Here is a 576,716-nt window from a genome sequence, read left to right on the forward strand (position 1 = left end):
AAGAAAGGTAAGTATCAGTATGTATGGGCTTTGTGTGAATTAAAGTTTTATTTTACTAGTGTCAGTGAACTAAGAGTCCCAGTAAGCCCATTAATGGGCCCCATGCTGGGACTTGTGGTTCTCCAAGTCCTAGTATGTGTTCCAGGCTTGCTGGGACTCATAGTTCCACAACAAAACCCAATGGTTTTGTCTATTTTTTTACACTTTAATTAGCCCAGTACACACAGCCCAGGTGCACCGGGGACAGCACCAGCCTTCAGCCTGGGCAGGTAAGTTCTGGAGTGGGGGGGACCCCTTTGCTGGGGGGGTCCCCTCTCCCCCAGGACCCCTACCCAGGCTGACTGGTCGGTAGGGATGAATGCTTTGGCCGTGGGGACTTGTATAAAAAGTCTCCCCCTGGCTGTGGCATTACCCTGCTGGCTGGTTGGGCCTGGGGCTGGTTCTTAAAATACGGGGTACCCCTATTCATTTTGTCCCCTGTATTTTGTGAACCAGACCCAGCTTTGGAGCCTGGGGCTGGTTTTAAAAATTCAGCAGAGCCCTATTTCATTGGTTTCCTGATTTATTTATTTTTTAAACCAGCCCCGGACCCCACACCGTTTTTTTTTTAATGATTTTTTTTATTTATTTTTTTACACTGAAGCCTGCACAGATCTGACTGATCCATGCGGGCTAAAGCTAAATACGCCAGGAAAATGAAGTCTGTTTTCCTGGCGTATTTGGCCGGCAATTATCGGTAGTTTGCCGATAATTAGCGGCCGTATTAAATATTTTAATACGGCTGCTTAGTAAATAGGAATCACCATTCTTTTGAATGGTGATTCCTATTCGTATTTGTAAATACAAATACGAATATGCCATAAATACGAATATGTGTATTTATGGCATAGTAAATGCCAAAAATACGAATACGCCTAAAAAATTTGTATTGGTACTCTTTACCTAGATGGGCGCCAGCGATTGAAATCGCGGGCGTCGGGGGTAAAAATCGCGGGCATCGCGGGTAAATCGCGGGTACATAAAAATCTGCTACCCGCGATGACCGCGATTTTCCCATAGGGAACAATGTTAAAAAGGCTGATTGAGCGCGATTTTCATGTAAAATGCCTCAATGCCCGCGATTTGGCCATAGGAATCAATGTTAAATGGGCCACAGAGCCCAAATAGGCACAATTAACCCTTAAAATGTCCCCCCAAATTTTTAACGCCACCCCACGATCCACGCCAACCCGAAGCGTGGCGAGCGCAGCGAGCCCGCGAGGGGCGGCGGTACGCGTCCTCCGACCTTTTCATGCCCTACTATCCACTAGGGCGTGGAGTGAGAATAGAATAGTGTGGCGAGCGCAGCGAGCCACCGAGCCCGAAGCGTGGCGAGGGGCCGCGGATACCTTCACAGGTAAACGCGTCCCCTCGCGGGCTTCACAGGTAAACGTGTCGCCACGGACACCTGTGAAGCCCGCGAGGGGACGCGTATAACTGTGAAGGTATCCGCGTCCCCTCGCGGGGCTCGCTGCGCTCGCCACGCTTCGGGCTCGGTGGCTCGCTGCGCTCGCCACACTATTCTATTCTCACTCCACGCCCTAGTGGATAGTAGGGCATGAAAAGGTCGGAGGACGCGTACCGCCGCCCCTCGCGGGCTCGCTGCGCTCGCCACGCTTCGGGTTGGCGTGGATCGTGGTGTGGCGTTAAAAATTTGGGGGGACATTTAAGGGTTAATTGTGCTTATTTGGGCTCTGTGGCCCATTTAACATTGATTCCTATGGCCAAATCGGGTCCATTGATGCATTGAACAGTAAAATCGTGTCCATCGGGCCTTTTAACATTGATTCCTATGGCAAATCGGGAGCATCGCGTCGCGGGCATCGCGGGTACATTTATGGCCGGCCGCGACGCGACCGACGCGATTTCCATGTTTAACATGGGTTTCAATGGGAAATCGCGGGCATCGCGTCGGTCGCGTCGCGGCCAGACATAAATGTACCCGCGATCACCACGACGGGCGCCCATCTAGGTAAAGAGTACCTTTGTATTTTACTATAAAAATACATTTTTTTTAGCCGTATTTGCCTCAGTAAATTTCCCCCTATATATCAATAAAAATACATACCCTGTTTGTTCATGCCAATATGGCTGTAATATGCATTTTATTATGTGAGAAGGGAAACATGATTTAAATATAAATATTATGAAAACCAGGCAACATATTAGAACTTGATGGAGAATAGTATAGTTATCGGTAACATTTTTAGTAAGCAGCGAGGGCTGATTTTATCCATGGGGCACAAGGCAATAAAATGTTTTGGGTCATTTGCCCTTTGTAAAGTATTGTGTACAGGATGAGGTACACACAACTAATACATCTAACACACCTAGGGGCACATTTATTAAGCTTGGCGAAGTGATAATGTGGCTGATACTTTATCTCCGGTCAATCAGCTCCTAACTGTGAAGTTACAGGCTTGGTTTAAAAAATGACAGGTAGGAGCATATTGGCCGGTGATAAAGACCAGACACTTTATCACTTCACTAAGCTTAATAAATCTACCCCTGTGTAAGAAAACATAACTGTCTGATTTTAGGATTCAGCATGTAACATGCACAAGAAATACCATACTTACACAGCTCAGTATATAGTTATAACAAGGTTATGATCTATAATCAGTGTCCATAGTTCATATTAATTCATGTAGGACTTACTCAGAATTACAGTGGCTTTCTTCAGGATTTGAAAGTTGCAAGCTCATCAACAACAGCACCAAAATAAAAGTTTTCTGCTAATTCATTCAATGGGGAGATGTATCAATGGTAAGCGAGAGATAAAGTACAGATGTAGCGCCGCTCATCCAGCGCCGTAGCCGACACTACATTGCGCGTCCCAGTTTCCCGTTGGCAGGGGACAGGAACCTTGCCCGTCTCCTCAGGGAGACGGGCAGAGTTAGGGGAGGAAAGCGGAAAGGTGGGGGAACGCATTTGCGACTGGTGGCGAGGCGGCTGAGACCCGGGAGGAGCTCCGTTGTAAGGGGACGCATGCGCAGGCGAATCCACCGCCAGCCCTTGCAATGATGAGTGGTGCTACATCTGTATCAGCCAATCAGCCCTTTCTGCTATGTAACAGTCTGTGTTGAAAAATGACAGGATTGGCTGGTACTTTAGCTATCTCAAAGCTTTGATAACGGTTCGCCTAAATGCTATAAACCCCAAATATTTTAGTTTTGTTAGGAAGGTGTCTCTCTCGATTATGATAATGACCCCTATCTATGATTTTAAATGTGATTCAAAATCCTACAAATTAATATACAACGCAGATTTACAAAACCAATCATTTTGGACACACAAAGTAATTGTTATAGATATAGAGGCTCTTACTACTTGGTGTCTCATAGCTGCATTTGAGGGTAAATCTGCCAGCCTGGTCCTTGTGCCTGTATAGGGGGTTTCTGTGTAGAATCAGCCATTGGTGCAAGGAGCTGGGAGGAGGGTATCCCTATCCTGCCCTTGTCCAATTTTGAGGGTACATCAGCTGTCATCTACCGCTGTGAGTCCTAGCTGGGCCAACTTCAGGCTTCCACAGTATTGCCATAGCAACCATTAACATGTAAAGGACCCACAGTAAGGTGCCCTCTGCAGTGCCAGTCTAAATAAACACTACCTTCAGCAGTGCAAAGGGGGAGACTGGGAAAATCCATCCTATAAATTAATATACAACGCAGATTTACAAAACCCATCATTTTGGACACACAAAGTTATTGTTATAGATATAGGGGCTCTTACTACTTGGTGTCTCATAGCTGCATTTGAGGGTAAATCTGCCAGCCAGGTCCTTGTGCCTGCATAGGGGTTTTCTGTGTAGAATCAGCCATTGGTGCAAGGAGCTGGGAGGAGGGTATCCCTATCCTGCCCTTGTCCAATTTTGAGGGTACATCAGCTGTCATCTACCGCTGTGAGTCCTAGCTGGGCCAACTGCCAGGCTTCCACAGTATTGCCATAGCAACCATTAACATGTAAAGGGCCCACAGTAAGGTGCCCTCTGCAGTGCCAGTCTAAATAAACACTACCTTCAGCAATGCAAAGGGGGAGACTGGGAAAATGCATTCTATAAATTAATATACAACGCAGATTTACAAAACCCATCATTTTGGACACACAAAGTAATTGTTATAGATATAGGGGCTCTTACTACTTGGTGTCTCATAGCTGCATTTGAGGGTAAATCTGCCAGCCTGGTCCTTGTGCCTGTATAGGGGGTTTCTGTGTAGAATCAGCCATTGGTGCAAGGAGCTGGGAGGAGGGTATCCCTATCCTGCTCTTGTCCAATTTTGAGGGTACATCAGCTGCTATCTACCACTGTGAGTCCCAGCTGGACCAACTGCCAGGCTACCTGAGTATTGCCATAGCAACCATTAACATGTAAAGGACCCACAGTAAGGTGCCCTCTGCAGTGCCAGTCTAAATAAACACTACCTTTAGCAATGCAAAGTCGAGACTGGGAAAATACATCCTATAAATTAATATACTGTACAATGCAGATTTACAAAATCCATCATTTTGGACACACAAAGTTATTGTTATAGATATAGGGGCTCTTACTACTTGGTGTCTCATAGCTGCATTTGAGGGTAAATCTGCCAGCCAGGTCCTTGTGCCTGTATAGGGAGTTTCTGTATAGAATCAGCCATTGGTGCAAGGAGCTGGGAGAAGGGTATCCCTATCCTGCTCTTGTCCAATTTTGAGGGTACATCAGCTGCTATCTACCACTGTAAGTCCCAGCTGGAGCAACTGCCAGGCTACCCTTAGTATTGCCATAGCAACCATTTACATGTAAAGGACCCACAGTAAGGTGCCCTCTGCAGTGCCAGTCTAAATAAACACTACCTTCAGCAGTGCAAAGGGGGAGACTTGGAAAATGCATCCTATAAATTAATATACAACGCAGATTTACAAAACCCATCATTTTGGACACACAAAGTAATTGTTATAGATATAGGGGCTCTTACTACTTGGTGCCTCATAGCTGCATTTGAGGGTAAATCTACCAGCCATGTCCTTGTGCCTGTATAGGGGGTTTCTGTGTAGAATCAGCCATTGGTGCAAGGAGCTGGGAGGAGGGTATCCCTATCCTGCCCTTGTCCAATTTTGAGGGTACATCAGCTGTCATCTACCGCTGTGAGTCCTAGCTGGGCCAACTGCCAGGCTTCCACAGTATTGCCATAGCAACCATTAACATGTAAAGGACCCACAGTAAGGTGCCCTCTGCAGTGCCAGTCTAAATAAACACTACCTTTAGCAATGCAAAGGGGAGACTGGGAAAATACATCCTATAAATTAATATATTGTACAATGCAGATTTACAAAATCCATCATTTTGGACACACAAAGTTATTGTTATAGATATAGGGGCTCTTACTACTTGGTGTCTCATAGCTGCATTTGAGGGTAAATCTGCCAGCCAGGTCCTTGTGCCTGTATAGGGGGTTTCTGTATAGAATCAGCCATTGGTGCAAGGAGCTGGGAGGAGGGTAACCCTATCCTGCTCTTGTCCAATTTTGAGGGTACATCAGCTGCTATCTACCACTGTCAGTCCCACCTGGAGCAACTGCCAGGCTACCCTTAGTATTGCCATAGCAACCATTTACATGTAAAGGACCCACAGTAAGGTGCCCTCTGCAGTGCCAGTCTAAATAAACACTACCTTCAGCAGTGCAAAGGGGGAGACTTGGAAAATGCATCCTATAAATTAATATACAACGCAGATTTACAAAATCCATCATTTTGGACACACAAAGTAATTGTTATAGATATAGGGGCTCTTACTACTTGGTGTCTCATAGCTGCATTTGAGGGTAAATCTGCCAGCCAGGTCCATGTGCCTGTATAGGGGGTTTCTGTGTAGAATCAGCCATTGGTGCAAGGAGCTGGGAGGAGGGTATCCCTATCCTGCTCTTGTCCAATTTTGAGGGTACATCAGCTGCTATCTACCACTGTGAGTCCCAGCTGGAGCAACTGCCAGGCTACCCTTAGTATTGCCATAGCAACCATTAACATGTAAAGGACCCACAGTAAGGTGCCCTCTGCAGTGCCAGTCTAAATAAACACTACCTTCAGCAGTGCAAAGGGGGAGACTTGGAAAATGCATCCTATAAATTAATATACAACGCAGATTTACAAAATCCATCATTTTGGACACACAAAGTAATTGTTATAGATATAGGGGCTCTTACTACTTGGTGTCTCATAGCTGCATTTGAGGGTAAATCTGCCAGCCAGGTCCATGTGCCTGTATAGGGGGTTTCTGTGTAGAATCAGCCATTGGTGCAAGGAGCTGGGAGGAGGGTATCCCTATCCTGCTCTTGTCCAATTTTGAGGGTACATCAGCTGCTATCTACCACTGTGAGTCCCAGCTGGAGCAACTGCCAGGCTACCCTTAGTATTGCCATAGCAACCATTAACATGTAAAGGACCCACAGTAAGGTGCCCTCTGCAGTGCCAGTCTAAATAAACACTACCTTCAGCAGTGCAAAGGGGGAGACTGGGAAAATCCATCCTATAAATTAATATACAACGCAGATTTACAAAACCCATTATTTTGGACACACAAAGTAATTGTTATAGATATAGGGGCTCTTACTACTTGGTGTCTCATAGCTGCATTTGAGGGTAAATTTGCCAGCCATGTCCTTGTGCCTGTATAGAGGGTTTCTGTGTAGAATCAGCCATTGGTGCTGGGAGGAGGGTATCCCTATCCTGCCCTTGTCCAATTTTGAGGGTACATCAGCTGTCATCTACCGCTGTAAGTCCTAGCTGGGCCAACTGCCAGGCCTCCACAGTATTGCCATAGCAACCATTAACATGTAAAGGACCCACAGTAAGGTGCCCTCTGCAGTGCCAGTCTAAATAAACACTACCTTTAGCAATGCAAAGTCGAGACTTGGAAAATACATCCTATAAATTAATATACAACGCAGATTTACAAAATCCATCATTTTGGACACACAAAGTAATTGTTATAGATATAGGGGCTCTTACTACTTGGTCTCTCATAGCTGCATTTGAGGGTAAATCTGCCAGCCAGGTCCATGTGCCTGTATAGGGAGTAGGGTTACCACCTTTCCCCTTTAATTCCGGACACATATTAATTCCACAGGTTCTGTGGCTGGCTGACTTCAAGACTCCATTTCACCTGATTTTAAACTTCCACAGAACCTGTGTAATTAATATGTGTCCGGAATTAAAGGGGAAAGGTGGTAACCCTAATAGGGGGTTTCTGTATAGAATCAGCCATTGGTGCAAGGAGCTGGGAGGAGGGTATCCCTATCCTGCTCTTGTCCAATTTTGAGGGTACATCAGCTACTATCTACCACTGTGAGTCCCAGCTGGAGCAACTGCCAGGCTACCCTTAGTATTGCCATAGCAACCATTTACATGTAAAGGGCCCACAGTAAGGTGCCCTCTGCAGTGCCAGTCTAAATAAACACTACCTTTAGCAATGCAAAGGGGAGACTGGGAAAATACATCCTACTGTATAAATTAATATACTGTACAATGCAGATTTACAAAATCCATCATTTTGGACACACAAAGTTATTGTTATAGATATAGGGGCTCTTACTACTTGGTGTCTCATAGCTGCATTTGAGGGTAAATCTGCCAGCCAGGTCCTTGTGCCTGTATAGGGGGTTTCTGTATAGAATCAGCCATTGGTGCAAGGAGCTGGGAGGAGGGTATCCCTATCCTGCCCTTGTCCAATTTTGAGGGTACATCAGCTGTCATCTACCGCTGTGAGTCCTAGCTGGGCCAACTGCCAGGCTTCAACAGTATTGCCATAGCAACCATTAACATGTAAAGGACCCACAGTAAGGTGCCCTCTGCAGTGCCAGTCTAAATAAACACTACCTTCAGCAATGCAAAGGGGGAGACTGGGAAAATACATCCTATAAATTAATATACTGTACAATGCAGATTTACAAAATCCATCATTTTGGACACACAAAGTAATTGTTTTAGATATAGGTGCTCTTACTACTTGGTGTCTCATAGCTGCATTTGAGGGTAAATCTGCCAGCCAGGTCCTTGTGCCTGTATAGGGGGTTTCTGTATAGAATCAGCCATTGGTGCAAGGAGCTGGGAGGAGGGTATCCCTATCCTGCTCTTGTCCAATTTTGAGGGTACATCAGCTGCTATCTACCACTGTGAGTCCCAGCTGGAGCAACTGCCAGGCTACCCTTAGTATTGCCATAGCAACCATTTACATGTAAAGGACCCACAGTAAGGTGCCCTCTGCAGTGCCAGTCTAAATAAACACTACCTTGAGCAGTGCAAAGGGGGAGACTTGGAAAATGCATCCTATAAATTAATATACAACGCAGATTTACAAAATCCATCATTTTGGACACACAAAGTAATTGTTATAGATATAGGGGCTCTTACTACTTGGTGTCTCATAGCTGCATTTGAGGGTAAATTTGCCAGCCAGGTCCTTGTGCCTGTATAGGGGGTTTCTGTATAGAATCAGCCATTGGTGCAAGTAGCTGGGAGGAGGGTATCCCTATCCTGCCCTTGTCCAATTTTGAGGGTACATCAGCTGCCATCTACCGCTGTGAGTCCCAGCTGGAGCAACTGCCAGGCTACCTGAGTATTGCCATAGCAACCATTCACATTTAATGGACCCACAGTAAGGTGCCCTCTGCAGTGCCAGTCTAAATAAACACTACCTTTAGCAATGCAAAGGGGGAGACTTGGGAAATGCAGACAGAGAACAATTTTGGCTTCTGTTTACTTTGCAGCATTAAGAAGGACACTTTTGACCTATTATGGATATTCCCAATGTCACAGGGGGCCAGTTTGACACTCACCATGCTTCCCCCACAGAAATGTATTTTCCAAAACCTGACACAATAAAAAAAGCATTCCCCCAAAAATTGTATACCATCTCAAATTAAATTGACCTTTATGTATGCGTATTCTTTTTTGTATAGTGCCACCTCTGCAACTTCAGCCTTGTATTTTCATACATTTCATACTCACTTTTTGCGGCTTAGCATCCTGCTATGGAAAGCTGCCCACCCCTGTCACATCGTCGGTGTGCATACACGCTGGACAAAAACACCTAGGGGGTTATTCTGATTCACTCAGAAAGGCACAATCACTCTCTAATAGACACAACCATATGCACTGCAGGTGGGGCTGATGTAACATGTGCAGAGAGAGTTAGATTTGGGTGTTTTATTGTTTCTGTGCAGGGTAAATACTGGCTGCTTTATTTTTACAGTGCAATATAGATATTAGTTTGACGTACACCCCCATCCAAATCTAACTCTCTCTGCACAAGTTACATCAGCCCCACCTGCAGTGTATATGGGTTTGTCCATTAGAGAGTGATTGTGCCTTTCCGAGTGAATCAGAATAACCCCCCTAGTGTGTATGCACAATAAGAATGACATTGGTGCAGTGAATTCAAATTCTATTACAAAAAGACACATTATGGTCATTGGCTGTAGATTATATTTAATTTTGTTTTTAGCACATCTTTTACTTTGACTCACATTTTCTTAATCTGTATTTTAATATATGCCACTGGGTAGCAGTACCTATGCACCATGAAACAGACCTCCTTTCTTTCTTCTTAGTATATAAGACTGAAGAGTGTGAGGGACATGTTCTGGTGCAGTGTTCAAGTGTACTGTGATTTTCAATCCAATAGTACCACTACCATCTACCTGCTATAGTGTGTGTGTGTGCGGAACGCATACTACACTGACTGGTTGGTGGGCTACCTGCTACAATCAGGATGGGGGCTCACACCGTATTGTTTGCAGAAGGGGTTCTCCAAAACAGTGTTTTGCTTATGGCCCCTTAAGGTAAAAATCTGCCTATAAATCACTTTCTGGGTTATAAATTCAGAAAAATAGTGCCAGCGCAGGAGAGAACAAATACTTAGGTACAGTGCAGGTACCTTGCTGCGCTCGCCACACTATGTAGAATCAACTCCATGCCGACGAGGATAGTGGGGTAACGAAAAAGTCGGATGACGCGTTCCGCCGCCCCTCGCGGGGCTCGCTGTGCTTGCCACGTTTCGGGGTAGCGTGGATAGAGGGGGCTGCATTAAACCAAGCCCAAAACGTGGCGAGCTTAGCGAGCCCCGCGGATTACTTCACATGTATTCCGCGTCCCCTCACGGGGCTCGCTGTGCTCGCCTAGCTTCGGGCTCGGTGGCTCGCTGCGCTCGCCACACTATGTAGAATCAACTCCACACCGACGTGGATAGTCGGGTAATGAAAAAGTCGGAGGACGCGTTCTGCCGCCCCTCGTGGGGCTCGCTGGGCTCGCCACACTTCGGGGTGGCGTGGATAGTGGAGGGGTGCGCTAAACCTACTTTTCGGACATACAATCATATTATTGTATACCTAATGTCATGGCATCGCACACCCTATAAAATCGCATGCGATTTTGCGGCAGATGCGATGCGATGGCCCGGGGCTGAGAGAGCAGTGAATAAATTACATAGGAAAATCGCATTGCAGCGCACATCGCATGGCCCTAAAATGGCCCAGGCGATGCAATGCTATTTCCCTACGCAGAATAGCCCACTAAGCAGAAAGGTGGGGTGAGACAAGCCTATAGAGCAGGCATGTCCAAAGTCTGGCCCTCATCAACTACACATCGCAGCATGCATTGCCATAGATTTAGTATTCCCTAATAGCAGCTGGAGGGCCATAGTTTGGACGTGCCTGCTATAGAGGTTGTCTGTATGGATACTGGCCCTTATACAGATCTGATCGCAGTGCAAAGTTGTTTGGAAAATGGGCAAAACCATGTTAAACCACAGTTAGATTTGTTTGAGTTTGTTTTTGTGCGGGGTAAATACTGGCTGCATTATTTTTACACTGCAATTAAGATTTCAGTTTCAACACACCCCACCCAAATGTAACTCTCTCTGCACATCTGCCCCACCTGCAGTGCACATGATTTTGCCCATTTTCCAAACAAATTTGTACTGCGATCAGATCTGAATAAGGGCCACTGTGACAGTCAGTGATGTCACAGCAACTTAACAGACTGTGGTCTCACATTTTTTTTATTTGTTTATAAAATCTTCATCAGATACCTTTAGGACAGGGGTGGAGAATCCTCAGGCCCAGGGGCCATATGTGGCCCCCGTAGCCAGTCTGAGTGGCCCGACCACCCACCCGGCGGCTTTGCCGGGAGTCAAGTACAGGGGAATTCTCGCGAGAGGTCAGTAGTTCTCGCGAGATTCCTCATAATCAACAGCAGCAAGAGACTGTAAGGCCTATTCAGCGGCAGCAGCCGGAGCATGGGGTGGCTGCAGGAACATTTGTAAGAGAAATTTTTACATATGGCCCCCGAAGGATTTTTTCCCCATACAAACGGCCCTTGGCACAAAAAAGGTTCCCCACCCCTGCTTTAGGAAATGCACTCATGTCATAGTAGATATTGACTTCAACTGTCTGTAAAAAATTTACAAAAATGTAATAATAGAACAGCAGTAGAACATCAGGGGAACAAATCACTTTAAAGTTCATTCTTACTTTAGCATCTGAATTCTGGGGGTTTTGTGGTCCTTTAGTGGTGTCTGATACATAGCCTATGTTGTGAAAATGGGATTGATGCAGAGATGGATGCTAATAGCATAGCCACAACAGCTGTGCAATATTATGCAATAGCTGCAGGAAGCGTTTTAAGTAGGTTTCTCTGATCCACTGCTGCGTCTGAAGAAACAGCAACGGATCAACTGCGAGACATCTAAGTAAACCTCAGGTGAGGGGTATATAAGGGTATAGATATGCAAGTGAGTGGTGTTTAGGGTTATAGTTACATAGGTGAGGGAAATATATGATTATAGATGCGGAAGTGAGGTTTATATAGGGTTATAGCTATGGAGGTGAGCGGTATGTAGGATAATTCCTAAGGAGGTGAAGGGTGTATATGGTTATTCCTATGGATGTGATGGTTTTAAAGGGTTATAGCTATGACAGTGAGGGGGGAAACGGTCATCTGTCAGATCAGACTTAGGTCGACAGTCATTAGGTCAACCCCGGAAGGTCGACTGGCCCCAAGGTCGACAGGGTTAAAGGTTTACATGACTTAAGGTCAACATGGGTTTAGGTCGACAGTCATTAGGTCGACATGAGTTTTTCAATGTTTTTTGAGCCGACATGTGCCGACAGGCGGTGTTTCATGCCCTACCATTCACTAGGGCATGGTGGGAGAATAAAATAGTGCCCGAAGCATTGCGAGCGATGCGAGGGGCTGCGGTTCAAGTCCAACTGTGTCCATGTCGACATTCCAGTAAAAAAACAGTGAAAAACTCATGTCGACCTAATGACTGTCGACCTAAACCCATGTCGATCTGGGCCCATGTCGACCTTAAGTCATATCGACCTTGACCCATGTCGACCTTAAACCCTGTCGACCTTGGGACCAGTCGACCTTCCGGGGTCGACCTAATGACTGTAGACCTAAGTCTGTTCTGACAGATGTACCGCTTCCGTGAGGGGTATATACTGTAGGGTTGCAGTTACACAGGTGAGGGGTTATATAGTGTTATGGCTGCGGAGGTGATGTGTGGAATTCCAGAGTTTGGAATTATGGAATGTAATATAATAACTCAAATCAGTGGGATCCCCTCTCCAAAATAACATGTCATCGATGTAACGAAAATAATGAAGTATTCTAACAAAAATTGCATTTTCAGAAAAAAATAAATCATGTTCAAACTGAAACATAAACACATTTGCATTTGAGGGGGCTACCGCTGCCCCCATTGCACACCCGGTGACCTGTAAATAAAACATGTTATTGTAATGAAACGTTTTCTGATTGATAACCGTGCTAACAGTGACGGCACGATTGAATTCTTATTGAAATTGTTAGAGCTGATTCTGACCAGAAATTTTTTCATTTACAATAACATGTTTTATTTACAGGTCACCGGGTGTAAAAGAGGGGGTTTCCTACTCAAGGTAAGAAGTGGGCGCCAGAAAAATGGGGTGTATGTGGTTCCAGCTACTCACACCAAGGAATGTCAATTCCTAAAAATATATGTGAAAGAAAAAGAGGTTGTGGAGCGCTTGAAAGTAGTTATAGATGGGTTTAATTTATGAATTATAATAAAAATAACTAAAAGGTCAATAGGGTATCACAATTCATGTACATTTATTTAAGACACTAAAAAGTTGAGTAAGTGAAATGATACACTTAATCACATATATTTAAAACAGCACAAAAAATAACACAAAAATATTGATAAAAATAATGATAAAGGAAATAGGACTGAGCCATATACTTATAGCGTTCTCCCTTTTGTCCAGTGACTGGATCGATCTGTCCTCCTTAGTGTTTGGAAGTTAATAGTATGGGTGTCCATAAACCATGCTGGGATAATTGTAGCCACTTTGTTTTAAGAATTGCTGCCTCTGTAGATGGAATGACAGGTATCCGTAGGCTGGTGGTGAGTTTTTCCAATATTGAGATGGTGGTGGTGTCCCCGAGAGTTCTTTCTTCCAATATCCAGATCAGATAAATTGTATAGATAGGAGGTTGGTACCGGGCAATTGGTGGTATAGGGAGTGTCCCGCAATATGGCTCTAAGTCCAAGGTATTGGTGAGTATCCTCTTTATCTGATCTGGATATTGGAAGAAAGAACTCTCGGGGACATCACCACCATCTCAATATTGGGATATATGGCTCAGTCCTATTTCCTTTATCATTATTTTTATCAATATTTTTGTGTTATTTTTTGTGCTGTTTTAAATATATGTGATTAAGTGTATCATTTCACTTACTCAACTTTTTAGTGTCTTAAATAAATGTACATGAATTGTGATACCCTACTGACCTTTTAGTTATTTTTATTATAATTCATAAATTCAACCCATCTATAACTACTTTCAAGCGCTCCACAACCTCTTTTTCAGGTCACCGGGTGTGCAATGGGGGCGGCGGTAGCCCCCTCATATGCAAATGTGTTTATGTTTCAGTTTGAATATGATTTCTTTTTTTCTGAAAATGCAATCTCTGTTAGAAAGTCCGAAAAGGATTTAAGATTGCAAGCCACTGTTTTGCGCCCTTGTTATAAACGGTCTAGAAATCTGCGTGATGTCTTAGTAAAATCCAACATTACAGTTGATAATCTCCGTCATGATTCAGTTCCCAGGGGCTGTGTGAGGTGCACATGTGTTGCGTGCAGCTTAATGATCCCTGGTACAATATTTGCACATCCTAAAACTGGCAAATTATTTAACATCCATTACACACTTACTTGCTCATCCAAATTTACGCTATATCAAATTATATGCCCTTGCGGGCTGTCTTACATTGGTAAGACTGAATGCCCCTTTAAGACCTTAATGGCGGCTCATCGTAGCACCATACGTAAAGCATTGAGAACGGGTGGGAGCGATCAGACTGTAGCCTGTCATTTTGTATTAGCTCAACATAGCCTTTCTACTATTCACTACAGGACGATCGATCACGTCCCTGAGTCAATTAGAGGGGGCAACCGAGGGCTACAACTTCTGCACTACGAAGCCCGGTGGATACTGAAGCTTGGCACCTTATCCCCTCATAGTTTAAATGAGCACTCAGGTTTATCGGTACTGGTTAATTAAGTTGTTTAAAATAATTATTTGTGTGTTTTCTTGGATGTTGCTTGTTATACCTGCTCGTGTGTGCTTTTTAATATACGGTGCACTGTAGTTGTTACCGTTGTCTGTACCATATTTGCTGTTATGTTGCTATGGTTACGGTATTCACGTGACTCATACTGCCGGCTGGCTAGCCAGCGTGTGATGTCACTTGTCAGGGCCTCCCATCAGGAGTGTGCCTGCGCCGGGACCGGCGTATTCATTGGTGTCCTGTTTAAGGTATGTTGCATTGTTGTCTTGTTATGCCTGACGAAAATACCACGTTGGTATTGAAACTTTGCAAATAAAGCCTTTTAAGATTGCTTATAAGACGGGAGTGCCGTGTTTTCATCACGTATATATATATATATATAAATACGGATGTCGAGGTTATTCTAAATCTCTGTTGAAACAATCTACTCAAAAGGTCAAGGCCATCCCCAGGGCCGAGGCTCTTCATAAAAAACCTTAGAGTGTGGAAAGGCCCCAGGACAGAATCCACTGGGTGAGGTCCTACAATGTGGCAGACCGGTCTATTAAGTTATGGCCAATGATACAAGGAGATTGTGAGGTAACTACTCTTAAAAATACCCGCATTATGCCCTGCTACACTCGAGGATGTTTCCTCAGGGACATCCTAATGAGGACCAACATACTGTATCTAAAAGAAATGCATCCACAAGACAAAACAGACTCAATGGGTGTTACAGGTGCCCTCACCTCCAAAAAGTAATCTGTTCAACCCGTAGCAAAACATTTTGTCTGTGCCAAACATAACTTGGCATCACTACGTCACATAATCATCGACCATGTACCCCCAGATATACGAGGGGGGGATAGTGGCAAAAAATAGCTTCAGCTAGAATCCCAATGGATATTCACCCTGGACACTATCAGCCCTAAAGGACTTAATGAACAATTTTCACTTAATATGTTCTTTTAGTGTTGGGTATTCTTACCTTTAGTCTCTTTCAAGATATAGATCAGAATTATATGACATAGATGGATATGATCGTGAACAAATGCTTTTTATTAACACTTGTAAAAAAAGTCGAGTGAGGACGCCGGTGAAGACTCGAGGAAAAGACTCGGCAAGCATCTCCTGCTAGCAACATATCCAGGTATCGGGTAAGTGCACGGTGCACCACCGGAGGGTCAGGGACGCCAGCCCACCGGTACCACCGGTCACTTTCCTTGACCACCCAGACTTTGTCTACAAAGAGACTTCCGCTGTGACCAGAAGTCTGCCAGTGCCCATCCACCATTCAGATCAGCCTCCCACCACCTACCTCACCCGGCCCCATCCACATTAGCAAACCCTGTGCATTGCCCAACCACAGAGGTCTGCTGAGAACCACCCCGACCTCCCACCCAGGGAGTAACAACACAACCCAAGTTGCAGAAGACACTGAAGTGAGATCTGCAGCATTGGAGGTCCATGAGGCTTACCCTACCCCCAACCCACCCAGCACTTTTTTGACAAACTTTTTTTACAAGTGTTAATAAAAAGCATTTGTTCACGATTAACAACAGTTTTGCAGTACATTATTACCATAATTTATATTTGAAGCACAAGAGGTCCACCAGTATTGGTCTACTCAGCGAGTGCGCAATTCACCGAAATTGCAGTACCAAAACCCCGGGTTTAATAGGCGAAAGAACCCAGAATCTGCTGCACCGCAGAAACATTAAATAGTGGAGCGCAGAACCAACCCCTCAGAACCACATAGATGGATATGCCTTTCTTGCATTATGTATTCTTAATTGAAGTTTATTTTATGACATTTATCAGAGCTGCCCCTCTGTAAGATATCCCCTGCTCTATTAGTCCAATATATGGGCTTGCCATGTTTACTATTATGCTGGGAGGGGGGAGGGTGTAACTCCTCCCAGCGTCATACACACAGATGATTGACAGATCTGGCTAAATATATAGTGTGTATGTATATATATATATATATATATATATATATATATATATAGACGTGGGGTTTGAGCCGGCACTCAGCTGCTGCGGATGGTAATTGCCCCGGGTGCCTTCTGATGAAGATGAGGTACTTTGAAAAAGACAGTGTCACTCCAGGGGACTTGTTAGAAACTTTTATATAGCAATAGCAATAGATGACATAACCATCACCAGGTGGACTGGTTGTGATGGTTATGTCATCTATTGCTATTGCTATATAAAAGTTTCTAACAAGTCCCCTGAAGTGACGCTGTCTTTTTCAAAGTATATATATATATATATATATATAAACAAACGGGATGCCGGCACTCAGCTCCTGAAAGGCTTCTTGGGCCCCGTGCCCTCGGTAATGACCTGCTGTGCCAGGTCCAATATATAGAGAGAAGACAGCCGCGGCACTGGGGACTTGATTCAATGAAGGAAACAAACAGCCATGCTCATTTCATAATTGACGTTTCAGCCTTTACTTCCGGCTTTTTTCAAAATAGCTTACATGAATAAACATTGTGTACTCACCTCTTTTATGCAGTGCAGTATCACCCCGGCGTCCAGGGACAGCGTACACTTCCGGGCGCTCATCTCTAACGCCCCTCTGTGACGTCACTCCCAGTCCGACGGTTGCCACAGCAACCGCTTGTGTTTGTGAACTAATGGAGTGAACAATAAAGTTTTATTGAAAAAAAATTTCTGCATTGTGTGTTACGTGTATAGAGAGTGTAAGTGTATGACAAAACCTAAACCAGTGTCTCAATTGTCCCTAAACTATGCCCGCTGTCTCTGTAAACCTTAAGTGACACTGCAAAGCAAAAACTGTGAGAAAAACATGATAATTCATAGGGCATAGAATGGCATAACAATCACATCTAGTGTTATAATATAAAAAACATTACATGATGACTACCTAATTAATTTATACACACACTAAACAGAATTTTTTGTCTATATCTCTTATATCTGTGATGGTATCTAAACGAATAATAATAATAAGTGAACTAAATAAATGTTATCCTATTTTTGCCTATACTTATGGTCGGCAAATAACTAAAGTGAAGGTTATCTGTCACCTGCAACTCCAGGACCTGGATACCTTGTCTCGATGCTGTGCTCTATAACCAAACTACCTATCTGGACCACTGATGGAAGGGTACCCACTATTTACAGGAAGCAATGTAGGCCCAACTGTTCGTTGAGCCCCTTTGGTGCCAAGGTATCTAATTTAAAAATCCACCTTGTCTCTAACTGTAGGAGTTTCCTCCCTCGGTTACCCCCTCTGGGTAATGGGGGAACCTGATCTATGATCATACATCTAATAGAGGCTAAGGGGTGTCGTGCTTTTGCAAAATGCCGCGCAAGCGGTTGGTCGCTTGTGCCTTCAGTAATGCCGCTCGTATGGCCGACCGATGGAGGGCCATACGTTCCCTGAACTGTCGTTCAGTCTTACCCACATACATAAGGGAGCAGGGACAAAAAATGATGTACACAACAAAACTGGACGTGCATGTTAAATAATATCTGATGGGGAATCTCTTTCCTGTATAAGGGTGCACCACTGTTGCTCCAGCCTGCATAGCATTGCAAGTGGTGCAATGTGGGCACCTGAAGCATCCCTTTTTGTTGACTGTAAGGAATGTGGTTTTGCTGGTTTTGCTGGTTTTGCCCCAATTACTGATATCCGTTCTGACCAGATGGTCCTTTAAGTTTTTCCCCCGCCTATAGGCCGGCATTAATCTACTTTTCTGTAAATTTAACCCAGGGTCACTGGTTATTATTGGCCAAAAATTTTTTGCAGTTTTGACTCTTGTTGCTGACTGATGTGTAAAGAGGTTAATCCAGACTAGTTTGTCTGCCTGATTTTTCGATGGAACCTGCGGTGACAATAGTTCCTGTCTGGTTTTAGTTAAAGCCTTTTGGCATTGTTTATCAAGATCTTTCTGTCTGTATCCCCTCTCTTTAAATTTGCACATCATGGACTTCAACTCCTTTTTGGCTACTTCTGGGTCACTGACAATCCGCAAAACGCGGAGAAATTGACTATAGGGTAGTGACTGCTTGCAGTGTATTGGGTGGGCGCTGGATGCCAACAACAAATTGTTGCGGTCCGTGGGTTTCCTGTAAATATTGGTAGTGATACCCGATGTGCTCAAGGAGATTGTGACATCCAAATAATCAATGGATTGGGTCTCAATGGAATACGTAAATTTAATTGGGTGTGATGTACCATTATGGTTATCAATTAATTCTTTAAAGCACCCTTCTGATCCCGCCCAAAATAACAAAATATCGTCGATGTATCGAAAATATCGTACGATATTTTTACTGACAATGCCATCGCTGAAGAACAAATCATTTTCTACTTCGAACATGTAGGTATTGGCCAGCGATGGGGCCACATTCGACCCCATCGCTACCCCCGATGTTTGAAGATAATAAGCATTATCAAAGTAGAAGCAATTTTTACCCAGAACCATTTCAAGTAGTTCTAAGAAGAATGTGGGGTCAGGGCCACTGTACTGGATGTTATTAGTAATCAATCTACGCATTGCTTGTATCCCCGCCTGGTGCGGGATGCATGTATATAAATTGCAAACATCGATGGTAATCAACAAGCAATCGGTTGGCAACTGACCCATGTTATTTAATGCTGTTAATAGGGACGTAGTGTCCTTAAGAAAGGTGGACTTAGATTGAATAATCGGTTGAACAAAGCCGTCCAGGTAGACCGCAATCGGTTGAAAGATCGATCCTCTGGCCGATATTATCGGCCTACCTGGCGGCTTGAGAGCATTTTTATGTATTTTGGGGATTGTGTACAGGATGGGCTTTACCGGAAATTCCACTGTAAGATATTTTCTACAAGTGTCCGTAATAAAGCCCTCCTGCACACCCCTTTGTAAACACAAATCCAATTCCTTCTTAAATGTCTGGGTAGGATCCCCTCTGAGTTTAGAGTATACCCTGGTGTCTGATAACTGTCTCTGTATCTCTTCTCTGTAATCAGACACATTCTGGATCACGATAGATCCTCCTTTATCCGACTGGCGGATAGTAATGTCCTGATAGGACGACAGGTCTCTAAGCGCTTTGCGTTCAGGTTGTGAGAGGTTCCATTTCTCCGATGGTATTTTGGTGTCCAATGACCTTTTGAATTCAGTCTCCAAGAGGCGTGTATATGACTTTAAAGATGCACTATTGCTTGGAGGTTCAAAGGTAGATCGTGGTTTGAATGTGGAAATGTGATGCGGAATTGTCGAGGACAGTTCTTGAGTAGGTGTATCCTTGTAATGTTCCCTTAATCTGATTTTGCGATTTAACTGGTAAATCTCGATCTTGTTTTGTAACGGATCCACAGGGCAAGTGGGGATAAATGATAATCCCCTGTGCAACACTTTGTTTTCCATGGGTGTCAGAGTTCTCGAGGATAAGTTAAAAATTAGGTCTTCCGAGACCTGGGAGGTTTCTTTGCCGCTCTTCCTCTCCCTGAGGTTCTGGCGCCCCCTTCTGGTTCGCGTTGATCTTTGCCAGCTATTTGAGCCCGCGTGCGAACCCCTAAAGGGCGAGGACCTGGGATATCTCTGTTGTCACCTGTGTCACTATCCGTTCCTGTGGTTGCAGAGTCCGCTGTGTATCTGGGTCTACGGCGGAATGGTTTGCGTCTCATTCCCTGGCGCTCCTCACTTGCAGATGGAGCCCCCGTCAACCACCCATACACCCGCTGGAACTCATAATCTTGGTCGACCTTATTGCGCTTGGCTTTTTTAAATTGGATTAATTCATCTTTATATTTGTCGATGTCAGCATTTAGTTTGGTTAACCTCTTTACACATCAGTCAGCAACAAGAGTCAAAACTGCAAAAAAATTTTGGCCAATAATAACCAGTGACCCTGGGTTAAATTTACAGAAAAGTAGATTAATGCCGGCCTATAGGCGGGGGAAAAACTTAAAGGACCATCTGGTCAGAACGGATATCAGTAATTGGGGCAAAACCAGCAAAACCACATTCCTTACAGTCAACAAAAAGGGATGCTTCAGGTGCCCACATTGCACCACTTGCAATGCTATGCAGGCTGGAGCAACAGTGGTGCACCCTTATACAGGAAAGAGATTCCCCATCAGATATTATTTAACATGCACGTCCAGTTTTGTTGTGTACATCATTTTTTGTCCCTGCTCCCTTATGTATGTGGGTAAGACTGAACGACAGTTCAGGGAACGTATGGCCCTCCATCGGTCGGCCATACGAGCGGCATTACTGAAGGGCACAAGCGACCAACCGCTTGCGCGGCATTTTGCAAGAGCACGACACCCCTTAGCCTCTATTAGATGTATGATCATAGATCAGGTTCCCCCATTACCCAGAGGGGGTAACCGAGGGAGGAAACTCCTACAGTTAGAGACAAGGTGGATTTTTAAATTAGATACCTTGGCACCAAAGGGGCTCAACGAACAGTTGGGCCTACATTGCTTCCTGTAAATAGTGGGTACCCTTCCATCAGTGGTCCAGATAGGTAGTTTGGTTATAGAGCACAGCATCGAGACAAGGTATCCAGGTCCTGGAGTTGCAGGTGACAGATAACCTTCACTTTAGTTATTTGCCGACTATAAGTATAGGCAAAAATAGGATAACATTTATTTAGTTCACTTATTATTATTATTCGTTTAGATACCATCACAGATATAAGAGATATAGACAAAAAATTCTGTTTAGTGTGTGTATAAATTAATTAGGTAGTCATCATGTAATGTTTTTTATATTATAACACTAGATGTGATTGTTATGCCATTCTATGCCCTATGAATTATCATGTTTTTCTCACAGTTTTTGCTTTGCAGTGTCACTTAAGGTTTACAGAGACAGCGGGCATAGTTTAGGGACAATTGAGACACTGGTTTAGGTTTTGTCATACACTTACACTCTCTATACACGTAACACACAATGCAGACATTTTTTTTCAATAAAACTTTATTGTTCACTCCATTAGTTCACAAACACAAGCGGTTGCTGTGGCAACCGTCGGACTGGGAGTGACGTCACAGAGGGGCGTTAGAGATGAGCGCCCGGAAGTGTACGCTGTCCCTGGACGCCGGAGTGATACTGCACTGCATAAAAGAGGTGAGTACACAATGTTTATTCATGTAAGCTTTTTTGAAAAAAGCCGGAAGTAAAGGCTGAAACGTCAATTATGAAATGAGCATGGCTGTTTGTTTCCTTCATTGAATCAAGTCCCCAGTGCCGCGGCTGTCTTCTCTCTCTCTCTATATATATATATATATATATATATATATATATATATATATATATATATATATATATATATATATATATATATATATATATATATATATAGGAAAAAGAACGAGGCGGCACTCAGCAGGCTTAAAGTAGATAGGTCCTTTTTTGTAAAGGACCTATCTACTTTAAGCCTGCTGAGTGCCGCCTCGTTCTTTTTCCTGTTGTTTGGTGGATCTATTTGGACCTCCTTAGGAAGGCACCACAGCCAGAGTTCCTGTTATATTTCCATTTCAGTCGAGTTTTATCTGAGTGCCGGGTCTCCCGCATGCTATATATATATATATATATATATATATATATACATATATATATATATATATATATATATATATATATATATATATATATACAGTATGTGCCTATGCACATCCTTGCTGGCGGGTCGCCAGAACGTACGCGCTGGCGACCCGCCAGCAGCCTCGCCAGCGAGGAGACTGAGACGCGCGTGCGTCTCACGCGCACGCGCGTCTCAGTCTCCGTCGCTAGCGTGGCGGAAACCCTGTCCGTCTCCGCCTCAGGGAGACGGACGGGGTTAGGGGGGATGCGGGCAGGCGGCGGGGTCCCCGGGTTACCGCCGGCAAGCCGGCGGGGACCCGGGGAAACGTTTGGAAGCGCCGTCGGAAGGGGGCGCGCGCGCCTCTCGTGCGCGCGCGTCCCCTTCTCACGATCACCATGGCGCTGGCGGGGGATGGCGGCTGGCGACGCCAGCGCCATCCCCTGCAAAGATGAGAACAGACCCATCTGTATATATATATACAAGGTGGAAGATCTAAAGTTCAAAGTTATTGAACAAGTGAATCTAGGGCCTAGAGGTGGCGACAGAGAGAATCTCTTGTCGAAAAGGGAAATGTACTGGATTTATGCACTGGACACTTTAAACCCCAAAGGTTTAAATGATAATTATGAAATTGCTCCTTTTTTATGAATGAACATGTTTTACAAATATTTTTTAACTTGGTTTTTTAATACTTGCAATAGGGACTGTTTTCATAGTATTTTCTGTATACGGTTTTTGTGTGTTTTTAGATCTATGAATTTGTGTGTAATAGTACATTATAGAAATATACCATGATTAAGGGCAAATAGCCAGTAAGAAACATGGCGTACTAGAAGCGAGTGTTTTAGGGGAGGGGAGTTGTCTACGATACCAGGGGAGGGGAGCGTCAGCACTGTGACTGGACGCAATTCCCTTTCATGGTTGAATAGAAATTCCGGACCCCGATAGAACTAATTAATCCATTCCATCTCGTATAAAGATGACGGTGCGTGTCACCGAAAGGAGCGCAGCATGGACGCTGCGTTCCACATAACAATAACATGAAGGTGCGTGTCACCAGAAAGAGCGCAGCGTGGACGCTGCGTTCCATATATAGTCATTCACGTAAGAAGATTCCTCTAAAAATGGCCGTGCGTGTCACGGCATAGGAAAGTTGCGCTCCAAATAGCCGGACCCGGAAGTGACATATGCGGAAGTCTAAACGCGGCACAGGGGTCCGCGATTACCGTAATCATTAGTAGTATAAATATGGGAAGGGGGACATGTTACAATTATGCTCCTGAGGAAGTCCAGGACACTACCAGTGGACGAAACGCGTTGAGCAGAGTGGGGGTTATACCGCGGATACCCCAGAACTTCAATGCTTTGGAGAGAAAGCATTCAGATAAGCTCCATTTGTTTTTATTGATGTACGGGCAATTTACTGTCCTTATTTGAATAAATGCTTGTGTTTTACAATATTACGCAAGGTTCTCTCTTTCTTTTCTCTATATTTTCTATGCATAACTCTGGTTAAGAAATTGAACTGGCCGTGCTGAAGTGCCTGTGAGATTGATCTCATGCGTTTGAACAAAGTGGTTGGATACCACTTCTAATGGTACACCTATATGATTTGGGGTGCTATTGTGTTTTTGGTGATGGTGTTTGAACACCCATTAATGCTACACTAGGAGGCGCTTTTTTCACCCTATATTTTTCAGATATATATATATATATAGAGAGAGAAAAAGTGGGTTAGGTGCGCTGACACCTGCAGTTAATAATGTCTCTCAGGCCACAGTGAGTCCTACAGTTCTTTGTATGAACCGGAAGCACTTGTCCTTTCTTTCCTGGACCGCTGCTCCCTTTCTACAACCCCGATTCCCCCGGGATCACAAACTACTTTTTACAACAAACAATGAAGAAAGGGGCGCCCAATAGTGCAGTATCATCAGTTACACTTTAATAAATTAAAAAGGTCCAATGCACGACATGCTTACCAATAAAATCCTCAGAGGCGTGGCCTGACTGATGCAAGTTGGAGACGAGGAGAGAAAAAACTGTGCTAAGTGCTGGGATTGCACCATACAGATGCTGCACGAGCCGGGAGAACCGTGAGTGCACTGAGCTGGTCCCTCACATTTGCTGCTGTGTTGCCAGTGTGGATTATTTTTTATGTCAAGTGGTATACAGTCCACCACTGAGGATTTTATTGGTACGCATGTCGTGCATTGGAGCTTTTTAATTTATTAAAGTGTAACTGATGATACTGCACTATTGGGCGCCCCTTTCTTCATTGTTGTATATATATCTGTAGAAGAAACAGCGCCACTCACAGCGTTTTGTGCAGAAATAAATTCTTTAGTATCAAAACATCACAAAAATTCACAATAATCCTTCAGGATCCCGACTGTTGGACTCCTATACCCCACCCCGCAGCCTATAATCCTAACCATACATACACACACACCGCAGTCTATAACCCTAACCATACACAGCCGCAGCCTATAACCCTAACTATACACACACACCCTGCAGCCTATAACCCTAACCATACACATACACCCCGCAGCCTATCATTCTAACCACACAACACACTGTAGCCTATAACCCTAACCATACACACACACACCCTATAATCCTAACCATACACACACCCCGCAGCCTATCACCCTTACCACACACACCCACCCACACCCTTCAGCCCACCTTTGGTGCACACTGTTCTTATTTTGAGTATGGGGAAGGGGAGAGCCCAAAGCATATTTTTGTACCTGGGCCCACAACTTGCTAGCTCCGCCTCTGTGACGGACCCGGTAATAACTAGATTCACTTTAAATGTTGAACTTTGTTTAGCAGACTTGAAATTGTCTTGTTGTATAAGTATTAAATGCCCTTCCTGATAAGCCAACTCCAGTCCTCAAGCGCTACCAACAGTTAATGTTTTCCAGTTCTCCTCACAGAATCACAAGTGAATTAGCTCTTTTAAAATGTGTTAGTAAGTAATGAGTGCACCTGTGCAGCAGCTAGGTTGTCTTGAAAATGTGAACTGTTGGTAGCTCTCAGTCTGACTGGACTGGAGTTGGCTACCACTGCCCTGGGCTATCACAGACAGTACATCAAGAAATAACTCATGTTAAAGTCAAGATCACAGATGAATAGGAGTCTGTTTCAATATTGAATATTAGCATAATTATGCATTTATAGCTCTTCAAGCCATTGTCCAGTGTTCCTGTTTATTACAGTGAGCTCCAAATGAAATGTACTATAATAAATATAATGAAAATAATTATTTATACACACTGTTTTAAGCCCCACCCCTGCAATAGCTCCATCCATAGCCCCACTGCTTCATCCCAGAGAGTTCCTGAACCTATTTTTCTACAAAAATAGCCCTGCTTATACACAATGTCCACAATAGTACTGCCCCTTACACAGTACTATTGTGACAGCTTGAAATCACATATGCTGTGCCAGAAAAGAAAGCTGCTGGGACAGTCTTTTCTGTTGGAATTACTATGCAGCACTGTGGTGGAGGTGAAACTACTGTAGTTCCCCCTACCATTAGAGGTGGTAGAACTCAGTTTCCCCTCAGTTTAACATCTGGGAGAAGGGTATATAGGGTTCTATCGGTACTTGTTTCCTAGCACGGCGCCCCCCGATGTCCATCTTACGGCAGCTGATCGCCTGATGGGTGCTTACAATGCTAAGTTTTACTGAACTAATTTGAGCATCTACCACTATCTGTATGAATGTTAAATGCACCCCCACTATCCTCCGACCTTTTCATAGCCCCACTATCCATGTTGGCGTGGAGTTGATTTTAGATAGTGTGGTGAGCACAGCGAGCCACCGAGCCTGAAGCGTGGCGATGCGTATTACTTTACATGTATTCTGCATCCCCTCGCGGGGCTCGCCAAACTATCTAAATTCAACTCCACGCCGACGTGGATAGTGGGGGTATGAAAACGCTTCGGGTTGGCGTTGATCCTGGGGGTGGTGTTGACTATGGGGGGGCATTTAACATTGTAAGGACCCATCAGGGTGCTTGTACAATCAAAAATCGTATACGATCGCATGATGCGATGCGATATTTTATTGTACAATATCGCATCTCATACCTTTGTATACCTTATTTAGCGCAATGGTATACCATGCGATGGGCGCCGTGCTAGGAAACAAGTACCGTTCAATCTACAGAGGTGAATGGCGTATAGCAGAGATGGGGAATCTTTGGCCCTCCTGCTGCTGTTGAACTACACATCTTAGAATATCCTGCTACATTTTTGCTATTTGCCCATGATAAAACTGTTGCAGGGCATGTTGAGATGTATAGTTCACAGCTGGAGAGCCACAGGTTCCCCATCCCTGGTGTATATGGTTATAGCTACTGAGGTGAGAGGTATACAGGGTTATTCCTATGAAGCTGAGGGGGATGCAGTTAAAATCCTGGCGGTCGGGATCCCGGCGTTCAGAATCCCGACGCCGGAATCCCGACCGCCGAAATGCCGACACATTCTCCCTCCAGGGGTGTCCACGACACCCCTGGAGGGAGAATAAATTAGTGTGCCGAGCGTAGCGAGGCACCGGGCCCGCTGCGTGGCGAGCGCAGCGGGCCCGCTGCGTGGCGAGCGCAGCGAGCCCGCAAGGGGGGGGGGGGCGATCCACGTCCCCCCCTTGTCGGCATTTCGGCTGTCGGGATTCCGGCGTCGGGATTCTGAACGCCGGGATCCCGACCGCCGGGATTCAATACTGAATCCAGCTGATGGGTATATTGAGTTATAGCTACAGAAGTGAGGGGTTATGTAGTTCTATAGATACAGAGGTGAAGGGTATATAGGGTTATAGCTATTGAAGTGAGGTGAAAAATTGGGTTTAGCTTTGGAAGTGAGGGGTATATAGGTATATGGGGTTATAGCTATGGAAGTGAGAGTTCTATAGGGTTAATGATTATTCCTACGTAGTTGAGGGGTATATAGGGTTATAGCTATGGAGGTAAGGTGCAATTTGGTTTTAGCTGCGGAAGTAAGGGGTATATAGAGTTTTATCTACAGAGGTGAGGAATATATTGGGTCATATCTTCATCCAGGAGGGTTATATACTGTAGGGTTATAGCTATGGCAGTGTGGGATATATAGGGCTATAGGTACAGTGGTGAAGGGCGCATATGGAAGGGTGGAGCTGTCCCACTCGCTCCCATGTGTGGGGCATATTGGCCATCTTTGACCACTGTATATATACATATATACAGTGGTCGAAGCGGGCCGGTATGTTGTGGCATGGCATACCGGCACTTCTTTACTAATATCAGGAAGTGCTTGTTTCACTGTTCAGCCCTGTGCTGTAGGAGGCTGAACAGCACAAGCACAATAGGCAGCTCTGGTCACACTGGGGCAGATATAGTAACTGTGTGCTGCTAGTCCCCTCCCCTCATTGGCACCACCAGTCCTGTTTCTCCTCATGCTGCCACTGGATCATCTTCCTCTTGTATCACCACCGGGTGTCCCAGCTCCTCAATACTCACATGCTATTGGGCTAGTGGGTACCAAAATTCAAGCAGCAAGAAACTGCATTTGAAAAACCCCAGAGACTGGTGTCTCTGCAGCCAGGGACAGAGGAATCAGCCTCAAGAGATAGCAACTGGTCCCCCCAGCAGCTCCAACATCCCAGGCAGATTGGGTCAGTGCTGTCTGCCTATCCTCAAATCTTTTCTTTTTTCTAAAATGTGCTGCCTTGGGCACATTTCTATGGGGGGCCAGTCAGATAAATTTAAATCCACCCATCTATACCCCACTGTACTATGCTTCCAGTGTCCCCTAGTAGAGGAAGGCGAAATAGGGTCTCTAATTGAATAGCCCCGGGTGTTGAGGCTTGATGCTACCACCCTTTTTCACCCCCATTAAACTAACAGGGCTAATTGAATTATTCCCAAAGGCTACAGTAATTTACAGCAGCGTTTCTACATTGTTTTAACCAGTGGTTCTCAACCTCAAGTACCCCCAACAGTGCACGTTTTCCAAGTCACCTGGCAGGTACACAGGTGCTCTCATTAATCACTGACACATTTTAAAAGATCACAGGTGGAACCAGGGGTGTAACTATAGCACCGCAGCCCCCGCAGGGGGGGGGGCACTGTGCATGTGGTGGCGCCGGGGGGCTGCGGTGCTATAGTAATGCCCCCGCCCCCCCATCCCCCGCAGGCTTACCTGTCTGCGCGTCCCGGCTCCCCTCCTGGCTTCAATCAATTCTATGGAGACGGACCACGATAAAATGGCCGCCCCATAAAGCAGACAGTTCTCTGAAACTGTCTGCAGTATGGGGGCGGCCATTTTATCGTGGTCCGTCTGCACATAGAATTATTAATTGAAGCCAGGAGGGGAGCAGGGACGCACAGACAAGTAACCTCCGGCGGGGAGGGGCGCCCCCCATTAACGGGGGGGGGGGGGCGCCCCAAACCAAGCTACGCCACTGGGTGGAGCTAATTATTTCACCTGTGATTCTGTGTGGAGACCTGAAAAAGGCGAACTGTTGGGGGTTGAGAACCTCTGGTTTAAACCATAGGAGCCAGCTCTGTGTTTGACTGCCCCCTATTATTTCTGCTGCTGCTACCACTACCAAAGTTTACTAACCACTGGCAAAATGTAGTGGACTAGTCCATTGGCCGTGCAGGATGCCAACTGAACTCAGAGTTTTTTTTATACAGGGGCAATCAATAACGAGGCAAAACCAAGCCGTCTATTAGATTGCCCCTTTAAAAATACCTCTGAGTTCTGCAAGCATCCCGCACGGACACCGAACTGGGAGGCTACAACATTAGCGTATGTTTCATTAACTGAAAAGTTGGTTCTCTGTCACAAACCAATAGCTTTTTGACCCCTTTAAGTAAAGTTTAACACAACAGCTTCCCCCTAGACTAGTAGTAAAAAAAAAAAATACGCTTCCATTTCTCACTCCAATACCATCAGTAAGAAAATAATGCCCCTTTCAGACCGCACTTTAAAAACGGTATATTGCCGTTTTTTTACCGTTTTAAAACGGTAATGTGTGCGGTCTGAAAGGTGCAGGACCACTTAACCGGTTAGAAAAAAAACGTTTTTTTCTAACCGGTTAAAATGCAGGGTCCTACCCGTTTCAGAACCGGTATTTTAGGCTCAAAATCGGTTCTGAAACGGTATTTAGGACCCAGCCAATGAGCTGGGTCCTAAATTCAGCACAGTGAATACTTAATGAGCGCTCATTAAGTATTCACAGCACTGGAGCCCCCCCCCCGCGCGCGTGTCGACACCCCCGCGCGCGTGTCGACGCCCCCCATGCGTGTCGACGCCCCCCCATGCGTGTCGACGCCCCCCGTGTCGGCGGCCCCCCCGTGTCGACTTACCCCGTGCCGGTATCTCCGTTGTGGTTCCCGGCACTGCAGCTCAGTATGCTCGGAAAGCACTTATGAAAAAAGTGTCTTTCAGAAAATGGCTGCCCCCATACGAAAGACAGTTTTTTTAAACAGGGTTTCCTATGGGGTAATGAGGTCACCTGGTCGCGGTGGGCAAGCCGTTACTTATGGCCATAACTAAGCGAAGAACCTCGCTAAAAATGCAAAATTTTATTGCAACATTTTTTTGAAATTGGGAGTTTAATTTGTGCACCTGCACCTTTGACTTTGTATGCAGTTCTACTGAAAGGTCTCCGCAGGGTCGCACCTCTCAATTGGTGTGCACCCCAGGACCCCACCCCTGTATATCTAATGCCGTGTATTTCCATACACATTAGAAGGCCAGAGACCCCTTCTGCGCCTGGTGGTAGCACCCACGCCCACCTGTCCTATATATTGGTTTTAATTAGGTTCCTGACATTTCTTAGACTGCATGCAGAGCAAGGTGAGACCTGCACAAATGTTTAATGGATTATCAGATGGGGGGTGCATTTCTGGGTTGTGGGCCCCCCTGGACTGGTGTGGCTGTTTGGCCTCAGGAGCAACACAAATTAACACTTATTTTCATTTTCACTTTCATCCCTATTGTGTGTTTTATTTCAATGTAATTCATTTCTAACCTTTACCTCTCACTACTTCACCTCTCACTACTTTATCTCTCATTTTTTTACCTCTCACTTACTTACCCCTGCTATCTTTTAGCAGCCTCTCTCACTAACCTATCCTCACTTTGTTTCACTATATATTTCTTTCAGTCTTGTGTTGCCCTGGGGTCACTCAGCTGCACCATTTTGGGGTGCCCTGAGCCCTAGATTTGTACCTACCAAAATGTTAGGGACTTGCCCGACTAATGAGGTCACCTGGTCGCGGTGGGCAAGCCGTTACTTATGGCCATAACTAAGCGAAGAACCTCGCTAAAAATGCAAAATTTTATTGCAAATTTTTTTTGAAATTGGGAGTTTAATTTGTGCACCTGCACCTTTGACTTTGTATGCAGTTCTACTGAAAGGTCTCCGCAGGGTCGCACCTCTCAATTGGTGTGCACCCCAGGACCCCACCCCTGTATTTCCTATGGGGCAGCCATTTTCTGGAAGACACTTTTTTCATAAGTGCTTTCCGAGCATATTGAGCTGCAGTGCCGGGATTCACAACGGAGGTACCGGCACGGGGTAAGTCGACACGGGGGGGGGGGGGGGGGCGTCGACACGCGCGGGGGGCGTCGACACGCGCGAGGGGGGGGGAGCTGCACGGAGGGGAGGGCTGAAGGCTGCACTGGCTTTGACCCTGTATTTGGAAAGTTTCCAAAAACGGGTCTGCCAGTGTCAAAAAATCGGCACTTAAATGGTAATATACCGTTTAAGTGCTGCGGTGTGAAAGGGGTTTTATCTGGCAGACCCGTTTTTGGAAACGTTTCCAAATACAGGGTCAAAGCCAGAGATGCGGTCTGAAAGCAGCATAAGTGTAAAATATAGGTTATATTATAAAACTTTGCTTCTCATGCAAAATACATTTTAATAAACTATACATTAAACATATGTTATGAATCTAGAGAGAAAGGGAGTGTGTGTGTGTGTGTGTGTTATAAACCTTTGCAGGTCGTAGAGTGGAGCTAAGCTTTTATTGGTTTTAACTGGAACCCTGGAGACTAAAAGCATCATTTAAAGTACAGAATTGATTGTCTGGCTTTTCAAACTTTACTACTATTGTCATTTACAACCACAGTCGTTATCCCGGATGATTTAAAGCTTTGTTCCAAGTAACTCTTTCTGTTCGCTTTAATGGATCTCAATGACGTTTCTGACAGAAGCAATAATCTTTAGAATATATTGCTTACTAGCTTACATCAAAATGCTCATTATTTGTAATATTATCCTGCGTGGGTATTAGTATGTGCACCCAGCAATCTCGTTATACATACAGTTCAGCACACTGGTTAGTTATGCGCAGAAAGAATCTCACATAATGAGCTTTGTGACTCTGTTCAGCACAGAACACTGGTAGAATCAGATTAGCTGTAATCATTGTTCATGTTTCTCTTAATATAGATGAATAGATGTGGACCGCAGGTATCTCTGGCGGATTGTTATTATTCATTGCAAACATATATACAATCCGGTTAGCTTCAGCCTTAACAGAGTGCATCACAACTAGCTCTATTTATTGACCCATGATTTATACTGTACATCTAGTCAATGTGTTTGGTTAATAACAGATTAGGGAGACAATACATCTGCATAGTATTCTTTCTGGTAGTAGCATTAGCGCTGATATCTCTCCAGGTGTGCATTGTACAAAAGGGTAAATGTCACATTAAAGAATAGGCATACAAGAGACTTCTACTGTACATGGAGGGGCATAAAGTGTCCTATTAAAGCAGGGGTCAGGGAACTTTTTTACCTTTTACCGCAAAATATTTTTAGATATGCCAACATTACCCCCTGTAGTTGAAAGGAAGGAAATTATATAATTGTAATACGCACTGTACCCCCAGAAATTGATGATATATCCTGCTAGTACAATACGCAGCCTGGCAGCCATTGATGATGATGAAAAATTGTACCATACACACAGCCAAACATGGTAATCATCATCATCAATGGCTGCCAGGCTGTGTGTGGTATAGCCATTAATAATGTGACGTCCAGGCAACTATTAGTGTCAGTATTTCAAGGTTATCTAGTGACAGACTTTGGCAATTTTTTTCCCCGAGACTAGATATGGGTATACTGTACCTTGACAGGAGCCTATAACCAGGCAAATAAACTTGATGCCACAGCGGTACATAGCAACTAGGCCCCCATACATTACATGACATCAGTGCTCTGAAAGACAATGGGGCAGATGTATTAAGCTTTAACAAGAGATAAATTTAAGTGTGATAAGGAGAGATAAACGTCCAGCCAATCAGCTCCTTACTGACTTTTTTCAAACACAGTCTGTGATATGGCAGTTAGCAGGTGATTGGCTGGATGTTTATCTCTCCTTATCACACTTGCATTTAACTCTTGTTAAGGCTTAATACATCTGCCCCAGTGTGTCTGAAAATGTGTCTGAAAGACAAGTCAAACTTAATTTCCCCTGAGCTCCCCCGGCAGAGCTCACTAACGATTTGGCACTTGATGTGCCATTTTTTACATGGGATAAATAGCATGCGATTTATCCTATGTAATAATTCACAAGGAGAATAAGAAAAAAAAAAACCTGGGCAGTGTGGGGTCCGGGCTGCGTTGAGCACCCGGGGGGTGTGGGTGCATGGGACAGGCAGTGTACAGTGTACTGAGCGGACACTGCGTACAGCAGCAGCTAAATTTTATTTTCAACTCCCCAATCAGCGGCCAGCGCAGCACCGACCCCACGCTGCTCGCCCCTTCACTTTGGTGTGTGCCAGCGGTGCACCTACTGATCGGACCCAACACATTGTGGGTGCTAAAAAGCACAAGCGATGTGCCGCTGATGGGTCCAGTCCGAGTGATTGAACCTGCAGCAGGATATGTAGGGTCCGACCCGATGCCCATGGGACATGGCGCATAGTGTCCAATGGGTCGTCAAACACATCCGATTTGGCCCAATTTCTCAGCCCTATCCGTCGGGATTGGGTGAAATCTTTAGTTTTCACTGACTTATTTCTGAAGGGGAGAGAAATCATTCGATGGTTGGCGACCATCAAATGATTTCTCTTCACTTCGGATGCATGCGAGGGGATGTGTTCTCAGACCAAGGGGATGCGGGCAGCGCTGGGGGGTGGGCATTTCCTGAGGCAGCGCTGACCCATTTGCTAGGCTGCGAGTGAACAGGTCTGAATTAGGTCCTAGGATTTAAAAGTAGTTGGGAACAATAAATATGTCTATGTATTCATAGGTAAAACATACAGTATAATTTTGCCAGAAATACAGCTCAGTACATGCACACGTGAATTGATCATGTTCAGAGACCCAAATCACATTGCGTAAAGAAAATAACCACTTTACTTTGAATTTGATATATAGCTTGTCGTGTTTGCCTCTGTAACTACATCTAACATTGCACTGTGCTGAGCACCAAACCAGGGGTCAAGACACTGAGCTTCCTAATCGTTCAACCTTGGGTTCTGTGGAGAAGTATTGATCTGGTCTGGCTTTGCTGTTATTCTTATTTTTACTAACCCAACATAACCTATTCTAATTCACTTTTCTAGAACCTTCAGATTTCCTAATGACAAATCTCAGTGTTCATGCTGAGGGTTTGAAAGTTTAAGCCTCTTACAAATGAACGTGGACTGGGATAATAAACACGGAGGCATGACATAGTCAATGAAGTAACTTGCTATTTTATTTAGGAACCAATGAAAATGTGGAAATGGATTCCTTGACCAGAATTTAGACGATCTTACGTTATTTATACCAGTAAAGTAACAGAGAAAAAAAGGTAACAAATGGTGACGTGAAAATTTGTTAAATTAATATAGATAGATAGTATATGAAGGTCTTGTTTTGGTATAGGACAGAGAAAGGAGAAAAGGTATTTGCGCAGGACAGAGTGAATATGGGACAATACTTTTCAAGTCTGTTCTTGGGATTAAATGACAACCCATTATACATTGGCTGCCCATTAGTTTTACCACTGGATAAAGCCTGACGTGTTAATGTTGCCCCCAGTTTCCATGGAAACTAATGTATGTGGTGTATGCCTTGTTCTATGTATTCTGGAGTGTAGAGTAGGCATATCCTTAATACATAAACACATATGTTGCCCACTGCGTATTACAATGGCATAAAGACAGGATAGCCTAAACAAAGTCTTGACATGTCTTGATTTCCAACAAACACCATGAATATTGTAATTGCTGTTTAGTTTCTGTTCCGTTATTTCATGACAATACACATATGATATATGATATATATATCATACTTCAGTTTACATCAGAGCTTTTTTTATTTTCAGAAGAAATCTGTTTTTGTTTCAAAAATTAAAAACGTATTTGCTTTCACAGAAAGCAACATGCTAATTCTCTCATCTAGCCATTGAAGCCGTGTTTCCTGTGTGCACCATCCTGAGTAATGGGGTCTATGGAATCTCCTCCAGATTGTTTCTGGTGATTCAGCAGTCTAAGCATTTGTACTATGAGTTTGTGGTGCTCAAGGTAAACACAGATGTTCAATGTATAAAAAAAATGGGATTTCTCTTTAGGATGATCAGTCACATAGTCCGCTTCCTTGGGCATCCATGGCAGGAGTAGTGATGGAACAAATCAAAGCTTGATGTCTTGAGACTCTGACATTTTGGCTAGCGTCTTCTTTACTCGTAGAGCTGTGAGGCGAGAAGCAGGGTTGTGAGCCCAGCACTCTGTCATCAGTTTGCCCATCTGTCTTAGACACTGCAGATAGAAAACATTGTTTTAATGTTTCAGAATAATTGATGGGACAGATTTTACACAATTATTATATAGATATTAAAAGAATTCTATTTCCTTATTGCGTATGTAGTGGAAACGAGACAGGACAGACTTTGGAGTGCAGGTAGTAGAAGGAGGGAGTACAACAAAGCAATCAGGGGGGAGACTGATGCCCGGGTCCATTATGAGCTGTGTGGTTTGGGTTTTGACTCTGTTCTTCCAAATTTGGACCACAAAATGGGGCTAAATCTCATAAGCTCAATCATGTTTTGCATAGTATGTAAAAACCAAAGCTGTCCCTGAAAGATGACATTTAGCATTATTTTTTGCCCTGATTTTGGCGGGAAGAACAGATTTAAAACCGAACAGTACATCTCTAGTTATAATAGTTATTATATTAATAAGGGCATTCATGTGCTAGTCATTAAGGCTACCAAATGATCATCCTCTAGACCCAAATATCTGGCATGTGTACAGTAAAATAGACTTCTGAGCTTGAGGGACTGATTTGTAAATAAAGCAAAAATAAAAGTAACTTAAGCAAAAACATATGTAGCGCTATTCATCTTGGCTGGGGCTGGCGAATCGGGGGCGCGGCACATGAGACGCTCGCGCGCCCTGTGGCAACGGACCTCCCCACTGACATCCGCCACCACCGACGGTCACCCACGCCGCCCCGACCCCCCTCCTAAACCCTTGCCCGTCTCCTTGAAGCGGAGACGGGCAGGGTCCCACTGTCCAGCCGCCGAGAGACAGTTTAATGGAGTCCCTCTCCGCCGGCGCTCGCCAGAGGGGACGTTCTGGCGGGCACTGGGCAAGGACAAGAGGGGCTCCCATCTGTACATTTTCTTTCTGTGCAGGATAGATATTGGCTGCTTTTGCATGTAGCCCACAGATATTAAACAGCTTTATTTTTTACACTGCAATTGAGATTTCAGATTGGATACCCCACCCAAAATCTAAAGGCCCCAATCCATTACTGCGACTTCTCCGTAGGGAGAAGTTGCAGCCAATCTCCCTTGAGTTGATTTATAGCATGTGACCCCATTCCCCACTGGAGGGTGCCAGTGTCGGAGGTTGTAAAATAGGCTTGATCACTGACTCTGATCCAATGCCAATGGAACTGCGCATCTGATTTGGCCACTTTAAACCCACCACCACTAGGCTCGATCCATCAGAATCTGTGAAAAGTGGCCAAATCAGACTAGTGTATGGGGGCTTTAACTCTCTGCACATGTTACATCTGCCCCACCTGCAGTGCAACATGGTCTTTCCCAAGTTATTTGCTTTTTTTTTTTTTCTTGCCTTAAATTCGTTGCTTTTCGCATAAATATATTGTTCACAAACTGCTTGTGCTGCTGCCAACATATGTATCTAATGCTGGGTACACACCACACAAATACGAGGCTGGATTGAACAGTACTGCCTCCATGGCTAAAAGTGTTTTTTTGTTTTTTTTTGTGAACAAAACTTTTGGACATGATAACTCAGTTTATCCTCTATGTAATGCACTATTCACTTTTCAGCGTAGTCCCCATCCCTTTCCAAGCATGTGCGCCAACGCTTAATGAGTCGGGCAAACCTGTCGGAGAAGAAAGCTGGTGGTTGTTGACACAAGGACCGAACGGCAGCTTTCGCCGTGTTATCAGAGTTGAATTGTTGACGCTTAAGGTGCTCTTTCATCTTTAGGAAGAGGAGAAAGTCACAAGGGGCAAGGATGGGTTTGTACGATGGGTGTGGCAGAACCTCCTTGAATTACAGGTACTGAAACCCTCTTCCCAAAGATGATAAAGGGGGAGATTCTCTAAACTAAAAATGCGGTAAAAACCCTGCTGACTCTCACCGCAAAGGACAGCTCTTAACACAAGAGCTGTCCTTTGCCATAATTATCGCATATGTTAGTGCATATGCGATAATTATAAATGCGATGGGCGGCAAAGGGAAGCGGAGCTGGGGTGCGGATGATAGAACATCCCCCCCAAAGCACCTTACGGGTCAAACTGAGTTATCATGGACAAAAAAAGTGTTCAAATGTGTTCACAAATAAAAAAATGTATAGCCATGGAGACATTACTTTTTAATCCAGCCTCGTATATTTTTTGTACAAACTATATATCGATCGCTGGTCAATGTACATGTACTGTAAAATGTATGTGGACTACGTATTTATAAACAAGTCTTAAATTGGAATAAACATTATTGTAAATATTATAAATGTGATCAATTGCAGTGGCTATCATGTTAGACATTAGACCATGGGTGGGCAACATACGGCCCGCAAACTGATCCTGTCTGGCCTGCTGCCCCCCCCACCCCCCACCAGGTAGCAATGATAAGCGGCCCGACATAGCTTGTCATTGCGCTGCGCTTAGGAAACCTTGGTAGGCTGGCAAGGATTTCTTCTCTGTCAGACGCTGGGCGGCATTGGGGGCAGAGCCACAGCATGAGAGGATCACCTCGGCACAGCAGTTAAACAACACTCTTGTGCTTTGGCCCAGTGTCTGATGTCAGAAAGGAAATCCCGTCCGGCTGCTCCAGTGATACGAACTAGTAGGTTTCCTCAGTGGTCTTTTATTCTGCCACTCACAGTTGTAACTGACAATTTAGTACCAGTAGGAGGACTAATTGCTACCACCACCATACTCCTTTGCTAGCCCCTTGCTTACATATGAATAATGTGTGTGGGGGCTTCAAAAGCACCTCTTTCCTGGTGACTGTGGCTTGTTTCTCCTGACTGTGTTCTGACTGAAGGCCAAAAGTATGCAGACTCCGTGCGTAGGGGGTTAAATGTATGACATCAAGCTAACAAGGTAGTGTTACAGTATATATGCTCTGTAGGCCACAGGATTGCAGCAGATATAAAGCATAGTACAGGATCTTTTTTTAAATTATTATTACTGGATTATATTATCTGAATTTTTGCTCATACTATGTGGCATAATGTTAATTTTTGCTCAATCCGGGTGGCATAAAGTGAATTTTGACTTATTCCTTGTGAAGTTTGTCTTATTCCTTGTGGCCTAATATGCAAAGGGCAAGTATAAGGGGGTCTTCTATTGTATTGCATAATGGAGTCTATTCTAGTTTCCACGCTGCCATGCATGTACTCATAGAGGAGCGATTTTTTGCGACTGCGGATGCGCGAACTGCCACAGCACATAGATTATTCGCCGGACACTCGCACACAACAGTGCGGGCGGCGGGTTGGGTGATGCGCCCATGGGAACGCCCAACGTTTCTTGGGCGTTCCTATGAAAACGCTGGGCGTTCTCATGGTAATTCCCCAATTACATGGGGGCGGGCAGCTGACATCAGTGGATGTCTGATTCCCCCCCCCCCCCCCCGCTTTCTGCACAGTGCACCCGCAGATCTGAGACATCACAGAGGTGTACCTTTGATAAAGCCACCAGGAGTGGCGAAACGCGTCAGGGAGCTACTGGGGAACCCCTCCCCCCTCATATTTGCCAACAAACCTCCGGATTGCAGCCCGAACCATCCCCTGGATTTACAAATACCACCCAAGGATACTGTCTCCTCGTGCCTCCACCTAAAGGACAATACCCGGTAATCTACCGTTCACTTCACATCCTTTTGGGAGCATCCGAGCACATTGCCATCTCTCCACCGTCGGTAATTTGTGCCAACTTTGGGCCGACCTGTGGACACTCGGACGAGGACATTCCTAAATCCATCAAGGGTGGTAACTATGACATCTACTATTCTGTCCAGGTGAATATAGGAACGGACTCTCCAGCATTTATTCCAACTGCAGGGGGACCCCCACATCATTCACCCATCCGCTTTCAATTATGCAATATATTTCAACCCCATTTTAACATTTGTATTTTTTATGAATTGCTTTTTATCATTTATCTTATATTGTCATAAATTAATTTGTCATATCGATTCTCAACACTAGTGCGCTGTTCACTTTTTGGTTTTTATTCTATTGTCTTCTACACGGGACTAACTACCCCGTCCACCGAACAGCTGCAGGTTAAGCAAACTCGTGACATAGCGCCCCCAAGTTCTGACCCCTAGGGGACAGTCCTATTTTATCTTATTTGTCTCAGATATGCGACTGCTTGCAAAATCATTCGGATACAAAACATCCATTGCATGCTTGCAGGGGATCGCGGCGTGCCAGTGATTATGTGGGTGGCGCGTTTGGTGGACTCAAAGCCTTGCGAGTCAACCAGAATAAAGGCCAATGTGTATAACGGGTATATGCTGTGGTACACTACACTCAAGGACACCCCCCATTTGAGTGTAGACACCTCTTTTCCGGAGCCCATATTTACTAAGTGTCATATGGCCCCCTAGCTGAAATAATTGCCCAACCCCTGTATTAGACCAGTGTACCAGTTCCTTTCTTTCTTTCCTAACATACAATCTTTTCCCCCAAATTATACAAGTAAAAGCTAAGCACCAAATGTATATTATGGCCAGCGGGGATGATACAGAGGACAGCAGAAGAATCTTTTTATTGTTATTGTTATTAAAAATGTATAAGGGATATGTCTGGGCACAAGCTTGTGACCATTCATCATTTTGTGGCTTGCCAAAAATATATGAAAAGAACAACATGAGTTATAACCTGAGAAGGCCTAGATTTAATATAGCCACCATCTCAGGTAAATAATAATAGCACAATGTTCAAGAATGCACTTTTGTAGGGATTAGCAAATGAAATAAAGGCTGCATAATTTCACGTCTCACGTCCCCTACCTCGTCACTGCTCCATCTGTTTGGAAATGAGGGTCTCAACCTTCGGATACAGACGATTTCCCTCATGTCTTCATAAGAAGGGTCAGTTGGTACCACATCATGATAGGGCAGCTGGTATTCTTCTAATATACCTGAAAAATACATTCTCAAATGATATTTCCTTTTTTAACTTGTCCTTCTTTATTTATAGAAGAGGTCAGACTGATGAAAGAATATTTCTATGTTGCCAGAGAGAAAATACAATGCTTACTGCTTTGTGTACGATTGGCAGAGCCTTGTTACGGAAGTTTCTTCTTATGGCTACAAATCATTAAATATGGTTGTGCGAGCTCAGATTTATCAGAAATGGGACCTCAAAGTGAATTCTGAACACATAGATTATTTACATCTAGATGTATAAATGACTAGCAAAATACAGGTATTGATTTGGTTACCTCCTGATATACATCGCCTCGCTACTTCCCACAGGATAAGCCCGAAGCTGTACATGTCTGCCATAATATAAGACTGGAAATGGTTCCTGTTTAAGCTTTCATCGAGAACTTCTGGAGGCATATAACGTTTTGTGCCAACTCTGGTGTTGGGAGGTATGTCCACTTCATTTGTATCACTGCAGTACAAAATATACATACATATGTGCATGAATATAACAGTTGCTATGATCCTGCATCAGCCTATAGCTCCCTTGTGTTTTAGTGCAATTTGCAAAGGCTTTAAATATATAGTTTATTATTATTAACAATAATTGACAATTCTTTATATAAAGTTAGGGAACATGTAATTAAAAAGATAAAGACTGTTTAAACAAAATACAACATAATTTGCATGACAAATTCAGGGTTTAAAGACTGTAAATAAAAAAGGAAATACATAAATCGCCATTTATTATGCATTAGTCAGGTAAACATACAACACAAGTTTAGAAATAACTGGATGCATGATTAGAATACTAATTGGTTGATTTTTACTGCTGTACTATATAATAACATTGACAGGTATAAAATATGGCTTAGAACAGGCATGCCCAAACTGTGGCCCTCCAGTTGTTGTTCACAGGGTGCCAGGGGTACAGCTGTCCTGGGCCCCGGCCTCTGGAGGGGCCCGGGCAGCTGCCCATAGTGGCACGGCACCCCCCCGCACAATACCACCCAGCGCCAGTGGCTGGCACGCACAATACACAGTGCAGCCTGCAGAGCGCCGAGCCTAGGATACAGGGGCTCGGCGCTCTGCGTGAGTGCTCCATCCGAGTCCCGACGCCTGGAGGGAGAAGATGCTGCGCTGCCTCCGCCGCCACCGCAGGTAAGTAATAGTAATTGGCTGGGGGGGCGGGGGGTTTGCCGCTCGCAAGGGTGGAGGTGCCGCCGGCGTGCGCGTGGGGGCGGTGCCGCTGGGGGCCCGGGCTGAAGGTCAGTCCCGGGCCGCAACATTACTAGCGGCGGCCCTGGTTGTTCAACTACACATCCCAGCATGCCTTGCCATAGTTTTAGCAGTTCCTAATAGCAAATCTGTGGCAAGGCATGATGGGACTTGTAGTATCACAACAGCTGGAGGGCCATAGTTTGGACATGCTAGGCTTAGAAGAATATTCTTCACTGAATGTGGTATATTTCACAAAAGGCAAATGTGACACAAAAGGCCTGATATATTGGTGGGCTCAGTGACAATGGAAGCAGTTGATCGTTTTCAGTGTGCGTCTGATCGCAGAGACAAAGATTGCAGGCAGATAGATACAACTTATATGGATGTTGTTGAATGGTAACAGGGGAGTTGCTAGCCAGACATTGGTGTGTTATGGACACATGCAGCCATGTTCAAATTGAGTTTCTACACCTCCCTAGGGCTGGTGCAATCTCCTATGGTGCAAAGAACGGTTGTACCAATGGTAAATGCAGCAGTGGTTTAGGCAAAACACAGTTGTGGGCAAATTATGGACTGGAAAAGAAGAGAGAAGAGTAGCAATACAGCAGACCACTTGCTTTCTGATGTGACTGATAGTAAAGGTTCATACATACTAGGTGATTCTGAGCTCAAAGTAGCTCAGGGGCAGTTTTATTAAGCTCAGTGAAGTGATAAAGGGGGAAATTTACCAATATGAAAAACCTAGTTTTTCGTATTGGTATTTTCCCTACGACTGCATACGACTGTTTAAGTCGTATGCAAAGTCGTGTTCCGGAGGGGGATTTACAAAGCAGTCATATACGACTGCTTTGTAACCCACCGATGTCGTAGGAATTCGTATTAGCGGCCGTATATACGGCCGCTAATACGAATTATTTCTAGCAGTCTGCACGGATCAGTCAGATCCGTGCAGGCTGCAATGTGTAAAAAAAAATAGAAAAATAAATAAATAAAAAAAAAACCGGCGTGGGGTCCCCCCCACAGCCGAAACCAGCACCAGGCTGACAGAGCCTGGAGCCGGTAATTAAAAATCAGGGAACCCGACAAATAGGGGTTCCCCGATTTTTAACAACCAGCCCCAGGCTCCTGCTCTGGGGCTGGTTCCCAAAATACGGGGGACAAAATGACTAGGGGTCCCCCGTATTTTAAGAACCAGCCCCAGGCAAAACCAGCCAGCAGGCTAATGCCACAGCCGGGGGGAGACTTTTTATGCAAGTCCCCCCGGCCAAAGCATTAACACTACCGACCAGTCAGCCTGGCCAGGGGCCCTGGGGGAGTGGGGACCCCCCCAATAAAGGGGTCCCCCCCCTCCAGGACTTACCTGACCAGGCTGAAGCCTGGTGCTGTCCTCGATGCCCCTGGGCGGTGGGCATCGAGCTGATAGTTGTGTAAAAAATAGAAGAAACCATTGTTTTTTACTGTGGCACTACAAGTGCCAGCAAGCCTCCCCAGCAAGCTGGGACTTGGAGAACCACAAGTCCCAGCCTGCTGGGCATTAAAGGGCCCGCTGGGTCTTGTAGTGCCACAGTAAAAAAAATAGTTAAATAAAACACACTGACACACATTTTAAATAAAAGTTTAATACATACAAAACACACATACTGATACTTACCTAGCTTGATCCCGTTGGTAGGTCGCTGGCTCCGGTGTCGGCGGCTCCGTGTCGGCGGCTCCGTTGTCGGCGGCTCCGTGTCGGCGGCTCCGGGGTCGTCGGCGTCCTGTCCGAAGATAATCCATGTTGGACCTGTGGAAGGAAATCCTACTCACCCAGGTCCTGCATGGATGGTCTTCGTTCTTCATCCGTCGACATCCCGGTCTTCTGACAGCTGCTGGCGACTTCCAGCAGCTGTCGGCATCTTCCGCGACGCTCCCCGGCTTTCAGAGCCGGAGAGAGAACCTTCCTGGTCGGCGTCTGGGCTCAGAATGAATTCTGGCCAATCAGGAGCCGCCTAGCCGCCTAGCGGCCAATCAGGAAAGACCTTTCCTGATTGGCCGCTAGGCGGCTAGGCGGCTCCTGATTGGCCAGAATTCATTCTGAGCCCAGACGCCGACCAGGAAGGTTCTCTCTCCGGCTCTGAAAGCCGGGGAGCGTCGCGGAAGATGCCGACAGCTGCTGGAAGTCGCCAGCAGCTGTCAGAAGACCGGGATGTCGACGGATGAAGAACGAAGACCATCCATGCAGGACCTGGGTGAGTAGGATTTCCTTCCACAGGTCCAACATGGATTATCTTCGGACAGGACGCCGACGACCCCGGAGCCGCCGACACGGAGCCGCCGACAACGGAGCCGCCGACAACGGAGCCGCCGACACCGGAGCCAGCGACCTACCAACGGGATCAAGCTAGGTAAGTATCAGTATGTGTGTTTTGTATGTATTAAACTTTTATTTAAAATGTGTGTCAGTGTGTTTTATTTAACTATTTTTTTTACTGTGGCACTACAAGACCCAGCGGGCCCTTTAATGCCCAGCAGGCTGGGACTTGTGGTTCTCCAAGTCCCAGCTTGCTGGGGAGGCTTGCTGGCACTTGTAGTGCCACAGTAAAAAACAATGGTTTCTTCTATTTTTTACACAACTATCAGCTCGATGCCCACCGCCCAGGGGCATCGAGGACAGCACCAGGCTTCAGCCTGGTCAGGTAAGTCCTGGAGGGGGGGGACCCCTTTATTGGGGGGGTCCCCACTCCCCCAGGGCCCCTGGCCAGGCTGACTGGTCGGTAGTGTTAATGCTTTGGCCGGGGGGACTTGCATAAAAAGTCTCCCCCCGGCTGTGGCATTAGCCTGCTGGCTGGTTTTGCCTGGGGCTGGTTCTTAAAATACGGGGGACCCCTAGTCATTTTGTCCCCCGTATTTTGGGAACCAGCCCCAGAGCAGGAGCCTGGGGCTGGTTGTTAAAAATCGGGGAACCCCTATTTGTCGGGTTCCCTGATTTTTAATTACCGGCTCCAGGCTCTGTCAGCCTGGTGCTGGTTTCGGCTGTGGGGGGGACCCCACGCCGGTTTTTTTTTTATTTATTTATTTTTTCTATTTTTTTACACTGAAGCCTGCACGGATCTGACTGATCCGTGCAGGCTAAAACGCAAATACGACATGAAAATGGTGTTCTATTTTCCTGTCGTATTTGCGTGGGTGTTTTACACCACTAAGCAGCCGTATTATCAGTACGGCTGCTTAGTAAATCAGAAACCACCATTCTTTTGAATGGTGATTTCTGTCGTATTCTATCGATGGTGTAGACATTCGTATTTGTAAATACAAATACGAATGTTCCATCTTTAGGACTACGAATTTTTGTATTTTTGGGATTGTAAATCCCGAAAATACAAATTCGTAAAAAAAAGGTGTATTTCTCCCTACGAATACACCTTTTTTCTACGAATCCATTTTGGTAAATGTCCCCCAAACTGTCTGTTTTTTATCACAGGCCAATGAGCTCTTACCTGTGAAGTTACAGGCTTGGTTTGAAAAATGACAGGTAGGAGCTGATTGGCCAGTGATAAAAACCAGACCGTTTATCACTTCACCGAGCTTAATAAATCTGCCAATCAGTATCCCCGCTTTGAGCTAAAAATCGACTAGTGGTGATGCACGCTCCTGCATCATCGCTGGCCGCCAACGTCTGTCTGCCTTTTTTACAGGTCAAGTGAACCACTGTCCACGGTCTCCTACTTTGGAAAGTGGTACACCCTGTCATATATCGATGGGCTGGGGGAAAATCACTCCGTGTATATGCACTGAGCGATTAATCGGCCATCGATTTTCATATCATCGCTCTGCATACACACTGGGCAAAAATGCCTAGTGTGTATGCACCTTAAGCAAGGATATTTTACTAGGAAACAACTTGTCCTGAAAAAGGTGAGCCCTAGAGTTTTCTTTAGGTATGTCTCCAGATAAAAAGGTACATATACCTCCCAATATGACCCAGTCCATGAGGGACAAAATGCTCTGTTCCTGGACTTGCCTCTTTATGTATGACTTGTGGTGAACCAGATAACTGATAAGGAAGGAGTTACGGTTTCCATACATTAGGAGGGAAGTCCAAGAGAAGAGCATTTTGCCCTTCCTGGAATGGTATTCAGTTAAAATGCAAGTTTTTTGCTGCCATTAATCTCATGTTCTCTTGTTTCTGCTTATATAACCAGTGCACAAACCACATGGAAGTTATTAGCTTTTATTTAGAAATCCTAAATAATATAAACATGGCTTTTTAAACACATTATCTGCATGACCCCAAATATAAAAACAGTAAATATTTGTGGATCGTTGAGGTAATCAAGGATTTTTTTTTTTGCATTTTATTATATTTATTTTAAAATGTAATACTTTTAAGCAGCATGTCACAAATTCTGTTCATCAACCATCGTATGTTTTGTTTAATATATTCATAGAGAATGTTTACGTTGAAACAGGAGGAAGGAGGGCCTACTCATTAAATGAAAACAGAAATCAATCACTCTGTCAGAAAGCGTAGCCATATTTTGCCTGGCTAGTGCAACAATGTGAATAACAATAGATTTTTCAGTGTGAACCAGTAACTCAGTGGATAGGCTTACTTTCCTCAGGCTAGATTTAAGTATTCAAATTCACAGCCACAATTAGACACGGAACTCCGTGGGGTGCCAGTTCCATTTCTGACATTTCATTAGCATTTGACTAAACTCCAAAGGCAGCGAAAACAATGAAATCTTTACGGAACATACCGTAGGAACAGATTTCTTTTCCTGAACTATATAATATATTTTTTTTCTACGGCCTTAATATCTTTGTATTATGCTGTAATAAGTGCTCGGAACTACTTACACTGTTTAGTAGCGACTTTGCTTTGACGCACAAATGGTCTGTGTAAATAAAACACAAGCCATTTGGTTCTATTGTTTTTTTATGCTAAGATTTTAATGTCAGAGCTGTTTGAAGTGCAAATATTCCCTCGTAATACCTATTTCATTAAATTAGATTTTAATGGGATGGAATGGCTCGGGAAAGAAAACAAATATATATTAGTGTTTGTGTTTCCAAATTAAAAGAAATGTATTTTACAAGCAAATTTAACTGAGCATTACAATTGACATGAATGTGGTTTCACTGTGAGCCACGCAGAATAGTGAAATTAATATTTAATAGAGGACTTATACTGAAAATGAGGTCCAATTTCCACAGCAGTAGTATTGTTGTAATATTAGCTTTACATTGTACCTGGTTAACATGTTGATCCACTGAAAGACACTGAAACTATATTACCATCTTCATACAATGTGCCAGTTGCTTAGGGCATTGACTTTTAAAGTTTTAAAAACTGGTTTATGCAGTTGTCTAATGATGGGAACATTTTTGGGAGTACAGTCTGCCCCTGTCACAGCCATACATGCCATCTGTTCCCTTTCACATCATTTCTATTCACAATTTACTGCTGCCAGCATTTTCCAAGGGCAGATTTTTGGCTACCATAAATCATACAACCAAAAAAGATTGGTTTTATGGATTTAGCATGGATTGAGTATGTACGGTCATTGAGCGCCCATGACCGTACATACCGGGCAACTGCACCCCCGGTGTTGAGCGAGGTGCTTAAGCACAGATCTCTGGCAGTGACTAGTATAGCCCAGGTGCAAGCATATGCTTTAGGGCCCCCACCAACCTGCCTCGTACCAAACCCACTAAAGAAAAAAAAGGTAGTTAGCACATTGTTGCAATTAGTGCCCATGGCTTTGCTCACTTCACAACAGTGTCTTACCCGCATGACCCCTTGTGTGCCCCAAATGTCCCCAGTGTCTCCCTAACATGCCCCCACCACAGCAGCATGTTCCCCACCCCCAAATACCCTGCACTACACAACATTCCCAAATACCCTGCATGACATCCATCTAAATGCAACACTACACTACATTTACATTACAGCTTGTGCAGGAAAGGGATCTTTTCTTTGTCTCTCCATTCACTCCAGCTCAGTGGCCAAAGGCTGCAGCCCGCTGTTCCCTGCTCCTGCCTATAGCCCCCTCCCAATTTCTACCTGCTGAAAAGATAGTGTAAATGTAATGAAACATTAAGTCTCTGATGGGCAGACCTGGGATGGGTCTAGTGCTCTGAACGGGAGGGATGAAGCATGTTAGATTAAAAGGTGGCCTTTCGATGCAGATGAAATGAAGGTGGTGGGCCTGCTCCTGCAGAAACTGTCTCCTACAGGATAAACTCCTTAATTATGGGCCTGCAATGACTGGCTAGTACTACAGTGGGCACTGTGTGGGAGGAGGTTTCTGGTGTAGCCATGTAGGGGAGTATGGATGTAGCCCCAATTATCTCAAAGGTGAAAGAGCAGGAAAGAGGAGAAATAGTGGGAGGTGGTAGAGCAGGAGAGAGGGGGAATACTGGTAAATGGAACAGGAGGAGAGAGGAGGAATAGTGGGAGAGAGGAGGAATAGTGGTAGAGCAGGAGAGAAGAGGAATTGCGGGAGAGCAGGAGAAAGGAGGAATAGCGGGAGAGCAGGAGAAAAGGAATAGCAGGAAAGGAGGAATAGCGGGAGACAGGAGAGAAGAGGAATAGCGGGAGAGAGGAGAGAAGAGAAATAGCGGGAGACAGGAAAGGAGGAATAGTGGGAGATGGGAGAGAAGAGGAATAGCGGAAGACGAGAGAGAAGAGGAATAGCGGGAGAGGAGAAATAGCGGGAGGTAGAAGAGAGGAGGAATAGAGGGAGAGGAGAAATAGCGGGAGGTAGAAGAGAGGAGGAATAGCGGGCAGAGGTGCCGATTTATGTTTTTGCTGGTGGGTGCTCGAGCCTGTTGAAAGGCTCAACAAGCAAAGGAGGAATACTAGTAGACAGGAGAGGAGGAATAGTGGGAGATGGGAGAGAGGAGGAATAGTTTGAGATGGGAAAGTAGGTGAGAGAAGAAATAGCGGGAGATAGAAAAGATGCCTGTCACCTTTGTTTCTGTATCACCTGTTTTCCGTGGTTCATTGGGGGCAGTGGGACTGGCAATGATGGACTTTGGTCAGCCTGGTGCCATCTTGCAGGCCCAGGGTACTGGCTGAAGCACTCCATCACGGCTGCTGTAATTTCAATGGGGAGGGAAGAACAAACTAGGGTGCACACGCATAGTGACGTACACAAACACACTATTCAGTGCAAGGAACCAGTGAATAAATTAACTGGCAGGGAGAGTGCAGAGTAGGGCCCCCAGCTAAGTGCCGACCACATCCATCCCCATTAGCTCTACTTACAGCAGGCATGTCCAAACTATGGCCCTCCAGCTGTTGTGAAACTACACATCCCAGCATGCCTCACAATAGTTTAAGAATTCCCTAATAGCAAAACTGTGGCAAGGCATGATGGGACTTGTAGTTTTACAACAGCTGGAGGGCCATAGTTTGGACATGCCTGACTTTCAGTATAATCCGGCTCTAGCAGCTGCTGTTGGAGCCCAGTTCTGACAGCTGGCCTGGAACCCAAGGGACCATGGCAATGAAAGGGCCCACAGCTGTGGACATTACTTAAGAATCCCAAGCTAAGATTCTTAAGTAATGTCCATGGCTCTGGGCCCTTTCATTGGGATAGGAGGAAATGAACTTACAGGGAGCTGCGATGGCCCAAGGGATAGCAGGGCCACTTCTGACATCATTGGCCTTCCCTCCGGGCGGCCGAGAGCTGCCTGCATTTTTCGGCCTTATTCCCAAAAATCGATGGAGTGCCGCCAGGACGCTGGCCGTCTGTCACTCAGCCAGCGGACTGACTGCATTCAAAGGCCGTCGCTGGCTGTGTTCGAACAGAAGGCTGCAAACCGTGCACATGCGCTGTCATAATCAGCAGGGCTGAGAATTCACAGCCCTGGGTACTTGTGTATTATCACGGCCCCCCCGATTTCCATCGCAGGGCATTGTACAACCACAAAATCGCGTCGCATCACATGCCATGCCATGTGATTGCATGCGATGAGATGCAATTATACCCGATTTTTAATTGTACAGGCACCCAGATGCCTGATTCCTATGTTAAATGGCCCCCCCAGACCCGATTTTACATTGTACACCCACCCTGATGGGTAATGACTATGTTCAAATGCGCCCCCCCCCCCATTGTTAACGCCAACCCGAAGTGTGGCGAGCGGCGGCGGTATGCGTCCTCCGACCTTTTCATACCCCCACTATCCACGTCGGCGTGGAGTTGATTTTATATAGTGTGGTGAGCGCAGCGAGCCACCGAGCCCGAAGCGTGGTGAGGGGACGCGTAATACTTGTGAAGTAATGCACGTCCGCTCGCCACACTATATAAAATCAACTCCACGCCGACGTGGATAGTGGGGTATGAAAAGGTCGGAGGACGCGTACCGCTGCGCTCGCCACGCTTCGGGTTGGCGTTGATAATGGGGTGGCGTTAACAATGGGGGTGCATTTAACATTGTCATTACCCATCAGGGTGGGGATACAATTAAAAATCGGGTCTGGGTGGGCATTTAACATTGAAATCGCGTCTCATCGCATCGCATGCCATTATATTGGCATGCAACGCGACGCGATATTAAAATTGTACACTCATCCCGGGAAAAGCCTCAAATCGGGTCCACCGCATACCTTAATTAGTGCTATGCGATGTGACGCGACAGGTGCCGTGATAACAAGACTAAAGAATAAAGCACTATGAACATAGATGGCTAGGGAGACAGCACAAGACAGAGTTCAATGACTATGGTTACACTTCAATGAACCAGCAAACAACATACTATGCACTAACCTAATTATCTTATATTACTAACCTAATGAATTTTACTGCCAATCCAAGGTCTGCTATACAGCATGTTCCATTTTTCTTCACCAATATGTTTTTGCTTTTTAGGTCCCGGTGGGCTATAGCTGGCTTGCCCTTTGTCCCGAATATTTCAGTGTGTAAGTGGCAGAGGCCACTGACGGAAGAGTAAGCCAGTTTCAGCATGGCCTTGGTATCCAGCGTGGTTGATTTCAGGTAGTCGTACAGGGAACCATTTTCATGATAATCTGTAATCAGGTACAGTTGTGTCCAGGATCCCGTCCCTTTAATATCAGCAGCAATGAACCCTAAAATAAAAACAAATGGTTGCTATAATGTAGAGCAGAGCATAGTGGAAAGTTCCTTAAATACAGAAATTGCCTCATTGCAGCATGATTGATCCTTATTTCAAGGAAAGGGTCACTTACTGCCCACTGCTCTAAACTGTACACTGTCAAACATTTTATAAAATGTTTCAAATGTTAGTTTGAAAGTGGATATTCTGGTGGGCCCTGTAAGATACTGATGTAGGACTACAGTGATTGGCTACAAGTAATAACTAATATCATTTTAACATAATGTATTGCTAAAAAAATAAGACAACATTCAAATTCTAATCTAATTTGTGTTCCTAATTTTAAGGCATTCTAAAGATCACCAACAGCTGCAGAAGTACAGTATGAGTCATTCAAAAGAAAAGTGCGCCACCTACTGTCCATTACAGGCAATAACAACAGTCACAATTCTTGTACAGGAAGATTAAAATGAAACATGGATCAGAGGGAGAAACCATTGACAGCTCTGTGGTAACAATAGATATAAGCATAATATAGTGCCCTGTTTATACAATAAGGTGTTTTATATTTAATTAATTTACCATAGTTGCTGCCACGTAAGATACTAATAAACTGAAATTGGGTAACTTTATAAAATATAATCCATAAACTGCAACATGCAACAGTTATACTTTTTCCCATTAATGAGATCTGAAGGTGACGTGTGTTTTCACTAACCTAGTTATAATATATTTTATAATCAGACGCCCCAAGAAAAAAAGAAAAAACCATGAGTTGTGCAGCAGCAGCAAACTGTAACTAACAGTGTTTCTCAGAACAAGCTGCCAGCAGACATCCTTTTATCTGGGCAAAGACATCTGCGGCCTGTTACTGTCAGTCCAAAAGCAGGACTAATCACAGGATAACAACCCACTTTATACCTCTACTCCATCTCCAGGACTCGCCTCAGTCCGCCATTCCCTCCAGCTATGTCACACATTTCCAGGGCATATGTAGCTATAGTCTAACATCATCCTACATTCTGTGCCTAATAGGTACAAATGCCAACTCATAGATCACTATAAAAATTGCATCTCGGATGAATCACAATAGTGGGGTTTGCAGTTATATACAGCAAATGGAATGTAATATTTAAAAGCAGGAAATGTAGCTAGTAGTTACTGACTGTGCCACACTGCAGGCACATACTGCTCCTGGTCACCTATGAGGTATCAGCATGACTATTGTGTACAATGGGATTAGTCATACACACATCTGTATGCTATACGGTAAGTAAACTGACATTTCCAGTTTTATGGTTTTTACTGCTTGTTTAGTCAGATTGGAATAAACACAATTTGCATGATTTAATTGTGAATCTGGATCTTGTTAGATACAGAAGCAGCTCTTTTATTCTGTAGACTCGGTCGTCAGGACCTCACACAGTTCATGTTTTCCAGGTCAACCGGCAGGTGTATTAATGACTCACTGACAGGTTTTTAAATATCCACAGGTGGAACTAATTATTTTACGTGATTCTGTGTTGAGACCTGGAAAACATGCACTGTGTGGGGTCCTGAGGACCGAGTTTGAGTACCTGTGGACTACATCATCAGGGTTTATTCAGATGCACTGTGTAGGCCACACAACATTTTATTCAACACTGTACAAGTGAGCCAGGGACTCAATCAGCAACGCTTTAACTAAGGAGAGGTCCCGTGTGCAGGCTCCTCTTCACAGTACTGTATATTCTGGCATTGTGCTAGAGAAAGTCTCCTGAAACATGGCACCCACCATGTTCCAGAGACTAAAATCAGTACTGTGAATATGTGGTGGATATTTTTTTCACAAATGCAGCAGCCAGCATGGCACATCGTAGGCTAAGTATTAAAACATGGGTGTAGTGTGGGCCCCCTAGAAAAACCTATGGAATCAATGAAAGCCCAGCATTATATTTGGGATTATACTTGCAACAGTGTATACACATTCTAATGCTGGCCACACATCAGACCAACTTTCCTCCAACCATCCAACTAGTTGGTTGGATGGAATAAAAACCTGGTACTGGATAGGAGCAAATGTAATTTGTAATTAAGGTATTTGTTTCCCAAATCGGAAAATGAACAACAACTGTCACTAAGACAATGTCCAGTAGTTGGACCTATTTGACAAACAATTTCACTGAATATTTTTGTCCATTCTCCTGAGTTTGTGAGCAAATTGCTTATTGGCATTTGCCCCCATACAGTACCAGATTTTCAGTCCAAGCAACCAACTAGTTGGATGGTTGGAGAAAAGTTGGTCTGATGTGTGGCCAGCATTATGCTGGCCACACATCAGACCAACTTTCCTCCAACCATCCAACTAGTTGCTTGGATGGAATAAAAATATGGTACTGGATGGGAGCAAAGGACAATCAGAAATGTGCTCACAAACCCAGGAAAATAGACAAAAACATTCAGTCAAATTGTTTAATTCAACTAGGTTCAACTACAGTAACATGTCTGAGGGACAGTTTTTGCCCTTTTCCAGATTTTGGGAGCAAATTTCTGAAGTAAATATTACATTTGCTCCCATCCAGTACCATATTTTTATTCCATCCAAGCAAATAGTTGGATGGTTGGAGGAAAGTTGGTCTGATGTGTGTCCAGCATTAGTCATATGGATGCTTAGGCCTTTAAAAACGGACATGCTTGCCTACTCACCTGGAAAAGCCGATAGGGTCCTGAAAATAGCGTGGTGTTTGGGATGATTGGACGAACCACCAACCAGATTAGTGAAGTAGATGGACGGGGCTGCCTAGGATGCCATTTGCACTGAATTGCATCATCATAGCCACACAACCCACTATACAATGCTGTATTGTGGGGGAGCGACCCCAATGATGCTGTTGTACGGTCACGCACCTGTCATGTTGCAGGCTGGGTTTGTAACGTGACTGCGGCGGTGTGTCATCGGGGGGTGGGGGAGAAGGCAGGGCTTGGAGCTGATGCTGCCTCCTCTCTATAGTGTAAATGGCCCTTACACACCGAGTCGGACCCGGGTTTTTGTTTGGTGCGAAAGGGGTTTAAGTCACGTGCCTTTGTTGAGCTGTGTCAGTTTTAGACAGGATCAGTAGAGGAGTTAGGGCAGTGCTTCCCAAAACTTTTTGAATCACGGCACCCTACAGTATCCGAATATTTTTCAGGGTACCCCTAGGCCAAAAGTTTGTTACTGAGAATTTCCGAAAAAAAATATTCAATTAAATAAGTTGTGATTAAATGTTATCCTTCTGGACAGTTATGTGGTGAGGAACATGGTTCACTTCCGTTTACCAACATATTTTATGATTGGAAACCACAAGCACTGATTTTTCCTATATCATTGGCCATAAATAATTTGAATTGGTTCTGGACCACCAAACAGAGGCACATAAGGGTGCTTAGGCGCACAGTTTGGGAACCACTGAGTTAGTGTATTTTTATAACTACAAAATGTAAGTATAGAATCAACATGCAGTCAGCATGACTAGCTAGTCAGCAAGTCAAGGTATTGAGATTGTACATTCTTTTTTTATTTTGTGCATTTTATTTATTAATGTACTCAGTTTGTACTTATTGAATCTATGTATTAACTTATTAACAAATGTATGATATTATTTTATTAGGAAAAGTGTAAAAACAGACAAATGAGTTAATTGAGACACTTTTATATTTAGCTCTCTATCCTTTTCCTTGTGAACTTACAGAATTCCCTCATGTCTATGTTACACCTAGAATGCAATTTAAAATGAAGTCAAAGAGCACTTATAGTGAAAACCTGACACCTTACACGACATTTGAGGTAAAAATATGGTTTTATCTGTGTGGGTTTTTTTTGTTTTACAGCTATATTTAGAGAATGATGGGTATTATTGTGCACAGAGTTTTCCCACATATTAATATAAGTAGATATATTCCTGATATAACTCTGCCACCCAGTGGCTAAATTATGGTAGTACAGTATGTGTATTAGTCATTACAATGCAAATACCATTTATTTTGGTTATATTAAGGACCTATTTGAATTCAGCTTCCAAAAATAAAACCCTTCACAAAAAAATGTAAATAATAACTTATAAACCGAACAGTACATTAAAACTACAGCGTAACAGACACAATGAATAATAATGTGTGCCTAAAATGATTGTCTTCAAGCAAATAATGCAGTTATAAAAAAAAACCATGAACAAAACAATTTGCCATGTTCGACTTATGACAGAAGACAGCAATGTTAATATGCATTACAGCGTCAGACTGTGTGTGCCATGAAGCAAAGATTCATTTTTATTTTCCATCTGCCTTTTCTTCATGAGCTTTGAAGAGGCCGACACTAAATTAATCATAGGACCTGTCAACTGTACGTGAGATTCTGTCAGTCTGGCAGATATAAACTCAATCTATTAAAATACCATTATTTATGTTACAACCGTGAAAACCTCGGCCATTGTGTTCTGGGCAGTGTATACTTTCAGATCATCACCAAGTATACTTATGTATTGCTTTTTGATTACTCTTGGTGTCTAATTGACTAATATAGTACAGAGAGTGTAGAAATATTATGTGAAACATACAGCACAGAGGGATTTTAGGCATGGCAATTGTTACCCAGCAAATCTAGGTACTGACTATAGGAATCTTGTGCAATGATACTATGAAACCCAGTTGTAAGTGATATTTCCCTCACTCTGTCTCTCTATGAGGTTTATTTACTAAGATGGAAGTTTTACTGAAGATGGGATGTTGCTATGGGCAACCAATCAGAATCATCTTATTTATTTAGCAACTTCTAGAACAGATATGTCCAAAGTCCGGCCCGGGGGCCAATTGCGGCCCGTGCTGTCATTTCAAGCGTTCCGCAGCCTCCAGCCAGAAGCGGGTGGAGCATCAGATGCGGGACACACAACACTAAAGGTGGGGCCCCAGCAAGCGTGCCTTTACCTTGCTGTCTGCAGCAGTGAGGAGGTGCCGGCCACCACAGTTAGATGTGTTTGGTGTCTTTTGGGTGAGTATGCATCCAACCCCTGCAGCTGCAATTGTATATCACCCTCCTCTGCAATCACAGTGACAGCAGTGTGCGGGGAGGGGGTGCAGCAAGGGGGAAGCTTGCTCCCGTAACATGCAGAGTGGAGGAGGGCAGCAGCGGGAACCCAAGCATCTCCTGTCCTTGCAGTTCCTGCTTTGCCTCTCCATCCTCTGGCTCACACAATGGGTTGGGAAACATACAGAGAAGGGAGGGGGCAGAGTGGGGGACATACAGTGAAGGAGGGTCAGACTGGAGGACATACAGTGAATGGAGGCAGTGATGGACATTCAGAGAAGGTGGGCAGGCTGTGGGACATAGTGAATGGGAGTCATACAGTGAATGGGTGCAGATTGGGGGACACAGTGAAGGAGGGTCAGGCTTTGGGACATGCAGTGATGGACATTCAGAGAAGGGGGGACAGGCTGGGGGACAGAATGAATGGGTGCAGAGTGGGGAACACTACAGTGAAGGAAGAGCAGGCTGTGGGACATACAGAGAAAGTTGGTCAGGCAGGGGAATATACAGTGAAGGGGGCAGAGTGGGGGACATACAGTGAATGGGGGCAGGCTGGAGGAAATACAGAGAAGGGGGGGGCAGTCTAGGGAATATACAGGGAAGGGGCAGGCTGGGGGATATAATGTGAATGGGGGCAGAGTGGGGGGACCATTCTGATGTGATTAATGATTCAAAAAGTGTCAGACTGAATGGTCGGCCCCCCACATTTTCACCTCACCAAATCTGGCCCTCATCGCAAAAGTTTGGACACCCCTGTTCTAAAAGATAATAGACAGAATCTGGTTGTCCATAGCAACATTTCATCTTCAATAGAACTCCCATCTTAGTAAATAAACTCCTATATATACACACACACACACACACACACACACACACACACACTGTATATCATTACTGTTGCTCTATTTATCAAATCGTTACATGCTGGATTTAAATGTTATAAACAGCATTAGCAAGGAAGCAGACAAGGGGTGCATGAGAATTCCTAATATAAGACCAGAGGACAAGGTGCCTGTAACCAAAATAAATGCTGGTTGTGCACAATTCAATTTGCATGTCTGACATGGTTGCCAAATGACTACACCTACGGTATAATGGCCATATTGGTGCAGAAGAAACAACAACCTAGAATCATAGAATTTGACGGCAGATAAGAACCACTTGGCCCATCTAGTCTGCCCTTTTTTTAAACATGTTACCTCAAACCATATTTCAAACTTAATTTTTTGTAAGGATATCAATATGCCTATCCCAAGCATGTTTAAATTGCTCTTCTGTATTTTCCTCTACCACCTCTGATGGGAGGCTATTCCACTTATCCACTACTCTTTCTGTAAAGTAATTATTCCTAAAACTTCCCCTGAATCTTCCTCCCTCTAGTTTCAGTGCATGTCCTCGTGTTCTGTTGCTCCTCTTCCTATGAATAATGTCTCCCACCTGTACCTTGTTAAAACCCTTGATATATTTGAAAGTTTCTATCATGTCCCCCCTTAAGGAACTTATAGATTCCAAGTGAAATCCACTCCAACAAAATACCATAAAATTGGCAACATAATCTGCAGATGTGTGACCAATTGTGGATATCTAACACTAACAAAATGATACCTGGCATAACAGGTTGAGGACAGGTCACGCTGGCCAACCAGTACAATTCACTGCAGACCATTAAATAGTAGTGGTGTATATGTAGCTAAATTTCTCATTACTGTGATCATACTAGCTAATAATTCAGTCAAATTATTGCAAAGTAGTTCCTCCAGTCATAGGGCCCAAATTTTTCATAGACCCTTTTGGATCACATCGGGCCAGTTGCTTATAGATCCAAACAAATGGTATTGTTTAGTATTAAGCTGGCATTATTGGGTATTCTGTATTGTACTTTAACAGGTTTATCGATATGTAGGTTTGTCTAAATAAAATCTAATTTTAGCACATTTTGCAAAACCGCTTACTTAATAGGGTGCGCTAAGTCACGTAAATCGCATATATTGTGCGATAAATCACACTTTTTCACTTGCCGGTTTTAATTTGCATTTTTTTTTTTTGTATCCAGGTGTTTTCGCATTGAAAAGTAAATAAATCGATTATTTAATGGAATGCGCTAACGAAAATCGCATTTCAAAAGTGTCTAAAAATCGCCACTGATGCAGACCAGGTTCTGATGGGCAAATTGACCCAAAAGCAACTTTGTACAAATGCAGAAATGGTTAATTTTCACACAGTTGTCCAGAATATTATTCATAAACTCCCCTACATATACCCAAACATCATTAAAGACACCTATATATATAAGCAGGTGAGAAATGATTTGGACCCTTATGGGGGTGCCAACTATACAGTGTGTGGGCTGCAAAAATTCTTGGCCACAGGCTCCACTCAGGCTGTGACCTCATGGCCGTTGGGGGTCTCACAAGCCACTTTTGCTAAGCATTTAACTCAAGTTTTACTTTCTTTCAAGAAGTTGTGGCGCACATATATCAGATTCCCATGTTGTGAGTCAGAACTCTATCGGCTCTCAGCATTCCCAAATGTGCTGAGAGCCATAGATTGCAGTCATATTGGGCTTCAGGCATTTTCTGGCTCCTTTTCAATCTCCTCTGCGTCCATGTCCCCCTCCTCCTCCAGGGCAACATCACCCCCCTCCTCACCTCCATCTTCCTCCACCTCAGGCCAGTCAACCTCAGACATGTGGCTCTCCTGCAGCTCCTCCTCGGACTGTGGGCCTTATTTTGGTTCATTCTTTCTGACAAAATCCTTCTTAGATGGGCAAAACCATGTGCACTGCAGGTGGGGCAGGTGTTACTTGTGCAGAGAGAATTAGATTTGGGTGGGGTTTTACTTCAAAGTTAGATCTATATTGCAGTGTAAAAATAAAGCAGTCAGTATTTTCCCTGCACAGAAACAAAATAATTCACCCAAATCTAATTCTCTCTGCACATGTTACATCTGCCCCCCCCTGCAGTGCACATGGTTTTGTCCATCTAAGAAGGATTTTGTCAGAAAGAATGAACCAAAATAAGGCCCTGTGTGCTGAACAGGGCCTTCTGTGTGAGGGGATGAGATGGGTCCGCCCTGGCCCAGGCCTTGTTGTGGCCATGCTGGCTGTCAAAGTGCTGCCTCTCCCTCTTACACTGCTGGCTCTTAGTGTGCCTCTGCTGACTCTCCCTCTGGCACTGCTACTAGCTGTGACTGAGCCCCTGCTGCCTGACATTTCTCCTCTCCATGCTCCTTGCTACATTTCAAAGGTCAAAATGGTGCATGTGCCCCTTTATATTGGGGGTGTGATGCATATTGTAGGGGACTTAGGTGGGCCAATAGGTTAGGGGGTTGTTTGGCATGCAGAGACAGTGTTGTAATTCGCATTTCGGTTGGTCAGAAAATGGCATATGACCTGCTCCGGAAATCACACCTGACTGTGTCATAAATTCGCACCACATCGCATCTCTTCGCACTTCACCGCACTTTTTGGGCACATTAGTGCATCCCATTGAATCATCGGTTTTGGAGAAAAAAAATACAATTTGATAAAGTGCGATACGGTGCGATTTTGAAATGTTACTAAAACTTGCATCCTATTAAATGTCACCCTATATGTGGAGGCATGACCCAACTTTACCAGTTCACAGATGCAGGAGGGAATGTAACAGCCTGCGAGAAACAGGATGCACAAAGTTGTGTGCGAGTTCTCCCATTTTTGTAAAAAAAAAAACGGCAATTATTTACACTGCAACACCGTTTTTTACATGGCCTTGTGAATGATTGCTGTTTAAAAAATGGGAGAGCTCGCACAGTCTTGCATTTTCTGCATCTTGCACACTATTACATTCCCTTGCAGAGTTGGATTGTCTATTCAGACATGAGCTTTAACATCCACTGTTATAAAAAAAAAGGTAATGTTAAAGTATAAAAAAAATTATAATAGTCAATCTGTAATTTATATTTAATTTTATCAAATAAACCAGGTATTTTTTTTCTGTAGGCTAAACCTGTTATTGCCATCCTAAAATAAGGATAAGAGGATTACCGCAATGCCTGTACCACAGCTGTCACCGGTGCGGACTCTGTAATATGTAGGCAGAAGTCCTAACTCTGGTAATAAAAAACACCCATGCAATATCTGTCATCCTGGCAGTAAGTTCCACCGAATGCATGAACTCAAGCCTCAGGCTTATACATTTAGATAAAAGATCCAAAACATTTTAATGCAGCTATAAGCTTTGGCTCGTCACTGGAGTGTCTGATTGAATGGCATGGGATGAGTGCCGCTGGTGTGTTAAAACTATTAAACAGGGCTATTAAGGTCCTTAAATTGAAGATTAATTTGTGATTTACAGCCCATCAGCAGTGATAAATAGCAGTGTTACCCAAAGTAATTAAAACATTCAGTTTGTCAAGTGCTTTGTATGAATTTACAGGGCTGGGAATGTTGAAGTAAAAGGAAACCTTTCTAATTTCTCACTGGTAATAAACTATTGTTGTTGGTTTTTTTTTTTTTTTTTTTTTTTTGGGGGGGGGGGGGGGGGGGGTTGCATGATTTAGACAATCAATGATAGATGAATTTAAATGTTAGTTCTCACCCATCTGCACATTGATGTGAATGCTGACTGTTCCCTATTCTACCACCCCAGCAAGGGACAATACAGAGGGCGGTATTCAATGTGAATACCGGCGACGTGCAGCGAATCCTGTTTAGGATTTGCTGCACATTCGCCACTGCTCACTGCGTTCCGGAGCCTGCCCCAGAACGTTTGTGGGGGGGAGGTGGGCTCCCCGGGTGCCAGGCAGCACAGGCTGCCCCCCGGGGGTGCCAGCAGGGGACCGGGTATATTCACTACACCCGATCGTGCATATGTAATGATCGGGTAAAGTGAATATATGAATATCTAATGAGCGGCTCGGCTCCAGCCCCCTGCTGGCTGGTCTGTGTAAAAAAATAAAAATATATATATATATATTTTTAAATTAAATGTATATTCATGTGCTTACAGCACATGAATAAAAATAGCATGCCCCTCCTCAGAATAAAATTCCTGATTTTTTGACACCAATTGTAAAAAACAAAACACTTTATTTTAAAAGTTCACATTCCACTTCACCATAAAAAGATAGTGATTGCTACTCAGTGAATCATGGCGAAAATAACCTTGAAAAGTATTCGCCATCTGGTCATTGAATAGGGTGATTCACCGTTTTAGTCAGAAATTCGCCTTACAGCACAAAATCGCCATGAAAACCTGGCGAATCAGCCTCATTGAATACCGCCCAGAGTGTGTAGTGGAAACACTTAATAATATCACATGTATGCCATAAGGCAATTACTCCATATTTACATAAAGATTTAATTCATCCCATTTATCAGATTTTTTACTTACATTTTGTTATATGTTTTTATGTTGTTATTTTTTATATTATGGCTATATTTGCACTGCTTGTATATGTTGTTTTAAACATTTTGGTGTTAAATATTCTGTAATGTTATAAAACGTATGACAGACGGTCATCAGATTTCATCAGTAAAAGGTTAAGAACACATTTCACAGTCAATTTGTTTGTCAGGTAAAACAATTTATGTGTAGACTAAGATTTACAGGTATGAACTTCTGTATTGCTACTTCTCTCAAGTATGGATGCTTGTTCTATTACAGCAGCACAGAGTAGATCAAGGGGCTGCTTTTCTGCTGGTCACCTGCAACCTCTGTGCTGCCAAGCACAACGCAGACAGCCTGAGCTACAAATGTCTCATGTCTTTCACTACTAAGGACACAAAATACACACAAGGTGGTACATGTCTGTATCATTATGTAGGACATATAGAAGTATATAGGAACGTGTATGATTATATATTTGCACACACACACCTTGTCTGTATGCCAGGAGTGGAAAACTTGTCAAAATAGAGGACAAAATTAATTGAATAAGATGTATATTAATTTCAGATATAAACCTACTGCAGTTCATGACGTTAGAGATGATTTACATTCAGGACATTGATCCAAAGCATAAGGCCCCATACACTGCAGCGACTTCTCAGCGAAGTCACCGTCGGGCCACCCAGAATAGATCAATTTTAACATCATGATATAAAAAAGTTAAATGTTTTAAATAATTTAACAATTATAGTCACTACAGCAGTGGCGGATGTTCGATTATACACATGTATTTCATTGTTAGAATGGACAGCAAACGTGCAACAAATTGTAGATATCAGTCAGACAATTACATTCTAATGGTGAATTCCCAGAAACCCCTCACTTCACAACCCAATTATTTTTCAATAATAGAACTGCTACCTGCTGCTATTAAAGCCTCGCCTCCAGAATTTCTCTTTACAGATCTGCGAATCACAGTGCAAAGGGGCAGGGCCAATTCACCCAGCCCCACCCCCATGAGTGATCTACTAACTGGTCTGCTGCATCTGTCGGACCCATAAATTATTTTAAGTATCTTGGTCGTTGAGATATAAAAAGACAAGTAACACAAATTTCAAATACAATAAAAACTGACAAATGTGTTTTAAATACACATTATTTATATTTGTATGTATATATATATGTATATGGCCCCTCTCTGTTTTCCTCCTCCTCCTGTCACCTAACCAGAACTAAACCTCGCCACCTACATCCTGAGCAGGCCACCATGTATTTATCCTGCCATCCCTGCATTCCACCGCCCCACCCCAGATACACACTCTGATACCACAACAGTGGCTGGTCATCCTCTCCTAAAGTGTGCACACACACACTAAAAATCCTATGTTTACCCATGCATTCACTATCTAAACTGATGATCGCCAAGATATGATACTATGGATTATTGCACTATTGGGGTTCTCTTATGTCTTAGTTTTTCTATGATGAATTTTGCCTAAAAAAAAAAAAAAACACAACTCAGGTTTCCTTGTCGTCCATTTCAATGGGAGCCTTCTATTGGCATAACTTACCTAAAATGTTTTCATGTCTCATGAGCACCGTCTGGTAGATTTCAGTCTCTCTAAACCAGCTGGCCTCCTCGGTTGTAAAGAACACTTTAACGGCGACTTTTTCTCCGCGCCATCTTCCCATCCACACTTCCCCGTACCGCCCTTTGCCAATCTGTTTCACCATTTGAATCTGCTTTGCTATTGTCCTTTGTACCTACGAATAAACCCAAAACCAACAACATGGTAGTTACACACACAAAAAAGGACCACCCACTAGTAACATGATTCATCCAGAATAAATAACAGGGGATTAAAAAAAAAAAAATCACTTGAGATTCATTTTACTGCATGCACCATTTCTCCTTCCTCCCAGGAGTATCTCTAACTATTACTAGGATCCTGTACATTTTGAAACCGTAAAACCAAATATGCTGTAATTTGAGGCAATATTGACAAAGGAGCTCTTGGTTCATTTACTGCCACCCACATACAGACTTACTGTACCAGAAATGTAAATGTGAAAAAAATGATTTAATAATTCATTGAAACTGACATTGCCCGGTTTTCTACGATCATCTGCTTTGAGTTAAGAATATGATTATTTTACATGGCGAAGTGTAAAAATCAATCTTTGTTTAACATGTATGGTCTCACTTCTGTACTCCGCAACGCTCCTTCCAGCAGTGTCATTGTAAAACTCAAACTGTACATTTAAACAAAGGTGTTGATGCTAGGGGCATAAAGCACTGATCCACACGTAGTGCGCTCTTACTGGAGAACCAGACTCTAAATTCATTCCTAAAACATATTGCCATATGTACAGTATGCTGCCACTGGGAATAATGGTTGGCATGAGTTTTCACTTTATTGGGTGTCAATGTGGACAACAGAGCATGTGGACCCCTAATTAGTGTACCACATCCTCTAGGCAGCACACATTACTGTTCCCGGTCGAAGTAGATGTAAAATATAAAAAAATTAAAAAATCCCCAAAACCTCATGTCGACCATTGCCAGGTCAACATTTATATCATATTGACTTTTTAGCCATGTTTACCTTAATTATGTCAACCATAAGGTGTCAAACTATTAACTGTCAGCCTAGACATTGTCTATCAGCCATCCGTGTCACATCCGTGTAACAGTCACACCGTCTCCAAGAAGAGAGTCAAAGTCAATTACATTGAATTACTGTGAAAAGTGTGAAACATATCAAAGGCAAACCCCTGTGATTGTTGCCAACTTCGCCTCATGGTGAAAAAAAAATTCCTAACCCCCCAAAAATGGCAGCTGGAGCAAACCCTCTATCAATCACCCCTATAATGCCTTTTACTAATTATAGCTACAGATACCATTTCTTGTAGACATCCAATCTATGTTTAAGCTGTTAGTGAATTTCCTGCTGCCACCTGCTGTGCTAAGGAATTCCACACCTTAACACTCTGACAGTGAAGAATGCAACCCATTCGCATCTGATGTATAGCAGCTAGTGATCTCACTATGATAGGGTACTTCTCAGAGAAAAAGAAACGAGTAATTCCAATAAATGAGTAGGGTTCTGTGTGTGCAGTGTTGTGTGGTATAGAGCTTTGCAACTATTCATTTCAATAAAGCAAATCTGTGCACAGATATTCAGCACTGCAATAAAACTGCATACACACAGGCGGATATATTGGTTAATCGATTGAACGGCGACATATCGCTGCATCATCGGCCAGTGTGTAGCTTCGATATATCTGTTAACGGCGTTGTTTCATAGATATTTGGTGTCAACTGTGCAACACACCCGATGTCCGATAAATCTAAAGATATGCCAGTGCATCGTGCTGTACAGCCGCTGCAGGAGCCACCGGTGATTGAGACTTCAATGGGCAGGCACATGCAAATGCACCTGCCCCCGTTGTGATGTCAGTCCTGATAGATCGGCAGTGTTTATGGAGAACACACTGCCCGATCCGTGTACCCAGCTTAATAGTTGCTCAATGGCAAATCAACATTGTTACTGAAAATATAATTCAATGAAACAACCATACAGCTACTACACAGTTTTACTTTCAGGTTATATATAGTGCACATCAGGGTTTAGGAAGGGCTGGGGAACACATAGTGGGGTATCCTAATAGCAATGGTACTTTACTGCTGCCAGTAGGCTTGCCAGGAGCTATTCATTTACAGCCCTGATGCCGGCGACCTTTTTCCACGGTACCGCCACTTATCAAATTATAGCTTTGTGTATAAACATCTCAACATTAATATATGAATAATTCTTCCTATTATATACCTAATCTAAAAGTGAGTTCAAACTGAGCACTTTAACATAAAGTATTTTACTGCAAGTGATCATAAGAACAGTCACAGATGTAGATGAAATACTGTATTATTTTTTAGCTCTAACAAATCTTTTCTACCCCTTTCTTACCAGCAGAGGGAGCCCAGAGCCACTACCAGAGCTCTGGGACTGTTCAATGAGGTCTTTCAGTGATTCACCAGGAGGGATATATGTCTCATCCTGCTCCAACCCAATGCTGTAACGTGGTCTTGCTTCTTGCCTTTTGTACCTGGATATACAGAAGGTTCTATAAATCGAATCAAATACTGTATGTGCACAGTTGTCAACATTATAAAATGGTTTCTAGGGCTGCTGAGCCAGCTACAGTACGTACTGTATGTCACATGCGATACGTCTTAGCTGACCTAGGATAACCCTAAATCCCAGAATGTCATGTTTCCTCACCACTGCTTACAGCATACCTTAATTATACCTCCTAAATAAATGTTAGTCTATAAAGTAAGAATATCTGGCAAGTACTTTAGTCATGTAAAAAAATGAATGGAAGTGTTTTACTGTTCCATGTGTCAGTACAGGGGCAAACAGCCCATAGGCACATCTTAAAAACACAGGGCTGTCCTCTAAATAAGGGACAGTCAGCAACTATGTACAATATGTGTGTATGTAACTGAACAAATAATCCTGTTTCATGTATATATATATATATATATATATATATATATATATATATATATATATATATATATATTCCTAGTTAATGCTCCTATACTTTGGATTTACTTGTAAGGCTGCTCTTTAGGAGTTGATATCAGGGCAGTCTTGGCAGTCAACGGCATTGTGGTCCCTAGGCAAAGTAATGCACTGGCTATGTGTCTTTAAACTACACAATGTCATTATTATAATTGATGCCTTAAACTTTGATAGCTGATTTAGAAATGGTAACATTTGGATATCACTTAACTCTTTCAGAATTTTTTATTCTCTTAGCAACGTTTGATTGAGTTTGCATTGTCATTTGCCATATGTTTGTTAAGTACTTCAAGTGTATAAATGATTGTTGTGTTCTAGTTGTTTATTATCACTATATCATGATCTGCTATAAGATAACTTGTATTTTTCCTCATGACATATCTGCTAGGTATATGCATAAGACTTATCTGCACAAAGCATCTCCCACAGACCCAGTAGAATGGGTTATCTGACTATGGCTGTGACTGCGATTTCTTACCTAAAGTAACAGAATATAAGAATCACTGCAAGGATAATGCTGCACACAGTCACCGAGATCAGGAGAGCCATATAATGGATGCTGCCATCAACAAAATCTAAGGGAACAATAAAAGATACAGGGGTCAAAATGCTTTAAAGTACAAGTGTAGGCCCCAGGCCTGTCATATCTTTATCGCTAAACAAAAAAAAATGAAATGGAAAATTGGGATATACAGTACCTGTGACCAATGATTTACTCAAGCCACATAATGTACCACATGCACATTGGAAGTTATATTATTATTACAACTATTTTCTTTCATATGGCCGTTAAATCACAATTTGTAGGGAGAAAATGTGCAACAGGTACAGACTTAAGGCCCCCATACAATATGCGATTTTCGGCCGATTTCATCCGATTTCGGCCCTTTGGGTCGATAAATTGGGTGAAATCGGACCAAAATCGCATGTGTTTGACATCTGATCTGATGCACGGTCCCGCGCGCATCGGATCGGATCACGACGTCGGACCTGCAGAACATAAGATATATCGGAATCTGAGCCATCATGGGTGTTCAGATCCGATATATCTTTATATACAGTCCCCCTGTCTAGCAGCGCCCCCCCACACACATTGACGGCTCCCGGCGGAGGTAGTGCAGGCGGGGACCGCAGGCGTCGCAGAGCAGAGACCGTCGGCGCGGTGGGAGAATAGGAAGAAATCCTATTCAAAAGACCAGACGGCCGCTGATTGGCTGAGCTCAGCGGCCGCCCGGTCTTTTGAATAAGATTTCTTTCTATTCTCCCGCCGCGCCGACAGTCTCTGCTCTGCGACGCCTGCGGTCCCCGCCTGCACTACCTCCGCAGGGAGCCGTCAATACGGGGGGGGGGCGCTGCTAGTAAGACCGGGGGGCGCTGCGGGGGACACAGAGTTGGCAGTACAAGAGCCGGGCAGGAAAAGCTGTCAGCGCTGGAAAAGAAAAGCCCATACAATGAATGGGCTGCCTGTGACTGGCTGAGCCCTCTCTCAGCCAGTCAGCAATTGGCTGAGAGAGCGCTCAGCCAATCACAGGCTGCCCAATCGAGACGATTTATCACATGTAAAGAATGGCACATCAAGTGCCAATCTTATCAAGCTCCCCCGGGGAGCTGCCGGGGAAGCTCAGGGGGAAGCCGGGGGCGACTTGTCCTTAGGACAGGTCGCCCTAGTGTATGGGGGCCTTAAAACCAATCAGTAAATAACCTAAATTTACATAATTACAGTGCATTCACAAGTGGGACAGTCCAGTGATTGTATTAAGTGAGCAAACCTGACTTCTTCAGGGACACATTTTTAATTTTACAGATACATAGTTTAAAGATTTTTTAAGAAAATATATTTAATTGAAAAGATACTAGATTTCAAGTTAAGAACAAAAAGTTGTATACACTGACAATTAAGTTATGAATTATATATTCAAAAATTTGCAATGATAAATATCAGTTAAGTAAAAGTACACACAGCATATATACCAATATCAGAGAAGAGGCTAAGCAGGTCTGCTTTTGCAAGGTAAGAGCTGATAAGGCATGAGATGGACTTGTTGTATTGCACTCCAGTTCCATCATCCTTAGCAAGCCCTGATGGAGGTTTGATAGATGCTGGAGAGCTTTAGGGAAACATTTCCAGGAATATGGCATATGACCATTTAACAAAGGAATGATAAGAGGTGTTTCATTAACAATGTTTATGTATTAATGCATGGGATCTCAAACTCGGTCCTCAGGACCCCACACAGTTCACGTTTTCCAGGTCACCTGGCAAAATGTCTCATTGACACATTTTAAAAGATCCAGAGGAGCTAATTATTTCACATGTGTTTCTAGGAGGAGACCTACAAAACATGCCCTGTGTGTAGTCTTAAGGGCCGAGTTTGAGAACCTGTGCTTTAATGAAAATTGGATTCTATTTATGGTACATTTCTTATAGTGGAGAAAACTTTAGTAGCAGGTGTCAATGACATATTCAAATATTTTTCAAAATGTGATTATAATAAACTCTGACGGTAATTTTACATTGCTTAAAAGGCTTTTTAAGATTGTATGTTAAAGGATCCTGTGGTGATTTTAAGCCATCTGCAAGAAGTTGATAAACTAGCTAGTTTAGAATTGTTTTATCACACATACTGTACATGTGTACAGGCCCAAAGATAAAGTTAAAGGCAAAAATGCTACAATTAATTTATCCTTTCCCCATACTGAGGCAAAGGTACAGGTAAATATTACACTGTAAGAGAGCATTATGTGTGGCAGATTCTTTGATGCTATTCAGTGAACTTTGAGATTTTATATTGCCCAGAACACACATGGGCTCATAAGGCCCAATTCAGACCCGATCGCTGCTGTGTGAATTCACATAGCAGCCAATCACTGATACACCCTGCATGCGTCTGGGCCACAATGTGCCTGCACATCACCTGCTAGCGATAAAATCCTGCTACTTTTTTCCTTTAGCCATTCACAAGGTGATTGACAGGAAATAGGCATCTGGGGGTGGTAGGTGGGAGTGCCAAGAGAAACGCAGGCATGCCAGAAAAATGCTAGGCGTGTTGAGGGAAAAGCAGACATGCCCAAATGTTTTAGGGGAGGGTATGTGATGTCAGCTATGGCCTTGAGTCGAGCTGATTTCATTGTAGCCACCAAAGTAAGTCTATTAACACAGCGAGCACATTAATTCCCAAAACAGGATTTCACTATTGTGAGGCGACGTCTGGCCACTGCAAATTCACTCAGCGGCGATCAGGTCTGAATCGGGCCCTTTGTGCTATATTTAAACTCTAATAACCAGCATATAGATGTGTACAAATACAACTATCATCCAATTGTGCACAATAGCCCTTTTTGGCATGCCTCAGACTTTGTGACTAAGACGCGCCATACCGCCACACAATCTTGTACAAATGACGCATCTGATTCACATCACTGGATAAAAGCACTTGCATTGGTTACAGTAGTGACTCAGGTGCTAGGCAGGTATTAATGTTAAAGACTGAGCACCAGTACAAGGGTGCCGTGACATGCATCACATCACACATTGCGTCACGCATTGTTGTGATTACTATACTGTAATATTTCCTTTTCTACTAAAATACTAATCATACGTGTCTAGAGGAATTCAATTGGTAATGAAGGAAGGGAATTGTTATTGCCACAGTATTTAACAGCAAATCATTTTACACCCTTTGCCCAACCAATTAGCACAAAAGGGCACGTTACACAATGGGGTAGAGAAAACTATTGTGAAATCCCACTACCATAAAGTGTGGCGCGTGCCATGCTGATTTGGCCAGACAAGATAATCAATGGCAATTGACTTCCTCTATATAAGTGGATTTATATGCAACATCAGTGTGGAGAAATACAGGAATGAGTATGAAAGTCCAATTATTGCTATTCTTTGCAGAGGGGAGTATATTTTATAAACAAAAAATATGGTTTTCCTTCAGCATTTTAGCCTTGAAAAACCATACTTTTGTTTTCACTCCATTTCATTTCTCCTCACATATTCTCCTCTTAGACATAATGGGGGCCATGCAGGAAAGGTTGGTATGGGGATCCCTGTTGCTTGAGGTGCCGGCAGTTAGAAGACCGACAGTAGCATCCCAATGTCTGGATCTTAACACCTAGTAGATGGGTATAGTATCCCCACTAAACCACTAACACTCCGTACCTGCAGCCTTGCCCTAACACCACCACCAGCAGCAGCAGCCTAATGCTTTTGTTCAAACCAGGTGTCTGGCACCATATGGAGAAAAAAAATAATGCTAATTATCTAAAAAGATGTTCCCCAGTGTGACATTGTCATGCAAGGCATGGAAAAAGCAGTGCTGTCTTCCTGGAAACACTGCCTAGGGTCTGCAGCCATGAGTCTTAATACAAGAAGCAGGTACCGCACTGATGTAACTAATCTCAGTGTAACCGTGCTCCTTACCTGTACCGGCAGAAAAGCCCCTCTGCATTTACAACATACAGAATATACATAAACTACAGCGTGGTCCTTGTCTTGAAAAGAGATTAGCAAGATCAACAATTTCTTTGAAAAGACACTCTACATTCATGCCATATCTGAGCATGGAAAAACGAGAACTTCATCTTTATCGACTCATCCTGCAATGGTGCTATTATGTTACAGATTTACGAGAGTAATGAGACACCAGTCTCAGAGGGGACCTCTGACTTTACTCTTTTATTAAAGACTTGCTTCTTGTTCTTTATTGTATTTTTTTCTTTAACTCTTAAACTCTACAAATTTAATCTACAACACACATTTTAATAATATAAATGGGATTGCCTTTGGCTTTTAATTTCAACAATGTAGGCATGTGAATCACACATGAAGCTCTTTGAAAAGAGACACTGACAAGATGCCTATCAGGAAAACACAGAGGACTATCAGTCATTTCTTACTTCGGCTGCAGCTCTCTACCTGTTCTCTGGCTCTAAAAGTGTGTGATAGATGAAATAGAGAACCCTCTGGGGAAGCTGCCATTCTTTTGGAGAAAAGAAGCGAAACCGGGGACTGAAAGCTTCATTTCATGGTTTACTAACAGTGTAGCCTTTTTTTTTTAATAGAGCCCACTTTGATGTGAAATGTGTGGTTTGTAACAGTTTAGGATGTCAGTTTGAATCAGGCTGATAGAGATTGCAGACAACTTAACAAAATAGCTTCTTCACAAGACAAGGGCAATTAAGATTTTAACAATTAATAATGTATAGGTCTCAAAGACACTAGTTAAACTGCTGATGATGTATAATATATAAGTAATTAATTATTGAATGAGCAACTTCAGAAAGATCCATAATTACATAGAACATGATCCGTAAATTGCTTTAATGCCTTTGTCGATTGCATTTGTGAAAGTAAGGTTTCACAGAATTGTGTCATATGTGAGCTGTCCTGGAGGGCCACCTTAAATATACTCCATTATTACCCTTCATTGAATCAAGGCTAAAGCTCTGTGTTATAGCCACAAACATACTATTAGGTGTTAAATGCGCTGTATGGACTCGCGGCCAATTTAAGAGTTCAGTGATTCTAGAACAAGGATCCCATTATGAGGTCACCAAATCCCTCTGCAATACTTCAGGGGTAACTTGTAACCACATACTATAAGTTATCTTAAACAAGAACTATTACATATCCACTGGTGGAAATGAAGCATTACGAATGTCCCTAACATGTATAGAATGTGAGGAGACAGGTCTGTTAGGATCATTTGTAATCTTAAACAAACTTTACAGCTAGGGTTTATTATTGGATTAGGGCTGTGGCTAATGTTAGTCTAAAATTAATTTGACCATACTTTCTATGAATTAAGGGCCTCTTGTCTTTCTAAGGGGTCTATTAAAAATATTCTCATATCACCTTGTATCTACCTATTCTGGTTTTAGAAAATACAATGGTATACTCTATGTACTAAAATACAGCCTGATTGGACTGGTCATCATAAGAATCTCAAAAATACAACTTTTGGGCATCAGATATAGATGAAGAGTACATACATGGGAGAATGAAAGATGTAGGACTTAATGAATAGCATGTTGTGCACAATAGGCAATGTGATATGAGGAGAGTTCTGTGGAAAATGAGGCGTATATTAGTACAGAGGGGGAGGGATACATATCATGGTGCTTACTCAGTGCACCAGGGATCCAAACTGGGTTGGAGGCCTGATGTAGGATGATGGGGGCTCTGGCTTTTCAACTTTATGGGGCCTCTGACTTTCTGATGGTAGCCCTATTCTTATATGGTCTCAATCAGTGGATGCCTGCAAGGAGCAGCATTACTTTACACCATACACACACACCGTAGGGAGAAAATACATATTTGGGGGAGAGTGCGATCTACAGGTAAAGGCTGGGCAATAAAAACCTGGGTCTTAGTTCAACAGATAAACCATGCCATCTTCCTAATGCTGGGCAAACACCTATGCAATCGTGGGGACAAGCACCCAATATCAGCTGATGATTGTGTGTATGAAGGAGTAATTGTTATTAATTGGCTTAAAATGCTCTGGCAATTGTCAGATTGGGAGGTTGAATCTTGTGCAGTTTAACAACTTGTTGACCTCCCAATCATATACAAGATGGTAAACAATGATCTATAAGGACTCACTGGGGGCCAAGCTGGGCACACACTACCCGGCTGATCGGGAACATTTAGGGCCAGATGCTCCAAGCTTCAAAAAGTGATCAAATGGAGAACCAGCCAATCAGATCCTAACTGCCATGCTACAGATTGTCTTTGAAAAATGAGTAAGGTGCTGATTGACTGGTTGTTTATCACTCTCCATTTGATCATTTTTTGAAGCTTGGTGCATCTGACTCATAATCTGATCAGCCAAGTGTTTAGCAATATTTAGGTCCTGTTTTATATATAACTGTATTCACTTTTACTTGTCTTCCTGCTGTTAATAAAAAAATGAGTTAATCAATTAACCAGATTATTCCCTGCTAGAGGATATGAAGCAGTAAACCAGCACAATGCAAGCAAAATGGAATGATAAGGCTTTCAGGAGCCAATAAGTGACAGAATCCAATATTAAATAAACCTATGTACTTCTATGTATAAAATATTTCTGCAGAACAGTAATTCCCTTAGACCACTTTTGTGCCCATTTAGCATCTAGTCAACCTAAGAGCCAGACATCATGGCGCCACTGCTGCCAGTTATGAGGGACTTCATCTATCCTGCCCCTCCCAGATATATTACATAAATTAATGTTTATATTGTTATATCTAGTAATGTTTGTTACAGTAATTATATATTAAAGAGCTGCTCCTGTAAGATTTCAATTTATTTCAATGTACTGTACTGAATATCGGATACATTTTGAAAGAAGGTATCTCTAATAATTGTGCTTCTATGAATAACATCGATAATTCTGTATTGTAAGTCATGGCATTACCAGGCACTAAGGATGCAAAATGGAAGAGAAGCAGAATATTTTGTTAATGTAATATATGTCTTAAATATAACTATGAACATTATAGGTTAGGAGTTCTTTGTTGAAGTTTTTTTTTATTAATTTCAGATATGTTTTCTATTACCACGATTACCCATTATTGGTTTATTTTAAGTAGTAGTATTATTTAAAATAATTTGAGCATTGCTGTTTAATTTTACTTTGCTCATAACATCTAAGAATTCCATTAGCATTAATGTTGTAACATATATACTTCAGTAAAGGTTAATGGTTTCTGACCCACAGCTAAGAAAACCCTGTTTTCCTGTACATTTTGCCTTCAGTCACAAACAGCTCACCAGAGAAAACCTTTTCAGATTCTTTTCACAGCAAAATCTCCACATTATGGAAAAATCTTCATTTTAGTATTTTTTTTTTATCACATGCATTTTATTAATGCCCATTTATGGGGTTTTACTTATGTAGTATGTCATAATAGTATAACATAAGGAACTGCAAAAAAGTTTGATAACTTTTTAAGAGTTAAAATGTATGGTTTCTTGCCTATATTAATTTTTAAAGTACCGTAATATGACATTCTATATGGGGATTCATTTGTGAGGGATATGCCAGGAGTGCTGCTGGGAAGTTCAGTCAAAGTCACCCCCCACGTAATATATTCAGTTATTTTCCATCACATCCCATAGATGTGCACAGAAAAATTAGCACATATTGCCTAGCATAATAATCGGTACTTGTGTACTTTCACGGCTCCCACGATGTGCATCGTACAGGGAAAAATCGCATTGCATCAGATCGCATGCGATCTGATGCGATGCAATGTCATTTTTCACAGAAATTATGGACATGAGTTGAAATCATGTAAAATGTACCCCAAATGTCATTTTTCACACTACCACCCCCACTATCAACGCCAACCTGAAGCGTGGCGAGCCCGCGAGGGGCGGCGGTATGCGTCCTACGACCTTTTCATACCCCCACTATCCACGTCGGCGTGGAGTTGAGAATAGAAAGTGTGGCGAGCGCACGAGCCACTGAGCCCGAAGCGTGGCGAGTCCCGCGAGGGGACACGGATACCTGTGAAGCCCGCGAGGGGACACGGATACCTGTGAAGGTATCCGCGTCCACTCGCCATGCTTCGGGCTCGGTGGCTCACTGTGCTCGTCACACTTTCTATTCTCAACTCCACGCCGACGTGGATAGTGGGGGTATGAAACGGTCGTAGGACACGTACCGCCGCCGCTCGCCACGCTTCGGGTTGGCGTTGATAATGGGGGTGGTACAGTGTGAAAAATGACATTTGGGGTGCATTTTACATGATGTCAACTCATGTCCATTATTTCTGTGAAAAATGACATTGCATGCGATGCGATCGCATGCGATTTTATCAAAAATGCATAAAAACACGGGAAAATTGCATGCCACTACATATGGCATGCGATGGGAGCCGTGAAAGTACACAAGTACCTAATAATCTTTAAAGTGATCACACATTGCTGACATCTCTGGAAAAGGAGAAGGATATTATGCACTGGGCCTCTTTGTCTAGTCCACCCAAACCTGCATTATGTGGAACCACTATATATCAAGCTTAAGGTGTGTACACACACAGTGCTTCGTCTGCTTGCGATACCAATGTGTGGCCCATGAGGTCGGTATTGCATGAATAGACTGTGCAGGCAATGCAATTTTGACTATGTTGCTTGTAATGTATTTGGCCATAGTTCAACTAGCACATAGTCAAAATTGCAAGTGAAGATAATCAAGGTTCTGGGCTCTGGGGAGTTCAAGGGAAATTTCATAGTAAAGATTGCACCCTCTGTATACAGCTTTATACTTGGCCTCTGTTAATGTAGATCACTGCACAGCTTACAAGAGTTACAAGAGTATAGTATCACTATATTAATGTTAACCCTTTGCGTGCAAACTTCTCTGTGAGAGATGTGCAAGATATGCGCTAATAATACCAGCGTTTGACACATTTGTTATATAAATTCAAATACATTTTTTTTTTTAATTCATTATGATGAATAAAACGTTTTCTTGGCAATTTTCACACCTATTTTGACAAATTCACTAGCCACTCAAAGGGTTAATTAACCTTATTAGATGTGTCAGTCTAACTGACATTCACTGTCACATCTGTTTAAAGAAGGATCTTATTTTTGTTACTCTTCATTTTTCCTTCTACTCAACTTCCTGTAGATATTAAGGGGCAATATATGTATATAGCAAATAATAAGATCATTTTGCTATCTTTTGAAATACTGTAATAGTCTTGTTTTGAATCAACACTTTAGATTTTATTTACTAAATTGGTGTTTTTTTCATAGAACTTAAACCAGCAATACTATTAAAAGTAAAATGCACTTTTTTTTTAATTTAATCATTTTTATTGCTTTTTGCAAAAAAGAACAAACAACAATTAAAGAAAATACCCCCCAAAGTAAATAGACAAATTATGGCAGGTAGAATTGTCTTATATAAAAAATATTGCAGTAGTACAGCGGATTATAAATATATTAAGGATACATACTGTAACATAGACATGTAATTTATAGTATTCCTAACCTAAAAGTACACCATCCCAAGTACCCATAAGTACCAAGCAATAGGAATAAAAGGATCAGATTGAGATGTTCTCGCCATAGCCAACTAATGCCTTAATAACAAAACAAAAAATAATTACCATACTAAAATAAAATATACGAATAACAAAAAAAAGAGAACTCTAGAACACCCCCCCCCCCCCCACACACACACACACACACACACACACACAACCTGTATAACCCATCCCCAACTCAGGCATACTTGGATTCAACAACCTTACTTCCTCTATCCCCCTTAAACTGTGCTAATCTGAACAAAACACCCCCCAGCCAAAGTTAGGGACAAAGTATTAATGGCCTTAAGCAAAGCTGATCCCAGCTCCTCCACCCTAAGCAGATATTTTATATATATATATATATATATATATATATATATATATATATATATATATATATATATATACAGGGCTATTTTTCAGCAGGCTCCAGCAGGAACTGAGGCCCTTATTCTGGGATGCAGTTACAATCCCGGCGGTCGGGATCCCGGCGTTCAGAATCCCGACGCCGGAATCCCGACCGCCGAAATGCCGACACTTTCTCCCCCCGTGGGTGTCCGAGGGAGAATAAATTAGTGTGCCGAGCGTAGCAAGGCACCGGGCCCGCTGCGTGGCGAGCGCAGCGAGCCCGCAAGGGGGGGCGATCCACGTCCCCCCCTTGTCGGCATTTCGGCTGTCGGGATTCCGGTGTCGGGATTCTGAACGCCGGGATCCCGACCGCCGGGATTCAATACTGAATCCCTTATTCTAGCTCACACTTTCTGACAATGGACAAAACCGTGTGCACTGCAGGTGAGGCAGGTGTTACTTGTGCAGAGATAATTAGATTTGGGTGGGGTTTTACACCTGCCTCACCTGCAGTGCACATGGTTTTGTCCATCTAAGAAATATTTTGTCAGAAAGAGTGAACTAGATTAAGGGCCTCAGTTCCTGATGGAGCTTGCTGAAAAATAGCCCAGTATATATATATATATATATAAAACCTCATACAGAAGTATTTGTTACCAGAATATGAAAATAGACACAATAACACAGCATAGTTTAAAAAGAAAAACATATAAAACTGAAGGATAAAGTAAAAGGGAGCATAAAGAAGTAGAGTTCCTCTATAACAAAATGGTTACAACATTAATCAAAGCCCTGGTGTAACAAAAATATGATGTCAGACATTCCAAGGCACATAAGGACAGACACAGTGAAGACCAGCATCCAAAGAATGAAATCCAAGAGCTGTAATTTCCCCATCTGAAGTGCAGGAGTAATCTTGAAGTGCCCCGCAGCAGCCTAATGAGATCTAGACAAGGATATCGGCAATTCTCTGATTGAAGCTGGACCATCAGGGAGATTAAGTCCATCTCAGCCCTTTCATCACATTTCTCATAGGTAGAGGATGAAGAACTAACCAATTGTGTGCTCGCAAACATATTTAGTAGCCTTTGCGTAGAGGCATGTAGAGCCTGTATGATTAGGTGCACGGAGTCATACATGGTTCCGAAAACAGCCAAAAAATGTATGGAAATCGGCACCTAATGGAGTTCCAACATTAATTATATAATACACTGCAGCAAGATGGCGGCTAGCATGCCACCAGCATTTACCACCAGTGCAAATACAAGAACAGAGTGGCAGTCAGCATGAGAGAATGTAACAGAAGAGTCAATATAATATCACGAGCACTCTGCTCTCCACACTATACCAATAATCATGCTGTGAAGCACACCAAATGGCCACAGGTCACAGCTTGTGCTCCGTGCAAAGCAGGACACATTCACAGCCGTCGGGGTCCCAATTAGCTTAGTCCGTAGGCAGGCGGATGGGCTGATCACCAGGGCAATGCTGCAACACCCAGAGCAGTCGGACCCACGGGGCAGAAGGACAGCTGCCACACAATGTCCAAATAGGACGGGCACCGCAGTTAGAGACAATGGGTGACATTCTATGGGATGTGATAAATAGACTTTTGCGAGTTTTTCCGCAAAAACGGCCGAAATCGCATTTTTTCCATTTTCGCATATTTAATAAGCTGCGAAAATGTAAAAAAAAGTGCGATTTTTGCCAACAAGTTGGACACACTGGAAATGCGATGGCTGCTTTTCGCAGCACATCGCATCCAGATGTTTTCACATGAAAAAGTATACAAATCGCATATTTAATGGTATGCGATTTGTATAAAGTGTGACTATAATTTTCCCAAAAATCAGACCAGGTTCTGATGGGCGAATTAGCCAGAACCCTGCACAGATCGCAATGATCTGTGCAGGGTTCTGGTGTAAAAAAAAAATTAAACCGTTAAAATTAAAAAAAAAAACAGCGCGGGGTCCCCCGCCAGAGCATAACCAGCCCCGGGCTCATTGAGCCGGTGCTGGTGACATAAAATCAGGGTCCCCGACAAATAGGGGTCCCCTTGATTTAATGAAACCAGCACCAGGCTCAAGGTCCGGCGCTGGTTCCCGAAATACGGGGGACAAAATGACTAGGGGTCCCCCGTATTTTAAGAACCAGCACCGGACCCAACCAGCCAGCAGGGTAATGCCACAGCCGGGGGACACTTATTATATAAGGTCCCGCGGCCAAAGCATTATCCCCCTGGCTGGTCAGCAGGGGTCCTGGGGAAGTGGGGACCCCCCAATGAAGGGGTCCCCCCCCCCCTCCAGGACTTACCAGCCCATGCTGAAAGTCCGGGGCTGTCCCCGATGCCCCTGGGCGGTGGGCATCGGGCTGATGTAAAGTGTAAAAAATAGAAGTAAAACTATTGTTTTCTACTGTAGAACTATGAGTCCCAGCAAGCCTACCCCGCATGCTGGGACTTGGAGAACCACAAGTCCCAGCATGCGGGCCATTAAAGGGCCCGCTGGCACTTGTAGTTTTACAGTACAAAAAGTAGTTAAATAAAACACACTGACACCCTGAAAAATAAAAGTTTAATCCACACATAACACACACACTGATACTTACCTACCTTGAGCCCGTAGGTCGGTCCCTGGGTCCGGGGCTCCAGGGCTGAAGAGTCCGGTTCCGGGGCCTTGGTCCTGGTTCCGGGGCTGGTTCCAGGGCTGAAGAGTCCGGTTCCGGGGCCTTGGTCCTGGTTCCGGGGCTGGTCCGGGGTCCTGGGCTCCAGGGCTGATGTCTCCGGGGTCCAGGATCCGAAGAAGTCCACAAGGGTACCTGAGGAAGGAAATCCTACTCACCTGGTCCCCGGCGACGACATCGGCATCCTCTCCGGCAGACGCGCTGCTCCCGGCTGCTGTGGTACCCGCTCTCGGACTGAAGAGGTGCAGAGATGTTTCATCTTCCGCGCCTCTTCTCAGAATGATTCCATTGGCCGCATAGCGGCTAATCAGGAGCTGACTTTTTTTTTTTAATTTGCGATTTCCTGCAAACGTGCGATTTTCAGACATGAAAATCGCACATTTTCAGGACTAAACACATCGCACCAACTCACACCTATTCGCACTATTTGGCCCGTTTTTCGCATCTCATTAAATATGCGAAAAACGGGCCAATCTTGCGATTTTAAAAAGGGCGAAGTGGTGCGATAAAAAAAACGCGCATTTATCACAAACCATAGAATGTCACCCAGAGTGTCTCTCAGTTATGGATACAAGACCGTTGTCTTAGTTTGGAATCTGAATTAAAAGTGACAAATTCCTCATACAAATGTCAATCTGATCCAGTCAATAAGGTACAGTGCATTATTTTCAAATAAAAGGTCTTGCACACAAATACAAAAGAGAAAAAATTTGTGTAGCAGCTTTCCTGAATGTAACGTGCAATTTAAAGTCGGGTACAAGCATTTGGAAGGCCTTACTCAATGACGTCAAATATTACATTGACTAACCTAAGGTATCATACCAGGAAGGCTATACACTGATCTGAAAGACACTATGGGCCATATTTAAATGTTTGCCATTCTGGCAGCCAATAAAGGGAGACCATCGGACCTATTCAAATATAGCTCAATTGTGTCAGCTGCCAGCATTTCAGCTCACAACACACACGCACGCACCCCACTGGGGTTGGCGAGCTAAGTCTCCGGTTTGAGTGATGGGTTTAGCCACTATGAAAAGCTAAATCCGACCTTAATGAGCGCAGTCAGCGCGAAAACAAACATCAATTGCATATCATCTTGCGATCTCCCATCGTTATAGATGGGAGATCAGGTGCGATAAGATAATGGAACGTGGCACAATTAGGGCAAAACTGCACACTGAGACTTGTTCTTTCTTCACCCACACCACAGTATTTGAGGTGAGGCACAAATGGGACAATATAGACAAATTTGTCCAAATGGAAATGATAGAGATGTGACCTTATACACTTTAAATAGTTCCTCTTGGAATTCAAGTTGCAGCCGACTGGGCTACATTGAGAGCATTTCTTGCTCAAAATATGCATTTTATTGCATAAATAAAGCAACTGTAAGCAGAATTTTGGTAGATTACATTGATCATTTTAGACGCTTTGGTCTGGCCCGCCACATTGACATATATTACTATGACAAGCGGCCCGACTATAGCCGCTTGTCATTATCAGATGTGACCTCGAGTGCCATGACATAAATAACATTTACTTTGCATAATGATGACTGTGTTATTGCTGCCACCGCCGTTAATGTCCGTCTGTGCCTGCCACGCACAGCATTACTGGGAGCGTGGGAGGGGACGCTCCCAGAAATGCTGTGCGCGGCAGGCACAGACGGAGACGGGCATTAACGGCAGTGGCAGCAGTAACAGTGTCACCGCGTCTCCTCCCAGGCTCAAATAAATTCTGTGCGGGTCAGGCACAGACAGGCATAAACGGCGGCAGCAGTATTAAAGTGTCTCCGCGTCCCCTCCCAGGTTCCCTGACATAACCCCTGGCAGAGCAGGTTGACCGCATAGAAACAAGGTTTTACCCCTGGCAGAGCATGTTAACCCCTGGCATCAAACATGAAACCCATAGCAACAAACATGTAGGTAAGCAAAACTTATGTGGCATAATATTTAATTATGGCATGTGGTATGTAATAGACATTATAGTGTGTGGCATATAGTATAATGAGCATTACGATGTTTGGTATAATGGGTAATGGACATTACGTCACGTGGTATATGTAATGGTTATTATGGTGTGTATAAATTTATGGTGCGTGCCTTGTGTTGCATAATGTGTTGCATAATGTGTATAAGGGGTATATCGTGTGGTACACTACACTCAAGGAGACCCCCCATTTATGTGACCACACCCTCTTCTGCATGGCCACACCCACTTTTCCTGAGCGCGGCCCTCGAACATTTGCTGGAAGTGTTAAGCGGCCCATCAGCTGAAATTATTGCCCACCCCTGTTCTAGAAGCTGATAAATAACTAGTAAATAACCTCTGTGCGTGGTGTTTCACTGCATTAGTGATGCGAATAGGATGTACAATTTAAAGAGAAAATGAGTACGTTATACAGTATCTCTCAGTGAAGCTCAGTGGCCACAGGTGTCTCACAGAGTATAGGATATAGATGTTGAGGACACATCTGTATAAAACAGCTTTAAAATTACTTGATAAAAGTTATATCAGTGATATTTAAAGAAAATAATATCTTCCATGGCAAACAAAATAAAATCTCAAATTGTCACTGGAAATACCTCCAGTGAGTCTTTCCCTTCAACTGTCTTATTTCAAAAAGTTATGCGCCCATCAATATTACCTTTATTTTTAAGTGGGGGCAGGGTGGGATGAAGATCTCGGTTACAAAAGTCTTCATCTGTGCAGCACTCAATGGATCGCCTTTGATGTGTTATAGGTGTATCCTAAAACAAAAATATATTCTTGTGAAACGTGATGAGAAAACATAAACACATTGTAAAGGTGATGTTTATAAAACTGAGCTAAAGCTTCAAAAGAGGCCACCAATATTGGTCCCTTGTTGACAATGCCACTTATTTTGACATTCGAACTTACACAACAGGATTCTCATTTAGCTGGTATTTAACTTTAATCAAAAGAAAAATAAGACCTGAGGGCAATTATGTTCTGCATTCAGAGTTAGAAGCAAATCCGGCTACTGGTGAAAATTTGATCATGAAAAAAATAAATAGAACAAATAAGGTATGATTTGTATATTATATATATATCATCTATATATATATATATATATATATATATATATATATGCCTACTTTCTTGACATCGCAAGGTAGCAGACTAGCTTCGAGCAGGCTTAATAGTATATATACAGATGGATCTGCTCTCATTCAGCGGGGGTCTGGCGGTTGGATCGCCAGCAGCCGGAAGCGGATGTGCGCGCAAGAGATGCTCCCCATCACTGTCCGCTGGTGCCCACCACCTCCCTGCACCCCCTAACCCCGCCTATCTCCCTGATGCAGAGACGGGCAGGGTTTCGCATTCCCGCCGCACAAAAACTGTGACATGCATGCGTGTAAGACGCTCACGCGTCACAGTCAGATGGATCGCCTCTTCGCCAGCGGGGGAATTCTGGCGAGCTCCGGCGCTGGCTGAGAGGTGCTCCATCTGTGTATATAATATACTTAGATACAATTATACGCAATATAGTATCCTCTGTGTCGATTACTTCATAAGTGTGCAGCTGTCTCCATGGACCATATCCTGGCCCCAAACACAGGTACTCAAAGAAAAAAGGAGAAATCGCACCATGAGCAATTCACACTTTACTAAAGCGAATACATGCTCACATACATTGAAGTTTAAAATAATAAAACGCCCAATGGTTTTCGTCAGCAGGTTGACGAAGTCCAACCTGCTGACAAAACGCATTGGGCGTGGCTTACTTGGAGGAACATCTGGTGACATCATGCTTACACTTGATGATCCAGAGCGAAGGCATTCTGCCCGCAGCTGCACACTGCCAGCAGACACTGGTCTGTGAAATTCAACCTGCTTGTGTACCAGTCTACGGCTGTTTATCATCCGTCTTACCCCCTTTCTGCTGGTAAGCTGATTATTTTAAACTTCAATGTATGTGAGCATGTATTTGCTATAGTAAAGTGTCAATTGCTTTTATGCTCATGGTGTGCTTTCTCCTTTTTTCTTCGAATATATCTATATATACTGTATGATTATATTAGGGCAGCACGGATGGTGTAATGGTTAGTATTACTGCCTCACAGTGCTGAGGTCATGGGTTCAAGCCCCACCATGGCTCTAACTGTGCGGAGTTTGTATATTAACTCTAGAATGTCTCTGTGTGCGTGTGTACACGTGGTAGGGAATATAGATTGTAAGTTCCACTGGGGCCGGGACTGATGTGAATGTTCAAATATTCTCTGTAAAGCGCTGCTTAATATGTATGCGCTATATAAGAAACTGTTAATAAATATATATATATATATATTGATAAAGTGGTAAAAGGGAGATCTATTTGTACCAGGTTTTTGACCTACGACCAAGAACTGTCTCTCTGCTAAGTAGAGTTTGGGCTATTAGTAGTAGCTGTATACGGGTGGGTCCTGGTGGTATTGGTGTGAGAAGGAAGGGATGGCTCCACCCATAAAGACTATTTTAGGGTTTTAGGCCTTTAGTCTGAGAACAGGCTAATTAATGCCTGTATCTATAAGAGGCTCGTATTTGCTGTGTCAGCTTTGCTCAGGGTGTCACTACGAGTAAGTACTGTGCAAATCGAATGAGTCCCACCCTGTGAACCAAAGGCCTTTAGAATAGCTGGGGTGCACCTCTAAGGAGATCCTTCCGGATAGCCATAAATACAGTACTTTCAAATGCTTTGCAATAAAGCAGGGGCACTCACCAATTTGGCAAATAAAGACAGTTGCTTCAGTGGACAGGACACTTAGGCAATTATTAGGGTGGCATATATATATATATATATATATATATATATATATATATATATATGTATACTTTCAAACGCTTTGCAATAAAGCAGGGGCACTCACCAATTTGAAGCTTAAGTCAGCATATTTTAATGTAAATCTTCACACGAAAGACGACGTTTCAACCCTCTAGGGGCCTTTGTCAAGACAGCACACCATAATCATAGGCACTTCTCCTGTTTGCTGTGCCTATGATTATGGTGTGGTGTCTTGACAAAGGCCCCTAGAGGGTTGAAACGTCGACTATCGTTTGAAGATTTACATTAAAATATGCTGACTTAAGCTTCAAATTGGTGAGTGCCCCTGCTTTATTGCAAAGCGTTTGAAAGTATACATATATATATATATATATATGCCACCCTAATAATTGCCTAATACGGCCTACACACATGCTGATATTAAGGCATTTTCTAAGCGATTTTGCTTAGTTTTGCAAAGTCGCTTAGCAAATGCCCTCACATCGGTGTATGTGTGGGGGCTGTATCGGCATCCGTGCGCGTCCCCGCGCGTCTTTATCGGTGGCCGAGATTGATGGACAGTGTCCATCAATATCGGCATCGGCAGTGTTCTCCCACCGGAGAACACTGCCGCTGTCCGCTCGCTTAGCACACAGAGCTGACAGCTCGCTCTGTGTGTGGGCTGTCAGCTCTGTGTGCTAGGCGATAGCGGCGCAGAACAGCCCGACCTAGCATAGCTAGGTAGCCCTGCACACATCGGCATGTGTGTAGGGCCCATAAGTGTCCTGTCCACTGAAGCAACTGTCTTTATTTGCCATTGTACTATCATTAGTTATTATATAAATGATAATAATAATATGCCTGTGTTTGTGGTAGGGGCATTAGGTCCTTCCACTTTAATATAAGGAATTGACCATGTTTAGGTAGTGTCCAAATGGGCTACAATTTATAAAACTAGCTATGGCTTGTTTGTACAAAAAAACCACTGGACTGGTGTGCTGTCTTCCTGGCTGCTGTGTGATTGGAGGTGCAATTCTACCCTAGTAGAGGGCACCCCTACCCTGGATTTCCTTCCTTAATATATTTATACATTTTAATTTATTAGGAAAACTGTATAATAAGGCATCCCATGCTATAAAGTACACTTACAGTTTTCACAAGTCACCTTTATATGGTCAAGGAACTCCTCAGAGATACCCCTTTCACACCGCATCCCTGACCCGGGTTATTGCCGGGTTGATGAAGTATTTTGAGCCGGGTTATAAGAAGGTTTAACTTTAAACCCAGGTCGCCTTCTGTTTAATTGACGACCCGGGTTTAGTGTGAAAGCACATGTCCTTGGTCTTTGCCGAGTCAGACCTGGGATCGTGATCCTGTTCCGACCCGTCATTGGCGATCTGAAAGGGGTATGACTTACAATGTTGTTATATTTTGAGGCAAGAGGAAAAATATCTGATTCATCAACATCATTTTTTGTCAGACTTTCGGATCTATGGTTATCTCAATCCCAGTTCCGACCTGGGTTTGGTGTTTTCACACTAAACCCAAGTCTCTCATTATACAGAGGGTGACGCAGGTTTGAACCTTTTTATAACCTGGGTCGAATTGCCAGGTTGGTCGACCTAGGTTATTCAGCATGGTGCTTTCACGCGCACCTTGACCCAGATTGTCACCAACCTGGCAATAACCGGGGTCCCTGGTGCGGTGTAAAAGAGCTATAAGGTTAGCCATTTTTTCATTATTTATGTTAAGGAAAGCCTTATATTTTCAAATATACAATATTGCAATGATAGACGGGCAGCCAGACAGTAACCCATTCACTGAACTGTTATTTTTTCCTATCATATAACCATTGCCCCTCAGAACACCCAGTGCAGGAAGTGAGTAAGAGCATATTAGCCATGAGCATTCCTCCCATGACCACACATGGACAATCACTCCATAATAAAAGCCATCTGGGAAATAAAGGGATGTTCCAACTCGGGGTGTGGGAACCGACACAAAGGCAACACATTCAGTAGAATGTATCATTCACTAAATTAATAGCTGCGCTCAAACACAATCAGGTCAAAAGTGCACATGATTTTTGTTATCAAATATGAATTGGATGCCTAAAATTAATACATTCCAGAGCATGTCAAGAACACAGATGTCTTTATTATCCCCTGCAATGATTAACTTCTTTTATGCTAATGGCTAGAAACTTGTTGCTTGTTCTAGCAGCACAGAGTTTTAATCACAGCTTCCAGATCCCATCATTGTGTGTGCACCATTCAGTCACCGGCATGTGCAGCTGTGCAACAGAACGTCTCTTTGTCATCTGGTCACTGGTGTTACAGGCAGAGAGCATATGGAAATCTGCTTTTATCTTAAGCACCATAAGAAATAAAGTTTGTTTACTAATAATAAGACACAGAAGGCTGCCATGCAGCTTAATGAAGCATGATGGGGTTCCAGAAGGGGGCAGTGGTGACAATATGTGAATATGAGAGGCTTACCCTGCATTGGAAGTCAGAGCCTTCTAGTCCTAAACAGCCAGAGGTGATCACAGGAAGTCCAGATTCATCTTCTTCTATAATTGTGAAACAGTAGCCATCCGTCCTGCAGACAGACAAATGCATTTAAGGTTCAATGCTTTAATCATAGGGGCAGAACAGACAGCATTACACGTTTATGCTTGGTAAACCTGCAGAATAAAATACAATAGAACATTCTGTTATATAAACATGGGTGTGGATTATTAGACCGACAGTATCTAGATAGACGGTCAAAAGGTAAACACACCAAAATATTGACATGACTTTTTCATAAAGTAGGAAAAAGTCCAAAATATGACAACATTTGTGAAAAACTCATGTCAACCTTTTCATGATGGGTCTACCTTTTGCATGTCGACCTACCGTATTACCGGTCAACCTTTTGGTGTCAACCTATTGACTTTCTATCTAGAGACACTGTAGATCTATCAATCAAAACCCTAGAAACATGGATATATTCAGATTATAATGATTTGCTGCTAAGCCTGTCATACTGACATGCATTTGTTATTTGCCCACTAACTTGTATTGGGGCAAAGGACTCCCAGCTTTTGCCACATTATCTTTGAAGGAAAACAACTCAGTGGCAAACGCAGGATTTTCAGAAGGGGGTTTCCAGAGGGGCGGAGCAAAGCACGGAGATGGACACTTAGGTGACCCAGTATATGCCAGGTCAGTTAAAGTATTATAGATAGACCAAATGTTTACAAATAATAATAATAATTTAAAAAATATATATACATACATACATACATACATACATACATACAGGGGTGTCAACAGCAGTGTAGACCCCTGGGCATAGCAATGTATTGGTGCCCCTACCGATCCTCCAGCAGTAGGGGTGGGGGAAGCTTTGATGTCCCGCGGGTGGTAGGAGGTATTATATCAACTGCTCAGCATGTAGGGCCTGGATCAATAATTTCCACTAATTACCCCTTTACTGCACAGATGGTGGGAAATGGAGTGGGAGAAGGGGGCATTGGGCTGAATTAAGCAGCCCTGATACATAACTTCCAGGGTGGTAGAGGATGTTTAATATGCAGAGGAGGGATGTGGAGTGGGCTCATTATTCATAATTTTCTGGTGGGAGGACAGCTTGCTTGACTGCAGATATCTCCAGTTCCCGGAAATAGATTTCTTGGATTTTAATGGAATTAAAAACTAGAGAATCCCTCCTACAAAATGGTACTGGGGACTAGGGGATTAGAGTTCAGGAGGCAGAGCAATCTGCCCACGAGTATATAATACTACATACCAGGTGTGTGGAGCGGGAGCAGTAACCAGCTGCTAGAAGGCTGATATCTCTGGTTCTGGGAACAGTAGAGACAAGCTACTAGTGTTCCTCAAAGGGGAAGAGTCCCAGCTTTTGGAATATACCCTCAGAAAAACTCTAAGTCAGACAGAACCTGAAATATCTGACTGGGAATAACAATTAACAGGCTTGGATGGGGACCACTGCTTTGAAGTCAGATATCTCCAGTTCCCAAGGGCCGATTTTTACAATTCTTATACCCATGGAAAGAGGGGACCCTCAGCTTTCAGGTAAGGGCCCTCAGTCTCCTGGGGGGGGGGGGTTCTGGGTACTCAGAAACCCCCCCTGCATGCGCTACTGCAACTTGTTTAATTTTGAAGTCAGACCACTAGCTTGTAGATGTCATACAGTTTAAATAATAGCTACTGATTGGACAAGCTGGTGAGTATGTATCATCCAACCACAGCCTTTTCTGAGAAAGCAACATAGGCAGTGAGAATGCCCTGTGCTCACTTCAGTGTCACTAGAGTGTGGATACAGGTTATCATTCAGGATCATCCTGAATGATACCCTTTAAAGGAGCACAAGCAGTTCCTGTCCCCATATCTAGAATGCATTATAAAAATAAAAGAAATACCCATGTTGGACAGATAATTTACTGAACAGGTAATGCTTTGTGATGGCAAGTAAACAGAGCTTTCCCTACCCATGTCTTAGAGCTTTGATTCCCAACCCTGGTCCTCAAGTACCTCCAACAGTGCATGTTTTCCAGGTCACCTGGCAGGTGCACTCGTTATTCAGACACATTGTAAAAGATCTACAAGTGGAGCTAATTATTTCATTTGTGATTCTGTCAGGAGACCTGGAAAATGTGCACTGTTGGGGGTACTTGTGGACCAGGGTTGGGAACCACTGTCTTTAGAGGAGAGAGCAAGCCAGGTCCTCGAGCCTGCACAATGAAGCTGATGGGGTGAAATTGGTGCATCCCCACAAGAGGTGGCTTGCAGTGTCTCCTCTCACGGGAGAAGCCATAACCCACTTCCGAAGGTGGAGCTGAACTGTATCTACATTATGCCCTGACCCCAACACAGAGAAACACCTGTGATTCATGGGTCCATGGTATTGAAGCAGAGCTAAATTAGCTAATCCTGACATTTAGCTCAACCAACTTCTCACACCGCACGATTGCTGGTGATTATTATACAATACCGCCTGCTTCACTAGGAAGCGGATAGGATGCAGGGGGACTGCCTAATCTTCCGGGGATGCAGGGGTCTACCCCAAAAATTGGGGGCCCTCTGCAGTTTTTGGGACTGCATTGATTGAAGGACAATATAAATAATTAAGAAGGAACAGTGGCTGAAGTAGGCCTTAGAAACATAAAGGGTCAAATGTAGTAGGGTGATATATTTTGGGAGAACTTTTACATTTTTTTAAAGTGGCAATCAAATACATGCCAAAATCATCCTGGGGTGTCGCTTTAATACAATGGGAAAACTCTCCCAAAATCTCTCACTTTCTGATTCTCACACCCTACTACATTTGGCCCATAGGCTAGATTTATCAAAGCTTTGAAAGAAATAAAGTGGGGAGAGAGAGATAAAGTACTAACAATCAGCTGCTGCCATTCTACAGCCTGTCTGCAATCTAGCAGAGAAGTTGATTGGTAACTCTCCATGCTTTGACAACTCTGGGTCATTGTTCAATGTCAAAACAGAAAACTGGAAATCCGATGTGTCATGAAATATCGTCTCAAAGCACTTCAATGGTCTCCTTTTGTTTTTATAAAATATAAAGTGCATCTGGAGTCTACTTTTCTATCATTATTCATGTTTTAGCTCAGACCATGTGTAAGGGTTGTTTGAAGGATGTGGGAATACAATACCCGATTATACCACCTATTTTATGAATACTGGCATGTATTGAGAAGAGTGACAGAATGGGAAATACACATTTCAGTGGGATTACAGTCTCCTAATCCACATTTATCCTCCAGGCCTCTTGCTTTCTGTGTAAATACCAAACGTTACTGGTGTTATAAGAGTTAATATTCAGCTGTAGGGGCTGTAGTGCTCATAGTTATCTACTTGTATAAAAATGTTAATGTGTTTAGCGGCTTTTGAGAATGTTTTTCCCCAGCAGTCATCCAAACACTGACTACATTACGTCACTGTCAAATTAATTTGGCAACACATGCATTTCCCATTGAAGTGGCAGAGACAGATTACACCTGTGGTGAAGAAAACTTTCTACAACAGACTTAAAATAACCAGTAGGTCTACAATGCACACCTCTCTGGCCCTGACATACTGAGCATTTTAGGAGTTGTAAGTTGGCTCATGGCAATGTGTGTAAATTCTGCCATTTCCTGATGTACCACAGCTAGATGAAAAAGCAGCCCTCTGTTAGGTATGCTCATTTTGGGCTTCGTTTAGATTTAGATGTAAATCCATCTGAAAGGTGCAGCTTTGTCTCTTGCCAAAACCATGATGCTCTGCAGGGTGGCAAATGTAAATTGCGCAGACACATTTAGTGCTGGGAGGGTGATGCATCCTAGCTGTACTTCAAAGTATAAATCTTCAGTTGTCATTCACTTTTGAGCTACATGCAAAAGCAGGCAGTCTTTATCTAGCATGCATAAGTGAGCACTAACTTTAAATAAAACAATTCTAAAGCGCAATAGACTCTAAAGCTGGGTACAGACCTGGCCGGAAGGTACGATTTATAAAACAAATTGGTACATTTTTAAATGTGCCCATGCACTAAAGCCAACGGTAGTCCCTTCAGCAAGTGTATGAGACCCCTGTCATATGCGCTGATATTCTCTAGCTATAGAAATGTTATCAATCAACTGTACTGCAGGGTCAATGGTATACGTTTGAGACCAATATAGTTAAATAATATATGGAGGGTACACACTAAACAATGGGCTTATATTGCTCCATTGAATGGCTGATATATAGCTCAGTGTGTACCCAGCTTAGACTCCTGGTTCTCCTAATGTTACAACACTTCCAGCTGTATGCCTAGGACCCCCTGCTCTCTCCATAAGTGTGGTGATTTGGGACCAGGAAGGGCCAGCTTCACAGAAAAGCAGCTGATTGGTCACAGTCGGATTAAGTATCTGCTTTTCCTCTTCCAATGTGCTATGATTGTTTCCTGCAAAAGATTGATCCTTTGTTACCGATCTATTCTAACTTTGGATTTTGCTGCCTTTTCCTTCCATTGCCCTTGGCTTGTCTTTGGATATTCTCTGTCTAGTACTAGTCCTGATTCAGTGATATGATACATATGTGTATGTATGTTTGCATGCCACCACACCTGATTCATCTTTCTTTTGCAAACCCTCACCCTTTCCTGGTCTTTCATAATGTTTGTTACTGCCAGCCTTGACTCAGTTCCATCATCCACGTGTCTACCTTATCAAATGGTATGTATTGAAGCCTCCCACTTCTACAATGCATTGCAGCAGTGATAGTAGCAAACCTGCGTCAGCTCAGTACCAGTAGGTGTAAAAGAAAATCTGGCTGCCATTGGTGATGACCTCTACAAATGATAACAGGGGACTTCTCAATTTTCCAGTGGTATTGTCTGGCAGAACACCCTTCTTTAGGAGTATCTATCATTTGTGCAATGCACACAATACAATGGTCTAGGGGGCTCACATCCTGAACCCATAGACTACTGTATATTGTACTTCTCTCTCCACAGCTGTCAACTTTGGGAAATTGATGCGGACACATTGCCAGAGTCTACTTACAGCATGTTCCTTGGGGGGAGATTAGTATGCATATAGGTCCTCTCCTCCCTCAACTTGTTGCTGCAAGATCCATATAGTTACAATATACAAGATCTACGAGTTCAAGTACTGACTTTTCTGTGCTAGTATTGGTGCCTTGTATTGAATTTTGTTTTTGGCTCTAATTCATCATTGTGTTTTGGTTTATGGCAAAACTATTCTAAAGTGTTTTGGTTCGGATCGAGTTTTTTGGTTTTGTTTTTAAAATATATATAAAATCGGTACTTGTTTCCTAGCAAGGCGCCCAGATTTCCTACGTACGCTCAGTAGTTAATTTAGTTAATTTATTCACTGGACTCTGAGTGAAATTGCATCGCATAGGCCTTTTTTGTGGCGTGAGATGAGATGAGATCTCAGTAGTTCATATGGTAAAACACCTAAAACAGTCACTCGTCACCCCGAAGTGTGGCGAGCCCCGCGAGGGGCGGTGGAATGCATCCTCCGACCTTTTCATACCCCCACTATCCACGTCAGCGTGGAGTTGATTTTATATATTGTGACGAGCGCAGCGAGCCACCGTGCCCGAAGCGTGGCAAGCACCGCGAGGGGACGCGGAATACATGTAAATTAAACTACGTACCCTCACTGCGCTCGCCACAGTATATAAAATCAACTCCACACCGACGTGGATAGTGGGGGTATGAAAAGGTCGGAGGATGCGTTCGGCTGCGCTTGCCATGCTTCGGGGTGAGTTGGAGAGTTGTGCTGTTTTAGGTGTTTTACCATATGAACTACTGAGATCTCATCTCATCTGCGATGCGATTTCACTCAGGGTGCAGTGAATAAATTAACTAAATTATATACTGAGATCGCACACATCGCAAGGCACAAAAAGCCATACGATGCGAAGTGCGATGCGATTTCGCTATGCAGAATAGCCCACTAAGCAAATAGCTTAGTGGGCGCCCTGCTAGGAAACAAGTACCATGAAATCGATAAACATTGATAAAAAATAAATATTTGAAAAAAGCTCATATCACATAATTTGAGCTGTTTACAGGTGATCCAATAACCACGTTCAGGTTTTTAACCCGAGTTCCGAGATGACAATCAACCTGTGCCAGAACCCCAAAGTGATTTGGTACACAATTTGAATCGGAAGCCCTAAGTTTGGGTGTGTATGTATTTCTGGAAAACTGAACCACACATCTCTACTTCTTCCTACAAGGCTCACCATATTGGAGAAGGTCAAAAAACACCATGGCAGTCATCCAATTATCTATTCATGTACTTCTGTGCACTGGGGAAAGAGCCGTTACTACTGCTGGGTAAGTATTGGGGAGGGGGAAATATAAGCTTTTGTGACATTTAAAAATCTTGTGGGCATACAACCTTTTTACATGTCTTTTACATTTGGTATGCACCAGATCCTGCTGTATGTTATTATGCACATATAAACATATAAAGTAGCACAACTAAAATCCAGTGGTTGATAGTGATGATTCTGTGATAGCTTAAAGGTCATGGGAAGCTCCCAAATGCAAGAGGCAGGTGTATCTACCAGGAAAGGGTGCCACAGATTAGCATGTGTACGTGATCATCTCACATGCTACTCTTAGAAATTATCCTTAGCTAGGTATCAACATGACTTTCCTTTATATCCTTTGAATCTCATTTAAATTAAAATACTGTATGCTTAAATAATAAGCACTATTTATCCCAATATTATTTACTGGAGCTTATGTATTAGAAGACACCTTTGCATTCCGCATCATGGGCCTAATTGCAGGATAAAATTGTTCTCAAAATGGACAAAACCATGTTTCACTACAGGTAGGGCAAATGTAACATGTTCAGAGAGTTAGATTTCGGTGGTGGTGTGTTCAAACAAAAATCTAAATTGCAGTGTAAAAATAAAGCAGTTACTATTTTCCCTGCACAGAAACAAAGTAATCTATCCAACTCTAACTTTCTCTGCAAATGTTACATTTGTCCCACCCGCAGTGCACATGGTTTTGTCCATTTTGAAAACAAATTTGTTCGGCGATCAAGTCTGAATTAGGCCTCATGTTTAGAAGATCTCAGTGGCAGCATTATGGGAAATACCTCTGATGTCAATTTTTTATGGTATTTGTTTTAGAATACAGTAACATCACAATTTATTAAGTCAATTTTTACCCTGAATCTGTGGCATATGCCCCTGCCAGCCTGCTTAGCAGTCTCTGTTAATATGCGAATCCACCCTTGTATACAGCATGTGGAAGCTTGTCACACCCACTGTTTTCACATCCGCAGCTGTAATCATTAGTATTTTGAGTTAAACCAGCCCCATGCTTGGTACAAAAGAACCAGTTTAAACAAACGTTCCATCTGCACACTGCAAACGATTAATCAAATCAGCTTACACGCCCATGACACTTCCACAAGACAGAAAAGTTCCATGTGAACATAGTGATCCACTTGCTACATCCATAAGATCATCTGCATGAACATCAGACCAGGCTACTCAGAATGTCTGGCAAAACTGCCCTGCCGAAGCCAGTAAAGCTGCATTCAAGTTACCACAGCTCACGTGTACATACTGTAGTGAAGAAAGCTAGCACACCTCAGGTGTACACATACCCTCCAACATGACCCATTCCATTAGGTACAAAATGCTCTGTTCCTGGACTTTTCTGCCAGTGGTAGTTACAGAGGTGTGGCTCCAGCACAGTCCAATATTCAAAGAGGGGGGTCACATCAACTGCCAGTGAGTCCAGGACAGTGATGTTTGGGGTGGCTCCCCTTTTTGAATATTGGACTGTGCAGCAGGCTCACATCTGCAACTGCCACTGGCAGGGAAGTCCAGGAACAGAGCATTTTGTACCTAATGGAATGGGTCATGTTGGAGGGTATGTGTACATAGTGTAGAAAGCTAGCACAGCTCAGGTGTACATAGTGTAGAAAGCTAGCACAGCTCACGTGTACATACTGTAGTAAAGAAAGCTAGCACAGCTCATGTGTACATAGTACAGAAAGCTAGCACAGCTCACGTGTACATAGTGTAGAAAGCTAGCACAGCTCACGTGTACATACTGTAGTGAAGAGAGCTAGCACAGCTCAGGTGTACATAGTACAGAAAGCTAGCACAGCTCAAGTGTACATAGTACAGAAAGCTAGCACAGCTCAGGTGTACATAGTACAGAAAGCTACAGTAGCACAGCTCACATCAGGGGCCTAAGTTCATCCCAGTTGCCCAGAAAGAAGTTTGAGATTAAATCGCATAGCTTTAAAGAGGCTAATTCTAATACAGCAGGAGGCTTCTGTAGGAGATGTATGTCTGAGGACCAGGGCCGGCTCTACCATTAGGCTGCTTTAGGCAGCTGCCTAGAGCGCCAGGATCTGGGGGGAGCCACCAAGTCTGCCTATCAAAAAATAAAGGATGTCTATGAGGATCCTTGTTGTACTTAATGCAGATGGCTGCTGTGGAACATCTAAGACCTCACCTCGATACTTTCCCTTGAGGCATACTTCCCTACTTTGCTGCCCCCTCCTCCTTGCACTTTGTTGTGGGTGGCAAAGGTAGGCCTTCAGGAAAAGTGCGGCTGGGAGGACCACCTGACTTTTGGGAGCCTACCTGCCTTTCTGGAATGTTAGGCAAGTATGCCTTAAGGGTTTGGAAATTGGGTATTGGTGGCAGTATGGGTGTGGGGGGGGGGGGTAGGTTGAAGTTTTGCCTAGGGTGCTGAGAAGCCTTACACCGGCCCTGCTGAGGACGCAGCATCGGTTTGCGATGACTACAGGCACCGGTCAGCCTGTGTGAGCTAAACCTTACTGGGAGTAGGATCCAGATATCAGGGTCCAGGATGCCTGGACACGCCCCCGTTTTGAATAACAGCGCTAAGTGATGCCCCCCCCCCCCCCAAGCATGTCAATCATGATACTGCTGACAGGGGCTGCAAGCAACATCACTAGACCCACATGCACAGAACCTGAAGTATCTGTACGCAAACCATTAGGTTTGTGTATAGATATGAATCATTATCAGGCCCATAGTGTGGACTGCTGGTGAGTTACTGCACACATACACTGAAGCATAGGAGGGAATACTCTACATTCAGCTGTATGGCTCACAGAATCTCTTTGCTGTTCCTGAAAAAGATATATCACTTTCTTCTCTGCCTGAATTTTATATCCAACAATAATCCTATTCGAAACAATCTTTCAAGTTTTCTCCATTAATAATGATGTTAACACCCTGTAAAACACTGTGAGAACTTTCTATTTGGTATTAGGGTAGGTTTCCACATGGCACAGATCACTAGAGACAGACTAAAGCCAGACTTGGCTTATATCCCAGAGTACTGAAAATGCGCTACTCTGCTTTTCTAAGGCAACTGAAGCTATAAAACCAACATTGCCCTGCCCGTTCCATGATGAGCACTGACATTGGCTACACTCAGGGTGATTTACAATGCAATGAAAGGAATATTGATAATAATTAGCCTATTTATTAACAGAGGCACAGTAATAAAGATGCACCTTAAGCTGTGGAAGTTTCAGTGACAGGTTGTGCTGGCAGACGCTATATGGCTGCTTTGCCATAATAAATATAAAAAAGAAAGTTACGGTTAATGAATTATTACTTGTTGTAAAACTATACTCAAATTCCAAACACATTATACAGTATTTACTATTTATTGACTTTTGTTATCAGAATCTTTTTTTTAAAGGATACTCTTCATTACCTTAACTGAAAACCATTTATGTAGGTCAGACATATTGACTCAAACTTATGTTTGAAATGCTTACCTTCCTTACGGTTAACCTATATTGAAATGGCTTTGATAGTCCCATTAATTGGTTTGGAATGTTGTCATTTTATTATTGTATCATTGGGGTTGACTTAAGACTAACCCACGAGTGAGTGCAAATAAGTGCAGCACAGTTGTAGCTCTGAACTGGTTGATTTTTATTAGCTGAACCATAGGGCTACATACAAAAATCTGTGGAGTAAATGTACTACTATGGAGGTTCTATTTAATGTGCAATGTTGAAGATAACAGAATGCTATTGGTTGCTATTGGCAACATCCTACATATGAAGCATCCCTTGTCCTTGCCCGGTACCCGCCAGAACGCCCCCTCTGGCAGGCTCCGGCAGACAGGGACTCCATTAAATGGGATGCGTGTGCGTCTCATGCGCACGCACGTCCCAGTCTCTCAGCGGCTGGGCGCCGGGACCCTGCCTGTCTCCGCTACAGGGAGACGGGCAGGGTTAGGGATGGTGCGGGGAGGTGGGGGAAGCGTCGGATGGGGGTGTCGGGGACCTGGGGGGAGCTCCGTTGCCACCGTGTGCGCACCCACTGGCGGGGGCTGGTGATAGTTTTGCCAGCCCCTGCCTGAATGAGGGGCGCTTCATCTGTATCTTCAATAGAACTTTCATCTTAGTAAATTTACCCCTGTGAGCCTGGGGCAAGATTGGGAGGTGCTGCAGAAATGGCCCGCAATGTGCCTATTACATGTTTTCTACCATATTACTAAATATTGCATTATAACAAGTAAACTTTCTTCAACTTAAAAATAAACCTATTCCTCAAGAGTTTATTTTTGGTGGAATAAAACAGACTTTTTGACTACATGCGATTCACTCTATAACTTATAACCTCCCATAAACTGGCCTACTGTATTTGGGTTCTTTTTTGTGATTGCACTAATCAATCACAGGAAAAGAACCCAAATTGCAGGTGACTGACAGCGGGTCTGATGCAATGCGCGGCCCCCTGCTCATCGCACCAGACCCTCTGAGTCGCCCCTGCTGCAGAAGCAATCTCTCTGATTGCTTCTGAGCCAGGCCAGCTTGGCAAGGCTTCCTGCCGCCCGAGAAGATCCTGCGTGCAAATTCTCCAAAGGGAGAAGTCACTGCAGTGTATGGGGGCCATAACACAGAGAAACATAGCAAATAAGCACAAACAATGTAATATATACCAACCAGCAGGTATTGTTGACTGAGTCCTCTGGGCAGTGGTGATGACAGTAACATGACAGCATCCTTGGTGGAGGGGCAGGTGCTGTACTCTCTGGGTCCTCTTTCCTGCTGCTGTCCACATTGAGCTTTGCTGAGCTCCTCAGAAGCATGTTATCAAAGAGATTCGCTGAAAGGGAATCGGATAAATAATAAAGATCTAGGCGGAAAGCCAATTCCTGGACACATATAAAATATACTAAAAAGAAAGCAAATAATTTCACAGTAAGTTAAACTTTGGATTTCCATGAAGAGAGACACAAGCTCCTAAAGATTACCACATGAACTTCTAACACTGAAAATCCTAAAATATGTGCAGTACCACTTTTCCTGACTCACTTATTATAACCACAGCTACATAAATGCCAAGAGATAGTACTAATACAATATCCATGGCTGAATGGAAATACTTAAATAAAAGGACACAAGGAATATCCAATAACATGGCTGTGTTATCAGCATACTGTATGCCAAAATCTAATATGCAAGAAACATGAAGGTCTATGAAGATACCAATGAGCTCATTAATGGATAGCTGAGAAGTCACGGCATAGAATTACTGTACAAAACATTCTAAACATTCTAAACATTCTAAAGAGCAGAACAACGTCAGTACAACTGGTCTGTGATTTCCTCCTACAAAAATATTAACATACTTGATGGAAAAAAGTATTCAAAACCTTTACACTTTTGTTACACTACACCCAGCATCACATTCTTGCATTTTATTGCACATAATTTATGGTATTTTAAACAAAATAAACGGTACTTTTTCATTGCATTGCATTGCATCACATCACATCACATCGCATGCAATATAGTGGCATACAGTACAATGCAATGCAATGCAATGCGATTTTTCATTGTAAAGACCCAATTTTTAATTGTATAGTCACCCATGGGTGATTTCATACCCCCACTATCCAACTACGCATTGAGTTGATCTTATATAGTGTGGCGAGCGCAGCGAGCCACCGAGCCCAAAGCGTGGCGAGCGCAGTGAGCCCCGCGAGGGGCCGCAGAATACATGTAAAGTTATCCACGTCCGCTTGCCACGCTTCGGGCTCGGTGGCTCGCTGCGCTTGCCACACTATATAAGATCAACTCCATGCGTAGTTGGATAGTGGGGGTATAAAATCACCCATGGTTGACTATACAATTAAAAATCAGGTCTTTACAATGAAAAATTGCATTGCATTGCATGCCTTTAGTAGTGGCATGCAATGAAAAAAATCGGGAGCCCAGATAATACAGTACCAAATAAACATTTCCAAACAGTGGCATAACTATAAATTGTGCTCCCCCCTGCCAAAAAGTTTGTGCCCCCCCCCCCCCCCCCCGGGCTCCTCTCCAGCGTGTTTTCCCATGTGAGGTGATGACGTCACGCGCATAACCGAGAAGCTGAAGTACGCTAGAGGAAGAGAAACCAGCAAACACTGCTGATTCAATTGAATCAGTGGGGGGATTTGTTGTCTCTGCCATGGCCGCACCCGCGCTGCGGCTGACTCGCCTCCGGTGCTCAGCTAGTAGGCAGTGGCAGGCAGCAGCATGTCAGTGTGTCCAGCGGGTGCTGGCGCCCACACAGACCCCACTGTGGATTGCTCCCCCAAGCGGCAGCTGGGGCTGCCTTACAGTAGTTACGCCACTGTTTCCAGAAGAAGGAAGATGGATCATACTTACCTAGGTTTTCACTTTGGAGGTGGGGACAAAGCTTGATATAATCAATCCCCGCCCCATTACAGCAAATGACATGAATTGAGAGTCTACTAGAATAGGATGGTGCTAAAATGACAAATTATGAGATTTATAGAATATAAGCCCCCTCCCCAAAGATACGCTACGGCCGTAATTAACTAGTGAAGGAGTGGTATTTCGTGGTGGGGGGGGGGGGGCCTGCTTCTGATTAGTTTGGTCCCCCACGCATTTGCACGGTGGACCAATGTTTATCTACTGCGCATGTGCATAATGGTTTATGCACATGTGCAGGGTCCCTGGGCGAACAGGCTTAGCGATTGAGCCGTTTGCACAGAGCGTTGCTGCCTGGGGGCGGCAGAGTCAGGTGTCACCCATGGGAACGCCCAGCTTTTCATGAGTGTCCTCATGGGAGTGCAGGCATGCCTGGATGGGTGGCTGCCCACCCTGTCTTCTGGCAGAATCCCGCAAATAAAGTCAGTATCCACTGTCTTATATTTGCGAGCCCTGGAGAAATTGCTGACGTCGAATGATTTTTCTGGCTGTAGTCACATGCATGGGGATGTGTCTTCATGGCATAGTTGCAAGGGTATACGACTGCTGGGGGCCACGATTCGCTGGGGTGGTGCAACAACTGCTTGGTAAGCTACAAGTTTACCGAGCAGATCAGGATGAGGACCTATATGTAGGAACGGACCATCACTTGAAATTTGGTATTAAAGAGAGACTCAGACACTTTAACATTATGTGGTGAAGGATGAGAATAATAATTTCATTTTAACTTGGGGGAAATGTTCTTGCTGATCACTGAGAAATGCCAGGAATTTATTAATACACATAGGGGAAGGAGAAATGTTATATTTACAACAGATATAAACAGGGCTATTTTTGTGCAGGCTCTAGCAGGAACTGTGGCCCTTATTCTAGTTCACTCTTTCTGACAAAATATTTCTTAGATGGACAAAACCATGTGCACTGCAGGTGAGGCAGGTGTAAAACCCCACCCAAATCTAATTATCTCTGCACAAGTAACACCTGCCTCACCTGCAGTGCACATGGTTTTGTCCATCTAAGAAATATTTTGTCAGAAAGAGTGAACTAGAATAAGGGCCACAGTTCCTGCTAGAGCCTGCACAAATATAGCCCTGGATATAAATGCATACAATAGAACAGTTTCCGTTCCACCTAAAATTCTGATTTAGGCAAGACATTCCTACAATCATGTCCTGTGAACAGATGAAGGGACAGGTACACAGAACAATTATTGGGTGAGAACCATTAAATACCCTCTGCAATTGTGGTCCCAACCCCTCTTGGCATAGCCACACCCCCTGTGCATGACTTGCCCCATCTCCTTCGATATGTATCCCAGTTTGGTCCACTGTAGTTTGTACATTTGTGGGATTTTTTACCATTGTCAAAACAGCCAACAACCACTTTGTTGTGGAGCAGTGTAAATGTTTTGCTCCATTTCTAGTTTGTCACACAAATAAACATGGTTTGGGGAAAATTAGGAGTAGTTTGCATGACTCTGTATAACATTTCCTTTTTTTTTAAATCTGTAAGTGTGGCAGATAGATAGGAACAAACCACGAATGTAAAATGGTAATGCACTGCTCAAGCTCTGCCTGTTATATACCCATAAAGGTATCTTTCTACCCATAAAGATACCTTTATAGTTATATAACCACTTTGGGTACTTATGTAATATCTGGGCTCCCGTTTTTCTTATGAGACCGCGTCCCCTCGCGGGGCTCGCTGCGCTCGCCACGCTTCGGGCACGGTGGCTCGCTGCGCTCGCCACACTATATAAAATCAACTCCATGCGTATTTGGATAGTAGGGGTAGGAAAAAATGGGGTGTATTTAACATGGGAGCCCAGATAATACATAAGTACCCCACTTTGTTTACTGTATGTAAGCTCATGTAAGCATGCTTTTTGGTTCCACAAGGGTGAATCACGGGTGTGGATGCATTCTGGACTTTCCTTGTTGGCAAACCCATTAATATCATATACACATCCCTATTTGCTGGTCCTTGGAAGGGGTGTAATATCGATCCTATGAGATATTTTATTGTGCATATTACATACTTGCCGACTTTGGAGCTGCCCTCTCCGGGAGAGGGCGGCCAGCTCTGTTATGCAGGGGGGCGGGGCCATCGCCGGGAGTATAAAAAAATCTGGTTTGAGGGCGGAGCCACAGACAGGTTGTCCTGTTAGCCAGCCCACCCACCGTGCAATGCCAGTATTTCAGGCATTATACTGCGGGGGCGGCGCTAAAATTACAGTGATCGCGTCACTTTACCCACTGACCCCCCCCCACACCACCACCAAAGGGCGGTTCGCAGGAGATGGAGGGTAATGTGGGAGGGTTGCCCCCCGGAAAGGGAGGGGAGGGGGACCGATTTCCGGGACCCTCCTGGCCATTCCGGGAGGGTAGGCAACCCTGGCATATTACCATTCACCATTGCAAATTTTGTGTGTTTATTTTATATATACATGGCTCTGTCCTGATCCTCTCTATGAACTCATAGGGGGACTGAAATCTATTGAGATCTGAGCTACCTTGGATAAAGCATGAAAAGACATTGGGTTGGCACATATATATCTTTAATATTTTTTTTTTTTATTGTGACCCTTGGTTCAGTAGTGACCTTTTTATTGATATTTGCTGCCTACTTTGGAGCCCTTGTCATTTCTATACACTGTTCTCCCTTTAAAAATGCAGATGTGACTGAATAAACACAGACATGCCAAAGTATTTTAGGGGAGGGTATACTATAGCGAGGCGGGGTCTACCTGATCCCTGGCCGCTGCTAATTCGCTACTGTGCGATCAGGTCTGAAACAGGCCCTTAGTACATACAAGTCTGGGCGCATAAAATATGTGGGTAAACAGAAGTGAATCATGTTCCTCACCACATAACTGGAAGGATAACTTTGAATCACAACTTATTTAATTCAATATATATTTTTTTTAAATCTCAGTAACAAACTTTTGGCATAGGGGTGCCGTCTAAAATACTCTGATATTGTAGGGTGCCGTGATTTAAAAAGTTTGGAACCACTGCTATAGGGATATTGGTAGGGAAAACTATTGTTAAGTTAGACAACATATGGTAGGACATATGTGTAAAACTAAAACGTGTGAAAAGCAATTAAAGTGTTCAACTACTCTTCAGTTACACATAAAATTGCATTCAATTGCATATCTGTGATATGCTCCACACTTGTACCTCCGTTAATATGCCTCATCTAAGTGTGTTTTATTGGCATGTAAACATCTGCGTGCTGCCATCCTTCTCATGACTTTAAAGCAATTAATCGTCCCACTTAATTGTCTATTTGGCAATTATACATGACCATTACTAGATCAGATATATTATCACCTATCCAGTAGCTTCAAGAACATGACAAGTCATAAACCATGAAAAAGCCTATTTAAAAAATAAGGGTATTCATGTCTCTCTTTGCATAAAAAGAATTAACACTTGATTGTGATACTTTTGAAATGAGGCCTATATAAATGAACAGGAACAGATGTTGTGTTTCTGGGTCAGTGGAACATACCCTTTGCTATAATTTCTCTTTCAGTAAGTAGTCACAAAGCTGGTTTTGTGACTATACAACATTGTTATTCATGGATAGTGAATGAACTTTTAAAATAAGTTCCAGTCAGAGATTTTCAGACATCTGGCTCATAGGGTGGCAAAGTTAAATAACAACATTAATAGTAATACAGACCAAAAAGCATAGGTCTGTGTTTTCATCTGACATTACGGCTCTTGGATGAAATTTAATGTCATCCACTCCTCCAGACAGCTTTTGGGAAGAGAAGTGATAGATCACAGCCTCCTGTCTAACATAAATATCAGAAATGAGACAATTGGGGAAAAAAAAAAGTAAACGCAATAAAAAGCCATTTATGTAAGGGTACAGTGGGAATTATTCATTACATTTCATTTTTTATTAAATTAGATTTGGGGGGAGTCACACAGGCACGATTTCCAGTCAGGTAGTCTGGAGAGATGCATCAGATGGTGCAGATACTGTTATCCTCATAAGTTTCATGAGGTAACATTGAGGTAAAGTTTCTTAGACGTTAATGCTATACTCAGCCATGGAAATTATGAGGCTTATGATTAAACAACATCCATATAAGAATCAAACTATTGGCTTGATTCAGAGGGTGTTGGATTGAGCATTGCTGCTGCTTACCTTAAAGATGCATAGATATGGTAATGCAGCAGCAGGGTGTCTGGTATAAGTAGTGCAGTACAGATATAATGTATGCGCAAAGTACTGCCCGACTCTATTTTGTGCTTAATGGGGTCTTCACCACTGCCCACAATAGTGGTAAATTTACTAAAGTGTAGGCTTTTAGAAGTGGAGATGTTGCCAATGGTAACCAATCAGATTCCACTTAACATTCATCCAGCACCTAATAGAAGATAATAGCTAGGATTTGGATGATACTGGCAATATCTCCACTTCTAAAAAAAATGCAGCTGGGTAAATATATCCCATAGTCTTGCTAGTGGTGAGAACACCATTGAAACAAATTTTCACAGGTTGAACTATATGGACGCAAGTCTTTATTCAGCCTCACCTACTATGTAACATAATTTTTTTGTGCTCTGTTTTTTCACCTGGTCTATCTGTTTGAACCCTGTCTATTTTATGGTTTGTTTATACAATTGAAATAGCACTATATAAATAAAAAATAATATCTATTTTTTATTCAGGCAGACAATATTCTATGTAATTACTGGAATTCTCTAAAGGCCCCCCTACATTTGTCCGACTTGTCATAAGGATAAGTCGGACCCGATTGTCCCAGCAGCTCCCCGGGAGGGATCACATGCGATATCACATGCAACTCCCGGGGAGCTGCAGGGACAATGGGAGCGGGGGGCAGCAGCGGGGTTATGTCCGCGACCAGAGAGCGGGGGGGGGGGCGGCGCAGGGAGCCGGGCAAGAAGCCGCTGGGAAGGGAGCAGGGGGGGTGGCGCAGAGTACCAGGGAGCCGGACAGGAGAAGACGATGCAGCAGCAGCGCGAGTGGCGCGAGCAGCAAACCACTTCCAAAAAAAGAAAAAGCTGCAATTGTATATCACCCTCCTCCACAATCACGGTGACAGCAGTGTGTGGGGAGGGGGTGCAGCAAGGGGGACGCTTGCTCCCGTAACATTCAGAGTGGAGGGCGTCAACGGGAGCCCAAGCATCTCCTGTCCTTGCAGTTCCTGCTTTGCCTCTGTCCTCTGGCTCACACAAGGGGCTGGGAAACATACAGAGAAGGGAGGGGGCAGGCAGAGGGACATCCAGTTAATGGGGGGTAGAGTGGGGGACATACAGTGAAGGAGGGTCAAGCTGGGGGACATACAGTGAATGGAGGCAAAGATGGACATTTAGAGAAGGGGGGGCAGGCTGTGGGACATAGTGAATGGGAGTCATACAGTGAATGGGGGCAGATTGGGGGACATACAGTTAAGGAGGGTCAGGCTTTGGGACATACAGTGAATGGAGGGTCAGGCTTTGGGACATACAGTGAATGGAGGCAGTGATGGACATTCAGAGAAGGGGGGACAGGATGGGGGACAGAGTGAATGGGTGCAGAGTGGGGAACATACAGTGAATGGTGGACATACAGTGAAGGAGGAGCAGGCTGGGGGACATACAGAGAAAGATGGTCAGGCAGGGGAATATACAGTGAAGGGGGCAGAGTGGGGGGACATACAGTGAATGGGGGCAGGCTCGAGGTAATACAGAGAAGCGGGGCCAGTCTAGGGAATATACAGTGAAGGGGCAGGCTGGGGACATAAAGTGAATGGGGGCAGAGTGGAGGACCATTCTGATGTGATTAATGATTCAAAGAATGTCAGGCTGAATGGTCGGCCCCCACCCTTTTCACCTCACCAAAACTGGCCCTCGTCTCAAAAAGTTTGGACACCCCTGCTCTAAGACATACCCTTTAAGTATTTAAACAAAAGCATATTGCGCATGAAGGATATATAGTTTGTACGCTATAGAGTAACAGCACATTGGATTTATTATGTACAGTAGTATCAGGTGAACTATGCAGGTGTTAGATAGGATTTCTGGAAGGTCACCTCTAGATCTGGAATGTCAAGGAGATTCCTGAATGTGGTGGAATCCTGCCATTCTATAAGTGTGCGGCAGGAACATAATCAACCACCAAGGGGGGACGGATGATGGCAAATATTATGCAGGTGAAAAAGTGAAGGCCCTGTAGGATCAATGTATAATGTTTTTGAATATTCACCACATTATGCCATTCATTTATTTTTAGAAAAAAAAAATCTTGTGACAATCTGGATAACTCATTGCTATATATATATATATATATATATATATATATATATATATATATATATATATATATATATATATATATATATATAGAGAGAGAGAGAGAGAGAGAGGGAGAGAGAGAGAGAGAGAGAGAGAGAGAGAGAGCAAGGGCTGTACAAAGAACTATACTCTGGAATGCATAGAATTACCCAAAGCAATTTCATTTGTAATATCTGTATTTTTACAGACTCTCAATGTCTCTTAAGAAGTGCAGGTTATTCACACACATCGTTCATAGTCTTCCCAAGTGTGAATAAGATTCTGACATCATGGAGGTCTGTACCTCAACAAATTTCAGTGAATCATTGAGGTACTGGCTTTCCTCATCTGTATGAGCTGAGACAAGGCCTGGCTACATTCAGGGAAGCAGTTATGCAGCTTTTTTATATAGCACATTTATTGTGCTATTAGAAAATGGGAATGAAATAAACATATTGAGCAATAACATATATAGGCATTTACCTAGGATCACTTTATATTTCCAATCTGCCCTGGGTCTCAAGATGCTACAAAAATGGTAAAGTCTAATACATTGGAAAACATGAACACAACTATATGAAGCTTTTTTCACAGTATGGATCATGTATTAGAACTGAGGACATGGGGAAGTATTATTATGTTGGGAGACTGAGGAGGACCACAAGTGATATGACAGGAAGCAGCCAAGAGATAGGAAATTGCACATACATAGCATATGCCCTATGCGTGTTGCCATTTGATCTGAAATCCAGAAATATATTGCATACAAATCATGCTTGTGCTTCCCTGCCCTAGAGACTTGCCTCAGTCTTTTAGGATTCTATTAACAAGAAATGCTGGCAAGGAAACGAGCCTCAACACATAAATCAATTTAAACAAAATGTATTACACAATGGCAACAGGTTGACTGTAACTTATCAATTTATTAAGAATACTATTTAAGATCAAATAGCTATTAGAAATTTGTAAGGAGGTGAATTATATAGTTATCTGCTGTCTACGTACAGTATCTTAAAAGACTTCTGGTATCCAAAGAAATAGGATAAATTTACTAAAGCTTCCAAAAATTATAAGAGGTGATAGCCCATAGCAACCAATCAGATTCTGTCTTTCATTTTCTAGGATGCAATAAAGAAGAGGATCTCCAGGATCCCACACAGGCTCATTCATTACTCAATGACACATTTTAAAAGATCCACAGGTGGAGCTAATTATTTCACTTGTGATTCCGTGAGGAGACCCGCAAAACATGCACTTGACATGCACCTGAGGACTGACTTTGAGAACCTGTGCAATAAAGAAATGACAGAATCTGATTGGTTTTCTTTTGGGCAAAAGCAATCTTTTGATTTTTTGGAAGCTTTATTAAATATACTCCTAAGTTCAAGGGAGAGCTTTGCTCTAGCTAGGATTTAACAGTATCTACATAAGAAACAGTTCCTTTTGGACAAATACCAGTTACTTATAGGACACAACTCATTGTTCTAGTGCTACCTTTTCTCCACTGCAGGAGATCATTGTACTTCCTGCCCTACCAAAGGGCTTATTCTCAACTGTGGTAGAGTGTGAACTGTGTGATTGCAGCTGCAGCTGACTGGAGCCTCCAATGCACTGGCTCATGTATGGCTCCATGCAAGGGTACTATATGGCACAGCTGTGAGAAGCTGCTAGTCAGCAGGTCAGTGGGGTTCCTTAACGTACGCGTTTTGCTCCTAAAGCTCTCTGCTATGTGTGAAATGCGTTAGTGAGGGATCCCCGCTGACCTCCTGCCTCTTACTCAGCTGTGTCATTTTGGACACTTGCACAGAGATATACTTCAGCCGGGACAACAAGGGCTCCAGTCGGCTGCAGCCATGATCACCCAGTTCATACTCCCACAGCATAGAATCATCCCTTTGGCCGGGCAGGAAATACAACTGTCTTCCCCAGTGGGTTCTCAAAGATTTCAAAATATATTGAATTTTTATAAAAAATATTATTATATCAATGCATTCTGTTAAAAAAAGAGAAAATATACAAATGTAAATGACCTTTAATGCAATTGAAGTTGGTATTTTAATGATGAGAATATCTTATTTCATAGTGAAAAATCCTTCTAGTTACTTTCATCGCAGACATTGATATGTCTTATAAGCTAGTGAAGTGGTGCGTAACATTACATCACATTTATTTAAGGTGTTATATTTCACTTCAATAAACTTGGTCCTCTTCTCCTTGTGATTGCTTGGCAGTCAACACAAATGAATAAAATACACTTGTAGAAAAAGGATCTGACTGGTAAACAGTGATAATCACTAGTCAAACACTGAATGCTTCCCCGAAACACCTTTCATACAAACTATTCAATATGGAGATGGTGATGATGCAAACCCTCATCTATTATACAAACAAAAGAAATTAAGTGACTGTCAACTGGAACGATGCAGCAAATATGTTGTGCAGATCCAGACAAGCGAACAGCAGTCTGACTGGATAGGATAAGCAGCAATGTAATCTGAAGCTCACCATGGCTTCCCTTTGATATCTGACCTTTACAGACACATCTGAGCTTTGAAACAAGTGTGTGTGAAAGCATTTTAGTGAGCACCATACTAGCGTGTGAGGTGAGAAAGGCTGCAGCCCTAAAAATAGGCCAGTTATGGATTTATTTCCTGAATAAGAACTAAAGCAACACTACAGAGAGGATGTCATTTTTCTCAGAATGTAATCCATCCATCCATCCATCCATCCATCCATCCAGGGGTCCCTACCGTTGGTGACACAAGGTGTGGGAGGCCATTATGTCAGTGATTAAAAAAGGGGTGTGACCTCCTACACCAGGCATGTCCAAACTGTGGCCCTCCAGCTGTTGTGAAACTACACACCCCAGCATGCTTTGCCATAGTTTTAGCATTCCCTAATAGCAAAACTATGGCAAGGCATGATGGGACTGAAACTGTAGTTTCACAACAGCTGGAGGGCCATAGTTTGGACATGCCTGTCCTACACTGTAACCCGGAGTTGGCACTTTATTGTCACCCGTCGGCAGGGGTGAGACCCAGGTGCAGCTAGCAGGGCCGCCAATAAAGGGGGTGTTGTGGTTACAGCTGTCCCGGGCCCAGGCCTCTGAAGTGGCCAGGCAGCTCATTTTGCCCACTGCAACCCCCCGGACTGCCTCTGCTGCACTACGCTCAGCAGTGCACCGAACAAAGCAGGTCCCGGAGCACAGGCTTTTTCACCCCAGGACACTGGCGGCCAATTAAAATGCTGCACCGGCTTTGGAGCCAATCAGAGCTTGCCTACTGGCAGCCAGGCAGAGCGGCTGTGGGTACGTGAGCTCTGGTTGGCTCACCGTCCGGTGCTGTATTTTAATTGGCTGCCGGCATCCTGAGTTGAAGAAGCCTGCGCTCCTGGACCTCCAGGCTGCAGCTCAGCTGAAGAAGAGATGGGGAGCAGGAGCCGGGCCCCAAAACTCCTGATGACAGCCCTGGCGGCTAGCACCCCCGTTGTGACACCACTGCATCCATCTTTAAACATGCCCTATTCTCTAGTTCATTAAAGTTATAGGTTTAATTAATCTCATCTAAGAAGACATTATTTGCCATTTGCCATACAATATTTTCTATCACTGGAAACCAAATACTAATATTGCATACTAATGAATGCAAAACACAGCAGCTACATTACTATAGTATTAGCATAAATAATTAAATTGCAAACTGCCAGTCAGAAGCAGCATCCACATTCATGGTCATCTTCCTCATAAACATCAGCTTGCCTATTGCACCAGGATTTGAGCACCTGCAAGTGATTACCACCTAATACAGTAGATGGATATATGTCAGTTTGGTGGAGAGGATGGGTTTTTACATAAACACACCTATACTGTATTTTGGTAATACTTCCAATCTGCCTCCCAGCCCTATAAGCATAATGAGTGGTAAGCACAAAAAGCCTCTGTCAGCATATCAATGGATGTGCAAAAACTTTTTATGCCCCTATAATTGAAAAAAGTGTGACTCTAAAGCAGCCCATACACGCTGCGATGCCGGGCTGTCCGTTCTGTGCTTTGAGGTGCGCGCTCCCGCGGCACCTCATCGCACAGTACAAAAAGTATGTGCTTGCACATACTTTTTGTACTTAGGTTTCATCAAATTGCATCGCATTGCATGCACAACGAATGCACATGCAATGCAATGCAATGTGATCCGTGCTATTGAAGCCCACAACGCACGCCCGCATCGGGACGTGTATAGGCTGCTTAACATAATCTGCTATCTGCATCTTAAGCAGCCCATACACGCTGCTTTGTGGGCGTGCTTTCCGTGCTGTACTAGCACGGATCACATTGCATTGCATTGCATGTGCATCCGTTGTGCATGCAATGCGATTCAATGTGATTCAATGTGATGAAACCTAAGTACAAAAAGTATGTGCAAGTACATACTTTTTGTACTTAGGTTTCATCACATTGCATCGCATTGCATGCACAACGGATGCACATGCAATGCAATGTGATCCGTGCTAGTACAGCACGCCCACAAAGCAGCGTGTATGGGCTGCTTTAAGCCTTCAGGTGCTTACATGCTGAGCCACAAAGTTACTGGGTGTGACAGTGTTATAAGCACCAATTAGTGAATGGCACTGCTCAATGACCAATCACAGTAGTGGGATGTCTCCACTCTAGTGGTATTTGCAGAGGTGGAACTACCATTGGTGCAGCAGGTGAATTGCACCAGGGCCCCTGTAGACTAAGGGGACCACTTCTGCCACCCACTGCTGTGTGGCATATTGTGAATTTGGGTTGGAGTGGAAGAGGAGGGCCCAAAAATGTAGTTTTGCACCTGGGCCAACCACTCATAAGTTCCGGCACTGGGTATTTGGCTGGAACATACCACCAATCACAGATCAAGGATTCAGTCTCATGACATCTCCACTGTGTCCAGAGATAGATGGGAACTGAATAAGGGGGAAAGTTATTTAATTGTGTCACACCCCAGAGGTCTGCTGTCTGATTTCACACTAGATCCACCCCTGGACATTTGATAAGTTTTTTTGTCATATTGACATCCAGATTTTCTGTGTTGAACTGTGCTTCAGCGATTTATACAGGATTATAGGAATAGATATAAAGATTTCTATAAAGATATTAATCTAAGTCCAGAGAGAGATAAAATTGTGAGAGATAAATTAAAAGCCAATCAGCTTCTATTTTACAGGCTTTGTTTGAAAAATTACAAATTTGGAGCTGATTGGTTGGTACTTTATCTCTCACAATTGTAGCTCTCCCCAAGCTTTCATTTTAGAAGCTTTGCTAAATTTAGCCCAGTCTAAAGCAGTGGTCTTCAACTACCATCGTCAAGTATGATTATGCTATTGCATTTTTTTAATCATGCACAGGTGAGATAATCTATTTTGCTTTAACAGTAACTGCCCCACAAAACATAGCCTGTTAGGGGTATTTGAGGATGTGAATAATTGGAAAGTACTAAAGACCAGCACTGTAATAGAAAATAATGAACATTATATTTTTCCATGGGGTACTAGTGTTCATTCTAGCACCCGCTATCTTTAAAAACCCATGCAGTTCTCTTCCCTGCCTGGGGTGTCGCTGTCTGCTTAGTGCTTTTAGCACATTGTGGTCTGTATATCAGAACTGATATACAAACCAGACCTGTGCTAGAAACACCACATCAGACAGCAACACCCGAGGCAGGGAAGAGGAACTGCATGGGTTTTCAAAGATAGCGGGTGCTAGAATGAACACTAGGGTACAGTACAATAGATCTGCAGAATATCTTGGTGCTATATACTGTAATAATCAATAATGGGATATGGTCATTAGGTCTACAGCAACTAGGTCAATAAGCATTGGGTCGACACCACTAGGTCGTCAGGCAATAAGGTTGACATGGGTTTAGGTCGACATGTGTCAAGATCGACAGTCAAAACGTCGACATGGGTTTTTCACTGAGCCGACATGTGCTGACAGGCGGAATTTCATGACCTACCATCCACTAGCAAAGCGGTGCACTTCAAACTGTGTCCATGTCGACATTTGGGTAAAAAAAAAGTGAAAGACCCCAAGTCGACCTTTCGACTGTCGACCTTGCCCATGCCGACCTAATTTCCTGTCGACCTAGACCCATGTCGACCTTAACCCATGTTGACCTTGCTGCCTGTTGACCTAGTGGTGTCGACCCAATGCTTGTCAACCTAGTTGTTGTAGACCAAACGATCCACACCCTCAATAATAGCAACACGGGACAACAGTACCATGCTGCCATGTCACCATGCTACCAAGTCATCTGAGACATCTACACAATATCTGTATACCTACCATGAACATGACATTTGATAAGCTCTATGATACATCTAAATTAGCTTGTTTCTATTTTAAAGTGACAGTGCCTTAAATTCACTTTTACCTTCATATGAACATTGCTGAAGAGAGAGCGAGTAACTTGTGCTACAATATATAAAGGCTTGGAAGCATATTAGTTGTTGCAGAGAATATGTTATTATAGTTTTGCTGTATTTTGATTTGTTGCAGCACTACAAGAAGTATGTCATGAATCTTATTTATGTTTCTTCCGTAGCCAAGGCTTCTCAACTTCACTCTGCAATTAATTGCACTTGTGGGACAACAGCAATCAATTCTGACCACAAAAACGATTGGCACGATTCACAGTAAATGCTCTCCTAAACTAAAAGCCTTTCTGTGTAGAAAACCGTGCTGCATTTGCTCAACTTGAACGAGAGGTGTATTAACTTTGCTCAATTGAAAAACAGACTTAACTATTTTGCTGCCATTTGTCTAAGTCCGAGGGCTGAAGTTTATCTTTATCATGCTCACATCTTACTTCTGCGTATGATTCGGTTGCATTAAATGTAGGAACAAAAATGTGTCTGTGATAAGAAAATATATTGGTCATATAAATATCTGAGATTCCCCTATTTATGTTGCTGCTCTGTTTCCAAACATAGAATTCATACATTATTACAGATGCCCATGGTGATTTTATTTCTATCATCAATTAAATAATTTAGCAAAGGTAACTGCTATATTAATTTAGGCAGGAAGCTTGATCACTTTGTATCGGGTAAAGGAAGTCATTTTGGAAGATTTGTAATTATTTCTACCTTGCATTCCAAGCTCCTCTTTTCCAAGGTACAATTGCCCCAGGGTCTGTCAATTGCAATTCACCTACTGGTAGGCTAAGCGTTTTTAAGAAAGGAACAACAAGGGGCATTTCTGTCCAAGGCTCCTTTAGAAGACTCCTCAGGTTTTATCTAAATACTCTACTATTCTATAAAGACAAAAGACCACTTGTTACAAAGAGTCTTCTTTTTACAATGACATGTCAAAATGAGTAAAGAATCCCAAATGCTAACTTTAATCTTATATCCTTCCAACCATTCTCAAAGAATAGAAACTCCACTGTATGTGTATATGTATATGAAGCCCTAAGTCAAACCTAACCCTAACCAACATAAATCACCCTTTAAAAATAAAAAGAGCCTTGGTATGGCTTCTCAAATTGTAAAAACATGCCTAAATCACATATTTTGTTTAATTTATTAAGGGAAGTGGTTCCCAAACTGTGTGGCTTGGCACCGTGCGTTATCTTGTGACACTTGCAGGGGTGCCTCGAACTGGAGGTCTAGGACCAACTTAAATTATTTATGGTCAATGAAATAGGCAAAACCAGTGCTTGCGGCTTCCAAATGTAAAATATGTGGGTAACCAGAAGTGAATCCTGTCTCTCACCACATTACGGAGTTTAAAGATGACGTGCCAGCACAATATTGTAATTTAATATCTGAAATTCTCAATAAGAAACGTTTGGCCAGAGGTGCTGGGGAAAAAAATTCTGATTGTCTAGGGCACCGTGGCTAAAAAAAGTTTGGGAACCGCTGTATTAATGTGTTACCTTTTTCACTGAGATGGGCTCATCCTAAACTCTGCCGGAGTAACAGTGGTCTGCCCCTTATAGTTACAATCACTGGAGGATTTAATTTTGTAATTTTGCCCATTACCTTTCAAACAAAGAAATGGCAAGATTTTTAAGAGCCAGTAAATAGAGGTGAGCATTAAAAGTGCTTTTAATCAGTTGGTAAGCTTATTTGAAAATGAGGCATCCAGTCTTTAAAATAATGCCGCTCCTGATAAGATATTCCCAGAGAAACTGCCTGCATAAATCATATTAAAGTCCATAGATGAGGGAATATTTTCTCGATCCAAGCTTTGGTAAACTCGTGAACTACCTTAGTTGAAAGAGGCCTTCTTTTAAAATGCTGTGTCCAGTTAACATTTAATTTCTGGGGATTCCTTAAGATCAGAAGACATCATGCAAATCATTATGCACTGCAGACATACAGTATTAGGAAGGCCAGGTCATGGAGCAAGGCATTTAATGTTGAATAGTAAAAATCTCCTCCATGTCCTAAAGTTTGCAGCAGCTCTGCGTACTGACCATATTCCCCATTGGAAATGTGGTAAGTTCAGACATAGCAAACCTATGTTTTTAAGACCAAACTACTGATTTTGTACTAAAAGTTGTCATAACAGAGAGTGAAATCAGTTTTTGCAGGGACACTGATCTTTCAAGCTTGTGTATATGGAGAGAAGTCGCTGTGAAGACAGAGATTGGAGGTAGGAGCAGATAGGGACTTAAGGGTGAGGTGGAGAGTTGAAAAACTGTCACAGCTTATGCAATGTACTTCCATTTTGAGCTGTGGCTGTTTTTATTTAAACAGTCACAGCTCAAAATGGAAGTACATTGACTAAGCCATCCTTTTGCCGGGCTTTTAACTAGTAAATAAATAATTAATGAAAAAGCTTACCAGCGTACAAGGATCCTGGACCGATGAGCTGCTGTTGTAACCTGATCGCCTGAGCTGTGTGGTCAGCTCAGCTCAGCTCAGCTAACCACACAGGTAATATTTTAATAGATTTCCTATTCTAAATATTTATTTTCTTAATGCCAGGCTTGGCTACCCTCCTGGAATGGCCGGGAGCCTCCCGGAAATCGGGTCCGCCCCGCCCCCCCCCCCCCCCCCGGAAGGTGGGCAAGTCTCCCGCTTTCTGTTCATAGCCCCTGCTCCCCCCTTGCCCGCTGGTTTATTTACCGCAAATGTGAGGGGGTGGGGCTTAAATTACGCGATCATGGCATTTCAGCCCCGCTCCGCGGCCAGCAAATCCCAGGGGTTTCCGGCATGGGGGCGGGGCCAAGTGATGTCAGCCTTGCCCCCACCGACCTGACATGTTGCCTCTCCGGGGTTCTCCCGGAGAGGTGAAATTTAAAGTAGGCAAGTATGCTTAATGTATGCTGTCTATGTCCTATTAGTTTGCTTCACACAAACTCTGTCCCATCCTCATAAAGAAAAACAGCAGAAAATAAGTACATTTAGAATGTAAACAGGACAGTGCTAATCAATCAGTCAACAGCTATCTCTATTTCCATGGGTGGTATTCTTTTAATGATGATCTCCGCTAAGACCACAGACGCTCACGATGATCTTTAACTAGCCTGGGCTAGTTTCCACTATAACATGAAGACCATGAGGCATGTTCAGAGCAGTTCTGGATTATCTATAGGGCACTGCCTGTGTCACAGTGCTTCCAGTCCTACTACCAAAGTATCCTGTTCTGTGTGGCACATGGTAATTAGGAATACAGGAACCTGTGAAGAGTCCATTATTCAAATATATGGCACAGACACATTTTTTAATTTTTTTTTGTTCCCAAAAATAATTTTTCACCATTATTTATTTAAATCATTATTTTTCTTCTTTTGTTAAATCATTTTGGGATTCAGATGAAAAACCGGGTCTGAAGTCACAACTCAGTTATTTAAATTAGACAAAGTTATACCGACATTTTGATTATACTTATTGTATGTTGCTTTATAGTCCCTAAATGGTACATGGTACTGTACATTTAGATAGAAAATACCTGGTAGGTGTTTTCTATCTAAATGTGCCCAACTATCAGCGGGATCAGTCTCCTATTCTGTCACCTCATGTGCCTAAAAAGGTTTATTTTGTTAACTGTTTAACTACTTCATTGTATAGCGTACCTGACTTGCGTACTCTGGGCATAATCCAGTTAGCCGCAATAATTTACTAACTGACCTGGTCAGGGCAATCTAGTTATCTGGTCAAGCTTCAAATAGTGATAAAGTGGAGAGTGATAAACAACCAGACAACCAGCTCCTACTTGTCATTTTTCAAGCCACTGTTGGATCTCTTCATTAGTAACAATGGGGACATCCTTACTAACACAACCATAAGGGCAACATTGGGGAGCAGTGATTACAATATGATCACGTTTGATTTAAATGTTAACAAATATAATTATATTGGGAGCAACTACTGTAGGTTATTAGCTTTCAGAAAAACAAACTTTGGTAAGTTTGAGAAGTCTCTAGAGCAGTGGTAGCCAACTCCAGTCCTCGAGAACCAACAATTCACATTTTCCAAACAACCCAGCTGCTGCAAAGGTATACTCATTATTCACTAACACATTTTAAAAGATCCACAGGTGGAGCTAATTACTTCACGTATGATTCTGCGAGGAGATCTGGAAAACCTTAACTGTTGGTAGCTCTCGAGGACTGGAGTTGGCTACACCAGCCCTAGAGGATAAAAACTGGAAGGAATTTTTTAGAGGATTAGATACTACTAAATGGTTGCAATTTGTTTTGAAAAAATACTGCAGGAGGGCACTGATAAATGTATTCCTAGGGTAAATAAAAGAACAAATGTCAAAAGGAAACCGATGTGGCTTAACTGCAAAGTCAAATTTTAAATGGCTACAAAAAGGAGGGCATTCAAAGCATTTAAACAAGATGGGACACCCGTATCATTTGCCGCATATAAAGAATGTAATAATATAAAAGTACAATCAAGATGGTTAAATTAGAGACTGAATGAAAAATAGCAGCAGATACTGTAGCAAATATAATCTCAAAAACTTTTTGCTTCGTTATTTACAAGGGAAGAATCTTCAGAGGATCTCCCAAAGATTAAATGCTCAACTCTCTATCTCCCAAAAGGTATAATTGAGTGAGGAAATAGTAAAAAATAGATTACAAGACCCAAATAGTAACAAATCTCGGTACTTGTTTCCTAGCACGGCCACAATCGTTGGGATCGTGTACCTTAAAGTTAAGGTACACGATCCCCGCGATGGACCCGATTTCCTTTGAAATCAGGTCCATTTTGCCGGCAAAGGAAAAATCGGGGGCATCGTGTCGGTCGGGACCATTAACATTGGTCCCGACGCGACCGACGCGATGCCCCCGATTTTGCCTAGGCTTCAATGTTAAAATATTTTTTAACATTGAAATCGTGAGCATCGCGTCGGTCTTGTGCCATTATAATGGCACAAGATGAGATGGACTTGATTAAGTCCATCTCACATAGGAAAAAATGTGAAAAATGTGAAATGGGCCAATATGACCCATTTCACATTATATATGGCCCCGTCGTCACCCCATGATAGACGCCAACCCGAAGCGTGGCGAGCGCAGCGGTGCGCGTCCTCCGACCTTTTTATTCGTGGCGAGCGCAGCGAGCCACCGAGCCCGAAGCGTGGCGAGCGCAGCTGCGCTCGCCACACTATATATTCTCAACTCCATGCCGACGTGGATAGTAGGGGAATGAAAAGGTCGGAGGACGCGCACCGCCACCCCTCGCGGGCTCGCTGTGCTCACCACGCTTCGGGTTGGCGTCTATCGTGGGGTGGGGTTTACGTTGTAAAATTTGGGGGTCTAGGGAATATTTTACATTGAATCCAATGTAAAATCGGGTCCCAGGGACCCTATTCACATTAGATTCAATTAAAAAATCGGGTCGGCCGTGCTAGGAAACAAGTACCCAAATCTCCTGGGCCGAATGAAATACACCCTAGGATACTAAAAGAATAGCGTTCTGTCATAGCACATAGGGCCTTATTCTGGTTGGTGCGGTCCGTCCCGAATTCTTTCAGAGCTGACCGAACGCCACGCTGTGCGGACATTGTAAGAACAAACGCCCACAGGTCCTCCGCATTCGGACGGACTCACTCTCTAAGAAGAGGGTGTGTTTTCGGACAACAACCAAACCGTGCATGTGCGGTGGCAACACAAAGATTCTGCACGGTCTAACAGCGTCAGAACGGACAGGAAGCTGCCCGTACGCACCGATACAGGGTATTTCCGCAAAACTCACGACTGTTATCTGAACTCATACATCTGCCACATAACACACTTATGCCCATTTCTGCCCATTGCTTGCAGTGTAAATGTGTGTAAAATAGCAAGAATGCAGTCGTGCTTTCAGCATATATTTGTGTATTTAGTAATGGTCCATTTAGGCAGCAATGCTTCCAATTGAAGCTATGAAAAGAGTGTAATTAATCACTAATGAGTAGAGGAGTGGATTGTATTGTGTTCAGCTGAGAGTGACTCAGGTGCGGGCGTACTAATTGGGCGAACCGAATGCCTAGCGCATGAACAAGTGCTCTCCGCAAAGTGAAACTTGCTTATGAAGACCGCATATTTCATGCGTGTTGTTTCGTTTGCAGTCGGTGTGCTGTCCGAATGCACGCCTATCAGAGTTCGTGCACTCCCTCGTGTACGCCCATATTTACGCCCAGTTTTGCCCACTTTGAAACCACGCCCTTGTGTAGGTCCGAATGATGCCCATATTACGCCAATATTTCCCGAGTCAATTCGGTGGACATTTCTGTATGGTATTAGTGAGAACGAGTACGTAGACCATGCGTGGCACATGCGCATTGCGTTGCCTACGCATGCGCAGACGGCTAAAAAGCACCCTCCGAAAGAATTCGGAACGGACCGCACCAACCAGAATAAGGCCCATAGAAGTAATACTTCTTGATTTTGCTAAAGCATTTGACACAGTGCCTCATAAAAGGTTATTAATAAAACTAGGTCATTTAGGTTTTGTAATTGGATTAAAAACTGGTTGCACAATCGGGGACAGAGTTTTAAATGGCATACATTCCAGCCACCTTGTTTAATATATTCAGTAATGATATAGGTAGTGACATAGTGAGTAAGATTGCAATATTTGCGGACAACACAATATTGAGTAAGGAAATTAACTCAGGAGAGGATGTGGATACACTACAAGTTGACTTAATTAAACTGAAAAGGTAAGCGTAAAGGTGGAAAATGCAGTTTAATGTTTATAAATTATAAAAAATTATATATATATATAAATATTAACCTTTTGGAAACCCCAACTCCAAAATTCATGTGTTTGCCCCTGATTTAGTGTGTCATACATTTAAGCCAATTTTGTATAACCCTGAGACATCCTTTGCTGCAATCGCCAATGAGAATGCAGTAGACACTGCATGCTCCATTGTTAACTCTGGTTCAGATAATAGACCATTTTTACGCTACACAGCAGCCTGTCTCACGTTTGTTACATGTTTCAGTTTTAATTTAACATTTGTTAAACAATCATTTATTTACGAACAGTTTTGGGTAAAATGGTTCAAAAACCATTAACCCTTTCAGTGCCAACATCTCTGTGAGAGATGTTCAAGTTATCCGCTAAAAATGTGTTCTATAAATTCAAATAAAACATTTTGTGTAAAAAAAAAGAAAAACAAGATTATATTTCCTATATAAAGGTAAACACTACAGATCATTATGATGAATAAAAATGTTTGCTTTGCAATCTTCACATCTATTTTGACAAATTCACTTGGCACACAAAGGGTTAACAATATGGTAAATCATTAATTAAACCACTACCATTACAATGAAGTTCTGATGCCTGAGTAAACTATTGCTATTACAGATGTGTAGTGATAATGGATGTCAGTTCCTTTCCTGATAGTTCCAGAGATTCTTGAAATATAATGGTGTATAGTCCTTACCTGCACCATCCCGCACAGCCACCAATGGATTAGCTGGTGACGTGTGCATACATTGAGGAAGAACACGCTTATGTGGACGAAACACCAATGATGTTCCTCAGCAGGAGATCTTCCATATGATTAGGTTAGTGGCTATAACAAAGTGTCAGTCTCGCTAAGTGTAACGGGGACAAAGACATACTAGTTTATTGCGCAGTTTAATAACGCCAGTAAAACCGACCAGCAAAACATTGATTGATTGATGTTGAGGAGTACTTTACGGTTCCACGAAAGTAGCCATTAAGAATGTAATGTAATTGTGTTCATGTGCCCAACTGTGTTTTTTCTTTTCTTTTATGTGTTTATTCTTGGAAGAAAACGGTTCAGTAGTTGCTATTTATCTTATTCCAAAATGTGAACTTTTATTCCAAATCACATACACTTAAAACTGAATTATAAAAAAAGTGTCATACGAAATAATTTTGTATATGACAATTATTATTTAAATGCTTATATTTATTTATTTCATGTAGCAATACATTATCTAACCCTTTGTATTCTTATGCACAAGCTCCTGTGCTAGATACAATATAATCCATACTGTTTCTAGAGCTCTGTACTTGATGCCTTATAATAAGAGTCATATGAGGATGAATAAAACTGCTAAAGGCCTTCTATTAACAACAGCACCATACTATACACTGGGGCTAATCCTGCAGCTGTGATGTGTTATGCAGCAGCTAAGCGCTAGGCTACATGTGCAATTTTTAGTCACGCAATCCCTGGAGATTAATCTCATAGCAGTGGTGGTCGCTTGTTTTGTAACACATTGTTTCCTATATGCTCTGCTCCAAAAGTCATTTTAATACGTTTAAAGTGCGATTACATCCTTCGGTTTTACAATACCACAATTTAATCGCCTTGCATGCACTTCAATCAGTTAATCTCCATATAGTTTCATAGGAAAAGTGATTAATCGCTCATTCAAGAGATGTTAGGCGATTCTTGGCAGGGAATTCTCATTGAAACAGAAAACACAAGAAGGTTTTTTTTTCCTTAGGGTAATTAATCATCAGATTATCCGCTTAAAGTGCATTGTGTTTTCTTAAACGATTAATCTCATGAGATTAAATAGTAGAAGCTGAAAACTGCCTGTGCATATCTGTGAAATGTGCCTCTGAAAGCAGCAGATTAATACACTTCTACAGCCTTTATTTATAAAATGAGTTTTTTCAACAACAAAAAGTTCCCTTATTATAATTAGGGTTAGAAGATAAGAACGGTAACTTTAGACCATTTGGTCATAGACATTATTGGGAAGATTCCCAGTAGGCCACTGCGTCTATGAGGTCGCCTGTCAGCCACTGTTATTTTTTTAAGACGTGGCCCTGCCCAGAGTAGTGGGCCTGTCCCACTCCTGCCCCCCACACAGACAACCTTTGTCGGTTCACAGAGAAGAGTACCCGACGCTGCTAATACTCATCTATGGCGGCCATTATTCATGGTGATTTTTGTTAAATGGATCGGGGTGGGTGCTATCTCTGGATGTAATAATTTCTGGGGTGTTGCTGGGCTCCATTGGGGAGGGGTATTGATATCTGTGAAATTCAGAGAATCATGGTAATCTGCGGTTTCTCTGCTTGATGGAGGTTTAGAGGTCTGTGTTCAGCCTAGGTGGGGTAAAATTTGGCATGTGGTGGTTTGTGGTTTGTCACAAAGCAGCTCTGAGTGCCATGGTGTGTCCGCAATGCCGAAGATAATTTATATCTATGACTAAAATTCATAGATATAAATTATATTTGCTACTGTTAAGCAATGAATGTCTTTCTAGACTAAATACACTGCACAATATATTACTTTTTCAAAATAAATTAACACTTAAACTTATAATGTATTTTACACTAAGATGATTGGTATTTAATAATGTTGGTTATTTTATATAACATAATATACTGTATGAATACTTTGTCTTTTAGATATACACTAGCTTTTTTATGAATGAATCACGTGATTAGGAACCCTTCAGCTCTCCCCGTGAGCCAACCTGGATGACATCATTAATGCCTCTGGCGCAGCTACGAGGTGAGAAGAACGGCCACAGGTATATAGGTGAGTCACTATTGTTTGTACTTTGAAAGAGTTTTGAAACGTTGGCCTACTTGCGCCTCTGGCTCTACTTATTTTCAGTGCCGCCGTCCACATATCTGTATATAGGACCTGATTAAGGCTTCATACGGTAGTCATTTGTTTTGCGGTCTATCCGCTAATTGGAAACGGAGTGCGGCTTAATCATATGTGTATATATATATATATATATATATATATATATACACACAGACATACACAAACAAGATCAGGCATTTTGTGCCAGCCCATGTCTAGATCACCCAGCGTGCTCTGCAAAAATATTTTCTGTGTAGCAGATGGTATGGCACATGTGGAGTGGTAGATTGATGGTTTAGCATGTTTGTCTAAACTAGCACTAAGAGTCTATCAACATAATAAAACTCATATATGCATAAAATAAGAGAAAAGCCATAATATGAGTTACTGAATGGTACCGTATATTGTAAGTTTCTGCTTTTTCTCAAACAGGATTTATTTCAAAACAAAACTGTGTAATGAAAAAGCATTTGCAGCCTCCTTCCTCTACACTCTGCCCTTTTACAAACTATAATTCATCATCTATCCTGACTAATAGCTTTTTCTCACCAGTTTTCTAAACAAACTCGTATTTCATACAAGATAAAAACTACCTCCCAGGACATGCACATCCAAAGAGTTGTGTTTGAGTATTGTCCTATTGTCCTCTTGGGAACTGCTGTTCTCAGAGAACTCCCGTTGCCACTGCCTTTGCCATTCCGATGATCATCGTCAGCCGTGAATAGCCTTGGCCTTTAAACTAAAGCTAGGTAAACACCTGCAATAATAAGGTTGACCAGATAACTTTTGAATGCTTGTTACGATAAACTGAGAGTTTACACAGCTCCAGGGGCTGATTATCATTTCAGTACACTTGGATTTTATGAATTAATATTGTCTGTTGGATAACATTTCTCCAAAATTTCTGATTTTATGATCATCTGTCTAACATCTATATATATGTAAAAGCAGTACCGGAGACAACAGAGTCGGTTGCCGCCGGGCGTTTGACCTCAAGGGGGCACACGACCCTGTCAATTGTCTCTGGTGCTCCAGTCACTTACATTAAGAAGCGCTGCAACGACATCAGGAGCTGTAGGACTCGGCTGTCAGAAAACGGGGGGACTGTCCACCTCCTGACGGAGAAAGTCCTATTGTGCATTCCGGTCTCCCACAACCACAGCACCTTCATCCGTGCTGCCACTGCTCAGGTTGAGACTGCAAGAGGGGCTAACGGATGTGACAGAGTGCTTAAAGTAAGGCACACACCAGGATCACTTTTCAGTGTGTGGCTGTCTCTGTGTTTGGCTGTGTATGTGTGGGCATATGTGGCTTTGAGTGTGTGGGGAGTGTATGCGCATATGTGGCTGTGTGTAAGCATGTATGTGGCTGTGTGTGTGTATATGAGGCTGTGTATGTGGATTTGCGTGTGTTCATATGTGGCCATGTGATCCTTAATGTGGCCTGACTGCAGGGGTGTTTGTGTAATTGGTGTTAAAGGAAGAATGGGCACCAATGTTATTTTGCCTCCAGGCCCCTGGTGTGAACTTACGCCACTGAGTAAAAGGCAAACTACTCCTCGCCTCTATAAGAGGTGAAGTACATTGTGCTGAAAGATGTCATAAAAAAGTGACATACATTTTTCCAGGGACACTTATCTGTTTTAAACTTGCTGAAAATGGGGAGAGGGAGCTGTGAAGACAGACTGGAGGACGGAGCAGATAGGGACTAGAGGTGGAGGGAAAGTACATTGCAGAAGTTGTCATTTTTAGTTTAAATAAAAAACACCACCTTTGTGCGCATCTTAGGACAGGTGATTATTCTGATTGGAATTATAAATCACTAGTATGGGGCAGTACGGATGGTGTAATGGTTAACATGTGAATGTTCAAATATTCTCTGTAAAGCGCTGCGGAATATGTATGCACTATATAAGAAACTGTTAATAAATAAAAAGAATAGTATGTGCACTGAAAATCTGAGGTTCTTATGATTGTTTACTCCCTCTGAAATTGTGAAGTCAGTTGGATTGTGAGTGAAAATATTGTGTCATGTACTATCATTATAAAGTCCAACAATTAATGAGAGCTTAATAGTTAGTTCAACCAGCAGACAATAAGTAGAGTTGGGTAACACACGCAGCGGTTGAACTTCTAGCAGCACAGCGGTAAGGATAGGCAAGGCATAACTCATGGGTAACAATGATGAAGTTGCCACTTTAAGCAGCTAGAACCAATCAGGATGAGACATGCCCCCTCCAGATAAGCCAAGTGTGTAAAGCATGTGACCATAAAGTGTCTAGTACATGCGGCTCTGTGATAAAAGAATATTCGCAACCGACCAAAGCAACAACTGTCTATTAACTCTACAAACTAATAAGCAGTCATCTGCTGTTCCTAACATAGCCTAGATTTTCCATGTACAGTACAAGAATATGCTGTTACATAATGCCAAACAAGCTATGTCTTTCATTCTGAGATTTGTAACTACAGCGTCAAATCTATATGTATATCTATTGTGTCATTTGTGTTGATAACATTGTACTAAAAAGTACATTTATGACCAGTCCAATAGCTTTACCAGAGTCTGTGGTTTATTGCTGAACAAATAAATGTACAGAAGTAAGCACTGTTACAATGCACGGGTGTAGGTAGCCCACCAGCCAGTCTTCTGCTACGGTAGTGCTGCATGATTTTGGATATAGTGGTTGAGATGTGAAGCCGCAGGTTTCTGGATCTAATAGGATGACGCCCGTCCTCCACCATGTCACTCATACACAGTGGCAAGATGGCAGCGCGCGTATGCAAATACACTATCATAGGCATGGGCACCTTAAGAGAGGAGGAGGCCCATTTGCAGCCTCCTCCGCTATGCCCCCTCCTCTCTGCCGGGAGCAGCGCTCTATCGCCACCTAGCGCAGTAGAGCCTGAGCAAGATGATGGGGCATTGTCATGATGGAGATAAGCAACGAACCACATGCTGGGAGAAAGCGGCATGGATAAGGACACCCAGCAGAACATAGGGCCTTATTCTAGTTCACTCTTAGGGCAGTATTCAATGAGTATAATCGTGATGTGCAGCGAATCCTGTTTAGGATTCGCTGCACAGTCACCGTGTTCCAGAGGGCTGGAGCCTTCGCTGCCAGCCCTCGCTGACACACTATTCAATGCCGCAGGGACTCGCTGCCCCTGACGGCGAATGTGAACCGCCGCAGGGAGCCGGGGGACGGTGGCAGGCAGGGAGATGGAAGTCTCCCTGGCTGCCCCAGAATGTATGTGGGGGTTAGGAGAGCTCCCCGGGACCCAGGCAGCACAAGCTGCCCCCCCGGGAGAGCTAACAGGAGACCGGGTAGGAGCCGTTAACACTGCTCCCGATCGTGCATATGTAATGATCGGGAGCAGTGAATATATGAATATGTAATGAGCGGCTCTCGGCTCCCGGCTGGCTGTTATGTGTAAAAAAATATATACTGTATATTTTTATTAAATATATATTCATGTGCTGTAAGCACATGAATAAAAATAGCATGCCCCTTCACAGTATAAGGTTCTTGATTGTTTTCACCAAATTTTTAAAAAAGAAACATTATTGTAAAAGTTCACATTCCACTTCACCATGAAAAGATGGCGATTGCTACACGGTGACACACGGCGAAAATCACTTAGAAAGCAATTTGCCGTCTTCTCATTGAATACACTCACGGCGAATCACATTGAAAAACCCATTGAAAAACCACAGTGAGTTGCAGAGACTATCAGACGGCAAATTGTCCGTCATTCACTGTTCGCAGACGGTGAAAAGTGCACGTTGAATAGGGTGATTCACTTTCTGACACAAAAAAATCACCTCCCAAAGTGAAAATAGCACAAATTCGCCATGAAACATGGCGAATTGACCTCATTGAATACTGCCCTTAGAGGCAAATACCTTCTCAGATGGAAAAAAAACATGTGCACTGCAGGGGGGAAGATGTAACAGGTGCAGATAGAATTAGATTTGGGTGAGTTAACTGACTGCTTTATTTCTACACTGCAATATAGATCTCACTTTGAAGAAAAACCCCACCCAAATCTAATTCTATCTGCACATGTTACATCTGCCCCACCTGCAGTGCACATGGTTTTGTCAATTTGAGAAGGAATTTGCCTCTAAGAGTGAACTAGAATAAGGCCCATAGTTAGGATGTTGAAGTGTAGCATTAAACATAAACCTCTGAATGAAACAAATCACAATTACTTATCTTGTTCAGATATTAATCCCCCCCCCTCCAGAATGGCCAGGAGGCTCCCGAAAATCAGGTCATCTCCCAGTAGGGTAGGCAAGGCTCCCGCATGCACCCCGGAGCCCCCAAACCCCCTTCCCGTAATTCTGTAAATCACGATTTCGCGGAGAGGGGGCAGGACTAAAATTACGCTAATAGCATCATTTTGTTTCATTTTAACCCCCCAACCCACCCCCAGGGGCGGATCCAGGATAAAATGACAGGGGGGGCACCATGATAAAAGAGGGTTTAGGTGGGGGAGGGGCAGTGTTAGTGGTGCCAGTGTACATGCTAAGAGAGCGGCAGAGAGAGGGTGGGAATGGGATTAAAAATAGGCCCTGGCAGTTAAAGTACGCAGGCCCACCATGGTGACAAAAGTGAAGGATGTAATTGTGCACGCACCGAAGGGGGCGTGTCCTTGAGTGTAGTGTACAACACCATATACAACTTCACACATTATGCAACAAAATACTACACCCCATTATACAGTACTTGCCCCTTACACATGATGCCAAATGGAATGAGCCAAAATTCACATAATGCCACACGGATTGAGCCAGAATTTACATAATGCCACACAGATTGAGACAAAATTCACATAATGCCAAATGGATTGAGACAAAATTCACATAATGCCACATGGATTGAGCCAGAATTCACATAATGCCACATGGATTGAGCCAGAATTTACATAATGCCACACAGATTAAGCCAAAATTCACAATACGCTTCATAAACAGGGACATTGTGCACCAAAAGGCGCGCATTAAACATTTACACCATAATGTCCATTACACGTTAAGTTACACGCTATTATGTCCATTATGTATTTTGCCAAACACCATAATGCCTATTAAAAATTATGCTACATAAGTGCTGCTTATCTACATGCTCATTGCCAAGGGTTCCATGCTCATTGCCAGAGGTTCCATGCTTGTTGCCATGTGGGATTACATGCTCATTGCCAAGGGGGGATACATGCTCGCGGTAAACGGGGACAGCTGCCGCCAGGCAGAAGTGATGGCAGAGCCTGGCTGTATTCAGAGCACTGCAGGTCCCGGCTATTTGAAAAAATACCCCTTTCACACCAGAAAATGCATTCCCAGGTTGACCCCTTTTACACAAGCCTAGTTCCTGCATTTTCTGGTGTGAGGGGGACAGAGCCAGATTAAGGTCTAAATGGGCCTGGAGCTGAAAATTATCAAGGGCCTATTATGCGCAATAATAGGGGTGGTGGCCAGCACCTAATAATGTGGGGGGCATGACCAGTGTTCTGGTTGGGTGGTCTGCTCATGGGTGTGTCTCTATTTGTGTAAATACTTTCAACTAATTATATATGCCTGGAAAAGGCAGGGGGCTGGCATAGGAAAAATGCAGGGAGATATATTGGCGGGTGCCCTCCAAAGGTGCACCCACAGGATGCCAATGTCCTAAGATACTTGCGGGGTGAGGCGGCATTCAAGTCATAAAAAAAATACTGAAAGCCAAAACTTGGTAGACAACATTTCAGCACCTTTTATATGGTCACCTAAGTTTACCACACCATATACTCCTTATACAAATCATGCAACACAATCGTAACCCCCTTATACTGTACTTGCCTCTTACACATTATGCCACATGGAATGAGCCAAAATTCACATTATGCCACACAGATTAAGGCAAAATTCACATTTTGCCACATGGATCAAGCAAAAATACACACTATACGAGGCATGTCCAAACAGTGGCCCTCCAGCTGTTGTGAAACTACGTGTCCCAGCATGCCTTGACATAGTTTTAGCAATCCTTAATAGCAAAACTGTGGCAATGCATGATGAGACTTTTAGTTTCACAACAGCTTGAGGGACATCGTTTGGACATGCCTGCACTATACTAAACAGATTGAGCAGTAATGCACAATATGCTTCATAAATAGGGGCATTGCGCGCCAAAGGCGCGCATTAAAAATTTACACCATAATGCCCATTACATGACAAGCCTCACACCATAATCTCCAATACATATTATGCCAAACACCATAATGCCTATTAAAAATTATGCTACATACAGTAAGGGCGGGATGTACTAAAGGGAAAATGCGGTAAAACCCCCGTTTTACCACATTTTTCTATGTACTATTACCCGGGCGCATCGTTATCGCAGGGCAGGGTATCGCCACCCTTGGGTGGCGATACCCTATAGAAGCCTATGGGCTTCTTTTCGCCGCGTCGCCGCAACCCCGCCACCTCGCCGACCCCCCCTCTCCCCCTCCCTTGGGCTTACCTACTTGCAGGTCCTCCTGGACCCCGGAAGGTAAGCCCTTCCTCCCCCTATCAATGCAGACGGACGTCCTTCCGGCTGCAGGGGGGAGGAGGAGGCGCTGGGGACAGCCTGCTTAGCTGTCCCCGGCGTGTAGGCATCAGGAGCCGGCTGGGAGGTGACGGAGACCCCCGCAGACCACAGTACAGGTATCGCGGGGGGTCTCCGTTACCGCACCGCGATGCCAGCCGCATATGTTAGTACATATGCGCTGGCATCGCGGCGGACAGCCGGCGAAGGGCGGCGATGTATATTAATACATCCCGCCCTAAGTATTGCTTACCTACATGTTCATTGCCAGGGGTTCCATGCACAGTGCCAGGGGTTCCATGCTTGTTGTTATGTGGGATTACAAGCTCATTGCCAAGGGGAATAGATGCTCGCGGTAACTGGGGGACAGCTGCTGCCGGGCAGAAATGACAGCCATTGACAGCCGGGCAGAGAGCAGGGGGCTACCTGACTGTATTCAGAGCACTGCATGTCCTGGCTATTTGAAATAATACCCCTTTCACACCAGAAAATGCAGGGACTTACCTGGGAATATGGTCCCAGGATCATGCAGGGACATTCCCGGTATGGCCCCTTTTACACCAGCCTAGTCCCTGCATTTTCTGGTGTGAAGGGGAGAGAAAACTGCCCCCCTTTAAACAACCAGCTATATATATCTTCAGAACCAACTGACCCATTTACATGTAGGCTTCGAATGATTTTGGTCCCGTGAAACTGGGCCATTTGGTTCCAGAGAAATCTCTCCTCAAACAACATGAACTGCCATGAAATTACATTTCAGAAATGCAAAAAAAAAATTGGTTTACCCGCAATATCTCTAGAACCAATGAACCCATATGGACCAGCCTGGTATTAGATTAAAGGCCCAGCGATATGGGTTAGACTGAGATCAACTTCGAGCTTCTGTGATGCCGGCGGAGGAACTGGCAGCCGTTGGAATCGGGTGGAGGTCGGAATTAGCGGGGCCCATGTTATCCTATGGGGAAAACGTTCCAGCTTTGCCTGGTGGTATCTCTTGTTCCCGGGGGGCTAGCGACGCGGGGCCGGGCTCGTTGGAAAGCTACAAAATGGGCCTATTTGGAGAGTGGGCCTGGAGCTGTAGCTCCATCAGGCCCATTGTTAATCCGGCCCTGGAGGGGGAGAGAAAACCCCCCCTTCCCCCCTTTAACCAGTTATCTAATTTAACCGGCTATATCTTCGGAACCAACTGACCCATTTACATGAGACAAATATCATATTGAAGAACTTTTGAGTGGGCTTTGAATGATTTTGGTCCAGTGAAACTGGAACATTTGGTTCCAGAGTAATCTGCCCTCAAAGAACATAATCAGCCATGAAATTACATTTCAAAAATAAAAAAAATTGGTTTACATGCAATATCTCTGAAACCAATTGACCGATATGGACCAGCCTGGTAACATATTGAAGGCCCAGCGATTTGGAATGGAATGAGATCAACCACAAGCTTCTGCGATGCCAGGGGGGGAACTGGCAGCCACCGGAACCGGGTGGGGGGGTCGGAATTGACGGGTCCCATATTATCCTATGGGGAAAAAAACGTTACAGCTTTGCCAGGCGATATCTCCGGTTCCCGGGAGGCTAGAGACACGGGGCTGGGCTCGTTGGAAAGCCCTGGTCCTCAGCTATAAAATTAATGACAGGGGGGGCACGTGCCCGGGTGCCCCCCCCCTGAATCCGCCACTGCCCACCCCTGATGTGTAGCATCTGGGTTTGCCTTTTGGCCTTCTCTCCTGCTAATATATGTTTGTACCTATACAATGTTACATCTGCAACATTTTCACATGAAAATGTAGTTTCAGTTCCTGGTCTAATACTGTTATCTTCTAAAATCCATTTACATTTTCTATTATTTGCTCAATTATTAATGCACATATGGGGTAATTCAGCATGCCCCAAAGAAGTGTGAAAATCAGAAGATTTCACTGCTTCTGTACATGCACAGTCTGTGTTGTCACTCAGGGCGGATCGGCGGTGCGTCAGTGTAAACGGGACCCAGGTCGCACAACCCGGGTTACCCATTTAAACCTGCCCAGCAACCTGGGTAAAACCATTCTTTTAACCCGGGTCGGAATGCTGGGTTGCTGGACCAGGGTTTTTCTTGTTGGCGCTTTCACACCGCACAGAGACCCCGACCTGGGTTATTTGTGCGGTGTGAAAAGGGTATTACATACAATATGCAGTATAAGAATTTTTCTTAGTATACATCATTTAATCCACTAGTTTACATAACCCATTTGTGCTGAAATTCTATTTTAAGCTTTAGTTATTTTGTATAAGGTAAGCTCTACATATGTCCTTTTGTTGTATAGGTGTCTGTGAGCAGTAATGGGCTACTAATTAGTATAACAGAAATGATGAGAGAGGTTTTTATAACTGGCGCCATCACACACAGCTTCCCCACTCTGGATCTCTCTGTCAGCCATACAGTATAAGCAAAGGAATCATTAGTTATGACTATCCAAGTCTGGAAGATAGTGCTGACTCTTTTTTCAGGAACTATTATACTATAAACATAGCCTTGAAAGTCATTTATCAGTCGTTTACATAAACAATAGGAGCTACCCTATCGGACTGGTTCCATGCAAATCACATTCATTGTAAAACTATACATATTTTTAGATGTAAATCAGTGGGAAATAATTAATAAAACAATTGCTCACTGATTGGACAATAGGTTACTTACTGTAGTTAACAATTACAATAGCACTGTCAAAATGAGCATAGGTATAGGGACATCGGTGAACTGATGAATTATTTCTGAAATTACACATTTTTTGATTTCTTCATTCTCATTTATTATTTATTGCTGTTCCCTAAAATAAAGTCTGTTGCCCACTGTTCCTCAGCATACTAGTTCCTGAAACTTTCTGTTCATTATTAAATACTAAAGGTGCCCATACACTTGGACGACTTGGACCCTTTTCACCTGATTCTAATGGATGGAGCGAGAAATTGGGTGCAAAGTGCCTAAATTGTATGTGCCTAACCTTCGATTCCGATCTGGTGCATGTTCCCATGCACATTGGATCTGATTCGGAGACTGCAATTGCAGCACGTAAGATTTATTGGATGTACTGTTTGTGGTCCAGCCGTTAGGAAGTGTGGCGACTGCTTGACGGACAGTTACCAAGGCATTGTATGCGAGACCATGGATAAGTGTATGGCTATCTTTACATAGACCATATAAACAATGCATAACACCAGTGTTGGCCAACTAAGATACAGGAAACTGATTATGGGCCCTGACTACTCTTCTTGACAACAGCTGAACCAGGTATTACAATGACTTCTTTTATTACGTATGCTATATACAGTTACCATAGGCATCAAATTTTCTGCACACTGACAATTTAGATGTGGTCACTATATAGCTGTAATAACACCTTATATAAAATGCAACTGTCATTAAGCACTTATAATATATACTAAACATTTTCTATTTTCCTATTTTAAGCCATTCCAGTACAATTTTTTTATTGCAATCAATTCAGACATTGTGGTTTAAATGTTTAAAATAATTGTATTTTTTTTTTCAATTAAAAAATGGTCTGCATTGAATATTGAACGATGTTAATGTTTTTATTTTAAAGTCTTCTACATTGTTTTGATTCTTGCATATTTTAGGTTATGTTACAAATTCAAATGCTTCCAGACTTTTGATAGGAGCCCAAACTAAGGGGTGTGGCTGGTTTACAAAGGGGGTGTGGTCAGCCTGCAGAAAGGATTGTCAAACCATTATATCATGTATGGCCTGGGACCCTTTATAAATACAGATATGTCTTCTTCTGGCAGAATGGGGCATGTGGCATGCGAATTGTGGCAAAAGCGCGCAACATAGTACACAACAGGATAGCAGTGTCCACTCCATGCGATGCTATGAGATGCACAAGCCAGCATTCATTTTCTCATAGCATGGCATGCAGTAGCAGCAGCAAGGATGGAAGAAGACACATCTGCATACAGCATACCTCCCAACTTTCTGAAGTGTAGAATAGGGACACTTGCGCGGCTTCGCCGCGCGGAGCGTCCGAAAAGGGGTGGGGCGTATGCAAATGCAGGTGTGGCTTATGCAAATTAGGCCGTGCCCTCGTTTTCACCCGCGAATAGACGCTGTGTGCATGCGCACAGCGTCTATTCTGTAAGATTGGGGGGACGGACTCCCAACTCCCCCCCCCCCCCCGCAGCGGGACACTGCAGGACGCGGTAGGGACGCAGGAACGTCCTCAAAAATCGGGACGTTCCCGCGTTTAGCGGGACAGTTGGGAGGTATGATACAGTACATATATACTAGTAAATACAGCTAGTGAAAGCATAGAAATCGATCAAATTAATAAAAGAATTGCACTGTAGAAAATACAAAAGTCCTGTGTAACATACAGTATGTAGAATTCAATTCACCGTCTAGATTCTGATCCCTAGAGGAGGGCATAGGCCCTCAGGAAGTGGGGCCCACCAGGCTGTAGACCAGCCTGGGTCTGCTCATTACTAGTACATCCAAGATATGCAATAATCTGAGTGCTATGTCCTGCATGGCAGATGTGAGTCGCACTACAGGATGTCTGCACAGTCATTTTTCTCATTTTGCATAAATTATGATTTAAGAAATGTCAGTATATGAAATATATGAAGAGTCTATTATGAAAAGCAGTGGCTGTATAGAACCACAAGTCCTAATAGCGTGTGCTATGGATTATATGCAAACAGCAATAGTATCCATAGAAATGGCACTAAAATGTTGGCTTTCTGCCTAGATGGTAAATAGAGCCTTACAGTGCTATAGGAAATGTGCAGAGAATATGACTGAGAAGAATGCAGTGGGTGAAAAGGCTGTGCTGCCCTGCAGAGGGGTGCTGGGATGTATGGGCATATCGCTTTCTTTTTTATTATTGTTTTAAAGGGTTGAAACACATTACTGCTTGGATTGAATGCATAAAATTCATACTTACAATGCAACATAAAGTAAGATTAAGATCAAACTGTTTATTAAAGGTGATCTTGTATTCCAGATAGAGGATTAGATCTGACAGGGTTTCCAACAATTGAGAGGCTTTGTCTAGAAGAATATAACCACTGCGTTATATACATTCAGCTCATTCATGTACCAAATCCACAAAACCGCTAACAATAGCTTTATGCAGTACTTTATTTGTTTATAAGAAACTGTGTAGCAACAGATTGGAAAACATGGAACTAAGGACACAACTATAGTGGGTAAAGGGGTTAGGTCCAGGACCTGAAGGTGAAGGGAACATGGCAACACCGGGGTGTCCTGTCCCCTCTCACCTAAGGCCACCACCAATTTGATGGATCTACAGAATCTTAGAGTAGCCCCCTACAATGTCCCTGTTTGATTGAAAATGTACATGGACAAAAAAAACAAAAAATATACAGGACACTATAAAATCAGTTCACACTATGGGCCAGATGCACCTGCCACGGCTGTGTTTGAAAAATGTCAGGAAGGAGTTGATTGGCTGGCTTTTTATTATTCTCCATTTTATCACTTTTGAAGCTTAGTGCATCTGGCCTTATATGTGGCTAAATGCTGGGAAACAGATATATATATATCTATATATATAGATATATATATCCAAGGCGCTTAACAAAAAGCAGGGGAACTCACCATGTTAGCTTCAGTCAGCAATTTTTAATGCAAAAATTCATCATTTTACTCGATGTTTTTATATATATATATATATATATATATATATATACACATATACACGGACTATCCTAACTTGGCTGTGCACTCAAAGTGTATAGAACACTTTGAGAAGTTGGTCTTTCCAGAAATAGTAGGATAGCAGGAAATTCTCATATAATTGTGTTTTTTCACACACGATCAACCAGCACCCCCCAATCACCACACACACAGAATGAGACATATTTACTTCTTTATAAATTCACAATTGTATGTGAATAAAAGATATTCATCTCTTAAATGAGGTCTAAGGCTATTACTCAGGGCCATAGCTAGGTGTATGCTAGTGGTGCCTTTCCCACAGCGCATCTGCACTGTTGGGGCATCCCCTGGCACATGCTGCGCTGCAATGTGTTACCCGGCTGACAGATCGTCAGCAAGTCGCAGCCTGCTGAGCAGAGTGCTGAGTCTAGAACATAGAGGCGAAGCTCTGTGCTGATACTAATAGGTGCTCTCCACTGTGGTCTAGATTTGGTGCTCTGCTCAGCAGGCTGCGCTGTGAGTGAACTGACTGAGGGAATGCGTTTCACTGAGGAGATGCGTTTCACTGTCTGTAACAGGGAAAGTAGCAGTGGGCACTGGAATGTGACCCAAGGAGGACATAGCTTGATACTGGGGCAGGCATGACTGACACTAGTGGGGGAGGGGGGCATGACTGAACTGGAGGGGGGCATGGCTGAAACTGGAGGGGGCCATGGCTGCCCTCAATGAACACTGTCCCTATTTTAAGTATTATGGGTGGGGGACCGCCAATTCCCTTTCTGGCACAGGGCACCAAAATGTCTAGTTACGCCACTGCTATTACTCATGTGCAATAATTCTGTTTCCCTTTTAATACATATATTATGCTTATGTTACAAGATAACAATGGGCCTTATTCTGGTCGGTGCGGTTATATCCGCGTGCGTTCGGCCCGCCGATGTTTTGTGTCTGCGCATGTGCAGAGGCGTCTCTGCGCATGTGCGAGCGGGGCGTACGGCCAAATCCCGCATTATATGTGAACACTCCGAACAGGGGGTGGAGAGGGGCGTGAAGGGCGACCATCGAATGATGGGGGAGGTTCCCTGAGATGGAGGAGGCGTATTCCATGAAAAATACACGTGCGGTCCGTTCGGCCAGCTTCTTACCGCGTACGGATGGAGTTGGCGATCCGTATGGAAGGCGGGGTTTCGCACGCACGGTCCTGGCCGCATATTCGGATCCGGCCGCACCGATCAGAATAAGGGCCAATGTACAGAATGTATAAGAATACTTCAGGATATTTGACATGTTATTATGTGGGAATGGAGCACTTTTTTCTCAAACTGTTTTTCCCAGTTTTAACTGATAGAAAAGAATATAAATTGAGCTTCTGCTTTGTGGAGCTACGATAAGATTGCCCATTTCTTAATGCGCTTCTTTTCCAATTCTCTTCTCAGTTTCTTTATTGTGGAAAGCACTTTGTGAAAACAAGGCTTTCTGAAAGATGTGTTTCCAATTACTCAAGACCCCTGGAGACATTGCAGTTCCTTCATGTAATAATAAAAGGTTACAGGTGGGAAGACAAATTTAGCAGTGTCATTATCGTGCTGATATGATCTAGTGGGGCTTTGGTGTGGGACCTCTGTCATTGACCCATGGCCTGACTTCCTAATGTGCAATCTGGGCTTATCAATTTTCTAAGACAGGAACTGTGTCTGTGCCTGAAGGCTAGCTTTCACTCATCAGCTTCATTCACTAGTATTTACTAGCAAATGTACAAACAAGAGACTTTCATATAACACAAATCAAGGCAATATTCTTTTGGTATCTACAAGTGAATTAGACAATGGACAATATATATGCGATAACGTCAACGATATCAATAACGTCCATATCGTTGACAATATATCACCCAGCTTAATTAGCGAAAATCTATCTCTTCCGCAAGTTGGTTTTTCTGTCTGTGTACTGTGCTTTCCTCACCGGGTTCCTGAACACAAGCAACAGACACCATGGGGTAAATTTACTAAGTTGCTGATTGCACCACAGTTTTAAAACTGCAATAGGAATAGATGCTAATTCAGGCTGCCTTATCATTTGTCCATATTGCTGTTTTAAAACTGGGTGTGGTAAAGCTCACAATGTCTAGGTCAACAGTCATTACTGTAAGTTGACAGCAAAAGGTCAACGCAAGCAGAAAGTGGACATGGAAAAGGTTGACACATGAAAACGTTGACATGAGCTTATTACTTTTATTGGTGGCATTGTCGACACATGGGCACGTGAACCCTCAATTAGTTAACATGTCTCCGTGCATGATTTGCTTTGCTCGCCATGCTTTGGGCCACTTTATCGTTCACAATCGGAGTTGTCGTGAATGGTAAAGTCAATTAAAAAAAATTTAAATTAAAAACTAGTCAATCGGTTACCTATTCCTTTTCTTTCAAAAGCTCAAACGGCAAGGGAAATATTTATTTGTAATCCGGGTCCCTAATATAAATGCTTGCTCAGTCTGTCTCCTACTGTTTTTGCTTGCATTAAAGCATTAGCAGAACAAAAATCTAATTAATGCTAAGGACCCATCTCAGGCTGGGTACACATTAGACAATATACATACCTCAATATGTATCATTTTGACATGGATCGTAATGAAACATTGGCCATATTGGCTTCTGTGAGTCGTTTGCTGGGCCGTCCATATCTAGCTAGCTTACGTACAGTCTCGTTGTAATGTGTACTCGGCCTAAGTCTACATAACAACTTTCAGAGACAGCGCTCTTTGGCGGTGATAAAATAGTTTTAGCATGACTGTAGCTCCCGTGATGCTATTCAATTGTTGCTGAGGACAGACGTGAATGCCTGGATGACCATATATACACTCACATTCTCCTGTGGTGAGAAGGAATTGTTGAAAAATTTATCATTTAGGCATCCTAACCGGTAGTTTAGACTTTTTTGTGCAGTTAAACCCCTTAGAATTTGCCTGTGATAATATGTGTCTTAATAGGACACTTCAAGATACACTGTATAGCAGGGTTGCCTACCCTACCGGAATGGCCTGGATTCTCTCGAAAAGCGGGTCCCCCTCCCGGCCCCCCGGAAAGGTGGGCAACTCTCCCATCTTCCCCCGACCTCGGCATTTAAATGCCGCAATCCGCGAGTCTCACGGGGGGGGGGGGGAGCTAAAATGACTCTAAAAGTCAGCAACCCAGCTGTATAGTAGTAGTAAAAGATGCTCACATTTGCTTATTCTTAAACAAATAAGCAGCATGCTCTTTAGATTTGATATATATGTTCACATGGCAAATACTCATGCATTCTTTGGACTTTTTGCAGATGGATCTGACATAGCCGAGAGAGGCTTTAATACCATTTCAAAACATAAAATAGAGGTTTCTTCCTGCCCTGTCTTAGACACATCAGATTGTGGCATATTTTAACACTGCCATTTGTCTGAGGTTTTAAAACAACAAGCTGGAGGTCAAATAGAAAAAGACACAGGTGTCTGCGAGGTGAGGAGTAAAATACTTGGAGGTCAGACTTGTATCTGATCCTTGCTCTCAGACATTCCTCGGGGCATTACAACACTTCCCTCAGGGAATATTACACTAATGCTGAGACATTCTTCCAAGAATATGCTCACTTAGGAATCTGTTCATTCACTGCTTCATAGGAAATGACAAGCATGTATTTCATTGCAGGTGAAAAGTAATCACTGATTAAAATCTCAACCAACATGCATCAAAAATATTTGGAAAGATAGCGGTTTCTAACATAACAGCATCTAAGAGCAGGATTCCCCTATATCATAGCTTTGGCGTAGTAAAGGGAAAATAACGCAGAAGAGGCAATGGCTGAGTCAGACAACCAGTTATTTTAGAGCAGCTTGTACTAAAGCTGTGTGATGCTTGTCCCAGCACACAATAGTAACTTGAAACATCTATTTCGGAAGAGCAACTAGGCTGGTGATAGTAATGGCAGCCTGTCAGTCATGGGAAGGATGAGCAGAGATTCTTCTGACATAGAAAACCTTTAGGTCTTTATCACAATAAGAAAAGCTTATCCTTCAAAATCTACAGTAGTGTCTGTAGTGCTGTATCTGCCACTGCACTCAGCGCTGCAGGCTAGGGGGCTCTATTGGCAGCAATTGAAAAGTGTAATTTAACATTTTTGTGTCTAAAGCTTTTTTTCTTTTTTTTCCAGTGTTCTGCCAAGCCCAAGTTCAATAGGTGGAAACCAAAAGTTAGACATGCATTAGTTAGACATTATTACAAGTTAGACTTGCATTAGTTAGACATTAACAAAAGTTAGACATGAAGCACTACGGAATCTGCTGCGCTATATAAGAAACTGTTAATAAATTAATAATTAGTTAGACATTGACAAAAGGAACGACACAAGTAAAATCAATAAATGTACATGGACACCATATAACTATACCGCATCCCCTTGCATTGTTTGCTGCACATGCCTTGCTTCAGGTAGCTGCGCTTGGCACACTATTGTATTCTCCCTCTATGCCCAGTCGGTTTAAATAAAAACTTGGTTGTTGGGATATTGGGTGCATTGGAATGTCTAACTAATGCATGTCTAACTTTTGTCAATGTCTAACTAATGCAAGTCTGACTAATGTTCCGTCGGGAACCCACAGACTTGCCATGGGAAACAGTAAGAAAGCTTGTGACAATAAAGCAATACAAAACAATCTTGTTAAGAATTAATAAATATTGAATAAAATATGTATGGTATAATTGGCAATTAATGTCCAAAAATTGTCTCAAGGTTTGTCATAAATGTTCCTATATTTCAGTAATCACCATCTGTATAGTGTTATTTCTCTTCAATAACATAGAAATCATATAAAAGTGCTCGACGAGACTGCACTGACTATTTTATACATGACACTTGTATACCTCTTTGTGACTATGTATAGAAAGCACACTGGAACTTGGCATGAAATGTTACCATGGTTTCTTATGATTTATCAACAATTGTTGGCGGGACAATGGCTCTGATTAGCAAATTTGAGAAAGTTTAAAGTACAGTTATAGTTTATGCTACAATTTTACTGCGAGATTCTGACCTACTCTTTCCTAATGGACAGGCACAGCCAGAGAGTCACAAATGTGCTGATATAAGCTGCCAAAGTACTCAAAAGGCTACAATGGCTAACATCATCTAAAGTTGGCAATAGCTCTAGGGACATAAATAATAAATAATGTTTGTTTTTAGATGTGTGTGTGTGTGTGTGTGCGTGTGTGTGTGTGTGTGGGGGTGCTGGGGTGCCAGGGGGACATTACATTGGGGGCTGTGCTTGGCCTAAAAACAACCCTGATACGTAGAATTCACTGTAGCACTATTTGCCCAGAACAGAAGCTACAGGTTGACCAGTAACTGTACAGTAGCTGCTAGTTATGATTTAGGTCAAGGGCCTGAGAAGGTTAGACCCTAATCTGGGTGGCCCTCTGTGTTAGCACTGGCTGCGAGAGATTGGAGCAAATCCTCCATGCAGTGTTGGGTGCGTGCGCCCATTTCTCTGTCTTCACTCCACCTCCTGTCGATACCTGGTGGTCTAGATCCTGGATTCCAATCCAACAGCTCAAGCCATGTCCCTTCCTAACTACTATTTACCACCAAAAAAAAGATACAAAAGACCAACTTCTTAACCAAATAGCATGAAAAACCCAAGAATAGAAGTAACTGTAAGATAAGATTTCAATTCAGATGTTTAATATTATCTGTTAGGTTTAAATGGACTTGTGAAGAATACTACTGTATGTTCATGGCACATGTATTTATGTAAGTTGAAGTGACTAACCTCAAGGTATAACAAAGCCGGATTGATATATAACCTAAAGGAAAATCAATAGATTTAAGGTTTTACTTCATTATGCCGAAAGCCGAAAACACAAAGTACTTTTTCTCAGACCCATTTTTAGTCTTTCTAATTCCATTTTAGTATTCAAAACCACAACAGTACAAAAAGGTGATCTTTCTAAGCAGTTCATTCAGGTTTAGGGTGAATTGAAGTGCTATAAAGAAGCAATTCTTTAAAGTGTAGGCTGCATTCACTGCTTTAGCCTTAATCTGTCTTTAACACTAGAAAGAAACTGTTAAATTGTACCGTGTGCATTCATCAGCTACACTGTGAGAAACACAGGAGCATGCTGGGATGCCAGGCATTTTTAAACTTCTCTGAAGTATCAAGGACGTTGGGCATTAATTCTTCTATCAATCACTCATTCAGTATACAATTAAATGGATTTATCAACGTACGAATAAACCTAGGATATTAATCTTTGTGTTTTTCTCCTTTATGTAAATATATATTACAAATTCACTGATAATTGAAATACTAAACGAGGTTTAACCTGGCATTCCAAACAAGTTAGTTGTATCCCAGCTGAATATAATGTTGGCATAATGTAATTTTACAAAACCAAGTTATTCATATTGGTTTAGCTGTTAAACTGTAAGCTAACAATGAAAGATAACTGGTAGAGGAACAAGTATGTACTTACCCCATAGGCATACGGACTGCAGCTTCTATGGGTTCCGGAGCGGAGAGAGGCCCACTTTGCTTGTGTTATATAAACTTTGCACGATTGAGTGATACATTGGGGACCTTTCAAACATTTTTCTTGTGATCTACAATTTATCAAGTTATGCCTAGGGACCTGCTTATTGTAATATGGTACCTCCTTATTGTAATCTACATAAGTATAATTGAACAATGTTTGTGTGTGTGTGTGTGTGTGTGTGTGTATATGGATGATCCACGATAACACTCGAACACTTTAACTAATCGTCTTTAAACTTTTTACACTACCTTATCATCTTAGGGGACGATGTAAGTTCGAAGATGGGTTTAATCGGACTTGGTTGGGAAGGAAAGATGGATAGTTGGAGACTTGCTCTGCCCTGCTGTGGTTGGGAAGGGAAGGTGGATAGTTGGAGACTTGCTCTGCCCTGCTGTGGTTGGGTAGGGAAGGTGGATATTTGGAGACTTGCTCTGCCTGCTGAAGCAGATTTTACCATGCTGTAGTTGGGGTGGGTAGGTGGGTAGTTGGAGACTTGCTCTGGCTGCTGCAGTAGCTTCTGCCCTGCTGTGGTTGGAAAGAGAAGGTGGATAGTTGGATACTTGCTCTGGCTGCTGCTTAAGCTTCTGCCTTGCTGTGGTTGGGTAGGGAAGGTGGATAGTTGGAGACTTGCTGTGTCTGCTGCAGCAGATTCTAACCTGCTGTAGTTGGGAAGGGTAGGTGGATAGTTGTAGACTTGCTCTGGCTGCTGCAGCAGCTTCTGCCCTGCTGTGGTCGGGAAGGGAAGGTGGATAGTTGGAGACTTGCTCTGACTGCTGCAGAAGCTTCTGCCTTGCTGTGGTTCGGTAGGGAAGGTGGATAGTTGGAGACTTGCTGTGCCTGCTGCAGCAGCTTTTACCTTGCTGTTGTTGGGAAGGGTAGGTGGAACAAGAATTGCATAAGCATAAACTTCACCATCCTTTGGACAGGCCTTAAGACTAGTGTCGTATAAAATGAATTGGAGGGATTTTAATATTACATAGAGTAATAGGAACTGGGGCATTGTAATGTGGCAAAATATGAAGTGGATTCAATGTGGTGTGGCATAATATGAACTGGGGCAGTACTGTAGTGCTACATAATATGAACTGGGGAAACTACAGTATGTGGCATAATGTGAATTGTGGATACTGTGTGGAATAATGCACACTAGCAGCCCTACACTGTGACAAAATAAGAACTAGAGCACTACTATGGGGGATAAAAGTAACAAATACTGCATAGAAATTTTATTCTAGAAGCAGTTGGGCTGGGGCCACTTCAAAATGATTCTATGTGGCCAACAAACATCTGGCTACCAAGTTTATATGATGTTTGCCTTGCATTACAAGATTATAATGAATTGCATAATTCATTAGGAATGGCCAGAAATACATTTGTTTAAGAACCACCATACCCTACATTCAACCTTTATAAAACGACAGAGCTCTATGAGGTTTGTTGTTCTCCTTACTTTCTGCTCTTACATCATGGGACACTTTCAATGATATTTAATGTGTAAAGTGAGTTTGTTCTGTTGTATTCAATCCTTTTGTTTTTTCTTACTTTACTAAACCCCCTCAGAATGTGGCTCTGAACTGAATGGAATACTATTGTCTGCGAGTAGAAAAGGGGCATAGTGAGTACAGAATGGGATAGGGACATTTGGGATACCTAAATAAGGAAACAATAGCATCACACAGCCTTCCTGAACCATGCCATGCACAGAGACCACACTGAAAATGAAAACCAGACGCTGCAAACCTCTTTATACTAACACATACGTAATGGAGGGGGTGTTATTTATAGTGGGGGCAGAGAGAGGGGGAGGGAAACGAGAGTGGAGAATCTGAAGAGAGAGGCAGAAATAAGAGAGAAAGAGTGACAGAAATGTTGGGGAAAGCAGCGGAAATACAAAGTCATGTTAGGAGCCGGCATGGAAATCTATAACCCAGAGCTGTCCCACGTTTATGTCTGGACCGTACCTCATCCATATCCCTAGTCCTTAAAAAACCTTATTTAAAATATAAAATGTCCAAATTCACTTGTCCTGTAATAAAAGACTGAATACAAAGCAGATAGCTGATCATTTACATTACCAGCAATGCATGTTCCAGGAAAGAATTTCCATTAAATAAAGAGTTTAGTGCTTTACTGGCCCCAGGCCACCCTCTGGTGACAGTGATCAAAAACATGAGCACATGGCTTAAATCATATTTAGCATGGATTGTAATGTAGTAAACACGTAGATTCACACTGAACACAGACTTAGCCCAGCTACTGGATTTTTAGACTGGTGCTCCTTCAGTTTAATGGCTAAACTCTGGACATGTTTTCTGGATTTTTAATACTTCTGCAAGGTGTTACTGCTATAGGACAGCATTCAAGTTTAGTAAACTTGTAAATAAAGTTAACCCAAAGATTAATCAAATTATAGTGAGAACACCTATTGCATAAATAACAAACACCATTTGGTAAAATCATGAATAAGGGGCCCAGATAGGTAAAAATCATGTGACAAGGGGCAAGATAAATCAAAGTGTAGAGACTATTTATTAAACCTTGGGGGAGAGATAAAGTGTAAGAAGAGAAAGAACCTTATTCTGGTCCACATGCAACGGTGTAAAATTTGCAGTGTTGTGTGTGAATTTAGCAAATAGACCCAAAAGTACAAACCAATCAGCTTCTGTCATTTTCCATGCTGTAAAACCCTGCAAGAATTTGATTAATTGGTACATATGCCTTTATTTTGGTGCTTATTTGTCAGGTCAGTGAAAACATTCTTAAAATGTTGTGTCAATGGGGATAAGTTGTTGCAAGAGTTGTTGCTTTGAGACATTTAGATCTGACAATTTCTCCTATAGATTTCATTACATATAGTCACAGTCATTCAATCGCAGGAAAAGAGCCCCAATTACAGTGAATGACAGCAGTTCTGATGCGATACGCAGTCACAATGCTCATCGCACCGGAGCCTGCAAGTTGCAGTGGCTGCATAAGCAATCCAAGTGTAGCCGGGCAGGCTTGCCTGGGATCACATATAATCCTGCCACCCCGGATGGTCCCTAGCAGCTCAAGAGAGGGTTGAATGTGACTTTTCCAAGGGGAAAAGTTACTGCAGTGTATGGGAGGGACAGTACTCAGTACCCCCCCCCCCCCCTGCAGTGCAACATGGTTTGTCCATTTGATAAAGATTTTGCATTTGCGATCAACTCTAAATCAGGACCTTTGTTGGGTTCTGTTATTACTTTGGTAGAGTCTCAAATGTACATTTTAAAAAAGTTCACCAAGCAATAGCTTGAGATGAATATTTAACTTATATTACACATCTGGCATGTATATTATCTTTATGTTAATATTAAAAGGAGAGCTGGTGTCCGTTCTCCTAACATTTTCTGAGCCCTAATCCTTACACATCTGCTTGTCTTGGCAGGATTCCTTACAACCGTTTCTATGCAGCTGCAAGATAATAATGCCAGAGATGCTGATCCCACATCCTCAGTGCAGCTCAACAAAAGACAATGTGCTCTATCCAATTAAACGTGATGATCACGGAAGTAGCCACACTTTACGGCTGCATGAATTTGCATGAAAGTGCTCCCTGCCCCATAGGACTCTGGGCAATTTTTAGGCCAATTTCAACCTTCAAAAGGTGTGAGTTCGAATGCCAACACAACAGCACATCACACCTGTGTCATTATCTTTAACTGGAATTACCTACTTTAGACTATAGGTTATTGTTTGGAAATTTTTCACCGCACAGGAATTTTTGGATCCTTCCCCAGAAGCCTATACCTTCCAATGTGCAATAAATAAGGCCCTTATTCTGATCTGTGCGGCCGGAGCCGCATACGTTGCTCCGGCCGCACAAACCAATCCCCGCCTACAATACGGATCGCCACGGCCGTCCGTACGCGGACGGCTGGCGATCCGCATGAAAATGGTGGGGCGTACGCCTCCACCATGGTGGGAGCTGCCCCCTGCATTCGATGGTCGGCGACCATCGAAGGCAGGGCCGCACGCTCCACCAGCTCCCGCAAGCTTAGACCACACGGACAATCGTCCGTGTGAAAGCTTGTATGGGGGCGGAGAGCTGACATCCGGCGATGTCAGCTTTCCGCCCCCATCACTGGCGTCATAGCCTCATTACCATGCATACGCCCCGCGTTTGCATGGGAACGCCCATGAAACGCTGGGCGTATGCATAGGGTAATGAGGCTATTAAGCCCCTCACGCCCCTATACGCCCCCTTTGCGGCGTATACATTTTTTGTGCGGCGATTTCCCCTGCACATGCGCAGAGTGACCTCTGCGCATGTGCAGAGTGAAAACATCGGCGGTACGGCCGCACGCGGGCCGTACCGCCGAGATCAGAATAAGGGCCTAAGTTGGAACCAAATTTAGCAGAACAGTGACGTTAATTTACTTTTCGCTCTTCACCAAAATGGAATGCCATTGGCATGATGGTGTCTCCACAGCGGGAATTAGAATTAGTTAGTATATCTGGACCTGACAGGGTAAGATGTAATGCCCCGTACACACTAAACTAGGGGCACTGCCAATCTAGTTAACTATACCAGGGGCACTATTGATCAAACAATATGGAATGTATTCATTGAACGATATTGGTAAACAATATTATTCAGTTACATCGCTGGGACCCACTGAACATGGTCAATTGCTATACAGCAAAACTCGACCTGCATGTTCAGCTGACATGGGAAGGGGATCGATAACCATGCGCAGAAGCACGCCTCGTTAATGATATTGAGTGTGCACAATAGACAAAGGTCCCTTCTGAGCATTATCTTTTAAATTCTCATCTAGTGTGTATGGGACTTTATGCAATTGAAGATCTTGAGTGTTGAAGGATATTACTGTAGTGCTTACTGTGAGTCTAGTGAAATTAACAGTATTATTAGAAAGCTCATCCTCTATAAAAGTTTAATAACAGTAAAGAAAAGTGATGGTGAGGAATATGTTTTAAATGGCCCACAAGTGATGACCAATGGTTTATAATGTACAAGAAAATACATACCCCCCCCCCCCAAAAAAAAACAACGTAATGAATCCATGTGCATAATTTTTTTTGTTGGACTACGTATCAAACCATCAATAGATGAAGTGAAGAAATGGTCTATAATAATCATTCAGCTTCTGTCATTTATCCAGCATAGTCTATAAAATTACAGGCGCTATTGGTACATATTTGCCAACATTCTGGTTTCTTACTCCGGGAGGGCGAAGTCAGGTCAGCAAAGGGGACACAACATGGCAGTGTGACAGTTGGCGGTCCTGGGGGGGGGGGAAGCATATTGAATTATCATTGCCCCTTCCATCCACTATAATGCGGGGTGTGTGGCTACACTGACGCAAATCAGCATGATTCGAGTCATTGGACCAGACCATTTTATCTGGGGGAGTGAGTGGTGCTGGAGAGATGGATTGCACTGCAGAATAGTTGTATGCCTTTCTGGGGGTTGGCAAAAGCACGGAGTTCTGTAACCTCCCGGCCATTCTGGCAGGTTAGGCAAGTATGTTTTGGTTGCTATTGACAACTTTTTCACTGTCAATCAAGTACAGAGATTCTTTACCACTGCTATCCCAAAATAAGATGATGTAGGCTGTGTTTTGGTGAAATTATACGGGTCTCCTGTATCATCCTCTTATGAAAAGCAACCTTCAATAACTTTATTGTAATAGTATATGCATGACAAAGCTTGAGTGAAAAGAAAGAGCATGGAATGCATTTTAATATTAAACCTTTACCCGGTTTGTTCACCTTCTGGCTTGTGTATGTTGGAGCAACATAGAGAAAAGAACAGGTGTTTCTTAGAAAAACATTGCATTAAGAAAAAACTGTATTTAGATTACACAGCCGTTTGGAAAGTCAAACTTGACAACAGATCTGGCCTTTGTTTGGAGGACATAACCCATATTCCCCTGCTGCTGACAGGAAGGGCCCTTATAAAGCTGAGATGCAAATTCCTTTCACAGGTTCTAAGATGAGGAAGGAAGCCAGACAGTGAGAGGCACTTTCACATCTCAGCTGACCTGTTCTTTCTTATTATTTCTAGCTGACAGTACAATGTGCTTCAGGGGGTAATAATAATTACTCTTCGATAATAAGGAGCAAAAAAACCCCAGAAACTACTGTACATATTCTTTCTTAATTATATTTATTTATATAGGATCCTGTTATATTAGCTAATTTGTTTAAATACAATATTTTAGTCTACTGGGGCAGTTTTCTGTAGGATAGCAAAGGGCTAGGGATATGGCTAAGGCCTTACTGTAACATATATTACAGCAAAGTTGTGACATGTCTACACTATAACACATACAGTATCATGGAGGCATGTTTACCAAAGTATGCTTTCAGCTGCATACTAACCCCTCTGTGCCTACTACAGGGAATGTAGCCAATCAGTTAAATACATGACATTGTGTTACTAAAAATATGTAATAATTGGACATGCTTTGCAATCTTAGAAACTGTAGCTTGTGTAGACTGCAGCAACATAATATTTTGATTGGCGGATATTTATCCAATCCATGCCAACAACAGTATAACTTTTCACACTCTTTCACATTTCAACTAGAAATCCTATTCAGATACATTCTTACTGTCTGTGCACCATTACAGAGGGGAATATTACAAAGAGCGTACCTTTACCAAGCACACCACTACAGAGCTCACGTCTACAGAGCACACCTTTACAAAAAGCACCATTACAGAGCACACCTTTACAAAAAGCACCATTACAGAGCACACCTTTACAAAAAGCACCATTACAGAGCACACCTTTAAAGGAGTGCACCTTTATAAATTGCTTCTTTAGAGAGGGCACATTACAAAAAGTACCATTACAGAGAGAACCATTACAGAGCATGCTCACTCTTATGGTGCCCTCTGCAATGGCGCACTCCGCAATGGAGCATAGTGCACTATTACAGAGGGCACCATTACAGAGCGTACCAATACAAACTGCACCAATACAGAGCATACCAATACAGACTTCACCAATACAGAGCGCACCATTACAGAGGGCACCATTACAGGGCGCACCTTTAAAAAAGTGCACCTTAATAAATTGCAACATTACACATTACTCCTTTAGCGAGGGCACATTACAAAAAGTACCATTACAGAGAGCATCATTACAAAGAACAACATTTTGAAATAGGTACAGTATATACAATAATATTCTCAGACGATTTAATCTGTCAACTGTATTTAATTTCCTGTATCCCCACTCATTAAATAGCCTACCTAACTATTACTATTATTATTTGTTTGTATAGTGATAATATATTAAGCTACACTGTACCATAAGATAATAGTGGGTCGATCCAATTAGGTGTGAAGGGTGCAATGATAGTTTTAAACTCAGTAAAAGCAGCAAACTATTTTGTTTTGTTGTTCATACAGCTGTAAAGTGCAGCCGCTGCCACCCTCCTAAAATGATTGCGTATAATTTGATTGACCCCATTGTTTATTCATTCACATCAGTAATTGGCCCAGCAAACCATAAAATCTTACTTGCCTTCTACATTCACATACAGTATATGCACATTCATAAGAGTACTATAAGCAGATAATAATTAGCTTACAAACATATTTTTGGTCTGTAGAAGTAAACTGATTTACTGGGTAATAAGCTACAAAAATACAGAGTGCATAGACAAATTCCACATGCACAGCATTCTAGCCTCCTTACATGTTTAACAGCCCTTCTAGTCGCACCATACCATGCAGGGGCGTAACTCCCAGAGGCAATGGAGACTCCAGCCCCCAGGCTGAAGTCTCCTGGGGGCTGGAGTCTCCAGGGGCACATCTGCCGTTATTTGGCTCTATACCAGGAGCCCTGCTAACATCTGCAGTAGGAGACAGGACAGCTCCTGCCGGGTAACACTAAGCCTGCACTGCAGCAAGCAATGCTGCTGGACTCTGAGATGATACTGTACGTACAGGTCAATGTTGACATACAACATATTCCAAACTCCAACTTGCCTCCAGACGACTGAGATGAACTTACAGCTCTGATGCCATGGTTTACCATGGTAATAGCGAGCAGGGGCAGACATGGATGGACAACCAACCCGGGAATTTCTGGAAGGAATCCTCATGGAGGCAGGGTCTGTTGAGGGGGGTGAGGGTCAGTATCTACTAAGGCAGAAAAGCAGAGGAAAAAAATTATTTCTGGATATTTTCTGCATTTTCAGACATACTAAACCTCCACCAGAGCTCTGATGCAGAGGGTGCCAGCTATAGCTTAAACCCAATAGAAACCTAAGGGTCTGATTCTAGGTTGGACACAAATGCAGCCAACTTTGTGTCTTCTTCTACAGTTGTATCTGCAACTGAAAACGAACTCCACTACATTCCCTTCCCTGGAGTCATAGGTAGATTTTTCTCCCTTACAAGCCCACATCACAAGCCTCTTTTACCCCCCCCCCCGAACACACCCACACCAGTATGCCACCCAGAAGCACCCTAATGCCCACACACCACCAGTCTCTCTCAACCTCTAGCCCTGGTCCCACAGGCGCACTGGCCTACTGAGGGATCTTTTATGTTATTTCAACTGCCAATTCGCCCCTGGTTCCATGAATAAGACTTTTTCCATTACACAATGTCTTATTCGCAAAACAATGCCACATATTGTAATCAGCAGAAGCTGCTTGTGAATTCTATTCACACCCTTTTGCACAGAAGATGCACTGTAATGGCAAAATTTGCATGGAAACACGATTAGCACTACCGAAACACATGGAGCTGACACATTACGTGTAACACGATTTGTAGCACGCGGAGAATAGATCTATGCGGACACATACCGATATGTACAGTACATACCTCTAATCAGAACCATAATACAGCACTCTAATCAGGATTACATATACAGCATTCTAATCAGAATAACACTTGTAGCATCCAAGTCAGAACCACACAAGTGAACAGCATCCAAGTCAGAATCACACAAACATCATGTTTACCAGAACCACAAAAATGTACTATGCCTCGAAAAGAGAGTAATGAAGTGAAGGGAGATATACTACCAACCAGTGGCGCAAGTAGAAATGATTTCTTAGTGGTACTACAAGTGCGCACCGTAGGCACGCGCTAAAAATGAGCATGGCCATGTGTCATAAGGGGGCTTGGTCATATGAAACTATACGAGTGGTTACATGACAATTGGGGCATGGCCACATTATGCCACACACCGTAATGATTCTTACACATTATCCCACATGCCTTAATGCACATTACACATTATGCCCCACACGGTAATGCCCATTACACATTATGTCCCACACCGTAATACCCATTACTTATTATACCACATGCCATAATGCCCATTACATAGTATGTCACACACCGTAATGCCTATTACATATTATGTCACATAAGTGCGGCATACCCACATGCTAGTTGCCAGAAGCTGCGTGCTCGATGCCAGGAGTTTTGTGCTTGTTGGCACATGGGGTTTCATGCTTGTTGCCATGGGAGGATCACAGGCTTGTTGCCATGGGGGTTCCATGCTTGTTGCCATGGGGTGATTACATGCTCATTGCCCAAGGGATGGGAAGGGTTGACATGCTTGTTGCCCAAAGGGAGATTACATGCTCGTTGCCCAGGGGGCTCCCTCCAACCATGCTGGCTCATTCCCGTCTTCCCACACAGCACCACTCTCATGTGCAAGACCCACTGGCAGTGACTCCCGGGCCCCAACCCTAGGCTGCACAGCGCTGCAGGTTTCCATAACCCCTCTGGCGGCTCTAGGCCATTTCAAATATGGTGCCAATTCATGAGCCAATTGGAGATTGTGGCCAGGTAGCCAATCACCATGGCTGCTTGTATGCAAGCTCTGATTGACTCAGGAGCCACGCCATATTTGATATGGCTGGGAGCCGCCGGAGGGGTGAGGGAAGTTTGTGGTGCTGCTCTTCACCACTCAGCGATGGTAGCCGCCGGAGCGTGGGGGAAGTGCAGCAGGGGATGCGGGGTGGTACGGCGTACCGGCAACATATGCCGTACCACTATGTACCCCCCCTTACTTGCACCACTGCTACCAACAAATCAACTCCTGACATTTTTCAAACACAGCCTGTAACATAACAGTTAATAGTTGATTGTCTGGTACTTTGTCTCTCTCCACTTTATCGTCTGCAAGGCTTAGTTCTTCCATCCCAGTACTGCACTCTTATCAGAACCACACATACAGCACTCTAATCAGAACCACACCAAATATCCCTATTCTGTGATGGAACAATGTGAACAACTGTTTACTGGTAACTATTTCCTTTGTGACAACATGGATTTAGTGTCCTTCCGTAGAAGATGTAAAGGCACTGTGCATGACCGTCTAATTTAAGGACCATTAATTCCTTCACAAAATAATGAAACCTAAATTTGCTGTTACTGACATGGCAGGTGCCTCTTTCATCCATATGATGAGCCCATTAACACCGCGGAGAATGCTTTACTGTTCTGATTTCTTCACTGTGGATTTTTACAGTTCTATTAATAGCAAGTGGGCCCCAGAGTCTTTTTTGAAAACAAATTGTTTAAGTCTTGAGTAAACACCATTAGCTGGTTGTGACACATCTCTCATCTAACCACATGATCAAACAGCACAAATTACAATCAATTAACAGTATTTTAGCATTCTGTAAGATGAAAGTAAAAGGATAGAATTTAAATTGGTAGAACTAGTAATTAATTCTAGGTAGCAGCATTATTCTATTGAGTGTGCATGTGTGTATGTGTGTGTCTATATGTGTGTACAGACATGCAAGCACACACAAAAACTATTTTTAAAGACTCATAAGACTCATAATTCAGCGGGAAAGCAACTTTATACCTGTAGCTATTCAGCCCCCTCCAGTCCCACTTACCCTGCAACACTGCAAACCACTCTGCTCCACCCAGTAACACTAAACCCTGTAGCATTGTACCCCACTCTTCTCCTTGTTTAACTAATGTGGTTCGACATGTACAAGCGGAAACCCATACCACTCATTGATTTTACTGCTACTACATTGCTGTAACCAATATTATTAGTGTCGCCAGTGGCGGATTCAAGGGGGGGCACCTGGGCACGTGGCCTATCTGCAATTTCTGACATAGCTCATTTCCAACGAGCCTGGTCCCGCATCGCTAGCCCCTCGGGAACCGGACATACCGCTGGGCAAAAGTGGAATGTAGTCCCCATAGGCTAACATGGAACCCCGCTAATTCCGACCCCACCCGGTTCCAACGGCTGCTATCAAATTCTGATATAGTGATTTATTATTTTTTCTTACTGTTTAATGGTTTTTCTTGCGTTCCATAAAATTAATTTTGGATAGTTTCAGGACAAATGCCACTATCTATTCATCTTCTTTTTCTTCCTTTTTAAAAATCTATTTAAGCCAATCGATAGAGAAGTAGGGTAAAAAATGGGATCATTGCATTTAGAAAGTGCTAGAGTGGGTATAGTCACAATGTCAACAACCAGCTTTTCTGAAGCATGATGTTGAGTTGAGTATTTTTCCATGTTAGTAACTAACGCTAGTTAGTAACTATTACTATGATGTTTGCTAATGAAGAATAGATTAGTGAACAATGCTCACATTTGCAATGTAAGTGGCCTGATCCTAAATTGTGGCTGACTCCACCTGTTGCTGTTGTAAATGCCACAAATGCACAAGATTAATTGATTAATGTTTGTCTGTACAACAGTGCAAGTGCTCATTATCATCATGACCTGCTTCCAGCCACTAATACTATGGATAAGTCCAGTACCCCACTTGATGTTGCAGGTACGAATTTAAGGGCAGAGTGATATTCTCATTATGAATTATAAATGTTGCTGCAATCAGCCTTCAACTGACATTTTTCACATACATGTCAGAAGCTGATTGGCTGGAGCACTATTAATTATTTGTAAAGGGCAATAGCAAGAATATCACTCATTGTTAAATCGCCCCATTAATATCAAAGGATCCTTCAAAAGTAAGTCAAAAGAAAGGTTGTCTGCTGTGATTTACAGTCAGGCATGATAAAGTTATCTACAGTCCCATGAGATGCCAGCGGGAATACAACTTCAGTGATATAATAGTTGATGCACCATGACCATAAATGGAAATAGCTTGCTTTTTATACATGATTTCTTCAAATAAAAAAAAAAGTGTGTTTTAAATTATGCATCATCGTTCTGTGTTTTTCTTCCCTACATTAAATAGCTGCAACAAAATGTGTTTGTGGTTACAATAGCACCGCCACAACAATAAACAGAATAAAGATGTGTATCATGGTGTTTTCATGGAACATTAACGTAACTATTTTAATGCAAAATCTCACATCATCTTGCATGGACCATATTTTATTTTCCCTCAAAGCCACTTATATAACTGCCCACATGGCCTGTTTGGCTTGAAGTTAGTACATTCTTCAAATCAAAGATGTTAAAGTCTCTGGAGAAATACTTCAAGTATTGTAAAACGTTATTTCTGTGTTATTCCAGCCAGCAGTGAGAGCCGAGAACCATGCTGTAACAGACTTAGGTCACTTTGTGGCTCTATATCTGTGATTTCAAATCTTCTTTTTTAGGAAAAATTCAAACTAATACCTTATATGAAATAAAATAGTACCCAGAATAACACCAAGGCAGCAATGGCCTGTGGGAAGTTATCCTCATCCCTATACTAACCAAAGCATAGCAGAAAATGGGCCAGAATTAAGGTGGGGACTGCCCAAACTCAGGGCCATCTTAACAGCAGTGTGGGCCCCTGGGCAAAGCAATGCACTGGGCCCTTACCGATTCTCCCCTCCTAGGGGTGGGGGGTGCTATCAGCAGCAGCTTTGATGTCCCACTGGTGGCAGGGGGTGCTCTATCTTCCATTTAACATGTAGGACCTGGAGCAGTAACTTCTGCTAATTACTACTTTACTGCACAGGTGGTGGGAGGGAGAACACTAACGTGTGTAAGGGGGCACTGAGCTGAATGAAGGGTCCCTTGTAAATGACTTTCAGGGAGGTAGGGGGTGTTTTATGGGGAGGGTTGGATAATGGAGTGTGCTTAATATTCGTCATTTTCCGGTGGAAGGGCAGCTTGTTTGACTGCAGATATCGCCATTATATGGAAATAGATTTCTTAGCCTTCAATAGTATAAAACCTAGAGTCCCAACTTTCAGGAGGTGCTGGGGACTTGGGGATCAGAGATCAGGAGCCAGAGCAATCCATTGACAAAAATATAAAACTACACCAGACGTTTGGAGCTGGAGCAGGGACCGGCTGCTTGAAGGCTGATATCTCTGGTTCTGTGCATGAAAGAGTCAAGCTGCTAGTGTCGACAGAAAGGGGAGAGTCCCATATTTTGGAATATACTCTCAGAAAAACTCTAAGTCAGAGAGAACCTGAGAAATATGACTGGGAAGTGCAATTAACAGGTCGGATGTGGACTGCTGCTTTGAAGTTGGATATCTCCAGTTCCCCAGGGCCGATTTTAAAAATTCTGGTATCCCTGGAAAAAGGGGATCCTCAGCTATCAACATTGGGCCCTTATACATCTGGGGCCCCTGGGCAAGTGCCCATTAAGCCCATACGAAAAGACGGCCCTGCCCAAACTACAGTACCTAATATTGTGGTTCCCAAATTCTCCTTAATCACTCGTACTACAGTATTCAAATTTGTTTTATGGCACCCTTAGACCAACAGTTTCTTATTGAGAAATTCAGCAGAAATGACTGAAACCCATTTCACATTGCAAATGCCGGGTCGTGCCTGGGAAATGGACATGGGTCCGTACCAGAAGCGACCCGACATTTGTGGTGATTGTTTGCTCACAGCGACCTGGTTTATTGCTTGGTCGCTGGCGTCATCCGGGTGGCGGGCAGAGTGGAGGTGTGTCAAGCGAGGGTTGGGGAGGAGGCAGCATTGAGGTGACGCTGATGCCTCTTCCACAGAAGTGAATGGGACTTGTCATGCTCGACCCGAGTTACCCTTTCAAACTGCCCAGCAACCCAGGTCCGACCCGGGAATAAAACTTGTTTTATCCTGGGGCGGATTGGCGGGTTGCTGAACCCAGGATATTTGAAATGGCCCTTTCACACCGGAAGCCGACCCGGAAGCTGACCTGGTCGACCCGGCATCAGGCTGGGATCGGCCTGGTTATTTGTGCGGTGTGAAAGGGGTATGGATGAGGTAAAGTATTTGTTCGGCACCCTGTTCTGTGCCAACCCAGCGTGCCATGACACCCAGTTTGGGAACTACTGGATGTGGCTATTACTAGAACAAAGTGAGATAAAAACATAAGATTTAATGCAGAGAAGAACCACTTGGCCCATCTACAGTGGTAGGCCCATGTACACACACACTCTTACACACCAGGGTTGATTTTTTGTTGGGAGCCAGTAGCTTATCAGAATATTTTTGGACTGTGGAAAGAAATCTACACAAGCACAGGAATTAATATACGAACTCTACACATTTTGGACCATGGTGGGAATCTAACCCAAGACCTCAGAGTTGTGAGGCAGTAATGCTAACTAATTTCACATACTGTAGTCCAAAATGAACCACAGGCAGTTAGGGGTACATTTACTACAGCTTCTAAATATCAATATTGTTTCCAATTGTAAAGCGCAACGGAATATGCTGCGCTATATAAGAAACTGTAAATAAAGAAATAACTATGAAACAAGGTGATGTTGCCTATACCAGCAAATTAGATTCTGACTATCATTTCTCTATTGCATCCTAGAAATTGCTAGATAATATCTGATTGGTAGCTATCACCTATCAAAAATATGTTTTTATAGAGATGCTAAAGCTGTACTGTACTATGAACACTTGCAATTACTGAGTAAATTCTGACTTTACGTTATACAGCAGGAAAACACAATGTTTCTGAATAGAAGTCTTGTCTGCATTGGCCAAATAGACCAGGTGGCAATATGGGTGTGTTTTATTGCATTTTTAGTTTCACATGTCAAGTCCAAATACAGTAACACGTGTTCTTGGACAAAAAAAGAAAGTCCCAAGAGGATGCATAGCTTAAAGAATATTGATTTAGTATGGACAATACTAGCCAACAGACACACCAAGATGTTATTGTTCAAAGCAGAAAGCTATGGATAAAATGTTGAATGATGGCATTGGCGTGGCAATGCTGCTCTTATATGATAGTACATTGTATTATAACAGAGGACATAGGGGGTTATTCTGGTTCACTCCTTCTGACAAATTCCTTCTTCGATTGACAAAACCATGTGCACTGCAGGTGGGGCAGATGTAATATGTGCAGAGAGAATTAGAGAATTTTCGGTGCAGGGAAAATACTGAATGCTTTATTTCTACACTGCAATATAGATCTCACTTTGAAGTAAAATCCCACCTAAATCTAATTCTATCTGCACATGTTACATCTGCCCCACCTGCAGTGCACATGATTTTGTCCATTTGAGAAGGAATTTGCCAGACGGAGTGAACCAGAATAACCCCCATAGAGACCAAGACACTTCACCAGCCTTTGGAGGCTTATATTTATCTATATATTTAAGTGTGTCTGGCCTTACAATTCAAAAGTAATCAACATGAAGTACAAGATCACAAATAGAAAATAAGTATACAACTGGTATAAACAGGAGGCTGTGGAGGTTGGAAGATGAGAGAGGAAAGACAGAATGTTGAAGGGTATGGAGTAAACTCTGGGTCACAGGCATGTCCAAACTATGGCCCTCCAGCTGTTGTGAAACTACAAGTCCCATCATGACTTGCCTAAGCTTGCTAATGGGGTATGCTAAAACTATGGCAAGGCATGCTGGGATGTGTAGTTTCACAACAGCTGGAGGGCCACAGTTTGGACATGCCGGGGTTAGGATATACAGTAACTGCAGCTCAGGTATAAGGTGTATAGAAAGGATTTTGATCAGGGTAGCCAGGTATCATAGAAGACTGGATGGTTGCCTCAAAGGTATGTTATAATATCATCTATGCCATTGGTAGATTTATTATAAATGTAATTCTTTATTATAAATGTAATTCTTCAGGAATTAAACCAAATACAATGGTAAGAACCAAATAAAATGACATCAATTTATACCTGTCATCAGAAACATACAGTATCATGTTTCTTGACAGAAAGTAGCCTGTGATGTTCCCTTTTATTAATGGCACAGTTTTTTTTTGTACATGGCTAGAAGAATAATGTATCATAACAGTGATTGATGCAATGGGTCATTGTGAAATTAAAGGATTTCAAGTATATTTTTACATATCATCTGAACCTGCAGTTAAATCTGATGATATTATCAGTGAGTGCCAGTTCAGCAGGTGATGTCCCTGAACGATATAGTTAACGATATTATTCAGAGTTTAAAGTACATATTGTTAATTTCGTAGCGACGCCGATATTGTTTTATCGTACAGTGTGTACCTGCTTAAAACTAGCACAATACTCAAATAAAGATACTGCTGCAAATCATGTCGCTGGATTAAAATGATCATTGATTGGCATTGCTTATTTGTAGAAAATTAAGTGTTAGTAATATGAGATAAGGTCCATTCATATGCAAGCACTCTAGCTGAACAAGAAAAGAAAACCTCAGTGTAGGATCATTGCTATTCAAAGAGGTAGAAGACATCAGACAAGTGAGGAGAGACATGGAAGAATAGCTAGTACTATGACATGAGCCAGAAGAAAACAATATCACTTATACCAATTGAAAAAGAGTGTCTTGGAGAAGTTGATGATTGACAGTGTCAAAAGCGGCAATAAGGGCCAATACAATGAGAATAGAAACATGACCTGACAAAGAATAGTATTAAAGATACTACTCAGCTACTGAGGCAGGTAATAGTGGCCAGTAGATGTAGAAGCAAATTAAGCTAAAATGTAATGGGGAAAAAGTACAACTATTATCCATTTATCAATGCATGGTATTCAGCCCGTGTATGACCTATGAAGATACTTGCCATTTAAACCTATCTGTATATCATAGTCATATAGTCATAGTTACCATTTAAATTACAAGCATCCTTTACTGTTTTATGCCTGTTTTACAGCAGTATTTTACCTATGCCTTGAACACATGTACTTTAGTATAGTTTCCTGTGGCATACGTCCCAGTAAGCACGGTCGGTAATTTGGGTGGTATTATCTCTTTCGTATCATGTAAAATGATACATTAATAGATTATATATATATATATATATATATATATATATATGCCTATAGATTGTAAGCTTGCAGCAGGGCCCTCCTACCTCCAAGTCTGTCTGTTGTTACCCAGTTTGTTTTATCATTGTCTACTATTGTAAAGCGCAACGGAATCTGCTGCGCTATATAAGAAACTGTAAATAAATAAATAATAAATATATACATATGTAGGTAGGTAAAGGCCTCATTATAATTAACAGCTTAATTGTGTCAAATTGACTTGATTACAGTAGGTGCTTCATGTCAGCAATATTCAGTTGGCTTATCAAAGTTCCAGATGCTGTATGTACCATGTTGTTATGGTAGAGTAAGCTGAGCATGAGAAGCAGATGAAATATTGCATTTGAAATGTACATATGTATAAAATCCAATATAGTCTTTAAATGTATTAAACTGTTACTTGCATTAAACTGTTTATTATGAATGGATGGCATTCAGAAGACCCGCAAGCATGTTAAAGGTTTATAGAAATGGCTCAGCTGTTATTTAGCCTGCCCCGTCCAGAAAAAATACTCCCTAAACCTTCTCAAAATAAACTCCTTATTGCAGATATCACCTACAGTATATGTTTAAATTTAGTATCATCCAACATTTATGGTTTTGGCTTTGGTTCAAGTCTTATAAAAATAAGATTAGCAGTAAATTGCTCATTCATGGGCCCCCATATTGTCAATGTCCATGCACAAATTAAAATATTTATTCAAGTACCAGTGGAATAAAAAACAGTGCTCATTCTTTATGCCTAGCCACCTTTATAGTGCCGTATAGATTTTATTACACACACACACACACACATATATATATATATGTATATGTATTAACGGGAAATTCCACCAACATGGCATTAAAGTGTTTTAGATTTTGGGGCTGTCTTAACATAGAGGTCAGATTCAAACTGTGCTTTTCGGCAGCAATAGGGTTAACAGTTTATTCAATTTATTAAACAATTTATAAAAATCATCAAAGGTCTCCGAGCTTTGCTGGCGGTCTGCCAAGTTCTGTTTTAATGAAGGTAGGGAGGCGTGAAAGCCCAGACTGGATTCTTTTGAAACAAATGTCAAAAAGTTTGGCTGTATTTACCAGCAGACAATGAACTATGTTAAAACAGCTTTACAATAATCATGGTCATTAAATATTCCAACACCATAGACAACATGGAAACTGCAGGTTTATGCTATCTTGCATGGCAGTGGTAGATTTTTAACCAATGCTTCGGGTGCAGCCTCTATGGGCCCTGGAGTAGAGGGGTTCCCAGCAATACTAATCCATGATTTGCTCCCAGATGCATATGACAGATCCACACATGCTTGGTAGAGGCCCTGTATATGTTTTTTTATTGGACCCTGGCCTGAAATGTTATATTGTAACGAGAGCAAAGGTTTGAAAATTTGCGATTCCACTTGGATGCAGCAGGTTAACCCTGTAGTACCACCTACTACAGTGACAATAGAAAAGACAAGAAGAATGGGGGTGAACCTGCGCTTCCTATTGGGATCTTAAACTTTAAAATAATGTTCTCCTTATATGAATGTCCTTTTCTTCAAAAAATCTTTAGTCCATAACGTCAAAGATAAAACAGACAAAATTTCATGGTGTGGATTTCCCAATACATTTTCAATTATTAGATGAAATTTTCTAGAAGGATTTGCCCGTACCGTGTTTTGGCCTATCAACAGGCCAGGGAATAGCGCGTAGAATGGGGGTCACTTCCAGCAAATCAAGGATATGTGCCTTTAGAATTCCTCCTGCTTGTCCCTCAAAAACCATGACATTTTGTCTGTTTTATCTTTGAGGTGGCACGTTATGGACTAAAGATTTTTTGAAGAAAAGGACATTCATATAAGGAGAACATTATTTTAAAGTTTAAGATCCCAATAGGAAGCGCAGGTTCACCCCCATTCTTCTTGTCTTTTGAAATTGTATATTGCACTGTAAGGGCTGTATTCAGTTCGGGATTCCGACTGTCGGAATGTCCTGACAGTCAGAATCCTGGGCTGTTTTCATCCCGGTTGACAGACACTCGATAGGCGGAATTCAATGATTCGGCTGTCGACAGTTGAAAAGTGGGCGGGACGGCCGTGAATTTGACAATCCGCAGCCATTTCCAACAAAACAGATCCGACTTGTTTTAGTCTAATCTTTTTTGTCAGAATCCTCCTTCAACATTTAGGTTGACCTATGGCTGGTCAGACATACTGGTATTGGTAACCTGTCTTGTAGCCATTGTAGACTTTTTACTTTTGTTTTTTAAATATTACACATATTTTCCTAAACTATATAACGACTCATTATGATAGACTCACAAACTGCTCATAATATGTTATCAGGATCCGGTTCATTCGCCGACAGTAATTAGGTCAACAGTCAATAGTTCCACCACTATTGGTCAACAGTCAATAGGTCGACACATGGAAAAGGTTGACACAAGCAAAAGGCTGATGTGAAAATGGTCAACAAAGGAAAAGTTCAATATGATTTTTTCACGATTTTCTTTTTTAAACTGACTTGTTCTGATTCTATGTCCATTTGGATCATAAAGTAAGATTATAATAGTGTGCCGAGAGCAGCAAGCTATGTAAGGGGACACCTTACACTTGTATGGTACCATGTTGGCAGATTTTGGCATCGACACCCAGAAAGTGCAAAACTCATGTCGACCTCTTCCTGTGTCAACCATTTTCAGGTCTAACTTTGGCTTGTGTCAATCTTTTGTCAATGTCGACCTAAAGTCTATCAACATTTTTCCTCTGTCGACCTATTAACTGTCCACCTAATTACTGTCATCCTAATGAGCCACACCCACATTATCATTACCATAGAAAAATGAAAGCAGTACAAGTACTGTTGCTCACAAGGATGCCGTCTCTCACATCGACCATCCACCAGGTCTTCCTATTTACTGGTTAATCAGTGATAAAATGCAGCTGGATCTGAGGACTGTATCCCCAGTGATGTACTGCGTTGAGAGCTGGAACTGATAGGTGATGACAGACAAACATAACTGGAATATCTTGCCAAGCTCATAATTTCTTGTTAAATCGCTGTATCCAAATAGACATTTTAACTGAATTCAGATTTATTTTTCTAAGACTTACATCAAGCCGCTAACACTTACACTTGTGTCCTCATACACTATTGATCAAGTCTAAGCAAATAGCCCCTTCTTAGTCTCTGTTGGATTCAGCCATACCAAGTGTCTTTCTCACTGGAAATTTCTCACACAAATAAAAAAAAAAACAACAAACAACAAAACTACTTTGCTAAACTGCACTGATCAATCTGATGTGCAATATTTGTCTATGAAGTGCTGCAATATAGCGCCCAAAGCTTTCTCTCGCACCTATGTTCGTTGCTATTCATCTGCCACTTTGTACATGTCTACAATGAATTTCTGTGCAGGTAAAATCATTGTCCAGCATCTACAGTACAAGGTAAGTGGTTTTTTATTGTATCAGAGATGTGGAAAGATAAAAAAAACTTACACAAAACGACAATGTTCTACACCTCTCTAAGTGTCTCATGACGGATAGACACAAGGTGTATGAGAATACATCTGTATCTCTTTGTACTGTATGTATCTCCTAAACATATATGTTTCTGAAGGTGAAACATAAGTAATACATGAAGTCAGCTCAAAGGCAAAGTTACGGTACACACTGTAAAGGAATTTAGCATCCTGGTTCCATACTAGGTAGAAAAGAGAACTGTCATTTATGGTGCAAGCACTTTCTGTAAAGTTGAACACCATACTTAATTAGTGCAAGTACCACTGTTATGTAATTATGGCCAAGCAGTCAGAATATTTGTGTCATTGCTAATTTTATGCTATTTTAGCTGCTTTATGAATAATGCAATCTGAATGCAGTACTGAACAATACTTACAATCTACCGGTATATTCCCTACCATGTATACACACAAACACACACACACACACACACATTCACGCTAAGGTTAATTTTTCTGGTAACAAAATGAATTAGTAAGCATGGTTGGATTAAGGTCTGTGAGGGCCCTGGGCAAAAAAACTTGGTGAGGCTCATATCAATAAATGTATGAATGTAAATCAGTCGCTGTGGAGCGTATCTACCGGCAAAGACTGTGTGGGAATCATGTACTGTATATGAAGGCAAGTGTGCAGGGAATACCAGAAAACCTGACATGATATAAAATAGCAGGACTAAATTAGTAAATCTCAAACATGAGCAGCTACATACATAGCAGCTGGATGGGGTCAAAGGAAGAGGCAAAAAAATAACCCACAGAAAACAACAACTATCCAGAAAACTGGTCTGTATAGTATAGTATAGAATGAACTAGAAAACATCGCATAACTGGAAAGCATGTACTATCAAGTGCTAACACAAACTTGTCTACAGATAATCTATGCAAATGTCATTAAGCTGAACTTAAATATGTATAGCGACCACTGGCACTCAGGGGCAAATATTCAATAATTTTTGCTAACAGGTAAGCAGAAGACAAATTTGGGTGCACACTAATCATTTGAATTACCCTCCAATTCCAAAGAGTTAGAGGCAAGAACTTGGAGATGATCATGCCCGGCACTTACATGATAAAGTCAGGTGGTGTGTGAGCCGCTGACTGTTACCACCACTGCCCATCCAGTCACATGGATGGGCAGTGGCGGTGGACTGCCACACAGTGGATGGACGGCCATACAGTGCTGCAGGAAGCACAAGAAATGTTGAGGCAGAGCTCATGGGAGACAGCTCACAGCTCTGCCTCCACAATCCCATGACCCATGGGAGTATCTGCGCCAGCTGAACATGTGCAGCAGTGCACACAGCCATTTTATCCCCTGGACATGTTTGTCCACAAGCTTCCGCTGCCTGCTGTAACTGCAGTATTTATGGCCCGCCATCCAGCTATGGTGCAGAGTGAGTGACAGTGTCAGCGTTGTCCAGCCAAGACATGAATTTACTGCTGGTATGTGGGGGGCCCTAAATGTGTGGCGGCCCCAGGATGGCCACCCCTATTTCCCCTTCCTCAATCCAGCCCTGCTGGTAAGTAAGATATACAATTACTTCACACTTGGAATCTAATTACCACAATCAGTATCTATGGCCTATTATGACACCTGTTTATCTGATATGCCCCTGACCATAATTTTAAGTTTGGAACTATATTCTGTCTACATTCCACTGCTTACTTAGTGTGCTTTATGAGTGCAATTAGTAAAATCAGATAGCTTCCCTGTCTAAGGGCAGGTTTTTTATGATGGCAGATCACCATCTTATGGTCATCATTTCTCCATGATCTGCTCAGAAGTGGGAAAAAGAAACACAACCTGTAACTGATCAGAAAATTCCCACAGCACAGAACATTGGACATTTTAACGGCAGCGACCTGTATGGGATACGATGATTAGTAAATGTTGGGCAGGATGTGAGAAAAAGATGATTTCAACTCAAAAAGTTTCCAATAAAAATACAAGTGCACTAGTCCAGCAACAACAACATGTTTCGAGATACTTCTGATCTCTTCGTCAGAGGAACCTGACGACAGACTGCAAGGGAAGAAGGTGAGTGAAAAAGTGATAGTCCACACGCAGTTAAGATCCGGATCCTTGCTGTGTGTGTACACTTCACAGCCACACTTCCTTCACCCTAAAAATTTGTCACAAGTATATTGTCATTTGTAATTTTATTGGAACCTGTTTTTCAAAATAAAAGTGTTATGAAAAAAGAAACGTAAAAGAAACCGCTATGTGTTTGAAAAATCATCTCTGATCGTGAGTAGCGGTACGATTTGTTTATAAGAAAGATACCTTGATAAGAGTATTCCAACTTACTTATAGTGAGTTGCGGTACGCCACCGTCATATCATTCTATTCTTCTAAAAACACTCTGAATTTATACGTACTTCACATATTTGGATATCTATTTTTTATCTCTCATTTCTACTATATGGAAATTCCGAATGATTCCCCTTGAGAGAGAAAAGGATATATAAGAAGTGAAGCCTTTGAAGGAATACACCGCAAAAGGGGAGTATATCTGATATTTTCTATATATCATCGTTGTTATACTAGATCCGAGGGAGGGGCGCCCAGTTTTGAATGGAAATCATCTTTTTCTTCTGGCTCTAACGTGTTTGGATATTAGGGAAATATCCCTTAACTCGGAATAGGCGACTCTCTCAAATCATATAGGCGCCAAGAGATTTTTCACACAAAAACTTTTTCAGGATGTGAGAAAAGCAGGGAAGCAGGTAGCCCCAAAATGTTAGAGAATAGAAGCAGTAGGGTACCCAACACCACAGGGATTTCAGACCCATACAGTACGTGTTTTTTGTTTGTGGCTTTACTGTGTATAAAGACTAAAAACATAAAAAAAGAAAAGAAACAAGCTGAATTCATATATAGCCTAAAGAGCGTCATCTGATCCTTTTGTGTATAAATTAGTTCAGATTTTCTCAAAACTATAAAAATAAAGTTACTTCAATTTAACTTTTTAAAGTATTTTACTCAAGACCAGTACAACTGCTATGTGCTCTTAGTCTCACTACAATGGAAAAAAACTATTTACTTCCCACTAATATTATATTCCCCTTAGGAATTTATATTCATTACTACAGCTTACACTGCACATGGAATACAAATAAGAGACATATTTCTTCTATGTTGATTCCCATGCTTATTAGGGATGCAAAGGCATTACACAGCACAACAATGCATTGAAAAGAGGAGGTGAATAATGAGGTCTGTCCTACGTTAGATGTCATGCAATACTAGAAAGTGAATAACATGATTGATTGTGAATTTGTAATTTAAATGAGTGTAAAACCCCAGTTAGCACTGAACTTACAATGTAGATGGAGATAGGAGGGATTCAGTAAACAGCATGAGGAGGGGAAGCTTTTCTCCAGAGCAGAGACATACATTATCACATGAACTGGATGCTCCATTAGATATAAGAATCTGAGAAGGTAGAACTTGACAGCAGAAACTAACCCACAGAGCAACCTTTGTTCCATTATGTTTGTTTTTGGTTTTTCAAATGATGGTTGAGTGGTTTCCCCCTTTTTTTGTGCTATATTCAATATTTTTTTGTTACTATCTTCTAAGTTTTACTAGGTTAATATGTTTATGTCAGGCATTTTTTACATTCTTTTACTGTTGCCACTACGGCTGCTCATGGATACCCAATCAGTAATGTTCTTCATTATGTTACCTTTGAGTATTTTCTCTGTAATTTCGAATAGTTCCCCATGTTTTTTAATCTTCCTATTTTCTTAAAGAACACTTCCTACCAGATCATGTTCTTAACAGATTTGACTTGCATTTTTGTATATATTTGTATCCATACTTCATCTCTTGGAATATGCCTTGTTAGTTGTTTAGGTTTGTTGTACAGCCAATGTAACAGTTTCTCTGTTGTTTTTTTCTTCATTTAAAAAAAAAGTATTTATTTTATCAATATCGGTTTGGTGTATGGGTCATTAGAACTGTACACAGCAGACCTTTAAAGTGGCAATATACCCTCTTCCTCCTATTACTACCTCTTCTAGATAGGTCTTCTACTGGCTTTTGTCACTGATTTACAAAAACTCAAATTTTATGAAACTTGGAGGGTAAAGAAAATCTTAAAGTATTCAGGACTTGATTCATGATGCCACACAGAAGTGCGAAAACCGGCATCAGCTGATCTTTGCACTTCTGCACATGTGATGTGCAATGTGCATGCTTGAAGCTCAAAGTGTGTTCCCATCTTGCAGCATTTAGGGAGCGCAATATAAAAAACAGCACACACAGTGACATCACATGCAGCCACTGCAAGCTGAAAAATGTTGGCACTGCAAAAGCAGAGGACTACTCCTGCTGCTGTAACCGTGGCGATTTCTGGGATGCGACCGCAATATAACTGTGATTGTTTCGCAGGGAGGTACTTTATATGCTGCGAGACTTTGCAGTTACAGCTTTTCTAAAATAGCAAATGAATCAGGTCCTTTTCTCACCTACCATAAGGTTAGTGTGAAATTTATACTTTTAATGCATATCAAATATTTTACAGTACTCACTATATTTTTCCTCTGGTTTCCATCGGTGCCAGAGAAAGTAAGTACATTCTGGGACTTTCAGATATCCTTTGGCAGCAAATGTGCAAGTTAAAAACTTAGGACTGGTCTATACTTTATCTGTTTTCCTAAGGTTTTGGCAATAAAGCTTGCTTACCTTCAAATCATCATCTGATTCTATAACTCCAAGGTCCCTTTCATCTGTTGTTGTTGACTTTGCATCCTTCAGTTTTTTTGTTTTTTTTTGTGTTCCACATGCATAATTTTACATTGCGATGTATTACTGTAAATGTAAGATTTCACACAGCTGTATCTACTAATCCACCCTGATCTATCACTTTAGTTACAGCTTAAAAAAAAGCCAAGCGAATTGTTTGACATGATCTTAGCAATTCTGTGCTATCTTGGATCTTGTCATTTGCTTGACTGTTTTGCAACAAATCTTCAATTAATTTTCCTTTTATTTATGAACCTACAGTTATCATAGTCTTCCCAACTATTATGTGTAGTATAACTACATTTGTTATTCACTAACTACCTGGATTATAGATGTGCAAGCAGCAACTGGTTACTTTGCCAAATAGAACTAGATGCACAGCACCTTTGCTACACTTGAATGTTTAACATCAGGACCAAATGTAACTACAGACTTAAGCGAATCAAGTCAATGCTGAGAAAACAGGGGAACAGGAAGGTTTTTCAAGTAGGTGTTATGGATTGGAGGCATGTGTGGCAGGGGTGATTTCATGTCAGTTTTATTTTTTCATTCACAGAAAAACGTTATGTTTCCTCTGTGCTATGGCAATGGTAGTACAAAATGGGAAAAAATGGACTTTGTTCATTTTACCGCCGAACACCATATCATTTGAGAAGTAACGCCTCTAGTAATTCCATTTGCCTACATCAGAGCAGGGCATATATTTCACTTCTAGAAAGGGTCGTTTATTTAAAGTTAGAACACTCATACCCCTTTCAGAAAGAAAAAAAGACCCGGGAATTTCCCTGCTCTTGCCGTGTCGACCCGGGTTTTTCTTCTGTCTGAAAGGGTCAACACGGGTCTAAAGTTCCGGGACTTCGACCCAGGTATTTACCTGGGTTTTTCCCGTGTCAGACACGTGTTTGCGGCTGTGTGAAAAGGTCTGACCTGTGTTTTTCTCCCGACTATTGAAAAATCATGCTGATTGGCTGTGCAGCATGGCGCTGCGTGATTGGCTGATCTTTACAGCTTCCCTGATTGGCTGAGCGGGCGTGGCAGTGGCGTGCAGCGCAGCACTAAATGGCCATGGCACATTGGAAAGATGAGGAGATCCGTTTAATGCAATGCAGTGAGCAGACACCTCCCACTTTTCATGATCTCATCTCTGTGTGCCTTTAAAACTGTCCTTTTCTTATGACACACAGAGTTTTGCAGGAAAAATCCGGCTTCTGTGTGAAAGGGGTCGACATGGGAAATACCCGGGTTTTTGCTCCTGTGTGAAAGGGGGTCAGAGCCCCTTGCTGCCTAGTTCTACCCGAGTTTTTGTATCCGGGAAATACCTGGGTTTTTGGGATTTTTTGTCTGAAAGGGGTATAAATAAATGGAAAGACGGTTATTAAAAGCAGTCTTGCAATTCTTATATCCTCCTTCATTAGACATGCAGAATTGGCCACATTTTAAAACCGGATTAAAACTTGCCTGAATTTTGCAAATTTTAGATCCATAAAAAAACCCTGAAATGACAATTTGCACATGTACTGTATGAGTTAAAATGAATTTCAGCTTTTGAAATTGTGAAAAAAAACCTCTGCTGTAGAAATGTTTTCTTTTAATTAAAAAACCCTACTATATCCACCACCTTTTCATTTTTTACCTTTTTCTTTTTATTCTGTATCTAAGAAATGTTTTCTTACGCTTTTTACTGACTGCAAATTTCCTTCTTTTTAAGCTTTAGCTTTTTTTTTATTGTACAGTACATTTAGTTTTTATGCATTTTTATCTCTTCTGATTGGGTCTGCCAAAATGCCGTTTTATACATTTAAAATAACTGTATCCAGATGGCTGACAATGTTTTGTGAATAGATCGACATCATGTGGTCCACATACATATGGTCAAGATGGTCAAAAGGCTGGCACAAGCAATAGGTCAACATGACAAATGGTTGGCACGTGAAAAGTTTTTTTATATATATTTTTTTCAGTTTTTGGACTTTATCATACTTTTTCATCCATGTGGACTCCAACTGGGAATGGTACAATGTGCTGAGCGCAGCAGCACCTTGCCCAAAGCCTAGCAAAGTGAACCATATGAAGGGCTGAGGTACACTAATGTGAAAAACCCATGTCAATTATATTATGTGTTGTCCTTTTTGGTGTCAACCTATTGTTTGTGTCAACCTTTTTCCAATGGCAACCTTTTGCATGTTGACCTTTGGTTCCAGTTTATAGAGCTACAGTTTCTAGATAGACGTCAATAGGTTGACACCAAAATGTCGACATGCAATATGATGAAAGGGGTCAAAATGGTCAAAAGGTAGACATATGAAAAGGTTATAATGAGCTTTTCACAATTTTTGGGGACTTCTTCATACTTTACCTCCACGCAGACTAAAATTGAGAATGGTGAAGTGTGCTGAGCAAAGCGGAGGGAGGCACCAGGCCTAAAGCATGGTGAGCGAAGTTAGCACTGTGAGGATACCTGCTACACTAATTGGGGGTCCGTGTCGACAGGTGTCAACATTGACGCCAAAGCAATGTGAAAAACTCATGTTGATCTCATCATGTGTCAATTTTTTTCATGTTGACACTTTGACCATTTCTGACTTTTCGTTTCAACCTATTGACCGTCTAGCTAATAATCCACACTTGTCGACATTTTGGGGTCAATCTAATGACTGTCAACCTAGACACTGTCTGTGAGCTATATGAGCTATATTACACCCTAAAATAACTGCCACATACTTCCACATATCTGCCACAATTGGAAATGCATTTTAAAAAAAGAAAACTACTGTATATTACAAACTTCCTGCAGCTACTGTATCAAATGCCACCTGTCTGTTACATAAATAATTTCTTATCTGACCTAAAGGGGCATACACACGTAGAGATCTGTGCTGAGCAATTTTGCTAAGCTATTTTGCTAATCAATTTTGCTGGTGTCAAGATCTCCCATGGGGAGCACATACACATGCAGAGTTTTGTGCTAAGTGATTTTGCTAAGCGATTTTGCTAAGCAATTTTGCTTAAGCAAAAAAAGTCAGGGTAATGGTTCAGAATGAGAGATTGTGATCAGTATCTCTCATTCTGTACACACAGAGAGATTTGCAGTCATTTGCTAAGCAATCTTACTAGATTGTGACTGCATGCACTGACTTAGTTAGCAAGAGATATTTAATCTCTCGGAGCATACACACGGAGAGATCTGTGCTTACTTTCTAAGCAATCTAGTCAGATTGCTTAGAAAATAGCACAAATTTGCTCCGTGTGTACACCCCTTATCAGACATCCCAAAATCTATGTTTTATTGCTGGTCTGCCTTATTTCTGACTGGTGATCCTATTTATTTCTTACAGATCTGTTACCGATCTGTTATACTGCACCCTCCTTTGTGAGAACATTTTTTGCGTCTTTAAGAGTTGCCACATACAAATGATACAAAATGTTTCTACTGCTGGCTGATTTATTTGCAGAATCCACTCAATATCAAACATATCCTAGTTGTGCCATATAGTGAATAACACATGATGTGACTTAGAAGTCTTTACACTAAGCCCTGGGGAGAGATAAAGTGAACAGTGATAAAGTACTAGCCCACCAGCTCTCAACTGTAATTTATCAAACATGAGTAGGGACTTTCTGACTTTCATGCCTAGATCTGAATTCAGCGTCTGTTTCCCATCATGGCTGTATCCTAAGTAGATTTTAGTGTACTGGGTACTTAGCATTGGTATTTTTGTTGCAATAGAGTAGATTATAGAGACATAGCGGTACCATGTGGCGGTATAGATATCATGGCTCTCTCTGTAGTGTGTCTTCTTTCCCAGTTTAGCATCCGAGTACCAGAGCACTGCTTACAATGCCAGCGCCAGTGTCCAGGGTACTTTTGAATTGTTACTATAGTGGTGTAACAGATGCATATTTGGTACATAAATGTGTGGCAGGATGCATGGCAGGGTTTAGAACTGTAAATTGTGGTGCACCAAATGGGGCTATTTGCTGTGATTTCGGAATAAGTTAGTGTGAGAACATCTGTATCAACTACCCTTCCATTGACAAAACTTCAAACAAGGATAATAAAGAAGCTCCCTGCACTTACCAGAAACAAATGCTGCCTGCACAGTTCCTACATCACTGTACGTTGTCATTATATATATGACACACATACTGTATGAGTTACCGCAGAAAAGAGGAGCAACACCAAAAACTTGCACATTGGATATGACACATATACAGTTCTTTCAGTGAGCAATATATCTGAGACAGATCAGGACCTTCTATAGGCTACGAACATAGTACTAGACAATACAGCATAGTAATGACAGCTCCTACAGGGACTATGCTGGAAGTGGTGGGACATACGATGTATACATATGAACTAACTTCTCTGGTAGGGTGCATGCTTCTGGGTGAGCTGTGTGAAATATTCATCTTTCAATCATTGTGCCAAAACTTTACACACTTAATGTACACTGTACTTACACAACTGAACACATCTATGTCACATTTATGAAATATCATTGAACAATGAGTACAGTACATTCTATTTATAGTGCAACATGTGCAATCTAGATATACAATGAATGAAATAATAATGTATTTACATCAGCACCGTGATCCTATCTTCTAAATGTCATACCAATCTTTGTACCACATTGCACCAATTTTACTGTGCCTACAATGCAACTGCAAATCAAAGAGAAAACTAATGTTACTGATAAATGTATGTAAATTCATTTTATTGTAAATCCTAACTATAATTGGATTTATTTGGCTCATGTATCAAAACATTAACTATGTTAATATGCAAGACTGCAAAATCAAATACCTAGTAAATGAGAAATGCAAACACTAAAACACTTCCAGTTCTTTCTTTGTAATATTCTCTCATTTCATTTGGCATAGAAACAGCAACCAAATATACTCTGTGATTTTGGTCTCTAACAAATGGATCATACTTAATAAGGAAAAAAGTTTTTTCAAATCTTATTTATCAGTGCAAGCATGCGGAGAACGAGTTCTGAGAAGCTATGTAAGCAGGGGCAAAAGGAATAATTTATACCAAGTGCTAATGTTGCTGGACTTGTACAGCTCAGTGTGAGTTTCAGAGGGGGACTGAGAAAGCGCTTCCATCAAGATACCCTGTAGTGCTTGAGACTTACTAATTCATGGCAAACAAAAAGAAAACAAAAACTTTTTTTTTTTGCACAGGAGATAAAAAGAAACACAAACTGACATGAGTTATAATGTTACTGACAAACATAAGCAAAGAGCTTTAAACAACAAAAACAAAAAGCTCCAAAAAGCTTTCTAAGGTATATTAGTACATTTCTTACTACGTAATTAACAGATTGCAAATGAAAAGTCTGAAGCAAGGCAGCAATGGATGGACTTACTTATCTGTGGTCATCAGAACATTTTTTTTTGTACCAAAAGCAACAGATAAATGTGCATTTTGTGCTGTATTATGTGCTACTCTGTCACAGGGAAGACATGTGTCACCAAACTCTCTCTATAGCAAATACACATTACTTCATAAGATTTGACGTATGCCATCGTGGAAGAAAAAAAGAAAAGAAAAGTTTTTGGCACTACTACTAACCCTTCTAACAATCTCCGGGGCATCTGCACCACATCAGGCACATTGTCCCAAAAGGAAATCTTACAGGGTTGGATGTTCAAAAGTTTTGAAACTTTATAACTGCAATCTTGTTCCCTCTTCCACTGACAGCAAAGAGTGTGTAACGTTGCTATCTTACCTCTGGTATGCAGGGACAGGAGCATTAGCAAGTAAACATGCAGCTGCCAGCTTGGGTCTCCAAACCAGCCCATTCCTAGTGCAGTAGAGCTGCAGGGTTGATGCTCGTATCCTTGTGTATGTAGTAAGTCCACTCTGTATAAGTTTTGCCTTTACCCTGTTAGTTCCAATCTCCGCTCTGTCAGGTCCTCAGACAAGTCAGCCAGGGAGTCTGAGAAGAGAATGTGGAAATCAAGCCTGTTACAAGCAAGTTCTGTCACCACATAGAGCTCAACTGATCACCTCGTGGGGAAACACAACAAAGAGATCCCAAGCCAGACTTCACTGCTAAAAACAGAAGCTGTGATTGACTGCCCAGATGAGAGTTTGTGTACACTTCCTAGCCTTATCTTCGCAAAACCTGTTAACCTCTTCACCACTGCAGACATGCCACCACAAGCTGACTCACTGCCCAGTCTTTGGGATGATGGTTTACATGTTTTTATGAGCAACTGCAGTTATTCGCATTGCTAGTTATAAAATAATAGCAAATAAAACTACAAGTTTACACATTATAACTAGTTAAGATTAATTAATTACAATAGCTTTTAATATTGATAAATTCATGCATTAAATGATTTTGCCAAATGAAATTAACTGAATATTTAAGTTGAATTAACATTAATACCAATAACTGGTGTATGTGTGTATATATATATATATATATATATATATATATATATATATATATATATATATATATATATATATATATATATAGGTTGCGATGCGGTCCGGCACTCACTCCTCTAAATCAGCTGCCCCGGTGCCCATCGGGTGATTATATATATATATGTAGAAGAGGCACTCGTCAGACTTCGTAGGTATGAATCAAAAGAAGTTTATTCCACTTTTGATTCATACCTACGAAGTCTGACGAGTGCCTCTTCTACCTATTGACTATTTGGGATTTCCATATCCAATGAAGGCACCGGAGCACTCCACCGCATGACTTACGAGTGCCGGGTATAGTATGTAGTATATATACATATATATATATATATATATATATATATATACACATATACACACACACACATATTTATTCTATCTTTACAGTTTTTATTTATAAGGCGCCACAAGTGTACGCAGCACCATACATGTAGCACATATTAGAACAATACAAGCTACACAGAAAAAAAACATAATACCTAAAGAACAAAAAACAGAGCACAGGTAACAATTAGCAGCACAATTCACAGTACATAATACAGCTGAGATGTAGGGAAGCAGAGGAGCAGAGGCTGCATGTTACCAGGGGCAGGATTGTCAGGCATAGAAATGAATAAACACAAGTGAGAAGAACTGCGGGTATAGATGGGAGGTAAGACAGCTGTAATTGAAAAGAATGAAGAGGGCTGTAGTGAAGTTATACAGTCGTTGGTCGACACGCCAAAGGTTGACATGCATTGGGTCGACATGGCTTACGTCGACACCTGAAATAGGAGGGCATTTTTAAGGTCAATGTGGGGTTTTGCACTTTTTTTTATGAGGTGCCATGTGTCCAGTCAGGCGGTATTTCATGCCCTACCATCTACTAGAGCGTTGAGGGAGAATAGAACAGTGTTCCAAGAGTAGCGAGGCACCGTGCCCGAAGCATGGCAAGCACAGCTCACCATACATTCGTGAAAAAAAAAAGAAAAGCCCATGTCAACCCTTTTCACTGTAAACCTAGACACTGTTGACCTAATGCTTGTGTCCATGTTGACCTTTGGCATGTTGGCCTATTTCAAGTGTCACCTAAGCCATGTTGACCTTCTGTGGTTGACCCAATGACCCATACCCATTGAATAAATTCAATTCATGTCACTTAAATGAATTGTTTATACCTACCCAATAAATTAAAATAGTCAGACTTGTGCCGATCTCTACAAAGATTTTGAAGTGAGCAAATTTGTATACTTTTTACTCCCTACGAACACACACAAGTATGTATCATCACGGTGGGATATGGTTTAGTGACTGCCTACACTGCACTGTTGAAGCAGTGTTATACTTGAACAAAACCATGCCTATTACTACGTCTATCTTTGTGCAGCCAATCACTAATGCCCCTTTCACACCAGAAGCAAATTAACGGGTTAAAGCTTTTCAACATGGGAATATGCTGAAAAACCTGTGTTTTTCTTTGGTGATAAAGGGCCAACACGGGTCTTAAATTCTGGCACTCTGACCCTGCTCTTGACCAGAGTCGGTAAACGGTGATTTAAGGTCCGCTTTGACCCTTTCACACCACACAAAAGTCTGGGTTTTTCCGCAAATTCTCGGATTGAAAAGCTTTAACCCAGTAATTTGCAGGTGGTGGGAATTGGGGTGAGGCTGTACCTGGCAAAATGACTCAGCACTCAAAAATGCTGGGTAATTGCCGGGTGGCCGATGTGAAAGGGGTATTACTGAGTATTATCATTAGCTTACAGTTGTATTGTTTGGTTAGAAAAAAATATAGTACTTAGCAATATGTGGAAATAAATGGAATTTGTTACAGGTGTCATATAGCTTTTTCATTGCACATACTTACTTATATATGTGACCATCCATAATTACAATGAGTTTAATCTTACTACTATGTTTTCTAGATAAGCTGGGCAATATATCATTATTGATGGGTGATATCGTCCAGTTTATACGTTCAATATCGTTAATGATGTGCACGGCCGCAGGTTGTTAAACACACTTATATCGTCTGTACACGCAGCTCAATCTGACAATATTGTCAGCATCTGCATGTACAGAGCGGCGAGCAGGTGACGTCACTGACAGATATTGTGAACGATATTGGTCAGTTTGTATGCACTATAGGATTCTCTTGTGGCCACGGCAGCCATAAAATTCGCCCAGCCCAATCGTGTGTACCCAGCGATAGATAGATAGTTAGATAGATAGATAGATAGATAGATAGATAGATAAATAGATAGATAGATCACTATATGGAAAAAAAGATAATTAAAATTATTATTATTATTATTATTATTATTATTATTATTATTATTATTATTACAGTTTGTGTAGCAGCTGCATTCTCCTATATTTCATCCAGGGCAATCACTACAAATAGTCTATCTCTCCATAATGCCCACATTACAGAACAGCAAGCCTAGTAAATGCAACAAATGTCATAATAGACGCAAAACGCATAGCAACATGTTAAAATGAACAGTTTATTACTCATGTGAACTATAAATGATAAAGATCTCATATAAATATTTATGCGGTTATATAAAATCACATTACAAGTAAACAGGACAAGTACTTTAATTTACTGTAATTTAAAAGTCATTTACTGTGATTATGAAAGGCTTGAAATGCAATTTTCTAACAGTTAACAGTCAGTGTGTTAGATGTGAATCAGCCATATCTCACCCACATATCAATGATTATTTTCCAACAGATATACAATGATTTTTTTATGCGCACTAAATTTTTCCTTTAAAATATTGCTTTCATTAAACACAATGAGAGGTAAAATAAAGTACCACGGCCCAGAAGAGACAAGTGTACTCCAGGTATAACAATAAATGGTACTTGTTTCCTAGCACGGCGCCCGTCGGGGTTGATCGCATGCCTTCAGTTAAGGTGCTTAAGGCATGCGATCGACGTGATGTTAAATTAGTTTTAAAGATAAAATCGCGTTGATCGCGTCGGGCGCATGCCATTATAATGGCATCCGATGCGCGATCAACCCGATTTTACATAGGGAACAATGGGAAAAGGGCCAATATGGCCAATTTCTAATTGTATATGCCCCCTCATGGGTATTAAGTATGGTTAATGGCCCCCCATTGTTAACGCCACCCCACTATTGACGCCAACCCGAAGCGTGGCGAGCGCAGCGAGCCCGTGAGGGGCGGAGGTACACGTCCTCCGACCTTTTCATACCCCCACTATCCACGTCGGCGTGGAGTTGATTTCACATAGTGTGGCGAGCGCAGTGAGCCACCGAGCCCGAAGCGTGGCGAGCCCCTGCATTACTTTATACCTGTGAAGTAATGCACGTCCGCTCGCCACGCTTCGGGCTCGGTGGATCGTGTGTTCGCCACACTATATAAAATCAACTCCACGCCAACGTGGATAGTGGGGGTATGTAAAGGTCGGAGGATGCGTACCGCCGCCGCTCGCCATGCTTCGGGTTGGCGTCAATAGTGGGGGGCCATTTCACCCATCAGGGGGGGGGTTGCTATCTAAATGGGGGGTTTTGGGGCTTTTTACTGTACATTGAAATCAATGTAAAATTGGGGTCTCAGGGAACATTTTACATTGATTCCAATGTAAAAATTGGGTCGATCGCGTCGATCGCATAGCATGCGATTTGGTTGGCATGCGATGCGATCGACGCGATTTTTGCGGCCCCGATCAATTCAATTAAAATCGGTGGCGCCATGCTAGGAAACAAGTACCCAATAAACACTCATTTATTATAAACATACAGCCCCTCCCTCACACGATTCGTTATCTCTGATCTCATTCGCTGTGCCGGGGCCCTATTGCAGCCTTGTATTCCATCAAGAGCTCTCTTATTTTTATGTCGCTTTCCACGGAACACAACCGGCTACCAAAAATCCTGTCGCAAAAATCCTATAAGCTACTCAGCGCATGAGGAGGATGATTTGTGCACTCGCTTACAGGGTATGACTGTCATTGTTGATCTGCGTTGAGGCCTAGATTACATGTGATAAGGGCTGACCTTTTTTGAGTATTCACACATTATGCACTCATAAAGAGCAAGCTGGACACAAAAGTGCTTCAGATGTTCAGGACATCAATCAAATGCACAGCATGGAGGCTGCCAAACTTTGCTTCCATTTAGCTGAAAAGAAGAAAAAGGGTCGGTCCAAGGCAGACTTAATGATGTGACACAGTGTATTCTTTCTCTTATTGTCTAACTCTAAGTATGCTCATGCTACAAATTCTGCTGCAGTTACCAAAGGCAACAAAAGCTTTTTAACAAATTCCCAAGGACAAAAGAAAAGACTGGTGTGATCATAAAAAGAGCTTCTCATTGTCCAGCTCATTTGCATGGCTTGATTTGCTAATTTTAGAAAAGGGTAACGACAAGCCAGGTTTTATATCAAACTGTGCTTCTGTGAGTAGGGGGCAGGGGGCAGGCAATGCGTCGTTACTGAGCCTGACATCACAGGTGTCAGGGCAATGCCTTTATAATGTGATTATTCGCAAAGGTAACCAATCAATAGGAGTATGCGGTCAATTGGTCGACAGTCAATAGGACGACCACTATTGGTCAACAGGCAAAAGGTCAGCACATGAAAAAGGTCAACCTAAATAAGGTGGATATGGTCAAAAGGTCGACACAAGTAATAGGTTGACAGGAAAAGGATGACATGAAAAAGGTCGACATGCTTTTTTCAGGTTTATTTTTTTTTTAAATGCGTTTTTGGATATGTAACTATCCAGGTGGTCACAGAGGTAAAATACAATATTTTGCCCGAAGCTATGTGAGGGGACGAGGTACACTTATAGGGGTATAGTCCATGCTTTTTGTGAGCTGTGAGGGCGAGCAGTGCTGCTTGCTCCTGGTCACAGCCTGCACGGTCAGCAGTGGCGTAACTATACATTTTGCTCCCCCCTGCCAAAAAGTTTGTGGCGCCCCCCACTGGGCTCCTCTCCACCGTGTTTCCCCAGGGTGTGACTTGAGGACGTCACATGCATAACGGAAAAGCTGAAGCAGGATAGATGAAGAGAGACCAGCAGACACTGCTGCTTCCCTTGGCTCCGATGCATCCCAGGCAGCTCCAGCACGCCCATCCACGCCCCCATCCTGTACACAGTAGCCAATAGCCAGCTCTGCGTACAGTCAATTGAATCAGTGGGGGGATTTGTCATCTCTGCCATTGCCGCACCCACACTGCGGCTGACTCACCTCCCGTGCTGTCAGTGGGCAGCGGCAGGCAGCAGCATGTCGAGCAGGTGCCGGCACCCCCACAAACCCCGCTGGTGCTTGCTCCCCCAAGCGGCTGCTGGGGCTGCCTTACAGTAGTTATGCCATTGACTGTCAGTATTCAACTGACCCCCTGCACACGCCGTTTCCACATCGCTGGGTTTTTGTAGCGAGGGAGACAGCGTCTGCACCGCTTAAACAGCGAGGCTCATGGCTAAATGCAACAGGCTCCCTGCATTAGCCGTGAGCCTCCTGTTCGGGGGAATCGTCATCTGACCAGCGAAGGGGTTAAGCGGCGAGGGTCGCTTGTTTTCGGCGATCCCAGCCATTTAACCCCCTCACCAGCCGCATTTAATATGGGCCAGACACATAAAAATAATGAAAAACACATGTCAACCTTTTTTATGTCGACCTTTTCCAAGTCAACATATTGCTTGATTGGACCTTCTGACCGAGTTGATCTTTTTCATGAGTCAAACTTTTGCCTGTCGACCAATAGTGGTCGACCTATTGAAGCGCCGTTGAGGATGAAAATGAGGAGCATTGAACAAGGCAAAGGCGTATCGCCTCCATTTTGCGTGAGTGCTGAAGCCAGCATCTGTGTCATCTTCACGGATTCACTGGCATCCGCAGTTTTTGTGGCCACTTATGAGTCAGGCAAAAAGCCTGGTGCATTCAATGTATAATAATGAAAAAATTATATAACAATTAAGAATTCTAAAGAATAGAAATGTGAAATTTGCCTTGCTACATACTGCATTGCTCTTGCTTGAGCAATAGGACATTTTTGTTAAAGGTTAACGCCCCACCCTATTAATCACAATATAATAACTCCATAAAATTGCTAGTACAAAAGGAGAGAAAAAGTTCACACAAAAATGTGTCCATATGTAAAACACATTTAAAATTCTTCTGTTAAGGAAGTTTAGTATGTGGCTATTTTCTTTTTGTAGTAACATTATTGTAATTCATTCAGATGTAGTCATGCTTATTGTTGCCATGCCAATCGCCATGTGCGACTCCCGTGGCAACTGGTGCCATCCCGTCGCCATTCACGTGCACCAAATTCACTCTTGCGGCTCATTGAAAAGCATTTAGCAGCGATGTCGCAGCATAGCGGTTCCAAGTGGCGGGGGCGATATTGGTATGACAAACAAGCATGTTGCGCTCAGTGGCGACAATGAGCATGGCTACTGTATGATGGAGTATAATAACATATGAAATAATATACTAGAGAATGAGATATAAAATATGTATACTGGTGTATAAGAATATATAATTTATATACCGATATTACTGATATACCAGTGTGTAAGAAGATGATTTTACTGACATACCAATGTATCAGGAGATAACTGATATACTGGTATACTGTATCAGACCAAGCAGAAAGCTGGGATGTGGAGCTGCTTGACCAGAGCCCATCTCTGTGCTGTAGAAAGTTGCGGCAGGCTCCAGGAGCAAGCAGCTGTATTTCTGTGTGCCATGCAGCGGAGCAGGGCTGCTCGAGCCAGGCTTTTAGGCTGGATCAGGCAATCAGGCCATCGCTCCCATTTGGCATTTTACAGTATTACCAGAGAAAGCCAGCAAATTTTAAAGTACCCTGGTGGAACGCCATTGCCTACATTATATACTTTATACCCATAGTCTTAAGCCCCATACACATTAGACGATACGCTCCATGAGAAATATCATGAGCGATATCATTAACAACATCGGTGGAGCTCCCGGGTGACCTATATATAGTGCATACACACTGAGCAGTATTGTTTAGTGAGGTAAACCGGCCCCAAGCTAAACATGCAGTCATTGTCAATATAGTCAACATTGAGCTGCCGATGCGGGTGATTTGTTGTAGATGGCCCACAGAAGCGTGTATTATTAACGATATTGAGAGTAGGGACAAAATGAGCAATATCGTTTGAAACATCACTTAGTATAGTGAACACCTATTACAAGAAACTAACAAAATATTTTTAATATTTTTATTCTTTTAGCCTTATAAATGGGAAAAGATATGTGTTGCAAGATCACCATATGAAGAGACTGCATTTGTGTTTGTTGACTCTTTATTTCCACGTTACCTTACTAAGCATCTAAAATTTACATCCAAATTCCCAAAGCCTACTCATTTTACAAGCCCTAAAAAGGTGCAATTAACCTATATAATCCACAATAAGGACCTTATTAAGTCACAATTGCTATTGGCACAGATACGAACAAAGACCTCTCAGAAATGCTCTAATTGGTTCTGTTGTTTGCATTAATGAGAAAGTTAGAGAACCCTTCATAGGGTCTCAAAGGACAAAGGCATGCTTACATTTAGTTTGGGGAAGGAAGGGTTACTTGCAGTCTATTTATATAACAAATGGTACATAAGGTATAAGCATCACTCCACCATCAGGGTTGATTGTTAATACAGTTATTTAAAGGAACCTTTATGCAACCAAAACATACCTGCACAATGAAAGCTGTGCATAAACTGACCTAACAAACAAGTGACCTAACAGCATAGACAGAATATGGACATACTGTATAGCATCTTAAAGGCAGATCTATTAGTCCATGTACTGTTTGCGCAGTTTAACTGAGAAATAGTTACAAAACAGGACCAAATGTTATGTTTGTCATTGTTATTACTGAAATCCTATTATATCTATGAGCAAAATTTAGGAAAACTTAAAACAATTTTGGGGAATTATGGCATAATTTACAATATTTGCTATTGCAGCACATGGACGATAATGGGAGATGACTAAATTTTATGAAACTAATTTCGGTACTCTTTACCTAGAACGGCGCCCGCGATTGGCATCGCGCGCAAAAAATCGCGGGCATCGCGGTCATCGTATGCACATAAAAAAACAGGTGCGACGCGATGCCCGCGATTTTCCCATAGGGATCAATGTTAAAAGTCAGATTGGACGCGATTTTAGTGTTAAATGCCTCAATGGCCGCGATTTTTCCATAGGAAACAATGTTAAATGGGCCACAGAGCCCTAATAGTCCCCCTGAAGTCTTAAATGGCCCCCACAATTTTTAACGCCACCCCACGATCAACGTGAACCCGAAGCGCGGCGAGCGCAGCGAGCCCGCGAGGGGCGGCGGTACGCGTCCTCCGACCTTTTCATACCCCCACTATCCACGTCGGCGTGGAGTTAAGAATAGAATAGTGTGGCGAGCGCAGCGAGCCACCGAGCCAGAAGCGCGGCGAGCGCAGCGAGCCCCGCGAGGGGACGCGGATACCTGTGAAGCCCGCAAAGGGACGCGTTTACCTGTGAAGGTATCCGCGTGCGCTCGCCACGCTTCGGGCTCGGTGGCTCGCTGCGCTCGCCACACTATTCTATTCTCAACTCCACGCCGACGTGGATAGTGGGGGTATGAAAAGGTTGGAGGACGCGTACCGCCGCCCCTTGCGGGCTCGCTGCGCTCGCCACGCTTCGGGTTCACGTTGATCGTGGGGTGGCGTTAAAAATTGTGGGGGCCATTTAAGACTTATGGGGGACTATTAGGGCTCTGTGGACCATTTAACATTGTTTCCTATGGAAAAATCGCGGGCATTGAGGCATTGAACACTAAAATCGCGTCCAATCTGACTTTTAACATTGATCCCTATGGGTAATCGCGGCCATCGCGGGCATCGCATCGCACCCGTTTTTTAGTGCATACGATGGTCGCGATGAGCGCCGTTCTAGGTAAAGAGTACCCTAATTTCAATAGTGCAACCTGATCTGTTAAGGCCCAGAATGCACCTGATGTGTGAACTAAATGCACCTGATGTGTGAACAAAAATGCCAAAAAACAAGTGCCGCAATGTGAGGGCTTGCCGACCATACTAACGGCATCACCACTGGGACTTAGGCCCTCATTCTGGTTTATTCACAAAGCTGCAAATGATCAAAATGCCACCAGACGCCCGCACAAACGCTCGCATGCAAATTAATGTTTTGTATAAACATCCATTCGCAGCTTGCATGCAGGGCAGAAATCATTTGATTGTTGACGACCATCAAATAATTTTTGAAGCGTTTGCAAACCTACTGTAAGTCAATCTCCAATGACTCAGATTTGCAGTGCCCTTGTATGGGAAGAGGGCGGGCAGCTGACATTCAGTGACGTCAGCTGCCTGTCCCTGGCACCCGTGTCCCGGTCAAATCACCATGGGAATGTCCAACGTTTTCATGGGTTACGTCCATGAAATGCTGGGCATTCCCATGGGCACAACCTGCGCCCGCACAGCTCCCTGCCAACGGAGCCTACACAGGAGCATGCGCAGTTGCAAAATATCCCTCCCACACTTTCTTTAGGCTCAGTAACCTACATCTCCCGACCTAATTGCCAGGGTTGATGTGGCTAATTGAATAGCTTCTGGCACTTTTCTATAGTGTGTTTCATTAAATTCCCTTCTACTGAGACCACCAGTGCTACGGGAGAATCATTTGTTATCATACAACTGGATTTAATAAATTGGCAGGAGCCACTCACCCAGTGTTATGCAACACAAATAATGGAAAATTATTAATTTAAAATTAGACCTTCAGCTGTGTTCCCTCCAACATCTAAAGAGCAAAAACCGGTACAAATTTGGAAAGGGGGCACGGGTAAAGTGGTCATGGTCACGTCCCCTTTCCTACTTAGAATGGGCAGTTGTAGACTCAAACAAAGGTACAGGCCATAAAAAAATGGTACTGTACCTGCTAAAAAGGTACAGATGTTGGGTATGCATATATGACCAATGAAAGATATGGAATGTTGCCTTCTAAATAACATTTGAATTCATGTGGTCAGTTCCTTGTGCAATGAGTGATGGACCATATTACAAGATAAATGTTGCATACAATATTACAGTTTTTGCAATACTCCTGTTCACCTGTCCAACATTACATAACACAGCTGTTCTGGGTTTCATTTGATTTCCTTATTTTTTTTTATATATAAAGAAGCTGTTTATGATAATCTGAAAAAATCCTTCCTAATACTCTCTAATTCACACAGGATTTCCACAGTCTCCAAGGGTGTAGTTTGGATCGGTTGTTTAAACAATATCTTTATACAAAAAAAGCAGAGCAAATCATAAGAGTAAGTGACACAGTGCAGAGAAAACAAAGTTAAACTGTATGTGTGAAAATAAAACAAACAGATATTCAACAGCTTTCTTTCCGCAGATTAACCACTGCACCACAGCCGCGCTGAAAATCCCGCCAACCAAGGCTGACAGAAGAATTTGTTCTGACATTTCATGTTTTTGTTTTGTAACTTCAAGTTCACATTTTTGTTTAAAGGAACTGATGCTTATTATTGAGCTTTATGTGTCCATCACCAATGCAGGAACTTCAACCGTGTTTTGCATGAAAGATCACAGATCATGAACAAATTGTTTCAATGCATTCACACCATAAATACTTCATCACATTATGGGGGTTATTGTAGTCGATACGCTCCCCTACAGGGGAGCCATGTTGAGCGACTGTGCATGCACATAAAGTTTTATGCACATGTGCAGCCGCTTGGTGCGTGCGGGAGTGGTGACCTGCTTGTTGGCCATCCCGTTTGCACCTAGCAGTGTGGGTGGGGGCGTGGGGCGGCGGTGACGGACTGCCCCCATGGGAACTCCCAGCGTTTCATGGGAGTTCCCATGAAAACGCTGGGCGTTCTCATGTAAATGAACTGATGACGCACGTGCGGGGGCAGGACAACTGATGTCAGCTGCCTGCCTGCTTACAGGGATCCCACTGATGTAAGACACCAGAGAGGTGTCTTACATCTGCGAGTGCTGTAGAAAGTATTATGTTTTCCTCCCCGCATGCAAGCTGCGAATAGATGTTTATGCAGAACATCCATTCACATGCGTGCAGTGGAAACTCGGTGTGCAGGGGGAGGGTGGAGCGGGCCATGAGGGCGGCGTTGGTTGACTTGCAAAGCTGAGAAATTCGCACCTTGCCAGTCAACAAGAATAGGGTGTGTTACTATCACAGTTGGCCATTAAATACCAATTTCAGCCCCTTACACACTAGATGACCCTTAGCAGGAGCAAGAATCGTTAGTGATATTGAGTATACACACTAATTATTTTAAGTGAGTTTTCATGACTATTATAGTGTGGTCCTTACAAAATTATTTTACAATGGGGGCCCACTTTCCTGCCCCACGAATGGAACAATCGCCAAGGGTGCAATGTTGGAATATATACAAATATCTGCTCTTCCGCTGAATATCCATGCTCTAGATGTCACCAATTTTTTTTTCCATATGTAGAATTTAAGACCATTTAACGACAGTAGTATACTTTTAGCTATGGTATAAATACAATACAGTATAAATATTTCACTCAGTGCTGGAAACATAGGTCGGTATCCTAAACATTAGAAGCTAAAAATGACCCTAAAGACCCATTTTCAACAGAAAACACACCGGGGCTCAGTGAAACCTGGGTGTTTTCACCCAAAACAAAACCCTGATAAGTCATAGCATGTGCAGGCTTATCAGGGCTAATTAGACAGCCCTGAACGAGCCTATTATACACGATCAGCGATATCGGCCATACTGTTGTGTCTTGGACACAGACGTTAAGTTCAGGAAAAGACACTTTGTTGACATAAATGTATATCTCTGAGCCCAGCAAAACAAATTATAACCAGACTTTGAAAATTATATATAGTCTAAAATAAAAATAAAGAATTAAATGCAACTTCCTAATGTTCCCCTTAAATAACCTTACTCAGCTGCCTTGCTTGGTAAACAAGGAAATGTAAAAACAGACGTAGCACTATTAAATACAAATGATAGCAAATGATGTTGCAGTAGCCAAGGATAATGTGAACAGCTATCAATTTTTTTTTTCTAAAGGCTGAAGGCAAATGCAATTAGAACTATTAAATAGAATTAGATTCTTCTAAGTAACTTTATTATTTACCAACATCAGTTAATAAATAGTAATTTAACAAACGGAAATATTTTCCAAAAAGCATCCAAGATTGCATTTGGATTTCAGCAGTGCATTACATGTTTCTTTTGTTCTTTGGCAATAACATTTTAAGTTCAATGTTACAGCAAAGCCTGAAATCATTATCTTGTCTATTACTCTTCAGCAGTTTCAAATCTAGCCAACATACAGTAAGTAGCCAACATAGAGTAAGTGACTAATGTGAATAGGATAAATATTTTGGTGGAACAGTCTCACAGGTGTCTTGAAAATGAGACACCACCCATGGTTATAGCTTCGGAACCCATTGTTCATTGAAAAATAATAATTTCAAAACACAAAATTCATTTGGGCATATTAAAGCCTAGTAAAGTGACAAAGTCGAAGGTCATAGTGCACTAGCTGTGTTTAAAAAATGTCAGTTAAGAGCCAATTGGCTGGTACATTATAACCTTCCACTTTAATCACTTTACCAGGATTAATATATCTGTCCTATTGTACCTTGTCACAGATGGATGACTACCTCACCAAATTCCCCTTAAGTTCCTTATGCACTGGGCGACTATGCCCAGCGTATATGGACATTGATGATGGGTATAATCGCTGGAAGGAAAGCTGCTCAGTGCATACACACTGAACAGCTTTCCCCCTGCCTGGCGCCATCAGCGGGGAGAGGATGGCTTTGCATAGCACAGCCAGCAGCAGATGAGCGGCTTTCCCTGCGATGTTGTGGGAGCGCGCAGCAATGCTCACCGTTCATCGCCTGGGCCATACACACTGGGAGGCTTTGAGCTGAAAGCCGCTCAAACCTGCTGTTTTGAGCGGCTTTCAGCTCAAAGTCGCCCAGTGTGTATGAGCCTTAAGTCTTCCTAAACTAAAAAACATATGGTTATACTGAACACTGGGGAAAATGAAGATTATTTATTTTGTTAAATTGCAAGTATGGAGGCACAGTGGTTAACATTGCTGTCTCCCAGCAATGAGGTCAAGGGTTCAATTCGGACCAGAGACTTAGCTCTGTTGAGTTTGTACAAGGTTCTGTACATGGCTGCACTGTTTTGTCTAGATGTTCCTGTTTCCTTTTAGAGCCTTCTGATCAACCTAGTTTACCATTTTGTATTATTGCTGTGGGCCATTGCTGTGTCCTGGCTATTCCATTGGCTCTTTATTTTCCATAGCATATTTCATTCCATTATAAAAACCTATGGCCCTAAATAATGCTAAACTTCCTGCGTCCATGTTATCCAAAACATATTCCTTGCATTAAACTTCTAGGGTGAAATTTAATAGGATGAGAGATTCAGAAAGTGAGAGATTTGTTAAGAAATCTCAAGGTTTTTTAAAGCGGCAATCATTTACACTGCAAAATCAAACTAGTTTTAAAAAAATAACTGGAGATTTCTTACCAAAACTCTCACTTTCTGAATCTCTCATTCTATTAAATTTTACCCCTAGAGTCTGTGACAGCTTTTTTACATTGGACAAGGTGCACCTAAGAAATGACCGTACTCATGGCAGAGAAGCTAAACAATAGAAAAGGACCCAATATCTACAAACTCAGAGTTGGTATCCTTAAATAACATCCCTAAAACAGTAAATTCATTTTATCTCATAAGAACCTTGCTCCGCAAAATAAAATCGCATGTTTTGCAGTCCTCAGCAAATCTAGTCTATACAACGGGAATACAGACATTGTGTGAAGAAGGAGCATAACCTATCCAGGCTTGACAATGATAGACTGGCCATTGTGCTGGGACACCTAGGTATATCGAGTCCCTATATAGCTGCCTCCCAGAATACTTTTGTTTTGCCAGATGTGTGTAACCTATGAAAGGGAGATGCAAGACAGCTGCCCACCCTGTGTCCCCTAATCCTGAGACCTCTTTCCTGCTAAAGGGTTGTTAGTTTCACAGAATGCAAACTATGTCAGCCCAGTACAAAGGGGTCTTTTAGACTGGAAGCTCCTTTAAGCCGGATGAAGAAAAAAAAATAAAACACATTTAACACTAAAAGATGACATTCCTACTTTTTCTCTTCCCATTACATATGGTTCATATTATATGGAGGCTGGTAGTGCAGCACAGGATCTGGGAAACTAAAAAGCAGAAGATCAATAATGGAAGGTTTATCTGTTTAAATGATCATCATAGTAGTATACATGTGTCTATATATATATATATATATATATATATATATATATATATATATATATATATATTATATATATATACTGTATATATATAAATATATTTAGTGAAAGCTAATGATATATATATGTGTCTGTGTGCATGCATGTGAGACAGACATACTTCCATACTTCACACACACACACACATACACACACACACACACACACACACACACACACACACACACACGTATATACAGTATGTGTGTGTGTTATCCTTAACACACATGCACTAACTAAATTCAGCTCACTACTGTTGACAGCTAAGAATTTAAAACATTTTGGACATAAGCTCTACACCTGGAGTTAATGAGCCTCACTAACTCTGGCAGCTTCTTGCACCAAACATATAGTTTAAACATCATACATTTACATGGTTAACGGATATCAGTAGTTTTCACAGGACTCAGTAGAATACATTTCATACACAGGATAATGTTTTTAAGGCATTGTGTGACTGTAATGTTGTTTGACAGTAGAGCTTAATATTTAGTGTAGAATTCTGAATATTGAGTGTATCCAGCCGTGAAATCGGGCCAAATTGAATGTGCATGATATCTGATTCGATCCGATGTGCGGTCCCGTGTACATTGGATCGGAGTTGGAGGTCGGATGGGCTGCATATAAAAATAATAATCGTATTTGCAGCTGTCAACAACACATCGCGGGTGCTTTTTAGCAGCCGTGATGTATCATATGACATATGATCCATAGGTGTGTGCCAGCGGTGCTGCACCGCTGACACACACCTATCTACAGAGTGGGGTAGCGCCGTTTATGCTACTCTGCATCCCCTATGGCGGCTAGCAGTAGAATAGAAAACTCCAATACAAAAGAATTGGACAGATGCTGATTGGCTGAGAAAGCTCACTCAGCCAATAAGCAGGCACCCATTCTTTTGTAAGTTTTTTCTTTTTCTTTTAATTCTCCTGCCCACCACCTGCAGCTCCCTGGGAGTTACAGTACATGTGATAAATCGCATGCGAATTATCGCATGTAGAAATGGCACATTAAGTGCCAAATTGTGTGTGATCCTTCCTGGGAAATTGCCGAGGGAGCCCAAGGGAAATCGGGTCCAGGACAAGTCAGACTAGCGTATGGGGGCCTTTACAACTGAAAATCAAAGAGTAGATTGGCACAGTAAATTGTGATGCAACTATAATTAAAAGCGATAAATCTGTATCGCTGAGATAATCTCTAAAAAAGGGGTAAATTTACTAAAATGGGTGTTATATTGAAGATGGCATGTTGCCCATAGTAACCAATCAGATTCTAGTTATTATTTACTTCCCATCTTCCCATTTTTAATAGTTAATTTACCCATAATAGTTAATTTATTAGTAATTATGAGGCAGATGTATCAATATCCAAATAACGTTTTGTAAATAACGGGTCCCGCTTCTCTAGCATAACGTGGAGAAGCGGCACCAGTTATTGGCAGATGTATTAACCCCATCCCAGCCGATAAGGAGAGCCGTTATGCCCAGCGTGAACGGCTCTCCTTATCGGCTCCCCCAGCATCCTGCGCATGCGTGATGCTCTTTCCTCCCCCGGTAGGCAGTCTGGGCATGCGTGAGATCTCGCTAAAACTGCAAGATCTCCAGCGCAGCCCAAGCCAGAAGCAGGGCTAGCTTTGTCCCCACAGTGGGGGATAGGACAACGCTAGCCCTGAGCTGGCGAAGCGGCCGGGTGAATTAACGCCTGGGCGGCTGTTCATACATCGCCTGGCCGCTAAACACTGGGGGGGGGGGGGGATTGCAGGGGACAACCCCGCTGAGCGTAACTCGTCGGGCTGTCACTAGCGCACGTTAGAAATACATTAGGGAAATCTTAATCCCCCCAGTTATCCATTGTTAAGTGCATTTCTGCACTTAACGCTGGTTCATACATATGCCTCTATAGGCCTAAATTCAGAGACGTACACAAACCAGATGGTTTTTAGACAATCTGAAGCCAGAGTCCCTCACAGGAGTGCCTCGACCATGGAGCTGTGACAGCCTCAGGGTTACCCTATGGTCTCACAGATGACCTGATGCGGTGTCCTAAGATGCAGCACTAGAATCTGTGATCCTGGCAAGAGGATTCTTTTTCCTCTTAAGCTCCACCAGCTGTATTTTCACACGGCTGCTGCAGCAGTGATGTCAATTGCATCCATGGGGGTTATTCAATACGTGCTGATTTTCCAACTGTCGGAAAATCTGCAATTTTCAGCGATTTTTGGTCCAATTCGATCAGCACTGTCGGAAATCCCAGAGATCTGCGAGTTACTCACTGATCCACATGTTTTAGACAAAAATGCGTCAGTTTTTGACTATTTACCACGGATGCAGATTCCTCTGCATCGGGCAGAAACACCTGCCACACTACATATTTATATTACCTGAAAAACCCGGACAACATTGAATACACCCCCATGTCTGAATCAGGCCCAATGTCTGGTAAATATACCTTTTTTGATCCAAATCCCTCTATCTGGAATTAGTTCCAAATGAACCCTTTAGGGGTTTTATATAGAAGACTAACTTTAAAATAGATCTCCACCACTAACAGCTACAAAGTCATTTTACCTACCAGTTCTACAATATTACACACTCCATAGATATCACATATTTCACAGTGCAGTGTATTAGCTATTTCATGTGAATTTGGAGAAAGTATTATATAGTGCACCTCACTTTAAACTGTTTTATATGGTCATTGGAAACCTTACACTTTAACACCAAGTTCTACAATAAAAATACACACTGTAGATTTGATGTGGTGTCAGCAATCCAATAAAATCACTGGTCCGTCAATGAGGAATTCTGTAGATAAATAGTGCGGCTCTTCAGTATTCTTCTACTGACTGCCTTTGCAATCCAAATCTATGCTGAGCTGCATGAAATGGCTATAACTTTATTATTTTTGGTTACAATTTGACTTCCTTATTTGACACATTGAGTAGTACTTCCTTTTACCTCTCCCTTAGGGATCCCCCTAACAATGCAATAAGAGGCACTGACATCTGGTCAGCCTCATCGGAATATGCATTAGTTACCAATTTAGGAATAACTAATACGCTAAGCTTTAAAAGACAATAGTCTTTGGCCACCTCATAATAAGCCATCAAATAATAAGCAATATAGGAGCAGATGTATGCCTGGTAAGTGATAAAGTGGAGATACTGTAAAGCGGTGATAAAGTGGAAGGTGATAACACACCAGCCAATCAACTCCTAATTGTCATTTTTCAAACACAGCTAATTGGCTGGTATGTTATCACCTTCCACTTTATCACCACTTTTTTTCACTTTTCCGGGTATAATATATCCGCCCCGCAGTGTGAAAAAAAGTCCGGACTTACTAAATTTGAATACAGTGGTTCCAATATTATTACAATTTCTTACAGGAACATGTTGCTGAGGACCTGGGGAATCTTTGTGCATTACAGTTTCTGCGGGCTTTAGTGTACTGTGATCCCTAATGTCATCATAGATTGTCTCAATGACCAGCAGGTTATATAGTAGGAGAATATGTGGTAGGGGGCAAATGAGTTAGCATATTGCTGCTTTCTTGGCAACAGCAGTGATACTCTGAAATGGTAATGCACACATTGCTCGCACACCCATAGTCACGATCTTGCACACAATGTAACCATGATTACTAAAGAGAAGTACAGTAAGAGGATGTGGTGCAGTGGTGGATCCAACTCCCGGCTCCCATTAAAATCTTATGGAGAGCTGATTCACTGGTACTTGGAAATGATTTAGAGCTCCAGCAAAAGGAAGTACCGGCAAAAACCTGGGTCCAGCCAAGCCATTGTACCACCACTTGAAACCCGTTTCAGTTACCCGGGTCAGACCTGGGTTTTAGATGGAAAAGGGGTATTAGTGACTGATCCACAGACCACAAGGACACTGCTGACCAGCCATGACTCCATTATGACTAGTTGAAATAAATGATAATTTTTGATACACTTAAAAATGGAATAAGTGGAATAATTTTAAAATAATTCCATAAGTTTTATATTATGTTGACAGCAGTAGTGCATCTTGAAGTACATGATTTATTTTAACAAATAATATAATGACTTTAACTGTTAATTCAATTCTCAATTACCGACTGTAAAAGGCAATGCATGCCAAAAACGATTACCAAATTATGGGATAACATATGAGACTGTGGTTAATATCTGAAATATCTATGCATTTTAAAATGGAAAAATTTGCAGACATAACATACAGCAGGAGTGTGACTCACTGAGCAGCCAGAGACAGATAATGTTTAATAAAAGATGAGAGGCACTTGGATGGTTTAGATGGTTCAGAATGTTTGACAGTAAAGAGACAAAAAGTATTGCAACTCAATTCAGTAAGTTATGCTGAACATGTACGCTATTTTTTACTACAATGTAATACTGTATAAAAAATGGTAGTAGTTCCTGCTTACTGTACATAACAAAAAGAGTCCAGATCATTCCCTTAACCAATTTAATGGTCCCGTTATTCTAAGGATACAATTCCTGATTGCATTTAAACTTGCCTCAAAACGATATTATCGGTCATTAAAGCATGTCATCACCTAAGGCCAGGACGATATCTGTACCATGTGCCATATTGGAGCATCAAATCATGCATATCATAAGCAGAAACAGGGGTAACCGAGCATTGGATATTTTCATCTCTAAAGGCGGGTACACACAATGCCACACAATGGTGGAAGCGGGACCCAGAACAGTGTCGGCAATGGAAAGTGCATGCCGATGGAAAGGGGAGCGACAGGGGGACCAGGGGTCGTGCTGCTGCATGGCCCTCATTAACGAAGATCTTCCCTGTTTGAACTGTTCAGGCGATGGAGGGAGTTGTTAACAATGTGTGGGAGCATACACATTAGACAAGATAATTAAAGATATCGCTCAGAAGGGCACTTTACATTCTCATCTAGGGTGAATGGGGCTTAACTTCCTAGATTAGTAAATAATGTCAAGATTAAATTAAAAGAGGATTCATAAACTGGCCATACACTTGTCCAATATAGCCACTTTTCACCTGATTGGTTGAAAAGTGGCCAAACTGCATATGTTTGACATCTGATCCACTCTGATACACTGTCCCGTGCTCATCGGAGATCAGATATGATGCAAGTCCGACCTCCAACTCATCTGTGGAATGGGAATGTGTGAGATATATCACATGCAAAAGGATCCCATGCCGTCCTGCCGCCCAGGAGCTCCAAAGCAGCTCAAGAGGGATCGGCTGCGGCTTTAGAAGGGGAAGCCTTATCTTATGATCATCATATGGTATGTTTTCTTATCTTCCACCATCAAGCATATAGGTAATGTCTGAAAACGGAATCAGAAGGAACTTCTCCTCATATTGGTTAAATGTTTATTTACAAAGCGTAATATTAAAAAAGTTCAAAATACAAATCCCATAGATAAGGGTTACTGTGTACCCCATTATAACCTATTGATAAATGTATACTTTAAGGCATGAAGGGAAGTGTGTATGCCCGATTGCATGTGACATCTTCTTGTTGTCCACGTTGCATAGCTAATCAGAAGATATCGTGTGCAACCCAATGCAATTTAACGAAGGACGGAATAAGAGATTGTTTTGTCATTTATTAAATTGTTTAGTGTGTGTGTGGACTATCTGTGATGGTCTGGAAAATCGCTGTGACCATCAGCACGATTGCCTGTTGTGGTGTTATGTACCCAGTCATACAGTATGCTGGGTACACATTAGATGATATGCTCCAAGAACGATATCTTTAATGATTTCCCTTGAACTCCCTGGAGCTCCAGGACAAAAGATATCTTCTGTGAAAACTGAAGCTGGGTACACATTAGGCAATGTTTTTACTCCACGACATTGGCTGGTAGAGGGGTACATACACACTTGCCAATGTCGATGGGGAGGAAGCGACGGCAGAGGGAGCAATAGAGGGAAGGGGGCCATGCCGCTTATAGTCAGGATTTTACTTCATGTACAGACAATAGAGGGGGTATTTATGGCCCATGGGAGGATGCGTACACACTAGACAATAAACACGGAAATATTGTTAATGTTATCATACATATAATTTAAAAATCTTTACCCAGTGTAAAGTTTACACTAAAGTAAAGTTTGTAATGTTTACCCAGCTAAAGACTATAGATAAGGTAGTGGCAGAAGTGGTGGAACTAGCGGTTGCCTGCCAAAAAAATGGGGCCCTCAGCCAGAAGTAAAATAATGACTAATGTGTCAGAAAAGCACATAAAAATGACACTGAAGTACAGTAGATTTGCTACTTAACTATTGACTTCTGTTGTAAATATGTAATTGATTATAAATTCAAGTTTAAACAGTTAAAATTACATATAGGCATATAAGCAAAATCAGTAATTACAACGCATTTTAGTGGCAATATTCACACATTTATTTTGTTATGTTATACAGAAGGAAAGACCCGATTTGACATTAGGAAAAGAGTATGACGATTAAGCTGGGTACTCACTACGCAATGTATGTACCCAGTGATAACAGTGCCGTAATTATGCGATATTTAAAATACTGCCTAGTGTTTATGGGGATTTATTCTAGTGGGTTACAGAAATCTTTAGGACAATTTGAATTAAATATTGTTATTTTGTTTCGCCAAGCTAGAATTGTCATGCTCTTGACCATTCAATCTAGGTAGACTAGAGGAATGGTCAAGGGCATGGCAATTACAGTTTAATGCCAAAAAATGTAAATTATGCAAAAATCCAAAGGCTAAATATAGTATTAATGGCACTATATTGGGAACTTATGAGGAGGAAAGGGATTTAGGAGTAACTATTTCAGGCGACATAAAGGCAGGCAGGCAATGTAACAAAGCAATGAAAAAGGCAAGTCAGATGCTTGGTTGTACAGGGAGAGGAATTAGCAGTAGAAAGAAAGATGTAATAATGCCACTGTATACTGTAGGTCATTGGTATGACATCATCTAGAATAATGTGTTCAGTTCTGGAGGCCAGATCTCAAAAAGGATATAAATACTCTAGAGACAGTACAAAGAAGGGCAACTAAAATGGTACTTGGCCTACATCACAAAACTTACCCAGAAATACTTAAAAATCTCAATATGTACATTTTGGAGCAGAAAAGATAAAGGATGGACATGATAGAAACTTTCAATTATATCAAGGGTTTTAACAAGATCAAGGAGGGAAACATTATTTAAAAAAGGGAAGTATTAGAAAACAAGGACATGCACTGACACTGGAGATAGGGAGGTTCAGGGGAAATCTGAGGAAAAATAATTTTACAGAAGGGTAGTGGACAAGTGGAATAGACTCTCATCAGAGGTGGTAGAAGCTAAGACAGTATAACAATTTAAACATGCATGGGATAGACATAAGGAAATCCTTACAAAGAAATAAGGATCAAATTGGGTTTAAGGGTAACAATATGGTTAAAAAAAAGGCAGACTAGATGGGCCGAATGGTTCTTATCTGCTGTCAAGTTCTATGTTTCTATGTAAGCTGTCAACATTTACTCAGGTATGAAATTGGTATGAAATTGGTTTCCGTGATCGTAGATTACACAGAGATATTGTTTCTACACAATTCAAAAACCACCATTTCATTAGCCTAACAATAAGTTGATTTAGACATGTGCTGACATAATACATGTAAGAATATGAAATAACACGTTCACCTGCAAGCATGGAAACAGATTGCATTACTCTACTAGTAACCCAGAGACAAATTGCTATAAAGCTTTCAAATGACATTCAATAGTTATGGTTTAGCCAATACAAATTCTTCTCGCACAGAAAAAAACTGCAGTGAACCTTTGTTTTCAGTTTCCTTTTTTTTTTTTTGTACTGGCTAAAAATTCTTCCTGATTAAATATACCACAATAATTTCAAATATGGAAGGAAAAAAAAAGTGAAAGGCACATTTTCTATGGTTTCCAGTTTACAAAAAGGGAAAGTAGGAGAAAAGTATTAGGGGAAGGAAATCAGTTGGTGGTGGTAAGCATTACCAGGGATGAGGAGAAAATAGTGGGAGCAGTAATAAATAATACAATAGGAAGAAATAAGACAGATGCATGGCAGTAGGAATTGTATGTAGCAGTGTAAAAATACAGTAGGAAATAAACAGATGTTGCTTGTAAAGAAATGTCCAAATTGTCCATAGTCATGTGACAATAACTTAAGCAAGAAGCGTTCTAGGAGGCAGCAATTAATGATAATTACAATGTATGGATGTGTGTGGTACAAAACTTTGTCCAGGCAACTATTAGTGTCAGTATTTCAAGATGATATACAGATGCAGCCATTCTCCCCCTTGCCGCCAGCGAACCAGATTTTAGTATCTGGTGGCTGGTGGTGGAGGGCAGGCTTGTGGATGTCGACACGTGAGCGTCTCTAATGCACGCGCTAACCCCGTCCAACGGCTGGCGATGGCAAGGTTCCATCTGTACATTTTCTTCCCCTAGACCAGAGATGGGTATACCTTGACAGGAGCTTATAACCAGGCAAAGAAACTCGGCGCTGCAGCGGCAGAACAGACTGTGCAGCAACTAGGTGACTCTACTGAAGAGGAGTGCAGACTTGGAAGTGGGACCCGTATAATACAGACGCTAATGGCTACTATGGCCATTTTCTCAGTGATTAGCATATGAACAGTAGAGCTATCCCAGGAAACAAGTAGCTAGCAACATGTTCCTGGAACAGAGTCTACTGAACCTCCATAGACGAGGGGGCTAAACAGAGTCTACACAGGCTCCCTCCTCTCTTAATCTGCCCCTATTTATTCAACATAGACAATACCTATCCTTCTAACTAAGCTCTGGCAAAGTGGTTTGTCGACTTCCTACAGACACAGCTTTCCCACCCAAGGAGCTTCTCTGAAGACTCATAGCAGAAGATAAATAAAATAGATAAATATATCAATAATTAAAGAAAAAGAACAGTCGAAAAAAATCAACATGATTTTTCCACATTTTTTTTCTTTTTACAATATTTGGACTTTTTTTTACTTCACCATCCATGTGGGGATAGAGGTTGACTATAATAGTGTGCTGAGCGTAGAAAGCCCGTGTCCGAGGCAAGGTGAGCAAAGCAAACCATGCGAGGTTAAGTGTTGAATGTGAATGACGACAGGTGTGGCCATTGTTAACAAAAATTTTAAAAACATTCACGTTGACCTTTTGATTGTCAAACTTTTGACCATGTCAACCTTTTGAATGTCAAACTTTTGATTGCTGATATTTTGATCCTGTCAACTTATTGCATGTCGACCTGTTGCTGTCAACCTACTGACTATCTACCAGCAGGTTGTCTATCAATCCACAACCTTCCATACAGAAATGCTCACTTTAAAGTTGAGCAAATACCAAACTAAGAGATGGCAATAAAAGCAAAATATTACATACATACATTCTAATAACTTTCACTCATTCGTAGACTCATTTCATATTTTTCCACATCATTAAATTACACATTGATCATTACATAAACTTTCTCCCATCAGCTCTGACCATCTCGTGATGTACATGATAGGAAAGAGCTGGCCAGGTGGGTGCCTCAGTATAACTAGGCTGATGAGTGAGGTGGTATTGAATCCAGGCCAGGTGCACCACCTTCCTAATGCCCTTCTGATTTGTTGAAAGACTGAAAACTATGAGTAACAGAATCTGTTGTGCTACATGGAGAGAAGATAATGCCATGTTGGTATTTGGACAGCTTTTTTCAATGCAGCCAAAGCAAGAATAGGGTTGTGGGTTTGACAGAACATTTCATTAGTGACTGTGCCCAGCTTACTATACAAAGTTAAATTTTATGTATTTTTAGATGTGTTTACATTACACTTATTTTCTAAAGACTACAACCATCCAGTAATATATGTATGTGGTCTGCATGATTATATAACAGATGCCTGCACCAATGGCATTTTAACAAAGGAGGGTGCCTGTGTGCAGTCTCCGAGTGGGCCCTATACTCTTCATGGTGCAGTAGACCTTGGCACTGTGGCACCCGCAATGTTCTGAGGAAGTAAGGGAGTCATTCCCCTCAGGGCTCTCAGCATTTATAAACAGACGGGCTCAGCTGTGGAGTGAGACTCCAGACTTTTTGTATGTTTTGCACATTATACAGTACACCCATATTAAATAAAACACCTTTTACTCCAATTTACTATATTTCATACTCCTTATTTCAATACTGAACATAGACAGAGGCAGCGCTTCAGCCCCCTTCTTCACTTTAGCCATCTGAGACTTATAATGGCCACCTCCTGCCTGCTTGCAAAGCTAGTACATCTGCATACTGTAGGAAGACACAGACACTGGCCTCTCCAATCTAACTAAATGGGTTCAACATGCCCCTGTTGTACCAAAACAGTGGCTTGAAGCACTGTGTCATTCTTCACATAAGCGCATATCAGGTCCCTCACATGTGCAGTCCCAGAAACATTGCAAACATCAGGTTTATGCACATGAATCAGGCCCAATAAACAGTAATATGAGAACAGAGCTGAAGTTAGGATATTTGTCACCTGATCAAGGCTGTAATTTGGCTTGACTCCAAATTACAGTATGCATGTATGGGTAACACATCCAGCACCCGGGGCATGAGCTCGCCTAGTTGCACCTGGGGAGGGCAAGGGTAGACGTGGGCATGTTCCTCACTTTCACAAGATAAGTGTAATTTGTGTTTTAAAAAAACACACAGAATAGTCTTGGGATGAGATATTTAAAAATATTTTAGGAAACACACAGATAAGAATAAATAAATGAAGGGCCAGGTAAAATGTGATAGTAGATAATGTGGCATGGTTTGTTGGGTAAGTTGTGCCCTTGAGAAGCACATCCATAATTTATGACAGGTGTGTAGATGCAGTGTCGGACTGGGGCATGAAGGACCCAATGGGAATATGCAGTTGGTGGCGGCCCATGAAAAAAAAAAGTGTGTGGCTATGCTCCAGTGGCAGTGTGGCCAACCACCACATAGGTTTAGCTATTAAAGATCTGGGCCTTGATACATATATAATTAGTAAACACTGCTAGTGCATGCATAATAATCAGCCACATTAACAACAGCAGTGTCTCTAGAATATACACCATAGTCCTGTGCAGAATAATGTAACATATGTATGATATAGAATTAAAGTGCTCTAGATTCTGGAAAGTGAGTTACCCCTATTCTCCTGTGGGCCAGTCCATCCATGTGTAGATGGGTTGTGATTATACTCAGTGGAAAGTGTGCACTTATGTTTGTGCAGACCCCCAAGCAGATGGACTCTGTAAGTTATGATGTTTGTAATGCCGTCTATTTTTTAGACTTTCATAGTGGTACTTTACTGTACTCAGTGTCTAATTTATATGTTATACAGTTTGACATGTATGCATTAATATAGCTGTGAAAAGAATCTGTGATACCGCCACGATTTGGCTGATTTACTTTATTATGTGCAGGAAAATGCTCAAATATATAAATTCCTTATGCACTCTAGGAGTAGAGAGGTAAATACAATGGCTGAAAGATTCCCGACCCAACTGTTCTGCTGCTTGTTACATTTGTTTTCATCATTACACTTGGCTGACTTGCAACAGTTGTCAAGAGAGAACTGACATGTCCTTTAAAAAAGGACAAAGTGATAATAGAAAGGTTACAGCGATTTTGCTTTTCCCTTTTAGGACAAAGTCAAGGCGTGGAAGGGGAGGGTGGAGCCACACATTGCATAATTGATGCACTGCCCTTTGTTGCTCAATCTTCCATGCTGTATCTGGTAGATAGATCTGCAGAGTCTAGATAGACAGTCAGTTTGTTCAATAGCAAAAGGTCAATATGCAATAGGTCGAGAGTCAAAAGGTCAAAATGTCGACATTCAAAAACTCAACAGGTTCAAACGGTCGACATGATTTTTCCAAAATTTTTACAATATTTGGACTTTTTATACTTCACCATCCATGTCAGGATAGAGGTCTCCTACCTTCTCTGTCAGAGTGGCCAGGCAGGGAACAGCTGTGCCTACAGTACCCCCTTGATGGCGGCCCTGAATGTAACCAGGACACATGAGGAGACTGTGCTGATTTGATTTGATATATAACACTTGTATATTGTATGTGACCGAGTCTGTATACAGAGCAGACCAGAATCTGTATTGGGAAAAAAGCTGCCGCTGCCATAGTGTAGCAATTTGCGTACAAATTCAGAGACTCAGGGGGTTATTCTGGTTCACACGTAATGCTTTGAAATTCTCAGTGTTTCGTGTGGATATAACGCTGCCCCCCAGCTCGCTGAGTTCCCTGCACGGCTGCGACTGGATGTTTTGATTAAACATCCATTCGCAGCCTTGGGTGCGGGTGCCAACCATCAAATGATGAGGAAGATGCATGCAAAACTATGACACGCTCTGGTGCCTTAGCTTTGCATGCTCCCTGTACGGGAAGAGGGTGGGGCAGCTGACATCCAGTGATGTCAGCTGCCCGCCCTTGGCACCCTTGTCGCAGTGCCATTTGCATGGGAATGCCCAGGGTTTGCATGGGAATTCCCCACGCCCCCTGTCCGCTTTGGTAGGTGCGAACAGGACGGCGAACTAGCAGAAATGCGCATAGGGAAAACAGTGCTACCCGGTGCAAATGTGCAGGGGAGCAAATGAATCAGAATAACCCACTCAGTTTCCCACAAATATATAAGTCTCATATACATTGCACAGCCATTAAGACACATAAAAAAAAATACTCCCAATGCTTTTAGTGACGGCAGCAAAAATGTATGAGGATTATATATCTTAAAATGCATAATTACTGTATGTAACAACCTAAAAAACAACCATAACCAATAGACCCACACTCTACAACCAACAGCCACAAAGTTAATATAGCCAGAGTTATTGTGGCTAAGCTTTACCACAGTGTTTTCGCACACTGGCCTCTTGACAGAGATACTACTACATTTTTACCCTCCAGTATTGAGGTGCAGACCATTATACTGTTGTACACAAACGTTCTGTTCCAAGAACAATATCAAACTACAACCTAAACGTGTATAAAAATTGTAATTTCGTGAAAACAGGGCATAAATGTGAACATAAATGGAATCTCACTAAAACATAAAACCCAACATTTTCCCTGGATTACACGAAATATATCTGGAGTTGGAGGATCTATGCCAACCACATGTTATATATAGTATGTATTAACAATCATTTGGCCAAATTAGCTCAGTGACTGCCAAACATTCCCTGCTCCTAATCCCAAAATCTCAACAGCTGTATGACGGTTAGCACAAATCAATGGTTTTTATACTCAGCTTTTCACGCAGAGATCTAAGTAAATACAGTACTTTCCAGGTTTGCCAAAGTATGTCAGGTACACCTGTATGTACAGTATACTGAAATGATTTTGTTTAAGTGAAGACTAAACTGGATTTCACTAACAAGTGCCACTGCTAGTTTAATGGATGGAATACGCCTTACGTGCAGAACCATAACTAATAACATATAATGCTTTAATCTGCTGTATATTCTAATCATACAAGAAGACAGTGTTTAAGACAAGCACAATGGTTAGGTTGTGCATTATATAGAAAACCATACATCTCCAAAATGCTTGGGAACATACTTGTCGCTTAGAGGTTTATAAATAAACAAAGCTTGGCACAGTAATTGCACAGATATACTTACACACGTGTCTCCAGCAGCAATAGTGTAAGCAGATTCATAGATATATTATGAATGTCAACCAGTCATAGTGTAAGCAGATCCATAGTTTATGAATATGATATGACTGTGACTACATCGTAAAATGACTACAACATTCGCAAGGCTTCAATTACAAAGTTATCTTGATTTGTTCCACAACATGACATGGGGGTTGAGGCTAATGTATCAAATGGTGAAAATAGTGCAGAAGTGGAGCAGTGTAAAAAGTTGCCTATAGCAATTGCGTTACTTGGTCAACGCCTGCTCCTGCTGAAAAAAAGCTTATATATGTTATCATTAAAGCACGAACGAACCTATAGGTCTATTGGTATACCGATGGTTTACGGAAAACGTCTAAACCGACAGTCAATAGATCGACGCTAAAAGGTCGACATTGCCAACATGTCAATATGCACTAGTTCAACACTGCCAAAAGATTGACATGCACTAGTTCGATCTTGGCAAAATGTTGACACAAGCAAAAGGTCAACGTGGCAATGGTCAACACATGAAAAGGTCGTCATGAGGTTTTCAAGCTTTATTCAGGTGTTTGGACCTTTCCATGCTTTACCATCCACATACAGTAGACTATATTTGGGAATGGTAATGTGGCACAAAGCATGTGCAGTAATGGTGTATATCTATCGCTCCTGGAGTTCAGGGGAATTATCAAGTATAACTTTCCTTTACAAAATGGTGGGGAACTTGGCTTGTTCTGTATGTGACAACTACATCAACAATAAAAGTACATAGAGTAGTTTGAGTCAGAGTGTGAGGATGTGGTCTGACTCCGGATTAGTGCTTGTGAAGAACTAGTCTTGCCTTCAGACTAGCTAAGCTCCTTCCTGTCTGGCCAATCTCACATGATACTTTTTTTTTACATTTTTAAAGAGTTTGGTTTTTCAAAAATCGGAACACTACAACCAGTACCATCATGGGATGGTCTTGCATAGTCAGTCGTAGTGCGGATTAGGACATAGAGAAAGAGAGAAACAGTGACCATCTGTGGTTGTATGCTCAAAAAAGAAGAGTATCAATATCTCCTCCACTGGCGCCGAGCAATACGTCCCTATGAGTGAAGGGGCGATCCTCTTCTCCAATTCTGAGGAAGGCTTATTTCATAAAATACCGTACGCCCCTTATGGGGTGAGGGGGTTCCTCTTCTCCGAATATAATGAGCTCAGAACAGGTCCCAGGGGTAGCTGTCACAGTGATGGAAATGGTTGTGAATCCCTGCGTCTCTTATAGCCTCAGTATATGATCGTGGTGACCCAAAATGAGAAATGATTGGGGGTATAGTGTAAAACCATTTATTAAACATATAAACATAAACAGATAAAAAGGCAAATGGAGCCACTTGGCATAATACCGTGTATGATGGAGAACAAAGATATTATCAAAGTTCTCACTCCTGGAGTGTTTTTGACTATTTCTTTGAGGACTTCTGGACCTTTGGCACTTTATACCGATACCTGGAGGGAGAGTGGACTTTTGGTTTTCCCGGGATCAATCCCGCTCAACTTCAAGTCTGTTTGAGAACTTTGATAATATCTGCTAGGTCAGCCAATGGCCTCTGAAGACTGCCCAGCAAGCAGCTGCACAGTCCGGCCCACTATAGTAGAAGGCGCAAGTGAGAAGATACAAATATATCATTCAAATGTTGAGTGGAACTTAGCAAACATATGTAAAAATGTGTCAAACTGAAAATTCCTCATTACTGTCAAATTAAATAATTACATGGAATTACAAGTACACAATGATTTAGTAAGAATACTGTATGTTTATAAAGCTTTTGAAGCAGATTATGCATTTTACATATACAGAGCATACAGCCTTCGAGATGCCCCATGGCTCTGTTTTTGGGGCAAAGCGGTGACGTACCGTCTGTAGGAATAGTTTTTAAAATACACAGATGAAACAAAGTTAATATTTTCCTCTATTGATTTAACAAATGATTTTGACAAGGTAAGAGAAGAGTTACCTGTCACATGCCCCTTTGCCACCACAGATTAGTGCCTTTGTGAGTTTTCCACAATTCTCAGCCTTGATCCATTGTAGGCCTAATTTATATTTGTAGACAAACCTGATGGTTTCAGAAAAATATGATTTTTTTAGGGGTCTGTGCAGATGCAAGATCCATTCTGTGCATGTGCAGGAGGGGTCTAGTGATGTCACTTGCTGCCTCTGTAAGTCACATGTCTGACATGCTGCAGCGTTTAAGGTATGTAGGTGGTGCGGGGGGGATAGATGCAGCACCGACACAGTTCTTCAAGAAAAAAAAAAAGTATTAACGAATGAAAAGGGGAAGAGAACAGAAAAAAAAAGAAAAAAAAGAAGAGACGTAAAAGAGACAAAAACTAGGGGGGGGGGGGTTTATTTTTGGAACTACCATGTGGCTTATTAGGTCTTTCATGTTTCTCCTACAGGAGACTATGAATGTTTGCCATATGTTGGATCAGGGCCGAGCTTTGTTCCTCAGCAACCTCAGCTAACCCTTGCACATGCTACTACTCACTTAGCCATTGCCATGTTATACATATCACAGTCATGCTAAAAACATCAAAAGATAAATGGCTTGCAATAGTGACAGTCATTTTACAGACACTACTTTCATTTCATGAATTGGGAGTTCTCTTAGCACTTCGCTGTAATGATTTTACATGACATACCAAATAGTGATGGAACTGCCTGGTTTTGCTGTATCTGTTTCACTCAGCCAGTGTTTGAATGTTTGTTTTCAGAGGCTGGGGAGAGGCATATTATAAGAGCTTGATTAGAAAGGCAATTTTCTGTGGCTTATCAGGTGCCTACGGAATGGCAGCTACAGCTTGTTGGATGAAATTGGATAATAGGATGTCTAATGTAATTTAAGTGTTTGAAGTTATACGGTATAATCAGGATTTGCAAAAACAGGTTGCTTTATGTTGGTCATAACTGACAAATGTTTTCCATTCACCCTCAGTAACATAGAGACTGAACCACTGGAAATTAAATGGATACACATTTCACCAGAAGGCTTTATCACAAGTTAGTTTTTGCAAATACTAAACACTGCAGGAACACTGATCATCATGAACATCCTTATTACTGCTAAGAATAGTCATTCTGTCATACTGCTCAGCAGTACACATCTTTCTATTGGGCTACCAATTCCCTTTATCTATCTACAATTGAAAGTTGTCATTATAGCCGTACAATTTTTAATGGTTTCTCTATTTGTTTATCCATCTGTAAACAAGCTGGTGGACATTGTGTTATAATCACCTAAGGACATCTCCTTTTCGTGAAATTTCTATATTTGGTTGGTGTCCAAACCCTAAAACCATTGACTGTGTGACCATCGTTGCCTACTGTTGTATTGTGCCCCTGAGGAAGTCGTGTTCACGACGAAACGCGTTGGGCTTATTGGGCGCATTTCGACTATTGACCTGAATCGTGTTTGTCATTTTATACATTGTAAAGTGTATCAATTTCGACCTTTGTTTATACTGCTATGCTTTGTGAGCAAATGTTTATTACATTTTTTCTATTTTAAACTATACTGTCTTAATAATTGAAAGGTCCTAGCGCACCCTGAAAACCTCTTTTTCTCTATTTCTATACTGGGTCCTATCTAACAGGGGACCCCCTCAGGGTTGCTGCTTAACTAGATTCACTGAGCGCATTGGCCCTTATTCTAATCGGCTCGGTACGGCCCGCGTGCGGCCGTACCGCCGATGTTTTCTCTCTGCACATGCGCAGAGGTCACTCTGCGCATGTGCAGGGGAATTCTCCGTGTTAAAAATTTAGACGCCGCAAAGGGGGCGTATAGGGGCGTGAGGGGCTTCATCCCCTCATTTCCCTATGTGTACGCCCCGCGTTTCATGGGCGTTCCCATGCAAACGCGGGGCGTACGCATGGTAATGAGGGCATGACGCCACTCATGGGGGCGGAAAGCTGACGTCGCCGGATGTCAGCTTTCAGCCCCCATACAAGCTACCACACGGACGATTGTCCGTGTGGTCTCAGCTTGCGGGAGCTGCCGCGGTGTGCGGTCCTGCCTTCGATGGTCGTCGACCATCGAATGCAGGGGGCAGCTCCCAGCATGGTGGAGGCGTACGCCTCCACCATTTTCGTGCGGTTCGCCAGCCGTCCGTGTACGGACGGCCGTGGCGAACCGTATGGTGGGCGGGGATTCGTCTGGTGCGGTCGGAGCCGCATATGCGGCTCGACCGCACCAACCAGAATAAGGGCCATTGTGTGGCCTTCTTTTTCTCGATATATATATATATATATATATTTATATTTATAATTTATTATTATTTTTGCTTGACATATTGCCAGACATATTGGGCCAAATGTATTAAGCCGCTACTAGTGCTAAAGTGAAGAGTGATCAAATACGAGCCAATCAACTGTCATGTTACAGGATGTGTTTGAGCAAATACTGTTACAAGCTTACTGATTAGTATTTTACCACTCTTTATCACTTTTTGCCTTTTCACTTGTTAAGGAGCCCACACACGCACCGTTGCCGGCGGTGCGATGCTGTACGATGAGGTGCGCGCTCCCGCGGCACCTCAGCGTACAGTACAAAAAGTATGTGCTACACATACTTTTTGTACTAGCTTTTTCTAGCATAGCATCGCATCGCATGTACATCGTATGCACAAGGCATACGATGCGATGCTATGTGTGCTAGTTAAGCCCACAACGCATGCCGGGATCGGTGCGTGTGTGGGCTCCATTAAGACTTAATATGTTTGACCCATTGTTCTGATATTTTAATTAAATGAAAACTCTGGGCACACAATTTGGTAAAGTCTATATTCATTAATTTATATTCTTCGCACAAGTTCTAATTGTTTATAACATTACTGACAATACAATACATAAACCGCTTCCTGTTACACCACTTCCTGTTACACTATGAAAAATGGACAGACTGACTGCAAAGTGTTATGTGTGCTGAAATTTTTCTCCAGTCACTGTGATGTAAAAAGTGCTCTCTCTGAGATACCCTGGAAAGGAATGTTTACATGGAAATGTAATCATCTATGGGTAGCATACAGGTGGGTTTTGAATTTCTATGGTTCTAAATGGGCGCAAAAAGGGAAGGTAAGAAATTAAGAAAACAAAGAAACTTGATTCAATCTATTTGGGCTAAAATGCATTTTGTGGTCCTATAGGAGAGATTAAATAAACTACAAATAGGTAAAAACAGGCAATGCTGTTACATAACAAAACATAGGTGATAGTGGAGATTAGCCTAGTTGCCAAAAAAAAAAGGCACTAACAAGTTGCAGTCACATCACAGTTATAAATAAGCTACATATACTGTCATGATGGCTATTGTTGGCCCTTGTTGATTGGTTTATTTATGTCCCATGCTCTATTGGCTTGAATTTCCATGGGGTGTAAATTATTTGATTCATAAATAAATTGATGAACCCACCCACCCCTCTACTGCTGGCATCATAAATGGATGTTTATCACTGCAAAATTTTGGCTTATACCAGGGGTTCCCAAACTTTTTTGAATCACGGCATCCTAGAGCATTAAAATGTTTTCAAGGCACCCCTAGGCCAAATGTTTCTTATTGGGAAATTCAGGAAAAAATATAAAAGTAAGTACATTGTGTTTCTATGTCACAGTTATCTGGTGAGAGACAGGATCTGCTCCTATTTGTCCACATATATTATGATTGGCAGCCACAAGCACTGGTTTTGCCTGTTACATTGCACATAACTAATATGAATTGATCCTGGTCCACCAACCCAAGGCACCCCTGTAAGTGTCCTGAGGCACCCCAGGGTGCCTAGGCACACAGTTTGGGAACCACTGGCTTATACAATATGACTATTTTGTCCCATTAATGATAATGCAAGTTATGATTAACTTTGATATATGCCACCAATTTATTGTGTACTAAAGAGGCTTCAGTATTGGCTGAAATGTCACCAAAGTATGTCATCATGCAGCATTATAGTGGAGTTATTGTTTGTGTAGAATGTTACTATATACTTGAATAGTTTTTTTTCCAAATGTCTTGGTTCAGAATGCACCTAACACACCCTTTTAGAATTCAAGAAATGCTTTTGACATTCACTAAAAAAACAGAATTGCTCATGCATAAAATGAAGAGAGTTTCTACTTCTCATTAAACATGGCCATCTGATACAAGTGATGACAAAGAAAAGATTACTTTACCTTAATGTAAATACATTCCAAACCCCACATTTATTTAAAAATACATTAGAAACTGAATGTTGTATAACAATGATTTTAGCTGAGAGTTTTTTTTTTTTTCTTAAAATGTAAATTAAATAATTTTATGCATCATGGAAATAATTTTATATTTCCTAAAATAATTTAACAAAACAACACTGTCATCCAAGTATATGGAGAAAATAATGATTTATTTAGAAGTGTTAATAAAATTGGAAAATTGAAACAAAAACAGAAAGTGCTGTGGATTATCTAGAAGATAAATGGCTGCAAATCGAGGCGTGAATTTAACACAGTCTACAGGGTTTCTGTGTAATAATTGCCGCACTGTCCCTGACCGATGAACTTTTGCTGGAACAAAGCTGTTGAAAGTTCATGCACCCCTATTATGCACTCATTTTAATTAAACAAAAAAGATTATACAGACGTTGCACAAGGATTATCAAAATAGAATGGCGCCACCTGCCCTCATAACCCCTTTAATTAGAGCAAATCTGAGGTGCCAATTAATACAAGGCAACTCAGAGGAAGACAGGCAACATAGCACATGGCTAAGTCTAGGAATTTAGCCTCACATGCCTACTATACAGTTTCTAACCATAGCAAACCTGCCAAGTGTGTAAAAAATAGAAGGTATATAATAATGTCCAGTGTACGAAAATGTAATTATATATAAGGTAAAAAAAATTCATAACTGTAACACTGATATATGTTTATTCAGCCAAATAATTGAATGAGTTTTGAATATAATCATCATCAGTGTATTTGTAATATTCAACAAAATATGTGATGTCCTAAACATACTGTAAGAACTTGGTAAACATAAGTGTTTTCACTTATTTTCAAAATGTATGTTAACCGTTCAGTGATCTCAATTACAAACCAACCTTCTATTTTGAGGTTTGGTTTCACTGAAGGATTGTGAATGTTTTAAATGTTGGTCATTATGCACTCATGATGTTCATCCATTTTGAAAAATCATATGTTAATTCAGGTCCATGTATCATCAAAATCATGATCAACAATCCTTCTATCTACAAGGAAATACATTTAGATGACCGGCGGTAGGGATGCTGACAGTCAGAATACCAATGCCGGCATCCCAATAGAGAAAATCCCGAGAGGGGTTAGATAAGTATACTTATGCTTAGATTCCCCTGCCCCCCCCCCCCCAACATGAACCCTCATTCTCCGCCTAACCTTAATGCTACTGTCTAATCCCTGTACCTCGCCATCCAACGCTGCATACTTATGTTCAGGACACTGTTAGATCAAATAATTCCTTACCAGTTACAAGTATTTTTTTTAGTATATTTATACAATTTAAAAATAATTTAATGAAAAAGAGAATTGTATTTTCTTTGTGTTTAATGTGATCATGTATTGTTTCTCTTAGAAAATAAAGAGATTAAAATAAAATAAAACAATAATTTAATGAAAAGCTTCACACAGCTGGTTGTTTCATAACTAAAATGGCATAACATTTCAAGGTTAGTATTTTTTTGTGTTAGAATTACTTTTATGTGCTGCATATTTTTTTTCTAAGTTAAGTTCACAGATGTATTGTAATATCAGGTTTACTTCTATGTTATATACACTAGTAGAAAATAATCAAGGCCTTATTATTTTTTGGTCCCTCTTACAGGCCCTTATTCTGATCGGTGCGGCCCGATCAGAATATGCGGCCGCAACCGTGCAGGCGAATCCCCGCCTTCCATACGGATCGCCACCTGCCGTCCGTATGCGGATATGTGGCGATCCGCATGAAATTGGACGGGGATACGCCTCCTCCGTCTTGGGAGCAGCCCCTGCATTCGATGGTCGCCGAACATCGAATGCAGGGCCGCACGCTCCACCAGGTCCCGCAACACAAGACCACACGGACACTTGTCCGTGTGAAATCATGTATGGGGGCGGGCAGCTGACATCCGGCGATGTCAGATGCCCGCCCCGTACCCACGCGTCACGGCCTCATTACCATGCATACGCCCCGCGTTTGCATGGGAACGCCCATGAAACGCGGGGCGTATGCATAGGGTAATGAGGCTAAGTAGCCCCTCACGCCCCTCTACGCCCCCTGTGCGGCGTATAAAGAATCCGTGCGGCGAAATCGCCTGCACATGCGCAGAGTGACCTCTGCACATGCGCAGACATCAACATCGGCGGTCCGTCCGCATGCGGGAATTTCCGCACCGATCAGAATAAGGGCCACAGAGAGATGAAATGGTCAAACACGCACATACCTGTAGGGTGTGAAAAGGTCAAGAAAGCCCATCACCCAAATCAGGATTGAATTCATCGTATCAAATGAGTCTTTGAATGTATTGTGAATCCTTTTACCAATGAGGAATTGTAATCATTTTCCACCTCATTTACTTCAACAGTAGCTATGTGATGTCAATAGTTTTAAACATTTAATTAGACACACTACATGTTTTATGCTCTACTAATTGTAAAAAATGGTGCCCAATATTTTTTTCTCTATTGAAAAAAAAAAAAACCTGAAAAAAATTAAGCAGCTGTTAAAACTTTAATTGGGTGAATGGCACCATACAGAGACATTGACTCTATGCCAAGCTAATTTTCCAATCGTAAACTCAAATTCCCCAATATTATAATGAAATTATTGCTGCATGTTGTCTTCAACCATTTGACCTGCATTTTGTCAAACAACTTTTATACATAAATGTTGCCTTTATAAATTAAAGCTACAGTGTATGCAGCCCAAAAACTTGTAGAGTTGAATTATTATAAAATAAGCATTATATTTATATGTAAAATATGGTACAAAGACTTGGGCCTTAAATGGGTCTCTATTGACTTATAGGTATATATTCAACTGAACCGGATCCATTCTGAAATTATTTTTCCGGAATGGATCCGGCATCCATTATTCACTGCAGTGGCCAAATCCAACATCGGATTTGGCCGCTGATTGATGCTCAACTGGCTAGCGTGGGGACCAGGTGAGCGCAGTGGCGGGAGGCAGCAGGATTCTGGACGGCTCCATGTAAGCTGCTGCTCACCTGGCGCCATCCTCCCTGCCTCAATCCGCCATCTTTTTATGTTGGATTGAGATTGACGGAAACACAGCCAAAATATTTCGGTTTTGGCTGTGTTTCCATCAAAAACCGGTGGATTAGCAGCTATTCCATCAATCCACCTGGTTTTCGACAGGTCGGAACATTCAACTTGCCGAAAAAAACAGCCAACACTGAATAGGTCGGAATCGGTAACGATCTAATCATGTCGAAAACTGACGTCTTTTCGGCAAGGTAAAAAGATGGGGAGATGGAGCACTTCTGATGTTCTTGTCCCTATTTACTGTGAAATGCGTACTGCGGTTTACGTGGGAGCTGATCCTGGTATATGGTTAAACATAAAATATATTATGTTGTGCTACATATAGAGAATAAAGTACCTCTTCACTTTTTATTTATTAATTAACAGTTTCTCTTAAAGCGCACACATATTCTGCAGTGCTTTACAGAGAATATTTGAACATTCATATCAGTCGTTGCCCCAATGGAGCTTACAATCTATATCCGCTACCACATGTACACGCACACATAGACATTCTAGGGTTAATTTTGTTGGGAGCCAATTAGCCTACAAGCATATTTTTGGATTGTGGGAGGAAACCGGAAACCCACGCAAGCACGGGGGGAATATACAAACTCTGCACAGTTAGGGCCATTGTGGGAATGGAACCCATGACCTCAGTGCTGTGAGGCAGTAATGCTAACCATTTCACCGTCCGTACTACACATTCAAGATTTACAGCATCAATTTATGGAAAAGATAGTGTTTTGGAAAGGGCATGGGTGGAAGTTTGCCCATTTATTAATTACATGCAAAAGACAGATCTAGTGAGCCTATAAGGTGTGTAAAACAGGTATCATAAAATATAGCATGATACAAGACATCCGGTGATGCCAGTCACCCACCCTCGGAAGGAAGGTGTCCGCCCTGTTCGCATGGTGCGCCCAGCACTTTCCTGGGTGTCAGCATTTACACCCAGGTACACTCAGGAAATGCAGGGCATCGCATATGAATGCCCCCATGCCACCTTCTGCATGCCCCCCCCAGAAAATACCTGCACATGTGCATATCTTCAACATCGGTCCCCGTTGCGAATTCGCAGCCAGCAGATTAGACCAGCATGACCCCCCCAGTGCAAATAGCCTGAAATACAAGTTCTAAACTGTACAAATCATTCACAGAGATGGGCGCCAGAAGCAGCAGAGCATTTACACAGTCTGAGAAAACATGTGTTTGGTGCATCAATATTTTGTCATACGTTATCGCTAATACATATGTAACATATCAACATAAAGAACAGTGATATCTATTTCAAGTTAAGTGTATTAACCTGTCACTGTAGTCAGATAGTGACATAGAGCCTGATTCAGACCCATTCGCTGTGCTGTGAATTCTCAGCACAAGCGATTATCGCACATGTTCGCAGCCGTGCACAGGGGCAGGGGAGCTGGGCTCTGAATACTGGCAGCTCAGTGAGCAGGTCTGAATTGAGCTCATAGTACTTTTATATTTGTAAAGCCATATTAACCAGTACCTGAGTCAATCAAGTCATCTTTCCCAGTAGTGCAATGTACAGCTGTGTCAACAGAGTAATGTGATAGCAGCATTCTGACAGTCATACCCTGGGGGAAATGTACTAAGATGGGAATAAGACTTCACATGTGATGTTGCTATGGGCAACCAATCAGAATCTACTTCTTATTTATTTAGCACCATCTAGAAGATAGTAGACAGGATCTGATTGGTTACCCATAGCAATATCACCTGTGAAGTCTTATTCCCATCTTAGTAAATTTCCCCCAGGGTATGACTGTCAGAATGCTGCTATCACATTACTCGGTTGACACAGCTGTATTGTTACATGTTTAGCGTCACTACGCCTCAAATTTTGTAGATACATTGCTATTTTTTTTGCCTTAGTGTTTACATTTTAGAAATACTTCAGAAACCACCTGTACACCCATTAAATACAAAAACTAGCACAGAATACTGCACTATTGTATTATGTATTATGTTCATCTTTTGCCTTTTCTTTCTCCAATCATTGAATTCAATTTAAATCTCTTATCCAGCAACATCAGAGTGCTTTTCTGCATCCTATATAATAAGGCTAACACGCTGCTCCTCACCTGCATGAGGGTATTATTGACGTGGTGGGGTAATAGGTCTGTATTTAGCTGTCAGTGCTTGAATCTTCCCAGTACCTCCAATCTTATAATGCACAATATGGTAAGCCAAAGATGTGTCCATCAGTAAATATTTAAGTTGTTGTATTTTTGTCAAAATGTAAAGCAAATCACATGTGAAAGCCATTGTGTAGCTAGGTGCCACGGTGTCTGGAGCAAGGGCATGTTTTGAACCCCCCCCCTGATTTGTAGTAGGCGGGCTCTTGCACAGCGAAAAGTAGGCATGGCCTAACATTATACCACACTCCGTAATGCTGACCTTGCTCGTTGGTAAGGGGACTGACCTTGCTCATTGCCAAGCCCGCTCCCCCGCCCGCCCTGCACTCCAGCTCCCCGCTCTGCCCGCCTGCCTGGCTGAGCCAAAGCTGAAGTCCCTCGATGGACCACTAGCCAATAGGCGCTCACAGTCCAGCAGCCAATGCTGCTTCTGATTGGCTGCTGGACTGCAAGCGCCTATTGGCGAGCGATCCAGCAAGTGACTTTAATTGAAAATAGCGGCGGACAGTGGACTCTGATGCCGGGCACAGCAGGGAGCGGGCAAGCTGAGGGAGTGGGTGAGCAGGACGGGGGAGTCGGTGGCAGAGTGCACGGCTCTGGCGCCCCTGGTGAAAACTACATTCGCAACTTGTCATATTTGCTACATCAGGCAGTATTCTTTCTCACCAGCCTCTCAGGAGAATAACTACACCTTTGCCGGGATGGCACTTCCCAGGGGCAGCAACTAAGGCATACTTGCCTACATTTGAAAACTAGTTTCAGGGAGATTATAGACGGTAGTAGAATTTTACACAGCGCCCCCATTGAGGGGGCATGTCATACTTCACCCAAAGGGCATGGCTAATGCCATATATGGACAGATTGTGAAAAGAGTTTGTCAACGTGGCACCTAGAAGTGTGGTGCCTAATTTAAAATGACATATACAAATGTAGATGAGCCCCAAAGCAGTTAGTAAGAGCTACTATACTTTTTAAAGTGCTGGGAAATTTCTGATATACTGTAGCTAATTTTGTAGCTGAGGATCAGGGCTTTCCAACAACGTTGCTAGCCCCCGGAAACTGGAGATACTGCCAGGCAAACCTGGAACTTTTTGACCATAGGATAACATGGGACCCACTAATTCCGAACCCCTACTGGTTCCAACGGCTGACAGTTCCCCCCACAGAATCCCAGAAGCTCATGGTTGATCTCATTCAAACCCGATGGGCCTTATTTCTGATAACAGGCTGGTCCATATGGGACAATTGGTTTTGGAGATATTGTGGGTAAACAGATTTATGTTATTTCTTAAAATTTATTTTCATGGCTGTTCATGTTCTTTGTGGGCAGATTTCTCTGGAACAAAATGGCCCAGTTTCACGGGACCAAAATCATTCGAAGGCCACTCAAAAGTTCTTCAATGTGATACTAGTGTAAATGGGTCAGTTGCTTCCGAAGATATAGCCGGTTAACTGATAAAGTGAGTAAAAGGGGGGGGGGGGGATGGGTGGTTTTCTCTCCCCCTCACACCAGTAAATGCAGGGACTAGGCTGGTGTAAAAGGGACCAACCCAGGAATGACCCTGCATGATCCTGGGGCCATATTCCCAGGTAAGTCCCTGCATTTTGTGGTGTGAAAGAGGTATTATTTCAAATAGCCGGGACCTGCAGTCCTGTGAATACAGCCGGGCAGCCACCCCTTCTCTGCACAAATGTCAATGGCTGTCACTTCTGCCAAGCGGCAGCTGTCCCCCAGTTACACAAGCATGTATTCCACTTTGGCAATGAGCCTGTAATCCCACATGGCAACGAGCATGGAACCACTGGCAATGAGTATGTAGGTAAGCAGCACTTATGTAGCATAATTTTTAATAGGCATAATGTACATTATGATGTGTGGCTTAACATGTAAAGGACATTATGGTGTAAATTTTGAATGTGCGCCTTTGGCGTGCAATATCCCTGTTGAAGCATATTATGAATTTTGGCTCTATCCGTGTAGCATTATGTTAATTTTGGCTCAATCCGTGTGGCATATGTGAATTTTGGCACAATCCATGTGGCATTATGTGAATTTTGGCTCAAACCATTTAACATTATGTGTAAGGGGCAAATATAATGGGGCCTAGTATTTTGTTGCATAATGTGTAGAAGTTGTAAATGGTGTGGTACACTACACTCAAGACCACCACCACCTTTTGAGTGGCCACACCCCTTTTTCCGGAGCGAGCCTTCACCGTGCGCACAACTATATCCTTCACATTTGTCGCAAAGGTGAGCCTGTGTACTTTAAGTGTCAAGGCCTATTTTTAATCCCCTTACCGCCCTCTTTCTGCTCTCCTCTCTCTCACCGCTCTCTTAGCATGTACACTGGCACCACTAACACACACCCCCCCTTCCAAACCCTCTCCTATCATGGTGCCCCCCTTGTCATTTTGCCCTGGATCCGCCCCTGGGGAAATGGTACTGATGATTCAATGTAAATGTACCTGTATCTCATTAATTTTATCCCCAAAAATGTAACAGTGTAATGTGGGCGAGGTATAGGTATAATGTGATTATAGCCCCTGTCCATGAGTTTCACTGCAGCATGGCAGTGTCAGCAAAATATATATATATATATATATATATATATATATATATATATATATATACTGTACATAGGGGGTGATTCAGGTTGGTTTGCAAAAGCATACTCCTCATTTAATGGACAAAACCATGTGCACTGCAGGTGGGGCAGATGTAACATGTGCAGAGAGAGTTACTTTTTGGTGGGGTGCGTTCAAACTGAAATTTAAATTGCAGTGTAAGAATAAAGCAGACAGTATTTACTCTACACAGAAACGAAAGAACTCACCCAAATGTAACTCTCTCTGCACGCTACATCAGCTCCACCTGCAGTGCACATGGTTTTGTCCATTTAAGAAGGCGTTTGCTTTTGCAAACCAACTTATATCACACACCCCCCTCCCCGATAGGGTCCCCTCCATGTTAGCGCTCCCAGTCATTATATCTGTATCTCACCTGTGTCAGCAATAAGCAGTAGCACGGGTGGAGAAACATGTACCCACAGGCAAGGAGCATGTCTACGCTCCTATCCCCCTCCCCCTACATAGTGGACCCAGGCTTACTTATGGTAGGTGGAAGGAGGACAGTGGCCGGCAGCTATCGGTCAGGCTTTTTTACTGTATCCTGCGAGTATGTTTGTAAATGGTATGGACAGCTAGAATGACACAGGGTTCATGTTAGTGTACATATGCACAAGTAAAATGCACCAATATGTAACTAATATAAACCTCTTCTAAATTAACATTTCAAAAGTAAGAGTGTGTTACCAAACATGCTGAAAAGGAGAGTCCTGTAAGCAGGACAATATACCTAGTAGTATGCATTTTTCTAAATTCAATATACTAAAAATTGTAAATCATATTTTAAATACGATATTGAACATTGCATATTGAAGATATATTTAATTTGAACTCCTTATTAGGTAAAATCAAGGACACAAGTCTTATTGTTCTGCAAGGAGAGAAAAAACAGTAAGGCTGTGTAACTACAGGATTAAAATAACCTGGCCTTTTAATTCACTTAGTAAAATCCTTCAGAATGTTTTTTTTTTAAAGTCACTACATAAATGAAATGCAGATGTATCCAGAGTACTGAGCTTATGACAAAGTGTTAAATGCTACTGGCAAATTGAACTGTTAGCCTCAATTTTGGTATTTGAAATAGGTATGTTTGTACAGCTGTAAAAGTATATAAAAAAAATGAACAGCTCTATCAATCCAGAATCAATGCAATAATTGATAGATTTAATTTGTAAGTGTGGTTTTCCAATTCTCTGTTTGTACTACATTTTCATGATCGTTTACAGATCTTTGCCAGTGAAACTAAACTTTGCCTGGATATCTAGATAAAGCAAACTGTTTACTTGTTTTACATTGTAGTAGTTAGGGAAATTGTGCAACAAGTGCCCATCTGTTGGCCAATACTTATCTGTCACCATGGCAATAAAATATTTATAGGCTTGTCTGAAGAAAATTAGCACCACAAGTGCAAGCGTTAAATGCTGTATGAAAGTATAGTCATGTGTTTATTTGAGTATCATATATATTTCCATAAGTGGCGTAAGTTCATCCCAGTTGCCCGGAGGCAAACTAAATATTGGTGCCCCCCCCCCACACACACACACACACACACACACACACACACACACCACTTCAAATAAATATATGTATGTATATAGTAAATAGTTCTAAAAACCTTGTTAGATTGCACCACATTTATTCACATTATCATTTAGTTTAAACAGATACTTTGCTTAACAGTCACACCTAGGATTAGAACCTGTGATCTGTCTCACTGCAGGCAAACACCTTACTGATAGAGCTATTTGCTCCTGCACTGGCACTTGACTATTTATAATTGTTAGTTCAAAACCATTACTATTAGACAGAGCTATGTAGTGTTTAGTCCTTAAGGACTTTCTCTATATGTATGCATTGGACACTAAATTCATAAAGAACTGCATCTGTTAAAAATTGGGACTAACCAACTAACCCTTGGGAGATAATCCCTAAAAAAACAAAATGAACGGTGGCACATGCAATTTATGTGTTGATGTATTTTGGTAATAACCAGTAGCATCTAAAATAGATTTTTACTTATTTTTGTTATGTGATGTATCGTTTTTAGCACTGGTCAGTGAACTCCATACATGTTTTATTAAATTTATATGTTGAATTATAATTATTGGGTTTTATTTAGCGCATTTTTATTGTTTCTTTGCTTTTCCTGTTGTCGATTTAAAGGAAAGGACAATTCCCTTTTTTATAACTGCTGCAGAAAGCCTGAGGTGTATTAATTGTGTGGGTTTATAGCCGAGCACCAGATTCTATTCTTGTGTACTCCCAAGCGGAGGTGTTTTCTCTCCCTGCAACCCTATTTATTTATTTACAGTTTTTTATATACAGTAGCGCAGCATATTTCATTGGGCTTTACAGTTGGAAACAGTTATAAAACAAACAAGCCCCATCTGGGTTTTTGGGGGTGTTGCTTATTCAGTCCTTGGAAGCCAGACTATTGTGAGCTAGACTGAAGGTGGCCAAACATCTACAGATCGATTGTCAGATTGGGCTGGTTGGAACAAAAACCTGGTAATATCTGAATGACAGTTTTTGGCAGTTTTCCAGCAATTCAAAGCAAATGATCAACTGTCATTTTCTCTCATCCATTGGCAGGATTTTGTTCCAACCAGCCCAATCTGACAAGCGATCTGTAGATGTATGGCCACCCTTATGACCTACACCTGGATTTAGCTTCCACTTTCTGCTGCCACCCAGCTTAAGCCCGCCTCTCCCAGTGCCACCAATAACCATTCACGTTCAAGGAGTAGCTGCCCCTAGTTTAATTCATGACTTTTCCTGTGTTTTGTGTGTGTGTGTGTGTGTGTGTGTGTGTGTGTGTGTGTGTGTGATGGTGGGGTTATTATGGATAAAATTCACTGGAAAAGATGTCAGATTCCATTTGCAAAGAAAGTATTTCACTGTATTTCATACAGTGAACAACCGTTCAACAACCATTTTAGATCTTCATAAATGAACATAGTGGTTCCAATCTTGAAATAAGGTCTGTATGCAGTATGTAAATGTGGAAAGTCTATTCTTGCAATATTTTTCATAGCTCCCACGTCGCACTGTGTGTGCTAAAGACACATACACAGGTCTTATGTCCACGTGTGGAATAAAGCTTGACCCCCTCATTAGTTAAGGTAGTCCACCAATATTTTATTGAGAAGGAAATTTACACTCAGATAACATAAACACTGCTTCAGGCACATCTGTAATTTCATGTTCAGCTCAATATTAAACTGAGCCAAGCCTTGCGTATTTAGCATGCAATTTCCATAAACTACGACCTGATTAGCTGACCTGTTAATGAGCCTGTCTGTTCTGCCGAGCGGGAGTTTTAGTAGGACAAGTAGCCTCTGTTCTCAGGTTCAATCTGTTACAAATATAACAAGAATAAACTTTGGCTTCAGTCTGAAATCTTACACGGGCTGGAACCTTCCATAAAAAGCAACCCACCCATGCTCTTAAAAATTTTATGATTATTGTTGCTGAAATAACATTTAAATGGAGCTGAAGTTTCAGAGAAAACAATCTATGTGCATACATCTAAGCTATTTTTGATTGCTCCTCAACTGTGTTTCTTGGATATAATATGTTCCAAGTTACCAGTCCTCCACTTAGATCTGTTCCTGTTTTGCAGGGCAGAAAAATGGAAAAATGGAGGGGTGGGTTGAGGAAATTATGGTGTACAAATATTAACTTCATATTTAACAAAGAATTTCATTTAGTTGAAAATAAATTAGTTGTACTAGAACTAGAATATTTTCTTAACTACAGTTGTAATCTAGGAGACCCTCAAAACAAATTGATCTACTATAAACATGAAAAAGTATTAAAATGAAATATGCCTTGGTGCTATCGCTGCAGTTCTGGGTTGTGCAGTCCCATCTGACCTTTCCTTTTGGCTTTTGTATCTGTACTCTGGCCACCTGGCATAGTACATAAAAAATCTGCTTAAATTTCTTAATAGTGCTGCAAAGGAAATCCAGGATCCCACACCTTCAAAGAAATAATTTTTTATTTAGTTAATTTTTACATGATGATTATGATGAAGGATCTCTGTTTCGGTGTTGAGAAGGACTTGGTGCTCGTGACTTGAGTTTAAATTGTCTTCAGCATTGATTCTTTGAGGTTCCTGTATACTGGACATGGTACTTACCATCTTTTCCTTAATCCTGCCCTCCTTTATTGTTTTGTCTTTGTCCATGGTAAAATGTTCTGTATTCTGCTTAGTGCTGGGTCCCTTACTGTAAGAATTTTTTTCCTCTGGGCATTTGCTGCTGTTTTCCAAATATTACTGCACTCTTGTCTACTGATGGTAATATATTTGTGTAAAATCATTAAACATTTATTGCAATAAAAAGGAATATGCATCAAAAAGAATTGTTAAGCTACATAGATTCTGTAGATGATACTGTCAAATAAACTCAAGGTACCCATATGCAAGGGCGATATACAAGCCATTTGGTCACATTTAATGTGAATTTGGCAATCAATCGCATAAAAAGCAGTCAAATCGCATGTGTTGGACAGCAGGTCCTTTGCGATGCGTGGTCCTGTTCACATGGCATTGGAGCCTGTGAGTTGTACCAACAACAGGATAGATTTATCAGATCGCAGCCAGGCAGGCTTGGCTATGATTGCATTCAATATACATCAAATGCAAAAGGAGCTCCCGGGTGACTCGTGGGGGATAGCGGTTGACTTCTCCCATCAGACATGTTGCTTAGTCTATGGCCAGCTTTAGTTTCAACTGTTATTTTGATGAAAACATTTTAATCTTTCAATGTTGGAGATGAGAACATTTAAGTGGATTCCAAGTTTCTATGAAACCTATTAATTTGCAAAGGTCGCTCTAAAGTAATTTTGCCCTTTATGAAATATATTATTTAATTTTTTGGAAACAAATAAATTCTATAAAAAGAAAAGGATAATATATAATACAAGGTGAATAAGTATCTGTACAACTTTAAACTTTAATAACTTTGGATGTAAAGGACAGAAGCACACAGTAGCTGCATGCAATCTGTGAAAATGTAGGTATTCTTACTGTATGTATTAAGGTTGTTAATTATGGCTTAGCTCATCATTACATTATTTATTTCAGATCTATCATCTAAGTGAAAATGCAGACAATACAAGAAAAGGTGAACAGTGTGTTGTGGAATAGCAATATCATAAATAATAATGTTTGTTTGATGATTTTTCCCCACAGCTGACACTAATTGTAATCTTTTTAGATAAAAAAAAAAAACAGAAAGAAAAAAAACACAAACTGTGAATATCGACCCACATCTCCATCACTTTTGATGGGTGTGAAAAAAACAATTGAATCACCTCCTAAGATTTCAACTTTTACAGTTTATTTTGTTCATATGTGCTCTTACCTATAGATATAGATATAAATAAGTATTTATTTCCACACCCGCACTGCTGCAGGCTCGTTAGTGTATAATCCACTTGCTGTCTTGATAACGATGTCCCCGCACATTGAAACGTTGACTGGGGCAATGTGGATCTCTTTGCATTTATAAAAAATCCTTTGAAAAGACCTTTTGAGAGACGCCGTTTTCTCTCGTGCACACACATATATACTGTACAGTATATTAGGGCGGAGTGAAAAAACTGAAATTGAGAAATTCAAAATCGGCTAGTGTGGGAAAGTTGTGACTTAACCTGAATAAGAAATGTGCAAAAGCTTTTTGATCTGAGTCAACATCTTATGTTCTGGCAAGGGGGCTGAAGTTTCACTTTTTTGGTGAAAATGAAAAACTGTGAAGATGCCCAGATCTAATTAAAATTATGTCAGGATGTCTTAGAGTGGTTTATTAATATACTTTAGCTTAGTAAAAGAGAGTACGAGCTTGTCCTAGTGCAAAGTGACTGACTTGGTTTCAAATGTGAATATGGTGTTTTCTCCGGAACGTGGTTTTTTTTTTTTTGGGGGGGGGGGGGGGGGGGGGGGGGTAGGATGCTCTGTAATTGATGTGATCAGGAAAAGAAACTTGGTGAGGGAAAAAACAGGGTAAATCCCTTTTGGTAAATCCCTTTTGTGTGCCTTTAATAGAATAGTGCACTTATGTGTATTCCAACAAACTCTTTACTGAATGCTACAGAAAGCTGAGTAACAATGCATTACACTCTGTTCTTTGGTTGCAGGATTTTAAACACTTCTGTTTATTGTGTTAACTTGTGGCAGTTTATTTGTTTGAAAAACAGTCTGAAAAACAGTTTGCATCCCCTATGCTGGGAACATGAAAGGGCATTATGGCATATAGTTATACCAAAGATAAGCCAATATATTAACAGTTAAATACGTTGAAGTGTATTATGATGTAATAAACAAATACCAAGTTTCTTTTCCTGATCACATCAATTACAGAGCATCCTCTCCCAAAAAAAAAAACACGTTCCGGAGAAAACACCATATTCACAATTGAAACCATGAAAATGGGTAATTTATCATGGATTTTTTCTCTCGCCAAAGTCAGTCACTTTGCACTAGGACAAGCTCGTACTCTCTTTTACTAAGCTAAAGTATATTAATAAACCACTCTAAGACATCCTGAAATAATTTTAACTAGATCAGAGCATCTTCACAGTTTTCGTCATTTTCACCAAAAAAGTGAAACTTCAGGCCTTTTGCCAGAACAGAAGATGTTGACTCAGATCAAAAAGCTTTTGCACTTTTCAGTCCGCCCTAATTATATATATATATATATATATATATATATATATATATATATATATATAGACTGGTGGGTGGGGGGTGCGGCACTCAGCTGGCATAGATAAACGAAAATACAGTGTCGACTTGTGTCATCAACATTTCAGTGCTTTAATGGTGGCACTATCGTCAGGATACAAAAGATAAAACATACTTTCAATGCTTAAATAATATCACCCGTGCAGGAGGAGGAGACGCCTATCATGTCTGACCGCCTGAAGTCTCTGGATGATGTCATCGGCATACTCACTCCAATAGGTGCACCCATCACCAAACTGAAAAAAACATATATATTAATACATGTATGATATGGTAGAGTGACCATAATTAAAAATAACACATATAATGAGCATACTGGATGTTGCTGATAGAGGACTAACAAATGAATGAACTTTAGAAAGCTGAAAAAGATAAATATTCATTTAAATCTCTAGGGCAAGCACATCAAGTCTGTGAATCCATTCTGTTTCCCTTTTTATCAATGCACGACGACGGTCCCCGCCTCGTAGAGATCGGGCGACCTGGTCGATCATGCGATATTTTAAACTTGTTAAAGGATGTTGCATCTCATTGAAATGGCAGGAAACAGGTTGATCGCTGCACTTATTATTATTATTTATTTATTAACAGTTTCTTATATAGCGCATACATATTCCTCAGTGCTGTTACAGAGAATATTTGAACATTCTCATCAGTCCCTGCCCCAGTGGAGCTTACAATCTATATTCCCTACCACATGCACACACACACACACACACACACACACACACACATTCTAGGGTTAATTTGTTTGGCACCAATTAGCCTACCAGTATATTTTTGGATTGTGGGAGGAAACCAGAGTACCCGGAAGAAACTCACGCAAGTACAGGTAGAATATACAAACTCCGCACAGTTAGAGCCATGGTGGGAATTGAACCCATGACCTCAGTGCTGTGAGGCAGTAATGCTAATTATTACACCATCCGTATAAGTGCATCCTTAATTGTGGAACGATGCCCAGCCATTCTGTCTTTAAATTTGTGTTTGGTCTTACCAATGTATGTAAGCCCACATGGACATATGATCTGATAGATCACATGTGTACTGTTACAGGTGAGGTGTTGTTTAATCAACATCCTCTAGGATGGTTAAAACGGTCACCAGCTAACATACAGTATATTGGCAAGTAACGCATGAACACTTAAAGCATCCATGTCTCTTGGATAAAAAGTGACTTTGTTCTTTTTTGATAGTAATATCAGATCTAACAAGTAAGTCACGTAAGTTGGGACCACGGGAAAAACAGGGCATGATATTGGTGTTATGAAAAGGTAATTGTTTGTCAGATTTAATGGTTGTCCATTGTTTTTTAACCACATTTTGGATATCATGAGATCCTTTATTAAATTTGTTAACCCATGGTAAACGGGAAGTAGAATCTGCCTAGCTAGATTTATTCCTCTGTAACAAAGAGTCCCAATCTAACTTCAATACTTTGCTTTTTGTTTGATTTAAAAATGTATGATCGTATCCTCGGGCAACGATCGTACATTTTTAAATCAAACAAAAAGCAAAGTATTGAAGTTAGATCGTGACTCCTTGTTACAGAGGAATCCATCTAGCTCGGCAGATTACATTTAATACAAAATCTCATGATATTCAAAATGTGGTTAAAAAACAATGGCCAATCATTAAATCTGACCAACAATTACCTTTTCATAACACCAATATCATGCCTTGTTTTTCCCGTGGTCCCAACTTACGTGACTTACAGTACTTACCGGTAGTTAAATCTGACATTACTATCAAAAAAAGAACAAAGTCACTTTTTATCCAAGAGACCTGGATGCTTTAAGTGTTCATGCGTTACTTGCCAATATATCAGGCATTCCCAACCACGGTCCTCAAGGCACACCAACAGTACAGGTTTTAGTGATATCCAGGCTTCAGCACAGGTGACTTAATTAGTACCTGAGTGATTCTGATCAATCCATTTGTGCTGAAGCCTGGATATCACTAAAACCTGCACTGTTGGTCTTTCTTGAGTACCGTGGTTGGGAATGACTGCAATATATGTTAGTTGGTGACAGTTTTAACCATCCTTATTCAGGTAAGAGGATGTTGATTAAACAACACCTCACCTGTAACAGTACACATGTGATCTATCAGATCATATGTCCATGTGGGCTTACATACATTGGTAAGACCCAATGCAAATTTAAATACAGAATGGCTGGGCATCGTTCCACAATTAAGGTTGCACTTATTGGTAAGTGCAGCGATCAACCTGTTGCCCGCCATTTCTATGAGATGCAACATCCTTTAACAAGTTTAAAATATCGCATGATCGACCAGGTCGCCCGACCTCTATGAGGCGGGGACCGTGGTCGTGCATTGATAAAAAGGGAAACAGAATGGATTAACAGACTCAATGTGATTGCCCCTAGAGGTGTAAATTAATATTTATCTTTTTCAGCTTTTTAATTATGTCACTCTACCATTTTATACATGTATTAATACATATGTTTTTTTCAGTTTGGTGATGGATGCACCTATTGGAGTGAGTATGCCGATGACGTCATCCAGAGCCGCCGGGTGGTCCGACGTGGTAGGCGTCTCCTCCTCTTGCACGGGTGATGTTATTTAAGCATTGTAAGTATGTTTTATCTTTTGTATCCTGACGATAGTGCCACCATTAAAGCACTGAAACGTTGATGACACAAGTCGACACGGTATTGTCGTTTATCTATGCCAGCTGATTGATATATATATATATATATATATATATATATATAGAGAGAGAGAGAGAGAGAGAGAGAGAGAGAGAGCTATAGGATGAAGATGGCACTCAAGAAGTATGTGTACTTTTTATTTATAGGTAAGCACCAGCACTTGTTTGTTTGATTCACTTATCCACCTTGACAAATGGGTTTGCCAGCCCCGTAACGTTGGTTTATATTTTCTGTTGCATACGGCACGTTTAAAAGTCCTCGAGTGCCATCTTCATTCTATAGCTACACTTATCTGTCAGAGGGGCACCGGAGCCAGTGACCGGGAGAAGAGAGAGCCGGGCCGCACAAACAATATATATATATATTTGCTAACAAATGTCATTTCATACAAATACTTTGCACTTTCTCTACAAGCAATAATTCACATTAAGGGGGATATTCAATCTCCGTCGAGCATCTCCCGTGGGGGAGATGCTCGACGGGCCCTATTCAATGCTGTCTTCCCCGACAGCATTGAACAGGGTTTTCTTCCAGAACGAGCCCGACATCTCTAGCTGTCGGGCTCGTTCTGCCGAGAACAGCCTTGAAGTGACGAGCTGCCGGCTGCAGCTCGTCACTTCCCGGCCGCAACTCACGGCCACGCCCCCTTCTCGCCCCGCTGCAGGCGGGACATTGAATCCCGCCTGCGTGTTCTCGGTCGAGCTGACCGAGAACGGGACTGGGTCACGGCAGGCGAGCAAGCTCGCCTGCCGTGACCTGCAGATTGAATATCCCCCTAAGTCAATAAATGGAACAATGGGACTAATTCACTACTGATCATTTCCGCAATTTCTCTATCATCGGGAAGCTGCGGACACACAGGACTTGTTCTGTGCATGTGCAGAAAGGTTCAGGTGATCGGATCTCAAAAATTGCCTGATTGACAGGCAGAGGTATTCATGAAGGCGGAAGTGGGCAATGTTTGGGAAAACTGGGACATATCGCCCCTGTTTTCCGGGCGTAGGGAGGGCAAGGACTGCCTGCATACACAGTTTCTTTGGCCTTGTAATTCCCCATTACTGCAAGTGGATATGGATCATTGGACAGACAACAACTAGGTCGACAAGCATTAGGTCGACATGCATAAAGGTAGACATGACTGAAGGTCGAAATAGGGTTAGCTCAACAGGGTCATTAGATCAACAAAAGCATTAGGTCAACATGGAGAAGGTCGACAGACATGGACACTTTTTTTCACTTTCTTTACCCGAATGTGGACACAGTCGACATGGACACTAAAAGAGTGTGCCGCTGCGCTTGCCATGCTCACTATTTTATTCTCCCACAATGCCCTAGTGGATGGTAGGGCATGAAATACCACCTGTCGGCACATGTTGGCTCCAAAAAGAGTGAAAAACCCCATGATGACCTTTTGACTGTCGACCGACCCCATGTCCACCTAATGCTTGTGTCGACCGAACCCCATGTTGACCCTCATGCATGTCTACCAAATGCTTGTAGACCTAGTGACCGTGTCCCCTGCAAGCCGGCGTAAGACCAGACTTGCTCAGGCTTGAAATCGCAGATGAACATTATGATCAGTGGTCACGATGTTCATCTAGAATTGCGATCGCATTGCAGGCAGGTGTTATGCATCTCCTTCTTCATCTACATTGCTAGGGATCGCATATGCTAATCTGCTGTGAGCAACTTAACAAATATGTTCCATGTTGAATCAGGGCCTGTATCTGTTTGTGCTTCCCATAAACAGTGGCTTGTCGTCTTCAGTTTATCTATAATAGCTCAAAAATACAATGTTCAGATAGTTCCTACAATGACTCGCTGGCAAATGAAATGTCCTAAACCTTGAAAGAACTCATCAGAACTGTATGTCCTGGGTCAGTGTAGTTTATTCTGATTGTCAGACTCAATTTGCTAGCAACACTTTGACGCTGCACACAGAACAGTTTCGAAATAACTAGACACAACTATTACTGCAAGTGCTGATATATTATCATAGTGATGAGCCTGAAGAAAGTGTTTTGGGAGCTATTGGACAAACAAACTAGGAGAAAATAAAACAGTCCCCTAACCAGAAACATTTAAGAGATAATTTATGTGTTTGACTTGTGAAACCTGTAAAGTTACAGGTTTTGTGATTAAAGCACGGTCCATTAATTCTAAAGAAGGTCAACAAGCAATTTCCCAGGTCAAGGGCTTAATACAATATGCCTGTTAATTTTTAAATCTTGGCTTTGATTTTTACATTGTGGGGCAAAATAATTAACAATTACATTCTCTTTTTTCATTTGTTTTATGCAATGAATCATCACAAACAGGTGGATGGTGGAAAGTCAGGCCAATTTACTATTTACTATTTTAAAGTTACACTTCCAGTTTTTGTTGTAGTGTTTACGAAGTTTCAGCATATAGAGGGTTATTCAGACCTGATCCCATCTCTGTTAATTTGCAGAGCCCTGCGATTAGATAACCCACCCTGCCAACATGAAATCCCACCCTGTGCAAGGCTGCAAAAGGCTTGCATCTCACTCACTAGCTAACGACTTCTCCACTGTGTGCAATCTGTGCATAACCCAGGACTTACTCGGCGGCTGATCGGGGCCAGAGCCGACGTCACATATCCTTCCTAAAAAGCCCTGGGCATTCCTGCATTTTTCCTGACAATCTCAGAAAATGGCTGGGGACCACCCCAAGCGTCAGCTTTCTGTCAATCAGCTTGCGAACATCTTGCAATTTAAAAAGATGCTGGATTTTATCGTAGGATGGCCTAGCGCATGCGCACTATGATAGCTACGCATACATAATCGATCGATAATACGGTGGGCTGAAAATTCACAGCCCAGTGATTAGGTGTACATCCCATAATACCAATTTGTCCTCCCTCATCTTGCACATAATTGCCTATTGTTATACATCTGATAGTTTGATGCTGTCGTCTGCTACCATCACACATGCACAGTACAAATCTATGGGTGTGGTACAACACACCGACAGTCGTGGGAATCCCAACTGCGGGGGCTCAGACAGCGGGGGGAGCGCAACGAAGCGAATATTTCATTCTCCCTCTATGGGGGTCGTGGAGAATAGCCGCTGCCCGTCTGTTGGGCTTTTATTAGTCAGGATTCCGATGTCGGTGTAATGACTGTCGGTATCCTGACTGCCGGTCAGTTATGCGGTGCCCCAACTCTATTACTCCATCCACTTCTGAGTGAGGGCCATAGTGTGCATGCCTTCAGCATAGACATCGGCCCTTATTTTGGTTCACTTGCAAAGGCAAATTCCTTCTTAAATTGACAAAACCATGTGCACTGCAGGTGAGGCAGATGTTACTTGTGCAGAGAGAATTAGATTTGGGTGGGGTTTTATTTCAAAGTGAGATCTATATTGCAGTGTAAAAATATAGCAGTCAGTATTTTCCCTGTACAGAAACAAAATAACTCACCCAAATCTAAATGCCCCCCCTGCAGTGCACATGGTTTTGTCCATTTGAAAAGGAATTTGTCTTTGCGAGTGAACCAGAATAATGGCCATAAACAGGGAGCATGTCCAAACATCTCCTGCAAATTTCACTTTACGCTGGGGGGCATACACATCACTTCCCCAGCTGCTGTGCTGCCACCAGCCTCACGTGCACCAACCCACAGGTGGGACAATACAAAAAAACAGGACTATCCCACAAAATTGTGATGGTTGGTGGGAAAGAGATGTAGTCAGCATCCTGGCAGTCAGGAGGCCAAGGATCAGTATACTGATGCCGGCATTCCCATAAGACCAGTGCAAGTACCTCAAACAGGCTCAGGATGCATGCACTGGAATACTGATAGCTGGCATCCTGTTCTGTAAGTATGCAGGGCAGGTTAGCATGTGGCTAGGCAGGGGCGTGGGTGTGTGTGTGTTAGGGTTTAGGCACCAGTGGGGGGACCAGGGCCGGATTTGTGCCTAGGCCCGTGAGGCACGGGCCTCAGGGTGGCACCAATCAAGGGCGGCACTTGCGGGCTGCTATTCCTTTTTTTTTTAAAGGCATGCTGCCACTTGCAGTGCCGCTGTGGGTGTGAATGTTGAAGATCTATACCTCTCTAGTACGTTTATTCTATGCTGGGACCCCGACAGTCTCTACAACGGAGCGCTGGGCATCAGGAGAGATGATCGAGGGACTAAGCTCAGCCAGCTGGGGACTCCCGCCTATCCAATCAGATCAGGCCATACCATCTAGCGATCAATGCGGTGACAGGTGTTCCACCCTCACACCCGGGCTGCCATTCTTTTAAATAGCAGCATGGCAGAGCGGGTGACAAGTGGCAAGTGACAAGCGGTGCCACCGCTGACATGATTCATCATATGTCAGCGGCAGCATCGCTCGTTACCCGCCGCTACCCTCCCGCTCAGCCATGTACACAGTAGTACATCACCGGCGGCAGCTGCCAGGCTGTATCCAATGGTCCCCCTGGCTGCGTCTTCACTTAGTGAGCTGATTTGCTCAGGCTCACTGCCTCCAGCGCCCATTGGCTACTGTATACACACAGCCTATTGGCTGCTGTGTATGCAATGGGCGTGGAGAGCAGCTGAGCTGAGCTCATCCTGTGCTCAGTCAGTGTCTGAGAGACTGACTGAGACATAGTCAAAGCAAATAAAGTCAATACTCCCGGCCACCTTCCCTCTTCCATTACCCATGCTTTTTTTACTAAAGTTTTTTGAAACCATTGAAAGTGTCTGAGTGGCATTCTTATCGCCTGGATGTAGGATTTGGAGTATATGAAAAAGTAAGCAATAATGCAGGTGCATTAAGAGTCATATAATGAAAAATAAATTATAACTTTTTATTATTATTATTGATAAAATGTGTGAAATATTATAAAACAGTAAGTGAAAAAAGGAATGAAAAAAAGTGTTTTAAAATGTAAGTAGCCACTGCCTATATTCAGTATATTAGGGACAATAATATGCGTATAATGTCAAGGTGCCCATACACTGAGCCGATTTGGGCTGATTGCGACAAATCGGGCCATGAAATTAGCCCAAATCGACTCGGCTTGATGTCCCCTCAGGTCCGATGCGCGGACCCAAGCAGGTGGTTGAACTGGCTGGCTGTCCACACACCTGTTCTGGGACCTCCTTCCCATGCAGAGGGGGGCGGGCTGGGGGTCCAGCCAGATGGGGGGGGCAAAAATGTTGTGCCTAGGGGCGGCCTGACCCCTAAATTCGCCCCTGGGGGGGACTTAGGGCTAGGCTGTAAGCTACTGCAAGGGAGGGTTAGGGTGGAAAAATTAGGGTACATATGGGATTCTACATATTGCTATGCCAGGGTCTTTTGACCGCAGGCATCCTTACCGCCTGTAGGTAATGCATACATTCATAGACATGCACACATATACATACATATAAACAGTCACACACTTAGACATGCATATCTACTGTTACACACATACAATCAAACACTTATTTACATACATTCATTTATACTGTCACACACATACACACCTCCACATAGTCACACACTTATACACACACATATATAGATATAAATATATATATATATATATATATAAAAAGTGCTCGAAGCGGGCCGGTATACATCGGTATGCAATACCGGCACTTCCTTTGAGCACTGATTTTTTTTTGTGGCAGCGGCACAGAAAATGTCTCCCCAGCTCACCCACAAGGGCGAGCAGTCTCCCCTCACCCACTCAGCGGCTCCCTATCAAGCCCCGCTCCACAGTGAGCTGTCTCCGACGGAACTTCCTCCCAAACCCCCTGGGCTCACACAGAGCTGTCTCCGCCCCTCCCAATCCCCGCTCACATACACGGCAGCCGCTCCAACACGGGTGGATAGTCACCGGACTGAGGAGGTGCTCTCTCTGCACCTTGTATAGCTGCCAGCTACCGCTGTCTGCACCTGTCACACAGGACAGGTAGTGACAGTGCCGTCAGCATTAAGAGGGGGCCCCTGGCCTACAATAGTAAAAGTACGAGCTGCAAGAGTAAGTTGTTCTTGATGCTGCCGTTGCTACATCTTTGCCATATCCAATTGCAATTACATGTTAGGCAGAAGCTAACCTAAACACACTGCCACCACATAATTTCTGTCCAACAGTGCATAACTGCTGAAACATCATTACCATCATTGCAAATCGGGTAATCTCAGAGTGTTTACGTAGACCGTCAGGCTGAGCTGCTCTCCCAGGGAGCAGATTGCTCCCCAGTAGATGGTAAGATCACAACTGCTAATTTACCCACACCTAGACAACTCTACCTTAATGGCAATGACATGGATACTTTTTTTGCTAATCACTTCCTATTAGCACCCCCATACTTTGTACTCCTGTCACTCACTTGATTCCTCTGATGCAATCACAATTCAATTGCTGTGTGAACACACTAAGGCACAGCGTGGAAAAAAAACTTGACTTCTGTGCAAACCGCATCTGAATGAGCCTCATTTTATTTCTCCATGACCATACTATGTGGCTCAATGTTTGGCAGACATGCTCCACATGACAACCCAAAGGTATTTGAGCACAATTCCATGGTGAGAATAACAGTTTCAATCCCAACACAGTCATAACATGTCACCAAAATTCAAAGGGAAACCTGCCAGAAATGAGGCACTACATATAGTCCACCATAGACAACTTACTGTAGTGCAATTGTGGCAAGTCCCTGCTAACTCTGTGTCAGGCCCATCAGATCCATAGCATTGACAATGGAACTGTCCAGGGCCCATGGCCAAGAGGGGTGCCAGAGCTTCTGATCTGGGGTACCTATGCGCAGCGTGGGCTACACCTTAAGATGTGCCTGCCTTCTTGAGGACCAGCTTGGTGTCCTGGAGATACTTCCAGTGATCACTGAAGAAATGATTGGCACCTCGCTTCCTGTTCCTGGCTACATATTCTCTGCAGCACTTGTGACTTGTGTTGCTGACAGTGAAGAGGAACAGACAGGAGCCAAAAGAAAACAGAAGTCATAGAATGGGAATTAGAAGAAAGATATGGAAGAAAAGAGAAACAGAGAGAAGTTATGGAAGTATAGTGATGAAGACAGGCTGGTAAATCTGATTTGCCTGAGAGAGAAGAGAACCACTGGCGGGGGGGGGGGGGGGGGGGGGAGGGGGCTGGGGGGGGGGGGGGGGGGCTGGGGGGTAAACACAGCACTGGACAGCATACACAGCATCCTTCCTATGCAGGTATCTTGCTCAATCACAGGGTACAGCAATATAAATAATGTGCATACTGTTTTGTCATTGGAAGCAGTTCTTACCTTGAATTTACTATATATTGAATTATGATTTTAAGAAGCCAAGTCCCATAATGCTGCAAACAATAGTAGATCTACAGTAACCTGATACCTCCTAACTGTGAAGAATGGCACTGTATAAACAGTCAAGTGTGATCACAGGTGACCATATGACACAGTTCTTTATTTGCAAGTTGTCAAGCCTGTGGCCAACCATTTCTAAACTCCACCCATTCATTTGCTAGTAGCTTAGTCTATACTATTAGGATAACAAGTACGAAGAGATTATAGATTTATCCAAATAAAGCACTTAATAGAAAGTCAAGTGGCCCCCCAAAAAATAATTACTGAAGTCCTAGTATTCTAGTGTAGATGAAAACTTCAGTATGGCATAATAAATGCAATGTGAAAAAGATTACAACAATATACACTGACTTAACAATCGTATGCATATAAACATGAATACACTGCTCTTATGCTTTCTCCAGATGTTGGTTATATTGTACAAGTTACGCAGAGGTGATCACAGATTCTGACAGCACAGTATAAACACAAACTTTTTGTACCACAACCACATCAGGTTTTTTAACAATAATTTTTATTTGGCTATCGAACAATATTTTACGTGAAGCTAATGATACAGTTCTAGTTGGAAGGATAAGCATTATTGCATGAGAATAGTGACATCATCTTACAAATCTCATCCTGATCATAGTATTGCCAAATCCCTTCTCTGTAAATTACAAGACATAATACTCACTCTTGCCCAGATATAGGGGGTTATTCTTTTCCGTTCGCACCGACCAAAACATTAGCACGGAGACCGATGGTGGGCATATGCGCATGTGCCGGGTCATTTCTGCGCATGTGCCTGGTGCGTGCGGCCAAGCATTCGCTAGGCTGGGTTTGGTGGACTTGCAGGGCTGGGAATTCGCAGCCTTGCGAATAAACCAGAATAACCCCCGTAGTGTATTTCTGAAATGCTGTGTTATTGCAAGACATTCATCTTCCTGAGCTAAGGTATGACACATATACAAATCATGTTCCAATGTATAGATCTCTTGTGTTACTGCTAACCTTAAGCTTATATTACAGCATGGGTGGGAGTACACAAACACAGGGGCTAATGAGGTCTGAAACATTAATGTTCATTGGAATCTGTTCAAATTTATTTTGTGTAATGGAAAGTAAAACACTCTGGAAAAGAGCATTTGTTCAGTACTTTTTCTGTGTCTGCTGATACTTCTGAACAATTTCCATAATAATAACAAAATGACCTGCAGTAAGATGGTCCAGGTGTGCTCATTCCAAACTCCCATCACCCTGGGGCTGCTCCGTAAGGACATCTAACACATTAGTCACAGTGTATAGGGATTCCTATGGCTGTTGTCCATGTGTAACTCTTAGCATCACTTTTGTATCATGTCAGGGGCGTAACTAGATATCCCTAGGCCCCATAGCAAAAGTTTGTAAGGGCCCCCTATTTAGCAACTGATGGTGATAAATGTATGTAAAACATATTACTTAGATGGCAAAGATGGGCCACCTTCAGCTCTGGGCCCCATAGCAGCTTCACCTCTTGTACCTATGGTAGTTACGCCCTTGTATCATGGATTTAAATATATGCATTCTTAAATGGCAAAATATCATGAGTATTATGAATAATTTTATTTAATAATCACTACTCATTACAGACTTCTACTGCGTTTATAGTACAAGCATCTGACTGTTAGCTCAATAGTAACCTGCCACAAACTGACCAAAAACAAATCAGAATTATCAATGTATGGTATAGTGATTAGCAGAGTTATATAGCTCAGTGTAAGACTGTGCTATATTTAAAAGGGGATTAATGTATATCCTCTTATTAACCTAAAATATTAAGGGAGGTGAGTAACAAAAAGGAGGGAACATCATTTACAAAAAAATAAATTTAAAGGAGGAAAACAATTTAACAGCGACACTATCATAGCTTTTATTTGAAACAGAATACCAGCCATAAGATGTACACAAGTGGGCCACTGACCTGTGCAACAATCAGCTGAGCGTTTACACAATAATATACAAATCTGCAATATTGTCAGTATAACACTAGTCCTGCATTTAGGCATAGGACTGCATCACATGTGCGAGACAGTGGTACTGACCGGCACAGCCAGCCAGGTAACAGATGCATGGCAGAAGGAACCTAAAGCACACATCTATAACTCACATATTTGATAAATAAATCGACTATGGGGTATATTTACTAAAGGGCGGGTTTGCTCATCGCAACCAATCAGAGTCTATCTATTATCTTCTAAAATATGTAAGATAAATGAGAAGTACAATCTGATTGGTTACTATGGACAACATGCCCACTTCTAAATACCCTCACTTTAGTAAACATACCCCTAGATAGATATCCCCCTATGGCTTTACCATGTTATTACAGTACTGTTTAGGTTGCAACAATAAAAATAAAAGCTCATATTGTACATACATAATTATTACTACTAGTAATAATAATAATAATAATAATAACAGTAGAAGTATCAATATGTAAATACGCTAAAGATGGTACATTTTTAAATAAAACAATTTAATGTTAATATAAATTGCAAACTAGTTACTCGTTCAGATCATAAATGTAGTTGTGCGTATCTAAATAATAAACTACGTATAAACTACTCCCCAGTAACTGAAAAAAAGAAAGTAGTACTATACATACTAGTCACAATGAATGACGTAATATATAGGTGGCGTGTGTGCATTTCTATATAGATAGATTGACAGATAGAAATGCCAGTGAATATCTGTCAGTAAAGCATGCTGAGTGTGGTTAGACGAGACACAAACAACATACAGAAGGCACAAGGTGTAATAGTGTCTTAGTATAATATTGGTGCTGTAACGCTGACATTGTAGGAGAACACCTGCTGAGTTTTGCACTGACAAGAAGAAACAAACACAACAAAACTTTACTTACTGTACTCGTCACAGTCCCCTTTTCATTGCTTCCAGAAAGAATGTTGTGAACTCATGAAGGAAAAGCCAAAACCTGATGAGTGAAATAAAAAAAGGCAAAATCAGAACCACTTAGGCTTTCAGTGGCTGATATCTGTCCTCCTCGCTGTTCTGTACAGTGTGAATATCCAAAGCAGCAGTGTAGCCGTCTATAAATATTGACCCTGACACTTGCTCAGTACTTTACTTGCTCATGGAACAGGTCTGTTACCTTACACCATGGTAATACTCAGATGAAGTTCTCAGCTGCTCAGACAAAGCAGTGGATTGGCTCACTACCCTCCAACAGAGTGCCTGCCTGGAAATACCATTTCACTGCCAGTTATACAGATGCTGTATGCCTTTCCAGGGGCCCAAATCAGGCAAAGAAATGAAACATACATGTTCACCTTATAAAGGAAACACTTGAACCACTTCACAGTGCAGCTGTAACATGCAGAGTACTACATGTCTAACCCTAATAAAATGTGACTGCTTCACCTCCCATACGGCTAAGAAAAACACACACACACACACACACACACACACACACACAAAATCAGTTTATGAGGTTCTCAGTATTATATCTCCTCACTGCTATCCTTTGGGTACCCGTACAGAGATGTGAGAGGGTTTAGGGGGGGGTTCAGCTTTTACTTAGAAACAAAATGCAAGGCTTATACTTGTACTTTCCAACACATGCCCTATAAATTGTATATAGTGCCAGTACAAGAAGATGACTGGCATTCGCTACTTTACTTTAACAGGTGGTGTGAAGCCTGGCATTACTGTTTATTCAGCCAAACCACTTCATAGGAAACTATTTTTATAAATATGAACTTTTGAGCAGCATAAAGAATGCATTCATTAATTGCTGAAGGATAAAATGTTTATTAATGATTTGACAACAATGATCACATTTAATTAATCAATAGCGTGGCTATAAGGGGACCATTTAGAGATATTGTGTGATAGCCAGAGTTATCCAGGGCTAGTGAGATTCTGGACTGCTCGCATGGGGCATAGATCAAGTAACTAGTTCAAGGGTGAGCAATAATAGGCCCTCCAGCTGTTGATGATCTAAACATCCCAGCATGCCTTGCATCAGTTTACGCATGCCCAAATAATAAAACTAAGGCAAGGCATGCTGGGATGTGTAGTTCATCAACAGCTGGAGGGCCGCTTTTTGCTCAACTCTGAAATAGGTCATTGAGACACAAGAGAGCAACCCTAGATTTACAGACACACAAATGGAAAAAAAATAGGGTCTAGCATGATTATACTTACAGGCAGCAGCAAAGCAGAACAGGATTTAAATATTATACAAAGCCTCACATTAGTGAAATGTTATATAATGAATGTGACTGTCTGACAGGTGCAATGCATGAATAGTGAAATAAACTCATTATTAAACTGGATGCCATCTATGTTTGGTAAAAGCCCTAGATATATGAAATTAGATATTTCCAACAATGAAAATAGTGTAGTGATATGCCCCGGTGCTGGTACAGCTTCTCTGCTCCCAGCACTAAAGAAGCAGCAGCAGGTAGAGGACCTATATCACCCACCTGTCCAAAGTTATTTGAAATAATAAACGTTCCATCCCGAGAGACTGCACATTTGTCCAACTAGAAGGAAGTTGGGAGGCTGGTCCATTAGTGTGTGTGGGGTTACAGGCGCATAGATAGATAGATAGATAGATAGATAGATAGATAGATAGATAGATAGATAGATAATTCTATATATAGATATATATGGGGGAAATGTAATAGGATGAGAGATTCAGAAAGTGAGAGATTTGGTAAGAAATCTCCAGGTTTTTTTTAAAGTGGCATTCATTCACTTTCTGAATCTCTCATCCTATTAAATGTAACCCAATACAATATATCTATATATCACGATAGTGGTGGCACTCACAGTAACTCACTCTTAGTCGGCGACGTTTCAAAGCTTATTTTTTCACGCTTTTTAATCAGGACATTTGACCGGATAAAGAAATGTGAATAAATAAGCTTTGAAAACATCTACTATTACAGTCGACTAAGTGAGTTATTGTGACAGCCACCACTTTCATGTACACCTTGACAAAGGGGATCAAACCCAAAAATGTTGGATTGAGACATTATGGGTGAGATTTAATAGGATGAGAGATTCAGAAAGTGAGAGATTTGGTAAGAAATCTCCAGTTTTTTTAAAGCGGCAATCATTTACACTGCAAAACCAGTTTGATTTTGATGTGTAAAGGATTGCCGCTTTAAAAAAAACTGGAGATTTCTTACCAAATCTCTCACTTTCTGAAACTCTCATCCTATTAAATCTCACCCTATATTTGACTTCTCCAATTAAACCCTGAGTGCCACTGTCCATTTCTCTCTCTCTCTTTTATATATATATATACTGGTTTGGTCTTTCGAGTGCCGGGAGCATTGGATTTCTATATACTGGTATATATATATATATATATATATATATATATATATATATATATATATATATATATATATATATATGTATAATGGACAAAAAAAATGTTGGTCGCTATTAACACTCGGCTCCCTACTAATAGGACCCAAAACACCAAATATCACCAAGCAATAGTGTTATCAGTGCCCCAATATATAAAGCGCCAATAACATTATTGCTTGGTGATATTATATATGTCTAGTGTCCGTGTGTAACCGAAATACTGCCATCTGCTGGCAGTGAGTGGAACTACATCTCTTTCTTACATACAGAAACACAGAGGTAATCACAAGGTAGCAGACTATATTTCAAAGCTTTTGCTTCGAGTGGGCTTAGCTAGTGTATGTATATATATATATATATATATATATATATATATATATAAAATTGGGTGTTTGACTCTGAATTGCGCTGAATGTTATATGCAGCACCACCAAAATTCCTCCTGTTAGTGAGGAACAACAGACAAATACAACAGAAAGAATGATTGGGGTGCGCAACCTAATACATAAAATGTACCTCCCAGTTAATATTAGATTAAAATCATAAATACATTCTGGAGATCATTTCCGTGTGTCCAATGTTGGATGTGTTCGCAATGATTATGCACAGTCCGTTTTAAGATGAATAATCTTTTTAGTGCAAGAAATACCCAACGCGTTTCGTCATTACGACTTCATCAGGGGTAAAACCGATCTGAGATTGTATGAACAGTGATCCCAGCAAGAATCTTTGCTGATCAATATGATTTTTTGTTCTACATTATAAAAAACATCAATGTGGTATAGTGAATATGGTCAACCAGTTTAGGATAATTGTGGTTGTTTGCTATAGGTCAGGCATTCCCAACCACGGTCCTCAAGGCACACCAACAGTGCAGGTTTTCTATATATCCAGGCTTGAGCGCAGGTGACTTAATTAGTATCTAAGGGATTCTGATTAAACCATCTGAAGCCTGGATATCACTAAAACCTGCACTGTTGGTGTGCCTTGAGGACCGTGGTTGGGAATGCCTGCTATAGGTAATCTTCTTAGGTAAATTACCAATATTGGTCAGGACACTCTCTAAATAGCAACCTCCTCATCCAACATTCAGGAACGTTCAGATTCTTGCAAGGATCACTGTTCCTACAATATCAGATCGGTTTTACCCCTGATGAAGTCATAATGATGAAACGCATTGGGTATTTCTTGCAATAAAAAGATTATTATTGATAATCATTGCGAATACATCCAACATTGGACACATGGAAATGATCTCCAGAATCTATTTCTGATTTTAATCTAATATTTACTGGGAGTTACATTTTATGTATTAGGTTGCGCACCCCAATCATTCTTTCTGTTATATATATATATATATATATATATATATATATATATAAATATATATTTAAACACACACACATTATGCTAGCATATTGTGTATGTATCTATGTGTATATACTGTATGTGCCAATATTATAGTATATAACTGGAGAGATATATAGAGAAAAAGTAAACCCATAAAACTGGAAACATTTTCAAATGATTTCCAAGGACATTTTAGCATATACTGTAAGTGTACAGCACCCTTGCATGACATTGCTCACCATGCTTCGGGGACCATTATATTCCCCCTCTACTGTATGCCTGAGTGGATAGTCAAGTAGTAAAAAACACCTTTTGGGGGGGGGGGGGGGGGGGCACTCAAAAAACTCTTGTTGACCTTTTGCATATCGAACTTTTGCGTGTGCCAACCTTTTGAGCATGTTGATCTAATGCATGTTGACCTTTGTTAGTGTCGACTGCCCGTAAAATGTGTGCTATTCATTAAAGTGTATATAAGTGTATGAATCTGGGAGACACACATGCTTCAGAGGGCGAGATACCGAATTAACTGATGTTAATCCTGTCACTTTGGTTACAGAGTTGGACTACTTGAACAAGAGATGCAGAATTGAATGAAATCTTTGACTTGCTCCCCGCCCCACCATTATGCCATAAAATATGAAGGGCTGTCATCATAGCTCTAACATGAACATTTTTTCATCATCTCATGTGTTACACACCTGCAGCTATCTGCGGTCTACTTAGTGACAGCGAAAGTGATCCCGGACATACGCACTGCACCACCCCGTGTTGTGTAATTTAAGCACCAGTATAAAGACTATTTTTAGTATCAGATAGCATCCTAACCGCCTGTTAGCATGGGAGTACACGAGATGTCCTGCTTTCACTAACTTTATAGATCTCACTAAATAACAAACAACCTGTGTACTGCAATACTGTTGCTGGTAATTAATACTAATATAGTGTTCATTCTAGCACCCTGCATCTTTCAAAACCCATGCTTCTCTGTCTGTGGTGTCGCTCTCTGCTGTGGTGCTTTTAGCACAGTGTGGTTTAGATTTCAGCATTGATATGCACACCAGACCTCTGCAAGAATCCCCACAGCAGAGAGTGACACCACAGGCAGAGAAGAGGAACTGCACAGGTTTTGAAAGATGCAGGGTGCTAGAATGAACACTACTAATATCACACATTATAAATAGAATATCGACAGCTTTGCTTGCAAAATATGACCACTCTACGTGGCTGATTTAAAGGCGGACACTATGAGCCCAATTCAGACCTGATCACCCTGCTGCGAATTCGCACATGTGGGCCGCATTGCACATCCATGATGCACTCCAGTGATGAATTCCTGACACTTTTTCTATACGCATGGAAGGTGATTGACAGGAAGTAGGAGTCTGTGGGTGGTAACCAACCGTTTCATGTGAGTGCCAAGATAAATGCTAACCATGACAGAGAAAAGGTTGGGAGTGTCAGGGAAAAAGCGGGTGTGCCCAGGCGTGTGTGACATCAGCAGCAGGCCAGATATTCCTGTATTCATCGCAACCACCGAGTATGTCTCTGGCTGGTGACCAGTGGACAAATAATTTTATGTTGAGCCTGTAACAAAGGGCTTTGAACATATTCACTTGCCTGTGAAGTGGGAAGGTGGGATTTCACTCTATCAAGCCGGCGTCTCCATGATCGCAGGCCGCTACCCATTCGTGGCTGAATTACTCCCTTTAGTACAGCCACTGCACCTTTGTACGCAGCACTGTGCAAAGTTATGCACTGCACTGAAACTAGAGGGAGGAAGATTCAGGGGAAATTTGAGGAAAAATTACTTCACAGAAAGGGTAGTAGATAAGTGGAATAGCCTCCCATCAGAGGTGGTAGACGCAAATACAGTAGTACAATATAAACATGCTTGGGATAGGCATATTGATATCCTTACAAAAAATAAGGATCAAATATGGTTTGAGGTAACATGTTTAAAAAAGGGACAGTCTAGATGGGCCAAGTGGTTCTTATCTGCCGTCAAATTCGATGTTTCTATGTTCTATGTAAAGCCGCAGGAGGCGCATTATGTAATAACACGCCCCCTGCTGGCTTCTCTAATATGCTGTTGCATCAGATCAATTGTGTGACCATCAGACATCTGAGCAACCCTCAAATTACTCAGGATGTTCTTCAAAATCATGTTGTCGTGAAGTTCAAGGAGGAAGCGGTTGGTCTTGGTATGCCCAAACACTCTCCATTTAATGGAAGGCTGCCCATTGCTGGCCACAAACACCAGAAGCAGGACAATCATGCTCCTATATTACTAACTTGCTTTATTTACAAGACTGATTACTACTAGGGAAACCTATTAACAGAATGATCTGATTGTTTGTGACCACTATGTTTTTAATTTGGAGAAGTGTCCCATGCAACCAATCTACTTCTTTTATTTTAAAACCTTTGCTAGGCTTTTTTCGGAAGCTGAGTGTTTTCTATAGGCAACTTCTCGACTTGATCTCTTTTCAAGATATGATATATCTCTCCTTATATACTAACCCCTTGTGAACGGCTATGGTGATGCGGATGCCAGGCGGTTAGGATGACAGCTGTCAGAATAGCAATGACGGAATCCCAAATTAGGGAATCTCGACAGGGGTAAGGTAAATATACCTAACCTCCCTTCAACCAGCCTGACCCTTGTCCTAACCACTAGTGCATAATCCTAACTACCATACCCCTTTTCCTAATCCTCACCCCCCCCCCCTTTTAAGTGCCTAAACCTAACTCCCCCTCCCTACAGTCTAACCTTAACCTTTCCCTTCCCCGCAGCCTAATCCTAAATCACCCCACTAGTGCCTAAACCTAACTCTTACTCTGTCTGACCTAACCCACCATGCATATTCACCGATCCAGTGTCAGCATCCTGACCCTTTCAAAGACCTGGCACCAGATTTTTGAAGGCAGTCGGGATGGCAGCGTAGGTATGCTGAATGCCGGCATCCTAACCATGAGGATGTTGACTGCATCCCGCTGATGCAATTCATTGCAGTCTCTTCCCATCCACATCCACTCTACTCAGGGGCGTAGTTTCATCTGAATCTCCCAGAGGCAAGTTGGAGTTTGGTGCCCCCTCCCCAAATATATTGTGTGTCAACATTCACCTGTGCATATCATCTCAGTCCAGCAGCATTGCCTGTGCAGTGCAGACTGAGTGGTACCAGGCAGGAGCCATCCTGCCTGTCAGCAGATGTCAGCTGAGCTCCTGGTAGTGAGCCAATTCACTACAGGTGAAACACAGAGGTGCTGCTTTACATGCAGGTGGCCTGTCAGGGCTTAGAGCCCAGAGGCTGGAAACTCCATTGTCTCTGGGAGTTATGCCCCTGACTACTGCAGAGGTCTACTAAGGAAGATACAGAATGATAGGCATGCATGCCATGCAGTTTCATGTTAAAAACACAGATGTTGAATTAAACGTCCAAGTATTTCACCTATTTAATTTGCTGCTGAGAAATGTTGTTGCAGATTATATTGTAGTTTAGCCCACATTAATTTGGAAAACAATATGTTCAAGGATAATAATCATCCAATTATTACTGTGTGGAGAACAGATTGTTCACGGTCACCTCTGACTAGATAAGTAGCATGTTTGCAATAGTCACAGTTTCACTTGCTGCCCACCTACAATCATTAACTCTATAAGTTAGATTCACTTTTATATTTTTTTCTGTAATGCTAAAATATATGCATATACACTGAACAAAGAATTATATATATATATATACACACACAAACAATAGTATAGGTGCGCTGACACTCTTAGGGCGAGATGTATTAAAATACATTGCCGCCCTTCGCGCCCCCCCCCCCCACCGCGATGCCAGCGCATATGTACTAAATGCGGCTGGCATCGCGGTGCGGTGACGGAGCCCCCCCCGCGATACCTGTACTCTGGTGTGCGGGGGGTCTCCGTCACCTCCCTGCTGCCTGGCTCTCCCCTCACGCCGGGGACAGCTAAGCAGGCTGTCCCCGGCGCCTCCTCCTCCCCCTGCAGCCGGAAGGATGTCCGGCTGCTTCACTAGGGGGATGAGGGGTTTACCTTCCGGGGTCCAGGAGGACCCTTCAGGAAGGTAAGCCAGAGGGGGGGTCGGAGAGGCGGCGGGCGTCGAAAAGAAGCCCATAGGCTTCTATAGGGTATCGCCACCCAAAGGTGGCGATACCCTTCAATGCGGTATCATTTTTGATATATTGGAAAATGCGGTAAAACCGGGGTTTTACCGCATTTTCCGTTTGATACATCTCGCCCTAAGTCCATGAAAGGACACACTTTAAAAGTGTTTCTGTCCACACCAGTCCAATGGGTATTTTGATGGATAGCCGCTCCCCTCTGATTCCCGATTCCCACGGGACCCACACTTTCTCCACCTACAAAAAATAGAGGGGGCGCTTCATGTTGTAATACCGTTTATTAAAAAACATGGATATTCATATAAAAATATCTCCTTTCGGAGAGGTAAAGCCCGTACCGAGGTATTCCTCTGGTGTTGGCTGATTACCACAAGGTATAATATTAAAACCACTGGCAGAGACTGCAGGCTCGGTACACAGTTCACTCACGGGACCCACGATACAATCGACAGCCAGGGATTCCCGGACACCGGCAGCACAGCGTTACGGCGGTAGACAGCCTCACAGCTCCAAGTCCAGCAGCTAGGTATGCGTCACGACAGGCCACGCCCCTACGCATTTCATCACAGGACTTCGTCACTGACTAAAGTATGATAACCAGGCGATCGCAATTTTAGTATTCTACCACACACACTGGCACATGTGCAGATGTCCAAAAATCATGGTCTATGATTTTCGACAATACAGTATGGGTCTGATTCAGGCACCTAATACATTGGACAGAGGGGAAGTATTAGAGATATTGGGCTAATAGTGATAAGTTGGGGCTGGTTTGATGTGGGAAGAGACATTACTTAAGCAGAAAAGATTAGTATTAATAGGTGCCACCTATTATACTATAGATCCAATACACTAGTATAAGATATAACTTTATATTATTCCCAATATAATATAAAGCATAACCTTTTTTTTTATCAATACACATAAAGCAGACATTTAACAGAAGTACTATGAATTCTGAACACGTGAATGTTAGCAAAGAAAAAAGTTACTATTTGTGTATTTTGCGCATCACACATGCCATGGCAACCTGGCCGCAGGGAGAGCAAATGGACAAGTCTAATGAAGGCTGATGTTCTCCTGCTCTCCAATAGTCTAGAGCCCGAGGCCTGGTCAGCATAATAACAAATACAACCTTGATGATTAAATCTGAAGCTCAAATATCATAAGCTTGAGTATCTGGTAAAATGGTATTTATATGCTATTTCAGTGAATTGGCAGCATGGGTGTGGAGCTGAAATGGGTTCACTTTGTCTAGTCGGGCGGCTGCCAGCGGTATAAATTGCTGTCTTCCAGCCACTTCGTGGAATTCATCACTGCTAGCCTGACATATGGAAAAGCACAGATCACCTTAGAGGCCAAAGACAGAGAGGTTCAGGACATATTTTTAGGTAGAAAATGAGACTGAGTTTGGAATGTTCCCCTAAATCTGGAAAAGAAGACATTCCAGTGTCAGAAAAAAAAAGTGCCGGATAAAGGTTTCAAGGATGAAAACAAAAGGAAGGAGAAATTCCCATTTTCGTACCCAACAGATGCAATTCATTACATTAATAATAGGAGGTATTGTGGTCCAAAAGACTCATATGTCTGGCAATAATTTAACTGCTTACTGCTGTATTATCAAAGCATTTTTCAAATCCTACCAAAAAAAGTATGTTTTAATACTTTCTTTATGCTATTATCACATTTGCTTCAAATTTGGAACTTGGCAAATGTGTTTTTTATTTAACATTGAGCCAGGTTATTAAAACAATATGAGGAATTATGTTAAAGAAACAAGGGACGGAGAAAAGGCAATTACCAATTTTATGTTAAATTAAACATAATAACTACAAACATGCAATATAATATGTCCCTTGCAACATTAAAACCTACCTTTCTCAGATGGGCACAGAGTGTGTATTTATATATATTTTTTTTAGAGTACACTTTTTAAAATAATATTTCATCTGGGAAAGAAATTGGTTCTTGAAAAAGTAAAATATTGCGTTGCTTTGTAGAATCATGCAGGATTGTTTACCACCCATACAGGTGGTGCACTTGCACATCTTGTTTTGTGTCATTGTATCTGCTTCTCACTGGGCCTACTTCCGATCTGGTCACAAAGTGGCTAATGTACACTAATTGTTCAATGTTTACCAAAGTGAGCATCTGAACCGCAGGGTGATTGCTCAGTGATTTACGTGCGAAGACGGTTGCACCAATTCATGAGTAGAGTAAAAGGAAGACAGCGTTTGTGGGTGGTAGCGGGGAGTGATTGGATAAACACATGGCCTTTCAGATGGTATTTTTACGGCATGCATAAATTAGCAGTTGCAATCTTATTTGCTACTGGAGAATCCTCTGTGTCCTAGAGGGTGTGGTATGATGGCCCAATGGTCAGGATTCTGACGGTCAGTATAACGACATCGGAAACCTGACTGCCGGTACTCCAACAGGGGGCGAGCGCAAGAAAGCCCCTTACGAGCTCACTGTGCTCCACCCACTGCGGTCTCGGTGGCTCGCTGCACTCATCACATATTCTACTCGACATCTATGTGGATTCTATGTGGATGTCATTATGCTGACCATTGCAATCCCAACTGTCGGACCATCTTCCGCCACCTGTCTCAGAAGAGCAGCTCAGCCTTCTTGTATACAAGGCACAAAGAATCTACAACATGGCCCAATTTGCGACAGTGGTAACAATTTTTCAGCAACTGTACACCTATAGATGATCCTGACAGTTATCTATTACAGATTTTTTTTTAAATCATGTTTACATAATTAAAAACTTTTTTAAGATCCCTGCAAAAGCAAAAATGCACAGGGGATTAAAACAACAGCACAAATCATTATTTCCACATTATTGACTACAGTGACATCACATATTGATACTGATGACGTCTTAAAGAACATTAAAAAGACTTTCTGACTTCCGGTTCCGGCTAGGGAATGTGAGGAAGCCCTGACCGCGAGCTCCGTTGCCGACCCGGTCAATTACCTCCCCACGGCTGATTTCAGCCTCAAATAAGCAGCACAAAGTACCTGAATCTCCCCCCGAAGTACCGGCGCAGCAAGGAAGATCCTCGCTGAAGGGGATGTCGAGTTATAAGTCCCGGGCGCAGAAAGGAAAAATTGCAGCAGCACCCAAGATGGCGGCGGCTCCGGAGACGAGGCAGCAGACGCGCACAGACACGCCACAGCCTCAGAGGGTAAGAGGCTCTGCCACACCACGCTCAGACGCCTCAGAGGAGGAAAACCAGCATTCCCCTATGCAGCTAGAAACCCCCTTGCCAGACATGTCAGCTCCGGTCACGTACGGTGACATGGTTGGAGCGATCAGGGCGGCCATTGCCCCAATATTCAAGGAGCAGACAGACAGTATTAACAGGCAACTGGCACAGCTCCAAAAACGTGTCATTGACACAGAGCAAAGGCTAGGGGAATGTTTTCAAGATATGGCAGAGATCAAGCCTATTGTAGCCCAGCAGTCAAAAGATATGCTTGCCCTCCACAACAAGCTCCAAGATTTGGAGAACCGGTCCAGACGCAATAACCTGCGTCTGGTCGGATTGCCAGAATCTGTCAAGGGCCCAGATCTCTTTAAATTTATCAGGACCACCCTCCCCGAAATCCTAGAAATACAGGATCGCTGTACAGATCTAGTGATTGAAAGAGCCCACAGGCTGGGACCCCAACGCCCTTCCAGAGACAACAGACCCAGGACGGTCATTTTTAAGACCCTAAATTATCTCCATAAGGAGCTTATCTGGTTGGCATCACGTAAACACCGTGATATTGAGTGGGAGGGGAGTAACATTTTGATATTCCAAGACTATACTGCTGAACTAACGAAACAGCGAAAGGAATTCTCCCCGATATGCTCCAAGCTGATAGAAATGGAGCGTAAATTTGCCCTCCTATACCCAGCCAAACTGAGAGTGTATGACGGCTCCTCATATAAAGATTTTATGACACCCGCTGACGCTGAGGCATTTATCAGAGAAGGGAACTTCCAAAGCCAGACCCACCACAGATTATCCGATTGTGAGTAATAGCTGAGACACCCAGGCTATGATCCCGCTTTTGACTTATTGCCTCATTCTCCCTCCCAACCCCTCTCTCATTCCTCTCCGAGAAGAAACACAGCGAGCAGCGATAAAGACCACCTACTAAGCCCCGTTGTAAAACTCCTGAATGATTATGATTCACTTACCACTAGCACCGACAAGGACGAAAAAATGACTTTACACATTACGTTCGAGGCGGACAGATGGATGCCATATAAAAAACCCACATAACCCGTTCTAACCTGGCCCAATGGCTCTGACCTTCAAGCAAGTCCCAGGTGGATAAAGAATTCAGCCCATCCAAGGGCCCAGCCCAACTGTCCCCCGCCCCCCCATCACGAGGTTCATCATCCTCCCATAATGGGCTTCTTGGGCCTTTATTGAGATTGAATAGCCCAGGAAAACTCCTCATATGCCCCGTAAGATACAGGGGGCTTCTTGCCCTCCACCGGCTCCAAGAATGATCTGACTCTAATGGCGATCGTGTTGCCTCCGATCCTTTGAGCTCGAAACTTGTTGATAGACTACGTCGGAACTTTATTACACCATCATCTTCAAATTTATCCCTCCCTCTTTTTCTGCAGGCCTTATATTACCTAATTGAAAGCTGCAGAGAAATCCCGGTTTACAAAGTCACCTGGGCATGATACTGCTCATCTATAGAAACCTGTTGTTGTTTATAGCTTATATGTTGTTTGTTAGGCCGGTTTCGGCCAGGGAGCCTTTGCGTGACCAACCTGGAGAGATCTGATGGGACTCTCTTCCACGGATCACGGAAGCTTCCAAGTATGGTATATAGTATGTTATTTTATTGTCGTTTCTCCCCCTGTTCATTTCCCCCCCCCCCACACCCCTATCTGTATGCAGACTAATGTTGTTATGTCGACTAGAGAGCTCAGACACCCTGTCATAGCCCTCCAATGTGTTATATGCCTTGCGAGATCCCTGGGATCCCATTATTGTGAAGTAACATGACCTTACGTCTGGGAAGCTGGAATGTCGGGGGTATAAACTCCCCAATTAAAAGGAAAAGGATTTTGATACACTTAAATAAATTAAAACTAGACCTGGTATTCCTACAGGAATCACACCTCCTGCCTAGGGAAGTGGCCAAACTAAATATGCTAAAATGGAAGGTGCTGGCCTCTGCGTCCTTTAATTCAAAGGCCAGAGGCGTTGTCATATTGGCTAAGGCTTCCCTAGACGTAACAGTTTCTAAAGTCAATGCAGATCAGGAGGGCAGATTTGTGTTGTGTAGTTTAAAAATTGGTCAACAGGAATATATTTGTTTCAACGTATATGCACCAAATCAGTACTCTGCTCCCTTTCTAAGGTCCATCATTTCTACGCTTGCACCATCTGCCCATCTTCCCATTATTATGTGTGGAGATTTAAACTTGATCACATCTGCGACCCTGGACAGACAGTCTCCACCTAAACATCCCCGCAATCCCCCGAAACTTGGTATTCCAGAGCTATGCTCCCACCTTCAGCTGTTAGACACATGGAGAACTCTACACCCGACTGATCGTGATTTCACGTGCCTGTCGGCATCCACGGGTCTAATGTCGAGAATCGACTACATATTAGTATCCCACTTTCTCCTACCCAGGGTTATGTCCTGCGAAATAGCGCCAATTGTATTCTCGGACCATGCAGTAGTCCAAGCAGAATTACATTTGTCAAACGCCAACCATACGCCCAAGATATGGAGATGTCCCTCCTCCTTACTGACATCAGCCAAACTTAGAGATAGGATAGAGTCATCCTGGGAAAACTATGCAAAAGAAAACTCAGATATGGGATCCGCTAATCCGCCAATGTTCTGGCAGGCTTCCAAGGCCACCCTCAAGGGGGAAATAATCTCACATACAATTCAAACCAAACGAAAACTGAAGGTAGAATATATCACGGCCCAAACCGACCTTACTCGATCCTTTGAAAAATACAAACTAAACCCAAACACTCCCAATAAACAATCTTACTTAGAAACCAAGGCCCTTTATGAAAGTATCATTGCTAAATCAGAATTTCATTACTCTTTTTCTAAATCTGCCCGCTTTCATCGTTTTGGTAACAAATCAAGTAAATTGCTATCTTCCCTCCTGCAGGGTCAGAGATCCCCAGCGACTATTCGCCCGCTTCGCACCCCACAAGGCACGATAACGACCTCCAACGAACACACGGCCCAAACTTTATGTGAGTTTTACACCAATCTATACTCCTCCCCCACCTCTAATCCAGAAAAAGCCTCCCAATTTTGGGATTCCCTACAAGTCCCTAAAATGTCCCTTGCGGACTCTGCCTTACTCTCAGGCAATATTACACAGGAGGAAGTGGCCAAAGCAATATCAGGACTCAAATTAGGAAAAGCCCCGGGCCCGGACGGTCTTACTCCGGAGTATTATAAATTATTAGCACCCAAAATAATTCCGACCCTCACGAAAGTTTTCAACCACATTCTTAATGAGGAAACAATCCCCCTGTATTTTAATTCGGCCAACATAAGGGTCCTCCCTAAACAGGGCAGAGACCTCACCCTCCCAAGCTCTTATCGGCCAATATCATTACTAAATATTGACTATAAACTGCTCACGAAGATTATGGCCGAAAGGCTTAAAATGATCCTCCCATCTTTGATTCATATAGATCAAACTGGTTTTGTGAAGGGGAGAAACTCAGCAATAAATATTCGCAGGGTGCTGTCGGCAGTGGCGGCCTCCCAGTGTGCTGTGTCGGACGCCCCGAGGGCTATTCTCTCGTTAGATGCCGAGAAGGCGTTCGACATGGTGCACTGGGACCACTTGAGACACACAATGCAGTGCTTTGCCTTCCCAGATAGATTCATAAATTTTGTCACAACAATTTATAACAATTCCACCTCATCTATTATCACCAATGGGTTACTGTCCCCTCCGTTCCCCATATTGAGAGGCACGAGACAGGGCTGCCCCCTGTCCCCCTTACTATTTGTTTTGGCCCTAGAGCCCCTCGCCATTACACTCCGCAGCTCCCCACTTTATCAAGGGATTAAGGTCCGCCAAATCGACCTCCGCGTGTCACTCTTCGCGGACGACATGCTATTGTTTATGTCCCACCCGCAACACGCGATACCAACAATATTCAGCATCCTGAAGGACTTTGGAAGTTTTTCGGGATATAAGGTCAATGTGGACAAATCGGAGTTACTAACTATAAAGGGCCTCCCCCCATCTTTCCCTGCAGGAGATGAATTAAGTTCTATTAAAATCCAACCGGGCCAGATCAAGTATTTGGGTGTCCAGATTCCCAACACACTGTCCAAACTAGGGACAATAAATTACACCCCCATCATACACAAAATAACCAAAACTCTCCAAGATTGGAAGAGCCTACCCCTGTCCCTGCTGGGAAGAGTAGAGGTGGTGAGAACGGTGCTAATGCCGCGCCTGCTATATGCCCTGCAAATGCTTCCTGTGAAACCTAGTCGGGAGGAGATTAACGCTCTATCAAGAGATTTTTCAAGTTTTATATGGAATGGGAAGAAGCCAAGGGTTTCCCAACAAAAATTGAAACTACCAAAGACAGATGGAGGCTTAGGTCTAATTGATATACTAGACTACTCTAGCGCCCTATTGATGAGATTTGCCATAGGGTGGCTCACACAAAACAATGTCTTCTCATTATACGAATTGGACTGTGCCCTTCTATTTCCCTTTTATCCAGAGGCCCTCCTACATACCCCGGTCAAACACATCCCAAAAAACATTCATCAAAATCCCCTTTTCAGGGATATATTCGCCACCTGGCGACGCACCTGTTTACAATTTGATCTTAACCCAAATCTCACGGAGTGGATCCCAATATGTGGGAACCCAATGTTTCCACCAGCTATTAACAACCCAGCCTTTAACCGCATGAAAAAAAAGGGCCTGAGCGCTGTCTCGCAGGTTTATGACCCGGGAGGCAAACTCGTGCCTTTTGCCATTCTAAGAGAAAAATATGGCCTTCCTCATAGTTGCCTGTTCCCAACAATGCAGTTGCACCATTATGTCCAATCGTTAATCCCCACTGATTTGATAAAGACCCCCCACACCCTTATCCATCTTTGGGTTGATAGGATGCAGAGACAATCCTTCAAAACCAAATTGATATACTCAGAAATGCAAAAACTCCCCTCCTTACCCCTCCAAAATAAAACTATGACATCATGGGTACAAGATGTGCCTTTATTAACATCAGCAGATATTTTCCAATACTTCGACCGCTCCATGAAAATCCTACAAACCTCCGCCTTGCAAGAAATCCACTTTAAATTGGTCCACAGGGCTTATATCTCCCAAAAGCAACGCAGTTACTTTGATCCAGATGAGACGGGTAGATGTGTTAAATGTGGTTTTCATTCAGCTTCCTTTGCACACAACTTCTGGTCCTGTGGGACGATTAAAAAATTTTGGAATAAGATCATACAGTTCATAAATAAATCCTTCAAACTACAAGTAAACCTACACCCTGTACCCCTATTATTTTTGAACTTCGATGTATGGAATTTGGGAGACGCCCAAAAACACATTATACCTTTCCTCACAATACTGCTTACAGTGGCCAAGAAAATCATTCTAACATCGTGGATAGACAAACATGCCCCCACGATGGTAGAACTAGAGGGACTATTGCTAAAATATATGTCATTTGACCGGTACAGCTCCCTCCATCACACCTTTTCCTTAACCAAAGGTTTTCTGAGAAAATGGGGCCCCTTCATCCAACTTAGATCAGGGGAATCGCAGACTAAGATATACGATGTGTTGGAACTAATGGTGTAGCACCCCCCCATTCTTCCCTTCCGCCACTCCCCTCTATATGAGAACAAGTCTTAACTCCAGAATTAGGATGAGAGTCTGAGGGAACTCCGATGGAGCCAGGTCATAGTCAACGTTCTCCTCCTTTCCCCCCCTCCCCCCCCCCCTCTCTTTCTTATACACAACTATTTACTAATTTTGTCTCCACTTCCTATAGAACATGTTGTTCTCCAGGCTCATGCCCAACTATGCTAAATATAGGTGGAGAATCATTTGTTTGCGCAACTATAATCATATGTATGTATTTATGTTCACATATCCTGGCCTCAAAAGGTCCACAAGCGTTGGAGAAACTGGCGACCTTGTTTAAAGAAAAGCTCGCTGGAAAGAGTGACCCCTTTACCATTCGCCGCTAAGAATATCTAGGCATGAAATCTGCATACTCCCCCCCCCCCCCCTCCCCCCCCCCCCCCCCTTTTTTCTTCCACCTTCCCAAAGTTCGTTTTCCACTACCCCCCTTGTGTTTAAATGGTTAAATAGTGTTATATTCAAATTTTCATATTGCAAGATTATCATCTGCACTTGAGATGACAATTAATCCGTGACCCCCTCTGAAAGCTCCAGAGGGAAGCGGAAAAGTTGTTTCGGCCTTCATCTTCACGGACAATAAATCGTTAAGCTTTGAGAAATGATTAGATACTAGAGACAACATTGTCCAAGCCTCCAGTTGAATTAGATGTCATCCGGGAGCAAGATCATAACTCTGTTTTGTTACTCTCTGTACATTTTTTATTGCAATAATCTGTATACTACTGTACTGTAATAACTTGAAAACCCAATAAACATATATTAAAAAAAAAAAAAAAAAAAAAAAAAGACTTTCTATTATGTTAAGGATGATCCCTATAATGCCCTGACAAAGCCACCATATTAAAACACATAAATTGTCACAAATAGGAATGAAAACAGTCCTGGAATAAGGCTAGACAGAAGTATTTACTTACTAAAGAGTAATAAGTCCTAAATATTGTACAAATTTGAACTACAGTATGGCAAGATTATGACAAAATTAAGCAAATGTACAATTTATTAATTCTAAAATGGTGGAGGGATCACAGATATTCAGTGTTTTCTAAAGTACCACTATCCCAATACAGTAATTCTCTATGGGGATGGTGAAATGGAGATTTTTAACAAGATCAGAAGAGCTTATCTTTTCAGAGCTTATCTCAGCCAGTTAACACCATGGGATGATTTTGTTAGCCAGCTGATCCTTTTGAGGAAGAAACAACAGGCTGAGTTCCTTTCCCTTTTTCCACTCCGTTGCTAAGCGCATGTGTAGCCCAAAGGTGATGTATGGGCAGACGTATAGTGATGGCAAAAGCTATCACAAAACTGTAAACTGTGCATGGAAACAATATCTTGTCCGAGAAGGAAATGCCGTAAAGCTTCATCTCTATATATTGCAGATAGTGGCCATAAGCCACGGGGGAATTTGGGTTCTAGTGATAACATAACGTTTAGCATTAAACTATGGGACAGTATGGTTTGACTATAGGCATACTGTACTTGTCTACCTTTGTTAGATGAAACACTTCAGGAGTTTGGGGCGAGGATGATGTCACCATGCCCACATTCCAATAAAACATTGCAGGACTAAAAAAAATATGCAATTTGCATCCAATAATCCACATCCCTTCACCGAATAGCCGCAAATTTCAGCGTTTATCTCAACGGCTAATCAAGGGCATGTGTGGCCTCTGGGCATGCGGGAGACTTGCCCAACTTTCTGGGGAACCTCCGGACATTCTGGGAGGGTAGGTTGTGGAGTTGGGTTTATGTGGAGAGAAAGATCCAGACATGAGAGATGGGAATGCTATGCTATTACTGGTGCCTGTCCTTGTGTTTCCCTCATATGTCCCTATAGATTGTAAGCTTGCAGCAGGGCCCTCTAACCTCCAAGTCTGTCTGTTGTGACCCAGTTTGTTTATCACGGTCTATAACTGTAAAGTGTAATGGAATCTGCTGTGCTATATAAAAAACTATAACTAAATAAATAATAGACAGCTAAAACAGAGCACGCGACACCAGTCAGACGCCAGCTGCTGACAACGCATCCTGTCCTGGACAAACCCCAGAAAGCGACGAGCTACAGCAAGACGAGCACACACGAACCTCAGTATAAGCCGGAGAACCGGCCACCCACGCCACGTCCCTGCTTACAAAGCCGTGGCTGGGGACTAACAGTTGGGACATAAAGGCAACGCGAAGAAAGGCTGCTTACCTTCCTGACCTCAGGGGCAGCCAGCAATGAGGATTACAGCAGAGGCCTCTATACACAGGCTCTGATACGTCCTTCCCTGTCTCTGCCGGCAGGTCACCCAGTGACCCAGACCCCTTTACTATAATAAGAGGGGAAGGGCTCATCCTGAGGTATGTCTAAAATTTAAGAAAAAATAAATAAAACCTACTAGGTGGCCCATGCGAAAATTATGATCCCTTTTTCTCCCTTAATCCTTAACCAAAACCCATCATTGAGGTACCATTTTATAGATTCTGTTCTCCGCTTCTGAAGAATTGATCATTTAAAATTGCACATTGTATTGTTTGTTTAAAAATCCAGGTAAAATATTTACTTTTGAGCTCTTTCCCTGGATGTGTTGATATGGATCAGTTTTGCTCCACTACTCAAAATGGCTGCAATTGAAATGGTTCTTCTTTCATCAAACCACCAACCTTGCCATAAAATGAATCTTATTTTATTTGCATGGGAAATATTCGATCTTAGTATCGTAATCACCAAAGTTCCCTGGGCTGGTGCAGACTGGTGGAGAGATGCTCCATCTGATGGGGACGCGCGAGCATCTCACACGCTCGCGTGTCCCCTTCACATGGCGTCGGAGAGCTCCACTTCAAGGATACGGCCAGGGTTAGAGGGGGGTGCGGGAGGCTATGGGCGAGACAGGGGAGCGGCAGGGAGCCAGTGGAGGATGGCTGCGGGCTCTGTCAGAATAGGGCAAACAAGCGTCTTGTGCATGCGCGCCCCCTTCTGGCGGATGAGAGTTGCTCCATTTGTAGATATCAAATGTTGCTCTTAAAAAAAAAAATATATACCTACCACATAAATTACTGTGCAATAAAAACTGCGTTTTATTAGAAAACCAATATGTCACTCATGTAGTAACTACTGAGCCATATACCTCATCACACCTTAGATATTGTGGTACTTAACCAATCTACAACAGTATAATTAACACCAACAAATACATGTTAATCCTTTCAGCACTTGGTCTGAAAGTTCCCAGAGTACTGTATATAAGCCACATCCAGGTGTTACAATCATGCTGCAAAAAACACGGTACTGAGCTTTTTCCTACTGGCAGCTCAAATACTTTCAGATTGGTTTTATCTGTGAAAAGTAAAACTTTCTGTGCTTTCTATGCAAACATCTGACAGTTACCTCAACTCAAACAACAGACTCAATATTTTAAGATGTGCAACTAATATAGGGCAGTGCCAATGCCTAGGGCATATGGCCCAGATGGTTATACCATCATTGATTCAGGGGGGGGGGGGGGGCAGGACCAGGGCTTTCCAATGAGCCCAACCCCGTGTTACTAGCCCCCTGGGAACTGGAGATATCGCCTGGCAAAGCTGTAACGTTTTTCCCCATAGGATAATATGGGACCCGTTCCACCCCCCACCCAGTTCTGACGGCTGCCAGTTCCCCCCCTGGCATCACAGAAGCTTATGGTTGATCTCATTCAGTTCCGCTGGGCCTTCAATATGAAAGCAGGCTGGTCCATATCGGTCAATCGGTTCCAGAGATATTGTGGGTAAACCGATTTTTTTATTTTTGAAATGTAATTTCATGGCTGTTCATGTTCTTTGAGGGCAAATTACTCTGGAACCAAATGTTCCAGTTTCATTGGACCAAAATCATTCAAAGACCACTCAAAAGTTCTTCAATATGATACTTGTCTCATGTAGATGGGTCAGTTGGTTCCGAAGATATAGCCGGTTAAAGGAGATAACTGGTTAAAGGGGGGGAGGGGTGGTTTTTAATCCCCCTCACACCAGAAAATGCAGGGACTAGGCTGGTGTAAAAGGGGCCAACCTGGGAATGCATTTTCTGGTGTGAGAGGGGTATTATTTCATATAGCCAGGACCTGCAGTGCTCTGAATACAGCCAGGCTCTGCCACTGTCAGTGGCTATCACTTCTGCCTGGCGGCGGCTGTCCCCCATTTACCGCAAGCATGTATTCCCCCTTGGCAATGAGCATGTAATCCCACATGGCAACAAGCATGGAACCTCTGGCAATGAGCATGGAACCCTTGGCAATGAGCATGTAGATAAGCAGCACTTATGTAGCATAATTTTTAATAGGCATTATGGTGTTTGGCATAATACATAATGGACATAATGACGTGTAACTTAATGTGTAATGGACATCATGGTGTAAATGTTTAATGCGTGCCTTTGGCGGACAATGTCCCTGTTTATGAAGCGTATTATGAATTTTGGATTAAGCTGTGCGGCATTATGTGAATTCTGTCTCAATCTGTGTGGCATTATGTGAATTCTGGCTCAATCCATGTGTCATTATGTGAATTGTGGCTCAATCCATGTGGCATTATGTGAATTTTGGCTCAATCCGTGTGGCATTATGTGAATTTTGGCTCAATCTGTGTGGCATTATGTGAATTTTGGCTCAATCCGTGTGGCATTATGTGAAATTTAGCTCAATCCTTGTGGCATTATGTGAATTTTGGCTCAATCCGTGTGGCATTATGTGAATTTTGGCTCAATCCGTGTGGCATTATGTGAATTTTGGCTCAATCCGTATGGCATTTTATGAATTTTGGCTCGATCCGTGTGGCATTATGTGAATTTTGACACAATCCATGTGGCATTATGTTGATTTTGGCTCATTCTATTTGGCATCATGTGTAATGGGCAAGTATAATGGGGTCTAGTATTTTGTTGCATAATGTGTAGAAGTTGTATATGGTGTGGTACACTACACTCAAGGACACGCCACCTGTTGAGTGGCAACACCCCCTTTTCCTGAGTGTGCCTTCGGCGCGCGCACAACTAAATCCTTCACTTTTGTCGCCATGGTGGGCCTGCGTACTTTAAATGCCAGGGCCTTTTTTTAATCCCATTCCCACCCTCTCTCTGACGCTCTCTTAGCATGTACACTGGCACCACTAACACCGCCCCTCCCCCACCCAAACCCTCTTTTATCATGGTGCCCCCCTGTCATTTTATCCTGGATCCGCCCCTGGGTACCATCACTGTCTTCTGGCACCTGTATTTGCATACAGGTTACAAAACAAAGGAAGTCGGTCGCACAAGACCATGTAATATATTTTAATATTTAAAAAGGACCCCCAAATATCAAACAGTTTATTTAATTGTAGTGGAGACGGAGGTGTGCTACCCCAGGACAATGGAGGATATCGCAAGAAGGAAAAGAAGAAGAAGAATGTCCTGTTAATTTGGGTGCACCTATTCGTATTAAAATATAACTTTTAATAATTATTGGTAAGATGCTGCGAAATGTATTAAAAGAAATGGAGAGGGGACAAACAACAATAATAGCATGCCTTAAAAATGAAGGTGGCAGGCAGAGCGCTCTCTCAAGTGCACTTGGATAGTCTGGGTTGGTAGGTGTGTTAAACGTTATCGGGTAAATTAGTGTTTATCACATCAGTATTGGGTAACTTTATTTAGTAATCATGGAACCCACGCATCTGATACAAACAATTTCGCTACACAGGGTTTAGAAGTCAGATACTTGGCTTATAACCCTTTTACCCAGGCGTCAGCTGGGATATGTATTAGGGTCAGCACTAGATATCGTGTGACGTGGCTGGCAATCGTCCACTGCGGGCCTGCAAGTGGAGATTCTGCTTTAGCCTGAACTGAGCCGGCTGGTCGTTATTCACCGCTTGTGCTTGTAATTGCACCCGCGGTGTGTACGCCTGTCTCTATAACAGTTTGATATAATGAACAGTTTGTTCTATCTCTTGTTAGGATCTTCAGGCTGCTGGGGTGTAACAATCACCGCAGTGCTCTGAGATCGTGTCTGACTATAGGCCTTGAAAAAGCTGTTCTGCGAAGCGCGTGCCGGCTAGCGGTGTGCAAGCAGATTCAGCGCTCTCTCTCACTTTATTATTTTTCTTATTAAGATGTATTTACGATTTTGTATGTGTGTATCTGACGTTATCCCACAGCCCTTATAAGGGTAGCGGGTCACATCGGGTACTAGTACCGGCACTTCCCACCTCTGCCGTGCCCAGCCATTGAGCTTTATTAATAGGCATAAGAGCAGGACGGGTGGCCGGTCACCTAGGGCTACCAGGGGAGCCGGCATCTATACATCTCACTTAGTCAGACACGATCTCAGAGCACTGCAGTGATTGTTACACCCCAGAAGCATGAAGATCCTGACAAGAGATAGAACGGACTGTTCATTATATCAAACTGTTATAGAGATAGGCGTACACACCGCGGGTGCAATTACAAGCACAAGCGGTGAGTAACGATCATCCGGCTCAGTTCAGGCTAAGTCAGAATCTCCACTTGCGGGCCCGCAGTGGACGATTGCCAGCCACGTCACACGATATCTAGTGCTGACCCTAATACATATCCCAGCTGACGCCTGGGTAAAAGGGTTATAAGCCAAGTATCTGACTTCTAAACCCTGTGTAGCGAAATTGTTTGAATCAGATGTGTGGGTTCCATGATTACTAAATAAAGTTACCCAATACTGATGTGATAAACACTAATTTACCCAATAACGTTTAACACACCTACCAACCCAGACTATCCAAGTGCACTTGAGAGAGTGCTCTGCCTGCCACCTTCATTTTTAACATTTGTAATTTCCTACTATTATTGTTGTTTGTCCCCTCTCCATTTCTTTTAATACATTTCACAGCATCTTACCAATAATTATTAAAAGTTATATTTTATTATGAATAGGTGCACCCACATTAACAGGACATTCTTCTTCTTCTTTTCCTTTTTGCATACAGGTTGTCTGGAACCCTGGCCGAAGCTTAAGATCCTAAAGGAACTGAGCTTCTCAGTTGTCCCGGTGGCCCCCTCTGTTGTGACACCATGAGGTCATACAGTATGTTTTGGGCAGGAGTGGTATATCTCCCCTGCTACGACCAAACACTATTAGTAAAATGAATATTTCCCATTAATTTGATACAGTCTTATTATGTTTTTGACTTATTGTAGACTCATCAGTCAATGCAAGAAAGGTAAAAAAAAAAAGAGAACACCACTAAGTGTACAACATCAATAACACCCATATAATATAATTGAATGTAAAATAATATATGGCTTGGTTGATTTACAGTAAGCTAAATTATTTAATAACGACATACAGTATGTACTGTAATTAACAGTAACTAAATACATATAATATAGGACACTATGATACACACAAGCATATATACTATATATATATATATACATATACACACACATATACACACACACACATACATACACAGTATGTACATACATCTGGAGAGTTATGCAATGATTGGATGCATATAGTCCATTCAGTCCTTATTAGCTAGTAGTCCTTGTAGTATATAGAAGGTTGATGATAAAAGTGGGCTGTAAAATGTCCCCAAGTAATGATGCTGGTCCAAGTAAATGGATATGAAGTCCCAAAAATGTCCAAAAGTAAAGGCTGAACTGCAGTGGTGGTTCTGGTGGGATAATCAGTCTGTTCTGCTCTCTTCATTGCTTCCTATAGCTTATAGATGCCTCTAGATTCATTCACAATGTACATGTACTGTACACACACACATACATTGTAACCTACACACAGAGGTGTAGCTAAGGTGGAGCCGGCGGAGCTTGTGCTCCGGGCGCAGGCACCTCATAGTGGCGCACATATGGAGTTTCCGAGTACCCGGCAATTCATCTTGTAGCTGCCTGTAGCCCTGACAGTGACAGCCCGATCCCGCCCTTCCTTACTCCTGAGCGCAGCCAGTCAATGTTATACTAGACACTGAGCTAGCGCTGGCTTTCATCGCAGCTGCTGCTTAGCCACAGTGGAAGTCATCCAAGCTGAGCTCAGCCTGGCTACTGCCTGTACGGCTGTCAGCGCTTCCGCGTCAGGTGGCTTCCTTTAGCAAACCACCTGATGCGGAGCAGTGACAGGCAATAGCCGGGCTGAGCTTACCGACTTCCCCTGTTGGTGAGCTACTATGAAAGCCAGCCAGGGCCGGATTAACAATGGGCCTGATGGAGCTACAGCTCCAGGCCCACTCTCTAAATAGGCCCATTTTGTAGCTGAGGGCCAGAGCTTTCCAACGAGCCCGGCACTGCGTTGCTAGCCTCCCGGGAACCAGAGATACCGCCAGGCAAAGCTGGAACGTTTTGCCCATAGGATAACATGGAACCCGCTAATTCCAAACCCACCCGGTTCCAACGGCTGACAGATTCCCCCTCCGGCATCACAGAAGCTTGAGGTTGATCTCAAATTGCTGGGCCTTCAATATGATACCAGGCTGGTCCATATGGGTTCATTGGTTCTAGAGATATTGCGGGTAAACCAATTTTTTTCATTTCTGAAATGTAATTTCATGGCTGTTCATGTTGTTTGAGGGCAGATTTCTCTGGAACCAAATGGCCCAGATTCACAGTACCAAAATTATTTGAAGCTCACATGAAAACGGGTCAGTTGGTTCTCTAAGGCTGGTATAAAAGGGGCCAGCCCGGGAATGGCCCTGCATGATCGTGGGACCATATTATTGGGTAAGTCCCTGCATTTTATGATGTGAAAGGGGTATTATTTCAAATAGCCGGGACCTGCAGTGCTCTGAATACAGCCGGGCAGCCCCCTGTTCTCTGCCCAGCTGTCCTTTCTGCCCGGCGGCGGCTGTCCCCCAGTTACTGCGAGCATGTATTCCCCTTTGGTAATGAGCATATAATCCCACATGGCAATGAGCATGGAACCCCTGGCAATGAGCATGTAGGTAAGCAGCACTTATGTAGCATAATTTTTAATAGGCATTATGGTGTTTGGCATAATACGTAATGGACATTATGGTGTGTGGCTTTAACATGTAACGGGCATCATGGTGTAAATTTTTAGTCCTTCATTGCTCAATTTGGTTTGTATAGTGTTTATTTTGGGTCAATCCATGTGGCAAAATGTGAATTTTGCCTTAATCTGTGTGACATAACATGAATTATGACTCAATCCATGTGCCATAGTGTGAATTTTGTCTCGGTCCGTGTGAATTTTGGCTCATTCCATGTGGCATATTGTGTAAGAGGCAAGTACAGATTAAGGGGGTTACTATTGTGTTGCATGATTTGTATAAGGGGTATATGGTGTGGTAAACAGAGGTGAACACATAAAAGGTGCTGAAATGTTGTCTACCATGTTTCGGCTTTCAGTATTTTTTTTATGACTGGAGTGCCGCCTCACCCCGCAAGTATCTTAGGGCATCGGCATCCTGCAGGTGCACCTTTGGAGGGCAACCGCCAATATATCTCCCTGCATTTTTCCTATGCCAGCCCCCTGCCTTTTCCAGGCATATATAATTCGTTGAAAGTATTTAGACAAATAGAGACACACCCATGAGCAGACCACCCAACCAGAACACTGGTCACGCCCCCTACATTATTAGGTGCTGGCCACAAGCCCTATCATTGCGCATAATAGGCCCTTGATAATTTTCAGCTCCAGGCCCATTTAGACCTTAATCTGGCTCTGAAGCCAGCGCTATCTCAGTGTCTATAACACTGACTGGCTGCCCTCCGCCATGGATTAAGGGGGTGCACAGAGAGTACTCACCCCAAGCCCCCTGCTTCTTAGCCCCCCCCCCCCCCCCAGACGGAGACAGGCTGGGGACACCTGCGCGGCACACACTACACTGTGTGAGAACAGCTGCTGCTCCTCTCTGCACTGCAGTGATTCATTTCCGGGTAACACAGCAGAGAGAGAGAGCTACTGAGCAGCAGAAGCTACAGACTCTGGATTTCATCCTGTCCTCACCTGCTGGTATGTGCTTTGTTTGTGTATGCATATTTGTAAGCTATGTATGTATGTATATATGCTGTGGGTATCATACAGTATATGTGTGCTGTGTATGTATGTATGTATGTATAAATGCTGTGTGTATCATATATGTGTGCTATGTATCTATGTATATATGCTGTGTATATCATATATGTGTGCTGTGTATGTATGTATATATATATATATATGATGTGTGTATCATATATGTATGTATGTATGTTGTGTGTATGTATGATGTGTGTTATGTATGCATCATGCTGTGTGTCTTGTGTGTATGTCTGGTGTGTTGTGTATGTGTGTATGTGTCATATGTATGTATGTATGTATGTATGTGTTGTGTGTGTGTGTGTGTGTGTGTGTGTGTGTGTGTGTGTATGTATCTATGTGTGCTGGGTATGTATAAATAAAAATAATTTTGTGCACCTGATAATGTTAAAAAGTGAATTATGCAATAAAACAATGGCACTTTAATTTCTAGAAACTAATATGATCTTGGATCTATGCTGTGGGGAGAGGGGGTTTAGGAACTTAAAAGAGGGGGGTTAGGGATTACACAGTGGGGCATTAGGGTTAAGTACTCATAGGCGTGCGCAGGGGGGGTGCCGGGGGTGCACAGGCACCTCCTAATGACAGGACCTTGCTGCACGATTGCAGCAAGGTCCTACTTCACAGAATATAATTTTTTTCCCGGGAGCCGGCTGCCTGTAAGGGGAGCTGAAGTGCACAGACAGCTCCTCTCAGGCCTTCCTGAAACAGTGCTGGACGAGTGGCCGGGTGAGGAGTGAGGAGAGGACTTCCTGGTGTTTGAATGTGCTGCAGGTAAGCTGGAACAGGGGGATTGTATGTTATATGAGGCTATGACTTTGATTTAGAGGGGAAGGGGGAAGGTATATTGGTCTTTAATAATGCTGGCTGCTTTTTTGTTATGTCATAAAGGTGTGTGTTTATCAGCTTGTTGTAAGTATACTATGTGTGCATAGGGGGGCTGTGTATATGTGCACTACGTGTGTGGGAGGGGACTTTGTGTACTGTGTGTGTATGTGCAAAGGCTGTGCATATGTATACTATGTGTGGGGGGGCTCTGTATGTATGTATGTGTGTGTATACTATGGGCCTTATTCAGATGCACTCAGCTGCATGGGGGGGGGGGGGAGATGGGCGGGGGGGCGCCGGTCTGCTCCATTACCATATGGGAATGCCCAGCGTTCCATGGGCGTTTCCATGAGAACGCTGGGTGTTCTCATGGTAATGAGGCAGTGACGCGGGTGTGTGGGGCGGGTAGCTGACATCACCGAATGTCAGCTGCCCGCCCATATCACGCCAGCGTGCACACAAATGTAAGTAACTTAAAAGTCACTTATATAGGCGTGCACGCTAAACATCATTCGATGGTCGGTGACCATCGAATGATGTGGGCGGACACCCGAGCAATGCGAATGGATGTTTATGCAAAACATCCATTCGCTGTTGTGCGGGCTAAGCCGCACTTTGCTGGGGCGACGGGGGGGGGGCGTTCGCCGGGCGGGGTTTGATGGACTCGCAAGGCTGCGAATTCGCAGCCTTGCGAATCAACCTGAATAACCCCCTATGTGTGGGGGCAGGCATTTGCCCCTGGGTACTTGGGGTACAAGTGTGGTGCACCCCCTAATAAAATGGGCTGCGCACGCCTATGTAAGTACTAGAAGTTAGGGAGGGATAGCTTGCAGAGGGAGGGTTATTACATACATACATATGGAAACCCCCTGTAAAATTCTTGCGTTTTCCCCTGGGCAAAAGGGATTTTTGGGCTTGCACTGACTCTTAAATCTCTACCATGATCAAAACCAACTTGTATGCAAATGAAAGTATAAATACTAAGCATATGGTTGTTGGTGGTGCTCCCCTGAGTTATGGATAACCATACGTTTGGGGAAGAAAAAAGATAACTCTTTTTTGGGGGCACTAACTTGATTTATTTTTAAAATTATAGATATAATCTCATGATATATGAGGGATAATCCAAAACACTATGCAGTGAAAATTTTGGGGAGTAAATGGGCTATTTGGGAGAAAATTGTTTTCCCCTGGGCGCCAGCACCACGCATGAGAGGGCCCACCGCAGATCGGATCTGTTAGTGCTGTGCTCCTGGTCCCCCTGTCTTGTCCTGTCAAAGATTTACACTAATTTACAAGTCTGTAATATATATATTTTCACCTGCCTGTCTCTTTAATAGGGGCCCCCTGTCTGAAGTGCCCCAGGCCCACATACCCTTAATCCGTCTCTGCTCGCACCACAAAGCCCCCCCCCCGTTGTGTCCTGCCCCGCCGCCCGCCCTCTGTCTCTCTGCGTCCTGACTCCTGCGTGCAGTACATGGGCTCTTGCTAGCGACTACTACCTGTGCTCTACGCGGGTCCTCTGCACTGCCGCATCTGCACAGCAAGGACTCAACAGCTTTGGTGGCACATCAAGCGGCACTGTGCCTCTCTCTTTTCCTACCGCCTGGCCTGTGCGAGGCAGGAAGAGAGAGAGAAGCAGCGCCGCTTGATGTGAGGCAGGAGCAGAGCGAGAGAGACGCAGCACCGCTTAATGCGAGGCAGGAGCAGAGAGAGGCTCAGTGCTGCTTGATGTGTCACTGAAGCTGCTGTCTTAAGCCGCAAAGAGACCAGGTAGTGGTCGTCCGCAGCGAGCCCAAGTAAGCTGTCACATGTACGGAGACGGGAACAGTAGCATTGTGCACTGTGCAGTATTACATTCACCTCTGCACTGATATAATCGGGATTTTTAACCCCTATTACATGACACACTTCTAGGAGCATGTGTGTTTATATATGGAGGGGGGGGGGGCGCCATGACATGAGCTTGCTCCGGGTCCTATGGCTTCATGCCACACCACTGCCTACACACACAGGGCTGGATATACTAATGCTAAAATGAAGTAAAATGTATTTATCTTATGCACAAAGAACCAAAGAGTTAAACTTTCCTCAGCTTGTCACCTATAGGCAGTGCCACCTATAGACCGCATTATCTACAGAAATATATGGGATCTTTTCATGGAAATCCCTGGACAGGGATCCTTCAGATCCCTCCTTTCCCCACGCAATAGCTGAAGGTCAAAAACCTGGAAATCATGATTTTTGTAATGGACAGCTATTATCGGAAATAATCATGCATATGGTATATGGTCGGTAAGCATTCGATAAGGGATTGGATAGACATGATGCATGTAACCTACTGTGGCTACATAACTATATATCTTAATTTCTTAACTTCAGGAAAATAAATAATAAATATGGAAGCTTAAATTAAAATTGGAACAGATAAAGTATTAGGCGCTCATTTGATTCCTTTTTTTATAAAAAGTAGGAAAAACACATTCATATGTGAATAAACTTACACATATGTATACAGAAATAAATAAAGCTGCAGGCTTCTGGTGTGTCAATGTATTCATGCCCTAAATTTGCTTTCTACCACCATGTGGAGAGCAAAATATACTTCAAAATTGGAACACAATGGAAGCACTGCCCTAATTTGGTTCCCGTACCTGAGGTTGAAGGACATGCACCAATAATAATAAAAAGATTATTTATTTAGTATATAATTGAAACATAATCTAAGGTAAGTTCTCTGAGGTGTCCACCAAACTATTTAAAACAGGATTTTTTTTATATTATTCGTTTATATAAAACAAATTCATATATTACAGATTATGCATGTAAAAATGAAATAGGCAATAAAAAAATAACTTATCTAAATATTGATCAAAATGCCAATAATTATTTCATATAGTGCACCTTTTGAGTTCATAGTCCACCAAGTGCCTGGTGTATTATGATTTTATTGGTTTGAAAAGTACTTGCCGTTTGGTTTGCATAATAATGAAATCTGTAATGTGCCGCTGGTATCCGCTGCGGTCGAGTCCAGCCACGCAGTGTTTTTTTAGTAGGGAAGCCAATCCCGGGATTGAGCATTTTTCAATCCCGAATTCCGGGATTGAAAAAATGCCCTGGAATTGCCCTCCTTACCTGTAAAGGAGAGGGGTTAGGACCAGACAGGAGGACATATTAGAAACTCAATGAATTTCAATAACAGCTTCAGTGAGTGAGTGTATACTACTTGGCTGTTTTTAATTATTGCAGACTGTACATTTTGATTACAGCCATTAGTATTATACCTTAGTGAACTTTATTAAATGTCTGTATTAATATAGCTGCATATAGAGAACATAGGGGCAGCTTGAGTGTGGTATAGGACCCCGACAGTCGGGATGCCGACAGTCATTAGCCCGACGTTGGGATCCTGACTGCACAGATTCAGACAGCGGGCGGAGCGCAACGAAGCCCCTTGTGGGCTGCCTATTCTATTCTCCCTCAATGGGGGTTGTGGACCCCCACGAGGGAGAATAGCCATTGGCTGTCGGGATCCCGAGTGTCGGGGTTGTAACGGTTAAGATTCTGACATTAGTGTAATGACTGTCGGAATCCCGACTGTCTGCCAGCCACCCGGAACAAATCAGCTTTTTTTAAGCTTAATGAAGCGATATTGTGGCTGGTACCTTATCACCAGCCAATCCGTCCCTAACTGGCAAGTTGCAGACTGTTTGAAAAATGACAATTGGGGGTCAAATGGTTGGTGATAAAAGTACTGGCCACATTATTACTTCACCGGGCTTAATACATCTGCCCCATGGTGCTGTAGAACCTCCTATGGCTGTTCAGGAGCTTCTTTTTTCTACTTCCTACTGATTATCTTTATAGAGTGATCAGATTTCCTTGGGAATGGGGTCCTTTTATAGACCCATTACCTGCGGATAGCCAAAGACAGAGCTGTAAAAAAAATGTATTCACTGGAATAGTTTCTATATAAAAGAATATCAGAAACGTCTTAAACATGTTTTGATATTTTCAGTATGTTACTTGACTACAAATCTCTGACTTTTCCATTATCCTTTATCATAATACCATTTTTTGGAGGTTTGCCCCTTTCTTATTCCTCCCCACCACTTTCCTTCCCCATGCATTTACTGTACATTCTTTACTTGTTATGGGTTTTGGATTTACATCATCGTTGTATGGAATTTGTTAAGACTTATGCCTACTGAATGTTTACTATAAATGGTGATGTGTTTACCTGATTTCAGTTGGTTGAGTTTAATGTAAACCCTATGCGTATGGCTTAAGTAGTGAAGACGACTGGTTTATATTTAATTAGGACAGAGCCATCCATATTTACAACTGATGGTCATCCCACTGTCACTGACATTCATGACTTTGAGCCAGATTCAGAAATGTATACAAACTTGGTAGTTTATGCACATCTCTGATGTTTTCAGATCTGCACATGTGCAGCATCTGTACTAGCAATGGAGACATTGAAACGATGATTTCAGTGACCCTGTATATCACAGCATAATTGTCATGCTGCAGCCATTTGGGGGTAGGGAAAGGGTCAGCTATAGTCAGAGTTCCCCCCAAAATCTGAAATCCGCTCACAGTAGCGTGGTTGAGCTCTGAACTGGAGGTAAAGTGATCACACTATTGAAGCCCATTCCTGGGCATGTAAATATTGATACATTTGGCAATGCTTCATTTCTTATTATTAAGATCAATTCTTGATTTACAATAAATATGGCCCTTAACCCTTTGAGTTAATTTTTTTTTTTGAAATTGGTGTGCAAATTGGCAAGCCAAATTTTTTTATTCATCATAATGACCGGTAATGTTTACCTTATATAGGAAATATATATTTTTTACACAACATTTTTTTATTTGAACCTATATAACAAATGTGAACAATGCTGGCATTTTAGCATTTTTGTACATTTCTCACAGCGATGTTGGTAATCAAAGGGTTAAAGTTATATCTAATCAGAAATTCAAAACATTCAAAAGGCTTCATAAACATTGTAGTGCCATTGTAGTAGCCTTAATTGGCTTAGGTTAACCATTTGGAAGAGGCTCACTTTAAGTTCATGTATGCTTTTATAGCCAATCTATGCATTTTAACACCAGACAGGTCCACTTCCCTTTCAGATAGGGCTTAAACTTTCATTACTTTACAATGCTCCATTGTTTTATTTGGACTATTTTGAGAGTTATTTTTGGGTTGCAGTATGTTACTTTTTTCTACTTCTGACCAAAAATAGATCCAGGAAAAATTCCTCTGCCTGAAATGCCAGAATCATATACTATAAGTAGAAATGTCTTCTCTATCGTGACTCTTATTTCAAGGAAAATAAGGTGTTGGTATTGGGCATTACCTGCACCAAGTCCGAGTCCAAGTAGGTGCCTTCATTGACAAAGCCTTAGAAATATGCTAGAACATATAAACTAGATATGATGTTGTTCCAAAGGCTCTTATTGGCATAGTAAAGCCATTAGGCTTTCTGGTGGGCATATTTCCACATACCACATATCTATACTTGAATCATCTGAATCAATCTGTCTTATATGTAATAGACCAATACCTAGAAACATATGAAGGATACTTAGCAATGCTCTATTATTGTCAGGGGCAAAACCAGCAACCAGACACTACAATGATACTCAACCCCGTGGCACCATTTGCACCTTATGAACTATTATTTCCTAAATATTGCTTTAAAAAATATATTTTTGTGTTTCTTTCAGCCACATGAGACTTTCTGGCAGTGTTGTTATGCTATGTGACGGCACTACTCAGATGATCCAAGTCAGCAGTAGTGATATCTACACACAATTAGTAAGAATAGTCAGTTCTTTATGACCTGATATATCATAATGTATTTATTTTATTAACTTTATTTTTATATACATTTAACTACCATTTATACAATTCATTTTCTCTTACATTGCTACATTGGTGAGTCAATTTCTCCTTCTCTTCTTATTTAGATTGTGTTTGTATAGGACTGCAAAGCTACATACACACTATACAATTATTGGGTCTGCTTTAACGTGTAGTGATGAGAATTTCAGAATTTTTACCAATAAAAATGTAATTAGAGGATGTACACTTGGCTAATTAGCAACACTGAAAGGGAGGTATTCAATCACCGGCGACCAGTGGCGGATTCAGGGGGGGGCACCCGGACACGTGCCCCCCCTGTCATTTCATTTTGTAGCTGAGGACCAGGGCTTTCCAACGAGCCCAGCCCCGTGTCTCTAGCCCCCTGGGAACCGGAGATATCGCATGGCAAAGCTGTAAGGTTTTTTTCCCCATAGGATAATATGGGACCCGTCAATTCCGACCCCCACCTGGTTCCGACGGCTGCCAGTTCCCCCCCTGGTATCACGGAAGCTTGGGCCTTCAATATGATACCAGGCTGGTCCATATCAGTCAATCGGTTCCAGAGATATTGCGTGTAAACCGATTTTTTTTAAAATGTAATTTCATGGCTGTTCATGTTCTTTGAGGGCAGATTACTCTGGAACCAAACGTTCCCGTTTTACTGGACCAAAATCATTCAAAGCCCACTCAAAAGTTCTTCAATATGATACTTGTGACATGTAAATGGGTCAGTTGGTTCCGAAGATATAGCCGGTTAAATGAGATAACTGGTTAAAGGGGGGGAGGGGTGGTTTTCTCTCCCCCTCACACCAGAAAATGCAGGGACTAGGCTGGTGTAAAAGGGGCCAACCTTGGAATGCGTTTTCTGGTGTGAAAGGGGTATTATTTCAAATAGCCGGGACCTGCAGTGCTCTGAATACAGCCAGGCTCTGCCACTGTCAGTGGCTATCACTTCTGCCTGGCGGCGGCTGTCCCCCATTTACCGCGAGCATGTATTCCCCCTTGGCAATGAGCATGTAATCCCACATGGCAACGAGCATGGAACATCTGGCAATGAGCATGGAACCCTTGGCAATGAGCATGTAGATAAGCAGCACTTATGTAGCATATTTTTTAATAGGCATTATGGTGTTTGGCATAATACATAATGGACATAATGGCATGTAACTTAACGTGTAATGGAAATTATGGTGTAAATGTTTAATGCGCTCCTTTGGTAGACAATGTCCCTGTTTATGAAGCGTATTGTGAATTTTGGCTTAATCTGTGTGGCATTATGCGCGCGCACAACTACATCCTTCGCTTTTGTCGCCATGGTAGGCTTGCGTACTTTAAATCCCAGGGCCTATTTTTAATCCCATTCCCACCCTCTCTCTGCCCCTCTCTTAGCATGTACACTGGCACCACTAACACCACCCCTCCCCATGGAGCCCATGGGGAGGGGTGGTGTATCATGGTGCCCCCCCTGTCATTTTATCCTGGATCCGCCCTTGCCGGCGACCACCGGGCCCTATTCAATGCTGTCTTCCCCGACAGCATTGAGCAGGGTATCTCGGCAGAATGAGCCCAACTTCACAAGCTGAAGTTGGGCCAGGAAGTGACGAGCTGATAGAAACATACCATCTGAAATAGAACTCCCATCTTAGTTCATTTCACCCCATGACTTCCTACTTATTCCACTTCTTCAAGATAAGTAGTCCTGACCTAACTGTAATGTCCTGACAGTAATGAGAGTAGAAAAGCCATTTCCTACCACATCATTGGTGTAAATCATCCACTCCACCCAATGCTATGGATTGTCTGTCCCTGACCACCTCAAAACACAGGACATCACAGATGAGCAGTAGCTGCACTTTACATACTGTGAGGTTCTCAGACCTCAATGAAATGAGCCTTCAACTTATTTTTTTCTCTCAATTTCTTGAGCACACATTTGATTTTTAGTTACAATCAATATTACATTAGAACTGTTTATATGCCAAAGTGCCACTCTTATGTCGCAATCCTTCAGCCAGCTCAACAGACACCTTACTTTTCTAAGCATGAAATTTGTAAATTGGTTGACTCTGTTAATTTGTTTTTGCAGTCTACATTTACACCCTACATCTTTTTAATTTCCCCAAAGTATTTTGGCACCATTCACTGTTTATGAAAACCTAAATCTCAAATGTATACATTGGCATGAGCTGCGTAGACAGAAAATGTATGGATAAGGTGAAGAGAGCCCTACAAATATGAAACCTGTGAGTTCTCATATACGGTCAGAATATCAGTGCCAAAACTGTACATATATGGGAATTTACTACCTAGTAAAATGTTACGTTACATTAGATATCAATCCCTTTAGTTCTAAAAACAAATATTTATTTAAATAAGCTTATTCACTGCAGCAACAACCATTTCTGGCAATGCCATTGTAGAACACAAAACTATATAGTAAGTGTTACTTACATGAGCCACATTAGAGAGGAGAACAGCTAATTGTGGGATTCTGTATATATCATCTAGAATATTCAGGGACCACATCATGAGTAGGGATCCTGAAGCTGCAGATATTATCTCTGTCCACTTTATCTCTTGCCAAGCTTTAACAAATACCCCCATTAAGTTTTATATTATTACAATAAGAGCCTTCCTGTTCTGGTTTTGAAGTCACTTTGCATTAATTTATGTATCATTTAAGTTTAGACAATGAGTGGAAATGTTGCTGAATGGTGAATTGCATTTAGCATTGTTAAATTTTAAAATGCTTATATGTGTATCTATCTATCTATCTATCTATCTATCTATCTATCTATCTATCTATCTATCTTGTGCATGATAATGTACTAGATTAATAACAGCAACGCACTGCAGAGTACACCACAGTCCTGTGCAAAATAAGGTAACATATGTAAAATTTATACTTCAAGTACATGAAATTCACAATTCAAATAAATATTATATATATATATATTACCCACAATAGTGTATTTAGCGCCCTAAGTATGATATGTAATGACCTTTCTTATATATGATAAAATAGAATACGATAAAAGAAATGCTTGTAGCTTTTGATTTTCTGGAATGATTCTCCGTTTATTTTGATATATTTCCCAACGCATTTTGTTCCGGTTAGGAACTTCATCAGGGTTTTTTTTTAAATCTTGCCTCTTTTAGGCTGAGAATTTTCATGTGTTCTTTTAATCAATAGTATAGGATGGATTCCTCGAATGGTAGATCCATATATGGTTTTAACCTTGTATTTAGTAAAAAGGAGATAGATTCTCTATAGTAAAGCCTTTACCATAAGAGTGACCTTGAATTGGTCCCCTATGTTCTGAATATGAACTGTCACTTTTATATCGGATGGTATATCAGAACCAACATTCCAGTTTAACAGGTACACAGTCAGGAAATAATTCCACTGCTATTATTTCCTAATCATTTCCTGACTGTGTACCTTTTTGGAATGTTGGTTCTGATATACCATCCGATATAAAAGTGACAGTTCATATTCAGAACATAGGGGACCAATTCAAGGTCACTCTTACCACTACCTAAGATAAGCACTTTATTGAACTTTTGACTACAACTTGTCTTGTTTTTTTATTTTATGTCCTTTTTATTATATGTCCTTTTATACTTTTTAATTGTCATCTAATATATATATTATGGTACTTCTTTACTTTCACGGCGCCAGCATGGCGCCGCACGTCAGAGTCCCCTTGCGGGGCTCGCTTCGCTCGCCCACGCTGCGGGCTCGGTGGCTCGCTACGCTCGCCACGCTAATTAAAATCAACTCCATGCCAACATGGATAGTGGAGGTATGAACTATCCATGTTGGCATGGCGTTAACTTCGTTTATTTTACTTAGTTTGTGGCGAGCGTAACCCGGAAGTACGCCTGGCGCCGTGAAAGTAAAGAAGTACCTATATTTTTTACATAAATAGCCACATTTCGTAACGCACAATAATTAGTCGCTGCTCTCTTTATATATTTTACATTTTTTAAGTAACATACCATTACTTTTTCTTAAAGATTGGCTGACACCCTCCAAAAGTAAGGGAATATTATTGTTTTAATCATTATTATTTAAGTACAGGTGGTGCCACTCATCCAAAGTATATGTATATATATATATATATATATATATATATATATATATATATATATATATATATAAAATTTTCCTGCATTTTTGGAATAAGGGGGGACCTGTTAAACTGATGTGTCCCTAGAACCAGTGGAACTTATTTCAGCTGCACCTCCCAAACGTACCGTGTTAGAGGGACAGAAAGATGAAATTGGTGCAAATATGTAGTTTTGGGAAGGCGCTGATCTCGAACTATGTACTGTGAGATCAGCGGAGTGCATAGCGGGAGATTAGCGCCTTCCCAAAACTCCATATTGAACCCATATTTCCCTGCATGCTAACAGTGGTAACTTTTTGCTGACAAACAATCCTATATAAAACTTCTTGGTAGGATGCAGTCTATCTACTGAATAGTGTTGGCACATGGAGGGAAGTGTTCAGACGTGTCTTGCTTTTTGTTATGCCTCGGTGAGGAAATACATTAACACACTGTTTTGCAAAGCTCCAGCACTCATTGAAAGTCTAAATGGTGCATTTATCAAGACACTTCATGGGTAAAGACGAACATTTCTGGGTTTACATATTCTAAAACGTAAATAATATTTGTCATTTGCATGAGTTAGTAAGCCATTTGTCCTAAATTTGAACGGAAAATAAATGTCATTATATTATGAAATTACAGATGACCCCTTTACTTTGCATTGTGAATGTACTGTATATTATTGCAAAACCTAATTAACAAGATTACTACAGCAGAAATACGGATTTTGAGCTGAAAGCAACTCAGTTTTGGCAATTGAGCTGATTTCATCTCAAAAGCTGCCCAGTGTGTAGTGCACCCCTGGGAAAATAGATTACAAGGGCGAAAATCGTTCAGTGTGTACTGTATGCACCTTTATTTTTGCGAAGTCAGTCACCTGCATTGTATCGTTTTTAAATCTTAAGGTGCCCACACACTAGAAAGATCTGCCATCATAAGATGTGCGCATAAATTAGCCTTCAAATCTTTTGTCCGACCAGGACAAAGATTTCAGGTAAGTGCACATCTTTACCAAAGATTTTTCTTAAGATCCCATGTGTGTTCCTATGGAACTTTTGTTAAATCTTCTGATCTTACATGCTGCATGAAAGATCAGAACATTTAGCAAAAGATCCACGGGAGCGCGCATCAGACCAATATCGGATGATTTTCGGATGATTATCGATAAACATCGGCCAAAAAAAATCGTTCTAGTGTGTTGGCACCTTTAGGAGATGGCTTTTGTGAGCTAAACACGATTGTATTGGATTATGGGTAGATTAGGGGTATATTGTAATGGCCTGCAATTGTGAATTCAGCTAAAAAGCAGCTAGATTTAAAAGTGGTAATCTCTTATATATTTAGCCAGATCTGTCACTCAAACCCAGTCTCTAACGGTGGGCGGGGCTCCACATACACACAGACCTGGCCAACGTCATACACTGCCCTGGCTTCTACACCAGGCAGCTGCAGCAAGTCACCGACCACCAACCCCCTCAGCGCAAACACCCCCACCCCCCCCTGCCCCACGGGTGCACAGCACGCCCCCAACCCCACCCCCTTCACTTTCCTACTTCTCTCTACCGCCCACACCGCCCCTCCCAGCACAAATACCCTCCGTCCGAGGATGCACCCCCCCCACACCCGGCCAGAACTGTGTCTCGCTGGCTCCGCCCACATTGCCCGCCCCTTGCTACACGCCGTCCAAAGGCGCATTCCCCCACACCCGGCAGGATCGACAGACGGCGCTGGCTCCGCCCACATTGCCCGCCCCTTACTACACGCCGTCCAAGCATCCCCCCACACCCGGCAGGATCGACGGAAGTACAGCAGTGCTGAGGCTGCCTCCGTACACACTGCCCGCAGGTGCACAGCGCACCACCAGCCGCTGCCAGCCCAGCTACATTACGCGGCGCTGGCTCCGCCCACATTGCCCGCCCCTTGCTACACGCCGTCCAAAGGCGCATCCCCCCACACCCGGCCGGATCGACACACGGCGCTGGCTCCGCCCACATTGCCCGCGCATCCCCCCACACCCGGACGGATCGACGGAAGGACAGCAGTGCTGAGGCTCCCTCCGCACACACTGCCCGCAGGTGCACAGCGCACCACCAGCCGCTGCCAGCCCAGCTACATTACACCTCTGCAGAGAGCTGCCTCCGCACACACTGCCCGCCCACAGACGCCCGGATCGCAGGTGCACAGTGCACCGCTAGCCTGCCATTGCTGCCTCAAGCTGACCACAGCTGCCGCTGCCCGACGCTGTCCTGGACATCATACCACCCAGCGCCACCCTCCAGCCCCTGCTATCGACGCACTCTGGATGACCTGCTGCCGCTGACCAACAGTAAGTACCAACCCACTGTCACCCCTGCTGATGCTGACCACCACTGTTCAGCTCCCTAACTACCATCCCACCACCCCATACCACTACAATGCCTCTCCCACCATGGGGTGCTGGGTGCCATAATAGGTGTGCTAAAGTAGTAAACAGCCCCAGTACATGCAGCATTTACTACTTTAGTAGGCTTATGGCACCCAACACCGCTTACCACTACACCACCAACGCTGCTTCGAACACACCTCTCCTCCCTTACCGCACTATCACCCCTGCTGCCACTGACCACCACTGTACAGGACCCGAACTACCATCCTACCACCCCATACCACTACACCACCAACAGCTCTCCCACCATGGGGTGCTGGGTGCCATAATAGGTGTGCTCAAGTATTAAACAGGCCCAGTACGTGCAGCATTTACTGTGGCACCCAACACCCCATACCACTACACCACCAACGCCGCTTCGAACACACCTCTCCTCCCTTACCGCACTATCACCCCTGCTGCCGCTGACCACCACTGTACAGGACCCGAACTACCATCCCACCACCCCATACCACTACACCACCAACCCTGCATCTAACGCACCTCTCCTCCCTTACCGCACTCTCACCCCTGCTGCCGCTGACCCCACTGTAAAACTTCCATCCCACCACCCCATACCACTACACCACCAACGCCTCTCCCACCATGGGGTGCTAAGTGCCATAATAGGTGTGCTAAAGTCCTCAACACTCCAGACTTTCCATCGCAGCCCAGTACATGCTGCATTTACAACTTTAGCAGCCTTATTGCAGCCTTATTGAACCCAGCACCCAATACCACTCCACCACCAACAACGCCACTTCATACACAGCTCTCCTCCCTTATCCGCACTCTCACTAACCTGCTGCAGCAAACCACCACTGTACAAGACCCTAAGTACAATCCCACCACCCCATACTACTACACCACCAATGCCTCTCACCCCATGGGGTAGTGGGGGCCTCGCCATTTCTGCTGTCGGGATTCCGGCGTCGGGATTCTGAATGCCGGGATCCCAACCGCCGGGATTCAGTACTGAATCCCTCCAATACTCACTACTACCACACACACATGCATGCCTCTATATCTCTATTATCTCCTGCACCCTACACCACTCACAAAACACACAACCTTACCTTTTACACTCACATCTGCAAAACACATGCACCTCACACTACTTCACCTAACACATCCACACATCTATTTACACTCTCCATAACCTGCTGCCACCAACCGTCACTCTCCACCACCATATGTAAGTACCACTCACCACCCCATAACACTACACCAACAAAGCCTCTTCTAACACACCTCTCCTCCCTTAAACATTTCATCTCACACTATATTGTGTGGGTTTAGACACACACACACACACATGCATGCCTCCAATACTCACTACTACACACACACACACACACACACACACACACATGCATGCCTCCAATACTCACTACTACACACACACACACACACACACACACATCCATGCCTCCAGTACTCACAACTACACACACACACCCATGCCTCCAATACTCACAACTCTACACACACACACACACACACACACACAGACACACACCCATCCATGCCTCCAATACTCACACACACGCGCGCGCACAGACCCATGCCTCACAATACTCACAACTCCATGCCACATGCTTCACACTACTTACCCTATATCGCTATTATCTCCTGCACCCTACACCACTCACAAAACACACAACCTCACCTTTTACACTCACATCTGCAATACACATGCGCCTCACACTACTTCACCTAACACATCCACATATCTATTTACACTCTCCATAACCTGCTGCCAACAAACGTCACTCTACACCACCATATGTAAGTACCACTCAACACCCCATAACACTACACCAACAACGCCTCTTATAACACACCTCTCCTCCCTTAAACATTTCATCTCACACTATATTGTGTGGGTTTAAACACACACACACACACACACACACACACACATGCATGCCTCCAATACTCACTACTACACACACACACACACATGCATGCCTCCCTCCAATACTCACTACTACACACACACACATCCATGCCTCCAGTACTCACAACTACACACACACACACACATGCCTCCAATACTCACAACTCTACACACACACACCCATCCATGCCTCCAATACTCACACACACGCGCGCACAGACCCATGCCTCACAATACTCAGAACTCCATGCCACATGCTTCACACTACTTACCCTATTTCTCTATTATCTCCTGCACCCTACACCACTCACAAAACACACAACCTCACCTTTTACACTCACATCTGCAATACACATGCACCTCACACTACTACATAAGGTAAAATTTCAGAAAAAAAAAATCTTCATAACACTATCACATACTACACCCCCTTTGCAATTATAAGCACTTTCATTTAAAAACATTTAGGCTCTCACTCAAATGCACTTCAAGCACATTATTCAGAAACAATTACACTATATCTCACACTCACATATTTCAACTTCTAATGGGGTGAAGCCCCTCACGACGGTGTGAAGAGTGCCCGGAGGGCGCGATGAATCACCTAGTTAGTTATAAAACAACACAAGGAAAGCTTAACTTCAAAACTTATTGCTGCTTTAACTTTGGAGCAGGGCTTAAAGTGTTCCTGGAGAGGCGGTGGAACTCATTTTCTTGAGAAAAACTGCCACTACCCCCCCCCCCCCCCACACACACACACACTCAATAGGAGGAACCCGTGCCACAGTTATAACCACTCCTTGAATGCCTACAGCAGTAGTACTCCTTACACAAAATATCCACAGTAAGTGCCCTTTATACACTTATCTATCTGGCCTCCAACAGCTTCCTCTCCTCTCTTGTTACCTTCAGCGACGGAGATTGCATGACATCACACACACAGTGTTTGAAAAGGAAGCTGCTGGGACAAGCTATTCTGTTGTAATTACTGTGCAGGGCTGTGATGGAGGTGGAACTGAGGGGCAGATGTCTTAAGCTCGGTGAAGTGATAAAGTGTCCGGTTTTTATCACTGGCAATCATCTCCTAACTGTGACGTTACAGGCTCAAGGTGCCCATACACGGTACAAATACTGAATACAATATTATATACAATATCTCATCTCATCGCATTGCATAAGTTTTGCAATGCAATGAGATCAGATCAGATCAGATTTAGTACAAAAAGTATGTGCAGCACATACTTTTTGAGCTGTGTGATGAGATGTATGACGGGAGCACGCATCTCATCGCACATAACAATTGTACCATGTATGGGCACCTTTAGTTTGAAAAATAACAGATAGGAGTTGATTGGCCAGTGATAAAAACCAGACACTATCATTTCATCGAGCTTAATAAATCTACCCCTGTCATTACAGGTGGTAGACCTATCATTACAGGTGGTAGACCCAGGGCAGGATTAACAATGGGCCTGATGGAGCTACAGCTCCAGGCCCAGTCTCCAAATAGGCCCATTTTGTAGCTGTGTGCCAGGGCTTTCCAACGAGCCCAGCCCCGCGTCGCGAGCCCCTCGGGAACCAGAGATACCGCCGGGCAAAGCTGGAATGTTTTCCGTATAGGATAACATAGGACCCACTAATTCCATGGCTGTCAGTTCCCCCTCCGGCATCACAGAAGATCGAGGTTTATCTCAACCCAAATCACTGGGCCTTCAATCTGATACCAGGCTGGTCCATATGGGTTCATTGGTTCTAGAGATATTTCAGGTAAACTGATTTTTTTGAATTTCTGAAATGTAATTACATGGCTGTTCATGTTGTTTAAGGACAGATTTCTCTGGAACCAAATGACCCAGTTTCACAGGACCAAAATCATTTGAAGCCCACCTGTAAATGTGTTAGTTGGTTCTGAAGATATAGCTGGTTGTTTAAAGTGTGTGTGTGTGTGGGGGGGGGGGGGGGGGGAGGTGTTTTCTCTCCTCCTCACACCAGGAAATGCAGGGACTAGGCTGGTGTAAAAGGGGCCAGCCCAGGAATGTCCCTGCATGATCCTGGGACCATATTCTCGGGTAAGTCCCTGCGTTTTCTGGTGTGAAAGGGGTATTATTTCAAAAATCCGGGACCTGCAGTGCTCTAAATACAGCAGGGAAGCACCCTGCTCTCTGCTCAGCTGTCAATGGCTGTCATTTCTGCCTGGCTGTGGCTGTCCCCCAGTTACTGCGAGCATGTATTCCCCCTTGGCAATGAGCATGTAATCCCAGATGGCAATGAGCATGGAACCCCTATCAATGAGCATGGAACCCCTGGCAATGAGCATGTAGGTAAGCAGCACTTATGTAGCATAAATTGTAATAGGCATTATGGTGTTTGGCATAATACATAATGGACATTATGGTGTGTGGCTTAACATGTAATGGGCATTATGGTGTAAATTTTTAATGCGCGCGCGGAATGCCCGTTTGTTAAGCATATTGTGCATTATTGCTCAATCGGTTTGGTATAGTGTGTATTTTGGCTCAATCCATGTGGCAAAATGGGAATTCTGCCTTAATATGTGAGGCATAACGTGAATTATGACTCAATCCATGTGCCATAGTGTGAATTTTGGCTCAGTCGGTGTGAATTTTGGTTCATTCCATGTGGCATAATGTGTAAGAGGCAAGTACAGTATAAGGTTGTTACTATTGTGTTGCATGATTTGTATAAGGGGTATATGGTGTGGTAAACTTAGGTGACCACATAAAAGGTGCTGAAATGTTGTCTACCAAGTTTTGTCTTTCAGTATTTTTTTTATAACTGGAGTGCCGCCTCACCCCGCAAGTATCTTAGGACATTGGTGTCCTGTGGGTGCACCTTTGGGGTGCACCCGCCAATACATCTCCCTGCATTTTTCCTATGCCATTCCCCTGCCTTTTCCAGGCATATATAATTAGTTGAAAGTATTTACACAAATAGAGACACACCCATGAGCAGACCACCCAAACAGAACACTGGTCACGCCCCCCACATTATTAGGTGCTGGCCACAACCCCTATTATTGCGCATAATAGGCCCTTGATAATTTTCAGCTCCAGGCCCATTTAGACCTTAATCTGGGACTGGGTGGAATTCCATTCCACCCCACTTTAACCCCTGCTCTGGAGGCTATTTTGCTGAAATCACACCACTGCCAGCAAATCAGCAGCTTTTACATTTCTGCCTAGTTTTTTTGAAAGCTTACAAAATATGAAAGCTATTGGGTAAATGATTACAGCAGTGTGTACTTTTCTAACATGATTTATGTGACTCCAGGCTTTACCATATATTGTCATACTGTACCTCCCAACTTCTTAACATCTGAAGAAGGACACTCGTGCGGCCTGCCTAAAAGGGGACGTGACCTATGCAAATGGGGGCACCGTCTGACCATGCCCCATTTCCCGCCTGCTGCGCCGCTGAATAGATACTGTGCATCTATTTCTTGAGCATAATGTAGGTATACTTAAACTAGACTGGCAAATTTCACTGATTGTATTCAAGCAAAAAAGGGTTCCAGAACAATACAAAAAAAAAAAAATAGACATTTTAAACAACTATCAATATGACAGTCTTAATAAATGCATTATAAACTATATGCTAGTAATTTGATAAATACATAAAGGAAAAATGTGTATCTAATTTGTAAGTTAAAATGTGTGCATATCTTGCATCTTGCTGAAGGGGGCAGCAGTATGCTGCAAAGGGGTTAATAGGTAAGACTAATTCTGAGACATCTGGACAGAACACATGGATTTTGCTGTTCACTTTCAATTACTCTACAATAAAAATAGTTTGTGATAACCAATGCCAAGGTTACTGTTATCACAAGGAGAATGATAAAAAAAATCAGTCTCTTTGGCATAAGCTGTCTTCAGTTTCACCTAAATGTCCCCTCCAGCTCCACACACCCATCTGGATAAGCGATCAAAATATTCCCACTTGTAAACACCTGTCTACACTATTGCGCAGACTGGATGTTTTATAACATCTGGAAAATATGGTCCATGTGTATAGGATGTCTATAATAGGAGAAACCAGCAGGAGAATTAGAGGGACTTGGGTAAGAGATAGTGAAATAAGGGGAAAGGGAGGAAGGAAGGAATGAAGAGAAGGTGAGAAGAATGGCAAGAGAGAAAGTGAGAGCCACTATAAACTAGAAGAGAGGGAGGGAGGGTGAGCGAGGGAGAGAGTGAGTGAGAGAGCAAGCTTTTTCAGGTCTTAATTATGTATATAATTATGTTCTTGTATACAAGAACTTTGACTGCATCAATCAATTCTATATTTCATATATCAATATATATTTTCAGCCAGAAAATACGTACACATTTTATTTTCAGTTGGTGGACGTTAAGTGCCAAAAAAAAAAATCTTTAATCAAAATGATATGATATGTCACAATCATGTTTATATGGATCATGTGTAAAAAAAACACTATTTGTACAGGCTGAATTCTCTGCATTGTTACGTGATGGTCATATTTTCCGTGTGTTAGGTTCTTTTGTTAAATAAGTTTTTATTTGGGGGAAATCTTCACAGCTGTAGTCTCTCTAAAGCTCCGTACACACAAAGCAATATGATTGCTGGCAATATATTGCTCAGTGTCTCCTTTTCATCAGTGACCAGAGATGGTCGCTGACGAAAAGGAGATACTGCCGGGGGAGCTGCAGGGGAAAACAGCTGTTCGCAGGGAAGCTGCTGGGGGAGCTGCTGGTTTATCTGCTCTTGACCATCTACAAAAAGCAGCTTTAGCAGCCATATATGTAAATGTGCATGGCAACTAAAGTTTAATGCCAAAAAAATGCAAAATTATGCACTTGGGTCTCAAAAATCTAAACACTACATATAGTATAAATGGCAATATAATGGAAACTACTGAAGTCATAATGCCAGTGTATAGGTCATTGGTACAACTGTGTTCAGTTCTGGAGGCCAAATCTCCAGAAGGATATAAATACATTAGAGACTGTACAAAGAAGGGCAACTAAAATGGTGCATGGCCTACATCACAAAATGTACCACAAAGTACTAAATTATCTTAATATGTATACTTTAGAGAAAAGAAGGGAAAGGGCGGACATGATAGAAACTTTCAAATATATCAAGGGTTTTAACAAGGTACAGGTGGGAGACATTCTTCACAGGAAGAGGATTAACAGAATACGAGGACATGCACTGAAACTAGAGGGAGGAAGATTCAGGGGGAATTTGAGGAAGAATTACTTCACAGAAAGAGTAGTAGATAAGTGGAATAGCCTACCATCAGAGGTGGTAGAGGCAAATACAGTAGAACAATTTAAACATGCTTGGGATAGGCATATTGATATCCATACAAAGAAATCTGGGTCAAATATGGTTTGAAAACTTTCAGCCATATTAATTAGTGCATTACACAGTCTACATCAGCCATAAAGTGAGGTAATGTGGTAAATTTCTCTCTCAGTATTAGTGAGGTTTAAAGCACTGGACCGATATTGGCATCAGAGGACCTGCAATATCATGGGACAGATAACAACAGATAAGAACTCCGTATTTTAGTATAAAGTACTGATCTACATCCAAAAACAAAGTTACATTTTTTGGATAGAGATATCTCTCAAATAAAAACTTGTTAAACACTCCTGACATACAGTCCATATAAAAACAGGCAAATCAACACACTGACCTTAAATGGTGAAACCACAAACGTCTTACAGATTGCTGTCGTTTGAAGAGATTCTTTGTTACTGAACTGCTCCAAATCAAACAGCACAGCAAAGTTTTATTTCTCTTAGTAGCCAAGACCTGTAAGTACCTTAACCGTACCATAACAGGGACATCCCACAAAAGATTAGATTGTAGAAAGAAACAGTACATCATTTAAAAATTGTAATCTAATATAGTATAGCTGTTGATTTTTTTTAAATCTATTGACTAATTCCAATTCTCTATGACTATAAATGACCATATGGATTCTCACTTTCAGATGTTTGGATGTTTTACTTATTTATTGGGCCTTCTAAGGTAGTGAAGGTCAACAGGTGGCCCTATGAGTCTTCCCCTGTGGCCCCGAGCTCCTGTTGCTTATTGTCAAACTTATTTGTTATAGTTTGTTACACTTGCTTTAATATGCCTGTTGATTTCAGGTTAGAGGATCTCCCATGCAGCCTATGTTTTAGTTTATCCTATTACTGTTCAAATCAGCGGAAGTGAAACAACTTTAAAAAAAAGATTGGTGGTATCCTCGTTATGAATGAGAAATGTCATGCATTGACATGGTTAGTAGCAGCACATATATTGGGGGGCTCAAACACCCACAAAGCTGGCTCTTATGAACAGGGGTAAATAAAGTTGTGACAAGCGACATGTTCATAGCAGTTATTTGAAAAAAAGCAACCTACTGTATAGCTCAAAGATATTAACTAGCTACTTTGTTACAAACGAAAGTTAATAGATTATTGCTATACTAAATTTATTTATTGGCGAACTGTAGGGCGTCGGCCAATGGAGGGCAACAGTTTGGAGCTGGTCCCCCCTGGATGGAGGTGAGCAGCGCTGGTTGCGGCCACAACTCCCCCCACCCCTTGGAGCGACTCGGGGCCGCTGCATCACCCACCACCCACCCCCCATGGAGCGATGTGGCGACCCCCCCTGGAACGTCACGGCGACCAGTGCCGCTGGAACTACCCCCCACCGGGTAAGCACCAGGGCGCCCCCTCCCCCCGCCTGGGGTGCTCTGGTGCCTTGCAACGGTCCTGATGGTACCCCTGAGTATGATCATTTTAATTATTATTTCCAGGTGGTACCCAGGGGTGGGCAATAAGCAGTCCTCCAGTTGTTGATGAACTACACATCCCAGCATGCCTTACATCAGTTTCAGCATGTCCAAATAGCTAAACTAAGGCGATGCATGCTGGGATGTGTAGTTCATCAACAGCTGGATGGCCACTTATTGCTCACCCTTGCTATTACCCATAGTAATTTGCTACCTGATGGTAAATGTCAGGATATCCAATTATAGCTCTTTTTTGCAACAAATTGCTCTATAACCACATGAAAACACATAGGTCCTGTAAGAAAATGTGGACTTTTGTATTTTCCTGGCATTGATCATTGCAAAGAAGCAAAACTTATTGGAGACAATCCACAATATGTTCCAGCATCGCGAATTATAGGATGGCCCAGGGCAAGTCAATTAGCCAAGGTAAACTATAGAGGCTAATTGGATACTGCCCTTAAGTGTTTTTCTTGGAATGGACTTGGAATATCCTGTTCATTTTAGTATCTAGCACCACTACAAGTGTGGTTCACAAATCTTTTTACAATTAAATTGTGATTCACCTACAACCCAAAAAATGTTTAAACTTTAAACTGTGAATATAAAAATTTGCACCCTAGACTGTGGTCCTTAGCAGCCCATGTGCCCTAAACACAAACCTCACCTTTTTGCCTATATGAACCCTGTCTACAGAATACCTTCATTGGCCATGTGCAAACCATTTGTAACTAATACAGACCTAACTCATAAGGTCATTGCACCCTTTTATATAATGAGGGAAGCCAAAGATGGTATAACTACAGTGTACTAAGATGCTCTAAGATAAGTTTGAGATTCAGGGCATGTAGCAACATTTTCAGGAAAATGGAATAGTGAACTTTGTTAACAACAGATCAATGTTAATGTTTGATTATTGAAATAATTTATTTCTCAAAGCCAGTGAGTGATAAGATTCACTCAAAGCAAAGTTAAGCAAAAATAAAAAATAAAACATCTCATAACTAAAATAGGATTTCAAGTTAATAAGAGCTCTCATAAAAATATTTTTCTGACACAAACACAGTTGCGTGGTCTGTATTTAATGCAGAACATTTTCATTTTTACTATTGTTAGAATCCTTAAATATGTATTATTTTGCCAAAAGACAGCTAAAGTTCTTTATATGAGGCATGTGGGCAGATGGTGCTAGGTGCTGGAAAATCTTACAGCGCAAAGCACTTTTGCATACAATATTTATTGACAGTTTTTGGCGAACTGAATGGAAAAGTAATTGTTCAAAGCTTTGTGTTACTTATGCTTAATTGTCTATTTATTGACAATCATGAGACAGATATTCCAAAAAGAATATGCAGAGAACATTTGCGAGAACATTTTAAAATGTAAACTTGGAAAATAAATGGTCAATTTCCTCATTTTCATACACACAGTTTATATTTTGGAGAAAAAGGGGGAAAACAAGTCAAGCAGGAAATATTGCTGCATCTTGTCGGAAAGTGTCTATGATGGGTACAGTTGGCCTTGGCGCTGGCTACAGTACACTGAGAAAGCCAATGACTCCTAACTTCCACTTCATAACAATTACAGTATATCAAATACGGTTACTTAGTGTTGTGACTCACAAACAATTGCAGACTGGACGGTGCCAATGTTTCTTGTTGGTACTTTTGCTCTGGCATTAATGCTCATTATAATGTATGATTAACAATGCATTACTATAGGGAACTGTAATATGACCATTCCTAAAACACTACACAGTATTTTATATAGTGCATGTTTACATGTCTTGGGGGTGTTTTGTAATAACTCTTGCTTGGCATTCTTCACCTATACCTTCAAGTTGAAGTTGTTGAAATTATTATTATTATAATTACTTATATGGCACCACATAAGGGTGCCACCGCTCCTTACAAAGTAGATAAACAGAAACAGTATGAACAAAATAATAATAAAAAAGAAACTGACAGCACAGAACATTCAGAACATGGTCTACAAGGGTCAGCTGAACCCAAAGTTTTGGTGCCATTGCAGTCAGGGGGAGATGATGGTATACTGTAAATGATGGAAGGAAAAACACCTAAGGGAAGAGGGTCCAGGCCGTGAGAGCTTACAGTCTAAAGTTACTAACTTTCATGATGGGAGCCTTGATCATATCAAATAACAGCGCCCTGTTTCAAAGGAAGGAGGATCTATAGCTTTTTGTACTACAGTATGGCCAAAGCTTTGATGTCTGACCCTGCAGCTAGGAGCAACTTAGTAATGAACTGCACAGACTATCCTCCTTCTGAGAATAGTAAGGCTGTCATTATAATTAAGGGTAGAGGAGAACACAATTCACTCATTGATCATTGTTCTGAAGCTGATTGAGGAATATATTTGTAAGTGACCCTCTGGAATAATATCTGTTGATATGAAGTGCTCTAGTTTTATGTGCGCTTACAACAAGTTCCCTCTAATGTAAGTCACCTTTTTGCTGATTACTCTTTATATTGTAGTTTAGATACAGAAGACTGTGTTAGCTGTATAAAAGGTATTGTATAAAACATATATATACACACACACACACTGCATACTTGCCTACTCTCCAGGGAAAGTGGGCAAAGGGTAAGTGGCGGTTTGAGCGCCAAATATGATTTACACAGCATTATATCATTGTGGCCCAGCCCTCCACATTACAATGTTGCCCACTTTCCTGTGATAGGCCCCTGCAGTGCTGTCCTGATTGGCATGTATGATATACTGAGGTAGCCTCTAATGCCACTTTGATTCAGGGTAATTTTCGTTTCAATTTTGCTTATAGAAGGAAAATCTAATTGAAATAAAATCGAAAATGACCCTGAATTGAAGCATGTTAACTGCCATTGATGCAGATTCAAACCCAATGCTCAGCCCTGCAGCACTGGGATCGAAAGCAGAGCTACTGTAGACTTGTCTGGTAAGACTATTATATAGAGATGTGCACATCTCTACTATTATATCTGCTTCGATCTGGAAGATTGATGGCAGTTACATGCTGCTCTATGCAACATCCTCCCCTAGCATGCCGTTCTTCTCTCCCATTAAATGCCGGCACTATCAAATCGGCAGCGAGGGATGCCGCACGGAAGCGTGTGCACATGCCATTAACGTATCACAAGGGAACATAAAGTATGCTCTGTTTTCTGAACCTTTTCCCAGCAAACATGTTTACTAAATATGCCCCTCTACATTTCATGACATTAATAAGAGGCGAGGTAACGTAACACCTCAACATGCAATGAAATACCTAACAGTATTAATACTAATATTATTGTTTATTTATATGGCACCACAAAGGTCCGGAAGCGTCTGATAATACTGTAGATTGATGTGTAAAAAAACAGAAAATAATGAATAACAGTACAAGTCAATTTAGGATAAGTACATGGTGGAGAAATGCAGAGGCGGATTAACAATGGGCCTGATGGAGCTATAGCTCCAGGCCCACTCTCCAAATAGGCCCATTTTGTAACTGAGGGTCAGGGCTTTCCAACAAGACCAGCCCCGCGTCGCTAGCCCCTCGGGAACCAGAGATACCGCCAGGCAAACCTGGAACGTTTTCCCTATAGGATAACATGGGACCCGCTAATTCCGACCTCCACCCGGTTCCAACGGCTGCCAGTTCCCCCTACAGCATCACAGAAACTCGAGGTTGATCTCAGTCGGCCCAGTTTCATGGGACTAAAATCATTCGAAGGCTACATGTAAATGGGTCAGTTGGTTCCGAAGATATAGCTGGTTGTTTAAAGGGGGGCGGAGGTGGTTTTCTCTCCCCCTCACACCAGAAAATGCAGGGACTAGGCTGGTGTGAAAGGGGCCAGTCCGAGAATATCCCTGCATGATCCTGGGACCATATTCCCTGCATTTTCTGGTATGAAAGGGGTATTATTTCAAATAGCCGGGACATGCAGTGCTCTGAATACAGCCGGGCAGCCCCCTGCTCTCTGCCCGGCTGTTAATGGCTGTAATTTCTGCCCGGTGGCGACTGTCCCCCAGTTACCCCGAGCATGTATTCCCCCTTGGCAATGAGCATGTAATCCCACATGGCAACGAGCATGGAACCCCTGGCAATGAGCATGGAACCCCTGGCAATGAACATGTAGGTAAGCAACACTTATGTAGCATAATTTTTAATAGGCATTATGGTGTTTGGCATAATACGTAATGGAGATTATGGTGTGAGGCTTAACATGTAATGGGCATTATGGTGTAAATTTTTAATGTGCGCCTTTGCCCCTATTTATGAAGCATTTTGTGCATTATTGCTCAATCTGTTTCGTATAGTGCAGGCATGTCCAAACTATGGCGCTCCAGCTGTGAAACTACAAGCCCATCATGCATTGCCACAGTTTTGCAATTAAAGAATGCTAAAACTACTGTATGTCAAGGCATGCTGGGACGTGTAGTTTCCCAACAGCTGGAGGGCCACTGTTTGGACATGCCTGGTATAGTGTGTATTTTGGCTCAATCCATGTGGCATAATGTGAATTTTGCCTTAATCTGTGTGGCATAACGTGAATTTTGACTCAATCTGTGTGCCATAGTGGGAATTTTTGCTCAATCGGTGTGAATTTTGTCTCATTCCATGTGGCATAATGTGTAAGAAGCAAGTACAGTATAAGTTACTATTGTTTTGCATGATTTGTATAAGGGGTATATGGTGTGGTAAACTTAGGTTACCACATAAAAGGTGCTGACATATTGTCTACCAAGTTTCGGTTTTCAGTATTTTTTTATGACTTGAGTGCCGCCTCATCCCGCAAGTATCTTAGGACATCGGCGTGCTGTGGGTGCACCTTTGGAGTGCACCCACCAATATATCTCCCTGCATTTTTTCTTATGCCAGCCCCTGCCTTTTCCAGGCATATATAATAAGTTGAAAGTATTTACACAAATAGAGACACACCCATGAGCAGACCACCCAAACAGAACACTGGTCACACACCCCACATTATTAGGTGCTGGCCGCAGCCCCTATTATTGCGCATAATAGGCCCTTGATCATTTTCAGCTCCAGGCCCATTTAGACCTTAATCTGGCTCTGGAGAAATGTGATTGTATGGATGGACTGATTATAGGTTGATCATGTTCTGCACACACTCACCAAAGTTTGCTAGGTAATTGTGTGCCTCAAGGAAGTGTGGGGAGTGTTTGATACTTTATGATCAGAGACACCTGCACGCAACTGGGCATGCACAACAAATGCATTGGCTGACACAACGGGTGTCATAGGACCAGCAGCATCCCTCAGCTACCTGTTGTTGGTACAGGAACTGCTGCTAGGAGTTTCAGATGTAAACTAAACCAGTTACATAGATGTTGGAATCAGGGCACAGCAGGAGATGAGAAGAAAAATAGATATTAAAATGTAAATGATTGACACTGTGTATTTGTTTGTGTGTGTGTGTGTGTGTGTGTGTGTCTCTCTATCTGTAGTCATGTACATATTTCTGTGAAAGTTTTTATTTTGCATCTGGGACATCTAATACTAAAGACGTAATATAATCCCAGAAAAACATAATAATCTGATCTTCTTTAATATAATTAAAAGTAGTCATAAGCTTATAAGAGAAACCTCTGTTCTAACTCAGCAATAAATGTAAGTATATTAAAGAATTAGTCCACTTATTCCAAATTCTTCCAATTTTACGTGTCATTTGTAATTCCCACACTCAGCATTTTCAATTCACCTCAGCAGGAATTGCTAGCGTAACGCACACCTGGAGTAATGGTAACCAGGGCTAAGAAAGCTATATAATTTGTTTTATGTCTTGTTACAAGTTCATTATAGTCTGTTTTTTAAAACACTAATCTTCAGTCACACCACTGCACATTCAACACAATATTGCCTTTCACTGTAAAGTCGTTGTTTTGCAGCAGTAAAAAGTGCAAATACTGTGATGCTTGACAGGAAAACTGCACACCTATTTACTGCTAACACCTAACTGAAATATGTTATTAGCGAACATCACACTAGCTACTTCGCTCACAAATGTGTGCCTTATACACAATGGGTTGTACTCTCCTACTAAAGCCTTGACTATAATAACAGCTCATTTGTATAGAATAGACATAGGCAAAATCTTATTCCATCCAAAAGTTACATATGGACATTTCAGATTGCTAGAGAAGTTTGTGGGGGGGATATTTAGCGCAGTCGTCACTGGGGAAAAATGTGCAGACAGATTTGTGACTTTGCAGTAAGACTTGCTACCATGCAAAAGTATATAAAAAAGACATAAACCTCTACTTGCAGTTTCATAATCAAGATGGCATTAGTCCATCTACATGGTTCGTGAGTGAGTTATAGGTTTGGAGTTGGAGCTGTAATGCATATGTATACCTGTCCCGCTCTTAGAATTAATCCCCCCTCTCCCAAACTAATGCTTATATTTTCATATGGCAATGAAAATGTGTCAGCATTGAAATGCTGGTATAATCTTGGTGCTCCTGCCAGAGGCGTGCCTAGATATTCGTAGAACCCCATAGCAAAAGTTTTTAACAGCCACCTATTTAGTAAGTGATGGTGGAAATGTATGTAAAACATATTAGTTAGACAGAAAAAATGTGCCCCATGAAAGACATGAAAAAATGGGCCCCATTAGTTAGACATGAAAAAATGGGCCCCAAAATTCAGCTAAGCCCCATAGCAGCTGCACCCCTTGCACCTATGCTAGTTATGCCCTTGACTCCTGCAGTTTCTAAATTAGTCTTAATCTTTATTATTCCTGAGTTCCACCAATCTTGTTACATTGAGCCTTATTCTAGTTCACTCTCTCTGACAAAATCCTTCTTAGCTGGACACAACCATGTGCACTGCAGGTGGGGTAGATGCTACTTGTGCAGAGAGAATTAGATTTGGGTGGGGTTTTACTTCAAAGTGAGATCTATATTGCAGTGTAAAAATAAAGCAGTCAGTATTTTCACTGCACAGAAACAAAATAACTCACCCAAATCTAATTCTCTCTGCACATTTTACATCTGCCCCCCTGCAGTGCACATGGTTTTGTCCATCTAAAAAGGATTTTGTCAGAAAGAGTGACCTAGAATAAGGCCCTTTGTGCCTGATTTAGCATGGACCGGATATGCTAAGATGTTTACAGCAGCTTATCATATGCGATCCTCAAGCAATGCAAAAGTAGGAAGAGATGGAAATCACCCCGCCTTCTTTTTCTTATCACATCGAAATACGATGGGATTGCATTTTAAGAGGAACATCGCAACCATCGGTCACAGTGTTCAACTGCGACTGCAGCCTAAGTCTAACCTTTCTCAGGCTGCCTGTCCCAGTCCGGGTTGTGAGGCCAAGGAAACTATGCCTCGTGGCACAGTCCTTATCCCAGCCACTCCAGAAAAACGAAAGTGTAAAAACGTCATTAAAAAGATTGATTTTACTACTATTATACAATGCTTTGTCTTCTTGTTATATCTCCAAACATTGATATAAGCCCCACACAGGGAAAAGAGGTAATTTGGACAGAAAAACACTCTTACTGTGACTGGACAAGGAATGTTACCCACCAATTCCTGTTGGATATCTATTGCCACTTACTATATTAACAGCAGTGGAAAATACATGAGGATTCCACCAAAAAGTCAAGGACTTCCTTATTAATGTTATCTCAGGGTACAGTGAATGCTGGACTTTTTTTGGCGCAATATATTTATTTCAACTCATGTCTATAATCACGTCTGTTGTCACGGTCTTTACAGTGCAGAAACTATGAAGTCTTTTCACATTTCATCTAAAAATATTGCCTAATATTCCTATTGCTGAGTTTTGCCATATAGCAATTTTGGAAATAATGGTGAGCCAGCTGGAGGTGAAAAATCTTTCCGGAAATAAAAATGAAACACACCGAGACCTATTAATAACACATTGTTAAGGCTAGAGAATATTTCATTTCTTGGCAGTGTTGTCAGTAATTGTTTTTCCCCATGAGCGAAATGATTTTGTCCATGTTTATATGCACAAAGTCTGCTCTTGCATGCAATGGAATATTACCACTTTTATAATCCATCCACATCCATTTCGCAGCATCATGTCTGCCACCTAAACAACACACGGCAACTATAACGGGGACACAAAATAAAAAGTTATTGGTGTACAGAATGTATCTTTTTTGTAGTAATAGAAAGTATTTTCCACAGTAAATTAGGCTGTCGTAATCCTCTATTTCCCAAACATCAACTGACTGGAAGTTTTGCCCCCCCAATAAAGTTTACAAGTGGATGATGGCTCCAATTATTAGCCCTGCATTGGACAGGGCGTTCCTCCTGGACTCAGAAATGTTTACAATATATACTGTAATGGTCACCCAGTGTCTGAAATAGTAGTAACCCTTCTGTCTTAGGGAATGTATTCCTACAGAAGTAGGGATTGTGTTCAAAGCAACACATCTAAAAAAAATACAAAGGAACAAATAATAAGAAGTCATTAGGCATAAGGCTTATTAGAACTTGAGATTTTGAGCATTAGTCAGGGTTATGGTCAGGGTTACGTGCATACTTCATTACTTTTTAGGACTTCCCTGTGATTAATCCCAGAGATATGGGCCAAGAGGCAAGCAAGCATGGTGATGTGTCATCATTAACATTATATCTTCCCTATACACTGCAGAAAAGTATGAACAAGCATAATCAACAGATATCAAATAATATGTGTAGAACAAGAAAGAACTATGACATGAAATAATGCAGCAGAAAGAAATACTGAAAATATCGATATAAGGTGAAAAGTAGAATGTAATAACAAACTAATGCTTGCCAAGAAGTAGGTCAACTGGAAAGATAAAGTTTGGGCACCCTGTTCACTGCAGCAATCTTAAAATCCCCTAGTATGGGGTATAACAGCTGACAGTCCACCTGAGAAAACAGATTTGCGGGTGGCTTACAGGAAGGATTGCACCAACAGCAGGAAAGCCTCAGACCATGTCTCCGCGGAGTTGCAGAAAACATTTGCCGTATACTGGATCATTAGTCCACACCACGGGGACACAGTAGAATTTGTTAAGAAGCAGTGCAGTCAATCACTCCAGTATACCAGAATTAAAATGGAGCTCAGTCATTAGAGGTCCTGTTGTGTACGGTCAGTCATGATGTAATTCAAACCAAGCCAATTTTACCCCTTTATTCGAATTAACTTTTAGTATTTTCCTGTATGCAAATGGGTTGAAATTTGTATACAGGGTGCTATCATGGAATGCCTGTGGCAATTTTTCATGGCAAGTTACATTGTGCTTCATCTGTGAGTTTGTACATATTTAAAGTTAATTCCTTTCCCGTGGCCCAGAATCTCTGGTACAGATTGAGTGATTCACTGTGTGTGTATTATGAATAAGAATTTAAAAAAGTTACAACACTACACTACTTAGCGTGGCTTACTTGCAACAGGCATCTCACGCCACATGGCGTAAGGTGGCTAAGTGTATGAGCATACATATGTTATGATAAATGGAATGTACATGATTCCCAATGATAACTAAAATTAGGTTTGAGACAATGATGTGGAAAATACAGTATGTCCAGCATATGTAACACTTTGGAAAATGTAATAATAACATACTGTCCCTTGAACATAATAAAAACTAAAAATGCAAAAGAATGAGGGGAGTGCATTTATATTCAGAATGATTCACTTATGATTTGCACTATGTATATTTTGTGCAGTATATATCAAAGTGTCCATATTTCAAATGATCATGGACCAGTTTTGAAACTCTAGGAATCTCTTCAAACACAGACCGTAGACCTTGTTGGCTCTCCAATGACTCCCTGCTGTGAGCTTGTCAGTCAGCCCAGACTCCTAGTGGACATGATTTGGACTTTCCCTGGAAATAAGGTATTGCTGTGGTTCTCATTTGTTTCACTAATGCAAAATTTCTCCTTACTTTTTTCTGGTGTTAAATTCACAGTGTTTGAATTAGTTCAAACACTGTGAGTACACATTAGATGATTTAACAATGTGCCACATTCTGAGTGTCGTTCATCAGGTTAGGCGTGTAAGCATCTCAGATTTATGATATCGCCAACGACAGCATACTCCTGGCTGTGGCAAACAATGATATATCATTTGGTCGTATTGTAAGATCACACAGTGTGTATGCACTCTATCATTTGTCTGGGAGTTGAAGGGAAATGGTTGAAGACATCAGTGTCGTTTGCAGTTTTTTGTAATCATTTGTTTAATTGTTCTATTTGTTTTTTACACAGAAATGCATTGCACAGATATGACTGATCCATGCGATGCAACAGGATCATCGGTATTTGGCTGCCAGGAAATTTGGCAGCCAAATACGAATGACTTCACCATCAGAAAATTCAAATCCTAAGAATTGGTTAGCTTAGTAAATTTGCCGACTTCTCAGGCTGTATTTTTGGGCCACTCACAGCCATACCCATTCGTACCACGGCATTCTAAGCAAAAATACCCCCATAGTATCCTTATGCAGAAGATAATTAAGGCCACATGATGATAATGAGTCGGACAGATCCCTTGCACCAATACCAATGATGAGATTTAGTATACATCACGTGTACAGATGCAAATTTACACATTATAGCATTAATTCGGTCCTATTCTTGGAAAGATCTTTGCCGGATTTGTCTTTTTGTCAAATGGGCATTTTGGGGTGACAATGCGGTCGCAGATCCCTATTCTTTTTGTGGGATTCTCATGAGAATGTAACTTGAGTTCCCTACTATTCGGAGTATTGTGTCTAGAGAAGTGTAGCCTGTTTCTAACAGGTCTCTTGCAACTGGCATGAGACTGCTGCAAGTGCCAATACTAATCACATTGGTTGCATCCACAGACAGAAAACCAGTGGGTGGGGCAAATTTCTGACTGAAGCTGCAGGGATCCTTGCATTATCCCTATGGAAACTTGCTTTAGAATATGGTAAATAGATTTCCGCGATTACCCTCAGATACAGCCACTTTGAGTCCTACTCAAAACGCCTTTTGTGCATTGAATTAATTATTTGTCTAACTCCTCGTAATTTAGAAAAATATGTGTTGCTATCATGTAGCATAAAAACAATACATAAATGTATGACTCAAAGAGGGCGGTATTATCATATAGCGTAGGACAACCAAGCAGACACACCTTAGTGTGGCGGTTGGCTTACCATGTGTTTGTGAATATATGTAACTGAGACCTGTGCATTGCTATTAAGTAGTAGTAGAATCTCATTTGCTGGTCATCTGCAGTATGCGGAGGGAATTTGTGTTGTGTATTTTAATGTCTAGATGAGCCTCTTCCTTACATGCACCTGTGATGGACCAATACATTGACTGTGCATCTGCCACTCTGTTTTTCTTGGCATTAGTTTTTCTTGGCGCAACAAAATGTGTATAAATGGGAGGTCACCTGAGCAAACGTGGTCTGGGTTTTAAGCAGTGAAAGGAATTAGAAAGAATATATGATTACACAAATTCTACAATTTTCTGGAATACAGTGACCACTCCTTTTACATATATTTGCCTGTATTGTTAACCACATATCTTCCTCTCATTCCTTAATAGTAACGTGATCATAACACACCTTCTTCCTTTTACTGAGCCTTTATGAATATGATACATGTTGTAAAATATGCAGAGAAGATCCACAAAATTTCAAAGTCAACTTTGAAAGTTGATCTCTAACAGCTTTTGCATGCAGTTGAGAAAACATACAAAAAAAATTAATCTAACCTCTCAGATGACAGGATTATTTTAAGTCAGGAAGCCAAGTAGATATTGAGCTGTTGTTCTGGATGAAGAGAATCAAATTAACCCATGTGTTGTTTTCATATCATGTCAGAATTAAGGACGATGAATCATTGCTACTCTATTTAATACGGAAATACCAGGAATAATGCAATATACCATTACATGACTATGGTGTCCTTGCAACTTACATTCAAAATAAAACAAAAACATGCTATAACTCATAGCTGAAAAATAATGACATTATCAATTTTAAGTTCATACCGGATGCCGACTAATCCTATTCATTGTCACACACTGGAAAGTTGGCAACTTTGTTTTGAAAGTGATAAAGATTTGTTACTGTGGGGAAGATGTATTAAGCCTGGTGAAGTGGCGATAAAGCAGGAGGTGATAATGCACCAGCCATCAGTTATAGGCTGGATTGAAAATTGACCTGTTAGGTGCTGACTGGCCGACACCTTCCACTTCTCCAGGCTTAAATGTCTGCACCTCTGTTCCTTGTACTTCATCTACTTAGAACATTTCAATTAGTGTTGCCATTAAAGCTTTTTCTTTACATATTTTGTCTGCTGTATAGTTTGGGGATCCTCTGTTCCAATCACAAGGTCTAGTACTTCTACTGGTGCATTTATAATGGGTGCAGTACGGTGTGGGACCCCTTTGACTCAGGTGCCAATGTGCGCTGCATACCCTGCACACATTTCTTGAATACTTACCTAAAGGATCATGCTCCAATGGCAGCAGTGCTACATTAATAAATGGGAAAATAGCGTGGCAGGCAATTTTCCAGTGTATTGCGCACGAGCAGCAGAGAAAATGGCTGCGTGGCAAATTTCCAGAGATATGCACATACGCATTAGAATCTAAGCCCTTTCTCAGAAAATGCAGAACATCCACCCCCCCTGCCCCTTTAAATACCCTGTTCTTGTCCTTTACTGTTTTGAAGGTAAGTCACAGTTTTCTTATTTATAAACTCCGTAACTGGGTGCTGCGGATCCTTTGTGGTGCTATATAAATAATAATAATTATTATTATTATTATTATTATTATTATTATTATTATTATTATAACTTGCATATAAAATGGTGCAGGTAAATATCTGATCCAATGGTGAATCATTATTGTTACAGTCATTGTATGGTTGCACATACGTCACCCAGAGGTTATATTTATTCCATTCTATTTATCTAAACTATAACAATAAAGAAATTACTGATGAAATTGTAATTAAATAGCTAAATATGTATAATGGCAGTACTACCTCAGACACAGGCCAGTAATGATATTTAAATAAATGAAGTGGAATTCCACCCCAGCATTACATTCCTGCAAGAAAGCCAACCAATTGAGTAAATCAACCAGTGTACGGTGTTTATCAAGGCTCCTTTTTGCAAAAAGGAGCCTTGATAAAGACCGTACACCGGTCGAAACGCGTCGGCGTTCCCCAGAGGTGTTACTGGCTGTTTTTGGTGCCTACCCGCGGACTTGTGGACCAGAGTATATGCTGCCCGGGCTGCTGCCCTGACTTCACTAACACGCGTTTGAACTGCTCTTTAACCAGACAGTTCCACCACATCTGGTAAAAACCAATACAGCTGTTTACCTCAAAGGGGGGGACTTTTGTGCTTGTGTGCTTAAATCTTTTTACCTGTTTGACAAATTTTTTATGTAATAGGAATTTTCTCTTTTGTGTTGTTGAACCAATTAAAATTGTGTTACACTATTACTGCGCTTTCTTTTGCATATGGATCTATGATATACTGAGATATATTGAATGGAACTACATTGATTCCAAAGGATCTATTATAATATAAGGTACGCGCAGGTGGAGGTTTTAAACACCTTTTTTTGTTACACCATTGCAAGTAGAAAATGGTCTAATTCAGACATGACTGCTGAGCTGCTAATTTTGGAGCCATGTGATCAGGTATGCACCACCCTACTAGAGTGAAATCCCACCTTGTGCAAACCTGGCTAATATTGCAGGCCTGTGTTTATCTGCAAATTGATATACAGTGGGGCAAAAAAGTATTTAGTCAGCCACCAATTGTGCAAGTTCTCCCACTTAAAAAGATGAGAGAGGCCTGTAATTTTCATCATAGGTATACCTCAACTATGAGAGACAAAATGAGGAAAAAAAATCCAGAAAATGACATTGTCTGATTTTTAAAGAATTTATTTGCAAATTATGGTGGAAAATAAGTATTTGGTCAATAACAAAAGTTCATCTCAGTACTTTGTTATAAGTTCTGTAAGTCTTCACAAGGTTTTCACAAACTGTTGCTGGTATTTTGGCCCATTCCTCCATGCAGATCTCCTCTAGAGCAGTGATGTTTTGGGGCTGTCGCTGGGCAACACGGACTTTCAACTCCCTCCAAAGATTTTCTATGGGGTTGAGATCTGGAGACTGGCTCGGCCACTCCAGGACCTTGAAATGCTTCTTACGAAGCCACTATGGTGGAAAATAAGTAAAATACTTATTTTCCACCATAATTTGCAAATAAATTCTTTAAAAATCAGACAATGTCATTTTCTGGATTTTTTTTCCTCATTTTGTCTCTCATAGTTGAGGTATACCTATGATGAAAATTACAGGCCTCTCTCATCTTTTTAAGTGGGAGAACTTGCACAATTGGTGGCTGACTAAATACTTTTTTGCCCAACTGTATATTAGTGTTCATTAGCACCTGCTAACTTTGAAAGCCCATGCAGTTCCTCTTCCCTGCCTGGGGTGTCGCTGTCTGCTGTAGTGCTTCTAGCACAGTGTGGTCTGTATATCAGCACTGATATGCAAACCAGACCTGTGCTAGAAACACCACAGCAGACAGCGACACCACAGGCAGGGAACAGGAACTGCATGGGTTTTCAAAGATGACGGGTGCTAGAATGAACACAATGTAAGCCGCTCACCATCAAATGATTTTTTCACTTTGTGTATCCCAGGACTTACTAAGCGGCTGCAATAGAAACAGGTTGGATTTGACTTCCCACGCCTTCCAATAAAATGTGTCTGGAATACAGTGACCACTCCTTTTACATACATACACTCTCAGAAAAGTCTGGTGACCACCCCCAAATACCGGCTTCCAGTCAATAAACTTGCATATGGTCAGCAATAAAAGTGGCAGGATTTTATCGCAGGATGACCTGCTGCATGTTTATTAAGGGCTGTATGTGTGCGCAGTCAATCAATAATCACTCAACCTGCTATTTTGCAGCCTTTTTTTTTGCCCTCAACTCAGAATCAGCCCCAAAATGCAATATCTGCTGATTTTATAGATCATCTTCCCTTGGTTATTATATATATATATTACAGAAAAACATTGCCAAGTTGCCAAAAAATAATGGTGTTAACACAATTATTTTATATAATGGTGTTGTAGTAACAAAAAAAAAATAGATCTATTTAAACACAGTGTGATTCAAAAATGTAAAAATGTGCCAAAACCTTTTCGCTGTTCACTGATACTAATTTCCAATAAGAGATGTTGGCCAGTACACAGATATTGTCAACCAGTAAAAATTGCTGGAAAAATAACGCTATATACTAATTAGCCATAACTGTTATGCTTCATAACCAAACTATTTCCCAGTCTACAATGAAAAAAAATCAGAATATAATAAAAAAGCAAATTTGCCAATTAATATATACATGCCTTGTTCATTTTTGCCATGACAGAAATGTAATGTTCTCTCCAAATAGCTTTAATGGAGTGTGCAACATGATTCAGTACCAAGTCTGATTAGTGAAACTCCCAACACATGATCTGAAATTTTCTGGTATTTTTTTTAAGTCAAATATTGAAAAGAACTCCGTGTTCTTTAAAGAATATACATATGATAAACAAGTTAAATTCTATACAAAATGCTTCAACGAGTATTGCAGAAACTGGCATTTAAAATAAAAAAAAGAACACTTTGGTATATGCGTAAAAGGCAACACTTGCAGAAAAAGACATAGCAGGCTCCACTCAAGACATTGAAAATAATAAGATATTTCATAGTGGACTGTCAAGAATGGTTTAAAATACCCTTTATTGTCTGCTAAATTGTTTTCTAGAATTGCCTTACGATCCTCTTCCATGTTGTTCTTTGAAGCTTTGCTTGCACATTTTAATATTAAATGCGTTATACTGTACTACTTATAACATCCGTGAGAGAAGTACGAAGCCGATATGAGAAATAGGAATCTGGTAGGTTTATTTTAAATGAAATCTAAGCCTATTTTCTAGTTCCAGTGGTATTTTGTGGAGAACACTTACTCTACACAACTGAAAATGTTTTGTTTTTTTGGTACTTGTTTCCTAGCACGGCACCACCGATTTTAATTGTATGAAATTGGGTCGCAAAAATTGGGTCGATCGCATGCGATGCGATCGACCCGACCGACCCAATTTTTACATTGGAACCAATGTTAAATGGTCCCTGAGACCCGATTTTACATTCACCCCAATGTTAAATGCCCCCCTGACCCCATTTTTCATTGTATGCCCCACCATTGTTAACGCCATGCCACGATCAATGTAAACCCTAAGCGTGGCGAGCGCAGTGAGAGGCGGTGGTACGCGTCTTCGGACCTTTTCATATCCCCACTATACATGTCGGCGTGGAGTTGATTTTATATAGTGTGGCAAGTGTAGCGAGCCACCGAGCCCGAAGCGTGGAGGACGCGTACCGCCGCCCCGCTTCGGGTTGACGTTGATCGTGGCATTGCATTAACAATGGGGGCATTTGACATAATTAACCATCAGGGTGGGTTTACAAATAAAAATCGGGTCTGGGGGGCATTTAACATTGGGTCCAATGTAAAATCGGGTCTCAGGGACCATTTTTACATTGAGCCCAATGCAATGCGACCGATTTTCAAAGTACGTTAAAAACGTCTTTAAAGCCCGAAAGTCGGTCGGGTCCCATCGCATACCTTAACTTAAGGACCAAATGGGCGCCGTGCTAGGAAACAAGTATCTATTTCAATGGGGTTTTCACTGGTATTCGCAGAGAGTGTATTCAATGCTAGGATGGAGAACTGCTTTCAGCATGATTTTCGCCATGATTCACCGTTTGGCATTCAACATCTTTTAACCCCTTCACGACATTGCCTTTTAAGGTAATTTTTTTTTTTTTTTTCCTCCTTGCGTTCAAATAAGCGTAACTTTTTTAATTTTCCGGCTATATAGACACATGAGGGCTTTTTTTTTGCGGGACAAGTTGTACTTTGTAATGGTACCATTTACTATACCGTATAATATTCTGGGGAATCAGGAAATAATTCAATGTGGGGTAAAAAAAAAAAAAACCGCCATTGCACAATTTTGCGCTGGTTACGTTTTTTTTGGAGTTCATAGTTTGTTTAAAATGATGGGTTATCTTTATTCTATGGGTCGTTACGATTCTGGCGATACCAAACTTATATAGTTTTCGTTATGTTTTACCACTAAAAAAAAAAATCGCAACTTTTACGGTTTTTCTAATTTGCGTTGCGTCGCCATGTTCTGCGGCTTATAACTTTTTTATTTTTCCACCTACGGACCTGGGTGAGGGCTCATTTTTTGCGGGCTGAAGTGTACTTTTTAATTAATACCATTATGGGATATGGGCGACTTTCTGATCTCTTTTAGTTATTTTTTTTTGGGTACGCGATGCGACCAAAAAACGTAGTTTTGGCGTTGGGGATTATTTTCCGTTTACGCCTTTAACCGTGCGGGATAACTAATGTTATATTTTAATAGATCGGACTTTTAGGAACGCGGCGATACCAAATATGTTTATTTTTTTTATTTATTTTTTATTTTTATTTGGGAAATGGGGAAAGGGGGGTGATTTGAACTTTTAATATTTTTTTATTTTTTTTTATTTTTAAACTTTTTTTTTTTTTTTTTTTTTACTTTTACTACAAGGCCCCCTAGTGTACTTGACCACTAGGGGGCGCGATCGCCTGTACTAGGTTCAGCCATAGAGCTCTATGGCTGAACGTAGTGATTTTATGCACTTCCTATTACATCCTGCCTGAGGCAGGATGTAATAGGTATGCATATACGGCCAGCACAGGGGTCTACATTAGACCCCTGGCTACCATGGCAACCGATCGGCACCCTCCGATCTCGCTGCGGGGGGCCCCGATCGGCGCCGGAGGGGGGCGCCCCCCCTCCGATCAGCTATTTAAGCACTGCGGGCGCTTTGCCCGCGGTGCTTAAAGGGTTAAACGGCCACGATCGGCGAACTCGCCGCTCGTGGCCGTGAGAGCAGGGACCTGGCTGTAATATACAGCCATTACCTGCTCTCTGTCAAGCCAGCTCACTCTGTGAGCTGGCTTGATTCCCCCGCAACGGCCATATGACGTATATATACGTCATATGTCGTGAAGGGGTTAAAGGTGAACTGGAAAGTGATCTTTTAAAATAGAGTTTTTTTTCTTTTTGATGTAAAAAAATCAGAATTCGTTTTTTGTGAAGGAGCATGCTATTTTTATTCATGTGCATATATTTCATTTGTAATTTTTATTTTTTACATTTTTATTTACACATTCGCCAGCAGGGGTCCGGGAGCCGAGAGCCGCTCATTACATATTCATATATTCACTTCACACTGCTCCCGCTCGCCGCAGGGCTTAATATTTGCCATCAGGGGCAGCGAGCCCCTGCGGCGTTGAATAGGGTCACAGGGAGGGCTGGCAGCGAATGCTCTAGCCCTTCGGAACCCTGCAAATGTGTAGCGAATTCTAAACAGTATTCGCTGCACATCGCATAAATTATCATTGAATACTGCCCACTGTATTGTCGGCCAGAACAGTTTTTTTCACATGATTGAATAGGATAGGAAGATGTGCAAGAAAAGAGAATTGTGATACAAGCAAATAACATGCACCGCAACACATGGAACGAAAAGTAAAGGCGACTGAGAAAAGAGGATTACAATCAAAGGGGTATATTCAACTGATGTCGGAACTTGTGTATTTTGGCGGCGCCCGATTTCAGCATCGTGCGATGAACGCGTCGCATCGCATGTCATGTACCCGATGGCATGCAATGCGATTTTGACCCCCTATGCGATGAAAAATCGTATAAGCACCCTAAAGGGTGCTTTTGAGCACCCTAACGGGTGCCTACAATGTTAAATGCACCCCCACGCCACCCCTCCCACTATAAACGTGAACTCGAAGCGTTGCGAGGGGCGGCGGTACGCGTCCTACAACCTTTTCATACCCCCACTATCCACGTCGGCGTGGAGTTGAGAATAGATTAGCGTGGCGAGCGCAGCGAGCCACCGAGCCCGAAGCGTGGCGAGCGCAGCGAGCCCCGCGAGGGGACGCGGATACCTTCACAGGTAAACGCGTCCCTGCGCTCGCCACGCTTCGGGCTCGGTGGCTCGCTGCGCTCGCCACACTAATCTATTCTCAACTGGGGGTGCTTAACATTGTATAAGCACCCATTAGGGTGCTTATACAATGTTTAATCGCATTGCATCGTATGGCATTGTATGCCATGTACAATGGCATACAATTTGAAAATTGTATGCCATCGCACACTAACCAACGAAATCGCATCGCATTGCATACCATCGCATGTGTTATGGTATGCGATGCGATGGGCGCCGCCAAAATACACAAGTACCAATGTCAGATCTTGTGGATCCATTCTTGTGACAGAATGGATGCAACATGGTTTATTCAATGCAGGGGGCAAATCTGGATGTCGGATTTCGCCACTAATTGATGCTCACCCGGCCAGCACGTGTAGCGACAGTTGAGCGTGGAGGGAGTATGTGGTAGGCTTTTGGCTTTGGCTGTGTTTCCATCAAAATCAGGTGGAAAAGACTACTGAATGCATCTGCCACAGCCAAGTGCTGCAACTGAGGGTGGAGCATCGAAACACCAACTGGACCACCGGTTGCATTTTGCAATGATAGCAGATCATGGTTAGTCTGCATAAGCTGAAGCTTACTGAGACTGCCCATAGGCATGGGTCCAGGAAGAATGGTACATGTTGCAACCCCTGTTCCACCTCCCAAATACTGCAGCATGTCAATCATGCTGCGGCTAATGAAGAGTTAAAAGCCATATTTGTAATGCCTGATCTGTACATGTGCAGTCCACTATCCGATTGTACATCAACCATTAGGTGTAGAACCAATTATACATATCTCTTGAATAATCATGTACTCGAGTTTAAATGGCATAATTAAATGGCATAATTTGTCCAATAAAGAATTACCTCCTCCATTATGGCCATTATCAGCCTTCTACATGGTCCTGCTACAGTGGCGTAACTATAAATTTTGCTCCCCCCTGCAAAGAATGTTTGTGGCGCCCCCTCCCCTGCACAAAGTCACGATGCACGCTCACTCCCGCTGCAACATCGTCCATCATCTGTACATCTAGAGGACATCACAAGCAAGAGCCATGCTGCAGAATGTGTAAATCTGATCACACACATATAAGCTTTTTTTAGGCACAGCCACCATAAAAAAATAAGTTAATTAATTAATCACACAGGGTGCGATTAGGTGATCCTGAGGGACCCTGCAGCCTCACCCCAGCAGTGCAGGCTCATCAATATAATTATAGAACTATATTATTATGCCCATAGCCAGAGCCAGCTAGCTTGCGATTCCCCGATCCTACAGCCTAGACCCCCCCCTGCATCACCAGGGGCTTCGGCTCCCGCATGCACACTGCTGCTGCTGCTGCCTCAGGGGCTAGGGGCTGTCGGGTAGCAGCCAATTTGCCCGGAGCACCAACGCTCACCTTTCTTAGTCTTCTCCGGCGGGGCTGTTCTGCGCCCGCAACCGCTGGTCCAGATTGAACAGCATCTCCCGCTGAGGTTGATGAAGAGCAGCGGGAGAGTACAGAGAGACATGGCCGGGCGGCCGGAGGGAGAGCGGGGACGCTGGGGTAACCCTGCGTTCTAATAATTACTACGGCTATCACCGCTGACAGAGGGCGAGTTAGCTGGGAGGCCGGGTGTCACTTGTACGCCGCGCGCTTCAGGCAGTCTGTGATCCCGGGTCTTCAGCCACCCGCTGTCTCAGGCCGCAGACGCTGCTGCCCAGTTGCTAGGTATGCGGGTGCCGGCGTCCCCGCTGCCGCCTGCTCCCCCAAGTGGCAGAGGGGGTTGCCTTACACTAGCTACGCCACTGTCCTGCTATGACAGCTGGTTGGTGTTTAGGAAGGTTTTCCCACTTTTATATGCACTTTTCATATACTTTTTGTAGAAAATGTATTTATTTATTTATTTACAGTTTCTTATATAGTGCACAATTTCTGTTGTGCTTTACAAGTGGAAGCATCGTTTAAACAAACCGGATGACAACAGACTGATATAGAGGTAGGAGTACCCTGCACGCAAGCTTAAAATCTATAAGGATACTCAGAGGGATACACAAGGATAGGAATCTATCCAAACAGATTGCAAGACAGTCCTGATGGGATGCAATCTGAAGTCATGCAACCTTGCCACGAGTACCGCACATTAATATGGATCTTTTGTTTCTCGCAAATGCGCATTTGTGGGATGTGAGTTTCAAACTCTCTTTTGCATACTCACACTTAATTGGATTGATGCCTGTGGAAGCCAAGTCAGGTTTTTTTCTCAATAGGATGAGATATTTGCAAGTCAACCTCAATTTTTGCAACAGAATATTTAGGCTTGCATTCATGGAACATACTGTGTCAAGGCCAAGATTCTAATTCATATTTATATGTGCATCAAAGTGAGGTATTCTCATGGGGTGAATCTGAAACGGGTATGTAAGCTTAGTGAAAAAAACACTGCTTTAATAGATGCATTCTTACTTAGAGGATAAAGGGGCAAACAGTTCCAATTATTAAATGATTTATAGATTCCCTGTAGTATAGGGGTGTAGTTCAATTTATAAAGGTCAGCCAATTGGTAAGGAATGTTAACACCTACATATTTGCCAAAATAAGTTAACTAGTAAGGCGAAAGAGTGGGGCACATTTTAGAAAAATAAGGCCCTAATAAGGGAAGAAGCTTCAAGTTTAATACAAGCAGCTGAAATTGGTAATAATAAACACACACACACACACACATAAATATTATTTAAAAAAAAGAATATACCTAGATTTTAAAAAAAAGCAGTATTCTATCTTCAAAAAAATCAGTCACGGGCAATGGTGTAGGTACAGTGGATGCAGTATGTGCTGTGTATATGGACCCCTCACTAGGGCCCACACTGCACCCATTACTTCTATACTTACATTTATATACATTTATATATGTGTAAGATCATTCTAATTAACTCCCATTGGAAAATCCCCACCAGAGATGCCTCCAACTGGAATTGTTAGTATGGACTCACACTCTCTCAGTGGTGTTATCACACATCAAGGTATCTTTAGCCCTATAGTGGAGTGCCCTTGATCGACCTTTAGATGTAAATAATAGAGATGAGCGGGTTCAGTTTTACTCTGATTTATTCGGTTGTTATCACCAAATTATCGCAATTTCAGTTGTCATAGCTATTGGATAGCCAATAAGATCCCACTTTGAGATTCAAGTAAATCAGTTAAACTGGACCCGATCATCTCTAGTAAATACCCAGGTGTACCATCACCACAGAAGCAGTGGATAATTTTAATCACATAAATGTTTCTTTTCACAATTTTCTTGTGTTGGTGAAAGAATAGCGTGCCCCATACATACTGTGAGTGCGGTATGCTATTCTTTCACCTACAAAAGAAAATTGTGAAAAGAAACCTTTATGTGATTGAAATGATAAACTGCTTCTGTGAGTGAGTGTAGACCTTGGTATTTACTTTTAGTGGGTGACGGTTGGAGGGCTGGCTGAGAGGCGCTCTATCTGTAGCTTGTTTGACACATACAGAATATTCTTTCCTCTCCGCCTTTTTTCTACATTTGGACATAATCCAAATGGACATAACCGAAATATCCAATACTTTCCAACTTTGGAACAAACACAGAAGGGACGTATTGTATACCTTGAGTTTTATTATTTAATGGTGCATTGTGGAGTTAGAGTATCCCATTAACCTGTATGCTTTTTACTAGCACTTACACCAACAAAACTGCTAGCTAGAGAGGCTGAAAAAAGAACTCCTTGTCAGATGCCTACTGTTACAGAACTAGAATAGGAGTAAAGCTGGTAATATTGGCAGAAGAATATTTTGTCCAGCATGTTCACCTGAAGCAACCATGTCTACAAGGCCGGACTAGGACCAGAAATCGGCCCTGGCTTTTTGAGCACACAGGCCCACCTGCAGCAGGCGGGACACTTTCACGGCGAATCCGCACTGTGAAAAGGGGGCGTGGTCTCATGGAAAAGAGATGTGGCATCAGAAAAAGGAGGCATTACACATTATGGAACACACCGTAATGCCCATTATAGAAAATTACACAATCTGGACCCAACAGGCTGCTCCCCTTGTATGATAATACTAACTGGACCCCACAGGCTGATCCCCAGTATAATAACAGCACACAGCAGCCGAGGGTATGATGGCTGCTTGCACAGGACAAATTCAGCATTTGGCAGAAGTGCCAGATGGCCAGTCCGGCCCTGCATGTCTAAGTTGAAAGTTGGCTACATCGAGCAGTGTATGCACTGCTGCATCTGTCTATGGACATGCCCCCATGGGAATGAATGGGAAAATGTCTCTTCCTCAAAAGAAGAGAGCAGATATCGGATGCCATACACCATGAGACATTTTGCAGTGCATGACCATCGTATCTGTAGGGGCTTGGCTTTCAGATAAAATGTTGGTCTGGCAAGTATTTTATCTGGCAGTGAGAACGTGCAAAATAAACAGATCCAAAGAGAAATATTTAACACAGGTCAAGAAAATAAGATCAAAAGCCTTTTACTAAAATGGGTATGATTCCATAATATTATTCTATACTATTAATAGTAAAGATGCTCTCTATATAAATCCCACCAGTTCTCTATGTACAATGAAAGGTGGAGTATCCCTGAAACATTAAGACTACTCCTGTTATTGCTAGTTTGATGGGAGACTCCGAGTGACATCTGGATTGTTGAATATATTACTTTGCTAAGGGATGAGCCCCCGAGCAAGAGAGAAAAGAGAGAGAGATAAAGGTGCATCATAGTGCATGCATTTGTGCAAAATGTATTCAATTAAGCAGCTTTCTCACAACATCAGGATAAAACCATGTACTATTAAAGACAGAATACCCCACCGTGAGTGCATAAAGCATAGAAAGTACAATTTTACAACATAAAATGAAAATATCTTCATTGCACAAATCTTCTCCCTTGCACAAATCTTCTCCCTCTAGGCCACACCCCTTACATATTTTGTCACACAGACTTTGTCAGAGGGCTGGTCAAGCATAGCTCAGACACGCCTTTTTACATCCCAGTATCCAATCAATTAATAAGAATTTTTACGCTGTTCAAAGACTAAATTGTTAATAACCCGACCTTAAGTAGGCCTTAATAAAACAGTTTTCTCACTTTACATTACACAAAGAATAATCACCAATAGGTGGCGAAAAATAGCTATATATGAGATTTCTCCAAGTGCAAATTTGATGGCAAAAGGTTCACAAGTCCATATTACAGCTCCACAAAAAGGGGAACCCAGGGAAGAGATTGATTACTCTGATTTTTCCAGAGAAAACCTGTTACACAGGCAAAACGTGTCGATCACAGAGCAACCGATTCCTCCAGACGCGGCACTCTACTATCACCATTGCCGCGATAGGCCGGCAGACGAAGATCGCTCCCTGGGACTTGCAGCAAACCATCGGTGCCTGGTAATATTCCCCACTGGTAGGCAAATCCCCTGTTCTATAACCCTTGACTGCTTTTTTTCCGGATTACTGCATAAGACTGTATACCAAAAGGATTAACCTGTTCAGTACCCAGCGGCAATGCCTTGCCCTTTGAACCTTTGCACAGAAGAAAAAGGTTGTATATGTTTTGTGTATGTTAGTCTTGTCTGTCAGTATACTGGTATTAGGACACCTATGAATGTGATTATCATTACTATATAAGGATCTTTTAATAAGTGTATTGGATATATATACTTTTTTTAAATAAAGTAAACTTTTTTCTTTTTAACAACAAATGTGTCAGCAATTTGATTTACATCCACTTGTATTAAGCAGTGAAAGTTAGCGCAGATTAAACCCACAATCCCTCTTTCTATATTATTGATATAGGGTATTATGTAGTATACCCTGGGTGAAACATGCAGCAGCCATCTATACTGCTAACTCAGTGCAGTTGCTACCCGTCAGGGGCGTAACTAGCGTGAGGCAACCCCCGCGGCCGCTTGGGGGAGCGGGGGCAGCGGGGGCGCCTACACCCTCATACCCCACGGTGCAGTGCAGGGACTGGGTCGGGACGCGCTGTCAGTCAGCGGCGCCGGCAGCAGGAACTCTCTCTCCCCTCTGACGGCAGCTAAGCTCCGAGTGTCATAGAGACAGGCTGCCGCTGGCTGCAGATAGAGGGAGCTAGTGTGCAGATCCTCTAAGCTCCAGCCTCCAGCGTGTCCTGTCCTGTACGAGAGAAGGAAGGCCTGCCCTGGAATCTTGTGGCCAGCAGCTGAGTAGGTACTAGGTAGTGGTACACTTTGCTGAAGTTTGAGGGAGTGGGGGAGGACTCGGAGGTGGTATGTTTGTGTGTATATGCTGTGTGTGTGCTTGTATGCATGTGTGTATGTATTCTATGTGTGTGTGTGTGTGTGACTGTGTACATGCTGTGTTTATGTATTCTGTGTGTATGTTTGCTATGTGTGTCTTCTGTACATGCTGTGTATCTTTTTTGTGTGTATGCTATGTGTTTGAAGTTATGCTGTGCTTGTGTGTGTGTGTGTGTGTGTGTATCTGATGTGTGTGTGTATCTATGTTATGTTGGTGTCTGTACATGCTGTGAGTATGCTATGTATGTGTGTGTGTGAATGTATGCTATGTGTGTGAATGTGTGCTATGTGTGTGAATGTGTGCTATGTGTGTGAATGTGTGCTATGTGTGTGAATGTGTGCTATGTGTGTGTGTGTGTGTGTGTGTGTGTGTGTGTGTGTGTGAATGTGTGCTGTGTGTGTGAATGTGTGCTATGTGTGTGAATGCCCCTGCTCTCCCCTCAGACCATTTGCACTACTAGCAGTAATGGAAGCTGAAGCTGCAGTCATAGATATATTTACACAGCAGCTACAGTTAGTAAAGAGTAGACACAGCAGAAACTGTATGTAGTGGGAATAAAGGGGGGGGGGGGGGGGGGACGACTTGTGTGCAGGGTGTGCATCATGTAAGGAGTGAATAAGATATTGTAGGTATAATGGCTAAGAGGGGTGGGAAATGGAATGTCATAAAATTCTGATGACAAATGATTGGCAAGGAGGAAATGTGCTAACATTATGATGAAAAATGTGAATGGTGGGAGGTGGGGGCATGTTATTAAAAATATGGACAGGTAACACAAATATCATGAGAAGGGGGCATGTGAAGAAAAATTTGAATGGTGGGGGCAATTGAGGATAATTGTGATGGGCAGGGGAGACATGTGAAGAAAAATGTGGGAATAGGGAAATTAAATGAAAAATGTAGTAGTGGGCAGTGAAGGAAAATTGAATAGGCAGGGTGTGTGCATGGATGAGAAGTTGATGAGCATGCAAGAATTTCAATATATTTTGTAAGGTCTTTGGTACTTTCTACAGATGGGCAATGGAGCCTGCCTCCGGTCCCCGCCCCCGTCGCCCTCAAACCCCCCACCCCGAGCGTCCCCCTAACCCTGCCCATCTCCCTGAAGCGGAGAGGGGCAGGGACATGCAGCGTCCCCGCCGAGAGACTGGGACGTGCGCGCGTGTGAAACGCACGCGCGTCCCAGTTCAGTGTAGCCCCTGCCACCAGCGCTCGCCAGCGGGGAGGGTCTGGCGAGCCCCGGCCAAGGATGGCAGGGGCTCCATCTGTATATCCATGCCATTCCTTTCTTTACCTCTGCCACAATCTACATTTGTCCCTCTAGGCACCCCTCTCGTCCTTCCTCATCTGTACATCTGCTACCTCCTCATCCTCATGTGGGCCTGCGCCTCCTCCATCCATGGCTGGTGGCTGCCATTAAAAGTGACCAACAGAAACAAGAATTATGGCAGGTAAGCACAATTTACACACACACACATTATAATATATATATATATATATATATATATATATATATATATACACATACATATATACATATATACATATACACATACACACACACACACGTGAGATGTGTCGTTACACATTGTGTCATACTGTGAAAGGGGGTCCTAAGGTAAGTCGCCTATAGTGTAGGTGCACTATTTGGGGGGGGGGCGCCAGAAAGTTTTTTGGCAGGGGGGAGCAAAATTTCTAGTTACGCCACTGCTACCCGTACTTTTCTAAAGTGTAGTGCTGGTTTGGCAGAGGGCATCAGTGCCAGCAGTAGACACAGGGAGCCCTGCATAGTGGTGCTGATGTCTCCCTCCCTGAGTGCGGCTACCAGAGGCATAGCTAGGGGGAAGCCGGCAGAGCACGAGCTCCGGGAGCCGAAATGTCACCAGGTGCCGAAGCCGTGCACTCTGCCGCCGGCTCCACTGCCCTGCTCTGTGTGAAAGTAAAAACCTGGCGAGCGCTCTTACTGGGTCACAACGTCATGGCGCCGCATCCCTGGCACCGGCATCCTTAGCCACGCGCCAGCAGAGCACACTACTTGCCGTCCTCTCTCCCCCTGCTTCTTCGGCTGTCCGTGTTGGATTGCTTGTACAGAGCACAATACAAGCTTCCCGCCCGCTACTGTCCTCCCGTGCTCCACATGGAGCACACTACTTGCTGTCCTCTCTCTTCCTGCTCACCCATCTAGTCCGGCTGCCCGCCTGCTCCCTCCCTCCACTGCTCCGGTACAGGCCGTCCGCTCCATTCCCCTGCTATGCCGCAGCAGCACCAGTACACTGCCCATCAATGTTGTATTTACCCATAGCCAGTAATATTGGTGACCAGTGGTGCCAGTAACATATACATTGTTGGTCTTTGCTGGGCGTTTTATGTGTAAGCGGCACTAGTAGGGGTATTATGTGAGTAAGGAAGCGGCACTACAGGGGGCATTAGATTTGTAAGCAGCACTAGTGTGGGTATTGTGCACAGAGGGAATGCCACTACAGGGGGGCATTATATGTGTAAGCAGCAGTACTGGGACCATAATGTGTGTAAGTAGCACTACAGGGTGCATTATGTGTAAGTACCACTAAAATGCTATGAGGGGGCGTGCAAAATGTATAATTACGCAATTCCGTGTATAGCACTACAGTGTGTGTAATGGGAATTACAGTGTGGCATAAAAGTGGATTAATCATTACGGTGTGTGGCATGTGCAATGAGCATTACGGTGTGTGGCATAATGTCTACTAGGTATTATGGTGTGGTTCATAATGTGTAATGGGCATTACGGTGTGTGGAATGGGTAAATGGGGATTATAGATTGTGTGGTATATTCTGTAATGAGTATTACAGATTGTGTGGCATAATGTGTAAGGAGCATTACTATGAGAAGGAAAAATGACTAGGGGGAGGGGGTGCCGAAACCTACTGTTGCTCCGGGCACCATGTCACCTAGCTACTCCTCTGGTGCTATTGTACTTATAGCCTGTACCGCGGGCAGCTGCTCCCATAGCTCTCTGTCACTGTACCCAGGGAGAGACACGCCCATCTGCTCCCTTATCTCTGTGAGCAGTGCCAGGGCTCTGATGCGCCAGATCCCGGACCCTGTGTATCTTTTCCCATAAGTAAGATGATGATTGGCTGCTATCTAAAGTGTAGTCTATGAAAAATGTATATATGTGTTATTGCGCCACTATTAAACTTATTTAATAAATAACAAGAGCATCACTAGAATAATCTGTGATTACAATTTCGGCACATTTAAAGCTAAAAAACACACGCTTCACCATTCTGAAGTGGGTCATATTTCGCTAACCATTATATATATATATATATATATATATATATATATATATATATATATATAGATATAGAAGACAGCATCCCCAGGTCCCCCTGGAAATAATATATAAATGAGGCACCGGGCGAGACATATATATTTATATATAGATGCAAATTAAGTGGCACTCCGAGACTTGAATAAATGAAAATGGACTCCATAAAGTTTACTATTTTTCACTTATTCAAGTCTCTGAGTGCCACTTCATTTGCACCAATATGTATGAGAGAGATGAGCACCCGGGTCAGGTTACCACAACCCCACCAACGGAAGAGTGCCGGGTCCCTGCATATATATAAATATGTTTGTTGGTTGGAACCGGCACTCAATCCCATCTTACTTGTAGTTGCCCTGGTGCCTTCCTCAATTACTCCAATCCAGGAGGAGGGTAGATAGTGATGTGAAGAGGCGGCACTCTTAGGTCTTTGAAGAAATATTTCAGGCGAGAAACACCATAACTTATATCTGTGATATAAGTTATGGTGTTTCTCGCCCCTGAAATGTTTCTTCAAAGACCTAAGAATGCCGTCTCTTCACATCACTATATATATATATATATATATATATATATATATATATATATATATATATATATATATATATATATATATATATATATAGGTATTGATTGATGCTATCTGAAAATGAAAATAAAAAAATTCTTCAGAAAAGAAGCCACAAGCGTATTTCTTTTTATATATTTAATTGCTTTTAATAAGACATTACATACATAGGGCGCTGAAGACAATACTCATGTTAAATATATATATATATATATATATATATATATATACACACATACATACATATAGACGATGTGAGGCGAAGCACTCGGACGAAAATAAACGGACAAAAGCAGACTGTGGTTGTCGAAATTTCAAAGCCTGCAAGCTTTTTTTTATCAAGGTGCTGGTTCTCACCCCTGCTTATTGCAGCGTTACACAAGCTACATATGGCAAAGCAATTGTTGTCTGGATCAGTATTTAAATAATTCCAGACCAAAGAGGTGGATTTTTGGGTCTTTTGCCCAGTCATGGTGACAGCCTTTTGCATCTCACAGGCAACAACTGTCTCGCCCGGTGCCTCATTTAAGCAAGCCACAACACCATCAGCAGCATCCTCCTTGTTAACTTCCTCCTCAGGGCCAGCTACATCAATATCCTCCTCCTGGTGTACAACATTGACACTTTCAATATCAAAATCAGGAACTGTACTGTGGGTGATCCTTCCAGCATATGCAGAGGGCGTGCTGCAAATGGTGGAAGGAGCCACCTCAGGCATCGCAACCACCAACACCCTTGGACTCTCCTTGGGGATATGTAATACCATGTCTTTAGAAGGCACAGTTGTTTGCTGTGTTTTTGATGACCGCTTAACTCTCTAAAAGTTTCTAGCTGTTTTTGATGACAGCTTAAATCTCTTCAAGTTTCTAGAAGGGGGAGGGGGAGAACTTCGATCGTTGTGTGAAGCTGAACCACTCATCATGAACATAGGCCAGGGCCTTAGCCGTTCCTTGCCACTCCGTGTCATAAATGGCATATTGTCAAGCTTATAAATCCTCAAATGATTTAAATTAATTTTTTTTTGATTCAACTTACTGAACTTTGGCATTTGGGATTTACATGCCCTATACGATTACATTGGGCATCGGCCTTGGCAGACAAGGTTGATGGCATTTAATGTTCTATGTCATGACTAGTGACAGCAGCTTCAGCACTAGAAGGAAGTGGTTCTTGTTCTTTCCCAATTTTATCCTCCAAATTTTTGTTCTTCGTTATCCTTCTGAAGTTATAATTATACATGGCACAGTAGAGTGTACCTAAACCACACACACGACAAAGCCGGAAAAAATTATACGGATTAATATAACCCTTTTATTTTCGGGTTATTTAAAAATTATTATATGCAGGCAGCATAGGAGAGTATACTAAGCCGAAGGGGGGTATTCAATGTCTGTCGAGTTTTGTGAAATCGCAAGTTTTTATGTTATCTCGCCCAGAATCCTTAGGTTTCTCGTCCTCGATTATTCAATCTGCATTTTTTCTCGATTTTTTTATTGTCCCGTTTTTCATATTTTTTCGATTTGGTCGACTGTCGAGGGCACAAAAGCTTGCATTATCGAGCATTTTGTCCACACATTTTCGTCGACTTTTCTCGTAACCTATGCAATCTTTTCTGTTTTTGGTTTTCTCGACGTCAGTTTCAGCAGTTCTCGTCTTGCAAGTCTCGCCAGGCTTGTGTGGCGTGATTAAAATATTATGTATTTATTTTGGTCCGTATAACAGATTTGTGATATATACCTATATGTAATAGTCTACTATTGTTATCTATTTTGTGAACTACTTGTTAAGAGTGTCTAAAATCATTTTAGGAAGGGGTCATAACTTTATTCTTGCTGGCTGATTACTGACAATCTTGGTTGCAATTTTTGCAATGTAGTGAAAGCTAACCTTCTTCAATTTCTATGAAGAAGGACTGTTTGATGTACATAATGCAGAGTGCATTCGAATTACTGAAATCTCATTGTAATGTCTATATGCCCTAAGTCAAACTACACAGTGTATTATTTACACAGATTAATTAACACGTACCTAACGCTTCTTCCGCAGCAAAATGCAAGCAATATTTCTGCTACACCCACGTACAGCATACACTTCCTCCGCAAACTCGCTCGCTCACACGTGGCGAGCAGCACAGGGACTTATATAGAAGATGTCGAGGCGGGAAACGGGAAAAAGTGACGCACACAACTCGCAACATTGTTACAACCTCGACGGGAGTGGTCTCGCTTGATTGGCACATTGAATACCCGAGATCTCGCTTCGTCGAGCTAATATAATCTGTCGAGCAAAACGAAAAAGTAAAATACTCGGCGAGGAAAATAAAATCGACACAGATTGAATATCCCCCTAAACCTCACACGCACACACACACACACACACACACACACACACCTATATACACTAAAGCACTTAGTGCTGTCTATCACTGGACTGGACAATAGCAGTATCACTGTATACTGTACTAGTAGTAAAAAAGTAAAAAAGTATCAGCAGGACAGCAGGCAGCCGAGCAGGCAGCCATGACACACACTGCCTCTTCACTCTCCTAGACTGGAGTGAAGAGGGCGTCCGGCCACCTGCCCCTTTATAGGGACTGGATATCGCGAGATCCGACTGCTGGATCTCTCAAGGTCCAGAGACCCATGCTCCGAACAGGCTTGGAGGGCAAGTTTAGATTGTGGGTGTTTGGATTCCCCCAATCCTAACTCGCACATCCCTATTGTTTATAGGCAAAGTCCCTTGGTCTAGCAAGAAAGACAGTGCAAGCAATGTCTTTCCCTGCGGGCGATGGCAAAGTGTGGGACCGCCGTCGCCCAGGGCTGTACACAAGGAGGGATCAGTGCTCGATTTCTAAGCGATCTAGTCAGATTGCTTAGAATGGGGTGAAAATCACCCCATGTGTATCCCCATTAGTGCTTAGTATAGTAGATTTATTTTATTTAAGTAGATGGAAATAAATTACCAGCCTACAAGCTCTTAGGTCAATTTTTACATACTGTAATGTGGCAGTTAGGAGCTGAATGGCTGCTACTTTCTCTCAACTTTATTGCTCTCCAAAGTTTAGTCTATCTTCATGACAGAGAAATAGTTTCCTTTGACAGTTGCTAGGTAATTCTACATTTTGTTACAAAAAAAAAAAAACACAGCAGCACCATCATTTATGACTCATATGGCGTGTGCAGTACCTTAGAGCAGTGGTTCCCAACACTGGTCCACAAGTACCCCCAACAGTGCACGTTTTCCAGGTCTCCACACAGAATCACAGGTAAAACAATTAGATTCACCTGTGGATATTTTCAAATTGTGTCTGAATAATGAGTGCACCTGTGCACCTGCCAGATGAACTGGAAAATGTAAACTGGTGGGGGTACTTGAGGACCAAAGTTGGGAACCATTGCCTTAGAGCAGTAGCGCAAAATAACAAACAGATACAGAATGTATACATTGCAATGGCTAATTAATTCCAAAGATGTTACAATATATTTGTTTGCTGATAACCTATATAGGGGTCGATCCTATTAACCCCCGAAGGGTGCGAGTTGCCTTTCAGGTGCCGTTTTAATGCTGGAAATGGCACCCGAATTAAGCCTAACTCGCACCATTCGCAGGGCTGAATTCTCTGAAAATTGCTCACACCCCTATGGAGGTGCGAGCACTTTTCAGTGAATTCGACCCGCCGTAAAGTGTTGTGATGATTCGCAACTTGTAAATCATCTGCACCGTTCGTGGTTAATAGGATCGACCCCATTGACTAAATCCCAAGTGTGAAAGTTAGTGTGCAATAAGGGCTTTACCATCATACTGGTATCACACCAACTACCTAGATCTGCCACCAGAGCCATATAGCAAACTACTCTATTTTATTTCAACTAAAATATGGGAATGACATAAAATGTTTAATTCTAAAATACGCACCTGTATTTTCTGTCCAATTTCCCACAGATAACTTAGAGCTGTGAGAATGTTAGCGGATCAAACTTTTCGCTCACCCGTGAAGCTGCTGAGTCTTGCTGTAAAATTCATGTGTGTAGTCACAGCTAAAATAAAGACAGAAAAATGGCTCAAAGGCAAAGAACACTTTATAAAAGAAAAAGAAATCACTGACTTCGCTGAAAGTAACTTTTCCCTAGATGTGAAAACATTATGAAAAAGGCTATTCAGAAAAGGACATTGTACGAGACTGTATTGTTAAATGAAGTCCTGTGATACAGATTTTCTCATAGGACATAATTCAGACTCCTTTGCAAAGCTCTGAAAATTGCAGATTGTGATTTTCTGAGAACTGCGAATACGCACAAGTGCCATGCTTGAACACTTAAACTGCAATCACTTAGATTGGAGGGAACATCGCAGTGGCAAGCGGGGCAGAATTTCCCTGTGCTGTCCACCCCTACCTAGCGCCAGTAGATCTTTTGCTCTTGCAAAATTTGGAAAACGTACAACTGGGTCTGAATCAGGACCATAGTCTGCAGGGCTTATCTTGTATTGTCAATTTATCATAAATGTTCAGTCAAAAAAATAATAAAGCAGTGATTCATTATCAGTATTCAATGAACTCCTATTAGGCAGGAAATAAACAGATACCTTCTTTTAATACAGAATAGGGAATGCAGACTATCTCAGATTTTTTTTTTGTGGTAACATTTTCAAGGTATCGGTTTGCTTATCATTACACCATCTGTGCTAATGTTAATTCAAGATACTTACTGTTCATGCAAAGATTTGTGTATCTTATATTGGAAAGCCGCACAATCAAAAATGTTACGCCAACTGAAATATTGGCATGTGAAATGTGGACATACTGAGGACGCAACAGCTATGGCACTTAGGGGATGGAGGGCTAGGAATTAGGAATAGGGACAGGGGGTAGAATACTCATTACAATGCTGATATGACCAGGAAGTAGATGCTAAAGCTGCCTCCGGGAGAAGGTAAGACACCACTAGACCCCCATGGTGGATTTGGCAACAGTTCATCGTGTCTCCATATCATCAATGTTGACATGCGTAATGGTTTTTGTTAAGATTAAGGGGGGTATTCAATGTCTGTCGAGTTTTGTGAAATCGCGAGTTTTTATGTTATCTCGCCCAGAATCCTTAGGTTTCTCGTCCTCGATTATTCAATCTGCATTTTTTCTCGATTTTTTTATTGTCCCGTTTTTCATATTTTTTCGATTTGGTCGACTGTCGAGGGCACAAAAGCTTGCATTATCGAGCATTTTGTCCACACATTTTCGTCGACTTTTCTCGTAACCTATGCAATCTTTTCTGTTTTTGGTTTTCTCGACGTCAGTTTCAGCAGTTCTCGTCTTGCAAGTCTCGCCAGGCTTGTGTGGCGTGATTAAAATATTATGTATTTATTTTGGTCCGTATAACAGATTTGTGATATATACCTATATGTAATAGTCTACTATTGTTATCTATTTTGTGAACTACTTGTTAAGAGTGTCTAAAATCATTTTAGGAAGGGGTCATAACTTTATTCTTGCTGGCTGATTACTGACAATCTTGGTTGCAATTTTTGCAATGTAGTGAAAGCTAACCTTCTTCAATTTCTATGAAGAAGGACTGTTTGATGTACATAATGCAGAGTGCATTCGAATTACTGAAATCTCATTGTAATGTCTATATGCCCTAAGTCAAACTACACAGTGTATTATTTACACAGATTAATTAACACGTACCTAACGCTTCTTCCGCAGCAAAATGCAAGCAATATTTCTGCTACACCCACGTACAGCATACACTTCCTCCGCAAACTCGCTCGCTCACACGTGGCGAGCAGCACAGGGACTTATATAGAAGATGTCGAGGCGGGAAACGGGAAAAAGTGACGCACACAACTCGCAACATTGTTACAACCTCGACGGGAGTGGTCTCGCTTGATTGGCACATTGAATACCCGAGATCTCGCTTCGTCGAGCTAATATAATCTGTCGAGCAAAACGAAAAAGTAAAATACTCGGCAAGGAAAATAAAATCGACACAGATTGAATATCCCCCTTAGTATTTGGAATGGATTTTAAAATATGAGTTCAGGGCATTGCTAGCAAGTATGTAAGAAAAAAAAGCAGATTTGAACCCATTTAATAATGTTTTTTTCTAAGTATTCAGAAAAGGGTAAACAGTTTTTGACAATAGAAAATAAATGTATCTAGACTATAAAATGGATATAGCGAGCTATGTATTACTTTCAAATAATGTTAAATATAGGACATAGCAAAATGTCTATTCAAAGACTGATAAATAATATAACATGGCATCATTTGCTTTTAGTCATTTAGAAAAGAACTAAACACATTTGTAAATAATTTATCAAACTATAAATACATCTAATGACAGAAAAACAATTATGAGGCAGATGAAACCAAGAGCAACATCAGAAGTAACATGTGCTGCTGTCCCGTAACAGAAGGGAGAGATGAAAGAATGCACGTAGATACTTTTTGAGAGCTTTCTGGATGAAATCTGACATAAATTAACCACCTGCTATTTATGACTCCTTGTGGTGGATTTCATTTGTTATGTGTCTAAAATAAAATTATATCATATGAGGTCTATAGTAAAAACAATCATTACAGCAATATATTCAGATATGCCAGTTATGACTAAATATTCTGGAATAATTCTAAACAGTGCAATATGTAATTGGAAGATGAAAGTCCCTCTATAGGTTTGGGTCTCTTGGTCGCACTCCCTCTGAACTGGATGGCAGTTGAAATAACTTATCGGCTTGAAGATAGCCGATAAGTGCTGCCAATATTGGTTTGCCTATGTTTATCCATCTATCTGGGATCCGCACTCGGTAATAAACAGCCGGCAAAAAGCAATCAGAAAGCATTAGTCCGTTGTCACACAGACATGTATGAGCCAGCACACCACGTAAGTAACTCAGGACAGCTTCACCAATGAAAAAAACAAGTCAATCATTATTTGGGACACAATAGTCACCCATCCTTTAAGTCATTCAGTGGCATGTTAGTCAATCTGTTTTGGCATCAAAACTTCATCCTAGGGTAAAACAACGGTCCAGGATGAAGGCTTGATGCCGAAACAGATTCGCCCTGATGTTCAAACTTGACTATTTGAGATTAAATTATTGGGTTTACTTCAGTGGTGTGCTGGCTCATACAGCTTCTTTGGTTCCAGGCGATTCCTGTCTCTCTTACAATTCCAGTCTCGTTACAGTACTCCTTTTGTCTCTGACGATTCGTAGACTTAGCTCCACTACTCATGAACCTTCCTGCTCTAAACGCCAGCCACACCTTCAGGCCTGGGACTTAGTCTCCCACTCCATGGTCCACACATCTGCATGGATAAACCATTTCAAGCCTCCAAGCTTCCATTTCACTCGAGCCTCGAACAAGTCCCCCGAACATGACAGACTCAACCCTTTTAGGCGTGACAGAGACATGGCATTGTCATAGCAATACAATTTTAAACACAGCAATGAAATGTGAATTGCAGTTTTGATGATTAAAAATTAACACAGCATACAGTATGCATGTTGGTAATACTGCTGCCCAGGCTTTTCTGTTGTACATGCAGAATCCCGAACAATGGGCCTTATTCTAGTTCACTCTTTCTGACAAAATCCTTCTTAGATGGACAAAACCATGTGCACTGCAGGGGGGCAGATGTTACTTGTGCATAAATAGATTTGGGTGAGTTATTTTGTTTATGTGCAGGGTAAATACTGGCTGCTTTCTTTTTACACTGCAATATAGATCTCACTTTGAAGTAAAACCCCACCCAAATCTAATTCTCTCTGCACATGTTACATCTGCCCCACCTGCAGTGCACATGGTTTTGTCCATCTAAGAAGGATTTTGTCAGAAAGAGTGAACTAGAATAACCCCCAATATGCCTTATAGCATGCTGTAGTGCCAGGAGTGTCAGAGTCATAGGGGTACATTTAGTAAGATGGGAGTTCTACTTAAGATTGGATGTTGCCTATACCAAACAATCAGATTCTATTTCTTATTTATTAAGCACTTTCTAGAAAAGAAGGGGTAGGAAGTGTTGAATGGCGCTGGATTTAATTCTCAAGTTTTTTTCTTTAATGTAGTTCTCACGAATATTTTCGGAGTGGTGGTGCGTGTAAAAAATCGAACAAACAGTAGTGAGACAGTGCTCAGATGAAAAAGTGTAAAATAATTGGAAGGATAGGTGGGCGTACCACCGAAAATATTCGTGAGAACTACATCGAAGATAAAAAAAATTGAGAATTGAATCCAGTGCCACTTACCACCCTTACGTCGATTTGTTGGAGGATTTCCTGTGGTCCTCATTTGCGGTGCAGCAGCAGGGATTCTGGTTGCGCCTTGGGACTTTAAAGTTTTTTGTTGTTTGTCTTTCTAGAAAATAGTACGAATATGATTGGTTGCTATGGGAAACATCCCATATTTAATAGAACTCCCATCCTAGTAAATTTCCTTCCTTCTTCGAATACTGTAAAGTAAATATTACTTTCTACCTTCACCTCTTATTTTTCTGTCTGGCTCCTTTTCCTACTGCTTTGCTTACAACCACTAACTAAATTCCTTGACTCCATGTGACTATGAGCCTCCATACATGCAGCCTTCACTGCAATTAAAATATGGAGGTGCACATGAAAGTGTCCTACTTGTTTACATAAGCCTATATCAGCATCCCTAATTCTGCTTGCTGCTAACTCAGAGCAGAGTAGAAAGTGGGACATACTGTACAGGCCCTGTTCCCCACAATATTACCTGATGCTCCGTAATATATCTTATAGTTAGAGCGTATACTTTACGTTGTTCAGCTGAGACTAAAGCTTAGTACAAACTGGAGCCACAAAGCATCTGATTGGCCATCACACTGACCGAGCAGACTTTTTGGTATGCCATACAAATTAACCAATCAGCTGCTTGATATGCCGGTTGAGACATCACAACTGTGACATCATTGTCGGAAGTTCCTACCACCAGCATGTGGGGTGGTTGGCAGGTCGGCGAACCTGATATATCTGTGTAGGGCAGGCTTTTCCAACCACGGTCCTCAAGGCACACCAACAGTGCAGGTTTTAGTGATATCCAGGCTTGAGCACAGGTGACTTAATTAGTACCTGAGTGATTCTGATTAAACCATCTGTGCTTAAACCTGGATATCACTAAAACCTGCACTGCTGGTGTGCCTTGAGGACCGTGGTTGGGAAAGCCTAGTGTAGGGTATCACAATAAGGAACCACATATATTTGTAAAAACTCTCAGCCTGTTTGACCAATGGGTTAAGAATTGTTTTCAGGCCATAATTTCTGCAGTTTAGCTGGAAAACCAAACGTGAACACTATCCAATTCAGCTGGATTTCACAGCTGGCAACAGCATTTCTGATAAACAATGAATAAATATAAAGCTTTTTATAAAAGTCTCTTCAAATAAATTGGCATTCAGATAAAGATAGGCAGACAATTTGAAGGTAATAAACGAAGTAATAAAACTTTATATCAAGAATACTTTATAGCATTGTAATTTGCAAGATTCTTTCCATGTTGCATACAGCACAAAACTTTGATATAGGTAAGAACAAGAAAAAAAATACATGCCATAAGTCTATAGAGACTAGGGTCCGTATTCTGGCTGATTAGCTCCAGACGCAGGGGAGTGATGTTTCGCGACTGCACATATACTTTTATGCACATGTGCAGCCACTTGGTGCGAGCAGCCACGGTGAACTGCTTGTTCGCCGCCCCGTTCCCACCTAGCAGTGCGGGCAGAGTCCGGAGGCGAAAGAACGTGCCGATGAGGAACGCCCAGCATTTCATGGGCATTCCCACCAGTGAAAACACTGGTGTTCCCATGCTATTGCACCGATGGTGCAGGGGGTGGGCAGCTGACATCAGTGGATGTCAACCGCCCGTTCACTTTCCGCACAGGGCGCTCATCAGTGGCGTGCGGTGGGGTGAGGCAGGTGAGGCACGGCCTTTCATGTCATACTAACGTATATACCGTAGATTTGAATTTATAAAATATGTAAAAAATACAAAGAATATATAACAAAATTCTTATTTTTACAGTTCTAATCATTTTTATAGTCAAAATTCTGGAGTAAAAAGTCTATGGCAGGTGAGACAGTGCCTCACCTGGCTACCTTTTCTGTGCATCTCTTATCAACACACATCAAATCTCCAGCAGTGTATACTGCTGCACATGTGTAGAATGTCGGTATGTACCCCAGGGCTCAAATATTGTGAGCAAATCCGTCTCTGGTACTTGCCAGGGATTCCTCAGCCATTTACCTCACACACATTACCTCACCAGGTGGGGCTAGTTGTAATTAAAAAATCTATAAGAAAAATTATAAGAAAGAAAAGAAAGAAAAAAAAAAGAGCAAGACATTGTTGTAACTGTTAACATTCCTGATGGAATAACATCAAGACAAAAATGAACATCCTTCAATTAATTTACAGTGCCTAGCTCTACCCAAATAAATCCCAGTAGCGCACGCAGGGGGGGTTTCTGAGTACCCAGAAACCCCCCCCCAGGAGTCTAAGGGCCCTCACCTGAAAGCTGAGGGTCCCCTCTTTCCATAGATACAAGAATTGTAAAAATCGGCCCTTGGGAACCGGAGATATCTGACTTCAAAGCAATGGTCCCCATCCAAGCCTGTTAATTGTTATTCCCAGTCAGATATTTCAGGTTCTGTCTAACTTAGAGTTTTTCTGAGGATATATTCCAAAAGCTGGGATTCTCCCCCTTTGATGGACACTTGTAGCTTGTCTCTACTTTTCCCAGAACCAGAGATATCAGCCTTCCAACAGCTGGTTACTGCTCCAGCTACACACACCTGGTTATGTAGTTTTATATATTCGTCGGCAGATTGCTCTGCCTCCTGAATTCTGATCCCCTAGTCCCCAATACCATTTGGTAGGTGGGATTCTATAGTTTTTAATTCCATTACAATCTAAGAAATCTATTTCCGGGAACTGGAGATATCTGCAGTCAAGCAAGCTGTCCTCCCACCAGAAAATTATGAATAAAGAGCCCACTCCACTATATACTCCTCCTCTGCATATTAAACATCCTCTACCACCCTGGAAGTTATGTATCAGGGCCCCTTCATTCAGCCCAATGCCCCCTTCTCCCGCTCCATCTCCCACCATCTGTGTAGTAAAGGGGTAATTAGTGGAAATTACTGATCCAGGCCTTACATGCTGAGCGGTTGATATAATACCCCTTACCACCCGCAGGACATCAAAGCTTCCCACACCCCTACCGCTGAAGGATCGGTAGGGGCCCCAATACATTGATATGCCCAGGGGTCTACACTGCTGTTGATGCCCCTATATGTATGTATATTTATATTATATATATATTTTTTATTTCATTTATTTATTATTATTATTATTATTTATAAACATTTGGTCTATCTATAATACTTTAACTGACCCAGCATATACTGGGTGAACTAAGTGTCCATCTCCGTGCTTTGCTCCACCCTTCTGGAAACCCCCTTCTGAAAATCCTGCGTTTGCCACTGAATCCCCATAATCCTAACAAACCTTAATTACTGTATCATTATGAACCCTAATCCTTACAAAACCACTATTTTGTGCTCCACCATACTCCTTTTGGGCACTGAAAATGAAGACGTCATACCTAGGAGTTGCACATAATCCTATATGCCATTAAAGTCTTTGGAGATAATGCAATGCTGAGTTGGTTGCATAGGCTTAAAAAAAAATCTAAAAAGCTAAATGCAAAACTATCATATTTATGCCCCTATGCGGAGTCTGAGGCATCTATCGCTGCCCCCATAGCATATGTGCCAAGTTTACCCCAAGTATACTTACACCTGAATAGTACACGCTAGCAGAGAGCCAGGTCATAAGCACAAGAAAACATTTTGATAGCAAAAACAAATGCATTCTCTATTACTATAGTTATAAAAAAAAAAGAAAAAGTAATAGAGCAGATATAATATTGAAGCAAAAAAAAAAAAAAAACATTTTCAAACTATCCAAGGGCCAGTATGGCTACCTCCACACAGCTCTATGTTAGGCAGACATAATATTTTTCCTTGATGATGACAAGGTCAGTATACAGTAATTAATTCTCTCTGCACATGTTACATATGCCCCACCGGTAGTGCAACTTGGATTTGCCCATTTTTAAAACAAATTTGTATTATGATCAGTTCTGAATTAGGCCCCAAATGTCTTGCTTTGGAATTTTTTTTCCTGCGGTATTAGAAATAGATGGGTAATCTCCAGAACCCACCATGAGCCACCAAATGCTTCTAATTTGCCTACAAATTAAAAACTATAAAAAATTATAGTGTAAATAATTTCCATTTGGTCTTAATTGTTGTATTAATCACTTAAAATGCATTATTTTAAAAGCATAATTATAGTGCTAGGTATTTACTTAGCTAAGAAAGAAAGAAAGAAAATGACCCCACCCTCTCCTCCGCAGGACAGAGTTCAGTGCCAGTAAAGTTAACAGGACAAGTGCAATCGTCAATTAAAGCAATTTTACAAATGATCTGTGTCTCTCCCTCAAGGTCTCAGTGATGTTATTGCTAGTGGATTTGAAGGACTGATTTGGATGAACTACAAAGGCGATAAAACACATATATTGTTAAGCTGACAGTTTGCTGGTATTATGTCTGTCAGAAACAATTTTGCTTGGAGCGTTGTCACTCAAACCATAACATCCAAACCATGGCTCTATTTTAGCCCAGACAACAAGGGTTATAGTATGATTTCATTCCTGTGGTGGAGTTTGAAGGTTTCCTACGTTTTTGTGGCACTTTCATGAATACTAACAACTTCATGTTCTACATTTGCTGTATTTCCAATCGGTGTGCTGTCTGTATGTGGTTATGAAGGCACACTAAGCTGCAGTGCAAGATCTGAGGAGCGCAGGTATTTATATGAACAAAAATAGTCCTTAAAGGCAATTCATCGCTCAGACCAAGCTCTCATAAATATTTATAAAATCTGTCTTCCATTAGAGTTCACCCATTTCCACCTTATTACTTTAGAAGACTACCAAACAGTGAAGATCATAGGAAGAAATTTTATCTTTTAAGCTGAAGTGAAAGACATAAAAAAACCTTTGTTCTAAGACTCTAAAATAAGAAAATCGCCATAAACTGTTTGAAACAGGTAGAAATAAAACCAAAAGGACAAATTCCGAATTGTTTGCACAAAAGGCATATCGAGAAATAATAAAGCTCACACGAAATTGTGTGGTTCCGCTCGTATGCAGACACAGCTACAGATCTAGAACAATTACAATGGGCGAGATGTACTAAGCCTTGAAAAGTGATAAAATGAAGAGTGATAAACCAGTAACCAATCAGCTCCTACCTGTCATTTTTCAAATACAGCCAGTGACATGGCAGGTAGGAGCTGATTGGCTGGTGGTTTATCACTCTCCATTTTATCACTTTTCAAGCTTAGTACATCTGGCCCAAAATCACATACTGATATTATTTCAGGCACTAACATGGAACTACCCTCTCAACCAGCAGCTGTTAAAATAGGGATAGTCACTCCCATGAATAAATTACAGAAAAATGGCTGGAGCTTACCTAGCGAAATGTGTCAGTGACTTGCACCCCTGCTCCATTGGACATTCTTGGACTTGATTGCTTATTATCCTTGGAGTCCTGAACCAGGACCCTAGTGACATCGACCATTTGGAGGTCAATTTGCTTGGTCCACGAACAGTTTACTCCTAAATCCATGATTGCCACTCCAAGGGACAACACTTGTCATCCCAGCCATAATCTATAGCTTCAACAGGACCCCTAACAATCAAGACATTATTATCTATTGGGAACCATTACCTCCGTATATCAACTGTGCCTCAATCTGAAAGGTCTGCAATAGGTACAGGACGCCTATCCATAGAAGAGGGGTGCTTAATTTCTCACACAAAGTTGTTTTAACTGAGTCAGGTTTACATCGAAAACCATGTGCTTGGTGACACTTAATTTAACATTTTTCTTAAAGTAGCATTTTCCACCTCTTTTTCCTATATATACAGATCTGCCTAAACCATATTGTCATACATCTAGCCTCAATACCCCATGCATCAAGAGGAACCTGGTGGGAGAGAGCCTATTGGTAATGTGAGACTGTTAGCACTGGGTTGTTGTTTCCCCCCAAAAAAATGCATCTTAAGGTGCCCATACACTAGTAAGATTTATCTGCAGATCTGTCTGGTTGGAACAAAAACATGGTTATGGATGAATGACAGTTTGTCAGTTTTCCAGCATTTCCAAGCAAATGGTCAACTGTCATTTTCTCTCATCCATAACCATGTTTTTGTTCCAACCAGACAGATCTGCAGATTATGTGTGTATGGCCACCTTTAGTCTCAATAGAACTGCTCTAGGAGACTGCACTGATTATTTGATATGCGCCACACACACAAAACTTGCCATGTAAATAGACACAGCCGCTGCATCATCGCTATCTGTATACACATTCAGAGACTCAGTCGCATACATACATATTAGTGTCACCTATCAAGTTCACCAGCACAGTCACCTGGTGCACGTTAGTCATATTAAGTTGCACCTAAGATGCATGTTTGGGTAAAAAGTTGCAAAAAATATGCAGCAGCAATAGCAATTACAGTATGTCCACATCTAAATTATTTCCATTGTGGTTTCCCAAATATTAAATAAATTAAATTGCTACTGATATTTGAGTAAAATCTAGAAAATCCCAATTAAGTCCACACTGTATACCCACAACATTTGTAGATTCCCCTCTCCTAGAGTTAGGCTAATCACTATGTAACTGAATGAAAGTAAAATATAGCGATCAGCAATAAATAGCCATATATACAGCACCTACTATTTGGGCAAAACACCTGTCACTAATGCTATCTGTGATCCGGAGTTATGAACACTATTAGAACCTAATTGTCACTTCTATTCTATGCATATTTGCTACATACTGTACATAGCAACACTGCTTCTTTATTTGTCATTTTATATCCTACTTTGTTAGCCTTATTATAACTATTACCATGTGTAATATAAATGAAGGGGTACAATATAATGTATCAGTGTAGTTGATTGCAGTTGTCATTATATTTTATTCATAAGGTGTCACAAGGGTTAAGCATCACTGCACAAAAGGGAACAGACAAAAGCTTATATATAATTCTAGCACATTATAGAGATACAAACTTACAAAGTTCAGTAAACATAATTACGTATAGAAAACAAAGGGTTTTACAATCTATAATTAAAGGGGCTGTTTTCTGGGTCTCACAACAAAGTGGCTGTAGCGGAGAATTGGCACCTTGATTTGCTACCATATACTAAAGCCAGTATCCCAACAGGGTTTGTGTGTACAAGCACAAACTAGCCAACTGATATTACCCTGGCTCACCGCAACTAGCACCAGTGCCTGTACCAGCCCCATGCTACATGCAAAACAAATATTTCAACATCATGAATTACATGGAGTGTTTGATAAACACCCATGACATTCCCATAAGTCAAGGTGGTTACGTACGATCACACTATCACATCATTTCCAAATGTCCCACAAACAGCGCCAGTCAAACTCATAGGCATCTAGTAGTGGAGGGATAGACGTGGCTGCCCAGCTTCTCAGCGAGCACTGTGCGTGTCCAAAAAATGCCAAAGCAGGGGTCGCTGTGCTAGGCCCCACCTCTCCATCCAAGGCCCTGCCCACCCCCCTGAGACCCAACCCTTTTAGCCAGCGGCTGTGCCACTGCCTCCAGTGTGGCAGGACTCACATGTTGGAAGGTATGTTGTCAGAATCATGTTGAAGCTCTGAAATGCTCTATTTCACAAAAAGACAGATGTGGTCAATTTGCACCCAACTCAGTATAGGATAGACATATGTAAAGATGATTAATTTCATTACAATGATTGTGATGAAATTAAAACTACAATGAAATATGTTCAGTAATAAGTGGATGGCACACTCAAGTAGATCGTTGTGTGGCGTATATGTAATTATAAAAGAACGATATTACAGTATGATATCATATTGTGCTGTACAGTGTGTGTGGAAGGAAGACCAGAATGAGTACAGACCTGTATCTGCATATCAGGGTCATGCACACACACAATGGGGCAGATGTATTAAGTCTTAACAAGAGATAAATGCAAGGGTGATAAGGAGAGATAAACGTCCACCAATCACCTGCTAACTGCCATGTTACAGGCTGTGTTTGAAAAAAGTCAGTAAGGAGCTGATTGGCTGGACATTTATCTCTCCTTATCATCCTTGCATTTATATCTTGTTAAGGCTTAGTACATCTGCCCCTTTGTACAGTATGTTTATATTTCTGTCGTAGTATTTTATCGCTGCAACAATGAACCGCCATTCCCCATTTCTTTCCTCTTGGCAATGCTGTTGTAAAGGTTGCAAACCTTTTGGCTGAATGCCAAATGCGTCAAACTGACACAATAGACATTTGCTAGGAAGGAGGGAATACCACGTGCACAAATATTCAGAGAACAATATATTATTACTAGGCTTTTTTACTGTAATAGTAAGGAATTTTATAGCTATATGCATGATTTAATACAATCCAAACAGGACTTGCCAGTCGTATGAGAGGCTCTTCAAATGATATACAGTAGTAGGTCATCTTCCCAAGCACATTTTGCCTTGTAAACTATATTAAATTAAGTAGAGAATGTAGTTTGTCATATTTCTGCTGTAATTATTATATTTTATTATATTGAAATTACCCATAACTGGATACATGCAGAGGGCACTGGGTACAAAAGGTCAACATTACAATACATGCCCCCCATGCCAGATTTGAGTAGGTGCAGAGGCGCAGGCTGTCTTCCCTTTCCTCCGATTCGCTGTATCTCAGGAGCTGCCCCCCCCCCCCTTTTTTTTTCAACCCGAGAGGAAACTCTTCCCAATGCTGCTGTAATAGTAACACAGTGATGCTTAACCACATGGTTGAGTTGAGTGGCAGATCCCATGACATCATGCTGTTGTGTGCCAACTTTGCTCTGGGTTGAGATGGCCTGGCTGGCTCTTCAGGCAGCCCTTCACCAGGGCAGTAGAGAGCCTGGGCATGCCCAGATACTTTTCAGGGGGCTTGTTTGAATTGTGTGAGGCATATTCATGCACCCTTAGAATAGAATACACAGAGAAAAGTACTTTATACACTTTCCTGGCCACACTGCAGCACAGCTCACAGCAGCATGTGCTCAGTTGAGAAATGCTGCTGCTGCTGAGGTATATACCATGGTCTGGCCTGCTGCTGTCACCCAACCACAGCTCCTGATGGTAGCAGGAGTAGTTTGGCCTTCCCTGGCTGTGTGTGTGACTGTGCCTAGCTCGTGATCTTGGTGCCCAGCTGCTCTTCCCAGCACCCCAGCCTGGCACTCTGCCTGTATGTTCAAAGAGGTCATTATTAACCCTCAATAATAATTCAGGTATTTAGGGGCATGGCAAACTGTAAAATCCCTTTTGCATCACTCCAGGAGTGTGTCCAGGACATCTGGAGATACTGGGCTGCCACGGAGACTAGTGGCTGCACTGTCACCAGCTCCTCTTCGATCACAGGAGGTGGATGCTGCATGAGTAAATCATACTGCAGTACATGGCTCCTGACACTGCAGAAGAGCCAGCATTTTGGAGGAGTTACCCAATCGGAGAGTGGCCACACCCCATTTGACGCCACTGGGTGCTGCCATTGCATGGGTGCAAGCCAGCTTTTTCTTGCAGAGCCCCAGTGATAGCCTCCGAGTCCAGTATGAGAACTCTGATACCAAATGTTTTTGTTTTTCTATTACTGCCTTTACTCAGGTGACAAAAATCCTAGATTCCGCCCTGCCCCCATCCCTCAACTTGTTGGTAGATCTCTATGAAGAATTTTTGATTAAAAATTTTGTGGACGGATCCTCATTCAGAGAAAGACTATCAGAGCAACATTTTAACACTGCTAATTAATTATACATTCATATTATAAGATGCTTATTATTTTTGTGAATGCCAAATGTGCCATCTTATTACTGGCTGCATCTAAATATACATTCTATCACCTCCTATGCGAGAAGCAATTCACGAAATGCAGATGTCTTATACGTTATAAATTATTCTACACAGATATCGATTCATTTATTGATTTCTACTTAAACAACACACATCCAACATCACAATATATAAATACAATTCATTCTGGATTTATTCCTGTGCCAAGAAATATATAAACTAATATGTAGAACAATGTTCTATCTATCTCCACCCAGAAAACAAGTTGCACTTCATGAATTCCTTATTATCCAGTGCAGCCTCATCAGTGTGGTTGAGCTAAAAAGATCATTGATTTTTGAATACCTAAAGCTCTACAATGACCCGTTAATTCAAGACAGCTGCGGATCAAGGAGTAAAATATTATGGGGTGAAGGATTATTTCATGAGTATTTCTCCTTTGGTAATTAAGTGTAGTAAAAGAGATGAAAGCTCTTTATTAAGAGTCAACATCACAAAGTAACTGAGGCTCCAGAGTTAATCCCACTAAAGCAGCCCATATAATGTGCAAAAATAAATCTAAAAGGTAATATATTGGGGGGTAAATTTTCTAAGCAAAATGCGGTAGAAATTGGCGTATTCATATACAGTCATATTTGTATTTTTGTAATTTACTAATGTGAAATAACATTAGTATTTTGTATTTTTCGACCGTAACAAACTGGTTGTATTCATATTTTTACAAAAATACGAATTAATACGCCATCGAAAGTATCCGCCTTGAATTTTACATTGCTCCAATGTCATTTTGAAATTAACTATCAAGTCCTATTTCAAAATACGAACATATACTAGGCATATTCTAGTACAAATTGTACAAAATACTCCTTAATTTGCAGGTGTATTTCACATAATCAGACTTTTAACATGTTTATGCTAGGCGTATTCTAGTACAAGTTGTAAAAAAATACTCCAAAAAACTACGACTCCATACGACATTGAAAAATATGAATCTCAAAAATACGACACCTTTGTAAATGATGCTCCGGAATACGAATGTGTAAATGAAATACTCCACTGATAGCAGTCGTATTCAGTAGTATACAAATTATGACTACAACTGAAACATAGGCCCTTATTCAGATTTGATCGCAGTTCAAATTTGTTCTTGAAATGGGCAAAACCAGGTGCATTGCAGGTGGGGCTGATGTAACATGTGCAGAGAGAGTTAGATTTGTGTGAGTTATTTTGTTTCTGTGCAGAGTAAATACTGGTTGCATTATTTTTACACTGCAATTTAGATTTCTGTTTTAACACATCGCACCCAAATTTAACTCTCTCTGCACATGTTACATCTGCCCCACCTGCAGTGCACATGGTTTTGGCCATTTTGAGAACAAATTTGTACTGTGATCAGATCTAGGGCCCTTATTCTGAATCGTGCGGTACGGCCCGCGTGCGGCCGTACCGCCGATGTTTTCAGTCTGCACATGCGCAGAGGTCAATCTGCGCATGTGCAGCCCAATTCGCCGCAGACGTAGTTCGTCCGCCGCAAAGGGGGCGTATAGGGGCGTGAGGGGCTTCATACCCTCATTTCCCTATGCATACGCCCCGCGTTTCATGGGCGTTCCCATGCAAACGCGGGGCGTATGCATGCTAATGAGGGTATGACGCCAGTGATGGGGGCGGAAAGCTGACGTCGCCGGATGTCAGCTCTCAGCCCCCATACAAGCTATCACACGGACGATTGTCCGTGTGGTCTCAGCTTGCGGGACCTGGTGGGGCGTGCGGCCCTGCCTTCGATGGTCGCCGACCATCGAATGCAGGGGGCAGCTCCCACCATGGTGGAGGCGTACGCCCCACCATTTTCTTGCGGATCGCCAGCCGTCCGTGTACGGACGGCCGTGGCGATCCGTATCGTGGGCGGGGATTGGTTTGTGCGGCCGGAGCACCGTGTGCGGCTCCGGCCGCACAGATCTGAATAAGGGCCTGAATGAGAACCATAGTCGTATTCTTAGTAAATTTTGCCCGTTGTCTTTTAAACAGATAATATGAATATGTCCAAGTCTGTCTGTCTGTTACCCAGTTTGTCTTATCACTGTCTACTATTGTAAAGCGCAACGGAATCTGCTGTGCTATATAAGAAACTGTAAATAAATAAATAAATAATAAATATGTTTGATGGACCACTTTAAAGGGGATGCGGTAATTTGGTCTACAGCATTATGGTCGACAGTCGTTAGGTTGACACCATTAGGTCGACATGGGAAAAGGTCGACATGGGTATAGGTTGCCATGGGAAAAGGTCGACATAGTTCTAGGTGTTATACCATTTAAAATTGTATACCATCGCATTGTATGCCATATACAATGGTATATGATTTTAAATTGTATAAGCACCCTAATGGGTGTTTTTAATGTTAAATGGCCCCCCTATAAGATTTTAATTGTATAAGCACCGTAATGGGTGCTTACAATGTTAAAAAGCACCCCCACGCCACCTCCAGTATCAACGCCAACCCGAAGCGTGGCGAGCGCAGCGAGCCCATGAGGGGTGGCGGTACGCGTCCTCTGACCTTTTCCATACCCCCACTATCCACGTCGGCGTGGAGTTGATTCTAGATAGTGTGGCGAGCGCAGCACCGAGTCCAAAGCGTGGCGAGCAGACAAGGAATACATGTAAAGTAATACGCTTGCGCTCACCACGCTTTGGGCTCCGTGGCTCGCTGCGCTTGCCACACTATCTAAAATGAACTCCATGCCAACGTGGATAGTGGGGGTATGAAAAGGTCGGAGGACGCGTACCCCCGCCGCTCGCCACGCTTCGGGTTGGCGTTCATAGTGGGGGTGGTGTGGGGGTACATTTAACATCGTAAGCACCCATTAGGGTGCTTATACAATTAAAAATTGTATAGGGGGGCCAAAATCGCATCACATCGCATGCGGCTATATGCATAAGATGCCATACGATTGAAAATCGTGGGCGCCGTGCTAGGAAACAAGTACCGTCATTAGTTCCACAGGTTGTAAGTTCGACAGGTCATTGTCTAGGTCGACCTAATGACCTGTCGAACTTACAACCTGTGGAACTAATGACGGTACCAGTAGCGCACGCAGGGGGGGTTTCTGAGTACCCAGAAACCCCCCCTGGAGTCTAAGGGTCCGAGGCTGAAAGCTGAGGGTCCCCTCTTTCCATCGGTATAAGAATTTTGAAAATCGGCCCTTGGGAACCGGAGATATCTGACTTCAAAGCAGTGGTCCCCATCCAAGCCTGTTAATTGCTCTTCCCAGTCAGATATTTCAGGTTCAGTCTAACTTAGAGTTTTTCTGAGGATATATTCCAAAAGCTGGGACTCTCCCCCTTTGAGGGACACTAGCAGCTTGTCTCTACTGTTCCCAGAACCAGAGATATCAGCCTTCCAGCAGCTGGTTACTGCTCCAGCTCCACACACCTGGTATGTAGTTTTATATACTCATTGGCAGATTGCTCTGCCTCCTGAATTCCCATCCCCTAGTCCCCAATATTATTTGGTAGGAGGGATTCTCTAGTTTTTAATTCCATTAAAATCTAAGAAATCTGTTTCTGCAAACTGGAGATATCTGCAGTCAAGCAAGCTGTCCTCCCACCAGAAAATTATAAATAATAAGCCCACTCCACTATACACCCCTCCTCTGCATATTAAACATCCTCTACCACCCTGGAAGTTATGTATCAGGGCCCCTTCATTCAGTCCAATGCCCCCTTCTACCACCATCTGTGCAGTAAAGGGGAAATTAGTGGAAATTACTGATCCAGGCCCTAAATGCTGAGCGGTTGATATAATACCCCCTACCACCCGCAGGACATCAAAGCTTCCCCCACCCCTACTGCTGGAGGATCGGTAGGGGCCCCAATATATTGCTATGCCCAGGGGTCTACACTACCGTTATGTATGTATGTATGTATATATATATATATATATATATATATATATATATATATATATATATATGTGTGTATTATTATTATTATTATTATTATTATTATTATTATTACTATTATTTATATACATTTGGTCTATCTATAATACTTTAACTGACCCGGCATATACTGGGTCACCTAAGTGTCCATCTCCGTGCTTTGCTCCGCCCCTCTGGAAACCCCCTTCTGAAAATCCTGCGTTTGCCACTGGGTACTTGTTTCCTATTACGGCGCCCATGGAGTTTTTTCACTGATTTTTGAGCCAACATGTGCCGACAGGCGGTATTTCATGCCCTACCATCCACTAGGGCGAATAAAATAGTGCCCGACGATGCGAGGTGATGCTGTGCACTTTGAACTGTGTCCATGTCGACTGTGTTGACATTCAGGTAAAAAAACTGTGAAAAACCCCATGTCGACCTTTTGACTGTCGACCTAGACAATGTCGAACTAATGACCTGCCGAACTAACGATTTGTCGAACTAATGATCTTTCGACCGTTACCCATGTCGACCTAATGGTGTCCACCTAATGACTTTCGACCATAATGCTGTAGACCAAATGATCCCAACCCCTTTAAAGGTGTTGCTGTTTTACATAGTTACATAGTTACATAGTAGGTAAGGCTGAAAAAAGACTTGCGTCCATCTAGTTCAACCTGGTATAGATATCCATTGCTGATTTGGTAGGTTCTGATATTTTACAGACAGATGTTTTTCTCCAGTAAATATTTGTCCACCTTTGCCTTGAACACATTTTTGAGCAACTGCTCACCTTTACATACTGTAAAGAACATTGTAATTTTTTTTACACAGATAGAAATACAAATTTATTATGATTTCACCTACTGTAAAGGATCAGGTTAACAAAAGGATATATTAAAATCATAATTGCGTGTATGTGAGTAAATAATTAGTTTTGTATAAAAGTAAGTCAGGTTCATTGACACGTTTTTGGAAACAATACATTCTTGGGAGGAGGGATTTTGGCAGTGGCTATGAGAATACAGCATCTGGCTAATTTATTCAAATAAAGGGGCAAATAAAGGGGCAAATATAACACTCTTTTTAGTTCGGTTAACCGGGTTGTGCGACCTGGATTCCGTTCACACTGATGGAGGAGGTAGTGCTTGGGGCAGCTCCGAGTGCTGCCTCCTCCCCACCCCGATGACGCTGCACCCTATTTCCGCATGACGTCAGGGAACTGCTGAAAGGGGAGGAGTGAGCAAAATGCAGGGTCACTGGGACTGAACTGTTTTAAAGTGCCGGTGCGACCCTGCATTTTGCGATCTGAAAGCAGTATATATGAGCCAGGACTACCTTGTATTAAGGTTAGAGAGCCCAAGCCAAAGAAGAGAACCCCAGTGTGTCAGGAGACCAATTGCCGGGTGAAAGTCTCGGAGGTCCCGTGAGTGACACCAGTGTGGTGAATAGCCTGCAGCTTTGCCAGTGGTTTATTTAAATCTTGTGGTAATCAGCCCACACCGGAGGATGACTTCGGTACAGGTGCCTCACTTGCAAAATATTTTTACTGAAAAAACATGTTCTTTGGTACTTATGTAGTATCTGGGCGTCCGATTTAGAAATCGGATCGCATCGCATCGCATGCGACCAAATCGTATGCGATGCGATGGTCAAGATTTTTCCATAGGATTCAATGTTAAAATGGTCTAAATCCATTTTAACATAGAAATCAATGGGAAAAAGGGGTCCTTTTCCTTTCCCCACTATCCAAGTGGGCATGGAGTTGGATATAAACCTGTGGCGAGCGTAGCGAGCCACTGAGCCCGAAGCGTGGCGAGCGTAGCGAGCCCCGCGAGGGGCCACAGAATACTTTTTAAGAAATATGCGTTCGCTCGCCACGCTTCGGGCTCAGTGGCTCGCTGCGCTCGCCACGCTATATAAAATCAACTCTATGCCCACTTGGATAGTGGGGAAATGAACAGGACCTTCTTAACATTGAATCCTATGCAAAATCGCATCGAATCGCATCGCATCGCATCTGATTGTATGCCTTAAGGTAAGGCATACAATCACAAAATCGGACGCCCAGATACTACATAAGTACCTGTTCTTTTAATAAAAACGGTACTGCACTTCAGGCTTTTACTACGTTTTAGATGGAGATATATATATATATATATATATATATATATATATATATATATATATATATATATATATTTTTTTTTCTGGTTTATTTACTAAGATGGGATGTTGCACATAGCACCCAATCAGATTCTACTTCTTATTTATTTAGCAACTTCTACAAGATAATAGATATAATCTGATTGAACCAGACAATGCTTGAACCAATAGAATTATTTCATGAACAATGTTCATGAGTTATCTAACCCCAATGAGTTGTTGGTCTTCTACTGCTCTACACCTGAATTGCTCTAGAAAGAGGCTGTTGTTAATTGTAGCCTGTGTTCAAACTTGAGGCTCTCAGGTGGTCCACAGTTCCCTTTTACTTACTACTTTACAGGAATGTGACAATGAAACCATTGATATCTTTATACACAAGGGATTAGATAAGCATGCTTTGAAACTCGAAAAACGGTCACAATATTTGCCTTTGACCGAACCATGAAATGTTTGAAACTAGCCGAGTCTGCACTGACAACATCAGCATCTCTCACACATGTCAAACGATCCAGTAGGCAACTCACGTCCCAATTAAGTAACTACTGAAGAAAAGATCTAGTCTTTTGTGGGCCTCCGTGTAACTGATTACATGGTATTACAACAAAGTTGGGTCACTCTTAGGTCAAATTCTAACTTGCATTCCTTGACTAATTAAAATCAGAAACTACTCAGAATTTGTGACCTGAACATGATACCGAAAACCACGTTAAATATTCTGTTAAAATTAAAGATCTTTTTTTCATATGATGAAAGATGGCAGAGAGCCACCCACACAGGTATAAGAGAAAAGCTTGGAAAATGATTAAACAATCTCCCTAATATGTGCAAAACCACAGGTAAACAAATAGAACATGGCCATAACTCTATAATAGATTGCAATACTTCAACCTCCTATTAAATATTGGCAGTAGTGATGTGAAATGGGCAAGGTTTCTTGACTTGAACTAAACAGTCTGCCACCATTGGTCTGATAAGTACTACAGGATGGAGCCTAAAGCTGGGTAAACACCGGACAACAATGTGACCCACAACAATGTAATGATACATCACATCACCATACACACACACTGCACAATCTGCTGTATGACAACACAATGTATCGCTATACGCTGAATGTAATAAAATCAAATTTGCTGTGGAATTGCCCCATTGGATACGCTACAATGCGATCACCCAATTCATCAAATGGTCAATTTGACGATCGCAACACTGTCAGATATATCATAGTGTAACCAGCTTATCCCAAACATTAAGGGTGCCCACTGGAGCTAATCAATTGTTCCCCTTGTTGGGTGTGCATGCCCCATGTTTGCACCTATTACTACCATACAATGTGGCCAACCCTGTCTAAATTACAGTTTACAGAGTTCTAACTCCTGCTTGAGCTCCCAAACCTTGGTGTTTTGACACATTTCAGTTTCCATCTCTCGAGACTATGAGCTGAAATGTGTCCCTTCTGCTGCATTTGCACCTGAATGAAGCAACATCTAGTAACAGCCAGGATAATAATAATTGAATTGCCTTTATTGTAGCCTAAATGAGAAACCTGTCACTCAGGTATCAGTTAAATAATAAAAAAAAAAAAAATCAATAAGCATAGTTCTTATTCTTCTGGAGGCAAATACAGAGACTGCTATAAACATTTGCATGTAGGTTGGGTGCCTTGTAAAATTTTAAGCATTACAATGAGAAACAATAAGGTTAATACTTGCAACTATTCTTTTGCATCAAGAAATGTGTACAATGGTTTTCATTTCGCTATACTCTGCTCAAGATTATGTAACTGAGATTGCTTATGCACTTTCACTCATGTTATCAGTCCTTGTGAGCCAAGATGGATTTGTTGAAAGTGGAAATGTATCATAATAATAATAATAATAGATGATGCTAATGATAATGATGATAATGATAATAATAATAATAATAATAATAAAAAATCACTTTACTTCGAATAGGACTTTTTGCATTTGCATTTATAGTAGAAACCTCAAAATAAGCTGGACAAAAGAGAGGACTAAGTATTTGTCATATATATATATATATATATATATATATATATATATATATATATATATATTTTTTTTAGGAGCTACAGTGAAACGCTGAGTAATCATTTATGTCTTGAGTCTGTTTTTGAAGAATTCTAGGTTAGGGCTTCTCAAACTGTGCATTGCAGTGAGTTCCACAGAATTGTAACAGCATAGCTGATAGGTTGACCTCCAGATGAATTTAGGTACTGCTACTAGATTCTAGGTACTGCTGCTAGCAGTCCATCCAGGGCCGGCGACAGGGAGGGTCAAGGGGGACATGTGTGACGGGCCCATCTGTATGCTGTGTTACCCCCACCGTCTACTGTGCAGTGAGTCTGTGCATGCAGCTCCACCCCCGCTCGTGTCTGTGCACACAGTGTGCAGCCGCACGCCGTCACCAGGTCTCTCCAGCTGCTGAGTGCATGGGCGGATTTAGGAGGGGGGGGGGCACCTGGACACACATTCCTGACACACATTCCCCCCCCCCCCCACCAACAGGGACAGCCGCCGCCGGGACTGTAATATGCACTGACAGCCGGGCAGACAGAGAGGCAGGGGCTTCCCGGCTGTATTCACAGTGCTGCATGTTCCGGACTCCCGATTCTCGGCTATAGAAATCTCGTGCTGCCGCAGTGGTGCGAGATTTGAAATAGCCGGGAGTCCGGAACATGCAGCACTGTGAATACAGCCGGGCAGCACCCGGCTCTCTGTCTGCCCGGCTGTCAGTGCATATTACAGTCCTTCCCGGCAGCGTCAGCTGTCATTGAAAAGACTCCATATATTGGGCATAGCAATGTTCCTCTATCAGAGGATCTAACACTATATATGTCAGTGCATAGTTACAGTTCATGGCGGCGGCTGTTCGGGGGTGGTGGGAGCATATATTTTCCCTATGGCAACGAGCCCATCTCTTCACTGGGAGCATATATTCCCCCTTGGCAATGAGCATTTGTTTATTCCTACATGGCAACGACCATGTAACCCCCATAGTAATGACCATGTAACCCCCATTTCAACGGTCATGTAATCCCACATGGCAATGACCATGTATTCCCCCTTGGCAACAAATATGTAATCCCACCTGACAATGAGCATGGAACCCCTGGCAATGAGCATGCAATCCCAGATGACAATGAACACGTAATCCCACATGGCAATGAAAATGGAACCCCTGGCAACAAGCATATACTGTAGGTCAGCAGCATTTATGTTGCATCATTTATAATTGGCATAATACATAATGGACATTATGGTGTGTGTCTTATCACACAATGTCCATGTTTGTGGAATTTATTTAGCATTTTGTCTCAATCCATGTGGCATTATGTGAATTTTGGCTCAATCCGTGTGGCATCATGTGTAAGGGGCAAGTATAATGGGGTCTAGTATTTTGTTGCATAATGTTTAGAAGTGGTATATGGTGTGGTACACTACACTGAAGGACATGCCCCAGTTTCTGTGACCACATCCCCTTTTCCAAAGCGCACAACTACATCCTTCACTTTTGATGCCAAGATGGGCCTGTGTACTTTAAAGGCCATGGTCTATGTAAAATATCATTCCCCCCCTCTCTCTGTTCTCCTCCACTCTCTCGCTCTCTGAGCGGGCACACTGGCACCCCCTATCCCCTCCCTCTCTTGGTGCCCCCCCCCCTGTCATTTTCTCTTGGATCCACCCCTCGCTGAGTGACGTGTGTGTGGATTGGAGACTAGTGTCTGTCTGTGACAGTCTGCGCATACAGTGCAGCAGGCAGCAGCCACTCAGCGCTCGGAGGCTGTCTCCTGTCTGCACTGTGCACAGACCTTACTGCGCAACGGGAGACTTCTATAGGAACTTCTGTTAATCCCAAAAAGCAGATACTGTATTTTCAAAAGATGTTCTGTTGAAGCCACAGCAGTAGAAGCTGCAGATAATGGCGGATCCGGAGGCGCCATAATAGTAAGGGAAAGTTAGCTTGTACTCTCTGTACCACCGCAATGCAAAATGTGTGGGTTTGGGATTACGTGGGGAGGCCCCAGAAATATCAGTGTACAGGGCCCCAAGATTTCTGTTGCTGGCCCCGAGTCCATCTACAGATCATATTATTCGTGAGTGCCAGTAAAGCTGGGTACCCACCAGGACGACTATGGCCCGATCCCCTCAATCTAGATCCAATTCCGACCAATTGGATGTAGATTGTAGGCAGATTGGGCCCTTTTTTTCCCTGTTCTGGTCCGATCCCGATCCGATGCGCGGCCCCGCGGGTCGGTCGTTATTCAGATCCTACCTGCTGCAGGTAGGATCTGAAGAACGACCATACAGCCGGGTGCGGGTCGCCATCGGATCGGACCCGCTCACGGTGCACATCGTGAGCGGGTCATGCCCCCCCGCGTAACCGTGAGCGGGTCGGACGAGACACTGACGACCCGCTCACGATGTGCATCGTGAGCGGGTCGTCGTGGTGTGTACCCTACATAAGTGATCATAAGCTGCTTTAGGTACCTTGGGAAGAGGTTGAAACAGATTTGCCATTTTACAGGCAGCAATTGGAAGGAGAAGAGGATGGGTGTTATGTGGTTGTACCCAGGGCCGGCGACAGGGCGGGTCAAGGGGGACATGTGTGACGGGCCCCGGCGATCTGAAGGGCCCCAGAGCCCAGCCGCGGCCCGTCTGTAAGCTGTATAGCTTTGTGTTTGTGTGTTCCCCAGCCCACAGCCATCTATTGTGCGTGCCGCCCGCCCCATCTGTGGGCTCCGTCTGTGTGCATTTCTGGGGCCCCAGAGCCCAGCCGCGTCCCAACTGTAAGCTGTATAGTTCCGTGTGTGTGTGTTACCCAGCCCGCGGCCGTCTATTGTGCGTGCCGCCCCGCTCCGTCTGTGGGCTCCGTCTGTGACTGTGGACATCACCTTACTGCTGCAGTGCATTGCCGCTGGGTTTCTCCTACAGGCTTACTCTTTCATAACTCCGCCCCCTCCCCCAGCAAGCACTGTCTCTAGGACTAGCAGTTGCTCATTGCTGTGCAGGGAGGATGGGGGAGGTTCCGGCAGTGCAACCCGAGCCCTGATAGCAAGTGGGCGGAGTTGGATTGCAGCCTGAGGAGAAGCTAGTGATGCCGATGGTACTGCTTGGAGGTGGTCTCGACTCATCCCTAGCGTCGGAGCTGCAAAATGCACAGTGGTCAGTAGTGCATGGGGTGATGCTGCTGTACATGATGGGGCACCAGGGTGTCCCCCCTCATTCTGGGGGTGGGGGTTGATTGTTCTCAGTGATGGTTAGCCTTACCCCCACCTGACACTCCCCAGAGCCCCCTTAGCCTTCCTTGTGCCACAATTAGCTTTCTGTGCCACCATTAGCTTTTTCTGTGCCCACTTCACCCCTCCTTGTGCCCCCCGCAACCTACTATTCCCTGTGCCTACTTTATCTCTTCCTTTTCTCCTCTCAATTCACCATCAACTCATTACCGTTACTGACTGTTGCTGGGCCCCAAACCCTGTCCTGCAGCAGTCATTAAAAATAAAAATATTTTTTTAGAGGGTGTAGTGAGATTTCTTTTGGGACTCCCCCCTTTTCCATCAGGCCCCATAGCAGCTGCACACTCATAGTTAGAGGGTTCGGGCACTTCTCTGTCCATATGTGCCCCCTACCATCCATCTATTTATGCCCCCTTCCGTCCATCTACACCCCCATATAATGCTCAGTCTTTTTATCTGTCTATGTCTCCTACCACTCCCATCTGTCAGTCTATGCCCCCTCCCATTTGTCTGTCCATCTTTGCCCCTATATGATGCTCTGCATGTCCGCCCATGCCCCACTGTTTTATCTGCTCTGCACTCTGTGGCTGCCTCCTGCCCTGCCTTCTCATCACAGCAGGAGAAGAAATGAAAGTCACTATAGGACAGTCACAATTGGACAAGAGCAAAGCCGGTTTGTGTAGTCATCATTATTGCCGTAAAAAATAGTAAAAATGGATTTCTGCGAAGCGTCTCTGTAATATTTAAACACATATAAATAAGGTGTGTTACTATGTAAAAGTGAATTCAAATAAACATGCAATACCAATAAAAATAATTAAATCACAGATATTGTAATGTTACAGCTATTTTTTTATTTGATGCGGTGGTACAGAGACTCAGAGTGCATGCTAGCTTTCCCTTACTATTATGGCACCTCCGGATTTGCTGTTATCTGCAGCTTCTACTGCTGGGCGATCAACAAGAATTACTTTTATAGGAACTTCTGTGAATCCCAAAAAGCTGTATTTTCAAAAGCTGTTCCGTTGTTGATCGCCCAGCAGTAGAAGCTGCAGATAACTGAGGATCCGGAGGCGCCATAATAGTAAGGGAAAGTTAGCGTGCACTCTCTGTACCACCACTATACAAAACCCGCCTACTGCAAAAAAATTAAAAAAATAGCTGTAAAGGCCCATCCACACGGGGCAATTTCAGCCATAATCGCCGGGGATATTGTCACTGTGCAACCATATCCCCGTGTGTACAGGGCAGGAGTGCACTCCAATGACCAGCACTGGCAGTGGTCACTAATCCCACGAGCATGCTCCTGCGACCAGCGGCTTCCACCGGCAGAGAGTCTAATTTTTATCAGCAACCATCTCTGTTGGCTGATGAAATCGGGAAACTGAGCAATATATTGGTGAGTATGGCGCTTAACATTACAATGTCTTTGATTTATTTGTGTATTTTTATTGGTATTGCATGTTTATTTTTACACTGGGGGCCCCAGAAATATCAGTGTATAGGGCCCCAAGATTTCTGTTGCCGGCCCTGGTTGTACCAGGACTGGTTGGTTTGTTACCTGGCAGCTGCATTTTTGCAACAGCTGGAAGCGGCTCAATTCTTTTGCTGGGAGATGAATGTAGAGGGATTTTCAGTAGTGTAGACATTATGATACAAATGCATGTATGACTAGGCAGATCTAATGGAATTAAGTGCTTGATTGTTATTCTAGTTCACTCTTTCTGACAAAATCCTTCTTAGATGGACAAAACCATGTGCACTGCAGGTGGGGCAGATGTTACTTGTGCAGAGAGAATTAGATTTGGGTGGTGTTTTACTTCAAAGTAAGATCTATATTGCAGTGTAAAAATAAAGCAGCCAGTAATTACCCTGCACAGAAACAAAATAACTCACCCAAATCTAATTCTCTCTGCACATATTACATCTTCCCCCCTGCAGTGCACATGGTTTTGTCCATCTAAGAAGGATTTTGTCAGAAAGAGTGACCTAGAACAGTGGTTCCCAACCCTGGTCCTCAAGTACCCCCAAGAGTGCATGTTTTGCAGGTCTCCACACAGAATCACAAGTGCTATAATTAGCTCCACCTGTGCCTCAAATGTGCCTGAATAATGAGTGCACCTGCCGGGGGTACTTGAGGACCAGGGTTGGGAACCACTGACCTAGAATAAGGCCCTAAGTTCTTGAGATGAGACAATGGGGATTTGATTGAGGAAAATACCTGATGTTTAAGTGTCTATCAACTATCCAGGACACCACCAAGATTCTGCGCATGTTCAGTGTTTTTTTATTCTGAACTTTCAGTGTTTTGTGACCTGTCATATGGACTTTTGTTGCTGCATCCAACTGACACTCATCCACTCCTAAGGACTCAGCAAGACAACCAATTAGAGATGTTTGGGTTCTAAAGGCCCATACACACTCGAAGATTTTTATTTCAAAATACTTTGCCAAAATCTTTGAAAGATATATCTGTCACCAAAATAGTGCGTACACACTGAACTATTTTCCCAAAGAGCGAGAGATTTTCAGGAGGAGAAAGACTTTGCTGAAAATCTTTCATATAAAAGGCTATTTACATAATGGGCGGGGTTTGTATTCCAAGGGTGGGAGCAGCGGCCATTTTATTCAGTGCTTCAGCGGCGGTGAGTATGATCTGCAGCTGGCGGGGGAGCAGGGGGAGGGAGCGGGGCGGTCAGCCGGGCTGAAAGCGTATCATCTTTCAGCCCGTGCTGCGTACACACCTGGCGATGATGGCTGAAAAATCAGCCATCATCGTTAGATGTGCTGGTAAAACCAGCAGACTGCCCACCTCGCTGGCGATGATGCGGGAGCGCGCATCATCGCCAGTCGGGGATGCATACACACCAGGTGACTTTCAGGTGAAAATCGTTCAAAACGGCTGTTTTGAGCGATTTTCAGCTGAAAGTCGTCGAGTGTGTATGGGCCTTAAGTACTAAAAGCTAAGGCAGGTAATCATGTATCATCTGCATAGCAGTGTTAGGTCAGACCACGGGGCCGCCACTAGTATTATTGGGGCCCGGGACTGACCCCCCCCTGCACACTCCGGAACACCCCCCCCTTTGCGCACGCCGGCACCCCCTCCGTTGCTATTACTTACCAGCGGCAGGCGGCAGCACAGCAACTCATCTTCTCACTCCGATGGTCGGGACTCGGGGCTCAGATCGTCACTCACTGCACAGTGCAGCCTGCAAAGCGTCGAGCCTCTGTATCCTAGGCTCAGCGCTCTGCAGGCTGCACTGTATATTGTGCGTGCCTGGTTGCCGGCGCCGGGTGGGGGAATGCATTGTGCGGATGCGGGGGGGGGGGGGGTGGTGGTGGTGCCGTGCCACTGTGGGCAGCTGCCCGGGCCCCTCCAGAGGCCGGGGCCCAGGACTGCTGTACCCCTGGCACCCCCCTGTCGGCGGCCCTGTCAGACCATGATATAGTCTTAGTGAATTGGGGAGAGTTTCTTATTTATCACAGATTATTCTCATGAGTGCAACCGCGTGTATGACATTTCATTTTGTGTAACAAGATTATTTAAATGAAATAAAAGAGCAGAGGATGTACATTTAGATGGGTGGTGTATGTTGTTTTGGGGGGGAAAACACACTGTTTTTTCCTCCATAGAGAACAACTTAATTTGTTTCATGTGCTAAATGATTACATACCAGCGAAGCTTTGCAGAAAAGTACATAAAAAATTGTAAAGCACAACAAAATATCCTAGTGCTATAAAAGTAATAATGTTTCAACAGTCTATATTTCAAATACACAAAAGTGTCACATGAATTTCTGCACAAGAATATGGTTAAATATATAATGAAAGAGGATGATCACTTCTAGGGGCGGGGCCTGATGGAGACATCATCAGTCCCTGCTCCCAGTAGTGCATATCCTGCAATATGCGGGTCTCCGACAAGGGCCGGGGCTAAATATGCACAATTTGCATATTTAGCCCCACCCCTTCCAACAAAATGTAACGCTTCTGCCACTGGGGACATGCAGGTGGGAAGGGGGTCTGCCGGAATCAGGGAGGGTTGCCCACATTTCTGGGGGGCCGGGAAGGGGACCCGATTTTCGTGAGCCTCCCGGCCATTCCGGGAGGGTTGGCAACCCTGTTATATATGATAACCCCTTCACTGCTTAGGGTTTTCTCACCCTTGAGCTGTGGTAATTTTTGTGCTCCTCACTTTCCAACATCAATATATAATATGTCTTTATGTAGTACCCATACAAATAATACCTTCAATATAATGCAATGTGACAGAATTTGACAGGGGATAAGAACTACTAGGGTTAATTTTTTTTTAATCCAACCCAAAACCTCGGTGCTGTGAGGCAGTAATTGCACTGGCTGTGCTGCCATTTGTTTTGATTTCTAAAGCATTGTAGCCTTCGCTCCACTTCCAAGTACCAGTAGGTATACTGGATTGGTGGGGAACAAGTTATTTTGGGTGCGCATATCATGCCACCAGATGAGTAGGGCTCATTTTCTTTAGTCTAGATTCTTTAGTCTTCTTTAGTCTTTAGTCTAGTTGACATTGGGAGTATGAATCCCTCTCAGAGTTAAAATTACATTTGACTTTGTGGTTTGTAAATAATATACCTCACAACTTTAGGAGGTTGCAACTCAGGACCTACAATGCTGGTAGAGCGGCTGAAAAAGAGACAAGGCCTCAAGCAGAGGGGGTGGTGTCAGGGCCTTGTAGCTAGACTCCTGTTATCGTACTTTTTGGGGGAATGACAAGGGCTCCCAGAGGTTTTGCTGGGCAGTCCCAGCTCCCCTCCATGCACTATTAGATTCCGCATCTATTGTGATCACTGGTTGCTTTGCAGAGCAGAGCAACGGTGGTCACAGGCTCTCCTAACTGTCGCCATACCCGTAGGACACTGAAGCCGTGGCTGGGACACCATGGCAGTGTCCAAAGAGGGGGAATGCGAGGCATGAAAAAATCCATTAAGACTTAATTACCACATATGGATGGGCAGTGTTCTCAACTTTGTTCAACTATGCTTATTTGTTCATCACTCACACGTTGAATACAAAAATACATTCAGACAATAGATGCAAAATAGCATGCACACTGTATTTTGACTTGCATGGATATTAATAGAGTCACCTGGAATCCAGCCTAAAGATGCAGTCATACCCAAATTGTGCAAAAATGACCCATTTAGCGGGACATGCACTTTGCCACATAGTTGCACAAAAACAATAATCCTAATAAACTAGGGTACTTTAAAGCAAACTAAGGTTGAGGAGAAACTAGCACAAAGAAGAAAAAAGTAACAAAGCTGAGGAAAAAGTAACAATCTGGTCACTGTATCTTTTTGTCGTTCCTCCAGCTCAGCATACATACTACTGGCAGGGATCATCAAGGAAGCAGTAAAGGCCCCCATACACTATACTGACTTGATGTCACTTGCAGCTCTCAGGGAGTCCTTCACCCAATTTGACACTTGATGTGCCATTTTTGCATGCAATTTATCCTATGTGCTGCAGGCCAACCTCTGACTTTTGCGCATCAGTTCCAATCAGACGTCAAATACCTGCAATTTGACAACTTTTCACCCAATTTCTTGGCCTCATCCGTCAGAATCGGATGAAAACAGGTCAAATTGGACTAGTGTATGGGAGCCTTAAATCATGTGCATCATAAAAGCAGGGGATGGGAGAAGGAGGGGAAATTTGGAGGAGAGAAGTGGAGTAGGCAAATATATATATTTTTCCCCAAAGGTAAACCTTCAGATTATTTTGATTTTATAAATGAGGTAAATCACTATAATCATTATGAACATACTGTATAAATAATGCACTGAGGTTTACAGAGGGGTAAAATATAACATCTCCTAAGTAGCATATCTAAAGTTACTTCTAGCTTTAAAAATGATGCATCTCAAAGGTTAGCATTAGGTGTGTCACAGCAGGTGGCGTTTGAGGATCCATCTCAGGTTGCAGACCTGGGGCAGGCTGCACTAGCGGTGCTTGGAGTTTCGTGGGTAGAATATAGGACCTGTGCATAGAGAGTCTGACCATGAGGTTTGACAAAACTCCTTAACGAGGGCGTGGAGTCTAACTGCCCAGCGGTTTTCGCCAGTGACCCTGCAAAGGGAGTTTGGACTTCACTGCGTCTGGACAGCAGGTCGCGGCCCCTCGTCTGAGGTACTCACTATAGGCCAGGGATTGACCGAGACTGGACGTAGGTCAAGACACTGGAACTTGCAATACAAAACTGGGTACTTGTTTCCTAGCACGGCGCCACCGATTTTAATTGTATGCAATCGGGTTGCAAAAATTGGGTCAATCGCATCGCATGCCACCAAATTGCATGCAATGCGATTGACCCGGCCGACCTGATTTTTTACATTGGAACCAATGTTAAATGGTCCCTGAGACCCGATTTTACATTGGCCCCATTGTTAAATGCCCCCCAGACCCCATTTTTCATTGTATGGCCCCCCCCCATTGTTAACGCCACGCTACGATCATCGTGAACCCGAAGCACGGCGAGCGCAGCGAGCCCGCGATGGCTGGCGGTACGCGTCCTCCAACCTTTTCATACCCCCACTATCCACGTCGGCGTGGAGTTGATTTTATATAGTGTGGCGAGCGTGGCGAGCCCCGCGAGGGGACGCGCATTACTTCAGACGTATTACGCGTGCGCTCGCCACGCTTCGGGCTCGGTGGCTCAATGCGCTCGCCACACTATATAAAAACAACTCCACGCCGACGTGGATAGTGGGGGTATGAAAAGGTCAGAGGATGCGTACCGCTGCCCCTCGCGGGCTCGCTGCGCTTGCCACGCTTCGGGTTGCCGTTCATCGTGGGGTGGCGTTAACAATGGGGGGGGCATTTGACATAGAAATTACCCAACAGGGTGGGTATACAATCAAAAATTGGGTATGGGGGGCCATTTAACATTGGTTCCTATGTAAAATCGGGTCCGTCGCATTGTATGCCATTATAATGGCATACAATGGACCCGATTTTACGTAGGAATTTAACATTACATACAATGCTTACAATGTAAAATCGGGTCGGTCGCGTTGCATGCCATTATAATGGAATGCGATGGACCCGATTTTACCTTTGTCGGGAAACCTAAAAAAAAAGCCCAAAATCGGGTCCGTCGGGTCCCATCGCATATCTTAAGTTAAGGTATGCGATGGGACCCGATGGGTGCCTTGCTAGGAAACAAGTACCCAAAACTGGAAATGAGATAGCCAACTTGGCATAAACTTACGTCAGTAACAGAACACAAAAGGTCGACTTGGACATTGGGGTAACTCAAATGGCCGACTTGGCATAGAAAATGCCGGGAAGGTAATAACAGAACTTAAATGGCCTAACTGGCTTCAGGCGGAGCAGGATGAGGATAGCGGGATAACTTAACGGACCAAACTTGGTATTCAGGTATACATGAATGCTTAGTGCGGAATAACTGGAGGCACCAGGAACTTGCACAGGTTAGATCAGGGACACTTGAATGGCTCAAAGAACACAGGGAACAGGCTGTAACTCCTGATCAATGTGCCTGCAACTTAGAAGTTGCATCAGCACAGGAGCCTGCAGCCTGCTGGGATTTATCAGCCCAGCCAGGCTGCAATAGGACTGATTTGATTGACAAAGGGCTTGAACATCCTCCCCTCTGCCAGGTCACACAACTCCCCACGATGGGGTCGCCCAGTCACCAGGACGAGCTCCACACCGCTGGTGCTCCTGCCACTGTAGGCTGGAATTCTAAAAGAAATATCCAAGATAGGATATGAAGAAATCTCTCTTTTTGAATCGACTTACCCTACTCCCTGGGAGCACCTCCTCAACCATACAGCAAATCATTCATTTATTGTGTTGTACGGAGTATGCCTTCATCACCCACGACAAATTAATCCTGTGCCCCAGGCCCACTTTCCCATCCCCCCTTTTTTCCCTCTACTATTATCACTGTAGGCTGGGAGCCTGCTGCCACCTCCTGACCCCTGCCGACCAGACCCCCGCAGGCCACCAGGAGCGATGGCGGCGGAGTGGTGAGTAGCCACGGATGCCGCCAGCAGTTGGCCAGCTCCTGTCAGTGTGTGTGAGGAGGAGTTGTGTTAGGGTTAGTCTCTGAGGAGAAAGGGATAGGTTTAGATACTTAGAAGTGGGGTTAGGGTTTAGGCTGCAGGGCAGGAGGGCCGGTATCCCAACTGCCGCTCATCCATATGCATTACTTCAGGACCACTACAATAATTTTGAAACATCTGCATTAGAATCACTACTATCACTTTATAATATACTTTAGAACAAATAGAATCTTGATATAATGTACTTTAGAACAACTGCTATCATTTAGGGATCATTAATGTTTAAAGTTACATAAAAAAGGGATATCGGGAACATCTTTATTTCTTCTGTCAATATTTACATTTTAATGTATTATTTCATTGGTGTTTGTGGGCATAAAATCAAGTTTCCTGTGCAAGTATGGGGACAATATACAAACTCCATACAGTTAGGGCTGTGATGGGAATTGAACCCACAACCTCAGTGCTTTGAGGCAGTAATGCTAACCATTACACCATCCGTACTGCCCTAATAATAAGGAACACATTTGATTTTAGGGGCCAACACATTGGGAGATTTAGCTGAGCGCTTGCTCAGCACACAACGCTGCACAGAGATGTCTCAGCGCTGTGTGCGGAGCGATCTGTCAGGGTCAGTGTTCTCCGGTGAGAACACTGGCTCTGACCGGTGATCTAACTAGATGTAGCCAACATGCTGGATCTTAATCGCCAGGCGAGAGTGACGTGCGGGTCCGTGCATCGCTATCACAATGGTCCCAACATATGGAGCGATGTATGGGCATTTTCTAATGATCTAGTTAGATTGCTTAGAAAGCGCCCTGCACTCACCCCATGTGTAGGCGCCATTACACACAAAGCATGCCCTTCAATTCACCCCATTTTACTAAGCAAACTTATATTTACCTATTTTTACATAAACAAACCAGTTGACACATTTAAAGAATTGAATTGTTGAAATTGTTGAAATACAAAGACACAGACCAGGTAAGAGCGGTGTTAGCAAAACAAACAGACAGTACGCTTCTATGCTTTTCAATCCCAGCCCAGAGGAGAAAGTGTTAATCTGTGGAGGAAAGACAAGTTAATACAGCAACAATGGATATGGCACTGAACATGTAGGATGTTTTTCGGTACTTGTGAGTTATCTGGGCGTCCGATTTTGTTAGTAGATCGCATGCGATATCGCATGCGATATCGCATGCGATTTGCGATTTGCATGCGATTTAGCATGCGATTTCCATAAGATTTGCTATTCATTTCATTACCCCACTATCCCCAAAGTGTGTCTATCAACGTGAACCCGAAGCGTGGCGAGCGCAGCGAGCCCGCGAGGGGCGGCGGTACGCGTCCTCCGACCTTTTCATGCCCTACTATCCACTAGGGCGTGGAGTGAGAATAGAATAGTGTGGCGAGCGCAGCGAGCCACCGAGCCCGAAGCGTGGCGAGCGCAGCGAGCCCCGCGAGGGGACGCGGACACCTTCACAGGTATCCGCGTGCCCTTGCGGGCTTCACAGGTGTCCGCGTCCCCTCGCGGGGCTCGCTGCGCTCGCCACGCTTCGGGCTCGGTGGCTCGCTGCGCTCGCCACACTATTCTATTCTCACTCCACGCCCTAGTGGATAGTAGGGCATGAAAAGGTCGGAGGACGCGTACCGCCGCCCCTCGCGGGCTCGCTGCGCTCGCCACGCTTCGGGTTCACGTTGATAGACACACTTTGGGGATAGTGGGGTAATGAAATGAATAGCAAATCTTATGCAAATCGCATGCTAAATCGCATGTAAATCGTATGTAAATCGCAAATCGTATCCGATATCGTATGCGATATCGTATGCGATATCGCATGCAAATCGCATGCAAATCGTAAGTACAAAATCGGACGCCCGGATAACTCACAAGTACCTGTTTTTCATTCCTCACCCAGATAGCAAGGATGCTAAAAGGTCATCATATGATACAATAATGGCATATGCTCAGAAAAAAAAAGAATGTTACTATAAGGAAATGTTAGGGCACAGATTTTCCACTTTCCCATAATGCTAAAATACTTTCATTTTGCAGGTATCTAGTAGCTACACTTCATAATAAGCATATTGTATATAAAAAAAGGATCCATAAAACCTTGGTCATGTACTTTGTATTCTCAGAAATAATAACACTGGAATGTATTTTAAAGTTACCCAGGCTGGCAAAATGCTTTTACTTGCGCTATAAAAAATATTCCTACTTCAAAAATGCATTTCTGCAGCTCACAATTTATAATGTAAAATGCCTGTATAAGTTGTGGTTGTATAAAAATCATAAATCTTAGACAAACCCTTCTTCTGTAGTCACAGACACCACACTGGTTAGGCTATGTAAGCCTCAACAGCACTAAGCTAGGACTTTTCGAAATCAATATCTACTAGGTAAAATATAGATGGAGGTAAATCTATCAAGCAATTTATTAAAAGACCACTACTAGCTGGCTTCCTGTATACAAAGGGGTGTATTCAACGCTTTCTGCGAGCTGTGACAGCGAGCAGTGCTGCCGGTCAGTATTCAACTGACCCCTTGCACACGCCATTTCACCCCTCGCTAGATTTTTGGAGCAATGGGGAAATGATGTATGCAGCCTCTAAAATAGCGAGGTTTGCGGCTAAATGCAGCGGGCTCCCTGCATAAGCCACGAGCCTCGCTGTTTGGGGGAATCCTCCCTGTCCTCTGACAGCGAGGATTTCCCCAGTGCGTTGAATAGGGTGAACGGCCGGTGCGGGGGTTAAACGGCAAGGATTGCTTGTTTTCAGAGATCCCACCTTTTAACCCCCTTGCCGGCCACATTGATACACCCCAAAGTAGGCATTCTTGACCATTTTATACTGCTTTCACATTGCAAAATGCAGGGTCGCACCGAAATGGTTCAGTCCCGGAGCGGCCCTACATTTTGGGATGCTCACATCCCCGAACCAGCATTATTCATAGTGTGAACGGGAAATGGGTCGCTCAACCCATTTAAGCCGTTCACACCACACAGCAAAACGACAACGAACCGGTAAGAACTTATTGCCATGTTGCTATCCGTTTGCGGGACCCGGTAGCCCCTTTCACATTGCACTAATTACCGGGTTGTGCCCGCAAGAAATCGGCTTGTACCCGGTAATTAGTTGCAATATAAAGCGGAAGTGCCACAACTACAGTATGGAGAAAACATTAATTTTTTGGTGTATTGTGTAAAACTAATATATTTCTTTGAATACAGTATACGTAATCTTCTCTAATCTTTTGCTTTACGTATTTTATACATTAGCCATTTGAGATTAGGGCCATACATACTAAGCCTTAAAGAGTCATAATGTGGAGAGAGACAAACTGCCAACCAACCAACCAGCTCCTAATTGTAATTTTTAAAACATCCTGTAACATGGAAGTTAGTCCTGCTGGGTGCGGGTGGGACACCCTCTTTTCTTTATGGTTACAACATGCATGCTGCACGCATGGAAATATTATATTATAGCTTCATGATAGACCAGACCTCTTTGACCAGGCATGGATGCCCTGTTTTTGTCTAGCTACACCTTTCCACGGCACACACCATACCAATACACACCTGAGCCTTACTTCCATTAGCCTGACTACCTCATTAGGGAGTAACAATGTTTGTGTTCTCCATGTGCAGCGAATTCAATTTAGGATTCGCTGCACATTTGCAGGGTTCAGGAGGGCTGCAGCATTCGCTGACAGCCATCCCTGTCACCCTATTCAATGGTGGCGAATTTTAACCCCTGCGGCGAATGCCGCAGGAAGCTGGGGAACGGAGGCAGGCAGGGAGATGTAAGCCTCCCTGCCTGCCCCAGAATTTATGGGGGAGGGCTCCCGGGGCACAGGCAGCAGAGGCTGCCCCCCGGGAATGCTGGCACGGGGGGCAGGGGTAGGGAGCCGCTCCTCTGGTCCCGCACGTAACAAGCCGGAACCAGAGTGCAGTGAATATATGAATATTAATAAGCGGCTCCCGGCCCCCTGCTGGCGAATGTGTAAAAAAAATTTTTTTTTTAATTAGTTTTACATTTTTTTTTAAATATATTCATGTGCTGCAAGCACATGAATAAAAATAGCATTCCCCTTCACAGAAAAAAATTTTTTTTACACCAAAAAAAAACCGCTTTATTTTAAAAGATCACATTCCAGTTCACCTATAGAAGATGACGAATGTAAAACGGAGAATCATGGCGAAAATCAATGGAGAAAGCAGTTCTCCATTTGAGCATTGAATACACTCTCGGCGAATCCCAGTGAAAACCCCTTTGAAATACACCAGCGAATTGCAGCGAGCATGAAGCGGAGAACTGGCCGGCATTCACTGTTCGCTTTCGGAGAACAGTGAATATTGAATAGGGTGAATCATATTTTCAGTGAAAAAAATTCACCGCAAGGATTGAAAACAGCCCGATTCGCCGAAAAAAAAAACAGTGAATCGGGAGCATTGAATACTGGCCATTGTATCCAATGCTGCGGTGTAACTACTGCTTAACTTACACAAGTTTTACTTTGTTCCTTGACCCCATTCTGTAACCTCTTCCCCACCCTCCCCCCATCCCTCAACACCTTGTTCATTTGCTATCTTTGTTTTTTCAGGCCTACGTTATCTGATTTTACTTATATCCAGGGCTATTTTTCAGTAGGCTCCAGCAGGAACTGAGGCCCTTATTCTAGTTCACTCTTTCTGACAAAATATTTCTTAGATGGACAAAACCATGCGCACTGCAGGTGAAGCAGGTGTTACTTGTGCAGAGATAATTAGATTTGGGTGGGGTTTTACACCTGCCTCACCTGCAGTGCACATGGTTTTGTAAATCTAAGAAATATTTTGTCAGAAAGAGTGAACTAGAATAAGGGCCTCAGTTCCTACTGGAGCCTGCTGAAAAATAGCCCTGCATATATCTTTACAAAAAAAAAACTAAAAAAACAATACTGGGTAAAATAAAAATCAGCAGCTACAAAGGTTTGACATTGAAGCCATGCTTTATTGTATCTTTACTAGCTGGTAGCATACCTGCCAAGATGACCCTCTCCAGGACGGACAGTTGCACTGTTTCTGGACTTTCCTCTTTATTTATGCTTGCCATCACCTGTGTTCAGACACCATTCTCATTACTTAACTTGTTCAAAACAGGTGACGGCAATCATACATTCAAAGGGAAGTCCAGAAACAGAGCATTGTGTCCCTCCTGGAGAGGGTCATGTTGGGAAGTATGTGGTAGTGATACACATTTTACTCACTTACCTGACAATAATCATGCAAAAACAATGCAGAATTAGTCCCAGTGTACTCCATTCCCGTTTACTTCAGCACAGAAAACTATTGGGCAGTTGATGCCAACATTTTGTACTTTATGGATTTTTACTACCTATTCTGTCATATTGTTACCTGTTGCTATAAATAAAAATAACAAATAGTGCTTGCAGAGAAAACAATGCACTTGCCTGTTTATACAAAGCAGAAACTAGTATCTTAAGATGTATGCCAATTGGCAACATTAACATTTGCATCTGGTTTAGGCCAGGCAAATATCATACTGTTATGTCCCACTTGCACCCATGTTTTTAACCATTTTTCATGCTATAAATGTATTTAATACAGCATAGAATTCTCACTATTTTTGCTAAAATATGCAAAAACAGATTATGTGACTGTGAAACCTTGAAATGCCCAATCAGCACCTTGGGAGTGTTTGCAATCCGCCAATCACCAAAGCTTCCCAGGTGCTGAGGAGCATTATGATTTTACACAATGCAACTGGCAATAGTAACCGCTCAGCATCAAGGGTTATTCAGACCTGAAAGCACGGCTACAAATAATAGAATGACTGTGTATATGTTGGACCTGTAGTACGCATGCTCAAGGCCATCCTGTGATAAATCCAGCTAATTTTTTAATCACCAATCTACACAAGTTGACTACATGAAGCTGCATATGTGGGTGATAACTGGACGTTTTCTGGGAGTGTCAGTGAAAACACAGGCATGTCCAAGCATATTCAGGGAAGTCATGTGACATCAGCTCCGAACTAGATCAGCCATTTTCTCTCGCATTGGCCTGTAAGTCCTTGGCTATGCACACACTGGAAAAATAATTTGATAGTGAGCAGCTTGCATATGGATTTTAACATAAAAATCCATTCACAGTCTATGTGGAAACACCCACATCATTCGATGGTCGCCGACCATCGAATGATGTGGAACGAGCATATCTAAGTGACTCTCAGGTCACTTAGGTTTGCATGCACACTCCACAGGAACTGGGCGGGCAGCTGACATCTGGTGATGCCAGCTGCCCGCCACCCACATCACAGCCTCATTACCATGGGAACGGCCAGCGGTTTCATGGGAATGCCCATGAAACGCTGGGCGTTCCCATGGGCAAATCCCCCAGCCCACCACCCCCCGCCCATAGTCTTGGGTGTGTGCGCCCACCGCGGTCGCACACACCCTGTGTCTGCACATGTGCATAAATGTGTCTGTGCATGCACAGATGGAAAACATCGGTCCCCCGTGCGAACAAATCTGAATAACCCCCTTATTGTTTACAAATCAAATAACAAAGCACTTAACCAGACCAGAGAATGTTACCAAATATGTATTGTGTCATTAGGATAAAATACTCAATACCTGAAATGGCCCATAAACTACATTAAGGTGTTCTTAATTATAGATTTATTACTTGGGCTCCAACTGAATTGTTTGTATTATTTCAGCCTATAATATCTAAATTGACACATTGTTAGTCTTAGCGTTAACCCGAGACAACAAGAGGCTATCACTTGTGTAAAACATACAAGCCGTTATTGTAATTTACTACTGTTATGCTAGTTATTTTTTTCCAACTGTTGCTTTTTTATGGGAACGATGTAAAAATACAGCATGAGGCCGTCTGACCTGCAGTGTTCTGCCTGCACAAAGTGAGCACTGAGGCAGGTTTGTGGGTCTAATCTATTACACTGTGGTGTCTTTCTCAAAGGGTGCACACAGCTCAGCATGGAATGTTATCATTGGATACTGTACAGCTTTCCAAATAAAAAAATAACTTTATTTTCATTCCAGCTTTGTTTACTTAAAGGTTCTGAAGATTACAACTGGCAGGTTATTTCTATATCCCACCTTGGCCTCCTTCTAACCTGGCATACACTGCAGGCCACAAAGTAGCAACCTGCCTGTTTCTGTGGAATATTCTGTAGAAGTGGCATATGGAGTTTTCCACCTAGTTGGCAATAAATAATATGATTGCTTACATTTATAGGAAATACAATATGTGTGGAGTCATAACGAAAAAAAAACAACAACTTGTATTTAAGCATAACCACTGTAGCGAAACAACAAACAAGCACCCTTTAATCTAGACCTATGTATGAATATGTCAACTGCGATTCAACCTCAAAATATCTACCTTACACTGGGCCATCAATAAATAGATCTCCATTTTCAACATATCACACTGCTGTTTATTTTGGAAGTAAATATTTTAAGGTACGGAGGCTAGTCATCATTTTTAAATGTTCTGAGGTCTAAAGTATATTATAAGAAAAAAATAGACAAAAATGCAATAGCAGTTGTTTCGAAATGCCTGTCAATAGAACCTTGCCACTTCTGTCCTGGACTAGGACACAACTTTTTAGTGTGGTCTTTCTTCCAGTGCTGCTTCCCCACTGTCAGACTACTTCTTTCAGTCAGATCAAAATGGATGCAAAAAATGTCCTGCACATAAAAGAGTTGGGGGCAAAGAAAAATAAAAGTAAGCGACTTTGTACCTGTGCTAAACCATGGTGCACTGGAGGTGGGGCTGATGTAACATGCGCAGAGAGATTTAGATTTGGGTTGGGCATGTACAAACTCACTCTAAATTGCAGTGTACATATACAGTAAAGGTGCCCCTCCCATAGGCTACATGCAATAGCAGCCAGTATTTATCCTGCATGCAAACCAATACATTTTTCTGCACCCTTGCATTGCTACATGGTTGTTCCAGACACAAATGGGTCAATTTACTAAGATGGGAGATCTATTGAAGATAGGATGTTGCCCATAGCAACCAATCAGATTCTATTTGTATTTATTTATTTAGCACCTTCTAGAAGATAATAGATAGAATCTGTGGTACTTGTGTATTATCACGGCGCCCACAATGTTCATCTTAGTACATCGCATCGCATGCGATATAAATGCATGCGATGCAATGCGATTTTTAATTGTACAAGCACCCTGATGGGTGCTTTCAATGTTAAATGCACCCCCATTGTCAACGACACCCCCACTATCAATGCCAACCCGAAGCGTGGCGAGTGCAGTGAGCCCACGAGGGGCGGCGGTATGCGTCCTCCGACCTTTTCATACCCCCACTATTCACGTCGGCGTGGAGTTGATTTTAGATAGTGTGGCGAGCGCAGCGAGCCACCGAGCCCGAAGCATGGCGAGTGCAACGAGCAGCGCGTGGGGAAGCGGATGACTTCACATGTATTCAGCGTCCCCTCGCCACGCTTTGGGCTCGTTTTCCGCGTCCCCTCGCCACACTTCGGGCTCGGTGGGTCATTTACTGGCCTCCGATGCGATATTTAATTGTACAGTTTTCCGTTTTGACGCGAAAATCGCATGCCATCGCATATCTTATTTAGTGGTATACGATGCGATGAGATGGGCGCCGTGATAATACACAAGTATCGAATCTGATTGGTTGCTCTGGGCATGGACATTGTCAGCATGCTACCAAAATATATTTTACAGTTACCATGCCTCTTCCACAAAAGGCACTGTATCAGTGCATCACTGTATCAGTGCACCTAGAAAATCTACTAGGATGGGAGTTCTATTGAAGATCTGATGTTGCCCACAGCAACCAATCAGATTCTATTATCTTCTAGAAAGTGCTAAATAAATAAGTAATTCAATCTGATTGGTTGCTACGAGCAACCTCCCATCTTCAGAATCATCCACAAAATATTTTGTGCTTATAAATTACAATAAGGGATGCCAATCCTGGGATTGGCAGGATCCCAGGATTTTTGCCCAAAAATGCCGGGATTTGGATTCACGGGATTAGATTTTCCATTTGTGCTGGGCAGCGCTGAGCATTAGTAACATTAGTTGGCTCAGGTGCTGCCCGGCTGGTCGAGGGTGTCACTAGTGTCTATGGTGCTTAGAGGGCATCCATAGACACACAAAGAGCGCCAGCATTTAAGTGGCACTGGCTGCAGCAGTGGCTCCTGATTGGCTGCTGGACCGATAGCTCCGATTGGCTGGTAGCCAGCGCTACATCCAATATGCTACCAGTGCTGTATTTATCTTTATGACTGTCTGCTCCTATCTGTCCTGCTCAGAGACCTCCATCTCTCCAGCATGCGCAGGCTCAGAAAGTGAAAGGATGTCCCTGTGCACCGTGATACTGTGGAGTGAGTTCACAGGGGTTGCCGGGGTGGGGGGGGGGGGGGGGTGGGAGTGGTGTTACGTCCACCCTCACTGTTGCCTATGCCCACTTTCCTCACTGCTCTCCACACTGACCTTCTCTTATTGCTCCTTTCACACAACCACATTTGCTGCTCCCTACACCTCTCTTCTCCACACACGCACTTTTCATACTCCCAACAGCAATCCATAATTTTCAATCCCAAATCCTGGGAATGTAAAAATTGTCTGAGATTTGCTTCCCTCATACAATAAACCATCAAGCCAAAGGAACCTTTTACTTACAAATATTTGTCTTTAAAACAAAAAATATATAAAATTATAAATATTAAAACATTATATACAGTATACAGAAACATTTACCATTGTTCTAAGCAGGCAGTGGGAATATCAATATTTAGTTTACTTGGAGTTCTTTTTAGCATTATACTGTATCATACTTGACAGACTGCATTGACCAACACCAGATACAGTACGCGATGGCCATGGCAGGGCAGAGCCATCATGTTACAGAAATACCCCATCAATCACATGTTTATCACAGACAAACAAGCTGGTACTATACTTGTAAATGTAAAGTGCCCCTCAAGCCAACAGTTCCTCCAGCATAGGCCAGACATGTGTAGGTTAATGGAGGGCATCTTTCTGCCAACTAGTATAGATTTTGTAGGCATGTTCTCTTATAGCTGTGTTAATAGAAGCCTTTACTTCTTGTTGACAGATAAACAACAATCCCTCTTGGTCCACAGACCCCACTAGTACTTGCTGTCATGGTGTACCAAATATTTTCTCAGACTGAGACTGACTGTACTTTATAAAAGTGAAACGGATCCCTTACCACCAGTAATGTACAGTAGATACACACTTCCTTTCAAATAAGGTAGGGAGATGCCGTTTGGGAATCTTACACTGAGCTTGAAGGTTTTGCATGTGAGCCTGCCGCCCAGGAAGGTCTCGGGCGGTTCAAGAGGGATTGGATGGCTCTACAATGCTGCGAGAAGTCGCAGCAGTGTATAACCACCTTCATGCAATCAGGAGCGGTGACGTCTCCTGCTTCAGTAACATATTCATGCTATCATAAAACCAACCACATCTGAATCTGAACCATTGTTTTTTTTTAAAAGCTGAAACATAAATGGCCGAGACATCCGTGTCCTAGGCCAAAACAACTGGTTGATTTTAAACTTCTTAATGTAGCTATTATCAAAAGCATGTAATGTAAGGACATAGCACATTTGATCTGGCTAATAACAATTAAAACTATTTAGAAGGACTTTGACAAATACTGCAGCTTACCCTGTTACTTTTTCAATAAATGAGCTTAGCAAGTTAATAAAATGACAGAAAATCAGCCTTCTACAGCAATACTAACCTAATCTGAAATTCAATTTATGCGTGAAGTATGTACTGCATCAGACGTATAGTTGTATATTCAATTCCTGTCGGAACTACCGTCTTGACGGAAAGATCGCAGTTTCCGTCTTGAATAGATTAGGAAAAGGTTCCGACCTATTCAAAAAGGTCTGTTTTTTTCCGACAGGTTAGAACATTCCGACCTGTCGGAAACCAGTTGGGTTGGCGGAATAACCGCCATTCCACCTGCTTTTGTTGTAAATGCGGCCAAATCTGACAGTCAGATTTGGCCGCTGATTGAATAGGTAGTGCCAGATCCATTCCGACAAATAAATGTCGGAATGGTTGCGAAACAAATTGAATATGCCCCATAGAGCAATGTGTGAAATCACCTGGTGTATTAGTGTTACACCAACGTCAAATAAGATTAACAAAATAGAACAACCATATAACTCTGAAAAACAGAGGTTGATTGGGTGCTGATAGACCAAAGAGTAAAATATTTTTTCAAAGAATATCAAAAAATATATTTTAATACATATTACTAAGCTGCAGTTTTCAAAAAATTGTACTTGTGTCTGTACAAATAGGAGGAACGGAGTGCCTGCATAGGCATGTAGAGGGTTAAACATCCCTCAGCTGCATGTCATATGGACATGTGACTCGGGGATCCTATGGGTAGGGGAGGTTTGGCCAGAAGAAAAAGGATTATAGGAGCAGGAAGGGGAGGAGGCTTCCTCTTCTTCCTGCAGAATTTGAGGAGATAGGTGGTGTGTTGTCAGGCTCCCTGTTAGCGTTGAGCAGCGTGTCAGGTCTCTCAGTTCAGGTACCTCAATTACTGCAGCGTGGGGATGGCCTCTTCTGCCACAGCTTCTAGGCCAAGGCGCTCTGCCCGCCGCCCTGCTCGTTTCGCAGGGGACGATGGCGGCGACGCTGACGTTGATACCCCCCTTCCCCTGCCGCCTCCAGCGCCGCCCGCTGCTCGTCGCGGGTCGCGGGGAGTGACGCGCACCGGTAGAGGCATTGCGCCTGATCCGGGTGCGCGGGCTTCATCGCGGCCTGCTGGAGGGCGGGGGGGGCGAGCGCAGCGTGGGGGGACCGCGTCCTCGCGACGCGCCGGCCGGGGCTCCAGGTCCGGCGCGTCGCGCGGGGTCAGGGGGTCCCAGGATTGCGGTAGCGTGGCCGGAGCCGACGAGGACGCCGGGCGGGCAGCATCGCTGCCCCCAGCGCCGAGTAGGGCTTCCGGCGCACGCGCACACCGCGGCAGGCCGCAGCGGGGGGGGAGGCATGCCCCTGCAGGGGGATCTCACTATGAAGACATGGCTGTGAGTCACGCTGCGGCCGGCCATAGGCGGCAAAGGGGAAGGCAGCGTGACTCATCCAGCCACACTGAGCAGCTTGGGGATGTGACGGATTCGGGCAGCGGGGCACCACAGGGTGGCAGGCCACTCTTGGGCAGGAGGGAACTGGAGGATAATGGGGGGGTCACGGCCTGGTGGCGGGGGGATGCAGGCCGTGCTGGTCGCTCGGGCTCCGTAGAGGGTCCTGGCAGGGGCCGCACGCGGGCAACCCCTGCCGTTGCCTTTGATCCATCCCTATTGTCCTCTGCCCTCACGTCCATGGCCAGCGCCCTGGGTCCCCTGGCCGATAGCCTCTCCCCCGGGAATAGGGATCCCAGAAGGAGTAGGAGTAGGGGATCGAGGTCACGGGGAGAGCCCATACCGGGCTGCTCCCAGTTCATACAGGCCGTCAGGGAGGTGGGGTCGGCCGTAGCGGCCATAGAGGGCCGGCCCTCCACATCTGGCCATACACAGCGTGTCGCGGGGCGCAGGATGTCCGGCAGGCCAAGGCATAGGTCCCCTGAGCCATACCACGACGACTTGCCCTTGGAAGAAGATGCTGACGCCGCCAACACCAGTGACGACGCGGATGACGACGATACGTGGGCCGCGCAGCCAAACTCCTCAGGTGAGGCCTCGTTTGAGGATGACTTGGGGTCTGCACAGGGCACCTCCTCTAGCGGGGCTGGGAGCAATCATTCTTCCTCCTCCTCCTCCTCCTCGGCGGGTGGGTCTGATGTAGGGAGCTCAGCTAGGGCGCGCAAGCGGGCGGCCAGGTACGCCAAGAAGGAGGCAGGGAAGAGGGCACAGCAGTCCAAACGTAGGAAGCTTTGCGCCATATCCCGTAGAGAGAGGAAGAGAAGGAATTTGCCCGCAGTGGTGCACTGCGATTATACGGCAGTATGCAGGGGTTTGCGTGAGAGCTGCAGGAAGAAGATTGAGAGGGGGGATTACGTTGACGTGTTCAGTCTGACCGAGGACTCCAAGAAAGCGTTCAAAGCAGCCAAAGATAAGGGCGGCATTGGCTCTGAGGCCTACAGGTCTTATGACAACTGGCTGGCGGGGTTTTGTGTGTTCGCAGCCTGCTACTTGGAAGATCGGCCAGACGAACACATGAACGTAATAAGGTATATACACATGGTCCACGAGATGCAGCGCACATACGGGGGCACGGCCTGGCGAACGTATGATGAGCAGTTCCGGCGCAAGCAGGACTGTTTATTCATTCTGGACCTCGGGTGCAAGGACGTAGAAATATGGATGGGACTCACGCGCATGGGGTCGGGGGCGGTGGAGGCTGCCTCCGCACCTCCGGCTCCTCCCGCGGCTTCCCCAGCCTCGCAGCGAGCAACGCAGGAGGCCCCTCCCGCACGTCGTTTCGCTGCGACAAATAGGCCCGCAGCGGTAGGCGCATCAAAAGGTAAATGCTTTGCATTTAATAACTCCTCCTGTCAGATGGGACAGCGTTGTCGCTTTCGACACATCTGCATCAACTGTTCTGGGAACCACCCGGCCTCCAACTGCTTTCGGGGCCCCCGCCCCAATAGAGGGGCGGCGGCCGCTACACCCAGAGCAGCGGCAGGCGGGAATCCTAGATAAGGCACGCTCGCCTGTGAATGTGGATGCCATGGCCGATTGGTTTCAGCGCTACCCGGATAGGGAAGCGGCCCTGTTTCTGTTTGAAGGTTTTATGATAGGTTTTGTTTTGCCGGTGACAAGGGAAGTTAGGGGCGGGTCTTATCGTAACCTCCAATCCGCTCGATCACTCCCAGAAGTTTTGAGGGAAAAAGTGGATAAGGAGATTCAATTGGGGCGCATGGTAGGCCCTTTTTCCCGTCCCCCCTTTGATAACCTGGTTATTTCCCCAGTTGGGGTGGTCCCTAAGAAGGCCCCGGGGAAGTATCGCCTTATACAGCATCTGTCTTACCCCAGCAGGCTTTTCTGTCAACGACGCCATCCCAGAGGAATATTGTTCGGTGACTTACCAGTCATTTGACGATGCCCTGGCTATGGTTCGGTCGTTTGGACGGGGGGCTCTCATGGCTAAGATAGATGTTGAGTCTGCCTTCAGGCTTCTCCCCCTGCACCCCAGTTCATTTCGGTACATGGGCTTCCGCATAGGGGAGGAGTATTTCATCGACAAATGCTTGCCGATGGGGTGCTCCGTTTCTTGTGCGTTTTTCGAGAAGTTCAGTACCTTTCTGCACTGGTGTGTTGAGAGTTCATCTGACGGGGGCGGCCTAGCCCATTACCTGGATGACTTCCTGTGCGTCGGGCCGGCCGGCTCCGAACACTGCGCCCGCATTTTGCCGGCCGATAAGGTAGGCAGGCTCAGCGAGGCTATTTTGCAATGCGAGAGTAGGTCTAAGATCCCTCTGAGGCAGGCACAGTCAGTCTTGGGGCAGCTCAACTTCGCGTGCAAGGTCATCCCCATGGGCAGGCTTTTTTGCAGGAAGCTCGAGAGGGCCACGGCCGGGGTGAGCAAACCGCACCATTTAGTCCGCCTGTCCGCTGAGATTCGGCGAGACTTGAAGGTATGGGCCTCGTTCTTGGAAGATTTCAACGGAGTGCGGATTTGGCTCGCCCCGACCGTGGTAAACTCAGAGCTTCAGTTGTACACAGATGCAGCCGGAGCGGCTGGCTTCGGCTGCTTCTTGGAGGGGCATTGGTGCGCGGAGATGTGGCCGCGAGGGTGGTCCTGTGAGGGCCTCACCCGGGACCTATTGCTGCTAGAACTTTTCCCCATAATGGTTGCCATGGAAATCTGGGGACCGCGCCTGGCGAACAGGAGCTTGCTCTTCTGGTGCGACAATTTCAGCGCGGTGCACGCCATTAATCACCAGAAGGCCAAATCCCTGTTAGTGTTGAGAATCCTGGCGCAGCTTTCCCTCCAATGCCTGCGCCATAACATATTGTTTAGGGCCCAGCATGTTCCCGGCGTGGACAACGAGATAGCTGATGCCCTTTCGCGTTTTCAGTGGCAGCGTTTCCGCGATCTTGCGCCTCACGCTGACTTGTTGGGCACACCCTGCCCCTCTTACGTTTGGCAGGTGATCGAGCCCGACTGGAGGGGCTAGCGGAGTCATCCTTGGCACCCAGTACTCTGCGAAGCTATCGGCAGGCATGGGCGGAATGGGAATCGTTTTCAGGAGGGGGCGCGCAGCCAGGTAGGCGGGGTCAACAGCGTTTGCTATCTTTTATTTGGTTTTTATATAGCTCAGGAAAATCTAGGGCAGTGGCAGCTCGGTACTTGGCGGGCATATCTTTCTTTGCTAGGGTAAAAGGGCGGCCGGATTTTACTAAAGGTTTTCTAGTCACTAAGGCCATGAAGGGCTGGGCGCGGAGGGTGCCAGCCCCTCCAGACTGTCGCCGGCCAATCAATGCCCCTCTTCTTCGTGATCTGCTGGAAGGGGTGGGGCATTGCGCTAGCTCTGCGTTCGAAGCGCTGCTGTTTAGGCTAGCTTTTTCCATGGCTTATCACGGCGCTTTTAGGATATCCGAGCTAGTTGCCCCCTCAAAGACTAGGGACGCGACCCTTCTTCTGTCTGACATACGCTTAGAGCGAGGGGCGTTGTGGTTTAGGATTAGGAGGTCCAAGACCGACCAGTCGGCCAGAGGTAGGTGGTCCTCCATGGGCCCTGTTGTCCCTGAGTCAGTTTGCCCTGTGTCATTGGGCACATTGTATATGCTAGTGAGGCCTTCCTCAGGGCGATCCTGGCTACTACATTATGATGGTTCGCCCCTAACATTGTACCAGTTCCGATGGATGCTGGGGCGATGCCTGTCTCGGTTGGGCCTGTCGCCACGGGACTTCGGGACGCATTCCTTTAGAATAGGTGCCGCTACTGCGGCATCTGAGGCCGGCTGGTCGGTTGAGGACATTAAATCCCTAGGGAGATGGCGCTCAGCGAGCTACAAGAAATATATTAGGCCACATCTGCTGTCATAAGTGTTTGCTGAGTTGTCTGTTTGTGACTGTCGTGTTGATGGATGGTCATTTGTTTACCCCTCCCTATGTCCACCCTACTCGGGGCTTAACTACGCTCTGCTGTTGGGCCAGCGTCCGGAGTTTTCCCGCTTTTTTGCCTGATCTGACGGACTGAATCTGGTGCTACCTAATTTGGCTATAGTCTAATTCAAAGTCCCTCAGCAGGTCCAGCGTTTTTTCTCCGGCCGAGTACACCTTTCAACCCTTTACCCTCCAATACCCTGCCCTTGCCCCCTGTTTGTCTCTTTCCTTTTGTGTCCTGGTATGGCTCCAATCGTGATTGGAGCATGTCTTAGGCACTGTTTGGACGTGCCTCGAATAGTCATACCAAATTTGTAAATTTTTCTTTTGGCAGATCCTCATAAATATGTATGGGTGCTCCCAATGTAACAGTCCATTTCTAACCCCCATTTCATTTCTCTTACATCTCTCCTTTAGGTCTGGGGATGGATAGACTACAGGTGTGGGTGGTCGGTCACTCATTCGTGTATTGGGCGGCTAGGCTAGCTAGCGCAGGTAAGGGTCCCCCCTCTGCCTGCATCACATTGATTAGGTGGTTAGGGGTGCGGGGTATGTCCTGGGGGGCCCTTAAGGATTCCCTCTTGCTTTACGCACGTAAATACGGTTTACCATCGGTACTAGTGCTTCACTTGGGAGGCAATGATCTAGGGAAGATACCTCAGTTAGATCTGCGCAACTGGATTCTGGAGGATCTGGCTGCCATTAGATCGGCCTGGCCCACATGCACCATCGTGTGGTCATTGATTGTTCCCCGGCTATGTTGGAGGGGGGTTAATAATCCTAGGGCAATTGATGAATCCAGAAAGAAGCTTAACGCAGCTATAGCTCGATGGGTGTTAGCTTCTGGAGGGGCCGTGGTTGCTCATGATAGGATCAGGTTTGGGCATAAACACCTTTTCCGGCCTGATGGGGTTCATCTGGTGGATGAGGGGCTCTTTATGTTCTTGGAGGATCTGTTGATAGGTATTGAGTCAGTAGTCTAGATGGTGGCGGGGCGGGGTTCCCTTGGTACCCCGCTTTGGCGGGAAAGAACGGCAGTTTTTGAATAAATTAGTTAGATATCAGTTATTGAGTTTACGTACATGGCTTGTTTTCGGTGCACTCACCTCTTATTGATTTAGGCCGGTTGCTGTAACACCCGTGTCGGGGTCAGCGACCTCACCCGCAGGGGTGGGTAGTCAAGGGGGCAAGGTTGAGTTGGATACCGCTTGTTTTGAGTTTAGGCCAGTTACGTTGGTAGTTGGGGTGGAGTTTAGTTAATAGCCGTTCTTTCTTGGCCACCATTAATTAATCAATTAATAAAACAATAAAATCAACTAAAAATCTACAAAAATAAATCAGTTAACAAGTTCTGCCAAACCTAAGTCTCCGAGTCATTATTTCAGGTACTATTTTAAGGAAATGTGAAATGTTAAAGGGATACATGCTGGAAAAGGGCATGTAAGGTGATGGGATGTTTAGAGGAACGGAGTGCCTGCATAGGCATGTAGAGGGTTAAACATCCCTCAGCTGCATGTCATATGGACATGTGACTCGGGGATCCTATGGGTAGGGGAGGTTTGGCCAGAAGAAAAAGGATTATAGGAGCAGGAAGGGGAGGAGGCTTCCTCTTCTTCCTGCAGAATTTCCCGCCCGCCCTCCCTATTGGGTTTTTGGGTGGGGATAGTGGTTTGTTTTAATCGCGTTAGCTGATAGGCGGGAAAGAACGGCAGTTTTTGAATAAATTAGTTAGATATCAGTTATTGAGTTTACGTACATGGCTTGTTTTCGGTGCACTCACCTCTTATTGATTTAGCCCGGTTGCTGTAACACCCGTGTCGGGGTCAGCGACCTCACCCGCAGGGGTGGGTAGTCAAGGGGGCAAGGTTGAGTTGGATACCGCTTGTTTTGAGTTTAGGCCAGTTACGTTGGTAGTTGGGGTGGAGTTTAGTTAATAGCCGTTCTTTCTTGGCCACCATTAATTAATCAATTAATAAAACAATAAAATCAACTAAAAATCTACAAAAATAAATCAGTTAACAAGTTCTGCCAAACCTAAGTCTCTGAGTCATTATTTCAGGTACTATTTTAAGGAAATGTGAAATGTTAAAGGGATACATGCTGGAAAAGGGCATGTAAGGTGATGGGATGTTTAACTGTGTTTCCTCATATGTCAGGTTTTTAGACCTGGCTTTGACTGTACACAGAAAGAATGCTTGATTCCTGAAAGGAAGTCCTCCATTCCTTTCAGGAATCAAAGATTAACAATATAAAATTTCTGTTAATGGTAAAAATTCTTTGGTTTTTCAACATAAGATACAACTGTGAATCAAAGTAACCAATTAAACCTATAAACCTACAATATTCCTGAAAGATATACACATTTATATATGACACTGTAAGTGCTGGAGACAGTTACAATGGGGCAGATGTATTAAGCCTTAACAAGAGATAAATGCAAGGGTGATAAGGAGAGATAAACGTCCAGCCAATCACATCCTAACTGCCATGTTACAGGCTGTGTTTGAAAAAAGTCAGTAAGGAGCTGATTGGCTGGATGTTTATCTCTCTTTATCACCCTTGCATTTATCTCTTGTTAAGGCTTCATACATCTGCCCCAATGTACAGTATTGACACTACTTTTGAAATAGTATTTCAGAGAGATTATGAAGGTGGCACCTAGAAGTGTGGACGTGTACTGCTACATCTAAGAGGCGTGTTATAATAGTGGGGCTCATGTAGATGAGCCCGAAAGCAGTCAGTAAGATCAGTTTTCCCAGAATGCATCTTTGGGCAAACCTGACCCATTTTCTGAGATCTGTTTTTAGGTGGTGCTGATAAGCAAAGGACTGGGTGGAAGGTAGTGTGTGAGAGGGAAGATTGAGCTGAGAGCCCATGAGAGGATGAGATTCTTGCACTATACAGGTACCTGTATCCTGCAATAGTGGTTCAGGGTGGAACCATACATAATGGGCGACTATGAGCTGAAAGCAGCTCATTTGTGTCATCTCAGCAGCTTTCAGCTCAAAAACTTTCCATTGTGTATGGGCCAGCGATGACCTTTGATGCACATCGCCGCATAATAGTGCTGGCCATTGCTGCTCATCTGCTGGTATTACCAGCAGATGAGCGACAGGGTGGATGGCTTTCCATAGAGTCCTGCTATGGAATGTTGTCCATCCCCTGTAAAAAATCACTGGGCAGGAGGAAAATCGCTCAGTGTGTATGCACTAAACGATTTTCAGGCCAACTATTTTCACATCATCGCTGTCCATACACGCTGGACAAAATCGCCCAGGGTGTATGGACCTAAGCAGCTTGTGTGAGACAGAAGGAGCAGGGAGAGCTCATATAACAGGATTTCTCTCAAAGAGGCTGTATTTTGACTGGATATTTAGGTGCCCTCGTTTGAACGTGACCTAATAACTATTACCCACAATGGCAGTAATCCAACAAATCCCACAGATCTGCAAAATGTCACCAGTATGCAAGCCTTTACACATTGTATGCATTCTATTCAACACATGCATGTCCGCACCGCTTGGGTGGTCTCTGCGAAGGGAAGCGCTGGAACAAAAGCCGGCCCAATTTTGTGAAACAATGCAAAATTATTACTATAAAAATAGAAACATAGATTCGATGGCAGATAAGAGCCACTTGGCCCATCTAGTCTGCCCCTTTTTTAAACATGTTACCTCAAACATATTTGATACTTATTTCTTTGTAAGGATATTAATATGTCTATCCCAAGCATGTTTAAATTGTACTACTGTATTTGATTCTAGCACCTCTGATGGGAGGCCATTCCACTTATCTACTACTCTTTCTGTGAAGTAATTTTCTCTCCCACCTGTATAGAAACACAGAAACTCAGCCTGAACCAGCCTAATATCTGAATTAGGGAGATCTCTTCCTATTTCTAGTGGCAGCTTGTGAATCCCAATTAACTAATGTACTAGAACAGGGGTGTCCAAACTTTTTGCGACGAGGGCCAGATTAGGTGAAGTGTAAATGTGTGAGGGCCGACCATTCAGCCTGACATTCTTTGAATCATTAATCACATCAGAATGGTCCCCCACTCTGCCCCCATTCACTCCTTCACTGTATTTCCCCCAGCCTGACCCCATTCACTGTATGTCCCCCAGCCTGCCCCTCCTTCACTGTATGTCCCCCATTCACTGTATGTTCCACACTCTGCACCCATTCACTCTGTCCCCCAGCCTGCCCCCATTCTCTTAATGTCCATCAGTGCCTCCATTCATTGTATGTCCCCAAGCCTGACCCTCCTTCACTGTATGACTCAAATTCACTGTATGACCCCCATTCACTATGTACCCCACTCTGCCCCCATTCACTGTATGTCCCCCAGCCTGCCCCTGCTCCCCCTTCTCTGAATGGCCATCACTGCCTCCATTCACTGTATGTCCCCCAGCCTGACCCTCCTTCACTGTATGTCCCCCACTCTGCCCCCTCTCTTCTCTGTATGTTTCCCAGCCCCTTGTGTGAGCCAGAGGAAGAAGAGACAAAGCAGGCACTGCAAGGACAGGAGAGGCTTGGGCTCCCGCTGCCGCCCTCCTCCGCTCTGCATGTTACAGGAGCAAGCTTTCCCCTTGCTGCCCCCTCCCCAAACACTGTCACTGTGATTGTGGAGTAGGGTGATATACAATTGCAGCAGCAGGGGTAGGACACCAAACACATCGGACTGTGGCGGCCGGCACCTCCTCACTGCAGCAGACAGCAAGGTAAAGGCGCGCTCACCAAGGCCTGTGCTGTGTTTCCCAGATCTGATGCTCTGCCCGCTTCCAGCTGGAGGCTGCGGGACACTTGAAATGACAGCACGGGCCGCAATTGGCCCCCGGGCCTGACTTTGGACATGCCTGTACTAGAACAAAGAAAAACCTACTAAATTAGGAAAAATCCATATCTGAATTAGTACAAACCACATATTAAAATGGCAAAGTTTGGTCATATATATATATATATATATTGTAAAACTTTGTCCAAACTTTGTGAAATTCAATTTATGCGTGAAGTATGTACTGCATCAGACGTATAGTTGTATATTCAATTCCTGTCGGAACTACCGTCTTGACGGAAAGATTGCAGTTTCCGTCTTGAATAGATTAGGAAAAGGTTCCGACCTATTCAAAAAGGTCTGTTTTTTTCCGACAGGTTAGAACATTCCGACCTGTCGGAAACCAGTTGGGTTGGCGGAATAACCGCCATTCCACCTGCTTTTTTCGTAAATGCGGCCAAATCTGACAGTCAGATTTGGCCGCTGATTGAATAGGTAGTGTCAGATCCATTCCGACAAATAAATGTCGGAATGGTTGCGAAACAAATTGAATATGCCCCATAGAGCAATGTGTGAAATCACCTGGTGTATTAGTGTTACACCAACGTCAAATAAGATTAACAAAATAGAACAACCATATAACTCTGAAAAACAGAGGTTGATTGGGTGCTGATAGACCAAAGAGTAAAATATTTTTTCAAAGAATATCAAAAAATATATTTTAATACATATTACTAAGCTGCAGTTTTCAAAAAATTGTACTTGTGTCTGTACAAATAGACTGTGTTTCCTCATATGTCAGGTTTTTAGACCTGGCTTTGACTGTACACAGAAAGAATGCTTGATTCCTGAAAGGAAGTCCTCCATTCCTTTCAGGAATCAAAGATTAACAATATAAAATTTCTGTTAATGGTAAAAATTCTTTGGTTTTTCAACATAAGATACAACTGTGAATCAAAGTAACCAATTAAACCTATAAACCTACAATATTCCTGAAAGATATACACATTTATATATGACACTGTAAGTGCTGGAGACAGTTACAATGGGGCAGATGTATTAAGCCTTAACAAGAGATAAATGCAAGGGTGATAAGGAGAGATAAACGTCCAGCCAATCACATCCTAACTGCCATGTTACAGGCTGTGTTTGAAAAAAGTCAGTAAGGAGCTGATTGGCTGGATGTTTATCTCTCTTTATCACCCTTGCATTTATCTCTTGTTAAGGCTTCATACATCTGCCCCAATGTACAGTATTGACACTACTTTTGAAATAGTATTTCAGAGAGATTATGAAGGTGGCACCTAGAAGTGTGGACGTGTACTGCTACATCTAAGAGGCGTGTTATAATAGTGGGGCTCATGTAGATGAGCCCGAAAGCAGTCAGTAAGATCAGTTTTCCCAGAATGCATCTTTGGGCAAACCTGACCCATTTTCTGAGATCTGTTTTTAGGTGGTGCTGATAAGCAAAGGACTGGGTGGAAGGTAGTGTGTGAGAGGGAAGATTGAGCTGAGAGCCCATGAGAGGATGAGATTCTTGCACTATACAGGTACCTGTATCCTGCAATAGTGGTTCAGGGTGGAACCATACATAATGGGCGACTATGAGCTGAAAGCAGCTCATTTGTGTCATCTCAGCAGCTTTCAGCTCAAAAACTTTCCATTGTGTATGGGCCAGCGATGACCTTTGATGCACATCGCCGCATAATAGTGCCGGCCATTGCTGCTCATCTGCTGGTATTACCAGCAGATGAGCGACAGGGTGGATGGCTTTCCATAGAGTCCTGCTATGGAATGTTGTCCATCCCCTGTAAAAAATCACTGGGCAGGAGGAAAATCGCTCAGTGTGTATGCACTAAACGATTTTCAGGCCAACTATTTTCACATCATCGCTGTCCATACACGCTGGACAAAATCGCCCAGGGTGTATGGACCTAAGCAGCTTGTGTGAGACAGAAGGAGCAGGGAGAGCTCATATAACAGGATTTCTCTCAAAGAGGCTGTATTTTGACTGGATATTTAGGTGCCCTCGTTTGAACGTGACCTAATAACTATTACCCACAATGGCAGTAATCCAACAAATCCCACAGATCTGCAAAATGTCACCAGTATGCAAGCCTTTACACATTGTATGCATTCTATTCAACACATGCATGTCCGCACCGCTTGGGTGGTCTCTGCGAAGGGAAGCGCTGGAACAAAAGCCGGCCCAATTTTGTGAAACAATGCAAAATTATTACTATAAAAATAGAAACATAGATTCGATGGCAGATAAGAGCCACTTGGCCCATCTAGTCTGCCCCTTTTTTAAACATGTTACCTCAAACATATTTGATACTTATTTCTTTGTAAGGATATTAATATGTCTATCCCAAGCATGTTTAAATTGTACTACTGTGTTTGATTCTAGCACCTCTGATGGGAGGCCATTCCACTTATCTACTACTCTTTCTGTGAAGTAATTTTCTCTCCCACCTGTATAGAAACACAGAAACTCAGCCTGAACCAGCCTAATATCTGAATTAGGGAGATCTCTTCCTATTTCTAGTGGCAGCTTGTGAATCCCAATTAACTAATGTACTAGAACAGGGGTGTCCAAACTTTTTGCGACGAGGGCCAGATTAGGTGAAGTGTAAATGTGTGGGGGCCGACCATTCAGCCTGACATTCTTTGAATCATTAATCACATCAGAATGGTCCCCCACTCTGCCCCCATTCACTCCTTCACTGTATTTCCCCCAGCCTGACCCCATTCACTGTATGTCCCCCAGCCTGCCCCTCCTTCACTGTATGTCCCCCATTCACTGTATGTTCCACACTCTGCACCCATTCACTCTGTCCCCCAGCCTGCCCCCATTCTCTTAATGTCCATCAGTGCCTCCATTCATTGTATGTCCCCAAGCCTGACCCTCCTTCACTGTATGACTCAAATTCACTGTATGACCCCCATTCACTATGTACCCCACTCTGCCCCCATTCACTGTATGTCCCCCAGCCTGCCCCTGCTCCCCCTTCTCTGAATGGCCATCACTGCCTCCATTCACTGTATGTCCCCCAGCCTGACCCTCCTTCACTGTATGTCCCCCACTCTGCCCCCTCTCTTCTCTGTATGTTTCCCAGCCCCTTGTGTGAGCCAGAGGAAGAAGAGACAAAGCAGGCACTGCAAGGACAGGAGAGGCTTGGGCTCCCGCTGCCGCCCTCCTCCGCTCTGCATGTTACAGGAGCAAGCTTTCCCCTTGCTGCCCCCTCCCCAAACACTGTCACTGTGATTGTGGAGTAGGGTGATATACAATTGCAGCAGCAGGGGTAGGACACCAAACACATCGGACTGTGGCGGCCGGCACCTCCTCACTGCAGCAGACAGCAAGGTAAAGGCGCGCTCACCAAGGCCCCACCTTTAGTGTCCTGTGTTGTGTTTCCCAGATCTGATGCTCTGCCCGCTTCCAGCTGGAGGCTGCGGGACACTTGAAATGACAGCACGGGCCGCAATTGGCCCCCGGGCCTGACTTTGGACATGCCTGTACTAGAACAAAGAAAAACCTACTAAATTAGGAAAAATCCATATCTGAATTAGTACAAACCACATATTAAAATGGCAAAGTTTGGTCATATATATATATATATATATATATATATATTGTAAAACTTTGTCCAAACTTTGTGAAATTCAATTTATGCGTGAAGTATGTACTGCATCAGACGTATAGTTGTATATTCAATTCCTGTCGGAACTACCGTCTTGACGGAAAGATCGCAGTTTCCGTCTTGAATAGATTAGGAAAAGGTTCCGACCTATTCAAAAAGGTCTGTTTTTTTCCGACAGGTTAGAACATTCCGACCTGTCGGAAACCAGTTGGGTTGGCGGAATAACCGCCATTCCACCTGCTTTTGTCGTAAATGCGGCCAAATCTGACAGTCAGATTTGGCCGCTGATTGAATAGGTAGTGTCAGATCCATTCCGACAAATAAATGTCGGAATGGTTGCGAAACAAATTGAATATGCCCCATAGAGCAATGTGTGAAATCACCTGGTGTATTAGTGTTACACCAACGTCAAATAAGATTAACAAAATAGAACAACCATATAACTCTGAAAAACAGAGGTTGATTGGGTGCTGATAGACCAAAGAGTAAAATATTTTTTCAAAGAATATCAAAAAATATATTTTAATACATATTACTAAGCTGCAGTTTTCAAAAAATTGTACTTGTGTCTGTACAAATAGACTGTGTTTCCTCATATGTCAGGTTTTTAGACCTGGCTTTGACTGTACACAGAAAGAATGCTTGATTCCTGAAAGGAAGTCCTCCATTCCTTTCAGGAATCAAAGATTAACAATATAAAATTTCTGTTAATGGTAAAAATTCTTTGGTTTTTCAACATAAGATACAACTGTGAATCAAAGTAACCAATTAAACCTATAAACCTACAATATTCCTGAAAGATATACACATTTATATATGACGCTGTAAGTGCTGGAGACAGTTACAATGGGGCAGATGTATTAAGCCTTAACAAGAGATAAATGCAAGGGTGATAAGGAGAGATAAACGTCCAGCCAATCACATCCTAACTGCCATGTTACAGGCTGTGTTTGAAAAAAGTCAGTAAGGAGCTGATTGGCTGGATGTTTATCTCTCTTTATCACCCTTGCATTTATCTCTTGTTAAGGCTTCATACATCTGCCCCAATGTACAGTATTGACACTACTTTTGAAATAGTATTTCAGAGAGATTATGAAGGTGGCACCTAGAAGTGTGGACGTGTACTGCTACATCTAAGAGGCGTGTTATAATAGTGGGGCTCATGTAGATGAGCCCGAAAGCAGTCAGTAAGATCAGTTTTCCCAGAATGCATCTTTGGGCAAACCTGACCCATTTTCTGAGATCTGTTTTTAGGTGGTGCTGATAAGCAAAGGACTGGGTGGAAGGTAGTGTGTGAGAGGGAAGATTGAGCTGAGAGCCCATGAGAGGATGAGATTCTTGCACTATACAGGTACCTGTATCCTGCAATAGTGGTTCAGGGTGGAACCATACATAATGGGCGACTATGAGCTGAAAGCAGCTCATTTGTGTCATCTCAGCAGCTTTCAGCTCAAAAACTTTCCATTGTGTATGGGCCAGCGATGACCTTTGATGCACATCGCCGCATAATAGTGCCGGCCATTGCTGCTCATCTGCTGGTATTACCAGCAGATGAGCGACAGGGTGGATGGCTTTCCATAGAGTCCTGCTATGGAATGTTGTCCATCCCCTGTAAAAAATCACTGGGCAGGAGGAAAATCGCTCAGTGTTTATGCACTAAACGATTTTCAGGCCAACTATTTTCACATCATCGCTGTCCATACACGCTGGACAAAATCGCCCAGGGTGTATGGACCTAAGCAGCTTGTGTGAGACAGAAGGAGCAGGGAGAGCTCATATAACAGGATTTCTCTCAAAGAGGCTGTATTTTGACTGGAGGTGCCCTCGTTTGAACGTGACCTAATAACTATTACCCACAATGGCAGTAATCCAACAAATCCCACAGATCTGCAAAATGTCACCAGTATGCAAGCCTTTACACATTGTATGCATTCTATTCAACACATGCATGTCCGCACCGCTTGGGTGGTCTCTGCGAAGGGAAGCGCTGGAACAAAAGCCGGCCCAATTTTGTGAAACAATGCAAAATTATTACTATAAAAATAGAAACATAGATTCGATGGCAGATAAGAGCCACTTGGCCCATCTAGTCTGCCCCTTTTTTAAACATGTTACCTCAAACATATTTGATACTTATTTCTTTGTAAGGATATTAATATGTCTATCCCAAGCATGTTTAAATTGTACTACTGTGTTTGATTCTAGCACCTCTGATGGGAGGCCATTCCACTTATCTACTACTCTTTCTGTGAAGTAATTTTCTCTCCCACCTGTATAGAAACACAGAAACTCAGCCTGAACCAGCCTAATATCTGAATTAGGGAGATCTCTTCCTATTTCTAGTGGCAGCTTGTGAATCCCAATTAACTAATGTACTAGAACAGGGGTGTCCAAACTTTTTGCGATGAGGGCCAGATTAGGTGAAGTGTAAATGTGTGGGGGCCGACCATTCAGCCTGACATTCTTTGAATCATTAATCACATCAGAATGGTCCCCCACTCTGCCCCCATTCACTCCTTCACTGTATTTCCCCCAGCCTGACCCCATTCACTGTATGTCCCCCAGCCTGCCCCTCCTTCACTGTATGTCCCCCATTCACTGTATGTTCCACACTCTGCACCCATTCACTCTGTCCCCCAGCCTGCCCCCATTCTCTTAATGTCCATCAGTGCCTCCATTCATTGTATGTCCCCAAGCCTGACCCTCCTTCACTGTATGACTCAAATTCACTGTATGACCCCCATTCACTATGTACCCCACTCTGCCCCCATTCACTGTATGTCCCCCAGCCTGCCCCTGCTCCCCCTTCTCTGAATGGCCATCACTGCCTCCATTCACTGTATGTCCCCCAGCCTGACCCTCCTTCACTGTATGTCCCCCACTCTGCCCCCTCTCTTCTCTGTATGTTTCCCAGCCCCTTTTGTGAGCCAGAGGAAGAAGAGACAAAGCAGGCACTGCAAGGACAGGAGAGGCTTGGGCTCCCGCTGCCGCCCTCCTCCGCTCTGCATGTTACAGGAGCAAGCTTTCCCCTTGCTGCCCCCTCCCCAAACACTGTCACTGTGATTGTGGAGTAGGGTGATATACAATTGCAGCAGCAGGGGTAGGACACCAAACACATCGGACTGTGGCGGCCGGCACCTCCTCACTGCAGCAGACAGCAAGGTAAAGGCGCGCTCACCAAGGCCCCACCTTTAGTGTCCTGTGTTGTGTTTCCCAGATCTGATGCTCTGCCCGCTTCCAGCTGGAGGCTGCGGGACACTTGAAATGACAGCACGGGCCGCAATTGGCCCCCGGGCCTGACTTTGGACATGCCTGTACTAGAACAAAGAAAAACCTACTAAATTAGGAAAAATCCATATCTGAATTAGTACAAACCACATATTAAAATGGCAAAGTTTGGTCATATATATATATATATATATATATATATATATATATATATATATTGTAAAACTTTGTCCAAACTTTGTGAAATTCAATTTATGCGTGAAATATGTACTGCATCAGACGTATAGTTGTATATTCAATACCTGTCGGAACTACCGTCTTGACGGAAAGATCGCAGTTTCCGTCTTGAACCTCGCTAGTATGGGCAATCAATTAGCGGTGTAGATGAGTATGCAGGCCAACCCTGATAGACTAACAGTGGGAGCCCGTAGCGCATTCCCCTGCCGGCTTCCGGCAAATGGAACGCACAGCTACTTCCGCCTAAGCCGCTTGACACGCATAGCGTGCTTCCGGCCTGGCGGAACTTTGTTGCTTTCAGTGCATATACTAGCGAGGTTTGAGCGCATTTGTTTATAAGTAAGTGCTTGGGGAAAGTTGTTTTATTCTCCTTTGACTATTGGGTACATTTATGTTGTTTTATAGGTCCCACTTATAATACTGGGATACACTGAACGGTGATAGGCTGGACAGAGAAGTGTGATGTCACTTCCTGTCCAGGGGTATATAGGCTGACCCGGTGAGGCATTGTAGTTGTGTCCTCTCAGGAGGATAGATGCCAGGTTGCCTGCTGATCCTTGTTGTGCCTATAAGCTGTACCTTGTCCTGATGATGGTCCATTGCGGACCGAAACGTCACGTCGATGGTGGTACATCAGTGCTTTGATGCCAATAAATAACTTTTGAGATTTTATCAAATTGGTGAGTGCCCTTTTTCATATTCTTCTATATATATATATATATATATTGTAAAACTTTGTCCAAAGGTAAACTGTATGCATAAGAAAATCTAGGATCTTTGTATTCCTGGGCCATATGCCAGCTGCAGCCTGTGGCCCCCAGATACACAAATTCTAGTCACCTCTACTGTATATGTACATGTGGAATTCTCATTTAATATAAATGTTTTAGTATACAAAGAAGTAAAGCAGATTGCTGCATCTGTTACATATTGCTACATTCTTTTCAATGAGGCCCACTATTGAGAATTCCCATCACATACTAAATTTTATCCTGTCCTGCTAGGAAGCAAAACAAATGTTGCACTAGTGACATTTTTATTTATCATATATCTGTTTGTCATCTCCTCAGCTGCTCTGCAGTTTAGTACAGGAATAGTATTACACGGTGCTAAGCAGTTTGCTTGTGGTAGATGCTGAATAAAACTTGCTTCATTTGTAAAAGTGTAAGACAATTATGCTTTATTTATTTTTTAATTATATGTTGTATAATAAATAAATTATGAGTTATCTAAGCTAGGTCTTAACCCCCCCCCCCCCCCCAAAAAAAAAACAACAACAACAAATTCAGCATGAATTACACCAGAATTTACCACTAATCAAACTTTTTCTTCAACTCTAGAACAAATAATAAAAATTGCCACCCCAATAGTGTTAAATAGATGTTTATGTTACAACATAACATACTTTTCCTCACCATCGTAACTTCTTTACTGATGACCGTCCAATTGTCAAAATCCTTTATTTATATCAGATAGCCACTGCCTGAGAATGGCTCTATTAGATTTGAGTGCCGGATAACTCACTGACCGTCGGGATTCCGGCGGTCGCTTCTCTGACATCAGAATCCTTAGTGTCAGGAGCACGAGAGTCAGAATCCTAACCTGCACAGGCTATTTTCACTCGTGGGGGTCCACAGCCCCCATAGAGGAAGAATAGAATAGGTGTGGTAAACAGCAAGCCCGCAAAGGGCTTGTTTGCGCTTAAACTGTCCGGCCCCTGACAACCGGGATGCCGATATTGGAGAAACGACCATTGGACTCTCGACTGATGGAGAGGTATACCATAACCATTAGATTTATAGTGGTATTTTTAATAAGCTGGTTTTTCATCAAAGTTTCATACAAAAGTTTCTGCCAATTTTCCGCGTCTCAGCTAATTTGTAGGAACAGCCCTGTATTGCAAGAGATTTCACCAAAATGTCCTGAAAAAGGGCTACATACCGCTGCAGATCACAGTCCATATTATTAATGGGGAATTTTGGTCTGACTCTATGCACGGAATTCTGAATACAGTAAGCCGCTCTTTTCAGAGTTTAGCTTCATTGGTTTACGCTATCCTTAGATGGCGTAAAATGCTTTATGGACTGCAAAGGGTCAAAGAGGTTTTTGATCTTCAAGAAACCTTCTGTAAAGCCCCATATACATGAAACGACAGAGGTCACAGCTGATAAGATAACAATATTACCTGGGGGTTCCAATATTGGGTGTACACACTGAACGATATCAGCCATTGATATCGTTCAGTGAGGACACCAGGACCCACTGAACAGGTAGGTCACTTGGCTATATAGCCAAATTGACCTGCATGTTCAAAAGACATCAATTATCGCTAAGGGCGCATGGGAGCGTGCATCGTTAATGGTATTGAGTGTGCACAGTAGATGATATTTTGAACGATATCACTCAGAAGCCCCTTTCTGAGCAACATTGTTCACAATATCATCTAAAGTGAATGGGACTTTACTCATTTATTCATTTTCTTGCTGATTTCGCCTTTATACAATGGGGTATATTCAATGCCACCTAGCGAGCTGTGATGGTGAGCAGTGCTGATTCTCGCCGTCCTTTGATAGCTAGGATTCCCCCGCAATGTTAAATAGGGTGAGCGGACACCACTGAGATAAAACGGCGAGGATGGCCGAAAACAAGCCACCCTCGCTACAGACACCACCTTGCCGGCGGCAAGTGTTGTTTTACCTTTAAATATGCCCGAAAATTGCTATGGTCACTAGTTTTTTCAGAAGAAAGCTAAGTGGTGTTTTATCATTTATAACAGGGTAAGTACAATAAACAACTTTATCTGGTAGATATAAAGGTCTTGGTGAAACGCACAGCAGAAAGATACAGCTATTTATTTAGTAAAATTGCAAAAGGGTATATACAAACATCTTTAAAAAGACCTCAACAAGTTAATGGTACAGCATCATTTCTCAGAATGCATCACAGGTAAATTGCCTGTTTATATAGAGTTACCATATTCCAGATAACTACACTTAGAAATGCCATGTTCAAATAAAGATGACATGGTTATGGAGTACAACAATTTTTCCTTACATTTATACATAAAAAAAAAAAATTAAAGCTGAAAAACTGCAAAGTTTAGGAAATTGTCCCAAAAAAAGAACCCCTCATGTAATTGAATGGTGCTATAAACAGCAGGAAATTGAGCTGAGTAATTTATGCTGACTTTTGGATTCAAAGCAGTCTCTGAAGACTGTTCACTCTTCTGTTCCACTCGTATTGCTCCAAACGTTAGCAGTAAAAATGCGAGAGAAACAAGGTGTAGTGACTGATACAGGCCTCCAGATAGCTTGTTTGTGCTTCTGTAATTGGATAATACATTAAACCATTTCAGCAGTGTGGCTGCTGAGAAATCATTATGCCACCACAGAAATCACCCAAGTCGGTACAGATAACATAAATTACACATAGAATAATTAACAACACATTTTCCCATTTATCCGTCACCCAATCTTCATGTATATACCATTAGCATAGACATTATGATGACACTAGCCAGAATCTACATATACCTCATTCAATCATCATTGTAATACTAGTTTAATGGAGACGGGATGTTCATAAAGGCTTTTAAATGATATTTTTAACCACAATATTATTACTATTATTATATATTGTTGTTTATAAATATCGATTGTATAGCTGGATATGTATCTGTGTCCTATAGATACAGAAGTCTACATATCCATATTCTTTTCTGAGCTAATTAATAACATTTACTGTACAATCAGAACAATGTTCGACAATTTCATCTATTCAGCATTTTAAAGTTTAAACTATATAAAAAACTACAAAAACAAATATAAAGTGAACCAGTAATGTCATCTATTGTTTTCAAGACAAATACTAAAGCAGTTCTGATATTTAAACATTGCTTTATGGGATATATAATCACAAAAAGACAATACAATGGATTCTATATAATATAATATATATATACACACACAGTATACACACACATATACATAATATCACTTATTTTACATACAGCACAGAAATACAGTACACGTTTCTCTAAAGTATAGTTATCATATCATGTCATTGTGGATCTAACACTAAGCAATCCCTTAACTACAACGCAGTAAAGTACCTTTTCACTAAATTTGGTATCAGAATGCATTACAAAACTACCTCCCAAAACGGAGTGGAAAAAAAAGAAGAAGAAAAAAACACTTTCTCTGTTTGTCACCTTTGGGGTGTGGGTTTCTAGCACATTTCATGTTATGTTTAATTAGCTGTGTGCCAACCTTTGGTACATTTCATAATAAATCCCTTGACCACATTTTCTGCAGGGCTGGCAGAAATGGAAAGACTCTATTCATTAAATCACAGAACACACCACAGAAACTTACCACACTGCACTGCTTCCTTGCGAGATTCCAGCACGCTACAAATTTCAACAGCCATCTCTCTCTATGCTTGAAAAAGCCTCCCATATGACTATGATTAAGTAGGATATGAGAGGTATCCAATCAGTGTTTCCCATTTGCTGAAACCTCCTCCCCCCTAACATTACATGTGGTGTAGGGACAGGGTTATGCCTTTACTTAAACAGTAACCATCTGTTACTTGCAGGAAAGCTGTGTCTCGTTCTCAGGTTTCCCTGCTTCTTAGCACAATAACTTGGCTTTGGATTGTGTAGGTTCCCTCGTACAACACATACAAAAGTTACAAAAGCTGCAGCAGCCCCGTCATTCAGACACCACATAGGTCTTCACCAAATGCTCAGATTTTTCCAGCTGCTGCTCTAGAATTCCAATAGTTACAACCGCAGAGCCGGAGAAACTTGGAGCACATGATGGGTGGTTTTTTTTATGATATACACTTTCAAAGAGAAATGATTATTAAGGGCATTAAGCAGAAAAGATCACAGACCACAAGCCATTAAAGGGCTCATTCTTTATCTTAATATTCAACTGGCAATGCACAATAATAAGTCAATTCATTAAATGATCATGCAAGGTAGTTACTGAAGGTTTTACATGCATAAACTGCATTACATCACAAGTCGCTTCCACCTCAGTGTAATGTACTGAAGAAATTCACTGTACCCAGGTTCCAATCACTACTCCAATTCTTTGGAGGTACAGTTTGAGTGGAAGGACCATTCAGAAACTGCAGTTTCAATGATATCACACAGAGGGCGGGATGTACTAAGCCTTGAAAATGGTTAAAATGGAGAGTGAAAATACCAACCGATAACTGTCATGTTACCGACTGGGTTTGAAAAATGACAGTTAGAAGTTGATTGGTTTATTTTATCACTTTACAAAGCTTCGTACATCTGGCCCAGAATATGCATTGCCATTGATAACAGCATTAACTATTGGGGAAAATCTCTGAAAAGATAAGCTTCCTCTCGACATTCGGGATTCTGACAGTCATTATACCGACGTCAAACTCAGGGATAACGACTGATGGGGCTATTCTCCTTAGTAGGGGTCCACAACCCCCACAGAGGGATAGAACAATAGGTGGCGAGCACAGCTGTCTGAGTCCCAGCAGTCGGGATTCAGAAGTTATACTAATGACTGTCAGAATCCTGACTGTCGGCGTGCTATACCGAACCCCTCAGAGGTTAGGCCGTTTTGCAATTTCCACTGATAATAATGGAGAATGGAGCTTTCTACGTTAGGTATCCCTTAATTTGCAGCAGTGGCGGCTGGTAGGCTCTGGTGCAAGCATATGCTTTGGGCCCCCACCCTACATTGTTATTGCAATGAGTGCCCATGGCTCTGCTCACCTGACCCCCTGTACTCCCTATATCAATATACTACATCCCCATAAATTCTGCATACATCGCTACACAACATCACCCCAATACATAACTACAAAACATCACCACAATATGCTGCAATACAACTCTACACAACATCACCACAATACGCTGCAATACATTACTATACTACAGTACATCCCTCTAAATGCTACACTACATTACATTACAGCCTGTGCAGGAAAGGATCTTTTCGCTGTCTTTCCACTCCCTCCAGCTCAGTGGCCAAAGTCTGCAGCAGACTGTGCCCTGCCCTTACAGTAGCCCACATCTTCTATCACCCTAGAGCCTAGCTTCTGCCTGCTGCAACCAATACTGTTAGTGTAAAAGTAATGACACACCATTTCTCCACTGGCCATGCCCAGAGCTCCATTCCCTCTGTAACAACGCATATGACAGCCGGCCAGACCTGGAATAGTGGGACAGGAACAGTGGGAGAGCAGGAGAGAGGAGGAATAGTGAGAGAGTAGGAGAGAAGTGGAATAGTGGCAGACGGTAGAGAGGAGGAATAGTTGGAGACGGGAGATGAGAAATAGTGGGAGACGTGAGAGAGGAGGAATAGTGGGAGACAGGAGAGATGTATAGTGGGAGACAGGATAGAGTAGGAATGGTGGGAGATGAGGAATAGTGGGAGATGGGAGATAAGGAATAGTGGGAAACTGGAGAGTAGGAGAGAGGTTGAATAGTGGGAGACGGGAGAGAGGAGGACTAGTGGGAGAGAGGAGGAATAGTGGGAGACTGGAGTAGGAGAGAGGTGGAATAGTGGGAGATGGGAGATGAGGAATAGTGGGAGATGCCCCTCCCCCACACACACCCACATTGCTTTCTGATACAGCACCCCTCCCTCAGCTGCTCTCTCAACTTCAGTGCGCACCCCCCCCTCTTCCTCCTCGCTGGCAGCACAAACCCCCACCCCCCCACACACACACACTGCTGGTACACAGTGTTATTCTACCTCTCACACACAGCCACAGCGTGTCAGCGGTGGCAGGGGTTATCTATCGCAGAGGCACAGCATGCAGCGGTACATAGGGTCAGCGGCAGCACTACAGCAGCGGCCGGGTCTTCATTCCAGAAGCAGCCGGCAAGATAGCACATGGGTGCTGCTGAAGCAACTCCCACCACTTAGCGATTTCCTCTACCGCAGCGGCTCCTGGTATGTAGCCCTTGCCGGCATGAGTCCTGCTTCATGGCTGTGCTGATGTTCCTGTCCTGAAGTCCTGAAGTCAAGTTCCACCCCCCATTGTAGTGCATGCAGGTACTTGTTTCCTAGCAAGGAGCCCATCGCATCATATATCATAAGCCTTACAATGGTAAGCGATGCTTATACAATTAAAAATTGTATAGGGGGGCCAAAATCGCATCGCATCGCATGCGGCTATATGGCATGCGATACAATGCATAAGATGCCATACGATTTCATGCAGGGCGGATAACATAGGATTGGGTGGGCTTTGTGAGACTTCGGAGTATCAGCAAGAATGAAGTCCACAGCTGTGGGCCCTTTCATTGCCGTGGGACCCGGTGCGATGCAGCGGCTGCACCGCCGGTAGTTTTACCCCTGTTTTCCAGGAAAAAATAACAGTTGTTCCACATAGTTTTAGCTGAATATAATAAATTATGTGATCTATAGTTAACTAAAACACACACACAAATAAACTATATATATATATATATATATATATATATATATATATTTGAATATGTTTGCTACTGTATATACTGGAATATCTCAATATTCCGCAGATTCTACAGAAGCAAATATAAAAAAAAAACTATAAAATAACAACAAAACAACCTAAAACCTTTAAATGACATAATTTCAAAAGAGTGACATGTTGACTGGTATAAGTTTATTATACATTATTTTCGTATATTTCTTACATACAATAAGTAAATCTTTTATTTGGTCATGCAACATAAATTTCAGATTACATTTATGCAATGATATTTAAATTTAACCCCTTCCCGACATTTGACGTACATGTACGTCATGGTCGGGAAGTACTTCCCGACATTTGACGTACATGTACGTCATGACTTCTAACTGTCACTGCGTCTAGAGACGCAGTGACAGTTAGGTGATGTCTGCTGTCCCTGACAGCAGACATCCCCCCTCGCCGCCCAGGGGGGGCAGGCGTGCCCCCCCCGGTCGGCGATCGCTGTGATTGGCTGTTCAAATCTGAACAGCCATTCACAGCGTTTCCTGTGTTACCGGCGGCTAAGCCGCTCGGTAACACAGGGATCGGTGGTGATCGGTGCTGTCAAGTACAGCACCGATCACCACCGATGTGCAGCCCCCCCTCGAACCCGCCGGGCACTCACCCGGCAGCAGCAGCAGCTCCCCCGGCTCCCCCGGAGCGTCTGGAGCGCACGCAGCGCTGCCCTCCTCCCCCCTCCCCCCCGCAGCAGCAGCAGCAGCATCAAGCTGCAGAAAAAGTTATAAAATTAAATATATGCACTGAAAAAATATATTTATATATATATATATATATATATATATATATATATATATATATACACACACACATATATATATATATATATATATATGTGTGTGTATATATATGTATATATATAAATATATATATATATATATACATATATACACACATATATATATATATGTGTGTGTGTGTGTGTATATACCGCACCGATTACCACCGATCGCCAGCCCCCCCCCCTCTCCCACCCGGCAGCCCCCCTCCCTCCCACCCACCCGGCTGCCGCAGCGCCAGCACCCCTCCCACCCCCCCGCCAGCCGCAGCGCCAGCCCCACTCCCAAAGCTGGTGACTAAAATGGGGTCACTTGTGGGGGGGTTCCACTGTATTGGTGCTTCGGGGGTCTTGCTAATGCGACATAGCACCCACCATTCATTCCACCACCAAAAATCACTCCTTCCCTTCTGAGTCCTGCCATGCACCCAACTGGTATTTTTTGGTCACACGTGAGGCATTGCCGTACTCGGGAGAAATTGGGGCACAGATTTTGGGGTGCTTTGTCTCCTTCATTCCTTGTGAAAATAAAAAATTTTGAGCCAGAACTGCATTTTTGTGTAAAAAATTACATTTTTTTACACAAAAATGCAGATCTGGCTCAAAATTTTTCATTTTCACAAGGAATGAAGGAGACAAAGCACCCCAAAATCTGTGCCCCAATTTCTCCCGAGTACGGCAATGCCTCATGTGTGACCAAAAAATACCAGTTGGGTGCATGGCAGGACTCAGAAGGGAAGGAGTGATTTTTGGATTTTGCAGCACAGATTCTGGTTGAATGACCCCCGAAACACCCATACAGTGGAACCCCCCCACAAGTGACCCCATTTTGCAAACTACACCCTTCAGGGAATTCATCAAGGGGTATAGTGTACATTTCAAACCCCCCGGGGTTTCACCAATTTTGATACAACTGAGCTGTGAAAATGAAAAATTAATTTTTTTTTATTTTCACTGCCCAGTTGTACCACAATTGGTGAAACCCCTGGGGGTTTGAAATGTACACTATACCCCTAGATGAATTCCCTGAAGGGTGTAGTTTGCAAAATGGGGTCACTTGTGGGGGGGTACCTAACTTTTAGCATCTTATGGTGCCTAGAAACCTACATTGTGCCTAAAAAATAATCTCATAAAAAGGAGGCTCCAAAATCAAGTAGGTGCTCCTTCTATTATGAAGCCTGTGGTTTGGTCACCGTGCACACTAGGGCCACATATAGGATATTTATGAAAACCAAAGAATTGGGGGAATCAATTTTTAGTCACATTTCTCTAGTAAAATCTACTGTGTTCCTTAGAAAAATGTATTAAATTTGCAAATCTGCAAAAAAAATGAAATTTTAAAATTTCACCTACACTTTCTTTTAATTCCTGTGAAACACCTAAAGGGTTAACAAACTTCCAAAATGCTGTTTTGAATACTGTGAGGGGTGCAGTTTTTGAAATGGCCTCATTTATGGGGGTGTCTCACATACAAGTCACTCAAAGTCACATCATAACTGACCTGGTCCCTAAAAAAATCAGAGTTTGAAATTTTCTTGAAAATTTGAGAATTTGCTATTCATATTTGAAGCCTCCTAGTGTCCAAAATAATGAAAAGGAGGTTGAAATAATGATTGCAACATAAAGTAGACATATGGTCTTTGTTAGTTATTAACTATTTTGAGTGGTATGTTTATTTGTCTCACAAGCAGAAAATGTGACATTTTGCAAATTGCAAAATTTTCCATTTTTTCACGACATTTTGGTATTTTTCACAAAAAAACACAGACTGTATCGACCCAAATTTACCACTAACTTGAAGTACAATGTGTCACGAGAAAACAATCTCAAAATCACTGGGATAAGTAAAAGCAAAAAAAAGTTATCCCCACTTAAGTGAAACATGTCAGATTTGAAAAAAATGGCTCTGTCAGGAACGCAAAAACTGGCTCTGTCAGGAAGGGGGTTAAATACTTTCTGAGAAAGTGATGCTCTCTAGCAACTCTGTTTTTGTACCATTCATTGGTTTAAGAGGTTAAATTAGTAATAGGGTTGTATCTACATTGTAACATATTTTTCTCCCCTCCATATTTTCTCTATCCTTTTTTTATTAACTTGTAGAATTTATTTTCTAAAGTGAGTCAGCAGTAAGTAAGAAGAGACAATGGATAGCCCTATATATAGATTTTGATTTTTAGACAGCAACCGCTAAATAGAGCTAATTTATTATTTATTATCAGTTATTTATATAATGCACACATATTCTGCAGCGCTTTACAGAGAATATTCAAACATTCACATCAGTCCCTGCCCCAGTGGAGTTTACAATCTACCGGTATATTCCCTACCACATGTACTGTACACGCACACACAGACATTCTAGGGTTCATTTTGCTTGGAAACAAATAACCTACCAGTATAGTTTTGGATTGTGGGAGGAAACTGGAGTACCCAGAGGAAACCCACTCAAGCACAGCAGGGATTATAAAACTCCTCACAGTTAGGACCACGATGGCAATCAAACCCAGGCAGTTATGCAAACCATTACACTGTCAATCCTAATGTTATATATTTGTTTTATTTCCTACAACATTTTAAGTGGTTCATCTTTAGACTTATATACACTTTATTGCTACTGATATAGTTAATAATATTGGACGTGGCCAATATTGAGTGTATACACTGAACGGTAGGTATCGGTATACAATAGAGTTCAGTGAGGTCAACTACGGGTCGTTGGCTTTATAGCCAAATTGACATGCACGTTCAACCAACTAAAGGGTTGTTAATGTTGTGCAGAAGCGCACGTCATTAACGATTTTGAGTATACACACAAGAGGTTATAGCAAAAAGATATCCATCATCTGTTAATCCTGCAGGGAGATTCCAGAAAATTTGACTGCCAGGGGTTTCGGAATAATGTAGTACAAATTCTCTATGTGCTGCACATCATTCTGCTGATGACTGCAGATCTTTCATTGTGCATTAAAGAACTGATAAAATTGGTTTCTGGGTGTCCCTGTGAATTGTACCCAGACATGCACAATCAACACATCAGGAATAAAGGGGATAATTCAGATGTGGTCAGAGCCCACTGCTTTACATGCAGCAAAGAACAGATTATTATTATTTTGTAAATGTGCAGGACCAGTTCTGCACATGCACACTGGCATATCTATAATGGGTGCAACACACCACACCAAGCACCCAACTATACTCACCTCTCCTGGCATGATGCCTCCTGCTGCATTAACAGATTAGTGCTATACCATCCGTATTGAGGCAGTACGGATGGTATTATGGTTAGCATTACTGCTGCACAGCGCTGAGATCATTGGTTCGATTCCCACCATGGCTCTAACTGTGTGGATTTTGTATATTCTCCCCGTGCTTGCGTGGGTTTCCTCCGGGTACTCCGGTTTCCTCCCACAATCCAAAAATATACCGGTAGGCTAATTGGCTCCCAACAATCTAACCCTAGAATGTCTGTGTGCGTGTATATGTGGTAGGGAATATAGATTGTAAGCTCCACTGGGGCAGGGACTGATGTGAGTGTTCAACTATACTCTGTAAAGCACTGCGGAATATGTATGTGCTATATAAGAAACTGTTAATAAATAATACATAAATAAATTGTTACTGCTTCTACTGTATGGGAGCAGCAGTGATAACACCTCTAACCAAACCTAGGGCTAAATGTAATTTATGTAATATAAAGGTTTTTTTTTTAAAGCAGCAATCAATTACATGGCAAAATCAACCTGGTTTTGCCATGTAATTGATTGCTGCTTTAAAAAAATGGGAAAAAACTCTTTACATTACATACATTACATTTATGTAATCTCCCAAAATCTCTCACTTTCTGAAACTCTCACCCTATTACATTTGGCCCCTACTTTGTTACCCTTTGCCTTAAAAAAAGTCAAAGTTAATTTGTCTATATACTAGGCAATACAGGTCCCCCCAGTTTAGACTAGGCTAGTTTAGTTGTGAGTGTGTTTAATGACACCAGACATCTTTTTGTGAATTTTCCCACAATATGATGCAAAAGCAGCTTCTGATGATTAAAATTATATGCAGCGGAAAAGTAAAGTACTTTCATTGTGTAATTGCATTACACAGCATTTCGTAAGCAGATATACTGTAGACATCTACAAAATAGAAAGCTTTGCTATGCTTATTTCAGTTAAAAAGTCAGCATATTTAAATGATTAATATATATGAATGTATATAGTATTCATTAATTGTTACAGATATGCTTAGATTAATTGATTTACCTTTTAAACTGTGATCTTCACCTTCTTCTCCTGGTACTCTCTCTTATGCCAGCAGGTTATTGTATGCTAGGAAGAAACAATGTAGAGATTTAGTAGGCACCCCTCTTATATCCATCTACCCATCTGTATAAATATATTTGAGTTATTTTCGTTTGTAGATATTTATATCTTGAAAAGCACTAGCAATTATACAGTATATGCTCCTCTTACTGATCAACTGCATATATTCACTGTACAGATTTTTAGCATCAAGTATTTACGTGTATAGGGATCATACTAGTGTAAAAGCCAAGATGACAGAATCACTAGCAAAAATAACCCGGGCTGATGCAGTTAGTTACCTCCCAAAGTTGACCACTATACGTAAGCAGGCAGAACTTAACGCAGGTGCCATGAGCTCAAGCAGTGTTAATTCCGTCTACAAAACTTTATACTCAAACTATTTGTCGACAAAGGTTTTTCCTGCGACTAAAATGTAACAATAACGAAAATAGGAATTTTTTAATAATGAAAACGTTGACTAAATGTTTGTCCATGTTGTCATGATTAAAATTGACTAGACAAAAATGCTGTATCATTTTTGTCAGGGCACCACATTTTTCGAGTGATTGGGTTTTTGGATTCGTTGATTAATAATACTGTATTTAATACAGTGTTATCCATCCTCTCTGGCCCTAGATTTACTTACTTACACAGCAGCTGCGCAACTCTTTGTCATGAGAATCAGTCAGTCAGTTTATGTAGCTAGCTAATTAGTTAAATAGCTATATATTATAATATACATCTTAAAAGCTTTATTTTATTTTTGTCATGAAACTCAACAATGGCATGAGTGTCTTTCCCATGTGCTAGTCTGATCTGCCACAGCTTTATTGCTGACATCGTTGGTGGTGCCATGGGCTCGTGTGATATTCATCTGTCACCTCGTTGCTCTGGAACGGCATGCGGCCTGGTGTCCCACGCCAGCATGCAGTTGCATGGGCGCCTCCATGACAGCCAGGGTCATCAAACCCATGCACTCCAATCCCCAGTGTCTAGAGTGTACCATGTGACTCAGGCCCAGAGTGACCGGTTGAGGTTCCAGGCACCTATCCCAGCTTCGGCTGAAGTCTCATGGCAGTCAACCAACCAAGAAACACTGCATTGAACAATTGTCTTCCTCCTGAAAAAGATCCCAGGGGCTGATCCAAGGCTACAATTTGCCTGTCTTATCCTGCTGCTGCTGCCTTGCCTGGTCTATTACCATCTGTCATATAGATTGCTTATACCATCTCCAGCATCCTAAATATCATCAGTTACCAGAGATCAGTACAGGACCCTGACCATCAGCTCGCAGGCTGACCCTGACTGTTGGCTCTCAGGCTGTATCTGACCATCAACTCCCAGGCAGTCCTTAACTATTGGCTCCCAGGCCGACAGAGACTATCACTTCTCAGCCCGATATTACAGACCATCAGTTTTCATCCCAATACTATAGACCATCGATTCTAAGCCCGATACTACAGACCATTGATTCTCAGCCCTATATTACAAAATATTGGTTCCTAGCCCGATTCTACAGACCAGGCTGACCCTATTACCCATCCCTGATCCTTCAGCAGTGGGATGACTACTGAAGGATGTGAACAATGTGGGATATCTGACAGAGGGCCACAACCTCTCTACTGATTGTGGTGAAGTCCATATCCCCTTGTGGGGGTCCCTGGTGAAAACCATCGGTGGGGTTAGACTCCACACCTCTGATCTGAGTCATGTTAACTTCCCACTTAGCTGTGTTCACAGTGCTCAGTGTGAAATGAGCTGGAGACACCTCAAAGCCCCAGTATTCCAGTACCCAGAATCCTCCACTGGCTCACTACTGCCACCAGTTACCCGAGTGTTGACAATTTTGTAGTAGACTAGAACTGTACTACTTACTTGTATCATGCAGGGTTTTTTTCTTTAATTATTTAAATTAAAATGTTTAATTAAAATAAAAATAAATAACCTGATGTGAAGGAAATACTGTAGCATTTTTGTTGCACTTGTTTGATATCTAACTTACTAAACACATAGTAAAAAAAATACAAAGTATGATAGAGAAATAATCTTCCCCAAAATCCATTACAGTATCAATAAACTGCAAAGCTATGACTAAATTCATGACCAATATGAGATGAAATGTGATATTTAATTTAGTCAAATTTTAGAAAAGTGATAAGCTAATTATTGATGATTTATTCCCAGCTAAATCAAAATTTATGGCAGATTGGGAACAGGACTTGCAGGGGTTGTTGGGTGAAGATGACTGGTCGGAGATCTTCAGAAACACTTTTTCTTCCTCACTAAATGACTTAGCAACTGAAACTCATTATAAAGTACTCACGAGGTGGTACCGCTGTCCCACTTTATTAGCAAAAATGTACCTGGGGGGTTTCCAACCTATGTTGGCAATGTGGAAAAGAGGCAGGTACGCTCCTATACATTTCGTGGGACTGTCCTATCATCCTTACTGGAAATCAGTAATACACACATCAAATATCTTCAAAGAGACCTTCCCTTTAGTGCTAGCTTCTGGTTACTTAATCTTATTCACAGACCATACTCTACATATAAAAAGACCTTATTACATCACCTACTTAGTGCATCCAAAGCAGTGATTCCTGTACATTGGAAATCCAATACCCCTCCTTCTATGCAAGAGTGGTGCAATTGTGTTGACCATTACATTACATCAGGGACGACCTTATTTCTTCATTAGATTCTAAACGCCTCACCTTTACCACAACTTGGTTGCCCCGGCTGACCTTCAAAGGAGTCAAAACACTATAAACTGTTAACTTAAGTCACTTATTGATATATCTCACAAACACAGTTTTTTTCTCAATATCCAACGTCTGGGTAATCAGGAGGCCGCAGCCCCCTCTTCTATTTCCTTCCTTCCATGATTCTCTGCCCCCTTTTCTCTGTGACTTTGTTCTTTCTGTCCCTCTTCACAAATAATAATTCTTTCCTATATTTATATGGCTTTTTGTGTTAGAACATATAAATTACACTCATATGTATACCTTGTATAGATTGCTGTGACATGTGTAATTGACTATACGCAAATTTCTGTTTATTTGATTGCTGTACACGGAAAGTCCTCAGTTTGTGTCTTTTTCTGTTAAAAACTCAATAAAAATCTTATTTACAAAAAATTGTTTTTTAGTGACTAAGACATTGAAAATCCCTTACAAAATTAACACTGAGCTCAAGGTATTTATCCCAGATAACATGGATAATTGAATCCGGCACTAAAAGTACAAAGGTCCTCTCATAAAAGATAAGTATAAAAAATTTTGGGAAAAAATGTAGTAGCTAATAAAACAATTTAGAAATCCTTACTACCTGTAGCAAAAGAAAAACATTCCAAACATAAGTAAAATGAAATAAAATTCAAATGAGAGTAAACAAAAAACATATTTGTTCCAGAAGTAGCTAAAAAAATCGCACCAGATCCTTGTAATCTTCAGAAATCTGAAAGGAGGTGGATAATGCTGCTTTCCCACTGCAGAAATGGGTAAAGACCGGGTATTGTTAAATGGGACTTTAAAAGCCTCTGAGCCTGAAACCCCGTTCCCACTACATGTTGTAAACGGTATATCACTCGATAATTACCGTTTTTTTGTACCATTCACATTGCACCCGTTTTGAAAGGTACAAAAATGGTAATTCACCAGTAATATACCACCCATCCCCTGGTACCTGTCCTGCCCCCCCTCCCCTGGTACCTGCCAGCTGGTACCCCCGCTCCCTCCCCCTGCCCTGGTACCCATGCCCCCCCCCCCCCGTACCTGCCAGCAATCCATCCAGGCAGTGGGGCAGTGCAGTAGACAGCGGCATGCCAGGGATCCTAGTCGGCAGGTCCCCCAGTGATGCATGAAAGCATCATTCAAGAGGAGGCTGCAGCTGGTGCACAGACAGCGGGGGCACTGGGGATCCGGGCAGGTCCGTGCTCAGGATGAGGAAGCAGAGGAAGGGGGTCCATTAGGAGATTGTCATTTCATCGGCGGGGGTCCCTGCTGCGAATGGGAACTAGCGGGGCCGACCATTACATATGCGCATATGTATTGAGCGGCTCATTACATATGTATTTACATATACATTACTTCCCATTCGCGGCAGGGACCCCCGCCGATGAAATGACAATCTCCTAATGGACACGCTTCCTCCGCTTCCTCCTCCTGAGCAAGGACCTGCCCGGATCCCCAGTGCCCCCGCTGTCTGTGCACCAGCTGCAGCCTCCTCCTGCATCAAACTCCTGCATGATGCTTTCATGCATCAGTTCGGGACCTGCGGACTAGGAGCCCTGACATGCCTTCTGCCTACTCTGCCTACTGTGTTACCCGGATGGATTGCTGCCAGGTATGGGGGGGGAGTGGTTGCATGTACCTCCAAAGATAACGGCAGGAGTTCAGGAAATGCAGGTTGTGTGTAAAAGTCAGTTTACATTTATTTTATCACTTTCCCCCATATATCCTCATACTTGCAACTCATGGACACTGCAGCATCAGATTGATATTCGCCGATACATCGGAACCACAAGGTAAGCTACTACTATCATTTGTTTTACACACAACCTACATTTCCTGAACTCCTGCCGTTATCTTTGGAGGTACACGCATCCACTCCAGGTCTTGATGTGAAGGATTCCGGGTACTGCTACACCTTCATCAGTCAATTAGACATCAGTCATTGCCACATCGTGGGACAGGTTACTATACCATCACCCACAGTCGGAAATCCCCCTCTCCTGATCCCCACCATCAACATCCAGCCTACAGTTATTGCTCCTAGTCCATACACCTTCCCAACACTCAGCCTACAGTTATTGCTACCTGTTCACACACCGTCACTGTCACACCAGGGGGGCTCAGTCGATGAGACTGAGACCTCTGGTGGGGACCTGGACCGGTGAGGTTGGAGAGGACCCTTGCGCATGGAGGGCGCGACAGTGCACCCAGAGCCAATAAGCAGTCAGAGGTAAAATACAACCGGAGTTTATTTGCAGATGGTTGTAATATAAACAGACAGTAAAGTATGCAGGAGAAATAACAGAGTTCATGCAGATTGCAATACTTTACAGATGTGATGTGGGATCGATGGTGGAACATCGGATGTGAAGACTGTGGGTCCGGAATGACGGACGGAAGACTTGAGCTTGACTGTGGGTCCGGAATGACGGACGGAAGCTTGGCTTGGAGATCCGGAATATCGGACTATCGATGATGATGTGGGAACATCGGATTCGGGTATCGGATATGGAAGGAGACTGTGGGTCCGGAATGACGGACGGGAGATGACTGTGGGTCCGGAATGACGGACGGAAGCAGGAGATCCGGAATATCGGACTAGCGATGAAACATCGATGGTGGATGATGCTGGAGCATCGGAAGGACCAGAGTCCCGGAGCTAGGCTTGGTCGCTGGGCTGTAGAGGCAGGATCACAGGCGATGGAATAACCTGGACTTCACAGGAGATGGAACAACCTGGAACACACTGCAGCATGGAAGACAACACCAGCAGAGAAATACAATTGCACAGGGAAAAAGACAGCGGACCATACACTGGAGACAACTGAAGCACTAGCAATGGTTCTGAGAGCTCCCAGCATACTTATCCCCACTGGGTGGCCAGGATTGGCCGAGGAAGTATGACAGGGAGATCAGAACCAACAGGATTGGACAGCACAGACATGTGACTGGAAAGAACATGGCAGCCCCCATGTCTGCTATGGCGGGAAAGTGTGTTTGTGCACACCATGCTGGATACTGGGAGCAATGGCGGCGGACAGGTGGATTGCCGTGCACTGGGGACTGTCACTGGGAGACAGGAGGCCGGCAGAGATGACGTCTGGACCGCAAGCTGAACCTGCGGAGGCACTTAGCCGGTAAGAAAGTCTGTCTGACAGCTCGGATCGTGACAGCACCCCCCTCCTTTAAGGGTGGCCCCAGGACACCTTTTAGGCTTGCGGGGAAACTTGGAGTGGAACGCCCGGATGAGTCTGGGAGCATGGACATCGATGGCATTGGTCCATGATCGCTCTTCGGGGCCGTAGCCCTTCCAATCGATCAGATATTGCAGACGACCATATCGGATGCAAGAGTCCAAGATTTTACTGACCTCATATTCTGTTCCACGCTGGGTGCAAACCTTAGGAGCCTTGGGGAGCTTGGAATGAAAGCGATTCAGAACCAGCGGCTTGAGCAGCGAAATGTGGAATGTAGCTGGCACTTTCAAATAGGGCGGCAACTTGAGCTTGTAAGCTACTGGATTGACGACTCGCTCAACTGGGAAAGGACCAATATATCGGGGAGCGAACTTCATCGATGGCACTCTCAATCGAAGATTCTTGGTTGACAACCAGACACAATCTCCTGGACGGAGGGCTGGCACAGCTCTGCGTTTCCTGTCGGCAAATTTTTTGTACCTGCTTGAAGCCTTCAGAAGTGAAGAATGAATGAGCTTCCAGGATTTGACGAACTGCCGGATGGTCGTGTCGACCGCTGGAACAGAGGACACAGGTTGAAGAGTGAAGTCAGGAACTCGAGGATGAAACCCATAATTGGCAAGGAATGGAGTGACATTTAATGAAGAATGATATTGGTTATTATGGCAGAAATCTGCCCATGGAAGGAGTTGAGCCCAGTCATCTTGGGAAGAAGAGACATATGTGCGGAGAAATGCTTCAAGGTCCTGATTCACCCTCTCCGTTTGGCCATTGGTTTGAGGGTGGTAGGCTGTGGAAAACTTTAACTTGATTTGAAGCAGGGAGCACAGGCTTCGCCAGAACTTGGCTACGAATTGGACTCCTCTATCGGAGATGATTTCAAGAGGCAGCCCATGAAGCTTGAATATCTCTTTGATGAAGAGCTGGGACAGCTTGGAAGCTGACGGAAGACCGGTGAGGGGAACGAAGTGAGCCATCTTGGTGAACCGGTCAACAATCACCCAGATGGTGGTGAACTTGTCAGACTCTGGAAGATCAGTTACAAAGTCCATAGAGATATGCGTCCAAGGACGATGTGGCACTGACAGTGGCATCAATTGCCCAGGAGGAGACTGACGACTGGTCTTGTGCTGAGCACATTTAGCACAAGAGGAAACAAAGTCCTGTACATCCTGTTTGAGGGACGGCCACCAGTAGGACCTGGTGATAAACTCGTAAGTTTTCTGAATGCCTGCATGGCCAGCGAATTTTGAAGAATGCGCCCAACAGAGCAACTTCTTTCTTAGAGCTGGCTTTACATATCTTTTCTCTGTAGGGGGCGTGAGATTTGAAACTCTCGTTGCGGAGAAGGCCACTGGATCAATAATAAAATGTTGATGTGTGGACTTAGACTCACTTTCTTGCTCCCATGAGCGGGAAAGGGCATCAGCTTTTCGGTTTTGTGTCCCTGGACAGAACGACAGCTTGAAACGGAACCTGGAAAAGAAAAGTGTCCATCTGGCTTGACGGGGATTTAAACATTGAGCAGACTTGAGATACAGAAGATTCTTATGGTCTGTGATAATTGTGATCTCATGAACAGCGCCCTCTAGAAGATATCTCCATTCTTCTAATGCCAACTTGATGGCGAGGAGCTCTTGGTCACCGATGGCATAGTTACGCTCTGCAGGCAGGAACTTACGGGAGTAGAACCCACAGGGATGAAGACGACCATCGGGCGCTTTCTGCGAGAGGACTGCCCCAACACCCACGGAGGAGGCATCAACCTCGAGAATAAAGGGCAAGGTGGTATCAGGTTGTCTTAAAACAGGGGCGGAAGTGAACCTCTGTTTCAACAGATGGAAGGCTTCGATGGCTTCTGCCGGCCACTTCGCTGGATTAGACCCCTTTTTCGTTAAGGCAGTGATGGGAGCCACAATAGACGAAAAAATTAAGAATGAATTTTCTGTAATAATTGGCAAAACCCAGGAAACGTTGAATACCTTTCAGCGAAGAGGGAATTGGCCAATCTTGGATGGCCTGCAGTTTTCCTGGATCCATTTGAAGACCAGAACCGGAGACAATGTACCCTAGGAAGGGTATAGACTTCACCTCGAAGACACACTTCTCCAGTTTACAGTAGAGATGATTTGCTCGCAGCCGGGACAGAACCTCTTTGACCCAATAACGATGTTCTGTGATGTTATTGGCGTAGATTAAAATGTCATCGAGATATACAACTACATGACGATACAGAATGTCCCGAAAAATCTCATTGACATAGTGCTGGAACACGGCTGGGGCATTGCTGAGCCCGAAGGGCATGACGAGGTACTCATAGTGGCCGTCTCTGGTATTAAATGCCGTCTTCCACTCGTCGCCCTCTCGTATGCGGATGAGATTATATGCACCCCTCAGGTCGAGTTTCGTGAAGATGGTTGCACCGCTGACACGGTCAAACAGCTCGGTGATGAGGGGCAACGGATATCGGTTCTTTACTGTAATGTCATTGAGGCAGCGATAATCAATGCAGGGACGTAGGCCTCCATCCTTCTTCTTTACGAAGAAGAACCCTGCGCCAGCAGGAGAAGTCGAAGGACGGATGAATCCCTTTGCCAGATTTTCCTTGATGTAATTGGTCATGGCTTGAGTCTCTGGAAGAGAGAGAGGATAAGTTCTACCTCTGGGTGGTTCTTTGCCTGGGATAAGGTCGATAGGGCAATCCCACGGTCTGTGAGGAGGTAGGACATCAGCGCCAGACTTGCTGAATACATCTGAGTACTCTTGGTAGGAAAGAGGCGGAAGGTCTGCTGCATCGGCTGAAGAATGACGAGCTGGGAGTACCTTTTGGAGACAGGTACCGGAGCAGGAAGGATCCCAGGAAAGGATTTCCGATGTCTTCCAATCAAGACGAGGATTGTGAAGACGGAGCCAGGGTAAACCCAGAACCAGAGCATGAGTGGCTCAGGGTAAAACCAGGAAGGACAAAAGTTCAGTGTGCAGGACTCCCACTTTTACTGTAAGTGGCAAAGTTCTGCGGGAGACTGTCGCATCAGGAATCCTACTGCCATCCACAGCAGTAAGGAAGACAGTCTTGGAAAGACTTTCAGTGGGAGACAGTCTTGAAATGCTGACCAACTTGTAGGGAAACTGGAAGGACACAATCAGTTGCTGATGGAGAGGACTTAATTACTCCTAGCCTACCCTCTCCTTGACGGGCTAGGAGGAGGAGTTTTCCTGACGCTTTGGGCATGCAGAAATTTGATGTGCAGGATCGGCACAATACAGGCAGAGCTGTGCCAACCGTCGACGTCGACGTTCTCCTGGAGACAAACGGAAACGGTTTATCTCCATTGGTTCTTCTTTGGAATGGACCGCAGGAGCAGTGGGTAAAGAAGGCGGAGGAGTTAACACTTTAACTGGAGCGCTCTTGTGACGTTCTACAGCCCTTTCTCGGAAGCGTAGGTCTACTTTGATACACAATGATATAAGGTCATTTAGACCTGAGGGTAAGTCTCTGGTAGCGAGTTCATCCTTAATATGATCGGATAGGCCATGCCAGAAAGCTGCGTATAAGGCCCCATCACACCAGGAGAGTTCAGACGCCAGAATCTGGAACTGGACCAGATATTGCCCAACGGAGCGGGATCCCTGTCTGAGACGGAGGAGTTCAGTGGAGGCAGATGCTGATCGCCCAGGCTCATCGAAGATACGCCGGAATGTTGACACGAAGTCCTTGTAGTTGGACAGGATGGCATCAGATCTCTACCATAAGGGAGACGTCCATTCTAACGCTGCTCCACACAGGAGGGAGATTATGTAGGCGATCTTGACCCTTTCAGTAGGGAAGTTGCTGGGTTGCAGCTCAAAGTGAATCTCACACTGATTGAGAAAACCTCGACAGGTCTTGGGGTTCCCATCATACTTGGTGGGGACAGAGAGATGAAGGCGAGGTGCAGCAGCCATTACAGGAGGATGAACTGGACTTGGAAGTTCTCTGACAGGCTCAGGGCCACTGAGAGTGGTCTGTAGCTTATCCAGCCGGGAAGACAGATCTTGCAGACAATGATTCACTTGGCTCTGCGCAGCCTCTTGCTGATCCAAGCGAACAGCCAGTTGCTGTACAGGGCTGGGTGGAGATGCTTGGTTTGCGGCTGGATCCATTTGGCTAGTGCTTACTGTCACACCAGGGGGGCTCAGTCGACGAGACTGAGACCTCTGGTGGGGACCTGAACCAGTGAGGTTGGAGAGGACCCTTGCGCATGGAGGGCGCGACAGTGCACCCAGAGCCAATAAGCAGTCAGAGGTAAAATACAACCGGAGTTTATTTGCAGATGGTTGTAATATAAACAGACAGTAAAGTATGCAGGAGAAATAACAGAGTTCATGCAGATTGCAATACTTTACAGATGTGATGTGATGTGGGATCGATGGTGGAACATCGGATGTGAAGACTGTGGGTCCGGAATGACGGACGGAAGACTTGAGCTTGACTGTGGGTCCGGAATGACGGACGGAAGCTTGGCTTGGAGATCCGGAATATCGGACTATCGATGATGATGTGGGAACATCGGATTCGGGTATCGGATATGGAAGGAGACTGTGGGTCCGGAATGACGGACGGGAGATGACTGTGGGTCCGGAATGACGGACGGAAGCAGGAGATCCGGAATATCGGACTAGCGATGAAACATCGATGGTGGATGATGCTGGAGCATCGGAAGGACCAGAGTCCCGGAGCTAGGCTTGGTCGCTGGGCTGTAGAGGCAGGATCACAGGCGATGGAATAACCTGGACTTCACAGGAGATGGAACAACCTGGAACACACTGCAGCATGGAAGACAACACCAGCAGAGAAATACACTTGCACGGAGACAAGGACAGCTGACCATACACTGGAGACAACTGAAGCACTAGCAATGGTTCTGAGAGCTCCCAGCATACTTATCCCCACTGGGTGGCCAGGATTGGCTGAGGAAGTATGACAGGGAGATCAGAACCAACAGGATTGGACAGCACAGACATGTGACTGGAAAGAACATGGCAGCCCCCATGTCTGCTATGGCGGGAAAGTGTGTTTGTGCACACCATGCTGGATACTGGGAGCAATGGCGGCGGACAGGTGGATTGCCGTGCACTGGGGACTGTCACTGGGAGACAGGAGGCCGGCAGAGATGACGTCTGGACCGCAAGCTGAACCTGCGGAGGCACTTAGCCGGTAAGAAAGTCTGTCTGACAGCTCGGATCGTGACAGTCACAACACACAGCCTACAGTTATTGCTCCCAGCTCCCCATCATTCTTTCACCACCATTACAAAACTTTATAACGTCAGCAAATCCACATCAACACAGAGCGCCAACACTCCCCACTCCTATTGTATTTGTCAGTCCGTCAGTATGTCTGTAGAATGACCAAGCTGTTACCATTGGCAACCACCAACATGTTCTCTCAAAGACAAAACTATGATTCAGAGAAGAAAACAGGGCACTGTTATGGGGCATGAAATTAAGAATTATTGCAGAGAGGTGACTCTCTAAAAGCATTTGGACATAAGCCTCTTTAAAATGTTAAAATGAAGACCCCTCAAAGTTCTGACCATGCATAGATTGGGGATGATAATGTATGAGGTGTACATGTCACGCTGACACAGGACTGGTCACACCTCCTTATCTTTTCATAATAGGCCTTTGATAATTTTCAGGCCCAGGTCTTTAAGAACCTTAGACCCCTTGAGTGGAGGGTTTTCCTGGGCAGGACAAACCTACCAGGGCAGGTTTGTCCTGCACCAGAAATACTCACCAATAAATGGCAGCCACAGCTGGAGGCACCACTGGGCACACATACTTATCGGTGGTATGCCTGGAAATTTTCCGGGAGAGCCTGCTCCTGCAGCGTGGCTCAGTCCGGAAAATTTCCGGGCATACCACCGAAGTGGTCAAACGAGCCCCGGCTAAACAAAGAGGCATCTAATTTTCTTCTGTCCTGAAGCAATCAAAAATGAATCCATCTATTAAAATAAATAAAAAGCCCTGTTAGGATGTAGAAAAATAGGTTCCTCTATGGAATTACAAAGAAGGGGTACAACTAAAACTAGCCAATCAGGGAAGCTGGTCTACAGTTGACAGGAGCATGAATAAATACTATGACTGGCTAGCCAGATACAAACCCATGTGGGCTATAATATAAATTAATTTCTTTCAAAATAGTTCATTCCCTCTTGATCCTACGTAGTCCAAAATATTATCTACTATCTAATATTTATATTAATGACTATACTGTAAATGTATACATAATATTGTCCTGCATTTATATTGAGTATATTCTGTACAACTACACATTTTGACTACTATAGCAGGCGGTTTAATACCACAAATTGTGTACTGAATATTCTTAAGCAAGTGATGAAAACGGGAATGTTGTAGCTGAGAAAACAAAAAAAAATAAAAGCAGGAATTTGCATTGAAGAGTTGTAAAGCAATGTTTATGTTGATATCTTGAATTTTCTCACAGGTGTGGGGTTACAATGATTTATGCAGTGTAAGCAGACCACAGGCAAACTAATGGAGGGGAGGTTTATGTCCTTTCATTTTCTATCACATGACCTAAAAGGTTCAGGGATTAGAGCGTGTTCCTTTCTACTCAAGTACAGGTTTCATTACTGAGGGGCCAAATCAGACGTGCTCGGATAGGCTACGAGTTCTGATCATTGAACAACCATGCATGCGCCCGGTACGCTGTGCATATGCGTGAGCCGTCCGCAGGAAGGCAGCGAGTGAAGGCTAGTCTTCATTTGCAGGGTGATTGACACCCTGTGGGCATTTGAGGACCTGCTGCCGGTGTTTTCTGGGCATTCCCAAGCCATCGGGAGGGAGGGCCACCAATATCATTGGTGGCCTCCTTCTCCCTCTCAGTGGGACGGCGACTACCTGCTCAATGAGCTCCAAACACTCGCAGCCCAGTGAGCAGGTCTGAATTGCTTATGTATTATCAATAATCAGAATGGATTATTGACAAATGATACTTTCAATTTACATTTTAAAATGGTGGTTGCACTAAAGAAGGGATATGACAACCATACATACCCACACAGAAACCTATTGCTTGTGTTCAACTCTCCCCTCTACAACCGACCCGTTCAGTTGGGGTAAGCCTTTTCTGTGCAGATCAATTGGTTTATTACATAACCCACTGCAAGGAGAATGTACCCCATGCCTCTCAACATTAAAATTTCATAGTCGGGACCAGAGCTATCGGTCGGGTGAACGTGGCTTCGTTAGAGGGGCATAGCCTAGTGGCACACCCCATTTTAATAATTTCCAGGGAATGCCCAGCGCTCCCCTAGCAGCTGGGCACCCCCAGGCTCCATCCGTGCACTCCCTACCTCTTCCCTGTACAGAAGAGATGCAGGCGCACTGTATCTCTCCAGCAATCACCACTGCTTAGCAGAGTAGAGCAGTGGTGATCTCTGGCTCCCATAACTGCTCTCCTCACCCACTGGACATTGCCACCTGTGAGGGGGACATCAAGACAGTCTCCAAATAGTGGGGCTGTCCCACTCTAATCAGGACAGTTGGGAGGAATGGTGTACCCACTAATTCTAAAAGTTTACAAAATGAATGAAGTGTAATTGAATACCCTCCTTACTACATTTGCATCTACATACAGTATATGTAGTTGTACATGAATGGCCCAGCAATCATTAATCACACTGCGTGTGTGAGCTGATAATGCAGCACAAGCCTAGTAAGAAAACATTCCCCATATTTTCCTACCTTCACTTCTTCCATAACATACTGTATGCAAGTATGAGATGAATTCTATGCACGTATGGGTTTTCTTGGTATAAATTCAGTTTAATAATAAAAAAAATAATAATGTTTTATGGTTCTTTAAAGAAATCTAGCTATACTATTCTTGAAACATGTTTATTTTGTATATTTACTATGCCCTAAAGATGCATTATTTTGTTTCTGCTCACATTTTCATGCCAGCGTGTGGTTAGTAATGTACTGGGCAGCTATAAGTTTTAATGAGAGTCTGAACAGCCCATGTACTGGCAGCAACATGCTCATTGTGCTCCCAAAAAAAAATCTCTCTGTGATCTCATAGAGGTTCCCAAACTTTCATGAATCACAGCACCCTAGAGTACCAGCGTTATATTTACAACACAACTAGGATAAAGAAAATGTATTCATACATTTTAAACAAAAATATTAAATTAAGTAAATTGCTTTTCTATGTCATCCCTAGGGTCAGTTATGTGGTGGTGTACAGTTGTGCTTCTAAATATCCACATGTGTTACGAGTGCCAGCAACTAGCACTTGCCTATAACTTAGACCATAAATAATTTGATTTAATGCTGGACCACCAACACCCCTACAAGAGCGTTGCAGCATCCCAAGGTAACTAGGCACACAGTTTGGGAACCAATGACCTAATAAAATGATACAATATCTCCCACTTTTCTGCGTATATCCATCTCCCATTATATCTATTTTGTTTCATCAGTATAATTTTTTTTTCTCTTTCTAAAAAGTATAGAATTTTACTAACATTTTCTAAAATTTTGAGAAGTCTGAATTCACTCCGAAATTTCATTGATAAAATTGTTCTGGACTGAGGTCATAAAATATGCAGTTTTGAGGAGACAGTTACACCATCTGGCAAACTGCACATTTGCCCCGGACTGCGGGAGGTTAGGAGATATTGTGCATGCAGTGTACTGATACAAATCTACAAAAGTTGGGTGGAATGTGACTGTGTGATAAATTATACAGTAATGCTTCTACATATCTGCATATCTGTGCTGCATACTACTAATACTCACATCTGATGTCACATGTATCCTGATTATAGGTGTTGATACTGCGCATGTGCCGGTCCTGGTGCCAGTAATCTGCAATGTATAGGCACCAGGGCCATATTTTAGCTTCTAAGTGCTGCTGCCTAAGCAGCCCATAGAAGCTGGGGGCCAGTGAATGCGCAGTACCAAGAAAGTTATGGGCATGAGCTGGTCTCACCATGGCGAGACGGGTGAAGACCAGTGGGGACAGCAGGTATGATGGGTACCAGCAGTGGCAGCAGTGGAGGGAGGCAGCACCACAGTCGGTGGCAGAAGAGGGAGGCAGCATCGCGGCCAGCGACAGCCCTTCACTGACACCGAGGTAGGAGCTGCCACTGCTTTCAGGTAATAATAGAAGCCCATAGACTTCTATTAGGAAAAAACATGGGTGAAATTTAATAGTATGAGAGATTCAGAAAGTGAGAGATTTGGTAAAAAATATCCCGTTTTTTTTTTTATTTTGGCACTGTACTGCTGGTGCACCTACTGTATTCCATTGTTAGGAATAGCCCTCAAGCCGCTAAACTACAGATTCTTGCTTCACTACAAATGCTGCTAATTTCACAAGTTCAGTCAAGAAGCAAGGTCTCTTCTGTGGTTTTACACTTCATTAATAACTTCCAAAGTCTATTCAACTGACTACTTAGAGTTATTTGGAAATTGTCTGGGCCAACACCACAAAAGATTTTGTATTTACCACTAGATAATACATGCTAGTATAAATCATACAAGAGTTGCATTGAACCCAATAATCAACCAAAATTTCTGCTTGTCTAGCAATTTGGCTATGTCAATATTTTATGCAATTTGATGTGGTTATGCATTAACGAGTACCACTCCTGATGGGCAATTAAGGATTAGAAACAGAAAACGGTATAACCATGAACAAATTACATGAATTTGTAAGACTACAAGGTCACTGCAGAAATGATCTTCAATACTGATGAGTTAAGATAAAATATAGTATGCATTAAAGGTAAATAATCAAACAGAAAATATCATGTACTGTAGCTTTAATAAGGTAAATGAGCTTTGTGGAATAATATGCATAATGCTTAATTGGGGTCATCTGGGGTCATCTACAGAACAGTGAATAGTAGGTTGCGTATATAGAAAGCCGGTTCTATAAGGTTTTATTCTACAACTGGGTTAGTTATTGTTAAGTCTGTTTTCCCAACAATGCTTTTTATTAAATTTGTCTAAATCTAACAAGGATACAGAAAAAGGAGCGCAAACATTTCTCAAAAACTGCATAATAATGTGAGAATCCGTGTAATTATGGGGCCCATTTATCAACAAGTTTTATCAAACACAAAAAGTTTTAAAACTCAATGTGTATGATGAAAGGGGATCCAGTCAATCAGCTGTTAACTGTCATTTTTCTTAGGATTTATTTTTAATCAATAGTGTTTATTTTAGTTATAAAAATAAGTAAATCAGGGTACAGAAGAAAAAAGGGAAGGGAGTATCATACAGGTACATCAGTATAACACAACAATGCAAGTGCACCTTTGAAAAAATATCCTCCACGTTGAAGAACAAACAAACAAAAAAAATACAAATACAAAACAAAGAGGAATGTAACATGTGGGATAAGGAATTAAATAAGTACAGAACAGTGGCCCTTATTCTGATCGGTGCGGCCAGAGCCGATTATGCGGCCAGGACCGTGCGTGCGAAACCCCGCCTTCCATACGGATCGCCAACTCCGTCCGTATGCGGTAAGAAGCTGGCCGAACGGACCGCACGTGTATTTTTCACGGAATACGCCTCCTCCATCTAAGGGAACCTCCCCCATCATTCGATGGTCGCAGACCATCGAATGCAGGACCGAGTGCTCCACCAGCACCCGCAACCTCAGACCACACGGACATTTTTCCGTGCAAAAGCAGGGATCTGGGCGGGCAGCTGACATCCGGCGATGTCATATGTCCGCCCCCTACACGTGCGTCACGGCCGCATTACCATACGTACGCCCAGCGTTTTCATGGGAACTCCCATGAAACGCGGGGCGTATGCATATGGTAATGAGCCCAAATAGCCCTTCACGCCCCTCTCCACCCCCTGTTCGGAGTGTTCATATATCATGCGGGATTTGGCCGTACGCCCCGCTCGCACATGCGCAGAGACGCCTCTGCACATGCGCAGACACAAAACATCGGCGGGGCGAACGCACGCGGATATTACCGCACCGATCAGAATAAGGGCCAGTGTAACATTTGCACAGTAATCAACAACCCAGACTGAAAAATAGAAAAGGGAGTACCTCCTTGACCAGAGGAAAGCGATAAGCGGAAGGATCGAAAACAAGAAATGAGAAAAAGGAGAAGGAAAATGAAGAAAGAAAAGGATGAGCCAGGTGTATGCCATGTAAACAAAAGGCAAAAATAAAAGACAAAATGATCAAGTTAGAGCAAACCCACTAGGAGCAGTACCAAGGAGGGAAAGTGCTCGTTTATCATAATAATAGAAAGGTTAGGAATCGATGCAGACTTCCATAGTTGAGCGATAGCCACCTTCATGGAAATCAGGATATGAACCAGCAGATAGACATTGCCCTCGGCTAAAAACCTGTGGTGGTAGTGAAAAAGGGCTACTACAAGATCAACAGGGACAACTTCCACCAACACTTCATTACACTACAAGCGCAAATACAATAGACCATAAGAACTGTAACATTGGGCAGGTCCAAAAACATCGTCTCAAGCAGTATTTTGATGCAGAAGTCCATATTTTATGTTGTCTGTTCGGTGTAAAATAGACTCTATGACAAAGTTTGTAGTACATCTCAGAGGCCCTTATTCTGATTGGTGCGGCCCGATCAGAATATGCGGCCGCAACCGTGCAGGCGAATCCCCGCCTTCCATACGGATCGCCACCTGCCGTCCGTACGCGGATATGTGGCGATCCGCATGAAATTGGACGGGGATACGCCTCCTCCATGGTGGGAGCAGCCCCTGCATTCGATGGTCGCCGCACGCTCCACCAGGTCCCGCAACACAAGACCACACGGACACTTGTCCGTGTGAAATCTTGTATGGGGGCGGGCAGCTGACATCCGGCGATGTCAGATGCCCGCCCTGTACCCACGCGTCACGGCCTCATTACCATGCATACGCCCCGCGTTTGCATGGGAACGCCCATGAAACGCGGGGCGTATGCATAGGGTAATGAGGATAAGTAGCCCCTCACGCCCCTCTACGCCCCCTGTGCGGCGTATAGAGAATCCTTGCGGCGAATTCGCCTGCACATGCGCAGAGTGACCTCTGCACATGCGCAGTAGATAAACATCGGCGGCCCGTACGCAAGCGGGAATATCCGCATCGATCAGAATAAGGGCCAGAGTGAGATATTTATTTGAAAATGTTAAAGCAATAACTAACAATACGGGACCAGTCATCAACAGAGAGGGTCCGTTTAAGGTCAAGTTCCCATTTGATCTGGGATGGTAACTTCCCTTTCTTAGTTTCCAATATCAAATTAGAATACCACCAAGAGATACCACCCCTACTATGCGATAAGTTTAGGCGAGAGAGAATCAGCTTCAGGGTGGGGGAAGAGACAACAAAAAATAAGGGCTGGCATTGTAACCAATGGCGAGAATGTAAATAAATATTTATAGAAATCATGCTTTGGCACACCATATGACAGCTGTAAACCACTGAAAGTAATTAGACCCTCTGAGTCTGAAAATAACAAGACCCCTAGATATCCAAGACTCGAAGCATAAATTAGGAATAATTGAAGCAATAGTCGATAGTGAAATTCTGGCCTGGGCATGGCGAGTCGGACACTCGCATCACTTTACCCTGACCAGAAAGCATCAGAGAAAGGTCTGCTGGTAACCACAATAGATCTATCAAGGGTACGGGAGAAAAAACGATGTTCAGTTATCACCCAAGGTTTAGGGTTATCAATATTGAACCAATCACTAACTTGACTGAGAAGACAGGCCCTGTGGTAGCTATCAAATTTGGGAAAGGCAACCCCACCCTCACATTTAGGAAGGATAAGGACATATCTAGATATTTTTAGGATAAAGACATTTCTAAAATGTAGGTAAGGTAAATATAAAGCTAATAATCAAAGAACATAGTCAGCAAAAAGATTTATTTTTGAGTTAACTGTCATTTTTTAAATACATGGCAGATAGGAGCTGATTGGCTGGAAAACCATTAACTTATCTATACAACAAGTTTTAAGTGGGCCACAAAATAGTGGGAATAAAGAAGACCTCCCTATAATGTTTAGTTTACATAAAAATTAAACAGTATATGACCAAGATCAAAGTTTATGATTTTGTTCAGTGATAATGTGGACAGGAAAAGAACAATATGCATCCAATCAGATCATCAGAAAGTTTCAGCAGATGAGTGTGTGCTCACCTCGAGAAGCAGTTACCTGTGTTACTGAGGATAATCAAATAAGGTGGCATGCCACATTGCTGTGTCCCAATAAATGGAGGTGGCTGGTTGCATGCAGGAAGTCAGAGTCAGACAGGTAAAGCATTTTATTTAAAAAATGTTCACCCAACATGTTCTGTCTACAAGAGTTGGTGGGGTGGGGGGTAATTTGGAGGCAAGGGGAGATGAGCTCCCTCCACCTCTCCAGGACCACTTGTCTACACTTGTCTGCTGTCTACACACTAAACCAGATTCAGTGACAGATCATTATTCCAGCTAAATTTCTTGTACTGTTGTGTCAAGTAATACCAGTAAAACATCTACTACTCATGGGAGTATCTGTGCCCCGTTTAAGAAAACTTTAATTTCCAAAACAGGAATTTGTCTGGCAAACACATCTTTATCATGAGTAATATTTTCTCATGGAAAAAAAAGAACTGTACCACAGTTAGACATGGCAAGTTATGGCAAGACATTTATGATTTTGAAAATGATGATGACATTCTGCCTGCTGCCCGTAGCAACAATTACCAGTTATCTAATGTGGAGAAAAATGAAGACAATTTTCCCACGTAATTTCTCATTACTTCTGCATGTTCATCCCAGCCTCCTTCAAGTTCAAACCATATTCTTTATTATTTTCTTTTAAAATTAGAAATGTTATATACTAATCTCTTGCGCCAGAAGGCAGGTCACAATAAATGAGATCACGTTGTATAAAGGTCTAACCAGTGCAGCTGGCTGTTGCTTTTGTCTCCCAAAGAGCTTGTGAAAAACAACTTAAGACGAGTCCCGTTGTTAAGACTTAAAAAAGTAGTAAATGAGTCCAATCTGAAGCGTCTGTCTGATCCACAGCTGTTTGATATGAGATTTTCTAAACATTTTTCAACTTGTATGCGACCTTGCAGCTTTAACCCTCTTGCGCGCATTTTGCAATAGACTTGAAACCATATGTATGGAAAAAATGCATCTCTTGAACCAAAAGATATTTGCAAGTCTGTGAGTCATTGTCAGAAATATCTTTGTTATTTCTCCCATAAGATCTGACTCTATATGCAGTATGTCCCAATAGGGCTGGGGAAGAGTGATAGCCAAATGGAAGTAAATTACTAAAGAGAATAAGTGCACATAAACATAGCATACTTCTGCACATATGTAGAGCAGTATACATCTGCAGATGGCCATGCCTCTGTTTCAGCAGAACATCCACCTAGTTTATGTCATCATCATTAGAGTTTATACACACCTGCCCTGTAGTATGTGCTAAAGGCGCACTGCCTAACAGATATAATTGCTGATTTCCATGAGCTCCGTTTGTCTTTGAACGAAAGGCAGAGCCTCGAATAGGAAGTCACTGCCAGTCACACTGAAGCCAGAGCAGTCACAGACTGCAGAGCCCCCAGGGCCAGCGCCACCACTAGGCAGCTCTAGGCATTTGCCTAGGGCGCCGGCACCTGGAGGGCGGCAGTTCGCCCCTCGCCCCCAGCGAACTGTGTAAAAAAATTGCTGCCCCGGCGTCCCTGCAGTGCTGGGGCGGTCAGGGGTGTCCGTGCCGTAGGGGTACCTGCGGCGCCGTCATGTGTATAAAGCTGGCTGCGGCCGGCGGGGTCCCTGTTGTGAATAGCAAATAACTAGCGCTATGCGTGCGGCGGCGCGGGAAGCGCTAGTTATTTGCTATTCACTACAGGGACCCCACCCACCGCAGCCAGCTTTATACACATGACGGCGCCGCAGGTACCCCTACGGCACGGACACCCCTGACTGCCCCAGCACTGCAGGGACACCGGGGCAGCAATTTTTTTTACACAGGTACCACACCCCCCCTTCCTCCCCCCGGCACCGGGGCGCCCCCACCCCGACTCGCCTGGGGCGCTCCGATGCCTTGCACCGGCCCTGAGTGCCCCCAATAAAATCTGCCCTTCTCAGTCTGTGACTGCACTGTGACTGTCAGTGACTTCCTTTGGGAAGCTCCGCCTGTCTGTCACAGACACTATAGGCAGTACCTTTGAGAGAATCTGGGACTGCCAGAAAGGGGTGTGTTTAGCAGAGAGATATCTATCTGTGGGAAGCCACCCCCTGCCTTTCGTGCACCCCAGTCCATAGGTTACAGTGGATGCAGCCCATAGAAGCTGGGTTTGTGCATGAACAGTCAGGCCATTGCTTGTGTGCATATGCCGTTCATGGCACCTGCCAGATCCATTCATGCCAGTGCTAGGACCCAGTTGACAGTGGCTTGGCTCTCCGCTCCTACTCTCCAGTCACTCACATACAGTAGCAGCCCCCTTTCCCCATGTAGGTAGGAGCTGAAAATTGCAAAGTGGCTTAATACTTACTCTGTATCAACACACACAATAATTCTCAAAAGTCTTTTGACAAATAGTTTTCTGTAAATGTATATATTAATCCCCATTGCTGCTTAGAAAAAAACAATAAGATTGAATTTTAAAATATTGGTCATTGCGCACGATTTGCAGAAACTTCAAATCAGCCCGGGGGATGTGAACTGCCATTTCAGAGTGGCACATCCCACCTCTCGGTATTGAAAATTGTTGATATCATCTCTACCATATATTTCCAATATGTGTGCAGTTAGGCAAAATGGTTTTGTCTTAAAGTCAGGCAATAGGACAGTTTTCTTTATGTTTGTTAATATGTCCGTTACTTGTTTCCAAGCACGGCGCCACCGATTTTGATTGTATCCATCGGGTCGGAAAAATCGCGATCGACCCGATTTTTACATTGGAATCAATGTAAAATGGTCCCTGAGACCAGATTTTACATTGATTTCAATGTAAAAAGCCCAAAACTCCCCATTTTAATACCAAACCCCCCCTCATGTTTTAAATGCCCCCCCCCCCATTGTTAATGCCACCCCACTATTGACGCCAACCTGAAGAGTGGCGAGCGCAGCGAGCCCGCGAAGGGTGGCGGTACGCGTCCTCCGACCTTTTCATACCCCTACTATGCACGTCGGCGTGGAGTTGATTTTATAAAGTGTGGCGAGCACAGCGAGCCCCGCGAGGGGACGCAGACACCTTCACAGATATCCGCGTCCCCTCGCGGGCTTCACAGCTATCCGCGTCTGCTCGCCGCGCTTCGGGCTTGGTGGCTCGCTGCGCTCGCCACACTTTATAAAGTCAACTCCACGCCGACGTGAATAGTAGGGGTATGAAAAGGTCAGAGGACGTGTACCACTGCGCTCGCCATGCTTCGGGTTGGCATCAATAGTGGGGTGGAGTTAACAATGGGGGGGGGGGCATTAAACATACTTTTTACCATATTCAATGTGAAATGGGCCATATTGGCCCATTTCACATTGTCACCTATGTAAAATCGGGTTGATCGGGTTGATTTTCCCTTTAAACATAATTTAACATTGTTCCTTATGTGAAAATCGCGCTGATCGTATTGGTCGCATCGCGGCCCCTAATAAGGGGCCGCGATCAACGCGATTTTGTCTTTCACTGGCAAATTAGCTGGTGATTGACATAAAATCGGGTCCATCGCGTTGATTGTATGCCTTAAGTGCCTTAAACTTAAGGCATACAATCAACGAGATGGGCGCCGTGCTAGGAAACAAGTTCCATATGTCCTTACCATACCTATTGGAGTATAACATAACACTGTCTTTAATTAATATAAACAATGTTCAGTAGAGAAATAAATTACAAGACATAGACGTCAAAATACATCACTCATGGTATTTTTCTGTTAAAAACACATTCTTACTAATATCTTGTGAAGTTCCTGTGCTGAAATAACATGTGTGTTCACTTCTGATATGGTTTTGTGTGTTGTCCTAGATGATCACACCACTGTTGTCCATGCTTACCTACTTTATCTCCTAACCAGTGGTGCAAGTAGAAAAAATTTCTTAGTGGTACTGTGACGCGCGCTGAAGGCGTGGTTGGGGGTGTGGTCAGGGCTTGGCCACATGGCATGAGGGGTAGTGGCTACATGACAAAACTTTAGAACACGATGGCATTTCTGTTTGGGCTTTTACATAAAATGTAGGAGCCAGGATCAAAGTGTAGGAGCCAGACAAACCGTAAATAGGGATATTGCACGCCGAAGGCACTTGGCAAAAATCTACACAGCAATGCCTGTTACACGTCACACACCCAATACATATTACCTATTACACATTACAGTATGCCACACATCATAATGCCCATTACAGTACATCCACACCAGCAGGCTCAGACGGGAGGATGAGTCATGATGTAATAATATATAACAATGTACCCAAACCGCAGGGACGGAGGTTGGAATGTATGCCACGCACTCACCTTCCACTTAGCCCTGGGTGCATTGTGTCCAGCTACTTGTTGAACAGAACGTATCAGTCGTGGTACTAGGCAATGTAAACCTCAGTGTAACATTGAGTATCCAAAAAGCGCTTTATTATCTATATTTAGCCTGTTACAGATTCTAATATAAGATATAAGAGCCCCCCCCCCCTCTATCAAAAGCACAATAAGAGGGCAGTGACAGCCAGAGACCACGGTATTGCCGCGGACAGGGCACCAGAGTCTCTTGCCCACCCTAATAATGATGGCACCGGTGTCTAGCAGACAGGTGATGGAGTAGACAGGTTAGAGGAGGGGAGAGGTGATGGCGCAGACAGGTGATGGGAGGGGGAAGGTGATGGAGCAGACAGGTCAGAAGAGGGGGAGAGGTGATGGATCAGACAGGTGAGAGAGGAGGGGGAAGAGCAGACAGTTGAGAGGAGGGGGAGAGGTGATGGAGCACATAGGTGAGAGGAGGGGGAAAGGTGATGGAGCAGACAGGTGAGAGGAGGGGGAGAGGTGATGGAGCAGAAAGGTGACAGAAGGGGAGGAGCAGACAGGTGAGAGGAGGGGGGAGGTGATGGAGCAGACAGGTGACAGGAGGGGAGGAGCAGACAGGTGAGAGGAGGGGGAGAGGTGATGGAGCAGACAGGTGACAGGAGGGGAGGAGCAGACAGGTGAGAGGAGGGGGAGAGCTGATGGAGCACAGAGGTGAGAGGAGGGGGAGAGGTGATTGAGCAGACAGGTAGATTGGAGATAGGTCAGAGGGGCTTGTTGCTCGGTAATTATGGCTCAGGGCGGTGTTGGGTTACACTCCCAGTGACACTACCTCTACTACTTGTCATGGCTGCTGTAGGTCCTGTCGGGCAGAGACACCAGCGGGATCTCCGGCTCCAACATTTTCATGTGCGCTGTGATGATCCTAGAACAATAAAGTTCAGAGACCCAGGCTTCGCCCGAGAACTGTATCTCCCGTCATCCCCCGCGGTTCAGGCTCAGGAGTAAGGTTGCTCGTCAGCTTATGCCCGGCCCCGCCCCCAACAGTATATCCGGAGACACCGCTGGTCAGTAGCATCGTCACCAGTCCCCACAGCAAGCAGTGCCGGTTCGGGCACACAGCAGGCTGCCGCTTCACCTGTGAGGAAGCACCAATGTCACTGCGCAAACCTGCGCATGCGCAGTGACGTGATAGCCGGGTTTTTGTTATGGCGGTACGGGGTACCGGCGCAATATGTTATAGCGGTACGCCGTACCACCCCGTACCGCCACACTTGCACCCCTGCTCCTAATAATGAGAAACCCATACAGAAGATGCTGCTGATCACTTCAGTGGGTGGCGCCAAAATGTCATCATTAGCCCCCCAAAATGGCAAAAATGCCACAATTTGTGGTCTGCAGACATGTAGCGGGACTCACTCTGCACATGTTATATCTACCCCACCTGCAGTGCACATGGTTTTGTCCATTTGAGAAGCAATTTGCCTCTAAGAGTGAACTAGAATAAGGCCCTTAATGACATGAACTGTAACCCTCTCCTCCATACAGCACCAAGAATATAGTGTTTTTGTCACCATCCTGCCTGCTTCACTAGAAAGCAGGTGGGATGCAGGAGAGCCGCAGGGGGCATGGGAGACTACCAGAAAAATCAGGAGTCTCCTACAAGTTCAGAGGGAGTAGGCATGTACCAACAAAAGGTCTTAGAGCTGTATTGTACTGGACTGCCTCTTACTCTGTAGTTGGATTCAGAAGACTTTTCAACTGTCTTCGGAGTCAGGGAGATCTCTCCAAATTTCAGAATTTACTATCTGCGGTTAAAGAAATCCTCAGAGAAGAATCATGTTTGCAACACTGAAGACTGCACTTCATAGGTAAATAATTTATTCCCAGTAACATTAAAATAAATATTAGCTAAGCAAGCTCTCACAGAACTATGTGATATAAGCACCACCTTGTTGATAGTGAAAAAACACGCATGAAAAGAACGCAGTGTTAATCTGCTAGTTGTTTACATATTTGGTTGAAAAATCAAACCATTAAGGCAGGCAAAGTTAAAGGGAAAACAAAAATCATTGCTAAAGACTAGTTTTGTAGACATTACGACATAGAAACAAATAAGCTTTGCTTAAAAAAGTATGAGGAAATGAATTCTTAGTGTCTGCATATACAGTAGCATCAGTTAGCCTTATAGATGTTTTACCAGATTCCATTCTTATAATACATGCAACAATTTACTTTATAAGAGGAAACTTATTCATATCTCCCAACTGTCCACATTTACAAAAAATCGTGTCCCGCATCCCACCTGCTGGAAGTATTGTCTCGCGGTTGGGGGGACAGTTGGGCGTCCCCATCACTAGCTGCACTGCTTCGCTCAGCAGTGATGAATAGATGCTGTGCGCAAGGCTCCATGGGAGTCCCAACTTTGGGAATGACAATATTGATTGGTATGCTTATTATCTTGATTAGAAACTGTGACTGGCAGTGACTTCATATTGGAGGCTCTTCCATTGGGGGGTGTTTTCTCCTTCTGGGACTGCCAGCACAGGCTGTGATAAGCAGAGAGCCACTCCCTGCCTTTCAAGCAGTCCCACCTTGCTTCTATAACCTGCAGCGGATGCAAGTTGGTGATTTAGGCTATTATATTTATGATATCATCCTGCATTTCGTCTGATGTGTATACACTATATCTTTAAGGACGCGCGTTCCAGCCGGTTACTAATGAGGTCATCCATCTTCCTGCATGTACAGATGAAGGAGAACATCATTAATGAAGGATATGCTGCATAATGCCCCTACTGCCCCCTCCCCCATCATTCTTCTATACAGTTATCAGCAAGTGTGCATGCACTTGCGGATGCCGACAGACTACCTTGTCGCATCGCGCTAGACATTGCTGAGTACACACTTTGTGTAGTGTGTATCCAGTTTTAGTGAGGTCACTAACAGAAATAAATATATAGCAATATTATTCATTACTGAGCTCAATAACAAACATGAAGTACTGTAGTTGGAGTATTCTTATGTCTAAATATGTTCACACAACTCTCCCCAGCAGGTTCTTCACCACTAGTCAGAAGTAACAGTGTAAAGCTGACTGACAGGATGACTGATGCAACCATACATCAGCCGTCCCATGTACATTGAATAACAATAGCTCATACACACTAGCCAATATGCACACTATGATGGCCCAATGGCTAGTGTGTACCACACTTAAGATATTTATGAAGAGCACAACTGCATTTCCACTGAGCAACATTATGTTAGCAGGCACTTAGGTTAAACTATCTCTTGGAGAGGGTTAGTAGCTTCAAGTGAGGCTTAGGGTTCATTCCTAATGAAGTGTGGAAATGTACAGAAATTAGTTTTCATCATACAAGATTACCTTAGGAAATAAACTGATAAACTGGGGAAGAGGATAGATATCGTCAGGGTGTACAGTTATTGCAACTTTGCAAAAAGAATATCAGCCTTAAGCTGGGAAAGAGTAAGTTCCATGCTATATTATTTAAGTGGCTGTAATAAAAGTCACTGTTGACCAATTACCAGCTGACATAATGTCCTGTTGACCCTTGACTCTATCTATTCACTTTTGACTACTGCCACTCTACTCAGCATATACCCTGACATGGCTGCCCACCTCCAGGGGTTGCTGCTTGAATAGTCCGCAACTACAGTACAGTAGTATCAAGAATAGCTATGTTACAACAACTGTATAATAAAGTTGTTGTAACATATCTGGATAATGCGCCTATCATTTACAAGGCATGGCTTGTAACAGTCCCACAATGCTTCTTTATGTTAGATTAATTACCCACCTAGCAAATTGCATGCACTTTTGCAATTACACATTTTTAGTAATAGAAGTGCACACAAATATTGGACTGTGCCATGAATATTATTAGTTAAATGCATACCTGAGTAGCTTGATATTGATAATCAATCAGCCAATCAGCTCCTACCTGTCCTTTTACAAACCCAAACTGTAACATGCAGGCAGGAACTGATTGGCTGGTTGTTTATCACTCTCCATTTTATCACTTTTGAAGCTTTAAAAACATCTGGCCCTGAATGATAAATGTAAATGATATTGTTCAGTAATGTCACCTGGACTCACTGAACATGTGGGTCCTTGGATATGTAAACAAAATTGACCTACATGTTCAGCAGATGGAGGGGTCATTAACGATGGGTGGGAGTGTGCCAAGTTAACAATATATTTATTATAAAAATGTTTTTGATGAAGTTTAATAATACAAGTAAAGAATATATCAATTCCATAGAACACGATGAGGTTCTAAATGGTAAGAATCAACATTACAATTAGTGTTGTAATTCAAAGATTTTGAATATGAAAAGGATACAAAAATAAAAGTATTTTTGCACTTGTGCATCATTAATGATGATGATCAGCAAAGATAATGGACGGGGGCTTCAACAAAAGGTTCTTCCAACCAGTGTCTAAAGTCGTAGAAAGACTTCATCAAAAAATAAACAAAACATAAGAAAATAGGGGGGAACCGCATCTGCCAAGAACCAATATACGTCTCAATCTCAAGAGTATGTGATAGGGGATCTTGCAATACTATTCTTGTTACATACCAATGCATTAATTTAAAACAATGTTGCATCTGTCTTTTAATATCTATGTTTTGTGTGTCAATAAAAACTTTCCCATACTGCAAAAATAAGTGTTCTTTTAAATCCAATTTCATTTAATAGCAGTTCAGTCTGATAGGGATAGGGATGCATCCAGCTGGGCACATTTTGGATGAGCAGACGAGTCAGTGATAACCAATCGCATTACGATGATTAGGGGAGAGATAACCCCTGTAAAATAATCTATAAAATATTTATCTGTAAATAGATGAATTTAGAGTACAGAGAGAGAGAATTGAAAAATGTGCAAAATAATAACCTCAACACCAACAAATCAGGGAAGTGTGTCTGCCATTTAGTAATATGTGTAGTAAATTTACCTTTAAAATAAGGAGTGCATAATAACAATAGAAAAGAGTTATTGCTTTAGGAGAGTAATGAAATAGCAGCATTTAATGGGTTGTCCTCGTTAACGATATTGAAAATACCAGCATTTAATGGGTTGTCGTCTTTAACGATATTGAGTGCACACACTAGACCTTGTTTTTTTTAAAGATATTGGTCAGAAGGGCCCCTCTGAACAATATCTTCATTTCTTATCGTGTGTTTGGGACTAAAAAATAGCATTCATTTGGGAATACAGTTAATGTACAGACATATGTCAGGTACTGTACATTATCTTTATGATCATTCAAGAGAAAAACAATGACAAACACAGCAAATGAAAATGAAATTAGGGACTTCTTTACAGTGGGACTGAATTGAAAGGCATACTGTACTTGTGTTTTACCAGTTGGTACATGTTACGAAAAACTGATGTAGTAGATACATTTGTCAAAATGTAAACAGCTTGAAGAGTTGGACAGCTATGTGTGAAATTATTTTAATGAGTTATTAAATACTGCAGCACTGAAAATTAGTGCCAAGTACAATAAAATTAGCCGTACACGGCACTAACAAATCAAACTTCTGGAAAGGTTGGATTGCTTGTTGAAACTGGCTTGTTTAAACTTGTACAAGTTATCTACTGTTAACTCTTCCACTCCAAAAGATACCATGATGATTCTTAAGATTAATTGTAATAAGTTCTTATGCCAGGCAGGTAGTCTACAGTAAGCTATTTTGCACATTTAATGAAGTGTACATTTAGGCAAGAGTATAAAGAACTATTTTGGGTCTGAATATTAGAGCAATATGCAAAACGTATATAATATATAAAGTGACACAAATATGATTAATTAAACAACAAGTTTAGCAGGAGACTGTATATATATATATATATATATATATATATATATATATATATATACACACACACACACACACACACATATATATATATATATATATATATATATATATACACACACATATATATATATATATATATATATATATACACACACACACACACACACACACACACACACACACACACACACACACACATATATATATATATATATGGGACAGAGGAAGCAGCACTCAGAAGGCTTTGTCAAACAATTTTTAGTGAAAAAAAGCGTGCATCAAAGTTTGTGCACACTTTTTTTCACTAAAAATTGTTTGACAAAGCCTTCTGAGTGCTGCCTCATCTGTCCCATACATTGGTGGTGGAAAGCTGTTCCCCCACAGGAGGGCACCAGGAGCGGTAATAGCTGCAGTGGACCGGAGTGCCAAGGACACGAATGTTTATATATATATATATATATATATATATATATATATATATATATATATATATATATAGAACGGGAAAGTGGACAGCACTCCAATGTACAAGGATAACCTTGCTCCGGTGCCTTCCAAGGACCTGTTATGGTCCTGATATGCAATTTGAAGATAGGCGGCACTCGAAGAAATAAAACACAACAGCAGGTGTTTAGGGATCAAACGTTTTCGATGTATTTAGTGATCCTGATGAAGATGTACTAAATACATCGAAAACATTTGATCCCTAAACACCTGCTGTTGTGTCTTATTTCTTCGAGTGCCGCCTATCTTCAAATTATATATATATATATATATATATATATATATATATATATATATATATATATATATATATATATATATATATATATAGTGGGCGATGAAGAACCGGCAGTATATATTGTTTATTAGATTAATTTTTTTAACTAGTCTTATTGTGGTCACATTCTCTCATGCACCATGTTTTAACTAAGATTCCATAGCTTATGTTAGCCATTTCCCTAGATGATTAGTGACAGGTGTGTTGGTAGCTGCTCACCTATAAAAGCAAAGTCTGCTGTGAGCTTCAGACCAGATAGCATGCCTGGTATCAAACATTGATGTGATAGCTATGTGTATTGCAGCCATTTTCAGTGATAGTGGTAGGACCTGCAGAACAGTGGGGTCCCTTGACGGGGGCTGCAGGCTTAAATGCATTGATCAATTCATGAACCAAATCTCCACTATTTATTATCAGTTAATTTAGTGTGTGCAGAGCCCCTCCAATGTCTATATATATATATATATATATATATATATATATATATATATATATATATATATATATATCAGAATCAGCTTTATTGGCCAGGTACATTTGCATATACTAGGAATGTGTATTGCTGTGCAACAGCCGGGTGGCTAATAGTTCAACAGTGACAGTACAGCTATACATGAACACATACAGGTATACACTACATGTACCCTGGGGAGGGTGATGGACATGTACAGGGGGGGACACAGGAACATATACTCGCCGAGCTGCACAGCGCCTAGGCAACCATCAGCAGCGCCACTAGTCACCGCAACAGCCAGGTAGGTAACAATATAAGCAGAGACAGGGGAGACACGGGAGTACATATGGCTGTGTGCACAATTCCTAGGCAGCCATTAGCGGTGCCATCTTGATCATGCTGCTTGCGGGCAGCAGCAGAAGGGCTCAACAGTCCATCTCCCTACAGCCCTCCACAGGATTGACATAAGGCTGTACGCTTGGGTGGGCAGTGTGACAGGGCCCTGACTCCCACCCAGCTACAGCTCCAAACAGGACCCAGTCACACTGCCCACCCAAGCCTACAGCCTTATGTCCATATATGATATATATATATATATATAAATAAACTAGTGTATTATATAACACTAAATCCCAGCCCATCAAAATGACAGAACAACAGTAATGTCAGCACCAATCATTATGCGTGCCAAATGGAACAACATTTTAGTTGCTCAGTCAGGAGTCATCTAGTAGAAACCAGTGCGCATAACACTTGAATTCCCCCATAGGTGAGGAGCAGCATTAGCATATTTATATATAGGATAATAGTACATAAATATAAATAAGGAATTTGAGCTTCAGAAAAGCAATGTTTATCTTACCTCCGGACAAACTTACGCAACTGGTGCTATGTATGGTTTGTGGGTCTCAAACCGGTTCTTTGCCTAGTGAGGTCTAAATCCGGTTCTTCATCTACCCATTATTCAGGGAGGGGATTGGCTCATAGGGCTGCGATAAAAAAACTCTGGCCCTAGTGCCTGTGGGCCTCAACCCCTCCTCTCATGTTCGGTTCCAGTCTGTGTACTTGTATTATCTATTGTTACTCTTTTTTAAGGGTCTTTTACCATTGATGAACATATATAAACTACACCAAGATCCTCCCTCCTGACAATCAAATCTAGAGGATGGGTTAACATACAGTACATAGTTTATATAAACCTCTCTGGTGAGATAAGCACGACGATTAAAAGGCATGCAGTATTTGCAATAACTTACCACTAACTGAAAATATTACAGATATTAGTGACAATATTTATCCTAAGCTAACATATGATGTTCTGTAGAACATTTTAACATCTTTATTTCACATCTCATGACTAACTTTACTGAATGGACATGCAGAAATATTGTCGATGGTAACCATCTTGACATTCATATTGTCAGCTACAGAATGTCAACATATATGATTTTGACATGTTTAAGAGGGAACATCACTGTAGATATCTGGAAAATGTTGACATTGACAAAATAGGTAAGAAAATTGCCAAACATTTTTATTCATCTTAATGACCTGTTATGATATTTTGAGCATCTCTTACAGAGATGTTGACACTCAAGGGTTATCATTAGGGTTGGGCTTAGATTCACCTTGGAAATAAATTGTCAACATTTCATCAATGATTATATGCTGAATGTCGACATGGGTAATGTCAGCATAATGTACAATGTCAATGTGGTTACAGTTTCCCGAATAACAATTTTGATTAATTAATTATGAATGTCAACCTACTGTAACATACAGTTCCAAACCCCGTGATTGAGCCTATTAAGCAGTATAATTATTATAATGTCTGGCATCAGGTACTATAAATCCTGTAGCAGGTTTAATACAGTAGTCTGGATAATAAAAATATCCAAAAGCTTTTCTTTTTATATAACATAAACATTTATCATTTTTTCCATACATCAGAATTACTGTACTGTACATAAATTGGAAACATGTTTTGAAACCAGTTAACACATGAATGATAGTGACACAACTCAAGCGGTGCAGCATAGGAAAAGACCTCCGGCAGACACTTTACTTTTCTTGCCAGGAGAAAACACATCAGCGATGTTACCTGCTTAATCCTCTGTACAAATAACCTCACAGACAATTAGTCACTAAGGATGTGTTCTGTTCTGTAGTTTTCGGTTTCACTCATCTGTGTATAACTTTCCAAGCCATTGAGAGGCTACTTAACACCACAATCACTGAGTCTACATAAATCCACACTCTGTCCACAGTTAAATGTACAAATTAATGGTGATATAGTAAACAGGATATCCCCACCTCACAGCCTAACCCTAAATCTCCCCACTAGTGCCTTAGCATAATCCCCTCATCCCTGGCTGCGCGCTACTCAGAGATCGGGATACTGGCTGTCAATATTCCAGTGTCGGCATCGTGATTTGTTTGAAGTTCCGGTGCCGGTGTTCAGGTGGCAGTTGAGAAGCTGGCATTGGTATATTGAACGCGAGCATCCTGACCACTGGGATGCTGACCTTAGTAGACACCTATATTAACCCTTTGAGTGGGTTTGTCAAAATAGGTGTGAAAATTGCCAAGCAAACTTTTTTATTAAAACCTTTGAGTGCCAATGTTCTTTTTGGGGATGCAATATTTAACTAAACTTCAATTAATTGACTTGGCTGTATTTGTGGCATTTTTAATGAATATTTTGAGGATCATCAAAAGAAACTTCGGCACTCAAAGGGTTAATAAGAGTCACTAACAGCCTGCATAAAAATGTGATCAATACATCAAGTTTAAGACAGCTGGTGTAACTTGACCTGTTTCTATAACAAACAAAAATACGAATGAATAATGTATATATATTAGTTATGTGGTATAAGTCATGTTTTATTTGAACGAGAACACCTTTTATTTATCAGTGTAAATTGTATAAACAGTACAGTACACTTGCATGATCGAGAAATCAGGGCTAGTGCTGCATGCGACAGACTATTGGTTCCATTTCCTATTTTTCCAATCACATTATAAAGATTTTCTTTTGCCCATTATCCATACTTGCCTACTTTTAGTGACGACACCTACAGCAAATGCACAAATTGCGTCATTTTAACTAAGTAGAAGTGAGACATGATTATGTCAGAGGTTCAAACCATCCCCTGAAGTTTCATGCAAGTTTCTTCACCCAGAAGGGAGAACTAGAGCTGGAGCTCCAGGCCCACTCTCCGGGAACCGGAGATACCGCCGGGCAAAACTGGCATGTTTTCCCCATAGGATAACATGGGACCCGCTAATTCCGACCCCCACTCTGTTCCAATGGCTGCAAGTTCCCCCTCCGGCATCACAGAAGCTCGAGGCTCGAGGTTGTTCTTAGTCAAACTCAAATCGCTGGGCCTTCAATCTGATACCATTAAAACGTTTTTAAAGCTGGATTAAACGTCTGGGGATCAAATGTACTTGTTGGGCCAATTTTTCTATTGATGGAGGGGGTTTCTGGCTGGGTGTAGAGCCAATCGTTGTTGGTATCACCCGTTAAGGTGCTGGTGTGCTCTGCCTCAAATGCTGTGATTTTGTCCCTGATCTCCTTCAACTCTCTGGTAGATTATTCTATTACCAGGAGGATCAGGTCCATCGAGCATTTGTTAAGAATACTTATCCAGCGGATACAGAATGCAGGGTTAAAACGACCTATGGTCGGGGTGTTATGTACCCTGAATCCGCGGGGTATTTGTTTATTTTTTTAAATAATCCGTCAATGTGATGCTGTGCAGCAAATAATCAACCTCTTTTTTCTTAAGGCGAAACAATTATGTATATATACTCCGCAGGGGCTTGTGCTGTCAAATCAAAGACTGACTCTGAATAGAGGATATTACCGGCATCACTGTCAGAGCAACTGAAGCCATCCTTGTTATCACAATGGATCATCTGTAACATGTCTTCCCCCAAACTGGTTGCCATACTTTAAATGCAAATAGGGGTTTTGAGATCAAATAATGCGCTTCAGAGCAGCCTGACCGGTACAGTAGGTGTGTCACCAAACACACCACACATAGACCAACACAGAAAATACTGAGTTTTTCATGCACTCCTTTAGTGTCCCTCCTTCAAATGTATCACTGAGGGTTACTCGTATGACATAAAAGGAGAGAAACAACAATATAGTGTAATACCATTAGACAATAGAGGGTTATAATTGTAACACCTTAAGATGGGAATTGTACCCTATCTAATTGTCCACAAAAAAGAAGACAATGTTCGCTTGTGGTTTGGAATCTGGAAAATAGGTCCTCAAATGGGTCCTCCTGACTTATCCACGATCATCCAGCATGTGGAAACATTAAACAAGAGATCTCCAAATGGTGAAATACAGTTTTTTTAATGAATAATGTTTAAAAAGCAATACACTGTACACAAAAAGTGGGTATAAACAGTGGACTCTCACCAGAAATGAATGTCTACTTTTGCAAAGCAGACACAAACAGCATAGATAGTAAAACTTCAGGCGTCCCTGGATGCTGAAAGTTGTTAAAGTCCTGATGATTGGTCCAGAGCTTATCAGTCCCCTCCGCCGGGCGAGTAACCCTCAGTGATACATTTGAAGGAGGGACACTAAAGGAGCGCATGAAAAACTGTCTGTATTTTCTGTGTTGGTTGCCATACTTGTTAGGGATTAGCAGCAGTGCGTTTAAAAAAACACAAAAAGTGACACCACGTGTAAAAGTGCATGTGCCTTTAAAGTGTCTTGTGCACAAATGTGAAGAGTCCTTATTGCATACCTCCCAACTCTGCCAGGTTTGCAGGCGGGACGCTGCTGCTGCGCGCCGCAGGCGCGTTGAAATTTTCGGGGGCGTGGCCTAATTTGGGCCCCCATTTTGCCGCTATGGGGGCATGACTGAGAGGCTCTGTGAGCCTCTAGCCATGCCCCCAGCCCCCTGGCTGCGGGAATAGACGCTGTGCGCATGCGCACAGCGTTTATTCCCCGCTGCTTAGCAGCTGACAGGGGGGACTCCCAACAGCCCCCCATCACCGCGGGACACTGCCGCCCACGGGTGGGACAGCGGGACAGGCCCTGATAATCGGGACTGTCCCGCTAAAATCGGGACTGTTGGGAGGTATGCTTATTGTTATGAAGCAAAATAGAAACCTCTCCCAAAATCGCTAAATTTCTGATTCTCACACCCTACTACATTTGGCCCTTCAAGTCCAATGCACATTAAAGAACTGACATTCAAATTTGCATTTGCAAACTGAAATCAATATTAACCTGAGTGCCAACTGGAAGATGCAAAGCAGATCAATGGGAAAGCTCATCTTACTATAGCAATGCTCCTTTAGAAGGCATCGTAGCAAATTGTGATGAACTGTGCTAATAGTAGAACGGTCAGAATTTGTTTACTCTCTGCTTGGATATTCACATCTGTTAACTATGGGAAACAAACTGGAACAAAATCTGCAGAAACAAATATTATTTACAGATGTGCACTACTTCCTATTCCCAACACCCTCCAATAATTAATGAATTGTGGAAAGAATGGTCTCCAGATATCTGTACGGTTTCAAAATTCAGCAATAAACAAAGAATATTATCATTATAAAGCTGGCATAATTATGTAGCTGTCTAACAATAGAATTTCTATGAATTGGAGTTTTTAATACCACATTTACAAAATTGCCTGAACTATGAATACATGTATGCTTATGTGTATATAAATAGCAGAAGGGCTGATAAATTACTAAATACATGTTGTGTGCTATGATCATCATCCTCAGCATGGCCCTTATTCTGATCTGTGCGGCCCGATCAGAATATGCGGCCAGGACCGTGCAGGCGAATCCCCGCCTTCCATACGGATCGCCACCTCCGTCCGTACGCGGATATGTGGCGGTCCGCATGAAAGTGGACGGGGATACGCCTCCTCCATCTTGGGAGCAGCCCCTGCATTCGATGGTCGCCGAACATCGAATGCAGGGCCGCACGCTCCACCAGCGCCCGCCACCCTAGACCACACGGACACTTGTCCGTATGAAATCATGTATGGGGGCAGGCAGCTGACATCCGGCGATGTCAGATGCCCGCCCCCTACACATGCGTCACGGCTTCATTACCATGCATACGCCCCGCGTTTGCATGGGAACGCCCATGAAACGCGGGGCGTATGCATAGGGTAATGAGGCTAAGTAGCCCTTCACGCCCCTCTCCGCCCCCTGTGCGGCGTGTAAAGAATAAGTGCGGCGAAACCGCCTGCACATGCGCAGAGTGACCTCTGCACATGCGCAGTCGGAAACCATCGGCGGTCCGACCGCATGCGGAAAAATCCGCACCGATCAGAATAAGGGCCCATGTACTGAATCTGCACAAACAGTCCGGCACTGGCATCCAATACAGCTGGTGTATTTTATATATATATATATATATATATATATATATTCCACTATGTAGAATATATATATATTCCACAATATATATATATATATTACACTATGCAGAAGAGAATATCAGGCGGCACTCTGGCGACTTGAAAAAAAAAAAAATATATATATATATATATGTCTAGTGTCTGATTGTGTGTTTTGGAAACACTGCCATCTATTGGCAGCGAGTGAACTACATCTCTTTCTCTCTCACACATGCACAAACACAGGGGCATTCACAAGGTAGCAGACTAGCTTTTGAAGTATTCGCTTCAAGCGGGCTTACTAGTAGGTATATATTAGTCCTGTTTCAAAGAACTTGCTTATGCATTCCTGTATTCAGCCAATGTTCCAATGTTAATTGCCTCACCCTGTTCCCCTCTCATGTCACATGCTAGCTCAAGTACCAGATTACAGTAAAACTGCATAATTGTACCGTTTTTTTTTGCCCATGTGCAGAGCAATTTTGCCTATTTATGTCAGGGCAACTCCTAAATCTCTTTGTGCCAGCCCCCATTGAATTTCTCTAAGAAATGCAATACATCATGAAGAATGGGATGGATCTGTATTAGACAGGAAGCAGTTCCTAAGGACAAGTTATTGAGCTCATCTCCAATGTGCCATGCATGTATAGGGCCAAATTTAGACCCAAATGTAGTTTAGCGAGGATCCTCTAAACTACATCTGGTGGTATTAGGCTGTGGGGGCCACTCTGCACAGGGCAAGGCTGGCCTACATGCCGATTCCCGCCCACTATGTGCCTGTAAAATCTTGTTTTGAACTGGCCAGCACTCCACTTACTGTATCAATAGACCCTGGGTGCCCTCCAGGGAGAAGTTTTTCAACTGCTCCTATATAAATATATCCGGTGTGTAGGCGGCACTCCAAGTAAAACACAGATACAACGATTGAATACCAACGTTTCAAATGTATTAGACACCCTGACGAAAAATGTTCTAATACATTTGAAACGTTGGTATTCAATCGTTGTATCCGTGTTTTACTTGGAGTGCCGCCCACACACCGGAGATATATATATATTATTATTTTTTATAAAGTAAAGTATGCTTTGATAAGAGTACGGAATAATAGGTGGGATGCAGCAAGCACAATTTGCTTGCGATATATCTAGACACTGTCCGCATCTACATTTATTAACATTGAATGCATGAAGAACAGTACTTGCGGTAAGAGCTGTTCTTTTCAATGATAGGACCTCTGGATTTAGTACCCAGGGTCCTATCTGCGCATGCCTCAAATGACTTGCTCACCATGTGGGATGCTGGGAGGGATCCAGTTGTATCCATCACAGCAGGGAGACAACAGCTGGCATTGCCCACTGCATTTCAGGCTTGGTACATGTCAAAACTGCATTTTCTGAGGCTTGGTCGCTTTTACACTTTAATGTACGAGTATGTAAAATAAAAATGGAGTTTCTTGAGGTAAGAGCCATGTCAGGTCTCTATGATGGGTTTAAACTACCACCCAGATATTTAACATCTGTACTCAGCTTCTCAACTTCTTCTTTAACTTTCTTGACACGGCTCTTATTTGAATAATGATATCTTCGTACATAAATAGTTTTTAGATTGATTGCACTGTGCAGGGATGTAATATATGGCATGTATTCTCTGGGAGCTTTCAGCATCTTATAAATTACTATGCCTTTCTTCAGAATTTAAATTAAAGAATGTCAAACAATATTGAAATCAGTGCTCAGTAAGTATCCTGGAGTACTGCTAAGAAAACATTGCCTACTCTATAACCTTGTGGAGGCTAAATAGTCCACTTACTACACTGCTGCAAATAATTACTGCTGCATTTACCAAATGTACAGATGTCATTATGTTTTGATTATTCTGGCAAATGCTTATGGGCGGTTAGTGTGAGGTTGTGAAAACTATTAGGCTTGGATATTAGTGCTTTTTTTAAATAACTTTTTCTAGTATATTTCCCAGGATAAAATTTGCATAATTGGATTCTGTAAACAGCTAAAAGTGCCCTAACCCATGTCTCATGCATTAAATGAATATTCTCTAGATTTGCAATCAATGTTATATAGGAGAATATGGTCATTCTGTGGAGTCAACAACACTGGCATAAGTTTGTCCAAGTCGTCTGTAGGCAATATACAGTTCCTCCCACCACTCTAAAAGAGTAAAATAAATATGGGGCATATCTATCTATCTATCTATCTATCTGCCAATATGTTTCTATTGAGCTTAAATGTGTATTACAACCCCTTTTCACAGCTCTCCCCACTAATATTGAGGTCTCCCCTCTTCACACAGACCCCCCCTTCCCCCCAGCTTTCCCCATCATTTAGATCTCCCTCACACACATCCAGCTCCACCCATACCCTCACATCCATAGATATGCTGGGTGTACCCCTGGGAATGCAGGCGTTCTTAGGGCGGGCGCTTGGTAGGGAAGCGCACGCTGGAAAAGTCAGTCCAGGCTGACTTTTCTTTGCGAACAGTGGTAAAATCATTCAAGGCTGTTCGAGCACATGCAATCGGATGTGTATGCGAATGTGAATGCATCCACTCACATGCAAGTGAACGGATTCAGTCGGCAGGGGCAAACGTTCTGCAGGGCAGCAGGTGGCGTTTACCTGCTCACTAGGCTGTGAATATATACAGCCTAGCGAACAGGTCTGAATCAGGCCCCTAGTGCACCACCATAGCACAAATCCACCCTACTCATTCAAGTCCCCTTCCCAAGGATCTGCACACACACACACACAAACACACACAGCTCCAAACACTTTTCTCCCTCCCCTGAAACATACACACAGTGCTTCGCCCTCAGTCCTATGTTCCCATCTCTCCGCCGCAAAATACAGCTCACTGCAGGGAGGATCTGATCCACTGCTGATACTGAAGTCTGAGAGATCAATGTTTATACTTGGAGTGTGATGTGTTCATAGCATCTGTCAGTAGGCACCAATCGCTCAATTTGCTGCAGTTTTAGCAGGTGATATGCCCCCATTCCATCCCACTGGCTCATAATACAGGACCATAAAAGGGCAAGTAATCTGGGCCGTGACACAACTCAACACTGAAGCAATGGAGGAGGTGCCCCTTCAGGGCTAGTGCCCGGAGACAGCAGACTCCATTGCCTCCGGTATTTCCACCACTGTCCATCAATGTATAATGTAAATTCCATATGCTGCTCTGTAATACCAGTTTTTGCCTTTTTCTGCTGCACAATAATACACGACCACTCGCCCAAAAAGTCTGGAAGACTCCTGAATTTCAGGCAGCTGTCTCAGACTCCCAAGATAGTAGACCAGCCTTGTCCATCAATTCAAGTATCTCTATAAGTGGGTAGCCTGGGAGCTTGATGTTAATATTTGCAGTGAATCTCGTCATTATTACCCCGTGTCCTGCTGCACAATGCTGCTAGTGTTATTCACAGTTCCATGCCTGTACACACACACACGCACACACACGCGCACACACACACATATACTCCCTGGACCACCCGCTCCTATATCTCTAAGGGTGCCCAGGTAAACACCTGACAAGTATGCAGCTCATATTGCACAGGTGCCAGTGTCTTAAAAACATTTCACTGCTGAGCAGACACACTGAAGCACATTACTGTCCAAGTGGACCAGCATGCATTATTAAAACCGCTCTGATGTGGCTAGAATGTCAATAATTAACACATATTCTTTGTCAATTAAGAATCATGTATAAGGTAAAGGGAAAGTGTCCTCAAAGAGAATACGTTTTTCTAGATGTATTTGTCAACCCTGTTGTTTTTGATGGAAACGAAGTTCTGCAGTCAATAGTGGCTGCTTACCCACATGGATTATTAATATTGCAATTCCCGCTGAGCAGTTAAACTGATGGATTGGTTATTGCAGAATGTGGTGCCATTACTGCCCTATAAAAGAAAGAAACCCTTTAAACAGTTTTTATGATCTTCCTTCCGTCATCCAGGTCCACCTCATTTCCTTTAACTTCACAAAAAAATGTTTAAAAGGAACAAATCTGCTGTTACAATTCACCGAGGAAATAAAATCATATAAAATTAGTCATGACATCGCACTTGCATCCAAGGACAAAGTAAATATATGGGAAATGGCCGCATTTTCTCTAGTCTATCAACGTGTAATCTCCCGACCACAATCTGTGATATAAATACATAAATAGTTACTTTTGTCACCTTTATTTTATATTTTTAGCTTACGTCTAGTCCATTGGCACTGAGCGTTACCTCTGCCAGGAATATGTTTCTCTACGTGCCATGCAAATAAGATATAATGAAATAATGTCATGATTTTTATTTATAAATGTGAAAGAATGTTCCAGTGAGACAGAAGGTATCCAGTTCTAAGGATGACAGTCAATACATCAACCACTATTGTTGAGCAACATGCATTAGGTTGTCATGGTCGATGGGTTGACATGATAATGTTCGACACTGCATATTGCCCACACATCTTTTACACTTTACCATCCAGGTCAGCTATGATTGGGAATGGTAACCTCTGCCATGTACAGTGGTAGTGGAGCGATGGGACGCGCTGCACTATTTGGAAGTGAATGTGCTACCAGATGAAAATGGAACCCAATAAACCTCATATACTGGACCTTTCCATGTCAACAATTTTCACGTTAACAATTTCCTTATGTTGACCTTTTTCAATGTTGACCTTATGCATGTTATCCTTTTTGGGGTCAACATAGCCACTGTCGACCTAATGAACCAAACTCAGATTGAGGAGAGTTAGAAATAAGTAATCGATTAGTAGGAGTTGAGAAGTTAGGAGGAAAGGGGTCAACAGGGGGGGCTGTGTGTTCAAAGGATCAACAGTACAGAGATCCAATCAGCTGCTGAGGGGGAAATGACTTGGGGCAGAGTGCAGGATGGGTAGATGGGGTTTGTGAGGTTTGAAATGTGGTAAATTAACAACAGAGTAGAGTAGACAAAGCCCAGTGCTCAAACTAATAGGGGACCGATGGCTGCTCAGACTGGTCAGGGAGGTCCGACTCTACTCTCCCCTCCATTACTGCAGACTCCAGCCAATATTATCGCTGTGGTGATTGGTGGTGAAGGCTCAGAGTGGAACACTTTACTTCCCAGCAGAACCGCCATACTTCTAGTTTCAGGTTATTAGTGGATGTCACCAGTACTTTGCAGAGAGTTCTTTAATACTTGGAGCAACAGCAGTGGGAATGACAATGGTCATACTCCATTGGCAACAGGCAGGATTCTGTGAGAGGTAGAGGGCATGTGTCCTATACTTCCCATCACTCTCCCCTTGTTACACAGGCAAATACTTGACATAGAAAATGCACATTTGACATGTAGATGAGATTCTGTAGGTAAGGTGAGGTCCATGGTGTACATACAGAACTGGACTTGGAGTATCTTACTGCACTACTGAGTTGAACTTGTCTGACAGTGTTTATCTTGTGTCTGGGTGGCACAAATCATCAGCTGTGAAGGAGAAAAGAGAGAGTTTGTGAAGATAAAGAGAAGTGAGACAAAGGTGTGAAAAAGAGGACATCCCTGATTAACAATTGGGGTGGATGGAGCACTGTGCCTCCATATAAAAACAGGCCCAGGGCCATAGAGGGTGTGGCTTAGCCCAGGTACTGTAGGGGGCATGGCCTAATCAGGGAGATATGACTACTCCCCTACCCTCCACCCCCCAAAAAAATTGAAGGTATGGCTCTCAGCCCAGTGGGGGTGTCTTGCTGTGTACCTGACACACGTACCACTACATTTTTCATCATCTATACCGGTGGCACCCAAATTTTCTTTGTTTACTGCGCACTTAGGTGTACACTTATGTTTTCATGGCATCACTAGGCCAAAGTGGAGATTTAATTAGCTGTGTGGTTGCATCCAAACATCTCATGCGAATGCAATGTGGGTTAACCAGCAACAAACCTTGTTCATTTTGTTTGATATCTGAGCATTTATAGCCCCAACTGAAGCCCCTTTGTGGCGTATTGCTATAATGCAGTGGTTCTCAAGCTGTGGGTCCTGACCCCGAAGTGGGTCCCACCCTACTCAGCATGGGGTCGCGACTCCATGTTGCTGACAATCAGGCTGATGACTTTTCTAAACTTAGTCAGTGATTTAAGGAGTCTAAATAATCTGTTGAGTTGTCTGTTATGTTAGACGCCCCACATTACTTTGTGCCTCCACAATGCTGCCATGTATGTACTGTCTGCTGACTACACATGTGATGTAATGGCCTTCTGCAGTAACTTGCTGGGGTCCTGTCATTATTTTTATTGTTTGATGGGGTCCCGGAGTAAAATAGTTTGAGGAACCCTGCTATAATGCATGGATGTCAGTTTAGCTCCACCTCTCATATTCCCCCAGAATTTACTTGGACCTGCTCCCAGCAAAAGCTGCTGTCTCCTTGACAGAGGGGTTTTAACAGAGGAGATGACCCTTGCTCAGTCTCCTCCCTCCAGAAACCCACCTCTCTGCCAGCAGCTGTGCACCGCTATAGAGTCTGAGCACTTTTTTGCACCGCTGATGCAGAAGAACACCACTAAATCCAATGCTATTTTTCAGTAGGAACCAGCAGGAACTCAAGTTCCTGAACTTCTAATTAAATTTGGGTTCCTTGAACCTGTTCTGGGCCAAAATGTACTTTCCATAATATAAGTTTTATTTGAAAGTCACCTGTGAGTGCCTTTGTTTCTATATACACGCACCCAAGACTGCAGGCGGAGTGCATGAGGCGGCGGCGGATAGTCACACCCATGGGAACACCCAGCGTTTCATGGATGTACCCATGTAAACGCTGGGCATTCCCATGGAAATCGCCGGGTGACGTGGGAAAGCAGCCAGATGTCAGCTGCCCGCCCATTTGCTCCCGAATGTGCATGCATATATAAGTGACCTGAAAGTTACTTTATATATGCATGCATGCACCAAATCTTTCGATGGTCGGCAACCATCGAAAGATGTGGGCTGTTCCCCATGCATGCGAATGGATGTTTATGTAAAACATCCATTCGCAGCTCATGCAATTTCACGCAGCGTGCGAGGGGCGAGCTTACCCAGGGTGGGTTCTGGTTGTCTCGCAAGGGTGCGAATTCTCATCCGAGTGAATCAACCAGAATCCCCCCACTGTACAGATCCAGACTCAGTCACACACACACATATACAAGTGTTGCATACCTAATTAATCGGTGCAGTCTCATGAGGTGGATTTGTTGACTCACAAGATGCATACTTGAGCAAAAAAAAGACACAGAAAAGGTTGACACAGAAAAGGAGACAGGATCCAACTCTTGACATGCAGCATGATGGCATTCTCAGCATGTCAACAGTGACCATGGATGATATGTTGACATAATGAACTATCACTGTTTGTCTAGTGCCTTCTCCTAAACCACCAGCTGCACCCCTGAGAGAGTACTCTTACCCCAAGTGCCATGGTATTCATGCTTGTATGCAAATGCATATGGAGCTACGTCTTTCTATGTTACAAAACTGCAAATCATCTCAAATGATACTGCCATCCTTGATGGAAGATAGCAAGAAACCCATGGCAATGAGCAAATTACCCATGGCAAGGAGCACGTAGCCCCCTGGCAACGAGAATGTAACCCCTGGCAACAAACAAGAAACCCCTGGCAATAAGCATGTAACCCCTGGTAATAAGCATGTAGGTAAAAAAAAAATTCATGTATAACATTTTTAACAGTGCGGCTCAACATTTCTAGTTAACAATTAACTTATAGAGTTGTACATGTTGTACTTATACACATTTATCATACTTCTATCAAACTTCTACGTTCCATGTGTGCACATTCTTCTTACTGTGTTCTGATTAATGGTAATTTAATGTTTCATGTACTGATATATTTAGGACTATAAAGTAATTCAAAAAAGCTTCAATTTCATAGCACATTTTCACTTCACTGTGATCTATAATGGCTTAATAAGTAATCCCTTTTATGTATTATATACATATCAATCTGCAATGTGTATTTAAAGGCTGACAGATGATAACATTCACAGAAAACAATACATTTATCTTATTACATGCACTTTCTATCACTTCATTCAAGCCACTGATTTGCTAAATTGACCTGCAAATTACATTACTCGAGAAAAATAGTAAACGATGGAAGATAAGAAACACGTTATTTTAAAACAATGACCTAGTCTGCCCAAGTGATACAGGTGTGTTCAATGCGGCCGTCGAGTCCCTGGTGGTGAACTATACGGCGAGCCAGTGGCATAGCTTGGTTTGGGGCGCCCCCCGCCATTAATGGGGGGGTGCCCCCCTCCCCGCCGGCCTCCCCCTCCGGCTGCCGGTGCCCCCCCCCCCCCATCGCCGCAGGCTTACCTGTCTGCGCGTCCCGGCTACCCTCCTGGCTTCAATTAATAATTTTATGCAGACGGACCACGATAAAATGTCCGACCCCATACCGCAGACAGTTTCAGAGAACTGTCTGCTTTATGAGGCGGCCATTTTATTGTGGTCCGTCTCCATAGAATTGATTGAAGCCAGGAGGAGAGCCGGGATGCGCAGACAGGTAAGAGTGCGGGGGATGGGGGCGGGGGCATTACTATAGCACCGCAGCCCCCCAGCGCCACCACATGCACAGCACCCCCCCCCCCGCGCGAACGCGGGGGCTGCGGTGCTATAGTTACGCCACTGCAGCGAGCATTCCCGAGAGCTCGCTGTCAGTGTATTCAATGCCATCCCCTTCACTCTGCATCTCCACCTCAGTTTTTTTCAGCGAGGTGGAAATGGCGAGTGTGCCCATTAAAACTGCGGGGCTCACCACAAAATGCGGCAGCCTCTGACGGCGAGGATTTCCCCAATCATTGAATACGGCGAGCTTCCGGCGAGGGGGTTGGAAGGCAAGGATGGCTTTTCCTCTGTAAAAATAAGCCATCCTCGCCGTAGAAACCCCCACACACCGCCCGCATTGAGCTGGTGTCAGACGAGGGGGATTTAAGGAAGTGCATAAAGGAAAAGACAAATTTTCATTTATTTTTATAAAATCTACATTAGGATACATAGATGCATCAATAATCTACATTAGGATATATAGATAGCGTGAGATGCCTGCCGTGAATGAGCCAACTCTGCTGGCGCCTAGCGATTTTTTTTTGCTGAGAAAGCATCTGTGTGAGTATGTATACAAAAGCACAAGATAAAGGGACACATCTGTATTTTGCAAATTTAATGGCTGATTCAGAGTGTCACTCAAAGTATTTGAGTTTGCGGGGCAGCTTTGAAAGTCATATTTATACCATATGCTAATGAGAGCATCTAATGAACTACCGTGGGGATTAGTGCGTGTGTAAGCAGAAACCCGTGCCATCCGTTGGTTTTACGCTAGCCTCTGCATCTGCCATTATTAGTATCTGCACCAGCAGAGTGCTACGACAGAAACACGCTTCCCTTTTAATACACTCCCACAAGACTCTCATGGCACTACCAAAAGGCAGGGCGGTTATGTGCAATCACATTTTCAGTGTCCAATTCACGACCTGGCATATTTTATGTAAAGACTTATATATAGAAAAAGTCTTCTCTAACTCAGAATAGGCTGGATATGAACAAAGATGCATAAATTTGCATTTGCCTATGCACTCTATGCAAAGATTTGTCTGTTTTTGTTCAGAATAGAGATCTATGTAATTCAAAATCAGGATCATAAGCTCCCAGTAACAATAATTGATCAATTGATAGGGTTTGTATTCTTTTTAAGCCCTAGCACTGAAATAAGAAGTCAGCAGGCAATGAGTGCTGGATGACCTCCCGACTGTCAGGATTTTGACTGCCACCATACCGACATCGGAATCCCAACTTACAGGGCTATTCTCCCTCGTGAGGTCCACTATCTCCATAGAGGGAGAATAAAACAGGTGGTGAACGCAGCAAGCCACCAAGCCTGCAAGGGGCTTTATAGCTCTTGCCCCCCTGTCGGAATTCCAATGTTGGTTAACAGACCGTCGGAATCCCGATGGTTGGGTTGCTATACCACACCCGCATGCAATATCATTTGCAAACTAAATAACATGTTATCTTACCTGTTAACACTGAAAGTCTAGGACATCTGCCTGTCAGACAAAGAAGAAAATAAATAAATACAAAATGCTAAATAAAATTGTTAGTAAACAATTAGAACATTTTTTTATTATTTTATTTATCACAAAACACAACACTTTTACAGAAATTAAATAATCATTTACATAAATTCTAGTCACAGTGTACTTCCTGATCTATGTTCCCTGACCACCTTAAGTAACAATGAAGTAAGAATAAAGTAAAACCTATAAAATAAAAGTAAACAAGTAAATTAAATTGATAACATAATATGGTACTTGTGTACTAGCACGGCGCCCATCGTATCGCAGACCATATCGCATGCGATGGTATGCGATGCAACGCGATATCGGCCGATGTTGTACAATGGCATACAATTTTAAAATTGTATGCCATTGTATATGACATACAATGCCATACAATGCGATGCGAATATAAATTGTATAAGCACCCTAATGGGTGGTTACAATGGTTAAATGCACCCCCCCGCCACACCCCACTATAAACGTGAACCCGAAGCGTGGCGAGCGCAGCGAGCCCACGAGGGGCGGCGGTACGCGTCCTACGACGTTTTCATAGAAAGTGTGGCGAGCGCAGCGAGCCACCGAGCCCGAAGCGCGGCGATCGCAGTGAGCCCCGTGAGGGGACGCGGATACCTTCACAGGTATCCACGTCCCCTCGCGTGCTTCACAGGTATCCGCGTGCGCTCGCCACGCTTCGGGCTCGGTGGCTCGCTGTGCTCGCCACACTTTCTATTCTCAAGTGGGGGTATGAAAAGGTCGTAGGACACGTACCGCCGCCCCTCACGGGCTCGCTGCGCTTGCCACGCTTTGGGTTCACGTTTATACTTGGGGGGTGGTGTGGGGGTGCATTTAAGCATTGTAAGCACCCATTAGGGTGCTTAGTAGCACCCATTAGGGTGCTTATTCAATTTAATATCGAATATGAGTTAAAATCGCATCGCATGCCATCAGGTGTATGGCATGCGATTCGATTAAAAAAATCGAGGCGCCGTGCTAGTACACAAGTACCCATAACATATTTAGCTGAATAATAAATCTCTTAACATTTCTAAACAAAGCCCTAGAATATTCAAATATTTAAATCAAATAATTGTCCTGATTCAGTTTTGTTCTCAAAGCAAATAAGCACAAAACTGGGCAAACCGTGTGCACTGCAGGTGGGGCAGATGTACCAACTGTAAACAGATTAAGATGTGGGTGGGTTAAGAAAAATTGTGCGCAGGGTAAATACTGGCTGCTTTATTTTTACACTGCAATTTAGATTTTAGTTTGAACACGCCCACCAAAATCTAAAGCTGCATACATGACTAGCCTCGTTAACCATGTGTTTTGTTGTCATGACATGCAGGATAACGTAGGGCATTGTTATTGACCAATTGACTATATATATCAGGAGGTGTCAGTCTCCAAAAAAAAACGTGTTATTAAAATCATAAAAGTGATAACATGGTCAGGGATTTCATCAACAGTTTTGGGGCCATAGCCCCTTCATCAGAACAGCTGACATAGTAAACTCAAAGTGACAAGTGCAGGAAAGAAAAAGAACATCAATATCAAAATCATGTGAACTTTTATAGCAAAAACATTTACAGTACATGTCGGTGGGGGAGACTCTGGACGCAGGTCTGAACTTCTGTGAGTGTCCCGGCGCACGTGACTAGTGATATCAGGTGGTTGCCTAGGTAACCCATTGGCAGCCTCTTTGGGTATCTAACTAATTCCAGTGTCTGGAAATACGTTTTCAGCATATTTAATACTTGACACTTAGAGTATATTTTAGCACTAATTTGAGTATTTTACTATATGTTTACTTGCACTTTTACTAACATTGTACTAAACATCTTATTTTCTTTTGTTCCGTTTGGCCATGCGACAGGATGGCGATGGATTACCTATATCTACAGGTTGAGTATACCTTATCCAAAATGCTCGGGACCAGAAGAATTTTGGATAACGGATTATTCCGTATTTCAGAATATTTTTATATTTCAATGATGCATCTTGAGGTGTGCTGCATTTACATTGTATAAACACACAAATATATATTATTTGTGCATGAAACAAGGTTTTAAAACATGAAACAAAGTTTGTGTACTATCTCAGGCACTGAATTTAAAAGCCTAGCAATCATGTCCTTGCACATATTTAGTGCCAGTTACATGTTATTTTCCCAGTAGTGCCAGTTACAGATGTACCCAGTAGGCTTTTGACAAATAAAAAAATAAATAAAAGTACATTTTGGAGACTATGGTTTTTGGGATCATTTGGATAACGGATATTTGGATAAGGGATACTCAACCTGTATATACATACATACATACATACATACATAAAGGGGCCTTTTAACAGAGGAGGGGGGCTGTGTGCAGACTCTGGGTGGACCCTCTCCTCTGTACCGTAGACTCTGGCATTGTATTAGAGTCTACTGCACATGACAAAACTCCGATCTCCAGCACTGCCATTTTGGTGGCGATTTTACAGTGATTGCAGTGCCCTGTGTGGGACTATGGTGAGGTGTTTATTTAAATATTGGTGCAGTGTGGGTTCCTCTGGGCTCAGGAGCCTGAGTGTAACATACACATTGCACCCATTATACAACAGCCCATGTATATATGCAACTCCACCATATACTCTGCAAGCAATGTGAGCTGTATCACCTCCAAAAGCATATGGTCAGCTTTGAAACAATATAAACAATATGTCACTTGATGTCGTTTTTTTTTCATAACAAGCAAAAAAGGTCCATATTTATTTTGTTGGGAAGGCTGCTATAATAAAGCTGGATACACATTGGAACGACATTGGAACACATACCCATCAGCCTAGATCTCCTGTACACAAGCAGAAGCGATGTTAATGAAGAATGGAAGAAACACTGTTCAGTCCTTAATAACATGCATGGTGCCACTAGAGGTGACGCAAGTGACCACAGGAGTGCACATATTGTGCAAACATTCTGAGCGATATGTGCAATATGCCGGTAAGATCCGCCCGACTGGATGACAAGTAGGGTTACCACCCGTCCGGGATTACTCCGGACAGTCCGGTATTTTAGACTGGCGTCCGGAGTCCGGATGGGTGGCTGCCCCGGACTATACAATGTCCGGGAATGATCCCCCTGCTCGGCCGGCACCGCTTGTGTACTGATGCCCCCAGGTAAAAACATACCGGAGGCGGATCCGATGAACTTTTTGAAGCCGGGGAAGGGGGCGGTGATGTTGGGCTGTCCCCTACTCCTTCAGTGTGTGTTTCAATTTGTGGCTGAGTGATGAGTGACACAGTCACTCCGCCGCGGCGCTAGCTGGGAGGAGGTAGCGGGACGGACACAGAGACAGTGGCGGTATTCAATGAGGCTGATTCGCCAGGTTTTTATGGCGATTTTGTGCTGTAAGGCGAATTTTTGACTAAAACGGTGAATCACCCTATTCAATGACCAGATGGCGAATACATTTCAAGGTTTTTTTCGCCATGATTCACCGAGTAGCAATCGCTATCTTTTTATGGTGAAGTAAATTGTGAACTTTTAAAATAAAGTGTTTTGTTTTTTACATTTGGTGTCAAAAAAATCAGGAATTTTATTCTGAGGAGGGGCATGCTATTTTTATTCATGTGCTGTAAGCACATAAATATATATTTCATTTAAAAAAAAAATTTTTTTTACACAGACCAGCCAGCAGGGGGCCGGAGCCGAGCCGCTCATTAGATATTCATATATTCACTTCACCCGATCATTACATATGCATGATCGGGTGTAGTGAATATACCCGGTCCTCTGCTGGCACCCCCGGGGGGCAGCCTGTGCTGCCTGGCACCCGGGGAGCCCACCTCCCCCCCACAAAAGTTCTGGGGCAGGCAGGGAGACTTCCATCTCCCTGCCTGCCGCCGTCCTCAGGCTCCCTGCGGCATCCGCCGCAGGAGTTAAAATTCGCCGGTCAGGGGCAGCGAGCCCCTGACTCTTTGAATACTGGAGCCGGCGAGGCTCCGGAACGTGGCGAGCAGTGGCGAATGTGCAGCGAATCCTAAACAGGATTCGCTGCACATCGCCAAAATGCACATTGAATACCACCCAGTGTGTATCACTACACGTGTCCTCCGGCTCCTCCTTCTGCGGGCGGTGCTGGCGTGTGACCTCCTGTTCTGAGTCTGACATACATGTGAGTCAGTGGCAGTGCCTGGCGCGACGGATGGATGGACCGGACGGCGTGGCGGTGAGTGCGGGCGCCGGGCAGCAGTTCAGTTTGTTTGGTGAGCAGAGCAGTAACAGTTGTTGTAAGTTGTCGTGAGTTGAAATGGTCAGTCATGTTGTGTGAACTTGACCTAGGCCAGTCCACTCTGTGGCCGGGCAGGCCAGGCCCAGCAGACAGAAAGGCGAGCGCCAGCCAGCAACACGCAGCCGCCCCAGCCCACACATGACACACCTGCAGTGTGCCAGCCTAGCGAAGTCGGCAGTGTGGCTGCTGCCTTTTGTAATGGTCCCCCCACGGCTCCTGCAGCACTGCCACACACTGAGTAGTGTCACCTCACAGTCACCACACTCAATACAGGCAGTCCCCTTCTGGGCGTCGTGATGCTGCAGGGGGATGATGTGATGCTGCAGGGGGGGGGGGGGAGTGTGGCGGTGCTGCAGGTAGAGTTCAGGCCTCTGGCAAGTGAGGTACCTATCACCTCCCTTCTGGCAATGGGGAGATACCTATCACGTGCCCACACCTGGCATTTTGGGGTACTTGTTACCTGCCTCACCCCTCGCAATAGTGGGGTACTTACCACCTGCCTACCACTGCCAATATTGGGGTACCTATCACATGCCCCCTGGCAATAGTGGGGTGTATTGGGCATTAGTGTGTGGCATAGCGTGTAATGGGCATAACGGTGTGTGGCATGTTTAATGGGCATAACGGTGTGTGGCATATGTTTAATGGGCATAACGGTGTGTGGCATATGTTTAATGGGCATCACGGTGTTTGCTATAACATTTAATGGGCAGTACAATGTTTGGTATAACGTGTAATAGGCAATATTACATGTGGTATACAATGTAATGGGTATACCACCTTTAATCGGCATTACGGTGAATTTTTTTGCTGCGCAGCTTCGGTGCGCACAGTTCATGTTGTCCCTACTTTGCAAAAATGTCAGTCCTGGCATAACGAGTAATGGGCATAATGTGTAATGGGCATCACAGTGTGTGGCATAACATGTAATGGGCATTATGGCATGTGGTATACTATGTAATGGGTGTGTGACATGTAATCGGCATTATGTTGAAAATTTTTGACGCGCGCATTATGGTATGCAAAATCAAGAATGAAATTGAAGCAAAGGTTAAAAAAAAATCAACATTAGGCGGGTCAAAGGGCGGAGCTGTGGGCGTGGTGGGGGAGGGGCTGTGGGTGTGTCAAGGGGCGGGCCACTGTCCGGGAATCTCTCAACAAAAAGGTGGTAACCCTAATGACAAGGTGAAGACTAGCAAGCTGCGAGAAACCATACAGTATAATTTTAAGATAGGTTGTGCTCAAACTAGATGAGTAAATGGGTCCACAATCAATGTTATGTGCCTTTCACTGGCTCTGCCCCCAAAATGCCTGGCTTTGGCTTTAGTAGACTCCGTCCTCCTTTATTTTCCCCACAACTGCCTCATGTGCACAAACTCAGTTACTTTGGAGGAAACTACAGTTGCATTATCCTGTGAGGAGAGGATGTGAGTTGATTACAGAGAGGATGATAAATAATGTATTACTGAAACAATGGAGCTAGCAAAATGATGATGTGTTAAATTATTCACATAATGATTAAAAATATCTTGAAGTCTACTGGATCATTATATTGAGAAAAAAAATAGTTTCTCTAATTTGTGGAACTAACGTTCCACAATAGAAAGTAATAACCCTCTGGCTGTTGCTGGACTGCTATTAATAGAAGGAGGCAAAGATGGCTTCTCATGGTATAGATTATGACCGTACTTAGCATGCAGATGCAGATGCAGGGCATTTAGTGCTGTAAGAGGGATGGAAGACAGCAGGACAGGAGAGGAAAGGACAGGAGAAGCCACTCACCCACTCACTGTGCACCACTTCAATGCTGCCGCATTGAAGTCAGGACGGCTGTGGGGACGGGTGGTGGGTGACAGGCGCTTCTCTTAAACTCTGCACACAGCACTGAAGTCAGCGGGCAGAGGCTGACTACTGCAGCGCAAATCATTACATTACCATATGCACTCAAAGGAACGCCGCGGCCATACCCAGGTACCACTGCTACTTCCTCCATTTACATGGCCCAATCACATCGGCTTCAGTGACAGGGGCGTGCTTTCATATTGGCTGAAAGCATGCTCCTGTCACTGAGGCACTTGTAATGGTGCCGCTTCTAGTAGTATTTTTAATGGGCATTTGCAGCCCTCTGCTTTTCCCCGCCCCCCTGCCCATCCGCTGCTTCCAGGGTTTTGTTATGGGCAGCTGGAGGCACTGCTTTCGGTGCCTCCAAAATCAATGTAAAAACTGTGCAGCAATGAAAATGAGGTACTTGTGTAGTTTCACGGCGCCACCGCGCGCACAGTCTGTGTTTGAAACTTGGCAGCTTGCCAGAATCTGTGTTTAACTGTGCACGTGCCGCTCTAGCTGTTCTCAGCGCAGCGTGTGCCTGCTTTACATATGTAATCTACATTATCAGCATAGCGCTGGGCAGCAGTAGTTCCACAGTGAAATAGACAGTCCTGCACACCGCTGACAACGGGGGCATGTAAACTGGACACCCCGGCACACCGCTAATGTATGGGGCTTCCAAGCTAGACACCCCGGCACACGCTAAAATTTAGACGCTAAAGCATCTAAATCCAGACTCCCTGGAAACCGATAAGAAGGGGGCATCTAAATTTAGACGCTAAAGCGTCTGAATTTAGTTGGATCTAGGGGTACATAGGGGTGCACTGTGCAAAACACTCTTAAACCTGCACACCGCTGACAACGGTTTCAGAAGCATACATATTACAGTATATACTGATTCAGACTCATTCTCACACACACAAACACACACAATTGACACATGATAAATGTATCAGTGTGGCTCGGTTGCATCCAATTGTTTCATTTGTGTGACGAATACCCCTTTCACATCACATAAATAACCCAGGTAATTGCCGGTTTGACCTGGGTCGAGGTGTGTTGTGAAAGCAAAATTAATAACTTGGGTCGACCAACCCAGCATTTTCACCTGAGTTCAAAAGAATCGGTCCAACAAGTGTTTGCAATCGGAAAGCTGTATAAGATGCTCATTTCTGTGAAAAAGATGTTTGGCACAACCGGAGTCTCATAGGACCTGGGGTACCAATAGAGATGTTTGGTGCAATACTATATGTCAGTTTTTTTTTAAAGGCAATGCATAATGTACATACGCTTTAAACAACAACTGTTGATCTAAGGGTCCCTGCTAGACTTAGGGCGGTATTCAATGACCTGAATCGTTGGTCACAGCGATTCAGATTTTACATTCGCCAGCCATTCGCCGGTTTTTTTACGTCGATTCGCCACGCGTAGGGATTCGTCGGGAGTCGCCGGGACTAGCTGTGTCACCCTATTCAACGTGGCTGAGAATCGCCGCCCCCAACGGCGATTCTCAGCCAATCCGGCGTTTCCCTAAACAGCTTCAGTACTGTAAGAAATTGCAGTGAAATGCAAGAAAAATGCAAATTACCCTGAAAAAACGATTCCAATACAGCAGACTGCAAAAGCTGTGTAATCTCCTCAAAGGCCAAACGAAGGAGTGAGGTGGGGAGGAGAATCATGGGTAAGTGAGGTGCACCATGGGTAAGAACAGTGCTTTGTGGGAGAAAAAAAAAATACCAGAAAAAATTAAATATATATTTGTATAGCACTTCTACAACCATCAAATCACACAAGGGCAGCAAATAATATTAGATTACACTTGCAGAGTGAAATTAAACACTTAAAACCAATTATTTCACAGGTTCATAACAAAGTTCACCATAAAAAGATGACGAGGGACACTCGGTGAGGAACGGCGATATCAAACATGAAATAAGAATCGCCAACTTCTCATTGAATACACTTTTGGCGATTCATGGTGATTCCCGTCGACTACCGGCGAATCCCCATGAAAATTCCTATAGACAAAAACCGGCGATTTGTAGAGAATAACATTTGGCGATTGGTGCTTCATTCACCGGTCGTCATCGGCGAATAGAGGTCGTTGAATAGGGTGATTCGCTTTTTCAGCTCCAAAAATCGCCGGCACACACGAAAAAAACACAGAATCGCCATAAAACTTGGCGATTCTGCCTCATTGAATACCGCCCTTAGACACTGTATGGAGAAGAAATCCAAAGTATTTGATGCTTGAAAAAGGAGCATGTTCTGCAATAAGCCAATAACCACATCATATATTTAAGAAAACAGTACTTTCCATAAATAAGATTATTTATGAATTTACTAACAACTTTTAATGCAAACCACATCATTTTAACATGACATTGTAATGTGCCTGTCTACTTTGAACACTCCGCTAGCCAAGATGGTTGTTGAGGTTTACCGCGTTAAAGCGATTTCTAAATTAATCAGTGCATTATGAAGTTACCTCTGCTTCAGAAAGTGAAAGGTGAAATCACCATTCCTGGTCATATGGGTATGGCCATTCTATACAGCTTTAGTTCACTGACATCATACACGCCTACTGTACCAACACATCCAAAGTACTGTAGTACCCCAAAATTATACCAATGTAACTTCTGCAATACAGCCTATTTCACCACAAGCTTGACTATTATAAACCTTTCCGACAAGATTACTTAGCAATTATTTACTGACAATTAATATTTACAATCCAATTACTTTATACACCCCTGTATTTGATCTAAGGCTCTAATAGGATAGGGATTTCACTGTCTAGATAAAACAGGCTAGATAGTTGATTTATGACAGACCTAATTATGTTCATGCAATAAACAATTACACAAATGATATAATAATTTACACATTGTGGGTTATTCAATTGTTATTTTGTTCCCCTGTTCAAGCCTAATCTCCCTTTTTTTTAACATCTTTTATTTCGCTGTCCTATTACTAAACTTGGTAAATTTTCTTGTCTTTTTATTCACCTGGGTGTCGGGTGGTGGTAAAAGTGTTATTTTTTTATTGTTTATTTCTTTTTCTTTTTTAATTAATGTTTTATTTAATGCATTTTTCTTTTCTTTTTTAAGGAGTAACTTAGGGGCAGATTTATTAAGCTTGGAGATAAAGCGGAGAAAAGGTAAAAGGAGATAAAGCACCAGCCAATCAGCTGTGATTGAAAAAGACAGTTGGGAGCTGATTGACTGGTGCTTTATCTCCTTTTCTCCGCTTTATCTCCAGTTTATCTCTTCTCCAAGCTTAATACATCTGCCCCTTAATGAGGGAATAAGGAGTAATAAATTAAATACAATAGAGCAGCGGTTCCCTACAGTATCAGCATATTATTAATGGCACCCCTAGGCCAAGAGTTTGTTACTGAGAATTTCAGAAAAAAAACTGAAATAAAATAAATTGGTATTAAATTTTATCCTTCGGTCCAGTTTTGTGGTGAAGAACATGCTTCACTTCTGTTTACCCACATCTTTTATAACTGGAATCCATAAGCACTGATTTGGCCTATTTCATTGACAAAAAATAATTAAAATTGGTTCTAGACCAGCGACCTGAGGCACCCCTGCAAGTGTTCCGAGCACCAGCATAGAGTGTATACGCACACCGGCAAAACAGGTACGGGTCATTGGGTCAACCAAATTAAGGTCGACATGGATTGGGTCATGTCGACCTTAAGGTCGACATGAAGGTTAACTCGTTAACTGGGCTTAGCTCAACACTTGGGAAAAGTTGACATGGTTAAGGTTGACAGTGTCAAAAGGTCGACACAAGCATTATGTCGACAATGGGAAGGTCAATAGTCAAAAGGTCAACATGGGTTATTCACTTTATTTGTTCTGAATGTCGTGAATAACCCATGTCGAAATTTTGACTGCCAACCTTTCTATTGTCGACTTAATGCTTGTGTCAACCCTTAACATGTGTCAACCTAAGCCCTTTCAACCTTCAGTGGTCGACCCAATGCATGTTGACCTTAATAGTTTCAACCTAATGACCGTAAACCAGTTTCATTTATTATGATTTCTTTTCATATACTGTACTTCAATTGAAAAAGCCGTCAACTGTCTGGAATGAAAATTATGTCATCAATATTTGCATTTTTATATAACTTAAAAAACATTAAGATTGCAAAGTTAATAAACGTTAAAATTAAGCAAAGGAGTTTCTAATGACAGGAGTTTTCAATGATTTGATGCTTTGATTTTTAGAATTGAAGACAGAAAATATTTCAGTCTGTCATCTATGGTATTGTGCCCTTAGAACATCACCCACATGAAGATGGAAAGAGCCTCTCACAGGAAACCAGCCTCGTATGATAATAGGCCTGAAGGCAAAAATCAGAAAAGGAAACATCTTAGAGCAATTTAAGAGACTATAGGATTATTACACAACTTGTACAGTGGTTAAAATCTGCAGGGAGGTGGGATCAAACCTCTGCAGGCAACATACTCACGAATGCTCGTGAAAAGTAACAATGTATAAAATAAAGAAAATCAATGAAACAGGAAGCAAAAGAAGACTGACATAGCTATAGTGTGGGAGGAAGATGATGCTGCAGTAGCAGGGTGTATGCTTAGAAGAAATTCAGTGTTGCGTACCCTCCCGAAATGGCCGGGAGGGTCCCGGAATTCGGGTCCCCCTCCCGGCCCCCCAGAAAGGGTGGCAATACCGGCATTGCACAGTGGGGGGCGGGGCTAAAATGACGTGACGCTATAGGCACACCCCCTCCCGGAGAGGGCAGCTCAAAAGTCGGCAAGTATGAGTTACCGACATTTTTACAGTACTTTGATCATAGGGTACCAATGGGTCTATGGTTCTAAATTGTAAGCTTGTAAACAGGTCCATCATACCTTTGACTGTCTGTAAATACCCAATTTGTTTTATTATTGTCTCCTATTGTAAAGTGCAACAGAATATGCTGCGCTATATAAGAAACTAGAAACTTAATAATAAATAAAAATGTTATTGAATATCACTGATTTTTAATTTGCATTTTAAAAACTTACCTATGAATCATAGTAAAAATTCTTAGCAGCCAATATATTATTGGTAATTGTCCCAGGCTGTCTTTGTATTCATTGATTTTGTATATCTTTAAGCATTGAGTTACTTACTTATATTAAGCTGCATTTAAAAACATTGATTTTGGTGATTCTTATTGGAGCCATTGTGCCTGCTTATTCAGCTAATCCATGCAATATATCTGTACTACATGTTATTATTTCAGTAATAACAACTGGGACTAACTTAAGGTCTAATTGTAGTTTTTTTAAGGAGACTGAAGGCTTCCTGCTGAGGGCAGCATTCAATGAGACTGAATCGCCATGTTCTACGGTGAATGTGTGCTATTTTCGTGCTCTGAGGTGAATCTTTTTACTGAAAAACTGATTCACCCTATTCAACATGCACTATTCACTGACGGCGAACAGTGAATGAGGAACGTCTGATAGTCGCGACGTAATTCGCTGTGGTTTTTCAATGTGTTTTGTTGTATTTTTGACACTCAGGGCGAGATGTACTAAAGGGAAAATGCGGTAAAACCCCCGTTTTACCGCATTTTCCTATGTACTAAAACCCGTTCGCCACGTCACCGCAGGGCAGGGTATCGCCACCTTTGGGTGGCGATACCCTATAGAAGCCTATGGGCTTCTTTTCGCCGCCCGCTGCGTCGCCGCAACCCCGCCGCCTCGCTGACCCCCCCTTTCCCCCCTCCCTTGGGCTTACCTTCTTGCAGGTCCTCCTGGACCCCGGAAGGTAAGCCCTTCCTCCCCCTAGCAACGCAGCCGGACGTCCTTCCGGCTGCAGGGGGAGGAGGAAGCGCCGGGGACAGCTTGCTTAGCTGTCCCCGGCGTGAAAACTGCAGAAGCCGGCTGGGAGGTGACGGAGACCCCCCGCAGACCACAGTACAGGTATCGCGGGGGGCCTCCGTCACCGCATCGCGATGCCAGCCGCATATGTTAGTACATATGCGGCGGCATCGCGGCGGGGGGGGCGCGAAGGGCGGCGATGTATTTTAATACATCCCGCCCTAAATGCCATTTTTTTCATGAACTTACTGCACATAAATATATATTTTATTAAAATATATTAAAAATATATATATATATATATATATTAGTTTTTTTACACATAACAGTCAGCAGGGGGCCGAGAGCCGCTCATTAGATATTCATATATTCACTGCTCCCGTTCATTACATATGCCAAATGGGAGCAGTGCATCAGCTCCCTACCCCAGTCCCCTGACAGCTCTCCTGGGGGGGGGCAGCTTTTGCTGCCTGTGTGCCGGGAGCCCTGCTTCTGCCCCACAATGTCCGGTGCAGGTAGGAAGCCTTCCATCTCCCTTCCTGCCGCCGTCCCCCATGCCCGCCACAGGGGTTAAAATTCGCCGTCAGGGGCAGTGAGCCCCTGCGGCATTGAATACAGCGACACGGAGGGCTGGCAGTAAATGCTCCAGCCCTATGGAACACGGCGACTGTGCAGCGAGTCCTAAACATTATTCACATTGAATACTGCCCTTGGAGTCACTCAATCAAACTAAGGGGGATATGCCATCCAGGATCATGGCTGTTGATCCCTCCCGACAGCCGTGATCCTGGCCCATTTGCGGTCTGATCGACTGCAGAACGACAGGCGGGCTTCAATGTCCCGACTGCTGATCGTTGCAAAGGGGGCGTGGCTGCGAAAACGGCTGTAGATTGGCGATCTGCGGCCGGGATTGCGACAATCCTCTTCCGTTATCGGCAGAACGGGCCGACTTTAGTAGCTGTCGCTAAAGACAGCATTAAATAGGGAGCCGCCGCTATTTCCCATGTCAGAAATAGCAGATTGCATAAACCCATTAGTGGTGGACCAAAAATTTGGGAAGTAATCATAAGTGTATGTTCTGATGCTGGGGAGGGTAATCATATTTAGACAGAACAGGTGGTGGTTGTTTTTATTTATTAACTCCGCTCAGAACACAGCGCTTAGTGACCTGAGCATTCTGAGCAAAACAGCAGCACTCGCTCTCCCTACACACATCTCTATGTAGGCCAATATTCCTCTGCTAACCACAGACAGAGTTTTTAGTTGTACACTAAACTACTACTGCTGGATTAGGATCACTATATGGCTGTTGGAATTGGGACACAGGATTGTCCTACTTACAGACAGTAGGCTGCATTATTTATTTATGTACATAAACTTAAGAGAACTGAATGGTGCAGGATATAGCTACCCTACATCCATCACTGAGATTATAGCAGTTGTTCCGTGTTATAATCAAATGCAGCCAAAATTAAACGATGGGCCTAAATCGTGTTTGTATGCAATACTGATGTTCACGCACCTGAGTGATTATTGCCAGACTGCATATATGCCATCATCACACTGAGATTAACAGAAAGAGACTATTTGGGAAAGGTAATAAGGAGTGGCATCAAAAACAACGGTGTGTCACAGATATTTTGGGGCGTGTGTCTGCCTTCATATATGTAGACTGCGTGGCCATAGACTCACTTAGGGACTCAATGTTCATAGTTCCACGTATGCACACAGAGTTGCTGAGGACCGTGTGATTGCTTCGGTGGGCATCTATATTCATTTCTGGGTGGCAGCATCACTTGCGATGATTAGCAGGTCCGTAGACTGAAAATTGCAAAGGCATAGGTTTTTATGCACGAACATGAATTAGGCCCTATGGGTGGGTCACTGATGTCAGCGCTGACCACTTTTAGCCTCAGTTGCAGATTATTGGAATCCTTAGACTAATGGGCCCTACACACATACCCATGTGTGTAGGGCTTCCTAGCTATGTTAGGTCGGGCACTGCTGTACCGCTATTGCTCAGCACACAGCACTGACAGCCCACACACAGAGTGAGCTCTTCAGCTCTGTGTGTTGAGTGAGCTGACAGCAAAACACTGGCGACCAGTAAGATTGATGGACACTGACCATCAATCTCAGACAGCGGCACACGGGGACGCGCATTGGCATTGCCCCCACTATAGCCCCTACACACACACCAATGTAGGGGCATTTTCTAAGCGACTTTGCAAAACTAAGCAAAGTTGCTTAGAAAATGCCTTAATATTGGCATGCGTGTAGGCCCTATTACTCACACTTTCTCAGACAGCAAGTACTCAGTGTTCCAGGATTTGCACATAGATAAGCAAATGGATGCCAATTAGCGTTGCATTCACAATTTTGCAATGGCCATTTATTCTTTGTTTCTGGGCAGCAGCTTTTGCTTGCAGTCCACTGCAGATTCTATATAGCGATCCTTGCTGAAATAATTCCTATATGCACAAAGCAAATTCACATATTCCACCTGCAAAACCTTGTTTTTGCATACTAACATGATATAATACATGAGTCTGTCAGCCCATATTCTGCAAGAAAAGAACAATCTGAACCAACTCATACTTGCCTACCTGCCCCTCTCCATGAGGGAGAAAATGCTCTGTTCCTGAACTTCCCTGCTAATGTATGATTGCCATCACCTGTGGTGAAACACCTTTCTTATCAATTACCTAGCTCCCCACAGGTGATGGCAATCATACATTACCAGGGCAGTCCAGGAACAGAGCAATATGGTGTGTACACACATTAGATGTGCCTTAAGATCCGATCCACGATCTGATCAGATAGGATCGTGGATAGGATCTTAAGGCACATCCGATTTGCATCCTATCTTGACTATATAGTGCAGATGTGCGCTATATAGACAAGGCAGCCAAGACGTTCTGGCTTCTGATACGTGAACGCGCATCGTGATCGGATCGGGATCACAAGGGTTAAAACCCTTGCGATCTGAATCTGATGCCGATCCGTTGTTGACTATATCGTCAAGATCGTAAAGGAAAATCGGACCGTGTGTACACAGCATTAGGCAAATATGAACCAACTTGTATCCTGAAACATTAATTATTGCTTAACTAATTAAAGTCCCAAATTAAAAATCCTGGATATTGGGAGGTGTAACTACGGATTCATTGTGTAGGAGGTAGGGTGGGGGACATTCTAAGCAGGTTTGCTACATAGAACCCATACAGATAATCATAGGCAAACACATAGGGATAGATATATGAAGTAGTGATAAGAGTGAAGAGTGTGCCATGGTAAGCAATCAACTGCTACGTACAATTTTATAGCATGCACTTGATAGATGTAAAGCCCCCCCATACACGGTCCATTCATTGGATCCGTTCTGTGCTTGAACAGCACACATTGTATCGGATCACATACCTTGTGCATGCACTGTGATCCGATACAATGTTTACCTATTACAAAAAGTATGTGCAGCACATACTTTTTGTACCGTACTATGTGATGCGCGGGAGCGCGCATCACATAGTACAGAACTGTGCCGGACCACAACGGACCATGTATGGGCTCCTTTACTTTCAAAGTTGATTGGCTGCCATGGCACACTACTCCAATGGCACACTTCCATTCTTACTACTGCTTCATACATCTGCCCCATGTGCAGTACTAAGCCTTGCAGAGAGATAAAGTGGATGGCGATAACAGGTTAAGTGCAGCAACAAGACCAATATTGTAATAACCCTTTCTTAACACTATGTTATACAGTTGCAAGAAAAAGTATGTGAACCCTTTGGAATTACCTGGATTTCTGCATAAATTGGTCATAAAATGTGTTTTGATCTTCATCAAGTCACAACAATAGACAAACACAGGGTGCTTAAACTAGTACCACACAAACAATTCTATGTTCTCATGTTTTTATTGAACACATGGTATGGTGGAGCTGTGTATAATATATATATATATATATATATATATATATATATATATATATATATATACATTCCTCCATCCCTATCATGAAGTGCCACCCATGGCATGCATATGTAGTCCCCCACCCCCCCTATTTCAAGAATATGTTATAGATGCTGCACCTAAATATCATCCAGGTCCATTAAAACCAGTAACCTATTTAGAGGAGTTGTAAGCTAGTATCATGAAAAAGATGGGGTTTACTTAATAAGTCTAGCTAGTAAAACCTTCTAAAGCAGCCCATACATGCTATGAGGGCGTGCTTTCCCTGCTGTACTAGCACGGATCACATTGCATTGCATTGCCTGTGCATGCGTTGTGCATGCAATGCGATGAAACCTAAGTACAAAAAAGTATGTGCAAGCACATACATTTTGTATTGTGCAATGAGGTGCCGCGGGAGTGCGCACCTCAAAGCACACATCGGGACAGCACGCTTAGCAGCGTGTATGGGCAGCTTAATGCTTCCCGCACCTCCTCTCTATCTCTCCTATCTGACACCACCGCTGGCTGCCACGCCTCCTCCCTCATACTGCTCTCCCATCCAACTGCTTCCAACTGTCTCTTGTCCTTACCCCCTGGCACCACTCATTATCACCTCCTCTTGGTTTTTGATAAACCATGTTACTAATGTGGTAAATCTGTGGCTAGCACATGTTAGCCAATATATTTCACAGATACATGCAGTGAGTATGGTTCAATGCATACTTGGCATCCGCAATAATTGCACATTTCTATTTGGGCCTCAGTCTAAAAAACAGCTGCATTAAGCGCAGCCTTCAAGCTTATCACGGCCTATAAAAGAATAACGCTGGCCACTGCGTAAGCATGTGGTTAATTGCTGTGGCTAAATTAGTCCAGACCCTTTAGTGTGATGCTCAGTGTCTGACATAGGGCTTGATTCAGAACTAATCGCAATGGCAGTGAATTAGCAGCATGCAAATAGTTATCCGCCACCCTCTGCCAGAGTGTAATCCCACCCATCGCAAGCCTGCAAATGGGTATCAAAGATGTGCCAGCTTAGCAAAATGCTGCATATCGATTCACAGCTCACTCACCACTGTGTTCAGCCTCTGCGTAGCCCTCAACTTACTTGGCGGCTGCAATGGAATCAGCCTGAGCTGACGTCACACATCCTCCCCCCAAATTTCTAGGCATGCGTGCGTTTTCCCTGACACTTCCATAAAAACAGCCAGTTCCCACCCAAAAGCCGGCTACCTGTCAATTACCTTGCACATGCATACTGAAACCTGTGCAGTCTATCGATATTCGGTCGCCAGGCAAATTTGCAGCAATGCGATCAGGTCTAAATCAGGCCCATAATCCTTTGTATAGCAAAGTATGGGTTTCATCATCAGTCCATGGATGACGAGAAAGAGAGTTATGCTGTGTACACACTGTAAGATTTGAAATTAGATTTTGACTATATAGTCAAAATCACATGCAGATCTCACAGGTTTTTTACCTTGCGATCCTGATGCACACTCGTGACAGCACAAATCGAAACCCAGATAGACAGGGCAGCAATGACTATATAGTGCAAATCTAATGCAGATTGTATGAATTGTATGTAAAAAAGTACAGAGATAGCAAAGATTGCATAGCACTCGTATCTTAAGTCGAATAGCAAGGGAATCTCACCGTGTTGTGTACACACCATTGGTGTGACCTAAAATGCAAACAAATTGGACACCATGTTTTTATATTTCAAATTTTATGCATACCTTCCAACATTCCATTGGGTACAAAATGCTCTACTCCTGGACTTCCCTCTTAATATATGATTGCAATCACCGGTATTGAATTAATTAATTGATGACAAGGGTGTTTCAAAACAGGTGACGGCAATCATACAGGAAGAAGGAAGTCCAGGAGCAGAGCATATTTTGTACCTAATGGAATGGGACATGTTGGATGTAAATGATCCCTGTAGGAGGTTAGCTTTCCTTATGGTTAAACAAGCTCCGGCACCATCAGAACTATCCATAGTAAGTACGTTTTATTTATATAGCGCACTTTCTCCAACAGGACTGAAGGCGCTTTACAGACATTAAAAATAACAATGCACATACTGTAATACAAAGGGTTATCAGTAAAAGGAACAAGCAACAATGGCAGTACAGATATACATCACACGTACAGATATGCACAAGACGCATTCTAATAAGGGACACGGACATGGGAAACATATTTACCGAGCTGTGCAGCACTCAGGCAGCAATTCAGCGGTGCCACATGGTGATTGCACAGCCAGCAGGTAGCCAGTAACAGTACACACATATATATATATATATATATATATATATATATACACACACACACACTAGATGTACTCTAATGAGGGACACGGACATGGGTATCATATAAATTACTGAGCTGTGCAGTACCTAGGCAGCCATTCAGCGGAGCCACATGGTGATTGCACAGCCAGCACAGTACATATAGAACAGTACAGGGTACACAGAACTAGACCTAACACAATTAAAGCACAATTCTTAATACAAAATACAGCTGAGATATAAGGAAGTGAATGAGAATAGATGCAGGTATAGATTGTATGTGAGTAAGAGAGCTGTATTTGAAATGCAAAAAGAGTGCTGTGAGAACAGGAGGGAAGAAGAGAGAGGGCCCTGCTTACATTCTAGAGGGTACAACATATGATTGTTTTCTTAGTAGCTGGATAGGAGGACTACATATACAGTCATTATTGCATTTTAAAACACGCAGACAATGTACATGATGAGTTATTCTTCTCTGATCGCTTGATGCTTGGATTACTACCAAATTGAAACCCCAGTAACTATGGTGTCTAATACCATGTAATGTGCTACTAAAAACAATGTGAAATATGAGAGAGGCGCTTGAGTGCCATCACCTTTGGATACTGTGTTTACTTAAAATGAATTGGAAACTAATTCTATATTGACCAAACGTTTTATTCAGCTATGACATTAGAAAACAAAAAAACGGGCCAAATAAACTTCACAATACTTTCATTAAGCCTCAGCCTGATTAGTCAGAGCAGTTTCACTCTAAGCTCACAGATGACTTTTTAGAAAGAATGGATTACAATGGATTAATGTTCAGCAATAAGTTTACCTCATGATACACCCGCTGAGCTAAACTGCTACAGTACATGCACACTTACAGAAGAAAATACATGTGTTTATTTGGTACTCTTTACCTAGAACGGCGCCCATCGCGACCATCGTGACCATCGAATGCACTAAAAAACGGGTGCGATGCGATGCCCGCGATTTCCCATAGGGATCAATGTTAAAAGTGAGATTGGACGCGATTTTAGTGTTCAATGCCTCAATGCCCGCGATTTTTCCATAGGAAACAATGTTAAATGGGCCACAGAGCCCAAATAGTCACCCTAAAGTCTGAAATGGCCCCCACAATTGTTACCGCCAGCCCACGATCAACGTCAACCCGAAGCGTGGCGAGCGCAGCGAGCCCGCGAGGGGCGGCGGTACGCGTCCTCCGACCTTTTCATACCCCCACTATCCACGTCGGCGTGGAGTTGAGAATAGAATAGTGTGGCGAGCGCAGCGAGCCACCGAGCCCGAAGCGTGGCGAGCGCAGCGAGCCCCGCGTGGGGACGCGGATACCTACACAGGTAAACGCGTCCCTTCGCGGGCTTCACAGGTATCCGCGTCCGCTTGCCACGCTTCGGGCTCGGTGGCTCGCTGCGCTCGCCACACTATTCTATTCTCAACTCCACGCCGACGTGGATAGTGGGGGTATGAAAAGGTCGGAGGACGCGTACAGCTGCGCTCGCCACGCTTCGGGTTCACGTTGATCGTGGGGTGGCGTTAAAAATTGTGGGGGCCATTTAAGACTTCAGGGGGACTATTAGGGCTCTGTGGCCCATTTAACATTGTTTCCTATGTAAAAATCGCGGGCATTGAGGCATTTAACACTAAAATCGCGTCCAATCTCACTTTTAACATTGATCTCTATGGGAAAATCGCGGGCATCGTGGGCATCGCGTCGCACCCATTTTTTATGTGCATGCGATGGCCGCGATTTTTTACCCCCGACGCCCGCGATGCCAATCGCGGGCGCCATTCTAGGTAAAGAGTACCGTTTATTTTTATGGAAATAAATGAAAATAACATTTCTAAACATCAAGCACCACTTTTTAAAAGAAACCTTCGATATAGTCTTGTTTTCTTTTATTGCAATACATGGATTTCAGTTAGGTGGACAAGGACACACTAGACAACAATAGTTAACGATATTATCATGCATATCGTCTAGTGTGAACAAACTGCGAATTTGCAGCCCAGGCATTAATCAAACTACTGTGCATCTTACAATAAAATCCTGCTTCATTTTTTTTGCGCTGGCTGTACGCTAGTTGATTGACAGAAAGCTAGCGGGTTTGAAGGGAAGTCGTGTGATGTTTCTATACCACTGACCGAGTAAATCCTGTGTTACGCACACCGGAAAAATCATTAGATGGTGCGCAGCTTGAGTATAACTTTGTAGTATAAATTTGCTGGGGTCCCATCTCTGTTATAAAACAGGCTGATCACTCAGTGGCTGTAAGTGCCGAGTGAGCAGAGGCAGAGAGGACAGCCTGCACAAGGTAAGTATGTGTGATTTCTTGTTGTAAAAGGGGTGACTATTACACTTTTCTGTGTCTGTGTGTTGTTAATTCCACATTCTTTTTACAGGTGGACTACAAGACCCAGCAATGTGTTTTATTAAATTTTCCCATGGATCAGCCTGCGTCCACCACTCAGGGCTGCCGGGGACAGCACTGGAATTCAGCCCTGACTCCCTCCCAAGGGTCGTGTCCAGGGCTAACTAGGGGACCTTATATGAAAAATGTCCCCTGGCTGTCGCATGACACTGCTGGCTGTTGGAGCCCGAGGATGGTTTCCGAAATACTGGGGACCCCCGTTTTTTTTGTCCCCTATATTTTTGGAACCAGGACCGGCTCAATGAGTCCGGGGTTGGTTTGCCTCAGGAGGGGGGACCCCATGTCGTTTTTATTTGTTCACATTTACACATTTATTGGAACAGAACCCTGCACAGAACTCACTGATCTGTGCATGGTTCTATCAAATTCGCCAGTCTGACCCTGGTCTATTGTGCTTGCAATTTTTGTGAATTGTATACTTTATAATGTGAAAACATCTGGATGCAATTTGAAGTGTGAAAAAACCGACAGATCAAAATGTGCCAATTCTGCTGCAACTTGGGCGCAGTGATAATACACAAGTACCCAAAAAATTGTATGTGAATTTAAAATAACAAATAAGAGCGACAATGGCATTTTTTGCAGATATTTTCATCTCAGAAATGTTGGCACTCAAAGGGTTAAGAAAGTCACCTGTGTCTACTAATCTATCTAATTAATGTTCTAAGGAGGTGATAAAGTGCTGACGGATTAAGTGCCAACCAATCAGCACCAATCAGTCAAAATGGTTTGCAGTGTAAATGATTGGCGCTTTAAAAAAATGTTACCAAATCTCTCACTTTCTGATTCTCTCATCCTATTACATTTCCCCCTGATTGTTTGGCACTTTGGGGGTTATTCTGGTTGACTCACAAGGCTGTGAATTCGCAGCCTTGCGAGTCCAATAAACCCTGCCTGCCATGGGCACTAAGAAAACATCGGTCCCTGTGCGAAGACAGGCTAGCTGCGAACGGACCTGAATATGGTCCTTTATCTCTATCCAAAGTTTGATACATCTCTTTCATTGTGAGATATAGCGAAAATAAATCTCTTCATATTATGCAGTATGGATCATTTATAAACAACAAGAAGTGTGGAAGGCAGCACCTATTTTATGGCGCATTACATTAAGCTACATACAGTACCAGCATTGCTAATTTCAATGTATAATCAAGCTGGCACCAACATCTGATGACATCACTAACGACATGCGGTAACGATACACTGTAATACATTCACATATAGTGCATTAAAATGTTGTCTTGGGGCCCATTTACTAATGCATATTTGCGGCTAATTCCCCCCCAAAACACCAATTTTCAGGGATTAACCACAAATATTAGGTATCCTCCGAATGTATGTAGGAGGGACTGCAGCAGAAATCTCAGATCCTTCCTACGATTCTCACTCGCAGCCCATCCCTGCGGTAGGTTTCAACTGGTCAAAAAATCTGGCACGGACAAAAACCATGTGGATCAGCAGATCAATGAGTTTTTGACCATTTTTGGTTGTATTTATGGGCTTTTTTTTATGCATATCAAAGGCATGGGCAAAAAAGTAATAAAAAATGCATGCAACTGAACAGAATGGGGGAAAATTAGTAACAGCACTACAGTAAATTGAATACCCCCCAAGCATTGTACACTGAAGGTTTGCCTGAACACTTACAAATGCAGTACAAGACTGCTCATCCTGCCATCATGATCTCATAATATATGTGCTTGTTCTTAAAAGCAGGATGTTAAAATGCTGGAAAAATTGACTGCTGTCACAAAAAAGTCACAGTTTTTACATTTTGTCACATTTCTCAAGGACCTCAAAATGAATGTACTGCACTAATGTGTATAAGTGCTTTTAAACATAAACAAGACGCGTTTCTTCCACTGCCTTACATTCTTACATTACCTGCAATTCTGAAAAGTCTTGTCAAGGTCCAGGCTTGCTTGTCACATCCTAATCACAATCACAGTACAGCTAATGGCTTGCAGTCCTATTCAAGATCAAGTTGCATTCAACTTCAATATGACTAAACTCAATGGGACAATATCACATCTCAGATCTAGGCAGTTGTAATAAAAAACAACTGCATCGCATTGTGTTTCTACCATCAAGGCTCGATTAGACTAAATGGCTTTTGAATGCATCACACCACAAAACAGACTCTTCTGAAACTTGTACACACCTTGCTATTCAATGAACAGCTTTACTACCTTTATATGGTGCTATTACTTCGATAAGAATGTGCCGTGCTAAGAAAACTTCTCATTGAAAGAGCAGACCCAGGCCTTTGTTTATTTTGTATTATGAGACTTTTATTTACTGATCATGGAATTTTAATTTCAGGTAATATTTACTCCGCTGAAGTAATTGTTGATTTTACAAGGTGAAGATTATCTGTTGATCTGCAGGGGATCAACCGTATGTATTGGGTGTCATCTTTTACACGTCAACTTGTGGAAACAACCCTTGCGCAATTGGAAAGGATTACTTGCAGAGGAGACTGAGGAAATTCATGCTGCACTAGTTGCACAAGCAATAGCACTATTCTATTCCTATGTTCTTATCCCCAATGTTTAATTTCCCCAACAGAGAGGAACGTATAAAAAGAAAGAAAGAGTTTTTCCTTGATAAAGCCGCTGAGACCGTTATCGGAGGCGGGGAAATGCGTTGGATTATATACAATTCTTTCTGCACCACAGGGGATACCATACAGGCTCACCATCAGACCACCAGCCCAAAGGTGACTCCAGATAAAGTTGGACCAAGACAGGTGATTCAGCACCATCCACTGGGAGCCCGGAGGAATTACAGGTGGCAGCTGTAAGGTACCCCAAAGCAATATTGTCTGGCCAGACACTAAAACCTGGACAGTTATATTCACTAATCCAAAAAAGACTGTTACGTAACCAACATTCTAAATTACAACTAACATACTAATATGACCGCAACAAGCTAAAGGGAAGCAAAATCTATTTGGTTTTAACCTACTAATTTGACACGACCGGTTGTGCAATAATCTTTACCTAAACCCCCCCCCCCTTTTTTATGTAATACCATTTTATATTAATTTTTCTTAAAATTGTGTTCTAATATTTTGTGTATGTTTTATATGTGTTTTATATGGGTACATAAATAAATTGCAGCGCTCGTGGCTTTTCTTTATAAACTATATGGACAAACTAAAGCAAATCCTGTCCCTCATCACATACGTGCATACATCCCTAAAATTTTTGGATGCACATGGGTTGTTTTTGTGCGTACTATTTTCATCCATGCATAGCTGTTGCATTCGGTATTTTATTTAAAAATACAATATATATTATTAATTACAATGTATATACATATAAACAGGGCCATTGCAATATTTATCAGCACTCTTGGCAAAACCTCAGCTTACTGCTCCCACCACCAGCCACACTCCAATACCGACTATCCAGAACCTCAGAATTGTGGAGGTGGCGTCTTAGAAGTTCAACACCTACTGTTTGCATTAAGTTCAACAAGGATGCCTCTCTCGGAAACATCCATAATTTGGTGATAGACTCATGGGTGTTTCCCAGATGCAGCGGCCCATAGCTGCCTAATGGTTGAGTCAGGCCTGAATATAAACAACAAAGAGTATTACACTGTGGCTTACAGACATTATTAAACACCAGTGCCTATCCTGGTAGTTCTTACAGTGCTCACCACACATAACCACAGGTTATATTTCCCAGTACCCAATTGACCTTACAGTAAGCGCACTCCTTTGGATGTGTGCAAAGATTAAGAAACCAGAACAGCAGAAGGGGGAAAGCCATGAACCATGGGTAGAACACACAAACCCCCACACAGAATGCATATAAGAACAACTGGCTACATAGGATAATAACCTTAACCTGTTTTGATTAATTGATTGTTAATATACAATATTTTTTTCTAGTGATAAAGTGTATTTGTTTGATACTCTTAGTAAAACACATGCTAAAACTATTTCAGTGGGTTGCAGATTACAATCATCATTTACTATTCCATCATATAGAAGATTAGGAAACACATAGCAAACATCTCTCCCAAGAACAAACACACTTGCTGGTACAACTGCGATATGACTTTATCAAGTTCTATGATTTCAGTTGTATGTAAATATTACCAAAGGTCATTTGTTAGACAGAATTTTTGCTTTAATCTTTTGAGGACTGGCACCTTATGTATTGTGCCATTACCAGGTTCTATGCGGCAGGTCCTGTAATTGTGCTATCATTGCCAAAGCTAGCACTGGAAGTACAAAAACCATTGAATTTGAATAATAGGATTATGGCCATTGCAACCACAGTGAATGAAAAGGGAATGTCTGCCAATTACACTCTGAAAAGGAAAGGTAATCATTCATCTCAAATGAGTCAACAAGGTTAGAAAGGTAACACTTTGTGCTTCCAGACTATTTTCATCTGTGTTTCTGTAAATAGGAGATAAAGTCATGGAGATTAACACTGCAGAGATACAGCTCAGGTAACAACAATCAGAGCTGCAGTTTGGGGGGTAGGTACCCCAGGTGCCATATTTGAGGGGGCACTGAGATGAGAGATCCCAACACAGCCACTGCTGAGTTCCTACCCCAGCCACCAGAGAGAAGCTGAGGGTGGACTTTGTCTGGCTGGACCCTGAAATTTAGCAGGGACGGGGCTCTCCACAAAGCCGCATTGGCCAAATGATACCCACCAAAGTGACATCATCAGGAGTGGCCAGCCTCAACTGTAAACATAGGAGACATGTGCAGCGCAAGAGGCTGATGGGAAAAGTCAGCCCCAAACTACATTCATTCTGAAGACGTCCTTACTCCATGCTGGGAGCTAAAGCTCCTAGAATTTTTTTCTCCACACATTTAAAGAATATATGTAAGTTTGGGTAATATATGGATCTCTGTAACCAACCTGCCTGTGCTATACAGCTTGTGCACTATACCTGGTATGACCTGTATGTGATTGGACTTCCAATGGGGATCAGTGTTGGTACTGTATGTGATATGAGGGTCAAACATAAATTTATGTTAGCAATATGTGGAAAAAATAATTTCCAGTGAATACACAACCTACTGTATATAAGCTACAAGACAAACAGGATTGAGGAGTGCCAGCCAAATAACTACCTTGACCCGTGGGACAAAAGCTTTAATTTCGATTTTGCCGTATTTTCCGCTTATGATGTACAGATGCTAACACAAGGCAAGTTCAGTTTTTTTTTTAAATTTTAATATAGGGCTTTGTCTTCTTTCTCGAAACTTACAGGAAATGATCTCCCAGTCTCTGCCCAATTCTTCAGAAAAGTGGGTGGGTTGGAGTTAGTTTGACACAATTTGCAGTGAATTGCATCATCCTGCCCCGCCAGGTTTGCACAGAATCATTACCCTTAAACCCTCACCCATGCCTCCCTTCCAGGAGAGTATAAGGAAAAAATGCATTATAATGTTATTCTACTCTAAGATGTTTTTATTTGGTTATGAATACCACTGAAGTCATCTTAGATATGTTACCATTCAACTCTAAAAACGCGTACAGACTAGAAGATATTTTTAAATGATATGCATGATGACGATATCGTTAACGATATTATCATGAATATTGTCTAGTGTGTATACATTATGGGGGTTATTCAGAATTGATCACTGTGGCATGATTTAACAGTGCCCAGCAGTCACCCCCTGATTCGATAGCCTCTGCCCCATGCAAGCCTGCGAATTGCCAGGAAGTGGCCAATTACCACCCACAAACTTTCTTGTGATCAGGTCTCAATAACTCCCTATATCATTAAGTATGTAGGCACCATTGACTGCATGTTCAGCAAGGGGTGGGTTGATGTCATTGAACGATAGTTAACAATATCGTTTAGTGCGTATGCACTAGATCAAAGATTAATACAAATAAATCTGGTTTTATGTTTATGTCACATAAATCTATAAAGAAATAGTGTCACATGTATCTGTAATGTCATTCTATTATAGTTTGTATTAAACTAAAATATACATAAGTAAAAGTTATACAATCACAGTGTTCTCATTTGGTGATATTTTTGCATGGGTGCAACTATCTCATTTGAACAGACAAACAATAATGAGTTATGCACTTTGCAATAACAAAATTACTATTTACCATTATGCTGTAATAACACAATAGAAAATGATGCAGTTTTACTGTGTGGCAGTAGTGGGATATCGTATTACCCTAGTAAACCATAAGGAGTGTGAAACATTTATTTATTTACAGTTTCTTATAAACTGTAAATATTCCGTTGCGCTTTACAATTGTAGACAGTGATAAAACAAACTGGGTATCAGACAGACTTGGAGGTACAAGGGCTTACAATAAACATCCGTTTTTCCCGATGTTTTGACATTGGATCGCTTGATAAAAGACACAGGATGCTTTTGAGTTAGCCAAAATAAATCCCCAAAAAGCTGCTCCTCTTGACAGCTTATTGGGGCTTATTCAATGGTTAATTGGATAGCCTCGAGCTATCCTATTGCATGCGGTCAGTGATCGCCATCAGGAGGAGGGATAACAACCTTACAGTTTTGCTATGGGGTATTCAATTTTTCACCTTATTTCAGGTTTTCTGAAATAAGGAGATTTTACAATTCAATCCCATCTGTTTCCACCAGGGAAACTGCTGGGATTCGCGGCTGCAAATTTGGCTCTTTGAAAAGCCGAATCTCAATTTTAGGAAATGGGTGCAAAATTTTTGAATGGCATCCCTTTCTGCAGAAAAAGACTTGGATTTGTGGATCCATGTCTTTCCCAATTTTTGGATTGATTACGAAGATTGGAAAAAATTGATAAAGACTGAATAAATGGAATGAGAATAACATCTAATCTGTGTGGAAATGGACGCTATTTCAACTTTTTTTTTGGCAAAATAGCGGCATCCCTATATGGAAAGGGATCTATTTTCTGTTGATCTGGTATGATAATCAGCTCAGAAGAAAATGGTAAGTTGCTATTAAATATAAAAAGAAAATCCAGAAAATTCATGTAACTACTAGAGATTGGTAGAATGAAGTGGTGCATATTCTAAAGCCCCGTACACACTGGGCAACTTTCATGTGAAAATAGTGCGTAGGGGGTAACATAAACGTTTAATAGGTTTATGTTGTTTTGCCAGTTGGGTGCATAATCCATGCATTATTACACCCATTCTACTGCAGTGAGGAACCCCCCTCATTATATGTAACTAGAAACATGGCTTTATGCCCTTTATTAAATAGACAACATAGCTTTAATATTCATTATGAGAAGAAATGCTATATGTGTGTTTTCTTCATAACAGCTGTTTTAGATAGGATTACCAGATGTACAGTTTTAGATATATGACCTATTTAATGGCCTGTCAGAGCATACAGATTGTGAACAAATTACCTGTTTATCCAGCATTCAGACAGTCAGTCTCCCTGACCTTATTCCCTAGGGTTCTACATTAAAGAGAAGCTGCAATAGGTGTAAACATTGCGTACCTTACCATAGGTTCTTCAATTTTTTAAACCATATATCCTTCCTGTTTTCAGTATCCATTTATTACATTAGCCAGAATATGACAGACTCACGAACTATATACATATATTATGTTGCCTGATCTTTGTTTCCACGAAGTACATTTCACATACAGTATATTTTGTTCCTATTGCACATAGCTGTTATGCTCAGTGAATGTGTAGAACAGGGACATTTTAGTCAGTAGTTCACTTAGTGCAAATACCTCAAAAGTAAAAACTCAACCTTTAGCAATATATCCAAGTGAAATTTATAATAAGCTGAATTGTGACAAGGTTTGTAAACACGTCCACAATTATAATTAAATTTTTTTATTACTACTACTACTTTAATAAACTCTTGGCACCATCAGCTGGAAGGAGGCAGTTCGAAGCAGGTTGTGCCCTCCCCCCCCCGGATGGGGCGGGGGTGCCTGTAGCGCTGTCTGCAAGCCGCAGTCAGAGGGGTCCCTGAGGCAATGTGTATTAAGTTGGCGGGGTCCCTGCAGTGACTTGGAAATAACTAGCGCTATCCGCCGGGCGGCGGGGGGGGGGGGGGGGGGAGCGCTGCTGGATTTAAAAACACTTGCCGCACACTGATTGGCTGAGATTCACAGCCAACTTAATACACAGCGCCGCAGGGACCCCTCTGACCGCGGCTTGCAGACAGCGCCGCAGGTACCCCTCAGACCCCCCTAAGCCCCCCCCCCCCTCCGTGGAGCAGGCTAGTCGCATAGTCGCACCACCTACCTCCTAGTCACCCCCCTGAGTAGTGGGTGGGTGCCGGGGCGCACCCCCCCCCTCGCCTGGGGCGCTCCGGTGCCTTGTACCGGCCCTGGGCACCATGAAACTGATATGACTTGCATGAATTGACAGCTCATATTTACACTGATGCATAGGGTAGTACTGATGGTGTAATGGTTAGCATTACTGCCTCACAGCGCTGAGGTCATGGATTAGATTCCCATCATGGCCCAAACTGTGCAAAGTTTGTATATTCTCCCTGTGCTTGAGTGGGTTTCCTCCCACAGTCCTAAAATATACCGGTAGGTTAAATGGCTCCCAAAAAAATAAACCCTAGAATGAATGTGTGTGCGTGTACATATGGTAGGGAATAAAGATTGTAAGCTCCACTGGGTGGGGCAGAGACTGATGTGAATGTTCAAATATTCTCTGTAAAGCACTGTTGAATATGTGTGCGCTTTATACTGTAAAATAACTGATAAATAAATAATGGTTCATGGGAAGGCCGGATTATGTATTCAGGGGCCGGAGCACTTAAAATGAAGGACCTACCCCATTCCTCCGGCCCTTCATATCTTGTCAGCAATGTGCTATGGGGGTGGTGCATGGATTGTTTATATTTACACCAATGATGTACTGTGTATTAGACTTAAGCTAATAGTAGTTTAATAATGCCTGGGTATTGTTTATACCTCCACATAATTGATAGATAATTTTTCTTGTGCAGTGAATAAAGACAACTTAAACAACCTAAAATACACAAAGAAAAATAAAAGTTTGTCATCTATCTTGCCACATGCAAGAATAGCAGCAGCGCCTGTACTTCTAACAAATAAAAGGGGTGTGGCTTTGTGAGAATGGAGCAATCGCAAGCCACAGATCTTATTTTCTTTATTATGGGGGCATGCACACTGTGTCCCACAGGTTGGACAGCAGGACAGTCCCAAGAAAATAATACTGATCTGTGAAAATGACTCCATCAGCCCATTACTTGGTTGCAAATCAATAAATAATAAAAGGAAATTTATAAATCTCCTTTCTCCACTCTAGCACAGTACTTGAATTCTGACAATGAAAATAAATTGTATTCATCTCTTTTTGATAGTGCCTGTCACATTACTGTACCATTACTTTCTGCACAGTTACACAAGGCATACACTCATAACATATGTAAATACTACCAAGAGCTAAATGGGGCCCGAGTAAAAAACATTTGAAAGGGGCAACTGGGAGACAGGATGTCCCTACGCATTTTCTTTTAAATACTGTCACTGTCATTCTCTCTTCCACATATAGACCCTGACTTAGGTCCTGATGATTCTGGGACGCATGCGGCAAAGTACAGATATATGGTACATTGCCTGTGTGCCCAAACCATACTCCACATGTGCTGTAAGGGTCTGTGAGGTCATTCGCACTACAGCATGAAACTTCAGAGATTGACAGTCTGATGATGTTTGGGGCATGGAGGGGGCATCAAAGCCTCTGTTTCTTAAAGCAGAGGCTTGTGTCTACCACTGTTGGGGAGGGATGAGTCACGAGACCAGGATCTTCTAGCTCACATCTGCAGAGGCTGGCTTGTAAAACTTCGTAGGCGAAACACCTCCTGCTGCATTACCATATTAGAGAGATATAAGCTTATGTAAACATGGAAGCAACAGCAAAAGCTCCTCCAACCACCTTTGAACCATTGTGGGGATGATCATCAGTGAGTTCAAACCATTGATCATTACCTGCCATTGATATTAACAATTGATGGCAATTTTTAATCACCACAGGTCTATATCTTACATCATCCCTCTTTCTCTGACAGTATATAACACAGAGCTGTTCCAATCTACCCCTCTCTTTACTAACAGGTCCCACATAGAGTAACTGTATGAAGCAGTGATAAAAATGTGCCAGTGAGGAAGTGCCAGTGCCAGTGAGGAAGTAATATTTATCATTTGCATTTTATAAAATTATACAGTGCAGCTGATTGGTTGCTATGGCTCACTTCTCCTCTGGCTCACTTCTCCGCTATTATCACTGCTTCATACATTAATCCCACACAGCACTGTATTACTCCATATACTGAGCGGGATTCTCTAATAACCACCGCAGCACATCGCTGGCACTCGCAGTGTTAATAATCGCATATGCAGTAACATATGCGATTATTAACGCAAAACCGATGGCCGGCGATGTGCTGATGGTCCCCACTCCCTCGCTGCACCCTTACCCGGCTGTGTGAGGGCTCCTTTTCCTCCTCCCTGCACCCGGAAGCTGTGCAGGGAGGAGGAGATCACTGGTCCGGGCAGCACAGCAGGAGGCTGCCCGGACACAGGTCAGGGAGGGCATCGCGGATCGGCGGGGGGCGTGCGGGGGACGCGAAAGGAAGCCCATAGGCTTCCATGGGGATAAGCCATATAGAACTGGCGTAACCCCCCGCAGCGAAGCCCCAGCGGTGGGGCTTTGCTGCATATGAAAATGCGGTAACAACCCCGAAAACAGGGTTTTTACGGCATTTTTAGTTTGGAGAATCTCGCCCACTGACACAGTGGCATGTTGTTCATTAATTATTAGTAGTAGTAGCTATCATCATCTTTATATACAGTACATTTTAGTACATTTTAGTCATGAGATCATAGCAGAAGAAAGCTCAGTAACAGAGAATACACTCTCTTAAGCAATGGTTCTTCATCTCAGGTCTACAACTGCTCATATTACCATTTTGTACTGTCAAAAACTACAACTACAATATATAAAATCAGATATTATAGTCATAAACCATAAAAACATACCAACAACAGAAATGCCTACAGACACATGTTATGCATTACACAAATGCAATTATTATTCCTTTTTTCCATTTATGATGGTTAATGCATGAACATGGGAGGTAATCCTTGCATAGTATAAAATAAAGGATTTGCTTAAAGTCATTTTAGTCACTAAAAAGCAGATTACCAAACCTGGAATGCAATGAAATTTACACCATGCCTATAGACTTTCAAGTCAAGTCATTCAGGCAGAACATTTCCTTCTTTAAACAACTATGGTCTTCTATAGAAAAGAAAAGAAACTGCAGTGCAAACTCATTTCTGTTTATTTTTTTTGATGACCACTAATTAGCAAGTCTCAATTTTAATTTCCTCATACATAACTGCCAACACGAACTTTGTAAGGACATACTCTTAATACCTATCCTTACTCTGAGTTCTTGCTGCTTGGTTTTCCACAAACCATGGAACAATGGGGGTTCCGCCAGTTTGCGAATGGATGTTTGGCATAAACATCCATTTGTAGGGTCGCATACGGGGCCAAAATCATGTATACAATTCTGAGAGAGCACTCCTTTACGAAGCCTTCCCTGGGAAAGAGCAGTGGTGTAACTATAGCCCCGCAGCCACCGTGGTGGCGTGGAGTCACTGAGAAGGTGTGGGTGCCGGGGGGTCTGCAGTGCTATTGTTACCCACTGCCATCTGCTCCTGCCGCCGGTGCTTCTGTCTGCGGGTCACGGTTCTCCTGGCTCCTGCCGCTAATAAAAAAATGTGACACTCAGAAAATGGCTGCCCCCATGCTGCAGACAGTTTTGGAGGATGCCTCCTCTTGCAACCTTAAAAATGGTCTGCTGTATGGGAGCAGTGTCACTTTTTATTAGCAGCAGGAGCCGGGAGAGCCGGGACCGCAGACAGATGACAGATGCGGCTGGAGGTACTGGCCACTCGAGGGGGGGGGGGGGGGGTGTTTGTTTACCTTACTGGGGGGGGGGGGTGCTGCCAAAATGTGCGGCAGGGGGATGCAAATGTAATAGTTACGCCACTGGGATAGAGGGTTATAGACAGACTGATCATAGACAGTCATATGGTTGACCACTAATGGTCGACAGTCACCAGGCGAACATGGTCAAAAGGTCGACAGGGTCTAAACTTCAACAGGTAAAAGGTCGACATGGTTAAATGGTCGACGTGAAAAAGGTCAACGTGGAAAAAGGTCGGCATGAGTTTTTAATGTTTTTAGGGTGTCTATGTCGACATGAACACTGTCTGAGTGTACCGCATCCGCTTGCCATGCTTGGGGCTCGGTGCCTATTTTATTATCCCTTCACGCCCTAGTGGATGGTAGGGCATAAAATTCCGCCTGTCGGCACATGTCGACTGAAAATTTTGTAAAACAATGCATGTCGACCTTTTGATCATGTCGATCTTTAGACCCTGTTGACCTATTGTGTGTCGACATTTAAACCCTGTCGACCTTTTTACCCTATCAACCTTTTGACTGTCGACCATATGACTGTCTATGATCAGTCCAGATACCGGGAAAGAGGAAAACTGGAATTTGGATGACAGAATCGTATCAGCAATGGATATCTATACCAGGTTGAACTAGATGGACGCAAGTCTTTTTTCAGCCTTACCTACTATGTAACTATGTATAAGGCGCAGTGCAGCCCCGATGTTATAGCTCCTAAAGTGTCACCCACACTTTCTAACATACAAACAAGAAAAAAATTGGAACTTTCAAACAATAAGGCGCAATGTGTACTTATGGGGAATTGTCCTCTCTTGTAATAAAGTCTCTTTAGTGGTGTTGGGGTGCCGTCATGATGATCGATCTCAAGTGAAGATGGGTAACCCAAAAAATAAATGGCAATAAAAAAATGTTTGGTACTTGTTTAGTTTCACGGCAGCCGAACTACGCATGGAGTTTATTTTATATAGTGTGGCGAGCGCAGTAATCCGCGTCCCCTTGCGGGGCTCGCCACAATTAACTCCATGCATAGTCACCAGTGGGGTTATGAACAGGTAAAAAAATTGCATCGGATCGGTCAATATATCAGCCGATATTGCATCTGATATATTGGCCGCCATGAAACTAAACGAGTACCTTTTTTTTTAACCATGTGTGACTATTTTTTTTTTTCTTTTGGTACTTGTTTCCTAGCACCGCGCCCAGATTTCCTACGTATGGCACCGTAGGGAAATGGCATCGCATCGCATGGGCCATTTTAGCAGCATGCAATGCGATTTTTCAATGTAATTTTTTTCTAGGCTCATTGTACCCCACTATATCGCATCCCCCCGCATAATCGCAAGCGATTTTATAAGGTGTGCAATGCCATGACATTAGGTATGCAATAATATGATTGTATGTCCCAAAAATAGGTTTAACGCAACCCCCCCCCCCCCCCCACACACACTATTCATGCCACCCCGAAGTGTGGCAAGCGCAGTGCGCACCGCGTGGGTCGGCAGAACGCGTCCTCCGACTTTTTTATTACCCCACTATCCATGTCAGCGTGGAGTTGATTTTATATAGTGTGGCGAGCCGAAGCGCGGCGAGCCCCGCGAGGGGACGCGGATTACTTTACATGTATTCCGTGTCCGCTCGCCACGCTTCGGCTATAAAATTAACTCCAGGCCGATAGTGGGGTAATGAAAAAGTTGGAGGACGCATTTCGTCGCCGCTCGCCACGCTTCGGGGTGGGGGTTTGACCCTGTCAATCTTTTGACTGTCGACCATTAGTGGTCGACCATATGACTGTGTATGATGGGTCAATCTATGATACCGGGAAAGAGGGTGCCTGTGGGTGGCCTTGCTTCCTAGCCCCGGGAGCCTCAAGCTGCTGATGGCTGTAGTAACTCTCAGGCTCCACCTCCCTGCACCTGGAATATGTAGTCGCTGCAGCTAAGGAGGAGGAGCTTACTGGATATGGCGAGTGTGCTGTAAGACTGTCAGGATTGGAGGTGAGGGGGGGCAGAGTGTGTGGGCGGGGAAGGCTAAGGTGGTGGCATGCAGAAAGAAGATCATAGACTTCTATAAAGTAATGCCTAAAAAAGCTGCCATTACCTGCCGCATCAAAAAGTCGGCGTCCAGCGATTGCTACATATGAATGTGCAGTAAAAAAAAAATAATAATTGTTGAGCATTCCTGATCTGTAACTATTTTTATTTTGTCAACACCAGTAGGAAAACTATTTCCCCCTGAACTTTTCAGTTGGAATATATGTGGTTATGATTCATATAGCTGTATCTGTCATTTCCTTTATACATATGCTTTCTTCACATCATATCATATCATTTAATCCCTTTATCGCATTTTTATTGAAACATTATCCATGAACACATATGGATTTGTTTGGTGTAAAAAGTTATTGTTAGATTGATCTCTCCTACATGATTCTTTTTGATAAGCTTTAGTAAAGCAATTTTACCCCCTCAGCGAGAGATGTTTTGCGGTCTTTAACAACTACTGTGTTAAAGTGCAGTGGATTGCAGAGATATGGAAAACATTAGCTGCTATGGATGGAGATTACAGCAGATTGCCATTTAATGCGCCTCTTGCGTCCAACTGGTAGAAGATAAGTGTAAATCGCTATGGGTTCCTTCTCTCTTGCTCCAGTTGAGATACCTACAGTGTCTAAATACACAGTCAATTCCCCAAAAGGTTGATATACAATAGGTTGACAGTGTCAAAAGGATGACATGCAAAAGTCGACATGAGTTTTTCATGATTTTTATTTTAAACTGGCTTGTTTTTACTTTACCATCCATGTCAGCATAGAGGGAAAATATAAGAGTGCGCTAAGCGTAGCGAGGCACCGAGCCAAGCACGAGCCATGTGAGGGTACTTTGTTGTACGACAGTTGTCAAAATTGACAGAAAACAAATATGAATAATTCATGTCAACTTGCTCATGTGTCTACCTTTTCCATGTCGACCCTTTATCCATGTCGACTTTTCCCATGTTGACCTTTTGACCCTGTTGACCGTCTATCTAATAAGCCACACCCCATTTTCCCATTCACTTGGATACACCGTACAATTTCATTTTGTGCTGAATTTACTTGAGGGGCCTACTGGAAGGTATTTTCCATATTTGACACTTGTTTTTCTTACTATCCAGAGTGGTTTTGGAAGGTAGAAGCAGGTAATCACTACTAGCCTCTCAGTGGCAAAATGCTGTTAATCACAAAGGGCAAAATGGCCTGATTCTCTGAGAAATATGTCACTGGACCCATCATGTATCCCGTAGGATGACCTACCCTCGGGGTCCATAACAGTACTCTGAACATTTGCGAAGAGTAGACAAGTACAGCATACCTGCCCCTCTCCATGAGGGAGAAAATGTTCTATTCCAGGACTTCCCTGGTATTGTATGATTGTCATCACCTGTGGTGAAACACCTTTCTTATCAATTACCTAGCTCCCCACAGGTGATGGCAATCACACATTACCAGGGAAGTCCGGGAACAGAGCATTTTCTCCCTGAAGGAGAGGGTCAGGTAGGACAAGTATGATGTACAGTGTTGCATTTCTCACATTTGCATACCTCCCAACATGACCCATGCCAGGAGGGACAAAATGCTCTGCTTCTGGACTTTTTGTTTTTGAACAGGTTAACTAATAAGAAAGGTGTTTCAGCACAGGTGATGGCAATCCTAAATTAAGAGGAAAGTCCAGAAACAGAGCAATGTGTCCCTCCTGGAGAGGGTCATGTTGGGAGGTATGCACTTGCCTTAGATGTGAAGCAGACCAGTTAATGGTATGAATGGAATTTCTAGGACTACTTCACTACTACACATTATTATGTCATATACATAGTCATTTCTAGGTCAATACATTTTACAATTGCTTCAGTTGCCGTATCACAGGTTTATTTTCCAGTTCATGTTGTCATCTCCCTTGCTTGCAATTAGATGCTATTTGCTGTGAGGGAGTGTATCTACAAGCCCAGATGCCCGGAGGCAAGATGAATATTGGTGCCCCCCCCCCCCCCCCACACACACACGCACAAACGTTAAGCAAAATATATATAGTCTGTTATGAAATATACATTATAGATAGATAGATAGATAGAGAGACATATATATTTCAGAACTCAGCCACAGAAGCGATATTGATGGCTTTCAATTAATGGATTTAAACTGGCAGAGGTGAAGAGGTGCCCCCTTGAGAGCAGGAGCCCGGTGGCAGATGACTCCATTGCCTCCCAGAGTTCTGCCTCTGCACAGACATAAGTATTGCTCACATCAGGCCTAACCACAGGTTGAGTGATTACATGCTAAGAATGAGTGAGTCGTCAATGCCACCACTCTTCATGCATACCAGTTGCCTGATTATTGTAAATGTATACATTTGTCATCAATGTTTATATCATTGCTTGTCACTAATAAGCATCATGAAACTGTTTTCATCTTTAGGATAATATTTAGTATTAACGTGTAATTTACTGTTATAATCATTTAAACCATTTTACTTAATTCTGCGGGAAAATCTAATGATTTTCTGGCCCTCCAGTTGCCAGGGTGTTTAGTAAATGTGCCAAGTTGCATGAGTCATGCCCAGTTACTGTCTGTTGTTCAGGGGTTCCCTTGAGTTTACCGCTTGTAGAACTTGCCAAGAGCTACAACACTGAACAGAGAATAGTGCCACTGTGGGTGCACTGTATTTGAGAAGAAGTGAGATTTATTTAATTGTAATTACACTGATGCCCAGCAGGTTAGGGGCTGCGCCAGAACAAGAAAGATTATGTCCATGATGGTCCTCAACACAGACCTCAAGGTCTAGTTTTAAAATAAAAAATGTATACATTGTTTATACTATTATTAAATATGCAACATTGTAAAATAAAGGACAATGACAGTTGCAGAACTGACAGCAAATCTCAGGAATTTTACAGGAAGGCCCAAAACTCCCAATTGAGGACACGGGCATAGCACTGGCATTCCAGGTACTCACCAGTATCACTGCAGGTACAGTAGAGGGTCTGTCAGGTCCTCTGATAGGAGGGCTCCAGCATCTGGCAAACTAAAATGATTCTTTGCAGGCTTCCCATGGACTCTAGGGTATGCTGTGTGCATACCATTCTCCAAACTGCAGCACCTTCCCAAGCTGACTACACAGGTGCACAGAATCCTGATTGCAGCATGTTCTCAGACCAGTAGTTAACCACTCATGTGCCTGGGGTTATTCAAGCTTCTGTGTGCAGTCTGAATGCAATTGCTGCATTCCATTTTGCTGAGCTCATCTTTATCAACATTGGGGGAGATTCTCTAAACTAAAAATGCGGTAAAAACCCGTTATCTGGGTTTTTACCACATTTTGGGATGCTCTAAGGATCCCTTGCCGCCGGGTTACCGCGACGGGGGGGGGGGGGGGGGGCATCGCCAGAAAAATCTGGCGATGCCCCATAGAAGCCTATGGGCTTCTACCACGACCCACCGCCGCCCCGCACTGACCCCACCCCCCCCTCACCTGTGCACCCTCAGAGCCCGGTGCAGCAGCAGCGCCGGGTAAGGGAGGGGGCGGGGAGCAGCCGGGACCCGCTGACTCACCGCAAAGGACAGCTCTTAACGCATGAGCTGTCCTTTGCCATAATTATCACATATGTTAGAGCATATGCGATAATTATGTATGAGATGGGGGGCGGAGCCGGGCTGCGGATGTTAGAACATCCCGCCCCTGGACTGCAAGTTGCCCTGCAGTCAATCACAACCTAGTAAGGGGTTTAAAGGAAGTGTATATGCAGCAATCTGGCCTTGCACAGCTAGTTACATTGTTAGTGTGACAAGTGAACCTGCATGGTGTCGCCTGTGCAGCTCTACCATGTCCTGAGCCGGTAACTAGTGCGGCCCTGCATGTCATCAGCTGGTAACCAGTGCGGCCCAGCTGTATTCTTCAGGCAGTAACCCGTGTTGAATTTCTCAAGTGGTAACCAGTGTGGTCCTGCTGTAGTCTCCAGGTGGTAACCAATGCGGCGATCCTGCTGTATTCTTCAGCTGGTAACCAATGTGGCGCTGCTGTATTATCCAGGAGGTAACTAGTGGGGTCCTGCTGTATTCTCCAGGTAGTAAACAGTGCATACTTACTGTATTCTACAGGCGATAATTATGGCAAAAGACAGCTTTAGCGTTAAGAGCTGTCTTTTGCGGTGAGCCGGGGATGCGCAGTGGGGTCCTGGCGAACTCCTCCCTTACCTGGCTGCTGCGGGCAGGTGGGCTCTCCTTCTCCTCCCTGCACCCGGAAGAGGATTTACAGTGCAGAGAGTAGGAGGTCACAGGTGAGGGGGGGTGGAGTCGCCGCGAGTCGGCGGTGGTCCACTTGGGGTGGCGTGGGTGCGTTAAGAAGTGGATAGGCTTCTATGGGGTATCAGCGGTATTTGGCGATACCTCCCGCATATTAAAATGCGGTAAACACCCTGATAACAGGGTTTTTACCACCTATTTAGATAAGCGAATCCCGCCCAGAGAGTGAAACTGTATCTTTTTCTCACACATGAACAAACACAGAAGGTAGCAGACTAGCTTTCAAAGCTTTTGCTTCGAGCTGGCTTACTAGTGTGTGTGTGTGTGTGTGTGTGTATATATATATGAAGAAATATGTATGTGTGTGTGTGTGTGTGTATATATATATATATATATATATATATATATATATATATATATATATATATATATATATATATATATATATATATATATATATATATATATATATATATATATATATACACACACACACACACACAACTCCTAATCCTGTCTCTTGTCCCTGGTGGGGCTACAACTGACATGCGGCCACCCAGGTGCAATGGCCTATGATGAATCTTACCTGTAATGTATATGGCCAATCTGACCATGGCAGTATCGAAAGCAACCAAATTGTGAGTCCCTAAGAACATTTTGGAGAGTAGGTATATTTATTAATTGGGCATATATATATATATATATATATATATATATATATATATATATTTATATTAAGTGGAGAAAAGGCTACTGCAGTAGGTTGCTGAGAACCAATGGTGTTGGCCATCTCTGGGGTATATTCAATGCTCATTAGCGAGTTGTGACGGTGATACACCCCACTGAGGTCACCTGGTAGCATTTGTATTCAAAAAGAAAGAAAGCAATATATACATTACAAAGATACAACAAGGTTCTCAATGTAGAAACACCATGAGTATGTAGTCCACAAATCCCATATTTACCATAAATCCCTACTTTTGTATTGGAATTCAGGTTTGCTCAGTAAGCTGCGAACATCGCAGCTTACCGAGCGCTTGAGACGCCGCTCCACGAATGTCGTCGTCCCCCCAGCGCCAAATCCATTTAGAAACATGGAAGCATATGTGTAATGAGAACACATGCCCGTGAATGAGCCGCTAGCAGAAGAAATCATTCGATGGACTATGACCCTGGAATGATTTGTCCTGCCTTCGCAAATAAAAGTCAATCTCAACGGACTTCCATTTGCACGCGGCAGGACAAAAGCAGGGCAGGCAGGCCGGCCCCCGGCTTCCCGGGCAGGCATTGGCCCGACTGCGTACCCATGGGAACGGCCATAAAATGCTGGGCGTTCCACTGTCATTCATTGACACGGTTTGCTCATGCACAGAAATGCACATGCGCAAAACACGACTATCGGGGCCAAATTCGGATCACTGCGAGTATTACATAATTTGTAAGAGACAGACTTTATACCGTTTCTACCTAGAGTATGAAGCTTATTGTAGGTTTTGCCATGCATGACTGTTATAGCTATATAACAAATGAACAGACTAGTAAATGCTGCTATGTAGTAAAATGTTTTATTTGATTAAATAATATATCATTCTATGATGAATGTTTAAACATTAATGCAAATTAGTATACAAATACATGTAGAGAAATATGGCACTATATGACATGTTTCATTCAGCATATATATTGATTCAAATCTGCTTAGTTTTATAGACATATGTTCTAATGGTTAAATGAATGAGGTCATTAATGCAGAGAAACATGGAAACAGAATTTGACAGCAGATAAGAAACTCTTGGTCCATCTCGTCTGCCCTTTAAACACCACTATGTCAAACAAATACATCAACAGATGATAAAGTTTTAGTGAATACACCTAAACAAAACAAAGCTGTAAACACTATAAACAATTTGTAAAGAATATATTTTTACAGAATACTTCCACAACAATTCTGTAAAATCACAAAAGTATCTGAACATTTGCCATTTTGGAAGCTATTTTATTTAGCTATGTGTTAACGCCACTATTTTGTCTCCAGGATTTGTTGTAGTCATTTACCAAATGGTATTGCAGATAAAAGTACAGATGGAGCTGCTCTCCATCTGAGCAGCTCTCATCGTGCCGATCGCTGCCCGCCAGCCCTCACCGTCCACCGAATGGGGTACGCACATGAAGGAGACGTTCGTGTGCCCCATTCTCGACAATGGATGCACGAGCGTGTGAGACGCTCGTGCATACACTCCACCCACGTCCGACTGACCGAGAATGTCCTCAACTGTATGAGACGCCAGGTCACAACCACCCCAAAAATGGTCTGGACATGCCTACTTTGTCAAGCATATGAATGCTGCTTAACCTCCCTACCACAGCCCTTCAAACTGCAATCACATCCTCTGGGATACGATAGGAATTTGATCTTTGCCTTTTTGCGAATCGGAGCCAATGTCTGGTACCAAAGATAATGCAGTGAGTAATGAATGAGTAGATTTGGGATTTATTTCTCAAAATGTGAACACACAGATATTAGAGTGATTTATACTCTGAGATCAAACAGGGCTGACTACTGTACAGGCAATAAGCTTTGGTGTACAGAGAGTAGTTGGTCCATCAGAAGGCAGTGGCTGGTCCAGGCAGCAGAAAGAGGAAAGACTGCAATGACAGTTAGACAGGCTTTGGGTAACTGGCATCAGAATCAGCAATCATCTCCCGCTGGGTTTGGATCATTTGGTCTACAGCATGATGGTCGACAGTCATTAGTTCGACACCATTAGGTTGACATGGCAAAAGGTCGACATGGTTCTAGGTTGAAAGGTCATTCGTTTGACAGGTCGTTAGATCAACAGGTCATTAGTTCGACAATGTCTAGGTGGACAGTCAAAAGGTTGAAATGTGGGTTTTCACTGTTTTTTGACCTGAATGTCAACACAGTCGACATGGACACAGTTTAAAGTGCACCACATCGCTCATTCAGCTCACTATGCATCAGGCACACTTTATTCTCCCACTATTCCCTAATGGATGGTAGGGCATAAAATACCGCCTGTCGGCACACGTCGGCTCAAAAAAGCAGTGAAAAACCCCATGTTGACCTTTTGACTGTCGACCTAGACCCTGTCGAACTAATGACCTGTGGAACTAACGACCTGTGGAACTAATGACCTTTCGACCTAGAACCATGTCGACCTAGTCCCATGTCGACCTAATGGTTTCAACCTAATGTCTACCATCATGCTATAGACCAAATGACCGCACCCCCTCCCACTGCAGCTACTATTTAAAGAACCAAAACAAAAATCAGCAGGCAGCAGTTAACAACTCTAATGTCTAATGCAGGGGTGGTGAAACCAGCCCTCAAAATCTACCAACAATTCATGTTTTCCGGGACACCTGTGGATCTGTAGAATGTGTTGGATAGGAATGAATGACCACATGATTAAAGATGTGACAATTAGTAATGACTTCACCGATGCACCAGCTATGTGGTTTGGAAAAAATGAATGGTTACTATATCTTGAGGACTGGTTTAACCACCCCTTGTCTACTGCAAACATGTTGTTACATGCACCGGCAGTGACGTTACAGGCAGCGGCTGTTACTCTTTGCATAGTATTTGAGCAGCCTCCTGCAAACTCAAGTTTCACCAATATTAGCCGCCTTTCCTGAGCAGGTTATACCCACCTATTGCTAGGAAGCCGTCTGAACTTATTCTGGGACAAAGTGTCTGGTAACCACTGTGCAAAAGGAAGTGCTCACAAGGTGAGAGAGAGTGTCAGCAAGAGACGGGGAAAGAGTGTCAGCGAGAGACGGGGAGAGAGAGAGTGTCAACGAGAGATGGGGATAGAGACAGTGTGTCAACGAGAGATGGGGAGAGAGAGTGTCAGTGAGAGACGGGGAGAGAGTGTGTCAGTGAGAAATGGGGAGAGAGAGAGAGTATCAGCGAGAGACAGTGTGTCAACAAGAGATTGGGAGTGAGAGGGAGTATCAGCCAGATACGGGGAGTGAGTGATGAGGAGAGAGATGGGGGGAGAGAGAGGGAGTGTCAGCGAGAGACGGGGAGAGAGAGGGAGTGTCAGCGAGAGACGGGGAGAGAGAGGGAGTGTCAGCAAGAGATTGGGAGAGAGAGGGAGTGTCAGCGAGAGCCGGGGAGAGAGAGTCAGCGAGAGACATGGAGAGTCAGCGAGAGATAGGGTGAGAGAGAGAGAATGTGTCAGCGAGAGATAGGGGGAGAGAGTGTGTCAGCGAGATCTAGGGGGAGAGAAAGGGAGTTTCAGTGAGAGATAGGGGGAGGGAGAGAGAGTGTCCACGAGAGACAAGGGAAGAGAAGGTGTTGTGGTGATGGTGAAACAGGGCTAAAGATAGGTAGAAGAGGGGGGGGACTGTCAGAGAGAGTGTCATGGAGAGACAGGGCTAGAGAGAGAGTGGAGAGGGAGAGGGAGCTCAGGTAGAGAGAGGGATGGGAAGCTGTCAAAGAGGGAGGAAAAAAGGGGGTGTGGGGAAAGAATTAGGGAGGAAAGAGAGAGAGGATAAAAGACTCGGGCAGAGAGAGATAAAGAGGTTAGATAGAGTTGGAGTAAGAGATTGGGTGGAGAGAAAGAGCGGTGGCAGGGGAGAAAAAAGAGAGGGCAGGATTGCCCCCCCCCCCCCCACTCCCAGTAAAGGTGCTGCTGTGTAACTTCTCAAACCCCCCTCCCCTCATAATAAATGTGCACCCTCCCCTCCTAGTAAGGGTACCTCCTCACCCCCTCCTAATAACGGTGTCGCTGTGTACCATCTCAACCCCCCTCCTAATGAAGGTGTTGCTGTGTACCTCCCCAAACTGCCCGGTCTCCGCTCCACACCACCAGGTCCTTGCACTGCTGCGCCTGTCTCCACTGCACACTGCTGGGTCCCTGCACTACTGCGCCTGTCTCCACTGCACACCGCCATGTCTCCATACTGATACACCTGTCTCCACAGGACACCGCCGGGTCTGCGCACTTCTGCCAGGTCTCCAATTGCACACCACCACACTGGTTGTCCTGTCATAATTGTTGGCAACTGGACCGACAGGTCAGGCGCTCTTCTATTTTGCGCTGATGCTGGCTGGTCACTAGAGAGTGGACCGCCTCCTCCAGCTCTGCGCTTCCATTCTCCTGCAAGACCATTCCATTCTAATACAGAAGACTTCACTGGGGGCATGGGACTCTGGGACAGCAGCACTATTTAAAAAAATTAAAAGGGTGCAGGAGATTGCTACGTTATCCTCGGCCACCCCACCCACCGCGCCCCATAGCAACTGCATCTCCTGCACCCACTGTGTGTGACCTAATCACGGAACGTGTGGCCATGCACCCTTAAAAAAAAAAAAGTACATTACATGCCCTCCCTGGTGACATTGCAGCCCAGCATACAGCAGCAGGTGCTGGGTTGAGGAGACCTCCTGCAGCTCCTGCTTCTAGGTAATGGGTGGAGGACCAAGGCCCCCATTGTGCTCCTCCATTGAACCAAGGTAATTAGTAACCCCTCCTCCTCTCTTGATGCCCCTGTATGCATACACAGGTACACTTTTTTCAGGCTACACTCCCTTTCTGCTTGCGACCTTTGTTGATAATGCATCTTAGTCACAACAAGATGTGGATGGGGCGCACCTAAAGACTGTGCTGAATTTTATATGTGACAATTGTATTTCCATGTGTGACTGAGTCTCTTAATCTGCTGACAAAGTTCTATGATGCAAGGGCTAGGGGTTATTTCCATGCGGCGGGGCTTCAAATACAAACTGCATTGCACACATAAGTGTAGAATATTATATTAACCAGCGCAGTCACCTGGCGTGTCCTATGTTTCAGCAAAAAAGACGCTTGACATTAGTGGTGTGCACAGGATTTGTCAGCTCACTTGCCCCAGGGATCTAATGCTATATGGCATATTGAAGCTACAGTAGATGTGCGATGATTTATCTGTAAATAAACATTGTAAGTACACCCATCAAGGCAACAGTATTTCCTGATGCCAGTGGCCTCTTTCAACCCTGCCACACTGCAAAAAGTTGTTCAGGAATGGTGTGAGGAACATGGCCAACAGTTTAAGGCAGTTGTGCCGTGGCACCCCGGGGTGCCTTGGGACACCTGCAGAGGTGCCCTGGGTTGGTGGTCCAGGATCAATTCAATTTATAAACGGTTAAATTAACAGGGAAAACCAGTACTGGGGTCTTCCAATCCTAAATTATGTGGACAAACAGAATCCTGTCCCTCAACACTTAATTAAACCTAAGGATGACCTACAGATGGCATGGTTTATCTCTGTTCCCTTTATCTCCATCCAAGGCTTAGTAAATAGACCCCTAAATATTTTTCCTCATTTGAAATCTGCAGTGCAACATGGTTTAATGCAAAATTAGATATGATCACAAACCAGAAATCAGAATTGGCCACAGAATTATCCACTACAAGGGTCCCCATTTAATTATATATTATTTAGATTTACATATAAGATTTAATACCAGGCAGGTGGAGTCTACATTTATATACCGTCAAACATGATGGCCACATGATTATATGTCAGTCAGGAACATCCCTCACCTGAAATTGGATACGCTAGAAGTACCATCCTATAGCCACTTGTCCGATAATATAAAACGTGGTGCAGCTAACTGCGTAATTGTACACCCAGAGATGACCATTCGATTATATACCAGCAAGCAAGGCTGCCAACATGGTAAAATGCCAGCAGGCACCTACATAATTAATTAGATAACAATGTGGTCAATGCAATATTTTCTCTTCTTGATGAATCCCTTAAGTTATATTTTTTATTTGTGTACTTATGTGAGGTTTGGGATTCAGGATGTAGGGTGTTGATAGCAAAGCTGTAACTAGACATTTTGGTACCCTGCTCCTGTATGGAAATTATGGGAGTAATTTTAAATATGTGCCTTTCATAAAGGAGTGTGTGACTGAAGGTCTCATGACGGGGAGATGGGGCGCCACGTGATCCTGGGGATAAAAGAGGTGGAAAGTGCTAGTGAGATGGACTAAAACAGAAAATGAACAGGTGCTAAAGAACAGCGCTTCCTGGCTTGCGGTGTCCTGTGCAGTGGCACGTGTTGTACCAACCTAGCTATGGCCCAGATGGATAGAAACAGGTTTATTTTTGTTTGTTGTGCTGAGTAACGCTATGCATGATGGTTAGGTAAGTGGATAAATTGTAATAAAGGTCTCCATGAGCCTGTCTTTTACAACTTCTGTTTTATAAAAAAAAACTACAGTCACAAGTCAATGCCCCACTGTACTGAATGAAATAATTATTGCCTTAGCTAAATAATTGAAACATAATCTTAAAGCTCATAAACACTGGTCGATTTTAGCCCATTTTCTAAGCGATGTCTAGATCACTAACCAGAGAACACAGGTCAGCACAGATTGCCCATACACAGAAGCACATGCCTGCATTACTCAGCATGCAGGCTAGCAGAAATATCCCTATGTATATGGGGCTTACTTCCAAACGCTCTCAATAAATGTCTTCTACAAACTATTGGGGAACACTAAATTAAGTGAGGTGTAGTGATGTAGTGCTGTTCATACATGTACATATATATTAAAAATGCACTGAAAAGTATGTAGTATATGGAGAACTGGTTTAGGCCTAAATTGGGTAGTAATAATTACAATTTTATTTACATGTATATAGCGCTTTTCTCCAGCAGTTTGCTTTACAGAATTTTTTTTTTTTTTTTTTTTACAAAGGACTTTGCATTACAACAGGAAGAAAACTACACACAAAAAAAGTAAAATATGCATAATGCAGAATTGGTGCAGTTATTGTGGGTAATAAACTCCACAATTTATATATTCCACCCTTGATACCAGATCAAGCAACGGCCTTGGGCGACCTGCGAACGATTACCCTGGGTAGAATATGTTGAGCTTAAATTAGTTTACACAAAAAGTGGTGTTTCTATATCATCCTTTGTCCTGCACAACTTGCGTGAGACTTGGGCAGGTTAGGGAAAAAAAAACTGGTAACCAATCATCCAGTCCTCAGAAATTGAAGGGCGTTTCTGAGCAATGACTGGAAGGTAAATCCCAGTACACACTAGACAACCCGCAGGTGGACGATATAGTGTGAACACAAGGCATGGCCAAACTATGGCCCTCCAGCTGTTTTAAAACTACAAGTCCCATCATGCCTTGTCATAGTTGTGCCATTAAGGAATGCTAAAACTATGGCAAGGCATGCTGGGATGTGTAGTTTCACAGCTGGAGGGCCACAGTTTGGCCATGCCTGGTGTACACACAGACTGATATTATAAATGATATTGTTCAGTGACGTCAATGGAATCCCACTGAACATGCAGGCCGTTGCCTATATAGCCAAAATTGACCTACAAATAAGGGAGGTGGTAACGATGCGTGGAATTATCACCTCTGCAGAAAGAAACTTTGGCGGCAGAAAAACAATATGATACATTTACACAGTTATTACACATTCTCAATGGTCATAGCTCCAAATTTAAAAGAAAAAAGGGCTAATTTTCATATTGGGGTACCTACTAATATTCACTTGTGTCTCAAATTACAAAATGATTTGTGCTAAAGTCACAAAAACTGTTTTGACAGATTTATGTACTTTTTGAATAATTCATAATTCACTTTGGGCAACAAGCTAGTGAATAATCAGTATAACTTTGAGGACACCTATTTTTTAGTTCATTTGATCTGCCCATCACGTATTTAATTAGTCTATGCATTTCAAATTCATGTAAAAAGAGAATTTTATAATAACTAATATTACAAATCAATCTGTTGATAGGTAGAAAGTAATATATATATATATATATATATATATATATATATATATATATATATATATATATATTAGTGCCATTTGCACATCGTATGGGATGCAGGTATTCCCAACCACGGTCCTTAAGGCACACTAACCGTAACAGTGCAGGTTTTAGTGATATCCATGCATCAGTACAGGTGACCTAATTAGTACTTCAGCTATTTTGATTTGAACACCTGTGCTGAAGCCTGGATGTCCTTAAAACGTGCACTGTAATGCTGGCCACACATCAGACCAACTTTCCTCCAACCATCCAACAGTGCTTGGAAGGAATAAAAATATGGTACTGGATAGGAGCAAAGGACAATCAGAAATGTTCTCACAAACCCAGGAAAATGGGACAAAAACATTCAGTCAAATTGTTTCAATTAAGCAGGTTCAACTACAGCACCGTGTCTGAGTGACAGTTTTTGTCCTTTTCCAGATTTTGGGAGCAAATTTCTGAGGTAAATATTATATTTGCTCCCATCCGGTACCATATTTTTATTCCATACAAGCAACTAGTTGGATGGTTGGAGAAAAGTTGGTCTGTTGTGTGGCCAGCATTAGTGTGCCTTGAGGACAGAGGTTGGGAATACAGTATGAGGTCCCTGGGTTGATAATGTCTAGGTTGACAACTAATAGTCGACAGTGACTATGTCCACACCGAAGAATGGTTGACCTACCCTAGGTCGACATTGACAGGTGGACACAAGCTTAATGTCAACATGGACATGGGCGACTTTCCAAGTGGGCATAGAGTGGGCATAGTGTTGGCCGAGGGCAGCCGTGCCTGGATCATGGTGAGCCATGCAAGGGGACGCGGTACACAAAAAATGTGAAAAACTCATGTCGACCTTATTCAAATTGATCATGTCCATGCCGACCTTCAGCTTATGTCGACCGTCTGTCAATGTCGAACCTAGTCACTGTCGGCCTAGATATTGTCTATCATCTATACCGAAACCTGGGAATGCCTGGTCTAGAGTGTACCCAGCTTTTAGTGGTAGAATGTGACAGAATACTTTCCTCACTCTTGCAGTGTGATTGGAACAGTATTCCTAGCCATGCAAAATTCCGCAGTAATACTGTATTTATTCATATCAAAGGCCGCTGATCTTGAATGTTTGATGTTCAATGGTATGTGTTCATTAATAAAGGAGAGTTACTTATAACATTATCAAAGTACCTAATTTACCTATAATCACAAAGGACATTCTTACTGAAACAGGATGGCACATCCTGCTGGGCACTGGTCAGGAACCACATGTACTGTGTGCAGAAAGCACTGACAGCCCAGGTGACTTGTGTGCTCACTGTGTTCTGCAATGACAGATCCTAGTAACATGCTACTGATACAACTGTAGTGTACAGGCAGTCATGTAACTCACCCACAGCCCGGGGATAACTCATCCAGCCATGTACAATACTTTGTATACTAGTTGTTAATAAGTGATACATCAACAAACATCTGTATGAAACGCGGCGACCTAAATGTGCAACTGCTGCAGGACCCTAACCCATAGCTAGTGAAGGCAATCTGCTGCTACACATAACGCAGTAAGGAGATTATAAACCAGTTACACCAGATACAAAGTATCTGTGTTCATCACGCTCCGTGTATGTATGTACAGTATGTTCGCTGTGCCTCTCTGCGCATATACAGTACAGATAACAGTAATGACGCTGCGCTTGCCGGGTCTGCACGTACCTGAGAGCGCAGAAAGCGCACTGACTTGCGCGTTGGTCGCGACACACGCTGCACATACACGGCATCCAATGAAGGCAAATGACTTGTGAGCTGAGGGTCCCCCCGGCTGCAGGACGTGTGGCTGCCACTCTCTCTCCAGGCTGCTCACTGCCTTGCCTTCGTCCTTTCTTTTTAGCTGTTACCTCACTCCTTGCCTGGCTGTCCCTCTGTATAGCTCCCACTAGTGATTGAGAAGCTACTTGTTTCTGTAGCTGGTGCTTTCAGCCCACACAACCAGAGCTGCTGTTCTCTACAATACACAATACTCACTCACACAATTTATTCCCTCACACTGATACAGAGGGGAGTGGGAGCTCCAAGTAACACAAACTAAGCTCAGCATATATGATAGACAAACAAATAAATATAATAATGACAAAAAATATATATATTACTCTGATATAATAATATTGCTTTTGTAAAATCTTGTTTTGTTGTTATTACCTTCAAAAAACTGTGCAGAATTAAATGTTTCACTAAATGTCTTTATGCAGAATTTCATTTAAAAAAAAAACAGTTATAGCGCAGTGGTTCTCAACCCCAACAGTGCACGTTTTGCAGGTCTCCACGCAGAATCACAAGTGAAATAATTAGCTCCACCTGTGATATTTTAAAATGTGTCAGTGAATGATGAGTGCACCTGTGCACTTGCCAGGTGACCTGGGAAACGTGCACTGTTGGGGGGTCCTGAGGACCAAGGTTGAGAACCACTGTTAAGGTGGCCATACATCAGAAAGATATTGTACCCAATCATACAATCTCAATTGATTGTAAGATGGATTGTATGCAGATTGTGTGCACATCTTGTGTACACAATCATACAATCAATCATAAGATGGATTGTATGACTGATTGTATGATAGATTGTATGCAGATTGTGTGCACATCTTGTGTACACAATCATGCAGCAGATGGATTGTATGACTGATTGTATGATGGATTGTGTGTAGATTGTGTGTCCAAAAACCACCAAGGACTGCCGGGGATTTCAAGGAAATTGTACACAATCATGAGCACAATCGATCTTAAGATCGATCTTTCTGATGTATGGCCAGCTTTACAGAGGATCTTTTACACTAACACTTGGTTTCCAAACTGCGACTTGTGCAACTAAAACATTATTTTGTACTGTACTTTGCATCTACGAAGAAGGCCCATAGATGCCTCGAGCTACCTCTTTACTAGAACAGGCCATTACAGTTAAAGGACCAGATGCACTAAGCTTCAAAAGTGATAAAATGGAGAGTGATAAACAGCCAGTCAATCAGCTCCTACCTGCCATGTCACAGGCTCTGTTTGAAAAATGTAAGGAAGGAGCTGATTGGTTGGTTGTTTATCACTCTCCAGTTGATCACTATTGATGCTTAAGCCGTGTACACAGGGCTGCGATAGGGGCTGATATCTCTGGGAATATGGCCGCTGGCAACCATATTGCTAGTGATTGGAGTGTGCCCCGTTGATAAATCGCCGGGTGCGCGCTCCCGCTTTCAGCCCCGTTCTAATCGCTGGTCGCAGGAGCTTGATCCTGCGACCAGCTGATTACCTCTGCGGCTCCCCCCGGCAGAGGTTTCTTTTCATCTCTGGTCGCTGATGAAAAGGAGAGACTGAGCAATATATTGCTGAGCAATATATCTCCCCCGTGTGTACGCACCTTTAAGCTGTGTACACACGGGGGCGATAGGGGCTGAAATCGCTGGAAATATGGTCGCAGGTGACCATATTGGCAGTGATGGGAGTGTGCCCCGGCGATTTATCCCATTTTCAGCCCCATTCTAATCTCTGGTCGCAGGAGATTGCTCCTGCGACCAGCTAATTACCTCTGCGGCACTGCTGGCAGAGGTTCCCTTTCATCAGCGACCAGAGATGAAAAGGAGTCACTGGGCAATATATTACTGGTACTTGTGTAGTTTCACGGCGCCGTCACGCGCACACTCTGTCTCTGAAACTTGGCAGCCTGCCAGAGGCTCGCGCGCCGCACTAGCTATAATGTAATGTAATGTAACGTAGCGCTGCACGTGTCACTCTAGCTGTAATGTAATGAAATGTACCGTGTAAACAGGACACAAATAGGGCTTCTAAACCGCACAGCCCGGCACACCGCTACCAAAGGGGGTGTCCCCAATGTAGACGCTAACATTTTAGGCGCTTTTAGCATCTGAATTCACACTCCCGGCACTTTGCGAGCACAGTCTGTGGCTTAGCCCCGCGCGGACAGTGTAACGTAGTCAGTCAGAGCGCTACACAGTTAGCGCAGTCAGTCAGTAGTAGCATTGTGTGAGAGACGGAGGTGTATGATGGCAGTGGCGAACCTGTCTATGGCGATGGAGCGTCTGACGCTGTTTAGTCTGCCGCAGACGGAAGAGGAGGCGGTGGCTTTCCTGCAGGCCCGCCAGTTCCTGCCGCAGACCCAGACCTGCCCCAATGGCCACCCCATGAGGCTCAGCGTGAAAGAGCGCATGGCCACATTTGCAGCATGTGGCGCTGCCACATTTGCAGCTGCTGCAAGAAGGTGAGCTTAAGGTCAGCGCAGTGGTTCCGGGGGTCTCACCTAAGCTTCGTGACCCTGATCCGCTTCCTGTATTGCTGGGCAGAAGAGCTGACCAGCATAAAGTTTTATGATTGGCAGCTCAACATCTCACAAAAAACTGCCGTGCAGTATAATAATCTCATGAGGGAGGCCTGCACGGTGGACCTGCTGGCGCAGCCTCAGCAGCGGATCGGAGGCCCGGGTCACATCGTGGAGGTGGACGAGAGCCTCTATGTGAAGAGCAAGAGTAACGTGGGACGGCTCCTGCCCCAGCAGTGGGTGTTCGGAGGCATCTCCAGGGAGACCGGGCAGTGCTTCATGACTGCGGTGGAGTGGCGGGATGCAGCCACCCTGATGGCTGCCATTGAGGCCCATGTTGAACCAGGCACCACCGTCTACACAGACTGTTGGAGGGCGGATAACAGCCAGCAGCTTGAGCAGGCCGGTTACCTGCATGGCAAGGTCAACCATAAATATAATTGCGTTGACCCAGACACTGGGGTGCACACCTAAACCATAGAGCGCCTGTGGGGCAGCTGCAAGTGGCGCAATAAGCACCAAAGGGGGACCGCGCGCCATCACCTGGACTCCTACCTCCAGGAGTTTATGTGGAGGCAGAGTTTAGGCGCCCAGGATCCCTTCAAACGCATCCTTCATGCTCTGACCCTGCTCCCCCTGATCGAGAAGGATGATGACAGAGCGGAGCCGGCCAACCCCTCTGCAAGTGGTGGCGGTGACGACGACGCACAAGCTCCTTCCTGTTCCACTGACCAATCATGACTTTTTACTTAATATTGGACTGTTCTTTATGTTGATTACCTACATGTTCTTTGAATCATTTATATCCTCAGTTCTCATCAGGTTAAATTTTAACAAAAAAAAAGTTGCCAAAAATGTCGTCATTACTGTCTCAGGTGTATGAGTGTACAGGTGTGAATGTGTTCCTGAAACAGCACCACTATCCACGCCAACCCGAAGCGTGGCGAGCGGCGGCGGTACGAGTCCTACTAAATTTAGCTGGGTCTAGGGGTACACTATTAAAACCTGTCCACAATTCCACTAGTCGACGCAACAGCTGTCGACCTTGTAAATCCCACTATCACGCCAACCCGAAGCGTGGCGAGCGCAGCGGTACGCGTCCTACGACCTTTTCATACCCCCACTATCCACGTCGGCGTGGAGTTGAGAATAGAAAATGTGGTAATCGCAGCGAGCCACCAAGCCCGAAGCGTGGTGAGCAGACGCGGATTACCTGTGAAGCCCACGAGGGGACGCGGATACCTGTGAAGGTATCTGCGTCCGCTCGCCACACTTCGGGCTCGGTGGCTTGCTGCGCTCGCCACATTTTCTATTCTCAACTCCACGCCGACGTGGATAGTGGGGGTATGAAAAGGTCGTAGGACGCGTACCGCTGCGCTCGCCACGCTTCGGGTTGGCGTGATAGTGGGATTTACAAGGTCGACAGCTGTTGCGTCGACTAGTGGCATTGTGGACAGGTTTTAATAGTGTACCCCTAGACCCAGCTAAATTTAGCATCTAAATTTAGATGTACCCCTAGACCCAACTAAATCCAGACGCTTTAGGGTCTGAATTTAGATGCCCCACCACCTTAGCGGCTCAGCGGCTTGCAGGGAGCCGAGATTTAGACGCTTAAGCGTCTAAATCCGGAAACCCCGGCTTCTTAGCGGCTTGCAGGGGGCGTCTGGATTTAGACGCTTTAGCGTCTAAATCCAGGCGCCCCCCTCCTTCTTAGCGGCTTGCAGGGAGGCTTGATCCACACGCTTTAGCGTCTAGATCCAGACTCCCCCTTCTTAGCGGCTTGCAGGCACGTCTGGATTCAGACGGTTTTGCGTCTGAATTTAGCATCTACATGGGGGACACCCCCTTTGACAGCGGTGTGCCGGGCTGTGTAGTTTAGAAGCCCCGGAACGTCAGCAGTGTGCCCGGGTGTCCACTTTTACATGCCCCCTTTGTCAGCGGTGCGCAGGGACGCCTATTTCACTGTGGAACTACAAGTACCACAGTGACCTGTCAGTGCCTGGGCAGCGCGCTGCTGCTGCTGCCCGGCGCTACGCTGATAACGTAAGCTGACAATGTGTAGCTTACAGCTAGAGCGGCACGAGCACAGTCAGACAGAGCTAGAGCGGCACGCGCACAATTAAACAGAGCCTCTGGCAGGCTGCCAAGTTTCAGAGACAGAGTGTGCGCGCGGCGGCGCCGTGAAACTACACAAGTACCATATTGCTCAGCAATATATTGCTACAATATATTGCTGAGCAATATATCTCCCCCGCGTACGGGGCTTAAAGGTGCGTACACACGGGGCGATTTTGTACACTAAATGGTCGCTATGCGGCTTGACCTATCTGCCAATGTGACAATGATTAATGGTGTTGAGCATCGGGAGCCAAGGCACACTGACTGCATTACTGGGAGATGACTTAAGCTGTGTACACACGGGGAAATATGATTGCTGGGGATATATTGCTAGCAATATATCCCCAGCAATCATATTGCTCAGTGTCTCCTTTTCATCAGCGATGAAAAGGAGACACTGCTACGGGGCGGAGGGGGAGCGCAGCAGCAGCAGACGCTGCTGCTGTCACTTTGAACGGAGGAGGGAGGGAGCAGCGGCACGGGGCTGGGGAGATCAACGCTGATCTCCCCGGCGCTGACCTCCCGGCACAACGATCGCGGGGAAAGCCGCGGGGAAAACATCGACCATTAGGCAGTGCACACGGGAGCGCGCAGCTGGCGATTTATCGCCACCTGCGCTCCAAATCACTGGCAATATGGTCGCTCAGCGACCATATTCCCAGCGATTTCACACAATATTGCTCCCGTGTGTACACACCTTAAGTCCCATGACACTTTGCACAAGAGGGCAGAGGCTGAGAGGTTTGTGCTGAGCTCTGATTGGTGGAGCTCATTACATGCTTCTCAGGCCCATGGAGGACAGCAACAGCAGCCTAGTCATGGGATGGTTTTCAGAGGCAGCGCTGAGCCTGTGAGGTCTCCTACAGTCCTACAGAGTAAGGTGCAGAGGGACAAACACAGGCTTTTCATGTGATATGTATGTATGTGTATGTATGTATATATATATATATATATATATATATATCCCCCTGCAGTTACCCATTGACCAAGTTTATACTGCCTTTACGCTGTGTTTTGACGGTGTAATATTCTCCAATGCAGTTTGCGGTGAGGAATGACCGGGCTCCCCTGTCTAAAGTGCCCCGGGCCCCCCACAGGCTTAATCTGGCACTGTCTGCTCCTGCACTTCTCTCTTAATGTTTGACTGCTATCACCTGTGGTGAAACACCTTTCTTATTAATTAACCTGTTCAACACAGATGAAGGTAATCATGCATTAAGAGGAAAGTCCAGGAGCAGAGCATCGTGTTCCTCCTGGAGAGCGTCATGTTGGGAGGAATGAGTACCTATCCCAGTGCCCCACAATCACATTGAAAAGTCAGTCCTGGGAACTAGAGCTCCCAAACTAGTGAAACATTAAACGTTTTTGTTATATTCTTAATAAAAACAACTCTTCTGAATCTAGACATCATTGTGAGAAGACATTTTTGGTCTACAAAGACATACCCTTTTCTTTCCACCTGCAAAATGCTGTGTTCTTCGGCTTCCGTTTTAATTTATAATTACAGTAACCTGTATCATAAAAACACCATTCTCATTAATTAGCTAAGTGACTAATAATAGGAAGGAATTCCAGGCACAGATCATGTTGGAGGGTATACAAAATATCTGCAGCACCACCTGGGTTATGGTCACTAGATCGACAATAAGAAGGTCCACATGCATTGGGTCAATAACAGAAGGTCGTCATAAATCAAGGTCGACATGCCTGAAGGTCGACATGGGGTTAGGTCGACAGGGTCATTAGGTCGACACATGCATTAGGTCGAAATTAGCGAGGACATGCTGAATTCCATGCCTTACCATCTAGGGGCGTGGTGGGAGAATAAAATAGTGTGCCCGAAGCATGGCAAGAGTACCATGCCATACGAGGGGACGCAGTTCACTTTTTAAGTGTACATGACGACTTTCGGGATAAAAAAAAGTGAAAACCTCCACGATGAGCCTTTAACTGTCAACCTAGACTATGTCAACCTAATTATCCTGTCAACCTAACCCCATGTCGACTTTCAGGTGTGTTGACCTGGATACATGTTGCTCTTCAGTGGTCGACCCAATGCATGTTGACTTTCCTCTTGTCGACCCTATGACCCTTACTTGCTTAAGCTACACACACACCTATACTGCCAACTAATTAATCAGCTGGAACAAAATGATGGTAATATATGAGAGATGTATTCCACCACACTGTCCCCCGGGCCCTCAGCACACTTTCACCAAAAGTGCTTTAGATCACACTTCTTTTCCATTGGCTTGGTGCTTGGCCCACTCAACAACTGAACCTCTTCACTATCTTGTATGATTTTGTATAATGGGTTGCTGCCACTTGACTCGCTGATCAGAAAATAATACCCAGTGTGTTTAATAAGATAATAAACAGAGGGTGGGTGTGTGTGTTAAACAGACATTGTGCAGGGGTTGGTTTTTTTTTTAACTGTATACACATATATTTATTTGATCATTATTTATTTAATTATAAAAACCACATACCCATTTGCCCTCACAAGAAATAAATTAAACACACTGGCCTCCCACAGAAATCCCGCGAAAATATTCTGGCTCGTACAAGAAAAAATAATCATAGCAAACAATTAAAACAATAGCAAACACATCAACCCCACAGTAAAAACAAACAAACATTGATATTAACCCAGGTAGGAAAAAAAAAACACATTGGCCCTCACAGTAAAAAATAAAACACATCGACTCCCACAGGAAAAAAATATAAATCATTGACCCCGGCAGGAAAATATCAAACATATTGAATTCCACAGGAAAAAAATAAAACTTATTGCCTACCACAGGGAAATAAACAAATCCGCTGTCCTTGATTAGAAAAATAAATAAATAAAATGCATTGCTTCAAATTCATTGCACCTACAGCACCAAAATCATTCACTGCATTACTGTGAGTAGGCAGGAATGGCATGCAGTTGTATGACCTATGATGGCATGCTGCTGTATTGCTGGTCAGTGGCGTAAGTTCATCCCATTTTTTCCCAGAGGCAAGATAAATATCGGTTCCCCACCACACGTACACCACCTTTATATAAATATGTGTGTGTGTACAGTATATGTATATAAAAGAATAATCCAAACAATATTTCTAACCTTTTTACATTGCACCAAATTTATTTACGTTATTATTCATTTTACACAAATACATTGCTTGGCAGTAATAATCAGGATTAGAACCTGTGAACTATCTTATTGGAGGCAGACACCTTACTGATTGAACATGCAAATTCTAGCTATATAAAGTTACTACACTACATAGATCTGCCTAATAGTAATGGTTTTTGAACTAAGAGTGTGTCACGTCCAGGGCTGGCGCTACCCGCTCATCAGAGCCTGCAAAGTAGGAAGGCGCCAGACTATGTGGGCAGTCTCCCTGCTTTGCAACTCTGCCACTGTGTGCAGGCATGTGTGGTGTTGCCGGCTGCTGCTGTCAGTGTATGACAGACAGCAGCAGTGCTGGCAGCACAGGGGAGAGAGGACTTACATTGATGCTGTAGTAGAAGCAGCAGCAGGGGAAGTCCCTGCACCTCCCTCACTGTGGTGCCAAGCCCCCCCCCTTATCTCAGCATCACATCAGGGGTTAGGACTGCATGTGCTGACCTGTGTTTGGAGGCACTCAGCACATGCTGATTAAAGGAGCCCCTGATTGGAGTAGTGACATGCTTCGGTACTTGTTTCCTAGCACGGCCACAATCGCGGGCATCGTGTACCTTTAAGTTAAGGTACACGATGCCCGCGATGGACCCGATTTCCTTTGAAATCAGGTCCATTTTGCCGGCAAAGGAAAAATCGCGGCCCCGACGCGACCGACGCGATGCCCCCGATTTTGCCATAGGCTTCAATGTTAAAATATTTTTTAACATTGAAATCGGGAGCATCGCGTCGGTCTTGTGCCATTATAATGGCACAAGATGATTAAGTCCATCTCACATAGTAAAAAATGTGAAATGGGCCAATATGACCCATTTCACATTATATATGGCCCCGTCGTCACCCCACAATTGACGTGTACCCGAAGCATGGCGAGCGCAGCGTGCCCGCGAGGGGCGGCGGTGCGCGTCCTCCGACCTTTTCATTCCCCTACTATCCACGTCGGCGTGGAGTTAAGAATATAAAGTGTGGCAAGCGCAGCGAGCCACCGAGCCCGAAGCGTGGCGAGCCCCGTGAGGGGACGCGTATACCTGTGAAGTTATATGCGTCCCCTCGCGGGGCTCGCCACGCTTCGGGCTCGGTGGCTCGCTGCGCTCGCCACACTTTATATTCTCAACTCCACGCCGACGTGGATAGTAGGGGAATGAAAAGGTCAGAGGACGTGCACCGCCGCGCTTCGCGGGCTCGCTGCGCTCGCCACGCTTCGGGTTGGCGTCAATAGTGGGGTGGGGTTTACGGTGTAAAATTTGGGGTCTAGGGAATATTTTACATTGAATCCAATGTAAAATCGGATCCTAGGGACCCTATTCACATTTGATTCAATTAAAAAATCGGGTCAGTCGCGTCGGTCGCATCGCATGCGATGCGACCGACGCGATTTTTCCGACACGACCACCCCGATGGAAATCGGTGTTGCCGTGCTAGGAAACAAGTACCCATGCTTATTTGATCCCTGAAGCAAGAATTTGCAGCATGGGCCACTTTGTGAGTATACCCTCTGCTTTGTCTGTCTCTGTAGCTCCTGCCTCTCCCTGCAGCTTCTCCCTCTTTATTTCTCTCTTTGCTCATTATCTGTGCCCCTCTCCCTGCCCATCATCTGTCCCACTCTCCCTGCCCAGTATCTGCCCCCTCTCCCTGCCCATCATCTGTCCTGTTCTTCCTAGTGCTACCACTCTGCAAGAGTGAGACCCTGGCCGACCCTGTTGTCAGTTGTTGAATATAAGATTCACACCACCCTTTACATTGTAACTCGCCAAGGCCATTCGCAGTAAGGGTTGCGCATGTGCAATCCCCGACCATTGGGGCAAGGGCCAAATTCGGTTCACTAAGGGGCCTAGTGTAGGATTCCTGCTGCGGTCCCTCCTGATACATTCAAGGGATACTTAATATTTGCGGCTAACCCCACTTACCGCCCTACAATGGTGACAGTGTCATCAATCACAGCCTCAGTGGCGAAGCCAGCTGAGGCTCTTTCAGGACCTCCTCTTCCCTGGGTTCTTGACTCGGTGAAACCAGTAATACCAGCAGGCACCACTGCTCCCACATAGTGCATTTGCACCCTCTCTCTCTGTGTAAACCACTGCTCCCACAGTTTCCTGGGGAGATCTTATGAGACATTAGTTGGCATTAACACCAGTAGCACCAGGGAGCCCTCCCATCCCAGTGCAATCTAATATGCCGATGCTGCGCTGGCATTTCTGGGGGGCCAGAAGGTGGACCTGAATTCTGGGAGCCCTTCCCACCTGCAAGTATGTATTATACATGTGCTTGAGTGAGTTTTTTCTAGGTGTTCCAGTTTCCAGCCACACTTCAAAAACATACCGGAAAGGTTAATTTGCTAATAAAAAAAAATATCCCGTGTGTGTGTGTGTGTTTGTGTGTGTGTGTGCAGATATATGCTTTATGTGTGTGTTGTTATCGCTGGTGATAGATGTCACTGAGATACTTTGCACTTCTATGGATCCTGGATCCTGTGACTTGATGACCACAGGAATTTGACCTGAACCTTCATGATAGGGCAGCCAGCTTCTGTAGGTGCAAATCTCCCAGTGGAGTATACTGTTTGGCTGCATACTTTTACATGGGAATATCTCTTCTGTGTTAAGTCCATTGCCAGAAGAGTCTAGGGCAGTCGTTTCCAAACTCGTTCCTCAGATGCCCAAGTAGTTTTGCTAGGTCACACAGCTGAAGCACTGTGTATAACCAACTGTCCTATTTTAAAAATTCATACTGTAGGTGACCTAGTAAACATGTGTGTGGTTCTGAGGTTTGAGTTTAAGAACCTGTGATCTAGGGTAGTGCTTCCCATGAGTCTGGTAGGATCCAAAGCATACTAGGCCAATAACCTCATAGTGTCCTCTGTGACGCATGTGTCATTATGCACAGTATGACTACTTCTCAGCAGTCTCCCAAGACCGCTGTCACTACCGGAATTCTTTCTAACCTCTCCACAGCAGCCGACACCTTCATTAATGTTACAGGCTGCAGTCCTGTTGGCTCAACATCAAGTTTCCCGCTAGGATTCAGACATGGGCTCAGCCATGTTGGACTTTGTCACATGAGATCTCCCAACCAATCTGAAGCATATTATCATCATTATCATATAATCTCATATTATCATATAATCATTAGCATATGGGAATGCCCAATGTTTTCTGGGTGTTCCCATGAGAACGCTGGGCATTATCATGCTAAAGAGGCCATGACGCGGGTGTGGGGAGGCGGGCAACTGACATCACCGGATGTCAGCTGCCAATACATTTCCTTCCCAGCGTGCACGCATATGTAATGTTGCTCAGAACAACGTCTTCTTCAATACTTACCTGTGTTCAAAGACATAATATACATTTTCTCTCACGTTATATATCAACACCTGATTATTTTTTATATATTTTCTCCACATGTTTTGGGATTTACTTCAACACTGGACCTCTCAAGTCTGAAACGAAGGGACATATTATCCAGAATCACTGTATTTCACTAAATTGTTATTTTAGATTTTACCATTGTGTGTAGGGATGCCAATCCCGGGGCATTTTTTCAATCCCGGGATTCGGGATTGAAAAATGCTCAATCCCGGGATTCCCGGGATTGGCATCCCTAGTGCGGACAGACGCCTGAAATATGGCTATTTAATGGGAAATGCATCCATTATACCACCTACACGCATAGCGCTATTATTAGCTGCCTAAAACGCCCTGGCCGCCCACTATTTACTTACATTTTGCAGAGTGGGCGGCCGGGCTGGTGCAGGGTGCTGCCGGGAGCAGGGTTGGGAGAGCTGTTGGGTTGGATGCGGGGTGCTGGCCAGGAGCCGGGGCGGATGGGCGGGCTGTGCCCTGCGCAGCGTGACCTCGTCACGCTGTGCAGTGCTACGTTTCCGGGTATGGGAGAAGCCGGGCAGTGTCTGAGCGAGTGCTCAGACGCTGCCCGGAATTAGACGGCGCATGCGCCGTCTAATCCCGAAATCCCGGGATTGGAAACTCCAATCCCGGGATTGAAATCCCGGCGTTTTGGGGGCCAAATCCCGGGATCCCGCCGATCCCGATCCCGGGATTGGCCACCCTAATTGTGTGTTATTGCGCCAGGTGTGTAGGTTACTCCCACCCCCTTTTTCTGCTTGCCATTGATTGTCTAGATCGATTGCTAGCATTGATCTTCATATTCGCCATCAGTTCTTCCAGCCGACTCCAGTATTATCTGTCCGTTCCAGTCGACTCCTGCATTCTCCAGTGGTTCTTAGCAACCTAAATACTTTCCATCTGTTCAAGCTGACCCAAGTATTTACCTTCAGTTCTAGCTGACTCCACTCTACATCCTGGCCATTCTCCAGAGTTTATCAATATCATTGCATCCTCCATTGTGACCTTCGTACTTGCATTCTTACATTGTTAGTCATGCCTTCTGCTATTGTTCATCCATCCTCCATGTGCATACCTGTATATTTGGAAGAACCCTATTAAACCTCCATGTTTCCTCACACTCCAGCCTCTGAGTCTGTTACTAATTTAGGCTAGACCAGTGGTTTCCAAAAACTGGACCTAAGGATGACATATAAGCACGATTTATTTAAGTTAATATTTTTTTCTGAAATTCTTGGTAATAAACTTTGCATCTAGCGGTACCGTGAAAAATATTCTGATACTCTAGGGTGTCGTGATTCACAAAAGTTTGGGAACCCCTGGGCTAGACTAAATCCTCATGCTTCACACCTGGGTCATAAACCTGGAATGTCTTGTATCAAAAGGGACAACTCTTATTAACTTATTATTATTAACTCCAGCATGTACACGATAAACATGTATCACATAACACTATAGCCCTTAAAATACTAAGTAATTACATAGTACTTTACTCATCCATCATGCTAAAATTTGGCAACAAACACAAATACATACAGAATGTTAAGCTGTATTACCGCATACCAATGACTCAGAGATATATACAGTATATCAGACAAATAAAATGTTAAAACTTGTTTCTCTGCTATTATTAATCAATTACATGCACTATAAAGTCATGTAGTGGTTTCTAACATTTACAAACACAATAAGGGTTATTTATGAACACAAATATAGTAGAAGGGCAGCCCAAAAGCCGGTTGTTCTTCTATTGTGATGTAATGCGCCTGTTTCTACAGGCAAGCACATAGATTACCACATTAAGATAGCATAGATTGTGAGGGGAGCAACCTTTTCTAATGAAAGCTAATAGCTGGGACAGCTCTGGTTATGGTTTATTAGATCTACAGTGTCTAGGCCTACAATAATATGGTCAACAGTCACAAGAGGTCGACAGGGATTAAAGGTCGACAGCCAAAAGGTCGACATGGCTCAAATGTCGACAGTGAAATGGTTGACAGGGTCCAAAGGTCGACATGGTCAAAAGGTTGATATGCGTTTTCATGTTTTTTAGGGTATCTAAGTCTAAATAGGTCGACATGGGCACTGTTAGTGTACCGCATCCCCTTGCACGGCTCGCTGCACTCGGCACACTATTATATTCTCCCTCCACACCGTAGTGGATGGTAGGGCATGAAATACCGCCTATCGGCACATGTCAGCTCAAATTATAGTAAAAAAAAAAGAAAATTTTCGATAATGTTAGCCATGAAATACCTGTATGGGTACTTATGTATTATCTGGGCGCCCGATTTTTTCATTGCTTGCCACTACTTAAGAGCTTTCCTTTCTTTCATACTTAGATTTGAGTTCTTTATTTTATTGTCCAATTTCTTGACATCCTCTTGTACCATTGTTGAGAAAGTGTCTATGTAGCTTCCCTTGATGTATGCTGGGAAGAAAATTGACTTTGGCTTGAAGGATGTGGTAGGTCTTTCATTAGTTTGTTCATTTTGTGCCTCATTTTCTTTGTGGAAAAACTTTCTCAAACATAATTTCCGGATAAATTTAATAATATCCACAAATGTTGTGAACTTATTCAGTTAATTAGTACCTAAGTCAATTTTATTTACCTACTGTATCTGGACTCAAGCATGGATATCCTTCAAATGTAGCTACTACAGTGGAGATAAAGACCCTTATTCTTAAGGTGCGTACACACAGGCAATATGATCGCTGGCAATATATTGCTAGCAATATATTTCTCAGCAGTCATATTGCTCAGAGATGGTCGCAGATGAAAATGTCACACTGCCAGGAGAAGAGGCAGTGGATGTCGCTGGTCGGAGGAGCATGCTTCATGTTTCAGGAGCTGAAAACGGGAGTGCGCACCCGGCGATTTATCGCTGGTGCACACTCCAATCGCTGGCAATATGGTCGCTCAGCGACCATATTGCCAGCGATAAGTGTACCATGTGTATACAGCTTAAGTATTAGATTTGGTGGGGTATTACTTCAAAGTGAGAACTACTGTATATTGCAGTGTAAAAATAAAGCAGTCAGTATTTTTCCTGCACAGAAACAAAATAATTCACCTAAATCTCTGCACATGTTACATCTGCCTCCCCTGCAGCAGGGCCGTAACTAGGGGGGGGGGGGGGGGGCTGGGGGGGCACGCGCACCAGGCGCTGGAGGGGGGGGGCGCTATTGTGCAGCGGTAGCAGCGGGTGTGATATATGTGGACTGAGAGAGGAGAGCCCAAACCCCTCCCTTGTGATTGGGGCAGTCAGGGGTTAACAGCCTCAGCGGGGGACCCATTAGGGAGGGAGCATTAGACCCCCGTCCCTGATTGACCAGCGGTGTGAGCGGGAGAGAGAGGAAGGAGGAGGTGACCGCCGATAAGGAGAGAAATGATGGTGGTCGAATAGTGGAGCGGGATCACGGAGCACCAGAGGCAGCCCTTGAAGCAAGTAGAGCCGGGGAGGAGAAGCCTGACACGGTGGAGCCGGAGGTTGAAGCGGCGCGCTGGGAGTGACAGCCGGGCACCTGTGACAGCTGGCAGAGGAGACAGGATGCGAAGGAGCCAGGGAGCCTCGCGGTAGCACCAAGGGAAGCGGGAGCAGCCACACGGGGGAAGAGAGGTCAGTGACGGGGCAGAGAGATGCTCTCCCGTCCAGCAGGAGCACCCAAGCTGGGAGAGGGAGCCTGGCAGCAGGAGGCAGAGGGCCAGTGGTCCCGTGAGGTGGCAGCAGAGTGGCAGCAACCAGGAGGAGCAGTGGGACCCAACGGTGAGTCCCTTTCAACCCCCTTTGACCCTTCCAGGAGGCTATTCTATTCTCCCTGTCTGGACAGGGGAGATCCACCCAATATGGACAGTGCAGCCAAGGCTTGACCAATTAGGAGACATTCCAGCACCTAAGAGAAAACAGGAGAGGAAGGCAGCAGGGGGCAGACTGAGTTTATTTAACCCCTTTGTTACCCACTGGCTCTATGTAGCTGAGAGGACTGGGGAAATCCCTAGTTGAACTTATTAATAAGCAGCATACTGCTGATACTGCGCTGATGATTTTGAAAAGACTTGCCGGATGCTGATTGGCTGAATTCAGCCAATCAGCGTCCGGCAAGTCTTTTCAAAATCTGTGGGGGGGGGGCGACCAAATGACTGCCGCCCCGGGCAATGAAAGACCTAGTTTCGGCCCTGCCTGCAGTGCACATGGTTTTGTCCATTTGAGAAGGAATTTGCCTTTGCGAGTGAACCAGAATAAGGGCCAAAATGGACACTGAAAGATATCCTAAAATGTAGAAACAGCCTTAGTTGATTAGCTTTTCCAATATCCCTTCTAAAAACTTTTCCTTCATTATTTCTTAATTAGGACAAGAGCGTACAGGGGTACTTATGGAATATCTGGGCGCCCGATTTTTTCATCGCATCACATCTCATGCAATATAGTGGCATACAATTCATGCGATGCGATTTTTCATTGTAAAGACCCGATTTTTTATTGTATAGTCAGCCATGGGTGATTTCATACCCCCACTATCCTACTACGCATGGAGTTGATTTTATATAGTGTGGCGAGCGGACGCGGATTACTTTACATGTATTCTGCGTCCCCTCGTGGGGCTCGCTGCGCTTGCCACGCTTCGGGCTCGGTGGCTCGCTGCGCTCGCCACACTATATAATAGAAGGTGTCACCTTCATTTTAACAAATAATTATTTTATGTTTAGAGGGGAATTTTATTTACAGCAAGTTGGCACAGCGATGGGCACCAGGTTCGCCCCAAGTTACGCAAATATATTCAAGGGTCAATGGGAACAGGAATGTATATGGACGAACAACCCATATGGGGTGAACCTGGTGACCTGGAATCGCTATATCGATGATATTCTGTTTTTATGGGAGGGGGACCGCATACTTTTAGAGGACTTCTGCAAATATCTTAACTCCAATGATTTAAATATAGATTTATCTTTTAATATCAGCGAATATAGTGTAGATTTTTTAGACATTACTATTTATTGCGAAGCAAACACTCTAAACACAGAAACTTTTATAAAACCCACCGACTCAGCCAGCTACATACACCTTATTTGCTGTCACCATGAGAATTGGCTAAACTCTATCCCGGAGGGCCAATTAAAAATAATTAAATGTAATTGCACTGATGGGAATATCTATGACAAACAAGCTGAAGACATGGGAATTTTTTTTATAGAAAATGGTTACAAACCAGAAAAAATTAAAAACGCTTTGGACAATGTCAAAAAGATTGAGAGATCTACTCTTCTTCAGGATAACATCAAAGGAAAAGAGCCAAAGAAGAATATGGAGTGGGCATTCATTATAAACTATAGCTCACAAAATAAAACTCTGGAAAAATCCATATATAGACACTGGGACATCTTGAAACGTGACCCTATAATTGGGACCAACATCCCAAATAAACCCTGCTTTATATATCGCAAAGCACCTAATTTGGGGAATGCTTTAACAAGAAGCATTCACCCCATAAACCAAGTGAGGAGGGGAATACGGAGTGTTGGCTTCCATCGATGCGGCATGTGCATAGCATGCAAAAACATACCGAGTAACAACAGAAAAATAGAAGACATAGAAATTAATGGAGTGATTAAAAAAATTAGAGAGTTCATCACATGTAATACCAAAAATATTGTTTACATTGTGAAATGCACTTGTAATCTAATGTATGTGGGACGCACCTCCCGTCCATTAAAAACACGCATGGGAGAACATCTGAGAAATATATAAAAAAGGGTATGGAAACGCATTCCATCTCCCAGCATTTTAAAATTCACCACAACTGCTCACCCCTACATGTAAAAAGATTCCTAGGTTTTAAATATGTGGAGGGTGACAGGAGACGAAGGGATATAGATACACAGCTAGCTAGAACAGAAATGAAATTTACCCATGAATTTGATACTCTCACACCGCACGGATTGAATGCGGATTTTGAGTTAAAATGGTTTTTATAATGTCCGCACATGTGATTCAATCTAACTAGCTTTTTAGTGTCTTTTAAAAAAAATGTATTTTTATTAACCTTCAATTTTTATATATTGCTGATACTGTATATCTTTCTTTTTATTGCACATTGCACTTTACAAATGCCTGGGATTGACTGGAAACTAAGGGCGGAAGTGACGACTAAGGAACCGCACGGAAGTAAGGGCACCCAGACACGAGTGATTGGAGGTCCTGCCGGGACTCGTGAAAGGATGTCTCTATTACAAGATCATATATCCGGGACCTTTAAAGTGCAATATTGATAAGCATTACTAGAAACTAAGTGTTTTTACGAGACTCCTGTTGCGGCCGGATATGACGGGGATCACTATGGTTACTGTATACTTCCGGCAACAGACGGAAGACAATATATCACTTCCGGTGACAATGCCCATGGATGGGCAGAAGTGCAGAGCGCTCAGACCGGGAGGATAAAAAGGCGCACAGGATATTATAGCACACACATAAAAAGGAGCCTTGAAAAAGACTGAGCATCGGTTGAAACGCGTCGGCGTTCCCCAGAGAGGTGTAACTTCTGCTTGTTGTGTACTTGCGGACTGTGGACCAGAGCTCACGCTGCCCGGGCTTCTGCCCTGTTTCACTTACACGCGTTTGAACTGATCTCTAACCAGACAGTTCCATCAGATCTGGTAAAAACCATAACAGCTGTTACCTCAAAGGGGGGGACTTTTACGTGATTGTGTGCTAGAAAATTTCTTTGTTATCTGTATAACTGGACTGACTTTTTTGAACAAATTAAAACTGTATTACACTATGATTGCATTTTCTCTTGCATATGGATTTGCGAATTGCTGAGATACTTTGAATTGAATACGTTGTATTTACATCATTCCGAAAAATTCTTTAAACTATAAGGTATGCGCTGGTGAAGGGCACAAACATCACTTGTTGTTATAACTAATTAACTGAACTGTGCTCAAGCATAGATATCCTTAAAATCTGGATTGTTATGGCAAAGTTTGGGAAACTCTAAACTGAGGTGGTGAATCATTAGCATTTTTACTTTTTTGCAATGTGCATTCCTCTAACAGACTACAGGATCCCCTGTACGGAATTTTTATATAGTAATAATGTAGAGTCCTCAAAGCGTCCGACCAGTTCTAGTATTTAAGAATATTCATGGTTAAGCACAGGTGATTTAATTAGCACCTTGGTCAATTTGATTATCCAATGGTCACAAAACCATCGATAGTCTTAAAATCAAAACTAGAAGGGTGCCTTGATGATAAAGTTTAGGAAACCCTTCATTAAAATAAAAAAGAAACCTAGTGGTGAATCACTACTAGTGTATGTGTCTGGTGGTCATGTTGGTACATTTGTATACGAGTAATGCACTTCAACGTAGGGTCATTTCTGCTGATTTGAGTCAGGTGTTGGATCAAAATCTTATGAGAATCACAAATCTGAAGAAAAAAACTTTTTGTACTGATGTTCAGAATAAACACATTTGATTTTACTATTGCCTACTTTTTCTGGTGAAAGTTTTAGAGCGCAATTCTATATCTCTCCTTTTTCCATTTCTATCCCCTGTTCCTCTAATAACAGCGAGGTTCTATAGAAGTGCTGCTACCCTAACAGCATGGAAACAAGTTGTGTGTGTATATATATATATATATATATATATATATATATATATATATATATATATATATATAAATAACCCTTTCACCGCGCTATAAATATGTATAGGGCTGCAACTCTATAAGTCCCCCTGTTAGTGGGGGAAGAAGAGCAAGATACACAAAAAGGATATAGAGTGCGCCTCTTAGTGTATCACCACCACCTCAGGATTCAATAGTAAATATCACTCTCGTAATCAATTGAGGTAAACTTTTACAGATATTTTTATAAAAATCTTTAAAAAAGAACAATCAATCAAGAATTTCTTTGCAGCATGATTTGATCCAGTATTTCATAGAAAGTAATTTCATATAGTAGTCATCACAATAACCCGACGCGTTTCGTCAATTAGACTTCATCAGGGGTGAGAGTAAACTCGATGGTAGATTTATCGTTATTCCATAATATAATAGTCCGGTTCCTCTAGGGCTCCCGAACGAGCTAAAAAATGTTCACTGGTCTCAACTGCATTTGATAGATATAGCAGGAGTTTGTATAATCCGATAAAAAAATTATAAGTAGATCCTGTCCAATTAATCAGAGTATCACAAAAGGTATCCAAATGGATATGTCCCTCTGAAGCTGCAAGTCATATATAATATATATATATATATATATATATATAGGAAGAAATATGTGGCACTCGGGAGTCTTCATGAAACAAGGTTAAATTTATTCCAACATGTTTCGGGAGTACATACTCCCGTCGTCAGGGATAAGTTACAAGTGCACACAAACCAAACTTTATTCATCACACCCAGTACCTCCACCAATGAGCAGCTTCCATCAATCAGTCTGAACACCTGTGCTCACCTGTGGGTCAAGACTAAATCATCAAGTCCACAGGGAGAACGGGGGCCAGACCAATCAATTTAACTAGTAACACACAGTAACAGTGCAAAAAAATATATATAAAAAAATAATATATAAACATAACAGGTTATATATACACAAAACCATAACCAAATTATATAACAAAAAATATATACACAAAATTGCTGCACAACAGAGATAAATCCACAAACAAGTAAATATAACAAATGATAAAGGTTGATAAAGAATAATTAATTTGTATAATAAAGTCAGGATGCCAATGGCAGCCCGCTAATATTAAATATCCATTGTTTGCTGAAATATATTTAAAAAACGCATATATAATAAGATGTTTATTTAGTAGGTTAATTTTATCACATTTTATATTGTTATAAAAAGCAGTGCATCCCTAATTTTTCATTTAGACCCCGTGGAGCCAGGGTATCTAATTTCATTATCCACTTGCTTTCACAGCGAAGTAGTAACTTTCCCCTGTTACCACCTCTCCTTAAGGGGGGGATATGGTCGATGATTTTAGTACGTAAACTAGAGACTGAATGTCCTGCGTCCAAAAAGTGCCTGGGCACAGGCATATCAGTATTGCCTGTCAAGAGCGCTGATCTAATAGTAGTCCTATGATTGGCCATACGTTCCCTAAAACTTGTTTCAGTTTTACCAACATAAGTATAACCACACGGGCAGTACAAAAGATATATAATAAATTTTGACGTGCAAGTGAGGACATGTCTTATGCTGTATTTTTTACCGCTGTACGGGTGCATGAAATATTTACCTACCAGTAAGGAACTACACGTAGTACATCCCGTGCAGCGGTAACAGCCCGGGGATTTGGTCATAAAATGTGTTGGTTTCACTGGTTTGGTCAGATCAGACACATCAAGTTTGACCAACCGATCACGTAGGTTAGGGGCCCTCGAATATGCCGGCATCAAACGTACATTGTGTAATGTCGACAGATTCCTGTCGGTGTTGACAATGGGCCAAACCCTCTTTACAAATTTACTCAGAGTTGGGCTACTATTAGTGTACTGATTGACCCACGGGATGATGGTCTGTGATTGATTTTCAATAGGAGATTTTTCAAGGCATTCGTTTCTAGTTAAAGACAAAACTCTAGTTTTCGCTCTATTGACGACGGGAGTATGTACTCCCGAAACATGTTGGAATAAATTTAACCTTGTTTCATGAAGACTCCCGAGTGCCGCATATTTCTTCCTATTTATTTGGACACACCGTTCAATGAGGGCACCTGAGCATTTGGTTCAAGCTGAACATTGGGAGTGCCGGATACCGCAACTATCTATATATATATATATATATATATATATATATATATATATATATACACACACACACACACACACACCACTGTCTCTCTCTCTTACTGTCCCGTCTTGTGTGTGTATATATATATATATATATATATATATATATATATATATATATATATATATATAAATGTAAAACCCCAATCTGCGCCCGGGTAAAGTAGCACCACTGAAAGGTCTCCTGTTAGACGATACCCAGTTTTTTAGAGATGAAGAAAGGGAAAAAGATCAGGGTGCGCTTCCAGACATGAATTAACACATTTAAAAGTAACAATCTTATTTAATGATAAAAGATGCTCAATGAGTAATAATAAAATACACAATAAAAATGTATTTTGGCAAAATTTGTTATCAAAAGAACTGTTAATTGGACTTCCAAAACAAATTGTGCCAAAATAAATTTGTATTGTGTATTTTATTATTACTCATTGAGCATCTTTTATCATTAAATAAGATTGTTACTTTTAAATGTGTTAATTCATGTCTGGAAGTGCACCCTGATCTTTTTCCCTTTCTTCATATATATATATGAAGCTTGGCTCAAGTTTGGCTTACCGTACTCGCAGTTTTTGCGAGCACGGCTTATTTGTAGTAATGAAAGTAAAGCGGAACATCAAATCGATCTAATGTTTGAGAAGTTCATTGCCCGGGGATACTCGGAGTCTGTGTTACAAACTTCTAAAGCCAAGGCTATGTCATCACGGAGAGAGAGCCTTCTTGAGTATGTTGACAAAACAGGTGTCGACAATAAACCAACCAGGTTACCATGGGTTAACCATTATAATAGAGCAAGTGCGGGTGTCAACAGAGTGGCAAAAGACCATTGGAGGTTGATTAAATCAGATAGGTCTTTACATCTGGAAAATGTTGATATCATGCCATGTTATACACGTGGCCGTAACATACGTGATTATGTTGTTAAAACTGATGTGGCTAGATTGCAATCTAGCAGCAGCGAGCAGTTCCTGGGGAGGAAACCAGGCTGTTTTCGCTGTTTAAAATGTATCACATGTAGCGCTTTGACTGTTGCGGATTCTTTTTGTCATCCCTCCAGTGGGAAACGTTACCAAATCAGACATAGGGTAACGTGTACTACAACTTTCATTATATATATGATAACTTGTCCCTGCGGTTTACATTACATAGGTAAGACAGAGAGAACGTTGAGGGAGAGGAGGGCGGGTCACAGGTCAGCGATCAAGAAGGCACTTGAAAAGGGACAGAGTGATCAGCCCGTGGCTCGCCATTTCCTCTCAGCCAAACACACTGTACCTATGTTAAGATACATCATCATAGACCACATTCCTATGAGCATCAGGAGAGGTAATCGCCCACTACAACTGGTGAGGCACGAGGCAGAATGGATACAAAGATTGGGCACATTGGCCCCGTGGGGACTTAATGAAACCGCTGGACTACATGTGTTCCTATGAGTAAGAATATACCCATTCACATAGTATTTAGGTGATCATTCACCAGCATGTGATCTTTTAACCCAGGATGCTAAAGATGTGTATTGACTGTGTGGTGTATATATTAATGTATTTTACTTGCATGAACTCTCTTTTTTTCTTGATTTTTGCGCTTTTGATTATACTGGATTATTTCAATGTATATATGTACTGTTTCTTTAAGTGCATATACGTATATCTAGAGCATGGACGCATGGAGGAAACAGATTGTCTTGATGTTGGGGGGGGGGGGCACAGATTGTCTAACAGACTGTCAGGCAATTGTTTAATGTTTTGCACATAATATGTTGTTTTTAATGTCAGCGGTCTGAGCCCGGCGTACGGGACTTAGACGCTGCTACTGGGTGTCTCCATGGCAACGCTCTGATGGGTCAGGTGGATGCGCCGGTGCTTGCCGGTGATGTCACCCGCCAGGTCCGTAGCGCGAACGCAGGAGAAGGTGAGGGGATGGACACATGGGATGGTATGTATAAATAGGCTGTTTGATGTATTGTATTTTTATGTCCTGATGAAGAAGCACACACAATAAAGCTTCGAAACGTTGATTAATGAATTGATGACACTCTGAGCATTTTTTGGAAGTGAGTGCCGCCAACATGAGGAATTGTTATATATATATATATATATATATATATATATATATATATATATATATATATATATATATATACACACACACACACATATAGACAGGAATGGTGCGGCACTCACGGCGTAATAAAGACACTCTTACCAGAGATGTGATCACATCTCTGGTAAGAGTGTCTTTATTATGCTGTGAGTGCCGCACCATTCCTGTCTACATACCCTATCTTGTGAGGGCACCGGCTACAGTTTTTCAACATTATTGGGAGTGCCGATTCCTGGACGTCCACACACACACATATATATATATATATAATGTGTAAGTGGCGTTACAGTATAGTGTAATTGGCATTACAGTGTGTAGCGTATAGTGTAAGGTGCCTTATGGTGTATGGCATATGGTGTAATCACACGGTATGGTTTGTGGCATAATATGTAATGGGCATCATGGTATGTTGTATAGTATGTAATGGGCATCATGGTGTGTCGCATAATGTGTAATGGCATCATGGTGTGAGGCATTATGTGTAATGGGCATTACAGTGTGTGTGATGTAATGGGCATCATGTTGTGTGGCATAATGTGTAATGGGCATTACGGTGTTTGGTATAATGTGTAATAGGCATTACGGTGTAAAAATTTTGGCCATGTGATATCGGTGCACACTGTCCTTATTTAGAAAAAAAATTGTCGAGCCCTGGCATAACGTGTAATGGATATTATGGCAAGTGGTATAATATGTAATGGGTGTGTGATGTGTAATAGGCATTACAGTGTAAATTTTTGGCACGTGCCTTTGCCACGCACTGTTCATATTGTCCCTATTTTAAAGGATTTTGTTGAGTCCTGGCATAATGTGTAATGGGCATCCCGGTGTATGGCATAATATGTAATGTGTATCACGTGTGTGGAATAATGTGTAAGTGGCATTACGGTGTACAAAATCAAGAACAGAATTGAAGCAAAGGTTTAAAAAAAAAAGATGATAAGGTGGATCAAGGGGAGGGGCTGTGGGTGGGTCAATGGTCAGGCCATGGGTGTGTCAAGGGGTGGGCCACTGTAAGAAGATTCTCTTAACATAAAGGTGGTAACCCTAGCAACACCACTGAACAGAAGTCCACATTTTGTAAATTACAGATTTTTATGGACAAAAGCTGAGACACAGGCAAGTCTTAACTTTACATTTAGAAAAAATAAATAAAGCAAACTTTACATTATATTTTTCATAATGACTTAATTTTGAAATTAGGAAAAAAAAGACACATATTCACACATACAAGAAATTGCATTCCATAAGCTTAATGGGAAGCAATAAATCGGTCACTAATTAAAACATTGTATTTTGTGGAAAAAATATCTCCAAATGACATCACACAAAAGCTTGCAATCACTGTCAGGAATAAAAATATAGCCCCAGAAAAAGGATATGCTCAGGAAGCTGTGGTATAGTTTATAATGGACCTTCTATGGAAATATAATCTAGATAATTTGAGGAGCTTTTGTAGCCCACTTTCAAATGTGAAGTTTTCAGTCACATGGACTAATTTAACGTTCTCAGTTTCAGAGATCTTGTGACAGTTTCCACTAATTGTGTTTTTCTAGTTGGAAATTTACACCTGTTAAATTCATTAGATTTGTAATTTTCTATTGGGATGGGAACCAAATGTCAGCACGACTGGATTTACAGTGGCTCAGACTTTTTTTTACCCCTCTTCTTATGAGTTCAAATCCTGAAGGATACATATATTTATATAACAGGTTTCCCGAAATTAATTGAGATAGCCGCCCGTATGTATGTAATGTTTCCATTTCTTGACTTTCCATTTTCTAATAGTGTCAAAAAGAAAAAAAAAAACTATATTTTAATACCATAGTCTAGAACAACATGTTCTTGAGAGATTTCAAATGTTAGTCTTACCTCCATGTGAACCTGAGACTTATTTCTGTTTTAGACTTCAATATAGTAGTATGCCCAGAAAAATAATGTATCTTCAGTTTTTGTTAAAGCCTGGGGTCACAAAGGGACAATTCAATAATATGAGTTCCTCACAGCATTTATAACTTTTTCCTTTAGAAATGTAACACTAGGGCCCTTATTCTGATCGGTGCGTACTTTCCCGAATTCTTACGGTGCGGTCCGCACGCCACGCTGTGCGGCGGGGTGCGGGCATCATCCGTAGAAACGCCCACGTGTCCTCCGCATTCGGACGGACTCACTCTTTAAGAACAGTGCGTGTGTACGGCCGACATACAAACCGTGCGTGTGCGGTGGACACGTACAGATTCTTGCACGGTCTTCCCGCACAAGCACGGTCTTACCGCGTCAGAACGTACGGGAAGCTGTCCGTACGCCCCGATGCGGAGTATTTACGCTCAATCCCACACTTTTTTACTGAGTACACACAGCGATCACATGACCCACTTAGGCAATTAGGCAACCTCCTGAAAAAGGGATTGTTATCAATTTCAATCAATTAAATGCTCATCTATACTGACCCACATTCCTACTACATTCATGACACACATTAACCCTTACAGCCATGTGACCCTAACATACATCTATATACACTATTGACATTTTTCTTATTTAAAAGATTTTAAACAAGTTACACATATACTTTTGCATGTTAGAAAAAAACACTGACAACATTGAACTTTAAATAAATATTTATTCTAATACAAATGCCAACAAAAAGGCATATAAAGGCCATAAATTAATCCTCCGCATCTATTAGGCGGTCCATTTCCGCCAGCATCAGGCGCATCAGGCCTCGCAGTCTTACGAGGGCCCCACGGCGACCCTCCTCTGCTTGGGCAGGCTCATCTGTGGAGGAAATACAAATAGAAAAATGACTATTGCGATTCATGCATACATTTAACATAGTCCATCCTACATGTTAAACATGCACCGTGACAGGTGTGTGTGTATATGTATATATATATATATATAGAAGAGATGAACCAGGGGCTTATGGTGGGGCTCCCAGAAATAAGGCGGCACTCACGGAATTTGGTAAATCAGATCAATGTATTAGAAGTGACACAACCGTGTCATGCGTCTTGTCGACGTTTCAAGGTCTCGCAGGACCTTTTCATCAGGACGTGCAGGGGTGAATAAAGTGCTGTGCATGCACAGCACTTTATTCACCCCTGCACGTCCTGATGAAAAGGTCCTGCGAGACCTTGAAACGTCGACAAGACGCATGACACGGTTGTGTCACTTCTAATACATTGATCTGATTTACCAAATTCCGTGAGTGCCGCCTTATTTCTGGGAGCCCCACCATAAGCCCCTGGTTCATCTCTTCTATATTGATTGTGGAGGAAGGCACCGCGGTGCAATACACGTTCGTCCGGAGTGCCGAACAAACCCTCGACTATATATATATATATATATATATATATATATATTCTATTGACAAAAAACCTTACGGTTTCACATGTCCCATTAAGGCTTCTTACACATGATCTACCATTTCTGAAACCTGCTGCAACTCTTCCACTCAAACGCCAAAAAGCAATGAAATTCCGATCATTAAGGCTGACGCCTTAATGGACGTGTTCCTTGCGCAATACAGATATGGTACGCCATCACAGCCTGTGGGTAAGTGCAGATTCAGCACTCTCGCAGAGTGAGATTGCTGTCACTCACACAATGGTGGAGCTGCTAATTCACAGATTTGTGTGCTCATTGGAATACACACATGCAGTCTATGCAACTGAAGGTCTGAGCGGTAAACAGAGCTGAGAGGATGGATTAAAAGTGCTGTTGATTGGGGTAGGAGGCAGTGTGGTGCAGATGGGGAGGAATAGAAATGCGCAGATGGTGGGAAGGCTAAGCAGTACTGATGGGGGACAAACGAAGCAGATGGGTGGAAAACAGTGGCACAGATTGGGGAAGGTAAGACAGAGTGATGCGATTGGATGGGAAACAGAGGCGCAGTTGGAGGAAAGACAGCACTGATAGGTGAGGGGGTTTGGAGCAAAGGGGATAAAGGGAAAACAGAGCAGCACAGATGGAGGGAAACTGTGTCATGGATGAGGCGGGCAGAGCAGCATGGATGGAGGGGGAGACAGAGTATCACTAATAGAGGGGAAGCCAGTGGCACAGATAGAAGGAAACAGTGGCATCTATATGGAAAGACACATTAGTGCAGATGAGGCAATACACACTGCAGTAGGTATCGGGGAATACAGAACAGCATGACGGCGTATACTGTAGGAGAAGAAAGTGTAGATGCATAGTAATTGAGAGTATTATAGTTTTTGCAATTATGAAAGATGTTTTTGGTAACTGCATGTGAATACTAAATTAAATGGAGTGAGTGTGAAAGATGTTGGACCCTGGGATAGTTCTAGTAATAGTGTTTATTCTAGCACCTGCCATCTTTGAAAACCCATGCAGTTCCTCTACCCTGTCTGGGGTGTTGCTGTCTGCTGCAGTGTTTCTAGCAAAGGTCTGGTTTGCAGTGCTAATATACAGACCACACTGTGCTAGAAGCACTACAGCAGACAGCTACACCCCAGGCAGGGAAGAGGAACTGCATGGGTTTTCAAAGATGGCGGGTGCTAGAATGAGCACTATAGTAACCCAGAGGTATAGACAGTTTTAGATGATTGCAGGTACTTACAGTATTAGGATGAGTGCGCCACATAACTGATCAGACCTTCAGTTGCATAGACTGCATGTGTGTATTCCAATGAGCACACAAATCTGTGAATTAGCAGCTCCACCATTGTGTGAGTGACAGCAATCTCACTCTGCGAGAGTGCTGAATCTGCACTTACCCACAGGCTGTGATGGCGTACCATATCTGTATTGCGCAAGGAACACGTCCATTAAGGCGTCAGCCTTAATGATCGGAATTTCATTGCTTTTTGGCGTTTGAGTGGAAGAGTTGCAGCAGGTTTCAGAAATGGTAGATCATGTGTAAGAAGCCTTAATGGGACATGTGAAACCGTAAGGTTTTTTGTCAATAGAATTTCATGGCTTTTTTCAATTTATTTTTTTTGTATTTGAAATTTAAAATTTCAGCGTAAGAATAAAATTAGATTTTTTAAATGTTTAATGATCTCACACCCCTGGCAATGAGCATTACCCCTGACCACAAGCATTACAAACCCCTGGCATTGAGTATGACACCCGTCCCAGTGCATGAAACCCCTGTCAACAGGCAAGACATCCAGCCCATGCAACCCATGGCAATGAGCATGACACTCAGCGTGTAGAAGCTTTACTGTAGGCCATTGAAGGAGGACAATGTACACACCGGGTACACATAGGGGGGCACAGGGCAATGCGTACACACGGGGAGCACAGCGTACACGCAGGGGAACTGGGGGAGACAGCGTACACACAGGGGGCACTGGGGGGGCAGCGTACACACGGGGGGCACTGGGGGGGGGGGGGGCAGCGTACACACGGGGGGGGGCACTGGGAGGGGGACACTGAACACATGGGGGGCACTGGGGAGGGGGGAAACAGCGTACACACATGGTGGCACTGGGGGGACAGCATACACATATGGGGGAACTGGGGGAGGACAGCATACACACACAGGGGCACTGGGGGGGGGCACAGCGTACACACACAGGCGGCCCACAGCGTACACACACACGGGGGGCACAGTGTACACACACAGAGGCACTGTGGGGGGACTGCGTACACACACGGGGGCACTGTGGGGGGATTGCGTACACGCACGGGGGCACTGTGGGGGGACTGCGTACACACAGGGGCACTGTGGGGGGACAGCGTACACATACGGGGGGAACTGGGGGGAGGGACAGCGTAGACACACGGGGGGCACAGCGTACACACACGGAGGCACTGTGGGATGACTGCAAACACACACTGGGGGCACTGTGGGGGGATTGCGTACACACACGGGGGCACTGTGGGGGGACTGCGTACACACATGGGGGCACTGTGGGGGGACTGCGTACACACACGGGGGCACTGGGGAGGGACTGCGTACACAAACGGGGTCACTGGGGAGGGACTGCGTACACACACGGGGGCACTGGGGGGGGGACAGCGTACACACACGGGGGGCAAGCGTCCACACAAGGGTACTGGGGGGGTGACAGCATACACATGGGGGGCACTGGGGGGGGCAGCGTACACACAGGGGGCAGCGTACACACAGGGGGCACTGGGGGGGGGGGGGCAGCACATACACAGGGGGCATTGGGAGGGGAGCATACACAAGGGGGGCACTGGGGGGCAGCGTACACACAGAGGGCACAGCGTACACACGGGTGGCACTGAAAAGAGGACAGCGTACACATGGGGGGCAAGTGTCTGCACAAGGGCACGGGGGGGCAGCGTACATACATGGGGGCAACGCACACACAGGAGCAGAGTGGGGGACAGCGTACACACGGGGCACTGATGGGGGGACAGCGTACACACGGGGCACTGATGGGGGGGACAGCGTACAAACGGGGCACTGATGGGGGGACAGCGTACACACGGGGGCACTGATGGGGGGGCAGCGTACACACGGGGGCAGAATAGGTTACACATGGGGTCACTGGGGGGGGGACAGAGTACACACGGGGGGGCACTGGGAGGGGGTCAGCATACACACGGGGGCACAGCGTGCACACAGGGGGCACTGAGGGGGCAGCGTACACACGGGGGCACAGCGTACACACTGGGGTACTGGGGGGGACACAGCGTACACACAGGGGGCATTGGGGGGACAACATACACATGGGGGCACTGGGGGGCAGCGTACACACGGGGGCACTGGGAGGGCAGCGTACACACTGGGGGCACTGGGAGGGAGAAACAGCGTACACATGGGGGCACTGGTGGGGAACACTGGGGGGGGAGCGTACACACGGGGGGCACTGGGGGGGAAACAGGGCACATACGGGTGGCATTGGGAGCGTACACACGGGGGGCACTGAGGGGCAGCGTACACACGGAGGGCACAGCGTACACACGGGGGGCACTGAGAGGAGGACAGCATACACACGGGGGGGGGCAAGCGTCCACACAAGGGCACGGGGGGACAGCGTACACACTGGGGCACAGAGGAGGGGGGCAGCGTACACAGGGGGCACAGAGGAGGGGGGCAACGTACACACGGGGGCACAGAGTGGGGGACAGCGTATACACGGGGCACTGATGGGGGGGCAGCATACACACGGGGGCACTGGGGGGGGATGACAGCATACACACGGGGGGCACTGGGGGGGACATCGTACACACGGGGGGGCACAGCGTACACACGGGGGCACAATAGCTTACACATGGGGGCACTGGGGGGGCAGCGTACCCACAGGGGACACTGTGAAGGGGACAGCGTACACACGGGGAGCACTGGTAAAGGGACAGCATACACACAGGGTGCACTGGGAGAGGGACAGTACACATGGGGACAAAGCATACACATGGGGAGCACTGGTAGGGGGACAGCATACACACGGGGGCACAGCTAACACACAGGGGGCAGCGTACACACAGGGGGCACAGCGCACACACGGGGGGCACAGCGCACACACGGGGGGCACAGCGCACACACGGGGGGCACAGCGCACACAAGCGGGGGCACAGCGCACACAAGGGGGGGCACAGCGCACACAAGGGGGGGCACAGCGCACACACGGGGGGCACAGCGCACACACGGGGGGGCACAGCGCACACACGGGGGGGCACAGCGCACACACGGGGGGCACAGCGTACACACGGGGGGCACTGAGAGCGGACAGCGTACACACGGTGGGCGCTGAGGGTGGACAGCGTACACACGGGGGAGCACTGAGGGTGGACAGCGTACACACGGGGGAGCACTGAGGGTGGACAGCGTACACACGGGGAGCACTGAGGGTGGACAGCGTACACACGGGGGAGCACTGAGGGTGGACAGCGTACACACGGGGAGCACTGAGGGTGGACAGCGTACACACAGGGGAGCACTGAGGGTGGACAGCGTACACACGGGGGAGCACTGAGGGTGGACAGCGTACACACGGGGGAGCACAGCGCACACACGGGGGGCACAGCGCACACACGGGGGGCACAGCGCACACACGGGGGGCACAGCGAACACACGGGGGGCACAGAGAAAACACACGGGGGGACATTGAGGGGGGACAGCGTACATGAGGGTGGCAGTGAGGCGGCACAGCGTACACAAGGGTGGCACTGAGGGGGGGACAGCGTACACACGGGGGGGCGCACTGAGGGGGGCCAGTGTACACACGGGGGGCATACCATATGGGCTGCTATCATATACTGTACCTGCTCTTACACCGCCGGGACCTCCAGGCAGCAGCAGCCGCCCTACTCATGCCGCAGGGACCCGCTGTCTATCACCGCCAGGACCTTCACGGAGCTGCCGCAGGGACCTCCAGGCTTACATGCAGCAGCCGCCGCTCTCATGCCACAGGGACCTGTAGGGAGATACACACATGGGGGGCTCATCGTACACACATGGGAGGCACAGCGTACACACATGGGGGGCACAGAGGGGGGTAGCGTACACATGGGGGGGGCACAATGTACACACGGGGGGTGGGGCACAGCACACACACGGGGGGGACACAGCGTACTCACGGGGGGGGCACAGTGTACTCACGGGGGGCACAGAGTACTCACGGGGGGGCACTGAGGTTGGACAGCGTACACATGGGGGGCACTGAGGGGTGACAGCGTACACACGGGGGGGGGGGCACTGAGGGGTGACAGCGTACACACGGGGGGCACTGAGGGTTGACAGCGTACACACGAGGGGGCACTGAGGGGTGACAGCGCACACACGGGGGGGGCACTGAGGGGTGACAGCGCACACACGGGGGGGGCACTGAGGGGTGACAGCGTACACACGGGGGGGGCACTGAGGGTGACAGCGTACACACAGGGGGGCACTGAGGAGTGACAGCGTTCACACGGTGGACACTGAGGGGTGACAGCGTTCACACGGTGGGCACTGAGGGGTGACAGCGTACACACGGCGGGCACTGAGGGGTGACAGCGTACACACGGTGGGCACTAAGGGGTGACAGCGTACACACGGTGGGCACTGAGGGGTGACAGCGTACACACATTGGGCACTGAGGGGTGACAGCGTACACACGGTGGGCACTGAGGAGTGACAGCGTACACACGGGGGGCACTGAGGGGTGACAGCGTACACACGGCGGGCACTGAGGGGTGACAGCGTACACACGGTGGGCACTGAGGGGTGACAGCGTACACACTGAGGGGTGACAGCGTACACACGGTGGGCACTGAGGGGTGACAGCGTACACACGGTGGGCACTGAGGGGTGACAGCGTACACACGGTGGGCACTGAGGGGTGACAGCGTACACACGGTGGGCACTGAGGGGTGACAGCGTACACACGGTGGGCACTGAGGGGTGACAGCGCACACACGGGGGGGGGGCACTGAGAGGTGACAGCGCACACACGGGGGGGCACTGAGGGGTGACAGCGCACACACGGGGGGGCACTGAGGGGTGACAGCGCACACACGGGGGGGCACTGATGGGGTGACAGCGTACACACGGGGGGGGGCACTGAGGGTGACAGCGTACACACGGGGGGGCACTGAGGGGTAACAGCGTACACACGGGGGGGGGCACTGAGGGGTAACAGCGTTCACACGGTGGGCACTGAGGGGTGACAGCATACACACGGTGGGCACTGAGGGGTGACAGCGCACACACGGTGGGCACTGAGGGGTGACAGCGTACACACGGTGGGCACTGAGGGGTGACAGCGTACACACGGTGGGCACTGAGGGGTGACAGCGTACACACGGTGGGCACTGAGGGGTGACAGCGTACACACGGTGGGCACTGAGGGGTGACAGCGTACACACATTGGGCACTGAGGGGTTACAGCGTACACACGGTGGGCACTGAGAAGTGACAGCGTACACACGGGGGGCACTGAGGGGTGACAGCGTACACACGGGGGGGGGGCACTGAGGGGTGACAGCGTACACACGGGGGGGGGGCACTGAGGGGTGACAGCGTACACACGGGGGGGCACTGAGGGGTGACAGCGTACACACGGGGGGCACTGAGGGGTGACAGCGTACACACGGGGGGGCACTGAGGGGTGACAGCGTACACACAGGGGGGGGGGACACTGAGGGGTGACAGCGTACACACGGGGGGCACTGAGGGGTGACAGCGTACACACGGGGGGCACTGAGGGGTGACAGCGTACACACGGGGGGCACTGAGGGGTGACAGCGTACACACGGGGGGCACTGAGGGGTGACAGCGTACACACGGAGGGCACTGAGGGGTGACAGCGTACACACGGGGGGGGGGGCACTGAGGGGTGACAGCGTACACACGGGGGGGCACTGAGGGGTGACAGCGTACACACGGGGGGGCACTGAGGGGTGACAGCGTACACACGGGGGGGCACTGAGGGGTGACAGCGTACACACGGGGGGGCACTGAGGGGTGACAGCGTACACACGGGGGGGCACTGAGGGGTGACAGCGTACACACGGGGGGGGGCACTGAGGGGTGAGTAGCGTACACATGGGGGGGGGGGCACTGAGGGGTGACAGCGTACACACGGGGGGCACTGAGGGGTGACAGCCTACACACGGGGGGGGGCACTGAGGGGTGACAGCGTACACACGGAGGGCACTGAGGGTTGGGGCAGCATACACAGAGGGGGGGCCAGTGTACTTTAACTGCTCTTACGCCGTCGGGACATTAACAGAGCTGCTGACAGGACCTCCAAGCTGACTCACAGCAGCAGCAGCAGCCGCCGTACTCATGCCGCAGGGACCTGTAGGGAGATACACACATGGGGAGCTCATCGTACACACATGGGGGGCACAGCGTACACCCATGGGGGCACAGAGGGGGTAGCGTACACACGGGGGCACTGCGTACACATGGGGGGGCCAAGTGTACACATGGGGGGGGGGGGCATACTATATGGGCTGCTACCATATACTGTACCTGCTCTTACGCTGCCGGCACCTTAAAGGAGCTGCCGACGGGACCTCCAGGCTGACTCACAGCAGCAGCCGCCATACTCATGCCGCAGGGACCCGCTGTCTATCGCCGCCAGGACCTTCACGGAGCTGCCGCAGGTACCTCCAGGCTTACACGCAGCAGCAACAGCCGCTGCCGCTCTCATGCCACAGGGACCTGTAGGGAGATACACACATGGGGGGCTCATCATACACACATGGGGGGCTCATCATACACACATAGGGGGCTCATCGTACACACATGGGGGGCTCATCGTACACACATGGGGGGCTCATCGTCCACACATGGGGGGCACAGAGGGGTGTAGCGTACACACGTGGGCACTGCGTACACATGGGGGGGAGGCACAGCGTACACGGGGGGGAGGCACAGCGTACACACGGGGGAAGGCACAGCGTACACACGGGGGGAGGCACAGCGTACACACGGGGGGAGGCACAGCGTACACACGGGGGGAGGCACAGCGTACACACGGGGGGAGGCACAGCGTACACACGGGGGGGCAGGCACAGCGTACACACGGGGGGAGGCACAGCGTACACACGGGGGGGGAGGCACAGCGTACACACGGGGGGGGAGGCACAGCGTACACACGGGGGGAGGCAGGCACAGCGTACACACGGGGGAGGCACACCGTACACACGGGGGGAGGCACACCGTACACACGGGGGGAGGCACACCGTACACACGGGGGGAGGCACACCGTACACACGGGGGGAGGCACACCGTACACACGGGGGAGGCACAGCGTACACACGGGGGGAGGCACAGCGTACACACGGGGGAGGCACAGCGTATACACGGGGGGAGGCACAGCGTACACACGGGGGGAGGCACAGCGTACACGGGGAGGGAGGGCACAGCGTACACGGGGGGCACAGCGTACACACTGGGGGGGCACAGCGTACACACTGGGGGGGCACAGCGTACACACTGGGGGGGGGCACAGCGTACACACTGGGGGGGGCACAGCGTACACACGGGGGGAGGCACAGCGTACACACGGGGGGAGGCACAGCGTACACACGGGGGAGCACAGCGTACACGGGGAGGGAGGGCACAGCGTACACGGGGGGCACAGCGTATACACTGGGGGGGGGGGCACAGCGTACACACGGGGGGGCACAGCGTACACACTGGGGGGGCACAGCGTACACACTGGGGGGGCACAGCGTACACACTGGGGGGGGGGCACAGCGTACACACTGGGGGGGGGGCACAGCGTACACACTGGAGGGGGGCACAGCGTACACACTGGAGGGGGCACAGTGTACACACTGGGGGGGCACAGCGTATCCCATACTATATATACTGTACATACACACGTCCCAAACTATACATACTGCTGTACACAAACACACACACATATCCCCCAATATATATATATATATATATATATATATATATATATATATATATATATATATATATAATGCACACGCACGGCCCACAGTATGATTGCAAGCACAGTCCCAGTCAATACAGCCGCTCTAAGCACCCCAATAAGCCTGGCACTACCCGCCTTCCTACCGCAGGAGGTGAGCGGCCGCTGTCCTCGGCTCCTCACAGCTTCTTCCTCTCGCAGCTCTGGCTGCAGTTCCCTGGCCGGCGCCAGGCCATCTACGCCCGCCCGCACTGCAGGAGGAGACCCGGCTCCTACCAGCAGCCGGGCTAGGGACTCGGGCGCCCGGTGGCAGCAGGTATAGGGATGCAGGAGAAAGGGGGCCGCCCGTGATTACGGTGGGCGCGGGTGAGAAGGGGGAGCGGTGACTGAAAGCGGGGGAGCCATGGACGCCAAGTCTCCAGTGTGGATGAAGGGACCCTGCCCCCGTCCCCAGCCTGCCACTGATCATCAGCGTCTCCTCTGTGCGCATGTGTAGGAGGGGTAGAACGTGTATATGGGGAGGGGATGTATATATGTATGGAAGGGGACATGTGTAGGAGGGGTAGGACATGTATATGGGGAGGGGGTGCATATATGTATGGGAAGGGGACATGTGTAGGAGGGGTAGGACATGTATATGGGGAGGAGGTGTATATATATGTATGGGAAGGTGGAACAGTCATGCGGATGGGGTGTACATGGGAAGGGGACATATGCCGAAGGGGTGTTACATACATGACACTGACAGGCACTCCCTGTCCCCCCGTCCCCCCTTGGGGTTCTACATTCATGACAATGACTGGGGGTGGGGGGGGGACTCCATGTCCCCCCAGTAGCGGCCTCCATTTCCCAGACTCCCTCCAAAGTGCCACTAGTTTCCCCCGAGCAGCGGCCTCCGCTTCCCAGCTTCCCTCCAAAGCTCCGCTAGTTCCCCCAAGCAGCAGCCTCCACTTCCCTGCTGCCCTCCAATGCACCGATACAGTCCTCCAGCAGGAACATGGTAGAGCCCGATTTCAGGAAGCGTCAGGTGCAATTGCAAACGACAGGACGTCTGACCAATCAGCAGCTGGCACAACAACGAGGGAGTTAATCACAGTATGAGAGGCGGTAATAAGTAAATAAGCAGTGCCGTGCACACGCGTCTCTCCCTCAGACCGAGTGTGATGGGGGGAATGTGACAACTGAGCCCCATGCATACAGTGTAACGGTATACAAAGTAACGGTTGCGATTGTGTCAAGAGGGGATGGAAAATGCCAGCGTCTCTTTCTGTACTGTAATAAAATCAGCCATCTTGGTACACCTTTTTAGTGAAGTCTCTCTAAGTATGCACTGGTGGCCACTGTGCAAGTGCAACAAGTTGAAATGCTATATCTTTATAATGGGGCATATTTCACTAAATTTAAAAAACCCTGTAACTTTCTGAAAAACCTTATCTGTGTCCAGCCAGTCTTTTAAAAATCAGCAGCACTTCCTGCCACGCTGCTCGGCAAACAGCGCTACAAGGTCCCAGCACCCACTGTCTTCCAGCCGCAGCAGCTCCCCGGGGCAGTGCTGTCTTCCCCATTGGGGTGGGCCCCTAGGCAACTGCCCATTGTGCCCAATGGGAAAGACATAACTGTTGGGGGGTTCTACTGTCACTTCTGGGGGGAGGATGGGGATGGCGTAGCTGCTGTTAGTGCTGGTGGGAGTTGAGGCTTCTAATTTCACGGCTGGGGGGGAAGGGGATGATGGTGCAGCTTTCAGGTCATGCAGTGATGGGGTGCCGGTTCAGGGGCAGGGTCTGCAGTGGTCAGTGATGGGTGGGGCAGGGGGGATACAGCTATCAAGTTAGTGATTGGTGGGGGGGGGTACAGATGTCAGGTCAGTGATGGGGGAGATGTCTGAGTGCTAGTGTGCTTCTTACTGTGTGGTGGATGTAGCGACACTCTGGCGGCAGTTTGGACCCTTTTGGACCCAGCTGGAGCAGGACAGCAGTAGCAACGAGAACCCTCCTGGACCCAGCAGCTGAAGCAGCACCCTGGCAGCGTCTAGGACCCGGCTGAAGCAGGACAGCGGTCACGGTGCAGACCCTCCTGCGTAGAAGAAGGAAGAGCGCAGGGGAGAGAAAGAGGAGAAGGGGGGACAATGGGAGAGAGAAAATAATGCTCATTACACATTATGCAACACACCGAAATGCTCGATACACATTATACCAAACACTGTAATACCCATTACACATTATGCCACACAGTGATAGTGACATATGGGTGACAGTGGTGTGTGAGTGGGTGTGTGAGTGACATACGCAAGTGGGACAGGATGTTGGAGACAAATATTACAGTTTACCTAACTTAACTGAGCAGCGCAACAGCATCAGCCGGGAGCTGTAGATGGAGCAATCTCCTTCCCCCAGTGTCCTGCTCTCTATCAGAATGACATGCTCGCTCACCCTGCGGCCTGCGCAAATCACACTGGCACACTCCATCACTCTGCAGCCTGCGCTCTATCACACTAACACGCTCCCTCACCCAGCGGCCTGCGCTCTGTCACACTGACTCCCTCACCCTGCGCTAAATCACACTGAAGCTCCCTCACCCTGCAGCCTGCACTATATCACACTGACGCTCTCTCACCCTGCAGCCTGCACTATATCACACTGACGCTCCCTCACCCTGCACTATATCACACTGATGCTCCCTCACCCTGCAGCCTGCACTATATCACACTGACGCTCCCTCACCCTGCAGCCTGCACTATATCACACTGACGCTCTCTCACCCTGCAGCCTGCACTATATCACACTGACGCTCTCTCACCCTGCAGCCTGCACTATATCACACTGACGCTCTCTCACCCTGCAGCCTGCACTATATCACACTGACGCTCTCTCACCCTGCAGCCTGCACTATATCACACTGACGCTCTCTCACCCTGCAGCCTGCACTATATCACACTGACGCTCTCTCACCCTGCAGCCTGCACTATATCACACTGACGCTCTCTCACCCTGCAGCCTGCACTATATCACACTGACGCTCTCTCACCCTGCAGCCTGCACTATATCACACTGACGCTCTCTCACCCTGCAGCCTGCACTATATCACACTGACGCTCTCTCACCCTGCAGCCTGCACTATATCACACTGACGCTCTCTCACCCTGCAGCCTGCACTATATCACACTGACGCTCTCTCACCCTGCAGCCTGCACTATATCACACTGACGCTCTCTCACCCTGCAGCCTGCACTATATCACACTGACGCTCTCTCACCCTGCAGCCTGCACTATATCACACTGACGCTCTCTCACCCTGCAGCCTGCACTATATCACACTGACGCTCTCTCACCCTGCAGCCTGCACTATATCACACTGACGCTCTCTCACCCTGCAGCCTGCACTAAATCACACTGAGGTACTCCCTCGCTCAGCGGTCTGCTCTCTGTCACAATCCCTCACCCTGCGGCCTGCGCTCTATCACACTGCTCTCTATCAACACTAACACGCTCCCTCATCCAGCGGCCAGCGCTTTATCACACTGATGTGCTCCATCACTCTGGGGCATGCACTATATCACACTGACGCGCTCCCTCGCTCAGCGGTCTGCGCTCTGTCACACTCCCTCACCCCGCGGCTTGCGCTCTATCAAACTGCTCTCTATCATGCTGTTTCACACTGACATGATTCCTCACCCTGCGGCCTGCGCTAAATCACACTGACACACTCCATCACCCTGAAGCCTGCGCTCTATCACACTAACACGCTCCCTCACCCAGCGGCATGTGCTCTATCACACTGCTCTCTATCACACTGATGCACTGTAACACACTGACATGCTTCCGCACCCTGAAGCCTGCACTCTATCACACTGACGCACTCCATCACCCTGCAGTCTGTGCTCTATCACACTGACGTGCTCTCTCACTCTGTGGCATGCACTCACACAGATGCACTCACTTGCCCTGCGGCCTAACCTTCCCTTTCCACCAGCTAATTCTAAGTCCCCCAGCAGCCTAACTCTATGTCCCTTCTAGTGCCTAAATCTAACCCTCCCTCCTCCAGCCTAATGCTAACCCACCTTACATACTTCATTTCACAGGGGAAAAAAACACACAGTAGTACTCACTTGCCTTAGGAACTTAAGGTAATCTTATAGCCATGCCTGGACTGGAAGGATGTGGAGTTGTCCCTCGTCTCCTTTCATGACAGCAGCAGCAATGTGGGCACACTGGGCAGTAGGCCAGTAGCTGCCCTGAGCCAGGTTAGCCCCGCCCCCTGTCTCCCGTGTAGCCCCGCCCCCTGACTTCCGTGTAGCTCCGCCCCCTGACTCCTATGTAATTCTGCACTCCCTGTAAACTCCGTCCCCACTGCTCTCTCTCTCCTGAAAGTGACAGGCTCTGTAATAGCCGTGTCAGCTGCAATGCAACAGTGGGGACAAGCTGTGCAGCACCCCGTTCAGTTGCACAGCTTGTCTCCTGTAAAATTGTGCGGGGGGGTGGGGGATCATTATTAGATGCATGTGCACCCCCATTCATACGCCTAAGCTGCCAGGTGATAACGGGGGACTAGGACACTGAGTATGCTGTGGGGGGGATCACAGGGGGACGGGACATTGTGGATTCTGCGTGGGTTCACAGGGGCACAGCACACTGGGAATGCTGCCAGGGGGACAGGACACTGGGAATACTGACATGGGATCACAGAGGGACGGGACACTAGGGATGCTGCAGGGGAACAGGACACTGGGGATGCTGTGGGGGATCACAGGGGGACAGGACACTGTGGATGCTGCGAGGAGACACCACCCCTGCCATATACCACCCTGAGCCCTTCCCCACAGAAAGCACTTTTTGAATTTCCCGGCAGTGCACGAGTGCAGTGAATAAATTAGATGACGTCACTCATATTACAGCCACCTCTGGCACGGCACCACGGACCCTAAGAAACTGTAATTAGAACAGTGTCAGGGCTAATAAACACACAGCGTCCCCCACCCCCACTCCCACTATAACATAACCACAGCTAAATCCACTTACACAAATTATTTCAGTTTGCGAGCAGGAGTCGGCCATCTTGGTACACCCAAGTGAAGCCACTCTGTGTACTCCCCCAGCTGATGGCTTCTGCGGCTGCGCAACAAGTTGGAGCTTCTATCTCTATAATGGGGCATGTTTCACTAAATTATAAAAAAACTGTACCTATCTGAAAATCCTCAACCCCAAAAGGCACTCCACTGGGACAATATCTACCTAATAAAACAAACCCCAAGTCTCAATTGTTCCTCTACCCTGAGTTATGCCTTCCCAAAAAAACCCTCATAGACTAACATGGGTGACAAAGTGTCATTTCGCGAGTGTCAGGAAAAAACTGTCAGTTGGAAGTTTAGATCGCTCCCAATTGGTCATTTTTTTATATTTCGACCTGAAATTTGGCACGCAGCACCGGTTGACGATTCTACGCATACATGCCAAATTTCAGCTCAGTACGCCCAGTCACTTTTGAGGTGCAGTTCCTCAAACACCATGCCCCCATCCGAAAAGTTCCCTATGGGAAAAATCTGTTCGTTGGATTCAGCCTTAATATAAGGGCACTACCGTGCCCTTATAATATATATATATATATATATATATATATAGACACATATATAACTATATATATATATGAGACATACACCTATACATACATGCATACATACTACATGGAAAGCCTGATTTTGGCCCTCTACCCTTTACTCTGTCGAACACCTCACAGTCATACTGCTCCTTCTCAATCCAAACCCACCCATGACTAAGCTCTGACAAGCATGTCACGCGCTGCACCAATCACAATTCTGCAAACAAAGTTCAGTGTCTGTTATATGATGGAGCCTGGCAGGGGAGTTACACAACTCTCAGGAATGCTCAGTACATTTGTGCAATCAAGCATGGCTTGCCTGCTGATGGTCTGCTCCAGAAATCATTGTCAGAATGCCAGTTAGGGGAAGCTGCAGCACTAACCCACTCCCATGCTCAAAAGCATTACTAAGACCAAATCCACACACAATTATGGTGCAAAACAAACATGCAGACCGCAGGGGGTGGTTAGCTAGAGGAGGGCCCAGGGGCACTGACCACTTGTTACTCCAGTCTAAGCCACGCCTGTCCATACTCCATTTATGCCATACTGAATCTAGTTTACAAAGATCATTCACCAGTAAACTCTACTCACCTATATGAGGCTACAGATTGTATGCAAGCAGCAGGGACATGAAACACTTACATTAGCAAGTCATCCCTTTCTTCCAGGATACAGATTAACTACACAGGTTCAGTGGCACTTAAAATCGATATGAAAGACATCCTCACAACCTGTGTCATTAATATGTGTCCAGGATGAAAGGGATGGTTTGGCCACCCTATCTAACCCCAAAGTGTGTCTGTTGCTATCCAGTTTGTTTTATCACTTTATAGTATTGCAAAAAACAATTGAATCACCAGTGCTACAAAGCAAATAGAAGATGACTAAAGGAATAATGAATCTTTATGTATACATACCACTTTCCTCCGCCTGCGCCACCTCACAGGCCTCCTCATCCTCCTCTTCAGCTGGTACCACCGCTTCCTCCACCAGCTCCTCCTCCTGTGGCACCATCTCTTCCTCCACAATCTCCTCCTCCTCTGGCACCATCTCTTCCTCCACAATCTCCTCCTCCTGTGGCACCACCTCCTCCGCCACAATCTCCTCCTCCTCTGGCACCACCTCCTCGCCCATCTCGGCAGTGCCCTCCTCCTGGGCCTGGGACGCCTCTGCCTGCTCCCGGGCCTGTCTTGCTCGATCACATGCTGTGTTTGGGAAAAGTAAAAAAAGTGGCAATTAGTGGTAATTTGTATTAAGCCTTATCAACCTATAAATGCAAAGGTTATAAGTACAGATAATTGTACAGGCAAACAGCTCCTTAGTGGCCTTTACAAAACACAGCCTGTAACATGGCAGGTATGCTGTGAAATTTGGGCCATTGTAAGCATCACAAACATTAATCCTACTCAATGACATCTTTTATCACCATTACAGGGTGTCAAACAGGAAGTAGCACTCATATATTGTATGCCATGTTTAACTCATGATCAGGCTGGTGACCTTAGTGGATTAAATAATGTCAGGTAAGCAATCATGTCCAAATCCCCATTTACTGTTGAAATACTCACATCTAGCAATGCTGGCCCTTATTTCTTGCAGCCTCTCTGGCTCCCTGCGCCTGAGGTCGGACCACCGCCGCTCCAGCTGAGCGATGGTCCGCCGCACCTGGGTGCGTGCGAATATACGGCGGCGGGCCACCACATAGGCATTGTGTTTCTGGCGGTTGGTAATAAAGGGGCCCACACGCCCCAGCCTGGTCTCCATAACGGAGACCAGAGTTCTCAGCTCCGCGGGTGAGAATGGGGCTGCTCTCCCATAGGCCGCCATCTTAGCAATGGCACAAATCAAACAATCATGTGCTGTCATTGGTTGATCAGAGTGATATTTGGTATTAACTTTATTGTTCATTTTTACACTAACAGCGTGTATGCGCCAGAACAGACGGCTAACCCAATGCATCGCACACCCATCCTAAACAGACAGTGTAAAATAAGATGGAAACACATTATATATAATCTATACCATCCACCAAACATGGGTAGAAGCACCAGGTGAAATAGTCTGCATCACTAGACACTTACACCTAACTCCACAAGGTTATAAACAGCTATTTAATAATGAAAGCTATGCAGCAGAAACATAGCAAATAGTGGCAGACCTTTTACAAAAATTAGGCCATGTCCAGTAATGTTTACATTCAATATTAGATGGAGTTGGTCAATGGGTGTTCTAGTTGCTTGGAGGCACAGACATGTTGGCCATGACATTGAATTGATAGTTATTGGAGGGTGACTGTTGTTGTATCTTCTAAGGGTTGGTTTTAAAAATGAATATAATGTAAGTTTGGTGTCAGTAGGCACATGTTGTATTATGTTTCAGATTGCAATGGGTGCTACAGCAAACATGAGGAGTGACATGTATTAATATGTACACTTTGATTGCAGGTGGCACGACTTCAAAGGCAACCTCAAGAAGAAATTGACCGAGCGGTGGCAACACAGCCACACCTCTGGGGCTGGCCCCATGCCTGGCAAGCTGAAGCTCACCCCCCTGGAAGAGATGGCCCAGTGCTGCATTGCAGTGGAGGAGGTCCGGGGGGTGAGCACCATAGACAGCGAGTCCCCAGCATAAGTGATGGCTTCTACGCTTGAAGGTAATTATTTGCCAGGCCTTAAGTAGATGTTTTGAATTTGGCATGGAATGTGTGGTTCAACAGCATCCCCACCGCTTGGTCCAGATTCTCTTGAGGAGGTTGTGGAGTCTGTGCCACCTGGCCCCAGTAGCAGGCCCGTGCAGCAGCAGCCGGAAATGTCCGCGGCTGAATTGTCCACGTGGGGCCGTGTGCTAGACAGTATTGTGCAGCAGGGAGACTCGGCATTCGAGCGGGTGCGTAGGGCCGAGGAGGTGCTGCAGGGTTTGACCACCAGCCAGCAGAGTATTGCTGCGAGCCTGCAGGCTATGAGTGCCAGCCAGCAAGCTATGAGTGACAGCCAGCAAGCTATTGCTGCTAGCCTGCAGGTGCTAGCTGATCAAGCCCTGCGGCAAAATGAACTCCTCCTCCGCCATAATGAACTTATGGTGGAGCTAGTTACCACCAATAGGGTCCTAATGTCACCCGCTTCTGGTGCTTTACCAACATCATCACTCCCTGCTGCCAGAGGGGGAAGAACATCCACCCCCTCCCCAGCATGTGCTCCACGTGACCCACCATCTGACTGTGGCCGTGGGCGAGGCCGAAGAGCTGCTGCACGTGGCAAGGAGCCTGCCAGGGGCAAACGTGCCCGCAAATGAACTTGTGTCCCCATTAATCTCCACCGTTATGTCTTCCCAAATCTTCCATTGAGCTGTGTGTGTCAGGTTCCTGTGTCAAAATCCGTGCCGAGGGTCACCACATTTGCCCGCGGTTCAAATGTCATGTTTGGTTCCCCTGTTGCCCTGTTTCGGCTACCATTACTGTGTTCTGTACTTGAAGTGTTGGTGCTGTACTTTTGTTGTGAAGCCACCTGATGTGTTCCTAATGATTCTGCTGTGGCTATTTATTATATATTATTTACTTTTAGTCCTGTTATGGTACCATTTGTTTTGTGATGTTTTTGACATTTTTGGCAAAGTTTCTTTAATAAATGTTATTTGGGCCCCACAAATGTCTGTATTAATTGATACACGCAGAAGTGACATGTGTATTAGTATTATTAATATTAAGTTGTGTTGATTATTTGCTGTGTAAAAGTGTGTGACAAGTGCAGCATGTAGGGCCTTATTCTGGTTGGTGCGGCCGGGCCGTACGCGTACGTTCCGGGGTTTTTCATGATCTGCGCATGCGTACATTCGCTAATGCGCAGGCGCGAACACTCCACAACGCTTACGGACGGGTCTCTCCGTGCGAAAAAACCTGTACGCGAGAGTACGGGCATTGGGGGCGGCATAGGGGCGTGTTGAGGGGAGCGGCCGAAATAATGAGGGAAAATGGGCGTAAATATGGGCGTACACGGGGGTGTGCACCAAAAATGAGCGGTGCTACTACCGCACGATCGCCTAAAGCACCGTTCATTTCGGACACAAAACAGGCGGCCGCCAACCGCCAGCTCAGACCACCCCTACAGATACCGCATGCCTGCGTGCGCCTGGGTTTGCTAATTTACGCTGATTACTACTCAAACACATACACCTGAATGTAATAACCAATGCTGCAGTCTATTAAGTCCAAACCATGATTTCACTACCTGCAAGCCACACACAGCACTCAAACACATTGGAAGCTTATCTTTCTATACTTCTCTACATTTAAAGGTTTGTTTAATTTAAGGTAAGAATCTTTTTAAGACCTGCTTATATATGCTAAGGTAGCTATTTGTTAAACAGTTATACACATTCACTACGTGCTTTCATAGACTTTACACAGTAGCACACTCAATCTACACAAGTCGACATGTGTCAACGTGTTCACTCTAATACAAACATAGGTTTTGTATTTATGATACAATAACATAAACCACATCTAACACCTACAAAGGATGTTTCAGCAATGTTTTAAGCCCATGCCCACTATTTTGCACATTAATTAATTTAATCAATTAATTAATTTTCATAATTATAGTTGAAAGGCAAGATTTGCAGGTCCATATATGTGAAGGGTATGCCAGCGTACACGGACGTACGCTCACTCTCACGAGCGGTGACATAAGCTGAGTTTTCCATTGAAAACAATAGGGACCCGTCCGTGCAAGCTGGCGTACGCTCAGATAGCCGCAAGAAGTCGGTGGGAAGACGGACGAGAGACGTCCGTAAACGGTGGTGTACGCTCAATTGTACGCCAGTTGTCGGAGTGTAAGGGCTGGTCCGTCCGTGTACATTGGCGTACGCTCAATTGTACGCCACTCCCCTTCGACGTTGTTTCTGCCCGTACGTATGCGGCTGATTTGTGGGTGGACTTAACCCCAACGGCCGCGTACGGATAGCGTACGTTAATAGCGAACGTACGCACGTTTGGCCGCTACGATCAGAATAACCTCCGTAATGTTCCCTTTAAGCTGCAATGCTTCCAATTGTAGCAGTGAGAAGCGTGTCATTAACAAGTAATGAGTAAAGTAGGTGATTGTATTGTGTTCAGCTGACATTGGTTGTGTTGCGTCCGTCCTGATTAGGCGTTCCGATTGCCTAGCACATGACCGAGTGGTGTCCGCAAAGCAATACTAGCCTTTTGGACACCGCACATTTCTACCCTTTTTGTTCGCGTGCATTCGGCGTGCTGTCCGAATGCACGCCTACCCAAATATGTGTACTTCCCCGTGTCCGCCCATGTTTCCGCCCAGTTTAGCCCACTTTGAAACTACGCCCCTGTGTCATTCCGCATGACGCCCATAACACACCCATATTGGCCGAATGATTGCGGTGCACATTTCTGTACGGTATTAGTGAGAACAAGTACGGAGACCATACGTGACACACGCGCATAGCGTTCCCCACGCATGCGCAGACGGCTAAAAAACGCTATCCGAAAGAATTCGGTAAAGTACGCACCGATCAGAATAAGGGCCTAGGTTTGACCACGCTAAAATTTAGCTAGCATGAACAATGTAAGCAAATGTGGTATAAATTTCTACACTACATACATGTACAATGTACAATTGATGTATTGATTGTCCATCCCCATCACCTCTACACCTCCCCCCCCCCCACCCTTGCATCTCTTTGTCCCTACCCCTACATTTCTCGATCTCCGCCGGGACCTCTCCATCCTTCTGTAGCTGCAGCATCTCTTCATCTCCTCATCACTGCTCCACCGCTCTGTCCCCACCACTGCACCGCTCCAACCCCTCATTACCCTCTCCGCCCCTGTCACTGCTGCACATCTCTGGCCCCATCACCGTACCACTCCGCCACCCTTTCATCCTCTCCATCCTCACATCATTGCTGCACCTCTCCATCCCCACCCCTGCACATCTGCGTCCCACTGTCACCCTCTCTGTCCCCCCTTCATTTCTCCTTCCCTTTCTCACTGCTGCACTTCTACCTCTCCCCTTCACCACTGCGCCTCTCCATTCATCCACTCCCATAATATTAAAATAGAAATCATTCAAAAAAATCCCCAGACTGTACAACAGGTGTCATCCCCATTAATGCATGAGTATTCAGGATTATACATTCCCCCTTTCAGGTATATATTCTGCTGGTATTGGACAAGAACTGACCATGCATACATGGCCCTTGTTGGGTGGTTATTAAGTGATTTCTGAGAATTGTAGCCTGATATACAGCAGATATCGCCATCTTTAGATGGAGGTCAGGGGCAAACGCAGAATTTTCAGAAGGGGGTTTCCAGAGAGGGGCGGAGCAAAGCACAGAGATGGGCACTTAGGTGACCCAGTATATGCTGGTTCATTTAAAGTATTATAGATAGACCAAATGTATATAAATAATAATAATAATAATAATAAAAAAAAAATATATATATATATATACACACACATAACAGCAGTATAGGACTAGCATAGCAATGCATTGGGACCCCTACCTATCCTATGGATAGCGGTAGGGTTGGAGGGTGCTAAGAGCGGAAGCTTTGATGTCCCGCGGGTGGTAAGGGGTATTATATCAACCGCTCAGCATGTAGGGCCTGGATCAGTAATTTTCACTAATTACCCCTTTATTCACAGATGGTGGGAGATGAGGTGGGAGATGAGGTGGGAGAAGGGGGAATTGGGCTAAATGAATGGGTCCTGATACATAACTTCCAGGGTGGTAGAGGATGTTTAATACGCAGAGGAGGGGTATATAGTGGAGTATTCATAATTTTCTGGTGGGAGAACAGTTTGCTTTACTGCACATATCTCCAGTTCCCAGAACTAATAATTAAATTGGAATTAAAAACTAAAGAATCCCTCCTACCAAATGGTATTGGGGACTTGGGGATCAGACTTCAGGAGGCAGAGCAATCTGCCAACAAGTATATAAAACTACATACCAGGTGTGTGGAGCTGGAGCAGTAACCAGCTGCTCGAAGGCTGATATCTCTGGTTCTGGGATCAGTAGAGACAAACTGCTAGTGTCTTTCAAAGAGGGAGAGTCCCTGCTTTTGGAATATACCCTCAGAAAATCTCTTAGTCAAACAGAACCTGAAATATCTGACTGGGAAGTGCAATTAACAGGCTTGGATGGGGACCACTGCTTTGAAGTCAGATATCTCCGGTTCCCCAGGGCCGATTTTTAAAATTCTTATACCCATGGAAAGAGGGGACCCTCACCTTTCAGACTAGGACCGTTAGATTCCTGGGGGGGTTTCTGGGTACTCAGAAACCCCCCCTGCGTGCGCGACTGGAGGTAGCTATAGAGGCCATTTTCCTATCAAATACCACATAGATCTTATGGGGCTGAGGTTACTTCAGATATTGAAAGAATCATAGCAGATATTGAAGATATCCCTCCATCATAAATTTGGGTGATATTTGCTTCATACAGTATTCCCTGAAAATACCCTCAGTATTTTCAAGGAATTTGCCATAAAAATGTGATGATAAAGGGCCCCTCAGACACAATGAACAGAAGAGTTGAATTTGATACATTAACCAGCAACATTGTATAAAATACAGCTGAACACTGTTGCAAAATATGATCAGCTACTGAACAATATACCACACGTATTACCATGCCAATACACAATGCACAATGCAGAAGGCAGGGTGATGGCAGGGCCACAGCCAGGCGGGCAGCAGGATGATGATGGCAGGACTGCAGCCCTAGCAGGTGGCAAGGGGATGGCTGGGTCACATCCGGACTGGCGGCAGTTGATGGCTGGGTCCTGCCTCCTTCTTCGCAGCCTGTGCACCAGCTACTCCCGGCGCAGGCTTACAGAAGCCAGCCGTCACCTGGGGAGCTGGTCACTGTATGTGCCGCATAATTAAAAGTTTCAAATGATTACTCTTCAATTAAAAAACCATCAGATAAAGGTGATGGAGTCATCTTGATGAATAAGGATGATTATTTTGACAAAAAATAGATTCAAGTAAATTAAGAGAATCCGTCAAATTATTCCACCACCATAATCATGAAGTGTCTATGTTAGAACTCTCTAATAAAGCTTTAGAGAAAAAAATCTAATTACAAAGGCAGAACATAACTTTATTGAAATAAACAATAAGGTATATATGTACGCACAAAGGATCAGGAAAACTCTACTAATCCACCCAGTAGACCTATGACCTTTAGCTAAAATAGTCTTACGTCTCATATTTTACCACTAGTTTCTGCAACCCTTGGTCATTAAAACTCCCTCTTACATTATAGATACTGGAGATCCTTTAAGCAAATTAAAAATGTTAATTAGGTAGATGTAAGAACTTTCTACACATTTATAGATGAGATCAAAGTATTAGAGGCTGTTTCTTATGGTTTAAACCAATTGTATGTGATTGAAGTTTTCTCAGTGTTTTGAAGTTCTCAGAAGTTTTATTTTAGATTTTATGCAGCTTCTTTTTTCTCCCTCCTTCCCTTTCCTTTCTTTATCTCATTATTGCTTGTAATTTACTTCTATATCAAGGAAAAAAAGTTTTTTTTATTTCATTATCAAAATGCTCCATTATATACATTGCTTCGGAGTACAGTTTGCACTATGTACAACATGATGATCATATGTTAATGTACTATATTTTATGTTTATTGCCTAGTTTGTGGCCATGTTCTTTTTTTCCACCTAATATTTGCGACCAAAGTAGCTACTGCGATGAGTACCCAATTGCAACTTTTTTGAAAAACAAACCACACCCCCTGCACCCATATATTATACATAATCTATATATAGATATAATTACCTCTTTGCCATCTCTGGAGTACCATGTTAGCTAGTGGCATGGTGCTGCAGAGCAGAAAAAATCACAGAAAAATCACAGATGACACAGCGGCCATTTCCCCAGTAAAAAGGCATGGGTGCAATTTTCTCTGGTGACTTCCACATGTGCAGTAGACCCACGTGGAGTCTGGACACAGGCCGTGCAAATATATTTGATAGCCTCTATAGATTTTAAGCTCTCACTTGTAGGGTGCTCCTCATGTGCTCTTCCTTTTCTTACCTTTAGGATCTTCTACACCTTGTCGGTTTTTTTTTATTGCATTGGCTCTGAAAATTCCTACCTGCCTATGGATAAGGAGACTATGGGCCTCATTCTGGTTGGCAAATAAGTTTCTTTATTGATTGCCATGTATATGATGTTTTTATCCTATTATATGTACTGTTCTTCTACAAGCACTTGTATGGCACTGCAGACCTCTAGTTGTACCCCTTCAATTAATAAGGAGAACATTTACAATATATCCATAGCTTTCGAATACAGTATATAAACAAAATAAATAGACTGCATCTTACTGTATGTGTCTTTAGGAAACAGAGACTGCTTACTTTTACGAAATATAGAGGGTGAATCAGCTTGGTTTGCACAGTACATTTGGTTTGCTAATGGACAAAACCATGTGTACTCAGTGGTGTAGCTAGGTGCCACGGTACCCGGATCAAGGGCATGTTTCACACCCCCCCCCGATTTGCAAAAAGGGGGCATGGCCTAACATTACACCGTAATGCCCATTGCACATTTTAGCGAACTTTGTAATACCCAATACACATAAAGCCACATTCCGTAATGACAATTACACATAAGGCCACACATGATGCCCATTACTTTCTATATAACAAACTGTAATGCCCATTACACATTTGATACATGCTCATTGCTGGGAATTTCATGCTCTATGCCAAGGGGCTTCATGCTTGATGCAAGGGGATTCATGCTCATTGCCAAGGGGGACTGAAATTGCTTGTTGCCAAGGGTGGCTGAAATTGCTCATTGCCAAGGGGAACTGACATTGCTTGTTGCCGTGGGGGACTGACATTGCTCGTTGACAAGAGGACTGAAATTGCTCGTTACCAAGGGGGAATACAGCCTGCTCCCCAACCTGCACAGCTCTCCAGCTCCCCGCTGTGCCCAGCTGAGCCAGAGCTCAAGTCTCCCACTGGACTGCTAGCCAAAAGGTGCTCACAGTCCAGCTGCCAATGCTGCTTCTGATTGGCTAGTGGTCCAGTGGGTGACTTTAATTGAAAATAGAGGCAGACTCTGACTTTGGGCGCTGCGGGGAGCAGGGAGTGGGTGCAGCGGTGAGCGGGGTAGAGGGCATGTTGGGGGAATGGGCGTACTGGGGGAGCGGGCGAGCAGGGCGGGGGAGTCGGTGGTAAAGTGCACAGCTCTGGTGCCCGGTGACATTTCGGCGACCTAGCTACACCCCTGTGTGCACTACAGGTGAGGCGGATGTAACATGTGCAGAGAGAGTTAGATTTGGGAAGGGTGTATACTTCAAACTGATATCTGTATTGTGGTGTAAAAATAAAGCAGCCAGTATTATGCACAGAAACAAAATAAATAACCAATAACTAACTCTCTGGACATATTACATCAGCCACACCTGCAGTGCACATGGTTTTGGGCCAATAAAGAAGGAGTTTGCATTTGCAAACCAACCTGAATCACCCCCATAATTTTTACAATTAACATAATGTAACCTGTCTGAGTACCTGAGTACCTATTTTCAATTATTTGCATCTCTCATAGGGGGTTATTCTGGTTGATTTGCGAGTCCACCAAACTTTCAAATCACTTACATATGCGTGCAGGCTGGGACGGAAATGACAGCTGACAACCAATGCTGCCTGCCCCCCACACCCGCGTCATGGCCCATGAAACGCTGGGCGTTCCATTATGGTAATGGAGCTGCCCGGTGCCCCCCGCCTGATATGATTGGTGCGTGCACCCGGCGAACAGAATGTTCGCCGTGGGTTCACGCACCCTGCGTATGTCCATCCACAGAAATGTGCACGCACACTAAAAAAACATTGGTTCCTGTGCGAACAGACCTGAATAAGGTCCATAGACTGGATGGTTTCCTGAAATCAATTGGGCCACAGCTGGAATTAATAATCTAAAAAATATTCTGAAAATATTAGTTCTTTAAAAGTAAAAATACAAAGTACATACGTTTAAAAACAATAAACTGCAGCAGAAAAAAAAACTAAAAACTTTTTTATTACTTATAAGTAGAGACAGGATTATATGCAACATAAAAAGCTTGAAATATGCATGCAAATATGCATGAAAAATACTTAAAATATGCATGAACAGTGTTAAAATATGCTACATTAAATAATAAAAAAGTAATTTTTAACTTATTTATTTAAAAATCAGCATACAGTTAGTTGCAAATAAACTTCAAAAATAGGCCCACAGCACCTGCAGATGTTTAGTGCTGTACACAGGATTTTTTTTTCTTCCTGGCTGCTACAGCAGACTGCAGCCTCCTAGGCTCTTCTGGCATAAACTACACGGACCCTCATCTCCAGCGCCGATGGATCAAATGTCAGCATAGCGTGTGAGGGCGGCACAGTGGAAGGCTTCCTCCCTGCACCGCATACTCACTGTGACATGGCAATTCCTCCACGCCGCCTGATGTCACAACTCTTCTGCATAGGCGTGCGCACGGGGGGTGCCGGGGGTGCACAGGCACCTCCTAATGCCCGTCGGCACCCCCCACGTGATTGCACGCAAACAGTTTGAAATGCACAGTTTCACTTGCCGCTTGCTGCTGCCCGCTGCCCGCTGCCGTTCTCCAGCCTGGAAGCGCTGGCCGGGACGTGGGCTGTGCAGCTTAGTGAGCTGAGAGCTCCATTAACATTATAACCGGGCCCGCCTCTTTAAACGTCACCGTCACACACAGACGTGGTGACGTCGCCCCGCTATCGTCCTGCCCGCGCTCCCTGCGTCTTCCTGCCCGAGCTCCTGCCGTCGTCCTGCCCACGCTCCGGCCATCCTCCTGCTGCCTGAGAGAGAAAGCCCAGCAGCAGCACGCGCCCTGGGCTGGCAGCAGAGTCACTGCAGACAGTGAATGATCCACCACAGCGTGAGTGACCTGGCTGCCTGTAGTGTTCCTCCTAGGAGGAAGCAGGCTAGGTTAGGTTTTTATTAATAAGTGAAAAATTAACAATTAACCCCCTGAGTTGTTGGTTTTGCTGGGGCAGGACAAACCTACTAGGGCAGGTTTGTCCTGCCCCAGCAAAACACATCACAGATATTAGGAAGCTTCCGCTCCCACCTCCCCTCCTGGGTTAGTAAAGCTAGCTCCCCTGCTGCCGCCTCCTACGTCACTATGAATGTGGGGGGGGGGAATGGGGGTGATGGGGGGGGGGGAATGGGGGTGATGGGGGGGGGACCCCTACAGGTAGTGCGCCAGTGGTGCTGTGCTGGAGGCACCACTGGTGCGCTGATGTTTCGCCTCCTACGTCACTATGAATGTCGGGGGGAATGGGGGTGATGGGGGGGGGGGCCCTACAGGTAGTGCGCCAGTGGTGCTCTGCTGGAGGCACCACTGGTGTGCACCTAATGTAAAGTGGTATGCATCGGCATCGGCAAGTGTATAGTCATATGCACACATGGTGATGCTGGTTGCAAGGGAGCCGATGGCAGGTGGAAGTGACGGCTGTGCTGTAGCATGACTGTCATTAATGAGGACTCCCTTGTCCGAGCATGTTTAGACGATGAAGATGGTCGTTAATGATGTACAGCAGTGGTGTCAAACTCATGGCCCTCCAGCTGTTGTGGAACTACACGTCCCAGCATGCCCCGCCACAGATTTTATATAATGCATTGCTAAAACTGTGGCAGGGCATGCTGGGGCGTGTAGTTCCACAACAGCTGGAGGGCCATGAGTTTGATACCACTGATGTACAGTGTACACACTAGGCGATATTGGTCACAATATCGCTCAGAAAGCCCTTTCTGAGCGATATTGTGACCAATTTGGCCTAGTGTGTATGGGGCCTCTGAGGCACTTATGTATCATATAGCTTCCCCTCGGGACATACAAGCTATGCTATTACTGGTGCCTGTCCTTGTTTTTACCTCCTATATCCCTATAGATTGTAAGCTTGCAGCAGGGCCCTCTCACCTCCAAGTCTGTCTGTTGTTACCCAGTTTGTTTTATCACTGTCTACAATTGTAATGCGCAACGGAATCTGCTGCGCTATATAAGACGCTGTAATGGAATCTGCTGCGCTATATAAGACGCTGTAATGGAATCTGCTGCGCTATATAAGACACTGTAACGGAATCTGCTGCGCTATATAAGACACTGTAACGGAATCTGCTGCGCTATATAAGACACTGTAACGGAATCTGCTGTGCTATATAAGAACCTGTAACGGAATATATTATAATTAATTCATTTTCATGTTCTTTCCAGCCAGTGTTCAGAAGCTAAACGAATTATTCACCAGTGCAGAAGGCACTGATCAAGGATACCACTATGAGGAATGGAGATTCCCCCTCCTTGTTCGATGCCTGAAATAAACATCCTGGAATTGTACAGTATGTGTCATAACTGATTCGTATTATTCACAGTGGGGTAGATGTATTAAGCCTGTTGAAGAAAGAAACTGGAAATAAAGTGGAAGGTGATAACGCTCAAGCCAATCAACTCCCAACTGTCATTTTAAACACCGCTGATTGGCTGGTTCGTTAATCACCTTCCCCTTTATATCCACTTTACCTCCACACCAGGCTCAATACATCTGCCCCGTTATACTTTACAGTGTTATTTATGCGCTTGATTAACTATTAAGTACTGCAGGTTTCCAAGTGATTATTGTAGATAGAAACATAGAAGGAAAGGTCACAATTTTGAAAATATTTTTACAGTATTTTCCAGAAACAAATGGTCAAAATGTGGTAAAGTCATCTGTGACACCTGTGATATTACTGCTTTGTTATATACAAATAAATCATCTGTGTGAGTTCCTGCCAACACTGTATTTAATATAGTTTGCATTGATGCCCAGTAGGCGGTGATAGACACGCCCAGTGGGCGGTGATGGACACACCCAGTGGGCGGTGATAGACACGCCCAGTAGGCGGTGATAGAAATGCCCCTCCAATTGTGCACCTACTAATAAAATGGGCTGCGCACGCCTATGCTCTTCTGCCTGCCTCCTCTGCTCTTGGTGTAAAGTCCTAGGCCAGGGGCAGGCAAAGGTTCAGGAGCTTCGTAATGGCATCCGCCCGACTGACTTTTATCAACATGGATTTGCAGCCTAGAGCAGTGTCAGACATAGCGTACATCCAAGGTTCCCCACACCGCGCACATATTGCCCCAGCCTGCACACTCTACCACTACCTGGCCAGCAGCAGCAGGGCAAAGCAGTGCTGTGACTCGCGGGTGGAAAGGGGGCAGGGCCTAAAATATGCACATCACTAGATTTTAGGTCAAATATGCAATAACCAGTGAGAATGGGCAAAATATGCAAATGCATATGCAAATGCATATAATCCTGTCTCTACTTATAAGTAAAATCCAGGTAATATTAAGCAGCTCTTTAAACATTTGTTAAATACAGCATAATGCATACGGTAAAGAAATGTATTATTATTATTACTACTACAACAACAACCTTCTACTATTACTACTACTACTGCTTCTTCTACTATCTAATAAGCACAATTAATGTTTTGTTTGGGATTTGGCTGTGTATGTTCCATAATTAAAATATATTTGTATTTCATAAACATTAAGTGATAATCTTGATTCTCTAAAATGATATTATACATACTTTGTATGCTACACAAATATACCACTTTTGCAGTCTTGCACGGTGGTCTGGGCTCTGTAGCTGTTTAACCACTAATGTTTACAGTGAATATATTTTTAGTACTGCACACGACTTTTAAAGCATTACTAATTTTTTCTTTTTTTTTTTTCAAGTTGTTGAATGTAACACTCATAAAAGGTGCCTATGACAAGCTGTGGAATTTAGCTTTGAATCGTTATATATATTTACATGTAATCCCCAGGACATGCCAGACCAGGGGCTAAACTGGATTGCGCGTTGACTAAATGTGTCCCCGGAGGATGAGTAGCATGTGAATAGAACCAAGCTACAGTAACAGCAAAATAACCATAGAGCCAAAAGAAAAAGCCAAGGAAAGTTCTATTAGCTAAAACAATAACTATGTAATAGATTGTTTTGTTTTTTTTCTTTTCACCAGTATTTGTCATATTCTTGATTTACACTTTTAGGGGCTGATTTATAGTTGGGTACTTAAATTATGATAATCTTGCTTATTTTTGCAAGCTTTGCATAGAGCTGCTAACACAAGTGTGTAAGGTTTACCTACCATAATACCCTTTAAGCTAAACATTTTTGGAACACTGCAGCTTACAGAGTCTGCCCCTGAATGTACATAAGAAAAGATCCATGCAATAAAGATGCATCTGCTTCAAAAACAGTAGTATTTGTGCCAGACATAAATCAGGTGTAAAACTGTTTACACTTAAGGCCCATACACACTGGGCAACTTTGAGCTGAAAGCCGTTCAAAACAGCAAGTTTGAGCGGCTTTCAGCTCAAAGCCGCCCAGTGTGTATGGCCCGGTGATGAGCGGTGATCGCTGCTGCGCGTTCCCACATCATTGCCAGGAAAGCCGCTCATCTGCTGGTAATACCAGCAGATGAGCGGCTTTCAGGATGGCTTTGCATAGCGCTGCTCTATGCAGAGCCATCCTCCCCCTGCTGATGGCGCCGGGCAGGGGGAAAGTGGCTCACTGTGTATGCACCTCAAACTCAACATTTCCAAAACAGAATTAATGATATTCCCACCAGCCAAGAGTAGTTACCAACCTGATATCTCTATCACTGTTGAGAACACAACAATCAATCCTACTCCACAAGCTCGCTGCCTAGGGGTCATCCTCGATTCTGAACTGTCCTTCATTCCTCACATTCAATCTGTTTCTAAATCGTGTTACATGCATCTAAAAAACATATCCAAAATTAGTCCGTAACTTACAAAAGACACTGCAAAAACTCTAATCCATGCACTCATTATATCACGCATTGATTATTGCAATGGCCACCTTACCGGTCTTCCTGAGAAAAGACTTTCACCACTGCAATCCATTTTGAATGCAGCTGCGAGGCTGATCTTCCTGGCTAGACGTTCATCATCTGTTGATCCGCTCTGCCAGTCCCTCCATTGGTTGCCTGTATATTACCGCATTCAATATAAAATTCTACTTACACACAAAGCCATTACTCTGACTACACCAACTTATATCTCTTTGCTTATCTCAAAATATATCCGCACCCGACCTCTCCGCTCTGCACAAGATCAGCGTCTCTCATCCACACTCATTACTCGCTCCCACTTACACTTTTTGTCGGGCAGCACCCACCTTATGGAATGCCCTTCCACGCACACTCAGACTCTCCTCTAGCCTCCAAAATTTCAAGCGTTCCCTGAAAACTCACCTCTTCAGGCAAGTTTATCATATTCAGGACCCCCACACAACCTCCAGTAGAATTCATATCTAATTGCATCCCATCAGGACTGTCTAGTAATCTGGTGGGATTGCCATGCTATGGAATTCTTTCCTTATGTATCCCTCCTATTATCCCTAAATATTGTAAGCTTGTGAGCAGGGCCCTCCTAGCTCCATGTTGGTTTGTATCTAACCAGTTTGTTTAATCACTGTTGTTTCCAATTGTAAAGCGCAACGGAATATGCTGCACTATATAAGAAACTGTAAATAAATAAATAAATAAATTCCCCTATATGCTACACTACATCCCCCCACACGCTGGATAATACCACTACACTACAGTACACCCCCCTTACTACTACACGCTACATTTCCAACAATAATATTTAAATTTTTAAAACGGTCTCCCACCATGGGAACCCACTGGAGTAGCTGCTGGCCTGACTGACCTTTTACGAAACACTGTGGTTGTCCTGTTTGGTAGCACGGTCTCTGACAGAAGAGCAGGAGCCGGAGGCGGACCAGGGCAGCTGCAGGAGCACTGGCATTCCCTCATTGTCTGGGAGGGAGGCAGGAACCAGGAAGAGTGGCCAGGGTGGGGCTACACGCCATTATTCAACAGTATGGAGGCCAGGGGGCGGGCAGGGGTGCCGCAGTCCAGCGAGAGGAGCCAGACCCTCAGCTGGCTGTTAGCAGCAGCATGTCAGTATGTGAGCAGAAGTGGATGGCCCAGGGGCAGAGCAGCGGCACGGATCGCATGATCCTCTGTACAAATTCAGCGCTGATAGGGGAGAGAAAGAGCTGTAGTTTCACCCGCTGCAGATGGCAGTGTTTCTGAGACACACAGTCAGACACTAGACATATATATAGATGATACTTTGGAAGTCCAGTGAGCATTAAGGTGTTGTAATCCATATGAGGAGGCTCTCATTTGTTGTTATGGATTATGTGGAATAAACTTTAATTTATAGATGAATGCACTTGGCTTGACATCACTAAATTAACCTATGAGTAAAAGTAGTTTTAATGGTGGAAATTTAGAAAATATTAATGAACATTAATCTTGTATGTAAATCACTGGGTGCAGCACTGCATTTGCTCACAATCTTAGATTACAGTCACTGGATTCTTTGGACTGCAGATTGAATGATTCCTTTTTGATCTGCAGCTGAATAGTCTTAAAGGAATCGCATACAGAGGATATCGTCTTTCAATTTATTCATGTCCTTGTTGCATGTGCAATTTTATTTTGCAAAGATGTGATGCCATATAAAAAGTGACATCTATGTTTAAAATTCAAACACTTGTGGTAGTTCTTTCTTGGTTCTTCTAATTTAGCTGTTGATAAATAAAGGCCTTCTCTTGTTCTAAAGGCCCCCATACATTAGTCCTAAGGACAAGTAGGACCTGATTGTCCCGGGAGCTCCCCGGGAGGGTTCACATGCGATTAGGCGCTTTGTGTGGCAAGTTTTGCATGCAATTTATCACATGCAACTCCTGAGGAGCTGCAGACGGAGGGAGCAGGGGAGCGGCGGACGCCGGCGAGGGGACTAGGGAGCGAGGTACGGCAGCAGGGGAGGGTGTCTGTGACCAGGGAGCCGGGTGGAGCTAGCAGGGCGGAGCGTTGACACCAATTTCAAAGGTAAAATGAACAGCATTTGTTACCATATCTCTCCATGACAGACAGATTATGAATCATCCACATTCTCCTGCACTCCCCAATCTACAGCATTCCCTGAATCCAAAGGTGCACTATTTATTTGTATTTATTTATTTGCCTTACTGCCCAACCCACCACTCTAAACTATACTCTCAACATCTATACTACCTCTTCATCCTCCCATTATCCTCTGACACATTTCCAATTTCCTTTAAATATGCACTAACCTCACCAATCTGAAAGAAGGCATCTCTTGACCCGGACTCTCTCCCAAACTACCACCATTTATTTTCTCCCAATTTCCTCTAAACTACTTCAGCTGTGTATATATAGTATCATTGTCTACCTAGATTTCTCTCCTTTCTCTACCTTCTCTAATCTCTGCCATTGGGTTCCATACCTACAATTCCAGACCCTACAAAAGCGGTCAAAAATCTATTTACAGCAATGTATAAGGATCTCCATACTACTCTTCACAGACATTTATCCTGCTTTCATTGTTGCTGATACAGGTTGAGTATCCCTTATCCAAAATGCTTGGGATCTGAAGAACTTTGGATAATGGATTATTCTGTATTTTGGAATATTTTTATATTTCAATTATGTATCTTGAGGTATCTTGCATTTATGATATATAAGCACATCAAACACATGAAATACACACAAATATATTTTATTTGTGCATAAAACAAGGTTTTAGAACATGAAACAAATTTGTGTAATATCTCAGGTACTGAATTTGAATGCCAAGCAATCATGTCCTTGCACATATTTAGTGCCAGTTAGTGTACATGCTATTTCCCCACTAGTGCCAGTTACAGATGTCCCCAGTAGGTTTTTAGCAACAAATAAAAAATAAAAGTAAATTTTGGAGACTATGATTTTCAGAATAATTTGGATAACAGATATTTGGATAAGGGATTCTCAACCTGTACTTCTTTTTTGCCTGTTTTTTTTCACTTTATTGGCTTTTTTAAAACACTTTTTTCCAGATTTAATTTATACTAGCCCATTCTAGTCATCCTCCCTCTAGTCCACTCTCACTATCAGTTCAGGCCCATAGGGCTCTATACTGAGCCTTCTGTGTTCCCACTGTATGTACACATAATCTATTCATAACTTAATTTTCTCTTTTGGCCTCCATTATCATCTTTATGCTGACAACAACCAAAAGTGCCAAATCAGCTAAAACCATAGGCCTAATCCAGACCTGATTCTAAAATGGACAAAACCATGTTGCACTTCAGGTGAGGCAAATGCTATATGTGCAGAGAGAGTTACATTTAGGTAGGGTGTGTTCAAACTGAAATCTAAACTGCAGTGAAAAATAAAGCAGCCAGTATTTACCCTGCACAGAAACAATGGCCCTTATTAAGATCCGATCGCAGTACAAATTTGTTCGGAAAATGGGCAAAACCAGGTGCGCTGTGCTCGCCATGCTTTATAAAAATCAACTACACCCGACGTGGATAGTGGGGGTATGAACAGGTCGCTGCGCTCGCCACGCTTCGGGCTCACTTGGATAGTGGGGGTGTGCAATGATGGTAGGCAAATCGGCCGCTAAATCACATACGATTTTTGCATTCGATTTGCGGCCGCCGTGATAATACACAAGTACCTACTCTGCTGCTCTAATAAAAGTACTGAGTATATCGCTATTCCTGAGAAATTCTTGTTATACCAAGCTCCTGAATACTTAATACATCTTGGATCCTACAGTCTTTCTTCAGTTAACTGTTTCCTTGCCATATTGTGCCTACCTGCAGTTAATTCTTCAGCCAATAATTCTGCTGTCAACAGTCAATTTAATAAGCCCCTTCTGCTAGATGTTTAAGTCCTGGTGGCATCTTAAGAACTGGTATGTACCTCTAATTAAGAGAACAATAAGCAGCTGTTAAAGGCAGAAGTCCCAATCACTGGCTCAATTGTGCTGGTTTTACCTAACAGAAAATTAGAATTTATACCATTTCAGCTACATATTATGTGACCCTCCAACCATATATCAGTCCTCCAGTTCACTCAGCCATCTATGGCTAATTTGGCCCTCACCCATTCCTCTCATTGCATGATCTCTACTTGTGTTTTTTTTTTTAATTATATATTTTATTATAATTTATCATATAGAAAGATTATGTTTACTGTACAACTGTATTGCATAGTACAACTAATGGAAATGACAGCTTTGGTAAAATGCTTGAATATACAAAAAATAATCCATTAAATATTCTTGTTGTACTGTAAATTTAATTATGAGTATTCTCCCGCTTTTAATTGTAAACCACACAGCCATTGTATGCTCCCAATACTTACATGTGCTTCTGACATTGATGTGTCTGCAATAAAGCTTTTAGGAGGAATTATATAAAACAGTGTAAAGAGTGAAGAGGTTGGCAAGTACAAAAGTTCCCATACCATACCAACCAATCAGCCACTACCTGTAGTTTGATAGTATGTACATTATTTAGTTACTTAAAGCATATTGGTTGCATTGGGCAACTTCTCTACTTGTCCACTCTTTACACTCTTGGACACATTTCCTCCTAATAGCTTTGCTGCTGATATATCTCTCCTTTAGTCTCATGGCACAACCACTGTCAATATGGCAGCAAATCTGATATGATAAAAAGCTTATCATGCAGTGATCACTGCCAGGGCAACCTTCTTTATATCAAAGCCGGCCCTTATGAAGTAGGGCATGCTCAGACACATAAATAGAGTTGCTGTTACTTATGCCCCTGCCAGTGTAATGTTGTCAAATATAAAAAATGTCAAGGAACTTGCATGAACTTTGAATGGGTGAGCATAGAGGTGGGAACAGGTGGCAGAAGAACAGATTATTTAGACACTGAGTGAGGGTTGAGATGAAAATAAGATGGCTATGGTGTGGATGAGGATACTATGGGGAAGAAAACTGATTAGCTTGGATGCCACTGATGGACTAACGTCTTTTTTCAGCCTTAATCACTATGTTAATTACTATGTTAAATATGCTACAAGCAGGCTATCATTGCTGTGTTTCCATTCATTTGTTTAGCATTATATTCAGGTCCTAATCTCTGCTGACTATACTGTACCAAAATGTTGATCCTTATAGTACTAAATGCTTAGCCTAAGACACCAGTATGAATGTTCTTGAACAGCTGAGACTGTGTATTTATTACATTATTTATGTATGTATCGTTCAAATTATAGCTCACAGGTATGAAGTTATTTTGCTGAACTTATAATCAACACTTAAGGGTTTAAATAACATGATATAAGTGAATTTAGCTTCATTACATCAGTATTCACTATTAGTTTTATGATGTTAGTATTGTATTTTGTTATGCTTTTTTTCCTTGTTTCTTTCTTTTTCCCATAATTTATGACATACAAGTGAAAGGTTAAGTGAGGCAGTAGGCAAACAATGATTACTTGAAGTTGATTTGTTGTAAGCAGAAAACTATGGGCATGCATTAGGGTCCCAGGAACTTTGCCAAGGATCAAATTATGTTGGCAAGACAACAGGCATCTCCCAAATTGCAGAAATTGTGGGGTGTTCCTGGTATGAAGTGGTTAGAATCTACCAAAAAGTAGTCCAACCAGTGAACCAGTGACAGGGTCATGGAATTCCAAGGCTCGCTGATGGGAATGGACAGCGAAGGCTAGCCCACCTGCTTCGATCCTACAGAAGAGCTAATGCTGGCATGACAGAATGGTGTCAAAACAGCTTGCTGTGTATGGAAATACACAGACCAGTCAGAGTGATTATTCTTTCCCCTGTCCACCGCCAATATGCTCACAATGAATCATGTTTTCTTTGACATCATGTTGATGGTCAGTTACATGTGCTTTATTTACCTAGTGAAAATATGTCATCAGGATGCACTATGGGAAGCTGGCAGGGACAGTGTGATGCTTTGGGCAATACTCTGTTTGGAAAACTTGGGCTGGCATTTATGTGAATCTTAGTTAGACCTTTACCAATCAACCTAAACAATAATACAAACCAAGTAAACCTATCCATGGTAATGGTATTACCTGGTAGCAGTAACCTCTTTTAGTAGGATTATGCACTTGCCACACTACAAAAATTGTTCAAGAATGGTTTCAGGAACATGGCCAATTTCAAAATGTTGACTTGGCCTTCAAATCAATCCAATGGAGCAATTTAAAAAAATGAAAGGTTCTTCTTTGTTGCCAAAAACCATAGGACTCCTCCAGAACCTTGAGGAGTCAATGCCCTAAGGGGTAGCACAACCTGTATCTATAGAACATTACTTAGTTGTTATTATTATTATTATTATTATTATTATTATTATTATTATTGTTAAGGTTGATCTACAAGAACTGTACTTGTTTTATGTATAATTTCTATTTAATGCATAAAACTGGCTTCACTCCCTCCCCCTCTCAATATGTTCTTCTTTCCATGCTTTCAATCATGCCTTCTGTTTTTCCACTCCCTTTCTCAAGTAACCACAAACAATTGGAGATCATTCACAAAAGTAGGGGGTAATGGGCAGATGAGAGGTCCTAGCAAACACCCATTACCTGTTGCATAACTGAAGAAGGTGAGAGACTATACCATACTAATTCATCCCAATACCCAAACAGAGCACTGCATTTATAGTAAAAGCCAGCTTGGGGGTATACATTACATACGATCCACTGGAAATGATAATTTGTAATATATAATAACCAAAGCCTGGTGTCCAAATTTTACAACTCACCAGAAATTGAGATCTGTATTGTTTAGATGCTAATACAAAAGTATTGATGCTAACACCAAAGTATTGTGTAGTAAAGACTAGATTTTGTCTTGCATAAAAGGTCAAAATATTCCCTCCATACATGGGCCCTTATTCTAAATCGGACGGTACGGCCCGCGTGCGGCCGTACCGCCGATGTTTTTATTCTGCACATGCGCAGAGGTCAATCTGCGCATGTGCAGCCCCCTTCGCCGCAGACGGATTTCGTCCGCCGCAAAGGGGGCGTATAGGGGCGTGAGGGGCTTCATACCCTCATTTCCCTATGTGTACGCCCCGCGTTTCATGGGCGTTCCCATGCAAACGCGGGGCGTATGCATGGTAATGAGGGTATGACGCAACTCATGGGGGCGGAAAGCTGACGTCGCCGGATGTCAGCTCTCAGCCCCCATGCAAGCTATCACACGGACGATTGTCCGTGTGGTCTCAGCTTGCGGGAGCTGCTGGGGCGTGCGGACCTGCCTTCGATGGTCGACGACCATCGAATGCAGGGGGCAGCTCCCACCATGGTGGAGGCGTACGCCTCCACCATTTTTATGCGGATCGCCAGCCGTCCGTGTACGGACGGCCGTGGCGATCCGTCTCGTGGGCGGGGATTGGTTTGTGCGGCCGGAGCACCGTGTGCGGCTCCGGCCGCACCAACCAGAATAAGGGCCATGGAGAGGTCTTCAGAATAGAGTGTTCAACATATCAGAATCAGAATCAGCTTTATTGGCCAGGTATACTTGCGTATACTAGGAATTTGATTTGGATTGCTGTGCAACAGCCGGTTAGGTAACAGTTAAACAGTGACAGTACAGATATACATAACACGTCCAGGTATATACTAGATGTACCCTCAGGATTATAGAAGCAGAGACAGCACAGTTTTCACTCAGGGAACACATACCTACCGAGCTGCACAGCGCCTAGGCAGCCATTAGCGGCGCCACTGGTCCCGCAAACAGCCAGGTAGGTAACAATAAGCAGAGACAGTACAGTTATCACACAGGGAACACATACCCGCTGAGCTGCACAAGGCCTAGGCAGACATTAGCGGTGCCACTGGTCATCGCAGCAGCCAGGTAGGTAACAATAAGCAGAGACAGTAAAGTTATCACACAGGGAATATATACCTGCCAATCTGCACAAGGCCTAGGCAGCCATCAATGGCGCCACTGTTCGCAACAGCCAGGCAGGCAAAAATACAAGCAGAGACAGTACAGTTATCACTCGATGAACACATGCTTACCGAGCTGCACAGCGCCTAGTAAGGATCACACAGAATAGATATTGAATGGCATGTAGGACACTAGCATGCACACTGTATAGAAGTAATTATAGATGTAATGTTCCACTTCTTTATATTACGAGGATATTAAAGGCTACTAATTAGAGATGTCCTGTACAATATCAAACTGTAATGTTATATATATAATAATATGCAAATTGTGAAATTACATGTATAAGAATCAGGGCCGGTGCTAGGGGGTTCGGCGCCCTCCTGCAAACTATAAATTTGCGCCCACCCAAACTTTACAAATGGAGGGGTGTCGCCACACAATAGTGCTCCCACTCCAAATTACACCACACAGTAGCACAATCTTATTCAGCTAACACAGCACCAGTGCCGTAACTAGCCATTTTGGTGCCATGTGTTAAAAATCAGGGACAGTGCGCGCCAAAGGCGCGCGAAAAATTGTAGAAGCGTGGCTTCATGGGGAATTGGCGTGGTCACATAAAAAGTACCAATAACACCATAATCCCCATAACACATTATGCTTCACACCTCAAAGCCCATAACACAGTAGTAACCACACAAAGTAATGCACATTACACATTATGCCATACACCGTAATTCCCCTTACATAATATGCCATGCACTATAATGCCCATATGACATTGACACACATTATGCTACACATAATTCCCCAAGTACTCCTGCATATGCCCACATTTGTAGCGTTGCTTATTCATAACACCCACACCAGTTGCCAAAAGTAGTTGCTCTGCTTATACGTAGTGCCCACACCAGTTGTCGACAGTAGTAGAGCTGCCTATACACATGCTCACACCAGTTGCCAACATTAGTAGCACTGTGTAACCATATACCCACACCAGTTGCCAACATAAGTAGCGCTGCCTATACAAGTGCCCACACCAGTTGCCGACATTAGTAGCGCTGCCTACACACATGCTCACATCAATTGCTGACAGTAGTAGCGCTGCCTATACACATGCTCACACCAGTTGACGACATAAGTAGAGTTGCCTATACACATGCTCACACCAGTTGCCGACTGTCGTAGCAAGGCATAACCATATGCACACACCAATTGCCGACATTAGTAGCGCTGCCTATACACGTGCCCACACCAGTTGCCAACATTAGTAGCCCTACCTATACACGTGCCCACATCAGTTGCCGACATTAGTAGTTCTGCCTATACATATTCCCACATCAGTTGCCGACATTAGTAGCACTGTGTAAACATATACACACACCAGTTGCCGACATTAGTGGCCCTGCCTATACACGTGCCCACACCAGTTGCCGACATTAGTAGCGCTGCCTATATACGTGCCCACATCAGATACTAACAGTAGTAGCACTGCGTAGACATATGCCCACACAAGTTGCCGACGTTAGTAGCGCTGTCTACACACATGCCCACACCAGATACTGACAGTAGTAGCACAGCGTATACATATGCCCACACCAGTTGCCGACATTAGTAGCACTGAACGTCCGTCCGGGGAGCGGGCGTTTGTTTGCCTGGTGGGTGGCAATAAGCCGCTCGCTAAGCAGGGAACGACTGCTGCTTTACGAACAGTCCCGAATCACCCCCACAGAACCTATACAAACACACAACAGAAACACAGACACTTACGTTTTTTAGAGTGCCCAGTCCTGAGAGAGGAGGATGCCATTGCCACAGGAGATCATGGAGGACTGGGGAACATCACTTGTCATCATTAGGCTCCCCCCCACACACAGCATTTTGCCGCGAATCGCGGGTCGGCGGGAGGGGGCGGGGCCAATATGATGCAATTTAATGAGATCTTATGCCATAGTTCAATCAACCCCCCCTCCCCCCGCACAGACCAGCAATTTGCGCATATAGCCACGAAGGGGCGGAGCAACAATTAAATCATAATATGAAGAGGAGCTGCTACTGTTGGTCAGGCACAGCAGCACTCCTCTTGTGGCTATTTTTAGACCTCCCCGCTGCCCTCACTTGCTGCAGTCGGGTCCTGGCTCAGCTGTCTGATCGGAGCTGAGAGTCCCTATTACGGCAGCCAGCCCAAAGCACAGTGCATCTTGCAGTCACTGTCGTCGCTGTCCAGTCCAGGAGGGAGAGACTGGCGGCGGCAGCAGGACTTCAGCGTGAGTGTTGGTAGCCTGCCCTGCAGCACCCAACCACCTGAGTCCCCAGCCGAATTGTGTGGGTGGCGCTACACCCGCGAGTGGGTGGAGCCATCTATGTCTGGGCAACTTTCGGCCTCACATGCGGCCGGCCTCCCGGGAAAGGTCCCGGTGACTTAAATGGCCAATCGACCCCTGCTGCCTGTCAGTCATACACTGACAGCGGCAGCACTACACAGTGGCAGAGTCGCAGAGCAGGGAGAGAGCGCCTATACAGCCCAGCGCCTCCCTGCTTTGCAGGCTTTGCTGAGCGGCTTGCGCCGGCCCTGATAAGAATCATATTAATTATGCAATGAACCTGAGATTATATGGAAAAAGAAAAATCACCCAGACACTTTCAGATTTTTTTCTTTTTAACAAGAATCAAAACACAAAAAAATAAGAAACTTGCTCATAGCAAAAACCATTTATTGCACATGAATCATACTCTTTGTAGATACTTAATTTGCAGCACTTTTCTCATGCTCCTTGTTAGCTTTCAAGTTTTTTTTCTGTCTTACATAAAATAAGCAAGTCCATTCTCTAAGGCTTTGGAAACAAGAATCATCACACGGCCTCCATTCCCCTCCAGCTCATGTGAACCATGGGAAATTTCTATACTGTTCAGCTTGCTACACTATTTCCACAACCTACGTGACACCTGTTAAAACCAGAACGCAGAGAAATGGTCCATTCATTAGCTTTGTGGTCCATTGAAATGATTATTATTTGAAATGCAAAAAAATATTCTATATGATTTATTATGCTTCACTAAGTAAATAAGCAAGTACAAGATTGATGAAAAATAAGTCTTCTCCACTTCATTTAGGAACCTTTTTGGGCACACTATTTGTCAGGCCATATACTGTATTCCATGACTTTATGTTGGCAAGACATTTGTTGTATAGATACATGCAGGGTTACCAAAGTAATTGAACATTGGCATTCTATATTTCCATGAATATCTTATTTGTCCATTTTATTTATAGATCGTATTTTGCCATCTTAGTCTTTCACTAAGGTTGCAATTATGCACATAAGACTGTTTTAAGAAGTTAGTGTTACCTACACAGTTTTATGCTAGTTACTTGTGCAGCCTGTATTAGGACATGGCATTTTTTAAACACCCAGGTATTCTTGTCCTTAACACTTTCAAGGACATTCAGATATACTATACTCCTATTATAAGCAGTATCAGAATATCATATTATCAAGAAATAAGCAATATCAGATGGGGGTAGAGGTTGGGGATGTTGTCACATACCCTTGATTGGGGAAAGGGGGTAAATGTGAGGCCAATAAGCATTGAAACATAGTCAAAGGGATAGATGAGTATTATAGTAAGTCAGAAGGAGTTTTCTTAAGACAACTACAGCTATTGTTGGGACTGCTTGCGGTTGATAGATTTACAATGTCTAGATAGAGAGTCAATGGGGGAAATTTACTAAAGGAAATTTGTAAAAAATAGGTGTATTTGTATCCAGAAATACACTTATTTTTGACATTTACTATCCCGAAAATACGGCAATTCGTAGTCGTATTGATAGCACATCAATACGACTACGAATTGCCGTATTTTCGGGATAGTAAATGTAAAAAATAAGTGTATTTCTGGATACAAATACACCGATTTTTTTACAAATTTCCTTTAGTAAATTTCCCCCAATATGTCTACCCCAAAATCTCAACATGCAATAGGTCCACACGGTCAGAAGTTCAAGAGTCAAAAGGTCAACATGAAAAAGGTTTATAGGTTTTTGGGGTCAAAAGGTCAACAGGATCAAAAAATGTACATCAAGGTACAAGATACATGTTTTTTAAAACTGGCTTGTACTTCACTATCCATGTCAACATAGAGGGAGAATATAATATCTCATGTCAACCTATTCATGTGTCTAATGTTTCCATGTTAACCTTTTGACCCTGTTGACCTTTTGACCAAGTTGACATTTTCCCTGTCGAGCTTTCCCATGTCAATATTTTTTACCTTGTTGACAAATTGCATGTTGACCTTTTGGGGTCGACTTATTGACTATCTAGACACTGTCTTTCTAATAATCCACACCCTGCTGGGGCAGTGTTAGAATTCTTTTCATATGATAACCACCAATGATAAAAATACAAATGTTCAAAAATATAATTAACAAATAAAAAGTGCAACAAGATGAGAGATCTGTATAAGACATACAGTAGTAACATAGTAACATAGTAATTAAGGCTGAAAAAAGACGTTAGTCTATCGAGTTCAACTCTAAATTTTAACTACTGACTTGAGTAAGTCATATCTATAGGATTCCCTTAGTGGCCAAAAGTGTATCCAATTTTGATTTAAATTCATTAACAGTAGTTGCTGTAACCACCCCCACCGGCAATGAGTTCCAGAATGTTACTGCTCTAATGGTGAAGAATCCTCTTCTTAATTCAGTACAGAATTTATTTTCCTCAAGCCTCAGTACATGCCGTCTTGTCCTAAGTATAGGCTTGTTAGTGAAAAAATCATCTTGCAGTTCCTTATGATTCCCAAACCTGTATTTGAACATACTAATCATATCACCTCTCAACCTCCGTTTCTCCAGTGAAAACATATTCAGCCTAGTTAACCTATCCTTGTATTCTAGTGATTCAAGACCTTTTACTAGATTAGTCACCCTTCTCTGTACCTGTTCCAATTCATTTATGTCCTTTTTAAGGTGCGGTGCCCAGGAATGAACACAATATTCCATGTGTGGTCTCTCCAATGTCTTGTAAAGAGGCACTATAACATTGGCATCCCTTGAATCCATACACCTTTAATGCATGCCAGTGTCCTGTTTGCTTTTGCTGCTGCACTTGAGCAGTGTGCACTATTACCCAAGTTTTCATCTATGATGACCCCCAAGTCCTTCTCTACAGCAGAATTCCCTATAATAACTCAATTTAGCCTATAAGTAGCTTGTTCATTTTTGTTCCTACAAATCCTAAGGTGAGCTCAGGGAGGACAGAAACCTCCCAAACAGGGCCACTGGAGGGCGGTAATGATCCGCCGAGGAGAGGTACCATAGAGGTACCATAGAAAGCTTGGAGCGGGGAGCAGGTAAGACAGTGGGCTTCCCTCTCCCCTCCCCATCACGCCCATGAATCAAAGCTGCATTCCCCCCCCCCTCCCCGGACACGGTATCGGCCACAGTATCGCCCACACACACACACCCCCAGAGAGCAGGCACCTGCCACAGTATCTCCCTGGACACGGTAACGGCTGTGGTATCGCCCGCAAACCCCCCCCCCGGAGAGCAGGCGCCTGCCGCAGTGTCGCCCGCAAACACACACCCCCCCGGAGCGCGCGCAGGGGGGGCTTGCATCGGGCAGTGGGCAGAGGATTTGCCCAGGGGTATTGCCTGCTGACTCCTCCACCTAGATAAGTCTATTTCTACTTTGTTTTACCTGACACTACCCCTCCCCCTTTTTTTAGCGATATCAACCGTAGGCTTTTAAAATTACTTGCATTTTTTATAGGTCTGTTTTTTCTATGTAAACCATATCATACTGTTTGTTTTTAAATAGTGCTATTGTGCACTTTTTTATGTATAAAATACATTTTCTGATGTTTTAAAAAGGAAAACCTACCCCCCTTTTTTTACATATCCAGGTATTTGCTGTCGCTTACACCTCTTTCCAATCCACCACATTTTACTCTTGTGACACCTCTTACCAAGGTGTCCTTACTTAGAGGATAGCTGACACCCCTTATCTCTGAAAAGGGCACCTGCATATAGCTCTACCTTTAGAGTAACTAACAGTCTAGGACATGAGTGGCGCCCTGCATCCCTTTCTCTCTTTATATATCTCTCTCATATATATATATATATATATATATATATATATATATATATATATATATATATATATATATATATATATATAGACTTTGTAGGGGGGTGGACGAAGCACTCCAGACTTTGTTCAGTGTCCAAAATCAAGTTTATTTGAATCACAGCAACGTTTCAATGCTATTGCATTATCATCAGGCTCAAAATCACCCCCCTACAAAGTCTATATGATCCAGTGGCGTAGCTAGTGTAAGGCAGCCCCCGCTGCCGCTTGGGGGAGCGGGCAGCAGAGGGGGTGCCCGGCGCACTGCGCGACAATCATCATCTACACTACAGTGAGTATAATGACTTACATGTTGCTGCTGCCGCAGTGTGGGTGCCGCGCGGACTCGGACCCCCCCCCTTCCCCTCCCCCACCGCAGCCTGCACCCATTCACCAGGCCCTGTCATTAAGGGCCCAAGCGCAGCCACCTACACTGTGGGGCTGCTGCTGACGCCCGTCCGGCAGAGCGCAGAGCATTAGTGGGAGGGGAGGGGACGAGGTCATGCGGCCGAGGCGGAACTACCGGAGGTTGCCGGGGGTTGCACCTGCCAAGGCCAAGATCCTGCTCCTGCCGGCGCCTACAGCGAGACCCTTCTCTGCCCGGAGCCGTGGATGGGACCATGCTTTACGCTACCAGCTGCAGCGGAGCTCCAGGGCTAGGCAGCAGCCAGCAGCAGACATAACAGAAGGCAAAGACAGAGCAGCGCTGCGGTGGGGAGCAGCGTTTACTGACATGGGTGAGTGCTGACTCCAGCTATGTACACAATTGTGTGTACAGTAAATGTATGTATTGGGGGCACAGTTCATGTGTTTAGGGGGACAGTGTGTGTGGGAGCAAAATGTGTTTAAAGTATGTATGAGGGCACAGTGTATGTGTATTGGGGCACAGTGCATATGTATGTGGTCATAGTGTGTGTATTGGGGCACAAGGCATGTGTATAGGGTCATAGTGTGTGTGTATTGGGGCACAGGGCATGTGAATAGGGTAACAGTGTGTGTTAATTGGGGCACAGTTCAAGTGTATGGGCTCACTATGTGTATTGGGGCACTGTGTATATATATATTTGTCACAGTGTGTTTATGGGGATCAGGGGGATGTAGTGTAGTGTGGGATAGGGGGATGTGATGTAGTGTGGGGTATAGGGGGATGTAGTGTGGGGTATAGGGGGATTTAGGGTATAGGGCAGGGCTGGGCAATTGCGGCCCTCCAGATGTTGATGAACTACACATCCCAGCAGGCCTTGCATCAGTTTCAGCATGGCCACATAGCAAAACTAATGCAAAGCATCCTGGGATGTGTAGTTCATCAACATCTGGAGGGCCGCAATTGCCCAGCCCTGGTATAGGGGGATGTAGTGTAGTGATGTAGTGTGGGGTATAGGGGGATGTAGTGCAGTGATGTAGTTTGCAGGTATAGGGGGATGTAGTGTAGTGTGGGGTATAGGGGGATTAATGTAGTGATGTAGTGTGGGGTATAGGGGGATGTAGTTTGCAGGTATAGGGGGATGTAGTGTGGGGTATAGTGGGATGTAGTGCAGCATATGGTAATACATATACATATATCTATAGCAACTTGGAGAAGTGCAGCGTCCAGCAAATACTTCATATACAATTTAATAAAGTACAACGTTTTTTTCAATACACTTGTATCGTCATACGGTACTATTGAAAGGTTGCACGTTGACATTAAAATTTATATGAAGTATTTCATGGCTGTAGTTCTGCACATCTCCAACTTTTTGTTACTGTGGCTGCGTGCGGGCACCAATTGGCATTATTGTGGTCGTGTAGGTAGGGGCCCCACTGCACCTTTTTGCCCAGGGGCTCATAATGCTGTTAAGATGGCCCTGGGAGGACGGTCACCTAGTCCCATGCGGGGAGGTTAGTGGTTTGTGAGGCACTGGCTTGTTGGAGCCAGCGCCAATATGCCACCTGCGTGCCCCCAGTCTACTGTTTCTATTTGGCTCATATTGTACTCTTTTCTGTCAATATATATATATATATATATATATATATATATGTAATATTTGTTTGAACAAAAACGGGAGGGGGGGGGGGCGCAAGAATTTTTTTGGCAGGGGGGAGCAAAATTTCTAGTTACGCCACTGATATGATCAATGGGACCAAGGCACCCGACAAGTACCAGCACTAGGAGGAAGTGCCCGGCACAACAACAAAGTATATATATATATATATATATATATATATATATATATATATATATATATATATATATATATATATATTGTAGCTGCAAAGTGAATTCCCTAGCACATCTGTGAATAAGCCTCACAACAACAAAGTATATATATATATATATATATATATATATATATATATACATATATATATATATATATATATATATATATATATAGTAGCTGCAAAGTGAATTCCCTAGCACATCTGTGAATAAGCCTCACCAAAGACATTGAAATGGTCTCTAAAGAATCATTGTGCATAATGATGAATCTAATCATAAATGCAAAAAGATTGTCTTAAACTTACAGGATATGTGAATATGTATGTGGATGGGTCAGTGACTTCAGTGATCACAAGCCAATTAGTAATAAATAACCCAATGTCCTTGACGAGCAGAAGGCAAGTGTCAATTGTATTATTAGCTATAGAAATACAATATGTTTTAGCAGCTTATGCTAGCCAAAAGGATTTGGTTGTGACAACTGTTACACGATCTCATAAAGCCACAAACAAAATCAATTTTAATGAATATAGACAACCAAGGGATCAATTTATAACCATCCTCATCCCGAGATGCAGATGCTGTGATCATTTTGGCCCAATATACACATTGCATGGATGTATTAATTATTGCACGCAAAACAGAATTTGCAAGAAAGCTCTGTCCCTGCGATGCCACTTCACACCCAAATTTGGGTATTTTTCACAAAAATAGCATGGTTATGTAAAGCACATGGCACTCTCCCCGTCACTACAGCACCCCCTTCCCCCCACTACCCCGTAACACTAATATACTAAATAAGTAATCGGAGCTCCTGCAGTGTTGCCGGTCATGGGTGCTCCCTGCTGCTATGACATCCAATTCTGTAAAGCGAGTTTCCCAGTCCTTGAGTAGGTATGATTGTTTTTTTCTTTATTTTTTGTTACACAGTGACCAGCTTGTGCCTTGAGGCAGAGAAAGATTTGCAGGAAATGCATATTACAGTGAGTACTGGGATTTTTTGTAAATTTGTCCACATTGCATTTCCCCATAAAAGTACGGTACTTGTTTCCTAGAACAGCGCCCACGATTTTAATCTTAGGCATCGCAAGGAAAAAAATCGCGTCGGTCGCATCGCATGCGGCCAAAAAATCGCATGCGATGCGACCGACGCGATTACCACGATTTTACACAGGGAACAATGTTAAATGGCCCAATTGACCCAATTTCACATAGGGAACAATGTTAAATGCCCCACAGACCCCAAATACCCACCCTGAAGTGTGAAATGGCCCCCCCAATTGTTAACGCCACCCCACGATCAACGTCAACCCGAAGCATGGCGAGTGGCGGCGTTACGCGTCCTCCGACCTTTTCATACCCCCACTATCCCCGTCGGCGTGGAGTTGAGAATAGAAAGTGTGGCGAGCGCAGCGAGCCACCGAGCCCGAAGCATGGCGAGGGGACACGGATTACTTAACATGTATTCCGCGTCCCCTCGCGGGGCACGCTGCGCTCGCCACGCTTCGGGCTCGTATTCCGCGTCCCCTCGCGGGGCTCGCTGCACTCACCACGCTTCGGGCTCGCCACACTTTCTATTCTCAACTCCACGCCGACGTGGATAGTGGGGGTATGAAAAGGTCGGAGGACGCGTACCGCCGCCGCTCGCCGCGCTTCTGGTTGACGTTGATTGTGGGGTGGCGTTAACAATTGGGGGGGCCATTTCACACTTCAGGGTGGCTATTTGGGGTCTGTGGACCATTTAACATTGTTTCCTATGTAAAATCGGGTCAATTGGGCCATTTAACATTGTTCCCTATGTAAAATCGGTAATCGCGTCGGTCGCATCGCATGCGATTTTTTGGCTGCATGCGATGCGACCGACGCAATTTACATTTTACCATGCATTTCTATGTAAAATCGCGGACATCGCATCGGTCGCATCGCATGCCATTATAATGGCATGCGATGTACATGCGATGCCCGCGATGGGCGCCGTTCTAGGAAACAAGTACCAAAAGTACAGTATGTGAAATGCGATCTGGTTACTTAAAAAAATGTGAATGAAAGGTTTCAGAGCAGTTTTTCATCAAAAATTGCTCCAACACCCTTTAAAGTATCCAGGCATTATTAATGTAATGTTATTTTAGTAAAAATATTGTTACTAAGTATGCCCCTAATAGTGCAAAAAGCTTAAAAAGATAGTCAAACATACCTTGAATATTGAAATGACCACATATAGACATTCTGTAACCTGCAGTGGCAGAACTATCAAGGGTTCTGGCAGGTTAAAAAATATGCATAGGCTCACTCTCACAGGAGTTCAGAATATGCCCGTGGTGCACAACATTACCAAAAAGGAGTGGCACAGCAGCAAGTGATAGATGGATGCAGTGAGTTACATGGGCAGACAAAAGGTGACAGGAGGAGACAGGGGATGTCAGGGGGAGGTAGAGAGTAACACACAGGCAGTGTTGACAGGAAGAGGCTGCAATGGAATATACAGAGAAGCTGAGAGTGACAGAGGATCACAAAGGGTGATAGGGGAATGGTTTAAAGTGTGAGGCAGATGGTAACAGGTGGGGGCAGAATGTGACAGGGGAAGAGGAGTTCAGTCAAGCCCATTACATAGTGAGAAATGTGTCTCCTGTTCACAATGAGGTAGCCCCTCCAGATATGGTGCCCCCAGGTGTCACTCACATCTTTGCCAGTGTCATGAAGACTCCTCCCACCAGCTGTAGAGCACAGACACTGGGCGAGATGTACTAAGCCTTGAAAAGAAGCCTTGAAAAGTGATAAAATGGAGTGTGATAAACCACCAACAAATCAGCTCCTGCCTGTCATTTTTCAAACACAGAATGTGACATGGCAATTACAAGCTGATTGGCTGGTGGTTTATCACTCTCCATTTTATCACTTGTCAAGCTCGGTACATTTGGCCCACTGGGAGCACATACATACTTTTCAGTAGTGCTATTATCTAATTACATCCTTCCTACTGCCTTGATCACACATCAGTTCCAATGTCTTAGGGTCGTACTAGCAGTCCCCACTGATCTGTCAGTTCAAGCTCACATAAATGGTCAGGCGAATTGGGTCATGGCAAAAAAAAAAGTTTCTGGGTTGAGCAGTGGTGCCATTGCGTTACTTAGTTCCCAAGGACATCTGCTGCATATATTTACTGCATCAATTAACATCAATGAATACCACAAACACATGTGGAATTAAAGTCAACAAAAGACATGCAGTTCAATTGTGCAAAAGGCAGGCACCACCTAACCACATGATTTAGAAGAATATACACAATTTCTTAGCCCTCTTTCCCAAAGCCTAGCTCTTCCAAAAATCCTGTGTACTTGGAATTACTAAGATCAGCTTTCAAAGCAAACTCTCAACTGGGTCAGTAGCTCTTCTCTGTTACTCACCATCACTTGACTCTTTCCTACCATTTCACATACTGCACATATATGTAAATGTGAAATTAATATATGTTATTGTCTTAAACAGTGGTCAAAGTGGGAAGCAATGCTATGGAAATTTGAAAGTGCAGCACAAGCTCTCAGGCTGTCATTCTTCAGATTGCCTAATGGCCAAGTGATCTGACCTTAAGGCTGGCCTTCTTGACCCACTCTTGTTACTCCAAGATGTGTGCACATAAACATATTTGAATACCCAGATCTTTAACTCTTGATGGTCTACAGCATCTGAAGACCACTTACTTCTACTTCTGTCAGCTAAGAACATGCAGCTGAGTTTGCATTGGTCACAGGCTTAACAAAACAAAACTAAACAGTTGTAAATTGTAAATTCGAGAGGTGTGACAAACAACGGAAATCCATGTAACTATCCAGCCTGGTGTCAAAGTTCAGGTTATGATGCTGGTGATACACCATAATTGTGTGGGGAATGTTTTCTTGGTTCACATTAGCCCCTTTAATACTAGAGATGTGCGTATCGGTTTTGTAGCTGCATTTTATTTATTTTTTGGTTTAAATTTGGTAAAACATCCCTCGTGTGTTTTGGATATGTATTTTGTTAAATTAAAAAAAAAAGCTAAAACCTACAATATTATTGGCTCCAAACCATTTATTTATGGTCAGTTTTCATCACTTTTGATCACCTAAGGCTCACAATATTTTTTTCACCAATATTAGACAAAGGCTGACTGGCTAAATTAAGCAAACAGCAGTCTATAGTCAATTACACAACCAACCGCATCATCAAAAACATCAACATCATCATCTTTATAAGCGTCAGATTATACACAAATATCCCTCTAAACCCCCTGCACATTCACAATATCGTCAATTTCTATTATGTCATTATCACAATCTTTATTTGTAGTGCTCATCCCCACATTTGCAGAGGGTGCGCACTGATAATTTGTCACTTTTAAGGGTGACACCTCTACTTCTTTTTTATATTGTGAAATGACAAACACTTCACAATGTGTCTCCCAGTGATTATATTATTAATGTAAGGGCACAGCCTGATCGTGAACACGCACAAGAATTACAATAAAAAATTTTTTTTTTCTGTTTTTTTAACAGTTGCAATGAATGATGATTATATTATTAACTCATAGCTCTAGTCTTGAATACACATTCTTTTCTGTTTTTATTTATACATTTTTACACACTGCTGCAAATCACGGCAATTACTTTAGATTATATTAATGATGGCACACACAAAATTATTTTTGCAAGCACCAGTGCGTTAATGCTGCACTGCGAGCAATGAGACCTAGGATTAATGCTGCCTCTGTATTCAGAGCACTGGGCTGCACTGGTGGCAGTTACAGCACCAATGTGCACCAGTAAAGGATTCATCCCGCTCTGTACTAGGAGCTCTTTGGGCTGCACAGAGGGCAGTGTAAAAAAAAACAGAACAAGGGTTGTGCACATCACCCGTGTGAAACAGTTAGCTAAAATACAATTAAACACGCAATATAAATGTTTCTGCAATATAAAATAAAAATGCTATGGTACTGCCTACATCAAAAAAATTAGCAGTTCTGTGTGAAACGGCACCTGAATCACCACAGGAGGAACTTACTGTATATTGAATTCAAAATGTGATTTGATGAATATTGTATTATTAATATTTTATAACATTTTATATTTTTGTAAGGAGGCAATATTATTTTTAAAAATGGGCAAAAATGTATGAATAAAATTATTAATAATGTACCGTTTTAGATTATGGGCAGTATTCAATGAGAAAAGTTCTCTGTGTTTTGTGGAGAATTTGTGCTTTGTTCGCCTTGGACGGAGCATTTTGCTCTCCAAAAGCGAGCAACCCTATTCAATGTGAAATATTCTCCGTCTTTCTAAGTGATTTTCTCCGTCTCTCTCCGTGTAGAAATTCTCCATCTTTTGATGGAGAGCTGGAAAGTGAACTTTTAAACTAAAAGGTTTTTTTTTTTAATTTTGGTGTCAAAAAATCAGTTGTTTTTTTTCTGTGAAGGGGCATGTTATTTTTATTCATGTGCTTATAGCACATGAATATATATTTAATTTAAAAAAAAGATATTTTTTTAAATATTTTTTTTTTTTTTACACAGTGCAGCCAGCAGGGGGCGCCGGAGCGCTCGAGCCGCTCATTAGATATTCATATATTCACTGCACCCGATCGTTAATATGCACGATCGTGTGCAGTGAATACTGGGTCCCCCGCTGGCTATAGGGGGGACAGCCTGTGCTGCCTGGGTTCCGGAGAGCCCCCCTCCCCTCCACAGTCCTCTGGAGCAGCCAGGGAGACTTTAATCTCTCTGGCTGCTTCCGTGTCCCGGCTCCCTGAAAGCTCCCTGCCGCGGATGCTCGTCCGCTGCAGGGGTTAAGACTCGCCGCGAGTGGCGGCGAGTCTTGGGAGCAGGAGGCTCCGGAACATGGAGAGTGCATGGAGAGCGAAATAAAATGCTCTCCATGCACGGAGAACTTTTACATTGAATACTGCCCTATGTCATTACCACATCGAAAAAGGTGGCACAATTCTATTGAATATGAACCAAAGCACAGTGGCTCTAGAACTGGGGTCGTTAGCTCTAGGAATAGGTGACTGCACATTTGTAGCACCATCACCCTTCCCCAGGGGACCAGATCCAATGCTAATTAGCATAGTTGGATTGCAGAAAGTCTAGAAATAAAAGAGAATGGTGGGGTGGTAGACAGGCCAGACAGCTACGACTGCAGCTATTTCCCTGACCTGAGGCACCTTTATTGTTGTTTTGTGGCTTTTTGGCATGGCTTGTATACTCAGTCTATTTGTATAATGAAACCACTGTTTTCTAGCAATTTACAAGTCACCAGAAAAGTTTTAACTAAGTCAGAGGCTTATACATTCTGCACTAGCTTCTCGCAAACAGGCTGTGTTTCACCTAATGTCTTAGTAATACAGTGACTTTATACCATGTTATTCTTTAAAGCCTTATAAAACATAAGAAAAAGCTAATTAATCCTTGCATTTTTCAAAACCATTTCTACGGTTCTGTGAAATTCTCATTCCCTGAGAGAAGAATCATGTCATAATTTACTTCAAGAACTGCGGCCCCCACTCTAAACTGGACTAAAGCTAACAGCTTAAACTGGATAGAAAATAAAAAGCCCTTTCATATACCATGGACTGCGCCCTACATATTTTTGTTTTAGAAAATGATTATTTTTCTTGGATTTCTTTTTTTAATGAAATGAATTTGATGAAGGAGGTTTTCCATATACAAGATTTTTGTGGCTATTTACACTTTTTCTTTAGGGGTTTTAGTAAGTTACGACTACAAAATGTTGTTTTATCCTGCTGGAAAACTCCGCTATAATATTTTTTTAAGTAATGCTACACTGCTGATTTTCATAACCCTGTCTTATGACGCATGACATCAGAATCTCAGACCAAAACCCAGATTTATTGTATGATTGGTCAGCTGAACACCTGGCATTAGAAAGGAGTACAAAAAACACAAAGCAGTCAGAAATATCTAGCCCAACTATTCTGTATATCACACTATTACAGTGTACTAAATATCATTTCTGTATAGCAGATACAACGCTTTGTGACAGCATAATAACCACATTCAATTAATACATATTTCTCAATACAAAGACGCATCTCAGATCAGCCGACTTGCCAACAAGATGTGTCTGGACTCTTGGGTGCCTTTTGTTCTTTTACAATGTTCTTTAGCTATTTTTCTATCCAAAAATTATAAAAATTATAGCATATGCTGTTTCTGGTTTACTTGTTACTTGTTCTTGATATGAAATAGATTTAAAAATTCCAGTTGAAAAGCCAACTTTAACTTTTATACTATTCTGTCACCGTAATTAAGGGGAGTACAATGAGAAGAACATTTTATTTTATGCTTAGATCAACAAGCTGAAATTACATCGTTATGGCGCTATTTAATACATCAGTTATAATGGTATTCCTGACCCTGGATACCCTCTAACTTAATCTTAATAGGTAATATATCAAATAATAAGTACAATATATTGTATGTCACATGTAATATCAGAAGTTGGAAAATGTCCACATTGGGGAAAATGTAGACTTACATGCAAGTCTGTTTGAGGAATGCGCCGGGATGCATGCAGCATTGGGTAATGTAGGGTTGTGTGCAAACTGAACACATGACCACTTGCAACTTAAGCTGTGTATTTCGGCTGCGATGGGTTGTGTGTCTTGCAGAAAGGGCAAATGAAACTGTGAGCTATATGTTTGTTATATCTGTATGCCTGATTTCATACAGATCTTTTACACCTGGAAAAAGGCTGGGTCAAGCACAGCCTATGCTGACAATAATGAAGGCAAGTTTTTGGATAGGGAAGGTCTGGCCAGTACCCCTGGGTACTGTAGGGGTTAGTGGCCTAATGTGACCTTACTCAAAACACTGGTGTTATGCATTTAGAACTTCTGTTAGCTGGAAAAGTGGTCTTTTTACCCTAACAGGAATTTAGGAAAATAGTATTGAAATAACATAAATGTGGAAGGATTGCCAAATGCCTCTGATGAAGAGAGATTGTCGTCCTGATTCACAGGTGACCATAGAAGCACCCATAGCTGTGTCTATTGGTTTTCATCCATCTGCACCTTTGTGCAAATGTCGCTACAGTCTCTTTGCTTGTTTGAGTTCATCTGAAGGACTGAGACTTCCATTTCAAGTGTAAGTACACACAGAAATACTGAGTTATTTCGACATTATACATCACCATTGGTCGCACCTTTAAAACTTATGCCAGTCCCAATGCAGTTGCAGTTTCTCTGAGTATGGCCTCTCATTTGAGTGGTGGATCATCTGATTATGCAACAGATTTCACCACAACCAATGTCTCACCGATAACATGCCAAGAAGACAGAAATTTCTCTGCCATCATTCAAGAACACCTAATACATTTTCACGGCATGCATCTGAAATTACAATTGCATCTCTGTACGGAGACACAGTTGGGACCGTGCACATAGCTATTTATATGCATACGGAGAAGCAAGATGTTTCTCCACTATGTTGGATACTGTCAGTGCGTTCAGCACGGGATTATGCCTTGTGCATGCTCTTACCACCACTGAAATTATACTTTCAGTGACAATAATCTGTGAATGATTTATGCTCTCAATTCATCCATTGTGACTTGTTTGTTTCTTAGGGGTCTATTCATTATTTTGGGGGTATTCAATCCAGGATTAGGATTGTCAGTACGTCCTGACAGTTGGGACCCTGGCTCATTTTCGGCCCATTTGTCAATTTATCGGCTGGTGGGTTTATGAGTTTATCCGGATGTGATCTCGACAATCCATGTCTGTTTTCAGCTAAATGGACCTGACTGCTTTTATAGTCGGGTCTGTTCTGCCTCTTCAATGCTGTTGAACATGTCCAGCTGCACACAGGTAAGCTGGAACTGGAAGGCTGAAAAACATCAGAAGCTTCAGCAAGCCAAAAGCCATGCAGTCCCCTCAAACAACAATACCCAGCAATCTGTCCTTTCATACGGGACGGTGCGGCCGCTGGATCTTACCACTGCAACGGACAGCTGCCGGGCCATGGCAGTCCCGTCCTACCAGGTTGGTGTGTGCTGAGGGCGATGGGGGCTTTTTACACACTGATCATTAGGTGTGCAGTTTTACAGTAGCTCTCCACCGCCACCAAACTGAGGTCACTGTAGTTTCCTCCCTCAAATTTACACAGCACTGGCTTATGGTGCATGTGAAAGGAACAGCTGTCAGGCAAAAAGCTGGACAAAGAGTGTCCGGCTTTTTGCCTTCTGTTTAAAACCGGTGTGTGTGAAATAGCCAGTGCTATTTTTCAGCAGGAACCAGCAGGAACTCAGTTCCGGAACCTCTAATTAAATATCATCAGGAACTGAAAATTTACTTTTCATAAGATAAGTTTTATTTTAAAGTCACCTGTGAGTGCCTGTTAGCCGCCGTCTGCCTCTTTCACGGAGGACAGGATCAGGCGGCGGATGCGGCACTTCTCTGAAGCCTCAGGGACGTTGCCAGGCAATGCCCCGAGCTTCTGTCCTCTCAGCAGCCGGGCATCAGGAGGTTGCCGGGCAACGTCCCCGAACTTCAGCCCGGCAACTTCCGGAGCTGGCGGCTGACGTCAGCGGCCGGAGGGCGGGTAGTTTGAATAAATAGCCGGCGTCTGCTGGAAACAGACACCGGTTATAGCGTCCATTTGCCTAAGTCTTGCCTGGTGTTGGTCGTGTTCCTGGTTCCCTGCAGAAGCTCCCTTTTGGCATTCTCTCCTGCTGCTGCTGGTCCGACTTCATCTGTGGTTCTTCCATCTCCCAGATAAGTCAATCTTTCGTGCATTGTTGCTGCTTAACTTATATATTTCTTATATTACACCTGTTAGGCATTGTTGCAGCTGTGCGTGATTAGTTCATCTTCTGAGACTCGTTGGCCCCTTCAGGCCTCTGGGGATTCCCCGTCCTGTTGTAGGGGTTTAGCTAGAATTTCCCCTTGCTGTCCTCCTGCTTTGGCGGTTGCGTTGTCCCCACCTAAGACCTGCCTGTAAGGGAGTCTGGGCGGACCTTACAACCGGGACGGGTACAGGAGAAGCCTAGTACTGCACGCAACAATAAACCTCAGGCAGGGGCAACAGAGTCAGGGCATTAGTCCGGGGAGATCCTCAGAGTCTCAAGGAAGACTCTCAGAAGTCTTACAGTGCCTTTGTTTCTAAATACAATATATACATCTATCTCTCCCTCCCTTTCTCTATTATTTATGGATTTTTTTTATTTGATTGATCCACCCCCAGACCTGGAGTTCCTGAACTTATTTTTCCAGAAAAATAGTACTGGAAATAGCCCTTAGCACGCTGCCACCGGGGAAATCAGGGACAGTTAGAAAGAAAGCGCATTGAGTATCCACACTAAACATTGTTTTAACCTAAATCTTTTATTTTCATGTGTCCGCTGTTATTATTTTGTTACACAATTTTTACATATTTGATATCAGAGCTTCTCTCACACTAAAATTCTCATCATTTAACTTATCGGAGCGGCTTCACCCATCCAGAGGGGTACAAAAATAATTTTTATACCTCAGTGGAATAACATCACAGCTGGCCAGGCAAATCGAAATGCCTGCCCAGTTTGAAGTTTGCACAGACATATCAAGCAGCCGATTGGGAAGACTGTAAACAAACAGCCAAGTGTGAGAATAAGAAAAATAGACTGCAAAATTAGTACACTTTGTATTATAATGCACCTTACTGATTATGAAATCATAGCATATCTATTATTATTGTACTATAAGCAATTCAGGGGAATTTTTACTAAGTTCTATTGAAGATGGGATGTTGTCCATAGCAAGATCAGAATCTACTGTACTTATTTATTTAGCCCTTTCTATACTAGGCATGGCCAAACTGTGGTCCTCCAGCTGTTGTGAAACTACACATCCCAGCATGCCTTGCCATAGTTTTAGCATTCCCTTATAGCAAAACTGTGGAAAGGCATGATGGAACTTGGAGTTTCACAACAGCTGGAGGGCCATAGTTTGGCCCTGCCTGTTCAAGAAGATAATAGAGTTTGGGCCAGATGAACTAAGCTTCAAAAGTGATAAAATGGAGAGTGATAAACAACCAACCAATCAGCTACTGCCTGACATTTTTCAAACACAGCCTGGGACATGGCAGGTAGGATCTGATTGACTGGCTGTTTATCACTCTTCATTTTATCACTTTTTATACGTAGTGCATCTGGCCCAGAAACTGATTGGTTGCCCATAGCAATATCCCATCTTCAATAGAACTCCCATCTTAGTAAATAAATCCCCTTAGACACTAAGGGCCAGATATACTAAGCTTTAAAAAGTGATACAATGGAGAGTGAAAAACAACCAGCCAATCATGTCTTAACTGTCATTTTTCAAACACAGTCTGTGAAATGACAGGTAGGAGCTGATTGGCTGTTTGTTTATAACGCTCCATTTTATCACTTTTCAAGCTTAGTACATCTGGCCCTAAGTGAGTCAATTGTACATTCATCTCCACATTTGTAAATGAAAATATGAGATTTACACCAAAACAGGATATTCTTTGATCAATGGACATTTTTATATGAAAGGATACTCAAATTGTAATGTAAGAGTCTAAAATTAAAAGCTGACACTTTTCAAGCTTAGTACATCTGGCCCAGGATCTTAAGAACTGCCAGATTATAGCAAAACTTCTATAAGTAGAATACGGATATGAAAGGAATATGTGGGGCACAAAACTGTCCCCTCTCTAACTTTGATTTCCATCACATGTGCAGTTAATATTATGACAAACGTGAACTATTTGACATATTTGTAACAAATTATTGGGATTCTGCACATAATACTAAATACAGTATGTGTTTTGATATACTACACCCATGTGCTATATCTCATGGCACAATAAAGCTGTTCTGCATTAATTCCAAGTGTTTCTGAGAACAAAGTACATGAATACAATTCGTCACAAAACAGATATTTCTTAAATTGGCTGTTTGTTCCACAATTTATTGCATTTTAGAGGATTCCAGTGTCAGAGAGAGGAATGATTTGTAAAACATGGAAACTGATGAAGCAGATTTGAAAGATTTTATGATGGATTAACTGTCTCCCAGGGCATAATGAGGAACACATTTTGGATGATATTTTTGGATCATAGTTTATGCTCTTTATTGGTTTTATTTGGTATTAATTGTGTCTAATAAAGCAATCGCATCTATAAATAATTCAAATGAATACCTCTGACATTTAATCACACATTAAATTATACATAATAAAATGACGAAAATTGCCTGGAGAGGATTACAATACGCATATTTATGATGTCAACATTTCTAAACATTTTTGTACCTGTATCAAAGTTTGGAGGTCACCATGTTCAGACATGAGTCCTCTGTACTTTGCCATATGATGACCTATTCAGAATGTTTATTCTCTCCAGAAGCTAAGACATATGAAGTTACATGGCCCTGAGGTGGTGTAAGCTGTAGTAAGCTGCAACCATAATGTTATCAAGGGGTCTAGGTTTTTTGGGGGACAGGGGGAAAGGACGGTCAGTCGCACAGGGGTCTAGTAGCTGTCGGCTAGAAGCAGATAATTGCTAATATTGCGATTGAGGCAAATGTGCCTGTTTATACATATGAATAGCGTCCGCTTGTGTTCCTCCACTATAGTGATTTCAATGAAACAAGAATGGGAAAGCATTTTAGGGTCAGATGTATCAAGCTTCAAAAAGTGATAAAATGGAGAGTGATAAACAACTAGCTTATCAGCTCCTAACTGTCATGTTACAGACTGGGTTTGAAAAATAACAGGAAGGAGCTGATTGGTTGATTGTTTATCAATCTCCATTTTATCACTTTTTAAAGCTTGATACATCTGGCCCTTAATCTTAAACCTCCCGACCTTTATTTTCCGATTTTAAAATGGTGTTGAAAAGTATACATTGTTAAAAAGTAGCTAAGTTCTCATTGTATTTTACATTTACATAATGTTTTGGGGTAATTGCGAAATGCCTTCTGGCAATCTCCTTTCTGTCTTTATTTCCACTTGATTCTGTGGTGACATCGGATGTGACATAAGGTGAAGGTGTTGACTGGTCATGCCAATATTTATCCTACACCTCACTGTGAATGGGAAGCATCAAGAATGGCATATTGTATGTAATGCATCTCACACTCTTCACAAACATAATGGCATTTAACGAGAACAGGGGGGTCCCTGAGTCCTGAGCTAAGTGTGAGATGATATGTGTGGGTTTGATTAAGTAATGCGTGGCACTGTGCGGTATATGTGAATGGGGTAAAAAGGACGTTCAATACAACGGTGTAATTGGACAACAGAAATTTATTGTGAAGTGAGATCAACACTGTTTGCAGCTGCCTCTGAAATCACTCTTACAATAAATGGTCCATATCAAATTGCATACATAAATGGGTAGGATGCAACTGTGCAAATGACAAAAGTCTCAGTTCAATGCAGCGGGTGGGTGCCAACAGCAAAGGTGCACAGAGGTGCGGGGGGAGGGGGAGAGAGAGTGTGTGAGAACACCCTGGGAATTGGGGAACGGTCAAAGGGGGGGACAGTCTGCGGTAACCAGGAAAAAGTCAATTGGGCAGATCAATCGATACAGGTTGGTGGTGCTGGCATTATGGAGCTTAGTACATAAAAAGTAAACGGACAAACTTCTGAAAGGTTTGAAAATAAAATCAAATTTAAAAAAGTATTAACCTGATCTAATAAATTAAATTAAATATTTTACATATAACTATAGAGGTAGACTTCCGCTTCCGGTTCCATGAGCGAGGCTGCTTAACAACGCAGCTCCCGGCGAATCCCGACTACCGGCAATTAGGGGGCACCCCCAGACCCCCGATCACCGCTGCCTCCCGGTCACGCACCCCCCAGGACACCCCGACCGCGCAAAGAAACTTTCAGCTCCCTCCCGCAGCAGAGACGCCGGAGATCGAGTGACGTCACCCGCTCCCAGACGCCGGACGCCATTACACACACGAGCCACTCAGGCTCACTGGAGCGCCAGCACACGGAGGGAAAGGCTGAAATAGCCTCAATCATCTCACCCTCCAACCGGCACCCTAGCGGCAGTTGCACCCAGCGTCTCGCCCAGCACCTGCAGCTCCTCCGGAGTGACTGCACCCGCTCCGCCCAGCATCTGTCAGCCAGACTCCCTGGAACACAGGCACAGGTGAGGGGAAAGCACAGCCCCCAGAAGCCTATTCACCTCCGGCAGCCCTATACAACCCCCCTCCAGCAACTCCACATAACAACATCTACCTTTCTGGAGTGACTCCTCCTGACTCCCCCAGCACCTACTTGTCCCAGCGCCCTCTGGATATGAGAGAAAGATACTGTGACACCTAAATACTTTACACAGGCTATTGAAAATTCTTTCCACCAGAAGCCACCAAACGCTTCTCCCTGTCACCTGAGATACGGGGGCTGACCTCTACCCCACAAAACCAATAGCACACTATTACCCCCCATACAGCAATCTCACCAGAGGCTCTCATAGTGAGAAGGTTACCTTCTTCCCTCCACCCCAACCATATCCCCGACCAACCACGGAAGCCATCAACTCCAGCCCCAAAGGAGAAGCCTAAAATTAGACAGAACAACAAGCCACTTCTTTCACAGAGACTTAACCCAAACTACCCGTCACTGATGGATCAGTCCCTCCCCACGGGGAAACAGACCAAACATACCCGACAAGAAACGAAAAGCGTAGAGCTGAACAAGCCATGCGGCCAGAGGAAGAGGATGATATCACCCCCCTCTCCCCCGCTTCTAAGAAGTCAGCGGCTACTGCAGGCGACTCAGACACTCCACAGACTCGCAGAGATCTCGACTCACCAGTAACTTACAGAGACATTGTCGATGCCATAAAAAACACCATGGCCCCCCTCTTGTCCAATGCAGTGCAAGAAATATCCCAACAACTCCAACAGCTAACCACCAGTCTCCACTAATGAAAATACGATAGGGGCCATATCCCATGATATGCATATTATGCAAAAATACATCATCAGACTTCAAAAAGACAATTTCCAGCTATGGAACAAAGTGGACGAGATGGAAAACCGTTCACGAAGAAATAATATCAGAGTAGTCGGCCTACCAGAAGAAATTAAAGGCCCTGCACAGTTGGACTTTGTCACCAAGAAACTCCCCGAATTACTAGGCATCTCAGCAGAATGTAAGGATCTAGTAGTCGAAAGAGCCCACCGACTTGGCTTCATCCCTAAACACAATGATCCCAGACCAAGGCCGGTTCTTTTCCGGTGCCTAAATTACCTTCATAAAGTGGCATTTTGGAAAGCCTTTCGTAAAGCCCAGAATCTAATGTGGGAGGGGAAACGTTTACGCAAATTCCAAGACTTTTCCGTGGAACTGTCTAAACAGAGAAAGGCGTTCTCTCCCATCTGCACCCAACTGGTAGAGCAGAAACTGAAATTTGCACTGATGTATCCCGCCCGCTTAAGGATCTTCTTTGAAAACACCCACTATGACTTCTCAGACCCAGAAGACGCCAGAGGATTCCTGAGAGAAAAACTATCCCTAAGGCCAGATGACATCACAGACAACTGACCTACAAGCAACCCTGAATTCTTTACCATTCTTCGACACCTCATTACAGGGATTTCGCAACAGAAGAAACCTGTATGACAGTTACCACTTCAGGTCCTAAGACACTATCTCCTTGTCAAAGCCCTTTCATATCACCCCTTCTCTCCCGTCTCCCCCCCCCTCGCCTTTCCCTACCCCCATAACCCCCCCCTTCCTTCCATTCCCTCCCCTTCCTTCCCTCCCCACTATTCACTCTCCCCATTGAGCGCCATACCTGATAAATCTTAGAGATATCCTCCATGTCCCTGATCAAAAGCAAAAAAAAAAAAAAAAGGGATTACGCCCAGAGCTGACCCCCTCATGGCCCGTATTTGCATTACTATCTGGAACCTTGTTATATGGTTCAAATTCATGTTAATCAAGTTTTACTGTTTTCAGCGGAATGTGGTCTACACTCACCAGCCAAACGCCGTAAGGTACTGATGTATCTCCAAAAACACTCACTAGACATAGCATGCTTACAGGAGACACACCTACTCCCCCCAGAAATTTTAAAACTCCAAATGCTGAAGTGGAGGGTCTTGGCCTCGGCTCCCTACAATTCAAAATCAAGAGGCATTGTGATACTGGCCTCTAGATCCCTTTCGATAGAGGTCACGTCGGCACAAGCCGACCCTGAGGGCAGATATCTTATCATAGAAGCGAAAATAAGAGACAAGCAGTATGTCATATGCTCTATATATGCACCTAACACATACTCAAAACTCTTTTTCAAGAAAATCATTAGTCTACTCACCCCATACACTGCTACCCCCCTAATCTTATGTGGAGACTTCAATCTTACAGCCCACCCAACCCTAGACCGCTCTAACATACACAGCAAAACTAGAAGCACCCCTAAGATTAATATTCCTTTCCTCGCAAAGTCCCTACAGCTCACAGACATATGGAGGGAACACCACCCAACCCAAAGAGAATATACATGCCTTTCGGCAGCACACCACACCTTCTCACGTATTGACTATATACTTATCTCCACCAATCTGATACCCCAAATTACTATAGCGAAAATCCACCCTATCATCATCTCAGACCATGCATTAATACATGTTTCTCTACAGCTATCTAAAGAATCCTCCCCATATAGATCCTGGAAATTCCCCTCCCATCTCGCTACCTCCCTCCCCTTCCGAGAACAACTGACAGCAGCCTGGGAAGAATTTCATGCCACCCATGAAAATTATCTAGCAACCAACCCCACTCTCTATTGGATGACAGCTAAAGCAGTTATGCGGGGAGCAATCATGAAATATGAGAAAGAACAAAAAAAAAAGATAACCCAATCCTATAAAACAGCTCAGAAAACACTAGAGAACTGTATACCACATATCTCAAAACCCCGACCCACACAAACAAATCTAAGTGCCTGCAGGCTAAATCCTCACTAGAAGACATATTGCAATCCATGTCAGATAAGAGCCAGTTTATAGCCAACTATAAATATCATAAATTAGGTAATAAAACAGGTAAATTGCTCTCCACAATATTGAACTCCACCCGCACCTCTATGGTAGTTCACCATCTAAAAACCCCAAATGGGGAACTTACATCCTCTAACGCCCAGATCTCCCAAGTCATGTCTGATTTCTATAAAAACATCGGTACTTATGTAATATCTGGGCTCCCGTTTTTCTTATGAGACCGCGTCCCCTCGCGGGGTTCGCTGCGCTCACCACGCTTCGGGCACGGTGGCTCGCTGCGCTCGCCACACTTTATAAAATCAACTCCATGCGTAGTTGGATAGTAGGGGTATGAAAAAATGGGGTGCATTTAACATGGGAGCCCAGATAATACATAAGTACCAAAACATCTACTCTGCCCACACTCCTCCCTCCCCCTCTCCAAACACCACAGATGACACTACATCTGATCCACAGAACTCAAACCCATGGGATAAACTAACTTACCCACAACTCCCTAATGAACTAGCACATAACCTAACGAACCCTATAACAGAACCTGAAGTATTCAAGGCAATCAAAGCCTTGAAAGCTGCAAAGGCTCCGGGCCCAGATGGGTTTTCAGGAGACTTCTACAAAATGTACCCAGACAGACTGGCCCCCATCCTCACCTCAGTTTTCAACTCAATATTAGCAAACAAAGCCATACCCCAATACTTTAATTCAGCAACCATCAAACTGATCCCCAAACCAGGAAGAGACCTCTCTCTTCCAGGCTCCTATCGCCCGATTTCCTTACTAAATTGCGACTACAAGTTGCTAACAAAGATCTTAGCTGACAGGTTGAACCCTATCCTCCCCCACATTATACACCGGGACCAAACCGGGTTCATAACAGGTCGCCACTCAGTCAGAAATGTGAGGAAAGTATTAGCAGTTACACAACATGCGACCTCACATACCTCAGATTCCACCCCCAAACTAATACTAGCAGTTGACGCCGAAAAAGCGTTTGACATGGTGAGATGGACACATCTCTTTCACACCATGTCAAACTTTGGCATACCCCAACAATTCATTCATTTCCTTCAAACCCTGTATAACA

At 43.4% G+C, this 576,716-nt stretch overlaps 1 protein-coding gene and 1 long non-coding RNA gene across 13 annotated transcripts; one reads left to right on the forward strand and one right to left on the reverse strand.

The window, feature by feature from the left end:
- Nucleotides 1–33,864: 33,864 nt before the first annotated feature.
- BMPR1B (bone morphogenetic protein receptor type 1B) lies at nucleotides 33,865–485,566 on the reverse strand. Of its 11 annotated transcripts, XM_083179080.1 has the most exons (18): nucleotides 485,344–485,565; nucleotides 435,932–435,961; nucleotides 388,915–388,980; nucleotides 314,876–314,997; nucleotides 249,192–249,335; nucleotides 232,891–232,962; nucleotides 220,133–220,253; nucleotides 170,514–170,723; nucleotides 96,428–96,590; nucleotides 85,425–85,527; nucleotides 80,809–80,911; nucleotides 65,578–65,674; nucleotides 64,479–64,617; nucleotides 62,082–62,274; nucleotides 49,819–50,116; nucleotides 40,113–40,288; nucleotides 39,679–39,809; nucleotides 33,865–34,932 (listed from the first exon to the last, which is right to left on the reverse strand). In XM_083179080.1, the coding sequence occupies exons 8-18, from the start codon at nucleotides 170,584–170,586 to the stop codon at nucleotides 34,807–34,809; spliced, it is 1,602 nt and encodes a 533-aa protein (XP_083035206.1). In that variant the 5' UTR covers nucleotides 170,587–170,723; nucleotides 220,133–220,253; nucleotides 232,891–232,962; nucleotides 249,192–249,335; nucleotides 314,876–314,997; nucleotides 388,915–388,980; nucleotides 435,932–435,961; nucleotides 485,344–485,565; the 3' UTR covers nucleotides 33,865–34,806. The 11 variants fall into 11 exon arrangements, with proteins under 11 accessions (XP_083035206.1, XP_083035201.1, XP_083035210.1 ...); XM_083179075.1 differs by lacking the exon at nucleotides 220,133–220,253; XM_083179084.1 differs by lacking the exons at nucleotides 170,514–170,723; nucleotides 220,133–220,253 and having other exon boundaries at nucleotides 485,344–485,566.
- LOC146066034 (uncharacterized) lies at nucleotides 50,408–80,072 on the forward strand. 2 transcript variants are annotated; one of them, XR_014472823.1, is made up of 3 exons: nucleotides 50,408–50,614; nucleotides 53,811–53,905; nucleotides 79,970–80,072. It is a non-coding gene; the product is annotated as an uncharacterized LOC146066034 (long non-coding RNA). The 2 variants fall into 2 exon arrangements; XR_014472825.1 differs by lacking the exon at nucleotides 79,970–80,072 and adding an exon at nucleotides 59,121–59,592.
- Nucleotides 485,567–576,716: the final 91,150 nt, after the last annotated feature.

Source organism: Crinia signifera, chromosome 1 (assembly GCF_055691185.1).
Source record: "Crinia signifera chromosome 1, ASM5569118v1, whole genome shotgun sequence".
In the NCBI taxonomy this organism is placed as follows: Eukaryota; Metazoa; Chordata; class Amphibia; order Anura; family Myobatrachidae; genus Crinia; species Crinia signifera.

What these genes read in the sequence shown, in the direction of transcription:
- BMPR1B (XM_083179077.1), bottom strand. Translation starts at nt 170,586, where the DNA reads ATGGGCTGGTTTGGAGACCCAAGCTGGCAGCTGCATGTTTACTTGCTA. An exon ending in GCTCTGGGCTCCCTCTGCTG is followed by an intron (nt 62,275 to 64,478) that starts GTAAGAAAGGGG and finishes GTTTATTCGTAG; the next exon opens with GTACAAAGGACAATAGCAAA. An exon ending in GAGACATGAAAACATTTTAG is followed by an intron (nt 50,117 to 62,081) that starts GTAAGTTATGCC and finishes TTTTTATTTTAG; the next exon opens with GGTTCATTGCTGCTGATATT.